General features: G+C 44.9%; 2 protein-coding genes across 7 annotated transcripts; one reads left to right on the top strand and one right to left on the bottom strand.

Annotated features, from left to right (window-relative positions):
- Positions 1-89,736: 89,736 nt before the first annotated feature.
- Positions 89,737-216,914, top strand: MSH6 (mutS homolog 6). 2 transcript variants are annotated; one of them, XM_077485607.1, is made up of 11 exons: positions 89,737-89,936; positions 94,624-94,786; positions 196,412-196,611; positions 201,379-201,542; positions 203,264-205,799; positions 209,530-209,801; positions 209,959-210,076; positions 212,765-212,854; positions 213,066-213,220; positions 213,300-213,499; positions 216,735-216,914. In XM_077485607.1, the coding sequence occupies exons 3-11, from the start codon at positions 196,452-196,454 to the stop codon at positions 216,805-216,807; spliced, it is 3,768 nt and encodes a 1,255-aa protein (XP_077341733.1). In that variant the 5' UTR covers positions 89,737-89,936; positions 94,624-94,786; positions 196,412-196,451; the 3' UTR covers positions 216,808-216,914. The 2 variants fall into 2 exon arrangements, with proteins under 2 accessions (XP_077341733.1, XP_077341732.1); XM_077485606.1 differs by lacking the exons at positions 89,737-89,936; positions 94,624-94,786 and adding an exon at positions 192,231-192,616.
- Positions 216,620-346,688, bottom strand: FBXO11 (F-box protein 11). 5 transcript variants are annotated; one of them, XM_077485610.1, is made up of 24 exons: positions 346,273-346,687; positions 339,485-339,635; positions 289,500-289,624; positions 273,323-273,404; positions 271,339-271,483; positions 266,667-266,796; positions 260,489-260,572; positions 260,279-260,411; positions 260,083-260,189; positions 257,943-258,054; positions 257,725-257,831; positions 256,118-256,255; positions 245,061-245,278; positions 244,204-244,289; positions 244,015-244,109; positions 243,383-243,505; positions 241,932-242,017; positions 233,128-233,204; positions 232,902-233,045; positions 229,653-229,763; positions 228,991-229,098; positions 223,132-223,240; positions 218,355-218,453; positions 216,620-218,276 (listed from the first exon to the last, which is right to left on the bottom strand). In XM_077485610.1, the coding sequence occupies exons 3-24, from the start codon at positions 289,605-289,607 to the stop codon at positions 218,147-218,149; spliced, it is 2,532 nt and encodes an 843-aa protein (XP_077341736.1). In that variant the 5' UTR covers positions 289,608-289,624; positions 339,485-339,635; positions 346,273-346,687; the 3' UTR covers positions 216,620-218,146. The 5 variants fall into 5 exon arrangements, with proteins under 5 accessions (XP_077341736.1, XP_077341734.1, XP_077341735.1 ...); XM_077485608.1 differs by lacking the exon at positions 339,485-339,635; XM_077485609.1 differs by lacking the exon at positions 339,485-339,635 and having other exon boundaries at positions 271,339-271,480.
- Between the last annotated feature and the right edge of the window lie 193,537 nt (positions 346,689-540,225).

The following is a 540,225-nucleotide window of genomic DNA, read 5'->3' as shown; positions in this document are numbered from 1 at the left end:
CAGGCTGACCATGCTGGCCTAATAACAGCTCCTCCCGCTGTCTGTCAGTTTTTACCGTATTCACCATAACAGGCTGACCTTGTTGGCATAATAACAGCTCCTCCCGCTGTCTGTCAGTTTTTGCCGTATTCACCATAACAGGCCGACCTTGCTGGCATAATAACAGCTCCCCCCGCAGTCTGTCAGTTTTTACCGTATTCACCATGACAGGCCGACCTTCCTGGCCTAGTAACAGCTCCCCCCGCTGTCTGTCAGTTTTTACCGTATTCACCATAACAGGCTGACCTTGTTGGCATGATAACAGCTCCCGCTGTCTGTCAGTTTTTACCGTATTCACCATAACAGGCTGACCTTGTTGGCCTAATAACAGCTCCCGCTGACTGCCAGTTTTTACCGTATTCACCATAACAGGCTGACCTTGTTGGCGTAATATCAGCTCCTCCCGCTGTCTGTCAGTTTTTACCGTATTCACCATAACAGGCTGACATTGTTGGCCTAATAACAGCTCCTCCCGCTGTCTGTCTGTTTTTACGGTATTCACCATACCAGCCTGACCTTGCTGGCCTAATCACAGCTCATCTCGCTGTCTGTCAGTTTTTACCGTAATCACCATAACAGGCTGACCTTGCTGGCCTAATAACAGCTCCTCCCGCTGTCTGTCAGTTTTTACCGTATTCACCATAACAGGCTGACCTTGCTGGCCTAATAACAGCTCCTCCCGCTGTCTGTCAGTTTTTACCGTATTCATCATAACAGGCTGACCTTGTTGGCCTAATATCAGCTCCTCCCGCTGTCTGTCAGTTTTTACCGTATTCACCATAACAGGCTGACCTTGCTGGCCTAATAACAGCTCCCCCCGCTGTCTGTCAGTTTTTACCGTATTCACCATGACAGGCCGACCTTGCTGGCCTAATAACAGCTCCCCCGCTGTCTGTCAGTTTTTACCGTATTCACCATAACAGGCTGACCTTGTTGGCATAATACCAGCTCCCGCTGTCTGTCAGTTTTTACCGTATTCACCATATCCGGATGACCTTGTTGGCCTAATAACAGCTCTCGCTGTCTGTCAGTTTTTACCGTATTCACCATAACAGGCTGACCTTGCTGGCCTAATAACAGCTCCCCCCGCTGTCTGTCAGTTTTTACCGTATTCACAATGACAGGCCGACCTTGCTGGCCTAATAAGAGCTCCCCCGCTGTCTGTCAGTTTTTACCGTATTCACCATGACAGGCCGACCTTGCTGGCCTAATAACAGCTCCCCCCACTGTCTGTCAGTTTTTACCGTATTCACCATACCAACCTGACCTTGCTGGCCTAATAACAGCTCCTCCCGCTGTGTGTCAGTTTTTACCGTATTCACCATAACAGGCTGACCTTGCTGGCCTAATAACAGCTCCCCCCGCTGTCTGTCAGTTTTTACCGTATTCACCATGACAGGCCGACCTTGCTGGCCTAATAACAGCTCCCCCGCTGTCTGTCAGTTTTTACCGTATTCACCATAACAGGCTGACCTTGTTGGCATAATACCAGCTCCCGCTGTCTGTCAGTTTTTACCGTATTCACCATATCCGGATGACCTTGTTGGCCTAATAACAGCTCTCGCTGTCTGTCAGTTTTTACCGTATTCACCATAACAGGCTGACCTTGCTGGCCTAATAACAGCTCCCCCCGCTGTCTGTCAGTTTTTACCGTATTCACAATGACAGGCCGACCTTGCTGGCCTAATAAGAGCTCCCCCGCTGTCTGTCAGTTTTTACCGTATTCACCATGACAGGCCGACCTTGCTGGCCTAATAACAGCTCCCCCCACTGTCTGTCAGTTTTTACCGTATTCACCATACCAACCTGACCTTGCTGGCCTAATAACAGCTCCTCCCGCTGTGTGTCAGTTTTTACCGTATTCACCATAACAGGCTGACCTTGTTGGAATAATAACAGCTCCCGCTGTCTGTCAGTTTTTACCGTATTCACCATAACAGGCTGACCTTGTTGGCATAATAACAGCTCCTCCCGCTGTCTGTCAGTTTTTGCCGTATTCACCATAACAGGCCGACCTTGCTGGCATAATAACAGCTCCCCCCGCAGTCTGTCAGTTTTTACCGTATTCACCATGACAGGCCGACCTTCCTGGCCTAGTAACAGCTCCCCCCGCTGTCTGTCAGTTTTTACCGTATTCACCATAACAGGCTGACCTTGTTGGCATGATAACAGCTCCCGCTGTCTGTCAGTTTTTACCGTATTCACCATAACAGGCTGACCTCTGTCTGTCAGTTTTTACCGTATTCACCATAACAGGCTGACATTGTTGGCCTAATAACAGCTCCTCCCGCTGTCTGTCTGTTTTTACGGTATTCACCATACCAGCCTGACCTTGCTGGCCTAATCACAGCTCATCTCGCTGTCTGTCAGTTTTTACCGTAATCACCATAACAGGCTGACCTTGCTGGCCTAATAACAGCTCCTCCCGCTGTCTGTCAGTTTTTACCGTATTCACCATAACAGGCTGACCTTATTGGAATAATAACAGCTCCCGCTGTCTGTCAGTTTTTACCGTATTCATCATAACAGGCTGACCTTGTTGGCCTAATAACAGCTCCTCCCGCTGTCTGTCATTTTTTACCGTATTCACCATAACAGGCTGACCTTGCTGGCCTAATAACAGCTCCCCCCGCTGTCTGTCAGTTTTTACCGTATTCACCATGACAGGCCGACCTTGCTGGCCTAATAACAGCTCCCCCGCTGTCTGTCAGTTTTTACCGTATTCACCATAACAGGCTGACCTTGTTGGCATAATACCAGCTCCCGCTGTCTGTCAGTTTTTACCGTATTCACCATAACCGGATGACCTTGTTGGCCTAATAACAGCTCTCGCTGTCTGTCAGTTTTTACCGTATTCACCATAACAGGCTGGCCTAATAACAGCTCCCCCCGCTGTCTGTCAGTTTTTACCGTATTCACCATGACAGGCCGACCTTGCTGGCCTAATAAGAGCTCCCCCGCTGTCTGTCAGTTTTTACCGTATTCACCATGACAGGCCGACCTTGCTGGCCTAATAACAGCTCCCCCCGCTGTCTGTCAGTTTTTACCGTATTCACCATACCAACCTGACCTTGCTGGCCTAATAACAGCTCCTCCCGCTGTGTGTCAGTTTTTACCGTATTCACCATAACAGGCTGACCTTGTTGGAATAATAACAGCTCCCGCTGTCTGTCAGTTTTTACCGTATTCACCATAATAGGCTGACCTTGTTGGCCTAATAACAGCTCCTCCCGCTGTCTGTCAGTTTTTACCGTATTCACCATGACAGGCCGACCTTGCTGGCCTAATAACAGCTCTTCCCGCTGTCTGTCAGTTTTTACCGTATTCACCATGACAGGCCGACCTTGCTGGCCTAATAACAGCTCCCCCCGCTGTCTGTCAGTTTTTACCGTATTCACCATACCAACCTGACCTTGCTGGCCTAATAACAGCTCCTCCCGCTGTGTGTCAGTTTTTACCGTATTCACCATAACAGGCTGACCTTATTGGAATAATAACAGCTCCCGCTGTCTGTCAGTTTTTACCGTATTCACCATAACAGGCTGACCTTGTTGGCCTAATAACAGCTCCTCCCGCTGTCTGTCAGTTTTTACCGTATTCACCATAACAGGCTGACCTTGCTGGCCTAATAACAGCTCCCCCCGCTGTCTGTCAGTTTTTACCGTATTCACCATGACAGGCCGACCTTGCTGGCCTAATAACAGCTCCCCCGCTGTCTGTCAGTTTTTACCGTATTCACCATAACAGGCTGACCTTGTTGGCATAATACCAGCTCCCGCTGTCTGTCAGTTTTTACCGTATTCACCATAACCGGATGACCTTGTTGGCCTAATAACAGCTCTCGCTGTCTGTCAGTTTTTACCGTATTCACCATAACAGGCTGACCTTGCTGGCCTAATAACAGCTCCCCCCGCTGTCTGTCAGTTTTTACCGTATTCACCATGACAGGCCGACCTTGCTGGCCTAATAAGAGCTCCCCCGCTGTCTGTCAGTTTTTACCGTATTCACCATGACAGGCCGACCTTGCTGGCCTAATAACAGCTCCCCCCGCTGTCTGTCAGTTTTTACCGTATTCACCATACCAACCTGACCTTGCTGGCCTAATAACAGCTCCTCCCGCTGTGTGTCAGTTTTTACCGTATTCACCATAACAGGCTGACCTTATTGGAATAATAACAGCTCCCGCTGTCTGTCAGTTTTTACCGTATTCATCATAACAGGCTGACCTTGTTGGCCTAATAACAGCTCCTCCCGCTGTCTGTCATTTTTTACCGTATTCACCATAACAGGCTGACCTTGCTGGCCTAATAACAGCTCCCCCCGCTGTCTGTCAGTTTTTACCGTATTCACCATGACAGGCCGACCTTGCTGGCCTAATAACAGCTCCCCCGCTGTCTGTCAGTTTTTACCGTATTCACCATAACAGGCTGACCTTGTTGGCATAATACCAGCTCCCGCTGTCTGTCAGTTTTTACCGTATTCACCATAACCGGATGACCTTGTTGGCCTAATAACAGCTCTCGCTGTCTGTCAGTTTTTACCGTATTCACCATAACAGGCTGACCTTGCTGGCCTAATAACAGCTCCCCCCGCTGTCTGTCAGTTTTTACCGTATTCACCATGACAGGCCGACCTTGCTGGCCTAATAAGAGCTCCCCCGCTGTCTGTCAGTTTTTACCGTATTCACCATGACAGGCCAACCTTGCTGGCCTAATAACAGCTCCCCCCGCTGTCTGTCAGTTTTTACCGTATTCACCATACCAACCTGACCTTGCTGGCCTAATAACAGCTCCTCCCGCTGTGTGTCAGTTTTTACCGTATTCACCATAACAGGCTGACCTTGTTGGAATAATAACAGCTCCCGCTGTCTGTCAGTTTTTACCGTATTCACCATAATAGGCTGACCTTGTTGGCCTAATAACAGCTCCTCCCGCTGTCTGTCAGTTTTTACCGTATTCACCATGACAGGCCGACCTTGCTGGCCTAATAACAGCTCTTCCCGCTGTCTGTCAGTTTTTACCGTATTCACCATGACAGGCCGACCTTGCTGGCCTAATAACAGCTCCCCCCGCTGTCTGTCAGTTTTTACCGTATTCACCATACCAACCTGACCTTGCTGGCCTAATAACAGCTCCTCCCGCTGTGTGTCAGTTTTTACCGTATTCACCATAACAGGCTGACCTTATTGGAATAATAACAGCTCCCGCTGTCTGTCAGTTTTTACCGTATTCACCATAACAGGCTGACCTTGTTGGCCTAATAACAGCTCCTCCCGCTGTCTGTCAGTTTTTACCGTATTCACCATAACAGGCTGACCTTGCTGGCCTAATAACAGCTCCCCCCGCTGTCTGTCAGTTTTTACCGTATTCACCATGACAGGCCGACCTTGCTGGCCTAATAACAGCTCCCCCGCTGTCTGTCAGTTTTTACCGTATTCACCATAACAGGCTGACCTTGTTGGCATAATACCAGCTCCCGCTGTCTGTCAGTTTTTACCGTATTCACCATAACCGGATGACCTTGTTGGCCTAATAACAGCTCTCGCTGTCTGTCAGTTTTTACCGTATTCACCATAACAGGCTGACCTTGCTGGCCTAATAACAGCTCCCCCCGCTGTCTGTCAGTTTTTACCGTATTCACCATGACAGGCCGACCTTGCTGGCCTAATAAGAGCTCCCCCGCTGTCTGTCAGTTTTTACCGTATTCACCATGACAGGCCGACCTTTCTGGCCTAATAACAGCTCCCCCCGCTGTCTGTCAGTTTTTACCGTATTCACCATACCAACCTGACCTTGCTGGCCTAATAACAGCTCCTCCCGCTGTGTGTCAGTTTTTACCGTATTCACCATAACAGGCTGACCTTGTTGGAATAATAACAGCTCCCGCTGTCTGTCAGTTTTTACCGTATTCACCATAACAGGCTGACCTTGTTGGCATAATAACAGCTCCTCCCGCTGTCTGTCAGTTTTTGCCGTATTCACCATAACAGGCCGACCTTGCTGGCATAATAACAGCTCCCCCCGCAGTCTGTCAGTTTTTACCGTATTCACCATGACAGGCCGACCTTCCTGGCCTAGTAACAGCTCCCCCCGCTGTCTGTCAGTTTTTACCGTATTCACCATAACAGGCTGACCTTGTTGGCATGATAACAGCTCCCGCTGTCTGTCAGTTTTTACCGTATTCACCATAACAGGCTGACCTCTGTCTGTCAGTTTTTACCGTATACACCATAACAGGCTGACATTGTTGGCCTAATAACAGCTCCTCCCGCTGTCTGTCTGTTTTTACGGTATTCACCATACCAGCCTGACCTTGCTGGCCTAATCACAGCTCATCTCGCTGTCTGTCAGTTTTTACCGTAATCACCATAACAGGCTGACCTTGCTGGCCTAATAACAGCTCCTCCCGCTGTCTGTCAGTTTTTACCGTATTCACCATAACAGGCTGACCTTATTGGAATAATAACAGCTCCCGCTGTCTGTCAGTTTTTACCGTATTCATCATAACAGGCTGACCTTGTTGGCCTAATAACAGCTCCTCCCGCTGTCTGTCATTTTTTACCGTATTCACCATAACAGGCTGACCTTGCTGGCCTAATAACAGCTCCCCCCGCTGTCTGTCAGTTTTTACCGTATTCACCATGACAGGCCGACCTTGCTGGCCTAATAACAGCTCCCCCGCTGTCTGTCAGTTTTTACCGTATTCACCATAACAGGCTGACCTTGTTGGCATAATACCAGCTCCCGCTGTCTGTCAGTTTTTACCGTATTCACCATAACCGGATGACCTTGTTGGCCTAATAACAGCTCTCGCTGTCTGTCAGTTTTTACCGTATTCACCATAACAGGCTGACCTTGCTGGCCTAATAACAGCTCCCCCCGCTGTCTGTCAGTTTTTACCGTATTCACCATGACAGGCCGACCTTGCTGGCCTAATAAGAGCTCCCCCGCTGTCTGTCAGTTTTTACCGTATTCACCATGACAGGCCAACCTTGCTGGCCTAATAACAGCTCCCCCCGCTGTCTGTCAGTTTTTACCGTATTCACCATACCAACCTGACCTTGCTGGCCTAATAACAGCTCCTCCCGCTGTGTGTCAGTTTTTACCGTATTCACCATAACAGGCTGACCTTGTTGGAATAATAACAGCTCCCGCTGTCTGTCAGTTTTTACCGTATTCACCATAATAGGCTGACCTTGTTGGCCTAATAACAGCTCCTCCCGCTGTCTGTCAGTTTTTACCGTATTCACCATAACAGGCCGACCTTGCTGGCCTAATAACAGCTCTTCCCGCTGTCTGTCAGTTTTTACCGTATTCACCATGACAGGCCGACCTTGCTGGCCTAATAACAGCTCCCCCCGCTGTCTGTCAGTTTTTACCGTATTCACCATACCAACCTGACCTTGCTGGCCTAATAACAGCTCCTCCCGCTGTGTGTCAGTTTTTACCGTATTCACCATAACAGGCTGACCTTATTGGAATAATAACAGCTCCCGCTGTCTGTCAGTTTTTACCGTATTCACCATAACAGGCTGACCTTGTTGGCCTAATAACAGCTCCTCCCGCTGTCTGTCAGTTTTTACCGTATTCACCATAACAGGCTGACCTTGCTGGCCTAATAACAGCTCCCCCCGCTGTCTGTCAGTTTTTACTGTATTCACCATGACAGGCCGACCTTGCTGGCCTAATAACAGCTCCCCCGCTGTCTGTCAGTTTTTACCGTATTCACCATAACAGGCTGACCTTGTTGGCATAATACCAGCTCCCGCTGTCTGTCAGTTTTTACCGTATTCACCATAACCGGATGACCTTGTTGGCCTAATAACAGCTCTCGCTGTCTGTCAGTTTTTACCGTATTCACCATAACAGGCTGACCTTGCTGGCCTAATAACAGCTCCCCCCGCTGTCTGTCAGTTTTTACCGTATTCACCATGACAGGCCGACCTTGCTGGCCTAATAAGAGCTCCCCCGCTGTCTGTCAGTTTTTACCGTATTCACCATGACAGGCCGACCTTGCTGGCCTAATAACAGCTCCCCCCGCTGTCTGTCAGTTTTTACCGTATTCACCATACCAACCTGACCTTGCTGGCCTAATAACAGCTCCTCCCGCTGTGTGTCAGTTTTTACCGTATTCACCATAACAGGCTGACCTTGTTGGAATAATAACAGCTCCCGCTGTCTGTCAGTTTTTACCGTATTCACCATAATAGGCTGACCTTGTTGGCCTAATAACAGCTCCTCCCGCTGTCTGTCAGTTTTTACCGTATTCACCATGACAGGCCGACCTTGCTGGCCTAATAACAGCTCTTCCCGCTGTCTGTCAGTTTTTACCGTATTCACCATGACAGGCCGACCTTGCTGGCCTAATAACAGCTCCCCCCGCTGTCTGTCAGTTTTTACCGTATTCACCATACCAACCTGACCTTGCTGGCCTAATAACAGCTCCTCCCGCTGTGTGTCAGTTTTTACCGTATTCACCATAACAGGCTGACCTTATTGGAATAATAACAGCTCCCGCTGTCTGTCAGTTTTTACCGTATTCACCATAACAGGCTGACCTTGTTGGCCTAATAACAGCTCCTCCCGCTGTCTGTCAGTTTTTACCGTATTCACCATAACAGGCTGACCTTGCTGGCCTAATAACAGCTCCCCCCGCTGTCTGTCAGTTTTTACCGTATTCACCATGACAGGCCGACCTTGCTGGCCTAATAACAGCTCCCCCGCTGTCTGTCAGTTTTTACCGTATTCACCATAACAGGCTGACCTTGTTGGCATAATACCAGCTCCCGCTGTCTGTCAGTTTTTACCGTATTCACCATAACCGGATGACCTTGTTGGCCTAATAACAGCTCTCGCTGTCTGTCAGTTTTTACCGTATTCACCATAACAGGCTGACCTTGCTGGCCTAATAACAGCTCCCCCCGCTGTCTGTCAGTTTTTACCGTATTCACCATGACAGGCCGACCTTGCTGGCCTAATAAGAGCTCCCCCGCTGTCTGTCAGTTTTTACCGTATTCACCATGACAGGCCGACCTTGCTGGCCTAATATCAGCTCCCCCCGCTGTCTGTCAGTTTTTACCGTATTCACCATACCAACCTGACCTTGCTGGCCTAATAACAGCTCCTCCCGCTGTGTGTCAGTTTTTACCGTATTCACCATAACAGGCTGACCTTGTTGGAATAATAACAGCTCCCGCTGTCTGTCAGTTTTTACCGTATTCACCATAATAGGCTGACCTTGTTGGCCTAATAACAGCTCCTCCCGCTGTCTGTCAGTTTTTACCGTATTCACCATGACAGGCCGACCTTGCTGGCCTAATAACAGCTCTTCCCGCTGTCTGTCAGTATTTACCGTATTCACCATGACAGGCCGACCTTGCTGGCCTAATAACAGCTCCCCCCGCTGTCTGTCAGTTTTTACCGTATTCACCATACCAACCTGACCTTGCTGGCCTAATAACAGCTCCTCCCGCTGTGTGTCAGTTTTTACCGTATTCACCATAACAGGCTGACCCTATTGGAATAATAACAGCTCCCGCTGTCTGTCAGTTTTTACCGTATTCACCATAACAGGCTGACCTTGTTGGCCTAATAACAGCTCCTCCCGCTGTCTGTCATTTTTTACCGTATTCACCATAACAGGCTGACCTTGCTGGCCTAATAACAGCTCCTCCCGCTGTCTGTCAGTTTTTACCGTATTCACCATAACAGGCTGAGCTTGCTGGCCTAATAACAGCTCCTCCCGCTGTCTGTCAGTTTTTACCGTATTCACCATAACAGGCTGAGCTTGCTGGCCTAATAACAGCTCCTCCCGCTGTCTGTCAGTTTTTACCGTATTCACCATAACAGGCTGACCTTGCTGGCATAATAACAGCTCCCTCTGTCTGTCAGTTTTTACCGTATTCACCATAACAGGCTGGCCTACTAACAGCTCCTCCCGCTGTCTGTCAGTTTTTACCGTATTCACCAGGCTGACCTTGCTGGCCTAATAACAGCTCCTCCCGCTGTCTGTCAGTTTTTACCGTATTCACCATAACAGGCTGACCTTGTTGGCATAATAACAGCTCCTCCCGCTGTCTGTCAGTTTTTACTGTATTCACCATAACAGGCTGACCTTGCTGCCATAATAACAGCTCCTCCCGCCGTCTGTCAGTTTTTGCCGTATTCACCATAACAGGCTGACCTTGCTGGCCTAATAATAGCTCCTCCCGCTGCCTGTCAGTTTTTACCGTATTCACCATAACAGGCTGACCTTGCTGGCCTAATAACAGCTCCTCCCGCTGTCTGTCAGTTTTTACCGTGTTCACCATAACAGGCTGACCTTGCTGGCATAATAACAGCTCTTCCCGCTGTCCGGCACTTTTTACCGTATTCACCATAACAGAGGCTGACCTTGCTGCCATAATAACAGCTCCTCCCGCCGTCTGTCAGTTTTTACCGTATTCACCATGACAGGCTGACCTTGCTGGCCTAATAACAGCTCCTCCCGCTGTCTGTCAGTTTTTACCGTATTCACCATAACAGGCTGACCTTGCTGGCCTAATAACAGCTCCTCCCGCTGTCTGTCAGTTTTTACCGTATTCACCATGACAGGCCGACCTTGCTGGCCTAATAACAGCTCCCCCCGCTGTCTGTCAGTTTTTACCGTATTCACCATACCAACCTGACCTTGCTGGCCTAATAACAGCTCCTCCCGCTGTGTGTCAGTTTTTACCGTATTCACCATATCAGGCTGACCTTGTTGGAATAATAACAGCTCCCGCTGTCTGTCAGTTTTTACCGTATTCACCATAACAGGCTGACCTTTTTGGCCTACTAACAGCTCCCGCTATCTGTCAGTTTTTACCGTATTCACCATAACAGGCTGACCTTGCTGGCCTAATAACAGCTCCTCCCGCTGTCTGTCAGTTTTTACCGTTTTCACCATAACTGGCTGACCTTGTTGGCATAATAACAGCTCCTCCCGCTGTCTGTCAGTTTTTACCGTATTCACCATAACAGGCTGACCTTGTTGGCCTGATAACAGCTCCTCCCGCTGTCTGTCAGTTTTTACCGTATTCACCATAACAGGCTGACCTTGTTGGTCTAATAACAGCTCCTCCCGCTGTCTGTCAGTTTATACCGTATTCACCATAACAGGCTGACCTTGCTGGCCTAATAACAGCTCCCGCTGTCTGTCAGTTTTTACCGTATTCACCATAACAGGCTGACCTTGTTGGCCTAATAACAGCTCTTCCCGCTGTCTGTCAGTTTTTACCGTATTCACCATAACAGGCTGTCCTTGTTGGCCTAATAACAGCTCCGCCCGCTGTCTGTCAGTTTTTACCGTATTCACCATAACAGGCTGACCTTGTTGGCCTAATAACAGCTCCTCCCGCTGTCTGTCAGTTTTTACCGTATTCAACATAACAGGCTGACCTTGTTGGCCTAATAACAGCTCCTCCCGCTGTCTGTCAGTTTATACCGTATTCACCATAACAGGCTGACCTTGTTGGCCTAATAACAGCTCCCGTTGTCTGTCAGTTTTTACCGTATTCACCATAACAGGCTGACCTTTTTGGCATAATAACAGCTCCCGCTGTCTGTCAGTTTTTACCGTATTCACCATAACAGGCTGACCTTGTTGGCCTAATAACAGCTCCCGCTGTCTGTTAGTTTTTACCGTATTCACCATAACAGGCTGACCTTGTTGGCCTAATAACAGCTCCTCCCGCTGTCTGTCAGTTTATACCGTATTCACCATAACAGGCTGACCTTGCTGGCATAATAACAGCTCCCGCTGTCTGTCAGTTTTTCCCGTATTCACCATAACAGGCTGACCTTGCTGGCCTACTAACAGCTCCTCCCGCTGTCTGTCAGTTTTTACCGTATTCACCAGGCTGACCTTGCTGGCCTAATAACAGCTCCTCCCGCTGTCTGTCAGTTTTTACTGTATTCACCATAACAGGCTGACCTTGTTGGCATAATAACAGCTCCTCCCACTGTCTGTCAGTTTTTACTGTATTCACCATAACAGGCTGACCTTGTTGGCCTACTAACAGCTCCCGCTGTCTGTCAGTTTTTACCGTATTCACCATAACAGGCTGACCTTGTTGGCCTAATAACAGCTCCCGCTGTCTGTCAGTTTTTACTGTATTCACCATAACAGGCTGACCTTGCTGGCCTAATAACAGCTCCTCCCGCTGTCTGTTAGATTTTACCGTATTCACCATAACAGGCTGACCTTGCTGGCCTAATAACAGCTCCCGCTGTCTGTCAGTTTTTACCGTATTCACCATAACAGGCTGACCTTGTTGGCCTAATAACAGCTCCCGCTGTCTGTCAGTTTTTACCGTATTCACCATAACAGGCTGACCTTGCTGGCCTAATAACAGCTCCTCCCGCTGTCTGTCTGTTTTTACCGTATTCACCATAACAGGCTGACCTTGCTGGCATAATAACAGCTCCCGCTGTCTGTCAGTTTTTCCCGTATTCACCATAACAGGCTGACCTTGCTGGCCTACTAACAGCTCCTCCCGCTGTCTGTCAGTTTTTACCGTATTCACCAGGCTGACCTTGCTGGCCTAATAACAGCTCCTCCCGCTGTCTGTCAGTTTTTACCGTATTCACCATAATAGGCTGACCTTGTTGGCATAATAACAGCTCCTCCCGCTGTGAGTCAGTTTTTACCGTATTCACCATAACAGGCTGACCTTGCTGCCATAATAACAGCTCCTCCCGCCGTCTGTCAGTTTTTGCCGTATTCACCATAACAGACAGACCTTGCTGGCCTAATTACAGCTCCTCCCGCTGCCTGTCACTTTTTACCGTATTCACCATAACAGGCTGACCTTGCTGGCCTAATAACAGCTCCCGCTGTCTGTCAGTTTATACCGTATTCACCATAACAGGCTGACCTTGTTGGCCTAATAACAGCTCCTCCCGCTGTCTGTCAGTTTTTACCGTATTCACCATAACAGGCTGACCTTGTTGGCCTAATAACAGCTCCTCCCGCTGTCTGTCAGTTTATACCGTATTCACCATAACAGGCTGACCTTGTTGGCCTAATAACAGCTCCTCCCGCTGTCTGTCAGTTTTTACCGTATTCACCATAACAGGCTGACCTTGCTGGCCAAATAACAGCTCCTCCCGCTGTCTGTCAGTTTTTACCGTATTCACCATAACAGGCTGACCTTTTTGGCCTATTAACAGCTCCCGCTGTCTGTCAGTTTTTACCGTATTCACCATAACAGGCTGACCTTGTTGGCCTACTAACAGCTCCCGCTATCCGTCAGTTTTTACCGTATTCACCATAACAGGCTGACCTTGCTGGCCTAATAACAGCTCCTCCCGCTGTCTTTCAGTTTTTACCGTTTTCACCATAACTGGCTGACCTTGTTGGCATAATAACAGCTCCTCCCGCTGTCTGTCAGTTTTTACCGTATTCACCATAACAGGCTGACCTTGTTGGCCTGATAACAGCTCCTCCCGCTGTCTGTCAGTTTTTACCGTATTCACCATAACAGGCTGACCTTGTTGGTCTAATAACAGCTCCTCCCGCTGTCTGTCAGTTTATACCGTATTCACCATAACAGGCTGACCTTGCTGGCCTAATAACAGCTCCCGCTGTCTGTCAGTTTTTACCGTATTCACCATAACAGGCTGACCTTGTTGGCCTAATAACAGCTCTTCCCGCTGTCTGTCAGTTTTTACCGTATTCACCATAACAGGCTGTCCTTGTTGGCCTAATAACAGCAACGCCCGCTGTCTGTCAGTTTTTACCGTATTCACCATAACAGGCTGACCTTGTTGGCCTAATAACAGCTCCTCCCGCTGTCTGTCAGTTTTTACCGTATTCAACATAACAGGCTGACCTTGTTGGCCTAATAACAGCTCCTCCCGCTGTCTGTCAGTTTATACCGTATTCACCATAACAGGCTGACCTTGTTGGCCTAATAACAGCTCCCGTTGTCTGTCAGTTTTTACCGTATTCACCATAACAGGCTGACCTTTTTGGCATAATAACAGCTCCCGCTGTCTGTCAGTTTTTACCGTATTCACCATAACAGGCTGACCTTGTTGGCCTAATAACAGCTCCCGCTGTCTGTTAGTTTTTACCGTATTCACCATAACAGGCTGACCTTGCTTGCCTAATAACAGCTCCTCCCGCTGTCTGTCAGTTTATACCGTATTCACGATAACAGGCTGACCTTGTTGGCCTAATAACAGCTCCTCCCGCTGTCTGTCAGCTTATACCGTATTCACCATAACAGGCTGACCTTTTGGCCTACTAACAGCTCCCGCTATCTGCCAGTTTTTACCGTATTCACCATAACAGGCTGACCTTGCTGGCCTAATAACAGCTCCTCCCGCTGTCTTTCAGTTTTTACCGTTTTCACCATAACTGGCTGACCTTGTTGGCATAATAACAGCTCCTCCCGCTGTCTGCCAGTTTTTACCGTATTCACCATAACAGGCTGACCTTGTTGGCCTGATAACAGCTCCTCCCGCTGTCTGTCAGTTTTTACCGTATTCACCATAACAGGCTGACCTTGTTGGCCTAATAAGAGCTCCTCCCGCTGTCTGTCAGTTTATACCGTATTCACCATAACAGGCTGACCTTGCTGGCCTAATAACAGCTCACGCTGTCTGTCAGTTTTTACCGTATTCACCATAACAGGCTGACCTTGTTGGCCTAATAACAGCTCTTCCCGCTGTCTGTCAGTTTTTACCGTATTCACCATAACAGGCTGTCCTTGTTGGCCTAATAACAGCTCCGCCCGCTGTCTGTCAGTTTTTACCGTATTCACCATAACAGGCTGACCTTGTTGGCCTAATAACAGCTCCTCCCGCTGTCTGTCAGTTTTTACCGTATTCAACATAACAGGCTGACCTTGTTGGCCTAATAACAGCTCCTCCCGCTGTCTGTCAGTTTATACCGTATTCACCATAACAGGCTGACCTTGTTGGCCTAATAACAGCTCCCGTTGTCTGTCAGTTTTTACCGTATTCACCATAACAGGCTGACCTTTTTGGCATAATAACAGCTCCCGCTGTCTGTCAGTTTTTACCGTATTCACCATAACAGGCTGACCTTGTTGGCCTAATAACAGCTCCCGCTGTCTGTTAGTTTTTACCGTATTCACCATAACAGGCTGACCTTGTTGGCCTAATAACAGCTCCTCCCGCTGTCTGTCAGTTTTTACCGTATTCACCATACCAGCCTGACCTTGCTTGCCTAATAACAGCTCCTCCCGCTGTCTGTCAGTTTATACCGTATTCACCATAATAGGCTGACCTTGCTGGCCCAATAAGAGCTCCTCCCGCTGTCTGTCAGTTTTTACCGTATTCACCATAACAGGCTGACCTTGTTGGCCTAATAACAGCTCCCGCTGTCTGTCAGTTTTTACCGTATTCACCATAACAGGCTGACCTTGTTGGCCTAATAACAGCTCTTCCCGCTGTCTGTCAGTTTTTACCGTATTCACCATAACAGGCTGACCTTGCTGGCCTAATAACAGCTCCCGCTGTCTGTCAGTTTTTACCGTATTCACCATAACAGGCTGACCTTGTTGGCCTAATAACAGCTCCTCCCACTGTCTTTCAGTTTTTACCGTATTCACCATAACAGGCTGACCTTGTTGGCCTAATAACAGCTCCTCCCGCTGTCTGTCAGTTTATACCGTATTCACAACAGGCTGACCTTGTTTGCCTAATAAAAGCTCCTCCCGCTGTCTGTCAGTTTATACCGTATTCACCATAACAGGCTGACCTTGTTGGCCTAATAACAGCTCCTCCCGCTGTCTGTCAGTTTATACTGTATTCACCATAACAGGCTGACCTTGCTGGCCTAATAACAGCTCCTCCCGCTGTCTGTCAGTTTTTACCGTATTCACCATAACAGGCTGACCTTGCTGGCCTAACAGCTCCTCCCGCTGTCTGTCAGTTTTTACCGTATTTACCAGAACAGGCTGACCTTTTTGTCCTAATAACAGCTCCCGCTGTCTGTTAGTTTTGACCGTATTCACCATAACAGGCTGACCTTGTTGGCATAATAACAGCTCCCGCTGTCTGTTAGTTTTGACCGTATTCACCATAACAGGCTGACCTTGGCATAATAACAGCTCCCGCTGTCTGTCAGTTTTTACCGTATTCACCATAACAGGCTGACCTTGCTTGCCTAGTAACAGCTCCTCCCGCTGTCTGTCAGTTTTTACCGTATTCACCATAACAGGCTGACCTTGCTGGCCTAATAACAGCTCACGCTGTCTGTCAGTTTTTACCGTATTCACCATAACAGGCTGACCTTGTTGGCCTAATAACAGCTCTTCCCGCTGTCTGTCAGTTTTTACCGTATTCACCATAACAGGCTGTCCTTGTTGGCCTAATAACAGCTCCGCCCGCTGTCTGTCAGTTTTTACCGTATTCACCATAACAGGCTGACCTTGTTGGCCTAATAACAGCTCCTCCCGCAGTCTGTCAGTTTTTACCGTATTCAACATAACAGGCTGACCTTGTTGGCCTAATAACAGCTCCTCCCGCTGTCTGTCAGTTTATACCGTATTCACCATAACAGGCTGACCTTGTTGGCCTAATAACAGCTCCCGTTGTCTGTCAGTTTTTACCGTATTCACCATAACAGGCTGACCTTTTTGGCATAATAACAGCTCCCGCTGTCTGTCAGTTTTTACCGTATTCACCATAACAGGCTGACCTTGTTGGCCTAATAACAGCTCCCGCTGTCTGTTAGTTTTTACCGTATTCACCATAACAGGCTGACCTTGTTGGCCTAATAACAGCTCCTCCCGCTGTCTGTCAGTTTTTACCGTATTCACCATACCAGCCTGACCTTGCTTGCCTAATAACAGCTCCTCCCGCTGTCTGTCAGTTTATACCGTATTCACCATAATAGGCTGACCTTGCTGGCCCAATAAGAGCTCCTCCCGCTGTCTGTCAGTTTTTACCGTATTCACCATAACAGGCTGACCTTGTTGGCCTAATAACAGCTCCCGCTGTCTGTCAGTTTTTACCGTATTCACCATAACAGGCTGACCTTGTTGGCCTAATAACAGCTCTTCCCGCTGTCTGTCAGTTTTTACCGTATTCACCATAACAGGCTGACCTTGCTGGCCTAATAACAGCTCCCGCTGTCTGTCAGTTTTTACCGTATTCACCATAACAGGCTGACCTTGTTGGCCTAATAACAGCTCCTCCCACTGTCTTTCAGTTTTTACCGTATTCACCATAACAGGCTGACCTTGTTGGCCTAATAACAGCTCCTCCCGCTGTCTGTCAGTTTATACCGTATTCACAACAGGCTGACCTTGTTTGCCTAATAAAAGCTCCTCCCGCTGTCTGTCAGTTTATACCGTATTCACCATAACAGGCTGACCTTGTTGGCCTAATAACAGCTCCTCCCGCTGTCTGTCAGTTTATACTGTATTCACCATAACAGGCTGACCTTGCTGGCCTAATAACAGCTCCTCCCGCTGTCTGTCAGTTTTTACCGTATTCACCATAACAGGCTGACCTTGCTGGCCTAACAGCTCCTCCCGCTGTCTGTCAGTTTTTACCGTATTTACCAGAACAGGCTGACCTTTTTGTCCTAATAACAGCTCCCGCTGTCTGTTAGTTTTGACCGTATTCACCATAACAGGCTGACCTTGTTGGCATAATAACAGCTCCCGCTGTCTGTTAGTTTTGACCGTATTCACCATAACAGGCTGACCTTGGCATAATAACAGCTCCCGCTGTCTGTCAGTTTTTACCGTATTCACCATAACAGGCTGACCTTGCTTGCCTAGTAACAGCTCCTCCCGCTGTCTGTCAGTTTTTACCGTATTCACCATAACAGGCTGACCTTGCTGGCCTAATAACAGCTCCCGCTGTCTGTCAGTTTATACCGTATTCACCATAACAGGCTGACCTTGTTGGCCTAATAACAGCTCCTCCCGCTGTCTGTCAGTTTTTACCGTATTCACCATAACAGGCTGACCTTGTTGGCCTAATAACAGCTCCTCCCGCTGTCTGTCAGTTTATACCGTATTCACCATAACAGGCTGACCTTTTTGGCCTATTAACAGCTCCCGCTGTCTGTCAGTTTTTACCGTATTCACCATAACAGGCTGACCTTGTTGGCCTACTAACAGCTCCCGCTATCTGTCAGTTTTTACCGTATTCACCATAACAGGCTGACCTTGCTGGCCTAATAACAGCTCCTCCCGCTGTCTTTCAGTTTTTACCGTTTTCACCATAACTGGCTGACCTTGTTGGCATAATAACAGCTCCTCCCGCTGTCTGTCAGTTTTTACCGTATTCACCATAACAGGCTGACCTTGTTGGCCTGATAACAGCTCCTCCCGCTGTCTGTCAGTTTTTACCGTATTCACCATAACAGGCTGACCTTGTTGGTCTAATAACAGCTCCTCCCGCTGTCTGTCAGTTTATACCGTATTCACCATAACAGGCTGACCTTGCTGGCCTAATAACAGCTCCCGCTGTCTGTCAGTTTTTACCGTATTCACCATAACAGGCTGAACTTGTTGGCCTAATAACAGCTCTTCCCGCTGTCTGTCAGTTTTTACCGTATTCACCATAACAGGCTGTCCTTGTTGGCCTAATAACAGCAACGCCCGCTGTCTGTCAGTTTTTACCGTATTCACCATAACAGGCTGACCTTGTTGGCCTAATAACAGCTCCTCCCGCTGTCTGTCAGTTTTTACCGTATTCAACATAACAGGCTGACCTTGTTGGCCTAATAACAGCTCCTCCCGCTGTCTGTCAGTTTATACCGTATTCACCATAACAGGCTGACCTTGTTGGCCTAATAACAGCTCCCGTTGTCTGTCAGTTTTTACCGTATTCACCATAACAGGCTGACCTTTTTGGCATAATAACAGCTCCCGCTGTCTGTCAGTTTTTACCGTATTCACCATAACAGGCTGACCTTGTTGGCCTAATAACAGCTCCCGCTGTCTGTTAGTTTTTACCGTATTCACCATAACAGGCTGACCTTGCTTGCCTAATAACAGCTCCTCCCGCTGTCTGTCAGTTTATACCGTATTCACGATAACAGGCTGACCTTGTTGGCCTAATAACAGCTCCTCCCGCTGTCTGTCAGCTTATACCGTATTCACCATAACAGGCTGACCTTTTGGCCTACTAACAGCTCCCGCTATCTGTCAGTTTTTACCGTATTCACCATAACAGGCTGACCTTGCTGGCCTAATAACAGCTCCTCCCGCTGTCTTTCAGTTTTTACCGTTTTCACCATAACTGGCTGACCTTGTTGGCATAATAACAGCTCCTCCCGCTGTCTGCCAGTTTTTACCGTATTCACCATAACAGGCTGACCTTGTTGGCCTGATAACAGCTCCTCCCGCTGTCTGTCAGTTTTTACCGTATTCACCATAACAGGCTGACCTTGTTGGCCTAATAAGAGCTCCTCCCGCTGTCTGTCAGTTTATACCGTATTCACCATAACAGGCTGACCTTGCTGGCCTAATAACAGCTCACGCTGTCTGTCAGTTTTTACCGTATTCACCATAACAGGCTGACCTTGTTGGCCTAATAACAGCTCTTCCCGCTGTCTGTCAGTTTTTACCGTATTCACCATAACAGGCTGTCCTTGTTGGCCTAATAACAGCTCCGCCCGCTGTCTGTCAGTTTTTACCGTATTCACCATAACAGGCTGACCTTGTTGGCCTAATAACAGCTCCTCCCGCAGTCTGTCAGTTTTTACCGTATTCAACATAACAGGCTGACCTTGTTGGCCTAATAACAGCTCCTCCCGCTGTCTGTCAGTTTATACCGTATTCACCATAACAGGCTGACCTTGTTGGCCTAATAACAGCTCCCGTTGTCTGTCAGTTTTTACCGTATTCACCATAACAGGCTGACCTTTTTGGCATAATAACAGCTCCCGCTGTCTGTCAGTTTTTACCGTATTCACCATAACAGGCTGACCTTGTTGGCCTAATAACAGCTCCCGCTGTCTGTTAGTTTTTACCGTATTCACCATAACAGGCTGACCTTGTTGGCCTAATAACAGCTCCTCCCGCTGTCTGTCAGTTTTTACCGTATTCACCATACCAGCCTGACCTTGCTTGCCTAATAACAGCTCCTCCCGCTGTCTGTCAGTTTATACCGTATTCACCATAATAGGCTGACCTTGCTGGCCCAATAAGAGCTCCTCCCGCTGTCTGTCAGTTTTTACCGTATTCACCATAACAGGCTGACCTTGTTGGCCTAATAACAGCTCCCGCTGTCTGTCAGTTTTTACCGTATTCACCATAACAGGCTGACCTTGTTGGCCTAATAACAGCTCTTCCCGCTGTCTGTCAGTTTTTACCGTATTCACCATAACAGGCTGACCTTGCTGGCCTAATAACAGCTCCCGCTGTCTGTCAGTTTTTACCGTATTCACCATAACAGGCTGACCTTGTTGGCCTAATAACAGCTCCTCCCACTGTCTTTCAGTTTTTACCGTATTCACCATAACAGGCTGACCTTGTTGGCCTAATAACAGCTCCTCCCGCTGTCTGTCAGTTTATACCGTATTCACAACAGGCTGACCTTGTTTGCCTAATAAAAGCTCCTCCCGCTGTCTGTCAGTTTATACCGTATTCACCATAACAGGCTGACCTTGTTGGCCTAATAACAGCTCCTCCCGCTGTCTGTCAGTTTATACTGTATTCACCATAACAGGCTGACCTTGCTGGCCTAATAACAGCTCCTCCCGCTGTCTGTCAGTTTTTACCGTATTCACCATAACAGGCTGACCTTGCTGGCCTAACAGCTCCTCCCGCTGTCTGTCAGTTTTTACCGTATTTACCAGAACAGGCTGACCTTTTTGTCCTAATAACAGCTCCCGCTGTCTGTTAGTTTTGACCGTATTCACCATAACAGGCTGACCTTGTTGGCATAATAACAGCTCCCGCTGTCTGTTAGTTTTGACCGTATTCACCATAACAGGCTGACCTTGGCATAATAACAGCTCCCGCTGTCTGTCAGTTTTTACCGTATTCACCATAACAGGCTGACCTTGCTTGCCTAGTAACAGCTCCTCCCGCTGTCTGTCAGTTTTTACCGTATTCACCATAACAGGCTGACCTTGCTGGCCTAATAACAGCTCCCGCTGTCTGTCAGTTTATACCGTATTCACCATAACAGGCTGACCTTGTTGGCCTAATAACAGCTCCTCCCGCTGTCTGTCAGTTTTTACCGTATTCACCATAACAGGCTGACCTTGTTGGCCTAATAACAGCTCCTCCCGCTGTCTGTCAGTTTATACCGTATTCACCATAACAGGCTGACCTTGTTGGCCTAATAACAGCTCCTCCCGCTGTATGTCAGTTTTTACCGTATTCACCATAACAGGCTGACCATGCTGGCCAAATAACAGCTCCTCCCGCTGTCTGTCAGTTTTTACCGTATTCACCATAACAGGCTGACCTTTTTGGCCTAATAACAGCTCCCGCTGTCTGTCAGTTTTTACCATATTCACCTTAACAGGCTGACCTTGTTTGCCTAATAACAGCTCCCGCTGTCTGTCAGTTTTGACCGTATTCACCATAAAAGGCTGACCTTGTTGGCATAATAACAGCTCCCGCTGTCTGTTAGTTTTGACCGTATTCACCATAACAGGCTGACCTTGTTGGCATAATAACAGCTCCCGCTGACAGTCAGTTTTTACCGTATTCACCATAACAGGCTGACCTTGTTGGCATAATAACAGCTCCCGCTGTCTGTCAGTTTTTACCATATTCACCATAACAGGCTGACCTTGTTGGCCTAATAACAGCTCCTCCCGCTGTCTGTCAGTTTTTACCATATTCACCATAACTGGCTGACCTTGTTGGCCTAATAACAGCTCCTCCCGCTGTCTGTCAGTTTTTGCCGTGTTCACCATAACAGGCTGACCTTGCTGGCATAATAACAGCTCCTCCCGCTGTCCGGCACTTTTTACCGTGTTCACCATAACAGGCTGACCTTGCTGGCATAATAAAAGCTCCCCCCGCTGTCTGTCACTTTTTACCGCATTCACCATGACAGGCCGACCTTGCTGGCATAATAACAGCTCCTCCCGCTGTCTGTCAGTTTATACCGTATTCACCATAACAGGCTGACCTTGTTGGCCTAATAACAGCTCCCGTTGTCTGTCAGTTTTTACCGTATTCACCATAACAGGCTGACCTTTTTGGCATAATAACAGCTCCCGCTGTCTGTCAGTTTTTACCGTATTCACCATAACAGGCTTACCTTGTTGGCCTAATAACAGCTCCCGCTGTCTGTTAGTTTTTACCGTATTCACCATAACAGGCTGACCTTGTTGGCATAATAACAGCTCCTCCCGCTGTCTGTCATTTTTTACCGTATTCACCATAACAGGCTGACCTTGTTGGCCTAATAACAGCTCCTCCCGCTGTCTGTCAGTTTTTACCGTATTCACCATAACAGGCTGACCTTGTTGGCCTAATAACAGCTCCTCCCGCTGTCTGTCAGTTTATACCGTATTCACCATAACAGGCTGACCTTGTTGGCCTAATAACAGCTCCTCCCGCTGTATGTCAGTTTTTACCGTATTCACCATAACAGGCTGACCATGCTGGCCAAATAACAGCTCCTCCCGCTGTCTGTCAGTTTTTACCGTATTCACCATAACAGGCTGACCTTTTTGGCCTAATAACAGCTCCCGCTGTCTGTCAGTTTTTACCATATTCACCTTAACAGGCTGACCTTGTTTGCCTAATAACAGCTCCCGCTGTCTGTCAGTTTTGACCGTATTCACCATAAAAGGCTGACCTTGTTGGCATAATAACAGCTCCCGCTGTCTGTTAGTTTTGACCGTATTCACCATAACAGGCTGACCTTGTTGGCATAATAACAGCTCCCGCTGACAGTCAGTTTTTACCGTATTCACCATAACAGGCTGACCTTGTTGGCATAATAACAGCTCCCGCTGTCTGTCAGTTTTTACCATATTCACCATAACAGGCTGACCTTGTTGGCCTAATAACAGCTCCTCCCGCTGTCTGTCAGTTTTTACCATATTCACCATAACAGGCTGACCTTGTTGGCCTAATAACAGCTCCTCCCGCTGTCTGTCAGTTTTTGCCGTGTTCACCATAACAGGCTGACCTTGCTGGCATAATAACAGCTCCTCCCGCTGTCCGGCACTTTTTACCGTGTTCACCATAACAGGCTGACCTTGCTGGCATAATAAAAGCTCCCCCCGCTGTCTGTCACTTTTTACCGTATTCACCATGACAGGCCGACCTTGCTGGCATAATAACAGCTCCTCCCGCTGTCTGTCAGTTTATACCGTATTCACCATAACAGGCTGACCTTGTTGGCCTAATAACAGCTCCCGTTGTCTGTCAGTTTTTACCGTATTCACCATAACAGGCTGACCTTTTTGGCATAATAACAGCTCCCGCTGTCTGTCAGTTTTTACCGTATTCACCATAACAGGCTGACCTTGTTGGCCTAATAACAGCTCCCGCTGTCTGTTAGTTTTTACCGTATTCACCATAACAGGCTGACCTTGTTGGCCTAATAACAGCTCCTCCCGCTGTCTGTCATTTTTTACCGTATTCACCATAACAGCCTGACCTTGTTGGCCTAATAACAGCTCCCGCTGTCTGTCAGTTTTTACCGTATTCACCATAACAGGCTGACCTTGCTTGCCTAATAACAGCTCCTCCCGCTGTCTGTCAGTTTATACCGTATTCACCATAACAGGCTGACCTTGCTGGCATAATAACAGCTCCCGCTGTCTGTCAGTTTTTCCCGTATTCACCATAACAGGCTGACCTTGCTGGCCTACTAACAGCTCCTCCCGCTGTCTGTCAGTTTTTACCGTATTCACCAGGCTGACCTTGCTGGCCTAATAACAGCTCCTCCCGCTGTCTGTCAGTTTTTACTGTATTCACCATAACAGGCTGACCTTGTTGGCATAATAACAGCTCCTCCCACTGTCTGTCAGTTTTTACTATATTCACCATAACAGGCTGACCTTGTTGGCCTACTAACAGCTCCCGCTGTCTGTCAGTTTTTACCATATTCACCATAACAGGCTGACCTTGTTGGCCTAATAACAGCTCCCGCTGTCTGTCAGTTTTTACTGTATTCACCATAACAGGCTGACCTTGCTGGCCTAATAACAGCTCCTCCCGCTGTCTGTTAGATTTTACCGTATTCACCATAACAGGCTGACCTTGCTGGCCTAATAACAGCTCCCACTGTCTGTCAGTTTTTACCGTATTCACCATAACAGGCTGACCTTGTTGGCCTAATAACAGCTCCCGCTGTCTGTCAGTTTTTACCGTATTCACCATAACAGGCTGACCTTGCTGGCCTAATAACAGCTCCTCCCGCTGTCTGTCTGTTTTTACCGTATTCACCATAACAGGCTGACCTTGCTGGCATAATAACAGCTCCCGCTGTCTGTCAGTTTTTCCCGTATTCACCATAACAGGCTGACCTTGCTGGTCTACTAACAGCTCCTCCCGCTGTCTGTCAGTTTTTACCGTATTCACCAGGCTGACCTTGCTGGCCTAATAACAGCTCCTCCCGCTGTCTGTCAGTTTTTACCGTATTCACCATAATAGGCTGACCTTGTTGGCATAATAACAGCTCCTCCCGCTGTGAGTCAGTTTTTACCGTATTCACCACAACAGGCTGACCTTGCTGCCATAATAACAGCTCCTTCCGCTGTCTGTCAGTTTTGACCGTATTCACCATAACAGGCTGACCTTGTTGGCATAATAACAGCTCCCGCTGTTTGTAAGTTTTGACCGTATTCACCATAACAGGCTGACCTTGGCATAATAACAGCTCCCGCTGTCTGTCAGTTTTTACCGTATTCACCATAACAGGCTGACCTTGCTTGCCTAGTTACAGCTCCTCCCGCTGTCTGTCAGTTTTTACCGTATTCACCATAACAGGCTGACCTTGCTGGCCTAATAACAGCTCCCGCTGTCTGTCAGTTTATACCGTATTCACCATAACAGGCTGACCTTGTTGGCCTAATAACAGCTCCTCCCGCTGTCTGTCAGTTTTTACCGTATTCACCATAACAGGCTGACCTTGTTGGCCTAATAACAGCTCCTCCCGCTGTCTGTCAGTTTATACCGTATTCACCATAACAGGCTGACCTTGTTGGCCTAATAACAGCTCCTCCCGCTGTCTGTCAGTTTTTACCGTATTCACCATAACAGGCTGACCTTTTTGGCCTATTAACAGCTCCCGCTGTCTGTCAGTTTTTACCGTATTCACCATAACAGGCTGACCTTGTTGGCCTACTAACAGCTCCCGCTATCTGTCAGTTTTTACCGTATTCACCATAACAGGCTGACCTTGCTGGCCTAATAACAGCTCCTCCCGCTGTCTTTCAGTTTTTACCGTTTTCACCATAACTGGCTGACCTTGTTGGCATAATAACAGCTCCTCCCGCTGTCTGTCAGTTTTTACCGTATTCACCATAACAGGCTGACCTTGTTGGCCTGATAACAGCTCCTCCCGCTGTCTGTCAGTTTTTACCGTATTCACCATAACAGGCTGACCTTGTTGGCCTAATAACAGCTCCTCCCGCTGTCTGTCAGTTTATACCGTATTCACCATAACAGGCTGACCTTGCTGGCCTAATAACAGCTCCCGCTGTCTGTCAGTTTTTACCGTATTCACCATAACAGGCTGACCTTGTTGGCCTAATAACAGCTCCTCCCGCTTGTCTGTCAGTTTATACCGTATTCACCATAACAGGCTGACCTTGTTGGCCTAATAACAGCTCCCGTTGTCTGTCAGTTTTTACCGTATTCACCATAACAGGCTGACCTTTTTGGCATAATAACAGCTCCCGCTGTCTGTCAGTTTTTACCGTATTCACCATAACAGGCTGACCTTGTTGGCCTAATAACAGCTCCCGCTGTCTGTTAGTTTTTACCGTATTCACCATAACAGGCTGACCTTGTTGGCCTAATAACAGCTCCTCCTGCTGTCTGTCATTTTTTACCGTATTCACCATAACAGGCTGACCTTGTTGGCCTAATATCAGCTCCTCCCGCTGTCTGTCAGTTTTTACCGTATTCACCATAACAGGCTGACCTTGCTTGCCTAATAACAGCTCCTCCCGCTGTCTGTCAGTTTATACCGTATTCACGATAACAGGCTGACCTTGTTGGCCTAATAACAGCTCCTCCCGCTGTCTGTCAGTTTATACCGTATTCACCATAACAGGCTGACCTTGCTGGCCCAATAAGAGCTCCTCCCGCTGTCTGTCAGTTTTTACCGTATTCACCATAACAGGCTGACCTTGTTGGCCTAATAACAGCTCCCGCTGTCTGTCAGTTTTTACCGTATTCACCATAACAGGCTGACCTTGTTGGCCTAATTACAGCTCTTCCCGCTGTCTGTCAGTTTTTACCGTATTCACCATAACAGGCTGACCTTGCTGGCCTAATAACAGCTCCCGCTGTCTGTCAGTTTTTACCGTATTCACCATAACAGGCTGACCTTGTTGGCCTAATAACAGCTCCTCCCACTGTCTTTCAGTTTTTACCGTATTCACCATAACAGGCTGACCTTGTTGGCCTAATAACAGCTCCTCCCGCTGTCTGTCAGTTTATACCGTATTCACAACAGGCTGACCTTGTTTGCCTAATAAAAGCTCCTCCCGCTGTCTGTCAGTTTATACCGTATTCACCATAACAGGCTGACCTTGTTGGCCTAATAACAGCTCCTCCCGCTGTCTGTCAGTTTATACTGTATTCACCATAACAGGCTGACCTTGCTGGCCTAATAACAGCTCCTCCCGCTGTCTGTCAGTTTTTACCGTATTCACCATAACAGGCTGACCTTGCTGGCCTAACAGCTCCTCCCGCTGTCTGTCAGTTTTTACCGTATTTACCAGAACAGGCTGACCTTTTTGTCCTAATAACAGCTCCCGCTGTCTGTTAGTTTTGACCGTATTCACCATAACAGGCTGACCTTGTTGGCATAATAACAGCTCCCGCTGTCTGTTAGTTTTGACCGTATTCACCATAACAGGCTGACCTTGGCATAATAACAGCTCCCGCTGTCTGTCAGTTTTTACCGTATTCACCATAACAGGCTGACCTTGCTTGCCTAGTAACAGCTCCTCCCGCTGTCTGTCAGTTTTTACCGTATTCACCATAACAGGCTGACCTTGCTGGCCTAATAACAGCTCCCGCTGTCTGTCAGTTTATACCGTATTCACCATAACAGGCTGACCTTGTTGGCCTAATAACAGCTCCTCCCGCTGTCTGTCAGTTTTTACCGTATTCACCATAACAGGCTGACCTTGTTGGCCTAATAACAGCTCCTCCCGCTGTCTGTCAGTTTATACCGTATTCACCATAACAGGCTGACCTTGTTGGCCTAATAATAGCTCCTCCCGCTGTATGTCAGTTTTTACCGTATTCACCATAACAGGCTGACCATGCTGGCCAAATAACAGCTCCTCCCGCTGTCTGTCAGTTTTTACCGTATTCACCATAACAGGCTGACCTTTTTGGCCTAATAACAGCTCCCGCTGTCTGTCAGTTTTTACCATATTCACCTTAACAGGCTGACCTTGTTGGCCTAATAACAGCTCCCGCTGTCTGTCAGTTTTGACCGTATTCACCATAAAAGGCTGACCTTGTTGGCATAATAACAGCTCCCGCTGTCTGTTAGTTTTGACCGTATTCACCATAACAGGCTGACCTTGTTGGCATAATAACAGCTCCCGCTGAGAGTCAGTTTTTACCGTATTCACCATAACAGGCTGACCTTGTTGGCATAATAACAGCTCCCGCTGTCTGTCAGTTTTTACCATATTCACCATAACAGGCTGACCTTGTTGGCCTAATAACAGCTCCTCCCGCTGTCTGTCAGTTTTTACCATATTCACCATAGCAGGCTGACCTTGTTGGCCTAATAACAGCTCCTCCCGCTGTCTGTCAGTTTTTGCCGTGTTCACCATAACAGGCTGACCTTGCTGGCATAATAACAGCTCCTCCCGCTGTCCGGCACTTTTTACCGTGTTCACCATAACAGGCTGACCTTGCTGGCATAATAAAAGCTCCCCCCGCTGTCTGTCACTTTTTACCGTATTCACCATGACAGGCTGACCTTGTTGGCTTAATAACAGCTCCTCCCGCTGTCTGTCAGTTTTTACCGTATTCACCATAACAGGCTGACCTTGCTGGCCTAATAACAGCTCCTCCCGCTGTCTGTCAGTTTTTACCGTATTCACCATAACTGGCTGACCTTTTTGGCCTAATAACAGCTCCCGCTGTCTGTCAGTTTTTACCGTATTCACCATAACAGGCTGACCTTGTTGGCCTAATAACAGCTCCCGCTGTCTGTTAGTTTTGACCGTATTTACCATAACAGGCTGACCTTGTTGGCATAATAACAGCTCCCGCTGTCAGTCAGTTTTTACCGTATTCACCATAACAGGCTGACCTTGGTGGCATAATAACAGCTCCCGCTGTCTGTCAGTTTTTACCGTATTCACCATAACAGGCTGACCTTGTTGGCCTAATAACAGCTCCTCCCGCTGTCTGTCAGTTTATACCGTATTCACCATAACAGGCTGACCTTGCTGGCCTAATAACAGCTCCCGCTGTCTGTCAGTTTTTACCGTATTCACCATAACAGGCTGACCTTGTTGGCCTAATAACAGCTCCTCCCGCTGTCTGTCAGTTTTTACCGTATTCACCATAACAGGCTCACCTTGTTGGCCTAATAACAGCTCCTCCCGCTGTCTGTCAGTTTTTACCGTATTCACCATAACAGGCTGACCTTGTTGGCCTAATAACAGCTCCTCCCGCTGTCTGTCAGTTTTTACCGTATTCACCATAACAGGCTGACCTTGTTGGCCTAATAACAGCTCCCGTTGTCTGTCAGTTTTTACCATATTTACCATAACAGGCTGACCTTTTTGGCCTAATAACAGCTCCCGCTGTCTGTCAGTTTTTACCGTATTCACCATAACAGGCTGACCTTGTTGGCCTAATAACAGCTCCTCCCGCTGTCTGTCAGTTTTTACCGTATTCACCATAACAGGCTGACCTTGTTGGCCTAATAACAGCTCCTCCCGCTGTCTGTCAGTTTTTACCATATTCACCATAACAGGCTGACCTTGTTGGCCTAATAACAGCTCCTCCCGCTGTCTGTCAGTTTTTACCGTATTTACCATAACAGGCTGACCTTTTTGGCCTAATAACAGCTCCCGCTGTCTGTCAGTTTTTACCGTATTCACCATAACAGGCTGACCTTGTTGGCCTAATAACAGCTCCTCCCGCTGTCTGTCAGTTTATACTGTATTCACCATAACAGGCTGACCTTGCTGGCCTAATAACAGCTCCTCCGGCTGTCTGTCAGTTTTTACCGTATTCACCATAACAGGCTGACCTTGCTGGCCTAACAGCTCCTCCCGCTGTCTGTCAGTTTTTACCGTATTTACCAGAACAGGCTGACCTTTTTGTCCTAATAACAGCTCCCGCTGTCTGTTAGTTTTGATCGTATTCACCATAACAGGCTGACCTTGCTGGCCTAATAACAGCTCCCGCTGTCTGTCAGTTTTTGCCGTGTTCACCATAACCGGCTGACCTTGCTGGCATAATAACAGCTCCTCCCGCTGTCCGGCACTTTTTACCGTGTTCACCATAACAGGCTGACCTTGCTGGCATAATAAAAGCTCCCCCCGCTGTCTGTCACTTTTTACCGTATTCACCATGACAGGCTGACCTTGTTGGCCTAATAACAGCTCCTCCCGCTGTCTGTCAGTTTTTACCGTATTCACCATAACAGGCTGACCTTGCTGGCCTAATAACAGCTCCTCCCGCTGTCTGTCAGTTTTTACCGTATTCACCATAACTGGCTGACCTTTTTGGCCTAATAACAGCTCCCGCTGTCTGTCAGTTTTTACCGTATTCACCATAACAGGCTGACCTTGTTGGCCTAATAACAGCTCCCGCTGTCTGTTAGTTTTGACCGTATTTACCATAACAGGCTGACCTTGTTGGCATAATAACAGCTCCCGCTGTGAGTCAGTTTTTACCGTATTCACCATAACAGGCTGACCTTGTTGGCATAATAACAGCTCCCGCTGTCTGTCAGTTTTTACCGTATTCACCATAACAGGCTGACCTTGTTGGCCTAATAACAGCTCCTCCCGCTGTCTGTCAGTTTATACCGTATTCACCATAACAGGCTGACCTTGCTGGCCTAATAACAGCTCCCGCTGTCTGTCAGTTTTTACCGTATTCACCATAACAGGCTGACCTTGTTGGCCTAATAACAGCTCCTCCCGCTGTCTGTCAGTTTTTACCGTATTCACCATAACAGGCTCACCTTGTTGGCCTAATAACAGCTCCTCCCGCTGTCTGTCAGTTTTTACCGTATTCACCATAACAGGCTGACCTTATTGGCCTAATAACAGCTCCTCCCGCTGTCTGTCAGTTTTTACCGTATTCACCATAACAGGCTGACCTTGTTGGCCTAATAACAGCTCCCGTTGTCTGTCAGTTTTTACCATATTTACCATAACAGGCTGACCTTGCTGGCCTAATAACAGCTCCCGCTGTCTGTCAGTTTTTACCGTATTCACCATAACAGGCTGACCTTGTTGGCCTAATAACAGCTCCTCCCGCTGTCTGTCAGTTTTTACCGTATTCACCATAACAGGCTGACCTTGTTGGCCTAATAACAGCTCCTCCCGCTGTCTGTCAGTTTTTACCGTATTCACCATAACAGGCTGACCTTGTTGGCCTAATAACAGCTCCCGCTGTCTGTCAGTTTTTACCGTATTCACCATAACAGGCTGACCTTGCTGGCCTAATAACAGCTCCTCCCGCTGTCTGTCAGTTTTTACCGTATTTACCATAACAGGCTGACCTTTTTGGCCTAATAACAGCTCCCGCTGTCTGTCAGTTTTTACCGTATTCACCATAACAGGCTGACCTTGTTGGCCTAATAACAGCTCCTCCCGCTGTCTGTCAGTTTATACTGTATTCACCATAACAGGCTGACCTTGCTGGCCTAATAACAGCTCCTCCGGCTGTCTGTCAGTTTTTACCGTATTCACCATAACAGGCTGACCTTGCTGGCCTAACAGCTCCTCCCGCTGTCTGTCAGTTTTTACCGTATTTACCAGAACAGGCTGACCTTTTTGTCCTAATAACAGCTCCCGCTGTCTGTTAGTTTTGACCGTATTCACCATAACAGGCTGACCTTGGCATAATAACAGCTCCGGCTGTCTGTCAGTTTTTACCGTATTCACCATAACAGGCTGACCTTGCTTGCCTAGTAACAGCTCCTCCCGCTGTCTGTCAGTTTTTACCGTATTCACCATAACAGGCTGACCTTGCTGGCCTAATAACAGCTCCCGCTGTCTGTCAGTTTATACCGTATTCACCATAACAGGCTGACCTTGTTGGCCTAATAACAGCTCCTCCCGCTGTCTGTCAGTTTTTACCGTATTCACCATAACAGGCTGACCTTGTTGGCCTAATAACAGCTCCTCCCGCTGTCTGTCAGTTTATACCGTATTCACCATAACAGGCTGACCTTGTTGGCCTAATAACAGCTCCTCCCGCTGTATGTCAGTTTTTACCGTATTCACCATAACAGGCTGACCATGCTGGCCAAATAACAGCTCCTCCCGCTGTCTGTCAGTTTTTACCGTATTCACCATAACAGGCTGACCTTTTTGGCCTAATAACAGCTCCCGCTGTCTGTCAGTTTTTACCATATTCACCTTAACAGGCTGACCTTGTTGGCCTAATAACAGCTCCCGCTGTCTGTCAGTTTTGACCGTATTCACCATAAAAGGCTGACCTTGTTGGCATAATAACAGCTCCCGCTGTCTGTTAGTTTTGACCGTATTCACCATAACAGGCTGACCTTGTTGGCATAATAACAGCTCCGGCTGACAGTCAGTTTTTACCGTATTCACCATAACAGGCTGACCTTGTTGGCATAATAACAGCTCCCGCTGTCTGTCAGTTTTTACCATATTCACCATAACAGGCTGACCTTGTTGGCCTAATAACAGCTCCTCCCGCTGTCTGTCAGTTTTTACCGTATTCACCATAACAGGCTGACCTTGCTGGCCTAACAGCTCCTCCCGCTGTCTGTCAGTTTTTACCGTATTTACCAGAACAGGCTGACCTTTTTGTCCTAATAACAGCTCCCGCTGTCTGTTAGTTTTGATCGTATTCACCATAACAGGCTGACCTTGCTGGCCTAATAACAGCTCCCGCTGTCTGTCAGTTTTTGCCGTGTTCACCATAACCGGCTGACCTTGCTGGCATAATAACAGCTCCTCCCGCTGTCCGGCACTTTTTACCGTGTTCACCATAACAGGCTGACCTTGCTGGCATAATAAAAGCTCCCCCCGCTGTCTGTCACTTTTTACCGTATTCACCATGACAGGCTGACCTTGTTGGCCTAATAACAGCTCCTCCCGCTGTCTGTCAGTTTTTACCGTATTCACCATAACAGGCTGACCTTGCTGGCCTAATAACAGCTCCTCCCGCTGTCTGTCAGTTTTTACCGTATTCACCATAACTGGCTGACCTTTTTGGCCTAATAACAGCTCCCGCTGTCTGTCAGTTTTTACCGTATTCACCATAACAGGCTGACCTTGTTGGCCTAATAACAGCTCCCGCTGTCTGTTAGTTTTGACCGTATTTACCATAACAGGCTGACCTTGTTGGCATAATAACAGCTCCCGCTGTGAGTCAGTTTTTACCGTATTCACCATAACAGGCTGACCTTGTTGGCATAATAACAGCTCCCGCTGTCTGTCAGTTTTTACCGTATTCACCATAACAGGCTGACCTTGTTGGCCTAATAACAGCTCCTCCCGCTGTCTGTCAGTTTATACCGTATTCACCATAACAGGCTGACCTTGCTGGCCTAATAACAGCTCCCGCTGTCTGTCAGTTTTTACCGTATTCACCATAACAGGCTGACCTTGTTGGCCTAATAACAGCTCCTCCCGCTGTCTGTCAGTTTTTACCGTATTCACCATAACAGGCTCACCTTGTTGGCCTAATAACAGCTCCTCCCGCTGTCTGTCAGTTTTTACCGTATTCACCATAACAGGCTGACCTTGTTGGCCTAATAACAGCTCCTCCCGCTGTCTGTCAGTTTTTACCGTATTCACCATAACAGGCTGACCTTGTTGGCCTAATAACAGCTCCCGTTGTCTGTCAGTTTTTACCATATTTACCATAACAGGCTGACCTTGCTGGCCTAATAACAGCTCCCGCTGTCTGTCAGTTTTTACCGTATTCACCATAACAGGCTGACCTTGTTGGCCTAATAACAGCTCCTCCCGCTGTCTGTCAGTTTTTACCGTATTCACCATAACAGGCTGACCTTGTTGGCCTAATAACAGCTCCTCCCGCTGTCTGTCAGTTTTTACCGTATTCACCATAACAGGCTGACCTTGTTGGCCTAATAACAGCTCCCGCTGTCTGTCAGTTTTTACCGTATTCACCATAACAGGCTGACCTTGCTGGCCTAATAACAGCTCCTCCCGCTGTCTGTCAGTTTTTACCGTATTTACCATAACAGGCTGACCTTTTTGGCCTAATAACAGCTCCCGCTGTCTGTCAGTTTTTACCGTATTCACCATAACAGGCTGACCTTGTTGGCCTAATAACAGCTCCTCCCGCTGTCTGTCAGTTTATACTGTATTCACCATAACAGGCTGACCTTGCTGGCCTAATAACAGCTCCTCCGGCTGTCTGTCAGTTTTTACCGTATTCACCATAACAGGCTGACCTTGCTGGCCTAACAGCTCCTCCCGCTGTCTGTCAGTTTTTACCGTATTTACCAGAACAGGCTGACCTTTTTGTCCTAATAACAGCTCCCGCTGTCTGTTAGTTTTGACCGTATTCACCATAACAGGCTGACCTTGGCATAATAACAGCTCCGGCTGTCTGTCAGTTTTTACCGTATTCACCATAACAGGCTGACCTTGCTTGCCTAGTAACAGCTCCTCCCGCTGTCTGTCAGTTTTTACCGTATTCACCATAACAGGCTGACCTTGCTGGCCTAATAACAGCTCCCGCTGTCTGTCAGTTTATACCGTATTCACCATAACAGGCTGACCTTGTTGGCCTAATAACAGCTCCTCCCGCTGTCTGTCAGTTTTTACCGTATTCACCATAACAGGCTGACCTTGTTGGCCTAATAACAGCTCCTCCCGCTGTCTGTCAGTTTATACCGTATTCACCATAACAGGCTGACCTTGTTGGCCTAATAACAGCTCCTCCCGCTGTATGTCAGTTTTTACCGTATTCACCATAACAGGCTGACCATGCTGGCCAAATAACAGCTCCTCCCGCTGTCTGTCAGTTTTTACCGTATTCACCATAACAGGCTGACCTTTTTGGCCTAATAACAGCTCCCGCTGTCTGTCAGTTTTTACCATATTCACCTTAACAGGCTGACCTTGTTGGCCTAATAACAGCTCCCGCTGTCTGTCAGTTTTGACCGTATTCACCATAAAAGGCTGACCTTGTTGGCATAATAACAGCTCCCGCTGTCTGTTAGTTTTGACCGTATTCACCATAACAGGCTGACCTTGTTGGCATAATAACAGCTCCGGCTGACAGTCAGTTTTTACCGTATTCACCATAACAGGCTGACCTTGTTGGCATAATAACAGCTCCCGCTGTCTGTCAGTTTTTACCATATTCACCATAACAGGCTGACCTTGTTGGCCTAATAACAGCTCCTCCCGCTGTCTGTCAGTTTTTACCATATTCACCATAACAGACTGACCTTGTTGGCCTAATAACAGCTCCTCCCGCTGTCTGTCAGTTTTTGCCGTGTTCACCATAACAGGCTGACCTTGCTGGCATAATAACAGCTCCTCCCGCTGTCCGGCACTTTTTACCGTGTTCACCATAACAGGCTGACCTTGCTGGCATAATAAAAGCTCCCCCCGCTGTCTGTCACTTTTTACCGTATTCACCATGACAGGCCGACCTTGCTGGCATAATAACAGCTCCCCCCGCTGTCTGTCACTTTTTACCGTATTCACCATGACAGGCTGACTTTGCTGGCATAATAACAGCTCCCTCCGCTGTCTGTCAGTTTTTACCGTATTCACCATAACAGGCTGACCTTGTTGGCCTAATAACAGCTCCTCCCGCTGTCTGTCAGTTTTTACCGTATTCACCATAACAGGCTGACCTTGCTGGCCTAATAACAGCTCCTCCCGCTGTCTGTCAGTTTTTACCGTATTCACCATAACAGGCTGACCTTGTTGGCCTAATAACAGCTCCCGCTGTCTGTCAGTTTTTACCGTATTCACCATAACAGGCTGACCTTGTTGGCCTAATAACAGCTCCCGCTGTCTGTTAGTTTTGACCGTATTTACCATAACAGGCTGACCTTGTTGGCATAATAACAGCTCCCGCTGTCAGTCAGTTTTTACCGTATTCACCATAACAGGCTGACCTTGTTGGCATAATAACAGCTCCCGCTGTCTGTCAGTTTTTACCGTATTCACCATAACAGGCTGACCTTGTTGGCCTAATAACAGCTCCTCCCGCTGTCTGTCAGTTTATACCATATTCACCATAACAGGCTGACCTTGCTGGCCTAATAACAGCTCCCGCTGTCTGTCAGTTTTTACCGTATTCACCATAACAGGCTCACCTTGTTGGCCTAATAACAGCTCCTCCCGCTGTCTGTCAGTTTTTACCGTATTCACCATAACAGGCTGACCTTGTTGGCCTAATAACAGCTCCTCCCGCTGTCTGTCAGTTTTTACCGTATTCACCATAACAGGCTGACCTTGTTGGCCTAATAACAGCTCCCGTTGTCTGTCAGTTTTTACCATATTTACCATAACAGGCTGACCTTTTTGGCCTAATAACAGCTCCCGCTGTCTGTCAGTTTTTACCGTATTCACCATAACAGGCTGACCTTGTTGGCCTAATAACAGCTCCTCCCGCTGTCTGTCAGTTTTTACCGTATTCACCATAACAGGCTGACCTTGTTGGCCTAATAACAGCTCCTCCCGCTGTCTGTCAGTTTTTACCGTATTCACCATAACAGGCTGACCTTGTTGGCCTAATAACAGCTCCCGCTGTCTGTCAGTTTTTACCGTATTCACCATAACAGGCTGACCTTGCTGGCCTAATAACAGCTCCTCCCGCTGTCTGTCAGTTTTTACCGTATTTACCATAACAGGCTGACCTTTTTGGCCTAATAACAGCTCCCGCTGTCTGTCAGTTTTTACCGTATTCACCATAACAGGCTGACCTTGTTGGCCTAATAACAGCTCCTCCCGCTGTCTGTCAGTTTATACTGTATTCACCATAACAGGCTGACCTTGCTGGCCTAATAACAGCTCCTCCGGCTGTCTGTCAGTTTTTACCGTATTCACCATAACAGGCTGACCTTGCTGGCCTAACAGCTCCTCCCGCTCTCTGTCAGTTTTTACCGTATTTACCAGAACAGGCTGACCTTTTTGTCCTAATAACAGCTCCCGCTGTCTGTTAGTTTTGACCGTATTCACCATAACAGGCTGACCTTGGCATAATAACAGCTCCGGCTGTCTGTCAGTTTTTACCGTATTCACCATAACAGGCTGACCTTGCTTGCCTAGTAACAGCTCCTCCCGCTGTCTGTCAGTTTTTACCGTATTCACCATAACAGGCTGACCTTGCTGGCCTAATAACAGCTCCCGCTGTCTGTCAGTTTATACCGTATTCACCATAACAGGCTGACCTTGTTGGCCTAATAACAGCTCCTCCCGCTGTCTGTCAGTTTTTACCGTATTCACCATAACAGGCTGACCTTGTTGGCCTAATAACAGCTCCACCCGCTGTCTGTCAGTTTATACCGTATTCACCATAACAGGCTGACCTTGTTGGCCTAATAACAGCTCCTCCCGCTGTATGTCAGTTTTTACCGTATTCACCATAACAGGCTGACCATGCTGGCCAAATAACAGCTCCTCCCGCTGTCTGTCAGTTTTTACCGTATTCACCATAACAGGCTGACCTTTTTGGCCTAATAACAGCTCCCGCTGTCTGTCAGTTTTTACCATATTCACCTTAACAGGCTGACCTTGTTGGCCTAATAACAGCTCCCGCTGTCTGTCAGTTTTGACCGTATTCACCATAAAAGGCTGACCTTGTTGGCATAATAACAGCTCCCGCTGTCTGTTAGTTTTGACCGTATTCACCATAACAGGCTGACCTTGTTGGCATAATAACAGCTCCGGCTGACAGTCAGTTTTTACCGTATTCACCATAACAGGCTGACCTTGTTGGCATAATAACAGCTCCCGCTGTCTGTCAGTTTTTACCATATTCACCATAACAGGCTGACCTTGTTGGCCTAATAACAGCTCCTCCCGCTGTCTGTCAGTTTTTACCATATTCACCATAACAGACTGACCTTGTTGGCCTAATAACAGCTCCTCCCGCTGTCTGTCAGTTTTTGCCGTGTTCACCATAACAGGCTGACCTTGCTGGCATAATAACAGCTCCTCCCGCTGTCCGGCACTTTTTACCGTGTTCACCATAACAGGCTGACCTTGCTGGCATAATAAAAGCTCCCCCCGCTGTCTGTCACTTTTTACCATATTCACCATGACAGGCCGACCTTGCTGGCATAATAACAGCTCCCCCCGCTGTCTGTCACTTTTTACCGTATTCACCATGACAGGCTGACTTTGCTGGCATAATAACAGCTCCCTCCGCTGTCTGTCAGTTTTTACCATATTCACCATAACAGGCTGACCTTGTTGGCCTAATAACAGCTCCTCCCGCTGTCTGTCAGTTTTTACCGTATTCACCATAACAGGCTGACCTTGCTGGCCTAATAACAGCTCCTCCCGCTGTCTGTCAGTTTTTACCGTATTCACCATAACAGGCTGACCTTGTTGGCCTAATAACAGCTCCCGCTGTCTGTCAGTTTTTACCGTATTCACCATAACAGGCTGACCTTGTTGGCCTAATAACAGCTCCCGCTGTCTGTTAGTTTTGACCGTATTTACCATAACAGGCTGACCTTGTTGGCATAATAACAGCTCCCGCTGTCAGTCAGTTTTTACCGTATTCACCATAACAGGCTGACCTTGTTGGCATAATAACAGCTCCCGCTGTCTGTCAGTTTTTACCGTATTCACCATAACAGGCTGACTTTGTTGGCCTAATAACAGCTCCTCCCGCTGTCTGTCAGTTTATACCGTATTCACCATAACAGGCTGACCTTGCTGGCCTAATAACAGCTCCCGCTGTCTGTCAGTTTTTACCGTATTCACCATAACAGGCTGACCTTGTTGGCCTAATAACAGCTCCTCCCGCTGTCTGTCAGTTTTTACCGTATTCACCATAACAGGCTGACCTTGTTGGCCTAATAACAGCTCCTCCCGCTGTCTGTCAGTTTTTACCGTATTCACCATAACAGGCTGACCTTGTTGGCCTAATAACAGCTCCTCCCGCTGTCTGTCAGTTTTTACCGTATTCACCATAACAGGCTGACCTTGTTGGCCTAATAACAGCTCCCGTTGTCTGTCAGTTTTTACCGTATTTACCATAACAGGCTGACCTTTTTGGCCTAATAACAGCTCCTCCCGCTGTCTGTCAGTTTTTACCGTATTCACCATAACAGGCTGACCTTGTTGGCCTAATAACAGCTCCTCCCGCTGTCTGTCAGTTTTTACCGTATTCACCATAACAGGCTGACCTTGCTGGCCTAATAACAGCTCCTCCCGCTGTCTGTCAGTTTTTACCGTATTCACCATAACAGGCTGACCTTGCTGGCCTAATAACAGCTCCCGCTGTCTGTCAGTTTTTACCGTATTCACCATAACAGGCTGACCTTGTTGGCCTAATAACAGCTCCCGCTGTCTGTTAGTTTTGACCGTATTTACCATAACAGGCTGACCTTGTTGGCATAATAACAGCTCCCGCTGTCAGTCAGTTTTTACCGTATTCACCATAACAGGCTGACCTTGTTGGCATAATAACAGCTCCCGCTGTCTGTCAGTTTTTACCGTATTCACCATAACAGGCTGACCTTGTTGGCCTAATAACAGCTCCTCCCGCTGTCTGTCAGTTTATACCGTATTCACCATAACAGGCTGACCTTGCTGTCCTAATAACAGCTCCCGCTGTCTGTCAGTTTTTACCGTATTCACCATAACAGGCTGACCTTGTTGGCCTAATAACAGCTCCTCCCGCTGTCTGTCAGTTTTTACCGTATTCACCATAACAGGCTGACCTTGTTGGCCTAATAACAGCTCCTCCCGCTGTCTGTCAGTTTTTACCGTATTCACCATAACAGGCTGACCTTGCTGGCCTAATAACAGCTCCTCCCGCTGTCTGTCAGTTTTTACCGTATTCACCATAACAGGCTGACCTTGCTGGCCTAATAACAGCTCCCGCTGTCTGTCAGTTTTTACCGTATTCACCATAACAGGCTGACCTTGTTGGCCTAATAACAGCTCCCGCTGTCTGTTAGTTTTGACCGTATTTACCATAACAGGCTGACCTTGTTGGCATAATAACAGCTCCCGCTGTCAGTCAGTTTTTACCGTATTCACCATAACAGGCTGACCTTGTTGGCATAATAACAGCTCCCGCTGTCTGTCAGTTTTTACCGTATTCACCATAACAGGCTGACCTTGTTGGCCTAATAACAGCTCCTCCCGCTGTCTGTCAGTTTATACCGTATTCACCATAACAGGCTGACCTTGCTGTCCTAATAACAGCTCCCGCTGTCTGTCAGTTTTTACCGTATTCACCATAACAGGCTGACCTTGTTGGCCTAATAACAGCTCCTCCCGCTGTCTGTCAGTTTTTACCGTATTCACCATAACAGGCTGACCTTGTTGGCCTAATAACAGCTCCTCCCGCTGTCTGTCAGTTTATACCGTATTCACCATAACAGGCTGACCTTGCTGGCCTAATAACAGCTCCTCCGGCTGTCTGTCAGTTTTTACCGTATTCACCATAACAGGCTGACCTTGTTGGCCTAATAACAGCTCCCGTTGTCTGTCAGTTTTTACCGTATTTACCATAACAGGCTGACCTTTTTGGCCTAATAACAGCTCCCGCTGTCTGTCAGTTTTTACCGTATTCACCATAACAGGCTGACCTTGTTGGCCTAATAACAGCTCCTCCCGCTGTCTGTCAGTTTTTACCGTATTCACCATAACAGGCTGACCTTGTTGGCCTAATAACAGCTCCTCCCGCTGTCTGTCAGTTTTTACCGTATTCACCATAACAGGCTGACCTTGTTGGCCTAATAACAGCTCCCGCTGTCTGTCAGTTTTTACCGTATTCACCATAACAGGCTGACCTTGATGGCCTAATAACAGCTCCTCCCGCTGTCTGTCAGTTTTTACCGTATTTACCATAACAGGCTGACCTTTTTGGCCTAATAACAGCTCCCGCTGTCTGTCAGTTTTTACCGTATTCACCATAACAGGCTGACCTTGTTGGCCTAATAACAGCTCCCGCTGTCTGTTAGTTTTGACCGTATTCACCATAACAGGCTGACCTTGTTGGCATAATAACAGCTCCCGCTGTCAGTCAGTTTTTACCGTATTCACCATAACAGGCTGACCTTGTTGGCCTAATAACAGCTCCTCCCGCTGTCTGTCAGTTTTTGCCGTGTTCACCATAACAGGCTGACCTTGCTTACCTAGTAACAGCTCCCCCCGCTGTCTGTCAGTTTTTACCGTATTCACCATAACAGGCTGACCTTGTTGGCCGAATAACAGCTCCTCCCGCTGTCTTTCAGTTTTTACCGTATTCACCATAACAGGCTGACCTTGTTGGCCTAATAACAGCTCCTCCCGCTGTCTGTCAGTTTTTACCGTATTCACCATAACAGGCTGACCTTGTTGGCCTAACAACAGCTCCCCCCGCTGTCTGTCACTTTTTACCGTATTCACCATGACAGGCTGACCTTGCTGGCATAATAACAGCTCCCTCCGCTGTCTGTCAGTTTTTACCGTAATCACCATAACAGGCTGACCTTGTTGGCCTAATAACAGCTCCTCCCGCTGTCTGTCAGTTTTTACCGTATTCACCATAACAGGCTGACCTTTTTGGCCTAATAACAGCTCCCGCTGTCTGTCAGTTTTTACCGTATTCACCATAACAGGCTGACCTTGTTGGCCTAATAACAGCTCCCGCTGTCTGTTAGTTTTGACCGTATTCACCATAACAGGCTGACCTTGTTGGCATAATAACAGCTCCCGCTGTCAGTCAGTTTTTACCGTATTCACCATAACAGGCTGACCTTGTTGGCATAATAACAGCTCCCGCTGTCTGTCAGTTTTTACCGTATTCACCATAACAGGCTGACCTTGTTGGCCTAATAACAGCTCCTCCCGCTGTCTGTCAGTTTATACCGTATTCACCATAACAGGCTGACCTTGCTGGCCTAATAACAGCTCCCGCTGTCTGTCAGTTTTTACCGTATTCACCATAACAGGCTGACCTTGTTGGCCTAACAGCTCCCGCTGTCTGTCAGTTTTTACCGTATTCACCATAACAGGCTGACCTTGTTGGCCTAATAACAGCTCCTCCCGCTGTCTGTCAGTTTTTACCGTATTCACCATAACAGGCTGACCTTGTTGGCCTAATAACAGCTCCTCCCGCTGTCTGTCAGTTTTTACCGTATTCACCATAACAGGCTGACCTTGTTGGCCTAATAACAGCTGATCCCGCTGTCTGTCAGTTTTTACCGTATTCACCATAACAGGCTGACCTTGTAGGCCTAATAACAGCTCCTCCCGCTGTCTGTCAGTTTTTACCGTATTCACCATAACAGGCTGACCTTTTTGGCCTAATAACAGCTCCCGCTGTCTGTCAGTTTTTACCGTATTCACCATAACAGGCTGACCTTGTTGGCCTAATAACAGCTCCTCCCGCTGTCTGTCATTTTTTACCGTATTCAACATAACAGGCTGACCTTGTTGGCCTAATAACAGCTCCTCCCGCTGTCTGTCAGTTTATACCGTATTCACCATAACAGGCTGACCTTGTTGGCCTAATAACAGCTCCCGTTGTCTGTCAGTTTTTACCGTATTCACCATAACAGGCTGACCTTTTTGGCCTAATAACATCTCCCGCTGTCTGTCAGTTTTTACCGTATTCACCATAACAGGCTGACCTTGTTGGCCTAATAACAGCTCCCGCTGTCTGTTAGTTTTTACCGTATTCACCATAACAGGCTGACCTTGTTGGCCTAATAACAGCTCCCGCTGTCTGTCAGTTTTTACCGTATTCACAACAGGCTGACCTTGTTGGCCTGATAACAGCTCCTCCCGCTGTCTGTCAGTTTGTACCGTATTCACCATGACAGGCTGACCTTGGTGGCCTAATAACAGCTCCTCCCGCTGTCTGTCAGTTTATACCGTATTCACCATAACAGGCTGACCTTGTTGGCCTAATAAAAGCTCCCGTTGCCTGTCAGTTTTTACCGTATTTACCATAACAGGCTGACCTTTTTGGCCTAATAACAGCTCCCGCTGTCTGTCAGTTTTTACCGTATTCACCATACCAGGCTGACCTTGTTGGCCTAATAACAGCTCCTCCCGCTGTGTGTCAGTTTTTACCGTATTCACCATAACAGGCTGACCTTGCTTGCCTAGTAACAGCTCCTCCCGCTGTCTGTCAGTTTTTACCGTATTCACCATAACAGGCTGACCTTGCTGGGCTAATAACAGCTCCCGCTGTCTGTCAGTTTTTACCGTATTCACCATAACAGGCTGACCTTGTTGGCCTAATAACAGCTCCTCCCGCTGTCTTTCAGTTTTTACCGTATTCACCGTAACAGGCTGACCTTGTTGGCCTAATAACAGCTCCTCCCGCTGTCTGTCAGTTTTTACCGTATTCACCATAACAGGCTGACCTTGTTGGCCTAATAACAGCTCCTCCCGCTGTCTGTCAGTTTATACCGTATTCACCATAACAGGCTGACCTTGTTGGCCTAATAATAGCTCCTCCTGCTGTCTGTCAGTTTTTACTGTATTCACCATAACAGGCTGACCTTATTGGCCTAATAACAGCTCCTCCTGCTGTCTGTCAGTTTATACCGTATTCACCATAACAGGCTGACCTTGTTGGCCTAATAACAGCTCCTCCCGCTGTCTGTCAGTTTTTACCGTATTCACCAAAACAGGCTGACCTTGCTGGCCAAATAACAGCTCCTCCCGCTGTCTGTCAGTTTTTACCATATTTACCATAACAGGCTGACCTTGTTGGCCTAATAACAGCTCCTCCCGCTGTCTGTCAGTTTTTACCATATTCACCATAACAGGCTGACCTTGTTGGCCTAATAACAGCTCCTCCCTCTGTCTGTCAGTTTTTGCCGTGTTCACCATAACAGGCTGACCTTGCTGGCATAATAAAAGCTCCCCCTGCTGTCTGTCACTTTTTACCGTATTCACCATGACAGGCCGACCTTGCTGGCATAATAACAGCTCCCCCCGCTGTCTGTCACTTTTTACCGTATTCACCATGACAGGCTGACCTTGCTGGCATAATAACAGCTCCCTCCGCTGTTTGTCAGTTTTTACCGTATTCACCATAACAGGCTGACCTTGTTGGCCTAATAACAGCTCCTCCCGCTGTCTGTCAGTTTTTACCGTATTCACCATAACAGGCTGACTTTGCTGGCCTAATAACAGCTCCTCCCGCTGTCTGTCAGTTTTTACCGTATTCACCATAACAGGCTGACCTTTTTGGCCTAATAACAGCTCCCGCTGTCTGTTAGTTTTGACCGTATTCACCATAACAGGCTGACCTTGTTGGCATAATAACAGCTCCCGCTGTCAGTCAGTTTTTACCATATTCACCATAACAGGCTGACCTTGTTGGCATAATAACAGCTCCCGCTGTCTGTCAGTTTTTACCGTATTCACCATAACAGGCTGACCTTGTTGGCCTAATAACAGCTCCTCCCGCTGTCTGTCAGTTTATACCGTATTCACCATAACAGGCTGACCTTGCTGGCCTAATAACAGCTCCCGCTGTCTGTCAGTTTTTACCGTATTCACCATAACAGGCTGACCTTGTTGGCCTAATAACAGCTCCCGCTGTCTGTCAGTTTTTACCGTATTCACCATAACAGGCTGACCTTGTTGGCCTAATAACAGCTCCTCCCGCTGTCTGTCAGTTTTTACCGTATTCACCATAACAGGCTGACCTTGTTGGCCTAATAACAGCTCCTCCCGCTGTCTGTCAGTTTTTACCGTATTCACCATAACAGGCTGACCTTGTTGGCCTAATAACAGCTCCTCCCTCTGTCTGTCAGTTTATACCGTATTCACCATAACAGGCTGACCTTGCTGGCCTAATAACAGCTCCTCCCGCTGTTTGTAAGTTTTTACCGTATTCACCATAACAGGCTGACCTTGTTGGCCTAATAACAGCTCCTGCTGTCTGTCAGTTTTTACCGTATTCACCATAACAGGCTGACCTTGCTGGCCTAATAACAGCTCCTCCCGCTGTCTGTCAGTTTTTACCGTATTCACCATAACAGGCTGACCTTTTTGGCCTAATAACAGCTCCCGCTGTCTGTCAGTTTTTACCGTATTCAACATAACAGGCTGACCTTGGTGGCCTAATAACAGCTCCTCCCGCTGTCTGTCAGTTTTTACCGTATTCACCATAACAGGCTGACCTTGTTGGCCTAATAACAGCTCCTCCCGCTGTCTGTCAGTTTTTACCGTATTCACCATAACAGGCTGACCTTATTGGCCTAATAACAGCTCCTCCCGCTGTCTGTCAGTTTATACCGTATTCACCATAACAGGCTGACCTTGTTGGCCTAATAACAGCTCCTCCCGCTGTCTGTCAGTTTTTACCGTATTCACCATAACAGGCTGACCTTGCTGGCCAAATAACAGCTCCTCCCGCTGTCTGTCAGTTTTGACCGTATTCACCATAACAGGCTGACCTTGTTGGCATAATAACAGCTCCCGCTGTCAGTCAGTTTTTACCGTATTCACCATAACAGGCTGACCTTATTGGCCTAATAACAGCTCCTCCCGCTATCTGTCAGTTTATACCGTATTCACCATAACAGGCTGACCTTTTTGGCCTAATAACAGCTCCCGCTGTCTGTCAGTTTTTACCGTATTCACCATAACAGGCTGACCTTGTTGGCCTAATAACAGCTCCTCCCGCTGTCTGTCAGTTTTTACCGTATTCACCATAACAGGCTGACCTTGTTGGCCTAATAACAGCTCCTCCCGCTGTCTGTCAGTTTTTACCGTATTCACCTTAACAGGCTGACCTTTTTGGCCTAATAACAGCTCCCGCTGTCTGTCAGTTTTTACCGTATTTACCATAACAGGCTGACCTTTTTGGCCTAATAACAGCTCCCGCTGTCTGTCAGTTTTTACCGTATTCACCATAACAGGCTGACCTTGTTGGCCTAATAACAGCTCCTCCCGCTGTCTGTCAGTTTTTACCGTATTCACCATAACAGGCTGACCTTGTTGGCCTAATAACAGCTCCTCCCGCTGTCTGTCAGTTTTTACCGTATTCACCTTAACAGGCTGACCTTTTTGGCCTAATAACAGCTCCCGCTGTCTGTCAGTTTTTACCGTATTCACCATAACAGGCTGACCTTGTTGGCCTAATAACAGCTCCTCCCGCTGTCTGTCATTTTTTACCGTATTCAACATAACAGGCTGACCTTGTTGGCCTAATAACAGCTCCTCCCGCTGTCTGTCAGTTTATACCGTATTCACCATAACAGGCTGACCTTGTTGGCCTAATAACAGCTCCTCCCGTTGTCTGTCAGTTTTTACCGTATTCACCATAACAGGCTGACCTTTTTGGCCTAATAACAGCTCCCGCTGTCTGTCAGTTTTTACCGTATTCACCATAACAGGCTGACCTTGTTGGCCTAATAACAGCTCCCGCTGTCTGTTCGTTTTTACCGTATTCACCATAACAGGCTGACCTTGTTGGCCTAATAACAGCTCCCGCTGTCTGTCAGTTTTTACCGTATTCACAACAGGCTGACCTTGTTGGCCTGATAACAGCTCCTCCCGCTGTCTGTCAGTTTGTACCGTATTCACCATGACAGGCTGACCTTGGTGGCCTAATAACAGCTCCTCCCGCTGTCTGTCAGTTTATACCGTATTCACCATAACAGGCTGACCTTGTTGGCCTAATAAAAGCTCCCGTTGTCTGTCAGTTTTTACCGTATTCACCATAACAGGCTGACCTTTTTGGCCTAATAACAGCTCCCGCTGTCTGTCAGTTTTTACCGTATTCACCATACCAGGCTGACCTTGTTGGCCTAATAACAGCTCCTCCCGCTGTGTGTCAGTTTTTACCGTATTCACCATAACAGGCTGACCTTGCTTGCCTAGTAACAGCTCCTCCCGCTGTCTGTCAGTTTTTACCGTATTCACCATAACAGGCTGACCTTGCTGGGCTAATAACAGCTCCCGCTGTCTGTCAGTTTTTACCGTATTCACCATAACAGGCTGACCTTGTTGGCCTAATAACAGCTCCTCCCGCTGTCTTTCAGTTTTTACCGTATTCACTGTAACAGGCTGACCTTGTTGGCCTAATAACAGCTCCTCCCGCTGTCTGTCAGTTTTTACCGTATTCACCATAACAGGCTGACCTTGTTGGCCTAATAACAGCTCCTCCCGCTGTCTGTCAGTTTATACCGTATTCACCATAACAGGCTGACCTTGTTGGCCTAATAATAGCTCCTCCTGCTGTCTGTCAGTTTTTACTGTATTCACCATAACAGGCTGACCTTATTGGCCTAATAACAGCTCCTCCTGCTGTCTGTCAGTTTATACCGTATTCACCATAACAGGCTGACCTTGTTGGCCTAATAACAGCTCCTCCCGCTGTCTGTCAGTTTTTACCGTATTCACCAAAACAGGCTGACCTTGCTGGCCAAATAACAGCTCCTCCCGCTGTCTGTCAGTTTTTACCATATTTACCATAACAGGCTGACCTTGTTGGCCTAATAACAGCTCCTCCCGCTGTCTGTCAGTTTTTACCATATTCACCATAACAGGCTGACCTTGTTAGCCTAATAACAGCTCCTCCCTCTGTCTGTCAGTTTTTGCCGTGTTCACCATAACAGGCTGACCTTGCTGGCATAATAAAAGCTCCCCCTGCTGTCTGTCACTTTTTACCGTATTCACCATGACAGGCCGACCTTGCTGGCATAATAACAGCTCCCCCCGCTGTCTGTCACTTTTTACCGTATTCACCATGACAGGCTGACCTTGCTGGCATAATAACAGCTCCCTCCGCTGTTTGTCAGTTTTTACCGTATTCACCATAACAGGCTGACCTTGTTGGCCTAATAACAGCTCCTCCCGCTGTCTGTCAGTTTTTACCGTATTCACCATAACAGGCTGACTTTGCTGGCCTAATAACAGCTCCTCCCGCTGTCTGTCAGTTTTTACCGTATTCACCATAACAGGCTGACCTTTTTGGCCTAATAACAGCTCCCGCTGTCTGTTAGTTTTGACCGTATTCACCATAACAGGCTGACCTTGTTGGCATAATAACAGCTCCCGCTGTCAGTCAGTTTTTACCATATTCACCATAACAGGCTGACCTTGTTGTCATAATAACAGCTCCCGCTGTCTGTCAGTTTTTACCGTATTCACCATAACAGGCTGACCTTGTTGGCCTAATAACAGCTCCTCCCGCTGTCTGTCAGTTTATACCGTATTCACCATAACAGGCTGACCTTGCTGGCCTAATAACAGCTCCCGCTGTCTGTCAGTTTTTACCGTATTCACCATAACAGGCTGACCTTGTTGGCCTAATAACAGCTCCCGCTGTCTGTCAGTTTTTACCGTATTCACCATAACAGGCTGACCTTGTTGGCCTAATAACAGCTCCTCCCGCTGTCTGTCAGTTTTTACCGTATTCACCATAACAGGCTGACCTTGTTGGCCTAATAACAGCTCCTCCCGCTGTCTGTCAGTTTTTACCGTATTCACCATAACAGGCTGACCTTGTTGGCCTAATAACAGCTCCTCCCTCTGTCTGTCAGTTTATACCGTATTCACCATAACAGGCTGACCTTGCTGGCCTAATAACAGCTCCTCCCGCTGTTTGTCAGTTTTTACCGTATTCACCATAACAGGCTGACCTTGTTGGCCTAATAACAGCTCCTGCTGTCTGTCAGTTTTTACCGTATTCACCATAACAGGCTGACCTTGCTGGCCTAATAACAGCTCCTCCCGCTGTCTGTCAGTTTTTACCGTATTCACCATAACAGGCTGACCTTTTTGGCCTAATAACAGCTCCCGCTGTCTGTCAGTTTTTACCGTATTCAACATAACAGGCTGACCTTGGTGGCCTAATAACAGCTCCTCCCGCTGTCTGTCAGTTTTTACCGTATTCACCATAACAGGCTGACCTTGTTGGCCTAATAACAGCTCCTCCCGCTGTCTGTCAGTTTTTACCGTATTCACCATAACAGGCTGACCTTATTGGCCTAATAACAGCTCCTCCCGCTGTCTGTCAGTTTATACCGTATTCACCATAACAGGCTGACCTTGTTGGCCTAATAACAGCTCCTCCCGCTGTCTGTCAGTTTTTACCGTATTCACCATCACAGGCTGACCTTGCTGGCCAAATAACAGCTCCTCCCGCTGTCTGTCAGTTTTGACCGTATTCACCATAACAGGCTGACCTTGTTGGCATAATAACAGCTCCCGCTGTCAGTCAGTTTTTACCGTATTCACCATAACAGGCTGACCTTATTGGCCTAATAACAGCTCCTCCCGCTATCTGTCAGTTTATACCATATTCACCATAACAGGCTGACCTTTTTGGCCTAATAACAGCTCCCGCTGTCTGTCAGTTTTTACCATATTCACCATAACAGGCTGACCTTGTTGGCCTAATAACAGCTCCCGCTGTCTGTCAGTTTTGACCGTATTCACCATAACAGGCTGACCTTGTTGGCATAATAACAGCTCCCGCTGTCAGTCAGTTTTTACCGTATTCACCATAACAGGCTGACCTTGTTGGCATAATAACAGCTCCCGCTGTCTGTCAGTTTTTACCATATTCACCATAACAGGCTGACCTTGTTGGCCTAATAACAGCTCCTCCCGCTGTCTGTCAGTTTTTTCCGTGTTCACCATAACAGGCTGACCTTGCTGGCATAATAACAGCTCCTCCCGCTGTACGGCACTTTTTACCGTGTTCACCATAACAGGCTGACCTTGCTGGCATAATAAAAGCTCCCCCCGCTCTCTGTCACTTTTTACCGTATTCACCATGACAGGCTGACCTTGCTGGCGTAATAACAGCTCATCCCTCTGTCTGTCAGTTTATACCATATTCACCATAACAGGCTGACCTTGTTGGCCTAATAACAGCTCCCGCTGTCTGTCAGTTTTGACCGTATTCACCATAACAGGCTGACCTTGTTGGCCTAATAACAGCTCCTCCCGCTGTCTGTCAGTTTTTACCATATTCACCATAACAGGCTGACCTTGTTGGCCTAATAACAGCTCCTCCCGTTGTCTGTCAGTTTTTGCCGTGTTCACCATAACAGGCTGACCTTGCTGGCATAATAACAGCTCCTCCCACTGTCCGGCACTTTTTACCGTGTTCACCATAACAGGCTGACCTTGCTGGCATAATAAAAGCTCCCCCCGCTGTCTGTCACTTTTTACCGTATTCACCATGACAGGCCGACCTTGCTGGCATAATAACAGCTCCCCCCGCTGTCTCTCACTTTTTACCGTATTCACCATGACAGGCTGACCTTGCTGGCATAATAACAGCTCCCTCCGCTGTCTGTCAGTTTTTACCGTATTCACCATAACAGGCTGACCTTGTTGGCCTAATAACAGCTCCTCCCGCTGTCTGTCAGTTTTTACCGTATTCACCATAACAGGCTGACCTTGCTGGCCTAATAACAGCTCCTCCCGCTGTTTGTCAGTTTTTACCGTATTCACCATAACAGGCTGACCTTTTTGGCCTAAAACAGCTCCCGCTGTCTGTCAGTTTTTACCGTATTCACCATAACAGGCTGACCTTGTTGGCCTAATAACAGCTCCCGCTGTCTGTTAGTTTTTACCGTATTCACCATAACAGGCTGACCTTGTTGGCCTAATAACAGCTCCTCCCGTTGTCTGTCAGTTTATACCGTATTCACCATAACAGGCTGACCTTTTTGGCCTAATAACAGCTCCCGCTGTCTGTCAGTTTTTACCATATTCACCATAACAGGCTGACCTTGTTGGCCTAATAACAGCTCCCGCTGTCTGTCAGTTTTGACCATATTCACCATAAAAGGCTGACCTTGTTGGCATAATAACAGCTCCCGCTGTCTGTTAGTTTTGACCGTATTCACCATAACAGGCTGACCTTGTTGGCATAATAACAGCTCCCGCTGTCAGTCAGTTTTTACCGTATTCACCATAACAGGCTGACCTTGTTGACATAATAACAGCTCCCGCTGTCTGTCAGTTTTTACCATATTCACCATAACAGGCTGACCTTGTTGGCCTAATAACAGCTCCTCCCGCTGTCTGTCAGTTTTTACCATATTCACCATAACAGGCTGACCTTGTTGGCCTAATAACAGCTCCTCCCGTTGTCTGTCAGTTTTTGCCGTGTTCACCATAACAGGCTGACCTTGCTGGCATAATAACAACTCCTCCCGCTGTCCGGCACTTTTTACCGTGTGCACCATAACAGGCTGACCTTGCTGGCATAATAAAAGCTCCCCCCGCTGTCTGTCACTTTTTACCGTATTCACCATGACAGGCCGACCTTGCTGGCATAATAACAGCTCCCCCCGCTGTCTCTCACTTTTTACCGTATTCACCATGACAGGCCGACCTTGCTGGCATAATAACAGCTCCCTCCGCTGTCTGTCAGTTTTTACCGTATTCACCATAACAGGCTGACCTTGTTGGCCTAATAAAAGCTCCTCCCGCTGTCTGTCAGTTTTTACCGTATTCACCATAACAGGCTGACCTTGTTGGCCTAATAACAGCTCCTCCCGCTGTCTGTCAGTTTTTACCGTATTCACCATAACAGGCTGACCTTGCTGGCCTAATAACAGCTCCTCCCGCTGTTTGTCAGTTTTTACCGTATTCACCATAACAGGCTGACCTTTTTGGCCTAATAACAGCTCCCGCTGTCTGTCAGTTTTTACCGTATTCACCATAACAGGCTGGCCTTGTTGGCCTAATAACAGCTCCCGCTGTCTGTTAGTTTTGACCGTATTCACCATAACAGGCTGACCTTGTTGGCATAATAACAGCTCCCGCTGTCAGTCAGGTTTTACCGTATTCACCATAACAGGCTGACCTTGTTGGCATAATAACAGCTCCCGCTGTCTGTCAGTTTTTACCGTATTCACCATAACAGGCTGACCTTGTTGGCCTAATAACAGCTCCGCCCGCTGTCTGTCAGTTTTTACCGTATTCACCATAACAGGCTGACCTTGTTGGCCTTATAACAGCTCCTCCCGCTGTCTGTCAGTTTTTACCGTATTCACCATAACAGGCTGACCTTGTTGGCCTAATAACAGCTCCTCCCGCTGTCTGTCAGTTTTTACCGTATTCACCATAACAGGCTGACCTTGTTGGCCTAATAACAGCTCCTCCCGCTGTCTGTCAGTTTATACCGTATTCAACATAACAGGCTGACCTTGTTGGCCTAATAACAGCTCCTCCCGCTGTCTGTCAGTTTATACCGTATTCACCATAACAGGCTGACCTTGTTGGCCTAATAACAGCTCCCGTTGTCTGTCAGTTTTTACCGTATTCACCATAACAGGCTGACCATTTTGGCCTAATAACAGCTCCCGCTGTCTGTCAGTTTTTACCGTATTCACCATAACAGGCTGACCTTGTTGGCCTAATTACAGCTCCCGCTGTCTGTTAGTTTTTACCGTATTCACCATAACAGGCTGACCTTGTTGGCCTAATAACAGCTCCTCCCGCTGTCTGTCACTTTTTACCGTATTCACCATGACAGGCTGACCTTGCTGGCGTAATAACCGCTCCTCCCTCTGTCTGTCAGTTTATACCGTATTCACCATAACAGGCTGACCTTGCTGGCCTAATAACAGCTCCTCCCGCTGTCTGTCAGTTTTTACCGTATTCACCATAACAGGCTGACCTTGCTGGCCTAATAACAGCTCCTCCCGCTGTCTGTCAGTTTTTACCGTATTCACCATAACAGGCTGACCTTGCTGGCCTAATAACAGCTCCTCCCGCTGTCTGTCAGTTTTTACCGTATTCACCATAACAGGCTGACCTTTTTGGCCTAATAACAGTTCCCGCTGTCTGTCAGTTTTTACCGTATTCTCCATAACAGGCTGACCTTGTTGGCCTAATAATAGCTCCCGCTGTCTGTTAGTTTTGACCATATTCACCATAACAGGCTGACCTTGTTGGCATAATAACAGCTCCCGCTGTCTGTCAGTTTTTACCGTATTCACCATAACAGGCTGACCTTGTTGGCCTAATAACAGCTCCTCCCGCTGTCTGTCAGTTTTTTCCGTGTTCACCATAACAGGCTGACCTTTTTGGCCTAATAACAGCTCCCGCTGTCTGTCAGTTTTTACCGTATTCTCCATAACAGGCTGACCTTGTTGGCCTAATAATAGCTCCCGCTGTCAGTCAGTTTTTACCGTATTCACCATAACAGGCTGACCTTGTTGGCATAATAACAGCTCCCGCTGTCTGTCAGTTTTTACCGTATTCACCATAACAGGCTGACCTTGTTGGCCTAATAACAGCTCCTCCCGCTGTCTGTCAGTTTTTTCCGTGTTCACCATAACAGGCTGACCTTGCTGGCATAATAACAGCTCCTCCCGCTGTCCGGCACTTTTTACCGTGTTCACCATAACAGGCTGACCTTGCTGGCATAATAAAAGCTCCCCCCGCTGTCTGTCACTTTTTACCGTATTCACCATGACAGGCTGACCTTGCTGGCATAATAACAGCTCCCTCCGCTGTCTGTCACTTTTTACCGTATTCACCATGACAGGCCGACCTCGCTGGAATAATAACAGCTCCCCCCGCTGTCTGTCAGTTTTTACCGTATTCACCATAACAGGCTGACCTTGCTGGCCTAATAACAGCTCCCCCCGCTGTCTGTCAGTTTTTACCGTATTCACCATGACAGGCCGACCTTGCTGGCCTAATAAAAGCTCCCCCGCTGTCTCTCAGTTTTTACCGTATTCACCATAACAGGCTGACCTTGTTGGCATAATACCAGCTCCCGCTGTCTGTCAGTTTTTACCGTATTCACCATAACCGGATGACCTTGTTGGCCTAATAACAGCTCTCGCTGTCTGTCATTTTTTACCGTATTCACCATAACCGGATGACCTTGTTGGCCTAATAACAGCTCCTCCCGCTGTCTGTCAGTTTTTACCGTATTCACCATGACAGGCCAACCTTGCTGGCCTAATAACAGCTCCCCCGCTGTCTGTCAGTTTTTACCGTATTCACCATGACAGGCCGACCTTGCTGGCCTAATAACAGCTCCCCCCGCTGTCTGTCAGTTTTTACCGTATTCACCATACCAACCTGACCTTGCTGGCCTAATAACAGCTCCTCCCGCTGTGTGTCAGTTTTTACCGTATTCACCATGACAGGCCGACCTTGCTGGCCTAATAACAGCTCCCCCCGCTGTCTGTCAGTTTTTACCGTATTCACCATACCAACCTGACCTTGCTGGCCTAATAACAGCTCCTCCCGCTGTGTGTCAGTTTTTACCGTATTCACCATAACAGGCTGACCTTGTTGGAATAATAACAGCTGCCGCTGTCTGTCGGTTTTTACCATATTCCCCATAACAGGCTGACCTTGTTGGCCTAATAACAGCTCCTCCCGCTGTCTGTTATTTTTTACCGTATTCACCATAACAGGCTGACCTTGCTGGCCTAATAACAGCTCCTCCCGCTGTCTGTCAGTTTTTACCGTATTCACCATAACAGGCTGAGCTTGCTGGCCTAATAACAGCTCCTCCCGCTGTCTGTCAGTTTTTACCGTATTCACCATAACAGGCTGAGCTTGCTGGCCTAATAACAGCTCCTCCCGCTGTCTGTCAGTTTTTACCGTATTCACCATAACAGGCTGACCTTGCTGGCATAATAACAGCTCCCGCTGTCTGTCAGTTTTTACCGTATTCACCATAACAGGCTGACCTTGCTGGCCTACGAACAGCTCCTCCCGCTGTCTGTCAGTTTTTACCGTATTCAACAGGCGGACCTTGCTGGCCTAATAACAGCTCCTCCCGCTGTCTGTCAGTTTTTAACGTATTCACCATAACAGGCTGACCTTGCTGGCCTAATAACAGCTCCTCCCGCTGTCTGTCAGTTTTTACCGTATTCACCATAACAGGCTGACCTTGCTGGCATAATAACAGCTCCTCCCGCTGTCCGGCACTTTTTACCGTGTTCACCATAACAGGCTGACCTTGCTGGCATAATAACAGCTCTTCCCGCTGTCCTGCACTTTTTACCGTATTCACCATACCAACCTGACCTTGCTGGCCTAATAACAGCTCCTCCCGCTGTGTGTCAGTTTTTACCATATTCACCATGACAGGCCGACCTTGCTGGCCTAATAACAGCTCCCCCCGCTGTCTGTCAGTTTTTACCGTATTCACCATACCAACCTGACCTTGCTGGCCTAATAACAGCTCCTCCCGCTGTGTGTCAGTTTTTACCGTATTCACCATAACAGGCTGACCTTGTTGGAATAATAACAGCTGCCGCTGTCTGTCGGTTTTTACCATATTCACCATAACAGGCTGACCTTGTTGGCCTAATAACAGCTCCTCCCGCTGTCTGTCATTTTTTACCGTATTCACCATAACAGGCTGACCTTGCTGGCCTAATAACAGCTCCTCCCGCTGTCTGTCAGTTTTTACCGTATTCACCATAACAGGCTGAGCTTGCTGGCCTAATAACAGCTCCTCCCGCTGTCTGTCAGTTTTTACCGTATTCACCATAACAGGCTGAGCTTGCTGGCCTAATAACAGCTCCTCCCGCTGTCTGTCAGTTTTTACCGTATTCACCATAACAGGCTGACCTTGCTGGCATAATAACAGCTCCCGCTGTCTGTCAGTTTTTACCGTATTCACCATAACAGGCTGACCTTGCTGGCCTACTAACAGCTCCTCCCGCTGTCTGTCAGTTTTTACCGTATTCAACAGGCTGACCTTGCTGGCCTAATAACAGCTCCTCCCGCTGTCTGTCAGTTTTTAACGTATTCACCATAACAGGCTGACCTTGCTGGCCTAATAACAGCTCCTCCCGCTGTCTGTCAGTTTTTACCGTATTCACCATAACAGGCTGACCTTGCTGGCATAATAACAGCTCCTCCCGCTGTCCGGCACTTTTTACCGTGTTCACCATAACAGGCTGACCTTGCTGGCATAATAACAGCTCTTCCCGCTGTCCGGCACTTTTTACCGTATTCACCATAACAGGCTGACCTTGCTGCCATAATAACAGCTCCTCCCGCCGTCTGTCAGTTTTTACCGTATTCACCATGACAGGCTGACCTTGCTGGCCTAATAACAGCTCCTCCCGCTGTCTGTCAATTTTTACCGTATTCACCATAACAGGCTGACCTTGCTGGCCTAATAACAGCTCCTCCTGCTGTCTGTCAGTTTTTACCGTATTCACCATAACAGGCTGACCTTGCTGGCCTAATAACAGCTCCTCCCGCTGTCTGTCAGTTTTTACCGTATTCACCATAACAGGCTGACCTTGTTGGCCTAATAACAGCTCCTCCCGCTGTCTGTCAGTTTTTACCGTATTCACCATAACAGGCTGACCTTGATGGCCTAATAACAGCTCCTCCCACTGTCAGTTTTTACTGTATTCACCATAACAGGCTGACCTTGTTGGCATAATAACAGCTCCTCTCGCTGTCTGTCAGTTTTTACCGTATTCACCATAACAGGCTGACCTTGTTGGCCTAATAACAGCTCCCGCTGTCTGTCAGTTTTTACCGTATTCACCATAACAGGCTGACCTTGCTGGCCTAATAACAGCTCCTCCCGCTGTCTGTTAGGTTTTACCGTATTCACCATAACAGGCTGACCTTGCTGGCCTAATAAAAGCTCCTCCCGCTGTCTGTCAGTTTTTACCGTATTCACCATAACAGGCTGACCTTGCTGGCCTAATAACAGCTCCTCCTGCTGTCTGTCAGTTTTTACCGTATTCACCATAACAGGCTGACCTTGCTGGCCTAATAACAGCTCCTCCCGCTGTCTGTCAGTTTTTACCGTATTCACCATAACAGGCTGACCTTGTTGGCCTAATAACAGCTCCTCCCGCTGTCTGTCAGTTTTTACCGTATTCACCATAACAGGCTGACCTTGATGGCCTAATAACAGCTCCTCCCACTGTCAGTTTTTACTGTATTCACCATAACAGGCTGACCTTGTTGGCATAATAACAGCTCCTCCCGCTGTCTGTCTGTTTTTACCGTATTCACCATAACAGGCTGACCTTGCTGGCATAATAACAGCTCCCGCTGTCTGTCAGTTTTTACCGTATTCACCATAACAGGCTGACCTTGCTGGCCTACTAACAGCTCCCCCCGCTGTCTGTCAGTTTTTACCGTATTCACCATAACAGGCTGACCTTGTTGGCATAATAACAGCTCCTCCCGCTGTCTGTCAGTTTTTACCGTATTCACCATAACAGGCTGACCTTGCTGCCATAATAACAGCTCCTCCCGCCGTCTGTCAGTTTTTGCCGTATTCACCATAACAGGCCGACCTTGCTGGCATAATAACAGCTCCCCCCGCAGTCTGTCAGTTTTTACCGTATTCACCATGACAGGCCGACCTTCCTGGCCTAATAACAGCTCCCCCCGCTGTCTGTCAGTTTTTACCGTATTCACCATAACAGGCTGACCTTGTTGGCATGATAACAGCTCCCGCTGTCTGTCAGTTTTTACCGTATTCACCATAACAGCCTGACCTTGTTGGCCTAATAACAGCTCCTGCTGTCTGCCAGTTTTTACCGTATTCACCATAACAGGCTGACCTTGTTGGCATAATAACAGCTCCCGCTGTCTGTCAGTTTTTACCGTATTCACCATAACAGGCTGACCTTGTTGGCGTAATATCAGCTCCTCCCGCTGTCTGTCAGTTTTTACCGTATTCACCATAACAGGCTGACATTGTTGGCCTAATAACAGCTCCTCCCGCTGTCTGTCTGTTTTTACGGTATTCACCATACCAGCCTGACCTTGCTGGCCTAATCACAGCTCATCTCGCTGTCTGTCAGTTTTTACCGTAATCACCATAACAGGCTGACCTTGCTGGCCTAATAACAGCTCCTCCCGCTGTCTGTCAGTTTTTACCGTATTCACCATAACAGGCTGACCTTGCTGGCCTAATAACAGCTCCTCCCGCTGTCTGTCAGTTTTTACCGTATTCACCATAACAGGCTGACCTTGTTGGCCTAATATCAGCTCCTCCCGCTGTCTGTCAGTTTTTACCGTATTCACCATAACAGGCTGACCTTGCTGGCCTAATAACAGCTCCCCCCGCTGTCTGTCAGTTTTTACCGTATTCACCATGACAGGCCGACCTTGCTGGCCTAATAACAGCTCCCCCGCTGTCTGTCAGTTTTTACCGTATTCACCATAACAGGCTGACCTTGTTGGCATAATACCAGCTCCCGCTGTCTGTCAGTTTTTACCATATTCACCATAACCGGATGACCTTGTTGGCCTAATAACAGCTCTCGCTGTCTGTCATTTTTTACCGTATTCACCATAACAGGCTGACCTTGTTGGCCTAATAACAGCTCCTCCCGCTGTCGGTCAGTTTTTACCGTATTCACCATGACAGGCCGACCTTGCTGGCCTAATAATAGCTCCCCCGCTGTCTGTCAGTTTTTACCGTATTCACCATGACAGGCCAACCTTGCTGGCCTAATAACAGCTCCCCCCGCTGTCTGTCAGTTTTTACCGTATTCACCATACCAACCTGACCTTTCTGGCCTAATAACAGCTCCTCCCGCTGTGTGTCAGTTTTTACCGTATTCACCATAACAGGCTGACCTTGTTGGAATAATAACAGCTCCCGCTGTCTGTCAGTTTTTACCGTATTCACCATAACAGGCTGACCTTGTTGGCCTAATAACAGCTCCTCCCGCTGTCTGTCATTTTTTACCGTATTCACCATAACAGGCTGACCTTGCTGGCCTAATAACAGCTCCTCCCGCTGTCTGTCAGTTTTTACCGTATTCACCATAACAGGCTGAGCTTGCTGGCCTAATAACAGCTCCTCCCGCTGTCTGTCAGTTTTTACCGTATTCACCATAACAGGCTGAGCTTGCTGGCCTAATAACAGCTCCTCCCGCTGTCTGTCAGTTTTTACCGTATTCACCATAACAGGCTGACCTTGCTGGCATAATAACAGCTCCCGCTGTCTGTCAGTTTTTACCGTATTCACCATAACAGGCTGGCCTACTAACAGCTCCTCCCGCTGTCTGTCAGTTTTTACCGTATTCACCAGGCTGACCTTGCTGGCCTAATAACAGCTCCTCCCGCTGTCTGTCAGTTTTTACCGTATTCACCATAACAGGCTGACCTTGTTGGCATAATAACAGCTCCTCCCGCTGTCTGTCAGTTTTTACCGTATTCACCATAACAGGCTGACCTTGCTGCCATAATAACAGCACCTCCCGCCGTCTGTCAGTTTTTGCCGTATTCACCATAACAGGCTGACCTTGCTGGCCTAATAACAGCTCCTCCCGCTGCCTGTCAGTTTTTACCGTATTCACCATAACAGGCTGACCTTGCTGGCCTAATAACAGCTCCTCCCGCTGTCCGGCACTTTTTACCGTGTTCACCATAACAGGCTGACCTTGCTGGCATAATAACAGCTCTTCCCGCTGTCCGGCACTTTTTACCGTATTCACCATAACAGGCTGACCTTGCTGCCATAATAACAGCTCCTCCCGCCGTCTGTCAGTTTTTACCGTATTCACCATGACAGGCTGACCTTGCTGGCCTAATAACAGCTCCTCCCGCTGTCTGTCAGTTTTTACCGTATTCACCATAACAGGCTGACCTTGCTGGCCTAATAACAGCTCCTCCCGCTGTCTGTCAGTTTTTACCGTATTCACCATGACAGGCCGACCTTGCTGGCCTAATAACAGCTCCCCCCGCTGTCTGTCAGTTTTTACCGTATTCACCATACCAACCTGACCTTGCTGGCCTAATAACAGCTCCTCCCGCTGTGTGTCAGTTTTTACCGTATTCACCATAACAGGCTGACCTTGTTGGAATAATAACAGCTCCCGCTGTCTGTCAGTTTTTACCGTATTCACCATAACAGGCTGACCTTGTTGGCCTAATAACAGCTCCTCCCGCTGTCTGTCGGTTTTTACCATATTCACCATAACAGGCAGACCTTGTTGGCCTAATAACAGCTCCTCCCGCTGTCTGTCATTTTTTACCGTATTCACCATAACAGGCTGACCTTGCTGGCCTAATAACAGCTCCTCCCGCTGTCTGTCAGTTTTTACCGTATTCACCATAACAGGCTGAGCTTGCTGGCCTAATAACAGCTCCTCCCGCTGTCTGTCAGTTTTTACCGTATTCACCATAACAGGCTGAGCTTGCTGGCCTAATAACAGCTCCTCCCGCTGTCTGTCAGTTTTTACCGTATTCACCATAACAGGCTGACCTTGCTGGCATAATAACAGCTCCCGCTGTCTGTCAGTTTTTACCGTATTCACCATAACAGGCTGACCTTGCTGGCCTACTAACAGCTCCTCCCGCTGTCTGTCAGTTTTTACCGTATTCACCAGGCTGACCTTGCTGGCATAATAACAGCTCCTCCCGCTGTCCGGCACTTTTTACCGTGTTCACCATAACAGGCTGACCTTGCTGGCATAATAACAGCTCTTCCCGCTGTCCGGCACTTTTTACCGTATTCACCATAACAGGCTGACCTTGCTGCCATAATAACAGCTCCTCCCGCCGTCTGTCAGTTTTTACCGTATTCACCATGACAGGCTGACCTTGCTGGCCTAATAACAGCTCCTCCTGCTGTCTGTCAGTTTTTACCGTATTCACCATAACAGGCTGACCTTGCTGGCCTAATAACAGCTCCTCCCGCTGTCTGTCAGTTTTTACCGTATTCACCATAACAGGCTGACCTTGCTGGCCTAATAACAGCTCCTCCCGCTGTCTGTCAGTTTTTACCGTATTCACCATAACAGGCTGACCTTGATGGCCTAATAACAGCTCCTCCCACTGTCTGTCAGTTTTTACTGTATTCACCATAACAGGCTGACCTTGTTGGCATAATAACAGCTCCTCCCGCTGTCTGTCAGTTTTTACCGTATTCACCATAACAGGCTGACCTTGTTGGCCTACTAACAGCTCCCGCTGTCTGTCAGTTTTTACCGTATTCACCATAACAGGCTGACCTTGTTGGCCTAATAACAGCTCCCGCTGTCTGTCAGTTTTTACCGTATTCACCATAACAGGCTGACCTTGCTGGCCTAATAACAGCTCCTCCCGCTGTCTGTTAGATTTTACCGTATTCACCATAACAGGCTGACCTTGCTGGCCTAATAAAAGCTCCCGCTGTCTGTCAGTTTTTACCGTATTCACCATAACAGGCTGACCTTGTTGGCCTAATAACAGCTCCTCCCGCTGTCTGTCAGTTTTTACCGTATTCACCATAACAGGCTGACCTTGCTGGCCTAATAACAGCTCCTCCCGCTGTCTGTCTGTTTTTACCGTATTCACCATAACAGGCTGACCTTGCTGGCATAATAACAGCTCCCGCTGTCTGTCAGTTTTTACCGTATTCACCATAACAGGCTGACCTTGCTGGCCTACTAACAGCTCCTCCCGCTGTCTGTCAGTTTTTACCGTATTCACCAGGCTGACCTTGCTGGCCTAATAACAGCTCCTCCCGCTGTCTCAGTTTTTACCGTATTCACCATAACAGGCTGACCTTGATGGCCTAATAACAGCTCCTCCCGCTGTCTGTCAGTTTTTACTGTATTCACCATAACAGGCTGACCTTGTTGGCATAATAACAGCTCCTCCCGCTGTCTGTCAGTTTTTTCCGTATTCACCATAACAGGCTGACCTTGTTGGCCTACTAACAGCTCCCGCTGTCTTTCAGTTTTTACCGTATTCACCATAACAGGCTGACCTTGTTGGCCTAATAACAGCTCCCGCTGTCTGTCAGTTTTTACCGTATTCACCATAACAGGCTGACCTTGCTGGCCTAATAACAGCTCCTCCCGCTGTCTGTTAGATTTTACCGTATTCACCATAATAGGCTGACCTTGCTGGCCTATTAACAGCTCCCGCTGTCTGTCAGTTTTTACCGTATTCACCATAACAGGCTGACCTTGTTGGCCTACTAACAGCTCCCGCTGTCTGTCAGTTTTTACCGTATTCACCATAACAGGCTGACCTTGCTGGCCTAATAACAGCTCCTCCCGCTGTCTTTCAGTTTTTACCGTTTTCACCATAACTGGCTGACCTTGTTGGCATAATAACAGCTCCTCCCGCTGTCTGTCAGTTTTTACCGTATTCACCATAACAGGCTGACCTTGTTGGCCTAATATCAGCTCCTCCCGCTGTCTGTCAGTTTTTTCCGTATTCACCATAACAGGCTGACCTTGTTGGCCTAATAACAGCTCCTCCCGCTGTCTGTCAGTTTTTACCGTATTCACCATAACAGGCTGACCTTGCTGGCCTAATAACAGCTCCTCCCCCTGTCTGTCAGTTTTTACCGTATTCACCATAACAGGCTGACCTTGCTGGCCTAATAACAGCTCCTCCCGCTGTCTGTCAGTGTTTACCGTATTCACCATAACAGGCTCACCTTGTTGGCATAATAACAGCTCCTCCCGCTGTCTGTCAGTTTTTACCGTATTCACCATAACTGGCTGACCTTGTTGGCCTAATAACAGCTCCCGCTGTCTGTCAGTTTTTACCGTATTCACCATAACAGGCTGACCTTGTTGGCCTAATAACAGCTCCTCCCGCTGTCTGTCAGTTTTTACCGTATTCACCATAACAGGCTGACCTTGCTGGCCTAATAACAGCTCCTCCCGCTGTCTGTCAGTTTTTACCGTATTCACCATGACAGGCTGACCTTTCTGGCCTAATAACAGCTCCCCCCGCTGTCTGTCAGTTTTTACCATATTCACCATAACAGGCTTACCTTGCTGGCCTAATAACAGCTCCTCCCGCTGTCTGTCAGTTTTTACCGTATTCACCATAACAGGCTGACCTTGCTGGCCTACTAACAGCTCCTCCCGCTGTCTCAGTTTTTACCGTATTCACCAGGCTGACCTTGCTGGCCTAATAACAGCTCCTCCCGCTGTCTGTCAGTTTTTACCGTATTCACCATAACAGGCTGACCTTGCTGGCCTAATAACAGCTCCTCCCGCTGTCTGTCAGTTTTTACCGTATTCACCATAACAGGCTGACCTTGTTGGCATAATAACAGCTCCCGCTGTCTGTCAGTTTTTACCGTATTCACCATAACAGGCTGACCTTGTTGGCATAATAACAGCTCCCGCTGACAGTCAGTTTTTACCGTATTCACCATAAGAGGCTGACCTTGTTGGCATAATAACAGCTCCCGCTGACAGTCAGTTTTTACCGTATTCACCATAACAAGCTGACCTTGTTGGCCTAATAACAGCTCCTCCCGCTGTCTGTCAGTTTTTACCGTATTCACCATAACAGGCTGACCTTGCTGGCCTAATAACAGCTCCTCCCCCTGTCTGTCAGTTTTTACCGTATTCACCATAACAGGCTGACCTTGCTGGCCTAATAACAGCTCCTCCCGCTGTCTGTCAGTTTTTACCGTATTCACCATGACAGGCTCACCTTGTTGGCATAATAACAGCTCCTCCCGCTGTCTGTCAGTTTTTACCGTATTCACCATAACTGGCTGACCTTGTTGGCCTAATAACAGCTCCCGCTGTCTGTCAGTTTTTACCGTATTCACCATAACAGGCTGACCTTGTTGGCCTAATAACAGCTCCTCCCGCTGTCTGTCAGTTTTTACCGTATTCACCATAACAGGCTGACCTTGCTGCCCTAATAACAGCTCCTCCCGCTGTCTGTCAGTTTTTACCGTATTCACCATAACAGGCTGACCTTGCTGGCCTAATAACAGCTCCTCCCGCTGTCTGTCAGTTTTTACCGTATTCACCATGACAGGCTGACCTTGCTGGCCTAATAACAGCTCCCGCTGTCTGTCAGTTTTTACCATATTCACCATAACAGGCTGACCTTGCTGGCCTAATAACAGCTCCTCCCGCTGTCTGTCAGTTTTTACCGTATTCACCATAACAGGCTGACCTTGCTGGCCTACTAACAGCTCCTCCCGCTGTCTCAGTTTTTACCGTATTCACCAGGCTGACCTTGCTGGCCTAATAACAGCTCCTCCCGCTGTCTGTCAGTTTTTACCGTATTCACCATAACAGGCTGACCTTGCTGGCCTAATAACAGCTCCTCCCGCTGTCTTTCAGTTTTTACCGTATTCACCATAACAGGCTGACCTTGTTGGCATAATAACAGCTCCCGCTGTCTGTCAGTTTTTACCGTATTCACCATAACAGGCTGACCTTGTTGGCATAATAACAGCTCCCGCTGACAGTCAGTTTTTACCGTATTCACCATAAGAGGCTGACCTTGTTGGCATAATAACAGCTCCCGCTGACAGTCAGTTTTTACCGTATTCACCATAACAGGCTGACCTTGTTGGCCTAATAACAGCTCCTCCCGCTGTCTGTCTGTAAGATCTCGGACGCAAACCCAGATTTCTGACACTGGGCTCTACAGTGTGACCCAAAGTCCTTTGGTTGTCCTCAGATTTCATGATGCCTTGCACACATTCAAGGCACCCAGTGCTAGAGGCAGCAAAACATACCCAAAATATCATTGAACCTCCACCATATTTCACTGTAGGTACTGTTTTCTTTTCTTTGTAGGCCTCATTTCGTTTTTTGGTAAACAGTAGAATGATGTGCTTTACCAAAAAGCTCTATCTTGGTCTCATCTATTCACAAGAGGTTTTCCCAGAAGGATTTTGGCTTACTCAAGTACATTTTGGCAAACTGTAGTCTTGCTTTTCTATGTCTCTGTCAGCAGTGGGGTCCTCCTGGCATAGTTGCCAACATTGTAAAAAAATAGATAAAAAAATAATAATCGGGACACTTTTTTGGCAGTAGGCGGAGTTGTATTATAATTAGGGGGCGGGGCATGCGGTTATAGGTGTGGCAAAAAAAAGGTAAAAAATGCGGCAGCAAAATATGGGCATTGCTTACATGTGGGCGTGGCTCAAAGGGGTGTGTTAGAGTCTGAAATTCGGGGGGGGGAGAGAAACGGGAGACAGCAGCCCCCCCCCCTACCTGGTGTTAGCGCTTCAATCATCCCGGCGCCATGATTGTTATGGTGTCAGGATGATTGAAGCGCATCATTTCTATTATTACATTGTAATATGAAATGAAATCATTCAACTCACCATAAATGCAGAATCAGTGGGAGCCATGAGCGCGGCACTAGCCACGTTGCCTGCCATCAGGTGTCCCAAGCGGAGTCTGTCCTTACATCAGGTGACCCATCAGAGGTACCTTCCTCACATCTGTGTCCATCAGTGGAGCCCCTCATTAAATCTGGTGCCCCTCTGACATCCAGACTGACCGGCCCCCACATCCACAGACTGGCCCCCACATACTCACTGAACGGACTCCCCCGACAGGACATTACATCTCCTGGCCTCCAAGCGGCAGCCGTCGTTGCCGCGCTGACTTTGAACTGTGGCGCCGCCCACTGCTCTTCACACACCCTGGCAGCGGGGGGGTGGGCGGCGCCACAGGTTCTCTATTGAAGACCATCCACATTGTATGCTGACATCAGGAAATAGGCAGCAGAAGCCAATCTAATGATTAGCTTGTGTCCAACAGGGGAAGCTACATACATAGCTGTTGAACCCACTGAATTTTGATCCGTGTGTGCTCAGCCTAACTGTACAGGTAACCTCACCATTCCCATCCAGCACACTGACTTTTTCTGTCTTTCACTCTGCTCTCTCCCCTTATCAACATCTTCCTTGCACTTCAGCACACCTAACCGCAGGGTGTATTTTATTTAAAGCAACTCGCTTTTAAATCATAATATTTAAAGAGCAACTGTCATCTCTGTTCCACAGCAGGGGGGGGACTCCACGCCTTTTTTTTTTTTTTTGGCGTGGAGTTCCCCTTAATAGCCATACCAGACCTGAAGGGTCTGGTAATTGAATTTGGGGGGGGGACCCCATGTTTGTTTTTTTAAATCAATGACTGTTCTATGTATTACGGGGAGCCGACAATTCATTATAGCCACAAGTGCTTTTAAATTACTTTTTTTTCCTGCAGAAATGACACTTTGTGCAGGGACAGTTCTAATCACGGGAAACATGCGCCCCTTTACAGGCATACTATAGACACCCCCCGTATGAAATTTAAAGGAATATTACACTTTTATTGTTTCACTTTAAGCATTATTAAAATCACTGCTCCCGAAAAAAACTGCAGTTTTTAAAAGTTTGCATTGATACATGTCCCCTGGGGCAAGACCCAGGGCTCCAAAACCTTTTTATGACAATAACTTGCATATAAGCCTTTAAAATTAGCACTTTAGATTTCTCCCGTAGACTTTTACAGGGTGTTCCACGGCTTTTTGAATTTGCTGTGAACACCCCAAATTGTTTGCCGTTCTGAACAGGCAATGTTCATGTCGAACACGAGTTCGACTCGAAGCTCATCCCTAATCCTGGCCACATACAGAGGCCCAACATACAGGGAGCACCTTCAGGTGTTCTAGGGACATAAATTGCACACCCAATTTCCTGACAACCTATCTGTCAGAGAATTAGTAGACCAGACTGTGTGGACTCCACAGAGGAAACTAGAAACACATGTAAGTGAAAAATAATGGTGTTTATTTACACAAGTGAATAGTAAGTGAATATAATAGTGCACAACCAACCCAAAAACCACAAACAATGATATATACAAATATTGGGGAATACCAGAATTGTAACAAAAGCCAGGCCGAGGTCATACACAGGGGGTCAGCAGATGGGTAAGGATGGGGAACCAATGGGACAGGGTGAGGAAAGATGGATGATGGGCTGCAGAGCAGGGATCCAAGGCAAACAGGAGGGACAGGTCCAGGATGGGGTCAGATACAGGCTCAAGGTCAGGATCCAGGGAGAAAGATACCAAGGCAAGCATGTGTGGGCTTGCTGGGTATTTATAAGACTGCATTAATTGTCCTCAAGTAACACCTGAGTGCAGGAAGTGTTGCCTGCTCCTTACTGCCAGGATTCATCCGCTGGTGGACGCTAGTACTGTGGCCCAATGGTGACATAACACCAGCAGGGAAAGTCTCTCCTGACAGTTACAAACTGCCAGGAGACACCTGCTGGTGGACCTCAGTACTGCATGCCAAATGATGGATCTTACCAGCGGACAGACCCTTTCCTGACAGTACCCCCCCCTCAAAGGAGCGGCCTCCGAACGCTCCAATTGGCTGAAATTGTCCATAGTCTATGGCGTCAAACAGAACACTGGATGGGGGTATATCAGGCTGTGCAACAGGCTCTTCAGGCAGGGCATCAAGGTAGACAGAGGGCTCCAGGTCATCGGCAGGGTCCGGGTTGTCGGACTGGGCAGCAGTCACCTTGAACAGGGCAACAGGCACATCAGGCTGGGCAGCGGGCACAGGCACACATCGGACCGGGAAACTGGCGCATCAGACCGGAAGGCAGGCAGCGGCACGTCAGGCTGGAAGGCAGGCAGTGACACGTCAGGTGCATCAGATTGGAAGGCATCAGACTGGAAGGATGGGAGCAGGACATCAGGCTGGACAGCGGGCACTGGGACGTCAGGCTGGACAGCGGGCACTGGGACGTCAGGCACATCAGACTGGAGCATAGGAAGTTTAGACGGAGACACTGGCTGGATAGCAGGCAGATGTTTGGCAGAATCAGGTGGGTGATCAGGTTCAGCTGGCATGCAGGCAGACTGGAGCAGGTTGGTTGGTGTGGAGGCAGGTTGCGTTACTGGCAGGATCAAATGGGTAGGAAAGAACTTCCGTCTCTTTAGATTTAGCTACTGAAGACCTGTAGGTAGCTGCAGATCTATAGGTAGGGGGATGAAGCAGACTGGAGAGAAGGGTTGGAATATGGCAAGGAAGAGGTAACAGTAGCTAGGGGAAGTTCTTGAGGGATAGTAGGCAACGGGAAAGAGGCAGTTGGATTAAAGGCAGGGTATGTGCAACAGGAAGAAACAGAGTATTGATATTTGGTGGGGAGTAGAGTATATTGGGCTGAAACTGAGGTGGCCATAGGTGATGGTGGAAGAGACTCTTGGGCAGGCAGGTGTTTGGTAGCAGAGATGGTTTGTTGTGGGCTGGCTGTGGCTGATTGCAAAATACCAGACCATGCTAAAAGTAGTAGTTGTACAAACTGCGGGTTACATACTGCCTGTCTGACAAGGAATTGTACAGAATCAACACATTCTATTATCTGTTGGGAACAGGCTGTGTAATGCTCAAAAAAGTAAGGGGAATCATCTTCCAGAAGCCATACCAGTGATGTGCCCTGATTAATACTGAAAGGGGGAGAAAAATCATCATGACCCCCCTGGGATGCAGGGCCAGCAGGGCCGTTTTTTAAGGCAGGGCAAAAGGGGCACCTGGGCCCTGTAATTGTTGTGGGGCCCAAAGCAGCTGCCTCATACGTGACAACTATCCTGGTTTAAATTCCCTCGTCCTTTGAGGGTTTTAGTCATGTGCTGTGTCCCAATATCTCAGTGTGAAGTGTTGCTACTAATGCTGCCCAGCTCTGCCCTATTGTTTGTAAAGATGACTCATCTGCAGACCCTGTGTTTACATGTAAATTACCAGCATTCATATGTAAATAGGGGCAGCCGACAGCATTGATATGTATATCATGCCCCTCTGAGATCATATCCACAGTTATCTCTAGCAACCAATAAACAAGCAGAAATCATGTGCTGTAACCTCTAGCAACCAGTCAGTGAGTGGTAATGATACACTGTAACCTCTGGCAACCAATCGCTATAGCTGCCTGATCTGATTCAGTAAACTGATTGAGTCTAACTGCTATTTATTGTATGTCTCAGAGCAGGTGGAGAGCAAAACTGCATGGGGGGCCCCCCCCAAGAAAAGTTTTGCCCAGGGTCCAATCAATATTAAAGACAGCCCTGAGGGCCAGCTCTGCGCAGATTTGAATTAATGGCTGAACATCCCCAAACAGCATACAGCCCTGATCAACCCAGGAGTGAGCTAAACGAATCTTTCAGTGTCCGGCGGAGATAGTCACTACTCTCAGACACCAGCAAAGTATAATAACGAATCACCTCTAAATTCATTTCAGCAAAGCAACCTGAACCAAGATGGTTCCTCTGTGTAGCCACTTCTGGTCAGGGATGGCCTTGGTATACTATCAGAGAATTAGTAGACCAGACTGTGTGGACTGCACAGAGGAAACCAGAAACACATGTAAGTGAAAAATAATGGTGTTTATTTACATAGGTGAAAAGTAAGTGAATATAATAGTGCACAACCAACCCAAAACCACAAACAACAATGATATATACAAATAGTGGGGAATACCAGAATTGTAACAAAAGCCAGGCCGAGGTCATACACAGGGGGGTCAGCAGATGGGGAACCAACAGCACAGGGCGAGGACAGATAGATAGATGGATGGATGGGCTGTACAGCAGGGATCCAAGGCAAACAGGAGGGCCAGGTCCAGGATGGGGTCAGGCTCCAGGGAGAAAGATACCAAGACAAGCATGTGTGGGCTTGCCGGGTATTTATAAGACTGCATTAATTGTCCTCCAGTAACACTTGAGTGAAGAAAGTGTTGCCTGCTCCCTACTGCCAGGATCCATCCGCTGGTGGACGCTAGTACTGTGGCCCAATGGTGACATAACACCAGCAGGGAAAGTCTCTCCTGACAGTTACAAACTGCCAGGAGACACCTGCTGGTGGACCTCAGTACTGCATGCCAAATGATGGATCTTACCAGTGGACGGACCCTTTCCTGACACTATCACACGTTTGAAGGCCCTGGAGCATCAGGACAATGGAAACGCCCACAAAATGACCCCATTTTGGAAAGAAACACCAACTTATATTCTATGAGGCATAATGAGTCTTTTGAACATGTCATTTTTTCCCCCACAATTTTTCGGAAAAATTGTGGAAAGAAAATGAAAACACATTTTTTTACACATTTTTACTACACTGATGGGTGCTGATGAGGGTCCACTTACTGATGGGCACTGTATTAACACTGATGAGGCACTATAGAGCACAGATGTGGCACTGTAGAGCACAGATGTGGCACTAATGTAGCACTGTAGGGCACTGCTGGGTACAGATGGGACACTGCTGGGGCAGTGCTGGGCACAGTTGGGGCACTGTTGGGTACTGGTGTGACACTGCTGGGGCACATATGTGCACTGATGGGTACAGATGTGCACTGTAGAGCATTGCCTGGCACAAATGTGGCATGGCTGGGTACTGATATGGCACTGCTTTGGCACAGGTGTGGCACTGCTGAGGCACAGATCTGCACTGCTGGGGCACTGTAGCGCACGGCTGGGCACAAATGTGGCATGGCTGGGTACTGATGTGGCACAGCTGGTTACTGATATGGCACTGATGGGCTCTGATGTTGCACTGCTGGAGCACAGATGGGCACTTGGAATACATGCAAAAAAAGCAAGCAGCCTCAAGTTGCAGCTTCTCCCTCCTCTGCTCACACGATCAGTGTGAGGAGAGGAGAGAACCGGACAGGACGCCGGTTCATGGACAGTGATCGCTCTGGATCTGCTGGACGGAGTGATCACATGGCAAAGGGGCGGGTACTAGGGACCCGTAGCGTCATGGATCGGGGTAAAGGGCCAATCCCAGCAGCCCTTTACCCCGATTTGTGATACGCTGGGCCCCGAGTACACGGCGAGCATGGACACTCCTGTGTGTGCGCCCCAGGGTGTGTGTGGGGATCGTGATTCTGGGGGGACATCATTGTGCACCTCCCAGAATTATCCAACCACACTGTAGCCATCATTCAGCTATGGCCCGGTTGGAAAGTTTGTGTGTCCCAATACTTTTGGTAATATAATGTATGTGTGATTGGACAGAGGTGGAGAGAGAGGAACAGGACTATCTAGGAAGACAAGATGAAGTAGATTGTGTATTTTATACCTGGGGAGCCAGAGGCAGAAGAGAACACTGTGCTGGGATGGGATCCTCCATATAGAGATGAGACAGTTTGAGCCGCCAAACAGTTCTTTTCAAGCATGGAGAACTTCCACTTCATGATGTGACCATTGGTGTGTTTTAGGGCTCCTGAGGCATTATAGATGCCGACATTACAGACCAGCTTTTTAAAGGCGAACTCGGGGCTCAACCCCCCCTTCTCACTAGATTTACTGGGTTCAGTTACAGGGAGGGTTACTCTTGGGGCTATAGGGGGGATTAGTATTGGGGTTACAGGGAGGGTTATTCTTGGGGATATAGGAAGGGATAGTATTGGGGTTACAGGGAGGGTTATTCTTGGGGATATAGGGAGGGTTAGTATTGGGGATACAGGGGGGGTATTCTTGTGGATATAGGGAGGGTTAGAATTGGGTTTACAAGGAGGGTTATTCTTGAGGATATAGAGAGGGTTAGTATTGGGGTTACAGGGAGAGTTATTCTTAGGGGTATAGGGAGGGTTTGTATTAGGGTTACAGGGAAGGTTATTCTTGGGGATATAGGGAGGGTTAGTTTTGGGGTTACGGGGGGGTTATTGTTGGGGATATAAGGAGGGATAGTATTGGGGTTACAGGGAGGGTTATTCTTGGGGATATAGGGAGGGTTAGTGTTCGGGTTACAGGGAGGGTTATTATAGGGGAAATAGGGAGGGTTAGTATTGGGGTTACAGGGAGGGTTATTACTGGGGTTACAGTGAAGGGTGTTCTTGGGGATATAGGAAGGTATAGTATTGGGGTTAATGGGAGAGTTATTCTTGGGGATATAGGGAGGGATAGTATTGGGGATATAGGGAGGGATAGTATTGGAGTTACAGGGGCGGTTATTCTTGGGGATATAGGGAGGGATGGTATTGTGGTTACAGGGAGGGTCAGAGAGAGCTATTGAGCTATATAGTAAACAGCAGGCTTTTTTTCAGCCAAGTTGCTTAGGATAGCCTAGAAAATACTTGAAAAGGAGCTGAGTGCTCCACCTCCTGGCTGTAAATGAGAATACAAAATAATCCTATCATTTTACAAAAAATATATATTATTCAAAAGTGCTTAACAAAATCCATACACAAACGCATTACTTTTGGTTTACATTTTATTCCAATTTACACAGCAGATTTCTCCCTGGAGACACAAAGCAGTAAGCAGTTGAGGCAGCCATCTTGGCAATTGCATGCACCAGATCTGGTGGGGAACTTGAGTTAGGCGATATGAGTTCCACCTCTTGTTCTGACTCCTGCACAGGTTTGCTTTGGTCAAACATTTCTTCTGGTGTGCTTGGCATATTCAATTCACAGCTTTCAGGGATCAGTGTTTCTGGTGATGGGCTCTCATAGTTACATAGTTAGTAAGGTTGAATAAAGACACCAGTCCATCCTGAGTGAGTACACACTCACATCAGTCCCTACCATCAAGGATTTCAAGGATATCACCAATTTCTTGGACAGAAGCCAATTAACCTACCAGCATGTCTTTGGAGTGTGGGAGGAAACCGGAGTACCCGGAGGAAACCCACGCAGGCACAGGGAGAACATGCAAACTCTGAGCAGGTAGTGTCATGGTTGGGATTTGAACCAGTGACGCTTTTTACTGCTAGGCGAAAGTGCTACCCACTACACCACTGTGCTGCCCGAATATAAGAAAAACAAATATAATAAACGCACACCGAATATATTAAACGCACACCGAATATAAGAAAACGCACACCGAATGTGCGCCCAGTCTGAAGGTGTGTGCACTAGACAAAGGCAATTGGGAAAAACTGAACATTAGGCTCTATGATGTTGACATGAGCCTCCTCATAATACATGGGCCAGGCTCTCTCTCTCTCCCACTCCCCCTCTCTCTCTCTCTTCCTCCCCTCTCTCTCTCCCGCTCCCCCTCTCTCTCTCTTCCTCCCCCCTCTCTCCCGCCTTCCCCCCTCCCCCCTCTCTCCCTTCCCCCCTCTCTCTCTCTTCCTTCCCCCTTCTCTCTCTCCCTTCCCCCCTCTCTCTCCCTTCCCCCCTCTCTCCCTTCCCCCTTCTCTCTCTCCTCCCTCTCTTCCCCTCCCCCTCTCTCTCTCTTCCCCTCCCCCTCCCTCTCTCTTCCCCTCCCCCTCTCTCTCTCTTCCTCTCCCCCTCCCTCCCTCTTCCTCCCCCTCTCTTCCTCCCCCTCCCTTCCTCTCCCTCTCCCTCTTCCCCTCCCCCTCTCTCTCTTCCTCCCTCTCTCTTCCTCCCTCTCCCTCTCTCACTCCCTCTCTTCCCCTCCCCCCTCTCTCTCTCCCCCGCTCCCTCACTCTCTTTCCCTCCCTGTCACCCTCCCTCACTGCGCTGGGATCCCCCCACTCTCCTTCCTCTGTGGATGTGGAATGATTCAATGACACCCCTTCCCATTCTCCCAAGGCAAAGGAGGAAATCCTAGAGGGCTTGTCACCTGTCCCAGATGTTGTATTGGCTGCATATGTCTGAGGAGGGTGCCCTGGAGGTGGTGCTGATCGCCTGTGGGCTAGATCCACGCATCTTTCTGCAGCCATTTTTACATGCTTGAATTTTTTTTTATCCATTATGGGCGTGAGTGGGGCCTCGTGTCTAAATTTTGCCTAAGGCCTCACAAAGCCTAGAGCCGCCTCTGCCCCTGGCTCTATGACATTGTTATGAGCCTCTTCATGGTACATCGGCCACGGTGTAAACACATTCTCCTGGCAGTATGCCGTTGGGAAGAAGTTCTGTGGTGGCTGCTGAATCTGGTACCCAAAGTCATCAATGTAATTCTGCTCCCCTGGCTCTATGACATTGTTATGAGCCTCTTCATGGTACATCGGCCACGGTGTAAACACATTCTCCTGGCAGTATGCCGTTGGGAAGAAGTTCTGTGGTGGCTGCTGAATCTGGTACCCAAAGTCATCAATGTAATTCTGCTCCCCTGGCTCTATGACATTGTTATGAGCCTCTTCATGGTACATCGGCCACGGTGTAAACACATTCTCCTGGCAGTATGCTGCTGGGAAGAAGACCTGTGGTGGCTGCTGAATCTGGTAGCCAAAGTCATCAATGTAATTCTGCTCCCCTTGCTCTATGACATTGTTATGAGCCTCTTCATGGTACATCGGCCACGGTGTAAACACATTCTCCTGGCAGTATGCTGCTGGGAAGAAGTCCTGTGGTGGCTGCTGAATCTGGTAGCCAAAGTCATCGATGTAATTCTGCTCCCCTGGCTCTATGACATTGTTATGAGCCTCTTCATGGTACATCGGCCACGGTGTAAACACATTCTCCTGGCAGTATGCTGCTGGGAAGAAGTCCTGTGGTGGCTGCTGAATCTGGTAGCCAAAGTCATCGATGTAATTCTGCTCCCCTGGCTCTATGACATTGTTATGAGCCTCTTCATGGTACATCGGCCACGGTGTAAACACATTCTCCTGGCAGTATGCTGCTGGGAAGAAGTCCTGTGGTGGCTGCTGAATCTGGTAGCCAAAGTCATCGATGTAATTCTGCTCCCCTGGCTCTATGACATTGTTATGAGCCTCTTCATGGTACATCGGCCACGGTGTAAACACATTCTCCTGGCAGTATGCTGCTGGGAAGAAGTCCTGTGGTGGCTGCTGAATCTGGTAGCCAAAGTCATCGATGTAATTCTGCTCCCCTGGCTCTATGACATTGTTATGAGCCTCTTCATGGTACATCGGCCACGGTGTAAACACATTCTCCTGGCAGTATGCTGCTGGGACGAAGTCCTGTGGTGGCTGCTGAATCTGGTAGCCAAAGCCATCAATGTAATTCTGCTCCCCTTGCTCTATGACATTGTTATGAGCCTCTTCATGGTACATCGGCCACGGTGTAAACACATTCTCCTGGCAGTATGCTGCTGGGAAGAAGTCCTGTGGTGGCTGCTGAATCTGGTAGCCAAAGTCATCGATGTAATTCTGCTCCCCTGGCTCTATGACATTGTTATGAGCCTCTTCATGGTGCATCGGCCACGGTGTAAACACATTCTCCTGGCAGTATGCCGTTGGGAAGAAGTCCTGTGGTGGCTGCTGAATCTGGTAGCCAAAGTCATCGATATAATTCTGCTCCCCTGGCTCTATGACATTGTTATGAGCCTCTTCATGGTACATCGGCAACGGTGTAAACACATTCTCCTGGCAGTATGCCGCTGGGAAGAATTCCTGTGGTGGCTGCTGAATCTGGTAGCCAAAGTCATCAATATAATTCTGCTCCCCTGGCTCTTTTAGGTTCATATGAGCCTCCTCATAATCCATTGGCCAGGGTGTGAAGACATTCTCCTGTCTGACTGCTGGTGATGGCTGAAGAAAGACCATTTGCTCTGCCAATTGTTGAAGAGCCGCCTTATAATGGTTCTCCATTGGATTTGATACTGGTCCATGGATGTTCAGTGGTAATATTGGAGACCTGTCCATTGGTTCCTCCTTCTGACACTCACTGTCATCACTACAGTCAGCAAAATTAGGCTTCTTCTCTGGCGATAATGGTGGATGTGAAAATAAGTCCATTGGTGACATCTTCAGACTGTCGCTCATGTATGAAAAGCCTGTGAAATACTCCTGCTCATATCGTGATATTGGAGCCTCCCAGGCCAGGTAGTTGATATACTCATTCAAGGGCATGCTGTTATTTGATGGTTCCTCACAAATCTAGACAGAGAAAAAGACATTCATTACTGCTTCTAATTGATACAGAGAGTGGTAACAAAGTATGATGAACCCCACACCCAAAGTGCAGCAGATTTCACCAAGTAGGCTCCTTCCACCCTAGCTCCCTCTAGTGGTCAGATAACATACACAATAATTAACTCCAATAATGAACAGAAATCATTCAGACCCTACTGTATGATTATATAGTGATCACGAATTCATAGACAGGTCTGAAAAGTCTGTTTAAAACAAATGTCTTAGATGGTGAAGAGCCTGCTGCTGAAAATCTCCCCTCCCCGTCCAATGTCTTTGGACTCTATTATCTGTATACTTACTGGTTCGGATTTAGGTGGCATTGCTACTTTTTTTCGCTCTAACTCTGCCCAGTCGATGGTCTTGAAGAACGGATTGTTCCTGATGTCACTGACTAGATGGTTTCGTTCCTCTTGGTCTTTCCACAGAAGCTGTAATGAAGAATGAAATATAATGAGATGCTGCATGACCAATAACAATATCTGAGCAATAGAGGAGCTTAAGGCTCTCTGTAACTTACCTTAACTAAGAGGTTATGGAGGTCAGGGTCCATACCCTCCTCATAATCTGGCTCCATTTCAAGAATATTCGTCTTTATTTCTTCCCAGTCCTCCGTGGTGTAGAAGGGATGTTTCCCAAACGCCATCTCGTATACTATGACTCCAAGGGAGAAATAGTCAACCATACTGAAATAATACATTTTTTGCAAGACCTGTAGAAACATAAGAGAAAGAGGGATGAGCACATTGTCAGACCAGGCAGAGGACAGAGATGACAACATAGTGACATATGTGATGTATAAAGCTCATGCATGACTAAAATTGCAGTGAAACAGCATCAAACTGAAGTGGAGCTTGCGAATATTGGAGGTGGGGCTTAAACAGGATGTATAGTCAAAACCCCTTTTTTTTACGTGTCAGATAAAATAGAAAGGGATTAAACACTCTGGGGCTTTGCCTAGAGGTGCCCTTTAATTGCCCCAATTAAAGTAGGTGGATGAAGGTATACTGACCCCAATAGCTCAATTTTCACAAGCGCTCCCCATGTTAAAGAGGAGAAGGGAAACAGTGGGTGAGCAGTTACTGGAGGTTTTACCCCATTCATATGTGTGAAATGGGCCAGGCAGATGAATCCATCTACACTCGGCCTCAATGTCCCCTACAAAGAAGCCCCAACACTGCTTCATGACTCAGAACTTCCCAGCTTTTGTTGGGGATATTGTTCTAGCCTGGAAACCCATTAAAAGCAACCGGGGCACCAGTGGAGACATTCTCTATTTAGTGGAAGTGGAGCACCCCTTTATCTCTTCTCCATATCCAACCATAATAATGGGTATATCTTGATAAATGTTCTAATTAAATCTGATATCGGGAGCATACTTACTTCTGGAGCCATGTAGATTGGTGTCCCTGTATGTTCATTACTTCTCTTAGCCTGGGTGACTCCCTTCGCTGACAAGCCAAAATCCGCAACTCTGGCATGGCCAGCGTTGTCTAACAGGATATTTTCTGGCTTGAGATCTCTGTGAACGATCTCTTTGTCATGCAGGAATTGCAGGCCGCAAATAATTTCCGCTGTTAGGTTTCTGATGGAGAGAGAAATACATGGATTAGCATCAAAAATCATCACACACCAGTTAATGGTAAAGATAAAGTGAGTTCTCCCTATAGTACATAGGGGTATAGATGGATGGGATCAGCTGGAGGGGCCTGGATAGGTCACTGCCTGTTCTCAGTGGTCAGCCTCCCCCGACTCCAAAGTGACCCTGACAAACTTACCTTAAGGTGTCCAGAGGAAGTGGAGCTGAATTTCTTATCAGGTCGGAGAGATCTCCTCCGCACAGAAACTCCATAACAAAGGCCAGATGGTTCTGTGAAAATAGGAAAAACAGGTTACGTTATAGACATTGAAGTTTTCACTTTGTGAAGGAATATATGAAGACACGCACACCAGCAGAGAGTGCAGTGTGGCATCTTTACTAAATGCTTCCTGGGGAGGAACTCAGGAAACCCAGACAGAGAAGAATATTAGATCGCCATTGCTGGAAGACCTTTACCACAATACTAGTTTTGTCAAGTTGTTATGGTGGCCCAATAACTTCTATATTTTGGCTTCCCATCCTGAAAGATGTATGTCGATCAGGAGTCCTGATTTCTCCTTCCTTGCCAGTTGTAGACGTGTTCTGACTCAGTGACTCAAAGTTTTAAGGCCAGAGATAGCCAGGCAACTAGTAATGTCTGAAGTCAGTAATGGCGGCCTCTCAGTATGTGGTTTCTTGAAGGAAAGCCTCTACTCTGTACAGTTTATGTCACTAAGCTCCAGCCTTGTAGGAAGCACTCTAGAGACTTCTTCTTTCACCTTTACTGCATTGTCCTGATCTATAGCCAGAGCCCTCAGAAGAACCTGATGTTGGACACAAGTTAAGCTTTCTTCTGCCTCCTCCAATTCAGCACTTAGTGCCTGAAGGACTAGATGACGGGTCTGAACACTGTCATCTCATGGGGCAGGGGGATGCTTAGCCATGTGTAAGTTTTGACTACCAAAAAAAGTCACCATTTGCATAACTATTGTAGGGAGTCTGGATCAATAGTGGAGCACAATACAGGAAAGAGAAGAAGAAATTGGGATATTAAAAGACTTACGTTTGTTTGGAAAGATCCATAAATATGGGTGATGTATGGGCACTCTCTGCCTTCTTCCAGAATCCATCTTTCTGTGAGTGCCATGCAGGGTCCACATCTCAGTAGTTTTCTCTTTGAGATGAACTTTACCGCCAGCTTTTGGTTAGTGGCTGGATGGGTGGCCAACACCACTTTCCCAAAGCTCCCTTCTCCAAGTTCCTCATGGAAGGTGAAGGTTTCAGCATATAGTTTCCTGATACTGCAGGATGGGACCAGTTCAGATGTCTTCTTGTTCATGGTGGGGATGGATGAAAGTGAACTCCACACAGACATTTTGTCTCCAAGATATGAAGGGACCAGAGGTGATGACTCACTTATTTTGCACTTTGGAGGTTGTTGTTGCTTCATAAAGTTGGCAAATGAAGCCCAAAATTTGTTTTCAACCTCACCATTAGAAGGAGTGAGTGAATTTTGCTGGTTCTCATTAACTGTATTCAGTTTAATCTCACTGGTGGATGGAACCAGTGCAATTTGCTCACCCTCAATGGTAGATGGGGAGACTGCACTTGGTTGGTCCTCCACAGTTATAGCCAGAGTTGCCTCATTGTCACTGTTGGATGAAACCAGTGCAGTTTGCTCACCCTCAATGGTAGATGGGGAGACTGCACTTGGTTGGTCCTCCACAGTCATAGCCAGTGTTGCCTCATTGTCACTGGTGGATGGAACCAGTGCAGTTTGCTCACCCTCAATGGTAGATGGGGAGACTGCACTTGGTTGGTCCTCCACAGTCATAGCCAGAGTTGCCTCGTTGTCATTGGTGGATGAAACCAGTGCAGTTTGCTCACCCTCAATGGTAGATGGGGAGACTGCACTTGGTTGGTCCTCCACAGTCATAGCCAGAATTGCCTCGTTGTCATTGGTGGATAGAACCAGTGCAGTTTGCTCACCCTCGATGGTAGATGGGGAGACTGCACTTGGTTGGTCCTCCACAGTCATAGCCAGAGTTGCCTCGTTGTCATTGGTGGATAGCACCAGTGCAGTTTGCTCACCCTCGATGGTAGATGGGGAGACTGCACTTGGTTGGTCTTCCACAGTCATAGCCGGTGTTGTTGGCTCTCTGTCACTGGTGGATGGAACCAGTGGGTTGTCCCCCCCCTCCAAGGTGGGGGTGGTGACACTGGGAGATGATGGATCATATTCTCCTGGAGAGAGAAAAAAATGTTTTAATTCTTTCTGTTTTATAAACATACAAATCTTTAGACATTAAAATATATTTTCTTATTGTGCATTTATAACTTCTATATATACATTGACACCCCTCCCCCCGGGAGTTCATTCTCAGCCTCTGGCTTTTTGTGCCAGAACAAGTGTACCGTAAAGTGCTTTAAAAAGCCCACATAACTTCCCTAACAGCTATTCACCCCCCAAATGTCATGATTTCTACCAAGAGATACCAATCCTAATGTGATATCTCACTGGGCTGAGATCTCGGTGCCAAAGACCACTGATCTTCTACAGGGGGAGCCCATTGTGGTTTATTATGTATGCTGCCTGTTTAGTAGTCCTTGTTTTGTAAGGATGCTTCCTCTCAATTCAATGTCGTCATTCTGCTAAATCCTAAATAATAATGATCCCAGTATTCTGTATTTATTCTCTATATTATTACATTAGTTATGAAGCAAGGGTGCGATTTGAACTAAATATATATATATATAGATATATATATATATGAGCGCGTCACTAGCCACGTTGACTGCCACCAGATGCCATCAGGTGTCCCAAGCGGAGTCTGTCCTTACATCAGGTGCCCCATCAGAGGTACCTTCCTCACATCTGTGTCCATCAGAGAAGCCAGTGGCGGACTAAGGGGGGGTGGGCCGCCCCGGGTGCCACACATTGGGGGGGTGTCAGGCCAGCGTCCTCCCCCTCCGCAACTGAAGAGGAGACAGCGCCGTGGGTTCGCAGCCCACACAGAGAGAGCCCGAGGCACTGGCAGTGGGCGGCATTGCAGGGGGGAGGTGCGAGCAGCACCAGAGTGGAGTGACACCTGTCGGCTCAGTGATCTAGGACCCGGTGGCCGGCGCAACAATCCCCTTCTCTCTGTGGTCAAGTCGCGCCATTCTGATCAGTCTCGGCAGCGGCTGTCACTCACAGCCGAGCAGAGTGAAGCCGCCTCCTCTTCCTGCATGCACAGCACTGTGTAGACGTAAAGGAGGAGGGGGAGGCAGCTTCACCCTGCTCGGCTGTGAGTGACAGCCGCTGCCGAGACTGATCAGAACGGCGCAACGCGAGTTACGCGACCACAGAGAGAAGGGGATTTTTTTACGGCGGGTCCCGGATCACTGAGCCATCAGGTGTCACTCCACTCGGGTGCTGCTCGCACTTCCCCCCTGCAATGTCACTGCCTTGGGCTCTTCATGTGTGTTCAGGTACATTATGGGTCTGTGGGGGGGGCTGTATTGTTAGGGGGTTCTTTACTGTAGGGGGGTCTGAGCGCTGTAGGGGGGTCTGTGCACTGTGGGGGGGGGTCTGCACTGTAGGGGAGTCTTGCACTGTAGGGGGGTCTGCACTGTAGGGGGAGTCCTGCACTGTAGGGGGAGTCCTGCACTGTAGGAGGGGTCCTGCACTGTAGGAGGGGTCCTGCACTGTAGGGGGATCTGTACTATAGGGGGTCTGCACTATAGGGGGAGAGGTCTGTACAGTAGGGGAAGATTTGGCACTGTAGGGGGGTCTGCAGTGTAGAGGGGTATGCACTGTAGGGGGGAGGGGTCTGTACTGTAGGGGAGGATTCTGCACTGTAGGGGAGTCTGTACTGTAGTGGAGGGCCCTGCACTGTAAGTGGGTCTGTACTGTAGGGGAGTTCTTACTGTAGGGGGGAGAGGTCTGTACTGTAGGGGGGTCTGCGCTGTAGGGTGGAGGGGTCTGTACTGTAAGAGGGTCTGCACTGTAGGGGAGGATTCTGTACTGTAGGGGGGTCTGTACTGTAGGGGATTCTACACTGTAGATGGGGGGCCTGTATGGTAGGGAGGGAGGTCTGCACTGTAGGGGGTCTGTGTAACATGCAGGGGGTCCAGAGCTGTGAGGGGATGTGTAATGTAAAGGGCTGCAGAGGTGCAGGGTGCTTTGTAATGTAAAGGGGTCCAGAGGTGCAGGGAGCTGTGTATTGTAAAGGGGACCAGAGGTACAAGGGCTGTGTAATGTAAAGGGGTCAGGAGGTTCGGGGCACTGTGTTATGTAAAGGGGTCCAGAGGTACAAGGGCTGTGTAATGTAAAGGGGTCCAGAGGTGCAGGATGCTGTGTAATGTAAAGAGGTCCTTAGGTGCAAGGTCCTGTGTAATGTAAAGGGGTCCAGAGGTGCAGGGTGCTGTGTAATGTAAAGGGGTCCAGAGGTGCAGGGTGCTGTGTAATGTAAAGGGGGCCAGAAGTGCAGGGTGCTGTGTAATGTAAAGCGGTCCAGAGGTGCAGGGTGCTGTGTAATGTAAAGGGGTCCAGAGGTTCAGGGTGCTGTGTAATGTAAAGGGGTCCTGAGGTGCAGGGTGCTGTGTAATGTAAAGAGGTCCATAGGTGTAAGGTTCTGTGTAATGTAAAGGGGTCCAGAGGTGCAGGGTGATGTGTAATGTAAAGGGGTCCAGAGGTGCAGTTGTGGAGAGGGGGGGGGTACACAGTAGTGACAAAAAGATATTGAAGGATGCAGAGGTATGCAGGGGGCACAGTGGGGTGTTTTTACATTTTAAGGTGGGGGGTGCCAGATATAGGATCCGCCCCGGGTGCCAAATGCTCTAGGTACGCCCCTGAGCGGAGCCCCTCCTTACATCTGGTGCCCCTCTGACATCCAGACTGACCGGCCCCCACATCCAGAGACTGGCCCCCACAGACTGGCTCCGGCATCCACAGACTGGCCCCCAGATACTCACTGCACGGACTCCCCCGACAGGACATTACATCTCCTGGCCTCCAAGCGGCAGCCGTCGTTGCCGCGCTGACTTTGAACTGTGGCGCCCACTGCTTTTCACACACACTGGCAGCGGGGGTGGGCGGCGCCACAGGTTCTCTATTGAAGACCAGCTTCTGGTCTTCTTAAAAATGGCGGCCCGCGGAGACATTGTCTCCGCTGGATGCGGACCTCTAGCGGCCGGCGGCAAAAAAAGTGGAAATTCAATTTCCCGGGACGAACCGAATCCCCCATCCGGACTATCCCGCGTTGCAACCATTCATCAATTTTCTCTTCCGTCCATGCCCAGAGAGATTAGCTTGAGTGTCATGGGTTGCAAACTTCTTGATAATGTTGAGCACTCCTCGACTCGAGCTTCTCTCCTTTTTATCTGCTTTCAGGTGTTATTTTTTTATATTGCCCACACCTGTTACTTGCCCCAGGTGAGTTTTAGGCTGGGTTCACACTGCTGCGGTGATGAGAATCGGATGTGATTCGCACCGCACTGCAGTGCAAATCACATCCGATCTCTGTGCGATGCGAGTTCAGCCATACAGATAGTATGGCTGAATTTGCATCGCACCCGGCCCAAACTCGCACAGGACCCTTTTTTTGGTCCGCAGCAGAATCGGATTGCATGGGTGTTCACACCATGCGATCCGATTCCTGTCCAGGTTTGCAGATCGCACTGCGATATGCGAACTGATCTGGGGGTGTCATTAACATTTCACTGACACTCCTAGCAGTTCGCATAGGGCAGTGTGAACTGCCGCCGGGAGGTATGCGATGCGGGAACCCGCCACGGATTAGCGGCGTTCCCGCATCGCTGCAATGTGAACCCAGCCTAAAGGAGCATCACATGCTTGAAACAATCTTATTTATCCACAATTTTGAAAGGGTGCCAAGAATTGTGACCAGCCCATTTTTGGAGTTTTGTGTGACATTATGTCCAATTTGCTTTTTTTCCTTTTTTTGTTTTGTTCCAATATACACAAAGGGAATAAACATGTGTATAGCAAAACATGTGTTACTGCAAAACTTTTCTGTGAGAAATACTTGATTTTCTGGAAACATTTCTGGGGTGCCAACAATTTCAGCCACAACTGTATATCCCATAGTTTGTAGACGCTATAATGTTTGGGTAAACCAATCAATGTACGCTTACTGGGATTTTTACCAAAAATTTGTAGCAGAATATATATTGGCCTAAATTGATGAAGAAATTCGATGTTTTACATTTTTTTATTGGATGTTTTATAGCAGAAAGTAAAAATATATATATATATATTTTTAAATATTCAGTTTTTTTTGTTTATAACGCAAAAATGAAAAGCCGCAGAGGTGATCAAATACCACCAAAGGAAATATGTATTTGTGGAGGGAAATGACACATTTTATTTGGGTACAGCGTTGACTGCGCAATTGTATTAAAATAACGGTGTTGTAATGCAAAAAATGGCCTGGTCATGGAGGGGGTAAATCTTCTGAGGGGCAAGTGGTTGATGGCAGGGAGTTTCTCTGCGTGTCAGAAAAGTATACAGATAGGTGTGTGAGGAACTTAGCAATTTATCAACATGCTGCTTGTGGTACACTTTAATTAAGCCAATCGCCATATAGAGAGTTATATTCCAAGGACTGCTGAACTATCTAGGGCGGACCTATCACATCTCTGACTGACTTTCTACCGTTAAAGGCCATTGTTGTGCCGAGAATGGCTTCCCCGCCGAGATCGGCTCCTCCTCTCATTTTTTTTTTTTGCCCCTCCTATTATTTTATTTATTATTACACATTTTATCTAATTTATTATTACCCCCTTTTTTGGGAGGGGGGACCCGCAAACAAAACTAAAACATGTTAAAAAATAGATCATCAATTCCAGCCTCACTGTGCCATCAATTGTCGCCACTGTGCCATCAAATGAAGGCACAGTGCACATCTGTTTCTCTGACTGCTCTACTCTTTGTATAAAGCATCCTCACTCTTCTTTCTTACCCCAGGCCCTTTCTGTCCAGGGGAAGCGGAATTAGATGCAAATGTGCATATATATATATATATATATATATATATATATACACACACATTATTATATCATGTGTGGATGAACTAATACATTATATCATGTGTGGATGGACTAATATACACACATATATATATATATATATATATATTATTATATTATATTATGTGTGTATGCGTGAGGACGAGCACGGGGTATTATGTGTGGATGGACTAATACACACACATATATAAAATATATATATTTATATTATATTATTACATTATGTGTGTATACGTGGGGACTAATGCATATATATATATATATATACATAAATATATATAAATATATATATATATATATACACATATATATATACACATATATACATAAATATATGTGTGTATATATATATATATATATATATATATATATATATATAATTACATTATGTGTGTATGCGCGGGGACGAGCACGGGGGCGGGGAAGGTAAAAGTGTCATTTGCATTCGGGATAAAGGAGGAGGAGCCGTAGTGCAGAGGGATGGATAGGCGGAGTTCCGATCTGCGCCGAGAGGCAGGGGGAGCCGATCTTGGCACAACACCGTAAAGCCGTCCCCAATTTCCCACAATAACAAATCCGCTCCGCCGCCATAGCAACCACCCTGACCCGCCACGTGCTCCCCCAGCATGCTGCACTCCGCCCCCCCTTCCTTCCTCTGATTGGCCGATCACACCAGTCACACATCCGTCCAGTGACGTTCCTCCCTCGGATCGGAGTTTTCCCGCCATCTGTGTGAGGCAGCCCGGAGCTGAGGGGAGCCGTTGCCATGGCCAAGCAGAGCACTCGGTTCAGCTTCTTCGCCAAGTCCCCTACTCTGTCCAGGAGCCGGACCAAGAGCGGCCCGTCCTCCTCACCCACCGAGGCCGACCTACCCTCCCTGGGGGGGAAGAAGAATAACTCCCCTCCGAAGGAGTCAGCGGGGGCCCCGAAACATGGAGGGAAGACCCCCGGGCCAGCACCCCCAGGTACCGAGCGGGGTGTGTGTGTGTTCTGTAGTACAATTCACCGCCAGGTGAGGGGGGGTGGAGCGGAAATATGAGAGGGACCTGTAGTACCATTCACCGCCAGGTGAGGGGGGGTGGATCAGAAATGAGGGACCTGCACTGTAATACCATCGCATAAAAAAAAAAAAAAAAAAAAAAATTATATATAATATCCACTTTGCTTTTTACAATTCAAAATTGTGATGGGTCTGTTGTGTGTTCTCCATATTGGGCAGACAATGAGATGTGGTCATTCCTCCCACACCTAATCCATACTCCTGCTGGCCAACTGCTGTCTGAAGGAGTGAGCTGAGATTATATTTGAATAATAAAAATATATCCAGTATAGAATTCCCTCCAGTTTCCTACATTATAATTGAAATCCTACATACCTTCTCTGTGTCTCTGTCGGGGTTTTAGGTGAATACAGGGGCAGATGGTGTTAAGAACTGCCCTAAACCCCCGCCTGATACCCTTACACACTCCTCTACGAGGGGCTTTGGGCTGTGCGGGGGGCTGGTTTTCTGCTGGTAAGTCTGCAACCATGTTTGATTGCATATTCGGGTCTCCTAAGTTGATAAACAAAAGATCCCCTGACTTAATCGCACTTCTATCACTATGAAAACGCGCCAGTTATAAAATAATCAGCAACGTGTCTCAGAGCAACAAAGCTCACGTCCTTTCCCAAGAAGAGAAATTCTGCAAGTGAGCCCAGCTCCTGCCAGAGCTCCTTTTTATATCGGGGACTGGCCCGCTATGACATCATCAGGTGGGTTGACCAATGGGCATGTCGCAAGACTACTTTCTTTTTTTTTCTTCTAACTGACATTTTCTAACTGACAATCTAAAAATAGATATGGCCATGTCACATGACTTTTTTTAACTGACAAAACTGTTAACCCTTCGCTGCCAGAGACAGTTTTGACATGTCTCGCACACTTGCTACAATAAACATGTTTTTTAGCTAGAAAAATTACTTATAATAGCCAAATATGATATATTTTCTGAAAGCATGAACCTCAGAGGTTGCCATATTTTACATCTGTATATATGGTTAATGGTGTTGCGCTCCACTAATAGTACAGATAAATAAAATAGATAAATATGGGAATATTGAGAACTTTTCTTCTTTTATATAGAAATAGACACTTTCACTATTAATTACTCCGTTGCACCTTATTGGACATTGAACTATTCATTGTTTGGTTATTTTCAGATTTTTTACACTATGTGCACTATGGATTGAAAATAAATAAATATATATATATATATATATATATATAATTTTTTTTTTTTTTTTTCAATCCATAGTGCATATAGTGTAAAAAATCTGAAAATAACCAAACAATGAATAGTTCAATGTCCAATAAGGTGCAACGGAGTAATTAATAGTAAAAGTGTCTATTTCTATATAAAAGAAGAAAAGTTCTCAATCCATATCACTACTATTCATTGTTTGGTTATTTTCAGATTTTTTTTACCACTATATTTTTTGAGTTTTTACACTATATGCACTATGGATTGAATTATATTCTATATCTAATATATATATATATATATATATATATATTTGATTATATGTTTAAACTTTTGGCACTGAATGCACTTTATTGCTTATTGTCACCAGATGCACTTTTGTGGAAGAAGTATTTTATGATAATTTGCATGCGTTTAGATTCAAAATTCGTTTTTGAAGGAGCATCTACTTATTTTTGAATATGATAACAGTAATTATTTGCACATTCTATATTGACAGTTATACCCATATTTATCTGTACTATTAGTGGAGCGCAACACCATTCACCATATATACAGTTTATCGATTTAGGGGAGGGTTTGAACCCCTGTCGGTGTTCAGCTGCAGCCAGGGGAGAAGAACTCCCCTCCGAAGGAGTCAGCGGGTGCCCCGAAACACGGAGGGAAGAAATATGAGGGACCTGTAGTACCATTCACCGCCAGGTGAGGGGGGTGTGGAGCAGAAATTAGAGGGATTTGTACTGTAATACCATCTACTGCCAGGCGAGGGGGTGTGGAGCAACAATGAGAAAGGGAGGGGGACCTGTAATACTATTCATTGCCATGTGAGGGGGGTGTGGAGAAGAAATATTGGAGAGGATCTGTAGTATCATTCATTGCCACATGAGGGAGGTGTGGGGAAGGAGGGATCTGTTGTACCATCTACTGCCATGTGAGGGGGATGTGGAGCAAATATATGGGAGAGGAAGGGACCTGTAGTACCATCTACCGCCACATGAGGGGGATGGGGAGCAAATATATGGGAGAAGGGACCTGTAGTACCATCTACCACCATGTGAGGGGGGTGTGAAGCAGAAATAAGGGAGAGGAAGGCATCTGCAGTACCATCTACTGCCATGTGAGGGGGTTGTGGCGCAATCAGAGAGCTTGGGAGACCTGTAATACCATTCATTGACATGTGAGGGGGGTGTGGAGCAGGAATATGGGGGAAGGAGGGATCTGTAGTACCATCTACTGCCACGTGAGGGGGGTGTGAAGCAGAAATAAGGGAGAGGAAGGGATCTCCAGTACCGTTTACTGCCATGTGGGGGGGGGGCGCCTGTGGCACTGAAAGCGGTTGTATAGTCCTTTTTACAACTTTTACCTACAGGAAAGCCTATAATAAGGCTTACCTGTAGGTAAAAAAAAATCTCCTAAACCGAACAGGTTTAGGAGATATTCCCCTCACAATGCGCACGGGGGATTCTCGGCTGAAAGTCCGACAGACTATTCACCGACATGTGGGGGGGGATGTGGAGCAACAATATGAGAAAGGGAGGTAGATCTGTAATACCTTCCACAGCCATGTGAGGGGGATGGAAAGCATGCATATGGGCAAAGGGGATCTGTAGTACTATTTTACTGAATGAAATTGATTCATTCAGATTTGTTGTGATTGGCCTCTACCATGTGATCACTGACCAATCGCAGCTAACAGCACAGTTGTATACAATGGATGGCATGAAAGAAAGTCATCCATTGTTTACAATTGACATGATCTGCTGTGATTGGTCACATCGATCACATGATGCTGGCAGCGGGCCGGTGCACTGATCAGTTGACGGCTGTGTCCGCTGACAGATTACATGGATGCAATGCCCTGTGCAAAAGTTATAGCGTTTACAAAATAGGGGATAGTTTTATGGCATTTTTATCAAATCTTTTTAAATATATTTTTGAGGGATATTTATTATAGCAAAGTGTAAAATTTTTTTATATTTTTTTTCAAAATTGTCGCTCTTTTGTTTATAGCGCAAAAGATAAAAACCGCGTGGATGATCAAATACCACCAAAAGAAAGCTATTTGTTGGGGGGGGGGAAGACATCCATTTTTGTTTGGGAACCATGTCGCACGAGCGTGCAATTGTCCGTTAAAGTGACACAGTGCCGAATCTCAAAAAGTGCTCTGGTCTTTGGTCAGCAAAATGGTCTGGGGCTTAAGTGGTTAACTAGTTTAACCACTTTCAGACCGGACCAATTTGCTGGTCAAAGACCAGACCACTTTTTGCGATTCGGCACTGCGTCGCTTTAACTGACAATTGCGCGGTCGTGCGACGTGGCTCCCAAACAAAATTGACGTCCTTTTTTTCCCACAAATAGAGCTTTCTTTTGGTGGTATTTGATCACCCCTGCGGTTTTTATTTTTTGCGCTATAAACAAAAATAGAGCGACAATTTTGAAAAAAACGCATTATTTTTTACTTTTTGTTATAATAAATATCCCCCAAAAATATATATAAAAACATTTTTTTCCCTCAATTTAGGCCGATACGTATTCTTCTACATATTTTTGGTAAAAAAAATCGCAATAAGCGATTATTGATTGGTTTGTGCAAAAGTTATAGCGTTTACAAAATAGGGATAGTTTTATAGCATTTTTATTAATAATTTTTTTTTTTACTAGTAATGGCGGTGATCTGCGATTTTTTTTTTTTTTTTTTTTTTTTTTTTTTTTTTTTTAATTGTGACTGCGACATTGTCAGGGACCCATCGGACATTTTTGACACATTTTTGGGACCATTGTCATTTATACAGTAATCACTGCTATATAAATGCACTGATTCCTGTGTAAATGACACTGGCAGTGAAAGGGTTAACCAGTGGGTGGCAGTGTAGGGGTTAAGTGTTCCTAGGGGTGTGTTACTAACTGTGGGGGGGTTGGGCTTTCATTTAGTGTACACTGATCTCTGCTCCAATCACATGGAGCAGAGATCAGCGTCACTAGTTGCTAGGCAGAATGGAAAAATGTTGTTTATACAGCATTTCCTCCATTCGGCCGCTCCGTGAGACGATCGCGGGGGTGCCCGCGGCGATAGAGTCCGCAGGTCCCACGACCGGACTCACGGGGGTCCCGACCAGCGCGGGAGTGCGCCGCCGGCGGCGCGCTCCCGATGGCAGGGCGGCATCGAATATTGGACGTACATGTACGCCAATATGCCTGCCCGTGCCATGCTGTCGACGTACATCGTCGTGCGCTGGTCGGGAAGTGGTTAAAGTGGTTGTAAACCTCAGACATGAAATATGAACAAAACATATCCCTCTATAGTGTGTACTTGTCTCAGTTAAGAGCACTAAGTGTCACTTTTTTGTCTGCTGCCTCTTTTAGCATGAATCGCTTCTGACAAGATTTCCTGACACCAAGAGAAAAATGGTGATACAGGAGGGAGCTCCAGCTGACTGACAACCTCAGCTCTGTTGCTGTGTGAAGGGGGGGGGGGGGGTGTACCTTCCCTCCAATCAGCTTTCAGGAGCTCTCCTCACTGAGCTCTGCAGAATGTTAATTCAGCTCTGCCCCCACCCCCCCCCCCTTTTTTTTTTTTTTTTGCTTTTAGACAAGCTTAGTAAATTCAGGACTTTGCCTGAATAGGAGACTGCAGATACACAGGTACAACTTTTATATAGGAAGATTTGTTTAATCTCTGTATATTGCCTAAGGATTGTCCCTTCACTGGGTATATGTAAGGGTTTACAACCACCTTAGTGATTAGCTAACTGTATTTAGCTTATGTTCTCTCTTCTATGCTTGGAGTTCTGCTATAAAACGTTGGACACTTCCTGGGATATTATTAATATAAGAAATGTATTTTTCTGTCTGCAGTGTTTGCGATTTCTCACCTGGTGACCTTGTTTGGGCCAAGATGCCAGGTCACCCCTGGTGGCCGTCATTAGTTTGCAACCACCCCAACGAAGACACACGTTTCAGAGGAAAGGGCAAGTCTCTTCATGTTCACGTGCAGTTCTTTGATGACCCACCAACTAGAGGATGGATAGGCATAAAATATGTGAAGAATTATTCAGGTAAGTAAGCTCTTTAAATGTTGAAGTTTTATTTATAAACACTTTTTTTTTATGTGTAAACCAGTTATGCTGGACTTGGTCAATGAGCAGACCAGAGGACAGTGGTGTGAGAAGAGCATGTTAACCCCTATCCAGCATTTCAGTGTCACTTTGAATAGTTCTGAGCGCCCAGGGGGTGGGGAGGATCCACAATCATATGACCAATGTGACTGGCTTGCATAGTGGTCACTTGATGGGGAGCTGGTCCTGCCAGCTACTGATTGTTGGGATCTAGATGTGTCATTGACAGGGTGGATAAAATATAGATTAAAGAACATTACGGCTATGAGGGTACCTCATCCAACTTTGCATAGATGGCCAACATGATGGATTATTGCGGTACCAGAGAGGGATTTTATACACAAGTTAATAAAGAATACATTTATTGTAACAAAATTTACACATAGAAAACACAAAATAAAAACATCCGATTCATTGTAAGGTTCAATACAATAGTTACAGAAAATATCAGAGATGGTTGACGAGTTTCACTTAACCGATTCTGAAGAAGTTATTAACCACTTAAGGACCAGGCCTCTTTTTTCAGATTTGGCATTTACATGTTTAAAACTTTTTTTTTTTTTGCTAGAAAATTACTTAGAGCCCCCAAACATTATATATATATATATATATATATATATATCTCTATCTATCTATATGTATCTCTTTTTCTAACGCCCTAGAGAATAAAATGGCGGTCATTGCAACAGCTTTTTTTCACACCGTATTTGCTCAGTGGTCTTACGAGCGTACTTTTTTGAGAAAAAATTCACCTTTTTGAATTAAAAAAAAGACACCAGTAAAATTAGCCCAAGGTGTTTTTTTTTTTTTTTTTGAGAAAGATAATGTTAAGCCGAGTAAATTGATACCCTACATGTCATGCTTCAAAATTGCACCGCTCATGGAATGGGGTCAAACTTTTACCCTCAAAAATCTCCATAAGCGATATTTAAAAAATTCTACAGGTTGCAGAATTATTGATCTCGCTCTACCGATCGGGGCAATACCTCATATGTGTGGTTTGACTGCCGTTTTCATATGCGTTCGCGTCTGTGTGCGAGCTCGTCGGGATGGGGGGGGGGGGGTTAAATTTATTTTATTTTTTTTCTTATTTATTTTACTTGATTTTATTTTTACACTTTAAAAAAAAATATACATGGATCACTTTTATTCCTATTACAAGGAATGTAAACATCCCTTGTAATAGAAAACATGACAGGTCCTCTTAAATATGACATCTGGGGTCAAAAAGTCCTCAGATCTCATATTCGGACTATACCTTTTTAAGAGGTGTGGGCGGAAGTGACGTTTTGACGTCGCTTCCGCCTTCCTATGGTATAGAGATGGGTGGGGGCCATCTTAGCCTCTCTCGTCTCTATACCCAGCAGAAGAAAGGACCCGACGGCTCCGGAGAAGGGGGGTGGCACCTCCCGCCACCGATAACTGTGATCTTGCGGTGAACCCACCGCAGAGACCACCGTTATCGTACACAGGGCCGCCTCCTGTAAAGAGGGTTATCTCGCTTGTGGCAGCAGTTGCTGCTGTTACCGAGATATCCCTCTTCAAAAAAACGACGTGTATTTACATGAGGCGGTCCTTAAGTGGTTAAGTGAAACGTGTCAACCATCTGATATTTTTTGTAACTATTATAGATGTTTTTTTTCTGTGTTTTCTACGTGTAAATTTTTGTTAAAATGTATTCTTAACTTGTGTATAAAACCCCTCTCTGGTACCGCAAAAATCCATGTTAGTTCTCTAGCTATGCAAATATATAATATTATATATATCTCTCTATATTGATATATATAATAAAAATGTATGCTTTTGGAGTAAAAATCTAAAGAGTTTTCTATTTAGCATGAAACGGAGCTTAGTTCTGTAGCATGAGGCTGTATATTCTGCAAAATTTTAAATTTTTGGTAAACTCATTCAATGAATCCTAACTGAGAGAACACGCACTGCATTGATGCATTCACACATTTCAAAGTAATTACGAGATGAAACAAAGTTGAGGAATATTCTTTTATCCCATTGTTTTGAAAATCTATGTACACTACAGACTGTGTGATTGTTTGAAGAGAAATGCATCTGTACTAGGCTGTAAGTGTGAGGCGGAAGGGCAAGCAGTAAAAATGAAGTTAAAGATTCTAACTACCTGCAAGAAGGAGTCCTTAAATTTTTAAAGGGCACCTGTCATTTCAGATCCATCATGGCAGCGCCTGTTAGCGGGCATCCAGTCAACTGCTGCTGCCACCTCCCTCGCCTTCAACCTAAGAGGGCTTTCACACTGCCGTGCTCATAGCATCGGCGATAAAATGCCGCTATTTTTAGCTGCGTCTTACTGTCGGATTTGCAGCGCATTTCGGCCGCCCCCGCTAGCGGGCGAGAAAGGGTTAAACCCGCCCGCAATAGCGGGATTCTGCCAGCAGTAATACAGCTCTGCCCCATTGATTTCAATGGGGAGCAGTGGTGGAGGAGCGGTAAACGCACCGCTCCAAAGAAGCTGCTGGCAGGACTTTTCCGAACGTCCTGCCAGCGTACCGCTCCAGTGAGAAAGCCCAAGGGCTTTCACACTGGAGACAATGGTGCAGCAGTTTGAGGGCGGATTGCAGGCGCTATCTCTAACACTATAGAGCCTTCAAAACGCCCTCGGTGTGAAAGGGGTCTAATTGTAACAATGACAAGCCTCCATCCCTGATATGTATACAACAAAAGGAGGAAAAGAAATGGGATTTTGTATGAGGCAATTCACTGAATGCATAACTTTATTCAATTCGTTTATAAAATTATTAAATCACATTTATAGAGGGTGTCATCTGAAATACAGGACACAATATAATGTAATAGTTATACAGAGCAATATAAAACTTAATAAGCACTATAGTTAAAAAAGGACACTCATCCATTCATAAAAGTTCAATGAACATAATTGATTTTTCATTGTGAGCCAAAATTGTCTAAGCATCAGTTCAATGTAATTCGACACAGGTTTCATGGCTCATGCAGTAAAATGCTCTGAAATGAAATCAGTGTAAGTATAGGATATCCCTAGGATATAGGTGTGACTTAAGCCCCATACACACTATCGGTTTTTCTGCTGAGTTTTTCCTTCAGGTTTACCAAAACCATGTAGTGGAAGGGCCTGCCTGATTCAATACAAATTGAAACTTCTAATGTTTGACCTCATATTATATGGTTTTGGTAAATCTGAAGGAAAAACTGATAGCGTGTATGGGGCTTTACAGTACGGCCAAATGGTGACGCCCACCCTTTAAATCCAAGGGAAGAAGAGGGACAAGGATGATCATCTCCCCCGGGCCTGAGGTGAGGAGTCCCATCCAGACCAGAGACAACAGCCAGGTGAAGACCATGTCACGTCCGTGTGAATCTGGTGTATATTTAACAGTCCACACTGCTCTGCAAGGGAAGGAAAATGAAACCATGTGAAATGAATGTGTTGAAGTAATTCACATGGTCTTCACCTGGCTGTTGTCTCTGGTCTCGATGGGACACCTCACCTCAGCCCCGGGGGGGAGATGATCATCCTTGTCCCTCTTCTTCCCCTGGATTTAAGGTTGGGCGTTACGCCGTCACCATTTGGCCGTACTGTAAGTTACACACCTTTTTTTATTTTGAGAGATTGTTCTCCATTTTTAAAGGATATCCTAGACTTGTAGATATCGCTGATTTAATTTCAGAGCATTTTACTCCTGATGATTGGCATGAGCCATGAGTTGCATCGAACTGATGCTTAGACAATTTTGGCTCACCATGAAAAATAGATTATGTTCATTGAACTTTTATGAATGGATGAGTGTTCTCTCGTAACTATAATTCTTACGTCTTATCTTGCTCTGTATAACTATTACATATTTATGCAAATGTATTACATTATTTTGTGTCCTGTATTTCAGATTGACACCCTCTATAATATGATTTGTTAATAATTATTTTATAAATGAATCGAATAAGGTATGCATTCAGTGACTTGCCTCAAGTCCCATTTCTTTCCTCCCTTTTGTTGTATACAAAATATTGCGTTGGGTTTTTTTTTTTTTTTGTGGGGAGAAAAAAGGACATCAATTTTTCTTTGGGTACAGCTTGTCACAACTGGGCGATTGTCAGTTAAAGCAATGCAGTGCCGTATCTCAAATGGGCTGATCATTGAGTAGCCAAATCTTCCCTGGCCGAAGTGGTTAAATCGAGATTTAAATCAAAGCCACCCTGGTCATTGACACATCACTCAGTGAGTGCGTTCTCAAAAACCTTGGCAGCCCAAAGGTGCCTGTGTGGGAGTTGAAGCCCACCCTTTTGCCGTTGCACATTAGTTACGCTGGCAACAGGTTAGCTGCTTGCCGACCAGCTGCTGTCATTCTACGGCGGCAGGTTGGCACTGCTGCGTGAATCGCCGTAGCTGTATGTGCAATATTAACTGGCAACCCCCCCCCCCCCCCCCACCTCATGCCATTCAGGAGGTGACCTAAATCGATATCTTTGCACATAAACAGTTTACTTATTGCCAGGTGACTGAGAGCAGACTGTGAAAACCATGCCAAGCCTTTCCAAAGTTAGTTTAGTTAAAATCTTTGTGTGTGTATATGTGGATCACTTTCTTTTTTTAAATGTCATATTTATTTGTACTTTTTAGGTTCCTCTGCTGCAGAAGCCCAAAAAGGGGCATGTTTTTCAGTACCAGGCCTGAAATAACTAAAGCAATGAAAATGGCAGATGATGCACTGAAAACCGAAAAGGACAAGAGGCTGGCACTGGCTGTTTGCACAGAACCTTCTGATACTGAGGAGGAAATGGAGGTAAAAAAAAAAAAAAAAAAAAACCTGACAAGACAACAATTATCAAGATGTGTATTTCCTCCCACCAACTGTTGCATAGATGTGTGCTGCTTTTTTATTCGGTTAAACACTACAAAATTTTGTTTGACAGAAGGGGTTTGTAGCTGCTGTTAAAGAGGAAGTAAACCCTGATGGGTTTACTTCCTCTTTCATTCCCTGCAAAGGCAAAGCATAATGGACTACAATGCATTGCATAGTAGCCCATTATGTGTCACTTACCTGACACAGGAGCCAGCGAAGTCGCCGCTGTCCCCTGTAGTCCGACGCATCCATCTTCTCGGTGGGGTCTCGCAGCTCCGCCACTGTCATTCGGCGGAGCCGCGATGACGTCACTCCCGCGCACGGAAGCCGACACGCGCGGCATCTCCATTATTGGAAATGCTGCGCTCAGCGCGCCGCTGTCTACGGCGCATGCGCCGTACACAGCGGTGCCTGTCTTCGGGCAAATATCTCCTAAACCGTATAGGTTTAGGAGATATTTCTTTGACCTACAGGTAAGCCTTAATTTAGGCTTACCTGTAGGTCAAAGTGGTTTGTAAGGGTTTACAACCACTTTAAATACAAATATGTATTATGAATGTAGCCAGCAGAAACCTATATTCAGATTATCGGCGTGCAGATATCCATGCTGATGTGAGATATGGGAAAAGTTCCACTTTAACCACTTCCAACCTACTGTACATCATATGATATCCTGGATTTTGATGGGAGCCGCCAGATGGTCCATGGCAGTCTCTATGACCTTCGGAGGCCGTGCGCTAAGTTATGATGTTACATTAGGCCCGGCATTTGTAAACCGCTGTATATTCAGCTGGAAAGGCTGAGATCATGGTGCGTGGGTTTTTTTTTTTTTCTTTTATTATTAATCTCAGGCTTGCAGACTCCACATCTCTCTGTAAAGAGGACCCGCCTTGCACTATTCCTATTGCAAGGGATGTTTACATTCCTTCTAATAGGAATAAAAGTTATTTATTTATTTTATTTTTTTAAAGGGTGAGTGTGAACACCCATGCGATCCGATTCTGGTGCGGACCAAAAAAGGGGCCTGTGAAAGTTTGATCTCAATGCGATGCAAATTCAGCCATACTATCTGAGAAACTGCACAAAAATGGAATTATTGTTATTGTTTATCTGCACTCATGAGGCTTTATTAGAACTTATAAATGTGTGCCTCTTCTGAGCACTGCCAACTCTCATGGTAACGCAGACCCTTTTGATTCATGGGCTAGTATGCACATTTTTTTGTTTGTTTTGTTTCTGAAATCATTGCAACTTGCATAATTTTCTGTTAAATGAAGTAGCAAATAAATCTTAGGTGCAAGTTGCACTGGTGTGAACTAGGGCTAAGGTTAACGTGGTTAAACATAATCCCTTCGCCACCCGTGGTATAGCCGAAAGGATACAGCTGCAGGCTCACTTTGCTGGGAGGATGTCTATTGATGTCCTCCCATGACCTTGCAGCCTGCGTCCCTCCTGCGACATGCATAAGCATGGATCTGTGATCGCTGTGTCCTTAGGACACAGATGATCGGAGTTAAGAGCCAATTGCAGCGTGCTCGTTACCATGTGACCAGCTGTGTCCCATAACTGGCAAATCCTGTTTACGCTGTTATCGGCAATCCTCTCCTTGCGCTAACAGTGCATGAGGAGACCCGATAACCGGCAAATCCACACAGGGAACATCTACACTAATAATCAGGTCGTCGACCTTCAGTGTCCCGAATTTATAAATTCGTAAATTTTGTTAAAAAAAATGCCTTTTTCTTTGTTTCTGTCATACATTTTTGCTAATTAGTAATTTTTCTTCATAATTTTTGGCCAAAATTTATACTGCTACACAGGGATGCACCGAATGGGTTTTTTGGTGCCGAAACCGATACCGAAAATGAAAAATACACTAGGCCGCAAACCGAAACAGCACTGATACCGAAAATGATTGTTTTTAAAAAATATTTTTATACAGGAGATGGTCAGAGACAGGGGACGTGGTACAGGAGATGGTCAGAGACAGGGGACGTGGTACAGGAGATGGTCAGAGACTGGGGACATGGTACAGGAGATGGTCAGAGACTGGGGACGTTGTTCAGGAGATGGTCAGAGACTGGGGACGTTGTTCAGGAGATGGTCAGAGACTGGGGACGTTGTTCAGGAGATGGTCAGAGACTGGGGACGTTGTTCAGGAGATGGTCAGAGACTGGGGACGTTGTTCAGGAGATGGTCAGAGACTGGGGACGTTGTTCAGGAGATGGTCAGAGACTGGGGACGTTGTTCAGGAGATGGTCAGAGACTGGGGACGTTGTTCAGGAGATGGTCAGAGACTGGGGACGTTGTTCAGGAGATGGTCAGAGACTGGGGACGTTGTTCAGGAGATGGTCAGAGACTGGGGACGTTGTTCAGGAGATGGTCAGAGACTGGGGACGTGGTTCAGGAGATGGTCAGAGACTGGGGACGTGGTTCAGGAGATGGTCAGAGACTGGGGACGTGGTACAGGAGATGGTCAGAGACTGGGGACGTGGTACAGGAGATGGTCAGAGACTGGGGACGTGGTACAGGAGATGGTCAGAGACTGGGGACGTGGTACAGGAGATGGTCAGAGACTGGGGACGTGGTACAGGAGATGGTCAGAGACTGGGGACGTGGTACAGGAGATGGTCAGAGACTGGGGACGTGGTACAGGAGATGGTCAGAGACTGGGGACGTGGTACAGGAGATGGTCAGAGACTGGGGACGTGGTACAGGAGATGGTCAGAGACTGGGGACGTGGTACAGGAGATGGTCAGAGACTGGGGACGTGGTACAGGAGATGGTCAGAGACTGGGGACGTGGTACAGGAGATGGTCAGAGACTGGGGACGTGGTACAGGAGATGGTCAGAGACTGGGGACGTGGTACAGGAGATGGTCAGAGACTGGGGACGTGGTACAGGAGATGGTCAGAGACTGGGGACGTGGTACAGGAGATGGTCAGAGACTGGGGACGTGGTACAGGAGATGGTCAGAGACTGGGGACGTGGTACAGGAGATGGTCAGAGACTGGGGACGTGGTACAGGAGATGGTCAGAGACTGGGGACGTGGTACAGGAGATGGTCAGAGACTGGGGACGTGGTACAGGAGATGGTCAGAGACTGGGGACGTGGTACAGGAGATGGTCAGAGACTGGGGACGTGGTACAGGAGATGGTCAGAGACTGGGGACGTGGTACAGGAGATGGTCAGAGACTGGGGACGTGGTACAGGAGATGGTCAGAGACTGGGGACGTGGTACAGGAGATGGTCAGAGACTGGGGACGTGGTACAGGAGATGGTCAGAGACTGGGGACGTGGTACAGGAGATGGTCAGAGACTGGGGACGTGGTACAGGAGATGGTCAGAGACTGGGGACGTGGTACAGGAGATGGTCAGAGACTGGGGACGTGGTACAGGAGATGGTCAGAGACTGGGGACGTGGTACAGGAGATGGTCAGAGACTGGGGACGTGGTACAGGAGATGGTCAGAGACTGGGGACGTGGTACAGGAGATGGTCAGAAATTGCACACATGATACAATTGATACAATGCAGCCAGCCAGTGTCCCCCCTCTCGTTGCAGCCAGCCAGTGTCCCCCCCTCTCGTTGCAGCCAGCCAGTGTCCCCCCCCTCTCGTTGCAGCCAGCCAGTGTCCCCCCCTCTCGTTGCAGCCAGCCAGTGTCCCCCCCTCTCGTTGCAGCCAGCCAGTGTCCCCCCCTCTCGTTGCAGCCAGCCAGTGTCCCCCCCTCTCGTTGCAGCCAGCCAGTGTCCCCCCCTCTCGTTGCAGCCAGCCAGTGTCCCCCCCCTCTCGTTGCAGCCAGCCAGTGTCCCCCCCTCTCGTTGCAGCCAGCCAGTGTCCCCCCCCTCTCGTTGCAGCCAGCCAGTGTCCCCCCCCTCTCGTTGCAGCCAGCCAGTGTCCCCCCCTCTCGTTGCAGCCAGCCAGTGTCCCCCCCTCTCGTTGCAGCCAGCCAGTGTCCCCCCCTCTCGTTGCAGCCAGCCAGTGTCCCCCCCTCTCGTTGCAGCCAGCCAGTGTCCCCCCCTCTCGTTGCAGCCAGCCAGTGTCCCCCCCTCTCGTTGCAGCCAGCCAGTGTCCCCCCCTCTCGTTGCAGCCAGCCAGTGTCCCCCCCTCTCGTTGCAGCCAGCCAGTGTCCCCCCCTCTCGTTGCAGCCAGCCAGTGTCCCCCCCTCTCGTTGCAGCCAGCCAGTGTCCCCCCCTCTCGTTGCAGCCAGCCAGTGTCCCCCCCTCTCGTTGCAGCCAGCCAGTGTCCCCCCCTCTCGTTGCAGCCAGCCAGTGTCCCCCCCTCTCGTTGCAGCCAGCCAGTGTCCCCCCCCTCTCGTTGCAGCCAGCCAGTGTCCCCCCCCTCTCGTTGCAGCCAGCCAGTGTCCCCCCCCTCTCGTTGCAGCCAGCCAGTGTCCCCCCCCTCTCGTTGCAGCCAGCCAGTGTCCCCCCCCTCTCGTTGCAGCCAGCCAGTGTCCCCCCCCTCTCGTTGCAGCCAGCCAGTGTCCCCCCCCTCTCGTTGCAGCCAGCCAGTGTCCCCCCCCTCTCGTTGCAGCCAGCCAGTGTCCCCCCCCTCTCGTTGCAGCCAGCCAGTGTCCCCCCCCTCTCGTTGCAGCCAGCCAGTGTCCCCCCCCTCTCGTTGCAGCCAGCCAGTGTCCCCCCCCTCTCGTTGCAGCCAGCCAGTGTCCCCCCCCTCTCGTTGCAGCCAGCCAGTGTCCCCCCCCTCTCGTTGCAGCCAGCCAGTGTCCCCCCCCTCTCGTTGCAGCCAGCCAGTGTCCCCCCCCTCTCGTTGCAGCCAGCCAGTGTCCCCCCCCTCTCGTTGCAGCCAGCCAGTGTCCCCCCCCTCTCGTTGCAGCCAGCCAGTGTCCCCCCCCTCTCGTTGCAGCCAGCCAGTGTCCCCCCCCTCTCGTTGCAGCCAGCCAGTGTCCCCCCCCTCTCGTTGCAGCCAGCCAGTGTCCCCCCCCTCTCGTTGCAGCCAGCCAGTGTCCCCCCCCTCTCGTTGCAGCCAGCCAGTGTCCCCCCCCTCTCGTTGCAGCCAGCCAGTGTCCCCCCCCTCTCGTTGCAGCCAGCCAGTGTCCCCCCCCTCTCGTTGCAGCCAGCCAGTGTCCCCCCCCTCTCGTTGCAGCCAGCCAGTGTCCCCCCCCTCTCGTTGCAGCCAGCCAGTGTCCCCCCCCTCTCGTTGCAGCCAGCCAGTGTCCCCCCCCTCTCGTTGCAGCCAGCCAGTGTCCCCCCCCTCTCGTTGCAGCCAGCCAGTGTCCCCCCCCTCTCGTTGCAGCCAGCCAGTGTCCCCCCCCTCTCGTTGCAGCCAGCCAGTGTCCCCCCCCTCTCGTTGCAGCCAGCCAGTGTCCCCCCCCTCTCGTTGCAGCCAGCCAGTGTCCCCCCCCTCTCGTTGCAGCCAGCCAGTGTCCCCCCCCTCTCGTTGCAGCCAGCCAGTGTCCCCCCCCTCTCGTTGCAGCCAGCCAGTGTCCCCCCCCTCTCGTTGCAGCCAGCCAGTGTCCCCCCCCTCTCGTTGCAGCCAGCCAGTGTCCCCCCCCTCTCGTTGCAGCCAGCCAGTGTCCCCCCCCTCTCGTTGCAGCCAGCCAGTGTCCCCCCCCTCTCGTTGCAGCCAGCCAGTGTCCCCCCCCTCTCGTTGCAGCCAGCCAGTGTCCCCCCCCTCTCGTTGCAGCCAGCCAGTGTCCCCCCCCTCTCGTTGCAGCCAGCCAGTGTCCCCCCCCTCTCGTTGCAGCCAGCCAGTGTCCCCCCCCTCTCGTTGCAGCCAGCCAGTGTCCCCCCCCTCTCGTTGCAGCCAGCCAGTGTCCCCCCCCTCTCGTTGCAGCCAGCCAGTGTCCCCCCCCTCTCGTTGCAGCCAGCCAGTGTCCCCCCCCTCTCGTTGCAGCCAGCCAGTGTCCCCCCCCTCTCGTTGCAGCCAGCCAGTGTCCCCCCCCTCTCGTTGCAGCCAGCCAGTGTCCCCCCCCTCTCGTTGCAGCCAGCCAGTGTCCCCCCCCTCTCGTTGCAGCCAGCCAGTGTCCCCCCCCTCTCGTTGCAGCCAGCCAGTGTCCCCCCCCTCTCGTTGCAGCCAGCCAGTGTCCCCCCCCTCTCGTTGCAGCCAGCCAGTGTCCCCCCCCTCTCGTTGCAGCCAGCCAGTGTCCCCCCCCTCTCGTTGCAGCCAGCCAGTGTCCCCCCCCTCTCGTTGCAGCCAGCCAGTGTCCCCCCCCTCTCGTTGCAGCCAGCCAGTGTCCCCCCCCTCTCGTTGCAGCCAGCCAGTGTCCCCCCCCTCTCGTTGCAGCCAGCCAGTGTCCCCCCCCTCTCGTTGCAGCCAGCCAGTGTCCCCCCCCTCTCGTTGCAGCCAGCCAGTGTCCCCCCCCTCTCGTTGCAGCCAGCCAGTGTCCCCCCCCTCTCGTTGCAGCCAGCCAGTGTCCCCCCCCTCTCGTTGCAGCCAGCCAGTGTCCCCCCCCTCTCGTTGCAGCCAGCCAGTGTCCCCCCCCTCTCGTTGCAGCCAGCCAGTGTCCCCCCCCTCTCGTTGCAGCCAGCCAGTGTCCCCCCCCTCTCGTTGCAGCCAGCCAGTGTCCCCCCCCTCTCGTTGCAGCCAGCCAGTGTCCCCCCCCTCTCGTTGCAGCCAGCCAGTGTCCCCCCCCTCTCGTTGCAGCCAGCCAGTGTCCCCCCCCTCTCGTTGCAGCCAGCCAGTGTCCCCCCCCTCTCGTTGCAGCCAGCCAGTGTCCCCCCCCTCTCGTTGCAGCCAGCCAGTGTCCCCCCCCTCTCGTTGCAGCCAGCCAGTGTCCCCCCCCTCTCGTTGCAGCCAGCCAGTGTCCCCCCCCTCTCGTTGCAGCCAGCCAGTGTCCCCCCCCCTCTCGTTGCAGCCAGCCAGTGTCCCCCCCCTCTCGTTGCAGCCAGCCAGTGTCCCCCCCCTCTCGTTGCAGCCAGCCAGTGTCCCCCCCCCTCTCGTTGCAGCCAGCCAGTGTCCCCCCCCCTCTCGTTGCAGCCAGCCAGTGTCCCCCCCCCTCTCGTTGCAGCCAGCCAGTGTCCCCCCCCCTCTCGTTGCAGCCAGCCAGTGTCCCCCCCCCTCTCGTTGCAGCCAGCCAGTGTCCCCCCCCCTCTCGTTGCAGCCAGCCAGTGTCCCCCCCCCTCTCGTTGCAGCCAGCCAGTGTCCCCCCCCCTCTCGTTGCAGCCAGCCAGTGTCCCCCCCCCTCTCGTTGCAGCCAGCCAGTGTCCCCCCCCCTCTCGTTGCAGCCAGCCAGTGTCCCCCCCCCTCTCGTTGCAGCCAGCCAGTGTCCCCCCCCCTCTCGTTGCAGCCAGCCAGTGTCCCCCCCCCTCTCGTTGCAGCCAGCCAGTGTCCCCCCCCCTCTCGTTGCAGCCAGCCAGTGTCCCCCCCCCTCTCGTTGCAGCCAGCCAGTGTCCCCCCCCCTCTCGTTGCAGCCAGCCAGTGTCCCCCCCCCTCTCGTTGCAGCCAGCCAGTGTCCCCCCCCCTCTCGTTGCAGCCAGCCAGTGTCCCCCCCCCTCTCGTTGCAGCCAGCCAGTGTCCCCCCCCCTCTCGTTGCAGCCAGCCAGTGTCCCCCCCCCTCTCGTTGCAGCCAGCCAGTGTCCCCCCCCTCTCGTTGCAGCCAGCCAGTGTCCCCCCCCCTCTCGTTGCAGCCAGCCAGTGTCCCCCCCCCTCTCGTTGCAGCCAGCCAGTGTCCCCCCCCCTCTCGTTGCAGCCAGCCAGTGTCCCCCCCCCTCTCGTTGCAGCCAGCCAGTGTCCCCCCCCCTCTCGTTGCAGCCAGCCAGTGTCCCCCCCCCTCTCGTTGCAGCCAGCCAGTGTCCCCCCCCCTCTCGTTGCAGCCAGCCAGTGTCCCCCCCCCTCTCGTTGCAGCCAGCCAGTGTCCCCCCCCCTCTCGTTGCAGCCAGCCAGTGTCCCCCCCCCTCTCGTTGCAGCCAGCCAGTGTCCCCCCCCCTCTCGTTGCAGCCAGCCAGTGTCCCCCCCCCTCTCGTTGCAGCCAGCCAGTGTCCCCCCCCCTCTCGTTGCAGCCAGCCAGTGTCCCCCCCCCTCTCGTTGCAGCCAGCCAGTGTCCCCCCCCTCTCGTTGCAGCCAGCCAGTGTCCCCCCCCCTCTCGTTGCAGCCAGCCAGTGTCCCCCCCTCTCGTTGCAGCCAGCCAGTGTCCCCCCCCCTCTCGTTGCAGCCAGCCAGTGTCCCCCCCCCCCTCTCGTTGCAGCCAGCCAGTGTCCCCCCCCCTCTCGTTGCAGCCAGCCAGTGTCCCCCCCTCTCGTTGCAGCCAGCCAGTGTCCCCCCCCCCTCTCGTTGCAGCCAGCCAGTGTCCCCCCCCTCTCGTTGCAGCCAGCCAGTGTCCCCCCCCCTCTCGTTGCAGCCAGCCAGTGTCCCCCCCCTCTCGTTGCAGCCAGCCAGTGTCCCCCCCTCTCGTTGCAGCCAGCCAGTGTCCCCCCCTCCTCGTTGCAGCCAGCCAGTGTCCCCCCCTCTCGTTGCAGCCAGCCAGTGTCCCCCCCCTCTCGTTGCAGCCAGCCAGTGTCCCCCCCCTCTCGTTGCAGCCAGCCAGTGTCCCCCCCCCTCTCGTTGCAGCCAGCCAGTGTCCCCCCCCTCTCGTTGCAGCCAGCCAGTGTCCCCCCCCCTCTCGTTGCAGCCAGCCAGTGTCCCCCCCCCTCTCGTTGCAGCCAGCCAGTGTCCCCCCCCTCTCGTTGCAGCCAGCCAGTGTCCCCCCTCTCGTTGCAGCCAGCCAGTGTCCCCCCCCCCTCTCGTTGCAGCCAGCCAGTGTCCCCCCCCCCCTCTCGTTGCAGCCAGCCAGTGTCCCCCCCCTCTCGTTGCAGCCAGCCAGTGTCCCCCCCTCTCGTTGCAGCCAGCCAGTGTCCCCCCCTCTCGTTGCAGCCAGCCAGTGTCCCCCCTCTCGTTGCAGCCAGCCAGTGTCCCCCCCCCTCTCGTTGCAGCCAGCCAGTGTCCCCCCCCTCTCGTTGCAGCCAGCCAGTGTCCCCCCCCCCTCTCGTTGCAGCCAGCCAGTGTCCCCCCCCCTCCTCGTTGCAGCAGCCAGTGTCCCCCTCTCGTTGCAGCCAGCCAGTGTCCCCCCCCCCCCTCTCGTAGCAGCCAGCCAGTGTCCCCCCCCCCCCCTCTCGTTGCAGCCAGCCAGTGTCCCCCCCCCCCTCTCGTAGCAGCCAGCCAGTGTCCCCCCCCCCTCTCGTAGCAGCCAGCCAGTGTCCCCCCCCCCTCGTAGCAGCCAGCCAGTGTCCCCCCCCCCCCCTCGTAGCAGCCAGACCAGTGTCCCCCCCCCTCGCAGCAGCCAGCCAGTGTCCCCCCCCCTCGTAGCAGCCAGCCAGTGTCCCCCCCCCCTCGTAGCAGCCAGCCAGTGTCCCCCCCCCCTCGTAGCAGCCAGCCAGTGTCCCCCCCCCTCGCAGCAGCCAGCCAGTGTCCCCCCCTCGCAGCAGCCAGCCAGTGTCCCCCCCCCTCGTAGCAGCCAGCCAGTGTCCCCCCCCCCCTCGTAGCAGCCAGCCAGTGTTCCCCCCCCCCCCCAGGTCCCCCCTCGTAGCAGCCAGCCAGTGTCCCCCCCCCCCCCCTCGTAGCAGCCAGCCAGTGTTCCCCCCCCCCCCCCTCGTAGCAGCCAGCCAGTGTCCCCCCCCCCCCCTCGTAGCAGCCAGCCAGTGTCCCCCCCCCCCCCCCTCGTAGCAGCCAGCCAGTGTCCCCCCCCCCTCGTAGCAGCCAGCCAGTGTCCCCCCCCTCGTAGCAGCCAGCCAGTGCCGTCCCCCCTCGTAGCAGCCAGCCAGTGAAGAGAAGAGGAGGAGTGTCGCCTGTTTGATCACAGCAGGGGAACATCACAGCTTTTAGTTCAATAGCTGTGTGTTCCGGCCGTGCGCCGTCACGTACGCCCCTCCCCCTTGTCAGGGGCACTTTGATAGACAGATCATCCGTCCAATCCTAAGGGGGATCTGTCTATCAAAGTGCCCTGACAAGGGGGAGGGGCTGTACGTGATGGCGCGCGGCCGGGAACACACAGCTATTGAACTGAAAGCTGTGATGTTCCCGCCGCTGTGATCAAACAGGCGGCGGAGACGGCTCTCCCGCACTATATAGATATAGCTTTTCATGATGGCGCGCACCAGGGGCGGGGGGCCCGCCCCATTTTCGGCTCCATTATCGGCCGTTTTTCTCTTTCGGCAAATTGCCGAAAAGGGGCATTTTCGGCCGATATGTTTCGGCGGCCGAAATTTCGGTTCATCCCTACTGCTACATATCTTTGGTAAAAATAACCCACATTAGTATATATTTGGTCTTTGTGAAATTTTGAGTCTACAAATTATGGTGCCAATCACTGAAAATTGATCACTTCTGATCAGGCCTTCAGTACATCAGGTGTATCATTCTTGAGACACTAACAAGTCAGGGAAAGTACAAATACCCCCCAAATGACCCCTTTTTACAAAGTAGACATTCCAAGGTATTAAGTAAGTAGCATGATGAGTTTTTTTTTTTTTAACCACTTTCAGGACCGCCGTATTGCCAATGTACGTCAACACAATGGCACAGGCAGGCACAATCACGTAGATGTACGTGCCTGCCTTCCAGCGGGTGGGGGGTCCGATCTGACCCCCTCCCGTTGGATACGACGGTCCGGTTCGCTCCAGGAGCGCTCCGTGATGAGGGGATGGCCGTTGGTTTTCGGCCACCCCCTCTGGATCGCTCCTGGCCAATGAGAAGCTTCCTCCCACTGTGTATTGTTTACACAGGAAGGAGGAAGTGATGTCATTCTCCTCGGGGCGGTCTTTTTGACCGGACTACGAGGAGAAGACTAATAGTAAGTGTGCACCAACACTACACTGACATGTAGGTACACACAGGCACAATAAACCCCTCCCCCCCCCCAGTCACAGTGTCACTGATTGCATTGATCATTTCTTTACTGATCAATGCATTCAGTGTCAGTTGTGACAGTAAAAACTGTCAGGACAGTTAGTGTTAGGTCCAGGGTAGCCCCCTATCACCCCCCAATAAAGATTTAACCCCCTGATTGCCCCTAGAGTTAACCCTTTCACCCCCTTTTGCCAGTGTCACTAAGCGATCATTTTTCTGATCGCTGCATCAGTGTCGCTAGGTAGCTAGTTTTTTTTTAGGTTCACCGCCAGGTTTTTATAGCGCTAGGTACCCCGATATACTACCCAATAATGGTTTTGACCCCCTGATTTCCGCTAGTTAACCCTTTCACCCTTTTGCCAGTGTCACTAAGCGATCGTTTTTCTGATCGCTGCATTAGTGTCGCTACAGTCGCTAGGTAGCTAGTTATTTTTTAGGTTCACCGCCAGGTTTTTATAGCGCTAGGTACCCTGATATACTACCCAATAATGGTTTTAACCCCCTGATTGCCGCTAGTTAACCCTTTCACCCCCTTTTGCCAGTGTCACTAAGCGATAATTTTTTCTGATCGCTGCATCAGTGTCGCTAGTGTCGCTAGGTAGCTAGTTATTTTTTTAGGTTCACCGCCAGGTTTTTATAGCGCTAGGTACCCCGATATACTACCCAATAATGGTTTTAACCCCCTGATTGCTGCTAGTTAACCCTTTCACCCCCTTTCACCAGCGATCACAGTATAAGTGTCACTGGTGACGCTGGTTAGCCAGTTAGTTATTTAGGTTCCCCGTCAGGTTTTTATATAGCGCCAGGGACCCCCATATACTACCTAATAAAAATTTGAACCCCCTGATTGCCCCTAGTTAACCCTTTCACCACTGATCACCGTATAAGTGTTACGGGTGACTGGTTAGTTTGTTTTTTATAGCATCAGGGCACCCACCATTTATTACCCAATAAAGGTTTAACCCCCTGATCACCCGGCGGGTGATATCAATTAGGTTTTAGGGTCAGGGTCTGCGTCGCCCCAGGCAGCGCTAGGTTAGTGCCAGTACCGCTAACACCCACACGCAAAGCATACACCTCCCGTAGTGCTATAGAATCTGAACAGATCAATATCTGATCTGATCAGATCTATACTAGCGTCCCCAGCAGTTTAGGGTTCCAAAAAAACGCATTGTTAGCGGGATCAGCCCAGATACCTGCTAGCACCTGCGTTTTGCCCCTCTGCCCAGCCCACCCAAGTGCAGTATCGATCGATCACTGTCACTTACAAAACACTAAACACATAACTGCAGCGATCGCAGAGTCAGGCCTGATCCCTGCCATCGCTAACAGGTTTTTTGGTAGCATTTTATATTTAAATCCGGAAGGCAGTGCTTGGTTTTCGGGGTCCCGTACGTGGCTAGGCTCCCAAAAAGTCCCCCACATGTGGTATCCCCCTACTCGGGAGAAGCAGCAAAATTTATTTTGGGGTGTAATTTGACTTCTGCCCATAGCATGTGTGAGCAATATATCATTTAGTGACAACTTTGTGCAAAAAAAAAAAAGTTTGTAATATTCCCGCAACTTTTGGCAAAATATAAAATATTCCATGGACTCAACATGCCTCTCAGTAAATAGCTTGGGGTGTCTACTTTCCAAAATTGGGTCATTTGGGGGGGTTTTGTGCTATTTTGGCATTTTATGGCCTTCGAAACTGTGATGAGGAGTTAAATCAAAAATTTGCACCCTTAGAAATCCTGAAGGTGGTGATTGGTTTTCGGGGTGCCGTGCGCGACTAGACTCCCAAAAAGTCCCACACATGTGGTATCCCCGTACTCAGGAGAAGCAGCAGAATGTATTTTGGGGTGTCATTTCACATATGCCCATAGCATGTGTGAGCAATATATCATTTAGTGACAACTTTGTGCAAAAAAAAAAGTTTGTAATATTCTCGCAACTTGTGGCAAAATATAAAATATTCCATGGACTCAACATTCCTCTCAGTAAATAGCTTGGGGTGTCTACTTTCCAAAATGGGGTCATTTTGGGGGGTTTTGTGCTATTTTGGCATTTTATGGCCTTCGAAACTGTGATAGGTAGTGAGGAGTTAAATCAAAAATTTGCACCCTTAGAAATCCTGAAGGTGGTGATTGGTTTTCGGGGTGCCGTGCGCGACTAGACTCCCAAAAAGTCCCACACATGTGGTATCCCCATACTCGGGAGAAGTAGCGGAATATATTTTGGGGTGCAATTCCACATATAACCATGGCATGTGTGAGCAATATATCATTTAGTGACAACTTTTATTTATTTATTTTTTTTGTCATTATTCAATCCCTTAGGACAAAAAAAATAAATATTCAATGGGCTCAACATACCCATCAGCAATTTCCTTGGGGTGTCTACTTTCCAAAATGGGGTCATTTGGGGGGGATTTTTTACTGCCCTGCCATTTTAGCACCTCAAGAAATGAGATCGGCAGTCATAAATTAAAAGCTGTGTAAATTCCAGAAAATGTACTCTAGTTTGTAGACGCTATAACTTTTGCGCAAACCAAAAAATATACGCTTATTGACATTTTTTTTACTAAAGACATGTGGCTGAATAAATTTTGCCCTCAATGTATGACTAAAATTTAGTTTATTCGATTTTTCTTATAACAAAAAGAAGAAAATATCTTTTTTTTTTCAAAATTTTCGCTCTTTTTCCATTTATATCGCAAAAAAAAAAAAAATCGCAGAGGCAATCAAATACCATCAAAAGAAAGCTCTATTTGTGGGAAGAAAAGGACGCAAATTTCGTTTGGGTGCAATATTGCATGACCGCGCAATTACCAGTTAAAGCAGCGCAGTGCCAAATTGCAAAAAGACCTCTGGTCCTTAAGGTGTTTATTGGTCCGGAGCTGAAGTGGTTAAGTTGTAATTTTTCCCCACAATTCTTTGCAAAATGAAGATTTTTTTTTTTTACAAAATTGTCGTCATACCGGGTTATTTCTCACACACAGCATATGCATACAACAAATTACACCCCAAAATACATTCTGCTACTCTTCCCAAGTACGGCGATACCACATGTGTGAGACTTTTACACAGCCTGGCCACATACAGAACACCAACATTGATGTAGTACCTTCAGACGTTCTACGAGCAAAAATGACGCATCTCATTTCACAGCCACCTATTACACTTTTGAAGGCCCTGGAGTACCAGGACAATGGAATTTCCCATAAAATGACCCCATTTTGGAAAGCAAACACCCCAACGTATAATCTGTGAGGCATAATGAGTCTTTTGAATGGCTAATTTTTTTTCCAGAAGTTTTTGGAATATGTGGAAAATTAAAACGCTTTTTTTTTTTTTTTTTTACACAAAATTGTCAATTTATAAGATATTTCTAACACATAGCATGTATATAGCAAAAATTACACCCCAAAATACATTCTGCTACTCCTCCCGAGTATGGCGATACCACATGTGTAGGACTTGCACAGCCTGGCCACATAGAGAGACCGAACATTGAAGTAGTACGTTCAGGCGTTCTAGGAGCATAAATGACACGTCTCATTTCATTCCTACCCATCACACTTTTGAAGGTCCTGGACCACAAGGACAGTAAAATTACCCACAAAATGACCCCATTTTGGAAAGCAAACACCCCAACGTATATTCTATGAGACATGGGCTGCAAATAGGTACTTGGGTACTCTGATGGGCCTGGTGACGGGTACTCTGATGGGCCTGGTGACGGGTACTCTGATGGGCCTGGTGACGGGTACTCTGATGGGCCTGGTGACGGGCACCCTGATGGGCCTGGTGACGGGTGCTCGGGCACCCTGATGGGCCGGGGCAGGTGCTCGGGCACCCTGATGGGCCGGGGCAGGTGCTCTGATGGACTGTGATTGACAGGTACTATGAGGGGTGGTGACAGGTCCTCTTTTTTTGGGGGGGGTGGCAGGCAATCAGTGTGATTGGTGTACACTAGGCGGTAACGAGATGTTACCGCAATCTCCTCCTCACACACGATCGGTGTGTGAGGAGGAGAACAACCCGGTAACATCTCGTTACCGCGGTTTGTTTACATTTTAGTGATCGGCTGTAAAAGGATCACGTGGGTAAACAGCCGGCCAATGGCTGTTTACCAGCGCCAGTGACGAGCAGTGTTCCCAGTGCACAGTCGGGGTGTGACCATCTGTGATCAGCCGTGACTTCATCACGGCCGATCACATGGTAAACAGCCATAACCAATGGCTGTTCACCCCCTTCAGTGGCGAGCAGTGTCTCCGTGACACGCCGCCACCGAAGAAACAGGGATGCACGCGCACGATCGCGCGCATTCCCTGTTTAAACGGGAGGATGTCATGACTGCCTCCCGCCACAATAGGTGCGCCGCCTGGCCGTCAGGATCTAGTTAAAGATAAACATCCTAAAGGTCGATTCCCAGACGTAACGTCTGAACGAGGTGGGACACTTCATTTGATCATGAGAAGGCTAAAAAAACTGGTGATTACCCCTAAAGCTGGCTTTGACCCTGACTATGACGAAGCACTGAGAGATATCAAGACTGCCGAGCAGAATCTTACAGACTATCTGGAGAAACAATGCAAGAGGCTTGGTTGTAAAAATATAGTGTATTGGGGAACGGCGAAGAATCGCTACCAAATGGAAATGCCAGAGAGTGTAACGGAGCGCAATCTGCCAGAGGAGTACGAGCTCAAATCTACAAAGGGCTACAAACGTTACTGGACAAAGACCATTGAGAAGCTTTTTGGTGAGCTGGTCAATGCAGAAGAGCGCAGGGACGCAGCACTTAAAGATTGCATGAGGAGGTTGTTTTACAACTTTGATAAAAACTGCAAAGAGTGGCAGACAGCCGTGGAATGTCAGGAAAGTACAAATACCCCCCAAATGACCCCTTTTTACAAAGTAGACATTCCAAGGTATTAAGTAAGTAGCATGGTGAGTTTTTTTTAAGTTGTAATTTTTTCCCACAATTCTTTGCAAAATGAAGATTTTTTTTTTATTTTTTTATTTTTTTTTTATTTATTTTTTATTTATTTTTTACAAAATTGTCATATCAGGTTATTTTTCACACACAGCATATGCATACAACAAATTACACCCCAAAATACATTCTGCTACTCTTCCCGAGTACGGCGATACCACATGTGTGAGACTTTTACACATCCTGGCCACATACAGAACACCAACACTGATGTAGTACCTTCAGACGTTCTACGAGCAAAAATGACGCATCTCATTTCTCAACCACCTATTACACTTTTGAAGGCCCTGGAGTACCAGGACAATGGAATTTCCCATAAAATTACCCCATTTTGGAAAGCAAACACCCCAACGTATAATCTGTGAGGCATAATGAGTCTTTTGAATGGCTAATTTTTTTCCAGAAGTTTTTGGAATATGTGGAAAAAAATTAAAACACATTTTTGTGTAAAAAAAAAAAAAAAAAAAAAAAAAATTGTCAATTTATAAGATATTTCTAACACATAGAATTACACCCCAAAATACATTCTGCTACTCCTCCCAAGTATGGCGATACTGCATGTGTAGGACTTACACAGCCTGGCCACATAGAGAGGCCGAACATTGAAGTAGTACGTTCAGGCGTTCTAGGAGCATAAATGACACATCTCATTTCATTCCTACCCATCACACTTTTGAAGGTCCTGGAGAAATTACCCACAAAATGACCCCATTTTGGAAAGCAAACACCCCAACGTATATTATATGAGACATGGGCTGCAAATAAGTACTCGGGTACTCTGATGGCCTGGTGACAGGTGCTCGGGTACTCTGATGGCCTGGTGACAGGTGCTCGTGTACTCTGATGGGCCTGGTGACAGGTGCTCGTGTACTCTGATGGGCCTGGTGACAGGTGCTCGGGTACTCTGATGGGCCTGGTGACAGGTGCTCGGGTACTCTGATGGGCCGCCACAGGTGCTATGAGGGGTGGTGACAGGTCCTCTTTATTGGGGGGGGGGGGGGGCAGGCAGGCAATCAGTGTGATTGGTGTACACTAGGCGGTAACGAGATGTTACCGCAATCTCCTCCTCACACACGATCGGTGTGTGGGGAGGAGAACAACCCGGTAACATCTCGTTACCGCGGTTTGTTTACATTTTAGTGATCGGCTGTGAAAGGATCACAGCCGATGACATGGGTAAACAGCCGGCCAATGGCTGTTTACCAGCGTCGGTGAAGAGCAGTGTTCCCAGTGCACAGTCGGGGTGTGACCATCTGTGATCGGCCGTGACTACATCACGGCTGATCACGTGGCAAACAGCCATAACCAATGGCTGTTCATTCCCTTCAGTGGCGAGCAGTGTCTCCGTGACACGCCGCCACCGAAGAAACAGGGATGCACGCGCACGATCGCGCGCATTCCCTGTTTAAACGGGAGGACGTCATATGACAGCGCCCTGAGCCCACCCACATGTTTCTCCTCCTGGCCAATCAGCAAATCCTGAGACCCGACTGGCCGGGATTCCGAAGCCCCCTTTGGCCGGATTGCAGGACTCCTGATTGGCCAGGAGGAGACTGCTGGGACTTGGAGAGAGAAACGCAAGGATAAAGGTAAATGTGGGGTTGGCGAGCGATGAGCGAGCAAAGCGGCAATCAACGGGGGGGGTGGGTGTTGGGAGGGTATCGGCGATCGATCAAGCGATGGGGGGTGGGTTGATTTGGTGGCGGTTGGATGGCTGGTTGGGGGGTGTTGGCTGGATGGGGGCCGTCCCCAAGAAATTTGAGCGCCAGCCGCCACTAACTGTGAGTAGGTGGCAGGTACAGGCACAATCTTGTACTTGTATGTCAGCCCATTCTTTTGGGTTCAGTGGCGCCACCTGCCGAACTGTGCTGTGAATTGAGAATTTGCCAGCTAATTTCAACCATTGATTTTTGCCTGAAGTCAGCTGAGGGGCTGTGTCCAATCACACACAGTTCTGTGCAACAGGAACAACAATCAAGCTGTTTCTTCTCCCTGAAAAACAGGGGGGAAAACTAGACAGATCAAAAAGTAAAAGCCGTAAACATTACACATTGTTAGGCACACAGTTAAAACCCTGATGACCAGCATTGTTAGTACAGTGTTATGTACAGTCAGGGCTGGGGCTACCACTAGGCAAACTAGGCAGCCACCTAGTGTGCACTGCTGCCTAGGGGTCGCCCGACCACTGGTGTTTCTACTCTCTTCTCTCCGCAGCAAGCAACAAAGTCTCAGCATCAGAAAGCAGTCGCCGTTCCATTCGCTCATAGTGTCAGAGGCGCAGTGGTGGCAGAGGACTATGTCTGTGTCCTGACTCCCAAATGAATAGAAGCAAGTAAACATTCGTTGATGGGCGCGGGCGAGGCTGCATTTGATGGGCGCGGGCGAGGCTGCATTTGATGGGCGCGGGCGAGGCTGCATTTGATGTGCGCTTCATTAAAAAGGTGGGGTATACATGGACAGGGCGAAGGGGGTGGAGTCAGGAGTGGAGCCAAATGAGGGAGGCAGCAAAAGGAGATTTCACCTAGGATCTCAAAAGTCCTTGCACCAGCCCTGTGTACACAACTATTCCTGAGCAATGTATTAGTGTTCTTAATGACGTCAGTGTCAGTTAGTGACCCTCCCTGATAGCGTCTTTTAGCGCCAGTTTGCCCGCCACCCTATTACAGTCACACTATAAGTCACTGATCACCGCCATTACAGCATAGTGCATTTAACTGCGTAAACTCCAGTATATATACACCATAGTTTGTGGACGCTATAGCTTTTTCACAAACAATTAATACACTTGTGTTTTTTTTTCTTACCAAAGACATGTAGAGGAATACATTTTGGCCTACATTTTAAAAAGAAATTAGATTTTTTTTTTTTTTTTTTTTTATTATTATTATATGTTTTATAATAGAATGTAGAACATATTGATTTTTTTTTTTTTTTGTGTTTTTTTCGGTCTTTTTTTACTCATATAATAAAATAAAAAATCCAGCAGTGATCAAATATCGCCTAAAGAAACCGGTATTTGTGTGAATAAAATTATGTAAATTTCATTTGGGTACAGCATTGCATGACCGCGCAATTGTCAGTTAAAATAGCGCTGTGCTAAATGGCAAAAAAATGCCCTGGTTATGAAGGGGGTAAAACCGTCCGGAAGTCTGGTGGTTAACGTACCATGAATAAATAAAAAGTAATTCCTTATGGAAAACACCTACCTAAAATGAGGATCTTGTCTATAAACTGCATGGCTTTGTTGGTAAATGGCGAACCCATTCACTGAAGCCGAGGGGAAGCGCGGTAATGACGATTCATGCCATGCGTTGCAGTCCTATTCCTTTAGTATTACACCTCAATAAACATGACTCACATTAGCCGCACTAAATAATACTGCAGGGATATTTTTTCGTTTGCTGCTGTGTGTGTTGGCGGCTCATTTTGAATGAATGAACGACTTTAACACTGAAAACTTTAACGCTCAATTTACCACACAATGGAATAATAAAGTAAATCTGAAGCAATGTTTGTTTTTTGCATGTTTTTTTTTTTTTAATAAAGTTACAAAGGGTTAAACCCCCTGTGAGATTTTGTTTTGCCATTTGTATCCCACTGGGGAGATTTATTTTCAGTCCCTGACCTGTAGACACAACAGAAGAAATCTCCCCAAAGTGAGGGCAATGCCACCTTAGTCAGTGGTCACTGGAACAAGACCCCTCATTATAAGATATCCACTCTATTCCTTTTCTGATGACAGATCATAAATTTGGATTTTTCCCCAATTTTGGTCCCGGTGACAATGGTAACCAGGACAAGTAGGCTGAGTGAACCTCCCTAAGGCTAGATTCAGACATGTGGAGAAATTGCTGCTCCTCTGAAAAGTGATCTGCTTTTGGATTGTTTTTCAGAGGCATTTGACAGGCGGTGGGGAGGTGACATGATGCGTCCTCTTTTTAGCTCCATAAAAGCTGAACTAAAGGGGTTGATTTACAAAAGGCAAATATTCTTCCCACTGACAATGATGGGGCAGTTTTCCTCCGACTGATACCAATGATGGGGCACTATTCCTCCCACTGACATCAAGGATGGGGCACTATTCCTCCCACTGACATCGAGGATGGACTATTCCTCCCACTGATACCAATGATGGGGCACTATTGCTTCCACTGACACCAATGATTGGGCACTATTCCTCCTTTTTTCGCTGCCTTCCCGTTGGTCTTCCGCTCCCCCCCCCCCCCCCAAAAAAAAGTTGAGCAACAGCAGTTGGTGAGTGATTTGTGCCAATCTCTTCTGTCTTCAGTATTAACTGAAGCATATTAAACTATGTTTAGCGCAAGCTGCAGAGAAAGGGACTAGGGAATCTCTGTCCTCAGCAATGTTAATTTAGTTGACTAAATGAATACTATTTTAGTCGACTAAAATACGATTAAAACTAAAACAATTGAGATGACTTAAATACAACTAAAACTAAAAGCCATTTAAGTCAAAAGACTAAAATAAGACTAAAACTAAAATTTCATTTTAGTCAAAAGACTATGACTGCAACTAAATTTCAATTACTGAAATGTACTGGAGATTTTAGTCAACTAAAACTTAGGACATTTTAGTCGACTAAAATGTACTGGAGAATTAGTCGACTAAATACAACTAAAACTAAAACAGTTGCAGAAGACTAAAATGGGACTAAGGACTAAAATGGCATTTTAGTTTAAGACTAAAATTAACACTGGTTCTCAGTTTCTTTCTCTGTCTCAAAAGTGAGACATAAGGGGTCTGTTTAGACCCTTGACATTTCACCAAAGCCCCATAACAGGGCTTCTAAAAATAATTGTAAAAAAGTAATTAAAAGATAAAAACAATTATATTGTAGAAAATAATAAAAAAAATAAAAATCAAAAACTACTGATGCTGTCCACTGCCCTACTGGCACCAATTTGTTCTCTACTGACACCGTCCATTGCTCTGCTGATTTACATGCATGTGTGTTTATGCTCTGGGGTGCACACCCTAATGCAATAGGCTGTGAACCAATGCCTCCTAGGTTTTGGGGCTGTGCGTTTTCGATTGATGTACACAGTGTAAGAAGACACAACTCTAGTCCCTGCATGCAAGGGTGGCTCTGTAGGACGCTGCAAGAGAAAGGAGCCACCCTGACACAGGATTAAATGATAAAGAAGTACTCAGATGCTTAAGTGCTTAAAGTGGAGGGCCACCCTAAAAAACAAAACTACATTAAAATGTTCCAAAAAAAATTTAATTTTTATTATCTTACTAGAAATACCTGTTGCTAGGCAGATCGTCCTAAACTGCCTCTTCCTACTCCGCGGTGATCTTCGCTGGTCTTCGTTCTTCTCCTCCGGCATGTTCTGGGAACTGTGTGTGCCCCAGAACACAGCGCGCCCCATTCACAAAGCGCTGCGCGACTCGGGCATGCGCAGTAGGAAATGAGCAGTGAAGCCGCAAGCCTCCACTGCCTGTTTCCCTTAGATAGAATGGCAGCGCCGGGACCCAAGAGCCGAGGGATGGGTCGGCCTCGGGAGCCTGACATCGCGGGCACCCTGGACAGGTAAGTGCGCTTATTAAAAGTCAGCAGCTGGCTGGCCCTCCCCTTTAAAAACAGAGTTTAATATAACTTTAAACTTAAAGTGTACGTTCACCTTTACAGAAAAATCTATAAGGTGAACTTACACAGGACCCCCTTCTCACCCCCAGTCCCGCTGATCTGTTGTGCAGCGATCTCTCGTTCTGAGCCCCCCGTATAGCCGCATCATGAGTCCGGAGCTCGGCATTCACATGTCTTCTTCCCTGATGATAGGACCGGCTACACGGGCTCTGATTGGTCGGTGCCACCCATGTGACGGCGTTGACCAATTAAAATGCTCCTAAACATCCCTTCTGATGGGGTACGTTTTGGAGATTGGGCTGTGGGGATTTCTAAGCCCCGGACCAGTGATGCAGCTATACTGGGGCTCAGAACGAGGGAGATCACCGCACAACAGGCTAGCGGCCCTCGGGGGAGGAGGGGGCCCTGTGCAAGTTCACCTTACAGATTCTTCTGTAAAGGCAAACTTACCCTTTAGGCTTGGTTCACACTATTGTGAATTGGATGCGGTTTCCCCACATCCAATTCGCAATAGCAGGATCATTTTGACCGGCTCTCTATTGAGCCGGTTAACATATCTCCGCTGTGGCTTCGGTGTGTCTTTTGGTCAGTTTCAGGTCCAAATTCGCCCAAAAATTTGGGTTGAAATTGGAGCTGAAGCGGTGAACGGGGACACACCGGACCCCTGCTGTGAGGTGAATGCAAAGATAGTGTGAACCCAGCCATAAACATGCCAGATGCCCAAAGTCTCCATCTATCGGTGCCAAGATCCCATGGGGAAAAGGTGCTGATATTTCATTTATTATCTAAACAAAACGAATCACTATAATGCTATTTATTCTATAACAGGATGAAATAAATTTATGTAAATCCATATCAATAGGGAGTCCTTGGTCTTAGGAGGGAAGCATAGCGGGGAGTTCCCATCCGTGTGCAATACATCTTAATGTTTTTTTTTTTTTTTTTTTTGTAGCAATCCCTTTGGTAAATGAGGTGTTTGCAGGTCGGGTCCTGTAAATGCAGCAGCTTTCCTCTGATTCACTAGAAATACAAAGACAAGGCCCAGGGCTCTCAGCTTTTCATTTACCAGGGCTTGATCTCCATAGACATATTTTCTTTTTCAAACTAAATTGCTGTGTAAATGTTCAGTTATACCAGCAAACCTCTGCCGCTGCCATGAACGATCCATCACAGCAAATACACTGATTCTTTCTTGGTGATAAATACTACATATACAGTACCTCACAAAAGTGAGTACACCCCTTACATTTTTATAAATAGTTTATTATATCTTTTCATGTGACAACGCTGAAGAAATGACACTTTGCTACAATGTAAAGTAGTGAGTGTACAGCTTGTATAAGTGTAAATTTCCTGTCCCCTCAAAATAACTCAACACATTGATGTCTAAACCGCTGGCAACAAAAGTGAGTACACTCCTGAGTGTCCAAATTGGGCCCAAAGTGTCAATATTTTGTGTGGCCACCATTATTTTCCAGCGCTGCCTTAAGCACTGCCTTAAAGCGGGAGTCCGCCCTTTTTTTTTTTTTTTAAAGCCAGCAGCTACAAATACTGCAGCTGCTGACTTTTAAAATAGTGACACTTACCCGCCCAGCGCGCCCGCGATGTCGGCACCCAAAGCCGATCTCTTGATCGTCTCAGGTGCTGCCGCCACCATCTTGGGTATGGGAATCGGGAAGTGGACCCCTTTGGCTTCATTTCCCGGTTCCCTACTGCGCATGCGCGAGTCGCGCTGCGCAATAAGGATGGTCCCCGCTGTCTCTGGGATCCGTGTGTTTCCCAGCAGGCAGCGGGGGGACTTTCGCAAAGGGGCGTAGATTCTGCGGAAAGGGGCATACCTTCTGCAGAATCTACGCCGGAAGTGGGTGCAGATACCTGTACTGTACAGGTACCTGCACCCCCCCTCCCCCTGAAAGGTGCCAATTGTGGTGCCGGAGGGGTGAGGATTCCAATGAGCGGAAGGTCCACTTTAGGGTGGACCTCCGCTTTAACCTTCTTAAGCATGGAGTTCATCAGAGCTTCACAGGTTTCCACTGGAGTCCTCTTCCACTCCTCCATGATGACATCACAGAGCTGGTGGATGTTGGGGACCTTGCGCTCCTCCGCCTTCTGTTGAGGATGCCCCACAGATGCTCAAAGTTTAGGTCTGGAGACATGCTTGGCCAGTCCATCACCTTTACCCTCAGCTTCTTTAGCAAGGCAGCGGTCATCTTGGAGGTGTGTTTGGATCCATTATCATGTTGGAATACTGCCCTGCGTGCCAGTGTCAGAGAAGGGATCATTCTCTGCTTCAGTATGCCACAGTACATGTTGGCATTCATGGTTTCCTCAATGAACTGTAGCTCCCCAGTGCCGGCAGCACTCACGCACCCCCAGACCATGACACTCCCACCACCATGCTTGACTGTAGGCAAGACACACTTGTCTTTGTACTCCTGGTGGTTGCCGCCACACACGCTTGACACCATCTGAACCAAATAAGTTTATCTTGGTCTCATCAGAGCAAAGGACATGGTTCTAGCCTAGGCCATCTTTATGTAGAGAAACAATTCTTTTATTTTTTATTTTTTTCAGATCCTCAGAGTTCTTTGCCATGTTGATACATCTAGGGATGTAATCAGGGCACTGTTCATCAGTGCCTTGATTACAATAAAGAAATAAAGTGTAACAATACAGTACCCACCAATGGCAGCATACAGTGCCCACCAATGCCCACAAGTGCCACAAATCAGTGCCCATTAGCCATGCCAGTCAGTGCTGGCATTCAGTGACGCCTATCAGTACTGCTCATCAATGCACATCACTGCTATCCATCAATGCCCATCAGTGCCACCCATTAACCTCCCTGGCGGTATGATTCATTCTGGTTTTAGGCGCTGAAAGCGGTACAATTATTTTGCATGGAAATTTGGCGTTTTATATTGTAGTCCTGTAATTCTTAGGAATAACTCTCTTAAGGCTCGGTTCACACAGGGGCGACTCAGATCCGACTTGAGGTCGCCCCTAGTAGCCTCAGGTCGGACAAAATGTAAAAATCAATGTAAGTGAATGAGAGCCGTCTTAATGCACGCTACTGACGTCGCCTCCGACTTCAAAAGAAGTTCCTGTACTACTTCAATCCAACTTGTAGGCGACTTGTACCCATTGATTTCAATGGTGGTCACCTCCAAGTCGGATCTCTGTCTATACGGAGGCGACTTTGACAGAATTATTAGCTCTGAAGGGGGAACTCCACGCCAAATTTCTGAAAAAAATTTGGCGTGGGTTCTCCCTCCTAGAGCATACCAGGCCCTTAGGTCTGGTATGGATTCCAAGGGGAACCCCCTACGCCAAAAAAACGGCATGGGGTCCCCCCCAGATCCACACCAGACCCTTATCCGAGCACGCTACCCGGCTGGCCAGGAAAGGGGGTGGGGACAAGCGTGCGCCCCCCCCCCCACCCCAAAGCACCTTGTCCCCATGTTGATGAGGCCAAAGGCCTCTTCCCGACAACCCTGGCCGTTGGTTGTCGGGGTCTGCGGGCGGGGGGCTTATTGGAATCCGAGAGCCCCCGGATACCGGCCCCCCACCCTATGTGAATGAGTGGGGTACAATGTACCCCTACCCATTCACCTGTAAAATAAAGTACAAAAAAAACCACAACACACAAGATAAAATAGTTTATTGCACAGCTTCGGGGGTCTTCTCGCCGGACTCCTCCGCTATCTTCTTTTAGCTCTTTTGCTAGCGGAGGAGCCCGGCTTTCTTCCTCGCCGCCGCCCTCTTCTTCCGACTTCGAGGGTCTTGTCCCCCTCTTCGGTTCTTCTGCCGGGCCACCGCGCCGCCTTATAGCTCTTTTAACAGGCGGTGGCCCGGTCTCCTCCTCCTCCTCCAGGATGCGCGGCGACTTATATAAGGACAAGGGGCGGGGTCATCGGTTGATGTCACATGGCGACAGTCCCAGCATCCACCAGGACTGTGACATTGTAAGGGGGCGGGGTCACCATGTGACATCAACCGATGACCCCGCCCCTTCTCCTTATATAAGTCGCCGCGCAGCGCGTCCCTGGCATTGCGGCCGGAGAGAGCGTCGAGTCAACATCTCCAGGAGAAGAGGAGGAGGAGGAACGGAAGGCGGCGGCTACAGAAGACCGGACCACCGCCTGTAAAAGAGCTATAAGAAGGTGCGGTGGCCCGGCAGAAGAACCGAAGAGGGGGGACAAGACCCTCGAAGTCGGAAGAAGAGGGCGGCGGCGAGGAAGAAAGCCGGGCTCCTCCGTTAGCAAACGAACTAAAAGAAGATAGCGGAGGAGTCCGGCGAGAAGACCCCCGCAGCTGTGCAATAAACTATTTTATCTTGTGTGTTGTGTGTTTTTATTTTATTTTTTTTGTACTTTATTTTACAGGTGAATGGGTAGGGGTACCCCATACTCATTCACATAGGGTGGGGGCCCCCTTATTAAAGGGGGCTCCCGGATTCCGATAAGGCACGCCCCCACTCCCTCAAGGCACCCCTCATGTTGAGGGCACGCGGCCTGGTAAGGCTCAGGAGGGGGAGGGCCGCCCGCTCGTCCCCACCCCCTTTCCTGGCTGGCCGGGTAGCGCGCTCGGATAAGGGTCTGGTGTGGATCTGGGGGGGACCCCCACACCATTTTTTTGGTGTAGGGGGTTCCCCTTGTAATCCATACCAGACCTAAGGGCCTGGTATGCTCTCGGAGGGGGAACCCACGCCAATTTTTTTTCAGAAATTTGGCGTGGCGTTCCCCCTTCAGAGCTCATTCCCTGATTGGCCACGGCAAAAGTCGCCTGGCCTGGGGCGACTTGTAAGTCGCCCCAGGTCGTGTTCAAGTCGTCTCCAATTTGCCTCACAAAGTCGTCCTGAAGTCGTGTCGCCCCTGTGTGAACAGAGCCTTAATCTGTTCAACCAGAGTCTAGCAGACATCCCGGGTATGATAAAGTTCATAATATAATAAATAATAATAAAAATTATTCAATAATGTAATCAAATCCAAAAACACTGAAATTTGCTCATTTGCAGAATTGTCACTGTCATTAGATTTAGTGTTTGACGAATTTCTCCACAAATCACTATCGCTCAATTCTGCATATGATTATAATTTATTATCACTGTTTTCTAGCTGGTCTATAACCACTTTTGACATAAAGGGACACTTTTTGGTTGCTATGGGCAATCTCCAAATTCCAGGCAGAAAAAACAGTATAATATAAAAGTGCATGCAGGGCACTGCACAGACCACTAGGGACAAAGGGGTTTGTAATTTTTTAATCTGTAAGATTACAGTACTGTGCGTGTTTTGTGTATTTTAACTTTTTTGAATTTGGTGCTGATCTCCGCTCCCGTGCGCCGTAACGTCGCAGGGAACAGAGCTCTGAGGCATTCGGGCATTGTGTGAAGCGAGCGGAGGACAGCTCGATCACACAGCGCGGAGGACATCGCTGGATCCAGGGTACAAGGTAAGTAACTTCTCCCTGTATCCAGCGATGCGATCCCGAGCTGGCTTGGGGTTACCACTTATGATAGTAAAATCCTAACCCGAGCCAGATTTGGGATTACCGCCAGGGAGGTTAATGCCCATCAGTGCCCACCTGTACCACCTATCCATGCCCACCAGTGCCGCCTACCATTGCCCGCCACTACTGCTTATTAGTGCCGCCTATTAGTGCCCATCAGTGCCACCTAACAGTGCCCATTAATGCCTCCTATCAGTGCCACCTATCGGTGCCCACAAGTGTGGCATATTAGTGCCTCCTCATCAGTGCCCATAAGTGCCACCTTATCAATGCCCACCAGTTTAGCCTATCAGTGCCCATCGGTGTAAGCTCTATTTGTGTGAAGAAAATTATAAAAGAAATTGTTTGGGTATAGTGTAGCATGACCACGCAATTGTCATTCAAAGTACAATAGCACTGAAAGCTGAAAAATGGCTTGGGCAGGAAGGGGTGTTAGTGCCTGGTAGACAAGTGGTTAAACTCCTAATTTTTATCTGGATGCTGTGCAATGAGTTTTCTCTTTTTCTCATTGTTATATCACATGACTGATTCCTGAGGATACCTTAAGGGCATATATCTTTGGTGGTTTCCATGATCGCTTTCCATAAGGCGGCTGGATAAGCTGATGTAGCCTACACCTAGTGTGAGGGATAAAGCTCACAGATGCAAGTACAGACCTTGCTAGGTCTATTGATCTGCTAAGCAGATATTTTGCTCTTTTCCTATGGGGAGCACTAAGTATTGCACCGAATAAGAACTGGAGGACATTGCACCTTTTCATCGCTCTATGGACTTTATGGTGTTTTCAGGACATTATTCTTTTGGACTTTTGAATGCATCCCAAAATATATTAGGTGTGATAATTGTTGCACTATTTATATGAAAGCGCAACATGTTTTTTTATATATACTCTTTATGGAGAGATCTGGGGTATTTAAGACCCCAAATCTCTCCTTTGCACTTAAAAGCATTCAAAATGCCAAGTTTGGCTGTTTTGAGTACTGAATTTTTTTTTTAAATCTGGAGCCTTTAAGGCTGCGGTAAACTGGATGTGCCTGTTTGTTGCTCGGGCCTCCCATTGGGACGGGAGAGCCCGGGTGGAGCAGAGGAAGGCAGTGTAAGGGGGGCCTCGCCTTGCTTGTAATAACAATAGAGTGGCTGATAAGCCGCATTGGTTATTATCACAAGAAAGCCATCCCTCGGCTCCAAGATCCTAGATGAGACACCTACGGCCTAGCCCGTATTGGTCAGCCGTCGGTGCCGGGGGCATGGACTGCGAAGTGGGGAAGAGGCTGGAGCAGACACCATGGAGTGAGCGATAAGAGAAAACGTGAGTGCAGTCCCCCCCGTAACCTGGATAGGATAAGCAGTGTAGGGGGGGCTGCATATAGAACAATCTTTCATCTTCCTCCTGCAGTCTCTGAATATCTGCGAGAGGTAGAGAAGCAGGCATTCCGAGACTGCAGGAGGAAGATGGAGGGAATGATTCTTCTATATGCAGCCACCCCTACCACTCCTCCTATCCTGGTTCTCTCTGATGCCACCCCCTGCGCTTTCCGCCACCCTCCACCTCCCCCAGGCTCTCTGCTACCCCCCTGGGCTCTCCACCTCCCCCCATGCTGTCTGCCACCCCTCCAGGCTCTCCACCTCCCCCATGCTCTCCGCCACCCCCTGGGCTCCATATCTCTCCCCATTCTCTCCGCCACCTCCCCCCCATGCTCTCCGCCACCCCCCCCCATGCTCTCCACCCCCATGCTTTCCACCACCCCCTGTGCTCTTCACATTCCTCCATGTTCTCTGCTGCCCCCCCCCCCCCCGTGCTCTCCACCGCACCCCATGGCTTCCTGACATGCCCCCTGTGGCTCTCCACGTTCCCCCATGCTCTTTACTGCCCACCTGTGCTCTCCACCCCCCCCCCCCCCCCCCCATTTTCTCCACCACCCCCTGTGCTCTTCACATTCCACCATGTTCTCTGCTGCCCCCCCCCCCCCCCCCCTGTGCTCTCCACATTCCCCCATGCTCTCCGCTACCCATGTGCTCTCCACATTCCTCCATGCTCTCCGCTACCCCTGTGCTCTCCACATTCCCCATGCTCTCCGCTACCCCTGTGCTCTCCACATTCCCCCATGCTCTCCGCTACCCCTGCGCTCTCCACATTCCCCCATGCTCTCCGCTACCCCTGTGCTCTCCACATTCCCCCATGCTCTCTGCTGCCCCCCGTGCTCTCCACCTCCCCCCGGCTCTCTACTGCCTTCCTTGTGCTCACCACCCCCCGGCTCTCCACCTCCCCCCATGCTTTCCGCAACCCCCCCCCCCCCCCCCCCCCCCGTGCTCTCCACATTCCCCCGTGCTCTCCACATTCCCCCGTGCTCTCCACATTCCCCCGTGCTCTCTGCTGCCCCCCCACATGCTCTCCACATCCCCCCCCATGCTCTTTGCCCCCCCCCCCCCATGCTTTCCACATCCCTCCATGCTCTCTGCTGCCCCCCTGTGCTCTCCACCCTCCCATGCTGTTTCCTGGTCCCCCCTCCCCCCCACACCTTTGTTGGGTTCCTCGCCCGGGGGATCCATCAGGTGGAGAGTGGGGAATGGGCCAGTTAACATGTTAAGGGCTGCTCAATCCAAAATGCCCGGGCCTATTTTTTTGTCCCAGTCCGGGCCTGCTCGGTTCTAAAAGAAAATGGTACCGGAATGATGCCTGCAGCTGCATATCACCCCAGTATAGGCTGACCAGATGTCCCCGGTTCCAGGGGACAGTCCCCGGATTGAGGACACTGTCCCCGGACCAAGTCTGCCCCCGGTTTTGTCTTCAACAGGAGATGGGGCAATTTTCAAAGACAGCCAGTGCAGAATAAAAAAAAATTGATTACAACCCCCCACCCCCCCCCCCCCCCCCCCGCTCCTACTAGCTTAGGGGGGTGTATTTTTCCATTATCTGTGTCCCTTTCTGATGATGATGTGCTGGTCAGAGCGGATGATTATTTCTTCAGTTTCCGGCACATGCCCATTCCAGTCATTTTCCTCCGCTCCCCACCCAGTAGTAGCCGGGGCCCGGAGAGTGAGACCTGAGAGGCTGTGAGGCCCGCGGAGGCGGCAACGGGCAGAGAGAGGCAGCTGAGCTCAGCTGATGATGTCCAGCAGCAGGAATAGAGGGGGAGGGGATCCAATGGTGGGGCTGCCAGTGCCTTCAAGGCTTCAACACAGGTGTGCTTTGGGGTGTCTGTGAATAGACTACATTGCACTGTCTGTCTCTCTGGCATAATGGGTGGTATCAGAACTCGCAGGCAGTGGGGGGCATTTATTTGTCAAAAGTTAACAAAATCAGCACCCAGCAGCCATGTTATGTGACACAATATTACAGAGCCATGATAGAGTGCCCCCTGCCTGTGAGTTATCATAATGCTGATGATCTTAACTAGTTGCCGATCATCTGATAGCAGATTTGCTGCTACAGGGCGGTCGACCTGCACAGGATCACTTATACACGTGATCACAGCCAATCAGCGGATCCGACGGACTCGCCTAGTGGTCTGCCTATGTAAACAAGGCAGTGCGCCATTCTGTCAGTGTGGAAGACATTGATCCTGTGTTCCTGCAAGGCAGGTACAGAGATCTGTCTTCCCTTAGTAAAAGCACCTCCCCCACAGTGAGAGAACATTTGTTAGGCACACATTTAACCCACTGATTGCCCTAGATGTTATCCCCTTCCCAGCCAGTTTCATTAGTACATTGACAGTATGTATTTTTTGCACTGATCACTGTATTGGTGTCACTGGTTACCACAAAATGTCAAAAGTGTCACTAATGTTGCGTACACACGAGCGGAATGCCAAACAGAAAAAGTCCAACAGAATCTTTTCATCTGACTTTTTTTTATTTTTTATTTTTTTTTTTTTTTTTCGAGAATGCTGACGGACCTAGAAATAGAACATGTTCTAAATATTTCTGACTGAACCATTTCCTATCGGGAAAACCGCTCGTCTGTATGCTGCTCCAATGGACCAAAAACGGAGCATGTTCTGAAGCAAGTACGAGACGGAGGCTATTGGCTACTGGCTATTGAACTTCCCTTTTCTAGTCCCGTTGTACCTGTTGTAGGTCACCGCGCTCTAGACGGTTGGACTTTGTTGTGATCATGTGTAGGCAAGACAGTTTCAGTGGAACTCTGCCGGAAAAACCTTTTGGAGTTTATTCTGACGGGAAAACCGGTCGTGTGTACGCGGCATTCGTGTCTCATTTGTCCACCACAATATCGCAGTCCCGCCATCAGTCGCTGTTTGCTGCCATTACTAGTAAAAACAAAAAACAAAAGTATGTCCCCGGATTTAATTTTAAAAATCTGGTCACCTTACCCCAGTACAAACACTTGAAGCAGAATGGCGTACAGTTATGTGATTTTGTGGCAAGTGGTTAAATAGCTAAGATCAAATAGAACTATGGCCTCCATTAAAAAAAAAAATGTGGTGCGGATTTTAAATCGACTGTTAGACTATTTTCTTTCCAGGTCAAATGTTATTAAAGTGAAACTAAACTCTCTCAATCAGAATGAACTATTTTTAATCCCTATGCTGCTAACATAGTAAATAGATAGGAAGGTATATTATTTACTTTTTTTTTTTTTATTTCTCTGCTACTTCCTGGTTTCTGGCCTAGACCAAAATGATGTCATACATCCCAGGAGTCTTCATGAAAGGTGGGGCGTTCTCAGCTAAGCACACCCTCCTGCCTTGCATGCCCTGAGAGACTCAGGAAGGTTTGTTTTCCAAAAATGTATAAAGATTTCAAACCAACGTCTTTCTCGTTGTCATTTTGGGGTATTGTTTGTAGAATTTTGAGCGGAAAAAATAAATTTAGTTCATTTTTGGAATAAGACTGTAACAAAACAAAATGTGGAAAAAGTGAAGCGCTGTGAATACTTTCTGGATGCACTGTATGGGCAGATGAATTACAGGAAATAAATGCTCCATGAATCAGCCCTTACCCAAGTTGGCCGCATCTAGAAATGCAAGGGGGGTGTTTTTTCAAAGTGCTTTCTGAACAATTAAAGCATGGAGACATGGATGGATGAGTGAAATTATTTTAAATATTAAAAACTTATTCAATAGCGATTTCGGTTTATAGCCCTAAGATAAAGTCTAGTTCCACTGTTTTTTGAATAGAGCGAATAAAAAAATAAATAAAAAAAAAAATGCCTTTAGATGGTGCTAGAGTTGCCACCTTTTCTTCAAGCTAAACCCGAACACTTTAACAGTGCACAGCAAAATTTTACCTCTCCTTAGAGACCCCCCCCCCCATTAGAACAGAGTGCCCTTATATCAGTGCCCTATTAGATTAAAGACCCCCATTATATGAGAGTCCCTTTATATCAGTGCCCCCTAAAGACTTCCACTAGTTCAGGAATCCCCCTTTCACATTAAAGTCCCCTTTTAGATCAGGAGTCCCCCCTTCATCAGGTTTCAGGAGTCGGGAGCCCCCCTTTACACCAGGAGTCACCCTTTACATTAGGAGCACTGTACTGAGCATCAATGGTCCCCCTGTGAGATCAGAGTCCCCCCCCCCCCCTTCACATCAGAGTCCTCCCTCACAACAGCAGAGGCCTGTTATATCAGTAACTCCACATATCAAGGGCCCCTTTACATTAGGAGCCCTCCTTAAATCAAGAGACCCTCTTTTCAAATCTCAATTTACATTAGTAGTCTTCTTTACATCAGTACCCTGGTGTGAAAGTAGGGGGCAGAGCGTGGCAGGAGGGGGATGCAGAGCGTGGCAGGAGGGGGGGCCAGAGCGTGGCAGGAGGGGCCTGTGCAAATACAGAGGGGGGGGGCAATTACACAGAAGGGTCAAATCACAGAAGGGTCAAATCCATAAGGGAGAGAGAGGCGACAGGCAGCTGCTGGTGCAGAAGTTTTTAATAAAATAAATGCTTAACCACTTGCCGACCGCCGCACGACGATATACGTTGGCAGAATGGCACGGGCAGGCATAAGGGCGTATATATAAGTCCCTGCATTCCCGCAGATGGGGGGCCCGATCGGGCCCCCCCCCCGGTTCCTGCGGCGGTCGGCATTCGTTCGGGAGCGATCCCGGACGAGGGGACAGCCATTCATTCATGGACACCCCCTCGCGATCGCTCCCGACGAATGAAAATCCTCCGTGACATCACTTCCTCTCCTGTAATGTAAACACAGGAGAGGAAGTGATGTATTCTCTCCTCCGTGTCAGTATTTTTCGTTCCGGCACCGAGGAGAGAGCATCGGTGAGTTGCACCAACACACCACACATACAGTAGAACATGCCAGGCACACTCACACCCCCCCTTTACCCCCCGATTACCCCCCCAATTACCCCTGCCCCCCCAGTCACAGTGACACCAATTGCATTTTTTTTTTTTTGCATTGGTGTCATTTGTGACTGTAATAACTGTTAGGGCAGTTAGGGTTAGCCCCCTTTAGTTCTAATGTACCCCCCTAACCCCCCCCAATAAAGGTTTAACCCCGTGATCACCCCCCGTCGCCAGTGTCACTAAGGCTGGGTTCACATTGCAGCGGTTTGAGAACGGATGTGATTCGCACCGCACTGCAGTGCAAATCACATCCGATCTCTGTGCGATTCGAGTTCAGCCATACAGATAGTATGGCTGAATTCGTGCTGCACCCGCCGCAAACTCGCACGGGACCCTTTTTTTGGTCCGCAGCAGAATCGGATCGCATGGGTGTTCACACCATGCGATCCGAGTTTGCAGATCGCACTGCGATATGCGAACTGATCTGGGGGTGTCATTAACATTTCACTGACACTCCCAGCAGTTCGCATAGGGCAGTGTGAACTGCCGCCGGGAGGCATGCGATGCGGGAACCCGCCGCGGATTCGTGGCGTTCCTGCATCGCTCCAGTGTGAACCCAGCCTAATAAGCGATCATTTTTCTGATCGCTGTATTAGTGTCACAGGTGACGCTAGTTAGGCAGGTAGGTATTTAGGTTCGCCGCACCTTTTTATAGCGCCAGGGACCCCCATATACTACCGCATAAAGCCCCCTGATTGCCCCCTAGTTAACCCTTTCACCAGTGATCACCATATAACGGTTACAGGTGACGCTGGTTGGTTAGTTATTTTTTTTATAGTTTCAGGGCACCCGCCATTTATTACCTAGTCTCACTAGTGTACCCCTAAATTTAGGGGTGTCTACTTTCCAAAATGGGGTCATTTGGGGGGGGTTTGTGCCATCTTGGCATTTTATGGCCTTCAAAACTGTAACGCCCTTAGAAAGCCTGAAGGCGGTGCTTGGTTTTCGGGGCCCCGTATGCGGCTAGGCTCCCAAAAAGTCCCACAGATGTGGTATCCCCGTACTCAGGAGAAGCAGCAGAATTTATTTTGGGGTGTCATTTCACATATGCCCATGGCATGCGTGAGCAATATATCATTTAGTGACAACTTTGTGAAAAAAAAAAAAAAAAATTAAAGTTTGTAATTTTCCTGCAACTTGTGGCAAAATATAAAATATTCCATGGACTCAACATGCCTCTCAGCAAATAGCTTGGGGTGTCTACTTTCTAAAATGGGGTCATTTGTGGGGGTTTTGTGCCATCTTGGCATTTTATGGCCTTCAAAACTGTAATAGGTAGTGAGGAGTGAAGTCAAATATTTACGCCCTTAGAAAACCTGAAGGCGGTTCTTGGCTTTCGGTGCCCGGTATGCGGCTAGGCTCCCAAAAAATCCCACACGTGTGGTATCCCCGTACTCAGGAGAAGCAGCAGAATTTATTTTGGGGTGTCATTTCACATATGCCCATAGCATGTGTGAGCAATATATCATTTAGTGACAACTTTGTGTAAAAAAAAAAAACAATTTTTTTTTGTCATTATTCAATCGCTTGAGGCAAAAAAATAAAATATTCAATGGGCTCAACATGCCACTTATCAATTTCCTTAGGGTGTCTACTTTCCAAAATGGGGTCATTTGGGGGGGGGGTTTTGTACTGCCCTGCCATTTTAGCACCTCAAGAAATGAGATGGGCAGTCGTAAACTAAAAGCTGCGTAAATTCCAGAAAACATACCTTAGTTTGTAGATGTGACAACTTTTGCGCAAACCAATAAATATACAGTTATTGACTTTTTTTTTTACCAAAGACATGTGGCTGAATACATTTTGGCCTAAATGTATGACTGACTAAAATTGAGTTTATTGGATTTTTCTAATAACAAAAAGTAGAAAATATAATTTTTTTTCAAAATTTGCGGTCTTTTTCCATTTATATCGCAAAAAATAAAAATCGCAGAGGCAATCAAATACCATCAAAAGAAAGCTCTATTTGTGGGAAGAAAAGGACGCAAATTTTGTTTGGGTACAACATTGCATGACCGCGCAATTACCAGTTAAAGCAGCGCAGTGCCAAAGTGTAAAAAGACCTCTGGTCATTTACCAGCAAAATGGTCCGGTCTGAAAGTGGTTAAAAGCAATCCACTCACTCTCCATGTCAGAGCTGTATATGTCAGTCTGTGAAGTTGGCTGTCCCATTCTCCCCTTCGATCCACGCTGCTCTTATCACTGAATCGGGAAACTCATGTGAACTGTCAGCCTCTGATGATAGAGGCGTGCTTAAGCCTCTGGAATGCTCTGATTGGTCACAGCATCCCAGGCTGACAGCTCACTGCAGTCTCCCCGCAGCTCTGTATCCTTGGCTTCCTCCAGCGATTCAGTGATAAGAGCAGCGTGGATCGGAGGGGAGAATGGGACATCCAACTTCACAGACTGACATATACAGCTCTGACATGGAGAGTGAGTGGATTGCTTTTAAGCATTTATTTTATTAAAACCTTCCGCACTAGCAGCTGTCTGTCGCCCGCTCTCTCTCTCATATGTTTTGATTGCCTTGTAATTGCTCCCCCCGCCGCTCCGATGCCCCTGCTGCCCAGGTCCCCCTGTGTGCTGGGGCTCGTAAAAGGAGGCCCCATGGTACCCCTGTCAGCTGGAAATGGTGTCCGGGTGTGAGGCAGAGGGAAACCCGGGCACAGCCTCCTAAACCCGTACTGTCCGGGTCAAAACCAGACAGGTGGCAACCCTAGATGGAGCTGATCATAGTATTTATTTCCTATGATTGTTAGCTTATAAAGCAGTATATTACTGATTCACTCACTTCTTTATGAAGGAATGACATTTGACTTGGAGAGAAAATAGCCTAGTAACATGCCCTTCATTTACAGCAGAGAACATCTTGCCATGTACATGCAATCTTCCCACCTCCTGACTGCTTGTGTTTTTTTTTTTTTTTTTGTTCTCTTTTCTTTTCCTTTTGATGAACAGTGAACTAAAATGGAACTAATGAGTCACAACCATAAGCCAAGTGTTTGCCGTGCGGTAGCGATGCAGTCCTGTTCAACTTGACAGTTTGCTGCTATGCAAAGCAAGACGGCCACAACATGAATACTGCCCCCTGTATGTTAGGTTTTAGGTGGTCAGGGGCTCGACTGCCTGTTTTTACCGCCATCTGGCTGCCCTGTGAAAAAGACCTAAACAAAAAAAAAAAAAGGAAATTGGATTGAATACTTACCACAATTTTCCTTTCCTGGCACCAATCAATGGTAGTATACTAACATGTATGCTGCCATTTTGGCATCAGGGAAATGGAAAATTGTATTAAATTCTTACCGTAATTTTCCTTTCCTGGCACTAATCCATGGCAGCATACATGTGGTTTAGTATGTTGCCATGTTGGCACCAGGGAAAAAAAATAAAAAAAATACTTGATCGGATGTTTTCTTCTAGAAAATTGTGCAGGACGGCTTTCTTCATGTCTGAATTACTACTAAATACTGCGACAAAGGGGGAAATCGAACAGCCTGGTCTGCAGAGGTAACACTCAGCCCTCTTTGCCACAGGATAGTTGGTAATGATTTCTGAAGCTGGTTAGCATACTCTCAGTAGCTGGATGTATTTTAGCGGATTTGGAGGATTACAATGAATGCACACAAGTTCTTCTATACTGCTTCTCATAGGAAAGAGAGGAGTGGACGCAAACAGCCTGCAGCTTACCAGCGCCACCTACTGGAAATATGGGAGAAAAACATGCAGGTGTATAAAAACCTATTAATGGTATACCTATTGCTGACCTTTCCTTTCGAGAATGTTAGTTGCCTGGCTGTCATGCTGATCCAAATGCTTCAATATTTTCACTTACCTGGAATAACTATACAGTCACACCCTCTGACTTCACTCTGACTATGACATTTTTATCTAATCTCTCAAAAGGGATGGGAATACCCTACTTAGACTTTACACAGCTGTGTATTGCAGATGTGTGGTGGTGTAATTTTATTTTTTTAATTATTTAATAGCAGAAACCAAAACAGGATTAAGGCTGCTTAAAGTGGAGTTTCAGCCTGGGGGAAAAAAATTGAAAGTCAACAGCTACAAATACTGTAACTGCTGACCAGTGGCAGCTGGTGTTAAATTTATTTTGGGGGGGGGGGGGGGCAAATTGAAAAATACTGAAACCCCTCCCCCACTAATTGCAGCCACCTGTGCCCATCAAATGCAGCCGCCTGTGCCCATCAAATGCAGCCACTGTGTCCACTGACACCCGCCCCCTACACTCGCAGAGTTTGCTGCTCTGGCTGCATCCCCCCGCGCACGCGTGGATGACAGCACTTGCAAGCGCCCCCCCCCCCCCCGCAAGCACGGATTGTGGCTCTAACACCCGAGGGGGGGTGCCAGAGCCGCGATCCGCACGCGGGGGGTGCAGCTGACTCAGCCGAGCGGACATACCTTTCAGAGCGGCGGCGACCTCCGCTCCATTGTGAGTCTCCTCGCTTCTCTTCCTAAGCGCAAGGAATCCAATAGGGTGACCTGCCGCTTTGGCCAATCAGGAAGCAGGTCTGATGTCCTGCCTCCTGATTGGCCGGGAGGAAGGTTAGTGTGAAAATAGCGAAAATTAATTTGCTATTGTCACACAATTGGGTGGGATCAGGGCGCACTCTCTGCATCCTGAGCCCACCCTATTTTGAAGTCTATTAGAGCCTCTGGCTCTAATCAGGTTCTTCAAAATATACCACCCCCACCATAGGAATCCATGCATCTGCCGTCCTGAATGGGGCATGGATGGGGGGAGCGGTGACTTATAATATAAGGACACTTACCTGCCCAGGGATCGTGCAATGTCGGTACCCCAAGCCAATCCATCCATCAGCTCCTGGTGAAGGCACCAGCATCTTCACCAAGGGAAACAGGAAGTGAAGCCTTTGCAGCTTCACAGCCTGTCTCCTACTGCGCATGCGTGAGTCGCGCTGCACTTTCAGACTTGTCCCGTTATCTTCTGGGACCTGCGGAAGGGAAGGAGGAGGTGCTGAAAATTTCGTAGATCGCCACACAATAATTGCGGAAATCTTGCCCAGAAGTGGGAGTTTTGCCAGGTATCCGCTGCCCCCTGAAAGGTGCCAAATGTGGCAGCAGAGGGTGGGGGGGGTAGCCAACAAGTGGAGTTTCCCCTTTTGGATGGAGCTTCGCTTTAATGAATAAAGACAGACCATAGATCATTATGACTGGACATATAAGTTATACAAGAGGAGTTGGACGTATTCATACAGATGGAGCAGATAGTAGCCATCTGGCATTAAGTCCCGTTCACACCGGTGTGACTTGTCATGCGATTTGACTGGTCCAAATCCCATGATAATCACACCCTATTGTCAGAAATGAAACAGTTCAAATCAATTTGACGCTGCACCGATTTGATAAACAAAAAAAGGATCCTGCACTATTTTTTGCGATTTCAGATGCAACTTGCATAGACCTCTGTGCATAAAGTTGCACAGATTGACAGCCAAGTCGCACCTGAAGTCGCACTGATCTGCAGCTTTAAAATCATGCGACTTCAAATGAGGTCGCACAAATTTAAAAGTTGGATTTGATGTGAACGGGGGCTAAAGGTCAAAGATAGCATTAGCCAATATTCTTAATGTGCAGTTCGTTTTGTTTCCGAATTAATATTCGGATACATTTTTTTGTTATTTGGATATATCCAAATACCCTACTTTGAATTACAATATAAACAAATTTTACCGAACGCTCCGAATAACGTAACAAAATGCTTCAGAATTTTGGAAATTTGGACTGAAATTCGAATCTAATTTTACATTGAACTCCCATCAAATACTCACAACACATATTGCTGAGATCAGCGGCTGTGGGGGTTATTTACTAAAGGCAAATCCACTTTGCACTACAAGTACACTTTCAAGTGCATTAGCTTTAGATCTAAGGGGAAGATCTGAAATGAGAGGAAACTCTGCTGATTTTATCATCCAATCATGTGAAGCTAAAATACTGTTTTTTATGTTCCTTGCATGTCCCCCCTCAGATCTACAGCAACTGAACTGCTGGGAGCAGCAGCAGAGGAAGAAGAACACCGGACAAAGAAGACAGAAGAAAGAGGAAGAGCGGAAGAAGAAGCAGCAGGAGGATGAGAAGCCCGGGGGAGGAAGATGCAGGAGATCATGGAGGAAGACCGGAGGAAGAAGCGGAGAAGAAGACAATTTTAATAAAAGACTTGTCAAAAACTGTCTACTGTATTTTTTAACACTACATTAAGTTTTTGGTGAATGGGTAGGGGTACAACTATACCCCATACTCATAGGGGGGGAGCCCATGATCTGGGGGCCTCCTTGTTAAAGGGGCTTACAGATTCCGATATTCCCACCCCTGCCCGCAGACCCCAACAACCACTGGCAAGGTTTGTTGGGAAGAGGCCCTTGTCCCCATCAACATGGAAGCAAGAGCCCCGTGGGGCCCCTCTTGCCCCAAAGCACCCATCCCCTCATGTTGAGGACATGCAGCCTAGTATGGTTGGGGGGGGGGGGCGGCGGCGCGCTCGCTCGTTCGTCCCCTCCCTTTCCTGTCCTGCCGGGCTGCATGCTCGGATAAAGGTCTGGCATGGATATTGGCGGGGACCCCCGCACCCTTTTTCAAAAAAATTTTAGCGTGAGGGAGTCCCGTCCGAATCCACTAGACCCAAGGGCCCGGTATGGACCTGGGGGGGCCCACACAGTTTTTTTCACAATTTTTTTTTAACTGGCAATTTTTTTTTTTTCTTTTTTACATTCACCGGGAAGCAGCTGACAGCTGATGACTCATTGGCTGTTAGGGATGCAGTGGCTGGCTTCCCGGCCCCCTCCTTAGCAACCAGCTACATACAGTGTAAAAAAAACGCAAATCATGGTAAAAATGCGTGTCCAAAAAGGTGGCAAGCACCGCAGAAACACTCAAAAGGCGTAGATGTGAATCGAGCCTAAAGGAGAATTAACCACAAAAAGGTTAATTAAATCCACAAGTACTTTTTTTTTTTTTACCATTACTATTCCTTTATATTGGCTTTTGAAATGTACAAATGCAGCAATTTAGAAATTGGGTGAAAGTTTTATCACTGAAAAACACTTTTTGAAAGATAAAAAGTGCATTTTATATACAACTATACAGATCACACCCAAATGAGGAGGAAAGAGGGACATTGCTCCAAATCAGGGACAGTCCCTCAGTCACGGACAGTTGGGAGCTATGCACCTTTATAATTACAAGAAGGAATAAGATTTTCTATGGACTAAAGATCTTGGATTTATGAGAACCAAAAGGCCATCAACGGTGGTTAGGATTGTTTCCATTTGAGTGGAATACACGTTCTCCTTGCATTGAACAGTCTATGGCTCTAGCCATGTGGACTGCCCCGATGCCAACCTGTATTTATTTTTGGCCGGATTACAAGCATTCACCCGTGTGGTTTATTGGCCCAAAGAGAGTTACGAAACTCTGTCCAAAGAACCCAGATAGCAAGGATAACTAAGTTAGGAAAGCCTCAGCAGAGTCAAGCTAGGGACCCAGCGGAACAGTATGGATGACGCTTGCAGAGAATTCAGCAGGTTAGCTGAAGAGCAAAGTCAGGGACCCAGTGGGACAGTGTTGGTGACACTTAGAAGCCACAGCGGGATACTGGTGAAGGAGCTCAAGGGATCCAGTAGAGGCTGTGATTTGAAGTCTAGTGAGAGACTGGGGGCTCAGTGAGAGGATCCAGAACGGGATACTGTGAGTTGCGATTCGTACTGAAGTTGAAGTTACTAGATCAGTTGCTATAGGAGACAGCGGTCTACAGATAGTTTGCTGCAATTCAGCTTAAAGGTCCTTGAACTGTATAGCTGTTCTATTCCTATTTTTGTCTCGGAGTCTGCCAAGTATTTTCCATCTGCCTAAGGGTGTTCAGGCCCTAACCCTCTCTCCCCAGTTCTGTTAACAGAAAATAAATCTCTTTTTGAATTCTCAGTGTCTGGCGCCCAACTAATGCTGCGTACAGATGAGCGGAATGTCCAACAGAAAAAGTCAGACAGAATCTTTTCATTGTATATTCCGATTGTGTGTATGCCTCATCTGAGTTTTTTTTTTTTTTTTTTTTTTTTATTTCTGACGAACCTAGAAATAGAACACGTTTTTAAATATTTCCGACGGAACCAATTCCTATCAGGAAAACCGCTCGTCTGTATGCTGTTCCGATGGAACAAAAACAACGCATGCTCTGAAGCAAGTACGAGACGGAGGCTATTGGCTATTGAACTTCCTTTTTCTAGTCCCATCGTACATGCTGTACGTCACTACATTCTTGACGATCGGACTTTGGTGTGATCATGCGGAACTCCATCGGAAAAAATATTCAGAGTTTATTCCGACGGGAAAACCAGTCGTGTGTACGCGGCATTAGAGTCTGCAAAATACTTCAGACTGGGGCAGAGGTTCACCTTTTAGCAGGACAACGACCCTAAACATACAGCCAGAGCTACAATGGAATGGTTCAGAGCAAATCATATTTATGTGTTAGAATGGCCCAGTCAAAGTCCAGACCTAAATCCAATTGAGAATATGTGGCAAAAATGTGACTCTCTAGCTGTGCAAAGCTGGTAGAGACATCCCCAAAAAGACTTGTAGCTGTAATTACAGAGAAAGGTGGTTCTACAAAGTATTGACTCAGGGGGCTGGATACAAATGCAGTCCACACTTGTTAAATATTTATATGTACATTTTTTTGAAAACCATTTATTATTTTCCTTCCATTTCTCAATTAGTGATGGACGAACTTCCGACGGGATGTTTCGCGAACACGGCCGATAGTTCGCAAACCGTAACGTTTGCGGCGGGCCCCATTGACTTCAATGGGAGGCGAACTTTACAAACCTACAGGTCAAATTTGCAGCCACAAAATAATTACCAGCTCTGCACACATAGTCCCACCACATGGCCAATGACATAACACATGTATGAGGTGAGTCTGGAAATGACAACTACAAGCATTCTTTTTTTATATGAGAAAATTCAGGACTGTGGAGCGCATGAAGGCAATGGAGGAGAGGGAAGGTCAGGGTAGGCAAAGAAGAGGGTGCAGGAGATGATCAACCGCACCGTGATAGAGAGCACTGACATCAGCAGCGTGACATACAGCAATGACACCTGCACCATGATAGAGTGATCTGACACCAGCACCGTGATAGAGAGCACTGACATCAGCAGCGTGACATACAGCAATGACACCTGCACCATGATAGAGTGATCTGACACCAGCACCGTAATAAAGCGCACTGACACCAGCACCGTGATATACAGCACTGACACCTCCACCATAAACAGCCCCAGGAGGAAGTCAGCATAGCACAGGGATAGTGGGAGTCCCTCATGATGAGCATAGCACAGGGATGGTGGGAGCCCCTCATAATATGAACAGCAGAGGTACAGCCCTAGGAGTAAGTCAGCATAGCACAGGCATGGTGGGAGCTCATAATGAGCATAGCACAGGGATGGTGGGAGCCCCTCATAATATGCACAGCAGAGGTACAGCCCCAGGAGGAATTCAGCACAGGGATGGTGAACTTTACAAACCTACAGGTCATATTTGCAGCCACAAAATAATTACTAGCTGTGCACACATAGTCCCACCACATGGCCAATGACATAACACATGTATGAGGTGAATCGGGATCGACAACTACAAGCATTCTTTTTTTATATGTGAAATTCTGACAATTCAGGACTCTTGAGACAATGGAGGTGAGGGAAGGTCAGGGTAGGCAAAGAAGAGGGTGCAGGAGATGATCACCAGCACCGTGATATAGAGCACTGACACCTGCACCGTGATAGAGTGATCTGACACCAGCACCGTGATAGAGAGCACCGACAGCAGCGTGACATAAAGCACTGACACCAGCACCGTGATATACCAGTCCTTCAGGATTAGCAGACTGTACCTCACTCAACCCTATATACTGTAGTACGCTATACCTTACCAGTCCTTAGAAGGACCTTTGTGTAACTAGTAGGTTGTGATTAGCAGACTACCTCACTCAACCCTATATACTCTAGTACGCTATACCTTACCAGTCCTTATAAGGACCTTTGTGGAACTAGTAGGTTGTGATTAGCAGACTGTACCTCAGTCCCTATACTGATAAAGGACTGCTGCAGAATTGGGCAGCAGTAGTGCACCTCAACCCTATATATTATGGACCTATACCAGTCCTTAAGGAATAGCAGACTGTACCTCACTCAACCCTATATACTCTAGTACGCTATACCTTACCAGTCCTTAGAAGGACCTTTGTGCAACTAGTAGGTTGTGATTAGCAGACTGTACCTCAGTCCCTATACTCATAAAGGACTGCTGCAGAATTGGGCAGCAGTAGTGCACCTCAACCCTATATATTGTGGACCTATACCAGTCCTTAAGGATTAGCAGACTGTACCTCACTCAACCCTATATACTCTAGTACGCTATACCTTACCAGTCCTTAGAAGGACCTTTGTGCAACTAGTAGGTTGTGATTAGCAGACTGTACCTCAGTCCCTATACTCATAAAGGACTGCTGCAGAATTGGGCAGCAGTAGTGCACCTCAACCCTATATATTGTGGACCTATACCAGTCCTTAAGGATTAGCAGACTGTACCTCACTCAACCCTATATACTCTAGTACGCTATACCTTACCAGTCCTTAGAAGGACCTTTGTGCAACTAGTAGGTTGTGATTAGCAGACTGTACCTCAGTCCCTATACTCATAAAGGACTGCTGCAGAATTGGGCAGCAGTAGTGCACCTCAACCCTATATATTGTGGACCTATACCAGTCCTTAAGGATTAGCAGACTGTACCTCACTCAACCCTATATACTCTAGTACGCTATACCTTACCAGTCCTTAGAAGGACCTTTGTGCAACTAGTAGGTTGTGATTAGCAGACTGTACCTCAGTCCCTATACTCATAAAGGACTACTGACGCAGAAGGGCATTATACGTGTACAACCCTATTACCATACCAGTCCTGAAAAGAACCTTTGTGGACCTACCGTATATACTCGAGTATAAGCCGAGATTTTCAGCCTCTTTTTTGAGGCTGAAAGTGCCCCCCTCGGCTTATACTCGAGTCATCGCCGTCTGACTGCTCGATCAGCGTATCGAGCAGACAGACGGCGGACATACTACAATTTGAAAGCCGCGCCTCCGCCTGTGATAGGCGGAACACTGAATTTCCCAGCAGCCTGTGTTCCGCCTATCACGGACATCGTCTCATCCTCGTCCGTAGTACGAGGATGAGACGATGTCCGTGATAGGCGGAACACAGGCTGCTGGGAAATTCAGTGTTCCGCCTATCACAGGCGGAGGCGGGGCTTTTGAATTTTAGAATGGCCGCCGAGGCGCCGACGAAGAGCGGCGATCCTGGCAAGGCACGGGACGGAGGCAAGGCAAGGCACGGGACGGAGGCAAGGCACGACACGGGACGGAGGCAAGGCACGACACGGGACGGAGGCAAGGCACGGCACGGGACGGAGGCAAGGAGGCACGGGACGGAGGCAAGGAGGCAACACGGCTCGGGACACAGGTAGGCTGGACACACACACATGGACACACACACACAGGGATGGATGGATGGAGACACACACACACAGGGATGGATGGATGGAGACACACACACACAGGGATGGATGGAGACACACACACACAGGGATGGATGGAGACACACACAGGGATGGATGGATGGACACACACAGGGATGGATGGACACACACACAGACAGGGATGGATGGATGGATGGACACACACAGGGATGGATGGACACACACACACACAGGGATGGACGGACACACAGGGATGGACGGACACACAGGGACGGACGGACACACAGGGATGGACAGGCATGTCTCACCCTCGGCTTATACACGAGTCAATAAGTTTGCCAGTTTTTTTGGGGGTAAATTGGGGGCCTCGGCTTATATTCGGGTCGGCCTATACTCGAGTATATACGGTAATAGTAACAGCTACTGATTAAACTGATTGTCCCTCACTGCCACACACAGCTTCCTGTCTGTCCCTATTTAAATTGACAAAACACAGGCTGCTGCAACAATAACTTGAATAGCACTCAAAACTATATCCTGTACTACCTTACCATACCAGTCCTGAAAAGGACTTTTGTGGACCTAATAGTAACAGCTAATGATTAAACTGACTGTCCCTGCTGCACACAGCGTCCTGTCCCTCTCTGCACTGACAAAAGACAGGCTGCTGCAACAATGACTTGAATAGCAGTGCCTCAAACCTATATCCTGAACTATACCATACCAGTCCTTAAAAGAACCTTTGTAGACCTAATAGCTAGCGATTTGGGTCACTGCAGTCTCTCCCTGCTCCACACAGCAACCTCTCCCTATAGTGACATACGAAAGAATGTAAAATGGCCGCCGGATCGGGTCTATTTATAAGTTAGGGGGAATGTCCAAGTGTCCATGTGCTGTAATTTCTCAATTGGCTGTCCTGTACCACAAGATGGATGTGTCATCATAGGTCAAAGTTCTTTTACACAGTAAACACGTAAGTCTGCCGGGCGAACAGCGGCAAAAGTCCGCCGATCAGGCGGACCACGAACAGCCGAAATTTGCCGCGAACCGTTCGGCCATCCCTATTCTCAATTATGTGCCACTTTTTGTTGGTCTATCATGTAAAATCCCAATAAAATACATTTAAGTTTTTGGGTGTAACATGGCCAAATGTGGAAAATTTCAAGGGGTATGAATACTTTTTCAAGGCACTGTAAATAGGAGTTTTGCATTGCATTGACATACTCCTTTTTCCATAGTAACACTAATGTACACACAATCGGACTTTCCGATGTGAAATGTTGGATGGGAGCTTGTTGGCTGAAAGTCTGACTGTGTATATCGGCGGTCTTTCCACCAAAAAATGTTGGTTAGCAGGTTCTCAAATTTTCCGCCAACAAAACTGTGTTGTCTGACTTTCCGATCGCGTGTACACAAGTCTGTCGCACAAAAGTTCACGCATGCTCTGTGTTATGTCCCTTTGACACAGGGTCTCTCAGGGTGTTGCTAGCAATGCTGCCAGTGTCTGCTCAGCAAGTTACACACAGGCTGGATGCATTTCTTAACCAGGGAAGGGTTTATTACTCGCTCAGAAAGTGATGTACATTCTTACATGGAGGAGTCATATACAACAGATCTCCCTCTAAGTATCATGCTGCTGCTTCCAGTCCCACATATACTGTGCATGACTTCCTGGTACAGCCCCTCCCCCAGCATGCATCAGGAGAAAGTGGTTAAGGGTCACAGTGATTCTGCATAAACATTACACTCGGAATCAAGTAGGAGCCGGAAAACTAGCGTTCGTAATGGAGATATCACATGACTATTGAACTTCCTTTTTATCGGCTCGCCGTACGTCTTGTACGTCACTATGTTCATAATTGTTGGCCAACATTTGTGTGACCATGTGTATGCTAGACAAGTTGGAGCCAACAACCTTCGAACAAAAATCCACGTTTTTTTTGTGGGAATGCCCAGTCGTGTGTACACGGCATAATAGTTGTATCAGTTATTCGTCATCACCCATATATTTACAGCAGGTGGACTGGTCCTTTAAGATCTGCAATAGGTGGCCACTTACATAGTTCAGGAACGAAATTCGGAAACTGTAAAACTGGAGTTAGCAATGTTTTCCTATTGTACAGCAACATTTTGTACATAAATATTCATTATAACCAATATTTTATTTTCAGTAGACATGTGCAGAGTAAAATATTTTGTTTCAGAATTTCGTTTTCGTCCGAAAACTTAATTTATTTAGTTACTCCCGAAATTCGTTTTTATTTATTTCGTTTTTCGTTCAAAAATTGCATTCATCCGAAAATCCACATGAATTATGGTCGAATCTGTCTTTGAAGGCTTATGGTGTCTGTCGAATGTATAAAGAAGATTCGACGGAGCTAGTATATAGTATACTTTAGAACCCTATTAAAATCTATGGGACTCCAAAGTTCAAAATCTAAAGTGCTAATTTTAAAGACTAATTTGCAAGTTACTGTCCTAAAAAGTGTTTGGGGACCCGGGTCCTGCCCCAGGGGACATGTATCAATGCAAAAAAAAGTTTTGCAGTGATTTTAATAATGATTAAAGTGAAACAATAAAAGTGTAATATTCCTTTAAATTTCGTAGGGGGGGTGTCTATAGTATGCCTGTGAAGGGGCGCATGTTTTTGGTGCTTAGAACTGTCCCTGCACAAAGTGTCATTTATGCAGGAAAAAAAAGTCCTTTAAAATCACTCGCAGCTATTATGAATTGTCGGCTCCGTAATACAGAGAACACTCATTGAAAGTCATTGATAAAAAAATAAATAAATAAAAAAGCGTGGGGGGTCCCCAAAATTCAATTACCAGGCCCTTCAGGTCTGGTATTGATATTAAGGGGAACCCTGCCTCAAATTTAAGAAAAAATTTGACGTGGGGTTCCCCCTAAATATCCATACCAGACCCTTTATCCGAGCACGCAACCTGGCAGGCCGCAGGAAAAGAGGAGGGGACGAGAGAGCGGCCCCCCTCCCTCCTGAACCATACCAGGCCACATGCCCTCAACATTGGGAGGATGCTTTGGGGGTCTGTGACCCCTCAAAGCACCTTGTCCCCATGTTGATGAGGACAAGGGCCTCATCCCCACAACCCTGGTCGGTGGTTGTGGGGGTCTGCGGGCGGGGGGTTTATCAGAATCTGGAAGCCCCCTTTAACAAGGGGACCCCCAGATCCCTCCCCCCCCTGTTTGAAATGGTAAGGGGGTACAAAAGTACCCCTACCATTTCACAAAGAAAGTGTAAAAAATAGTTAAATAAGACAAACACACTTTTGAAAAATTCCTTTATTAACCACTTCAATGGCGGGCACTTAAACACCTTCCTGCCCAGACCAATTTTGAGCTTTCAGCGCTGTCGCACTTTGAATGACAATTGCGCGGTCATGCTACACTGTACCCAAATGAAATTGTTATAATTTTTTTCCCACAAATAGAGCTTTCTTTTGGTGGTATTTGATCATCTCTGCGGTTTTTATTTTTTGCTTTTTTTGTTTCAGTTTCAAAACTTTGCAAATAAGTAAGTTTTCTCCTTCACTGATGGGGTTACACTGATGGGCAATGATAAGGCGGCACTGATGGGCACCGATGAGGTGGCACCAATGAAGTGGCACTGATGAGGTGGCATTGATGGACACCGATATGTGGCACTGATGGGCGACACGGATGGGCACTGATAATTGGCATGGATGGGCATGGGTAGGCAGCACAGGTGGGCATGGGTAGGTGGCACAGGTGGGCATGGGTAGGTGGCACAGGTGGGCATGGGTAGGCACTGATAGGCGGCACAGATGGGAACTGATAGGCGGCATTGTATTATAATATATTGCACTAATGGGTGCCAATCAATAATGCATGCCAATCAGTGATGCCCATTGTGGGCACTGATTGGCATCCATTATGGGCACTGATTGGCATCCATTGTGGCACTGACTGGAATCCCTGGTGGTCTAGGGTGGCATACCTTGTCCTTGGCATCCCTGGTTGTCTGGTGGCGTCCCTGGTGGTCCAGTGTGGGCATCCTCGGGGGGGATGTGCTGATAATTATTCAGCACAGACCCCCCCCTGTCAGAGGAGCAGCCAATCGGCTCTCCTCTACTCGCGTCTGACAGACGCGAGTGAGGAAAAGCCGATCACCAGCTTTTCCTATTTACATTGTGATCAGCCATGATTGGACACGGCCGATCACGTGGTAAAGAGTCTCCGTCAGAGACTCTTTACTGAGATCGTAGTTGCCGGGTGTCAGACTGACACCCCGCAACAACGATCGCCGCGATGCACGCCCCCGGGGGCGGGCAGCGGCTCATAATCCTGATCACGTCATATGATGTCCAGTCAGGATTATGCAACCACTTTACCGCCGTCTATTTGCTATAGGGCGGGCGGCAAGTGGTTAAAAATAAAAAAAGATTCCAGCGGTGGTAATCCACTCTTGCTATCCAGCGACGGACGATCATCTCTCCGGGGTCCAGCGATGGCTCATCTGAATCAGCGCAGCATCCTTCTTCTGTCTCCATGGAGGAGACACTTCAGGGATTCCGGCGACCTGACGTTTCTTATATACGGAGGGCGGGGCCACCCATCACCTGACCCCGCCCCCCTCTGACGCAAGGGGAAACCCGGGTTTCCCCATGATGTATGGGTGACTCCGCCCCCCTCTGATGTAACGGAAACCTGCCTGTGTTACATCAGAGGGGTGCGGGGTCACCCATACGTCACAGGGAACCCCGGGTTTCCCCTTGCGTCAGAGGGGGGCGGGGTCAGGTGACGGGTGGCCCCGCCCTCCGTATATAAGAAACGTCAGGCCGCCGGAATCCCTGCAGTGTCTCCTCCATGGAGACAGAAGAAGGATGGATTTGCTGCGCTGATTCAGATCAGCCATCGCTGGAGAGATGACCGTCCGTCGCTGGATAGCAAGAGTGGATTACCACTGCTGGAATCTTTTTTTTATTTTTAATAAAGGAATTTTTCAAAAGTGTGTTTGTCTTATTTAACTATTTTTTACACTTTCTTTGTGAAATGGTAGGGGTACTTTTGTACCCCCTTACCATTTCAAACGGGGGGGCCAGGATCTGGGGGTCCCCTTGTTAAAGGGGGCTTCCAGATTCTGATATTTAACTGATATTTAATTTCCCCCAAAGCATCCTCCCAATTTTGAGGGCAGGTGGCCTGGTACGGTTCAGGAAGGAGGGGGGGCGCTCTCTCGTCCCTCCCCCCCTCTTTTCCTGCGGCCTGCCAGGTTGCGTGCTCAGATAAAGGGTCTGGTATGGATTTTTAGGGGGACCCCCACGTCAATTTTTATTTTAAATTTGAGGCAGAGTTCCCCTTAATATCCATACCAGACCTAAAGGGCCTGGTAATTGAATATGGGGGGACCCCCCACGCTTTATTTATTTATTTATTTTTTTATCAATGACTTTCAATGACTGTTCTTTGTATTACGGAGCCGACAATTCATAATAGCTGCGAGTGATTTTCAAGGACTTTTTTTCCTGCATAAATGACACTTTGTGCAGGGACAGTTCTAAGCACCAGAAACATAAGCCCCTTCACAGGCATACTATAGACACCCCCCCTACGAAATTTAAAGGAATATTACACTTTTATTGTTTCACTTTAATCATTATTAAAATTAATGCTCCCGAAAAAATGGCCGTTTTTAAAACTTTTTTTTGCATTGATACATGTCCCCTGGGGCAGGACCCGGGTCCCCAAACACTTTTTAGGACAGTAACTTGCAGAATCTTTTCTCTCTGTCAAATCTTTTTTCTCTGTCGAATATTTTCTCTATATAATCTTGGACTAATAGAGGTAAGGTTAGGCACATTCGACCACAGGTTCTATAGACAGATTGTTATTGTCAGAGTCACGTCGAATCTCCTATTCTATATCGAACTGTTGTAACAAGGAAAACGAAAATAAAGCATTTATTTATGTCGGATCTTTCGTTTTTCGGATTCTGTGCTTTCGTTATCGTTTGTCAAAACGAAAATAGCTGAAATTCGGACGAAAATGCATTCGGACGAAAACGAATGCACATGTCTAATTTTCAGTAGGAAGCTCGACGTGAAGGTGAGAAGAGGCTTTTATAAGCACTTTCAAAGCTGTTTTGCTGATGTTTAGGATCTGTGAATAATGTAATTGTTGCAAAGTTGTATTTTATGGAGGGCAGTAAACATTGTCTGTGTTTCTGCTATGCAGCACTGCTCAGCCTTTCTAAAATCCATCTGTAATGACTTTTCTTATTCTTTTTTTTGTTGTTAAAGAAAGCTTTAGTAAGAGAAATACCTTTGCGAAACTCCATCTAGTCGGGCTGTTTCTGGCTTTAACCACTTAAGCCCCGGACCAATTTGCAGCCGAAAGACCAGGCCCCTTTTTGCGATTTGTCACTGCGTCGCTTTAACTGACAATTGCGCGTGTTTTGCAAACAAAATTGTCATCCTTCAAAATTGGCATCCTTTTTTTCCCACAAATAGAGCTTTCTTTTGGTGGTATTTGATAATCTCTACGGTTTTTATTTTTTGCTCTATAAACAAAAATAGAGCGACAATTTTGAAAAAAAATTTTTTTTTTTTTACTTTTTGCTATAATAAATATCACCAAAAAATATATAGAAAAACTTTTTTTTTCTCAGTTTAGGCCGATACATATTCTTCTACATATTTTTGGTAAAAAATTAGCAATTAGCGATTATTGATTGGTTTGTGCAAAAGTTATAGCGTTTACAAAATAAGGGATAGTTTTATAGCATTTTTATTCATATTTTTTTTTTTACTAGTAATGGCGGCGATCAGCGATTTTTTATTTTGACTGCTACATTATGGCGGACACATCGGACATTTTTGACACATTTTTGGGACCATTGTCATTTATACAGCAATCAGTGCTATTTAAATGCACTGATTCCTGTGTAAATGACACTGGCAGTGAAGGAGTTATCCACTAGGGGGTGGGGAGGGGTTAAGTGTGTGTGTGTGTGTGTGTGTGTTTTTTTTAACTGTAGGGGGGGTGTTGCTTGGCGTCTGACGTCACTGATTGTCTTTCCCTATAACAGAGCTCAGAAGGTAGGTACTGTATAAATGACAATGGTCCCAAAAATGTCCGATGGGTCCCCCACAATGTCGCAGTCACAATAAAAATCGCTGATCGCCGCCATTACTAGTAAAAAAAAATAATAATAAAAAATCATTAATAAAAATGCTATAAAACTATCCCTATTTTGTAAACGCTATAACTTTTGCGCAAACCAATCAATAATCCCTTATTGCGATTTTTTTTTACCAAAAATATGTAGAAGAATACGTATCGGCCTAAACTGAGGGAAAAAAATGTTTTTTTATATATTTTTGGGGGATATTTATTATAACAAAAAGTAAAAAATAATGCGTTTTTTTCAAAATTGTCGCTCTATTTTTGTTTATAGCGCAAAAAATAAAAACCGCAGGGGTGATCAAATACCACCAAAAGAAAGCTCTATTTGTGGGAAAAAAAGGACGTCAATTTTGTTTGGGAGCCACGTCGCACAACCGCGCAATTGTCAGTTAAAGCGACGCCGAATCGCAAAAAGTGGTCTGGTCTTTGACCAGCAAAATGGTCCGGTCTGAAAGTGGTTAATGCCAAACTCCGGGCAAATAAAAAAATTACCCCTTGCAGTGGGGCTGTCTAGGCGAAAAAAAAAATAAAGGAGATATACTTATCCTCCACTCCTACCTGCATCTAGACACACACAGCATATGCATACAACAAATTACACCCCAAAATACATTCTGCTACTCTTCCTGAGTACGGCGATACCACATGTGTGAGACTTTTACACAGCCTGGCCACATGCAGAGCACTAACATTGATGTAGTACCTTCAGACGTTCTACGAGCAAAAATGACGCATCTCATTTCTCAACCACCTATTACACTTTTGAAGGCCCTGGAGTACCAGCAAAATGGAATTTCCCATAAAATTACCCCATTTTGGAAAGCAAACACCCCAACGTATAATCTGTGAGGCATAATGAGTCTTTTGAACGGTTCATTTTTTTCCAGAAGTTTTTGGAATATGTGGAAAAAAATTAAAACGCATTTTTTTTTTTACACAAAATTGTCAATTTATAAGATATTTCTACCACATAGCATGTATATAGCAAAAATGACACCCCAAAATACATTCTGCTACTCCTCCCGAGTATGGCGATACCACATGTGTAGGACTTTTACACAGCCTGGCCACATAGAGATGGCCTGGTGACAGGTACTCGGGTACTCTGATGGTCTGGTGACAGGTACTCGGGTACTCTGATGGCCTGGTGACAGGTACTCGGGTACTCTGATGGCCTGGTGACAGGTACTCGGGTACTCTGATGGCCTGGTGACAGGTACTCGGGTACTCTGATGGCCTGGTGACAGGTACTCGAGTACTCTGATGGCCTGGTGACAGGTACTCGAGTACTCTGATGGCCTGGTGACAGGTACTCGGGTACTCTGATGGCCTGGTGACAGGTACTCGGGTACTCTGATGGCCTGGTGACAGGTACTCGGGTACTCTGATGGCCTGGTGACAGGTACTCGGGTACTCTGATGGCCTGGTGACAGGTACTCGGGTACTCTGATGGCCTGGTGACAAGTACTCGGGTACTCTGATGGCCTGGTGACAGGTACTCTGATGGTTTGGTGACTGGTATTTGGGTACTCTGAAGGGCGGTGACAGGTACTCGGGTACTCAGATGAACTGTGACAGGTACTCGGGTACTCATATGGACTGTGACAGGTACTCTGGTACACAGATGGACTGGAACAGGTACTCGGGTACTCAGATGGGCTGTGACAGGTACTCGGGTACCCTGATGGACTGTGACAGGTACTAGGTACTCTAATGGACTGTGACAGGTACCAGGTACTCGGTACTCTAATGGACTGTGACAGGTACTCGGGTACCCTGATGGGCCGTGACAGGTACTCGGGTACCCTGATGGGCCGTGACAGGTACTCGGGTACCCTGATGTGCCGTGACAGGTACTCAGGTACTCTGATGGGCTGGAGATAGGTACTTGGGTACTCTGATGGCCTGGTGACAGGTACTCGGGTACTCTGATGGCTTGGTGACAGGTACTCGGGTACTCTGATGGCCTGGTGACAGGTACTCGGGTACTCTGATGGCCTGGTGACAGGTACTCGGGTACTCTGATGGCCTGGTGACAGGTACTCGGGTACTCTGATGGCCTGGTGACAGGTACTCGGGTACTCTGATGGCCTGGTGACAAGTACTCAGGTACTCTGATGGCCTGGTGACAGGTACTCTGATGGTTTGGTGACTAGTATTTGGGTACTCTGAAGGGCGGTGACAGGTACTCGGGTACTCAGATGAACTGTGACAGGTACTCGGGTACTCATATGGACTGTGACAGGTACTCTGGTACACAGATGCACTGGAACAGGTACTCGGGTACTCAGATGGGCTGTGACAGGTACTCGGGTACCCTGATGGACTGTGACAGGTACTCGGTACTCTAATGGACTGTGACAGGTACTTGGGTACCCTTATGGGCCGTGACAGGTACTCGGGTACCCTGATGGGCCGTGACAGGTACTCGGGTACCCTGATGGGCCGTGACAGGTACTCGGGTACCCTGATGGGCCGTGACAGGTACTCGGGTACCCTGATGGGCCGTGACAGGTACTCGGGTACTCTGATGGGCCGAGACAAGTACTCGGGTACTCTGATGGGCCGGGACAGGTACTCGGGTACTCTGATGGGCCGGGACAGGTACTCGGGTACTCTGATGGGCCGGGACAGGTACTCGGGTACTCAGATGGGCCGGGACAGGTACTCGGGTACTCTGATGGGCCGGGACAGTTACTCGGGTACTCAGATGGGCTGGGACAGGTACTCGGATACTCTGATGGGCTGGGACAGGTACTCGGGTACTCTGATGGACTGTGACAGGTACTCTGATGGACTGTGATTGACAGGTACTATGAGGGGTGGTGACAGGTCCTCTTTATTGGGGGGGGGCAATCAGTATGATTGGTGTACACTGTATGCGGTAACGAGATGTTACCGCAATCTCCTCACACACGATCGGTGTGTGAGGAGGAGAATCCGGTAACATCCCGTTACCACGGTTTGTTTACATTTTAGTGATTGGCTGTGAAAGGATCACAGCCGATCACGTGAGTAAACAGCTGGCCAATGGCTAAACACGCCTACTCCCACGGGAGGAGAGCCCGGAAGTCAGCATAAACATTAAAAATAAAAGATAGGTCTGCAGAGGTGTAGAGTTGATAGAAGAGAAATAGCCAACAGATGGGGTAATTCTGAGATATTAAATCATTACCCTCTGCTGCGAAGTCTTTTACAAGAGTTGGCTGGAGAAATATTGATCATCTCTATTTACTAAAAGCGATCTTTGCCCGACACGAGAGTGCTGGGCAATACTGCTGGTGAGTGTTCTAAACAAGGGGGGCACGAACACCAAGGGTGCGGTGGAGGTTTTTTTCGTTTTATGGACACTTTGTTGTAGAACTTTCACTGGAAATGGAGCCTTTGAACTAATTTTTTATCACTATTATAATTTTTATACTAAGAAAAAAAAATTTCTGGTTGATTATTGAACTTTGGAATTTTTTTGGGACTTTGATCACTATTGCTCATATCGATATTAGATCACTATTAGAGGATATTATTTATCTTTTGCATTTATTTTCTGTTACATATATACTTTTTTACATTGTATCATTCGTATGTGATTGCTGAGCATTATTTTTGGATATTTAATCACAATTTACTTCAACGTTTATTGTACTTTATTTATGCACATGTGTTTAGAATTTTCACATGATTTATTTTGAACACTTTAGTACACTGTTATTCAGCAGTTTTCTCTTCTTTTAAGCACCACAAGGTGATTATTGTATTTCTATTGTTAGTTTTCCTTTTTTTTCACCTTCTGTGATATAATGGCTGTTTACCAGCGTCGGTGACGAGCAGTGTTAACGGGAAACACGCCGCCACCGACGTGCACGTGCAGCGCGCTCGTGATCGTGCACATGCGCCGTGCACGTTCGGGGTGTGACCATCTGTGATCGGCCGTGACTTCATCACGGCCGATCACGTGGTAAACAGCCATAACGAATGGCTGTTCACCCCCTTCGGTGGCGAGCGGTGTCTCCGTGACACGCCGCCACCGAAGAAACAGGGATGCGCGCGCACGATCGTGCGCATTCCCTGTTTAAACGGGAGGCCGCCATATGACGGCCTCCCGCCACAATAGGTGCACCGCCTGGCCGTCATTTGACGGCCGGCGGTCAGCTACTAGTTAAGGATTCCTGTGATCGGCTTTGGGACACATGCGTGCCACCCGAACACACCGGGAGCCAATCAGGGGGTCCAGTGGCAGTGATGGTTGCCGGCCACCTGCGATCGTCCACAGTAGAGGCAGAACAGCAGCCTGCCTATGTAAACAAGGCACATCTACGTCCTGTGAGGGAGGAAAATTAAGATCTTGTGTTTCTGCTAAGCAGTGTTTCTGCTCAGCTCTGTTTTCCTCCAGTCACAGCATTCCCCCCACAGTTAGAAAGCACTCCCTAGGAGCACACTTAACTCTTTAATCTTCCCTGCCAGTGTCATTTATACAGTGACAATGCACTTTTTTTTTTTTAAGCACTTATCACTGTATTGGTGTCCCTGGTCCCCAAAAAGTGTCACTTAGGGGTTCATTTACTAAAGGCCAATAGACTGTGCACCTTGCAAAGTGCAATTGCTAGTAAAAACACTAAAAAAATAAAAAGTCCAAAAATCTATCCTATATTTTTTAGATGTGATAACTTTTAACCAATCAATATACACTCATTGGGTTTTTTTTTTACCAAAAATACGTAGCAGAATACATACTGGCCTAAACTGATGAAGAAATTATATTTTTTAAATTTTTTCATTGGATGTGTTTTAAAGCAGAAAGTAAAAAATATTGTTTTTGTTTTTTTCAAAATTGTCTTTTTTTGTTTATAGTGCAAAAAAAACCTGCAGAGGTGATCAAATACCACCAAAAGAAAGCTCTATGTGTGGGGGAAAAAAAGAACATCATTTTTATTTGTGTACAATGTCGCATGACTGCGCAATTATCAGTTAAAGCGACGCAGTGCCGTATCGGAAAAAAATGGCCTGGTCACGAAGGTGGTAAAACCTTTCAGAGCTGAAGTGGTTAAATCGGACAATGGCAACAGCAGTAGATATCGGCGGGTGACATCATGGTTCTATGTAATTTCACATAACACCAAGGGACCGAAATAGGGATGGGGGGGTGAGGGTGATTGACAAGGTTTGCTTTTATTTCTTCTTCATATATACAGTAATTTGGAGTAAGCAAATAAAACATGAAGCAAACCTTTTACAGTAAATAGCAGTTTATTTTTTTTGCTTTGATTGGCAATTTTTTTTTTTTTGCTTTGCCTTTCCGTTTGTTTTATTTTTTGTCAGCCTTTCCCACCCCCACAGATAATCTTGCCTAGGAGAGAATGCCATGCCACATATCCCAGGAGGGAGGCTGCAGAAATAGGGGCACAGAACGGCCAAGCAGAGCTGGCACGCATCATTGTGGATCGGCTGCCTGGACCCAGAAGAAGTAGTTGGCCAAGGAGAACCATAATGGTGGGAGACCCGACCGTGACACCTGAGCAGCAGGACAAGGCAGGACAACACTGGATCCACTGGGCAGCTAAATATGTGGGGGGGTAAAGTTTAATAGTCTGCCATGGGAATTTATCACCGTTGGCACCTAAATGGTTATATATTAGCCAAAAAAACATTCCCTGTTACAACTATCTTTCAAATATGGAATATCCAACAGGTGTTACAGCTCAAAAAAAAATAAAAAATTGCTGAATTTATTTAAATAACAGACTTGGGCATTGGAGCAGCTGGAAGTACCTGTAGGCCGGGTTAGAAAATGAACTTCAGTGAGCATTTGGAAAATAAAGTTCTTTTAACTTTTTAATTGAATGGCGACCTCTTGTGGTAGTTTTGATGAACTGCAGTTTGATGCATATAATGTCACAGAACAATAAAGCCTTCTTAAAGCGGGGTTCCAACCTAAAGTGGAACTTCCGCTCATCTGAACCCCCCCCTCCGGTGTCATAGTTGGCATCTTTCAGGGGGGAGGGGGTGCAGATACCTGTCTAAGACAGGTATTTACACCCACTTCCAGGCATAGACTCCCACGGGTCCCAGAGACAGCGTGGAGCATTCCTATTGCACTGAGCGACTCGCGCATGTGCAATAGGGAACCGGGAAGTGAAGCCACAATGCTTCACTTCCTGACTCCCTCGCCTAGAATGGCGGCGGCAGCAGCGGAGCGAGCAATCGGCCTCGGCTGCCAACATCGCTGGATCCTGAGACAGGTGAGTGTCCATTTATTAGAAAGTCAGCAGGTGCAATATTTGTGCTGGCTTTTAATATATATATATTTTTTACAGTGAAATCCCTCTTTAAAGTGGTAGTAAACCGCGGCAGTTATAAAAAAAAAAAACACCTGTAAGGCAATTGCATAATGTGCTAGTATGCATCACACATTAGCACAATAAGAAATACTTACCTTAGAATAAAGCCTCTAGCGACGCGTTGTCACCGCTGGGAGGGCTGCCATCTTCTCCTGGTCTTTCTTCTGTATTCGCCGGCTTCAAGTGTGTGAATGGCTGAAGCCTCGTTGACGCCCTCAGTTCTGGCATGAAGCTCTGAATATCCAGCACAGTATATTGGCTGCATCCAGGTAAAAATTTCATAAATGATGCATGTTTAGAAGATACAGTATTTATCGGCATATAACACACACAGGCGTATAACACGTACCTTCATTTTAAGACACAAGTTTCAGGGGAAACATTTTTTTTTAAATAAAGAACTTTGAAACAAAATAAGGGTCAGTGCCCATCAATACAGCCTTATCAGTGCCCATCTGCAGGCTCACCAGTTCCCATCTGCAGCCTAAACCGTTCCCATCTGCAGCCTCACGTCAGATTACATAGAGCGATGATCTCCTGTTTTCTTGGCAGCCCATTACCCCCCATCCCCACTAACCCCCGAAGGAGCTGCTGGTTTTATTTGGGCTTACTGTTACCTCACCTGCTCGCCTCTCCGTCTCAGGGGTCCCGTTAGAAAGTAGCCCAAAAGATGTTGAATCCGACACTTAGTCCTTTTTTTTTTTATAGTACTTTTTTTAACATTTATTCAGGATAAGCACGAAAGTCCTTCAATAGAGGGTCAGAGGATAAAGGGAAAGTTCAGGCACCTAGTAATTGCAGGTTTGATGTATTGGTGAGATCCAGAGGACAAACAGCTCCACAGACTGGATCCAGCAACCATCGGATAGGCCCCTCTCACTTGACCTAGCAGACGATGAGATGCACAACAAAGTCTCTGCCACAGACTTGTCAATTGAACTTAGAAATCTTGAAAGTTTTAAAGAACTACCATACAGTACCAGTTTCTTTCAGCTGACCCGGCGATACTGTATGGGTATTGATCCGGGTTGTGTCTTCCAACCGAGTTTCCAGGCTCCTCCAGAGACACCAGCCTTGCGCTCGGTCCTCTACCAGAAAAGTCCTCTCCTGGATCCTCCAGTTTTCTTGGCTTCTCCCTGCAGACGAGACAGCACAGGACCACCCCTGGATCAGTAGGCCCCAAGACTTTTCTTGGTCCACCCTCTCATTTGCAGAGCCTCGAGCCAGCCGGCCCTGAGGCGCAGGACCATGCGACACAGACCCCAGGCCAGGAGGGCCATGAGGTTGGGATAGCGGACCCCGGAAAACGAACCACCAAAAATGGCGTTGGTACCTTAAATACCCTCTCCCAGAATGCACAGCAGGAAAACCACTCCCACTGAGCAAGAGGTGGTATTCAATACATCCAGCTTGCTGCATTTCCACACTTACCAGCGGTGACAGCAACACCTACGGTCAAGTGGGAACTAGTGCAACCCAGCTGGACTGGCACAGAAACCAGAACTTTTAGGAAAAATTAGCCTGAGCCAACTGCAGCTTCAGACAACTAAATTTGAAAAATAATAGCGTCTGCCCATAAGGTGAAGGGCGCTACACCTCTGTGGCAGCTCAATGCAAGTATCGGCTTACAACATGCAACCAATTTTCAGGGGGAAAAAAGTGTGTGTTATACGCCAATAAATACGGTATTCGTTTTACCTACAGGTAAGCCTTATTGTAGGCTTAACTGTAGGTAAAAATCACAAAGTGAGCTTTACTACCGCTTTAAAATGACACTAAAGGAAATCCTCTAAAAATAATCCATACACATCCACTACTTTATGGCCTTTTAATCCATTTTCCATAAAATTGTTTTCCCATAGTCCATCTTGGGAGTGAACAAGAGAGAGTGACTACATTCCTACATACAGTGGCACCAAAGAGAAGGAATGTAGCCACCTTCTAACAGGGAGTCAGGTCAGAGCAACAAAAAAAAAAAGAAATTTGGAAGAGATGGAGGGAAATTGAATGGACTTTTTTTAATTTAAAGCGGAGTTCTCCTTAAAAAAAATAGAAATAAAAATAAAATTCAGCAGCTACAAATACTGCATCTACTGACTTTTAATAATCGGACACTTACCTGTGCCAGGGTCCAGCGTTGCAGGCACACAAAGCCGCGCTCGTCTCCTCTCTGCGGCACCGGAAATGTAACTGTGGGTGCCCGGCTGTGGCTTCACAGCAGGGTACCCACTGAACACACGCTGTGACTGGCTGGGCAATCATCTGGGACCTGTGACGTGTCCCAGATGATTGACCTTCCGGTGCCGCGGTGCGCCAGGAGGAAGTGGGAACTGGGACCCTCTGAAAAGAGGGTACTGGCTCTCCCCTAAAAAAATTACATGCCAAATGTGGCATCTCAGGGGATCACCTCCCTTAAAGTGGAAGTTCCATTTTTGGGTAGAAAGACTTTAAGACTATATATACAGTACACAAATATAAATATATATTTAAACCAGACTTGTCACTTTAAAACAGAAGATATTCATGTATGTCATTCCATCCCAATTCCCAAAAGTAAGAGAATTATTCCTCATTTCAGCACATCAGGCAGAGCCGTGCAAATCATTACTTTATGCCCCAAACAGCCAAAAGTCCATGAGATCACAGCACACAAATAAGTGCACATAGGGTACAGTATTGCCAATCCTACGAAGAGAAAGGGCCTCTAACCCAGAGCCTTCCAGGGTACAAGGCTCCTGACAGAAGCAAGGTACGCCATGGGCTGCCTAGGTCGAAGCCAGATGGACTCCATTCCTTAAGGACTAGCTAAAGCCGGTTCACCGAGTATTTGGTGAGGGGCCAAAGAGAAGCAAAAGACCCAAAGGCCACAGAATCTCCCCCTGACATCAGAGCAAGCCCCTGATGACCGGCACTCTCTGTGCAAACACACACAAAAAAACAACACACATGCAGTGTAAGTGTTGATAAATAAATAAGTGACAAACAACAAAAAAGATGCCATGCGCACTGCACAGCGGTCCTTTGGGCCGGAAAAAAAAAATGCCCTGGCTGGCCAAAAAGCCCAAGAGGCATAGTGCAAGTAAAGCATAACGTGACCTAGTGCCGGTGAAGAAACAATGGTGGGCAACCAAAAGTATCTTTCTGGCACCCCGGGATGCCATTTCCTAGGGGGCACATCAGAAGGCAAAAGGCATTAGAACTTAGGGAGAGTCCTGCCTTCAACCAGGCACAAGCTTGGAGCATCAGGCCAGATTTACCTGGGAAGAAAAGGACCTCCCACCATTCCACCCTATAACATCTGGCGGATACTAAACAACACCCCCCTTTCCAACGCCCGCAGGGACCTACTCCAGCTCCTAGACGCGCACTCCCTGATTGCCAGGGATAAAGCGCGGAACCATTTCTACTCATTGGCAAACAAATGTGGGAAACACCTGGCTAGGGTTATCCATCCCAGACCCCCGCGACATTCTATCCCCTTCATCGTTCAATCGGACCATACAAAAACGTTTAACACCTCTGGGATATCTGCATCCTTCAGGCAATACTACTCACAGCTTTATAACCTTCCGCATGCAACCCCTCCAGATAGGTCCCCCCCATCTCCTGACCCCATGCAAGCTTATATTTTGGAGACCGCCCTACCTACTATTGACAAGGTGGACGCGACGGCCTTGGATGAGCCCCTACTTACCTCTGAATTTTTACAGGCTATCAAAGCCCTTAAGGTGGGAAAATGTCCGGGCCCTGATGGCTTTACACCCCGGTTTTACAAAACTTTTGCCCCCCAACTTGCACCCCTTCTGACAAAAGCCTTTAATTCGGTAGACAGCTCTAACCTTCCTTCCAAGGACTCCTTATCTGCTAACATCTCTATTATCCCTAAACCGGGCAAGGGCCCATCCCAATGCAGTAGCTATCTGCCCATCTCCCTGCTCAATATAGATATTAAGCTATTCGCAAAAGTTTTAGCTACCCGTCTGTCCCCTCTACTGCCTAAAATTATTCATAATGATCAAGTGGGGTTTGTCCCTGGCAGGGAGGCAAGGGACAACACCACCAAGACGATACATCTTATTTCCCTGATCCAACGTAAAAACCTGAGAGCTTGCCTCTTATCTTTCGACGCTGAAAAGGCCTTCGATAGGGTCAGTTGGAGGTTTCTACAGCTGTCTCTAGAACAACTTGGCCTCGGAGCTCCCTTCATCTCTAAAGTTATGTCCCTATATTCACGACCCTCAGCTGCGGTCCTGGTCAACGGAACCGCATCAGCCCCCTTTGATATTGCAAACGGCACCAGACAGGGCTGCCCCCTGTCCCCCCTCCTCTTTGTCATCATCATTGAACATTTAGCCTGTGCCATACGACAAAACCCCTCCATCCTCGGTATTCAAACTCCGTCTGCACATCATAAACTCTCCCTGTATGCCGATGACCTCCTTGTGTATATTCAGAATCCACACATCTCCCTACCATCCCTACTCAGGGAATTTCAACGTTTCGGTGTCCATAGTAACTTTAAGATCAACATCTCTAAGACAGAAGCCCTCAACATATCCCTCACCCCCTCCACGCTGTCCCTTCTAAAGTCCAACTTTTCATTTAAATGGCAAACCAAGGGGATCTCTTACCTAGGGGTCATCATACCCTCCAACCTGGCTGATTTGTTTTCCCTGAATTATATTCCCCTGCTTAGCCGTATACGGAAGGACCTTGAGGAGTGGGGGGGATCTCCTTTACCCTGGTTCGGAAGGATTAATATCCTAAAGATGGACACTCTACCCAAGTTCCTGTACTTATTTCAAACGATCCCCATCCACGTCCCCAAATCATTTTTTATCTCCCTACGCTCGCTAGCTATCAGATTCATGTGGAACAGGGGCCTCCCCAGAGTTAAATTTAAACTGCTTACACTCCCGAAGACTATGGGAGGTACCGGCCTCCCTGACTTTGAGACCTACTACACAGCTGCTCATATGTCCCGCATTATAGAATGGTTCCCCCGTCCTCCTTGCAAGGCCTCGGTGTCCGTTGAACAGGACCTTTCTCCTGTGGATCTCCGAGCTCTTCTATGGGGATACAAACGAGACTACTCTCGTATGACCTCCTTATCCCCACTGACCTTGGCCTCCTTGAAGCTATGGTATATGACAGGGCTAAACACCACCCTTTCCTCCGATCCAGGCCCCCTGACGTCCCTCTTTGACCATCCTGCCTTACCACAAAGTACGGGGGCAGCCTCCCTAGGACCCTTTAGGTGTACGGAGTGGCCGCAAGCTCGCACATTTGTGCATCCTTCTCAGGGGACCTCGGTCCCCACGGCAGACTCCGGAGATTGGCTCACGGCCCTACATGTGTCCACGTTTACCAAACGCCTACACTCCTCCTCTCAAATACATCGCAAGCTCACCATCTTCGAGGAACTGTGCTCGCTCCCAGAAACTCCCAAACACCTACTATCCTCCTTATATAACCTAATGCAGACGTTAGCACATGATCAACTCCCACATTACACTAGGCTGTGGTCTGCGGATTTGGGTGAAGACATCTCTGTGCCGGAATGGCAAACCTCTTTTCATTTCACACATAAGTCTACCATCTCCTGCTACTCTCAAGAAAAGAACTACAAGCTATTGTCCAGATGGTACAGAGACCCTGCTACTTTACACAAAATCTTCCCATCTACGCCAGCCACCTGCTGGCGCTGTGAAGCTTCAGTCGGAACTTACATGCATGTCTGGTGGGACTGTGAGAGGATCCGCCCCTTCTGGACCCAGGTTTTTGAATGTTATAATCTCTTAGCTGATGTTCCGGTTCCTATCTCTCCGAAAATCGCATTACTCTCCATACTACCCGGGTCTATTAAATCGCAGAGACAGAGATTGCTCCGCTTTTTTATGTCCTCTGCTAGACAACTGATACCTGCTTATTGGAAGACGACGAATACTCCCCCATTGTCACGGTGGGTATCGATCATGAATGACACCATGAGAATGGAGGAGATGTTGGCGCTGGACAATGACACTTACACCAAATTTATATCTCAATGGTCGATCTGGCTCCGCTTCTCCTCCTCTGACGCTTTAAAGAACCAAATCTTGAACGCATAAGGTCACTGTGGGCTCTCTCTCTTCCCTACCCCCCCCCCCATGCCCCTCCCCCTTGCCTCCCCTCTCCTCTCTTCTTGCTATCCAGATTTCCCCTCTACCACTTTGTTCCTCTTTATTTTGCTCCTCTCCTCCCTTTCCTCTTCTTTCTCTCTTTCTATCTTCTTTATGTTATTGATTAAATATTGTCTCAGGTAGTAACCCATGAGTATTTTTCACTACTGGGGCCTCATGGATCGGAGAGCAGGCCGTTTTCCCTACTCTCCAAGCTTCCCATCGGGGACCGGCTGTGGCCGATAGTCATTAACCGACCCCCGTAAATGTACTCCTGTTACTGTTCCTGCTTGCATTTGCCTCATGCTGGTTACTGTTTTATCGTTTTGTTTTTTACCTGACGTGTTTCAATAAAAATATTTTCAACACTAAACAACACCCCCCTCCTTTGTTCTCTCACCTGAAAAATGATAAGAACAGATACTACACTTGATCTTAGCCCAAAAGGTTGAGAGGCTTCAGGCTTTTAGGCCATCATCAGTGCAGTGAATGGAAACCATGGCTTCTATGGTGCGGGGCTCAGGACCTATGGAGACAGTATAACCATACAGGTTATGGTGAGAAGTCCCTTCTCCTCAACAGAGAAGATCTCCTGCTCACCCTACAATAACTCTTCCTATGCTACTTGTGGAAGTAACACTCTGATGTCATTTTCTCCTTACACAGAAAATTGCAAATCCTGGTCTAGGGGTCGGGGTATGTAATAAACATAGTGCAGGGGTCGGCATGCTTAATAAACACAGTACAGAGGTCAGGGTGATTAATAAACATAGTGCAGGGGTCAGGGTATGCAATAAACATAGTGCAGAGGTTGGGGTGAGTAATAAACACAGTGCAGAGGTTGGGGTGATTAATAAACATTGCGCAGGGGTCGGGTGAGTAATAAACACAGTGCAGAGGTTGGGGTGATTAATAAACACAGTGCAGGGGTTGGGGTATGCAATAAACATAGTGCAGGGGTTGGGGCGATTAATAAACATAGTGCAGGGGTCAGGTACAGAAGTCCCCCTGCCAGCAAAAATCTTCTTCCACTTCTATCAAACCCCCCCCAACAAAATCCCCTTTTGAGTACAAATTGTCTTTCCCTCCAAATCCACCCCCAGCACAAATCCTCTAGGCCCCCCATCTCCCATTAACACTTCTAGCAGAAATCCTCTTCAACTACCCCTTCCCCCATCTTCAATTACCCCCTACAAGCACAAATCCTCTACCTACCACTGTCCTGTCACTAAGGGCTCCTTCACATGGGTGGCCAGGGGAAGGGCGGTAAAAGCAGGAGGTTGAGTTTCAGTTTTACTACCCCCTAACTGTCTACCTAAACTACTGCATGCAGCCACTCAGGGTTGTACACATGCTGCAACCATGTAAAAAAAAAAAAACACGCCATGTTGCTTTCAGCAGGTGGTTGCGCCAATAAACATGACCCATTCAAGTGAATGGGGCCACATCGCAGCCATCCTGCAGCTGTGTGCAATGCGGAGGGTTAAAGCAAGTGGTGAGCAGGTGACATATCGCTTCTTCACCGCCTGTCATCCACCCTGTGAAAAATGTTCCATTCCAAGTGTGAATGAGCAATAACAAAAAGACCAAGGAGGATGGGGATAACAAAGTGAAGATTATACACCCACCAGCCACTTTATTATTAGGTACACCTTTTCAATGTTTATTTGCTTTGTAACACAAATCGTTAATCTGCCAATCATGTGGCAGCAACTCAACGCATTTAGGCACCTAGATGTGGTGAAGAAGACTTGCTGAAGTTCACAGTTCACAGAATGGGGAAGAAAGGGAATTTAAATTACTTTGAATGTGGCATTGTTGTTGGTGCCAGATGGGCTGGTCTACGTATTTCACACACAACCATCTCTCGGGTTTACAGAGAATGGCCTGAGAAAGAGAAAATATCCAGTGAGCGGCAGTTGTGTGGAGGAAAATACCTTGTTGATGTCAGAGGAGAATGGGCAGACTGGTTTAAGATGATAGAAAGTCAAAAGTAGCTCAAATAACCACTTATTACAACCAAGGTATGCAGAATACCGTCTGTGAATGCACAACACATCAAACCTTAAAGCAGATGGGCTACAGCAGCAGAAGACCACACCGGGTGCCACTCCTGTCAGCTAAGAACAGAAAACTGAGACTACGGTTCGCACAGGCTCACCGAAATTGGAAAATAGAAGATTGGAAAATGTTGCCTGGTCTGATGCCTCGATTTCAGCTGCAACATTCAGTTTAACTGGTTTTCGCCCGCCCACTGTCAAATGACGGCGGGGCGGTGCGGCTCTTGTTCTGGGATGACATCATATGATGGCATCTTAGAACAGCCGTTCTTGTGTGTCTGACACGGCGCGAGCCCGATCTGTGTAAAGAGCCACAGCTCTTTAACCATGTGATCTGCTGTGTCCAATCACAGCTGATCACATGTAAACATGGATATTCCAGTAATCAGCTCTCCTCACCTCACACTGACAGAGTGTGCGGCGAGGAGAGCTGATCAGCGGCATCTCCTCACAGGGGGACATGTAGGAATGTAATCAGGGCACTGATCATCAGTGCCCTGATTACAATAAAGAAATTCAGTGTCACAATACAGTGCCCACCAATGCTAGCATACAGTGCCCACCAGTGGCAGCCATCAGTGCCCACCACTGCCCACAAGTACCACCAATCAGTGCTGGCAATCAGTGCCACCTATCAATGCTGCCCATCAATGCCCATCAGTGTCGCCCATCAGTGCCACCCATCAATGCTGCCTATCTGTGCCCACCACTGCCACCTATCAGTGCCGCCTATTAGTGCCACCTAACAGTGCCCATCAGTCCCGCCTATCAGTGTTAATCAGTGCCACCTATCAGTGCGGCATATTAACACCAACTCATCAATGTCCACCAGTTCAGCCTATCAGTGCCCATCGTTGACGCCTCATTAGCGCACATCAGTGAAGGTTGAAAAATTACTTAGTTACAAAATTTACTGACAGAAAAAAGTAAAAAACATTTTTTTTTCAAAATTTTTAGTCTTTTTTTTTTGTAAAAAATAAAAAGCCCAGCAGTGATTAAATACCACCAAAAGAAAGCTCTATTTGTGTGAAGAAAATGTGTTTGCGTACAGCGTACCATGACCGCGCAATTAACATTCAAAGTGCGACAGCACTGAAAGCTGAAAATTGGCCTGGGCAGGAAGGGGGTGTAAGTGCCTGGTAGGCAAATGGTTAAACACCACAGCCTACCTGAGTATTGCTGCTGACCATGTCCCTCCCTTTATGACTACAGTGCCCCCATCTTCTGATGGCTCCTTCCAGCAGGATAATGCTCCATGTCACAAAGCTCCAATCATCTCACCACTGGACAATGAGGTCACTGGACTCCAATGGCCTCCACAGTCACCACATCTCATCCAATAAAGCTAGGGTTGCCACCTGTCCAGGATTCACCCAGACAGTTCGGGTTTGGAACCATGCGTCCGGGTTTCAGACTGCCTGAAACCCAGACACATTATTCAGACTGGACTATGGCTTCCCAGCAGGGTTGCTGGCTGCAGTTGCCTAAGCTGAGAGTGACTGTTACATTCTTTTACGCTACCCAAAGCCAGCACTAACAACCCCCCCAAACACACACACACACAGACGGGAGAGGAGAGAGGGCTCGATCTGTACCCACCCACCCACCCACCACCCCCACCCTTACCCCTCTGTGTCTGCCCACACTCCAATCCCCGGTGCTGTACTTCAGAAAAGGAAAGTGGGGGCTGGAAATTTGAAGTCCAGCAGCCTCAGATACATCTGGATGAGAGGTGCTGATTGCCAAGGGGTGAGTGAGCTCACCATCCATCCCTGTCTGTGACTGAAGTCTCCCCCCTTCTCTCTCCTGCCTCTGAGAGAGTACACTAAGGTTAATCAGGGTTCTCAGAGCACCCCTTACATCAGATTTCCCCTTTACACCAGAGGCCACAGTGTTTCCTCTCCATACATCAGAGTTCTCAGCATTCCTCCTTAAATTTGGGTTCCCAGAGGATCCCTTATGTCAGAGTCCCCAGAGTTCTCCAGGCCATCAGAGTCTGCAGAGTCCCCCCTTACAGTGAAATGGAACTCTGCGAGTTCAGATGTAAAAGGGGAACTCTGTAGACTCTGATGTAAAGGGGGACTCTTGTTATTAATTTCATATGATTAGAAATGTTATTTAATAGCAATATATATATATAGTTCATAATATAAAAAATAAATAAAAAATTGCTGTGCGCCGTTAAAGTGTTCGGGTTGGACTTGCAGAAAAGGTGGCAACCCCAAATAGAGCACCTTTGGGTTTCCAACACCTTGGTGAATCTATACCATGAAGAGTGGCAAAAGGGGGTCCAACCCGGTACTAGTAAGGGGTACCTAATATAGTGGCCGGTGAGTGTATATATATATATATATATATATATATATATTATATTATAACAATGTATAATATGCTTGTAAAAAAGAACATCCAATGCAGGCTTTACTTCTGCTTGAAGCTCGCTATAAATACTTAATACAAATGTGACTTTGGTGGCACGTCGCTTTGTTTGATCAACTGTGACACGAGTCTTTATTTTAGATCGTTCGGTGTACACCTGCCGACCTGCTTTGTCACTGCTCAACGTCTTCCTCACCCACACTTACCGTATATCGTTCTATACATAGCATCTTTATAGCAGAAACATGGTGTTACATGTTGCTAACAATCACAATAAAATGTGGAGTATAGAAACAACTACACAGTATATTCCCGTTATATAAGTCGTTTCTATTCGATGGGACACATAACAATCCGAATGATTGCAAAATGATCTTTAAATTAGTTTTTTCAGGGTTTTTTTTTTTTGCTTTATAATATATGTGACATCACTAATCCCACACATTCGTTTTTAAACAGAATATTATTATGAACTTTATATTCTTATGTACAAACATCAAGCATCAGGAGCCCATCATTTCAACAACTAGTTATATTTCTTCAGTAGTTAACCACATCAATACCGGAAACTTTTACCCCCTTCCTTCCCAGACCAATTTTCAGCTTTCAGCGCTCTCGCACTTTCAATGACAATTGCGCGGTCATGCTACGCTGTACCCAAATGAAGTTTTTATCATTTTGTTTGCACAAAGAGTTTTCTTTTGGTGGTATTTATTCACGACTCCGTTTTTTTAAATTTTTTTGGCGATATGAAAATGTATTCTGCTACATGTTTTTCGTAAAAAATTTTTTCCATTAAGTGTATAATAATTGGTTTGTGTGATCACGGACAGATGTACGCAAATGATCATGTACAGATGTGTGCAGATGATCATTGGGACATGTGATTTTAGAGGGACATATGTGGGGGACATGTGTTTTTATTATTTGGGGACATTGTGTGGGACATGTGTGCTTTACATTGTGTGGTGACACTAGGTTGGTGATCAGTGAGTAAAAAGCTGTAAAAAAAACAGCTCATACTCACTAATCACCAGGCGGCTGCAGCGATCCGCTCTCCTCTCCTCACCTACAACTTCTGTGTGAGGAGAGGAGAGACGATTACCTAGCAACCGACTCTGTGTTTACATCACATGACGGCTGTAATTGGACACGTCTTCATGTGATCAGGAGGGCCAATCACAGAGCTCTCCCACCGATCGGAGATGTGCTGTGTTCGGGTGACACGAGTGCATCTAAAGGGATGTTCCTGAACGTCCACTCAGAAGGAGAGAGCGCCCACTCGGCCGTTTATGTACATTGGTCGGGTGAGAAGTAGTTAAAGAGTCTGTTGAGGTGGGAGTAAACTCCTATGGTTGATATTTACCTATAGGCAGTGGCGGCCCGTCCATTAGGGGCGCCCAGGCACCGTTCTCTCTCTCCTCTCCACTATATGCACCCCTATCTACGGCCACCACTGCCGCTCCCTATTCACGTGTCCAGCCCCTTTGGCATACCTCCCAACTGTCCCTGATTTCGAGGGACTGTCACTGATTTGGAGCACTGTCCCTCTGTCCTTCATTCCTCCTCATTTGTCCCTCATTTTGGTCTGATCTATATAGTAGTACATAAAATGCACTTTTTATCTTTCAAAAAGTGTTCCCCAGGGCTAAACCTTCCATCCAAAATCTAATTTGCTGCATTTGTACATTTTAAAAGCCAATACAGAGGAATAGTAGTGATTAAAAAAAGTCCTTGTGGATTTAATTAACCTTTTTTTGGTAATTCTCCTTTAAGGGGGTGTGGCAGGGGGCGTGTCCTATGCCTACATACATTTGATAGTAGGTGTCCCTCATTCCTATCTCAAAGTGTTGTGAGGTATGCCCTTTGGGGTCACCGGGCATATAAATTACAGCAGCGGGCTTTTTTTTAAAGCACCTGATTAGATCCATAGACTCTAATAGGCTTCAAAATAGCATGGACTTGGGTCACAGAGCATGCCATCTGAGCCTATCCAGGTGTGATGCAACAGCAAATGAGTATTTACTGTTGCAACACTGATCCTCCTCCCGGCCAATCAGAAAACAGGTATGAAACACGTTTCCCAATTGGCCAAAAAGTCAGGCGATCCTATGGGACCAGGGCTGGGGCTACCGCTAGGCAAACTAGGCAGTCGCCTATGACACCCTCCTGCCTAGGGTGCCCGGCCACTGGTGTTCCTACTCTTTTCTCTCTGAAGCAAGCAAATAAGTCTCAGCATCAGTAGGCAGCCGCTACTCCATTTGCACATAGTGTCAGAGGCGCAGCAACGGCAGAGGACTGTGTCCCGACTCCGGAATCAATGGAAGCAAGCCAATATTCATTGAAGGGCTCTGGTAGGCTGCATTGATGGGCGCTAGAGAGGCTGCATTTGATGGGCACCGGTGAGACTGCATTGGAGGGGCACCGGTGAGGCTGCATTGGATGGGCGCTGGTGAGGCTGCATTGGATGGGCGCTGGTGAGGCTGCATTTGATGGGCGCTGGTGAGGCTGCATTTGATGAGTGATGGCAAGGCTGCATTGATGGGTGCTAGTTAGGCTGCACTTGATGGCGCTGGTGAGGCTGCATTTAATGGTCGCTTCATTAAAAAGGTGGGGTATAGATCGGCAGGGAAAAGGGGGTGGGGTCAGTGGTGCAGCCAAGGGGGGGGCGGCAAAATGAGGTTTCCCCTAGGGTGTCAAAAATCCTTGCACCAGCCCTGTATGGGACGCCAGGAGGAGCAGAGAGGAGAGGACTGTGTCCCGACTCCCGAATGAATGGAAGCCAGCAAACATTCATTGAAGGGCTCTGGTAGGCTGCATTGATAGGCACTGGTGAGGCTGCATTTAATGGGCGCTGGTGAGGCTGCATTTAATGGGCGCTGGTGAGGCTGCATTTAATGGGCGCTGGTGAGGCTGCATTTAATGGGTGCCGGTGAGGCTGCATTTAATGGGCGCTTCATTAAAAAGGTGGGGTATACATCGGCAGGGAAAAGGGGGTGGAGTCAGGGCTGAAGCCATGGGGGGAAGAAGATTCAGAAACGACTAAACATCTGAAGAACAACAAGCCTATAATAAGGCTTACCTAAAGGTACAGTAAATATCTTCTAAACAGTGCACAGTGAATTTACTTGTGAATGGGCCGGCGACGTCACCGGCACATGCGATCTGAAGGAATCGCATACCCGTGCCGTTCCTTCAGAGTCCTGTGCCATTAATAGCGGCACCCGCACACATGCGCGGGAGTGACATTATTGCCACATGGCTAACCAGATGGCCCCAGGATGTGGACCCGAAAAGGAAGACAGGGTGAAGATTGAAGCCCTGCCAACGGTGGCATCATGTCACTGGAGAACTTCCTTTCGAGGGATAAGTTCACTTTTTCAGAAAAAATAATAAATGTAAATTTTTTTGAAGGTAAAAAAAAAGGTGCATTTATTATTTTTTTGTTGCAGAAGCCTGAAAAGCATTGCACCAGCAATCAGCAGATCACTGATGCCATGCACACTGTCAGTGTATCTGCTTCCTCATACCTCGTGATGATCCAGAAGCAGCAGCAGGGCTGTCTTTAATATTGATTGGACTCTCTATGCAGTTTTGCTCTCCATCTGCTCTGAGACATACAATAAATAGCAGCTAGACTCAAAACCCGTTTACTGAATCAGAACAGGCAGCGATTGCATTTGGTTGCCAGAGGTTACAGTGTATCATTACAGCTCACTGACTGGTTGCTAGAGTTCACAGCACACATTACGACTCACTGATTAGTTGCTAGAGGTTACAGCACATGATTTCTGCTTGTTGATTGGTTGCTAGAGATCACTGTTCATCAATACTGCTCACTGGTTGCTAGAGGTTACTGCACATCATCTCCTCACTGCCTGCACACCATGGACTGCGGAGGTGAGGGGACCCATCAATAGACAGAAAACTCCTAGGGATCCTAGGACTCGTGGGATCAGTGGCAGTGCTGGGGTGGGGGGGAGAGTGTGATCGATGAAATTGCTGATTTTTTTTTTTACCAACTACCAATATAAAGAGGAGTTTTAACACTGGCCATCATCAATGTAATAGGGGTGTACACTGACCACTAATGTAATATGGGTTTACACTGACCATTGATGTAATAGATGCATTCACAGCAATCACAAATGTAAAGAGGGATTTACACTGACCACCAATGTAAGGGCGACATTCACACTGGCCACTAGGGATGAGCTTTGAGTTCGAGTCGAACAGAGAACAATTTGGGGTGTTCGCGGCAAATTCGAAAAGCGGCGGAACACCCTGTACAAGTCTATGGGAGAAATCTAAAGTGCTAATTTTAAAGGCTTATATGCAAGTTGTCATAAAAAGTGTTCGGAAGCAGTCATTTTAATAATGCTTAAAGTGAAACAATAAAAGTGTAATATTCCTTTAAATTTCGTACCTGGGGGGTGTGTATAGTATGCCTGTAAAGGGGCGCATGTTTCCCGTGCTTAGAACTGTCCCTGCACAAAGTGTCATTTCTGCAGGAAAAAAAGTCATTTAAAATCACTTGCGGCTATAATGAATTGTCAGCTCCCCGTAATACAGAGAACAGTCATTGAAAGTCATTGAAAAAAAAAAAAATGGACGTGGGGTTCCCACCAAATACCCATACCAGACCTGTGGTATGGATTTTAAGGGGAACTCCATGCCAATTTAAAAAAAAAAAAAACGGCGTGGAGTTCCCCCTAAAAATCCATACCAGACCCTTTATCCGAGCACGCAACCTGGCAGGCCGCAGGAAAAGAGGGGGGGGGGGGACGAGAGAGCGTACCAGGCCACATGCCCTCAACATTGGGAGGATGCTTTGGGGATACTGTCAAGGAGAAAGAGAACGTTCCAGGTACTGAGGAAAAAGGTTCTTGTTCGCTTTCAGATACAACTTCTTCAAGGTTAGAGATTTCTTAAGTTCTGAACCAACGTGCTGATTGTCATAATCTCTGGCTAGAGATTTGTTCAGCCCTGAAGTGCCTAGCTGCGAGTGGCTACTCTCTGGGTGGTAATAGATACTTTGTTATACTAGCAGTTCAAGGTGCCTGAGTTTCTTCAACCTTGCCCTCTGTTCCCATACGAGACTGTGTTGTTGGCCGTTAGCCCTGCAAATAAAAACCTTTCAAAAGGACTTTATTGGTGTCAGCGTCCAAAGTTGTTGGGTATCAACCCTGGGAGCCCCTAGACGTAGAAGAACAAGCCAAGCGGAGGTAACCGGTAAGCCCAAAAGGTTAAGGCTGCTATATACACACATACATACATACATACATACATACATACATACATACATACATACACACACACACACACACACACACACACACACACACACACACACACACACACACTTTAAGATATCAATTCTGGATTGACTTACCGGAAAATAAACAACAGCCATTATGGTGGAGCACTCAAGGTCATTTCCTTTTAAGAACTGATACAGGCACTGCCATTGCTTTATTTGCAGACAATTCCTCTTTTATCAAGGTGTAATGCAGGGTTGACCAACTTATTACTCTGTGCCAGCGGGGGATCTCCTTCTGCTCACGAACAAAGTGTACCCTGGCCAGTGTCCTCAGCATTCAGGGCATCCTCCCATGCTCCAATATGGCTGCCACTGTGTCCCTCTTTCACTCAGTTGCAGCAGTCCACTTCCAGCCTCCAGCCTAGGGTTGCCACCTTTTCTTCAAACTAAACCCGAACACTTTAACAGCGCACGGCAAATTTTTACCTCTCCTTAGAGACCCCCATTAGAACAGAGTGGCCTTATATCAGCACCCTATTAGATTAAAGACTTCCATTATATGAGAGTCCCTTTATATCAGTGCCCCCTAAAGACTTCAATCAGTTCAGGAATCCCCCTTTCACATTAAAGTCCCATTTAGATCAGGAGTCCCCCTTCATCAGGTTTCGGGAGTCTGGAGTCCCCCTTTACACCAGGAGTCACCCTTTACATTAGGAGCACTGTACTGAGCATCAATGGTCCCCCTCATATCAGAGTGTGACAGGAGGGTGGTGCAGTGTGTGACAGGAGGGGGGAGAAGCGTGTGACAGGAGGAGAGTGTGACAGGAGGGGAGGTGGTGCAGAGTGTGACAGGAGGGGAGGTGGTGCAGAGTGTGACAGGAGGGGAGATGGTGCAGAGTGTGACAGGAGGTGGTGCAGAGTGTGACAGGAGGGGAGGTGGTACAGGAGGGGAGATGGGGCAGAGTGACTGTAGGACACACACTATACATTGGGCACTGTGTAGAAGAGTCAGCAACCTGCTGTTGCAGTGTATATAGTTCCTGCAATGGGTGGGTGGGAGCAGCCTAAGAGCAGCGGGGGACTCTCTTACCTTACAAGCTGGACAGGAGCAGCATGGCTGAAGACAAGACGTGGGATGTTTGGGGTCATTGTCCTGCTGGAAGACCCAAGATCTCGGACGCAAACCCAGATTTCTGACACTGGGCTCTACAGTGCGACCCAAAATCCTTTGGTAGTTCTCAGATTTCATGATGCCTTGCACACATTCAAGGCACCCAGTGCTAGAGGCAGCAAAACAAACCCAAAATATCATTGAACCTCCACCATATTTCACTGTAGGTACTGTTTTCTTTGTAGGCCTCATTCCGTTTTTTGGTAAACAGTAGAATGATGTGCTTTACCAAAAAGCTCTATCTTGGTCTCATCTGTTCACAAGACGTTTTCCCAGAAGCAGTGGCGGCCCGTCCATAGGGGGCACCCGGGCGCCGCCCCCCCCCTCCCCCTAGGTGTAAAAAAAAAAAAAAAAAAAAAGTAAACTCGACGATCTCTCCGGCCGGAATGCCAGGGACGTGCTGCGCTGCCACTTATATAGGGACAATGGGGCGGTGTCACATGGGTTGATGTCACATGGGTTGGTCACATGGGTTGATGTCACATGGTGACAGTCCCAGCGTCCTCCGGGACTGTGACATCGTAAGGGGGCGGGGTCACCATGTGACATCAACCCATGTGGCACCGCCCCATTGTCCCTATATAAGTGGCAGCGCAGCACGTCCCTGGCATTCCGGCCGGAGAGATCGTCGAGTCAACATCTCCTGGAGAAGAAGAAGAAGAAGAAGAAGAACGGGCGGCGGCGACAGAAGACCGGGCCACCGCCTGTAAAAGAGCTATAAGAAGGCGCGGTGGCCCGGCAGAAGAACCGAAGAGGGGACAAGACCCCCGAAGTCGGAAGAAGAGGCCGGCGGCAAGGAAGAAAGCCGGGCTCCTCCGCTAGCAAAAGAGCTACAAGAAGATAGCGGAGGAGTCCGGCGAGAAGACCCCCGAAGACGGAAGACCCCCGGAGCTGTGCAATAAAATATTTTAACCCTGTGTTGTGGTTTTTTTTGTACTTTTTTTCACAGGTGAATGGGTAGGGGTACATTGTACCCCATACTCATTCACATAGGGTGGGGGGCTGATATCCGGGCCCCCTTATTAAAGGGGGCTCCCGGATTCCGATAAGCCCCCCGCAGACCCCGACAACCAACGGCCAGGGTTGTCGGGAAGAGGCCCTTGTCCTCATCAACATGGGGACAAGGTGCTTTGAGGTGGGGGGCCGCACGCCCCCCTCCCCCAAGGCACCCCCCCATGTTGAGGGCACGTGGCCTGGTACGGCTCAGGAGGGGGGGGGGCGCCCGCTCGTCCCCACCCCCTTTCCTGGCCGGCCGGGTAGCGTGCTCGGATAAGGGTTTGGTGTGGATCTGGGGGGACCCCCACGCAGTTTTTTCGGCGTAGGGGGTTCCCCTTGGAATCCATACCAAACCTAAGGGCCTGGTATGCTCACGGAGGGGGGAACCCACGCCAATTTTTTTTTTCCGATTACATAACGGGTGTGGTTTATGAGAAGTGGGAGGGGCCATAATGATGGGTGGGGTCATGATGGGCGGGGTCTGGCGCCCCCCATCCAAAAACTTCATCAGCCGCCACTGCCCAGAAGGATTTTGGCTTACTCAAGTACATTTTGGCAAACTGTAGTCTTGCTTTTCTATGTCTCTGTCAGCAGTGGGGTCCTCCTGGCATAGTTGCCAACATTGTAAAAAAAAAAAAAATATCAGGACACTTTTTTGGCAGTAGGCGGAGTTGTATTATAATTAGGGGCGGGGCATGCGGTTATAGGTGTGGCATATAAAAAAGGCAAAAAATGTGGCAGCAAAATATGGGCATTGCTTACATGTGGGTGTGGCTCAAAGGGGTGTGGTTAGAGTCTGAGATTCGGGGGGGAGAGAAAAGGGAGACAGCAGCCCCCCCCCCCCCCCCCGATCCTGCACCACAATAGCAATATGTGTTTGCCAGAGTTTTACAATCAGCAGATAAAGATACTCCAAATACATGGTGTTAGCGCTTCAATCATCCCGGCGCCATGATTGTTATGGTGTCAGGATGACTGAAGCGCATTATTTCTATTATTACATTGTAATATGAAATCATTCAACTCACCATAATGCAGAATCAGTGGGAGCCATGAGCGCGGCACTAGCCACGTTACCTGCCATCAGGTGTCCCAAGCGGAGTCTGTCCTTGCATCAGGTGCCCCATCAGAGGTACCTTCCTCACATCTGTGTCCATCAGCGGAGCCCCTCCTTACATCTGGTGCCCCTCTGACATCCAGACTGACCGGCCCCCACATACTCACTGCACGGACTCCCCCGACAGAACATTACATCTCCTGGCCTCCAAGCGGCAGCCGTCGTTGCCGCGCTGACTTTGAACTGTGGCGCCGCTCACTGCTCTTCACACACCCTGGCAGCGGGGGGTGGGCGGCGCCACAGGTTCTCTATTGAAGACCAGCTTCTGGTCTTAAAAATGGCGGCCGGCGGAAGACATTGTCTCCGGCGGCCGCGGTAAAAAAAACGGGAAATTCGATTCAATGTCCTAATTCCGGGAAATTCGGTACAGTTGGCAACTATGAGTTTTTTTTATTCCTTCAGCCAGCAACCTGAATGAAAAAAATAAAAATAAAAAAAAAATCAAGTTTTCTACATCCACATTGTCTGCTGACATCAGGAAATAGGCAGCAGAAGCCAATCTAATGATTAGCTTGTGTCCAACAGGGGAAGCTACATACATAGCTGTTGAACCCACTGAATTTTGATCCGTGTGTGCTCAGCCTAAGGCCGCGTACACACGCGCGGACTGTTCGCCCAACTTTGTCCGTCCAACAGTTTCGGCAAACAGTCCGCTCAAACTTAGCATGGACGGACATGGCCACACACGACGTACGAACAGTTTGCTGAAACCGTGCGCGATGACGTGAACGGCACGTACGACGGGACGAAAAATACGACGTCCTATACACTGCATTATAGCTTTCGGCGTGAAAATCCTTTCTGAGCATGCGCGCAACTTTGTTTGATGAACAAGCCTACACACGAGCGGACTGTTCGCTGAAACAAGGTTTCAGCGGACAGTTTTACGGAATTTCCGAAAAACCTTGTCCGTCCAACTGTCCGCTGAAACTGTCCGCTGAAATCCCACACACGAGCGGACTGTCCGCCCAAACACTGTTCAGCGGACAAAGTTGGACGAACAGTCCGCCCGTGTGTACGCAGCCTAACTGTACAGGTAACCGCACCATTCCCATCCAGCACACTGACTTTTTCTGTCTTTCACTCTGCTCTCCCCCCCTTATCAACATCTTCCTTGCACTTCAGCACACCTAAGCACAGGGTGTATTTTATTTAAAGCAACTCGCTTTTAAATCATAATATTTAAAGAGCAACTGTCATCTCTGTTCCACAGCAGGGGGGGGGACTCCACGCCATTTTTTTTTTTATTTGGCGTGAAGTTCCCCTTAATAGCCATACCAGACCTGAAGGGTCTGGTAATTGAATTTGGGGGGGGGGACCCCACGTTTGTTTTTTTTGTTTTTAAATCAATGACTGTTCTATGTATTACGGGGAGCCGACAATTCATTATAGCCACAAGTGCTTTTAAATGACTTTTTTCCTGCAGAAATTACACTTTGTGCAGGGACAGTTCTAATCACGGGAAACATGCGCCCCTTTACAGGCATACTATAGACACCCCCCATATGAAATTTAAAGGAATATTACACTTTTATTGTTTCACTTTAAGCATTATTAAAATCACTGCTCCCGAAAAAACTGCAGTTTTTAAAAGTTTGCATTGATACATGTCCCCTGGGGCAGGACCCAGGGCTCCAAACCCTTTTTATGACAATAACTTGCATATAAGCCTTTAAAATTAGCACTTTAGATTTCTCCCGTAGACTTTTACAGGGTGTTCCACGGATTTTTGAATTTGCTGTGAACACCCCACCCAAAAACCACAAAACAATGATATATACAAATATTGGGGAATACCAGAATTGTAACAAAAGCCAGGCCGAGGTCATACACAGGGGGGTCAGCAGAAGGGTAAGGATGGGGAACCAACGGGACAGGGCGAGGAAAGATGGATGATGGGCTGTAGAGCAGGGATCCAAGGCAAACAGGAGGGACAGGTCCAGGATGGGGTCCGATACAGGCTCAAGGTCAGGATCCAGGGAGAAAGATACCAAGGCAAGCATGTGTGGTCTTGCTGGGTATTTATAAGACTGCATTAATTGTCCTCAAGTAACACCTGAGTGCAGGAAGTGTTGCCTGCTCCTTACTGCCAGGATTCATCCGCTGGTGGATGCTAGTACTGCGGCCCAATGGTGACATAACACCAGCAGGGAAAGTCTCTCCTGACAGTTACAAACTGCCAGGAGACACCTGCTGGTGGACCTCAGTACTGCATGCCAAATGATGGATCTTACCAGCGGACAGACCCTTTCATGACAGTACCCCCCCCCCCCCCCTCAAAGGAGCGGCCTCCGGCCGCTCCAATTGGCTGAAATTGTCCATAGTCTATGGCGTCAAACAGAACACTGGATGAGGGGGTATATCAGGCTGTGCAACAGGCTCTTCAGGCAGGGCATCAAAGTAGACAGAGGGCTCCAGGTCATCGGCAGGGTCCAGGTTGTCGGACTGGGCAGCAGTCACCTTGAACAGGGCAGCGGGCACAGGCACACATCGGACCGGGAAACTGGCGCATCAGACCGGAAGGCAGGCAGCGGCACGTCAGGCTGGAAGGCAGGCAGTGACACGTCAGGTGCATCAGATTGGAAGGCATCAGACTGGAAGGACGGGAGCAGGACATCAGGCTGGACAGCGGGCACTGGGACGTCAGGCACATCAGACTGGAGCATAGGAAGTTCAGGCGGAGACACTGGCTGGATAGCAGGCAGAATCGGGTGGGTGATCAGGTTCAGCTGGCATGCAGGCAGACTGGAGCAGGTTGGTTGGTGTGGAGGCAGGTTGCGTTACTGGCAGGATCAAATGGATAGGAAAGAACTTCCGTCTCTTTAGATTTAGCTACTGAAGACCTGTAGGTAGCTGCAGATCTATAGGTAGGGGGATGAAGCAGACTGGAGAGAAGGGTTGGAATATGGCAAGGAAGAGGTAACAGTAGCTGGGGGAAGTTCTTGAGGGATAGTAGGCAATGGGAAAGAGGCAGTTGGATTAAAGGCAGGGTATGTGCAACAGGAAGAAACAGAGTATTGATATTTGGTGGGGAGTAGAGTATATTGGGCTGAAACTGAGGTGGCCATAGGTGATGGTGGAAGAGACTCTTGGGCAGGCAGGTCTTTGGTAGCAGAGATGGTTTGTTGTGGGCTGGCTGTGGCTGATTGCAAAATACCAGACCATGCTAAAAGTAGTAGTTGTACAAACTGTGGGTTACATACTGCCTGTCTGACAAGGAATTGTACAGAATCAACACATTCTATTATCTGTTGGGAACAGGCTGTGTAATGCTCAAAAAAGTAAGGGGAATCATCTTCCAGAAGCCATACCAGTGATGTGACCTGATTAATACTGAAAGGGGGAGAAAAATCATCATGGCCCCCCTGGGATGCAGGGCCAGCAGGGACGTTTTTTTAAGGCAGGGCAAAAGGGGCACCTGGGCCCTGTCATTGTTGTGGGGCCCAAAGCAGCTGCCTCATACTTGACAACTATCCTGATTTAAATTCCCTCGTCCTTTGAGGGTTTTAGTCCTGTGCTGTGTCCCAATATCTCAGTGTGAAGTGTTGCTACTAATGCTGCCCAGCTCTGCCCTATTGTTTGTAAAGATGACTCACCTGCAGACCCTGTGTTTACATGTAAATTACCAGCATTCATATGTAAATAGGGGCAGCCGACAGCATTGATATGTATATCATGCCCCTCTGAGGTCATATCCACAGTTATCTCTAGCAACCAATAAACAAGCAGAAATCATGTGCTGTAACCTCTAGCAACCAGTCAGTGAGTGGTAATGATACACTGTAACCTCTGGCAACCAATCGCTATAGCTGCCTGATCTGATTCAGTAAACTGATTGAGTCTAACTGCCATTTATTGTATGTCTCAGAGCAGGTGGAGAGCAAAAGTGCATGGGGGCCCCCCCCCAAGAAAAGTTTTGCCCAGGGTCCAATCAATATTAAAGACGGCCCTGAGGGCCAGCTCTGCGCAGATTTGAATTAATGGCTGAACATCCCCTAACAGCATACAGCCCTGATCAACCCAGGAGTGAGCTAAACGAATCTTTCAGTGTCTGGCGGAGATAGTCACTACTCTCAGACACCAGCAAAGCATAATAACGAATCACCTCTAAATTCATTTCAGCAAAGCAACCTGAACCAAGATAATTCCTCTGTGTAGCCACTTCTGGTCAGGGATGGCCTTGGTATACTGTCAGAGAATTAGTAGACCAGACTGTGTGGACTGCACAGAGGAAACCAGAAACACATGCAAGTGAAAAATAATGGTGTTTATTTACATAGGTGAAAAGTAAGTGAATATAATAGTGCACAACCAACCCAAAAACCACAAACAACAATGATATATACAAATAGTGGGGAATACCAGAATCGTAACAAAAGCCAGGCCGAGGTCATACACAGGGGGGTCAGCAGATGGGGAACCAACAGCACAGGGCGAGGACAGATAGATAGATGGATGGATGGATGGATGGATGGATGGATGGATGGATGGATGGGCTGTACAGCAGGGATCCAAGGCAAACAAGAGGGACAGGTCCAGGATGGGGTCAGGCTCCAGGGAGAAAGATACCAAGACAAGCATGTGTGGGCTTGCCGGGTATTTATAAGACTGCATTAATTGTCCTCAAGTAACACCTGAGTGAAGAAAGTGTTGCCTGCTCCCTACTGCCAGGATCCATCCGCTGGTGGATGCTAGTACTGCGGCCCAATGGTGACATAACACCAGCAGGGAAAGTCTCTCCTGACAGTTACAAACTGCCAGGAGACACCTGCTGGTGGACCTCAGTACTGCATGCCAAATGATGGATCTTACCAGCGGACGGACCCTTTCCTGACACTATCACACGTTTGAAGGCCCTGGAGCATCAGGACAATGGAAACGCCCACAAAATGACCCCATTTTGGAAAGAAACGCCAACTTATATTCTATGAGGCATAATGAGTCTTTTGAACATGTCATTTTTTTCCCCACAATTTTTCGGAAAAATTGTGGAAAGAAAATGAAAACACATTTTTTTACACATTTTTATTACACTGATGGGTGCTGATGAGGGTCCACTTACTGATGGGCACTGTATTAACACTGATGAGGCACTATAGAGCACAGATGTGGCACTGTAGAGCACAGATGTGGCACTAATGTAGCACTGTAGGGCACTGCTGGGTACAGATGTGACACTGCTGGGGCAGTGCTGGGCACAGTTGGGGCACTGTTGGGTACTGATGTGACACTGCTGGGGCACATATGTGCACTGATGGGTACAGATGTGCACTGTAGAGCATTGCCTGGCACAAATGTGGCATGGCTGGGTACTGATATGGCACTGCTTTGGCACAGGTGTGGCACTGCTGAGGCACAGATCTGCACTGCTGGGGCACTGTAGCGCACGGCTGGGCACAAATGTGGCATGGCTGGGTACTGATGTGGCACAGCTGGTTACTGATATGGCACTGATGGGCTCTGATGTTGCACTGCTGGAGCACAGATGGGCACTTGGAATACATACAAAAAAAAGCAAGCAGCCTCAAGTTGCAGCTTCTCCCTCCTCTGCTCACATGATCAGTGTGAGGAGAGGAGAGAACCGGACAGGACGCCGGTTCATGGACAGTGATCGCTCTGGATCCGCTGGACGGAGTGATCACATGGCAAAGGGGCGGGTACTAGGGACCCGTAGCGTCATGGATCGGGGTAAATCCCAGCAGCCCTTTACCCCGATTTGTGATGCGCTGGGCCCCGAGTACACGGCGAGCATGGACACTCCTGTGTGTGCGCCCCAGGGTGTGTGTGGGGATCGTGAGTCTGGGGGGACATAATTGTGCGCCTCCCAGAATTATCCAACTACACTGTAGCCATCATTCAGCTATGGCCCGGTCGGAAAGTTTGTGTAATGGTGTCCCAATACTTTTGGTAATATAATGTATGTGTGATTGGACAGAGGTGGAGAGAGAGGAACAGGACTATCTAGGAAGACAAGATGAAGTAGATTGTGTATTTTATACCTGGGGAGCCAGAGGCAGAAGAGAACACTGTGGTGGGATGGGATCCTCCATATAGAGATGAGACAGTTTGAGCCGCCAAACAGTTCTTTTCAAGCATGGAAAACTTCCACTTCATGATGTGACCATTGGTGTGTTTTAGGGCTCCTGAGGCATTATAGATGCCGACATTACAGACCAGCTTTTTAAAGGCGAACTCGGTGCTCAACCCCCCCCCTTCTCACTAGATTTACTGGGTTCAGTTACAGGGAGGGTTACTCTTGGGGCTATAGGGGGGATTAGTATTGGGGTTACAGGGAGGGTTATTCTTGGAGATATAGGAAGGGATAGTATTAGGGTTAAGGGGAGGGTTATTCTTAGGGATATAGGGAGGGTTAGTATTGGGGATACAGGGGGGTATTCTTGTGGATATAGGGAGGGTTAGAATTGGGTTTACAAGGAGGGTTATTCTTGAGGATATAGGGAGGGTTAGTATTGGGGTTACAGGGAGAGTTATTCTTAGGGGTATAGGGAGGGTTTGTATTAGGGTTACAGGGAAGGTTATTCTTGGGGATATAGGGAGGGTTAGTTTTGGGGTTACGTGGGGGTTATTGTTGGGGATATAAGGAGAGATAGTATTGGGGTTACAGGGAGGGTTATTCTTGGGGATATAGGGAGGGTTAGTGTTGGGGTTACAGGGAGGGTTATTATAGGGGAAATAGGGAGGGTTAGTATTGGGGTTACAGGGAGGGTTATTACTAGGGTTACAGTGAAGGATGTTCTTGGGGATATAGGTAGGTATATTATTGGGGTTACTGGGAGGGTTATTCTTGGGGATATAGGGAGGGATAGTGTTGGGGATATAGGGAGGGATAGTATTGGGGATATAGGGAGGGATAGTATTGGAGTTACAGGGGCGGTTATTCTTGGGGATATAGGGAGGGATGGTATTGTGGTTACAGGGAGGGTCAGAGAGAGCTATTGAGCTATATAGTAAACAACAGGCTTTTTTTCAGCCAAGTTGCTTAGGATAGCCTAGAAAATACTTGAAAAGGAGCTGAGTGCTCCACCTCCTGGCTGTAAATGAGAATAGAAAACAATCCTATCATTTTACAAAAAATATATATTATTCAAAAGTGCTTAACAAAATCATACATAAACGCATTACTTTTGGTTTACATTTTATTCCAATTTACACAGCAGATTTCTCCCTGGAGACACAAAGCAGTTAGCAGTTGAGGCAGCCATCTTGGCAATTGCATGCACCAGATCTGGTGGGGAACTTGAGTTAGGCGATATGAGTTCCACCTCTTGTTCTGACTCCTGCACAGATTTGCTTTGGTCAAACATTTCTTCTGGTGTGCTTGGCATATTCACTTCACAGCTTTCAGGGATCAGTGTTTCTGGTGATGGGCTCTCATAGTTACATAGTAAGTAAGGTTGAATAAAGACACCAGTCCATCCTGAGTGAGTACACACTCACATCAGTTCCTACCATCAAGGATTTCAAGGATATCACCAATTTCTTGGACAGAATCCAATTAACCTACCAGCATATCTTTGGAGTGTGGGAGGAAACCGGAGTACCCGGAGGAAACCCACGCAGGCACAGGGAGAACATGCAAACTCCGAGCAGGTAGTGTCATGGTTGGGATTTGAACCAGTGACGCTTTTTACTGCTAGGCGAAAGTGCTACCCACTACACCACTGTGCTGCCCGAATATAAGAAAAACAAATATAATAAACACACACCGAATATATTAAACGCACACCGAATATAAGAAAACGCACACGAATATAAGAAACGCACACTGATAAAAACTGGCCCATGTGCGCCCAGTCTGAAGGTGTGTGCACTGGACAAAGGCAATTGGGAAAAACTGAACATTAGGCTCTATGATGTTGACATGAGCCTCCTCATAATACATGGGCCAGGCTGTAAGTCCATTGTCCTGTCTCTCTGATGGTATAAATATGTAACATAAGTGTTGCTGCGCCTCTGGCTCTATGACATTGTTATGAGGCTCTTCATGGTGCATCGGCCACGGTGTAAACACATTCTCCTGGCAGTATGCCACTGGGAAGAAGTCTTGTGGTGGCTGCTGAATCTGGTAGCCAAAGTCATCGATGTAATTCTGCTCCCCTGGCTCTATGACATTGTTATGAGCCTCTTCATGGTACATCGGCCACGGTGTAAACACATTCTCCTGGCAGTATGCCGCTGGGAAGAAGTCCTGTGGTGGCTGCTGAATCTGGTAGCCAAAGTCATCGATGTAATTCTGCTCCCCTGGCTCTATGACATTGTTATGAGCCTCTTCATGGTACATCGGCCACGGTGTAAATACATTCTCCTGGCAGTATGCCGTTGGGAAGAAGTCCTGTGGTGGCTGCTGAATCTGGTAACCAAAGTCATCGACATAATTCTGCTCCCCTGGCTCTATGACATTGTTATGAGCCTCTTCATGGTACATCGGCCACGGTGTAAACACATTCTCCTGGCAGTATGCCGCTGGGAAGAATTCCTGTGGTGGCTGCTGAATCTGGTAGCCAAAGTCATCGATGTAATTCTGCTCCCCTGGCTCTATGACATTGTTATGAGCCTCTTCATGGTACATCAGCCACGGTGTAAACACATTCTCCTGGCAGTATGCTGCTGGGAAGAAGTCCTGTGGTGGCTGCTGAATCTGGTAGCCCAAGTCATCGATGTAATTCTGCTCCCCTGGCTCTATGACATTGTTATGAGCCTCTTCATGGTACATCGGCCACGGTGTAAACACATTCTCCTGGCAGTATGCCGTTGGGAAGAAGTCCTGTGGTGGCTGCTGAATCTGGTAGCCAAAGTCATCGATGTAATTCTGCTCCCCTGGCTCTATGACATTGTTATGAGCCTCTTCATGGTACATCGGCCACGGTGTAAACACATTCTCCTGGCAGTATGCTGCTGGGAAGAAGTCCTGTGGTGGCTGCTGAATCTGGTAGCCCAAGTCATCGATGTAATTCTGCTCCCCTGGCTCTATGACATTGTTATGAGCCTCTTCATGGTACATCGGCCACGGTGTAAACACATTCTTCTGGCAGTATGCCGTTGGGAAGAAGTCCTGTGGTGGCTGCTGAATCTGGTAACCAAAGTCATCAATATAATTCTGCTCCCCTGGCTCTATGACATTGTTATGAGCCTCTTCATGGTACATCGGCCACGGTGTAAACACATTCTCCTGGCAGTATGCCGCTGGGAAGAATTCCTGTGGTGGCTGCTGAATCTGGTAGCCAAAGTCATCGATGTAATTCTGCTCCCCTGGCTCTATGACATTGTTATGAGCCTCTTCATGGTACATCGGCCACGGTGTAAACACATTCTCCGGGCAGTATGCTGCTGGGAAGAAGTCCTGTGGTGGCTGCTGAATCTGGTAGCCAAAGTCATCGATGTAATTCTGCTCCCCTGGCTCTATGACATTGTTATGAGCCTCTTCATGGTACATCGGCCACGGTGTAAATACATTCTCCTGGCAGTATGCCGTTGGGAAGAAGTCCTGTGGTGGCTGCTGAATCTGGTAACCAAAGTCATCGACATAATTCTGCTCCCCTGGCTCTATGACATTGTTATGAGCCTCTTCATGGTACATCGGCCACGGTGTAAACACATTCTCCTGGCAGTATGCCGCTGGGAAGAATTCCTGTGGTGGCTGCTGAATCTGGTAGCCAAAGTCATCGATGTAATTCTGCTCCCCTGGCTCTATGACATTGTTATGAGCCTCTTCATGGTACATCGGCCACGGTGTAAACACATTCTTCTGGCAGTATGCCGTTGGGAAGAAGTCCTGTGGTGGCTGCTGAATCTGGTAACCAAAGTCATCGATATAATTCTGCTCCCCTGGCTCTATGACATTGTTATGAGCCTCTTCATGGTACATCGGCCACGGTGTAAACACATTCTCCTGGCAGTATGCCGCTGGGAAGAATTCCTGTGGTGGCTGCTGAATCTGGTAGCCAAAGTCATCGATGTAATTCTGCTCCCCTGGCTCTATGACATTGTTATGAGCCTCTTCATGGTACATCGGCCACGGTGTAAACACATTCTCCGGGCAGTATGCTGCTGGGAAGAAGTCCTGTGGTGGCTGCTGAATCTGGTAGCCAAAGTCATCGATGTAATTCTGCTCCCCTGGCTCTATGACATTGTTATGAGCCTCTTCATGGTACATCGGCCACGGTGTAAACACATTCTCCTGGCAGTATGCTGCTGGGAAGAAGTCCTGTGGTGGCTGCTGAATCTGGTAGCCAAAGTCATCGATGTAATTCTGCTCCCCTGGCTCTATGACATTGTTATGAGCCTCTTCATGGTACATCGGCCACGGTGTAAACACATTCTCCTGGCAGTATGCTGCTGGGAAGAAGTCCTGTGGTGGCTGCTGAATCTGGTAGCCAAAGTCATCAATGTAATTCTGCTCCCCTGGCTCTATGACATTGTTATGAGCCTCTTCATGGTACATCGGCCACGGTGTAAACACATTCTCCTGGCAGTATGCCGTTGGGAAGAAGTCCTGTGGTGGCTGCTGAATCTGGTAACCAAAGTCATCGATATAATTCTGCTCCCCTGGCTCTATGACATTGTTATGAGCCTCTTCATGGTACATCGGCCACGGTGTAAACACATTCTCCTGGCAGTTTGCCGCTGGGAAGAATTCCTGTGGTGGCTGCTGAATCTGGTAGCCAAAGTCATCGATGTAATTCTGCTCCCCTGGCTCTATGACATTGTTATGAGCCTCTTCATGGTACATCGGCCACGGTGTAAACACATTCTCCTGGCAGTATGCTGCTGGGAAGAAGTCCTGTGGTGGCTGCTGAATCTGGTAGCCAAAGTCATCGATGTAATTCTGCTTCCCTGGCTCTATGACATTGTTATGAGCCTCTTCATGGTACATCGGCCACGGTGTAAACACATTCTCCTGGCAGTATGCTGCTGGGAAGAAGTCCTGTGGTGGCTGCTGAATCTGGTAGCCAAAGTCATCGATGTAATTCTGCTCCCCTGGCTCTTTTAGGTTCATATGAGCCTCCTCATAATCCATTGGCCAGGGTGTGAAGAGATTCTCCTGTCTGACTGCTGGTGATGGCTGAAGAAAGACCATTTGCTCTGCCAATTGTTGAAGAGCCGCCTTATAATGGTTCTCCATTGGATTTGGTACTGGTCCATGGATGTTCAGTGGTAATATTGGAGACCTGTCCATTGGTTCCTCCTTCTGACACTCTCTGTCATCACTACAGTCAGCAAAATTAGGCTTCTTCTCTGGCGATAATGGTTGAGGTGAAAATAAGTCCATTGGTGACATCTTTAGACTGTCGCTCATGTATGAAAAGCCTGTGAAATACTCCTGCTCATATCGTGATATTGGAGCCTCCCAGGCCAGGTAGTTGATATATTCATTCAAGGGCATGCTGTTATTTGATGGTTCCTCACAAATCTAGACAGAGAAAAAGACATTCATTACTGCTTCTAATTGATACAGAGAGTGGTAACAAAGTATGATGAACCCCACCCCCAAAGTGCAGCAGATTTCACCAAGTAGGCTCCTTCCACCCTAGCTCCCTCTAGTGGTCAGATAACATACACAATAATTAACTCCAATAATGAACAGAAATCATTCAGACCCTACTGTATGATTATATAGTGATCACAAATTCATAGACAGGTCTGAAAAGTCTGTTTAAAACAAATGTCTTAGATGGTGAAGAGCCTGCTGCTGAAAATCTCCCCTCCCCGTCCAATGTCTTTGGACTCTATTATCTGTATACTTACTGGTTCGGATTTAGGTGGCATTGCTACTTTTTTTCGCTCTAACTCTGCCCAGTCGATGGTCTTGAAGAACGGATTGTTCCTGATGTCACTGACTAGATGGTTTCGTTCCTCTTGGTCTTTCCACAGAAGCTGTAATGAAGAATGAAATATAATGAGATGCTGCATGACCAATAACAATATCTGAGCAATAGAGGAGCTTAAGGCTCTCTGTAACTTACCTTAACTAAGAGGTTATGGAGGTCAGGGTCCATACCCTCCTCATAATCTGGCTCCATTTCAAGAATATTCGTCTTTATTTCTTCCCAGTCCTCCGTGGTGTAGAAGGGATGTTTCCCAAACGCCATCTCGTATACTATGACTCCAAGGGAGAAATAGTCAACCATACTGAAATAATACATTTTTTGCAAGACCTGTAGAAACATAAGAGAAAGAGGGATGAGCACATTGTCAGACCAGGCAGAGGACAGAGATGACTACATAGTGACATATGTGATGTATAAAGCTCATGCATGACTAAAATTGCAGTGAAACGGCATCAAACTGAAGTGGAGCTTGCGAATATTGGAGGTGGGGCTTAAACAGGATGTATAGTCAAAACCCCCTTTTTTTTTTTTACGTGTCGGATAAAATAGAAAGGGATTAAACACTCTGGGGCTTTGCCTAGAGGTGCCCTTTAATTGCCCCAATTAAAGTAGGTGGATGAAGGTATACTGACCCCAATAGCTCAATTTTCACAAGCGCTCCCCATGTTAAAGAGGAGAAGGGAAACAGTGGGTGAGCAGTTACTGGAGGTTTTACCCCATTCATATGTGTGAAATGGGCCAGGCAGATGAATCCATCTACACTCGGCCTCAATGTCCGATACAAAGAAGCCCCAACACTGCTCCATGACTTAGAACTTCCCAGCTTTTGTTGGGGATATTGTTCTAGCCTGGAAACCCATTAAAAGCAACCGGGGCACCAGTGGAGACATTCTCTATTTAGTGGAAGTGGAGCACCCCTTTATCTCTTCTCCATATCTAACCATAATAATGGGTATATCTTGATAAATGTTCTAATTAAATCTGATATCGGGAGCATACTTACTTCTGGAGCCATGTAGATTGGTGTCCCTGTATGTTCGTTACTTCTCTTAGCCTGGGTGACTCCCTTCGCTGACAAGCCAAAATCCGCAACTCTGGCATGGCCAGCGTTGTCTAACAGGATATTTTCTGGCTTCAGATCTCTGTGAACGATCTCTTTGTCATGCAGGAATTGCAGGCCGCAAATAATTTCCGCTGTTAGGTTTCTGATGGAGAGAGAAATACATGGATTAGCATCAAAAATCATCACACACCAGTTGATGGTAAAGATAAAGTGAGTTCTCCCTATAGTACATAGGGGTATAGATAGATGGGATCAGCTGGAGGGGCCTGGATAGGTCACTGCCTGTTCTCAGTGGTCAGCCTCCCCCGACTCCAAAGTGACCCTGACAAACTTACCTTAAGGTGTCCAGAGGAAGTGGAGCTGATTTTCTTATCAGGTCGGAGAGATCTCCTCCGCACAGAAACTCCATAACAAAGGCCAGATGGTTCTGTGAAAATAGGAAAAACAGGTTACGTTATAGACATTGAAGTTTTCACTTTGTGAAGGAATATATGAAGACACGCACACCAGCAGAGAGTGCAGTGTGGCATCTTTACTAAATGCTTCCTGGGGAGGAACTCAGGAAATCCGGACAGAGAAGAATATTAGACCGCCATTGCTGGAAGACCTTTACCACAATACTAGTTTTGTCAGGTTGTTATGGTGGCCCAATGACTTCTATATTTTGGCTTCCCATCCTGAAAGATGTATGTCGATCAGGAGTCCTGATTTCTCCTGCCTTGCCAGTTGTAGACGTGTTCTGACTCAGTGACTCAAAGTTTTAAGGCCAGAGATAGCCAGGCAACTAGTAATGTCTGAAGTCAGTAATGGCGGCCTCTCAGTATGTGGTTTCTTGAAGGAAAGCCTCTACTCTGTACAGTTTATGTCACTAAGCTCCAGCCTTGTAGGAAGCACTCTAGAGACTTCTTCTTTCACCTTTACTGCATTGTCTTGATCTATAGCCAGAGCCCTCAGAAGAACCTGATGTGGGACACAAGTTAAGCTTTCTTCTGCCTCCTCCAATTCAGCACTTAGTGCCTGAAGGACTAGATGACGGGTCTGAACACTGTCATCTCATGGGGCAGGGGGATGCTTAGCCATGTGTAAGTTTTGACTACCAAAAAAAGTCACCATTTGCATAACTATTGTAGGTTGTCTGGATCAATAGTGGAGCGCAGTACAGGAAAGAGAAGAAGAAATTGGGAGATTAAAAGACTTACGTTTGTTTGGAAAGATCCATAAATATGGGTGATGTATGGGCACTCTCTGCCTTCTTCCAGAATCCATCTTTCTGTGAGTGCCATGCAGGGTCCACATCTCAGTAGTTTTCTCTTTGAGATGAACTTTACCGCCAGCTTTTGGTTAGTGGCTGGATGGGTGGCCAACACCACTTTCCCAAAGCTCCCTTCTCCAAGTTCCTTATGGAAGGTGAAGGTTTCAGCATATAGTTTCCCGATACTGCAGGATGGGACCAGTTCAGATGTCTTCTTGTTCATGGTGGGGATGGATGAAAGTGAACTCCACACAGACATTTTGTCTCCAAGATATGAAGGGACCAGAGGTGATGACTCACTTATTTTGCAATTTGGAGGTTGTTGTTGCTTTATAAAGTTGGCAAATGAAGCCCAAAATTTGTTTTCAACCTCACCATTAGAAGGAGTGAGTGAATTTTGCTGGTTCTCATTAACTGTATCCAGTTTAATCTCACTGGTGGATGGAACCAGTGCAATTTGCTCACCCTCAATGGTAGATGGGGAGACTGCACTTGGTTGGTCCTCCACAGTCATAGCCAGTGTTGCCTCATTGTCACTGGTGGATGGAACCAGTGCAGTTTGCTCACCCTCAATGGTAGATGGGGAGACTGCACTTGGTTGGTCCTCCACAGTCATAGCCAGAGTTGCCTCGTTGTCATTGGTGGATGAAACCAGTGCAGTTTGCTCACCCTCAATGGTAGATGGGGAGACTGCACTTGGTTGGTCCTCCACAGTCATAGCCAGTGTTGCCTCATTGTCACTGGTGGATGGAACCAGTGCAGTTTGCTCACCCTCAATGGTAGATGAGACTGCACTTGGTTGGTCCTCCACAGTCATAGCCAGAGTTGCCTCGTTGTCATTGGTGGATGAAACCAGTGCAGTTTGCTCACCCTCAATGGTAGATGGGGAGACTGCACTTGGTTGGTCCTCCACAGTCATAGCCAGAGTTGCCTCGTTGTCATTGGTGGATGAAACCAGTGCAGTTTGCTCACCCTCAATGGTAGATGGGGAGACTGCATTTGGTTGGTCCTCCACAGTTATAGCCAGAGTTGCCTCGTTGTCATTGGTGGATAGAACCAGTGCAGTTTGCTCACCCTCGATGGTAGATGGGGAGACTGCACTTGGTTGGTCCTCCACAGTCATAGCCAGAGTTGCCTCGTTGTCATTGGTGGATAGAACCAGTGCAGTTTGCTCACCCTCGATGGTAGATGGGGAGACTGCACTTGGTTGGTCTTCCACAGTCATAGCCGGTGTTGTTGGCTCTCTGTCACTGGTGGATGGAACCAGTGGGTTGTCCTCCCCCTCCAAGGTGGGGGTGGTGACACTGGGAGATGATGGATCATATTCTCCTGGAGAGAGAAAAAATGTTTTAATTCTTTCTGTTTTATAAACATACAAATCTTTAGACATTAAAATATATTTTCTTATTGTGCATTTATAACTTCTATATATACATAGACACCCCTCCCCCGGGAGTTCATTCTCAGCTCCTGGCTTTTTGTGCCAGAACAAGTGTACCATAAAGTGCTTTAAAAAGCCCACATAACTTCCCTAACAGCTATTCACCCCCCAAATGTCATGATTTCTACCAAGAGATACCAATCCTAATGTGATATCTCACTGGGCTGAGATCTCGGTGCCAAAGACCACTGATCTTCTACAGGGGGAGCCCATTGTGGTTTATTATGTATGCTGCCTGTTTAGTAGTCCTTGTTTTGTAATGATGCTTCCTCTCAATTCAATGTCATCATTCTGCTAAATCCTAAATAATAATGATCCCAGTATTCTGTATTTATTCTCTATATATTACATTAGTTATGAAGCAAGGGTGCGATTTGAACTAAATATATATATATATATGAGCGCGGCACTAGCCACGTTGACTGCCACCAGATGCCATCAGGTGTCCCAAGCGGAGTCTGTCCTTACATCAGGTGCCCCATCAGAGGTACCTTCCTCACATCTGTGTCCATCAGCGGAGCCAGTGGCGGACTAAGTGGGGGGCGGGGGGCGGGCCACCCCGGGTGCCACACATTGGGGGGGTGTCAGGCCAGCGTCCTCCCCCTCCGCAACTGAAGAGGAGACAGCGCCGTGGGTTCGCAGCCCACACAGAGAGAGCCCGAGGCACTGGCAGTGGGCGGCATTGCAGGGGGGAGGTGCGAGCAGCACCCGAGTGGAGTGACACCTGTCGGCTCAGTGATCTAGGACCCGGCGGCCGGCGCAACAATCCCCTTCTCTCTGTGGTCAAGTCAAGCCATTCTGATCAGTCTCGGCAGCGGCTGTCACTCACAGCCGAGCAGAGTGAAGCCGCCTCCCCCTCCTGCATGCACAGCACTGTGTAGACGTAAAGGAGGAGGGGGAGGCAGCTTCACTCTGCTCGGCTGTGAGTGACAGCTGCTGCCGAGACTGATCAGAACGGCGCGACGTGAGTCACGCGACCACAGCGAGAAGGGGATTTTTTTACGCTGGGTCCCGGATCACTGAGCCATCAGGTATCACTCCACTCGGGTGCTGCTCGCACCTCCCCCCTGCAATGTCACTGCCTTGGGCTCTTCATGTGTGTTCAGGTACATTATGGGTTTGTGGGGGGGCTGTATTGTTAGGGGGTTCTTTACTGTAGGGGGGTCTGAGCGCTGTAGGGGGGTCTGTGCACTGTGGGGGGGTCTGCACTGTAGGGGGTCTGTGCACTGTGGGGGGGTCTGCACTGTAGGGGGGTCTGCACTGTAGGGGGGTCCTGCACAGTAGGAGGGGTCTGTACTATAGGGGGGTCTGCACTATAGGGGGAGGGGTCTGTACAGTAGGGGAAGATTTGGCACTGTAGGGGGGTTCTTTACTGTAGGGGGGTATGCACTGTGGGGGGGGGGGGGGTCTGCACTGTAGGGAAGTCTTGCACTGTAGGGGGGTCTGCACTGTAGGGGGAGTCCTGCACTGTAGAGGGAGTCCTGCACTGTAGGAGGGGTCCCTGCACTGTAGGGGGGTCTGTAGTATAGGGGGTCTGCACTATAGGGGGAGAGGTCTGTACAGTAGGGGAAGATTTGGCACTGTAGGGGGGTCTGCAGTGTAGGGGGGTATGCACTGTAGGGGGAGGGGTCTGTACTGTAGGGGAGGATTCTGCACTGTAGGGGAGACTGTACTGTAGTGGAGGGGCCTGCACTGTAAGGGGGTCTGTACTGTAGGGGAGTTCTTACTGTAGGGGGGGAGAGGTCTGTACTGTAGGGGGGTCTGCACTGTAGGGTGGAGGGGTCTGTACTGTAGGAGGGTCTGCACTGTAGGGGAGGATTCTGTACTGTAGGGGGGTCTGTACTGTAGGGGATTCTACACTGTAGATGGGGGGGCCTGTATGGTAGGGAGGGGTGTCTGCATTGTAGGAGGTCTGTGTAACATGCAGGGGGTCCAGAGCTGTGAGGGGCTGTGTAATGTAAAGGGGTCCAGAGGTGCAGGGAGCTGTGTATTGTAAAGGGGACCAGAGGTACAAGGGCTGTGTTATGTAAAGGGGTCCAGAGGTACAAGGGCTGTGTAATGTAAAGGGGTCCAGAGGTGCAGGATGCTGTGTAATGTAAAGAGGTCCTTAGGTGCAAGGTCCTGTGTAATGTAAAGGGGTCCAGAGGTGCAGGGTGCTGTGTAATGTAAAGGGGTCCAGAGGTGCAGGGTGCTGTCTAATGTAAAGGGATCCAGAGGTGCAGGGAGCTGTGTAATGTAAAGCGGTCCAGAGGTGCAGGGTGCTGTGTAATGTAAAGAGGTCCATAGGTGCAAGGTCCTGTGTAATGTAAAGGGGTCCAGAGGTGCAGGGTGATGTGTAATGTAAAGGGGTCCAGAGGTGCAGTTGTGGAGAGGGGGGGGTACACAGTAGTGACAAAAAGATATTGAAGGATGCAGAGGTATGCAGGGGGCACAGTGGGGTGTTTTTTTTACATTTTAAGGTGGGGGGTGCCAGATATAGGATCCACCCAGGGTGTCAAATGCTCTAGGTACGCCCCTGAGCGGAGCCCCTCCATACATCTGGTGCCCCTCTGACATCCAGACTGACCGGCCCCCACATCCACAGACTGGCCCCCACAGACTGGCTCCGGCATCCACAGGCTGGCCCCCACATACTCACTGCACGGACTCCCCCGACAGGACATTACATCTCCTGGCCTCCAAGCGGCAGCCGTCGTTGCCGCGCTGACTTTGAACTGTGGCACCCACTGCTCTTCACACACACTGGCAGCAGGGGTGGGCGGCGCCACAGGTTCTCTATTGAAGACCTTCTTAAAAATGGCGACCCGCGGAGACATTGTCTCCGCTGGATGCGGACCTCTAGCGGCTGGCGGCAAAAAAACTGGAAATTCAATTTCCCGGGACAAACCGAATCCCCCATCCGGACTATCCCGCGTTGCAACCATTCATCAATTTTCTCTTCCGTCCATGCCCAGAGAGATTAGCTTCAGTGCCATGGGTTGCAAACTTCTTGATAATTTTGAGAACTCCTCGACTCGAGCTTCTCTCCTTTTTATCTGCTTTCAGGTGTTATTTTTTTATATTGCCCACACCTGTTACTTGCCCCAGGTGAGTTTTAGGCTGGGTTCACACTGCTGCGGTGATGAGAATCGGATGTGATTCGCACCGCACTGCAGTGCAAATCACATCCGATCTCTGTGCGATTCGAGTTCAGCCATACAGATAGTATGGCTGAATTCACGTCGCACCCGTCCCAAACTCACACAGGACCCTTTTTTGGCCCGCAGCAGAATCAGATTGCATGGGTGTTCACACCATGCGATCCGATTCCTGTCCAAGTTTGCAGATCGCACTGCGATGTGCCAACTGATCTGGGGGTGTCATTAACATTTCACTGACACTCCCAGCAGTTCGTATAGGGCAGTGTGAACTGCCGCCGGGAGGTATGCGATACGGGAACCCGCCGCAGATTAGCGGCGTTCCTGCATCGCTGTTATGTGAACCTAGCCTAAAGGAGCATCACATGCTTGAAACAATCTTATTTATCCACAATTTTGAAAGGGTGCCAAGAATTGTGACCAGCCCATTTTTGGAGTTTTGTGTGACATTATGTCCAATTTGCTTTTTTTCCTTTTTTTGTTTTGTTCCAATATACACAAAGGGAATAAACATGTGTATAGCAAAACATGTGTTACTGCAAAACTTTTCTGTGAGAAATACTTGATTTTCTGGGGTGCCAACAATTTCGGCCACGACTGTACATTCCATAGTTTGTAGACGCTATAACGTTTCGGTAAACCAATCAATGTACGCTTACTGGGATTTTTACCAAAAATATGTAGCAGAATATATATTGGCCTAAATTGATGAAGAAATTAGATGTTTTATAGCAGAAAGTAAAAATATTGGTTTTTTTTTTTCAAAATATTCAGTTTTTTTGTTTATAACGCAAAAATAAATAGCCACAGAGGTGATCAAATACCACCAAAGGAAAGATCTATTTGTGGAGGGAAATTACACATTTTATTTGGGTACAGCGTTGACTGCACAATTGTATTAAAATAACGGTGTTGTAATGCAAAAAATGGCCTGGTCATGGAGGGGTTAAACCTTCTGGGGGGCAAGTGGTTGATGGCAGGGAGTTTCTCTGCGTGTCAGAAAAGTATACAGATAGTATACAGATAGTATACAGATAGGTGTGTGAGGAATTTAGCAATTTATCAACATGCTGCTTGTGGTACACTTTAATTAAGCCAATCGCCATATAGAGAGTTATATTCCAAGGACTGCTGAACTATCTGCGGCGGACCTATCACGTCTCTGACTGACTTTCAACCGGAAAAGGCCGTAAAGCCGTCCCCAATTTCCCACAATAACAAATCCGCTCCGCCGCCATAGCAACCACCCTGACCCGCCACGTGCTCCCCCAGCATGCTGCACTCCGCCCCCCCTTCCCTCCTCTGATTGGCTGATCGCACCAGTCACACATCCGTCCAGTGACGTTCCTCCCTCGGATCGGAGTTTTCCCGCCATCTGTGTGAGGCAGCCCGGAGCTGAGGGGAGCCGTTGCCATGGCCAAGCAGAGCACTCTGTTCAGCTTCTTCGCCAAGTCCCCTACTCTGTCCAGGAGCCGGACCAAGAGCGGCCCGTCCTCCTCACCCACCGAGGCCGACCTACCCTCCCTGGGGGGGAAGAAGAATAACTCCCCTCCGAAGGAGTCAGCGGGGGCCCCGAAACATGGAGGGAAGACCTCGCGGGCCAGCACCCCCAGGTACCTAGCGGGGCGGGGGTGTGTGTGTGTGTCCGTGTGTCCCCCCTCCGGAGTCAGCGGGGACCCCGAAACATGGAGGGAAGACCCCCGGGCCAGCACCCCCAGATACCGAGCGGGGTGTGTGTGTGTTCTGTAGTACAATTCACCGCCAGGTGAGGGGGGGTGGAGCGGAAATATGAGAGGGACCTGTAGTACCATTCACCGCCAGGTGAGGGGGGTGTGGATCAGAAATGAGGGACCTGCACTGTAATACCATCTCATAAAAAAAAAAAAATTATATATATAATATGCACTTTGCTTTTTACAATTCAAAATTGTGATGGGTCTGTTGTGTGTTCTCCATATTGGGCAGACAATGAGATGTGGGCATTCCTCCCACACCTAATCCACACTCCTGCTGGCCAACTGCCATCTGAAGGAGTGAGCTGAGATTATATTTGAATAATAAAAATATATCCAGTATAGAATTCCCTCCAGTTTCCTACATTATAATTGAAATCCTACATACCTTCTCTGTGTCTCTGTCGGGGTTTTAGGTGAATACAGGGGCAGATGGTGTTAAGAACTGCCCTAAACCCCCGCCTGATACCCTTACGCACTCCTCTACGAGGGGCTTTGGGCTGTGCGGGGGGCTGGTTTTCTGCTGGTAAGTCTGCAACCATGTTTGATTGCATATTCGGGTCTCCTAAGTTGATAAACAAAAGATCCCCTGACTTAATCGCACTTCTATCACTATGAAAACGCGCCAGTTATAAAATAATCAGCAACGTGTCTCAGAGCAACAGAGCTCACGTCCTTTCCCAAGAAGAGAAATTCTGCAAGTGAGCCCAGCTCCTGCCAGAGCTCCTTTTATATCGGGGACTGGCCCGCTATGACATCATCAGGTGGGTTGACCAATGGGCATGTCGCAAGACCACTTTCTTTTTTTTTCTTCTAACTGACATTTTCTAACTGACAATCTAAAAATAGATATGGCCATGTCACATGACTTTTTTTAACTGACAAAACTGTTAACCCTTCGCTGCAAGAGACAGTTTTGACATGTCTCGCACACTTGCTACAATAAACATGTTTTTTAGCTAGAAAAATTACTTATAATAGCCAAATATGATATATTTTCTGAAAGCATGAACCTCAGAGGTTGCCATATTTTACATCTGTATATATGGTTAATGGTGTTGCGCTCCACTAATAGTACAGATAAATAAAATAGATAAATATGTTTATAACTGTCAATATAGAATGTGCAAATAATTACTGTTATCTTATTCAAAAATAAGTAGATGCTCCTTCAAAAACTAATTTTGAATCTAAACGCATGCAAACTATCATAAAATAGTTCTTCCACAAAAGTGCATCTGGTGACAATTATATATATATATATATATATATATATATATATATATATATATATATATATATATATATATATATATATATAATTGTCACCAGATGCACTTTTGTGGAAGAAGTATTTTATGATAGTTTGCATGCGTTTAGATTCAAAATTAGTTTTTGAAGGAGCATCTACTTATTTTTGAATAAGATAACAGTAATTATTTGCACATTCTATATTGACAGTTATACCCATATTTATCTATTTTATTTATCTGTACTATTAGTGGAGCGCAACACCATTCACCATATATACAGTTTATCGATTTAGGGGAGGGTTTGAACCCCTGTCGGTGTTCAGCTGCAGCCAGGGGAGAAGAACTCCCCTCCGAAGGAGTCAGCGGGGGCCCCGAAACACGGAGGGAAGAAATATGAGGGACCTGTAGTACCATTCACCGCCAGGTGAGGGGGGTGTGGAGCAGAAATGAGAGGGATCTGTACTGTAATACCATCTACTGCCAGGCGAGGGGGTGTGGAGCAACAATGAGAAAGGGAGGGGGACCTGTAATACTATTCATTGCCATGTGAGGGGGGTGTGGAGAAGAAATATTGGAGAGGATCTGTAGTATCATTCATTGCCACGTGAGGGAGGTGTGGGGAAGGAGAGATCTGTTGTACCATCTACTGCCATGTGAAGGGGATGTGGAGCAAATATATGGGAGAGGAAGGGATCTCCAGTACCGTTTACTGCCATGTGAGGGTGTTGTGGCGCAATCAGAGAGGTTGGGAGACCTGTAATACCATTCATTGACATGTGAGGGGGGTGTGGAGCAGGAATATGGGGGAAGGAGGGATCTGTAGTACCATCTACTGCCACGTGAGGGGGGTGTGAAGCAGAAATAAGGGAGAGGAAGGGATCTCCAGTACCGTTTACTGCCATGTGGGGGGGGGGGGGCGCCTGTGGCACTGAAAGCGGTTGTATAGTCCTTTTTACAACTTTTACCTACAGGAAAGCCTATAATAAGGCTTACCTGTAGGTAAAAAAAATCTTCTAAACCGAACAGGTTTAGGAGATATTCCCCTCACAATGCGCACGGGGGATTCTCGGCTGAAAGTCCGACAGACTATTCACCGCCATGTGGGGGGGATGTGGAGCAACAATATGAGAAAGGGAGGTAGATCTGTAATACCTTCCACAGCCATGTGAGGGGGATGGAAAGCATGCATATGGGCAAAGGGGGATCTGTAGTACTATTTTACTGAATGAAATTGATTCATTCAGATTTGTTGTGATTGGCCTCTACCATGTGATCACTGACCAATCGCAGCTAACAGCACAGTTGTATACAATGGATGGCATGAAAGAAAGTCATCCATTGTTTACAATTGACGTGATCTGCTGTCATCGATCACATGATGCTGGCAGCGGGCCGGTGCACTGATCAGTTGACGGCTGTGTCCGCTGACAGATTACATGGATGCAATGCCCTGTGCAAAAGTTATAGCGTTTACAAAATAGGGGATAGTTTTATGGCATTTTTATCAAATCTTTTTAAATATATTTTTGGGGGATATTTATTATAGCAAAGTGTAAAAATTTTTTATTTTTTTTTCAAAATTGTCGCTCTTTTGTTTATAGCGCAAAAGATAAAAACCGCGTGGATGATCAAATACCACCAAAAGAAAGCTATTTGTTGGGGGGGGGGAGACATCCATTTTTGTTTGGGAACCATGTCGCATGAGCGTGCAATTGTCCGTTAAAGTGACACAGTGCCGAATCTCAAAAAGTGCTCTGGTCTTTGGTCAGCAAAATGGTCCGGGGCTTAAGTGGTTAATGCAACTAGTTTAAAGTGGTTGTAAACCTCAGACATGAAATATGAACAAAACATATCCCTCTATAGTGTGTACTTGTCTCAGTTAAGAGCACTAAGTGTCACTTTTTTGTCTGCTGCTTCTTTTAGCATGAATCGCTTCTGACAAGATTTCCTGACACCAAGAGAAAAATGGTGATACAGGAGGGAGCTCCAGCTGACTGACAACCTCAGCTCTGTTGCTGTGTGAAGGGGGGGGGGGGGTGTACCTTCCCTCCAATCAGCTTTCAGTAGCTCTTCTCACTGAGCTCTGCAGAATGTTACTTCAGCTCTGCCCCCATCCCCCCCCCCCTTTTTTTTTTTTTTTTTTTTTTTAATATAGACAAGCTTAGTAAATTCAGGACTTTGCCTGAAGAGGAGACTGCAGATACACAGGTACAACTTTTATATAGGAGATTTGTTTAATCTCTGTATATTGCCTAAGGATTGTCCCTTCACTGGGTATATGTAAGGGTTTACAACCACCTTAGTGATTAGCTAACTGTATTTAGCTTATGTTCTCTCTCTTCTATGCTTGAAGTTCTGCTGTAAAACGTTGGACACTTCCTGGGATATTATTAATATAAGAAATGTATTTTTCTGTCTGCAGTGTTTGCGATTTCTCACCTGGTGACCTTGTTTGGGCCAAGATGCCAGGTCACCCCTGGTGGCCGTCATTAGTTTACAACCACCCCAACGAAGACACACATTTCAGAGGAAAGGGCAAGTCTCTTCATGTTCACGTGCAGTTCTTTGATGACCCACCAACTAGAGGATGGATAGGCATAAAATATGTGAAGAATTATTCAGGTAAGTAAGCTCTTTAAATGTTGAAGTTTTATTTATAAGCACTTTTTTTATGTGTAAACCAGTTATGCTGGACTTGGTCAATGAGCAGACCAGAGGACAGTGGTGTGAGAAGAGCATGTTAATCCCTATCCAGCATTTCAGTGTCACTTTGAAAAGTTCTGAGCGCCCAGGGGGTGGGGAGGATCCACAATCATATGACCAATGTGACTGGCTTGCATAGTGGTCACTTGATGGGGAGCTGGTCCTGCCAGCTACTGATTGTTGGGATCTAGATGTGTCATTGACAGGGTGGATAAAATATAGATTAAAGAACATTACGGCTATGAGGGTACCTCATCCAACTTTGCATAGAGGGCCAACATGATGGATTATTGCGGTACCAGAGAGGGATTTTATACACAAGTTAATAAAGAATACATTTATTGTAACAAAATTTACACATAGAAAACACACAATAAAAACATCCGACTCATTGTAAGGTTCAATACAATAGTTACTGAAAATATCAGAGATGGTCGACGAGTTTCACTTAACCGATTCTGAAGAAGTTATTAACCACTTAAGGACCGGGCCTCTTTTTTCAGATTTGGCATTTACATGTTTAAAACTTTTTTTTTTTTTTGCTAGAAAATTACTTAGAGCCCCCAAACATTATATATTTTTTTTTTCTAACGCCCTAGAGAATAAAATGGCGGTCATTGCAACACTTTTTTTTCACACCGTATTTGCTCAGCGGTCTTACGAGCGTACTTTTTTGAGAAAAATTCACCTTTTTTGAATAAAAAAGAAAAAAGACACCAGTAAAATTAGCCCAAGGTGTTTTATTTTTTATTTTTTTATTATTGTGAAAGATAATGTTACGCCGAGTAAATTGATACCCCACATGTCACGCTTCAAAATTGCGCCGCTCATGGAATGGCGTCAAACTTTTACCCTCAAAAATCTCCATAAGCGGCATTTAAAAAATTCTACAGGTTGCATGTTTTATGTTACAGAGGAGGTCTAGGGCTAGAATTATTGATCTCGCTCTACCGATCGGGGTAATACCTCATATGTGTGGTTTGACTGCCGTTTTCATATGCGGGAGCTACTCACATATGCGTTCGCTTCTGTGTGCGAGCTCGTCGGGATGGGGGGGGGGTTAAATTTTATTTATTTTTATTTTTTCTTATTTATTTTACTTGATTTTATTTATTTTTACACTTTAAAAAAAAAATACATGGATCACTTTTATTCCTATTACAAGGAATGTAAACATCCCTTGTAATAGAAAACATGACAGGTCCTCTTAAATATGAGATCTGGGGTCAAAAAGTCCTCAGATCTCATATTCGGACTATACCTTTTTAAGAGGTGTGGGCGGAAGTGACGTTTTGACGTCGCTTCCGCCCTCCTATGGTATAGAGATGGGTGGGGGCCATCTTACCCTGTCTCGTCTCTATACCCAGCAGAAGAAAGGACCCGATCGCCTCCGCTGCTACCGACAGCTCCGGCGAAGGGGGGTGGCAACTTCTGCCACAGATAACGGTGATCTTGCGGTGAACCCACCGCAGAGACCACCGTTATCGTACACAGGGCCGCCTCCTGTAAAGAGGGTTATCTCGGTTGTGGCAGCAGTTGCTGCTGTTACCGAGATATCCCTCTTCAAAAAAACGACGTGTATTTACATGAGGCGGTCCTTAAGTGGTTAAGTGAAACGCGTAAACCATCTGATATTTTTTGTAACTATTATAGATGTTTTTTTCATGTTTTCTATGTGTAAATTTTTGTTAAAGTGTATTCTTAACTTGTGTATAAAATCCCTCTCTGGTACCGCAACAATCCATGTTGGTTCTCTAGCTATGCAAGGGTATGTATGTATATAATATTTAAAAATGTTTTTATGCTTTTGGAGTAAAAAATCTAGTTTTCTATTAAGCATGAAATGGAGCTTAGTTCTGTAGCATGAGGCTGTATATTCTGCAAAATTTTAAATTTTTGGTAAACTCATTCAATGAATACTAACAGAGAACACGCACTGCATTGATGCATTCACACATTTCAAAGTAATCACGAGATGAAACAAAGTTGAGGAATATTCTTTTATCCCATTGTTTTGAAAATCTATGTACACTACAGACTGTGTGATTGTTTGAAGAAAAATGCATCTGTACTAGGCTGTAAGTGTGAGGCGGAAGGGCAAGCAGTAAAAATGAAGTTAAAGATTCTAACTACCTGCAAGAAGGAGTCCTTCAATTTTTAAAGGGCACCTGTCATTTCAGATCCATCATGGCAGCGCCTGTTAGCGGACATCCAGTCAACTGCTGCTGCCACCTCCCTCGTCTTCAACCTAAGAGGGCTTTCACACTGCCGTGCTCATAGCATCGGCAGTAAAACGCTGCTATTTTTAGCTGCGTCTTACTGTCGGATTTGCAGCGCATTTCAGCCGCCCCCGCTAGCGGGCGAGAAAGGGTTAAACCCGCCCGCAATAGCGGGATTCTGCCAGCAGTAATACAGCTCTGCCCCATTGATTTCAATGGAGAGCGGTAAACACACCGCTCCAAAGAAGCTGCTGGCAGGACTTTTCCGAACGTCCTGCCAGCGCACCGCTCCAGTGTGAAAGCCCAAGGGCTTTCACACTGGAGACAATGGTGCAGAAGTTTTAGGGCGGATTGCAGGCGCTATTTCTAACACTATAGAGCCTTCAAAACGCCCTCGGTGTGAAAGGGGTCTAATTGTAACAATGACAAGCCTCCATCCCTGATATGTATACAACAAAAGGAGGAAAGAAATGGGACTTTGTATGAGGCAAGTCACTGAATGCATACCTTTATTCAATTAGTTTATAAAATTATTAAATCGCATTTATAGAGGGTGTCAATCTGAAATACAGGACACAATATAATGTAATAGTTATACAGAGCAATATAAAACTTAATAAGCACTATAGTTACAAAAGGACACTCATCCATTCATAAAAGTTCAATGAACATAATTGATTTTTCATCGTGAGCCAAAATTGTCTAAGCATCAGTTCGATGTAATTCGACGCAGGTTTCATGGCTCATGCAGTAAAATGCTCTGAAATTAAATCAGTTCAAGTATAGGATATCCTTTAAACGGAGAACAATCTCTCAAAATAAAGGTGTGTGACTTAAGCCCCATACACACTATCGGTTTTTCTGCTGAGTTTTTCCTTCAGGTTTACCAAAACCATGTAGTGGAAGGGCCTGCCTGATTCAATACAAATTGAAACTTCTAAGGTTTGACCTCATATTATATGGTTTTGGTAAATCTGAAGGAAAAACTGATAGCGTGTATGGGGCTTTACAGTACGGCCAAATGGTGACGCCCACCCTTTAAATCCAAGGGAAGAAGAGGGACAAGGATGATCATCTCCCCCGGGCCTGAGGTGAGGAGTCCCATCCAGACCAGAGACAACAGCCAGGTGAAGACCATGTCACGTCCATGTGAATCTGGTGTATATTTAACAGTCCACACTGCTCTGCAAGGGAAGGAAAATGAAACCATGTGAAATGAATGTGTTGAAGTAATTCACATGGTCTTCACCTGGCTGTTGTCTCTGGTCTGGATGGGACACCTCACCTCAGCCCCGGGGGGGAGATGATCATCCTTGTCCCTCTTCTTTCCCTGGATTTAAGGTTGGGCGTTACGCCGTCACCATTTGGCCGTACTGTAAGTTACACACCTTTTTTTTTTTTTTTTTTTTTTTTTTTTTTTTTTTTTTTTTTTTTTTTGAGAGATTGTTCTCCGTTTTTAAAGGATATCCTATACTTATAGATATCGCTGATTTAATTTCAGAGCATTTTACTCCTGATGATTGGCATGAGCCATGAGTTACATCGAACTGATGCTTAGACAATTTTGGCTCACCATGAAAAATAGATTATGTTCATTGAACTTTTATGAATGGATGAGTGTTCTCTCGTAACTATAATGCTTACGTCTTATCTTGCTCTGTATAACTATTACATATTTATGCAAATGTACTACATTATATTGTGTCCTGTATTTCAGATTGACACCCTCTATAATGTGATTTGTTAATTATTTTATAAATGAATCGAATAAGGTATGCATTCAGTGACTTGCCTCAAGTCCCATTTCTTTCCTCCCTTTTGTTGTATACAAAATATTGTGTTGTGTGTGTGTTTTTTTTTTTTTTTTTTTTTTTTTTTTTTTTTTTTTTTTTTTTTGTGGGGGGGGGGGGGAAAGGACATAAATTTTTGTTTGGGTACAGCTTGTCACAACTGGGCGATTGTCACTTAAAGCAATGCAGTGCCGTATCTCAAATGGGCTGATCATTGAGTAGCCAAATCTTCCGTGGCCGAAGTGGTTAAATCGAGGCGATTTAAATCAAAGCCACCCTGGTCATTGACACATCACTCAGTGAGTGCGTTCTCAAAAACCTTGGCAGACCAAAGGTGCCTGTGTGGGAGTTGAAGCCCACCCTTTTGCCGTCACACATTAGTTATGCTGGCAACAGGTTAGCTGCTTGCCGACCAGCTCTGTTGGCACTGCTGTGTGAATCGCCGTAGCTGTATGTGCAATATTAACTGGCAACCCCCCCCCCCCCCACCTCATGCCATTCAGGAGGTGACATAAATCGATATCTTTGCACATAAACAGTTTACTTATTGCCAGTGGACTGAAAGAGCAGACTGTAAAAACCATGCCAAGCCTTTCCAAAGTTTAGTTAAAATCTTTGTGTGTGTATATGTGGATCATTTTCTTTTTTTAAATTTCCTATTTATTTGTACTTTTTAGGTTCCTCTGCTGCAGAAGCCCAAAAAGGGGGCATGTTTTTCAGTACCAGGCCTGAAATAACTAAAGCAATGAAAATGGCAGATGATGCACTGAAAACCGAAAAGGACAAGAGGCTGGCACTGGCTGTTTGCACAGAACCTTCTGATACTGAGGAGGAAATGGAGGTAAAAAAAAAAAAAAAAAACCTGACAAGACAAAAATTATCAAGATGTGTATTTCCTCCCACCAACTGTTGCATAGAAGTGTGCCGCTTTTTTATTTGGTTAAACACTACAAAATTTTGTTTGACAGAAGGGGTTTGTAGCTGCTGTTAAATACAAATATGTATTATGAATGTAGCCAGCAGAAACCTATATTCAGATTATCGGCGTGCAGATATCCATGCTGATGTGAGATATGGGAAAAGTTCCACTTTAACCACTTCCAACCTAGTGTACATCATATGACATCCTGGATTTTGATGGGAGCCGCCAGATGGTCCATGGCAGTCTCTATGACCTTCGGAGGCCGGGCGCTATGTTATGACGTCACATTAGACCCGGCATTTGTAAACCGCTGTATATTCAACTGGAAAGGCTGAGATCATGGTGTGTGGGTTTTTTTTTATTATTAATCTCAGGCTTGCAGACTCCACATCTCTCTGTAAAGAGGACCCGCCTTGCACTATTCCTATTGCAAGGGATGTTTACATTCCTTCTAATAGGAATAAAAGTTTTTTTTTTTTTTTTTTTTTGTGAGTGTGAACACCCATGCGATCCGATTCTGGTGCGGACCAAAAAAGGGGCCTGTGAAAGTTTGGTCTGAATGCAATGCAAATTCAGCCATACTATCTGAGAAACTGCACAAAAATTGAATTATTGTTATTGTTTATCTGCATTCATGAGGCTTTATTAGAACTAACAAATGTGTGCCTCTTCTGAGCACTACCAACTCTTACGGTAACGCAGACCCTTTTGATTCATGGGCTAGTATGCACATTTTTTTTATTTTTGTTTTTTTATTTTATTTTTTGTTTTGTTTCTGAAATCATTGCAACTTGCATAATTTTCTGTTAAATGAAGTAGCAAATAAATCTGAGGTGCAAGTTGCACTGGTGTGAACTAGGGCTAAGGTTAACGTGGTTAAGCATAATCCCTTCGCCACCCGTGGTATAGCCGAAAGAAGGATACAGCTGCAGGCTCACTTTGCTGGGAGGACGTCTATTGATGTCCTCCCATGACCTTGCAGCCTGCGTCCCTCCTGCGACATGCATAAGCATGGATCTGTGATCGCTGTGTCCTTAGGACACAGATGATCGGAGTTAAGAGCCAATTGCAGCGTGCTCGTTACCATGTGACCAGCTGTGTCCCATAACAGTGTAAACAGGATTTGCCAGTTATCGGCAATCCTCTCCTTGCACTAACAGTGCATGAGGAGACCCGATAACCGGCAAATCCACACAGGGAACATCTACACTAATAATCGGGTGGCCGATCTTCAGTGTCCCGATTATAAATGCAGCCCCAAAAGTGCTCACAAATGCTGCCTGTCGGTGCCCATGAGCGCACATCTGTGAAGGTAGAAAAATTACTTTGTTTTATAACAAAGTTGTGATTTTTATTTTTGTTTTCCCCCCCAATGTTTTTGGTCTTTTTTTGCTAAACAAAAATAAATGCAACCAAAAACAGTCTAAAAAAAGATGAATTTAGTTTGACAAATGCATAGTCATGCAGCACTGTACCCAAAGTGTGACAGTGCTGAAAGCTGACAATTGGCCTTGGCAGGAAGGGGGTGAAGGTGCCCGGTAGACAAGTGGTTAAAGTAACAACTACTTTGTACAGAAATATTTGTTTGAGGTTTTCATTGGAGGCACATTATAATGGTGTGACGTTACAATTTTCACCAGGTCGAGGAAAGTTCTCCAGTAAGCGATGAAGAAGAACCAGAAAGAAAATCAAACCGTCCAGCTCGGCAAAGTAAGAGTAATGGGAAGGCCAAGAGGAGAAGAATAATTATTGCGTCTGACAGCGAAGATGAGTCCTCTGATGTTGAGTTCAAGCCGGATGAAAAGGATGCTGGGAGCAGTGATGAGGCCAGCAGTGGTGTAGATGAGGGGGCAATCTCTTCAGAGAGCGAAGTGGAGGAAGACAGTCCAGTAAAGGTTCCTGTGAAACGCAAGCGAGGTGGTGGTGGTACTTCCAAGACTCCAGCTTCTAAAAAGAGTCTGCAAAATGAGATTTCAGAAACTCCAAAGAGAACAAGCAATGTATCTGCAGAAGCCAAACTAAAGCTGTCGTCCTTCTCTGCCCCAGAATCTTTTGAGTCTCAGTCGACCACCGGTGCTGCTGGAGGGGTTACTGTTTGGGAACATGAGAAGTTTGAGTGGCTACAGGATGGCCGGAGAAAAGATGGCAATCGCAAAAAGCAGAGCGATGAAAATTATGACCCAACAACACTGTATGTTCCAGATGACTTTCTCAATAAATGCACTCCAGGAGTGAAGAAATGGTGGCAGCTCAAATCTCAGATCTTTGACACGGTCATATTCTACAAGGTTGGGAAGTTCTATGAACTGTACCACATGGATGCGGTTATTGGCGTCAATGAATTGGGCCTGACCTTCATGAAGGGAACTTGGGCTCACTCAGGTTTTCCAGAGATTGCTTTTGGGCGATTCTCTGATGTTCTGGTACAGAAGGGATACAAAGTAGCCAGGATAGAGCAGACAGAAACCCCAGAGATGATGGAAGCACGTTGCAAGTCAATGTCTCATCCAACCAAATTTGATCGGGTGGTACGGAGGGAAATATGTAGAATTATTACAAAGGGCACCCAGACCTACAGTGTTCTTGATGGAAGCCCCTCGGAAAGCCATAGTAAATATCTTTTGAGCTTTAAGGAAAAACCAGATGATTCCTCTGGGCATCAGAGAGTATATGGTGTGTGCTTTGTGGACACCTCGGTGGGGAAATTTCACACTGGTCAGTTTTATGACGATCGCCATTGTTCAAGGTTCAGAACTCTAGTAGCCCACTTTCCTCCAGTTCAGATACTGTTCGAAAAAGGCAACCCTTCATCTGACACAAAGAGGGTTCTTAAAAGCTGTTTGTCCACTGCAATTCAAGAGGGTTTGCAAGCTACCACTCAGTTTTGGGATGCCACAAAAACACTAAAGACCCTGGCTGAGGAAGGCTACTTTGTGAAAGAAGGCAAAGGTGACCATGATGGCACTTTACCCCCGGTTATTAAGAACATGACTTCAGACAGTGACTCGCTGGCCCTTACCCCTGGAGAAAAGAGTGAGCTGGCTCTTTCTGCTATGGGGGCATGCATTTTTTACATGAAAAAATGTCTCATTGATCAGGAGTTGCTTTCAATGGGCAACTTTGAAGAATATATTCCGGTTGACGTTGACATTGAAAAGGCCCAAAGCTCAACCAGTTTCTTTGCTAAAACCAGTCAGCGAATGGTGCTTGATGGGGTAACACTAACCAATCTAGAAATCTTACAGAATGGGACCAATGGGTCTACTGAAGGTACACTACTGGAAAAACTAGACACGTGCTTCACTCCTTTTGGAAAACGCCTCTTAAAACAGTGGCTTTGTGCACCCCTGTGCAATCCTTTTTCAATTAACGATCGTCTAGATGCACTGGAAGATCTCATGGCTATCCCAGAAAAAGTGACTGAAGTGGGAGAGCTTCTGAAAAAACTTCCAGATCTGGAGAGACTTCTGAGCAAAATTCACAGTATTGGCTCACCACTGAAAAGCCAAAACCACCCGGACAGCAGAGCGGTGATGTACGAGGAGACTACATACAGCAAAAAGAAGATTGCAGATTTCCTTTCTGCTCTGGAAGGTTTTAAGGTGATGCGTGAAGTCATCAAGGTTATGGATGATGCTGTTGATGATTTTAAGTCCAATATCCTCAAGCAGGTTGTGGCTCTTAAAGATAAACATCCTAAAGGTCGATTCCCAGACTTATCGTCTGAACTGAAGAGGTGGGACACTTCATTTGATCACGAGAAGGCTAAAAAAACAGGGGTGATTACCCCTAAAGCTGGCTTTGACCCTGACTATGACGAAGCACTGAGAGATATCAAGACTGCCGAGCAGAATCTTACAGACTATCTGGAGAAACAACGCAAGAGGCTTGGTTGTAAAAATATAGTGTATTGGGGAACGGCGAAGAATCGCTACCAAATGGAAATGCCAGAGAGTGTAACGGAGCGCAATCTGCCAGAGGAGTACGAGCTCAAATCCACAAAGAAGGGCTACAAACGTTACTGGACAAAGACCATTGAGAAGCTTTTTGGTGAGCTGGTCAATGCAGAAGAGCGCAGGGACGCAGCACTTAAAGATTGCATGAGGAGGTTGTTTTACAACTTTGATAAAAACTGCAAAGAGTGGCAGACAGCCGTGGAATGCTTTGCTGTGCTCGGTGAGTTTATTGCTTCTCAAAAGTCAAATTGTGCTTATCGTGAAGAAAAAAACATAAGCAGAGGCTGCTTCCTGTGAACATCGGGATTCAAAATCGGGTCCCCCAGATAAAGGTGGCTGAATTTATTTTTAAAGCTGATCTTCAGATTTACTGAACTTGCAAAAGTTTGAACCAAGTCAATTTCAAACAAACTATTGCCTTTGCGAGTGGATTCAGCAGTTGAGTGCTGTTTAAACTGTATAAAGCTTCAGCTATATACAGCGCTGTATTCCTGCAATAGGACAGGGACTTCCTGACCCGCTTCCAGGACAACATTGAATCTAGTGTTGCTCAGCCATTCACAGGGAGCTTTGTATTTTTTATGAATGAATACAAAAATTCCTCTGGATGAGGTGGGTAGAGGATGTCATGATCTCCCCCCTCAGCCAATCAGAGGAAGCTTTGTATTTATTCACAAAATATACAAAGCTCCCTGTGAATGGCTGGGCAGCACTCAGCCCAACTCCTATGTTGCTTTAGGAGTGGGACAGCAAGTTCAGTCCTACTGCCAGAACACAGTGCTGTATACAGGATGTAGACCATAAACCAAAAATTCAGTCTGCAAAGTCACCTTGGCCAATTCTAGGATGGAAAAGGACCTGGGGGTCCTAGTAGATGGAGTCCGCTATGACATGCAATGCCAAGCTGCTGCTAACAAAGCAAACAGAATGTTGGCATGCATTAAAAGGGGATCAACTCCAGAGACAAAACGATAATTCTCCCACTCTACTCTACAAATGCCCCGATACCTGGGCAGTGGGAGAGTTACAAGCACTGATCACCCTGTAAAGATTTCAAAGTCTGACAGCTGGCCCGTTTCTCTTATTCTCCCCCCCCGGCAGCTTTCAGCTACTTTACTGAGAGTGAAATCAGCAGTGATCGGTGCTTGTAACTCTCCCGCACGATCACCGCTGACTGTCCCCGTATCCTCCTCCTGTCCCCCTCCATGCTGCTCCTCCTCCCCCTCGATCTGTCAGGATGGAGAGCGTAGGTAGGCGTCGGTAAATCCTTTTCTGAATGGACAGTCCGTACTGACTGTCCATTCACATAACTGAAACATTGTCAACTGTGTTGACAATGTTTGTTTATGAATGGAGAAGAGTCTCTGTCTTCTCTCCATTCATTTTCAGTGCAGGCTGCTGAGAAAGGGACTGGGAATCTGTAGCCCTAGTCCCTTTCCCTGTCTCAAAGGGGAGATGTCAGGGGTCTGTTAAGACCCCTGTTATCTCACCAAAGCTCCCCAACAGGGCTGAAAAAAAATTGCAATAGATAATAAAAAATAAATAAAAGAAAGCATTGAGAAATAAACAAATTGCCACATGTGCCACTGTCGCATGAGATTAAAAAAAAATATCGGTGAGTACTTGAAAATAAGCATTGGTACTTGATCTCACAGTGGTATCGGGACAACCCTAACAAATACTGTACTGGTGACCCCACAATAGGGATAAAACTTTTTTTGCGGAAGGGAGTTTAACAAGACACGTGGCCACTCATTAAAATTGGAAGAAAAGAGGTTTAACCTTAAACTACGTAGAGGATTCTTTACTGTAAAGCCCCATACACACACCAGATTTTCTGCAGATTTTTATTTTATTTTTCTCCACATTTACCAAAACCATATAATATGAGGTCAAACCTTAGGCGTTTCAATGTGTATGCAATCAGGCAGGCCCTTCCACTACATGGTTTTGGTAAATCTGAAGGAAAAAATCTAATGGTGTGTATGGGGCTTAAGAGCGGCAAGGATGTGGCATTCCCTTCCACAGATGGTGGTCTCAGCGGGGGGAGCATTGATGGTTTCAAAAAACTATTAGATAAGCACCTGAACGACCACAATATACAATGTAATACTGACATATAATCACACACGTGTTGGACTTGTGTCTATTCACAACCTCACACATTATGTAACTTCTGCCTGTCGTGCCAAGTAAACACATTACTGTTCTCGGTGCACACTCCCGACACAGTAACTGGCGGGTACCGGAAAGCTCATGGTGTGCATTAGCGATCGAGGGGTTTCCGATCATGTGACTGCTGTGATTGGCCTCTTGCCATTTAGAACATCTAAAAGGGCTGGGAGATGGTGGTGGGAAGGGGTTACAAACTAACTGCCAATAGGTGATTTCACCCCATCTAATCTGCACATAAAGTAAAAACATATTTAGTGTAGATATACACTAACCATATATAAATATATACACTCACTGGTCACCTTATTAGGTTCACCTTGCTAGTACCGGGTTGGACCCCCTTTTGCCTTCAGAACTGCCTTCGTTCTTCATGGCATAGATACAACAAGGTGTTGGAAACATTCCTCAGATTTTTGTCTATAGTGACATGGCATCACGCAGTTGCTGCAGATTTGTTGGTATATGATAAAATATAACCATATCATTTTCATAACCATTCGTGCAACAAATGAATGTCCATAAATCCAAAAAAACTAAGCGTGTCTGCCAACAAATGAAAAAATCGTGCAGAGGACCCTGATGAGTTTACTTCCTCTTTCATTCCCTGTAAAGGCAAAGCATAATGGACTACTATGCATTGCATAGTAGTCCATTATGTGTCACTTACCTGACACAGGAGCCAGCGAAGTCACTGCTGTCCCCTGTAGTCCAGCGCATCCATCTTCTCAGTGGGGTCTCGCAGCTCCGCCGCTGTCATTCGGCGATGACGTCACTCCCGAGCATGCGCACGGGAGCCGACACGCGCGGCAGCTCCATCGTTGAAAATGCCGCGCTCCGTGCGCCTGCATAGTGGTGCCTGTCTTCGGGAAAATATCTCCTAAACCGTATAGGTTTAGTAGATATTTCTTGGACCTACAGGTAAGCCTTAATCTAGGCTTACCTGTAGGTCCAAAGTGTGTTGTAAGGGTTTACAACCACTTATACACCATATAAAAAATAAACATGCACTCCACCCACCCAGTGAGAACTTCAATCTGCTCACCTCTGCATTTGACCTCAAATGATAAACTGAGGTCAAACAGCACTTATTGCCCCAACTGGGCTGATGTTACTGATGAAAACAGATCTCTTGCTGCTCTAACACTCTTCAGCTCATACCACATTCAGCTCATGCATAACATCTATTTAAAATAAAAATGTTCACAAAAACATTACAATAGATCAGCAATAACACAATGCTCTCCAGTATGTGCAATCCATTCACATATACAGATCTCTCGCCTCTCTGCAACAGGCTCCCTAAAGTGTGATGTCATTGACATGTGACTCCACCCCTTATAGGCATGACTTCCAATCATCAGGACTGCCTCAGTAGGTATGGAGCCAGTTCTGCCAGCATGCCTAAAGTTGTTTTAAAGGCCAAAGGTTTTTTACCTTTTTATGTATTCTATGCTTGAATGTAAGAAAAACCTCCAGTGTGCCGCTCCCCTGTTACCTGGGCCCGATCTCGATCCAGTAATATGCATTTGGGGCGTCATTAAAATTGCACTTGCACCCGCTGCAGATCACAAGGGCAGTGTCATTTTTGAATGCAGTGTGGGAAACGCACACGGATTGCGGCATTTTCTGCAAGGCATTAGTGTGAGCCTAGCCTTAGGAGGAAGCCTGAGAAGCAATGGAACGAGGAGGTTAAAAAAAAAAAGAAAACTTAGTACAAATTAAGACATTTTGTAGATATTTGCATTAGGCTTATCCTTTACATGTTCTTCTTGCAGATGTCCTCATGTGTTTTGCTCAGTACAGCCGTGGCGGAGATGGACCAGTTTGTAGGCCTGTTATAGCTTTACCTGATGACACGCCGCCTTATTTGGAGCTTAGAGGGTCCCGTCACCCTTGTATTACAAAAACCTTTTTTGGAGATGACTTTATTCCAAATGATGTTGTGATTGGCTGCAAGGAAGAGGACTGTGATGAGGACAATAATGGCGCCAGCTGTGTACTTGTGACGGGTCCAAACATGGGTGGGAAATCCACTCTGCTCAGACAAGTAAGCAAGACACATTAATACACAGAGGATTGCTACTAAAATCAAATCTTGTGTAATAATACTACAAGAAAACATAAATGGGATAATAGATATGTTTCCAAGCTTTGGAACAGATGGAGTGTGTAAATATTGATTTGTGATTATTTTTGCCCTCTAGGCCGGTCTCCTGGTGGTTATGGCACAGCTGGGCTGTTATGTACCCGCTGAGGTTTGTAAACTGACTCCAGTGGACAGAGTCTTTACAAGACTGGGAGCATCAGACAGAATTATGTCAGGTAAAGCCTTCTACCCACATTACAGCTTCTTTGACTGCCACATTTTTACCAATAATGCTTCAGCTGGGCTCCATTTATGAAATAACCCACAATATATTATATAAATATAATTTTATCTAAAGATATATAGGATACCACTACTGTCAAATCCCATTAGAAGTGCATGCTGTGTGGGTAAACTGAGGTGGAGGCCATGTCTGAACAGTGTAGACTAGATCCCTGCAAATGTGGGAGGATAGACATAGGCTGTGGCTAAGGCTGACTTTTAATTTGAGGTAGAAATAAGTTCATCTTTAAAAAGTAAATAAATGCACTATAAAAAAAAATTTGCAGTTAAAAAAAGTGCTTTTTTATCTTTATTTTTTTTTCTCCTTAAGAGCCTGGAAAGCACTGTGATCAGATCGTGGGTGCAGTGTTGGGCTCCTGCAGACTGTCAGCGACGTTGGCTGTCTGCTTGTACCTCTGATGCGGGCAAGCCATTACTTAACCACTTCAGCCCCGGACCATTTTGCTGGCCAAAGACCAGACCACTCTTTGCGATTCAGCACTGTCACTTTAACTGACAATTGCGCGGTCATGCGACGTGGCTCCCAAACAAAATTGACGTCCTGTTTTTTTTTTTTTTTTTTTTTTCCCCCCACAAATAGAGCTTTCTTTTGGTGGTATTTGATCACCCCTGCGGTTTTTATTTTTTGCGCTATAAACGAAAGTAGAACGACAATTTTGAAAAAAACGCATTTTTTACTTTTTGTTATAATATCCCCCAAAAATATATAAAAAAAACATTCCCCCCCCCCCCCAGTTTAGGCCGATACATATTCTTCTACATATTTTTGGTAAAAAAAAATCGCAATAAGCGATTTGGTTTTCGCAAAAGTTATAACGTTTACACAGCAATCAAAAATGCCATAAAACTATTCCCTATTTTGTAAATTACACTGGCAGTGAAGGGGTTAACCAGGGGGTGGCAGTGTAGGGGTTAAAGTGGTTGTAAACCCTTACAACACACTTTGACCTACAAGTAAGCCTAGATTAAGGCTTACCTGTAGGTCCAAGAAATATCTCCTAAACCTACACGGTTTAGGAGATATTTGCCAAAAGACAGGCGCACTGAGCGTGGCACCGTCAACGGTGAATATGCCGCGCGTGGCGGCTCCTATGCGCATGAGTGACGTCATAGCGGCTTCGCCGAATGACAGCGGCGGGGCAGCGAGACCCACCGAGAAGATGGATGCGCTGGACTACAGGGGACGGCGGTGACATCGCTGGCTCCTGTGTCAGGTAAGTGACACATAATGGGCTACTATGTGATACATGGTAGTCCATTATGCTTTACCTTTGCAGGGAATGAAAGAGGAAGTAAACTCATCAGGGTTTACTTCCTCTTTAAGTGTTCCTAGGGGTGTGTTACTAACTGTTGGGGGCTGGGCTTTCATTTAGTGAACACTGATCTCTGCTCCAATCACATGGAGCAGAGATCAGCATCACTAGTTGCTAGGCAGAACGGGGAGATGCTGTTTACAACGGCATCTCTCCGTTCAGCCTCCCTGTGAGACGATCGCGGGTATGCCTGCGGTGATGGAGTCCGCGGGACCCGTGACCGGACTCATGGGGGTCCCGACCAGCACACGAGCGATGGCAGGGCGGAATTAAAGATTGGACGTACCTGTACGTCAATATGCCTGCCCGTGCCATTCTGCCGACCTACATCGGCGTGCGCCAGTCGCGAACTGGTTAATGACAGGAAGCCCAATGGACTATGAGAGCGCTAACCAGCGCCCCTTGCAGTTCAAAAATGAAGTTATTTACCTGCATCTGAGCACCATAAACTGAAAATGCTGTCATTCATTTTTAATGTACAAAGCAACTAACCAATTTCTCCATGCTTAATTTTGTTGAGAAATCCCTTTCACACTAGCTGCAGTCTCGACTCACAGCAGCGGGTCCGGTGTCCACTGTTTCAGGTGCGAATCCGATCTGAATTTTTGGCTGAATTCGCACCTGAAATGGACCAGGAAACGCACAGGACTCTATAATTTGGAGTGCGGCTGCCTGTAAGTATGTGAACCAGCTCCATTGAGAGCCGGTCACTCTCCTGTCATGCAAATTGGAGGCAGAGAAATGCACATCCAATTCGCATCAGTGCGAACGCAGCCTCAAACAGGATAGTATATTATATTATATTTACTTAACTATTTAATGTTGGCAGCATAAGGACTGAAAATTGAGTATGGTTAAAAAAAAAAAAAAAAAAAAATCAGGGCAATGGCCCCTTTTTTTTTTTTTTTTTTTTTTTTTTTTTAATCGTGACTAGGCCCGATTTAGGCTTCATGGGCGACCTAAATATTTCTGCTGCTGAGAGAGTAAAAACAAAATAAAAAAAAAAAAAAATTATTATTTAATTTGCAGCAATCATTGAAATCATTGTGATGCTGATGACGAGCAGTTCTGATCTCTCTGTATCAGTTAATAGCTGGCATAGCCCCAGGCTTTCTAGTACATTTTCTTTTGAATCTTATCTGGCACAGCCTGCTTCCCTTTTCATAATGGTTTCCTCTTCTGTGTTTAAAACTCTTCTCTGACCCACCCCCCAACCCCTTGTGTGTTTTTTTTTTTATTTTATTTTTTTTGGAGGGTAGAAACTTAACTTTTTTGGATAATGCTTTTGATCACTTTTCCCCTCCCAAGGTGAAAGCACGTTTTTTGTGGAGTTGAGTGAAACCTCCAGTATACTTCAGCATGCAACAGAACATTCCCTTGTGCTTCTGGATGAACTTGGTAGGTAATTGTTGGCATCTCCCCCTCGTGGTATGGAAATGTTCTAGTAATTTGCTGCACCATACCTGATGCTCTTGCGAACTCTGCCCATGTTTCACCATGAATATAGGTGAAACATGGTCAAAAGGGTGGACTTGAATATTGTTTCTTTTGACCTCTTTCCAAGTGGAGAGCAGAGATCCCGTATAAGAGAATATATTATAATTTGCAGGTCGTGGCACGGCTACATTTGATGGAACAGCTATAGCTAGTGCTGTCGTAAAAGAACTCTCTGAACAGATCCGATGCCGCACATTGTTTTCCACACACTACCACTCATTGGTGGAGGATTACTCCCACACACCCGCCGTACGCCTTGGTCATATGGTGAGTGAAATCTGCAGCTAAAACGGGGGAGAACCTCTCCATGTATCTTATACTATTTTATATTTTTGTTCTTGTTTAGGCCTGTATGGTTGAAAATGAGTGCGAGGATCCCAGCCAGGAGACTATTACTTTCCTATACAAGTTTATCCAGGGGGCATGTCCAAAAAGCTATGGATTCAATGCAGCAAGACTGGCTCACATACCAGATGATATCATTCAGAGTGGTCACCAGAAAGCGAGGGAGTTTGAAAGCATCATGCTGTCTGTGAAGATATTCAGGTAGGTTGGTAATGTTGAAGGGATTGTTTACAAGAACAGAGTGTTTTTACCACCAATCTAAACAGACATACAGCCGGTCAGGGATATACAGATGCTGCAGCAAAAATAAAATGTGCTGTTGCTTTTTTTTTTTTTAGGCAGTACCACTGCTAAATGTGCTCTAATAAGTAAAAATGCCACAACTGCAGGCTGTGCAGTACTTGGTCCTCTATTTTTCTATTTGGCACTACTTTATGTGAAAATTGTACGGTCATGTAATGCTGTACCCAAATTTACATTTTATTTTTTTCACACAAATGGAGCTTCTTCTGGTGGTATTTAATCATCTCTGGGTTTATGTAAAATAACTGACAATTTTGAAAAAAAAAAAAAATTTACTTTCTGCTTTAACCACTTAAGCCCCGGACCAATTTGCAGCCAAAGGACCAGGCCCCTTTTTGCGATTCGGCACAGCGGTTGCTTTAACTGACAATTGCGCGGTTGTGCAATGTGGCTCCCACACAAAATTAGCGTCTTTTTTTTTTCCCCACATAGAGCTTTCTTTTGGTGGTATTTGATCACCTCTGCGGTTTATTTTTTGCGCTATAAACAAAAATAGAGCATCAATTTTGAATAAAAATGCAATATTTTTTTACTTTTTGCTATAATAAATTTCCCCAAAAAATGTTTTTTTTTTTTTTCCTCAGTTTAGGCGGATACGTAGTATTCTACATATTTTTGGTAAAAAATCTCAATTAATGATTGATTGGTTTGCACAAAACTTATAGCGTTTACAAAATAGGGGATAGTTTTACAGCATTTTTTGTAAAATTTTTTTTTTTTACTAGTAATGGTGGTGATCAGCGCTTTTTTTTTTTTTTATTGTGACTGCGACCTTATGACACACATCGGACATTTTTGGGACCATTGTCAGATATACAGAAATCAAAATGCATGGATTCCTGTGTAAATGACACTGAAGGAGTTAACCACTAGGGGGGCAGTGTGGCATGTTACTTCACTGATTGTCCTTCCCTATAAAGGGCAAGAGAATATTGTGACAGCCACACAGGGAGAGGTTTGTTTACACAGAAGTCTCCTCGTTCTTCAGCACTGTGACCTGATCGTGGGACACCAGCGGCGATGGGTCCGCTGGTCCCACGGTCACAGAGCGCGCGCCGCCGTGCTCCTGACCCACAGCTGGGGACTTAAAGAATCACATACATCTACGTGATTATTCCCAGCCGCGCCATTCTGCCGTTGTACATCGGCATGAGGCAATCCTTAAGTGGTTAAACAAATGCTATTTAAAAAAAAAAAAAAAAAACTTTTGGCCAAAATGCATGCTTTTGGTAAAAAAAAAAAAAATCCATTAACCATCTATTGAGTTGTGTGAAAAGTTAATGTCTACAAACTATTCTGTACATTTTACCCCTCAAAATAAAAATTCCAGTTTCTATTAGCAACTTATAATGGGGACTGGCTGCCAGTGGCATTATTACAGGGATAAGTGCTAATATTCACGCAACACCTTCCTCCTCTGTTAAAGTGGAAGTAAACTCCCCTATCGGTTTCAGCCAAGGAAGCTGCCATATTTGCCTTGGTTTAATCTTCAACTGCTATGGTGCTGCAACATGTGATTTGTTAGACACCAGCCATTGGATGGTTTGATAGCTTGGCTGAGAGCACAGCCAATGTTGGCATTCCCTGCATAACTTTTTTTTTAAACCGATGGGTTTACTTCCACTTTTAAGCATGTGTGTACTGGTGATCTAGTTCCCTCCCCTGAACACAGCTAAGTCTACATTCATAAAGCTGTGGTTGGATGCTCAGAGCCCAGGACCCAGTGAGTGAAATGTGCTGTGTTGAATTACAACATGGGTGGTTGCCTCCCCCTCCCAATCCTGTGGAAATGCATAACAGGTGTGATATATAAAACTGCTATGTAGCTGTCATGCATTGTAGCAGTAAATCTACAGCGTGGGTTAAACCAGTATGTATAAATAAGATCATTCAGGATTGACAGCATTGCAAAGCTTTTTTTTTTTTTATAGTTGGCCATTGAACTGGGAAAGGTCAGTAAAGAAAAAGTGATCACCGTGAATCACTACAGTAGTTATTTTTCCAGCTTGTATCTACATTTCTGCGAAACCTTTTCTTGATTTCATATTAACAAGTTAGTCCTGAATAAGGCTAAAACTGATATCCACCAGAGGATGTCCCTATGAGCTTTGTAGCATCTTAAAATAGTTTTTCACACAAGTGAGATGCAGAATAATGAATCAAAACACACTTTTTTTTTTTTTTTTTTTTAGGAGTTTCATGTAGATATGGTGAAAAGTTATTTTATTCATCGCAGTGGGCACATAAATTGCACAGCAACAAGTCAGAATGGTTGAATGTGGCTTAATTATATAGGGCTGGTTATAACAGAATGGGCATGGATGGACCTGTATTTGAGAATAAATCCAAGCATCAATGAATGTACTGTGCAATTGAAAATGGTATAGAAAGTATCCATCCCCTAAAGTAAAACTGATTACCCAATGTTTTACCCTTAAGGTTATGACATGTCCCACTTGAGTTAGCGTTTTTTTTTTTTTTTAATGGTAGGGGGTGCACTGTTTGCTTTGGTGAAGATGGTCAGAGTAGCCCCTCATCTACATGGCTTTAGTTAAAAAAAAAAAAAAAAATTCAATACAAGAGTGTAGAACAGGACTTTAGCTTCTAATAAAAACTACATGTTAAGGCTCGGTTCACACAGGGAGCAACGCGAGGCGACGCGACCTGACAAGTCACCCCCATTCTGTACTACAGAACCGTTCTAAGAGGAGCGACTCGAGTCGCTCAGACTTAGAAAAAAAGGTTCCTGTACTACTTTTGGGCGACTTGCATTGACTTCTATACAGAAGTCATTTGCAAGTCGCTGCGCGGCAAGTCGTGTCGCCTCGCATCGCCCCCTGTGTGAACCGAGCCTAAGGAATGCTGACCTGAAAATACTAATTGCCTAGCCATCTCTTCAGACCCAGAAAAAAAAAAGTGCAGCTAGCACTCATCTCCATACTGAGTAATTGGTTAATTATGGCAATCAGGCAGCTTAACACATTTCAAAGAGATCAAAAGACAGCCAGGCAACTAACATTTTCAAGAAAGATCAAAAACAATTTTATTTAAAGGAAGTCTTAAAAACATAACCCTCACAAAACAGAACCATTTCATCTTTTGTTAATACAATTGTTTTCTTCTTTCTGTACAGGCAGTTGAACACGTTGCTGGATGAACATACTTCGGATTTGCAAGCGATCAACAAACTACTGGAAATGCTTTAAACATGTTTAAAAAGCAAAAAATAAAATACAACAGTGTTTTTTGGTGTTTATTCACAAGGCTGGTTTTCACACATTATGATCTAATAAACTTTATTTTTTAAAAATGACCATATTTCCATTTTTTTTTTTCTTTCCTAGGAAATTAAACCCCTTTTATTTCATACCTACCCTCTACATAATGGTTATTGAATACTCCACAATATATTAAGTCTAGATGTTATGGTACATGCATACACTTTCAGGCTGTTTGATTACCCACTGTCACCAATACATATAAATGGGGGAGAAATCAAAAAAATAAAAATTTAAAAAGGAAAAAAAAAAAAAGCTATGAAACTCTATATATGCTAGTCTCAGCTTCATAAAGAGCAGGAAATCTCACAATTTCCAGCAGTATACAAGTTCCAGGCTGTTCAAACAAAAAATGAACAGTAACAAACCGGTGCAATCTGAGGAGACTACAGTAAACTTTTAAACCAAAGTCAACACCCGCCCCATTGGATAAGGGGAGTGATGGAAGCATACACACTCGCAGCTTCAGCGTCTCCTCACGCAACTGTCCTCGTCCGGGGCAATATGTAAATGAAGACTGTCACGGGGAGGGTACGAGAGGAAAGGAGACAACATTCTAACTTTTCCAAAAGGATACCAGAAAAATTGCTGGATTAAGATTAGTGTTTTTCCTCTTTCATAGAAAGAACATAGATACTGGGACATGAGTACAGTTTTACAGCAATGCTATGGTGGGCTAACAAAACAGGACACGTTCAAGTACAATAAACTGTGCTTGAAATGGGGAAAAAAAAAAAAACTACATGAGATTAAAGCATTAAAATATCTCATTCTGAATACGTGTTAAAAAAAAAAGAAATCAAAAAGAAATGCAGAAGTGCTAGCTCACATTTTACCATGTTACAAAAAGCAATTGGTACCCATGTCCGTGTGTGTTCAGCAGCAACAACAAATGCTGCCTGTCTACAGGATAGAACTACTGCAAAGGTGGCTGCCGCTAAGCTGCTGCTTATAGGAACACCAGCAGAGGGCAGCGTCTGTACAAAACAGTAGCTTATTTTTTATTTTTTTTCTTCACTTCTGTCCTTCCAAAAGTCTTTTGAGTAATGCTAAAATAAAAAAGAAAAACAAAATGCCCAGTTCTTCCTTTACATCCTGAGTCAACATATTGCCTCTTCTACTTCCTTTTTTTGGCAAGTGGAGTATGCGCGTATCAACATCAGTCTTCCAGAATTGGGCAATGTTTTGTTTTAATTTTTCTTCCCAAACAAAAAAAAAAAGTTTATAACAGTTAGAATGGCAGGACTTCCCCTTTTTGTAAATAAGTTCAGTTGTGTTGCAATGTATTAGATTCTATAGGTGGAGCAGAGTCATATAATGTATCTGTGTCATGAGTGGGTTCTCCAGCTAATGTACAAGGATTAGACAGTGTTCCGGCACCACAATCACAGAAGAACCTGCAAAAGGAAAAGGACAGTGTTAGAAAGAATCCAAAGAATTTACACCAAATAAAAGTGGAGGTTCTTTTCACTTACCTATCATGCCTAATAAACTCTACATCATGTCCTTGGTGACATTTCTTAATGCAGTTCACACAGATGGCATTGCGGTCTGTTGTGTTGCAGGTGTGACATCTAATGAAACAAAAGGTCAGTCAGTAATGTTCACAGACTTGCCAATTCAGTGTCACTGCAGCTAAAAATCGCAGCAAAAACTATTCTAAACACCTAATGTGGTTCCTTTAGAGCAGACGTTCTCTATTAGGCCTGATTCACACCTATAGCATTTTTAGTGCATTTTGCAGATTTACTCTACAGAACGTGTCCCATGTTAAATGGGCTGTAGCGCAAATCTGCAAAATGCACTAAATGCATAGGTGTGAATCAGGCCTTAGGTTTCCTGAGCTCTAAACCTAGCATAAGTGCCCAACCTGGTGGGCCTCCAGCTGTTACAGAACTAAACTCCCATGAGGCATGGCAAGGCTGACAGTTGCAAAAATGACTCCCAGAGGCATCATGGGACTTGTAGTTTTGCAACAGCTGGAGGGCAACAGGTAGGACACACCCATGCCTAAGACCGCATACACGCCATTAGATTTTCTGCAAATTATTGTCTTAAGTTTTGCCCTCATATTATACGGTTTTGGTAAATCTTAAGCGTTTCAATTTGTATGCAATCAGACAGGCCCTTGTACTATATGGTTTTGGTAAATCTGCAAAAAATCTAATAGTGTGTATGGGGCTTCCAAATAACCACCTGCACTTGAGCAAGCTGCTCTAGGGTTATCGGTATAGTGCAAATGTGTGCTGCCACCCCCTCAGGACAGTGGGTATCCTTTCATGTACACTACAAAAAAAAAAAAAACAGGCTCACCAGACCTATGGAATTACCCAACTTTTTTTTTCTTTGGCCATGCGTTAGTTATGTATAAAGCATTTTTACAAAAAATGTAGAAAACAAAAGTTTACGATTTTTTTTTTTTGGGGCCGCAGGTTGGACACCTCTGGTTTAGGAAGAGGGGAGTGTTAGTAAAGTTAGTCTAAACCTGCTAGTCCATCTAACAAATTGGAGCTGAACTCCAACTAACCCTGTATAAGCAGTACGCATTGTAAGCACACCTGTCAGTGTTTAATGGTTTGTTTCAACCCTCTATCTGCTATTTGGTTTGGACAGCCTGGCCTCTTAACCACTTGAACCTTTAGGACATACCTGTACATCCTTGGGTTGAAGTAGCTGTACCAGGATCCTGGCTGCAGCCATGATCTCGGTACCAAAATTTTCCAGCAATGATAGGCTTTCTTGTAGAAGTGATCCAAGCTGCTCTATAGCTCCTTTTACAGGGTGCAAACAGTTTAACTCCCACATTTACCGGGCTCTACCAACCCAATGAGAAGCCCAGAACTGTTGCTGCTCAGTGTGCGTTTAAATTTAAGAAACAGGAGGCAAGATGAATTTCATCTCTCGTTTCGGTTCTATGTTTACTGCCAGTTACCGACCAGGGAACCATCCAATCTGTGCTTGACTGGCTGCACTGGAGGGCAGAGGGAAAAATCTGGGGTCCGATAGAGCCCAGATCTCTGATTACCTGTCACTGCCCATGCTATCACGAAGGATATTATTCATGTATGAAAATTGTCATAATTGGCCTGGGGGGGGGGGGGGGAGGGTCAAGTGGTTAAAGCAAGTTAAAAAATAATGGCTGAACCTCAAGGTGCAAATAAGGTAACCGGGGGAATTAAACAGCCCGACAATCTATGCAAATGAGGTAGCTCCTGGTGCTTGGCCAGCAAGTCCTCAGACACAGGGCAAGCACTGTGGCAATGCCAGAGGCCCTGGACTTAAAAGTGCTCTGCAGCTACTTTTTTTTAACCAGAAAATGGGCCTGGAAAGTGCCTTACATGGTGCCCCAGTGCCAGCCAGTCACTTCAAAATCATCGCTGCAACATCCAGTCCAGTGCGGTCTGAGCACAGCATTCCAAAAGCCAGGCTTAGAATGCCCAAATTGGACAGCTGCAATCTAAGACCCAGATGTAGCAGCCATATAGGGAAGATTCAGTTGAAGGAAAAAAAAAAAAAAAAAAAAAAAAACACGAACAAAAGGTTCTAGCACAAATAAGTTAAAAACAGCAACATCCATCCTCTTATGACACAAGCAAAAAAAAAAAATGGCATGCCTGTAGTGGTGGGAGTAGTAATCCTGAGCTTGCCTAGTTTGCAAACATGTAAGTGTAACATGTTATGAACGGACCCGGACCCATCACCCACACCCCGATCTGACAACCAGTGGGGATCTTCTTCCTCCTCACTAGCTGTCACAATTTTGGAAAAAAAACGTGGTGGAGCGCCCTGTCACTCATTCACAGTGCCCTGTGAATAGAAAACTACAAGGTACGGCAGCCTTTGCAGCTGTCGGCTTTCAATGGTAGATTTCAATGAACTACTACAGTGCTGTGGTAGTTCATTGGTTATTCCTGTCAGAATGTGTCTGCTTCCTTGTATGAGCGAGCCGATACCCTGACAGTGTGCAGGAGACCTGCATGGCATCAGTGATTTGCCGATTGCTGGTGCAATGCTTAATAGGCTCGTGCAACAAATAAAATGTACTTTTTTTTTTTTTCTTTTTAACCTACAAAAAAAATTAGCAATTTATTTTTAAAGTGAACCTATCCTTTAAACCTAGTGCCCAAATGAAGGGCTTTACACACACACACACACACACACACACACACACACACCTCTCTACATCTGTACTGGTATGTTTCCAGTCATTGGCTACAAAGCAATCTCCATTTACCTTAATGCAGAACAGTGATGGGATTGTACTTTGGCAAGCAGCTATACAAGAGCTCAGACATGTTCTCTTCACCATAGAGCTGAATGAAACATTTCTTGCAGCAGGCGATGAATCTCAATTAAACATGGACGTGATGTTGATGCTTTTTCCTTTATGGAAGAGAGCATGTTGCATCTAAGCCCTTATACAGTGAGGGGAAAAAAGTATTTGATCCCCCACTGATTTTGTACGTTTGCACACTGACAAAGAAATGATCAGTCTATAGTTTTAATGGGTTTGCTTATATTAACAGTGAGAGACAGAACCACAAAAAAAAAATAATCCAGAACAAACGCATTTAAAAAAAAAAAAAAAAAAAGTTATAAATTGATTAACATTTTAATGAGTAAAAAAAGTATTTGATCCCCTATCAAATCAGCAAGATTTCTGCCTCTCAGATGTCTTCTATACAGGTAACAAGCTGAGATTAGGAGCACTCTTTACAGGAGTGCTCCTAATCTCAGCTTGTTACCTATATAAAAGACACCTGTCCACAGAAGCAATCAGATTCCAATCTCTTCACCATGGCCAAGACCAAAGAGCTATCTGTGGATGTCAGGGACAAGATTGTAGACCTACACAAGGCTGGAATGGGCTACAAGACCATTGCCAAGCAGCTTGGTGAGAGGGTGACAACAGTTGGTGCGATTATTCGCAAATGGAAGAAACACTCCCTCGGTCTGGGGCTCCATGCATGATCTCACCTCGTTGAGTTTCAATGATCATGAGAACGGTGAGGAATCAGCCCAGAACTACACGGAAGAATCTTGTCAGTGATCTCTAGCAGCTGGGACTATAGTTACTAAGAAAACAATTGTTAACACACTACCCGTGAAGGACTGAAATCCTGCAGCCCGTACAGGCCCGTCTAAAGATTGCTAATGAACATCTGAAGGATTTAGAGGAGAACTGGGTGAAAGTGTTGTGGTCAGATGAGACCAAAATAAAGCTCTTTGGAATCAACTCAACTCTTCGTTTGGAGGAGGAGCAATGCTGCCTAAGACCACAACAACACCATCACCACCATTAAACATGGAAACATTATGCTTTGGGACAGGACAACCTCACCGCATCAAAGGGACGATGAACGGGCCAATGCACCATCAATTCTTGGGTGAGAACCTCCTTCCCTCAGCCAGGGCATTGAAAATGGGTCGTGGATGGGTCTGCCAGCATGACAATGACCCAAAACACACACAGTCTATGAAACAAAGGAGCGGCTCAAGAAGAAGCACATTAAGGTCCTGGAGCGGCCTAACCCAGTGGTCCTCAAAAACCCCCAACAGGCCATGTTTGCAGGTTTTCCTTTATCTTGCACATGTGCTTTAAATAAGAGTCAATGGCTTGGTATTTTGGACAGCTATTTTATCTAAGAGAAATTGCCAAAACATGACCTTGTTGGGTGTACTTGAGGACAGGGTTGAGAACCACTGCCCTAGCCAGTCTCCAGACCTAAATCCCATAAAAAAATATGTGGCGGGAGCTGAAGGTTCGAGTTACCAAACGTCAGCCTCAAAACCTTAATGATTGGAGAGGATCTGCAAAGAGGAGTGGGCAAAAATCCCTCCCGAGATGTGTGCAAACCTGGTGGCCAACTACAAAAAACATCTGACCTCCGATTGCCAACAAGGGTTTTGCCACCAAGTACTAGGTCATGTTTTGGGAAGGGGTTAAATACTTATTTCACTCTTTAAAAAGCAAATCAATTCATAACTTTTTTGAAATCCATTTTTCTGGATATTTTTGTTGTTATTCTGTCTCACTGTTAAAATCACCCTACCATTAAAATTATAGACTGATCATTTGTCAGTGGGCAAACGTACAAAATAAGCAGAGGGTCAAATACATTTTCCCCTCACTGTAAGCTGTATTGGCTCAGCCTGCAGTGACCCATCACTTTCACACTGCCCAAAGTGTGGGAAACCTCTCATTGATTGAGTTCTTGTTCCATTACAGGGTCTGGGAATGGCAAGATTTACCTGTAGAAATCGTGCATTGGGTAGCTGGTATAACTTGAAATCTTGTAAAGACACTGGCCTCTAGTGACTGCTTTTTCTATAGCATCTTGATTGTTCATTATTTTGTTATCTGAAAGAATGTTGTGAAATACAATTAATTAAACTAGAAAAATCCATGTTCAGCCATCCAAGACATTTTTTTTTTTTAAGAGGGGAAAAAAAAAAAAAAAAAATGTAGCTGATCACCAAAAGGCAACACACAAACTTAAGCATCTGTCAGATATTACAAAAATGCAGCAGTACTATAAATTTTCACAACAGATTTCCTATGATACTGCTGTGTCTGAGAGGAAAAAAAATCCCAGCTCACTTACCAGCCAGCAAAAGACAGTTACATTAAAAACAAGGGGTTGTGTTTGCACATATTTGCAAGTATATGAATGGGCCACATCTCGGCATCCAAGTATTTGTTATTTTTTGACATGCGTTGCCCTTTCATGTGCTCCTTGCTACAAAGGCCAGTTATAGGTTGGGGTGGTTGCCATTGGTACCGTTGGTGAATTGGTGCGGGGACATACTGGATTACCTTTACTGCCATTGTGTTATTGCTGGGTGTCCAGCGTTTCCCTATACCTTTATGGGGGATGGGCTTCCTTCAGGCATACCAACCCTTTATATATTATTATATATGTGCTCCAACTCAGGAAACGCTCCAAAAATTTGATTTAGGACTGCAGTAAACTGGGGTGCTGTGAAGTGGCCGTGGCAGGTTATGCATATGTTCGTAAATGTGTGCAAACTAAAGCCCTTGGTTTTAATGTGAACAGTTACACAGGGTCAATTCAGTTTGTTACAGGCTGGTAAGTGAGCTTGGAATTTTTTTTTTTACATGCATCGCCCTTCCATGTGTTCCTTGCTGCAAAACCCAGTTATAGGTTGGGGTGGTTTGCCATTTGTTTACACTACCCGGTTACTAGGCTTCTGAAGCCAGAAAGGATGCCTACAGTGTCCATGCAGACATGGAAATAAAAAAGTTTTTAACTCGTAAACAACAAATCTCAGAAAGAGGCTCGCTTCTTAAGTGGTTAAAACCATGCACTGTGCTACACAATGGTGTGAACAGGATCTGCTGAAAATATTTTTTTTTTTTGCTAGAAAAATTACTTAAAACCCCCAAACATTATCCATTTTTTCCAAACACCCTAGAGAATAAAATGGCGGTTGTTGCTATACTTTGTCACACCGTATTTGCACAGCGGTCACAAGCGGGCAGCCTTGCCGCTGTATATGTACAGAGTCAGCAAGCTCCAAAAGTGATAATATATGTCAACCACTTCACGCAAATCGCCGTACCTGTACGTCGGTACTTTGACATTAAATAACGTTGTTATGGTAGCAGCTAGCTGCCATAGCCCCGGTATTTGCAGGAAAGACGTGTGTTTCTCTGTAAAAGTGGTCTCTGTGGCGCAGTCGCCATGAGATCACCCCCTCCCGCCACACTCCGGTCGTCTCTACCGCTTATCGAAGTCGCTTTGACCCCAGATCTCACATTTAAAGAGGTCCTGTCATGCTTTTTTTTCTATTACAAGGGATGTTGCTTGTAATAGGAATAGAAGTGACCCAAAATTTGTATTTTGTTTTAATTCTTTTTAAAAGAGCCCCGTCCCACCGAGCTCTTGTGCAGAAGCATACGCAAGTCATGCCCACATATGAAAACAGTGTTCAAACCACACATGTGAGGCATCACCGCAATCGTTAGAGCGAGAGCAATAATTATATCACTAGACCTCCTCTGTAACTCAAAACTGGTAACATGTAAACATTTTTAAACGTCGCCAATGGAGATATTTAAAGCGGAGGTCCACCCTAAAGTGGACCTTCCGCTCATTGGAATCCTCCCCCCCTCCGGCGCCACAATTGGCACCTTTCAGGGGGGAGGGGGGTGCAGGTACCTGTACAGTACAGGTATCTGCACCCACTTCCGGGATAGCTCTCTGCGGAAAGGGGCGTAGGTTACGCCCCTTTCCGAAAGTCCCCCGCTGCCTGCTGGGAAACACAGATCCCAGAGGCAGCGGGTCCATGCTTATTGCGCAGCGCGACTCACGCATGTGCAGTAGGGAACTGGGAAATGAAGCCGCAAGGCTCCACTTCCTGATTCCCATACCCAAGATGGCGGCGGCAGCACCCGAGAGACGATCGAGAGATCGGCTTCGGGTGCCGACATCGCGGGCGCGCTGGGCGGGTAAAGGTCCTTATTTTAAAAGTCAGCAGCTGCAGTATTTGTAGCTGCTGGCTTTAAAAAAAAACAAAAAAAAAAAAAACGGCGGAACTCCCGGCGTACTCCCGCTTTAAGTGCCCATGTTTGTCGCAGGAGGACATGTTGGGTATAAAATTTACTCGGTGTAACATTATCTTTCACAATATAGAAAAAAATTGTGCTAACTTTACCGTTGTCTTACTTAATTTAAAAAACACTGTGACAAAGTATTGCAATGAAGAGAGGCCTGGTTCTTAAGTGGTCAAATAGTTAAAGATCCAAACATTTCCATCACCAATATGCAATCAAATAAAAAACTGATAGAGTCTGTTAGTGAATGAACCCCGTTACAGGCTTCAAAAGGGCCAATCCAGAACTAGAACTTCGGTATAAAAGGACAAAGAGGAAATTCTTATGGCAATCAGGAAGTCAAAAAGCTGAAATCAAGGGGCTTCAAGGAATCTTTTAAATGACAAAAACAGAGACATCCTTTGAAAACGTTGGTTGCCTGGCTGCACCACACTGGCTTCCATTCTTTCTAAATCACTGAACCTGGAAAAGTTTGCAAGAGCTTTGACTTCCCCCTCCTGTATACTTGTTTAGGTCTAAACCCATCACAGCCAAGAGCCATGCAAGCGCTTTAATCACTTCTATACCGGACGCCCAGGCCAATTTTCAGCTTTCAGCGCCGTCACATTTTAAATGACAATTGTGCGGTCAGGCAACCCTGTACCCATATGAAATTTGTATTTTTTCACACAAATAGAGCTTTCTTTTGGTGTTATTTAATCACCACTGTTTTTTTTTAAATTTTGGTAAATGAAAAAGGACCAAAAACATTCTGAAGTTTTTTTATAACATTTTGCAAAGTAGTCATTTTTACTCTTTACTGATAAGGCTGCACTGACGGGAATGATGAGGCTACATTGACAGAGCACTGATGATCAAACTAAACAATCTAATGACAGACTTGGCACTTATTGGCAATCCTTTCCTCACACAGACGCAGCATGTGGGGGGAAAAGACTGACCATAACCGGCAAATCTGTTTACATGTCATCAGCTGTGATTGGACACAGCTGATTACATGGTAAAGGGCCACTGTGATTGGCCCTTTCGCTCAATCTGTGATCAGCTCTGTCCGAAGGACACAGCAATCAAAGAGTGAGCCCCAGGGAGCACGCGAGAGGTGCTTTCTAGGAAGTCGCACTGTAGCCATCTTTCAGCGGTATTAAAGTGGTTAAACAGCATGTAAGGAATGACAAGCCTCCATAGTTCTATCATTTTCCAGGTAGTAACTCTTACGGGACAAAAAAGGTTAAGTATATGCAGTGCTAGAAGCATCAAATTATAAAATAAGAGTCCATAGTGTTAAAACAGAGACTTTGTTCAGGGGAAATACTGGAACCACCCACGGTGCAGAGATGCAATAGGGTGAACATGAGATTATCCTCCACCGAACATCAACACACTGGGTCTCTTACCAAAGAAAATGGATGCCTGAATTACAGGTGGTAAAACATGTATGATATATCCACAGAGTCACGGAACCACTTCAATTGGATCATAGAAGGCTGGATCTTGTAGTACCACTCAATGGTAATTCAGCGGTACATGCACAGGATACAAGAAAGCAACTCCTCACAGTATAGTATTTAAAACTAAGGTAAATGTATGTCTTATAAAAAGTCAGGATATTCACATTTTGAGAAATAAAAACAGGCATATGAAAAGTTGCAGTTCGTCATGGATAGCAGATGTTTCCAACCACAAAGATGGCCACAGTCGGACGTTACAGTGTTGTGATGTCAGAGCTCCACCCTACGTGGCATTTTGTCCAATAGGAACATAGTCAGGGACATGGTCAGAGCTCTTCATATCCTCTTTATATAGGAGGGAGGGCGGAATAAGAACGCCCCTTCCCCTGCACTCCAAGCCTCTCTCTCATCCACAGGAAGTGAAACCGACAACGGATGTTTACACCACACTTTAGACTTGCATGGTTAAAACACACCCATAGCGGCCAAAAAATCCACCAGGTCTCCATCTTTGATCTAAGATGGAGACCTGGTAAATTTTGTGTATAAAATCTTATAGACCATTTGGCTTAAACATAGAATGGAATGTTAATGCCAAGGGTGCACCGAATGGGTTTTTTGGTGCCAAAACCGATAACGAAAAATACACCAGGCCGAAAACCGATACCAAAAATGACTGACACCGAAACTGCGTGTGGCGGGGGAACACACAGCTTTTGAAATTAAAGCTGTGATGTTCCCGGCACTCTAATGAACCAGGCAGCGGAGGCGGCTCTCCTGTGCTATAGGAAACCCCCATGAGGGGCGGCACCAGGGGCGCCCCATTATCAGCCGTTTTTCTCTTTCAGCAAATTGCCAAAAAGCCAATTATTGGCCGATATGTTTTGACAGCCGAAATTTCGGTGAATCCCTAGTTAATGGCTTAAACAATAGCTGAATCCCTAGATTATTCTTTTTTTTTAAATATTTGTAATAATATTTTTTTTTTGGTTAGGTTCTCCCCATGTCATTTTTATACATTTGCATTTTCTGTACCGTTTACAACCACTAGATAGCAGCATTGCTTTTATCTCATAGCCTGCCTTTGATAATTGCTGAAATTAGCAAACAGCTTTTGAATTTGTGGGTGTTTTGATTACTTTTTTATCTATTACTTTTGTTTCCAACTTGGCCCCGTTCTTTTTCCCCTATCAGCCCTTCAGAAACCGGATTAGTATATTTCATATATTTCTTATCTGGTCTCCCATAACATGGCCGCCGTGGGTGTGCTTTAACTATGTAAATCTAAACTGGTGTAAACATCCGATTATGACGAGGTTCCGCTTCCTGTGGATGAGAGAGAGGCTTGGAGTGCAGGGGGAAGGGGCATTTTTATTCTGCCCTCCCTATTATATAGAGGATATAAAGAGCTCTGACCACACCCCTGACGACATTCCCATTGGATGAACCGCTGATTAGGGTGGAGCTCTGACATCACAACACTGTAATGTACCGACTGTGGCCATCTTTGTGGTTGGAATTATCTGCTATCCGTGACGAATTGCAACTTTTGATATGCCTGTTTTTTTCTTTGGTAAGAGGCCCGGTGTGTTGATGTTCGGTGGAGGATAATTTCATGTTCACCTTATTGTATCTCTGTCTGCACCATGGGTGGTTCCAGTGTTTTCCCTGAACAATGACTCGGTTTTAACAATATGGACTCTAATAATTTGATGCTTCTAGCGCTGCATTTACTTAACCTTTATGCTTTTTATTGTCACCATACAATTTATGTTAGCTGCTTTATTTTTGTTAGCGCGGTGATTGATCTTGAATTTACACTTACTGGACAGTTATAAATGAGAACACTACTCCCTCCTTTTTTTAACGTACTTTAAAATATACTGACTGCAAAAAGAGGAACAGTCAGAAATGTTCTCAAACTAGTGAAATAAGAGAATCTAAAAGGTTAGTAAGGTCTATTGGTGAGGATCTCATTGATGAAAGTCTCAGCAGCCAAGAGGAAGTCTGTGTGTGTGACTCAACCAAACCTCACAGTTCATGGGATAGCAGGCACATATCTGGAATATGTGAGGTAGAAAATACCTTTCATAGTAACATTTACACCAGATGCCAAGAATAGCCCTCCGAAGCGGTTGTTAAATATCTGATTGCCTTCAAGGGTCGCAGTAGCATGGTTTGTTATTTCAATTCCTTAAAGCAAACAAAAACATATTTCAGATACATTTCAAGCAAAACATTTTCTTAATGTGAATGTCACAAACCTGTACAATTTAAACCAAGCATAACAAAACAAAAATCAGCAAAACCAGAATTATTGACAGTTGTATTTGGATCCAAATCTTGCCTGTACAAGTTGTTCAACCCCCTCTTCTCACGTCCTTATTAAAAGGAGAAGTATAGCCAAAGCTCATTTGGCTATACTTCTGCTATGGATCACAGGAATGCAATTAGTTTTGCACTCTTGTGACCTGTTTTCAACAGAGAGCGGACTGAAGTGCACACACACTTAGGTGTTGCAATGCGCTATAAAGCAATATCATTTGTTTCATTACAAAGGGTTAGGTGTGGTTGGGCAACACTGGGGTACACTGGCAGTCCATCCAAAATGAAGGTGTTGCCTGGCCTGATATAACATCAATGTGTCTGCATATCTGCAACACAAATGCAATTCTGGAGTGCGAAGGTGAAACCAAATCCAATCACATCAGCACTATTCTCCCTAAAACAAAGCACAAATCACCAACCTGCAGCAAATCCGTCAAATATTCTGTTTTTCCTTAAGACCGGGTGACTGTTGGTGCTGATGAGAACTCCAGCTTGAGCGTTTCTGAAGATGTCATTCTCTTCCAGCAACCCTATCAGAGAGGAATTGTTAGAAAAGCACATGTAGTCTTCTCCTGACTGACATGATGACAGCACTGCAGGAAAATGAACGGAATTACTTCATTCATAATATATTACTATACATTGGTGGCTGTGTTTTTACTGTAGCGTTTACTGAATGTAATCTGCAAGCAGAAACTACAATATAAAAGAAAGATTCTAGAGAAAGCAGCAGGTAAGCAGTGGAGAAATAAGGACAATACATTAAATTATAAATTCAGCAGTTACTTTAAAATACCTCAAATCACATTCCAAAATACTCAGTTTGCAGTGTCTTGCACTTACAGATTTTTTAAAATTAAATATGCGTTGATTTAACTCAATTCCCTTTTTCACACAGAACTTCTGCTAAGATTATGTAAATGTAGTGTAGGGGAGGAATATGACAAGCAGGTTAAGGTGGTCATTTCTGGGGTCCTTTGTTTGCATGGAGGTTCCATACATCAATAGATCTCCAACAGTACCAAGCAAAAAAAATACAATAAAAAAATATGATTTAAGGGCCCATTTACACCAGGGCGATAAGTTACAATGTGCCAACACGTGTTGTGTTAAGGAAGCCCAATGATTAGAATAGGCTGCTCAATGCATCACAACTGATCTAAGATCAACCCAGGAGTGTTGGGATGCTATTTACAATTAACTCCAAGGTAACTGTTTTTACTGCAATACAATGGTGTGAGTGGTCCCTCAAAAGGAGATCAGGAATAAAATATCACAGCGCAAACTACATTCGGAACAACGAAGGGAAATTTCCTTCCGATTTAATAGGGCCAGACAGAGAGATGGAAGATCAATGTCCTGCTTGAGGTAAAAGGTTGACTCAAAATCCCCTTATGAAGGGGAGAAGACTCTGCGCGTCAGTACCACTTTGTTCTTGTGTAAAACCAAGGAGGTTCTTTACAGGTGATGGCAAAAAGTAAAGCAGCTTTGTGTGTGAGTGGAAAGGGAAATATCCCTAATAAGTGCAAAAAACTGTTTGTAAGGAGCCACAGAACCAGGTTCAGATCCCAAAGAATCACAGGTGGTTGTACAGGAGTGACCACATGAGACACACCTTGTAGATATGTCTTGACCAGTAAATGGGAGGCTAGTGGTCTTTGGAATAAATGGTCTGTCCTACGATAGTACTCAGGGCCAAATACTGAGACTTACCCGTTTCCAGAAAGTTTAGGATGGGGGCGATTTCTTCTTTCCCCACACCAAGTAAAGCAAAGCCTTCCAGGATGAGGACGTTACACATTACAAATGGAAGCTTTACTATCCTTCAAGAGTGTGGGAATTACCAAATCGGAGGGAATCCTGTGTCCTAGAACTGGGCCTCAAACAACCACACCATTGAAGGCAGCAACCATGAAGAATGGCAGTAGACCAGGCCTTGAGGAGAGGCGGGTGACAGATTGTGCCAAAGCGCGTCTTGGAGGGGCTGTGCGAGGTGCGTTTTCGGGAGGACATCAAATTATGTCCTCCCAGAATAATAGGATTCCTGCCCGAACGGGACTGAGTGGGAAGCAGTTAAAGACTGAACTGTCTGCATCACATTGTTGGCATCTGCTTTGACTGTTCACTCAGGAGATTATCCTATAAGAATACATTTTGATGAACATTTGTGGTGCTGAAGACAGAACAAAATAGAAGCTAAATCCGGTAAGTGTTGTGGTAGTGTTGATGTGCTGGAAGAGGACGACATGAAATTACACCTTCTTGATGTCCACAGAGGCTATAAATTCTCCCTGATAAAAGAAGACTGACAGACCTGAAGCATGCCATATGAAATTTCCGAACTCCAATGAAAATATTTAAAACCTTCCCATTTAAGATGAAGCAAATACACCCTCTTTTGGAACAGTGAAAAGGTTGGAGAAAAGGCTCGAAACCTTTGTTCCATTGGAATAACGGAAATAATTCCTTGGCTCAAGATCTACAACAGCCGTGTGAGAGTCTGCAATCTGTGCAAGGACACAGGCAGGTTGGATAGCATCAACCTAGGAGAGGGCAGAGATCAGAATTCTGGCTTGTAGCCCCTGAATAAGTCTATTATTCAGGAATCCGAGATGCTTTCTGGCTAGTTGTCCGCAAAGACCATCAGATGATTTTAGTTTTCCCTCCTGTAACATTAAGGGTGAGTGTCCAATGATTTTCATGTCCTAACAAAACGTACAAAAGACAAAGGCAAAAATGGAGAATAAATGTATACCCTTAAAGCGGAGTTCCACCCAAAAATGGAACTTCTGCTTTAAGTGACAGTGACCCCCTGACATGCCATTTGGCATGTCATTTTTTTTGGGAAGGGGGTGTGTGCGCAGTGTTTGCCTGGCTGTGGCTTCACAGCCGGGCGTCCACAGTAAGAATGCCAGCACCGTGGAGAGGAGAGTGGAGCTTCATACGCCAAAATCGCTGGACCGTGGGACAGGTGAATATCTGATTATTAGAAGTCAGCAGCTACACTTTTTGTAGCCGCTGACAAAAAAAAAAAATCATTTTCAGCGCAACTCTGCTTTAAAACTGTGTGCATGTCTAGATGGAAAGCAGATACTGTATATATAGTCACTTGATTATGGTTGCAGCGCCTTTTCTCAAGTCACCTTCTAGGGTCGTGAGAAACTTGCAAACAAAGGAGAGGGCACCTCCAATGTAGCTTTATTATCAACAGAATGAAACCATTTATGCACTTACTTCCAAGGATCACAAAGGACAGCAGGTATAATAATCAATCCAAGTGAACATCACCCCCAAGTCATGGCTGGGTGGGAACCTCAAAAGGAACAGAGCTAGTATAGCAAAGTTCCCTGGCAAACTCAGCTATACCCTTCCAGCTTTGACTGAGGAATGATGTGCACTTGGATTATTACACATGCTGGCCCCTTCTTGGTCCTTGTAGTGGAAGGGCATACATAGTTTTATTCTATTGATTAATAAAACTACACTTACCTTTTTGTTTATGTTCCAACACTGTTGCCTAGGTTAAAATTTAAGTGAATGCCTACACTATACATCAGCAGGAGCATGCCATAAGAACCCTACTGTCAGAACATTGAGCACTGCCTTTGACAACTGGCGTGGGAGAGATTTTTAACATCATGCATTTCAAAGAAGGTAAAACAACTTACCCCTGCCTCCATTAAATATACAGATCCCTCCATCCCTCCCATCATGGATTTTATTTCTTCTTAACGTCGGGTTGCTGTCTGTTTTTATCCAAACACCAGCCATTGCATTGTCAAAAATCTCATTGTCTTCAATGAAGCCAAGCCCTGTACAGAGAGTATCCCAGCATTATTAGTACATGAAAGTGAATATTCAGGAAAATAAGCAGTTTTTACACAAATTACTTACCAGAATTATACACGAGGATACCACCGTTCTGGCCTCCCCAGATTTTGTTCCGTCTAATTTTAGGATTGCTTCCAGTCCTAGATGAAAACAATTAAACATTTAATAAATACAATACATACAAAATATTTTAAGGCAGGCAATTTATATAAAATGTATTCATGTTTCAGTGTTACCTGAATTAATGTCATGCCCTGCAAATTTATAAAACAGATCTTAGTCAGCTCCACCAGTTCCAGCCAGACAACTTAAGGAGGTTTGCAGATACACCCTTTTCTCTTTGCTCCGGTTGTGTGTTGAGAGCCATATTGTAATCAATACTTCTGCCAGCTGAAACTGCCTTCTATTAACTGATAACATGTTTCTGCCTACAGAGCTTTATCAAAGAAAGCATCCATTCATACCTTTAGATGTGCAGCATGTCTATACCCACTAGGGTTGCACCAATACCATATATATATATATTTTTTTTTAAAGTACTGAGCCGGAAGACATCGGTTTTGGGGCATTTGCACAAGTACCGATGCACGTGCAAATACTTAGTATCAGCACCAATACCGGTACAACCTCAATACCCACAATAAGGGTGGAGGGAGTTTTGGGACTTTAACCACTTCCCGACCGCCTCATGCCGATATACATCGGCAGAAGGGCACATACAGGCAAAATCATGTACCTATACGTTGCATTTTAAGAGTTGGCAGGGGCGCGTGTGTCCAGGAAGGTCCGCGAGTCCGGTCGCAGGTCCCGCAGACTCGATCGCCGCGGGGATACCCGCGATCGCCTCACAGAGAGGAAGAATGGGGAGATGCTAAAGTAAACAAGCAGCTGTTCTGCCTAGCAACAGTGACACTGATCTCTGCTCCCTGTGATTGGAACAGAGATCAGTGATGTGCAAGACACAGCCACGCCCCCCAGTTAGCAACATGCCCCTAGGACACGCTTAACCCCTACACTGTCACCTAGTGGTTAACCCCTTCACTGCCAGTGTCATTTACACAGGAATCAGTGCATTTGTATAGCACCGATTGCTGTATAAATGACAATGGTCCCAAAAATGTGTCAAAAATATCCAATGTGTCCACCATGTCGCAGTCACGATAAAAAAAAAAAAAAAAAAAAAAAAAAACGCTGATCGCCGCCATTTAAATTTTTTTTTTTTATAAAAATGCCATAAAAAACTATCCCCTATTTTGTAAACGCTATAACTTTTGCGCAAACCAATCGTTTATTGCAAATTTTTTTACCAAAAATATGTAGAAGAATACGTATCGGCTTAAACTTAGGGAAAAAAATATATTTTATATAATTTTTGGGGATATTATCTATAGCAAAAAGTAAAAAATAATGCATCGCTCTTTTTTGTTTATAGCGCAAAAAATAAAAACGACGGGGGTGATCAAATACCACCAAAAGGAAGCTCTATTTGTGGGGGGAAAAAAAAGGACGTCAATTTTGTTTGGGTGCCATGTTGCATGACCGTGCAATTATCAGTTAAATCGGCGCAGTGCGGAATCGCAAAAAGTACTCTGGGCAGGAAGGGGATAAATTCTTCCGGGGGCTGAAGTGATTAAATGAGGCACATATGTGGTGTGCCTCCATCCCTGGTTCAGATGATAAAGTGAGACGTTTGGGACTTTAAATGAGGTCTATGGACAAGGTGGACATTGATGGAATAAAAGTACATATTTATTGGTCATCAAGAGCTGTATAAAGCATACCAATAACAATAAGCCTGAAATTATTTACTACGAACATATGTACGTATAACTAAAGTGATACAAAGTAGCCATTTTCAATGCACATTGGATGAATGAATCTTTATAGCCCTGTTCACATATAGTGCATTGGTGTGTATTTTACCGCACTGGATGAAAGAAGGTCACTATAGGACACAGAAAACATTTGGTTCCTGTGTGTCCTGTTAACGTTGCAACACATCATTGAGGTGCAGTGCAGTGAGCTGCAATAAAATGCAGACATGCTACATTTATTTTCAACTTACAGGAAGGGATCACATGTCACTGCAACACACTGCGCTGCTGTACAGTGACATAAAGTGTCACTTTGTGCATTTCAAATAAAGTTAAAACAAAAAGATTTAGTGTATGGGCAGTGCAAGCGGGCAATAAGTGAATCTGTGATGCACTACAAACACATTTTCTAAAAGGGGAGGAATTTTTATATGGCACATGTAAAATAGATGCAAAGTGATGCTGTTCCACTTATTCTTATGAAAGATATGCTTGCTGGAAACCGCAAACATGCAAGTTGGAATTAAAAATAAAATATGATCAAACATTCATATAGAGGACATACAAGCCACTAAAATGTTAGAAAGCACTTACCGTATTTATCGGCGTATAACACGCACTTTTTTCCCCTTAAAATCAGGGGAAAATCGCGGGTGCGTGTTAAACGCCGATCCTCTGTGATTTCTGGGCGGCTTTCGGCCTTTCTCGGCTGCCGAAAACCGCCGAGAGCGGCCAAAAGCCGCCGAAAGCCCCCGAGAAGGGCTAAGAGAGGCCAAAAGCCCCCCCGAGGACGGCCGAGAACTACCGGGCGCCGCCGAGATACAGAACAGCTCAGCGGCGCCATTTTTAAATATAAAAGCCAAGGCTGCAATGAGGACAGGGCTGTATGCCAAGGCTGCAATGAGGACAGGGCTGCATGACAAGGCTGCAAAGAGGACAGGGCTGCATGACAAGGCTGCAAAGAGGACAGGGCTGCATGACAAGGCTGCAATGAGGACAGGGCTGCATGACAAGGCTGCAATGAGGACAGGGCTGCATGACAAGGCTGCAATGAGGACAGGGCTGCATGACAAGGCTGCAATGAGGACAGGGCTGCATGACAAGGCTGCAATGAGGACAGGGCTGCATGACAAGGCTGCAATGAGGACAGGGCTGCATGACAAGGCTGCAATGAGGACAGGGCTGCATGACAAGGCTGCAATGAGGACAGGGCTGCATGACAAGGCTGCAATGAGGACAGGGCTGCATGACAAGGCTGCAATGAGGACAGGGCTGCATGACAAGGCTGCAATGAGGACAGGGCTGCATGACAAGGCTGCAATGAGGACAGGGCTGCATGACAAGGCTGCAATGAGGACAGGGCTGCATGACAAGGCTGCAATGAGGACAGGGCTGCATGACAAGGCTGCAATGAGGACAGGGCTGCATGACAAGGCTGCAATGAGGACAGGGCTGCATGACAAGGCTGCAATGAGGACAGGGCTGCATGACAAGGCTGCAATGAGGACAGGGCTGCATGACAAGGCTGCAATGAGGACAGGGCTGCATGACAAGGCTGCAATGAGGACAGGGCTGCATGACAAGGCTGCAATGAGGACAGGGCTGCATGACAAGGCTGCAATGAGGACAGGGCTGCATGACAAGGCTGCAATGAGGACAGGGCTGCATGACAAGGCTGCAATGAGGACAGGGCTGCATGACAAGGCTGCAATGAGGACAGGGCTGCATGACAAGGCTGCAATGAGGACAGGGCTGCATGACAAGGCTGCAATGAGGACAGGGCTGCATGACAAGGCTGCAATGAGGACAGGGCTGCATGACAAGGCTGCAATGAGGACAGGGCTGCATGACAAGGCTGCAATGAGGACAGGGCTGCATGACAAGGCTGCAATGAGGACAGGGCTGCATGACAAGGCTGCAAATGACACTGACAAGGCTTCAGATGGACACTGATAAGGCTGCATTGATGGGCATTTAAATGTAAGTTTTTTCCTTAAATTTCCCTCCTAAACTTGGGGTGCGTGTTATATGCCAATAAATACGGTACTTCAAATCTCTCTCTCTGACGACTGAAAATGTATTAAATATAGGTTTTATAAGGTTCCTCTGTAACTAGCAATGTGTTTTATAGAAGGGGCTGCAACATCAAAATCAGAGAACATCTTGTTTTCAATATAAAAGCAAAGCATTCTATGAACAGTGTCAGCTTCAAGTGAATAGTCCCCAGTGCAGTGTGCAGAGAGGAAGCAGTCTGCACACGATCTGGTAGATCCTGGCTATCAGCTTCCAAAGCAGCCCCTCAGGTATGAAATATGCAAAAATTATATTGTTGGACCAATGTAAGTATGTAAATAAGGCTCATACTTGGAGTTGGGCTTTACATCTTATTTTCCACATCATAACCTATCCCTAGCTAAATTGGATTTTTAGTTTAATGGCAAAATCCTTTTCTTGGTGTACATTATGGGGTACAGAGCGTCTTTATATGGATTATGAATAGGGTTATGCTGCCACCTTAAGGTGACTGAACACTAGCAAAAACCAAGACAGGAAGTCCCCCGCCTAGGCATAACCCCTCCCGGTTCAGTTTTTGTAGCAAGCCATGAACCACAAAGAAAGAGGTGCAGGATCTCTGTGTACAGTGAGATGTACTAAAAAGGATTTTACAGTTAAATCAAAAATCCTATTTTCTTTATTGTACATTAGGTGAAACATCTTTATATCCATTACAAATAGGGATGTGCCAATGCACTGAACCTGAACTACGAAGTTGGGGATGGATAAAAAGTGCTCTTCTTGGTAAAGTTTAGAAATTTTCTTTGGAAATACTAGGGCTACCTAGGTTTCAGCTGGATGAGATTACAGACGCCCCATTGGTGTAGACCCTATGGATTAGATCAGTTTCCCTGTCTGTGCCTTGGAGGGGGCACAAATGGTGATCTGCCAGCCATAGGTTTTAGTACAGTGTCTAGAGACAGCTGATTATACTGCAGGGTAAATCAGTTAGAAGGGGGTACGGAGTTAAGATAAGTGGAGCTCCGATATACTCCTTCTGTCCACATGGGTAAGTGATTAAGTAGTTTAGTACCCATGTGAATGGCACAATCTTATAGCAACTATAAGGAAATTCATCATGCTAAAGAGTGAACAATTGTGAACATCAACCGTTTTAGGTTACATTAAGGTATGTAAAATAACTGGCTCAAACAAGCTGATTGGTAGATGACAGAGGCATTTGTTATTTGATAACTCTTTGAAAGGAGAGATGGCTAAGGAAACGACTTTCAATACACTCCCGTTATCAGAGATGCCAGATGTAGACCTGAGACCGCCAATTTCAGGGGAAATTAGTAGTGTATGTTCACGCGAGACAGACATACAGAGAGTTTCTAGTATAGCTACTACCCTTCTGTCCATAATAAGGAGACTGGAAAGAGGACCCTTTCACACATTTGAGAATGTTGTATTCTCTGTGGAATGGGATTTCAATGCCCAGCAGAAGGTGCTTCACGTGGAAGCAATGGAAGAAATGTAGGATGATCTTTTTTTGGGGATTAAAGTTACTGCCCTTTAATAATGGTCACAGCATAGTTCCGAAGCAGCAGCTATGAAGCTTCATGGTGTGCCAATACCAACAGCGGTGAAGGATTCAAGGAAATTAATTTGGGTGACTGGTCACTCGTATTTATTCTGCTCATGGAGGCAGTACAAAGGGAAATTGCTGAAAATCTTATGTTTCCAGCTGAAGTGGTTAGCATTTGCAGGAGCGGTAAACTGGGAACGCGTTGAGAGAATTTGTATAATAGGGTAATCATAATCAATGTATTCAGACGGTCTTCACTTTTCTTTACATTCATGCTTTTCTCATTAACCTACACTCATTACTCCATAACGACAAAGTGAAAACAATTTTAGAAATGTCTGAATTTATTAAAAAGAAAAAAAAAACTGAAATGCCATATGTACTTAAGTAATCAGACCCTTCACTCGGTACTTTGTTGAAGCACATTTGCCAGCAATTACAGCCTCAAGACATTTTGGGTATGACGCTACAATCTTTGCGCACCTGGATTGGGGGAAATTTATGCCATTCTACTTTGCAAATCTTCTCAAGCTTAGTCAGGTTGGATGGGGACAGTCAGACAACCATTTTCAGGTGTTTCCAGAGATGTTCAATAAGGTTCTAGTCTGGGCCCCTCAGGGACATTCACAGTGTTGTCCCCAAGCTACTCCTGTGTTGTCTTAGCTGTGTGCTTAGGATCATTGTCATGTTGGAAGGTGAACCTTTGTCCCTTGGAGGTCTTGAGCACTGTGGAGAAGGTTTTCATTGATATCGCTGTACTTTGTTCCATTCAGTTTTCCCTCAGCCCTAACCATTCTCCCAGTCCTTGCTGCTAAAAAGAAAACGCCATAGCATGATGCTACCACCACCATTCTTTACTGTAGGGATGGCATTGGGCAGGTGATGAGTGGTGCCTGGTTTCCTCCAGACATAACATTTAGAAACAAGGATAAACAGTTGTTGTTTTATCAGACCAGAGAATCTTGTTCCTCAGTCAGAGATCTTCAGGTGCTTTTTTGCAAATTCCAAGCAGGCTTTTATACGTTTTGCACTGAAGAGAGGCTTCCGTCTAGCCACTCTGCCATAAAGCTCAGATCGGTAGAGGGCTGCAGTGGTGGTTGTCCATTTGAAACTTTGTCCCATCTCCACACAGGATCTCTGGAGCACAGTCAGACTGACCATCAGGTTCTTGGTCACCTCTTACGAAGACCCTTCACCCCCTACTGCTCAGTTTGGTCAGGTGACCAGCGCGTCGAAGAGTCCTGGTTGTGCCAAACTTCTGTATTTGGAACATTTGAGAATTATGTAGGCTGCTCTGCTCTTGGAACCCTTAAGTGCAGATATATATATATATATATATATATTTATTTATTTTTTTAGCTTTCCCCAGATCTGCGCCTTGCAATAATCCCGTCTGAGTTATGCAGGCAGTTTCAGTTTTCTGCTGTGAGGCCTTTTATAGAGAGGCGTGTTCCTTTCCAAATCAGGTCCAATAAAATTTAATTTGCCAGAGGTAGACTCCAATGAAGGTGTAGAAATGTCTCAGCACCAGTAAATAGAGAAAGGGAAGCCATTGAGGTAAATTTCAACTGTTGGTGCAATGGGCCTGCAAACTTATGACAATGTTACATTTCAGCTTTTTTTTTTTTTTATACACATTTGCAAACATTTCTAAAATTCTGTATTCACTTTATCATTATTGGTTACAGAATATAGATTAAGGAGGAGGAAAAAAAAAAGAATTTAAACAACTGTATCAGGCTGCAACATAAAAAAATTGAAAAAAGTGAAGGGGGGTCTTAATATTTTATGAATGCACTGCATCAGTGGGGAGTCTCTCCTGGTGTTACTAGGGAGGAGTCACCAGACAAAGGTGCCAGCAGAGACTACCCCATGGACCATACCAGTCTACTGCAGGACCAAATAGGGGGTCCAATCCTATTGGGGAAGGCCTTGACTAACAGGGAAGCCCGGGGGGGGGGGGGGGGGGGTACTTCCTGGCTTGTTTTTTGCCAGTGTCCAATCACCTGGAGGTGGCTGCAGAACCCCATTCGTAATGACTATAAAAGACGCTCCCATGATTTTCTCAACAAAATTAGCCTATAGCCTTTTTATTTAGTAGAAGTTGCTAATTGCCTACACATATACTCTCCTCTTGCACAGCACATGTAACATTAGACATTAGACATATCAATGGACATCTTAGTTTTTAGGTCGAACTCTAGTAGTTACTGCAACATATAAAATAGAGGAATTGGTAAAGAGTAAGAACTCTTGCAGAACACTTTTCTAAAATTATATTAACTATAAGAATGTTGGGGATGCTGTTTTGCAGTGACCAAAGTGCTGCTTTAAGTAGTATTGTCCTGTCATTCAGTCAGATATGAGAGGCATGGTGTCCCACTCAGTGCTTAAAGGGAACCTGAAGGGAAACATAAGCTTGTAAAACGACTGCCATATTTGCAATGTGTATCAATGCTCCATGCCAACAATGTTCAAACACCACAAATCCACTGTTAGGAGATTGCAAAAACACACTGTTGTCATCTCATTGACAGTCTTTGATCCAGGACATCCTTCTGTGTCTATTGCTGGGTTGTCAGACAGACTTCCTTCCAACTGATTTTTCCTGCCCCAGACTCTAAAATACAATAAGCTCTTCTGCTACTTTCCCTGCTGTTCATTTAAAAACGATGTTCTCTAAAGCATGCCAGGGAACTGAGAGGGGAATGGTTGACCAACAATGTTCCACTCAGCGGCCCAGTCAGCATAGTGCACACATCAGCATCACTACTGAGTGGATGAATATCTGAATGACTGCTCCAAGGGGGCAGGAAAGTACTGGGGTAGGTTCTATATATAATCACTTTGTCAATAAAAGCCATTATCAGGTTTGCTTTAAAAAGTGACTCAGCCCCTAAACTAATACAGTGAATAGATGTGCTGCAAGGCATAATGTAAACACTTACCTCCCCCGCTGCCCATGCTGTCAAATGCTACTCTCCCAAAGTTAAACCACATGAAGTCTCTCCAGAAAGAACAATTCTGGGAGAGAAGTCCTCTAAAAATTCCTTCACAAACCAAGCGTTAATCTCCTGGTCATCTACTGCATTCAGCGGTTCCCCCTTCTGATCACTACGGGATACAGTACCTGCACATAGGGATCAGCAGGAGAAAATGGAGACCAGGAAGTTTCGGAAGGGATTTCAGGTGACAAATTCAATTCACTAGAGCAGCATTTGGCAGAGGGTCATTTTAGCATCTACTTTATTCTTTGCAAGTAGATTTCTTTATGGATGGAGCAAAGTTCAAAACATAGCTAGACACATTGTGGGGAAAAAAGTGAGGGTAAAGCAGCATATTTGCCTGGAATGTCGTCAGACGTCAATATTCCGAGTAATTGTTTGCGAGTTCAGCACCTGCTAGCATCATAACATTTTATGGTGAAAAAAAGCAGGTAGGAATTTCTACCTATACAGGAAATTGCTTACCGTATTTGAACCCCAGAATACATATGATTATAGATGTCATTGTCTTCTAGTACTCCATGTCCGTTGTCATAGAAGTATACACCGACCTAAGAGAAAATTTGTATTTTGTTACAAATGCAGACAGTATTTGACTGGCCGTACATTCTGTTTACATGCATCTGGAATACAAAAACCAGTAGTCTTCCCTGCTATTTCTGGTCGCAGCCACTTAAGCTAGTACATCATTGATTCCTGGGATATCTAGGTCATTGATCACAGAAGTCTTTGGGCATCGAATGCGGGTACGATCACAAGATTTCCTGACCAGAAGCGACGCAATCGACACTATTTCCTCCATCGCTCCTTTGCCCAGCCGCACTTCATTTTCCTTACGGGTTCTCTGTTGATCGACAGGTTGCCATAACATAGGGGTGGGAACTTCCGCTGATACCGCCATAGCTATGGCAACCTGTAATCAAGAAAGTGTGCCGAGCGGTATCATTACTGCACAAATGCAAGATCGGGAGGTGCATGCTGGGTAGCCAGCTGCACAGAATCCCAGAAATAGACAGGAGTGGGCTTCAGATTCCCACATCTTCGATTACCATTGCCTGCCTGATCATGTAAGAAATTACAGATGAAAAAAATAAAAATAAATGTATGAAGACAGTTTGGACAAAATCTTAATTATATAGTATGAGTACTAAGAATCAAAGGGGTGCTTGGTTTTATGTTTAAATAAAAAAACGTTTAGGAGACTGGAGCTCCGCCTTAAATGTAATCTTATGTACTCCTAAAGGGGTTGTAAACCCTTGTTTAAAATAAAAAAACAAGAAACATGTCATACTTACCTCCACTGTGCAGTTTGTTTTGCAGTGTGGCCCCAAACCTCCTCTTCTGGGGTCCCCCAACAGCGCTGGTGGCTCCTCCCCGCATTGGGTGTCCACATTGGAGAAGCACTCTCCTTGATGAACACCCATGGGCACGCTCCCGAGTCCTGCATCTGTGTCCCTTCACATAGAATGAAACACTCTGCCCCACCCCCCAGAACTGCGTTATTGGATTTGTTCGACAGCAGTGGGAGCCAGTGGATGCGCTATCAATCTATCCAATCAGGATACGAGACACCAGCTACAGATGGTGTGCTCGTTTCCAGCCAGAGAAAGATCCATGCCAGGTAAGTAAAACGGGGCTGCAGCACTACAGGTATACAACCCCTTAAAAGCATATGAAGCAGAAACCCTCTGTACAGAGAACTAATATTTTAGAACAGCAGGTCATTGCTATTGGTGGTTTATGGGAGGGCACTGGAGCCATTTATTGTCATAGTGGGCCCCACCAAAACGTCAAACCTCTTACATACAGCTTTTCACAAATTAGAATGTTACAATTACTGAAACACACACTCTCAGAACAGACTATAATAGATTAGCATCACCATGGAACCCACCAGAGAAGAATTTACCCCTTACCTGTTTTCCACTGTGTATCCTGTTCCTTCGTAACACCGGAGTGCTTCCCGTTGTTACCCAAACTCCAGCTAATGTGTTACTATAGACCTCATTCTCTTCAATTACGCCCTGTCCTTTCTCATGCTGGGAATTAGAGAGAACATGACATAGCAGTGTGGAGTTTTTAATTTTTTTTTTTTTAAAAGACATTCTTACATTTTCTATATAAAAAAAAAAATGCTCTATAGCAGTACAGCCGATTCCTTAACTATATAGTAGTTAAAGTGATCCTGTTACTACACAATGCCTAGGCTGGAGGCATTGAGTGAAAACATTGCGTTACAAATAGGATGCAGCAAAAAAAATTGATTTTAATAATCAGGAAGCAAGAAAAGTAAGTAGGAGGAGATGCTTGTTTTACAATCTGGGTGATGTGTACTGTTGGACTCCAAGTACTGTGATCATGGGTATTTTTAGTTTCGGTATGCTAAATACAATCAGCTGTAAACACCAGGGAAATGCAACGTGGTGCTATGAAGCCAGGCCTAAATAAACTAGGAACCATTTGTAGAGTTTTTTGGTCTTCTCAACTTTAGCCATTTCATGACTTATAACTTATTTAATATTTTTATTTTATAATTACAATAACTTACCACATAGATTCCTCCGTGTTGGCCATCGTGGATTTTATTATGCCTGACAATGGGGCAGCTGTTTGTACGTATCTGTATTCCTGCTAAAGCATTGCCTGTTGAGAATAAAGTAAATCCATGTTAAGAGACAAGCAGTACACAAATATTGTATAAAAGTATGAATTCCAAAAAGGTAAAAAAAATGCATACCATAAATGTCATTTTCTTCTATAAGGCCTCTTCCGTCACCAAAGATGTACACGCCACCTTGGTTTCCATTAAAAATTGCATTTCCCCTTGAAGAAAAAAATAATTTTAGTCAGTAGCTGTTTAGACTAATAAAACACGACACCGACCAAAATGGCCAAACTTCTCTTTTTACCATTATGTTTAAAGGAGAAGTTCACTTAAAAAAAAAAAAAAAAGTCATGCATGCAGTTTTTAATCTTGATAAGTTTGGTATATATTTACTCTAACATCACCTTTTATATTTTACCAAAAAACAGGGCATTATATTGTGTTTGTGTGCACTAAAATTCGCTGTAGTGTATTTTTTCCTGAAAACTTGCATTTGATAAAAGGCTGTGCAAATATCGCAGCATAAAAAATTGCAAGAGCCTCCATTTTATTCTCCGGTTCCAATGCTTTCAAAAAATATATATGTTGTTTTGGGTTTACAAATAATTTTCTAGCAAAAAATGCTGATTTTAGTGTGGGTGTGTGAAAAATGTACAAATTGACCCAGGCAGCAAGTGGTTAATTCATAGCAAGGGTGCCAATAATATTTTACAAAGCTTTAAAATTCTGTAGAATACATCAACTTTACAGCTACAGGAAAAGCGTGACATCTCATTTGATAAAAACTCTTCATCTTGGCCAAAGACTGGTATGAAGTAGTAATAGGATGACACTGCTGCTCCAGAGAATTGTATATGCAGTGCTTTCTCTGTTCAACTTGCAATACTGATTAATGTTCAAAAGGGAGACAATTTCTGGAACAGCCTGCCTTTTTATCTGCATCCATTATTTGAACAATACCACAAAAGCAAATGTTATTTACTGCTTACCGTATGGTTGGGTCACTATTTGAGGTAATCCATACACCAGCAAAATTGTTTGCATAGATTTTGTTCTCCAAGAACTGTCCTCTCCCTTTTTCATGGACGTATATCCCTCCCGTTTGACCGTGGTGAATTTCACACCTGACCACCGTGGGATTGGCATAGGCTTTCACCTCAAAACCTGCTATTCGATTCCTATGGATGTTGCAGCTTTCGAAGTAACCCTGCAGAAAACCACGGAGGGTAAAATTCAACAATTTTATAATGAAATGATGGGGGGAGAAAGTATATGTGAAAGCAGGCAAACCAAAACATAGCTGGGGGGGGGGGGGGGGGGGATTTAATAAAGTTGATGATATGCCATTTTTCTGGCAATTATCCCTCTTGCTGATTCATGAAGCATTTGCCACACTTGGGGGTAGATTTACTAGGGCTGGTGTACTCAGAATGTGGTGCAGCTGTGCATGGTGGCCAATCAGCTTTATTTAACCACTAAAGGACCGAGCCTCTTTCTGAGATTTGTTTGTTTTGTTTTTTTGCTAGAAAATTACTTAGAACCCCCAAACATTTTAGAATTTTTGTTTCCCAACACCCTAGAAAATAAAATGGCAGTCATTGCAATACTTTTGGTCACACCGTATTTGCACAGCGGTCTTACAAGCGTACAAAAAAAAAAAAAAAAACACCACAATTACACGTTTTCTCCAATTAAAAAAAATAAATAAAAAACAGGAAGGTTAGCCCAATTTTATTTTATATTGTGAAAGATGTTGTTAAGCCGAGTAAATTGATAATCAACATGTCACGCTTCAAAATTGTGCCCGCTCGTGGAATGGTGACAAACTTTTACACTTAATCTCCATAGGAAAAAAAATTCTACAGGTTGCATGTTTTGAGTTACAGAGGAGGTCTAGGGCTAGAATTCTTGCTCTTGTTCTACCGATTGCAGTGATACCTCACATGTGTGGTTTGAACACCGTTTTCATATGTGGGCGCTACTCACGTATGCGTTCGCTTCTGCACACAAGCTCAGCGGGACGGGCGCATTTAAAAAAAAATGTTCTTATTTATTTTACCTTTTATTTTTACACTGTTCTTTTAAAAAAAAATGTGTCACTTTTATTCCTATTACAAGGAATGTAAACATCCCTTGTAATAGAAAAAAAAGCTACACTAAAATACAAAAAAAAAAAGGTAATATATATAAATATATATATATTTTTTTTTTTTTTGCAAATGACAAAGGGCCCTTTAAGAGATATGGGTGGAAGTGACTGACGTCACTTCTGCCCTGCAATAGTATGGAGACGGGTGAAACTTCTTCACAGCTTCACAGATGGACTATTTACTAATTAGGCAACTTTTTAAGGCAATTGGTTCCACTAGATTTTAGTTAGGGGTATCAGAGTAAAGGGGGCTGAAAACAAACGCACACTACACTTTTCAGATATTTGTAAAAAAAAAAAAAAAAAAAAAAAAAATTGAAAAACATTTATCATTTTTCTTTCACTTCACAATTATGTGCCACTTTGTATTGGTCTATCACATAAAATCCCAATATAATACATTTATCAAGTTTTTGGTTGTAACATGACAAAATTTGGAAAATTTCAAGTGGTATGAATACTTTTTCAAGGCACTGTATATAATCAATCTACAGTGGGGACAGAAAGTATTCAGACCCCCTTAAATTTTTCACGCTTTGTTATATTGAAGCCATTTGCTAAAATCATTTAAGTTCATTTTTTTGCCTTATTGTACACACAGCACCCCATATTGACAGAAAAACACAGAATTGTTGACATTTTTGCAGATGTATTAAAAAAGAAAAACTGAAATATCACCTGGTGTTAAGTATTCAGACCCTTTGCTGTGACACTCATATATTTAACTCGGGTGCTGCCCATTTCTTCTGATCATCCTTGAGATGGTTCTACACCTTTATTTGAGTCCAGCTGTGTTTGATTATACTGATCGGACTTGATTAGGAAAGCCACACACCTGTCTATACAAGACCTTACAGCTCACAGTGCATGTCAGAGCAAATGAGAATCATGAGGTCAAAAGGAACTGCCTGAAGAGCTCAGAGACACAATTGTGGAAAGGCACAGATCTGGCCAAGGTTACCAAAAAAATTCTGCTGCACTTAAGGTTCCTAGGAGCACAGTGGCCTCCATAATCCTTAAATTGAAGATGTTTTGGATGACCAGAACCCTTCCTAGAGCTGGCCGTCTGGCCAAACTGAGCTATCGGGGGGAGAAGAGCCTTGGTGAGAGAGATAAAGAAGAACCGAAAGATCACTGTGGCTGAGCTTCAGAGATGCAGTCAGGAAGATGGGAGAAAGTTGTAGAAAGGCAACCATCACAGCAGCCCTCCACCAGTTGGGGCTTTATGGCAGAGTTGCCCGACTGAAGCCTCTGCTCAGTCCAAGACACATGAAAGCCACATGGAGTTTGCTAAAAAAAAAAAAAAAAAAAAAAAAACACCTGAAGGACTCAAAGATGGTCAGAAATAAGATTCTTTGGTCTGAGGAGACCAAGATAGAACTTTTTGGCCTTAAAGCGGGATTCCGCTGCCGTTTTTTTTTTTTTACCTGTGTCACTGGTGGGCGATTTCTACGGTGTCTTTGCAGTCACGATCGGCGTCTTTTTAACCCCCAGCGTGACGATTTCATTGCTAAGGAAAACTTTTAAAAAAAGCAGTCCTGCGGTTTCCATTTTCACTGTGGGCGTTTGAAGCCCACAGGCATTTACTTCCTGGATGCGATGACGCTGAGCTCCCAGCATCCACCGCTCCATCTCGCACATGCTCATTGAGTGTCCTCTTTGTTTTCCTTCCTCTTGCCTCGTGTGCTATAGTGGTAATGGCAGATAGAGCTGCCTGCCCACTTTCAAAATGGCAATTTCGGACATGTTCTCGTCACGTGACCGGCGTCCTCCTTCCGAAATCTCACGAGATTTCGGCATGACTGTGTCCCCCACTGATTCCTGGGAAATAGCTAAAAAAAAGTTCCCAGGGACCATTGCGAAGCCGATAAACACGCCTACTCCCACGGGAGGAGAGCCTGGAAGTCTGCATAAACATTAAAAATAAAAGGTAAATACTGCATATTATTTTATTTCAATGGTCATAACTGCATCTATGTTCCAAAGCCATTTGAATAAGATGAACTTGCAATTTTCTGTACAAAACCGCTTTAATTCTAAGCAGCATGTGTGGAAAAAAACAGGCACTGCTCCTCACCTGTCCAATACAGTCCCAACAGTGAAGCATGGTGGTGGCAGCATCATGCAGTGGGGGTGCTTTTCAGCTGCAGGGACAGGACGACAATTGGTTGAAATCGAGCAAAAGATGAATGCAGCCAAGTACAGGGATAGCCTGGATGAAAACCTTCTCCAGAGTGCTCAGGACCTCAGACTGGGCCGAAGGTTTACCTTCCAAGACAACGACTTTAAGCACACAGCTAAAATAACGAAGGAGTGGCCTAATAACTCAGTGACTGTTCTTGAATGGCCCAGCCAGAGCCCTGACTTAAACCCAATTGAACATCTCTGGAGAGACCTAAAAATGGCTGTCCACCAATGTTTACCATCCAACCTGACAGAACTGGAGAGGATCTGCAAGGAGGAATGGCAGAGGATCCCCAAATCCTGGTGTGAAAAACTTGTTGCATCTTTCCCAAAAAGACTCATGGTTGTATTAGATCAAAAGGGGGCTTCTACTAAATACTGAGCAAAGGGTCTGAATACTTAGGACCATGTGATATTTCAGTTTTTCTTTTTTAATAAATCTGCAAAAATGTCAACAATTCTGTGTTTTTCTGTCAATATGGGGTGCTGGGTGTACATTAATGAGGAAAAAAAAAATAATTAAATGATTTTAGCAAATGGCTGCAATATAACAAAGTGAAAAATTTAAGGGGGTCTGAATACTTTCCGTCCCCACTGTATATAGACAAAAATCTATATCATAATTTGTAGACCAACGTTCACACAGACAAAACACACCGAATTGGGTTATTTTTGAAATATTTAAATATAGCATTTGGCCTAAATTTATGAAGATTGATTTGCAAAATTGTATAACAACAAATTTTTTTCTCCCCCAAAGTTATCAGTATTTTTGTTTCTATAGCCAAAAAAATAAAAAATAAAACCCTATGAAGATCACCAAAATAAAGCTATATCTGTGTGAACAAAATGATAATCTTATTTGGGCACAGTGTTGCATGACTAGGAATTGCCAGTTAAAGTAGTGCAGTGACTAATAGCATGAAGGGGGTAAACTTTTCTGGAGGTGAAGTGGTTAAATCCTTAACAGTGTATAAGTGCTGCCATCTTCAACTAACTGTACACTGGCAAATAAAAAAAGAAGCCAAGCCATCCCCTCCCTATTGATCAACTTGGGTACAACCAGCCTGCTGGAGTCTCTTCCAGTTATCACTAACAATCCGCATCTTCTCCCGGAGGGACAGCTCTCCCCCCCCCCCCCCCTCCCCCTCCGGAATACAATGGCTCAACAGGAGGGATTTCTTTGTCAGCACTGTCTGTGTTGATGGGGCAAGCATGCCAATTTCTTTCCTGCAACCTTTGCACCATTTGCACCATCTATGGCCTGCCTTAGTTTTGTAGCGAACCATAAACCACAATACAGAGGGGTGGTATCGCAGTCCCATGATGTACTTCAAGAAATAGATTTTACAGGTAAGCGAAAAATCCCAATTTCTTAATCATACATGTAGGGACTCAGAGCTTCTTTCTAAACCCTTATGAAAAGGGACGTCCCAAACTAGAACATGTGGGGAAGGAAACACACCAACAAGCCAATGGGCCCCAAGAAAAACAAACCGGAAAGAACCTCACAAAGCAGCCTGCAAACAATGCAACCAAAAGTAGCATCCTCAGGGGCTCCAACATCCACCTTGTACAAACATAATGTTCATGTTAAAGTATGAACCTAAGACCAGGTAGCAGCTTTACAACCTTGAGCTACTAAAGCTCAATGATGAATAGCCTAGGAGGCACCTACACTTCTGTTAGAATGAGCAGTCACAGAAAAAGGTAGAACCTTTTCAACCACAGGCTTGAGAAATAGGCTGACAAATCCAACAGGAAAGGGAAGATTTGGAAGCTGTGTGACCCTTCTTTGGGCCCCAGAAGTCGCAAAAGAGAATAGGATAGCTGAACTGCAACTTCAGGTAAAACCTGACAGCACAAAAATTAAAGTAAAGAAGCTGTCTCCTGGCAACAAAGGCGGAGTGGGAAAAGGGAGGTAATAAAACATCCTGGTTGAGATGGAAGGCAGAAACCAGGTAGGCAAAAAGGACAACTGAGGCCAAAGAGCCAGCTTGTCTTGGTGGGGAACAGCTCCATATAGGAAAGGGCACCAACCTCTGAAAGCCTACGAGCAGAATTAATGGCACCCACCCACCTTATAAATTTTTTTTTGTACCCCACTACCCCCCCCCCTTCCTCTTACCTCCTCCTTCTTCCTCTCCCTTTTTTTCCCCCTCGTCTCTTACCCCAAAGGAATCCTATATATTACTTACCAATTATCCTGTACATTTTCACTACTTTAGATAGATTCTCAGAGAACCTATGGCTTTGGGCTTGAAGGTGAGCAACCTCTTGCTGTTATTGTGGTCTTGTTAATATTATATACTTGCCAACCTGTATGTACGCATGTTCTAAATAAAATTACCTGTTTTTATAAATTATTCCTCCTGATGAAGCGGCATTAAGACCACACAACTAATAGAGGATCCTTAATCTAGCACGCTAACTCCATTACCCGATATTCCCTTTGGGGAAAAACCTATGAGTAATTGCATACTGTAAGGTTTAATTTCCCTTTTTATTGAAATATTGATTGTTAATTTGTATGTTTTTTATATGTAATAAATGAAATTTTTTTACTGAAGTTGATTGTCTGCCTATCAGTACCGGCACAAACTTTTCCTCTTAGCTTGAGCGTGTGAGCGGACAGCCTCAGCAACTGTCCACCCTCTTTCCTCCCTCCATTTCAATATAATATTTGGATGATGGTACTTTTAATAGCTTAACTTTTTAAAATGTATGTAAAAGATAAAAGAAATTAGTGCGCTAATCTGCGAAAAAAACAAAAGAGCTGCTACATACAAATGTGACAATAATTCATGTAAAAAAGGGGAGATAAAAATGTAGCGCTAGTGCCTAGAACAATATTAGTGTACTATAAATAACAAACATGTGCTCATAACACAATGTAAAGATAACCATCAACCTGAATAAACGGGTCAATGATTAAACATAAATCCAAGAAAAATAGTGTAAAAATGAAATGAGTCCCAAAAGAGTCAGTCCCAAGACTAGGTAGATTCACCGCAAACAACGGTTCATGGAAAGAAGCAACCATTGTTATCACTATTTTATTTGTATTTTACTTTTTTGTATGTTGGTTTTTATGGAAATAGCCATCTCGTTTTTTGACCTGCACCATTGGAAGCCGTGTTCCTTTTTGTTTTACATTTTTGGATTTTGTTTCCTTAGGACATCGCAGATTGGTCCACACTGATGGAGGTATCATCCGTGACCTGCCTCATTGTTCCTGTATAATCGTGGCATTACCTTCAAATGTTCATTCAACTACTGGTTGCTTCTTTACATGAACCGTTGTGTTTCCGGTGGATCTACCAAGTATTGGGACTGACTCTTTTGGGACTCATTTCATTTTTACACTATTTTGCTTGGATTTATGTTTAATCATTGACCCGTTTATTCAGGTTGATGGTTATCTTTACATTGTGTTATGAGCACATGTTTATGTTATTTATAGTACACCAATATTGTTCTAGACACTAGCGCTACATTTTTATCTCTTAACTTTTTAAATTGTATATCTGAGGCTATACTCAAAATTTCATTATGCATAAGAACTAAGGAAAATCCCAAATAGGCTTGAATTTGGATTTTTTTCTGATGCAATCAGCTTCTGAAAAAAGACCGCCAATGCTGAAATCTGACCCTCGATCATACTGCCGTTTGACAGAAAGCCAATATACGGCAATACAAGATTTACAAGTCCTGTGATAAATCTTCCTTGAATTTGCTGTCCTAGTCTTCAAAGAACACAAACAAATGACTCAAACTCTTCAGCCCCCTCCCCTACAGTGACTAAGATTCCTTTAACTGAAAGGTGGTCCAGAAGCTGGTGTTCATTGTCAGAGCCTTCCAAGAGAAGGGGAACATAATTTACAGTCTCCAAAAGCCTTAAAGACTTCACCAGTCCAAATACAAAATCATACTGGGGTGGAGGAACATCAGAGTTTTCAACGATTGCAGTCTCCTGTCCCATGTCCTCAGGACATTCCTCTGTAGATGCTTGGAAAGGAACATTGTAAAAAGAACCACCCCAAAGGAGGTAGCCAAACTTCCATGTAAAGGCCAATCAAGGGTCTCCACAGTATCCTGAGCAAGGTCACCTAAGTACTCAGAGAAAATAAATTTTCTAGAAGAAGAATCATTCTTGTCTTGCAGTATCCAAGGAGAGGCCCGGATATTGCTGATTTTTGTGAACTGAAAACCCCACCATACCGCTCAGACTGTACACAGAGAGACAATGCGTTCCAAGAGAGGAGCGTATTGCAACTGCAGAAGTCCCCTGGAACTGTAGAAAGCCCAGAATCAGAGGCAGACCCTAGAGAACACCCTGGGAACAGTGGACAGGCCGAACAGCAGGGCCACAAATTTAAATTATTTTCCTCTCCCACAAACACAAAGCAACCTGTTGAAATGATGGAGAGCCAGAGTAGGATGAACATTGCTGTGCAGTTTTGGAATCGTAAAGAGGTTTGAGTAGAAACCACAGAACCCTCTTGTCCTCTGGAACATGAACACTCCATGAAAAAGAAAGCCTGATGGTTGGAAAGCTCTGAAAATCAAACAATGAGCCATTATACTGCAGATCTACTCATCTGTTAACTCCCCCCTACCAAAACTTTGCACAGTCCTGCAAAAGTCCTTCCCCACCTAAACAAGCGGGGACACCTCTTCATTTTGAAGAGGACCTGGGTCCTTGGTGTAGCTGGCTGGGAAGCAGAGGATTTTGTACGAAACTGAGGTTTTGGCTAGGAGTCTGATATCTGATGGCGGCAAAGAGAAAAAGTCACCTTAAGTAGAAGGAGCAGCAGGTTTTTGGAACCATGTGCATGCCCTATCCTGTAAGAGAGTGTTCTTGCCTCCTGATATCTTCTGGGTGCATACATCCAGGTCAGGATCAAACAAACCTTTCCTATGGAAAGGAAAAAACACTGCCCTTTCATGACCACCCAAAATAAAATACTTAGGGCACAAGAAACCAGGCGTCCACACAAAATGGCATCCACCTTAGAGTAAGCCAGTGTTCATTTCATTGAAAAAAATATTTGTGTCATACATTTTGTCAGCTGCATGTTTTCAGTAACAAAAAAAATTCAAAACCAAGTCAAATGACAAAACCATGACGAAAATCAATTTCTATTTTCATCAACGAAAATGTGAGGAAGGTTTACCCACCTGAACTTCCGCTTTCCTCGGAGCTCCACCTGTCTTTTAAAGCCCCAGCCTTCTGACAAGCTGTATTGGCTGAGAGACGCAGGCTCCCTCTGTCTGCCGGGGAGTTCTAGAACAATGCCCTGCAAACCACGTGGTCAGCGTTTCCCTTCCCAGCAAGGTAGCAGTGCTTAGCACCGTGTATGATAACAACCTCCCCAGACCAGTTCTCTGCCCTGTGCATTCCCTCACTCCAGTTTACTTCCCCTCCCCCCACATTATTAGATTTTTACTCCACAAGTATATGAGCTTGGAAATTCTAGAGAAATGCTTAAATAATGCATTACAATTTAACTAAACCTATTTTTCGTTGACTAAAATGTACTGGAGATTTTAGTTAGCTAAAATTAAAACAATTCAGATAACTAAAACACAACAAAAACTAAAATGGCATTTTAGTCAAAAGACTATGACGAAAACTGAATTGAAATTTGAAGTACAAATTAACACTTGAGGGAACTCCCATAGACTGCCTATAGACAGACCAAGCTCATACCGTGAGACTTTGGCAGATCCCCATAGCTGCAATCACCAGTTGCACAGCTGCTCCGACCAAGAATGCCTCAAATCAAGGACCCCAGGCAATTGTCGGAATCCTTAAAAATCGGAACAGCATCTCTCTGATACAAGAGGTTCTGGTTGAGGCAAGATATATCTGGACTTGCCAGGTGTATATGCTCTCGCTGAGTGAGCTCATTCACCATGAGGTATGGCAGGGCGATCTCTTCAAACACCTCGCTGAAGTAAGCTCAGTCCACATACAAAAACATCCTTAGTGTGAGGATGTAGTGGAAAAGACTACGGATCTTGTGGAGTCTACCATAATCCAAAGTCCTAAAACCTCTTAAGAGGACGCAGGGATTTCAAATTATTGCTAACTATTTTCATGAGAAAATTGACAACGGTCTTTTTGAGTCGAACTCTAACCCTGGGGTTTCTGGCACAGAGCCCACTGAGGAGTGTCCCACCTGAGCCTCCTCTTCTTCTGGATTAAGTTCATCATCTTCTGCCTCCATCTCTATTGGTTCCAATAATGAGAAGGAAGATAAAGGAAATGCCTGCCTTTGCCACCTAGATGATCCCAACTGGGAATTATCCACGAAAGCTGGGATGTACCAAAGCAGACAAAAATCTCTTCCCGGAGGGAAGGTTCTCTAGAGGTAGAGGAGGTACCTAGAAGTTGGAGAGAGAGTCAGCGATGCAAGAGACACATTGATGCCAGAGAAAACGTTGCAGGAGGGCCTATGTCCAGGTTCCTCTCTACACAACGGAGGTATTTGGGACCCCTTCTCCAAAACACCCCCACCTTTCAGCCGTTTTGGGAGAGAAATGGCCTGCCGATCCATTTAGCAGGACCTACACAGAAAACAGCAGTCAGGTGAGAGAGCACTACTCTGACGTTGCACTAGTGCTCCAGTTATCCCAGGAGACCTCCCACCCGCACCCCCAATAGGAACATGTGTGGGTGTGTGAATGTTGGAGAGCGCGAGCGTGGTCCTACTGCGACTAGCTGTCATCAGTAAGAAGGTATGTTGCACCACAGGAGTATCGCCTTAGGCAGGAAAGGCCAGCTTCTATACTGCCAAACACTGATCCTTCGCTGTGTTGGCGGTTATAAAGACACAGTGGGCATGAGCAGACTGCAGTGTTAGTGCAGAGTAAGGGGAGGGAGGATTTGATTTCCCAATAGTAGAGATGTCAGAGAGCTGAGTGTAGAGGCTTCCTGCTCTGAGCTATGGGAATAGCAAGATTACTGCCACCAGGAGGCTCCACTTGCCTTGTGAGGTCACTAGTCTTACTACGCATGCACAGTCTTTGCATCCAAAGCAAAGACCGGGTGGCGAACAAACTCCGCCTCCCCAGCTAGCACCAAGAACCTCCCAGACCACCGCTATTGTTATACGTGCTTTGGTGGCCTGGGAAGGCCCACAAAACCAGTACCAGAGTGAATACAGTAGAAAGGGGACCCCATATTAAAGAAAGACTAAACCCCCCCCTAGCATACCAAAAGCAAAGTCCCCGCAAGGCAGCCAGTGCAACACATAGCCCCCTGTCCTAATAAGAGCAAAAAAAAAGGGTAACACCAGCAAGGTTATCATGGGGCACTCCCTGGTCCAGCTGTTACAATTTGCTAGATCCTCATTAGATCAAAGCCCACCATAGTGACTTTAGCTCTATACATACTAAAGATATCAGTAAAGAACCATTGACACTACTGGGCTGACTTAGTTCATGGGTGTGTATGTGTGTCACAATAAAGGCAGGCCATTCATCTGAGTGGGTTGCCCAACGCACCAAAAAAGGCAAGCGTGGCTTTTCTGGCAGTGCATCGCATGTCCGTCAGATGCATTGGGGTGCCGTTCAGAATGAATAGCACCGCATTTCACCAAAGCTTATTAAAGTGTGTTGCACTAATGCACACATCACTATAGCGAATTAGTAGGAATGGGTCCTACATCCTAACAGGAAATAAGAATAGACAAGATTAGAACATACCATGCCATGGTCAAACGTGAACACACCAACATCCCGACCATGGTGAATATGGTTTCTCCTAATTATAGGATTTCCGTGATTTTTTACCCATATACCAGCTAATGCATTATTGGAGATCTCATTGTCTTCATAAATCCCCTGCAAAAAAACAAATACTATTAAAAGCAAAAAAAAAAAAAAAGAAAAGCCTCAGTTCCACAACCAACCAATGACGATTTATGACTGATATTTTTGCAATTTAAAAAATTCAGAACTGAAGATACTGTTGCCAGAATAAATATTTTCAGATTATTTCCTTCCTACCCATTAAAGAACTCCCTTCTACTTTAGACAGCTTCAGAATATGCCAGCCATATGCAATTAGGGTTCGTTCACACATGCAGCAATACCCTGTGTTTAAGCCACGTTTGAGCAGTGTTTTTAAAGCCTCTGAACCGCCCGTTAATGCCTGCCATGAATATTACAGCAGCATGTCGCTTTTATGAGGCATCGCTGCTTATTAACTGCCTCCTTTAATTAAAATGGTAGTGCGTCTTACCATGCCTGTAGCAATTACGGCGCATTAGTGAAGCGTTTATAAAGTGTCAGCTTTTCCACTAGAGGAGAGGCAGTGGAGGTTCCTGTATCCCAGAATGCACTGGTAAATATAGAAGATAGAGAGCAGCTCCAGCCACGTCCTTTTGTACAGAGCAGCCATGTGGTAACACCATTTGCTTTGGTGTACAGGCAAAAGCATCAAGTTAACCAGCAATACTGACAGTGCCAGGCAGGGCAGAGTCACTGAGCATTAATGCCAGGGGTGAAGACTTGTGTCACAAACTCTCAGTGCCAGCAAGTAAAGGAATCCACCATGCAGAGAAATCACAGAAATGTCTGCTATCACACCACAAGCTAACCTCGACTCAAAGCAGATAATTTTCCTCTACATTTACGCACTCCACTCCAGAAAAACAACGCTTTCATGGGCATTTGACAAGCTTTCTTAATGCTTTTAACGCTTCAAAACCGCGCATTAACGCCACAGGTGCATTAATGAGTGTCGCTTAATTCTTCATAATTAACACACGTGTGAACGAGCCCTTAGACCTTTTACCCAACTTGTGACAACAGAACAGATAAGCGCCTTTCCCATACCAGACCTTAAATGGCGTGTCTATGACCAACCCATCACTAAATAATGCTAAGTGAAAGCAGACATTCACATCTCAATATATGCTGTAAAGTGAAAATTGTCATTCTGCTTCTGCTGGCACCACATGTGTGATCCAGTGTGTAGCACGAGTAACTACCCGAATAGGCATTTAAATGGATGGTTTAGGCTGGTCCTCACACTATATAGATGTATGGCAATTTAGCGGATCTACGTGATCAAAAATGAAAGTCTGTGCCTGGCCAGATTTAAACGCATACGTCTAACTGGCAATAATTATGTACAGACACATCCGTGAAGCGGTGTTAAAGCTAAATATCTTTTATATGTTATGTTTACATTTTGTCCATATCTATTACCTTTTTTTTTTTTTTTTTTTTAAAAAGCAACACAAATGAAAAAGTTAACAGTTTTATTAGATTGAAATAAATATTAAAACTGCAGGAGCGAGAATTACCTCTGCATGGTCGGTGATGTACAGTCCTACATTTTCACAGTCACTGATGTTACAGTGTTTGATGTTCGGACATGCGCCCTGGCCACTTACACACACCGCAGAGCCCACTGCAAGAGAAGACAGCAATAATGCATTATACTTAATTACGCTAATCAGTAAAATGACACAATCTTTCTGACTTTGTATTGGCATGACAAAAAAAATGATGTGCCAGTTACCTGTGCAAGTACTGCGGATTATACAGTGATCAATGACTGGGCTGCAGTTCACTGTGATCTCTAAACAATGATGTGCATTATGGTGCTGGGCAGACTTGTCATCAGGGTTGAACTACAACAAAAGCAGAAAAGAAAACTTGAAAATATACAGTTTTATTAATAATTGCTTCTAGTTTGGTAATTCAGTGCTTCATACATTTTCCAAATGTGTAATACATTGGTGTTGATTAAAAGCAAACAGACTGTGCACTTTGCAAGTGCAGTTGCTCCAGAGCTTAGTAAACGAGGTGAAGATTCACTTTGCAAAAAACATGAGTGGATGATGGAAGTGAGCAGAGCTCCCCTCCATTTACTAAGCTTTGGAGCAACTGCACTTGCAAAGCGCAGTCTACTTGCCTGTAGTAAATCAACTCCATTGTATCCTTGTGCAGATAAAATATTTACAGTAATTGTATAGCAAAACGTTTACATGGCACAAACACAAAACTTTCCAGGTAGTAAACCTTCAAGTGTAAAATATTTTCCAGGCAGTGGATATTAATAGACTTGAGTGAAGGTAGCTGGATGCAGATACTTCCCCCGTATATACTGATGCGACATTTCAGCAGCCATGGTCACACAGGTAAACATTTTAAATATAATCCCTTTCCGTGCATTCTAGCTTTTAAACTATCATTATAACCACATCATTTAAAAAAAAAAAAAAAGCAAATCAGCGAATGCTGTATACATGCTTTTCATACTCAGTCCCTATAAGATTCATTTTCTGTATCCTGCAAAAAATAAATTGAAAAACCCTGGTTAAATCTGTTGCTCTCCATCTCCCACAAAGCAGTGTTGGTAGCTAGTGCACATGCTCGGTTTTCAGTGTATTTCCACCCTCAGCATTTCCTCCCCGTCTGAGCAGCCCGTGACTATAGAGTCACACATGTGGGAGTATAAACAGTGGTAAATGATAGCCCACTCCCTGGGATGGGATACTACATTTGGATTGATGGAGGCTTCACCTCCCTCTTATTCTAAGACACAGGCTAGAGGGGCACGACTGACTGGCAGAAAGCCACCAACACCATGTGATTGGAAAGAAAATAATAAAGATTTGATTTCAGATATATCTGTGTGACAGTTTATTGGTATTAATTAATTTTACTGTGTATCCCATAGGATATAGAGAAATATATTATAATATAATATATATATATCAAATCTGACAGCTGCAGAGGGAAAGAAAACCTGCACACTGTCTGAATGTGGGCAGGTTCCCATTGGCACCAGGTTACACCTTAAATATGGGCATCGCAGGGTCTTAAAGGTGGTGCTAGAGTTTGATAAGGAGGCAGAATGGAGGATGCCATTGCTGAACTCTCATTATGAAAATGCTATTCAATTGGTTGTGATGTTGACTTACTTCAGTCCTTTCAGCTACTGGACTGAAGGAAATATTCAGGTGATTTTGACTTTCCTAATTTATATACTCTTTCCATGTTGGGAAGTGAGAAAGTACTGAAATTGGACACAGCCAAAACAGCATTTCAGAAGGAAGTCAGCAACGGAAGACAATTTTTCCAAAAATAAATTTTTATAGGATCACAGAGGTGGGCGAGTTTAAAAAAATTCTTACATGTTCTGGAGTATTTAAAAAGTGATATTATAGAAGGCTTTTTTTTTTTGAAACAACAAATACAGATCCTCGTCCCCGAGTCCAATGCTGGCGCTCTTGACCCCTCCCTCCTGCCAAGTGTCCCCACAGCAAGCGGCTTGCAATGGGGGAATCCAAGCAGGCTGCTTCCCGAGCCTTGGCTCTGCATGTCCATTCACACACAGAGCCACAGCTTGGCCCCGCCGCTCTCCCTCCTCAATGGCTGGGATTGACAGCAGTGGCTTCCCTTTTAAAAAGCAAAATACAAACAAGCAGGTTAATTGGCTATAGAACAAGTAATAGTCTGTTGTATGAAAATTACAATGTAAGCTTGTTTTTGACAGAGCCTGATGCTAACTATTTCAAGTACCCAATGTGCTGTGTAATATGTCAGAACTATATAAATCAAGAACACTTTAAGTACCACTGGCCAAGCCAAAAACAACACATAAATGTTCAAATAAATCCTGGTAATTTAAACACATCAAAATATATGCTTACCCTGATTGTCATGTACCCAACATATGCATCTTCAGACCCTTCCATGAAAACAAACGTCGAGTCTCTAGTGTTTTCAATGATTACTTTGTCTGCAACTTTTCCTGGTGCTGTAAAGCCAAACGAAACAAAGTAACTAACTGTATATTACCGTTACAAAATCTTTAAGTACAACGTGCAATAAACCATGCAAAATTACCTGCACCAATCATTGTTATTGGGGACTCGATGTAGATCCACTCGTCTGTATAGATGCCCGAATGCACAAAGATAAGTCCATCAAAGTGAGCTTCCTGGACACCACCTAATGCATCCTCAATCGTGTCGTAATACTGGCAGAAAACAACAAAACATTTACTACACAAAAATAATATACCCTCTGTACATGTAAAGACTGAGTGATACTTACCAGCATATTTTCTCTGCCTTTATATCTTGTTGGATTGCTGTAAAAATGCTCTGCAAATCCAGGTTTAACATGAGCTCCTTTGTACTGTCAAGGACAGGAGAAAATATTTTGGTGATTTTCAACAAACTAAAAGATTTTTCCACTTATTTCTAGGTTACAAGAGCACTGTACAATTTTTTTACTGAAAATTTTAAAGAAGAAAATTCATACATGGATTGGAATTTGGCAGGGTCTGGCAGAGATTCGATCCATGAATGGGCAAGCTGATTGTCCCCAAGTGGATCCATCAACCAAAAGTCTGTTTTTTTTTTTTTTTAACATATATTATACTTGCCTCCTATGTGCAATGGTTTTGCACAGAGCAGCCTGGATCCTCCTGTTTAAGGGTCCCCTCTTCCCTGCTCCTGGGTACATCCCTCCTGTGAAGTGCCCTCACAGCAAGTAGTTTGCTAGGGGGGGCACCCTAGCCAAGCAGCTCCATGTGTCCATTCAGACACGGAGCTGCCATTCATCCCCGCCCCCTCCATCTCCTGATAGAATTGATAGAAATGCCGCTCAAAGTAGTGCTGGGGAGGCTGCTACACACCAAAGAAGTTTTATCTAATGCATAGAATGCATTAGAATAAAAAAAACCTGCTGACTTTACAACTTCTTTAAAGCGGAGGTCCACCCTAAAGTGGACCTTCCGCTCATCGGAACCCTCCCCCCCTCCGGTGCCACAATCGGCACCTTTCAGGGGGGAGGGGGGTGCAGTTACCTGGATAATCCAGGTAACTGCACCCACTTCCGGGATAGCTCTCTGCGGAAAGGGGCGTAACTTACGCCCCTTTCCGCAAGTGCCTGCCCCTTCCCGCAAGTGCCCCGCTGCCTGCTGGGAAACACACAGATCCCAGAGGCAGCGGGGAGCATCCTTATTGCGCAGCGCGATTCGCGCATGCGCAGTAGGGAACCGGGAAATGAAGCCGAAAGGCTCCATTTCCTGATTCCCATACCCAAGATGGCGGCGGCAGGACCCGACAGGCGACCTAGAGATCGGCTTCGGGTGCCGACATCGCGGGCGCGCTGGACAGGTAAGTGTCACTATTTTAAAAGTCAGCAGCTGCAGTATTTGTAGCTGCTGGCTTAAAAAAAAAAAAAAAAAAAAAAAAACGCGGAGTCCCGGTGGACTCCCGCTTTAAGTACAACCAGCCGGTCTGACTTTTTACATATGATTATAGCCACTAGCAGTAATCATTAGAGGTCGACCGATATGGGTTTTTCTCTGGCCGATAACGATATTTAGAAATCGTGGCGGCCGATATATAATTCCGATTTTTTTTTGCCCGATTTTTTTTTCCCCTTCATCTCATAAAATCTAACAGACACCTTTCACACTGGGGCATTTTTCAGGCGCTTTTGGGCTAAAAAATAGCACCTGTAAAGTGCCTGCAAAATGGCTCCCCTGCAGTCTGTGTGAAAGCCCGAGTGCTTTCACACTGAGGCGATGCGCTGGCAGGACGTTAAAAAAAAAAAAGTCCTGCAAGCAGCAAATTTGGAGTGGTGTGTACCGCTCCTCCATCACTCCTGCCCATTGAAATGAATGGACACCACTGCCAAAGAGCATGCTTTACGGGCGCATTTAACCTCTTCCTCCGCCGCTAGCTGGGTTATAAGTGCCCCGCTAGCAGCCGAATAGCGCCGCTAAAACTAGCAGCGTTTTAACATCAACGCCTGCCCGCTCCAGTGTGAAAGCAGCCTTAAGTAATAAAGCAAATTTCTAACATTACATTTAAACATTAAACAAAACAAACCTCCAATCAGTTCACTTGTATGTATAATTTAGATTTAAAAAAACAAAACGACAATATATTAAAATACACAAAAACAGGTAATCAAAACTTTTGGATGAAAAAAAAAAATGGGATAACTTTACTGTTTAAGTTTTTTGTTTTTTTTTAATCAGTGTCTTTTTTTCCCAAAAATTGCATTTGAAAGACCTCTGCGCAAATGCAACGTGACATAAAATATTGCAACAACCGCTATTTTATTCCCTAGGGTCTTTGCTAAAAAAAATATATATAATTTTTGGGGGTTCCAAGTGATTTTCTAGCAGAAAATACAGGATTTTTACATGTAAGCAACAAGTGTCAGAAAAGATTTAGTCTTTAAATGGTTAAACTGAGAACTCTACACACAGAGCTCAGTTCATTCACAAGTGTAAACATTGTATGGCTTTGCTCTTTTCTTGGCAGACTGCCCAGAGAGGAAACAAGTAGGGGTGCACCGAATGGGTTTTTTGGTGCCGAAACAGATACCGAAAATGAAAAATACACTAGGCCGAAAACCGAAACCGATACCGAAACAGCACCGATACCGAAAAGGACTGTTTTTAAAAAATATTTTAATACAGCAGATGGCCAGAGACTGCAGGCATGGTACAGGAGATGGTCAGAGACTGCAGGCACGGTACAGGAGATTAAAGCAGCCTCCCCAGTTCCCCTCAGGTGCAGCCTGCCTGATAAAAATACATGCAATATATCAATACATGCACAGTGTTTTCCATGTATTCCAATGGCTTTAGTTTACACCATAAAAACCTAGCTGGGTCAAAATCAAGATTATTATTTTTTTTTTATGGCCAATAAAGGGAGTACAGCCTTTGTCCTGTGACCTGGTTTATATAGCATGGCTACATTCACACAAGTGGCCAGAGGTAGATAGTTTCAGAGGCAAACAAATGACTTTTGGATGCAGCAGCACTGTGGGCACAAAAAACTTGATTTAGCTGCAGACAAAACTCTGCAATGCTTGCCCTGGGCACACTCTTTCCCCCTCATGCAGCTTGCCAGTGTCTAAATGCAGCCTTACCTATGCCCGGATCAGAGCGGTGATCTCCGTGTGTCACGGAGCTGTGCATTGAATTGCCTGGGCGGCTGCAGTAACAATGTCCCGCCTCCTGTAATCACGTCACGCTGATTCAATGCCCCGCCATTGGATCAGTGTACCGTCTGTCACAGGAGGCGGGACTGCAGCCGCCCAGGCAATTCAATGCACAGCTCCGTGACACACGGAGATCACCGCACTGTCGGGCGGGAGGAAAGGAGGACAGAGGACTGGGGACGAGCCAGGAAAACAACCGTGCAATGGGCGGCCCCCATTTTCGGCAAGATTTTCCTTTCGGCAATTTGCCGAAAACACAATTTTCGCCCGAAATTTCGGTGCATCCCTAGAAACAAGTTGCTTCACTGAAGACTCAGGCAACTTGCATTGACTTCTATTACAGAAGTCATTTGCAGTCACGCTGAAGATATAATCGGCCTTTTTATCAGCACAATCAGCTGATGCCGATTAATTAAAAACCGCCAAATATCAGCAGATATATCGGTCAACCTCTAGTAATCATTGTGCTGGGTTTGGCCGGCCAGGTAAGCTCACTCACCCTTGGTGTAAGAAAAGATTAGTTATATTAGTACACACAATTTTTTTTTTTCGTTCAATTTAGGGGGTTATATGAAAAAAAAAAAAAAAAAAAAGGAAAAGAAAAAAGAAAATCCGCAATCAGCGTTTTCAGCCATTGGCTGAGAGTGCTGACCGGGAAGCGGTAGACTGCTGGTTTTCCAGCATGCTCATGCGGCAGAAGGCCAGACCGTCTAGCATACACACGGGCCAAATAGCGGCTGGTCTTTATTGAAGTGGCTGATGTTGGCCGGTGTACAGGGCTTTTTTGTAAGCTCCTCGAGGGCAGGTACTAATGTGGACTAAGTTTTTGTTTTATACGACAGGCTCCTGTTAAATCCTTTTTAACCACTTAAGGACCAAGCCTATTTTTTTTTACACTTCGTGTTTACAAGTTAAAAATCTTGTTTTTTGCTAGAAATTTTTTTCCCCAGACACCCTACAGCAGGGATAGGGAACCTTTTTGGCTGAGAGAGCCATGAACGCCACATATTTTAAAATGTAATTCTGCGAGAGCCATACACTATGTTAAAAAAAAAAAAAAATTGTTTTAATCGATTAATTGACTAATTTCAATTATAACTGCAATATCCACATCTCCCCTACGATTGTCTGCTTGCTTAACACTACACAGGCAGGCAGATCCGTGAGCAGTTGAGGCGGGTGGATGCCGTCGGCGCACCGCTCATCTAGGCCGCCGCCAGGTGTACCAAGATGGCAGCAGCTCCGGAGCTAGGCTGAAGCTGCAGCCTTTTCTATGGGCTCAATCCATGGATCGGCACACCATGCAATCCGCGGATTGAGAGGCGAGAACCAGATGCAGCCATCAAAAGAGCCACATCTGGCTCGAGAGCCATAGGTTTCCTGCCCTAGAGAATAACAGTTTTGTGCTAAAAAACAAAAATACATTAAAGTTGACCCAATTTCTTTGCATTAGGGATGCACCAAATGGGTTTTTTGGTGCCGAAACCGATACCGAAAATGAAAAATACACTAGGCCGAAAACCGAAACCGATACAGAAACAGCACCGATACCGAAAATGACTGTTTTAAAAAAATATTTTTATACAGGAGGTGGTCAGAGACTGGCGACATGGTACAGGAGGTGGTCAGAGACTGGCGACATGGTACAGGAGGTGGTCAGAGACTGGCGACATGATAAAAGAGATGCGATGCAGCCAGCGTTGCCCCCTGCGATGCCGCCAGCGTTGCCCCTGTACAGTGAAGAGAGCTGTCTGGTTGAATAGAGCGCTAGGAACATCACAGCTTTAATTTCAATAGCTGTGTGTTCCCCATCGCGCGCCGTCACACACAGCCCCTCCCCCTTGTCCAGGCTCTTTGATAGACAGATCACCCGTCCAATCTGGACAGGTGATCTGTCAATCAAAGTTCCCCGGACAAGGGGGAGGGGCTGTGTGTGACGGTGCGCGACAGGGAACACACAGCTATTGAAATTAAAGCTGTGATGTTCCCGGTGCTCTATTCAACCAGACGGCTGGGGCTCTCCTACGCTATTCACCCCCCATCATGGGCGCCCCCAGGTCCCGCCCCATTTTCGGCTCAATTATCGGCCGTTTTTTCCTTTCGGCAAATTGCCGAAAAGGGCATTTTCGGCCGATATATTTCGGACGGCCGAAATTTCGGTGCATCCCTACTTTGCATAATGTGAAAGATGAAGTTACGCTGAGTAAATAGATACCCAACATGTCACGTTTCAAAATTGCACACGCTCATGGAATGACGCCAAACTTCGGTACTCAAAAATCCCCATAGGCGACGCTTCAACATTTCTTTACTGGTTACATGTTTTCAGTTACAGAGGAGGTCCAGGGCTAGAATTATTTTTCTTGCTCTAACGTTTGCGTCGAAACCTCACGTGTAGTTTGAACACAATTTTCATACGTGGGCGGGACTTATGTGTTCGCTTCTGCGTGCGAGCACACAGGGAAAGGGGCACTTTAAAAAAAAAAAAGAAAATGTATTATTGTTAATTTTACTTTATTTTTTAGTTTGACGCCTTTTGAAACTAAAGTCAGGACTTTGGAAAAGCGCATGTGTGCGAGACATGCAAGCCATGGCAAACCAGAGCTTGCGGTCCACCACGACAGACTGATATCCTGTTTCCCTTCACTTCCGGCGCAACGCCTACGTCATCCTGTGTGTTCGGCTCGCCTGGCCTCATTCCTCAGAGGTTGACATCACATCATACTGCCTGCAGCACAGCGGGGTTTACACTCGCAATCAGCTATAGAGCTGATAGCTGTCCACCAGGGTCCTCCGCTATTGTGGTTCATTTTGGACACCGGCTGATTCTGACTACTGGCCAGAGGTTAGCAGCTGATCGGGTTCAGGTTAATCCCTCTCCACCCAGATGTCACAATGGTACCATTCTTATTCTTTTACATCAACAACATTGCCTCTGCAACCCCTGCAAGTTTTTATCATTGACAATTGTTTATTTCCCAGAAGTGCAACAAATAAATTAACTTTTTACTTGGCTAAAAGGTCTGCAAGTTTTTATGCTTCACCCATAGAGCACTGCTTTGTTTTTTTATCTGCTGTCAAAACAACGGTATTTAACGCCAACGTAGCGATGAATATCCACGGTGGGCGCTCCAAGTGGTTTAGCTCTAGCATATTAATGATGTGTACTTGAACAGCCATAACCCTTTTCCTTTACCATCCTAAACCACTATAAATTCATGCTACATTTAAGAAACCCAAGTGTTGATGATCTTCATACCAGTTGTTGAAAACTCTCCTTCCAGGGGTTTGGAGGTTCATACTCTTCAGGGTTAATCTGATAAAATTTCCCAGGTTCTGGATGCATCATAGGCCTTGTATACTCAAACACTTCCATGTATAATCGTTTCCTGCCAGAGAAAAGTTGAAAGTTACCACAAGTCCTTATGCACGCATCTTAGGAAATACAAGCCGCAGTACAAAAAAAAAAAAAAAAACCCAAGCTCATGTTTTTTTACTTGATCACCTGCGCAGCAACCTAGAAAATCACAGATTTCACCTGTAGCACATCCCGGCATTCCATTTACTCAAAAGGCAAAATGTGAATGGGTGGCCCATAATTTTGTCAGGTTGCTAAGCAAGCAACAACCACATAATTTTATCACTGGGCAAATCTGAAAAACAGCTGGAAACAAATATCCACGCACAGAAATAATTCATTTGGATTTCTGAGACAAATAAAAATGCAAGAACTACCTGGAATACGGTCTGAATGTAATTTTATCATTAAAGCAAGCTCTGTACTGTAAAGCGATTACTCCATACACCTTGTCACAATTTTGCATGCCATCACAACTATAGCCACAATGAGTACATAAGTACATGCACATCTTTATTTAGTGCATGGTCTCCATTTTCAAAAGAACGCAGTTACTACATTAATTGGTAACATGAAGATGTCACGACAACCTTCATCAGTACTGGGCTGTAGTCTGAACTGCACACACAAAAAAAAAAAAAAGTTATTTCATGTGTGTCTATTTCCCCTTTTTAACCAAATTTCAAAAGTATTTTTCTACTTACAGCTTACATAAGCAGCCTCAGCATCTAGGAGAAACTGCAGGTTTCTCAAGTCTAAACGATTTGCGCTCTCTCAGCTCCACACAAATGAATTCTATTACACATTAAAAGAGGAGGTAAGGCACTTTAAAAAAATAAAATATGCAACCTGCAAGGCAAAGGCATAATGGGCTAGTATGCATAGCATACTAGTTCAATATGAATAACTTACCTGAGAACAAAGCCCTCGATGCAGTCCTCTATCTTCACCGCTGTCATGTATCCCGGAGTGACTACCGGGTCTCGCTGCTCCGGCACTGTGGTTCTCTGGAGCCGCGATGACGTCACTCCCACGCATGCGCACAGGAGCCGACACGAGCAGCATATCACCGTGATTTGCGGCGTGCTCAGTGCACCGCTGTCTACGGCGCATGCACCGTAGACAGCGGTGCCTGTCTTTTTGTAAATATCTCCTAAACCGTGTAGGTCTAGGAGATATTTCTTGGACCTACAAGTAAGCCTTAATCTAGGCTTACCTGTAGGTCAAAGTGGTTTGTAAGGGTTTACAACCACTTTAAGAAGGGATAATCCTGCCAGATCTTTAAAACCATCCCCCCTATGCAATAAACCCAAGTAAAAGGCAGACCTTGGTTTTCAGGTGGATTTCTGGGGTCAAGGTGTCCAATTACAGAGGAACCTTGGTTAACGAGTAACGCAGTTAACGAGCGTTTTGAAAGACAAGCAAATTTAAATTTTTTTAAATGCTGACTCAGTTTGCGAGTGTTGTCTCGCATAACGAGCAGAATTCAAGCTAATATAGTGTGCAGTAACACATTTAGCACTCGGAAATACTCAGTTTCCAAGCCTTTCCGAGGGATTTTGGAGTTCAGCCGAGCTGTCCCTGAGTATTTCCGTAGCTTTACACAATTATCAGCTTTCTAATAGTTGTAAGGTAGAATGAATACTATTCAGTACACTTGTAATAAATGAGGCTACAGTTTCAGTCCAGTACAGGGTTAACAGGTCTCAGCTTTCCATGTTGCTAGTGCCTTATATAGGGTTCTGGCTTTGCCCATCACCAGTACATATACCCCTGGAGGAGTCTCCAGAGTCTGAGTCCGAGTCCCATACAGATGGAAAATGGCCCTGAACCAGTATAGCACCCTGTCGGCTAACTACACACCTTGCACTCAGTGGCAAGGTGACTGCCCAAGCAGGATCTAGGGCAGTGGTGGCAAACCTTGGCCCCCCCAGATGTTTTGAAACGACATTTTGGGAAAATGTAGCTCCAAAACATCTGGGGTCCCAAGGTTTACCATCACCGAACTAAGGTCTGAAGCAGCATTACAACCCATGTCCATGGTGTGGGGTCTGGGTATGGCACACACAGCTTTGCCAGTGTACATTCACGGCCGATTTCATGAAGCTTAAAGTGTATTTCCACTTTTGCAGTCAAATTTGAGAAAGCCCCCATAATGTTTGTTATGTGCTCCCATTCTCAGAGCCTACATGAATTATTTTTTTACAAATGTGTTTTATTACTTTTTAGAGGTTTAATTGGAGAAGGTGTTATGGGATTTCTAAGTTGAGAGTCTATCCCAAAAGAAAGGTTTAGGACGGGCTGAACTTCCTCTCATTAACATACAACGAAGAAGGTAAGCATCTAAATTCTTAGCCTTTTGTTAGGATAGAGAATTGTCTAAATGTCCAAATCTAGTTTACATTTGAGAAGGAGATCTGCCCAGCCACCTCTAAACAAATAAAAGAATGTAGGATTTTTTGTGTTGGAGTTATTGGAAAAGAGCATTTGGAGTTAGTAGAAAAAAAAAAAAAAAAAGTCTAAAAACTGCAATTAAATTATTTTTTTCTTTGTAGAGATGTATGGGTTTTTTATTTTTTATTTTTTTGGAATCGCGCTTACCCGGGTGGATGCAGCATCAATCTGAATTACTCGTTTCTTACAGCTACCTGAGCAGAGAGCTGCTGACAGTCAGTCACCGACTCTCTACTCGGGCCTGGCCCCTGCCCCCCCCTCTCACTGGAGCATTGGGCTTTGGATGGGGCAGGAACGGCTGGCTCAGGCTCTCAGTGGCTGGCTGCAAGGCTGAGCCAGGTGTGCAGATCCCGACTCCATTGCGACAAACATGGCCCCAGCCTGGACCGACTCGGTGACATCGGGCAACATTGCATTTCAGCCCGATGTCCGCTGAAAATGGGTCATAGGAGTGCAGCACTCCTGTGATCTACAAAAGTACAGCCAAACGATCTTTCGCTGTACCTCTCCTTTTAAGTTACATGAATGAGAGCATGTAGAAAACAGAGATAATCAAAATGTGTTGCACAAGTGGAAATATATTTTAAACTGTCTGCAGGAAAATAAATTATCCACATTTAGAATTTAAAGCCAGCTCCTGCCCCTCAGTCATTTCTCATAGAAAGTACTTACAATGAAGACATCATTTTGATAATTCAAGTATCTGAGGCCACATTAGCTGCCACTGCAGTCTCAGAGAGGTGTCTTATAGATATGTTTTATGTTTATTTTGCATGCATCCCCATTTAAATATTTTGCTAAAAACTGCACCAAATAGATTGCAGGAGAATTCATATAAACAACTCTCTCATTGGTATGCCACTCCGGTCAAAGTGAAGAGATGGTACCCGCTGTCCTCAGACTTGTGTTGGAGATGCGGCGAGGCTAAGGGCGATATGCTACATATCTGGTGGAATTGCCAAGATAAGTAGCTTTTGGGATCAAGTGCTGGGACTAGTCAGACAGATTACAGAAACCAAGATGACTCTCTCCCCGGCCTGTTGCTTGCTTCACATTTCTGACCTCCCACTGGGGAGATATAAAAGGTCCCTGACCAAACACCTTCTAATGGCAGCAAAATCATTGATCCCCAAATATTGGAAATCCCAACTAACACCGTCGGTGAAAGAATGGCTGGGTTCGGTTAACCTTATTTATACAATGGAGGAGACGCTCGCTATTGCAGATGAAACGGCTGTCAGATTTCACACAACCTGGTCCCCATGGGTATTTTTCAGGTATTCGGATGCTTTTTCTAGATTCACTGAGGGCTGATTGCGATACTCTTCCACTGGGTAGATTGTGGCCCTCTGGTTCCCCCTCCCCTCCGGGCCCGGAGGGGAGGTGCTGACAGACACCCTCCGTTGAGACGGGATAGCTCTCCGCCGTCGCCTGGTTCTTTCTTACTCTTCTCTACCTTGGTTCGTACCTGCTTTTTTTCCTTTTTCTTTTTATTCCTTTCTTCATTTCCCTTTATCTATCTCTCTCATTAAATCTTATAGCCAAAACTACAGATACCTGATTACTGATTTTTATGTACAATTCGATTTATTGACATGTTTTCAATGTGTCTGTGTATACACTTGGATTACATTTTGAAACCGTTTTATAACGGAGTTGTTACTTGGGTGACAAATGTACATTTTCTTTTCTTTTGAAGACAAGCTCAGACTCGCTGTTTACCTGTTGGATATTTTGCTGTATACGGTAGTATGATGTAACCTTTGTCTTTGACTGTATCTGTTTATTGGCTTAATAAACTCTTTTAAATTGAAAAAAAAAAAAAACTGCACCAAAATAGTTTAAAGCGTTTGTAGTATGAAAGTAGCCCAAAAGCGATCTAACCATGCATACGCTTTCCACCACTGTCATTGACCAGACTTATTTGTCTTTTGTTGTAGGGAGAAGTGAGAACAGAGTAGAAAAGTGTGGCGATATTTTTTTCAGCAGATATATAAATAATATACCAAAATGTGTCAAATCTAACAGTACAAATCCATAGTGTTGTAGCAGCCTTCCCCCCCCCAAAAAAAAAAAAAAAAAAAAAAAAAAAAAGATTTCCATAATCCAAAACACTTACCATAAAATAGGGTCATTTGCAAGTTCACTAAAGCGCTTGCACACACAAGCTGCTCTGCAGAGGTCCTGCTCCAATAGGTAAGAGAAGATCTTCAGCATAACCTCGTCTGGCAGCTTTTCCTGAAGGTACTGTTCTGCGGGTGCTGCTGTTAAAGAATCAGAATAATAATCACTTATCACTGCCGATTTCATACAAAAAAAAAAAAGTTTATAAGATGGGAGAACAAAAAATTACCTGATTACTTAATGTTAAACAAGCAGCGGGCAGGAGAGGTGCAAGAAGCACAGATCCACAGACTGCATGAAGTAGAAGTGAAATGGAGAGATGCTTGTCTGCAGGTACAGCTTTCTTTCCAGCAAGGACAGTGAGCAGATTATTAGCAACTTCTCCAAATCTCACTTCATACACCTATAAGCATTTTAGTCCCTAGTGCACAAATCACCCCAGATTAGGCGCAGATCACACAGGGTGCATTGAGTGCAGGTAAACCAATGTGCGTCAATATACTACATTGTGGTGTGTTGCATTTTAATATGAACTTTGCTCCTCACTTTCTGGAACATGCACAGGGTTTACGGTACAGTAGAGGAGCCAAACTTGTGCTGGTCTTCTGGTTTCCCTGTGCGTTCACAGGCAGGTTGCACTGACCAGTGTTGCTTTTGATGTCAAATTTCAATTTAGTCATTGCCTTTTGACTAAAATAACATTTTAGTTTTAGACGTATTTTAGTCAACTTAAATCTTCAGTATCAAACAAAAATATAACAGAAGTGCAACTTTAAAGTGGTTGAAAACCTTGTTACACCACTTGTACCCACAGGTAAGCCTATAATAAGGTTTACTTGTAGGTACTGTAAATATTTCCTAAACCTGCACAGTTGAGATATTTACCACATACGCTTGCACCGTTATCAGCGCATGCGCACTGAAGGAACGGCTTGCTCGTGCCATTTGTTTAGGGCCAGTGCCGTGACTGGCGGCTCCCACGCGCATGTGTGGGAGTGACATACAGGAGATGCGCTGCCGGTCACATCGTTGTGCGGGGACCACTGCAACAGCTTCGATCTAAGGTAAGCATTTCATAATGAGGCAGTATGCAATGCATATTAGATCATTATGCCTTTGTCTTACAGGGTTGGTTATGTTTTTTTGGGGGTTTTCTCCTTTTGATTTACAACCACTTTAATTTTTTAACACTAAAAACTGTAAACTATTGGTGTGACAGCATTGTACATATTAGCTGAATATTAAAACCATAAGCCCCCGGTCACACTGGTGTGGCTTGTCATGTGGTTTGATAGTTGCATGATAAGTCGCAATGGACGCAGTCAAATCGGTGCGACTGACTTTTTCACACAGGTGCCTCCTCTTACGTTAGTGGGGCAGATGTGCAGGGGGTTACAGTGGTGAGGCAGATGTGCAGGGGGTTACAGTGGTGAGGCAGATGTGCAGGAGGGAACAGTGGTGAGGCAGATGTGCAGGAGGGAACAGTGGTGAGGCAGATGTGCAGGAGGGAACAGTGGTGAGGCAGATGGGCAGGAGGGACAGTGGTGAGGCAGATGTGAAGGAGGGACAGTGATCTGAAGTGGGAAGGTGCATGAACTGAGGCTGATCTAAGGTGGTGAGTTACAGGAATTGGGGCTTATCTGAGGCACGAGAGCACAGGATCTTAATTTCTCACTACAAAAGTAGTTAACAGTATTTACTTTATAAAAAATCCTTTTTGTGATCGTGAAGTTGACTTTTTTGTTATAAAATCGGCACACTCAAATTTCTCTGAAAACTTTTTTCGGCACACTGTGCTCAAAAGGTTGCCTACCCCTGCAATAAGTACTGTCCTTGAGCTTAGTAAATGAGATGAAGATGAAGTCGCTTCAAACGATCATGTGCTAGCAACATATTTTTTCTGCGCTGTACATGATTGGATGAATATTCCCAAATATCGCAAATACATCACACAGACAGAATTGTAATAGTCATTTTACCAGGCAGGTCTTGGGATTTCCCAGATATTCTTGCACGCTTTGCTCTATGACCGAAGTTTTCAGTTGTCGAAGTTGAAGCACCCTTTAAAAATGAAACCATGAGAGAAAGATTTAGTAGGAGGTCGCCTCAAATTTTTTACAAATATATTAAACAACATTAACAAAATAACGTAACCTAACCAATAAAAGCAAAACATAGCAGTGTAGGCAAACTACAAAGATAACAGCATGTCCACTTAAAAGGCTACAATAATTGGAACAGCTTAAAGGATAAGCCGAGGCCGCTCCATTCAACCATGGAGTGTCCTAAAAAACGATTTTAGGGACTTGGGAGCCAATTTCAAGAAGAGGACCTCCAAGGTAGTATTCTCACCTCCAAAGTATTATTCTCAGGAATACTACAGGTACATCAAGCCACACCAGAAAGGCAAAGGGAGATTAGGGAAGTAAACAAGTGGCTGAGGAGCTGGTATAGTAAGGAGGGGTTTGGGTTCCTGGAGGACTGGGCTGACTTCTCATTCAATCACCAATACTATAGAAGGGACGGACTGCACCCAAATGAGGAACAAACATGGAGGAGAGATGGGTTCGCTTAAAGACCATATTAAAATAAGGGCATTGGCCAATGCATCCCATTGGGTTTCTTTTCAACAGAGAAAGAGATCCTGATTGATGTTCACAGGCACGAGAGACTGTAAGGCATTGGAAGTTGGTGAGTGCATTTTCTGAGGGGAGCGGAAACACTTTCACATATTGGTGTTGTGGAAGAAATGAGAAGACACTATACAAGTTTTAATACTGGAAGAATTTGTTTATGGACTCTATTATAGATAATTTGTTCTCTTATTTTCACACTTGTCACGGGGTGTTGAATTTTCATTGATGCATATTTGTTACTATATATGTTTCACTTAATATTAAATTTCGGGGCCACCATTTTTATCAGGTTTAAATATTTTCCACATCATTCCATTGGGTAATAAATTTAAAAGAGGGAAAAAAAGTCCTGGAATGGCTTAACTCCAAGGTAAAAATGCACATAAAAGCAAAGGAGAAGGCCTTCAAAAAAAAATCATCAGCATTCAGACTTTATAAAGAATGCAACAAGAAATGTAAGGATGCAATTAGGGTGGCTAAGATGGAACACGAAAGACACAGCGGAGGAGAGCAAAACAAAAACAAAAAAAATCCCAATAAATGTATGTAAACAGTAAAAAAAAGGGAGGACAGACCATATTGGCCCCATAAAGAATGAGGAAGGACATCTGGCTACAAAGATTGGGGAGATGGCGAAGGTATTGAATTTATTATTCTTCTCAGTCTTCACAAGGGAATCATGGGGCTTCAGTAACCAAAATTGCAGTGCCTCATGACACATCACAGGAAGCACCTCCATGGTTAACAGAGGACAGACTTAAAATTAGACTTGGGAAACTTAACATTAATAATTCACCGTAACCAGATGGTTTGCATCCGAGGGTACTTCGGGAACTCAAGTCAAGTAATTGCCAGACCATTATTTCTAATTTTTACTGAGAGTCTACTGACTGGAACGGTACCAGCCGATTGGAGAAAAGTCAATGTAGCACCAATATTTAAAAAGGGCCCAAAATACACCTCTGGGAATTACAGACCAGTTAGTCTAACATCAATAGTATGCAAGCTCCTAGAGGGGATGATAATGGTCTATATACAAGATTTTAGTAATGAGAATGATATCATTAGAAGTAATCAGCATGGATTCATGAAGAATCGGTCTTGCCAAACCAATCTATTAACCTTCTATGAGGAGGCGAGTTACTATCTACATAAAGGAAGGCCCATATACATGGTGTATCTGGATTTTGCAAAAGCATTTGACAGTGTTCCCCATAAACGTTTACTGTACAAAATAAGGTCCATTGGCATGGACCATAGGGTGAGAACATGGATTGAAAACTGGCTACAAGGGAGAGTTCAGAGGGTGGTGATAAATAGGAAGTACTCGGAATGGTCAGGGGTGGGTAGTGGGGTCCCCCAGGGTTCTGTGCTGGGACCAATCCTATTTATTTTGTTCATAAACGACCTGGAGGATGGGGTAAACAGTTCGATCTCTGTATTTTCAGGCAGTACTAAGCTAAGCAGGGCAATAACTTCTCCGCAGGATGTGGAAACCTTGCAAAAAGATCTGAATTAATGGGGTGTGCAACTACATGGCAAAAGGGGACCAATTCCAGAGATAAAACGATAATTCTCCTGCTCTACAAGACCCTGGTCCGGCCGCACCTAGAGTATGCTGTCCAGTTCTGGGCACCAGTCCTCAGGAAGGATGTACTGGAAATGGAGAAAGTACAAAGAAGGGCAACAAAACTAATAAAGGATCTGGAGGATATTGGTTATAAGGAAAGGTTGCAAGCACTAAACTTATTCTCTCTGAAGAGAAGAGATGCTTGAGAGTGGATATGATTTTACACAGGTGTGAGCCAGGCCTAAAACTGGAGTGCGCAAAATTTGATTCTGCTCTGCACAGAATCCAATCAACTTCCAGGTTTTATTTTCAAAGCTTAAAGAGGACCTGCACCTTTCAAAAAAATATTTCAAAAGTCAGCGGGCTCTGGCTCTGTGACTGGCCGGAGCCAGAAGAAATGGCACAGAGGACCGTTTCTTCACATCACATGTGCCAATGACATCATCGGTGCACTACAAAGGTAAATATCTCCTAAACGGCACACATTCAGGCAATATTTCCACTACCTATAGGTAAGCCTTATTGTAGGCTTACCTACAGGTAAAAGTGACAAATCGGGGGTTTACAACCATTTTAATTGAACAGATACAAAGAAGGAATGTCTACCACTGGACTTTAATGCAGCTAATCATCAACAAGTATAGGTTTAAAAAAAAAAAAAAAAAAAAAAACAAGGATTAAAAAGATTTTTATTGTACAACTATCTAAAAATATGAAATAAAATCATTGATATTTTGGTTGTTCAAATACACTTTCATAGACATAAGATTGTATAACAATCTAATTGCATTGGGAAATTGCGGCACAACATATTTTAAGATGTTGTATATGTATGGTTGGTTGCCTAAAATGTAGGTGTACACGGTCTATGAAAGTGCATTTGAACAACCAGAATATTAATATCTTGATTTTTAGTTAATATTTTACGATAAAAATAGCTATACATATACGGTTGAGGTTTGGTTGCATTAAAAAGAGGATGTCCAGCCTAGGTGATAAAAATTAAAGTCAGCCGCTACAAATACTGAAGCTGCTGACTTTTACTATTAGGACCTTTACCTGTCCAGAGAGCTTGTGATGCTGGTACTCCGGCCGATCTTCGGATCGATTCCCTGGTGCTGCCGCCACCATTCCTGGTAAGGGAACCAGGAAGTAAAGCCTTTCGGCTTCACTTCTGGTTCCCCTACTGTGCATGCATGAAGTGTGCTGCGCTAATTGGCCCGGCAGCGGGGGAAGGAGGAGTGGGGCCAAACCTCAGGGAGATCGGGCCACGGGCCATCTCCCAGAAGTGCGGAAGATCAGACCCCGTTAACCCTCCCCCCAAAAGGTGGCAAATGTGACACCAAGGGGGGGGGGGGGGGAGAGCATATAAGCAGAAATTCCACTTTTGGGTGGAACTCCGCTTTAAAGTGACGGTAAAGGGAATTTTTTTAAAATAAAAGCATGTCTATACTTACGTGCCCGGTGCAATGGAATTGCACCAAGTGGCCGCGATCCTCCTCTCTTCATATCTGCCACCGGCTTTCCTGGCCCCTCCCCTCTGTCCAATTCCCACATAGGAAGCCACTTCCCATGGGGGGGGCACATGTGTGTGCTTGCACCTGAGCCCTGCTGTTGCATCCATTGACCCCTCATCACTGGCTTTGGTTTACAGCAGAGGGAGCCAATGGCTCCTGATACTCCAGCAAAGCCAGTAAGACCTCGACATGAAGGGCGGCGCTCATTGATGGATCGAATGAGGGCTCAGGTAACCTACTTTACCACTAAAATAATTGAACGAGCTAAAAGTTGAAGACAGCTGCACTAGATTCTGAGTGCTCCAATTTTAGTAAATCTCCCCCTACGATTCTCACACACGCCTTCAGCCTGATGGCCTTTACCACTCATGTGACCGCTTCAGAAACGCTGGAAACTTGTCTGCATTTCATCATGGAATACATACATTTTACAGTAAGTGAAAGCTTTGACAACACCAAGGGCATGATGCAATGACCACATGTGCCACAGCTGGATTTAGCAATTAAGTGATAGAAGGACACTGCTGTCAGGGAAAGTAAAGCAGCACAAAGTTGAAAACAGAATCATACGATGAATAGTAAAAATGTTTAACACATGGAAGAATACAGATTCCCATTATTTACAAATGTTCACTATACAAATACATGCAAGCTTTAAAAAACATCCAGTGATCAAAACGTATAATAGTTTTTAAAATAGCCAACTATTACAACTGCTAAGGCAGTGGGACATTTATGAAAAGGGTAATTTGTTATTTCTGTAATCCTCTTAAGATGGTGCTAAATAGGAACCATTATTTATACATAAATATACTAGACCTCAAACATCAATGTAATACCCTAAACCAAGGGTGCTCAACCTGCGGCCCGAGGGCCACATGTGGCCCTTGACCCCAAACCAGGGAAGCACACTTCTATTTTATCTTGTGGGCTTGCTGTGCTCTCTGAAAGTGTACCACACCCGGAAGATATAATAGGAGCCTATGGCAAAGCACAGCCAACTCGCAGGCATTTGTAAACCGCAACAGCTCAGTGTGAGAGCAGCCTTATAAGGGGCTCAGGACAGTAATGCTGAGTACACATGGTCAGACTTTCCAGCAGAAAAAGTCTGATGGAATTGTTTCATCGGATATTCCGATTGTGTGTGGGCCTCATCTGACTTTTTCTAAAATTCTGAGGGACCTAGAAAGAGAACATGTTTTAAATCTTTCCGATGGAACCAATTCCTATCGGGAAAACTGTTCGTCTGTATGCTGTTCCGACGGACCAAAAACAATGCATGCTCTGAAGTACAAGACGGCAGCTATTGGCTACTGGCTATTGAACTTCCTTTTTCTAGTCCCGTCATACGTCACTGCATTCTAGACGGTCGGACTTTGGTGAGATCGTGTGTAGGCAAGACCATTTCAGCGGAACTCAGTCAGAAAAACCGTCAGTTTATTCCGATGGAAAAAAACGGTCGTGTGTACGCGGCATAAGGGCTCGTTTACACTCTTGGGTCAGGGGGAGATAAAACCACATTTTCAAGCTGTGTTTTTACCACACCCTCCCAACCACTGGTGTATTGTGAGGTGTTGCACTGGTGACCCCACTACATGTTCCAGGTTGCCAATGCGGCCTCCCCGTCACATGCTCTTACACCTAGACAGGAGGGGCTGTGTGGGCATATATAGGAACCAGTCCTCTCCATTTTCCTCCTGCAACCGCTGAAAGACAGCTTCCCCTCCTCTCCCAAATACCAGCAGGAGCTGCCGGAGGAAAGTGTTCATTATGCTTTTTAAAATAAAAATTCTAAATTCTGAACCATTTCATTGTCGCCCTTGAGCGGTTACCAAATCACGTTCGTGGCCCGCTCTCTGCAAAAGGTTGAGCAGCACTGCCCTAAACTATCACATATATTCTTCACCAGCCACTTTATTAGGTATCAAAAGCCAAGAGGAAACACGCCTCTCCAGGTTGACTACGGGTCCAAACAGGTACCCGGCGCAGACCTCAGCACACCACTGTCCACAATAGAGAAGAAACAAAATGGTCGCACACCAGAGCTGCAAAATTGCTTGATGATAATCTTTATTGTCAAAAACCAGACAGGTTACAGGAGATTTGCAGTTGATGTGCTTCACAAGAGTGCAGCTTGCTGGTTCACAACATTGATATGCTCTGCAAGCAGCCTATTGAAGGTGATCACCTGAATCAGGCTACACCCAAAACCACCTGCTCTGGAGAAACAACTCATGCAAAGGTAAAAATCTCAACTGATATTCAGAAAAACATTTCATGGATTAAAAACAACCACCATAAAAACTAGAGAAAATAAATTAATTAAAAAAAATAAAATAAAAATAAAAACAGGCAAAAAAAAAAAAAAAAAAAAACATTGAACCCAAAAAAATCCACCAAATAAACAAAGCTCACACGTGTGTAAATAATAGTGGAAAAAAAGGTGTGGAGAGAATTAAAAAAGGAGCTATGTAAAATACTAAAAAAGGCTCCAAAAATACTTCAAGAACATTCTGAAAAACAAAGAGCTAAACATACATCTATGTAAAACATAACTATAAATACATCCACATATGTGTTAAGTATCTACAGATAAACCAAGCAATATACGTAGATACGAAGATTCCCCCGAGCATTACAGGAACACCACTTTAACAAAATTGCATGAAACCAAAAAACAAATGATGTCACGATAATAAACAAGTGAGAACTCGGAGGCACTGTGTCACCATAGGTGAAGAACAGTGTACAGTGTGAGAAAATGAATGAACCGACGACTGATGGGAAGAATGAGGGGGGGAAAAAAAAAAAATTATGAAAAATGTGAGATATCCCATTCAAAATTCATTCCAAATGGTATGCGCGTTTTGAAACTGAAAACCCAAAAAGCTTCTTTTTTTTACAGAGGAGTTTGAATACATCACCTCCTCTTTTAGGCACTTTTTCTAAAACCTGTACTCCCACTGCTACCATTGTGATACTGATTGAAATGTTGGTCGACATTAGTGGACAGATTCTTCTCAATACTGTACAGGTGCGCCTGGAATCTGTCCCCAAGTCGCCGTGTCCTATACAGTATTTTGCACATTGCATGATCTGCATGTGACAATATATACAACATACAGAGTTTGCGGTTATAAGAAGATTTAGAGTGGATATAAACCCACTCTCCTCCTTTCTAAACCACTGCCATATTGGTTATCTACAGGGATATACATGACTCCCGCATGTATCCTTACCTGTCAAAAGTCTCCCCTCTGTTAGGAGACCCGAAAAACTGCAGATTCTGTGGGTGGGTCTGTTGTCTGGAGCTCGGTGGGTGGAGTCGTGATGTCAGTAGACATCCCGCCCACCTCTACACTCGCCTTGTCAACATGCATTTTCTCCTGTGTATTTCTTACACTGAACTTCTGCTATGATCACCAACATCCAGTCAAAACCCAGAAAAGTCAACACATGACTTCAACATGCTCAATTGTGCTGAGGTGTGGAGCAACCATTCCTGAGAGCGCTGGAGAAGAAAGGAGGAAGGAATCTGAAGTACACAGAATGTCTTTTTTAGGCTCCTGCATGAGATATGTACATCACCTGTCGCTCGCAGCAAGGGGGAGAAACAGACTCCTATTTCTTGATGTTTTAGTATTTAGCTCACTGAACTAACTCTCCAAGGCAAGACTGGGCACAGATGACATGAAATCCTATACTGTACAAGGTGCAAACTTTAAAAAAAGAAAAATATGGGGTTACATCCACTTTAATCTGATGTTCCTTTTCATTTGAAAATGAGTGTACCATATCACCCTTGATAGGTTTGCAACACGAACATCCAGTGACCCCACATCCATAGTTGCCTTTAAAATTCAGCCAGGTGGTGGATCTAATAATGGTAGGAACAAAGAATTGCCTAGTGTCGGAGCATGTCTGGAAACAAAATAGATTTCATCTTTAAGGAGATGCGCACATATCCGGTCCTCAAGATTATATGTACAATGTTCCTGATATTAAATTCCTCACTAAAAGATGTACTAAAAGTGGGTCTCCGATTTTTAAATGATTATTGCCGCCTCTCTCCCTACATGCTGACCTTTTTAGGAGATTGTCTGTTTTTTTAGAGTTGGCAATAGCATAGGCTCCATCTAGCATATATCTTGGGTACCCCCCGCTGCAAGAACCAGGCGTATAAGGCTCGCACCTCTGTCATAAGACTGTTAGTCACTGCATATTCTACATATGCTCAAAAATTTACCAACTGGGATACTCCTGATAGTATGCAGAGGATGGCCCGATTGGATTGTGTTCCAGAACCACACAGATGTACATCTAGAAAATCAATCTCCTTTTGATCACATTGTACCGTTAAATGTAGATTGCTGTCATTCTGATTGAGATAAAACAGGAAATTCTCTAGGGAGCCAAATTCAACATCCACAATAAAGATCAGATCATCAACGTACCAACAGAACATTTTAATCAATGATCTAAAAGAGTTATTAACACCATATATGAGGTGGCGTTCCCACCAACCCATATATAAAATTGGCTAGTGATGGTGAAAAATTTGTCTCCCATGGTGTCTGCTCCACACTTTAAGAAACCAGTCCCCATTAAAAAGTAAAAAAAAGTGTGTTAATAGGTATTCGAGAACATCCAAGACAAACAATCTATACACAATACTGTGATGGGCATCACATTCTAAATAAAAAGAAACCGTTTTGAATGCCTTCTTATGTGGAATACATGAGTACAAACTTGAGACATCACAGGTGATCCACAAGGAATTTTTCCCATCTTGTGCCACCTGTGATACTCAATAAATGATTGGTTTCTAGCAGATAACTAGGGAGACTGCACACCAAAAGTTACAATACACCATCCAACCACTGACCCAATTTCTCGTTAAAGGAGCCAATGCCCACAATGATCAATCTTCCACGTAGCGGATTGAGTCCCTTATAGGTCTTGGGAAGATGGTGGAAAATAGGGGCCACTGGATAATTAGGAATCAAACCTGACACCATTTTCTGCCCAAAATTAACCTTTCATTAACTAAACTAGGTAACATCTTATATTTTTTGGTTGGATCTCAACTAAGTCTTGAATATGTGTCAAGGTTAGATAATGGTCTCTGCTTCACACCTATATTGTTCTAAACCCATGACAACCACCAAACCTCCCTCATCTGAATTTTTAATGAGCATAGGTGTATCTTTTTCTAAAGACTGCTTTCCTTTCCGGACTTGAAAGATTGTCATGTCTAGTGTGAGTGCCTGATGTGGATTGCATAGACAAAAATAGCGAGATCCCTTTCAACTATTTTCTGAAATGTAGCCATTTCAGGATAACGTGCATCGACAGGATAAAAATATGAATGTCTAAATTAAATCAGAAAGTTGACATGTAGACCCAATGTCCCTAGACAACCCAACTGCTCCTTCCCAAGACAATTCCTCCAAATCTCCCAACACACACCGCTCTCTGAAAGTTAGGAGTGTGTCCTCATTCGAAGCACCACATACAGATGGGGACATATCAGAAACAAACTGATCATCAATAACATCCTTATAATAATGCTTTTTAAGAGCTATAATTCTAATAAATTTATTGATACCAAGAATGGTCTCCAATATGTTAAAATGTCTGAGGACAGAAGTTGAGACCCTTGAATAAAAGAGGTCTCCTCAGGAGAAAGGGTCCTATCTAAAAGATTGATTGATACTTGTACCTGTCCTGAGGGGAGGTCTGAAGTGGATAACAGATTAAGTGGAAAAAAGGCAATAAGCAATCATTTAACAATCAGACTTCAGAGACAATCAGAACAACCCACTTTTAGAACATTTTAGTGAGGAATTTAATGATATCAGGAACATTGTACATCGATATCTACCTATCCTCTTTGAGGACCGGATATGTGTGGATCTCCTTAAAGATTAAATCAATTTTGTTTCCAGACGTGCTCCGACACTAGGCAATTCTTTGTTCCTACCATTATTAGATCCACCACCTGGCTGTATTTTAAAGGTAACTATGGATGTGGGGTCACTGGATGTTTGTGTTGCAAAAATATCAAAGGTGATATGGTACGCTCGTTTTTAAATGAAATTTAATTTAATTAATTTAATTTAATTCTTTTTGTAACTGCAACACTCGGTACATCATATATGTTGTCACATGCAGATCATGTAATGTGCAATATATCAGACGCACCATGAGGTGACTTAGGGAAGATTCCAGGAGCACCTGTACAGTATTGAGAAGAATCTGTCCACTAATGTCGCCCGACATGTCAATCAGTATCACAATGATAGCAGTACAGCAGTGGGATTACAGGTTTTAGAAAAAGTTCAAGTGCCTAAAAGAGGAAATGATGTATTCAAACGCCACTGTAAAAAGAGGCATTTTGGATTTTCCATTTTTCAAAACATGCATACCATTTGTAATTAATTTTGAATGGGATATCTCATTCATAATTTTTTTTTCCATTCTTCCAATCAGTTGTCTGTTCATTTTCTCACACAGTTCTTCACCTATGGTGACACGGTGCCTCAGAGTTCTAACTTGTTTAACAATGCATTTTATTATGATCATGACATTTGTTTTTTGCAATTTTGTTAAGTGGTGTTCCGTACTGCCCAGGGTATTTTTTATTTATTTTAGTGTCCAATGTGCTCTGTGGCTTTTTTTCACAGTTATATGCATTTTTCTTCTTTACAAACATATTTATATGTATTCCTTAGTTTATCTGTAGATACTTAGTATATATACAGATCGATGTGTATTTAGCACTTAGTTTTTCAGACTGTTCATGAAGTATTTTTTATTATGTTCCATAGTTTTTTTTATATTTTGAAAACAGTCTGTTAGCCAATTATCTTTCCCCATACCTTTAGCCACTATGTACACACAAGCAGATGGTTTTGGGTATAGCCAGATTCACCTTAACATCCCTTTCACTCTAGGAGGCATTTTTCAGGCAATTTAAACCTAAAAATAGCACCTATAAAGTGCCTGAAAAATGCCTCACACTGGGGTGCTGCGCTGGCAGGACGTAAACAAAAAATAAAAATAAAAAAGTCCTGCAAGCACCTTCTTTGAGGCGCTTTAGGAGCGGTGTGTAAACCACTACTAAAGCACCCATGCCCACTAAAATCAATGGGCAATTTTAACTTGGTTGCACACTCTCCCCCACAACTTTGTCCCATGCAAACCAGCATAAAAAAAACAAACACATAAACACTGCTTGTAGATATCTCCTTACTTGCTTAGTATTATTGTTGTAGTATTTGTTTAATTTAGGCTCCTGCGCTGTATATGGAATAAGGAGTGGCAATTTGTCTGATTAGCTGGATGCTGCAAACACTTCCATGAGACACGTACTCATGTAAAAAAATAGGTATAGAAAAAACAATGGTGCTGCGCTCCCAAAGTGAAATTAATCTAAAAAAAGTAAAAACTTTATCAAACACTAGAAGGAACTTATTGCAAAATAAATATGTGTAACCTAATAGTGCGTGATCTCCTCAAATACCCTTGGGACTAGCCCAAAAGGTTCTAAAATGAAAACTGCTCATATATACATCTATAATTAAAATAAATCCCCCCTTTGATTCCCTGTGTACCTCTGAGAAGGCTGCAGATACACTTATACCTTACAGCGGTGAGGTAATTACCTAGTGTGCGTACTAACACGTGGAATCACCGGAGTGGTGGAAGAGTTTTGTTGCACTTTACAAGTACTGAGCCACTTTATAATTGCATCTGATACTTTCACTGGACTTTGTTCACTTAGCCGGATTATTGTGTGTTTTAATTTGTTCTACGTTTATCATATGCACTTAGCACTTTAATGCAATTTTGATCACTATTTACACTTTATTGTGCATGACACTTTGTTGTCCACGAAGTTATTGTTTTATGTATATATACACACATTAGATTTATATGAACACCTTAGCTGGGGATACTGCTGATTACACCACGTTTTGTTTGGTTATTTCACTTATAGGTGGATTTAATTTTAATCATAGATGTATATATGAGCAGTTTTCATTTTAGAACCTTTTGGGCTAGTCTCAAGGGTATTTGAGGAGATCACGCACTATTAGGTTACACATATTTATTTTGCAATAAGTTCCTTCTAGCGTTTGATAAAGTTTTTACTTTTTTTAGATTAATTTCACTTTGGGAGCGCAGCACCCTTGTTTTTTCTATACCTATTGTTGTAATCCTTTTTAGTTCTTTAGAGTGACGTCACTGAGCATGCCCAGATCTCCCCTGATTTACGGCACACTCTGTGTGCTTGTCTATTATCAGGACCTCCTAAGGCACAACACTGAAATCCTAAGAGACTGCATAATCACTCAGAGCATCCTACTACTCCACATGTGACATCGCATGCAGTATAAACCTGGGCATTGGACAGCATTACTGCAGTCTTATCAGCTGAAGCTGATAAGACTGACATAGGCAAACACTTGATAAATCGGCACAAGTAAATACTATGAAACATAACAAGTCAGCTATGATCAGGGAAGCAGGGTTGCCATAGAAACGTTGGATTGAGAAGGAGGCTTGGTTAACAGTACAGGAAGTGCTCAATGTAAGGGCGGAAATACACTCTACTGTGGACTCAGAAAACAATACTTAAGATGGCGCTGCCTTACCCCTGGAAACAATTTTTTTTTAAGTTTCTTTAAACAGCAAGTAATATGTGATTTGGTCTCGATTACAGTTTGATAATTACTTGTATAATGGCCTAAATTAAAAGAGGCATCAGAGTGGGAGATTTCACTTCCTCTTTAACCCTTTATTTGGCCACTAGCGGGGGGTTAAAGCACCCTGCTATCAACCGAAAAGCGGCTCTAAAACGACAGTAAAGCACCGCTAGTTTTAGCTGCACTTTATCAGACGCCCCAGCGCTGCCAGTGTGAAAGGATTCTTTATAGCCTGCTTGGAGAGCATATTAATGTTGTGAACAAGCAAGCTACACTTGTGAAACGCGTAAGCTACAATCCCTGTAACCTGTCTGGTTTTTGGCAATAAAGATCATCATCAAGCAATTTTGCAGTTCAGGTGTGTGACCATTTCATTTCTTATCCACTTTGGGTACACCTTGCTAGTACCAGGTTGGTCCCCCTTTTGCCTTCTTTGTGGCAATGATTCAACAAGGTGCTAGAAACATTCCTCAGATTTTGGTCCACAGTGACATGATAGCATCAAGTAGTTGCAAATTTGTTGGCTCCTGAATACATGCCCCATCTAGAAGACATTGGTACAACTTCACAAGACTGTATGAAAAAGGTAAACCAGTGCTTTATTAAGACTATATACACATTGCCAGATCATACCTCAAAGGCTTCTCCATCTTTTGCACTATAATGCACCATTTTATTCATTCATAATAATGCAAGGCTTCCTGTGAATGGCTGAGAAGCACTCGGCCTGAACCGATTTTGCACCGACGGCGGACTCCTAGGCCCCTTCCACATTAAGGCGCTTCTAAACTGCCAGTAAAACATTGAGTGCTTTTGAAGAGCTTTTCAGGAGCTTTTGAAGAGCTTTCCATTCATTTCAATAGAGAGGGGTGTTTTTTTTTTTTCACTGTCCTGCCAGCACACTGCCCCAGTGTGAAAGCATTCATTGATTTTAATGGAAATAGGTTTTCGGGAGCTTTTCATGTGTTTTTTTAGCGTAAAAGCGCCTCGTGTGAAAGGGGTCATATTGCTTCCGGAATATGGTGCTGTATACAGCTGATCCAAAATACAGTTTATGCAGCACTGACAGCTGTTGCATTAGTGCAGGAAATAGTTAGTCTGGGCCTGTTTAGACCAAATTACCTACCTATAAAGCAAAAGTAACCTTGGAGTTTGGCTTTAACTGTTAAAAGCCTAACGCTGGTCATACATTATAGAAAATATTCCTTTAGATTTACCAAAAGCCATATAAAATATGGAAGTCAGACCCAAACACTTTCAATTTGTATGCAATCGTGCAGACCCTTGCAATACATAGATGATGGTAAATCTAAAGGAAAATTAAAAAAGAAAATAGTATAATGTATGGCCAGCTTTACATCGATTTAATCGAAACAGCCATTAATCTGAGAATCCTTATGACCTCCTATGAGACTTTGTATGCGCCGCTAACTGCGCTTCTTTCATGTGGCATCCACTCGAGTCCTGGATATAGTAGCGGATATCTTGGCTGGAAAGGATAGCAGCCCTGAAGACGCTCCGCTCGTCTCGGCGGCCGACATCACGGGCACCTTGGACAGGTAAGTGCGCTTATTAAAAGTCAGCAGCTACCGTTTGTAGCTGCTGACTTTTAAAAATAAAAAATAAAATTTCAGCTGGCCCTCCCCTGCAAGCCCATGACAGACACAGTTTTACAGACTGCTCCTGGCCACCATGAATAAATTAGAAACCCAGCGCTCAAACATACGATGAAAATATGGAGAAAGCAATTCACACCCCACACATCCTTTGAAACTCTCATAAAATTATCCCCTTTAATATGATGAGCCATGTAGATATCTGTGGTTGTCTAAAGCAGGTTTCCGTTGGGTATACAACTGCTGACTATGCTCAATATGTAAATGTTTCCCACGATAGAATCCTCCCACCACACTCCATCCGCTTAATTGTTACATCTTCAAAATTTCTGAATTATGTGCAATCAATCCAAAACAACAAAAACGACTCTCACTGCTTTCAAATACATATCTTCTTAAAAGGTATAATATTCTCGATCTAGAACTTCTTTCCTATAATGGTGACCTGGTGTGCACTTTGCCTCAGGTTTCACAATGGGAAAAGGATTGGGTTTGCTCCCTGCAGCTGCCACAGTGGATCCAGATTTGGGACACCATAGCACGTGGATCGCTGAACTCATTATGTAATGATGCAAATGATAAACTATTGTTTAGGTGGTACATGGTACCTCTCACAGACCCCCATTAAAATTTGTCTAAGGTGCCTCAGGTTGTGGCTTTTGAGGTTGTGGAGCAGCTGGCACTTTAATACATACCTGAGGGGGAACGCCTTAAAATCAAATGTTTCTGGACCGGGTGTATCAGCTAGTTTATACTGCATTTAGCTCTAGTATGCCTAAGAACCCCTACCAAACCTTAAACCAGGCTCTCAACCTTTTAACTCTAGAGGAACCCCAAAAATAATTTTTAGGAACAATGCTCCTTATATTGGTGGTCAATAGGAAGAATGCCCCCGTTAAAGTTGTGTTCAGAATGCCACCTTTAAAGACAGCTAAAAAGATATTTGGTGTCATGCTGCTGGCTTTGCTAAGTGGTGCTGAACCTTGAGCTCTGTAGACATCAAAAAGGTGGTTCATCAGCCACAGCTCAAGGAACCCCAGCAACCTCTGGAGGAACCTGGTTGAGGATGGCTGCCTTAAACCATCCGAAAGCACTCTGGACCGGTTTGGCGGATTCCTTTACTGCTGCAAAACAGGGTCTAGCTAGAGCCTGGTGATCTGGAACCCTCAACCATTACTCAGGTAAAACAAAAAAGGTGATATTGTTGAAAAAAAAAAAAAAAAAAAAACACAACACTAGTGGCCATTCTATGGCGATAAATCAAAAAATTTAAATAGGTTTGGGATCCAGAGAGATCTCATTATTCTAGTAAAGATTTATCATGTTTCTATGGATGATTCAAGCCGAGGGTTGAAGAGTCATCTTGCTGACATCCCTGTTAACCCAACGCCAACTCTTTATTTTCAAACCCCATCTTCGCCAATCCTTTTGGCATACTAGATTTTCTCTACATTATGGGTGTTGTTTTTTATCTTTAAAAGTACACACTTCTTGCCGTTGAAATTACGTCAGGGACATTTTCCCCAGTAGGGGCTTCCACCACTACAGTAATAAAAGTTCTTATAGGGGCGCTTTATCTCAAATGTTTCCAGGTCCCACAGTGAATACTAAACCACATGGAGCCCTTTGGCCCTCTAAAAATATATTCCTACCAGGTATGTTGCCACAGGTGCACTAGATTCTCATGATGCACGGCACTTTAATGCTCTTGCACTTGGATATGTATTTTGTACCCCAATTCAAGATTTGTACTTCCATACGTTTGAAGTTTATCTAAGTTTTTGTAGTTTGGTTATATGCCCGAGTCGTTTTTTTTTTTTTTTTTTTTTTTAAATATACTGGGGCACTTGGAATGCAAGAGCAAAAATATTGTAATGGTGAACTATCCCTTCGAAGTGTAACTAAAACTGTCCTTTAAAAGTCTGCATAGAACATGCTCATTGACATGTTGATACTGCTGTTCCCATGAATAACTCCTCATTTCCTTTGCCTTGGAAACAACGAGGATTTATATCCTTTTCTCAGGTTGGGCACTTCCCCTTATAGCACATGCACTGTAATAATACAAAAACATAAAAAAATAAAGATGTAAATAGATTCTCTCACCTCCATACTGCTCTTTGCTGGACAAGCGGTTCTTTTGGGGATAAGAGTTTTTCTGCGAAGTTGATATGGACTATTCTGTGCACCAGGACCTGATTCTTCTGCAACCATGTCTGCAGGCACTTCATCTGCACAGAAAAGGGAGACAGGTTAGCAATGTTACAGATCATCAAAGCACAAGTAAAAACACTTTAACCACTTCAGCCTGAGAAAAATGTACCCCCTTCCTCCCTTTTTGCTATAATAAATATCCCCAAAAAAATGAAAACAAATAAAAAAACTGAAATTTCTTCATCAGTTTAGGTCGATATGTATTGTATATATTTTTGGTAAAAAAATAAATAAAAATCACAATAGGCATATATTGATTGGTTTGCACAAACGTTATAGCGTCTACAAAATAGGGGATAGATTTATGGCATTTTTATTATTTTTTTTTTACTAGTAATAGCGGTGATCAGTGATTTTTATTGCGACTGCGACAGACAGATCGGGCACTTTTGACACTTTTTTGGGACCATTGACATACAGCGATTAGAGCTAAAAAATAGCCACCAATTACTGTATAAATGTCACTGGCAGGGAAGGGGTTAACACCAAGGGGGCGATCAAAGGGTTGTGTTCCCACTATGGGGGGGATGTGACTGACAAGGGGAGGAGACCGATCAGTGATCCTACTTAGGCGCACACAATCTGTCTCCTCTCCCCTGAGAGAAACTGGATTTTTGCGTATACACACACAGATCTCGGTTCTCGCTCTGTCACGAGGTGCCCCACGGTCATAGCGCCGGCTGGGCATGCGCATCGGCTCCGGGGAGCTACGTAGCTGTACGTCTTAGACAGCGTACAGCTACAACGGCTCGCACAAGGGAGCCACCCTGTCACAGTATAACTGCGGCAGCATGTCAGGAAGGGGTTAAAGAACTGCAGTTTGCTCACATAATTTATAATAAAAACATCTTGCCATTCTGAAGCTTCCCTCCAACCACTTTGCATATTATTGTATATATACTAAATTTCTGTACTTGCCAAATATGCTGCAGAAATCTCCCTCCAAGGAGTCTGGCTGCATACACTTTAACTATGGGCAGCTGAAACTGCTGCCTGTTCATTTCCTGAATTTTACACAGACACACCTTCAGCTCTGCAGCTCTCATTTGCCCTCTTATGACCCCTTTCTTCCTGGCAAACTCTCACAAAAGTGAGAGAGAGAGCTGTGCATGATGTCATAAGCCTAGGCTAAAGACCAGACAAGTAAGAGGAAGTGGGTTGTATAAGGTATTTACTGGCAAAAAAATAAATAAAATAAAAAATGTTACTTTCCAAAGTTAAAACAACAAGGGAAGAAGAAGATTTAGTAGACGGAAAGTTGAAAAAAATAAAATTACTGAAGGTTTGCTTTAAGCAATCCTAAACAGTCCAAAAAAAAATAAAAAAAATTAGGAGTCCACCCCATCCAAAATGTTCAGGTTTGCCCCGTTAGTGACCACAAGATTCATAAACAGTTTACATTAACATGTAACATTACATTAAATAGTTTACATTAACATCTATGCAGGTGCAGGAATTGCAGCATGTTAGCAGGGAAAATGCATGTTCAAATTGTCCATGTGATTTCCCTGTAGCCGCGTTTTGAAAAAGGCGCATGCACTTTTTTTCTGTGGGAAACGCAGCCATGGCAGCCCATACAAATAGGCTGCCATGCCTGAGCAAACGTGGCCTGCACACACGCATAGGTGTAAACCAAGCCTTAGTGGCATGATCTCCCCAGTTCTACCACTGCAATTAACCCCCGCTCCCCTGGTGAGTTTTCTACTATAAATATACATCCAAACTGTGGTGTCCCAAAAAAAATACCATGTTTAAATACAAAGACTCAACCTACTACAAGGAAATTAAATTGCACTTAATACCGCATCCTATAAATCTAAAGCGCATATTTGAAATAAACATCCCTATGCAAAACTACTACAACCAATATGAACATCACCAATAAACATACAGAAAGGCAGGCTGTATGCACTGTGACTGAACCCTAGCAGTATCTATAAACTGAAAGTTATTTTTTAAAATCAAGCTCAGAGTAGTCAGCAAACAATCACAAGGAAGAGGTTATTGCTGAGGAAAAAGAAACTGTACAACTACTTTTTATTTTTTGGCTACAAGCCCAAGAACTCATGGAAAATGCTTTCATGTCTTCCAAAAACATTTCACACTGTTAGACCCCTTTCTACATACAGCATTTGTGGAGAGCTCCTTTAAAAAGGCAACCCAGCTGCCATTGCAGAGTGTAAATACTTACCTTCCTTGCTAAACTCAACTGCAATCATGACAAATAATGCCCGATGGCCATCGAGTTACCGACACTTACCGAAAGTGTAAGGGCCATACACACTAGGGACCCCATAGGACCACTGTATGGTTCCTGTGCGATTCACATGCAGTTCTGTGCAGTGTGATTTCAGCTACATTTTAAACGGGCTGAAAATCGCAACACCATGCACTACTTTTCGAAATGCACCGCAACCAGATCACATGGTACTTTTGTATCATGTAATCTGGTAAGGGCAAATGCACGACATTTGCAACCTGCATTTATGGTGTCCTTAACTGGCACACACAGCGGATCACAAGGGCAGTGAGATTGGAATGTGTTGCTGGAAGCCACGCAGGAGTGCGGCTCTCACACTGCATTCTAGTGTGAATGGGCCCCCCTTCTTACTGGTTCCTCTTAATGACCTCCACATTACTACTGTATCTTGTTAGTGAGTGAAGGTCACAGGAAAGAACCAGTCAGAGTTGTGGGGGACCACAGACATTCTCAGACACACATTCTTGAAAGTGTCAGTACCTAAGTGGACATGGGGGGGGGGGAATCATTTCTCAAAACCAGAGAGGAGTTGAGCAGTGTTAGTGTCAGGAAAGGTAAGCATTGACATTACAAGTCACAAAGAGTGAAACGTTTTCTGTTATTGTGTAAGCATTTACCATTAATCTGACAGAAGTATGGCTTTTATGGGGCAGTTTAGTATATTACAGGGCCATTTTACAGTATCCAGTAATAGTGCAGCTTACCAGTCCTTAGATATGGAGGCTGCATTAGTTGTGTTTTTCAAGTTTTTGTTTCCCCACTTGACAGTTCTACAAATAAACACCCTCATGGGACAAATGGGACTTCAAAGATATCCGTCTTTGTTCATCTCCCCCAAAAGGAAGATTTCAGCATTTCCCTTAGAGAACATACAGTATATTACCAAAAGTATTGGGACGCCTGTCTTTACATGAACTTAAAGGCCTCATGCACACTGGACGTTTTTACAGCAGCCGTTTTTGGCTGTAGACGTTTTTTCCTACAGTCATTAAACTCGCCATGTTATCCTATGTGTCCATGTACACATAGGCTGTTATCTGCAGTTTTGGGCAGTGGCGTTTTTGAGCAGAAAAAAAAAAAAAATAGTGGGTTCTGAGAAACGTTTTTCAGCTGTAAAAATGTTCCAACACTGATAAACGTCGATAAACGCTCAAAAATGTTTATCACTAGCTGTTTTTAAAGTTTTTAATCCATTTAAAAAATAACGCTAATAAACCGCTATTGTAAAAACGTTGAAAAACTCACTGCAAAGCTACTGCCGTTTTTAGTGTGCATGAGGCCTAATGGCATCCCAGTCTAAGACCCCTTTCACACTAGGGGGGGGGTAAAAAAGCTTTACCGCCAAATTCGTGGTGCTATTTGGCCACTTTTAACCCCCGCTAGCGGCCGAGAAAGGGTTAAAACCACCACAAAGCACTGCTGTAGAAGCGCTATGCCAGCGGTATAGCCGCACTGACCTACTGATTTCAAAAGGGCAGGAGCAGTGTATACACCGCTCCAAAGCTGCTGCTAGCAGGACTTTTTTTACCATCCTGCCAGCGCACCGCTTCAGTGTGAAAGCCCTCGGGGCTTTCACACTGGAGAGACAGCAGCGGCTCTTTCAGGGCGCTTTGCAGGCACTATTTTTAGCGCTGTAGCACCTACAAAGCACCCTAGTGTGAAAGGGGTCTAAGGGTCCTTTCACATGGGCGGACTTCCGCTTCACTCAGCGGGGGAATTGCTCCACTGATCCCCGCTGAGCAGGCAGAGGACAGGTCTGTCTCCCCTCACTGTTTAGAGCGAACCCATCAGAGCCCCGCTCTCCTCTATGGGGAGATCAGATGAAAACGGACCGCATGTCTGTTCTCATCCGATCCTAACTGATCTAGCAGACGAATGGAAAATAGTGTCTCCAGCCATCTAAAGTTCACAGACAGGATCAGAGCAGATAGCAGCAGGTGTCAGCAGACAGGAACATCCGATCAGGTCCGCCTAGAAAACTGGCAGGCAGACCTGATCGGAAAGCCCATGTGAAAGGGGCCTAACTTCGTAGGGTTCAATATTGAGTTGGCCCACCCCATTGTAGCTTTAACCGTTCTAGGAAGGCTGTCCACAAGGTTTAGGAGTGTGTCTATGGGAATGTTTGACTATTCTTCCAGAAGTACATTTGTGAGGTCAGGCACTGATGTTGGACAAGCAGGCCTGGCTCGCAGTCTCTACTCTTATTCATCCCCAAAGGTGTTCCATTGGGTTGAGGTCAGAACTCTGGGCAGGCCAGTCAAGTACCTTCATCCCAAACTCACTCATCCACCCAAAAGGGGAAGCTCCTCTTGTCTGCCTCCTCCCCTCCGCTACCACATCTGGCACCTTTTCCCCGCAGCAGGGCCAATTCACAAAGCACAGCATGCACCTTGCTTTGTGCACTGGTGCACAGTCATGTTGGAATAGGATCGGCCATCCCCAAATCGTTCAAGGTTGGGAGCACAAAAATTTACTTTAGACATACTAGCTTTGAACCCAAACTGTATACACATACCCTGTTCCCCTAAAATAAGACCTAGCGTGATTGTCGACGATGGCTGCAATATAAGCCCTACCCCCCAAATAAGCCCTAGTTAAAGTCCTTCTATGTCTTATTCTCAGGGTAGGGCTTATTTTTGGGGAAAGAGGATGGGGTTTATTTGGGGGGTAGGGCTTATATTGCAGCCATCACCGACACTCATGCTAGGTCTTATTTTAGGGGAAACAGGGTAGCAGGAGCAGAAACAGGTTTACCTGCCTGGCTTACGGACTCCCATAAAACTCCACAGTACTCAAAATCAAGCATGCACCTTTGAAATGTGAACCGAAAGCACAAAAAAAAAAAAAAAAAAAAAAAAAAGGGTGGACCACACCCAGTAACATTACGACTGTATTCCCCACTGTTTTCACCAGTCGGGTGTACAAAAAAGATGCCAATAGCACGCCATATAACCACCATGGCAAGATCAATAAAAATAAAAGGAATCCTAAATGCTGTAAATGTCTCTATACAACAGTCCTTTATCTCTGAGTTACCTCAAATAATCCCAACTGCAGCAGAAGCCACGATTCCTGTGACAGCTCAGACAAAACCTGCTGCTGTTTATTCTAAATGCACTGCTTAACAGTGCAATAAATAAGCTCAACTTCAAGGTTGTTGGTGGTGTTGGTGAAGCTGACAGTACAGGAAAATGACACTACATAAAAATTAGAATGAGAGAAAAGAGAAAAAAAAAAAAAAAAAGACAAAAGCGTGGAGCTAGAGGTAAAAGATACAAGACTGTGCCGTGCTGCAGCAAGATTCCATCACTCGCTGCAGCATGACACAAGCTTATGGCCATGCCAGGTTATTAACCTTCAGCTTGCCATTTCAACCCAACTGCTAGAATTACACACAGGTCATTAGAAAAATAACTCAGACTTACAAGATCATTCATAGATTTGGAGACCATAATCACAACAATATTCAGATGCAGTAAGACAAACTCTTTCCGACAAATTAATGTTTATACAACACTAACCTTATCTACTTGATCACTGTCAAATGAGTTATTACCATCTGATGTATGTTATCTCCCAGACTCTTCACAATGACGAGCTGTAACCACTCCCATCATCTACAGAACTCACAATTCTCTGATTTAGCCCAGTTTCATACCGACAGCCGGATTGAAATCAGCTGAACTCGCACAGTCCCATTCCCTCATATCAGTCCGACTTCGGGGGCCATTTCAGAGACATCTGTGTGGGTTCCTGCATAGAGGTCTATGCTAATTGCACCCCAAAGTCGCCAAAAGTAGTACAGAAACTATTTTTGGGAATCTGTGCGGCGCCGCACCAATGCCGAGAAAAGCCGCCGATTTGGCATGCCAAATCTCTTCAATGTGAACCAGGGCTTAATGTTACTTAAAGACACCAATCAAGATTCCAGTTCATGAAGGCCCATCCCAATAGGACACAGATGTAATCGAACGATGGAGGAAGGGATTAAGAAAAACCAAACGTAAGCAGATGTGTAAAATACGGTTACACTAAAGTGACCCTGTTAGCACCCTGCAAAAGCAACTTACTACTCACCCTTTATGCGGGCAGTGGGATAAAATCTTTGCTGCCTTCACCCCTTTGCCGACTGCCCCACATACATTTACTGCGGCTCACCAGACCATTCCATGCGGCCCTCAAATCTCTCCTGCAACTGCCTGCCCCCTCCCCCCTCCTCTGCCCCACCTCGTCTAAGCAGTCAGCAGCAGAGGAGGAGGACAGAACTCCTCTGCCAGATCCTGCATTTCTCTGTACAGCCATGGAGAGGCGCGTCTCAACAGTCGGTAGCAGAGAGTAGAGCTGCACGATTCTGGGCAATATGAAAATCACTATTTTTTTTTGCTTAGAATAAAAAGATCACGATTCATTAAATTCTCACTACGTAAAATCTTTCGAATTATACAAAAAAAAAAAAACTTCACTGGTTAGTTTTTTTTTTTTTTTTTTTTTTTTAATTCATCAATTTAAAAATCGCATTTGAAAGACTGCTGCGGAAATACAATGTGACAAAATATTGCAACAACCACCATTTTGTTCTCTAGGGTCTCTACTAAAATATATATATATATATATATATATAATTGTTTGGGGGTTCCAAGTAATTTTCTAGCAAAAAAAAAATGATTTTAACTTGGAACCAAATGTCAGAAAAAGGTTTAGTGTTTAAATGGTTAAAATTTATTCACTTAGGGTCCTTTCACACGGGGCGGATCAGTTCTGATCCGCCCCGTGGATATCAGTTTGCTCAGCGGGGATCACTCCGTCGATCCCCGCTGAGCAGGGAGATGACCGGTCCGTCTCTGCACACTGCGCAGGGACGGATCTGTCACAGCGCCGCTCTCCCCTATGGGAGATCGGATAACGACGGACCGCAGTGCCCGTCGTCACCCGATCCGATCCGCAGACGGATGGAAAAATAGCTTTTTCCTCCGTTACACTTTTTCGGATCGGATCGGAGCGGGTCGGATGTCAGCGGACATGTCACCGCTGACATCCGATGCTCCATAGACCTCTATGGAGCACCCGTTCAGGTCCGCCTGAAAAACTGACAGGCGGGCCTGAACGGGACGTCAGTGTGAAAGAGGCCTTACACACAGTCTAGTCCATTGACAAATTGTTACAATGTTTATACTTAAGTTCAATTGATAAAGAATGTTATGATTCTTGGCAGACTGTGGTTTGTCTCTTCCTTTCTTTTGACAGCTGTGGCTTCAGAAGAGCAGAGAATTCTTTGCATAGAAAGAATTGTGAAACACTTTAGTCAAGATCTTGATAACGATTCTTGACAATTGTGCAGCTCTAGCAGGGAGGATGACAGATTTCCCCCTACAGCTCCTACACCCCTCTGTACAGCTGCAGCATGCCCTGGTCTCAGCATTCCGCAGGCTACAGCAGCTGACTTCAGCCCCTACACTTTCTTCTCCTCAGCTCCGACCCGAGCTTCTTCTCGGTAGCAGCACAATACATATCGCGTGCAATGTGATGAGAGGGAGGATGGGGGGCTCTTGACTTATGATGGTATGGGGGGGGGGGTTCTCGACATCTAATGTAATGGGGTGGCGTGCTCTGGTCTTACAGATACAACCAGCCCTTTGAGGGCAACCATAATACTGATACGGCCCGTGATGAAATGGAGTTCGAAACCCTTGGTCTACAGTAAAAGCAGCCAGGTATTAATAAATGTAAATGTTTCACATATAGTCGTATAGTCTATGTAACAAGAAGTCTGCAATCTGTACCTGATGACGCCTGTTACAAGAACAGTAATGACTAAGCGCACGTGAAGTGTGCGAAACTCATCTACCCAACATTCCGATTACTGTAGTTTTTGGGGTGTCCAAATAAAAAGGATTTTGATGTACAGTTGTGTGCGGCCATTTCTTCTAATTTCATTGTGTGTGGGGGAGAGCCGAGGATCAGACTTCCTGGTCTCACCTGGAGTGGCGGGTGCGTCTTTTTCCACTGACTACACAAAGTGGTTGTGATATGTACGGTTTTACGAACATGTCATGACTATAAAACTGTGCTTAGACATTAACATTTGTTTTAATCTTAGGCAGAAAGGGGTTAAAGTATAAGTAAAAAAAAAAACTTGTTTTAGTTTTAGAGTGGAGAGGGATTAGAACACCTGTCAGGTTTTTGTTGCTGTCTATGTCCACCTTTAGCCTGGGTTCACACTGCTGCGAATCTTGAGCGGTTTAAATGCGGTTAGGGAGCCCAAGATTCGCATGTCACTTGAACATAAAGGATATCTATGTGTTTGGTCCATATATCAGCATTGATTTAATGGGGGGGGGGGGGGGGGGGGGAATAGAAGACGACTTCTGTTTTTTTTAGTGCGGGTGCAATGCCAACGTCTATGCTGCAATGCAAAACTTGTTTGCACCTCCACACCGGAAATCGCAACGTAAATTCACACCTCACCCTGGACATAACCCCACATCAAATTCACAGCACATCGCAGCAGTGTGAACCCAGGCTTAGGAGGATTTGAAGTTCCCAGAATAATAGAAGGGAAATCTTACAATGGGGACACTAGTTCTGGTGACCCCAATGGATTTCTTCTCACTTTCTGCTTGGCTATGAAACTAAGTAGAAGGTAAATCTCCCTAATGGGAAACAGGTGGCAAAAAAGACTGACGGGTTCTAACAGTTCCTTTACTCTATCCAAATTGAAAAATAAAATAAAAAACCAACACACACACTTGCTTTTAGTTCTGCTTTAACCACTTGCCGTCGTTATACGGCTCTCCTGCAGGAATAATCGTAGCTGTACAGCGGTGGCTCGTACAGGTGCAGTTGCGGGAGCGTACCCGCGGGTCCGGTGGACTTCCAACAAGCGGATCAGCATTCTGCCAGATGACATGACAGATCTTCTGTTCCCAGTGATCAGAAACAGTGCACTGTCATGTCCCAGGCAGCCCACCCCCGCTACAATTAGAACACATTTAACACATTGATCGCTAGCGTATTGGGATTAGGGGTGAGGTTTGGGGTTGTTGGAATGTATTAAAGCGGAGGTCCACCCTAAAATGGACCTCCGCTCATCGGAATCCCCCCCCCCTCCGGCGCCACAATCGGCATCTTTCAGGGGGGAGGGGGGTGCAGTTACCTGGATAATCCAGGTAACTGCACCCACTTCCGGGCTAGCTCTCTGCGGAACGGGGCGTACGTTACGCCCCGTTCCGCAAGCGCCCGCCCCCTTCAGCAAGTGCCCCGCTGCCTGCTGGGAAACACACAGCTCCCAGAGGCAGCGGGGACCGTCCGGATTGCGCCGCGCGGCTCGCGCATGCGCAGTAGGGAACCGGGAAATGAAGCCGAAAGGCTCCATTTCCTGATTCCCATACCCAAGATGGCGGCGGGACCCGGCAGCCGAGCGAGCGATCGGCTTCGGGTGCCGACATCGCGGGCGCGCTGGACAGGTAAGTGTCACTATTTAAAAGTCAGCAGCTGCAGTATTTGTAGCTGCTGGCTTTAAAAAAAAAAAAAAAAAAACGCGGAGTCCCGGTGGACTCCCGCTTAAAGCATTTGTATAACTGGATTTTACAATGGTTGTATCATGTTAAGTGTGATGTTTTGATACAGATAAAAAAAAACAAACAAAAAAACAAAAAACAAACACACATTGATCGCCCCCTGGTGTCAAAAAAAATAAATAAAAAACACCCCCTGCCGATTGCCGCCATTACTAGTAAAAACAAAAATAAATAAGAGTCCCTATATCTATCCAATGGTTTTTAGACACGATAACTTTTGCACAAACCAATATACACCTTTTGCAATTTTTTTTTTAAAACAAAAATATGTAGAATATATATCGGCCTAAACCGATGAATAAATGTGTTTTTGTTAATAAAAATAAAATAAAAAATTGGGTATGTATTATAGGGGGGGAATGTTCTTCAAAATTATTGCTCTTTGTTTATAGCGCAAAAAATAAAAACCTCAGAGGCAATCAGATATCACCAAAAGAAAGTTCTATTTGTGGGGAAAAAGTACATCGCCACACAACCGCGCAATTGTCAGTTAAAGCGATGTAGTATCGCAAAAAATGGCCTGGTCATTAACAGGGCAAATCCTTTCCGGTCCTTAAGTAAAGCCGGATTTAGACCTTTAGGCCCCTTTCACACATGCAGACATTATGTCCGTATTTCATCCATCCATTTGCGGATGAAATACGGACATACATGCATTCCTATGAGATAGCGGTTGTCTGCCGATGAACATCCTCAGACACCCGCTATTGTCCGATTCTGCAGACGGAGGAAAATCCTATTTTTCTATCCGTCTGCAGAGCGGATCGGATGAACACGGACAGACGGTCCGTGCTCATCCGATTCCCCCATAGAGGAGATCTGAGAGCTGACAGGGCGGTCCCTGCACAGTGTGCGGAGACCGCCCTGTCCGCCGCCGGCTCAGCGGGGACAACGGAGCGATCCCAGCTGAGCAAGCGGATCATCACGGGGCTGATCATTACTGATCCGTCCCGTGTGAAAGGGGCCATACACTTTTGTAGTGCCCACATGGTGCAGTGCATTGCTATCTAAGGCCCCTTTCACATGGGGCGGATCAGTAATGATCAGCCCCGTGATGATCCGCTTGCTCAGCGGGGATCGCTCCGTTGTCCCCGCTGAGCCGGCGGCGGACAGGGCGGTCTCCGCACACTGTGCAGGGACCGCCCTTGTCAGCTCTCAGATCTCCTCTATGGGGGAATCGGATGAGCACGGACCATCTGTCCGTGTTCATCCGATCCGCTCAGCAGATGGATAGAAAAATAGGATTTTCCTCCGTCTACAGAATCGGACAATAGCGGAGGTGGACGATAGCGGGTGTCTGCGGATGTTCATCCGCAGACAACCGCTATCCCATAGGAATGCATGTATGTCTGTCTGTATTTCATCCGCAAATGGATGGATGAAATACGGACATAATGTCTGCATGTGTGAAAGGGACCTAACTTTTAAAGGCAGCCTAGCACACGAGAATGGGGATTGCTTTATTTAGGTATTTGCCTAGCCTAAATGTCGATTTTGTGACATTTAACAAAACTATACGGTAATCATGATCATTGGCTGCGCAATAAATTTTGTTCATATGATCATGAGGAATCAGAATGGCTTGGTAGGAGAAGTCAGTCTCTCCCTCTGTCTACAATAGAACATACTGGTGCAACAGTCATCTCCCTCTCACATGCATACTTCACACAGTGAGTCACAGTCAAGTCATCTAAACACATCTCAACAGCAGCATGTGTCCAGAAATAATAAATATCGGAAGCTACACTAGGAGTAGAACTCAGAAATCGGAATCAGTTTAGCTGTGCAATAAACCAACAGTACTCATAACCCAGTGTGCAGGCTGAACATATACAAAGTACAGGGACCTGTCCATGCTCTACCTCATCACAAATACTTTTGCATGGAACTCCCTCCATATAGTGTAGGTTTAAAAACTTGCCAGGGCTTGATAGCCAATTAGAGGACATACTACACAAAACCCAAGCCATTTTTCTTCAGCAAATGACGAGTCACTGATGATATCATCACTCACGAAACAGAAACAAGCCTATGATGCGTATCACGTGCAAACGGCCCAGATATTACTAGCAGCTTTATTAAACACTTGGAGACCAGGCCTATTTCTGACATTTGTTGCTTACAAATTAAAAATCGATTTTTTTGCTAGAAAATTGCTTAGAACCCCCAAATATTATATATACTTTTTTTTAGCAGAGATCCGAGAAAAAATAAATAATAAATAAATAAAAAGCAGTCGTTTCAATATTTTATGTCAGACTGTGTTGGCGCAACGGTCTTTCAAATGCACTTTTTGTTTTTAAATAAACTTCAATTTAAGAACAAAACTGTAAATACCTTTTTCTCATATCTTTAATGGCCGGTCACATGACCTACCCGATTTACGTCAGAAGGGGAATCTCGGCCCCTCCCACTGTAGCCCTTAGATCAGAGGGAGAGCGGCTGGAGGTCACCTGACCAAGCGTAAAAAGATCCGACTTCAGGTATTTACAGGCATTTACACAGTGTAGGATAGATTGATAGAACAGAGGGGTTGGCAAATAATTTTTTTTGTTTTCCTTTACAACCACTTTGTAAAGTGTGGAAAGGGGGGGGGTGTTGGGAGCAGATACCTATCAAATCCAGGTATCTGCTCCCACTTCCAGGGGAAAGACCGATGAACATTGTGCGGCAAACGACGTAATGTCCAGTCCCTCCGCCCCCTCCTGCTGCCTCCCGCGAGACACGCAGGTCCCAGAAGACAGCAAGGACCATTCAGAAAGCACAGCACAACTCATGCATGCGCAGTAGCTAACAGGCCGCGTTTCCCTTAGTAACGATGCTGAGGCCGCACCCGGAGCCGAAGGACGGGTCAGCTTTGGATGACGACATTGCAGGCTCCCAGAACAGGTAAGTGTCTTTATATTAAAAAGTCAGCAGCTATAGCTGCTGACTTCATTTTAAATTTTTTTTTTTTACTCAGGCGGAAGACCGCTTTAAGCCTTTAAAACCACTTTAACATATAAAAGTCATGCTTTACATATAAAGTCATTAGTTAACCTTTCCTTATGCACTGTTCCTAAGGTTCTAGTTCTAGTTCTAGAATGAAGGGCGGAGCCGCCCCCCCCCCCCCCCCCCCCATTGTTTTTTAGATCTGTCACCGTGTGTACATTTATCATTTCTTTTACAAAGTAAAAAAACATATGAATGGATTTAGGTTTGTAAACAAGTCCATTCACAGTACAGTACTCAGCTGTGAAATGAGTACATTGGTAAATCACCACTGTCCTCACTTTACCAGCTCATGATTAGGCTTCATGTACACGGGACGTTTCTCAACCTCTCACGCTGGCACATCGCAGCTAGTACACGTTTAAAAAAATGGGTGTTTAGCAGTGTTTACAAGCTGCGTTTGCGTTCAGGAACTTTTACTAAAGATAACTCAGGAGACCCTCCCAAATGATTAGAAAGCACTAAAAACAAGTACTTAAAGCGGAGGTCCACCCTAAAATGGACCTTCCGCTCATCGGATTCCTCCCCCCCTCCGGCGCCACGATTGGCACCTTTCAGGGGGGAGGGGGGTGCAGTTACCTGGATAATCCAGGTAACTGCACCCACTTCCGGGCTAGCTCTCTGCGGAAAGGGGCGTACATTACGCCCCTTTCCGCAAGTGCCCGTCCCCTTCCGCAAGTGCCCCGCTGCCTGCTGGGAAACACACAGATCCCAGAGGCAGCGGGGACCGTCCTCATTGCGCAGCGCGGCTCGCGCATGCGCAGTAGGGAACCGGGAAATGAAGCCGAAAGGCTCCATTTCCTGATTCCCATACCCAAGATGGGGGCGGCAGCACTCGAGTGTCGATCTAGAGATCGGCTTTGGGTGCCGACATCGCGGGCGCGCTGGACAGGCAAGTGTCACTATTTTAAAAGTCAGCAGCTGCAGTATTTGTAGCTGCTGACTTTAAAAAAAAAAAAACGCGGAGTCCCGGCGGACTCCCGCTTTAAGGACTATTTCAGCCATTCTGTGAGAGAACAGTGTGAGTAGCAGCTGAGAAAGCAATGTGGGGGGGACGAGACAATTGTATGATTTAGCTAGCTGGAAAACTTTATAACATGTTGGGTCATAAAGAAATGCAAACAGCATTATGGTCTCAAGCTCAATGTGGGGGTCATCAGGTTAAATTCTTAATGGTTGACAGGTGACTGAAATTCCTATTCAACTTCAGCATCAAGTAATGCAAGTTGTGTATTGTACAGCATAATTGGCTGATGAAGGGAATATCACATGGTATATCAAGCTTACATACAGTGAGTTTTTGGTGCCTTTTTAGCATTTTCCAGGCTTAAAAGTAATAGATAAAATGTTTCCCTTTAAAAACGCTACTAGACAAAAACTTATCTAAATGCGGGTAGCCGCATTTGGAATGCCTGTAAATGCATTCTTTTTTCCAAAAAAGGCCTCTAAACGCAACTGCCTAGAAACTACTATAAAGGACCCTGTGTACATGTAACTGATGAGATAACCGAGGATAGTTCAGGAGCACTTCTTCTAAACGTCCTTTTACCAGCAGCAGAGTACATGAGGCCTAAAAGTCATGCTTTACATATAAAGTCATAAGTTAAAAGTGGTTGTAAACCCTTACAGGCCACTTTGATCTACAGGTAAGCCTAGATTAAGGCTTACCGGTAGGTCCATGAAATAACTTCCTACACCTACACAGTTTAAGAGCTATTTAGAAAAAAAAAAAAAAAAAAAAAAAAAAAAAAAAAGACAGGCACCGCTGTCTACAGCGCATGCAGTTAATGGCGCACAGGTGCACCGAGCATGCCGCTGCCAACGGCGATATGCTTTTATTAGTGGCTCCAGTGCGCATGCACTGGAGTGACATCGCTGCTCCGGCGCTGCGAGTAGCCGGAGCAGTGATACCCTGAAGATAGACGCTTCGTGCTACAGGAGACAGCGATGACATCACTGGCTCCTGTGTCAGGTAAGTGATACATAATGGGCTATTATGCTTTACCTTTGCAGGGAGACAAAGAGGAAGTTAACCCATCAGGTTTACTTCCTCTTTAACCGTTCTTTATGCACTGTTCCGAAGGTTTATCTCTAGACATTCTAGAATGAGGGATGGAGAATGTTTTTTTAGATGTTTACATTTATCATTTCTTTTTAAAAGTAAAAAATGTTGAATGAATGGATTTAGGTTTGTAAACTAGTTCATTCACAGTACAGTACTCAGCTGTGAAATGAGTACATTGGTGAATCACCGCTGTCCTCGCTTTACGCACTCACGATTATATGAATGGCTTTGTTTATCTTTAAAGTATTTCAATTCAGGACAAAGTTCAGCTTTAAAAATACACTCATAATAAAAGAAGTGGTAAGAGATATGTTTTATATTGCTACAATTATGTTTGAACGGCAGAGGGGGTCAATTTTGAATCAAGCAGATAATTTGCGTCTCTCATAATCTAGTGCTCCTGTTTTGCCCAAACTTGACGATGTGCAGCAAAATTGACAAAACTCTTAGCATGTTCACATGAATTTTGCACATTACACATTTCAACAGTGAAAACTAAAAAAGTAAAGAAAAAAAAAAAAAATCTTTCAAGTGTGACAAAAGATATAAGCTAAAGATTGGTAACACTAAATTTCAAACAACTAAAAAGCAATGGGGGGGGGGGGGGGGGAGAAACACGTCTGAGGAACTAAATAGGTACGGAGCCTAAACATGCACTGGGATAGCTAACATTTGAATATCTACCTTTATTTACAGCAAATGCAAAACCTCCAAGTACAAACTAAATCCAGGTTTTAGACCCCTTTCACACTGGAGCACTTTGCAGGCGCTACAGCACTAAAAATAGCACCTGCAAAGCGCCCTGAAAGAGCTGCTCCATTCACTCGGGCTTTCACACTGGAGCGGTGCGCTGGCAGGACAGAGAAAAAAAAAAAAAAGGGTCCTGCTAGCAGCATCTTTAAAGCGATGAAGGAGCGGTGTGTATAACGTTCCTCCAAAGCTCCTGCCCATTAAAATCAATGGGGCAGCGCGGCTATACTGCCAAAGCGCTGCTGCAGCAGCTCTTTACGGGTGGCTTTAGAACTTTTTCGGCTGCTAGCGGGGGTTAAACACACCCCTAGGGCTGAAACAACTAATCGATTAATCGATTATGAAATTAATCGATTACTATTTTCATAATCGATTAATCGGCCAGTAACAAAATGGGGTTAAAGTTAATGAGTCTGATGATATTTACCAGATTGACCCTTTAATAGTATATCTCTCCTCTAATGGTATATACATTATATCTCTCCTCTAATGGTTTATACAGTATATCTCCTCTAATAGTATATACAGTATATCCCCTCTAATAGAATATGCAGTATATCTCTCCTCTAATAGTATATACAGTATATAGCCTCTAATAGTATATACAGTATATCTTCAATAGTATATCTCCTCTAATAGAATATGCAGTATATCTCTTCTAATAGTATATACAGTACATCTCATATAGTATACATCTCTTATAGTATATACAGTATATATCCCCCTCTAATATATACAGTATATCTCTTCTGTCTGTTATTCTCAGAGCGGATTCGATATTTTGCTCCCTAACCATATAGTTGGTTATTTGGTTGGTTGCCACTGCATAGAGATATTTAAGAATAAAATTGCCTTTTTTTTAAACTTTACATATTAACTAAATTAAACACCACACTTTTGTAAAGGTTATTAATCGATTAATCGAAACAATAATCGGTCAACTAATCGATTATGAATATAATCGTTAGTTGCAGCCCTACACACCCCGCTAGCGGTCGAATACCACCGCAAATACGATGGTAAAAATAGCGGTGCTTTACCGCCAACGGACCCACCGCCCCAGTGTGAAAGGGGCCTTATTGAACAGCACTGTCTTCAATCCTTTTGGTACCAGCAGATATACCCATCTCTTGCACATGTGCATTTTTAAGCAAGAAAATTACTTAGAACACCAAAACATTTTGTATACACAATACCCAATGTTTTGGTGAAATATAAAAAGATAAATGTTAAGCCGTATAAATAGGTAGCAAACATATCATGCTTTAAACCCAAAAGTTTGCTAAAAGCAGAGACCGTGTTGAATAAAAGTGATAGCAGATGCAATTTTTTACATTACAATATTTATAATCAATGGGTGGAATCTAAAGTAGGGTCCTTTGGCTCAAAATAAACCAGGATGTAACTGAAGTTAAGTTTAACACAAGTAAATATGATATATATAGCATTCTTTTCCATTTACTAATGCTAGCAGCATGATTAGAAATAGTCAAAGTTGATTGGGAAAGTGAAGTTCCCCATTGATTTCCAGCAGAAAAAGGTAAGTGGATATGGTTGCTCTAATCACAGTTCTTTTGTTTGCTCTGCTGAATAAGGTCCCCTTTCACATCTAGCCATTCGGGATCACTGGGTCACTGCGATTCTGCCTGGGATTTCAAATCACGCAGCAATGCTGGCAAAAAACGCAGCACGTATGTTTGTGTGCCATTCATTTTTAATGAAACTTATTGCGATTTTCCGGCGACCGTCACACAATTCAACTTGCCGCAATTGTACAAAGTTGGTTGTAATGGTTATAATAGCTCTTTAAACTCATAGTGCTTCCGTAAATGTATGACTAATAAACAGGTGCTACAGTAAAAGCACTTATAAAATTGGTGCATACTTAGTTGATAAATGCCTGCTATTGGTCACATCACTTGCAATTTTTAGTAGGTATGCCTAGCCAAAAACTTTTACCCCTTGGATAGTCTTGGATAGAGTAGGGGAGTGTTAGAACACCTGCACATGTTTAACGCTATCCAGGCCTTTATTAGAGAAATTAAGACTCACTTCCTGTCCTGCTGATAACGTACCTGACTGGTGAGGAGGGGAATTCTCCAGCAGCAAAACAAACAAAATACTTTTTAGTAGAATAGGGGGAGGCTAAAATTCCTGCCAGATTTTTATTTCTGCTTGTGTCCTTGTTACTGAATTATCCCTACTTCCTATCTGGTGAAATCATTGCCAGCAGGATAGAAAAAAAAAAGGGAGGTAAAATCTCTATAAAACAAGGACCTGAAGATCCGAAATGCAACATTTCCAATTCTTCTCCATCCAAACAAAAATCAGAAGACAATAAAAAAAGGATGTTGGCATACACTTTAAGCTTCATATTACTTCCAAAACGCCATTAGTAGATTAAAAATATTAGTAGATTATAATATCTACTAACACACACAGCTCCGCTAGTTCGCACCCTCCCCCCTTCACTGCCACATTTGGCACTTTTTGGGGGCAGGGCACCTGGTTTTGATGATAGGTACCCGCACCCACTTCCCCCACTGTCTTCTGGGACTCAGAGGTACCAGAATATGACGGGACCATTCAGAAAGTGCAGTGTGACTCGCAAAAGCGCAGCAGGAAATAGGCTGTGAAGCTGCAAGGCTACACTTCCTATCTCCCTTACTACAGATACCGGCGCCCGATTGACGAAATAGCTAGTGATACCGACATTGTGGGATCCCTGGACAGATAAGTGTCCTTATATTAAATGTTAGCAGCTACAACATCTGTAGCTACTGACTTTTTTTTTTTTTTTTTTTTTTACACAGACTGGAACTTCTCTTCAAGGACACGTATCCTTTATTGAAAAGAAGACATTTAATATGGCTTCGGTATTTGCTGTATTGCCAAAATGTAACTTTTCAGTAACTGCAATGTACCACAAAGCACCATTGTTGTGCAAAAAAGGAACATCAAAACAATTGTTTTCTATGTGCTCTTGTTTTGAACCTGCATTGATCAGAATGCAACTTAACAGAGATGGAGCTCTGAAAGAAATGTTGAATCCTTCAAAAAGGCAGACAGGAAGTCAGATGTATAGTGGGAAATATTGCCCGCCATAAGAAGTGCCCACCTTAACCACTTCAGCCCTGGAAGGATTTAACCCCTTCCCAACCAGAGCGTTTTTACAGTTCATTTACATGGTTTCCTATGGGACATGTTCACATCCATGTTTTTTTTCAGCCGTTGCATATTTAGAAAGGGTCCGGGACTTTTTTTTTAAACCGCAAAACTGCACTTTTTTGGGTCGAAAAACTTCAATAGAGAAGTTGCAGAGAAGCAATTTGTGTTTTTAATCTGCCCAACAAATAGGGCAAAAAAAAAAAAAAACGCAGCAAATTCATGTGTGCAAAAATCAAAACGCACAGCAGAAACAGATCAAAAGCAAGCTGTATAGGTGTGTACCGAGCCTTATGCTGGGCACACGGATCAATTTTCAGATGAGAATATTCAGATGAAAAATCTTTGTACATTCGCTAAATGATAGAATGTTTGAAATTTTCACTTTTTTTTAACATTCGGTTTTTAAAATGAATGACATTTCTGAACGAAAACCACATGCATTGTCAGAATATTACTTTGACCGAGACGTTTTCTATATCCAAATTCTCCCCATCAATGTGGTTGAAAATGAAGGTCAATTTGACCCCACCAACGATTAGAAAATCAAACGTTCTTAAAATGAAATTTTTTTGTTCGTTTAAAAAAAAAATAATTGATCTCCGAGTCTGATGATATTTACCAGTTTCACCCTTTAATAGTTTATACCGTATATTTCCTCTAATAGTATATACCAGGAATCTTCAAATTACAGCTCTCCAGCTGTTGCTGAACTACACATCCCATGAGGCATTGTAAAAACTGCCATTTACAGACATGACTAGGCATGATGGGAATTGTAGTCCCTGAACAACTGGAGGGCCGTAGTTTGAAGACCCCTGTTTTATACAGTATATCTCCTCTAATAGTATATCCAGTATATCTCTTCTAATATATACAGTATATCATTTGTTATTTTCAGAGTGGATTCGATATTTTGCTCCCTAATCATATAGTTATTTATAGTTACCACTGCATAGAGATATTTAAGATTAAATTGCCTTTTTTAAACTTTACATATTAACTAAATTATACACCACACTTTAAGGTTATTACCCGATTAATCGAAACAATGATCGGCCAACTAATCAATTATGAAAATAATCATTAATTGCAGCCCTATTTGTGTGAAAAAATAAATAAATAAATAAATATATAAATGTAATTTGGGTACAGTTTTGCATGACCGTGTAATTGCCAGTTAGTTAAAGTAGCGCAGTGCTGAATTGCAAAAACACGGCCTGGCCATGAAGGGAGAAAAAAAAAATTCCCAGCGTTCAAGTGGTTAAAGTACCCATAGACACTATCCTGACAGTTTTCATCAGATCTGTTGCAAGGGAATTTATATCCAATGACCATTTTTCCCTGCTGATAAAACAAAATGAAAGAGCATAGCACCATGTAGTATAGTGGCAGTCTACTATATCTGGAAGACCACCTAAAAGCACTGAGAATGTGGAGAAGCAAGTCAAGCGAAGGGAAGATTGCTCAAGAGTCTTATACTCATTCCAAGTGCTCAAATCACTAAGTAAATGGCAGGCTTTGGATTAGCGATCCTTTAAGAGCAAACCCAATTTTTTGGGGTAAATAAATGAGAAGTTGGCAAAGAATACTGTGAAAAGGTGACGACATGCTGAGTATAATCCAAATTCTTTACCAAACAATTCAGCAATAGACAGGGAACAAAACAGACCTCAAAAGACAACACAGAAAAAAGGTTAAACCTTTATGGGGGGGGGGACAGGGACATGAATGCACTAACCATAAGGGGTTACAAAGACAACACTCGTCTCAGAAGGTCACAGACAAAGCCCAAACAAGCTATATACATTTAAATTGCAGCATTTTTTTTTTTAGAATAGTTTGGCGATTTTGCAGATAAAAGCCAAACTGGAATAAGGATCATTAGCAATTAGACATTAACAGAAACTTTGGGTTCAAACCTATGAAAACCTAAGTAGCCAAGAACAGGCTCTAATGGAGGAGTGTGTTATTATTAGGCATCCCAGCTGTTCAGCAACTACAACTACCATTCTCTTCAGACAGCAAAACAGTATAATGGGGGATGGAACACAATGACAGCTGGAGTGCAGATGGTTGCCCATGTTCAATATAGGTGCAGATCATTCACTCACTGATCACTTTCTATATGGTGGGTCATAGGTCATACCAGCACTTTGGGCCAAAGCCAGCCATAGACATTCACCGGAATGACACAAATGAAAGATTTTCTTTTTGCAAGTTAAGATTAGCCAAACACATGTGCAAGCAAGGAGGTTTAAAGTGGTTCTAAAGGCAGGCGGCTTTTTATCATAATGCATTCTATGGACACACAGAGCAGCGGCTCAGCTGCCACCATAGCAAGCCGATTCTGTGGGGGCACTCAACAGGAGGGAGGGGCCAGGAGCGCTGATGAGGGACCCGAAAAGAGGAGGATCTGGACTGCTCTGTGCAAAACCACTACACAGAGCAGGTAAGTATAACAGGTTTGTTATTTTTAAAGAGAAAAAGGAAAATCAAGACTTTAGTATCACTTTAACTGCAGTGTGTGTCACTGCAGTTAAAGTGATACTAAAGTCTCGATTTTGACTAGTCTTCAGAGAAACAAGGATGGCCAACCCTTAAAGTGATATTAAAGTCTGTTTTTTTTTAAATATAAAAATAACAAACCTGTTATACTTACCCATTCTGTGTAGTGGTTTTGTACAGAGCAGCCCCGATCCTCTTCTCAGGTCCCTCGTCGGTGCTACTGGCCCCTCCCTCCCGCCGAGTGTCCCCACAGCAAGCATCTTGCTATGGGGGCACCAGAGCCGAGCCATCATGTGAAATCTTCAATATAACATAAAACAAAACCAATATTTTGTAAAGACAAAAAAGCTACTTCACAATGTAGCATATCACATAAAGCCCATTCAAGGCGAGTCCCATTCTACCAACCGATATATCTTAGCAGGTGCCAGACGAGATTCAATCAGTCTATGGGCAGGCTGGTTGTACCAATATCGTTCGAGTTGGGTACAACCAGCATTTTTTTTTTTTTTTTTTTTTTTTTTTTTTAAGCGATTGCTGCTTTTTGCTGGTGGCTGTAGCCACTAGCAGCAATCATGTTCTGTCAGCTGGGAAGGATATAGAGAGATTTTATTATAATTATATATATATATATATATATATATATATATATATATATATATATATATATATATATATATATATATATATATATATATATATACACACATACACACACACATACATATACACATACGAGAATAACGATTGTTAATTCAACAGACAGAAATAAATGATTTTAAAAAAATGATTATATACATATATATCATATAGGTGGTTGGAACTCTGCTTTAATGCATCAATGTGAAAAAACACCTGTTATTGACCAGACCCCCAGCTCCCCCTGGTTTACTTACCTGACCCCTCAAACGTCCCCATGGGGATGTGCTGTCCCTCTGCCCGGGGTTCTTGGCTGTTGATTGGCTTGATAGCAGCGCAGCCATTGGCTCCCTCTGCTGTCAATCAAATCCAATGACGTGAGCGCCTGGGGGGAGGGGCAGAGTCCTGCATTCGGGCTCTATGGACACCAAATGCCAGACTCGGGAGCGCACCTGCAAGGTAACCCCCCGGGACAGCGCTTCTCCCAAGGGGTTATCTGATGTGGGGAGGAGCTGCCAAGGGACCCCAGAACAGCAGGTTCGGGGCCACTCTATGCAAAACGAGCTGTACGGTGGAGGCAAGAATTATATACGTTTTTTTTTTTGTTGTTTTTTTGTAGAACAGACACAAAACTGTCACTAGTGTCAAAATACGCAGCAATAAAAAGAATTTAAAAAAAATAAGTAGCGTAACAGTAGATGTCTACTATTATTTAAAACCCGAGTTTAGACAAATAAGGAAGGGAAGAAAAAATATAAAAATCAGCACAAGGAACACGACTTACAATAACATTAATCCAAAGTGTCCCTTGTGCTGCTGGCTCCTGGAACCCTTACAATTGTCCCTTACATCTAACTCCCTCCCCTTACGCCACACACACACACACACACACACACACACACACACACACACACAAGTTAATACAAGTTAATACAATAGTCTGGTGCAGCTAGACTTAACATAATGAAGGAAGCTACAATAGTGCCAAACTACACCCACCATTTACACCCAGCTCCGCCATTCATTGAAGCCTTTCTATAGCTTCTATGAATGAAACGTGATCTATGAATGGAGGATGAGCAGATGAATGAAAGGTCCTCCAATTATAGAATGTGTTTCATTCCTAGAAGCTGCAGTATGGCTTCCTTGAAGGACGGAGATGGGTAGAAAGGGTGGGCATAGTTGGGCCCTCGAGTGCTCATCACAGCTCCCTCCATTTCCCTGGGGTCAGGGAAATAAAATGTATAGGCAGCTTCAATATGATCACTTGGACAAAAGAAAATTTGTAAACTAAGTTAATTATCACTGAATTTGCAGTTTTCTAAAAAAAAAAAAAAAAAAAAAAAAAAAAAAAAAAAAAGTGATGGAACCTTGGAACACAACAACAGGGAAACTTCTAAAGTTGCTGTGTAGGCATTTCAACCATAAGAATATCAAACATATCACAAAGCTTCAAAGTGCTTAAAAACACTAAAGCTGTGAATATACCAATCATTTATAAAGATGACACTTTTCGGCTTCTGCAGATCTATCTACTAAACATACTCATGAACAATGGTTTCAGGATTACACTATAATTGCTTAATTAGAAAAAGATCCAGTTAGTCCACAGTACATGCTTATTGGAATCACAAAGATAAGCAACACAAAAAAAAATTAAATTTAAAAAGGGAAACGTTACCCTAATAACTGGGAATTTCCTTTATCAGAGGCCGAGGGTCCAGCCTGTATATTTTCTGTTACAGTTTATTGTCGCTACAAACACCAAAAGGCTGCAGCAAGCTATTATCCCCTCGAGTGCAAATAGAACTGGCTTCAATGCCAACATATGCAGTTGTTGGCAACACATCAAGGAAGGGCTTGGTTTTATCTAGACAAAAGCAACCAAGTCCATGAATTTTACTGTTAAATTTAAATATAAAATGAAATGAATCCCTCTAATTGTCACTGTAATCATAAAGAGCAGCTTTATTTTGTAATCCCAGAGGCCTCAGTTCCAAATTGCTAAATGTCACCATTTGCCTCAGTTGGTAAAATTAAACTGATGTATTGGTACTGCATGGTAATACACAGGGCTGCCCATCAGTAAGGTCACAACATATAATCTACAATATAAAAAGTTTATCTGCGCAAGAAATTTTCCATGAAATGAGAAAGCAACTTGAATCAGTGTTAAAATATCTTTAACATTTGTAAAAGTCCCATTGAATGTGACCAACTAACACTGCACTCTACCCCTGAATAGCTTCAATGCCCCCTACAAAGCTTAATATAAAGGCTTTATCTCTTCCGTATAGTCCTAGGGCCTTTCATACCATATGCGTTGGGTTGCACAAGGCAGCCACAGACGCAAATTTCATGCAACCACACTTCCACTGAGCCATTGTGTTCTCTCAGGAAGGGGGAAGGAGAGGGAGAAGGGAGGAGAGGAGAAGGAGAGGAGGAGAAGGAGGAGGAGGAGAGGAGGAGGAGGAGGAGGAGGAGGAGAGGAGGAGAAGGAGGAGGAGGAGAAGGAGGAGAAGGAGAGGAGGAGAAGGAGAAGGAGAAGAAGGAGAAGGAGAAGAAGGAGAAGGAGAAGAAGGAGAAGAAGGAGAAGAAGGAGAAGAAGGAGAAGAAGGAGAAGAAGGAGAAGAAGGAGAAGAAGGAGAAGAAGGAGAAGGAGAAGAAGGAGAAGAAGGAGAAGGAGAAGAAGAAGAAGGAGAAGGAGAAGAAGGAGAAGGAGAAGAAGGAGAAGGAGAAGGGAGAGAGGAGGGAGGGGGGAGGGGAGGAGAGGGAGAGAGGGAGGAGGAGGGGAGGGGAGGAGGAGGAGGGAGGGGAGAGGAGGGAGGGGGAGGAGGGGAGGAGGAGGGAGGGGAGGGGGAGGAGGGGGAAGGAGGGAGGGAGGAAGGGAGGGAGGGAGGAGGGAGGGAGGGGAGGGAGGAGGAGGAGAGGAGGGGAGGAGAGGAGGGAGGGAGAGGAGGGAGGGAGGGGAGGGGAGGAGGAGGAGGGAGGGAGGGAGGGGAGGGGAGGGGAGGGGAGGGGAGGGGAGGAGGGAGGAGGAATCCCCACTGGGAGAACAGTGATTATTGCTAGTGGCTATAACAGTCGTTAGGGGGAGGGGGGGGGAGAGAAGAAGAAGAATCACCTGCGACAACCGTCAGGCTGGTTGTACCCAAGTTGATTAACTTGGGTACATTCAGCCTGCACACACATGGATCGAAAAACATCTATGGCTGGGCTTTATTTATTTATTACAGGTACTTATTTAGCGCTGTCAATTTACATAGCATTTTACGTATATATTAGTCAAATCACATCAGTCCCTGCCTTCAAGGAGCTTACAATCTAAATTCCCCAACTCACATTCATGCATACATATACTAGGGCCAATTAACCTACCAGCATGTCTTTGGTGTGTGGGAGGAAACCGGAGTACCTGGAGGAACCCCCACACAGACACTGGGAGAACTTGCAAACTCCAAGTAGGTAATGTCATGATTTGAACCAGCGACCCCAGTGCTGCTAGCCTCTGCACTGTGGCTTTACACAAGGTAGTCCCAACACGTACACAAAGCAATAAGTCTTGTGCTCCATGCTTTTAGCTCACATCGCTGTGCTGCAGCGGTTTGCACCAACAAAAAGAACATGCAGTACATTTTCTCACCATAACATGTCACAATGCAGTACATTACTTTGCAACCCAAACCAGTGTACAAAGATAAAGTAAAAAAAAAGTAAAAAGTCAAAGCAGTGCATCCATTCACTTCACAGACCCCGAAGGTCAGTTTCACACTGAGGTGGTTTTCAGGGGTTTTAGTGCTAGAAATAGCCTCTTAAATAACACCTCAAAACCGCCTCCCATTTATTTCAGTGTGACTTTTCACACTGGGGCGGTGCGCTTTGCGGGACGTTAGGAAAAGTCCTGCAAGCAGCATCTTTGGGCCGTTTTGGGAGCGCTGTATACAGCACTCCCAAAACGGCCCCTGCCCATTGAAACAAATGGGCAGCGCCTGAAAAGCGCTTTAGTGCCAACGGCCGGGCACTGCAGTGTGATAGTAGCCTTGGGGTAGATTTAGGCAGACATCTAAAATCTTCCTTGCCTCTGAAGGGTGACCGTGTTTGAATTGCACTCCAGATCTCCAGAGGCTACTCACAGGTGGAAGGAATGCAATGGTACATCTCTGCCTGTCTTCTCCTATTATTGGGAACACGGTTCCCCAATTGCACACGGTTGTGGGATTTACAAATACATATTAGTATAATGGGGGCCTCAAGTCTGCCTGAACTTCTTGTATAATATAATATAAAAGTGAAAAGCACTTTTTTACCGTCACATTCAGGTTTACCCCCTTAGTGAGCATGCCCCATTTCCTCCTGTCAGCTCCTCCTCGCACTTTACAGAACACACCTCATATTTCCACTCAGCAGTACGGGAGGGTTTTTCATACATTCAGTTTTACAGGCTCATGCACCGCCTACTATTTACCCCCAATTTTATTTCATGTTAGACGTTCCTACTTTCCCACTTCATGGTCAGACTCTGGGGTCACACTAAGCCCAAAGCACACATAGTCAAAGATGTATCGTGGACTTGTAGGAGAACGTCTGTTATCTTTGTATCGCTTCCTTTGTGTGAAATCCCTGGTGTTTCTGCTAGTCTCTCTGCTTTCTTATTAAAAACTGGCCACACTAAGCAGGAGAGCACAGCACTCAGCTTGTTCTCCAATGGTCAGACTTGTCCTGACACCACCGCTGCACAGCCATTAACTGGGAAGCTCAGTGTTCTGCGGCTTCTTCTCCCCCCAGCCCTTTACTATCCCAGCAATTTACTATCACTTTAATCTTATACAGAGGCTGTTAGCACAGGTCACACAACACATCAACAACATACAATATAGAAAGCCTTCTCTGAATATAGCATTGTACTGTATACAGGTATACTTGTATGTAGTAAGGTCTGATAATTTGGAAATATCAAGAGTAAAAGCGTGAGGCCCCTTTCACACTTGTGCGACTTGTCCTGCGACTTGGGACTGCAAAGTAATACACCATGATTTTCAATGAGTACCATTCATATCTGTGTGACTTCAAAGTAGTTCCAATACTACTTTGGTCCAACTTTGATGGGAGTTGAGGTCCACAGGCCTCAAGTTCACACCGGCATGCCCTGAAATTGCAGAAAAATCACAGCAAAATTGTGCGAATTTCAAGTCGTGGCAGTGTGAAAGGGATCTAACAGTGGCTGGTCTACAAGTACTCTTATAGCCACCTTTAAGGAATAAGTGTGCTTTCAGACAAAGTCACAGGCTGGGGAGGATACAAAATCTCTGTGTGTTACTTCTATGCTGCAGAAAAAAAAAATCAAAGTAGAACTTCTCTCAATTAGCACAGTCTACACTGCTTGCATTAGTAAATACATAGATATATTATAGTTACACGTAAAACGTACTTGTAAAAATGAATTACATAGCGGTTTTGCTTGTGGTGCTCAAATGCAGTGTAGTTCCACTTTAAAGTGACACTAAAAAGGGAAGGAGGGGGGGGGGGGGGTTAGGCAGCAAAGTAAGTGATTAATGGATATTTAGAGGAAAAAGCAAAAAAAAAAAAAAAAAAATTTTAAAAGATGGAATCACTTACTTTGCTGCCTAAAAACCCCACCCCTTATGGGGAATCCTTCAATTTTTTTTTGTACTTCTGGGGTGAGCAGCACCCACTGCCTCTCCCTATATGTCTCTTCCCTCTATAAAGTGACACTGAAGGCAAATTTTTAACCATTTCTGGCACTTCTCTCCTACATGTAAAAAAACAAAATTTTTTTGCTAGAAAATCACTTAGAACCCTAAAAAACATATTTTTTTTAGCAGCCACCCTAAGAAATAAAATGGCGCTCATTGCAACTTTTTATCACACATGGTATTTGCACAACAATTTTTCAAACGTGTTTTTTTTTTTGGGGAATCACAAATTAAAAAACAAAACACAGTAAAGCCAGACCAATTGTTTTGTATAATGTCAAAGATGATGTTACAATGAGTAAATAGATACCCAACATGTCATGCTTTAAAATTGCACACTCATGGAATGGCACCAAACTGCGGTACTTAACCACTTCCAGACCGGCACACGGCGATGCACGTCAGCAGAATGGCACGGACAGGCAAATGGGTGTACAGGTACGTCCCTTTGAATTTGCTGCTGTGCCATCGTGTGCGTGCCGGTCGGGATCCCCGCGGGTCCTGCGGACTCGATCGTCGCGGGGACACCCACAATCGTCTCACGGGAAGGAATAACAGGGAGATACTGATGTAAACAGCATCTCCTCGTTTGGCCTAGCAACAAGTGACACTGATCTCTGCTCCCTGTGATTGGAGCAGAGATCAGTGGTCTGTAAAACACAGCCACGCCCCCCCCCCAGTTAGACACACACAACCCTAGGACACACTTAGTCCCTTCACTGCCAGTGTCATTTACACAGGAATCAGTGCATTTGTATAGCACTGGTTGCTGTATAAATGACAATGGTCCCAAAAAAAATGTGTCAAAAATGTCCGATGTGTCCGCCATAATGTTGCAGTCACAATAGAAAATTGTTGATTGCCGCCATTACTAGTAAAAAAAAAAAAAAAAAAAAAAAAAAAAAAAAAAAAAAAAAACTTAATAAAAAATGCCATAAAACTATCCCCTATTTTGTAAACTCGAACTTTTGCGCCTATCAAATCGCTTATTGCTAATTTTTTTAACAAAAATATGAAGAATACGTATCGGCCTAAACTGAGGAAAAATTTTCGCTCTTTTTTGTTTATAGCGCAAAAAATAAAAACCGCAGAGGTGATCAAACACCACCAAAAGAAAGCTATATTTGTGGTAAAAAAAAAAAAAAAAAAGGACATCAGTTTTGTTAGGGAGCCACGTCACATGGCCGCGCACTTGTCAGTTAAAGCGACAAAGTGCCGAATCGCAAAAAGTGCTCTGGTCTTAAGCCAGCAAAATGGTCCGGTCTGAAAGTGGTTAAAAATCTCCATTTGCGACGCTTTCATTTTTTTTTTTTTTTTTTTTTTTTTACAGGTTACCAGTTTAGAGTTACAGAGGAGGTCTAGTGCTAGAATTATTGCTTGTGCTCCAATGCAATGATACCTCACAATTGTGGTTTGAACAGCGTTTACATATGTGGATGGGACTAGCTACCAGAGACGGGCATTTAAAAAAAAAAAAAAAAAAAAAAAAAAAAATGATGTTACTTTTTTTACACTCTCTTATTTGTTTGATTACATTCCTTGTAATAGGAATAAAAGTAAACATCCCTTGTAATAGGAATGGTTTGCGACAGGTCCTCTTTATGGAGTGATGTGGTGGAAAGCATAAGATCGGAAAAAAAAAATCCACAAGCTCATGCTTTGCAGCCACGATCACGGCTTTTTTTTACAATCGTGGCCCGGACGTGACGACAAAGTCGCGCCTGGGCCTCCAACGGTCATAGAGATGACTGGTGACCATCTGGTCACCGGAAATCTCTATGGTCATCATCCGGCGGCAGCCGATTCTTTCTCCAAGTCCCACCGATTGCACAGGAGAGCCTGGAGAAGCACCAGATGGCAGTGGGAGGGGGATTGTAAAAACAAATCAATCAAGCAGCGGAACTGCCTCTATGATTGTTCTTATGATGCACAGAATCGCCGGCTGAAAACGAGGATATCTGAATGATGCTTGTAGTTGCAGGCATCATTCAGATATTCCCACTGAAAGTCAAAGATGTCATTTGGGCAGGAAGTGGTTAAAAAGTAAACAAAAAGTTACATTTATCTGCTCTGTGCAGTGGTTTTGTACAGAACAGCCCCCATCCTCCCTTTAATGTCCCCCACCAGCACTCCTGGCTGCTTGTTCTGGGGCACTGGTGCGTGCTCGCTCCCAAGCCCCGATCTATGCATCCATAAGACAGAGCCATGGCTTGGCTCCGCCCCCAATCTTTCCTCACTAGCTCACTGACTGCGATTGACAGTAGCAGGGGCCAATGGCTCCAGCTGCTGTCTCAGCCAATGAGGAATGAGCGACGGGAAGCTTGGCTCTCATAGACATTGCTGCATCGATGAGGGAGCTCAGGTGAGTATTGGGGGGGGGGGGGGGGGATTGAGGGAACACAGCACACACATTTTTTAACCTTCAGGCACAGAGCCTTTAAAATCATGTTAAGGCTTTCTGCCCTGCCAAACAGCAAAGCCCAGGACGAGTTGGCAAGAAATACAAACACTTTGACAGGTAAGACAGATCCCTTATATGTAGTTGTCAGAAGTTCAGCTTTAAAAAGCTAAGTGATATCATGGTCTAATTACTGAAGGTTATATGTCATTGTTCTGATGGCATAATGTTACAATGATGTGAAGCCATGCATAAAATGTCCTCTGGGAAGCAAGCCATTTCAGCACCTTAGCAGACCGCTTTGCGACTGCCATAGTGTTTTAATAGCGTCTCTTCTTTACCCCAATGCCCCAAAGCCTTACTAAAATAGTTATAAAAGAAACATGATAAAAATCTGTATTTAAAACCACACTCAACAATGCTTGACGTTTACATGGGAAAAACACACCATTTCTAATTGGCATTTCAAGGTATGGGTATGCTTCACTCAAAAACCATTTAGGCTGGGTTCACACTTATGCGAATTGGATGGGGTATCTCCGCATCCAATTCGCATGACAGGAGATTGTGACTGGCTCTCAAAAGAGCCGATTCACACATCTCTGGGAGGCTGCGGAGCAGATTGCACAGGGGTCCTGTGTGTCTGAGCTCTCAGGTCTGAACAGCAAAAATTTGGGCCCGATTTGTCCCTGAAAACAGGGAACAGGGATGCCCTGCTGTCACCCACATGCATTTTAAGTGTGAACCAAACCTGTTAAACAGGTTAAATGTGAACTAAAAGGCATTTAAAAAAAAAAAAAAAAAAAAAAACACCAACACACAACTCATTCAATCCCCTCCTTGTGATGTGAAAACATCCCTTCCCTCAAGATCACCTAACAGCAGCAGAAATACAGTGTCTGTGTCAGCAGAATTAAGTTGCCACTCGGACCACCATTACATGGATAGTCATGAATACTAAGAACAGATGAGTTAAAGGAGGTAATAAAGGATAAATATAGTCAATACCTTAAGGCCACTCGGATCCACTCAGAAGCCTGGCCGAAACCCCCCAGTTGGCAGCTGCCATCTTGAGACGTGTTGCAAGGACGTTAAAACCGTTGTTTTTCACTTGTGCAATACTGGGAGTGAGCGTCCAACGGTTTTCATGTCCTAGCAACAAGCCAGGACATGGGGGTTGCTAACTGGGAGTTTTCAGGCCAGGCTTCTGGAGAAACCAAATGGCCTACAGGCATGACAATATGATAGAACGTTTTACAAAGCTACACAGTCTTAATTACTCCCACCCATTTTATTCTTGGGTTCTAAGTAATTTTTATCAAAAGAAAATGCTGATTTTTACAATGTCAGAAATGGTCTGAGGGTCAAGTGGTGTTCACTGGGAGTCGACTACACAGGCCATTCTCTGGAAAAGGTGATCGCCGCAGATTAAAGTGGAAGAAAGGTATAACTATTTTCAAACATGTCCACGGCCCATTCTGCTAATTAACCGGAAAAAAAAATAAAAAATAAAAAAGAGGATTTAGGCACTTAACTATTTTCAATCTGGTCACGTGGCTCTGCATGCGCAACAGCTGTGAATTCCAGGAGCCCTGACATCATTCACAGCCTCCGAGGGCCCAGCTGTTGTCAGTATTTCCTCCTCTCCCCTGCAGCAGTCGCTGACACAGGGGAGCTGAAGCTTCAGGACCACATGACTTAAGATTAAAAATAAATAAAATTAGATATACACACACACACACACACACACACACACACACACTTCGTTATACAGATTAGGCCAGATAGGTATTGCCTGCATTTTCAGGCCATTCCCCCCCCCCCCCCCCTTTACATTCATCTGGTGGTCTTGCCAGCAAGTCTATTTCCTTTAACAGATCCAGCTATCCAGCAAAAATTGTCAAATATAGGGCTGAAACAACTAATCGACAACTAATCGATTATGAAATTAATCGATAACTATTTTCATAATCGATCGGCCAGTAACATATTGGGGTTAAAAAAAACTAAAATGAGCCCTTTATAGTACAAAAAGAGCAAATAATCGCTACTGTAAATATTACTTTCACAGTTGTACAGTAAAAAAGAACCCCTTACAGTAATGATTATCTGCTTTTTTTGTACTATAAAGGGCTCATTTTAGTCTTTTTAACCCCATTAGGTTATTAAACATTACAAATGTTACTAATAACTGGTTCACATCTATATGTTGGTGCTTTTTGCAGAAACGCACTACAGTTCATTTACATGGTTTCCTATGGAACACGTTCACTGTGTTCTCTATGCTTTTTTCAGCTGCTGTGTATTTGGAAAGGATCAGGGACTTTTAACGCAAAATGGTGCTTTTTTTGGTACAATGTACTTCAATGGAGAAGCTGCAGAAAAGCGTGTAATGCGTTTTTGCCGCAATTTGCGTGTTTTTAATATGCCCCAAAAAAAAATGCAAAAAAGCACAAATTGCAGTAAAATTGCAGCAAAAAAATCAAAACGCACAGCAAAAAGCACAGCAGAAACAGATCAAAAGCAAACTACATAGATGTGTACCGAGCCTTATGCTGGTCACACGGATCCATTTTCAGAAGAGAATATTCAGACAAAAAATGTTTGTACATTCGCTGAATGAAAGAATTTTGTTTGAAATTTTCCCGTCACTGTGGTTGAAAATGAACGTCAATTTGACCCACTTTTTTTTTTTTTAAGGTTATTAATCGATTAATCGAAACAATAAAATCGGCCAACTAATCGATTATGAAAATAATCATTAGTTGCAGCCCTAGTCAAATACTTGAAAAACCACTTAAAAGAGGAGTTGTAAAGTCTCAATGTTTTTCACCTTTATTCATTCTATGCATGGAGGTAAAAAGAAAAAAAAAAAAACTTGTGGTGCAGCTGCCCCCCAGAGCCCCCCTTTTACTTACCTGAAGCCGATCTTTCCAGCGATGAGAAGCTACAGCCATTGTCTTGGGTCCTCATTGGATAGATTAAATAGCAGCAGGAGCCACTGGCTCCTGCTGTCAATCAAATCCAGTGACATGTGAGCCAGAGCCGAGTCCAGCTGTGTTAATGGACACAGCAACAGGACTCAGGAGAGCACCCGCACGGGTGCTTCCATGGAATGCAGCTCTCCGTGGGGGCATTTGATGCGCAGGAGCACCGATGGGGGCCCCAGAAGAGGAGGATCGGGGCCACTCTGTTCAAAAACCTTGCACAGAGGAGGCAAGTATATGATGTTTTTTGGTTTTTGTTTTGTTTTGTTTTTAAATAACAAAACGAACCTTAAAGCGGGAGTCCGCGTTTTTTTTTTTTTTTTTAAAGCCAGCAGCTACAAATACTGCAGCTGCTGACTTTTAAAATAGTGACACTTACCTGTCCAGCGCGCCCGCGATGTCGGCACCCAAAGCCGATCTCTAGATCGTCTCCCGGGTGCTGCCGCCGCCATCTTGGGTATGGGAATCAGGAAATGGAGCCTTTCGGCTTCATTTCCCGGTTCCCTACTGCGCATGCGCGAGTCGCGCTGCGCAATAAGGACGGTCCCCGCTGCCTCTGGGATCTGTGTGTTTCCCAGCAGGCAGCAGGGCACTTGCGGAAAGGGATGGGCACTTGCGGAAAGGGGCGTAATCTACGCCCCTTTCCGCAGAGAGCTATCCCGGAAGTGGGTGCAGATACCTGTACTGTACAGGTAGCTGCACCCCCCTCCCCCCTGAAAGGTGCCAACTGTGGCGCCGGAGGGGGGGAGGGTTCCGATGAGCGGAAGGTCCACTTTAGGGTGGACCTCCGCTTTAACAAATCACTAACATTGACCGGCTTGCCAACAATGGTCAGCTTATAATCATTCCATTAAAATCGTTATCCAAAAAGGAAAAACATTTGCTGTAACTGCTTAGAAAGTGTTAGCTGGAGTTTAGATTTAATTTGTATGTCAAGTCCATCTAAATCTGCTAGTCCATCTATCACTCCCCTTCCCCCAGACTGGCATTGTTGCCATCCAAAAGGGGTATCCAATGCTCCTGGAGACAGAGTGTTACTGGCCAAATTACCATGTGAACAGGATTCTTAAGCTTCAATATTGCATTTTGGTTTTGGGTTTAAACACAACCTAAAAATCTCAGAAGTATCTGCCAGTGAAGTTAAAGGATAACCAAGCCCAGCCATAGATGGTTCAAATCTCAGATGGTTTCTGCTGAATCAGACAAAATTTGACCCGTCTATGGGCCGGCTGAATGTACCAAGTTGATTGAGCGATTGATCAATTTGGGTACACATTCTGCCTGCCGGATTTACTTGCAATTATCGCTAGCGGTTGCAATACCCGCTGTCATCTTCCAGCGGGGATGTTATGTCTCAGCAGGAGGGATTCCCCTGTCAATACGGTCGGTGAATCATACAAATTTCTTTCCTGCAAGCTGTGGTTGCAGGAAAGAAATTTGCAAGGCCTATGGCCAGCCTAAAGAATATCTTCCTTCCTAGCTATCTAATGTAAAGTACCAATTGCCCTGCCCCACATGTAGACCAGAATAAGAGATAGACATGTTGGTAATAAGATAAGCGGCCTAGAGTGACAACTCTGGCTACCTCTACAGATAGTGGAGTGAAATAGTCACCCAGAGACAGGAAACATGTTATCTGCAGGATTACAAGGTAAAAACGTTATTTTTATGCTTGAGACACGAAAGAGCAAAAGAAACTTGACAAAAAAAAAAAAATAGAATAAAACAGCCATGCCATCAATGAATAGTAAGTTTCAATATATTACATTTTTGGTTTGGGGTTTAGATACACTAAGGATTTTTTCACCCCACCACGTTGCAGGAGAATGCGCACCACACAACACCACACAAATGTGCTGCCCCTTTGCAGGACATGCAGCAGTGCCAATAATTCCCAATAGCACCCCCATGCATCTTGGGAACACCATTTGCATGTGGCCAAGTGCAGGATACGAATTTTTGATGCAAGCACCTTTTTGTGCAATTCCCACGCATAGGGCTGCCCACCGAAAAAAATGGGCTGACCCAAATGGTCAAAAAAAACGTGCATGCTCAGTTACACTTTCATGCCTATGGAAGGCCATAGATTATTTGATGATCTTAATTGAAACCTGTGCAAGTGCTCAATTCCCCAGTTAGGGCATTGTTGATGGGGGATTCCCTCCTGCGAAGCCATTGTGTTTTTGGGGGGGGGGGGGGGTCAACGTGGCAGGCAGGGAGACAGTTCTGCCAGGAGAACAAAGTGGCAATAATCGCATGTAAAAATCTGGCATGCTGGTTGTACCCAAGTCAATTGATGGATCGATTTTGGCTACAATCAGCCTGCCCATAGATGGTTTCGAATCTCGGGCCGGTCACTGCTGAACCAGACAAGATACAAGCCATCTACGGCCCGTTTAAGATAGTTTCCTCTGGATTTCGGAGATCCAGAAAGCTACAACAGCAGACAATCCATGTTTCTGAGGCAAGTGCTATTTTGTAGAAATAGCCTGGTTTGCCTTGTTCCTTCCTATATTCAAAAGTAAAATTAAATTGAACAGTAGCTATACATTTTCTGTATGCACATAAACATACATTTTATTCATATCAAAGTAAAGACTATTTAAATTTAGTAGAATAAAATCACCATCTTTTTGCACCTGTGTTATGATATTTGCACCCAACAATCAGATATTTGTGCAGAAAGAAATGCCATGTGCTCTCTCTTATCTCTGCAGGTACAATGGTGAAGAAAAACCCAAATGAAATACTCTTCATCATTATTTCATAAAACACTAGCCTAGGCACAGCCTCACATACATTGTTCCAATATCAAATCCTGTCACCTGCCAAGTGTTGATCAATTTAAAAACCATGCATACCATCAAAAATAATAAAATAAAAAGGGTAAAAACATTTCAAATAAGCTGAACAGAATTCAAGTTGTCATATCAAATGAATGCTTACCATTATTTAGAATCTTCCACAAATGTTATAAACTAGACTTCTGTTTTGACATGTTTTGCATCTCTCGCTTGAATTCAATATTGTTTACAGTGTTTGTTTCTTGTTGCCTTTGCTTGGCAAGTTGCTTATACAACACAGGTCTGTCATAATCTGTCCCTAGCTCCCTATAGCTACTACTCCCATAGCAATGTGTGGATATACAAAGTCACTATCAAATGCACTCATGTAAGGTGTTATTTGGCAAAGTGACACTAAAGGATATTTCTTAAAACAAACTCACAGGATAACCTCAGTTTTATAAGAAATCCCAGTGCTGCAACGGGTAAAGACATGCCCTGCCCAACTGTAAACAAACCTGCCTCTTTTTCCTTCACAAAGCATGCAGCGTGTACCGTTCCATCTATATATGATGTCAGCAGCAGAGGTTAGCCTGCTATGATAGGAAGATGAGGGTTTTAGGGTATGCGCCAGGCCGACTTATAGTGTACAAAGCCTTTATAGAGGGCAGATATTTTTATCTGAACATTTGTTGTTCAGAAAGGCTGACTTATGCTAACCATACATGGCTTGAATTCAGCAGGAATTGACAGAAATTCGAGCTGTGGGTGGCTCAAATTATGGACAGAACTCATTACTGCAGCACGCCTCCCGATACTCCTTCAGGAAAGATTACGTGACCAAATGTCAAAAGCCAACCACCTAATGTACAATCACCAAGCAGCAGCTTCTCCATCCATTTTATGCCATTTGCTACACTTCATGAACAGGACTGCCAAGGAAATGGTGAACAAAGTGACATGACTGAAAAAGGTCGGCTGATCAGCGCCTGATCAGCACTTTAAGCCATCTGACCAAAACACAATGGCACCGCAGGGGAGATCGTTGTACTAATGTCGGATTGTTAGTACAGCGGCTCCTACTGAGCAGTCAGGTTTTTTTTTTGTTCGGCCCTACTGGGTTAAATGAATGAATTTGTTATTTTTATCCTGTGCATAAAAACTGCAAGGTATACTACCCGGACCTGGACCCTGACTGAGTTTGACAGGCTGCTAGCAGCGGGGGCCACACAGTGCATCTGTGCCCTCCAGCCACGGTCTCATGCACCAGAGAATAACACCCAGCGTGCACCAGATCCAAGACCCCTTTGACACCTGAGACGTTTTTAAAAAAAATAAAATAATGCAAAGCACATGAAAAACGCCTCCCCCTGCAGTCTCCGTGTGAAATCCGGAGGGCTTTTACACTGAGGCGATGCGCTGGCAAGATGTTAAAAAAAAAAAAAAACTGCTGCAAGCAGCATCTTCGGAGCAGTGAAGGAGCAGTGTATACACATCTCCTAAACTGCTCCTGCCCATTGAACTGAATGGGCACTGCTGCCGAACCGCCAGCAAAACGCCGCTGTAGCGGCACTTTGCGGGTCATTTTAACCATTTTTCGGCCACTAGCGGGGGTTAAAATTGTCCGAAAACCCCCACAAAAAAAATGACAGTAAAGCGCCGTGTCTCACACTTACTATTATCACTGAAAGTGAAATAAAAATACAAAGCTTCAGGCTGTCCTCAGAACAGTAATCGGGGCAATGGGAACGCTAGTTCTGGTGACAACCAGGGATTCCCTCACTTTAGAGGGATTTCTTTTCACTCATGGGCATTAGTGAAAGGAAATCTACTCATTTGGACACAGGCGGCATAAAAATAAAAACCCAACAGGGTATTACCCTCCCTACTCCATCCAAATTGAAAACAAGTTCTGCCTTTACTTCTACTTGAATCAAGCCATTCTACAAACCAAGTATCCCATGTAATCAAAATCACCGGTACACAACTACAAAGTGTGCAAGTACCAACTTCTGGAGACATTCATCACAACACAGGTCTAGCGTGGAAAAATAAATTCCTATGCTAGCCTGAGGAAATGATATTCAGCCTAGCATGGTTTTATACAGTAGTGCACAACAAAGCAAAGACACTGCTTGACAACGTTTGTGCCCAACACGGCCTTAATGTGTGTTATGCAACCACATGGATACCAATAGATGGGCTTAGTGTCGGCTCTTTGTCAGCGTTGGCTTCTGCTAAGGAACCAAAACAGAACAACTGTAAAAACACACTGTATACATCACTAGGATAAAAAAAACAAAAAAAAAACAACTATTACATGTTTCAATTATTAGGCCTCATGCACACTGGACATTAAAATAACGTTATAAAAAACACCAGTAGCTTTGCAATGAGTTTTTCAACATTTTTGCAATAGCGTTTATTAGTGTTTTTCCGTGTTAGTGGTTATCTTTTTTATTTTTTAATTTTTTTTTCTTCTTCAATGGATCAAAAGCTTTAAGACCCCTTTCACACCAGGGCGTTTTGCAAGCGCTATAGCGTTAGAAATAGCGCCTGCAAAACGCCCTAAAGAAGCTGCACCATTGTTTGTAGTGTGAAAGCCCGAGGGCTCTCACACTACAGCGGTGCGCTGGCAGGACGTCAGAAAAAAGTCCTGCCAGCAGTTTCTTTGGAGCGGTGAAGGAGCGGTGTGTTTACCGCTCCTCATTGAAATCAATGGGGCAGCGCTGTAATCCCGCCGGCAAAACGCCGCTATTGCGGCGTATTGCCGGCGGTTTTAACCCTTTCGTGGCCGCTAGCGGGGGGTAAAAGCGCCCCGCTAGTGGCCGAAATGCGCCGCAAATCCGGCGGTAAAACGCTGCTAAAAATAGCGCCGTTTTACCGCCCACGCCATCAGCGGTGTGGTGTGAAAGGGATCTAAACGCTGGTGAATGACGTTTGAGTGTTTATTGGCGTTCATCAGTGTATCAGCGTGTGTTTTTACAGCTGAAAAAAGTCTCTCAGAACCCACTAGTTTTGGGGGTTTTTTACTGCTCAAAAACGCCACTGCCCAAAACTGCTGACAACAGCCTATGTGTGCATGGACACATAGAATAACATGGAGAGTTTAATGACTGTAGAAAAAAAAAAAAAAAACGTCAAAAAACATCCAGTGTGCATCCAAGTCTTTTTTTAAATCTGTAATATGAAAGAGCATTCCAAAACCATAAACAATGTCTACATCCAACTATTGCAATGATCACAGTAAGGAAATAACGTCACATTCCCCTTTCTCAAAAGCGAATGAAAATAATCTGCGAGGCTACACAAGTTACCCGTACACCTCTGCACATGTACTGCTGTATAAAAGCATTGTCCAGCCCCGAGAAAGTTGGGTGGATCCGCACCCCAGGCCATAGCCTTCCTGGGGGCTGGTCAGGACGACCAGGACCATGAAGTCAGAACATACTTCTGGACCGGAACCCCAAACCACCCGACATCCGCATCTTAAGTACCCTCTCTCAGAAAGCACCGAAGCACAGAAAGAGTGGCACTTCCACTGGGCTGGCGAGAGAAAAGTAAACTTAAAGCACCCAACCAGACTGTTTCCATGCCTGCCAGAAGAGACAGTGCCCCCTATGGCCAGGCTGAACACCCTATAGTCCAGTCAGACTGATGCCGAGGTCAAAATTTGGAATAAATTATACTCAACCGCAGTTCAGGTGTAACATTAAATTTCAAAACACATAGCGCGTGCTCTTCAGGAGCCGGCGCTACATATACACAAATATATATATATATATATATATATATATATACATACATATATACATACATATACACACACACACACACACACACACACACATACATACACATATACACACACAGTAGACGGTATAACTTTCACACACAAATCCATACACTTATTGGCATTTTTTTTTTTATATATATTTCTTTTTTACCTAAGACTTGTAGCAGAGTACATTTTGGCCTAAATGAAGATTATTTTTTTATTTTTTATTGGCTAGGTTTTATAAGTAGAAAAGATTTTTTTTTCCCATAACCGTCTGTCTTTTTTCATTTACATAATAAAAAAATAAAAGCACACACACACACCACATGGTGATCAAATACCACCATATGAAAGCTCTATTTGTGTGGAAAAAAATTATATCAATTTCATTTGTGTACAGTGTTGCATGACCGTGTAATTGTCAGTTATAGTTATAGAAGCGCAGTACTAAAAAGCAAAAAATGGTCAGGTCATTAAGGGGTTAAAACTTAATGTGTCAGATGATATGCGAGTAACATTGTCAATACCCATACCTCAATTTCTTATTTTGGTTTTGAGAAAATAAACTTTGCTTTTGGAACCTAACATTTTCTTACATAAGAATGATAAAATCCATTTTTTTTTTTTTTTGGTAACTGTTCTATTGCTACTTAACATTTAAAGTAAAATCTATTGACGACTTCTGAAGTCATACAGGAACCTAATCTAACTGGTTGTTGATGATTTCATGATTTCAACAGTCTAGCAAGGGGATGTGGGGACATATTGGGCAATCATTTTGGAGCCTGTAATGCTAATGCTTTTTTCAGAATGTTTTTAAAGAATAAAACTACAAAAAAATAAAAAAGGAAAAAATTTCTAGTTGTAAGAATTCTTTAACGTTGGCATTACTTGTATGGTTGTGCGATGTTCAATACAAAGCTGCATTATGCAAAACAGTCATTGGGTTGCTGGTATCCTTAGATGCCCTGAATGTAACTAGTAGTGGTAGCTGAGATACATGAATAGACAAATGCCAAGGAGTCAGTGTGTATTGTTTCACCTTGCTATGGCAATGGACTTACATGGACAAGACGCACCAAAACACCAAGCTGACAGTACACTGCTTTGTTTGAGAAGACCAGCTGAGCATTTCCTATCATGTTTACCAACATAAAATGCACTCCTAACCACTTGACCTCCGGAAGATTCACCCCCCTTCGTGACCAGGGCATTTTTTTTGCTATATGGCATTGTGTTACTTTAACTGACAATTGCGGACATGCGATGCTGTACAAAAAAAAATGCGTTATTTTAGCTTTCTTTTGGTGGTATTTGTTACCACTAAGTTTTTTTTTGCACTATAAACAAAGAAAAAAACAAGCAAAAAAAAAAAAAAAAAAAAAAGTTGGTCAATATGTATTTTTCTAAACAAAAAAATCCCAATAAGCAAAATAATAATAATAATTTGAGCAAAAGTTATAATGTCTTCAAATTGGAGGAGATAGATATTTTGTTTTATACTAGTAATGGCGGCAATCAGAAAACTTCGAACAGAACTGCCATATTGCAGCAGACAATTTGACACTGTGGGAACCAGTGACACCAATACAGTGATCAGTGCTAAAAAATATAAAAAATCTCACTGTACTGATGACACTGGCTGGGGTGATCAAAGGGCTAAATGTGTGCCTAGCCAGTGTTTGTGTGTTTACTGTGAGGCACTTTCACCAAGGGATGTGCTAGATATTATTCCATGTATTGCAGGGAAACAAAATACAGCACATTACCCGCTGAGTGACAAGGGCAAAGCATTGTCACCCTAAAACAAGAAATTCCATGGAGGGATTTCCATGTATTTTAAACGCAAACCGCAGATTTAAAAATAGTGAAGTGACTTTTGAAAGGACATCATCATGTTAAAGCCTATACAAGGACTCATTTACATATACTAACATTGTACCGCATTATACCAGCTACAGGCAAAACACCATCTCCAAAAGTTAAGAGCTTGGCCTTTACTGTCAAGGCAACCATTACTGCGCACCACCGCATTCCACTACAAGAAAACCATACCTATGTTCAACTATGCCAAAAAAAATAAAAAATTCCATTGAAATTCCATGTTCTTTATTTACTGCCAGACAGTTCTGGACTGAGTCACTGATATTATTCAGATATGCCATTAACATAGTGCCCTCAATTTCTTCATTTCTAAATATAGCTATACTTAGATGCAATTATAAAGTGGAAGAGCGCTATGATGACACAGAACAGTTACCTAGAACGTCACATGGTATGAGCTGGCACATGAAACAATTTGGCAGGTAAACAACATGCACATTTTGAAGATGAACCAATCCACTTCTAACCTCAGCTTGTTCAATAAAACCTGGAAGCTGGTTGTTTACTATGCACAACCGCACCAGATTCTTTAAGCACCAGTTTTAGTAAGTCTACCCTATAACAGGGCTCAACAAATTTGCTTTGAATCTAGGAGCCATTTTGTGCACGGCGATATTGTAGCATGTATTGCAATGTACGTGTGCGTGTGCGCGCATTTGATTTTATGTGCTTGGGTGCAACTGTATTTTTTTTTTTTACTTTGCAGTGTATGGGCTAAATGTAGAAAAAATAAAATAAACTACCTGCCTGGCAACCAGACTTGCAGGTTGCAGGTGTTGGGCGATACAAATTGCGCATCACTGCAATACTGAATGGGCTGGCAAAGGCCCAGGTACTAGGATGCAAGTAATAGTCGCCATGGCAACCTGGTGCCTGGGATTTGTCTAGCCCTGCCCTACTCGACTATTAAAGTGGAGTTCCACCTTGAGGACTCCTGATATATCAAATTTGCCATGTCATTTTTTTCTTTGGGGGGGGGGGTTGCCTGGTTTTTACAGGTACCCAGCTCCCACTAGAAGTTCTCCTCTCCCTCCAATCTTCTGGAACATGTCGCAGGTCCCAGAAGATTGCCCAGCCATTCAGGACACACAGCACGACTCGCACATGCAGTGTGCACCCGACTGTGAAGCCGTAAACTGCCACAGCCGGGGGCCCACACTAGTAATGTCGGGGCGGGGGAGAGAACCGAGACTTGGGGCGGTCGCATCGCTGGATCATGGGACAGGTGAATGTGTGTTCATTAAAAGTCAACAGCTACACTTTTTGTAGCAGCTGACTTTTAATAAACATGGAAACGGCTGGAACTCCACTTTAATACACATACTGTAAAAGTAAAACCTAGGTACTTCCGGGGAAATAAGTAAGCCTGTTTGGATAGACAAATCCATCAAAAAACATCCTAATGGAAGTAGGTTTCTTTCCATTCTGACCATCTGATATAACCAAAAAAGAAGAAGGAACTAGACACTAACATATTAGTAATATTTAAAACATGCACAATCAGTATGCAAACTAAATAAAAAAAGGTGTCAAATCTACTACCACAATCTGAAAATTAAGTAGACATTCTAATTTTTACTGCTAAGAGCCACAATTTTACATTGTTATTAATCTAATTGTATTAAAAATGATAGGATCTCATTGAACATTTTAATGGCACCAATCAACGTGAGAGGATACCATGATTTTATTATGCCTACAAAGAAAAATTTGACTTAAGTCACTTAACTAATAACCAGTAAAGCAACACTAGTTTTCTTCTATTTCACCTTAGTAGTCTAAAGCCCCGTACATACTATCAGATTGTCTGCTGAGTTTTTCCTTCAGATTTACCAAAACCATGTAGTGCAAGGGCCTGCCTGATTGCATACACATTGAAACTCCTAAGGTTTGACCTCATATTATATGGTTTTGGTAAATCTGAAGGAAAGAATCAGCAGACAATCTGATAGTGTGTACCGGGCTTAACAATAACCACAATATACTCAGCACTTACCGTATATACTCGAGTATAAGCCGAGATTTTCAGCCTCTTTTTTGAGGCTGAAAGTGCCCCCCTCGGCTTATACTCGAGTCATCGCTGTCTGTCTGCCCGATCAGCGTGTCGAGCAGACAGACAGCGGCCATTCTAGGATTCAAAGGCCGCGCCTCCGTCTCCGCCTTCGCCTGTGATAGGCGGAACACTGAATTTCCCAGCAGTCTGTGTTCCGCCTATCACGGACGTCCTCTCATCCTCGTCCGTAGTATGAGGATGAGCGGACGTCCATGATAGGCGGACCACTGACTGCTGGGAAATTGAGTGTTCCGCCTATCACGGACATCCGATAGGCGGAACACTCAATTTCCCAGCAGTCAGTGGGAAATTGAGTGTTCCGCCTATCACCGACGGAGGCGCGGCTTTTGAATCCTAGAATGGCCACCGACGAAGAGCTGCGGGACGGGCCGGGACGCAGGCCGGGACGGGACGCAGGCCGGGACGGGACGCAGGCCGGGACGGGACGCAGGCCGGGACGGGACGCAGGCTGGACGGACACAGGCTGGACGGACACAGGCTGGACGGACACAGGCAGGCTGGACACAGGTAGGCTGCACGGACACACACACACACACACACACACACACACACACACACACACACACACACGGATGCATGCACACACAGGGATGGATGGACACACACGGATGCATGGACACACACACACACACACACACACACACACACACACGGATGCATGCACACACACAGGGATGGATGGACACACACACACACGGATGCATGGACACACACACACACGGATGCATGGACACACACACACACACACGGATGCATGGACACACACACACACGGATGCATGGACACACACAGGGATGGACGACACACAGGGATGGACAGGCATGTCTCACCCTCGGCTTATACACGAGTCAATAATTTTTTCCAGTTTTTTGGGGGTAAATTGGGGACCTCGGCTTATATTCGGGTCGGCCTATACTCGAGTATATACGGTATATCTGCTGTAGCTTCACTCCTCATTAGTAAATGTTAATCAGACACGACCCGTTATGATTATTCACAGAAGACAAAATGTTCATGTAATGATTATTGCCTCTCTTCACATTCTAAGCTGTCACTGATGGGTTCCCGTTCATCCCCTACACAAGGCCAAAATTGCCCAAAAAAAAATCAAGCTTTACTCTGCTAATGAACACAAAAAAGGAGATAGATCTAAAATCTCAGTTCAAAATGGATCATATTCTATTTGTGTTTCTTGAGACACAATGGACAGGCCACATGCAAATTGAACTATGCAAATATTACTTATACATCAACAAAAAGGTATTTGGTAAAATGACAAGATTAGAAAAATTTAATTGGCTAATACATTTTAAAAAGGAACATATGATGCAAACAAGCTCTTGTTTTCCTTGCATCGTCTAGAGCAGACCATGAAGTAAATATATACAAATTTATGTGTTAATCGTTTGTACATGTGTACACTAATACTCGCCACTCCACAGAGGACAATGCAGGGTCCAATCAGGTCCGCCAGAAAAACCAAAAGGCGAACCTGATCGGACAGCCCGTGTGAAAGGGCCCTAAGACACTTAAAGAACAGCTCTGGGGGGAAAAAAAAATAAAAAATTACCCTTGCATGGGATGAGGAATGTGCAACACTTGACCCCTTTCACACCAAGGGGGTTTTGCAGGTGCTAGCGCCTGAAATCCACCCTCAAATACCTGCCCCATTGTGTCCAGTGCGAAAGGAGGTCAGGAAAAGTCCTGCCAGCAGCTTCTTTGGAGCAGTGAAGGAGTGGTACTTACCGCTCCCAACTGAAATCAATGGGGCAGCGCGGCTATACCACCGGCAAAACGCCGCTATTGCAGCGCATTGCGGGCCGTTTTAACCCTTTATCGGCCACTAGCGGGGGTTAAAAGCACCCCGCTTGCAGCCGAAATGCTCCGCCAATTCCGAAGGTAAAACGCTGCTAAAAATAGCAGTGTTTTACCGGTGGCGCAGTGTGAAAATTATCACATACTATAAGGGGGACATTACTAAAGCCCCATACACCCTATCAGATTTTTGCTGATTTTTTCCTTCAGATTTACCAAAGCCATATAATATGGAGGTCAAACCTTAGGAGTTTCAATGTGTATACAATCAGGCAGGCCCTTCTACTACATGGTTTTGGTAAATCTGAAGACAAAAATCAGCAGAAAATCTGACAGTGTGTATGGAGCGCAAGACTAGAATCTGCAGCAGTTGTGCATGGGAACCAATCAGCTTCTAGCTTTTATTTTCACAGCTTAAGCTGGTTGGTTACTATGTACAAAAAATATATCAGTTTTGAATTTTGAAATGTGGGATTTGGTAATTTGACCTACAGTATTCTAGCTGCACTTTTATATTTTTTTCACTGTATTTGTTGTGTATTTTAGCGCTGGTTGATTTTTCACTTTATTTTGGTTACTATGTACAGCTGCTCCATTTTTTCTAAATGCCCCCCAATTTAGGGCCAATAGTCCTGCATTGTGTATGCAAGGATGGACAAACCAAAGCGGAGGAAAGTGCCAGAGCCTGATGAAGCCATGTATAAGGCAAATACTGCACCTTATTCCTGATGTAAAGCATTTTTAACCCTTCTAATGTATGCAGGGGTTTTTAGTTTTAGGCTTTGAAGACATGTTATTTATTATAACGAATAGAAAACGTGCATGGCAACACCAATAGAGTACAGTAAACCCCATTAGTGTTAAACATATTTGGTGAAGCTGATTTTCAATAACATATCAAAACAGACCTCTAAGCCTGGGTTCACGCATATGTGATGTCGCATGTGATTTCCACGGCATTGCTGTGCGGATCACATGTGATGTCTGTGCAAGGCAAATCTCACCAAGCATTTGTATGGCTGAACTCGCACAAAATGAGTGCAGGAATCTTCCCCCCCCACGCTGGAATGGGATTGCATGGGTGCTCAGACCCATGCGATCCAATTCCTGTCCAATGTCACAGTTTGCATTGCGATCCAATCTGGGGGGTGTGATTAACTTTGTATTGACAACCGCAGTGGTTCGCAGAGGACAGTGTGAATTGCCTGCGAGGGAGATGCGATGCGGGAACCGACACTGGAATCGCGCTGGTTCCCGCATCGCATGTGTGTGAACCCAGGCTCAAACATAACAAGCTCTAAGCTAATGTACTTCTCTGGATTTATGAGAGAAAGAAGAATGGAATATAAAGTAAGGTTCCTTTTTTTAGTGTGCAGTATACAGTACGTTTGCTTTACTTTTATTTTTTTCTTTAATGACAGTGTACAAGGTTACATATTGTACAGGGAAAAAAAATGGTATATACAGGTTGAAAAAAAATGAATGAAAAAAAAAACCCCACACACACAGATCCCATCACCCACACAATGTGGATTTAGGGATCTCCCCTACAATTTGCTGATGTGGTCGCACATCCCCCCCCCCCCCCCCCCCCAAGAATACACAGATCAGTGCTGCAGACATTGGCTACAAGCGCTGATTGAAAGCTGATTCTGTCAACAGACAGCAATACACACAGAGCAAAATTCAGCCAGTTCCTGAAAAACAGCCGGTTTTCGGTCTATGCATACCAGCCTTTACACTACCTTCAAGTATCTGCACTGCAGTGCATGACCTTCATTGCCATCCAATGCACTGCAGAAAAAGGCAGCATGTCTGCATTCCACATAGCAATGCTGGTGTGATAAGCAATGCTAATAGGGGGAACACAGAAAACATTTATTTCTGTGCGCCCTTGCTGTTGATCAGGTGTAGAAAAAAAAGCCAGTCATTGCACAGAGGCCGTTCACATCATTGGGTAGCAGATACACACTACGTTATTTTGACATTGCTATTTTCAAGCGATTCTGCTGGTCGCATAGGGCAGCCCAGGCACTTGAATGGCCTGCCATATGCAAGTTTGTTGCCCAAAAAGAAGCTCCTGCTCTTTTTTTCGGGTGACAAGCTTCACGTGATTTGTTGCACAGGTGCAGTTTGCAGAGCAATCCTGTCACGTGACAGCATGACATTGCATCATTTTTGGGGTGCTATTAAAAAATAATGGCACCCAAATTTCTATGGATTTCTACACCATTTGGGATCATGAGCAGAATCTGCCTGTGATCCCAAATCATGAGATGTGAACGCAGCCTAAAGCCCCTTTACACATGGGCGCCTCTGCGTGACAGAATCTGCTTGCTCAGCAGGGGGATTGCTCCGCTGATCCCCACTGAGCAGGCGGATGAGCAATTTGTCTCCCATTCTTCCATGGGGAAATCTGCTAAAAACTTACCGCCTGTGCGTTTTCATCTGATCATATCTGAACCGATCCGCCATACGGATGGATAGCGGTGGATATTAGTGGACGTGTCAATGCTGAAATCCACTGCTCCATAGGGGAGACTGCCGGGTCCAATCAGGTCCCCCTGAAAAACTGACAGGTGGACCTGATCGGACAGCCTGTGTGAAAGGGCATTATAACTGTGCATAATAACCAATCAGCTTCTAGCCTCAGCTTGTTCAGTTAAAGTGTTACTGGAAATGCAATAATTTTATTAACTATAAACTGCTAAATAACCTCTCTCATCAGCAGTATATAGCAGTCTTGTGACTTCAATCAGTGTCTGGTTAAAGCTTGGAAGAGTTTACATTCTCTTCCGACTGTCCTAAGAGCCTGAAGGACCCCTCACCCTCTGTCTGGACAGTGCTGATTGGCCCTGTGCTGATCACATGCACCCTCCCAAGAAAAAAAGAAGAAGCAATACACACCAAATTGAGCATGTGCAGAGTGACTCCAAAGGCTCTGTACTATCAGATGTATTGGGGACAGTGAAAGACGGAAGAGGCTCAGAGTAGACAGGATCAAACATCCTTTTCACACAATGCAGAGGATTAACCACTTAGGTTCCACAGTGAGTATATCAAGCATGCTTTACTGCATACACAGACTGATTTTACTGTTGTGGGTTAAGTAACCCTTTAAGCCAGGTTCACACCATAACCCACTGGGGATCGCACAGGAGCGCTGTGTATCCCAGTTTCCTTTTTCAGGAACAAATCAGGGCCGATTCTATGCCTGAATTGGGCCCTGAAACGGAGCCAAAGATGCAGAGTTTTTGTGCACTGTGCTCCGCAGCCGCAATGGAGATATGTGAACTGGCTCCATAGGGAGCCAGTCACATTCTCCTATGCGAATTGGATGCGGAGAAAGCTGCATCTAATTCGCATAGGTGTGAACCCAGCCTTAAAGCGTTTGTTAAGCCACTTAGTAAATTACATGCAACCCCCTCTGTTATAAAGAGTCCTATGCTGCAATGTATACACCTTGTAAAAAATATGCCTATTTCTACCTGAATTCACAGCGCTGCTCGTGTGACTCCTCACCGTGCCCTATGCTGATCTGACAGCTAGGAGCAGGAGGGGCCCGAGAATCCCCCGCTGACGTCAGTCAGGAAGAGCGAGAGCCGAGACGGCAGCCGGGGAGGACGAAAAAAGCCAAGAGTCACGTGAGCCGCGCTGTGAATTCAGGAAGAAAATGGGCACATTTCTTACAAAGCACAGACACTGCAGCATAGAGCGGAGGGGTGGGCACCATCATTAGCTGACAGGTAGGTAGTGGAGGTGGGAGAGGACAGGATAAACTGACAACAGTGTCAGGGCTCAGCAGCCATGATAAACCATGGTCAGTTTACAGAGGGGAAGACAGAACCAGGTAGGATCAGCCTGGTATTTCAGGTGATACAGGGAACCAGATTACACAGCACAAGCACTGTGCTGTTTAGCATGCTTTAAAGTAAGGGTAGTCAACCTTGGCCCTCCAGCTTCAGTGAAACTACAAATCCCATCATACCTCTGCCTCTAGGAGTCATGCCTCTGATTCTCAGGGTCTTGCAATGTCTCATGCGACTTGTAGTTTCAAAGCAGTTGGAGGGCCGAGGTTGTCTATCCCTGCCTCAAGGGCCAGTTCACTGCACTTTTTTCTGCACTAAAAATGAATGCACAGTGTTTTTAATGTATTCCAATGGCTCTAGTTCACACCATGCAGTCAGTTTTCAATCAGTTTCCGGTGCAGAAACTGACTGCATGGTGTGAACTACAGCTATTGGAATACATTGAAAACACTGTGCATGCATTTTGTGCAGAAAAAAAGCGCACGGAACTAAACAGAACTGCGTCTGGTGTGAACTAGCACTAAAGTAACAGAACCCAATTTATTTTTTATTTTTTTGGTTTACAAACGCTTTAAGCCTTGAAAATGAAAGCTAAAAGCAGAATGGTTGCTATGCACAACTGCTCCAGTTTTAGTAGATTCCCCTCAATATGTCAAAAGGCCTTAAGGTGTTATCCTTACAAACAGTGAATGTGTCCAGAATCTTCAGACGGCCCTCTGAATGTGATGAAAAAGGTCCCTTCACCCCACGTGCACAGACCTGCGATTTTCTGCACCAGATCAACAGGATCACCGCAAGGGCTTTTTTCACACCAAAATGCTGTGTTGATTTCTGTTGTGTTAAAATGCAGCATGTAAACACAACTGACAGCAAAGGAAAACAAAAAATACATTATTGTACTTATTCTGACTCTTCTAAGAAAACGTCATCACAACTGATGACATTTAAACATATGCCAAAGAGCATATCGCAACGCACATGAAAATACACAATTAAAGTGTAACTAATAGGCAAAACTTTCCCCCCCCCCCCCCCGTGATAGATTGGAGAGGTATTAGAACGCCTGTCAGTTTTTATTGCCGTCTGTGCCCCCATTATGGAGAGTCCCCCTATTTGTTCTGTTTACCATTATCAGTAAAAATTAAAGTAAAAGAAAAGCCCAAATTTTGGGTTGTCCCCAGAACAGTAGTAGAGGGTTAATATTATATGGGGACACTAGTTCTGGTGACAATAAGGGATTCCTTCACTTTGCAGGGATTTCCTCTCACTTCCTGTTTGACTTATGGGACAGGAAGTGACGGGAAATCTCCCCAATGAGACACAGATGGCAAAAATTAACCTTACATTGGTTATAACGCTCCCTTACCCTAGAAATGAAAAACGTTTTGCCTATAGTTCTACTTTAAAATGCACATCACTGTGCATGTATTGAGTGAGTTTCTTTTCTGTGAAAGGGTCCCAAGGCTGCAGTCAGAAGGTCAATTATGCATTTCTTGCCAAGAAATGCATAATGGAATCAGTCACTCCTAAGTTTATGTGATTTGTCTTTCAGCAATTGAGATTCAGTAGCCTTTTGCAACAGCGGCAAAACGTCTCTCCGTGATTTGTAGCCAAGTCATAGAGGTGAACGAAGAATGACTATTGCCCTCCCGTCACACGGGTGGCCAGGGGCAATTGAGAATCACACTGTATATGTGTGCTTAACTTGTGGCCCTCTAGATGTTTTGGAACTACAAGTCCCATCATGCCCCTGACTTTGGGGGGCATGCTTGTAACTGTCAGTGGCTTGCAATGCCTCATGGGACTTATAGTTCCCCAACAGGTCGAGTGCCACAGGTTGAGAAACCATGCTGTACTCTGCATAAACGAATGGCTGGTACCATTTACATTAAACCGCTTATCTGGTTACATGAGCACAGAGCCTACGACTGACCCTGGATGCAGATGGTGCACTTCCAGGGGCAATCAGGTAGATTTACTAAGGCTGGAGCACTCAAAATCTGGTGCAACTAAGCATGGTAGCCAAATCAGCTTCTAACCTCAGCTTGTTCAATTAAGCTTTGGCAATAAAACCTGGAAGCGGATTGATTTCTAACACAGAAGTGAGCCTGATTTTGTACTCTACAGTTTTAGTAAATAAACCCCAGCGTTTCTGTGGAGTTTCTGGCTGTAGTTAATCAGCCAGCTTATAAGCGGCCATAACACTGAGTGTACATGCGAGCGGAGATGGCCATTAATTTGCAGACACTATCCCCCCTATTCCCATCACCAGTGCAAATGTGGCCTCAGAACATTTCCAGCCTGACATGCACTGGACATGTCCAGATTGGTCAGAGATGATTTAGCCCTTCCTACATGATGTAATACATGTAAACAATCTTAGGCCTTCTTGTATATGGACGTTTGGATATGGCGTCTGCAATCATGTAAACACTGTTCCCTTCTAAATCTGCTTGCACATGTGCGTACGGCATATTTCCCTCGACTCCAGACTGGTGTGTATGGAGAAATACACTGCATTAACCCAGCGATCTAGCTGTGCTCCATATTATGTACCCAGTATTCAGTCTGTGCTTCTTATTAGAACCCCAGTAATCGGGTTCTGTGCTCTGTTTTATTAGCCTGGTAATCAGGCTGTGTTCTTTATTAGAACCCCAGTGGTCAGGGTTCTGTATCATGTACATGTCAGTGCTCTGTGTACTGTGTACCTGGAAATCAGGGTTTTGTGCTCTTTATTATGTACCCGGTGACCAGGGCTCTGTGCTTCTCCTTTTGCAGCCGGTAATCAGTGCTATATATCATGTGCCCAGTAATCTGGGCTCTGTGCGCTTTATTATGTGTCGGGTAATCTGGGCTCTATGCACTTTATTATGTGTCGGGTAATCTGGGCTCTATGCACTTTATTATGTGTCGGGTAATCTGGGCTCTATGCACTTTATTATGTGTCGGGTAATCTGGGCTCTATGCACTTTATTATGTGTCGGGTAATCTGGGCTCTATGCACTTTATTATGTGTCGGGTAATCTGGGCTCTATGCACTTTAATATGTGTCGGGTAATCTGGGCTCTATGCACTTTATTATGTGTCGGGTAATCTGGGCTCTATGCACTTTATTATGTGTCGGGTAATCTGGGCTCTATGCACTTTATTATGTGTCGGGTAATCTGGGCTCTATGCACTTTATTATGTGTCGGGTAATCTGGGCTCTATGCACTTTAGGCCCCTTTCATACTGAGGAACTTGTAAACTGCCAGTAAAACACTGAGCACTTTTGAAGAGCCTTTCAGGCACTTTCCATTCATTTCAATGGAGAGGGATGTTTTTTTCACCACCCTGCCAGCGCACTGCCCCAGTGTGAAAGCATTAATTGATTTAAATGAAAATAGGTTTTCGTGAGCTTTTCAGGTGCTTTTTTTAGTGAGAAAGGGGTCTTATTTTGAACCTGGTAATCAGGTGTGTGTTGATCCGGCTTTGATTTCTGTCCTATATATCAGTGGTCATCAACCTTGTCCTCAGGGCCCACCAACAGGCCAGGTTTTATGTATTACCTTTGAGAGATGCAGACTAGAATACTGAAATCATTGAGCAGCAAATTATATCACATGTGATGTATTTCAGTTATCTTGCAAACCTGGCCTGTTAGTGGACCCTGAGGACACGGTTGATGACCACTGCTATAGATAGATCAGGGCTGTGTGCTCGATCATTATGGGGTTTATTTACTTAAGCTGGAGTACAAAACCAGTCAGTTTCCAGGTCTTATTGGCAAAGCTTAATTGAAGAAGCTGATGTTAGAAGCTGATTGGCTACCATGCACAGCTGCACCAGTTATAGTAAATCAACCCCTTTGTGTCCAGGCTGTGCTTTGTATTATGGGTGGTCATCACGGCTCTATGCTCTTTATTATGGGCCCAGTGAACAGGGTTCTAAACTTCTTATTGTGTACCTGGTGATCAGGGCTCTGTGTTATACACTTGGTAATCTGGGCTCCCTGTGTGATGATCCTGGTGATCAGGCTGTGATTTCTTATATATAGCAGGAGATCAGGACTGAGTGCCTCTCATTATGTGTCTGGTGATCAGGCTGTGCTCTGTATTATGGGCTGTTATGTCCCCATAGATCAGGGCACTTTGCTTTTTATTATGGGCCTAGTAATCAGGGCTCTGTGCTTCTCATTATGTCCCCAGTCATCTGTGCTTTGCATGATGTACCTAGCAATCAGGGCTGTTACCTACTAGGACAGTGGCCTCCAAAACTGCAACCCTTTGGCTGAATGTGGCCCTTTGCTTGCCGTTATCTGGCCCCCGGGGCACTATTCCTCTCACTGACACCAGCAATGGGGAATTTTTCCTTCCAATGACACCAGTGATGGGACATAATTCCTCCCACTGATATAAACAATTAGGCACTACTCCTCCCACTGATGGAGCATTATTTCCCGTTCTACTGACTACAGGTACTATCATCCATTATTTTTTTTATTTTTTTACTCCCACTGGCCACAGTCTGGCCCACCCAAAAGTCTGAAGGACAATAGCCCAGCCCTTTGTTTAGAGACCCCTGTACTAGGTGGTAATCTGGACTCTGTGCTCTTTATTTTGTACCCGGTAATCAGGGCTCTGTGCTTTGTATCATGTACCTGGTAATTAGGGCTGTGATTTCAATTTTAGGGGGGGGGGATTGGGGCTGTGCTCAGTATTATGAGTGGTCATCATGTCCCCGTTAATCGGGACGGCTCTATGCTCTTTATTGGGGGCCCGGTAATCAGGGGGGCTCTGTGCTCTTTATTGGGGGCCCGGTAATCAGGGGGGCTCTGTGCTCTTTATTGGGGGCCCGGTAATCAGGGGGGCTCTGTGCTCTTTATTGGGGGCCCGGTAATCAGGGGGGCTCTGTGCTCCACATTACGTGCCAGGTGATTTGTATGATGTCCCCAGTATTTGGGGGGGCTCTATGCTCTTTACTGGGGGCCCGGTAATCGGGGGGGCGCTCTGGGCTCTATTGGGGGCCCGGTAATCGGGGGGGGCGCTCTGGGCTCTTTATTGGGGGCCCGGTAATCGGGGGGGCGCTCTGGGCTCTTTATTGGGGGCCCGGTAATCGGGGGGGCGCTCTGGGCTCTTTATTGGGGGCCCGGTAATCGGGGGGGCGCTCTGGGCTCTTTATTGGGGGCCCGGTAATCGGGGGGGGCGCTCTGGGCTCTTTATTGGGGGCCCGGTAATCGGGGGGGGGCGCTCTGGGCTCTTTATTGGGGGCCCGGTAATCGGGGGGGGCGCTCTGGGCTCTTTATTGGGGGCCCGGTAATCGGGGGGGGCGCTCTGGGCTCTTTATTGGGGGCCCGGTAATCGGGGGGGGCGCTCTGGGCTCTTTATTGGGGGCCCGGTAATCGGGGGGGCGCTCTGGGCTCTTTATTGGGGGCCCGGTAATCGGGGGGGGCGCTCTGGGCTCTTTATTGGGGGCCCGGTAATCGGGGGGGGCGCTCTGGGCTCTTTATTGGGGGCCCGGTAATCGGGGGGGCGCTCTGGGCTCTTTATTGGGGGGCCCGGTAATCGGGGGGGCGCTCTGGGCTCTTTATTGGGGGGCCCGGTAATCAGGGGGGCTCTTTATTGGGCGCTCTGGGCCCTTTATTGGGGGCCCGGTAATCGGGGGGCTCTGCGCTCTTTATGGGGACCCGGTAATCGGGGGCTCTGCGCTCTTTATGGGGGACGCGGTAATCGGGGGGCTCTGCGCTCTTTATGGGGGACCCGGTAATCGGGGGGGCTCTGCGCTATTTATGGGGGACCCGGTAATCGGGGGGGCTCTGCGCTATTTATGGGGGACCCGGTAATCGGGGGGGCTCTGCGCTATTTATGGGGGACCCGGTAATCGGGGGGGCTCTGCGCTATTTATGGGGGACCCGGTAATCGGGGGGCTCTGCGCTATTTATGGGGGACCCGGTAATCGGGGGGGCTCTGCGCTATTTATGGGGGGCCCGGTAATCGGGGGGGCTCTGCGCTCTTTATGGGGGGCCCGGTAATCGGGGGGGGCTCTGCGCTCTTTATGGGGGGCCCGGTAATCGGGGGGGGCTCTGCGCTCTTTATGGGGGGCCCGGTAATCGGGGGGGGCTCTGCGCTCTTTATGGGGGGCCCGGTAATCGGGGGGGGCTCTGCGCTCTTTATGGGGGGCCCGGTAATCGGGGGGGGCTCTGCGCTCTTTATGGGGGGCCCGGTAATCGGGGGGGGCTCTGCGCTCTTTATGGGGGGCCCGGTAATCGGGGGGGCTCTGCGCTCTTTATGGGGGGCCCGGTAATCGGGGGGGCTCTGCGCCCTTTATGGGGGGCCCGGTAATCGGGGGGGCTCTGCGCCCTTTATGGGGGGCCCAGTAATCGGGGGGGGCTCTGCGCCCTTTATGGGGGGCCCGGTAATCGGGGGGGGCTCTGCGCCCTTTATGGGGGGCACGGTAATCGGGGGGGGCTCTGCGCCCTTTATGGGGGGCCCGGTAATCGGGGGGGGCTCTGCGCCCTTTATGGGGGGCCCGGTAATCGGGGGGGGCTCTGCGCCCTTTATGGGGGGCCCGGTAATCGGGGGGGGCTCTGCGCCCTTTATGGGGGGCCCGGTAATCGGGGGCTCGGTAATCGGGGGCTCTGCGCTCTTTATGGGGGGCCCGGTAATCGGGGGCTCTGCGCTCTTTATGGGGGGCCCGGTAATCGGGGGGGCTCTGCGCTCTTTATGGGGGGGGCCGGTAATTGGGGGGGTGGCTTTGCACTCTATGGGGGGGGCCCGGCAATAGGGGCTCTGTGTTACTCATTATGTACCAGGTGATTTGTATGATGTCCCCGGTAATCTGGGCTCTTTATTGGGGGCTCTTTATGGGGGCCCGGTAATCGGGGGGGGGGGTGGCTTTGCACTCTTTATGGGGGGGGACCTGGCAATAGGGGCTCTGTGTTACTCGTTATGTACCAGGTGATTTGTATGATGTCCCCGGTAATCTGGGCTCTTTATTGGGGGGACGGTAATGGGAGGGAGGGGGGCTTTGTGCTTTATATCACGTCCCCGGTAATCAGGGGGGCTCTGTGTACGATGTCCCCAGTGATGTGATTTTTGTACGATGTCCCCGGTAATCACGGCTGTGTAATGTAACGCAATGCTCAGGCCGGGCTGTGTATGTTGTCCCCGGTAATCGGTGCTCTTTATTACGGGCCCAGTAATCAGGGCTCCGTGCTCCTCATTATGTACCCGGTGATTTGTATGATGTCCCCGGTAATCGGGGCCCTGTGCGGGGTGTTGTAGGTCGCGGCTCCACCGGTAGGCCTCCCCCCCGGTCCCCGCAGTGTCCGGTCGGGCAGACAAAGCGCGGCCTGCGGCCTGTTCCCCATCCCGGAGCCGCGCAGTTTCCTGGCAGCGCCCCCGGAGGTGGGTGAGGGTATAGTCCGGCCTGGGAGTGTGTACGGCTCCCCCTCCCCCCGTCCTCTCTCCCTCCTCCTCCCCGCTCTTACCCCGCTCCCCGGCGTTGTTTCTCTCCGGCTGCACCGGGCGCGGCCTCGACACTCGCCTGGGTCTTCTGTTGGCTGCTCTGACCGAGTTCATTTGCTGACTGAGGAGGGCCGGGCTGCTCGCAGAGCTCTGGGCTCGCCCTGGGTGTCGCGCTGAGGAGAGCGGGGCTGGTTATGAGGGAGAAGCTGAGTCACCGTCCACCCCTCCTCCTCCTGGCGGCTCCGCTGTCCGTCCCCGGTCCCAGGCCGCCTCCTCCGTTTGTCTCTGTCCTTTCCTTCTCCTCACAGGAGCCCCGATAAGATCCCCTCCCGTAAGCCCCGTCTGTCCGCGGCAGGAGGAGCCATTGACACCGCCAGAGACACAGGCACACAGCTGAGGGGAGGAGGGGGGAAACAGACGCGTACTCACGAGCTGCTCCCGCCGCGGCCAATCACACGGCTCGACACGGCGCGCCGCTCACAGGCTGGCCAATCGCGGGCCGCGACACGGACGGGCGGCCAATCGGCGGCGCCGACGCTCTGTTCCCCCTCACGTACAGCCGGACGGTGGCTGAGGGAAGATGGAGGCTGGGGTGGAGTTGGGTGACTGGCTGTGTGGGAGATGGAAAGGGACGGAGGGCCGAAGAGGGGGAGACCCGGGGATGGGCGGCTGAGGGCAGGGGGTCGGCTCCTGGGTGAGGTAATGGCGGGCAGGGTGACGGGCTGGCTGGTGACGCAGTGTGAGAGGAACGTGACTGGGAGTGAGCGGTGACACCACACAGGAAGGAAGGGGGACACGGGGGCTGACCACTGACAAGGGGGACCACACACTGTATAATCTTCAGTATGGTGATTATAGAATTTCATTGAACCGATTCAATACCGCGCCGAAAAAAAGCTGTGATCGCCGTGTCCTTCGGAGACAGCTGGCCTCGGATCGCGGTGGAGGACCAATCGCAGCAGCCCTTTACCAAGTGGTCAGCTGTGTCCAATCACAAACTTGCCGGTTATCTCGGCATTACTTTCCTCACATGCCGTTACAGCGTGAGGAGAGCTGGTAACCGGCGCATCACTTGGAGTCTATGTCAGTCTCACCTAAAATCGCCAAAAATAGTGCAGGAACTTCCTTTTCAAATCGCTACAGTGCCGCAACGTTGGCGCTGTGCCGAATTTGAATAGTTCCATTGCTGACAATAGGGTGCGACTTGTCATGCAATTTGGACCTGTTAAATCACATGACAAGTTGCACCTGTTTGAACAGGGGGGCTTACACTGATCATCAGTGCCCTGATCATCATCTCAGCCTCACCAGCACCCATCTGTGCAGCTTCATCAGCGCACATTAGTACCCTCTCACCAGAGCCCATCAATGCAGCCTCACCAGCGCACATTAGTACACTTATCAGTGCAGACTCACCAGCGCCCATCAGTGCAGCCTCACCAGCACACATTAGTACCCCCATCAGTACAGCCTCATCAGCGCAAATTAGTACCCACACCAGCGCCCATTAGTACAGTCTTATTAACGCACGTTAGTACACTCTTCCCATCACCCATCAGTGCAGCCTCACCAGCGCCCATCAGTACAGCCTCATCAGTACACATTAGTACAGTCTCATCAATGCACGTTACTACACTCTTCCCATCACCCATCAGTGCAGCTTCACCAACGCCCATCAGTACACATTGGTACCCTCACCACCTCCCATTAGTACAGTCTCATTAACGCATGCTAGTACACTCTTCCCATCGCCCATCAGTACAGCCTCATCAATACACATTAGTACAGTCTCATCAATGCACGTTAGTACACTCTTACCATCACCCATCAGTGCAGCTTCACCAACGCCCATCAGTACAGCCTCATCAGCGCACATTGGTACCCTCACCACCTCCCATTAGTACAGTCTCATTAACTCACGTTAGTACACTCTTCCCATCGCCCATCAGTACAGCCTTATCAGTACACATTAGTACAGTCTCATCAATGCACGTTAGTACACTCTTCCTATCGCCCATCAGTACAGCCTCATCAGCGCACATTGGTACCCTCACCACCTCCCATTAGTACAGTCTCGTCAACGCACGTTAGTACACTCTTCCCAGCGCCCATCAGTACAGCCTCATCAGCGCTCGTTGGTACCCCCACCAGCGCCCATCAGTATAGTCTCATCAACACACATTAGTACACTCTTCCCATCACTCATCAGTGCAGCGTGGCCAACACCCATCAGTACAGCCTCATCAGCACACATTGGTACCCTCTCATCAGCGCCCATCAGTACAGCCTCACCAGCACCCATGAGTGCAGTCTCACCAGTGTCCAAAAGTGCAGTTTTATCAGTGCAGCCTCATCAGCACACAGTGCAGTTTTATCAGTATAGCCTCATCAGTGCAGCCTGACCAGAGCACATGAGTGAAGGAGAAAAATTACTTATTGGCTAAATAGGGGTGAGCCAAACACCCCCCCCCGGTTCGGGGTACAACATGCAAACGGACTGAAAGTTTGCGTGAACATTTCGAACAGCAGTAAAGTCTATGGGACCCGAATGTGAAAAGTCGAAAGTGCGAATTTTAAAGGCTAATATGCAAGTTATTGTCCTAAAAAGTGTTTGGGGACCTGCGTCCTGCCCCAGGGGACATGTATCAATGCAAAAAAAGTTTTAAAAACTGCAGTTTTTTCGGGAGCAGTGATTTTAATGATGCTTAAAGTCTAAAAATAAAAATGAAATATTCCTTTAAATATCGTACCTGGGGGGTGTCTATAGTATGCCTGTAAAGTGGTACATGTTTCCTGTGTTGAGAACAATCCCTGCACAAAATGACATTTCTAAAGGGAATAAAAGTCATTTAAAACTGCTTGCGGGCTATAATGTAATGTCGGGTCCCAGCAATATGGATGAAAATTGAGAAAAACGGCATGGGTACCCCCTGGCCCATTACCAGGCCCTTTAGGTCTTGTATGGATATTAAGGGGAACCCTGCACCCAAGTTAAAAAAGAAAAGGCGTGGGGACCCCAGGCCCTATATACTCTGAACAGTAGTGTACAGGCAGTCCAAACAAGACAAGGACTGTAAGTTTGTTCTTAAAGGGGTTGTAAAGTTAATATTTTTTTCTATTTAAATAACAAACACGTTATACTTACCTCCACTGTGCAGCTCGTTTTGCACAGAGTGGCCCCAAACCTGGTCTGGTGTCCCTCGGTGGCTGTTTTGGCTTCCCCCTGCAAGTACTTCTCACGTCCATGCGAGCTCCATTGGATGTGATAGACAGGAGTGCGAGCCAATGGTTGCACTGCTTTCAATCTATCCACTCTAGCCAATCAGCGGCCAGGCTGAGTGACGAAGCGGATGTCGGAGGCGAGCGTGGGACTTTCAAGGGGTCAGGTAAGTAAAACGGGGGGGCTGGGGGAGCCGGCACTGTCGGATGTTTTTCTCACCTTAATGCATAGAATGCATTAAGGTGAAAAAAATTGTACCTTTACAACCCCTTTAAGTAGAATTTGTCTGTAATTTGGAACAGGTACATTTTGTAAGTGTAGCTCCAGCCAAAAAATAAATTTTTAAGCTTTTTGGATAACGTAGGGAAGGGTTATCACCCCTGTAACATTTGTTTTGCTGTCTGTGCCCCTGTTTAGAAGATTTCACCTCACTTTCTGTCCCAATGACATTTGGATTTTGAAAATTTTGAGTTATTAGGGAAACAAGGATTGGTGATAAAGCATCAGTGGAGACACCTTTTTCCCATATTAACTCTTACAGGAGAGAATTTCCCTTCCTAGGGGTAGATTTCATCTCGTTTCCTGTTGCCTTCCTCCGTTTGTAAGTAGGATGTTTGAAAGTAGGGGCCTGCCCTATATGCTCTGAAGAAATTTGGGCCTTAGGTGTTTGTGGTACCAGAACACTAAGCCCTCACAGTTACTCTTGGTGGGCGCTGGAACGGGCCCTGCTGTGAAATATTATATCAAGAATTGTAATTACATGCCCCTGTTAAGGCCTCATACACACTGGATGTGTTTACAGCAGCTGTTTTTGGCAGTAGACTTTTTTTCTACAGCCATTAAACTCTCCATCATGTTATCCTATGTGTCCATGCACAAATAGGCTGTTATCAGCAGTTTTGGGTAGTAACGTTTTTGAGCAGTAAAAAAAAAAAATCACTCACCAGTGTTTTTGATCCATTGTAAAAAAAAAAACGCTAATGCGGAAAAACGCTAAAACCGCCATTGCAAAAAAGTTGAAAAACTCACTGCAAAGCTACTGACGTTTTCATAACGTTATTTTAATGTCCAGTTTGCATGAGGCCTAAACAGGAGTAGAAAAAATGGGCCTGTGGTGGTGCCACAACACTGTAAGCCCTCACAGTTACTCTTTGTGGGCGCAGGAAAGGGCCCTGCTGTGAAATATTAGATCAAAAATTGTACTTGCATGCCCCTGTTAAACGGGCAGAAAAATTGGGCCTTAGGTACTGGTGGTGGTGCCCCAACACTGCAAGCCCTCACAGATACTCTAGTTGAGCACAGGAACGAGCTCTGCTGTGAAATATTACAGCAAAAATTATAATTATATGCCCCTGTTAAACGGGCAGAAAAATTGGGCCTTAGGCACTGGTGGTGGTGCCCTGAAACAAAAATGTTCTTAGAAGCTATCAACATGAACATTGAGGAGGAATAGGATAGTCACGCAGCATAACACCATACTCACTCAGCATAGGCAGTCTTCAAGGGATCTCGCATTCATAGAAAAATTAATCGGTTACATCAGCATCAGATTCTTGATAGCTGGTGATCCAAGACTGATTCATTTTTATGAAGGTGAGCCGATCAACTGAGTCTGTGGACAAGCGCACTCTGTGATCGGTTACAAAGCCTCCAGCAGCACTGAATGTGTGTTCAGAAAGAACACTGGATGCAGGACAGGTCAGTAGCTCAATTGCATATTGTGCAAGCTCTTGCCAGTGATCCATCAACACCCAGTAACCCAGTGGATTTTCGGTTGAAAAGGTCTCCAAGTCTGATCTTGCCCCTAGGTATTCCTGCACCTTGTAAATCAGACGCTGGTGATGGTTGCTGGAACCGATCAGACCTTGGGGCTGCGGACTTGAGAATTGTCTGAACGCATCGGACAGACGGCCACCTTCTTCACCGCTCCTTCTGTGACTGACCGAAGCCTCAGCAACACGTTGTCCAGGAGGACCAGGAAATTGTAACCTCACAGGCTCTGGAAACGCATTGCACAAACCTTTCTGCAAGGCCTCCCGAAGATGTTTCTTCCTCTGTGGAGGCTGGATACGTTCCACAGCACTACCCTTGTAACGTGGATCAAGAAGGGTTGCCAGCCAGTAATGATCCCTCTCCTTGATACCACGAATCCGAGGGTCCTTTTGCAGGATCAGGGAGGCCATGCAACGAAGGTTTTGCTGAGGCATTCGGTCCAAAGTCCTCTGGGTCACTAAGGATGACATGATCCACAGCCACCTCCCAACCACGTACAAGTCCATGGGTTTCTGGGGACTGAAAACGATCCCTTGAAGACTGATGCTGAGTGCCAGGCTCCACCTCCATGCTAACACAATCCTCATCCTCTTCCTGTGTGATCAATGGGTCCGCAGGAATACTGTCTGTATAAAGGGGGCCTTGAGAGGTAAGGAAGTCCTTCCCTTCCTCCCTCTTTTCTGCCTCAAGTGCCCTGTCCATTATTCCACGAAGCAGGTGCACCAACCTGGTGCCATACTCACACAGGTACTCATTGATGGCCCTCTGCTGCATGTGCAGCTGCTGCAGCATTGCCAACGTTGAGTTCCCCCTGGTGGGCACGTCAAAAATGAGGAGGTTCCTGGGCAGGTTGCATTCCTTTTGAAGGTCAGCCGGCCGAGCACTGGCATTATATGACTGGTGGAAATGCCCACAGACATTCCTGGCTTGCTGGTACCTGCAAAAGAACCGCTGCACCACCAAATTAACATCAAGTGTCCCTGTCGGAGGGCAGAGAGGAAGTTGGTACCATTGTTGCAAACCACCAATCCATGGCTGAAGCTGGTGTGGTGTAAATCACCTCTGAGTCTGCCCCTGCAAAACTGACAGAATCTCTGCCCCAGTGTGGCTCCTGTCCTGTAAGCAGACCAACTTAAGCACCGCATAGCACCTTTTTGCCTGAGTGCTTGCATAGCCCCTTGAATGCCTATGGAGCACCGCTGGTTCCAAGGACAAATCTGCAGAGGAAGAGGCCATGGAGGAGGAGAGAGGTGTGGCAGAATCACCACTACTAGCATTTTGGAGGAATGGTGGCGGAACAAGCTTCAACAATACTGCACCCTGTCCTGCATCCTTCCCAGCTGCTAGCAGAGTTACCCAGTGGGCCGTGAAAGAAAGGTAATGTCCTTGTCCATGCCTGCTGGACCATGAGTCAGCAGTAATATGCACCTGACCGCCATGTCCAACGAGGCCATGACATTGCCTTGCATATGTCGCTAGAGAGCCGGAATAGCCTTCCATGAAAAGAAATGGCATTTGGGAACCTGCCACTGAGGTATCGCACATTCCACAAATTCACAAAAGAAGGCAGAGTCTACCAGCTGAAAAGGCAGCAGTTGGAGTGCTAGCAATTTAGCCAAGCTAGCATTCAGCCGCTGAGTATGTGGATGGCTGGGACCAAATTTCTTCTGCACTGGGGTAGGGAAATTTGCCTGCTACAATCAGATGTTGGTGTAGTGATAGCAGATTGCCTGCAAATTCTTGGCACAACTAATTCTACACATTCACTCCTCTCAGTGCAGGTTTTTGAGAGGACTTAAGGTATAGTGGGGTTGGAGATTCCAGCTGATGAGGCACAAGGAGAGGTCCGCCTTGTTCTTTGGTGTGGGTCTTTTAAGTACTGTTGCCAATGGACTGCATGGGACTACGTATGTCTGGTCAAGCATCTGCTGTTTTGGCCATGCTTGATACGCTTCAGACATGTTGCAAACAGCAACGGTGCGATATGCTGCACACGTATCAAAGAACTTATCAAAATACGTGGGGAGTCAGTAGCACTCTGCACATGCGGAGTTCTGCGGTGTGATTCAGTCGGGTGGCTGCCCTTAAGCTGGCCCCCGGAGGGCATCCTGCCTCGGAGATGTGCCTCCTCCTCCTCTCTTTTATCAGGCAACGACGTAGAGTCAGTGACCTCATTATCCCCTCCCTCCTCATCATTGGAGCAAACCTGGCAGTATGCTGCAGCTGGGGGGAATATGACTGCCAGTTTCTTGTCCTTCCTGGCCACCCCATCTCTTTGGGCTCACGCCTTCCTCAACTTGTGTACCATCATCAGAGCCTTCAAAACCCTGCGCATCCTCCTGCAGCATGTACCCGACACTGTGGTCGAACAGTTTGGGGGGCTCCTCCATACATGATGGTGGGGCTAGGGAAGGAGTGACTGATGACATTGAGCCTATGGAATAGGCAGCTGCATTGGCAGGCGAACTACTCTGAGCCTGGGTGAAAGAGAATGAGGACGGCTTGGTTATCCACTCTACCAACTCTGCTGCATGTCCACAACCAGCACTGTTTGCTGTAGACACAGAGCCTCTTTTAGTGGCCTGTGAGCATCTGCCTCTCCTTGGTGGCCTTCCAGACATGCTGTAAAATTTTATAACCAAAACACAGCCTGAAGTTTACTAGAAAAAGTACACCAGGAATGGCCTGCAGTCAGATATAGGCTTTGCTAGAACAGAATGCAGTGGATATATATATATATGTAGGAGACTGCATATATATTTTATGCACTGCATATCACTGAATCGCCTGCCTGCCTGCCTGAAAGTATATTTGAAAACGTACACCAGCAATGGCCTGCAGTCAGATATAGGCTTGGCTAGACTAGAATGCAGTGGATATATATGTAGGAGACTGTATATATATTTTATGCACTGCAGATCACTGAATCACCTGCCTGAAAGTATATCTGAAAATGTACACCAGCAATGGCCTGTAGTCAGATATAGACTTGGCTAGACTAGAATGCAATGGATATACATTTTATGGACTGCAGCTCACTGAATCACCTGCCTGCCTGAAAGTATATTAGTAACAGTATGCCAGAAACGGACTGCAGTCAGATCTAGCTAAACTGGATACAGTGGATATATGACTGTGTGTGTGTATATATAAATATATATATATATATATATATATATATATATATTACACTGCAGTTAATTGAATCGACTGCCTGAAGTATATTAGCAAGAATACACCAGAACTGCAGTGAGATATAGCTTAACCGGTTACAGTGGATATATATATTCCGATAAGCCCGCAGACCCTGACAACCACCGGGCAAGGGTTGTCAGGAAGAGGCCCTTGTCCCCATTAACATACCAGGCTACATGCCCCATGTTGAGGACATGTGGCCTGGTATGGTTCAGGAAGGGGGGGGCACTCACTTGTCCCCGCACTTTCCTGACCTGCCGGGCTGCATTCTCGGATAAGGGTCTGGTATGGCTTTTGGGTTGTACCGACACCATTTTTTTTTACATTTTGGCATGGGGGGTCCCCTCAAATCCTCCCAATGGGGCCTAAAAAGAGAGAAGCGGCTTCATCCAGAGTATTATCTTCCCGGTTGGTCAAAATGATTAGAGAGGCATAGTCCTTTACCAAGCATCTTCCCCTAAAAGAACTTGGGGCTCATTCCACAAGAAGTGTGGCATCCTTATTGGCTTCAGTCCGTAGATGCTAGTGCTATTTTGACAGCTGCAGCGGTGCGTGTCCCCAAATGTGTGCATGTATCCCATGCAGGCAAAGACGACCCTTCGCATGGATGTACGCATAAATATGCTTGTGTGAATTAGGCCTAACACTTTCTTAGGTGGGCTTATAATCATAAAGTGAAGATTTGCTATTATAGCAATATTTAGAATAGTTAATTTTAGACATGTACATGATGAAAAAATGTGTTTAGTTTAGATTCAATAATCTAGTTATTCCGTTTAGTTAAATTCGGTTGATTTGTTAAATTCGTAGTCGGAATTCGTTATATGTATTTTTTTGAATATTCTTCAAACTTCTCTTTTTTTGCAATTCGAAATGTTCAAATCGATCGTTATCGAATTGGTCGAATCGAAAAATTTAGATTTCTTTCCAATTCTAATGTGACAGACTAAATGTTTACATTTAACAAGTGCATTTTGCTTTTAGAATTGACTGGCAATTCAATGCCAAAATTAATTTGATTACTCCGGGTTGGTTTAGGTTGAATGCTTAAAGTTAATTGGAAAGTCATTTTTTTTTTAACTATAAAAATAATAAACATGTTATACTTACCTGCTTTGTTGCAGTGGATTTACACAGAGCAACCCAGATCTTCCCTTCTTGGGTCCCTCTTCTGTGATCCTGGCTCCTCCCTTCTGTTCAGTGCCCCCACAGTAAGCAGCTTGCTATGGGGTCCCGAGCCGTGTCACAGCTCCCTGTGTCCATTCAGACACAGAGCCCTGACCCGGCCCCGTCCCCTCTCGCCCCTGACTGGCTAGCTGACTTTGACATCAGCAGGAGCCAATGGCGCCACTGCTGTGTTTCAGCCAAGGAGAATCTCGGACGTCTGAGACACTTGTGGATATCACTGGACAGAGAGGGACCTCAGGTAAGTATGAGGCGGACCGCTGCACACAGAAGGCATTTTTATCTAAATGCATAGAATAAAGTGATTGTTAAGCCACCTTCAAATCTTCATACTATCCCCTCTGTGTTCTAATCCTGTGTCCCTCTGTGTGAGTGATTCATAAAAAATAAAAAAAAGAAGCCTGCTATAACTCATTTCACAGCTCTTCTTAGCGATCATTTCTCCTCTCCCCGTCAGACAGATGAAGCGGGCGGGGCCAAGATTACCCCACTGACATCACTTGGGGGAGGAGAGAGAGAATTGAATGATCAGGTAATCGCTGAGAAGAGCTGTGAAATTAGGTATAGCAGGCTTTTTTATAAATCACTCACACAGAGGCACACATGAATAGAACACAGAGAGGATGGTATGAAGATGTGAAAGTTATTTGATGAGTAGTTGCAGGGACGGGTACTGTCATGAGCTGACAGGGAGGGAGGGGGGAGAGCACAGAGGAGACAGATACTAGGGCTGCAGATGACGGAGGCACATAAACTGACCACGGTGTCAGGGCTCAGCAGCCATGATATACCACGGTCAGTTTTCAAAGAGGAGGATATAGCCAGGCAAGATCAGCCAGGTGTTACAGGGGGCCAAATGACACAGCACAAGCACTGTGCTGTATAAAATGCTTTAATGGAACAGGATCTTTTTTTTTATTTTATTTTTTTGGGTTAACAAAAGCTTTAAGATAAAAAAAAAAAAACCTGCCTTTACAACTGCTTTAAGATTATTGTCATGTTGGAAGGAAGGAGAATATTCAGCCTAGCCTGAGGTCTGGAGTGCTGTGTGTGGATGTGGAAGAGGTTTTCATTGAACCTCAAACCATAAATCCTGAAAAGTCTACCTGTCCCAGACCAGTCTATAATGCTGCTGGAAAACACACACAGCCCCACAGCAGGACACTGCCTGCCACCACCATGCTTCACTGCTGGGATGGTATTGGGCAAGTGATGATGAGCAGAGACTGGGTTTCCTACATTAATAACATTTAGGCCACGTACACACGGGCGGACTGTTCGCCCAACTTTGTCCGCTGAACAGTGTTTCAGCGGACAGTCCGCTCGTGTGTGGGCTTCAGCGGACAGTTTCAGCGGACAGTCTGACGAACAAAGTTTTTCGGAATTTCCGTAAGACTGTCCGCTGAAACTTGGTTTGAGCGGACAGTCCGCTCGTGTGTAGGCTTGTTCGACAAACTAAGTCTTGCGCATGCTCAGAAAGAATTTACACGGCGAAGGTTGCATTGCAGTGTATTGGACGTCGAATTTCTCGTCCCGTCGTACGTGCCGTTCACGTCATCGCGCAAGTTTTCAGCGGACTGTTCGTCCGTCGTGTGTGATCAAGTCCGTTCATGCTAATTTTGAACGGACTGTTTGTCAAACTGTTTGACGAACCTAGTTGGGCGGACAGTCCGCCCGTGTGTACGCGGCCTCACACTTCAGGCAAAACAATTCTATATATTTTCTTCAAACCAGAGACAAATTCTTGTTCCTGACTGTCTAATGTCCCGTACACACGATCGGAATTTCTGTCGGAAAAATCTTGGATGGTTTTTCCGCAGGAATTCCGCTCAAGCTTGGCTCCCTTACACACGGTCACACAAAAGTTCGTGGAACTTTCGACCGTCAAGAAAGCGGTGACGTACAACACTACGATGAGTGACCAAACATCTGGTTGTTATTTATACACATTAATCTTGTTTGTATTAATAATACGTTTATTCAAATTATGTGAAGTGTTCTAATTAATAAAAGTAATATCTTTCAACATTTTACTATGTACAATACTGTGCAGAAGTTTTAGGCAGCCGAGAAAAAATAATTTCAAGTACAAATGCTTTCAAATCGATATACTCTATATTTAGCTGGTTTCTTGTTTTCGGACAAACTTCTTTTTATTATGTGGAGAATTAATATATCTGAATTACGAAAAATTTGTCCGAACTAACCGGCTAGTTCATGTAGCCTGAAAAATTACCTTTTTCCTCAAAAACAGTGCATTTCCGTGATGCTACCATTCATAGCCTAAAACTATTTTCACACGGGGGGGGGGGGGCGTCAGTGGTAAAGCTGTAATAGTGGCCCTTTTCAACCACTAGCAGGGTGCTTTTAACCCTCTGCTAGCAGCCGAATAAAGGGCTATTAGCGCCTGCAAAGCGACCGCTGCCCGAAGCGCTTTGCAGGCGCTTTGGCAGCATTGCCCATTGATTACAATGGCAGGGGCAGTGGGGGAGCAGTGTACAGTGCCTTGCGAAAGTATTCGGCCCCCTTGAACTTTTCGACCTTTTGCCACATTTCAGGATTCAAACATAAAGATATAACATTTTTATTTTTTGTGAAGAATCACCAACAAGTGGGACACAATTGTGAAGTGGAACGAAATCTATTCGATTTTTGAAACTTTTTTAACAAATAAAAAAATGAAAAGTGGGGCGTGCAAAATTATTCGGCCCCCTTGCGTTAATACTTTGTAGAGCCACCTTTTGCTGCGATTACAGCTGCAAGTCGCTTGGGGTATGTCTCTATCAGTTTTGCACATCGAGAGACTGAAATTCTTGCCCATTCTTCCTTGCAAAACAGCTCGAGCTCAGTGAGGTTGGATGGAGAGCGTTTGTGAACAGCAGTTTTCAGCTCTTTCCACAGATTCTCGATTGGATTCAGGTCTGGACTTTGACTTGGCCATTCTAACACCTGGATACGTTTATTTGTGAACCATTCCTTTGTAGATTTTGCTGTATGTTTGGGATCATTGTCTTGTTGGAAGATAAATCTCCATCCCCCAGTTTCAGGTCTTTTGCAGACACCAACAGGTTTTCATTCAGAATGGTCCTGTATTTGGCTGCATCCATCTTCCCTGTCCCTTCTGAAGAAAAGCAGGCCCAAACCATGATGCTGCCATCACCATGTTTGACAGTGAGGATGGTGCGTTGAGGGTGATGAGCTGTGTTGCTTTTACGCTAAACATATCGTTTTGCATTGTGGGCAAAAAGTTTGATTTTGGTTTCATCTGACCAGAGCACCTTCTTCCACATGTTTGGTGTGTCTCCCAGGTGGCTTGTGGCAAACTTTAGACAAGACTTTTTATGGATATCTTTGAGAAATGGCTTTCTTCTTGCCACTCTTCCATAAAGGCCAGATTTGTGTAGTGTATGACTGATTGTTGTCCTATGGACAGACTCTCCCACCTCAGCTGTAGTACTCTGCAGTTCATCCAGAGTGATCATGGGCCTCTTGACTGCATCTCTGATCAGTCTTCTCCTTGTCTGAGCTGAAAGTCTAGAGGGACGGCCAGGACTTGGTAGATTTGCAGTGGTCTGATACTCCTTCCATTTCAAAATGATCGCTTGCACAGTGCTCCTTGGGATGTTTAAAGCTTGGGAAATCTTTTTGTATCCAAATCCGGCTTTAAACTTCTCCACAACAGTATTACAGACCTGCCTGGTGTGTTCCTTGGTCTTCATGATGCTCTCTGCGCTTTCAACAGAACCTTGAGACTATCACAGAGCAGGTGCATTTATACAGAGACTTGATTACACACAGGTGGATTCTATTTATCACCATCAGTCATTTAGGACAACATTGGATCATTCAGAGATCCTCGCTGAACTTCTGGAGTGAGTTTGCTGCACTGAAAGTAAAGGGGCCGAATAATTTTGCACGCACCACTTTTCAGTTTTTTATTTGCTAAAAAAGTTTAAAATATCCAATAGATTTTGTTCCACTTCACAATTGTGTCCCACTTGTTGGTGATTCTTCACAAAAAATTAAAATTTTATATCTTTATGTTTGAAGCCTGAAATGTTGAAAAGTTCAAGGGGGCGAATACTTTCGCAAGGCACTGTATTTACTGCTCCCCCACCACCAAAAAAGATGCTGCTTGCAGGTCTTTTTCTAATGTCCTGCATGCACACCGCTCCAGTGTGAAAGCACTCGGCCTCTCACACTGGGGCTACGGGGGGGGTTCAGGTGCTATTTTTAGCCCTAAAATGCCTCAGTGTGAAAGGAGACTAATGGTTGTATAACTTTAGTTTGCATTTATCTAAGGCACTCTTGCTGCCTCAGTTAGTGTCCTGAGATGTGGTGATGTCAGTACTGTAGCACTCACTGTTCTTTCTTATGCTTGCTGGGGAGGAAGCTGAACCTGATGACTTGCAGTGAAAGCATCTCCTTGTTTCTGCTTCGTTCATTCTGCAGATTGGTGCTCTTTCCATATCTCCCGCTGTTTTTAAACCAATACCCCACAGGTCATCAGGGACATCATCAGACACAAAGCAACCTCATTCCCTACAGTACCTGAATTGCCCAATTCAATCCATGTTTAAGGCTGTAATATATTTGAAAAGAACTTCACATCACATTGGCATGAATTAATATTACCTGCTGTACAGTGCGTTCTATGACTAGTGAGTCCTTCTCCAGGGACTTCAGGTATTTTCTATGTAATGAAGATGATGATGGCTTGTCTTAAATTTCTCTTCTCCTATCTGACTGCTCACATCTGTGACAAGCACTATTATTAACAGTTGGTGATCAGACACATAAGTGTAAATTTGGACAATTTGCCACCAGCTCGTCCCTGCAAAGGAATTGGTGTTGCTTTTTTTAGCTGCTGTGGGCTTCTGCTTCGCAACATTTTAATCTAAAGAGTAGATTGAGCAGATTGTAGGAATTAGACTTGGAATGTCCAACTGCTATCCTGGGGTAACTTCTCTTTGTACACTGGTTTATATTTTTATAAGGGGTCCGGCGCCACTGTAAATTGGCTCCAATGGAGTGTGTACTTAGGCTAAAAATACACGACCACCATTAGCCTTCATAAAACCACAATAAGTACCAGGTAGGTATAAAGTCCTGTCCAGAGGGGTACATATATAAATTGCAAAGAAGGAGAAAAGGAGGGAGGTGTGTATAAGTCAACCCTCAAGCTGGCTACTGCTGCTATAAGGGAAAAAAAACACCGGTATTGTACACCCGTACCTATAATCAACCAATAGGGTAACCCAGGTATTGGCTATATGTATATAAGTCTTAACAATGCAAGCACAAAACTAAACGCATGCGTGAACATCAGGGATTACTAATATGGTACATAGTCTACATATATATACATAACGTGCAGAAGTGATAAATAGTGTAATAATGGGCCACTATATTAGTAAGTGTGTTGTAAGATAACCACATAAAGGTTAATTGGAGCTTGACTGAAATTACAATAAACATACAGTGAAACACAATCCAATATGCCCTCAAGTGAAAAAATGAAAAAATGTGAAGAAGGAAAAAATATATTTATTGTAATTTCAGTCTAGCTCCAATTAACCTTTATGTGGTTATCTTACAACACACTTACTAATATAGTGGCCCATTATTACACTATTTATCACTTCTGCACGTTATGTATATATATGTAGACTATGTAGCATATTAGAAATCCCTGATGTTCACGCATGCGTTTAGTTTTGTGTTTGCATTGTTAAGACTTATATACGTATAGCCAATACCTGGGTTACCCTATTGGTTGATTATAGGTACGGGTGTACAATACCGGTGTTTTTTTTCCCTTATAGCAGCAGTAGCCAGCTTGAGGGTTGACTTATACACACCTCCCTCCCTTTCTCCTTCTTTGCAATTTATATATGTACCCCTCTGGACAGGACTTTATACCTACCTGGTACTTATTGTGGTTTTATGAAGGCTAATGGTGGTCGTGTATTTTTAGCCTAAGTACACACTCCATTGGAGCCAATTTACAGTGGCGCCGGACCCCTTATAAAAATATAAACCTTTCTGATACTGGTTGCACCCCTCTGGGGCTGCGACTTTTAGGGGTGGCGACATTGGTTGTGAGTCCTTCTATTTCGTGCCTGAACCTCATTATAGCCTCCGTAGCGCGGCCTGGGATCTGTAAGATCTGAGCACTTTTTCATCTCTTTGTACACTGTTGCTATTAAACTCAGTTGTATGCTGTGTATACAGCCAAATTGCTTACAGTAAATCTGAACTTCCCATGAACAAACAGTGCTTCAAGTGGTAAAAAAAACTAACACGTAATATGCAAATTTTTATAGTGAAACAACAAAAAATATCATGTTTATGCAACAATCCATAAATCCATAGTGATTATATTAAACTTCTTTTGCCACAAAGAAAAGTGCTTGTTCTCTGTTGAAATCCCACAATATAGTGATAATAGTAATAAGTGCTCCCAAAACAACTCATAGAAGTGAGGTGAAGATCCCTACTCACCAAATGTTGTTGACCCTCAATATCGTATGACAAGAGAGGTCAAATGTGCTTGGTGGTCTCAATGACCAGAGGATCCACGAACCAGCTTATATCATTGTCTCCTTCCTACGATCTATAATCCAGGGATTAACCTCATAGCAATCAAAAAGAAAACAGGCTCCACATAGCGTAAAACAGTATTCGCTCTTTATTTTAAAAGCTTAAAAAACAGGTACAATATCCAAACGGGACTGATGCAAACCATTCCGTCACTGTCCACCTCCAGCAACCCCGCCAGCCTCCAGAGAGAGAGCAGAGAAGCAGCACTGGAGTCTGGCGGGGTTCCTGGAGGTGGACAATGATGGAAGGGTTTGCATCAATCCTTTTTGGATATTGTAAAGAGCAAATACCTTTTTACGCTATGTGGAGCGTATCACTATATTGTGGGATTTCAACGGAGAGCAAGCACTTTTTTTCTTGGCAAAAGAAGTTTAATATAATCACTACGGACTTATGGATTGTTGCATACACATGATATTTTTTGTTGTTTCATTATAATAATTTGCACATTGTGATTGCATATTACATGTGATGTGAGTTTTTTTTCACCACTTGATTTAGCAAGTGCTGTTTGTTCACGGAAGTTTCGATTTTTGTGACACCACCATCGATTATCAATCACATGATTTGAAACAGCTGCTGCACTTATTAACACTTTAGAATATTGTTTTAAAAGGTTTATTACTCTAGGTGTGAGTGTTTACCCATTACAGTGCCTTGAAAAAGTAGTATTCATACCTCTTGAAATTTTCAACATTTTGTCATGTTATAACCAAAAACATAAATGTATTTTATTGGGATTTTATGTGATAGACCAATACATTGGCTACTTTCATAATGAGGCACATTTCAGGCGTTTTAGCTCTAAAACCTGAAAAGTGCCTCTCAAGCCTCCCCAGTGTTAGTGTGCGCTTGCAGGACGGAAAAAAAAGTTCTGCAAGCAGCATCTTTGGGGCAGTGTGGGAGTGGTGTATACACCGCTCCCCAAAATGGGCAGCGCTGCTGAAGCACCTGCAAAGTGCTTAGGCAGCGCCGCAACATTGGCGCTTTTAACCCTTTGTTCGACCACTAGCAGGGGTTAATAGCACACCACTAGCAGCTGAAAAGTGCAGCTACAACTAAGGTAAAGTGCTGCAAAAACTAGCAGCAATTTACCCCCAACCGAACCCCCCCCCCCCCCACCCCCGTGGGAAAGTACACAAAGTGGCACATAATCGTGAAGTGGAATGAAAGCTATAAATGGTTTTCCAAATATTTTACAAACAAAAAATATCTATGTGGCGTGCATTTGTATTCAGCCCCCTGAGTCAATACTTTGTAGAACCACCTTTCACTGATATTACAGCTGCAAGTCTTTTTGGGGATGTCTCTACCAGCTTTGTACATCTAAAGAGTGACATTTTTGCCCATTCTTCTTTGCAAAATAGCTCAAGCTCTGTCAGATTGTATGGAGAGCATCTGTGAACAGCAATTTTCAAGTCTTGTCACAGATTTTCATATGAATTTAGGTCTGGACTTTGACTGGGCCATTCTAACACATGAATATGCTTTGATCTAAACCATTCCATTATAGCTCTGGGTGTATGTTTAGGGTCATTGTTCTGCTGGAAGGTGAACCTCCACCCCAGTCTCAAGTCTTTTGCAGACTCCAACAGGTTTTCTTCTAAGATTGCTCTGTATTTGGCTCCATCCAACTTCCCATCAACTCTGACCAGCTTCCCTGTCCCTGCTGAAGAAAAGCATCTCCACAACATGATGTTGCCACCACCATGTTTCACGGTGGGGATGGTGAGTTCAGGGTGATGTGCAGTGATAGTTTTCCGCCACACAGCGTTTTGCTTTTAGGCCAAAAAGTTCAATTTTGGTCTCATCTGACCAGAGCACCTTCTTCCATATGTTTGCTGTGTCCCCCACATGGCTTCTCGCAAAATGAAAACGGTACTTCTTATGACTTTCAACAATGGCTTTCTTCTTGACACTCTTCCATAAAGGCCAGCTTTGTGGAGTGCACAACTAATAGTTGTCCTGAGGACAGATTCTCCCACCTGAGCTGTGGATCTCTGAGAGCCGGTTCACACAGGGGCAACACGACTTTCAACACGACTTCAGCGTGACTTGGGGCGACTTACAACACGACTTTAAGTCGCCCTAGGCCAGGCGACTTTTGCCGTGGCCAATCAGAGAATGAGCTCTCAAGGGAGAACTCCACGCCAAATTTATTTAAAAGATTTGGCGTGGGTTCCCCCTCCGAGAACATACCAGGCCCTTAGGTCTGGTATGGATTCTAAGGGGAACCCCCTATGCCGAAAAAACAGCATGGGGTCCCCCCTAGATCCATACTAGACCCTTATCCGAACACGCTACCTGGCCGGCCAGGAATGGTGGGTGGGGACGAGCGAGCGCCCCCCCCCCCCTGAGCCTTACCAGGCCCCCCCACCCCAAAGCACCTTGTCCCCATGTTTTTTCGGCGTAGGGGGTTCCCCTTAGAATCCATACCAGACCTAAGGGCCTGGTATGCTCTCGGAGGGGGAACCCATGCCAAATTTTTTTAAATAAATTTGGCGTGGAGTTCCCTCTTGAGAGCTGATAATTCTGTGAGAGTCGCCTCCGTATAGACGGAGATCTGACTTGGAGGCGACCTCCATTGAAATCAATGGGTACCAGTCGCCCACAAGTCGGATTGAAGTAGTACAGGAACCTTTTCTGAAGTCGGAGCGACTTCAGTAGTGTACATTAAGACGGCTCTTATTCACTTACATTGATTTTTACATGTTGTCCGAACTGAGGCGACTAGGGGCGACCTGAAGTCGGATCTGAGTCGCCCCTGTGTGAACCGGCTCTGAAGCTCCACCAGAGTTACCACCTCTTGGCTGCTCCTGCTTGGCCTGTCAGTTTAGGTGGACGGCCATGTCTTGGTAGGTTTGCAGTTGTGCCATACTCTTTCCATTTTCAGATGATGGATTGAACAGAGCTCCGTGAGATGTTCAAAGCTTGGGATATTTTTTTTATAAACTAACCCTGCTTTAAACTTCTCCACGACTTTATTTCTGACCTTTTTGGTCTGTTCCTTGGCCTTCATGATGCTGTTTGTTCACTAAGGTTCTCTAGCAAACCTCTGAGAATACAGCTGTATTTACACTGAGATGAAATTATACACAGGTTGACTCTATATACTAATTAGGTGACTTCTGAAGGCAATTGGTTCCACTTTAATTTAGTTAGGGATATCAGAGTAATGGGGGTAAATACAAATGCACGCCACACTTTTCAGATATTTATTTGTAAAAAAAATTGAAAACCACTTATCATTTTCCTTACACTTCACAATTGTGTGCCACTTGTGTTGATCTATCACATAAATTCCCAATAAAATACATTTATGTTTTTTCATTATAACGTGACAAAATGTGGAAAATTTCAAGGGGTTTGAATACTTTTTCAGGGCACTGTATTTAGAGTATTTGTATGTCGATGTCAGGGCTGCCTCTGTAAAAGAACCAAGATTAGGTCGCTTGGGGAATTTGAGTAAGTTAAATGTGGATAAAGCCACGTTTTAAAGTGGAAGTTCAGCCTAAAGCTAATTATCTCTAAATCTACTTTGTTCCATCGGACTTATGTTGTCGAAAAGCTTGTCTGTTCGCACAGTCAACATTTGTCCGATGAAAACCGAAAAAGTTTGTCCGAAGGAGCGTACACACGGTCGGGTGTTGCCTTAAAACAGCCAATTTGCATGTATGTTGTCAAAAAGTGTGAACGGAATTTAAGACTAACCTATCTAACCATGTAAAGCAAAAATCGGTATAGATACCTTTTCCGAAGCTGCTCCAGTCCGGTCTCCAGCAGCGGATGCTGTGTGCAGGAGACAGCCGACAATGGCTGGGAAGTGACATCACCCATAGTGTTTCTATGGGGCTTCCGTTGTAAGCTTCCTCTCTGGCACACGCCTACACACTTACAGCTCAGCGTGGGACCAGACCAGAGCGATTTCAGAAAAGGTATGTATAGCGCTTTTTCTTTACGGAACTATACAGGTTAGTCTTAAAATGTGGCCGTGAGTAGATTTAGAGTTAGTTAGTTTTAAAGCGTTACTAAACCCAGGACCCTGCATTCACTATATCTGGTCTCCCACAGTACACAGAACATGGAAATGCAATTATAATAGTACATATAAACCGCTAAATACCTTTTGTCATCAGCAGTATATAGCAGCCTTATGACTTCTATCAGTATCTGGTTAAAGCTCATAGGAGGAGTTTTCATTCTCCTCTGACTGTCCTATGAGGCTGCAGGGCCCCTGACCCTCTGTCTGGGCAGTGCTAATTGGCTGTGTGCCGATCACATGCACCCTCTAAAGAAAGAAAAAACGCTCTAGCAATATACCCTAAACTGAGCATGTGCAGAGTGATTCCAGAGGCTCTGTACTATAAGGAGATGGATTGGGGACTGTGGACGAAGGGGAGGATTAGAGAAGACAGGATCAAACAGCCTTGGGTTCCACAGTGAGTATAACAAGCATGCTTTACTGTATATATTATTATATATGTAAACTCTAACATTCAAATTCTATAAATGCCCTTTACCATGTTTAATTTACTTTAATTTTTTATATTTTTTAACCTGCAGTTGTCACTTAAACAATACCTAGTAATCCTGCCATACAGGTCCTTGTGCAGACATTTCCTACTATAGGGTGATTATAGAGTGACATTCTCTCTCCCAGTTGTCCTCATGTGTTGTCACCTTGTCACATGTGAATCCAGTAAAAATAGTGCTTTAATAAATAAAATAATAAAAAATGGATATCATAATAAGGTGCATTGTGTCTGAAATGTAAAGATTAGATTATGTTTTACAAAAGAGTTGGGAATCAAGAGTCTAAGAGCTAGGCTTTTCTAGGGCCCATGGCTTGGTAGTGTTGCTATCCCCTTTGTACATCACCAATATTGTCTGTTTCTCCAGGGGCAAAGACAAAAATCACTTTTGTCAAAAAAAAGGTTTCCAGTCACCCAGATCATGTCTAGAAATGTATCTGTAAAAAAAGAATTTGCTGTGAGAATGCCTCATGATTCGTACAGACTTTGCAAATTGTCCCCATAATGTGTCTAATATGTGTATTTTCTTATGATCGTCAGCTCCATCTAATGGTCGTAATACAGTATTTTCCTGATTGTGGTATTTTAGAAGAATACCACATTATGCCCACTAGATGGTGATGACGATCATACGACATACACATATTAGACACATTATGGGAAATATTCTTGATGACCGTATGAAAGCTGAAGCACAGCAAATATTTTATCAATAGACCCCTTAGAGTGTTTGCTGCAACCTGTATAAAAGTACTTGATCTGGAACTAATTTGTTTAATACATTCTGAAAAAAGGAATGTAAATCTCAAGGTGTCAAAAAAGGTTTTCAAGCAATCTGTATTAACCAGTGCAACCAATCAGAAGTCTCCTATAATGTCCTCATGCTATACTTGGAGAAGGAAAACAAACTTTGTTGCTATAGACTGGTCGTCTTTAAAGTATGATCCTTTGCTTGCCTTTATCTGGCCTTTGTGGTACTGTTCATTCCACTGACACCAACGAGGGGCCACTATTACTTCGACTGACATCAACAATAAGGCACTATTCCTTTTGATGACACCAACAATGGGGCACTATTCCTCCCACTGATACTAGGGATGGGGCACTATTCCTCCCAATAACACCAACAAATGGGGCACTATTCCTCCTACTGACTCCAAGGATGGGGCACTATTCCTTCAACTGATGCCAACAATGAGACACTATTAATCCTACTGACAACAAGGACAAGGCACTATTCCTCCCACTGACACCAGAGATGGGACAATATTCCTCCTGATGACATCAACAATGGGACATTATTCCTTCCACTGACACCAGAAATGGGGCACTATTCATCCTACTGATACCAATGATGGAGTATTATTCTTCCCACTGACACCAGGGATGGGGCACTATTCCTCCTGATGACACTAACAATGGGGCACTATTGCTCCCACTGAGACCAATGATGGGGCAATATTCCTCCCACTGATACGAATGATGGGGTACTATTCCTCCCACTGACACCAGGGATAGGGCACTATTCCTTCCACTGACACCAGGGATGGGGCAATATTCCTCCCACTGATACCAATGATGGGGTACGATTCCTCCCACTGATACCAATGATGGGGTACTATTCCTCCCACTGACACCAGGGATAGGGCACTAGTCCTTCCACTGACACTAGGGATGGGGCAATATTCCTCCCATTGAAGCCAATGTTGGGCATTATTCCTTCCACTGACACCAGGGATGGGGCACTATTTAGCCCACTGATTCCAGTGGCCAGTAATATAGCCCTTTTTTGGAAAGTTTGGAGTCCCTTCTATAGACAGCTCAGACTATTTGAGAATCTTCTTCCCTCAGATCCTTCTTTATTTTTTTATCATAATCGAAGGGCTATGTTAATTTGTACTAATACCATAAATCCAATCCTTTCATAGAATCTGAGAAGAAAAAGCATATATACAGTTTTTAACATTTTTTTACATTAAGATTTGGAAGCAGACATCAATTTACCAGTAATTACAGAATAATTGTTAGCTTTAGGAAATACTAAATCGCTCATAGGACAAAAGAAACAACTCACTTATGTAAAAGGGGAATCTCCGTTTCTCGACTATTCTTTGATTAAAATTAGATCTAGCAATTACAGTTTTTTTCCATACTTTGTTGAAACTAATTATGATGCCCCTAGCAGGAAAAAAAATAATTTAATGTTAAATGCATCTCTTTATACACAAAAGTGCATTTATGAAAGTATTAAAACACCAATTTCATATTGAAATGCCCTTTTTGATATTTATTAATTTATTTATTTCAGCTTTTAATTATTTTTGAAGTAGTATCATTTTACCCATATTGCCCCAACAAAATTTGGATTTCTGAATCGATGACTTTCAAGGGCATACCTGCAAAGTTTACATAATACACTCTGTAATGTCACAAGGTAAAACAGTGTTTACCTGGTGGAGACACTACACATCTCGTAATATGTGCAATTCTGTTCACATTTTCATCCTTATCTATTAACTTGACATTCACATTAATCAAGTGTTGGTCAATCTTGTTGATCTGTAGGATTAAATCCAAAGAAAAATCTGATTGTGTGTTGTCAGCTTAAGTGACAACAGATATGTAATATCCACAACAATTTGCAGGGATGATTCCAGGAATTGAACACTGTAGGTCAGCCTTTCTCAACCCTATCAACTCAGAGGAACCCTTGAAATAGTTCTCTAGTCTCAGTGAACCCCTGTTGAAAATTAGAAATCTAAAACTCATGAAACATTAGTGTGATGGTCAGTGGGAAGAATGGTCCTTACACTTGTGGTCATTGGAAAGAATTACCTCCTTACAGATAGCTAAAAAGATCAATGGTGTCGGTGGGAACTTATTCGAGAGGCAGAAATGGCCCAATGCTGAAGGAACCCCTAGCAACCTCTGAAGGAACCCTAGGGTTCTACGGATCCCTGGTTGAAAATCACTGCCGTAGGTCCTGCAAAGTACATTTCACAGAAATGTCAAGAGAAAATAATCTGTGCAGAGAAGGCTGATGACTATTTGGGGATTAAGATCCATCTAAACAGCAACATATTCATGGGAAGTTGCTACGAAAAAAGGAAAATAAAGATCTATACCAGGGGTGTCAAATCTCATTGTGGGCTGCATCAGCATTATGGTTGGTCTCAAAGGGCCGGTTGTATCTGTAAGACTATATAAATGTATCTATTCATTATCATATAAAACAATTACTTCCGCATTCGATTATCACTGGTTTTAGTAATAACCTAAGATCTAAGCTGTGAAGGGCAGGTGCACACCAGCACTGAGACCTCACACTCCTGTAGCAGATGATCCAAGGCTGAAAAGGAGTGTTGCACACTGCTGGTATCATCCACAAGAAACGTTATTGGGGATTGCCCAGATGGTTCCGACATGGTGTTCTGTCTGAGCAGTTTCAAATAAAGTTGCTTGTGAATGATACCAGCGGTGTTTGACCCTCCTTTTAAACTGGCATAGAATTCTATTATGCTCATAATAATTATAAGAAGATGCAGCCCACCCTTCCCTTACATCCAACGTCAAGACCCCCCCTCCCCACAACCACCATCAGAAGTCAAGAGTCCCCCAGTCTCCCTTACATCACAGTGCACTCCCCTTACCTTGTACTGGACCCCACGGTGAAGAAGTCCCGCCCATAGGACGCAACACTTATGGAGGGCGCTACATCTGGCGTCACTCGCGCCCATCTTCCTGGTTTGAAACCAGTTGTTTTCACTACATGCTTGTTTGAGAGCACTCGGCCAGAGTGCTTTGTTTGTAAGTGGATTTCCTTTTTACTTAAAATTAAGCTTTTAAACAGGAGAGCACTAGATTGTCCCCTTCTTTTTCGTTCTTATGTGTGATGTGACCACCGGCTGGATCATAAGTGATCAGTACCCCAGGTGTGGGTCAAATGCTGTATGACCTTTTACAGGTCGAGTCTATGAGGTGAGAGGCTGGAATATCTGTGGTGAAGGGGCTATAATCACCGCTTTATTGTCTTTGTCCATCATTGCACCTATTCATTTACTTACAGGACTGTTTGACCATCAATTAGATCAGGCTTTCTCAACCTTTTAACCCTAGAGGAACCCCAAAAATAATTTTCATGTCTCGAGGAATGCTTACTAAATCCTGGAGGCAAAAAGTGCAGGGTCTGCAGGAGGACCAGAGGAGGGTTGGAATCAGCCGCCGGTGTCTGTTGAATGGTGTCGGGGGTGGTGGGGAGTGGGGGTGTCAGCCCAAAAATAGGTGTGCCAAGATTGTTAGCATCATACTCGAAAAGACTAAGGCTCTATGCACACTGAAGCTCAAAAAAGCTTTTTCTGGACGCCAGATTGCTGGCAGAAAATGCTGGTTGAAAAACGCGCTTTTAAGAGCGTTTTGTATTAGCGTTTATGAGCGTTTATTAGCGTTTATGGACGTTTTCAATAAAAATACACAGAGGACACTCCAAAAATCCCACAGTGCATTCCAAACTCCCACAATGCTTTGAAAAAATAGAATGCCGAACACTAATCAACACGTGTTTATGAGCGTTTATAAGCGTTTATTGGCGTTTGACTTTTTTGGCGGTGAAAAACAGCACTTTGAACGCAAATTTCTGGCGTTCAGAAAAAAACCCATAAACTCCACTGCTCATTAAAGCTAAAAAAACGTCCATGTGTGCATGGACACATAGGCTAACATAGAGTGGCGTTTATGGGCTTTTAAAAAAAACGCCCAAACTCCAATAAACTACAGTTTATGAGCTCCAGTGTGCATGGAGCCTTAAGGTTGTAATTGGTGCTAAAGGTGCTTCAACAAAGTATTGAGCAAAGGCTGTGAAAACTTATGTACATGTGCAGGGCCGTCTTTAATATTGATTGGACCCTGGGCAAAAAATTTTTTAGGGCCCCCTTCCGCCCATGCAATTTTGCTCTCCACCTTCTCTGAGACATACAATAATTAGCAGCTAGACTTAAAATCAGTTTACCGTATCAGATCAGGCAGAGATTGCGATTGGTTGCCAGAGGTTACAGCATATCATTACTGCTTACTGACTGGTTGCTAGAGGTTACAGCACTCCTTAAGGCTCACTGATTAGTTGCTAGAGGTTACAGCACATTTCTGCTTGTTGATTGGCTGCTAGAGATTGCTGTACAGTAATACTGCTCACTGGTTGCTATAGGTTACAGCACATCTTCTCCTCACTGCAGGGGGGCATGATATACCTATGAATGCTACCTTTATTTACATATCAATGCAGTTGGCCTCAGCTATTTACATATGCATGTCACTCTCATTTACGTATGAATGCCAGTATTTACATGTAAACACAGGGTCTGCAGGTGAGTCATCTGTACACAACAATAGGGCAGAGCTGGGCAGCATTAGTAGCAGCACAGGACTAAAACTTCAAGGGACAAGGGAATGTAAACTGGGATAGTTGGCAAGTATGAGGCAGCTGCTTTGGGCCCCACAACAGTGACAGGGCCCAGGGCAGCTGCCGCTTTTGCCCTGCCTTAAAGACGGCCCTGTACATGTGATTTTTTTTTGTTTTTTTTGTTTTTAATAAATTTGCAAAGATTTCAAACAAACTTTTTTCACATTGTCATTATGGGGAATTGTTTGTAGAATTTTGAGGAAAATAATGAATTTAATGCATTTTGGAATAAGGTTGTAACATAACAAAATGAGGAAAAAGTGAAGCGAAGTGAGTACTTCCCGGATGCACTGTATGTATAACCTGCCCCACCAAAACGCTGGAATCTGATTATTTTCTATAAGCAACTCCATGGGCACTGAACAGAGATGGCTGCTTACCATCATACAAGTGCCACCGCATCCCCAGTACTAACAGTGGTGTACATGATACTTTGGGTTCCTCTCTTTTCTATATAGTAGAGTGAAGAATCACACCTGCTTGCAGACATATTTGTCTGAAATACTCATTATTGTTCGATCGTGATGCCAAACAGCCTAATAAATGCAAGCAAAATTCAAAATCAGAAGCAGCATTTTGAAATGATCAGTCAATGGCCAGCCTTGCTCTTTTTTTATTGAAAGTATAATACTAAAGGTAACATTTTTCAATTTTTATGTATCCCTACTTGAACATAAACGGGGTTGTGCCAAACTCAGTCATTTTAAATAATGAATAACTCCGCCAAAGGAAAACAAATCGGTCACATTGCTTGTTTTAGAAACGGTTCTAATAAAAGTTGCTCTTAAATTCCTCAAAACTTTACAATCAATTTAATGCACTGGATAAAACTTTGAAAAGTGAGGCATCTTCTTTTGACAAATCACTATTCATTTTAAATCCATTAACTGTACTTTCTTTGTAGCTTTTTTTTTTTTTTTTTTTGTACAGATGACCAAGATTCACTTAGAAAAGAAGATGTTTTTTATGGAAAGGTAATCCACTTCTAACCAACCTTTTAGTGTAATTGTCTGATTCATTCCTGGGAACATCAACATTTATTTTAGAATAATATGTTGAAAGCAACATATATTTTTTTAATATTATTCAAATATTTTCTAGTGTGTGTGTGTGTATATATATATATATATATATATATATATATATATATATATATATAATTATATATATATATATATATACACCCCGTATTTATTGGCGTATAACACGCACCCCACATTTAGGAGGGAATTTAAAAGCAAAAAACTTTTAGGAGGGAAGTTTAAAGCGGGAGTCCACCGGGACTCCGCGTTTTTTTTTTTTTTTTTAAAAGCCAGCAGCTACAAATACTGCAGCTGCTGACTTTTAAATAGTGACACTTACCTGTCCAGCGCGCCCGCGATGTCGGCACCCGAAGCCGATCGCTCGCTCGTCTGTCAGGTCCTGCCGCCGCCATCTTGGGTATGGGAATCAGGAAATGGAGCCTTTCGGCTTCATTTCCCGGTTCCCTACTGCGCATGCGCGAGCCGCGCGGCGCAATCCGGACGGTCCCCGCTGCCTCTGGGAGCTGTGTGTTTCCCAGCAGGCAGCGGGGCACTTGCTGAAGGGGGCGGGCGCTTGCGGAAAGGGGCGTAACGTACGCCCCTTTCCGCAGAGAGCTAGCCCGGAAGTGGGTGCAGTTACCTGGATTATCCAGGTAACTGCACCCCCCTCCCCCCTGAAAGGTGCCGATTGTGGCGCCGGAGGGGGGGGGGATTCCGATGAGCGGAGGTCCATTTTAGGGTGGACCTCCGCTTTAAGGAAAAAAACTTACATTTAAATGCCCATCAATGCAGCTTTGTCAGTCATTTTCAGCCTTCCATTGCAGCCTTGTCAGTCATTTTCAGCCTTCCATTGCAGCCTTGTCAGTCATTTGCAGCCTTGCATTTAGCCTTGTCAGTCATTTGTAGCCTTGTCTGTGGCTTTGCCATTTAAAAATGTCGCCGCCGAGATACAGAGCGAATGTCCTGTGTATCTAGGCGGCGCTTGGTAATTCTCGGCCGCTCTCGGCGGCTTTCGGGTATTTTCGGCCGCACTCGGCCATTCTCTGCTATTTTCAGCCGCCATTCTTGGCTATTTTCGGCCACACTCGGAAAGCTGAAAGCCGCCGAGTGCGGCCGAAAATAGCCGAGGACAGGCGAAAATAGCAGAGAACGGCCGAAGATAGCCGAGAACGGCCGAGTGTGGCCGAAAATACCCAGAAGCCGCAGCGAGCGGCAGAAAGGATTAAAAATAGCGGGGGATCGACGTATAACACGCACCCCCGATTTCCCCCTGATTTTAGGGGGGGAAAAGTGCGTGTTATACGCCGATAAATGCGGTATATATATATATATATATATATATATATATATATATATATATATATACACACACAGTATCTATATATTGTGTATATGCAAAAGTTTTAGGCAGGTTTGAAGAAATGCCGTAAAGTTATGCCCCGTACACACGATCAGACTTTTCCGTCAACAAAACCGTGGATTTTTGTTTGAAGGATGTTGGCTCAAACTTGTCTTGCATACACACGGTCACACAAATGTTGTCCAACAATTACGAATGTGGGAACACGGTGACGTACAAGACGTAGGACGAGCTGAGAAAAAAGAAGTTCAACCTTCGGCTTCATTCCGAGCATGCGTGAACTTTTGTGCGTCAGATTTGAGTACACACGATCGGAAATTCCGACAACAAACTTTTGTTGGTGGAAAATTTGAGCACTTGCTATCAAACATTTGTTGGCGGAAAGTGCATCAGCAAATGTTCGATGGAGCATACACACACGGTCGGACTTTCCGACAACTAGCTCACATCCAACATTTCCCGTCGGAAAATCCGACCGTGTGTACGTGGCATTAGAATGCTTTTTAAAATATATAATTTTTTTTTTTTATTCATTTAAAAATTACATTTTCAAAAAACTCATTATGCCTCATAGATTATACATTGGGTTGTATTATTTCCAAAATGGGACATTTTTGGGGTGTTTCCATTGTCATGGTGCTCCGGGGGGCCTTTAAAAGTGTAAAAGGTAGTCAAGAAATTATATGTGTAATTTATGCTCCAAAAATGCCTGCTGGTGCTTCCTGCATGTTGTGCCTCTGTATGTGGCCACACTGTGTATAAGTCTCACACATGTGGTATCACCATACTCAGGAGGAGCAGCAGAATATGTTTTGGGGTGTAATTTGTGGTATGCATATGCTGTGTGTGTGTGAGAAATAACCTGATAATATAACAATTTTGTGAAAAAGAAAAAAAATCTTGATTTTGCAAAGAATTGTGGGAAAAAATTAGTGCAGCGATACCACGTGGGAGACTTTTACACAGCCTGGCCACATAGAGAGGCCCAACCTGCAGGGAGCACCATCAGTTGTTCTAGGGGCATAAAAGTCAAATCTAACTTGACTACCTATTACACTTTTGTGAGGCACTCTAGTGGCATGGATGAGCATGAATGGGGATGGCTGAGTATGGATGGGATAACTGAACATGAATGAGTATGGCTGAGTACGTCTGGGTATGGTTGGGTATGGCCGGGTACATCTGGGTATACCATTGCATTAAAAGATGTGATTTTAAAAGTTTGAAAAAGGTTAGGATCAGGGCGTAAAGCACTGCACCCCAAACCCACCCACTTGTGACACCAGCGAATCAATATTCGCTATTGTCTTCCGTCTTCTCCTCCCGGCCAATCAGGACAGGAGGCAGGTCAGGTTGGGTGGCAGGAGAAGCTGAGGAAGCCACAGAGGGGCTGAGTGCATGGGGACTGGGAGGGCTGATTGCAGGGGGACCGTGGAGGGGTGAGTGCGGACCCCAAATGGTTTAGCACCAGCTGCCACTGCAGACGAACCCCAAACACTGAATTCAAGCCACAGTAAATTGTGAAGACATTGAAGCATGGTGGCACAAGCTTCATAATATGAGAATGTTTCTCATACTATGGTGTTGGGCCTATTTATCGAATACCGGGGATCATGGATCAGTTTGACTACATCAAAATACTTGAAGCTGTCATTTTAGACACTTCCTGACCAGAACACTTTTTACAATTTGGCACTGCGTCGATTTAACTGACAATTGCGCGGTCGTTCAGCTCTGTACCCAAACTAAATTTGTGTCTTTTTTCCCCACAAATAGAGCTATCTTTTAGTGGTATTTGATCACCTCTACGGTTTTTATTTTTTGCACTATAAATAAAAAAAGACTGACAATTTGAAAAATACCCCAAAAAAATATTAATGCTATAAAACATATAAAACACATCCAATAAAAAAAACAAAAAAAGAGTGACAATTTTGAACAAAAAACAAATTTTGAACAAAAAACAATATTTTTTACATTTTTGCTATAATAAATATCCCCAAATTAAAAAATAATAATAATTCTTCATCAGTTTAGGCCAATATATATATTCTTCTACATATTTCTGGTAAAAAAATCCCAATAAGCGTATATTGATTGGTTTGCACAAAATGTATAGCATCTGCAAACGATGGGAAAGATTTATGGCATTTTTATTATTTTTTTTTTTACTAGTAATGGCGGTGATCTGCGATTTTTAGCGGTACTGCAACATTGCGACGGACAGATGGCAGACTTTTGACACTTTTTTTGGGACCACTGGCATTTATACAGCAAACAGTGCTATAAAAACGCACTGATTACTGTGTAAATGTCACTGGCAGGGAAGGGGTTAACACTAGGGGACGAACGAGGGGTTAATTGTGTGTTCTAGCTGTATGGGGATAGGATTGACTAGAAGAGGAGACATATCGTTTTCCTACTTAGTAGGAACAAACGATATGGCTCCTCTCCTCTGACAGCACAGGGATTTGTGTGTTTACACACACAGATCCCCGTGCTGGCGCATGTGGCCGGCGGCGATCGTGCTTGCCGGCCACGTCATCGGGTCTCGTGGGCCCTCTGGTGGCCGAAAAAGTGAAGGACATACCCGTACGGGATTTCTCCAAGGGGAGCCTTTCTGCCACAGTATATCTGCGTGTGACGGTCGGGAACCAGTTAAACCAGGGGTGTCCAAACTTTTTTCAAAGAGGGCCAGATTTGATGAACTGAACATGCTCGAGGGCCGACCATTTTGCCTGACATTCTTTGAACCATTAAAATTCGGTCTAAGTGTGTTCGGCCGAGCACTAATACACTACCCAACAAGAATTCTCATGCCTTTGTGGCTGTGTGTGGTGAAGAGATGAACTCAAGTGTATTATTTGGATACACCGTATTTTTTGGGGTATAACACGCACCTTCACTTTAAGAGGGAAGCTTCAGGAAAAAAATTTTTTAATTTTAAATAAAGAACTGAAGCAAAATAAGGGTCAGTGCCCATCTGCAGACCCACAATTGCCAGGAACGCAGCGACCACCATTGCCAGGAACGCAGCGCCCACCATTGCCAGAAACGCAGCGCCCACCATTGCCAGAAACGCAGCGCCCACCATTGCTAGAAATGCAGCGCCCACCATTGCTAGAATTGCAGTGCCCACCATTGCCAGGAATGTACCCACCATTGCCACGAATGCAGCCCCACCATTGCTAGAAATTCACTCACCATTGCCAGGAATGCAGCCCCACCATTGCTAGGAATGCAGCGCCCACCATTGCTAGGAATGCAGCGCCCACCATTGCTAGGAATGCAGTGCCCACCATTGCCAGGAATGCAGCCCCACCATTGCTAGAAATTCACTCACCATTGCCAGGAATGCACCCACCACTGCTAGAAATTCACTCACCATTGCCAGGAATGCAGCCCCAACATTGCACGGAATGCAGCCTCACCATTGCACGGAATGCAGCCCCATCATTGCTAGAAATTCACTCACCATTGCCAGGAATGCACCCACCACTGCTAGAAATTCACTCACCATTGCCAGGAATGCAGCCCCACCATTGCACGGAATGCAGCCTCACCATTGCACGGAATGCAGCCCCACCATTGCCCGGAATGCAGCCCCACCATTGCCCGGAATGCAGCCCCACCATTGCCCGGAATGCAGCCCCACCATTGCCGGGAATGCACCCAGTATTGCCAGGAATGCAGCCCCACCATTGCCGGGAATGCACCCACCATTGCCAGGAATGCAGCCCCACCATTGCCGGGAATGCACCCACCATTGCCGGGAATGCACCCACCATTGCCGGGAATGCAGCCCCACCATTGCCAGGAATGCACCCACTATTGCCAGGAATGCAGCCCCACCATTGCCGGGAATGCACCCACTATTGCCAGGAATGCAGCCCCACCATTGCCGGGAATGCACCCACTATTGCCGGGAATGCAGCCACCATTGCAGCCACCATTGCCAGGAATGCAGCCACCATTGCCAGGAATTCACCCCCAATTGCTAAGAATGCAGCCACCATTGCCAGGAATTCACCCACCATTGCCAGGAATTCACCCACCATTGCCAGGAATGCAGCCACCATTGCCAGGAATTCACTCACCATTGCCAGGAATGCAGCCCCACAATTGCAATTGCCAGGAATGCAGCCACCATTACCATCAGTGCAGCCATGGAGGGCAGGACGAGCGCCAAAGACATCCTACAGGAGAATTTCCTATTTACACAACGGCCCCTTTAAGAGAAAGTCCTGCCTCCTCTGATGGACAGAACAGTCGTCCAATGGCAGAGATGGGACTTCCTATTACAGCTGCCATGTACACAGGAAATTCTCAGCCTGTGTGCACGGCAGTCGTCCTGCCTCCTCCCTCCAAGGCAGCTGGACTATATATCTTTTGTGACCCCGGCGCTGGGAGATCGCCGGGGGCCACAAAAGATGTATATGTTTAAATAACCAGGCGGGCCATTCAAAACCGGACCGCGGGCCGTGATTGGCCCGCGGGCCGGACTTTGGACATGCCTGAGTTAAACAGACTGCTATTATTTTGAACACAACTGTATGGTAATGCACTTAAAAAAAACAAAAACAACAAAAAAAAACAGTCCTTACATATGTCTACCTTTTGCACATTGCAACAATTTCAAGCTGCCTATGGTGTCCTATGTATGGACCTGCTTTGAATAAACAACTAGAAAGATTGGACTTATTTTTAAATGACTTATTATGTATTATTTATTATATATTATTTTATTATAAAACATAAACATATAGTGGGGGGTTTCTCAAACTTGACTGCAAAAGTGGAAACAAACTTTACCATAGAAAGAAAAAATAATAATACTGTAGCTGCTGACGTTTAATAAAATAACACTTACCTGTCCAGGGATCCAGGGCCATCCTCACTGGGGCCAGTTCTTCTCTGGTCTTTGGGTCCCCAGCACCAGCACATTTACTTTGGGAAGCAGGCTGAGACTCTTTGCGGGTTCATAGCCGGATTCCCACTGCGCATGTGCGAGTTGCTCTGAGCTTTGTGGATGGTCCTGCAGCCTTCTGGGACCTGTGACATCTCCCAGTAGGCTGAAGCTAAAAAGAGAGAGGCCAAACTTTCACTCGGATCGCTAAGGCGATCCAAGCTGAAGTGGGAACAGGTACCTATTAAAACCAGGTACCCACTCCCACCCAAAAATAAAATAATATGAATGTGCGAAAAATGGTAAAGGATGGGGGGAGGAGGACATAAAGTGGAACTTCCCCTATAGGGTGAAGTTGCACTTTAGGTTGGTCATGCAGTGACTGATCATAAGACTGTGGATCTGTGACTGAAATTACTAGCAGTTGCTCAGGTTGGGATTTTTTAACCACTTCAATGCCGGACTGTTTCACCCCCTTCCTGCCCAGGCTACTTTTTCAAATTTCAGCTCTATTCCACTTCGAATGACAATTACTCAGTCATGCAACACTGGACCCAAATTAATTTATAGTATTGTTTTCAGACAGGTAGAGTTTTCTTTTGGTGGTATTTAACCACTTGCCTACTGGGCACTTAAACACCCCTCCTGCCCAGACCAATTTTCAGCTTTCGGTGCTCTTACATTTTAAATGACAATTACTCAGTCATGCAACACTGTACCCAAATTAATTTTCTTTTTTGCGCTATAAATGAAAAAAGACGAATTTTCTTTGTTTCTGTGATAAAATTATGCAAATTATTAATTTTTCTTCATAAATTTTGGCCACAATTTATACTGCTACATATCTTTGGTAAAAATAACCCAAATTAGTGGATATTATTTGGTCTTTGTGAAAGTTAGAGAGTCTACAAGCTGTGGTGCGAATCAGAAAAAATTGATGACATCTGATGTACTGGTGGCCTATCCCACCCGTGGCGGCGCGCAGAGGGGAAGTAAATAGGAGGACGTCCAGGGATGCCTCCCTGGCAGATAGCGTCCGCTCTGTAGCCGTCTTTTGGCTATAGAGCAGGTGCAAAGTGGTTAAACCCCCCCTTTTTTTTTTGCTATATAAAGTGAAAGGACCAAAAGTGTTAAAAAAAATGTTATTTCTTAAGCCCTGTACACACGATCGGAAATTCGCCCAGCAAAAGACCGATGAAAGCATCAGAAATTCCAATCGTCTGTAGCAATTCTGAAGCATGCTCAGAAGCATTGAGCTTCATTTTCTCGGCTCATCGTAGTGTTGTACGTCACCGCGTTCTTGACGGTCGAAAGTTCAGCAAACTTTTGTGTGACTGTATGTATGCAAGACAATTCAGTCGGAAAAACCATCCAAGGTTTTTCTGACAGAAAATCTGCTCATGTGTACGCGGCATTAGTTTCTAATATAAAACGTTGCAAATTATTAATCTTACTCCATTATTTTACACTAAAATGTATTCTGCTGCATTTCTTTGGTAAAAATAACTCAAGCCAGTTTATATTATTTAGTGTTAATTTAGTATTTATTTTAGAGTCTACAAACTATGGTATATAAACTTGAAAATTGATCAGTCTTCTTGTACTGACTAATTTCTTTAGGCCCTAAAATGCCAGGGCAATTCAAATACCCCCTCCCCCCCCAAATTACCCCTTTTGAAAGCAGTAAGTCCAAGGTGTTAAAGAGGAGTTCCAGCCACTTGTGAAAAAAATAACAGTCCCCACCAAACAGTAGCTTCTGACTTTTAAAAAACAGTCACCTTTCCCAGGATCCAGTGGCGTGTTCACCCCAGCCGCTCTTACCCGCCATCTTCGATCCCTGGAATCTTCACTATGAGCACCAGGCTGTCACAGCTTGTGGCTGTGCAACATAAATGGTGGATGCAGTTTTCTGGGACCTGTCAGTGTCCCAGAAGACTGCAGGGGGGAGGGAGCGAGGATAACTTTGGAAGTGAGAACCAGGTACCTGCTCAAAATCAGGTACCTGCTCACCCCCCACTCCTCAAAAGTGGCAGTTGGGCAAGAGGAGCGAGGGACAAACCCCACCCTTTTGGGTGGAGCTCTGCTTTAAGTAAGAGGCATGGTGAGTTTTATGACATTGTAATTTATTTTGTTAAAATTTTTGGGAAAATTAAGAAATTAAAGTCAAACTTCTCCCAAAAGGGGAAGTTCCACTCTTTCTCCTGACCAGCCCCCTACCCCTCCCCCACCCCCCAACATATTTGGCACTTATGTTTTTGGGGGGTAGTAGATACTTGGTTTTGACCCTTCCTTTTGAAAATGTAATTTTTTTGCCACAAATATTTAATAAAATCTGAATGAAAATGTGTTTCTTTTACACAAAGTTGTGAATTAATTAAAATATTTCTAACATACAGCATAGGCATGCTTAGAATTATGCCCCAAAACACATTTAGCTACTCCTTAGGGCTCTTTCACACACGTGGACTGTTCAGGTCCGCTACATGCAGTTCTAATGAGTGACGGATGTCTGCTGACATCCGGTCTGCTCCGATACGTAAAATCCAGTCGGATGGAAACCGTATTTTCCATCCCTCTGGCAGAAAGGATGAAAACGGACAAGGGGATCTGTTTTCATCCGATCCCCCATAGAGGACTTCACTGCTGGTGGATTTCTTCTCTAGCTTGCCAAACGCATCTAGCTGCACCCATCATTCAGATATCCCGAATCAAAGCCCTACAGGTCATATGCAGGCAGGAACTGGATAATGCTCTTGCTATAGGTGTTGGTAATTTACGTACTACATAATGCCAGATTGGAATTCTCCCAGGGCGTTGCTGGGATGTGGCTAAGTGAGGCCTAGTCATTACTGCTCACCTCCACCATCACAGGAGTAAGCTCTCAAACTCTGAGCTCAGGTCTACCGCATCAACGCACAGAAAGCACATGTGAGTGGGTTCGAATTAGAGAAACTCTTGTGATTGTGGCAGTGAGCAGTAATAACTAGACCTCACGTCCTAGCAATGTCCTGGAAAGTATTCCACTCAGGCTTTGGGAGGTATGTAAATGGCCTACACCTAAAGCAATAGCATTATTCAACTTTAGTCAGAGTTGCATAGTGTTTATCTAGAGATGCCCCATATTTGCATAGGCAGTTTTTTGGTAAAGGTGAACTAACCCTTTAAAGTGTATGTTAAAGCGGTAGTAAACCCACAGATTCCACGCTGAGGTAGCTGACATTTTCCCTTCGCGTGACTTCCAAGTATCGCAGCTCCGGCGCTGTAAGTGGCCGGAGCAGCGATGTCGTCACTCCCGCGCATGCGTGTGGGAGACTTCTTTCAGCCGGGAAATTCAGAGCGCATGCGCCACTGAAGTCAGAGGCTGCATGCAAGGGCAATATCTCCTAAGCTGTACAGGTTTAGGAGATATTCTTTTTACCTACAGGTAAGCCTTATTATAGGTCAAAGTAAAAAAAATGACTATACTACCGGATAAAGTAAGGACAGGTTAGAGCCCCAGGTTTCTGTTGCTGTCTGGCCTTTAACAGTCTCTTTGCAGGCACTTCCTTCATACATGCATGGACTCGGGCAATGGCTCCATGGCATTTTTCAGGAGGGGTTTCTGGTGGTGAAAAAAGTGGACCGTGCCACCCTAAGGCATGTTGAAGCGGACACTTGTAGTCTTTGCATTGCCACTCTGTGCAACAGGGGACACCGGAGGGGCACAACTGGGAGGCAGCCACACACTGTTGTTACCCTATAAAAAGAAGTATCTGAACAAGGACCTTCATAGGTTGATCACCAGAAACTTGCAGATTTAAAAAGATTGAAAACAACTTGTTCAGTTACAAACTTTAAAGCATAACTATGGTCAAAATGTAAAAATCCTACAATAATTTCTACATTGTCTTTCAATTACTTCTAGTAATTTGAGTGAGCTTGTTGTGAAGATCCCTACACATTATTACTTCCTTTGGTGACACGTAGATACTGCTGTGTCACACATTTCACAGAGCCTGCCTTTTCAACTATAAAGGTGCTGAGAGGAGGAGTGTCAGGAGGCGGAGTCAGTACAGGAATCACTACTTGCAGGCAGCAAGGTACCATGGGATATGTAATCCTTACAAACTGAGGAGAAGCTGCCAAGCATTCAGGCAATTCAGGAAGTTGTGGAAAGAGATAGCCGCCAAACAGACAGGGATCATAATATAAAAGGAGATTTTTTTTAAATGAAACCTATATTGGATTTTCAAAAATAACTATTGTTTGTATTGTGATTACAATCCTGATATTATAAAATGAAAATGTATGCTGTGACCATAGAGTTCCTTTAAAACGTTTTTGAAATGTTAAGCCAGGATCAGACAAATTTCGATCCATGTATGGGCTCCCTGGTTTTAACAAACAGCTTGTGTAGAACCAGCTTGTTGGGTTTTTCCCGAACCTTTAGTGCCGCCAGCTATACCCGGCAACACTAATCACTGTGTTCTGCCGGCAGGGAAGGCTCCCGCCAACAGAACACAATAGTGCTGCAGAATGGATTCCCCATTAACCACTTCAGCGCCGGAAGATTTACCCCCCCTTCATGACTGGGCCATTTTTTGCGATACGGCACTGCGTAATTATAACTGACAATTGCGAAGTTGTGTGACACTGTACCCAAATAAAATTTCTATCATTTTTGTTTCCCCACAAATAGAGCTTTCTTTTGGTGGTATTTGACCACCTCTGCGATTTTTATTTGCTGCACTATAAACAAAAAAAGACTGACAATTTGAAAAAAAATAAAAAAAATACAATATTAATGCTATAAAACATAGCCAATAAAAAAAATGTAAAAAAATCGAATTTCTTCATAAATTTAGGCTGATATGTATTCTGCTGCATATTTTTGGTAAAAAAAAATCCCAATAAGCGTATATTGATTGGTTTGTGCAAAAGTTATAGCGTCTACAAACTATGGGATATATTTATGGAATATTTTTTATTTTTTATTTTTTTTACTAGTAATGGTGGTGATCAGCGACTTATAGCGGGACTGTGACATTGCGGACACTGTGATCAGTGCTAAAAATATGCACCGTCACTGTACTAATGACACTGGCTGGGAAGGTGGTTAACATTGGGGCGATCAAAGGGTTAAATGTGTGCCTAAAATGTGCTTACTAACCGTGGGGAGGTACTTGTACTATGGGGAGGCAGAGATCCGTGTTCCTGATTTCCAGAAAGACAGGATCACTGCCTCCCCTAATGACAGAAGGACGGTCTGCCTTGTTTACATAGGCAGACTGCCGTTCTGCTTCTTTCCCAAACGATCAGCGGATGCCCCGCCAGACCCGCTGATTGGCTCCCGCTGTGTCCAATTACAGTGGGAGTGGGTACCCCAGACCAGGAAGTGTCAGATCACGTAAGTACATGATCTGGCACAGAAAGGCCGCCCTGCCACAGTAAATGTGCACGGGGCGGCGCACAGCAATTTTTTTTTATAGTATAAATTAAATACCATTTCTCATCATATGAAGTTAATCACAAGAGTCCCCCTTTACATCGGAGTCCACAGAGTTCCCCTTTTACATCTGAATCCGCAGAGTTCCCCTTTTACATCTGAATCTGCAGAGTTCCTCTTTTACATCTGACTAAAATCAAAATAAGTACAATGCTAAATACAAAGTATCCCCTGAGGGATATATAGTGCATTCAATAAACGATATATAAATAAAGTGCAGTATGGAAAATGTGTTCTTATATACAGTAAATAAATAATAGCAGATAAAAAAACAAGGCAAAATTGATTGTTATGCTGCATACACACGATCGGAATTCCAGCCAGAAAAAGACCGATGAGAGCTTTTCATCGGAAAATGCGACCGTATGTACGCTACATCGGAATTTAGCTGTCCGAATTTCCACCAGCCAAAAATTGATAGCATGTTCTCAATTTTCCAGACGGAAAAACTTTCTATCGGTAATTCCGATCGTGTGTATGCAATTCCGACACGCCAAAAATCACGCATGTTCAGATTCAACTACGAGACAGAAGCTATTGGCTACTGGCTATTGAACTTCCTTTTTCTAGTCACGTCGTACGTGTTGTACGTCACCGCGTTATAAACGATCAGAATTTGATGTGACCATGTGTAGGCAAGACAGCTTGAGCCAAATTCCATCAGAATTCCGTCGGGAAAATCATCAGAGCTTTTTCCGACAAGAATTCCGATCGTGTGTACGCGGCATTAGTGTTAGTTTTGGGCAGTGTGAAAGAGAGTGTAACAGACACTCTCAGCTTAGACAACTGCAGCCAGCAACCTTGCTGGGAATCCATAGTCCAGTCTGAATCATGTTTCCGGGTTTCAAGCACTTTGAAACCCAGACACATGATTCCAAACCCGAACTGTCCGGATGAATCCCGGACAGATGTCAAACCTACGGCCGCTAATGCTGATTATGCTAATGGGAGAATCAAGTGACCTGTGGTGGAAGGAATAAAAAAAATGCATAGACTATGACCTGTAGGGTTACCACCTCATCCCTTTAAACCCAACCACATATTATTTACACAGGTTCTGTGGCTTGTTAAGTTGGTAATTAAACTCACTTGGTGCCTTATCTACATTACATTAGCCTCAGAACCAGTGTAAATCATATGTGTTCGGGTTTAAAGGGATGAGGTGGCAACCCTAATGACCTGCCTTAGTGATTAGGTTTACATAGGGATTAAGACCCAATTATAGGTTTACTGTATCCCAGGCCGATTGCCAACATCCACTTGGCAAAGTGTTGAGGAGAGCTCAGTAACAGAAGGCTACACATTTCTGTAACAGATACAGGTGTTCTATTAACATTTAGCATAAGTCAGTTTGGTTTAGCAGCCACGGGTGTGTCCAAATTAAACTGCACACGAGTCATTTAGCAACTAAATCCATAGTAGGTAGTTAGCGTTGCTTCTATGAATTGAAAAACAGAAGTATTGCTGGAATCTGGAGTGGCAGCCAGTAATTGTAGTTGTTAAGTGCCTGTGAATGTTCATACCTCAAGTTTAAATGCCAGTGCATCTTATCAGACATGCTGAATCACTTAACTTGCCAAGTATTTTCTAGCTCTATTATGCACCATATTTTTTTTTCCTTTTAGTATTTGTTACTAAAATAGATTCTGCACAAAAATAATAGAGAGATAAAAAGTAATTCTCACTTATAAAACCGAGGCCCATATTCCCTAACATTTCATGTTCATGGGAATGGCATGCCTAAGGAATCAAATATCAGGCTGTATGCAGTAAGCATATATACTAATATATGGGATCAAGGTCAGTTTACAAATAGAATGTTTACCCCATTTGAGAGCCATCAGTATAAGCGGATCCATAGCAAACCCCTCCTTAAAGAAGTTTGGGGTATGGAGAAAAACAAACATATACTCACCTCTATGCTGCGGCATCAGTCTGATGCTGCAGGTGTCCAACATCGGCTTCAATCCCAGGAACTGAGTAAAGGCATGACTGCTGATTGCTCAGTTCTTGGTCTGCTGGGAGTGGAGAGGGGTGACTGTTAGTCACCGCTCTCCTCTCTGCTTCTTCAGCTCTCACCGGAGCATTGGGCTGGGAATCGACAGGGCAGCTCCTGGCCGGTCACTGAGAGGGGGAGAGGGACAAGGGAACTAGAGAGTGTAAGGTCTTGGGAGGAAAGAAGCGAAAGATTAGGTTGGTATTTTGAGACTAGGTTAGTGATATAGCCGGGGGCCGAGTTGCAGATGGCTTTGTAAGTTATTGTTAGTATTTTGAATTGAATTCCTTGGGTGAGTGGCAGCCAATGGAGGGATTAGCAGAGGTGGGGTGACAGACACTGAATGGTTGGTAAGGTGGGTGAGTCTAGCAGCAGCATTCATGATGGACTGAAGGGGGGATAGCCTATGTATAGGTAAGCCAATGAGGAGGAAGTCGCAGTGGTCGAGGCAAAAGATAACCAGGGAGTAAATTAGGAGCTTTGTAGTGACATTGGTTAAAGTAGAAGTCCATGCTAAAACTAAAACTCCCTGCATCTATAGACACCCATGATCTAACACTAACCTATTTAGCCCTGTAAAGAAGAAATCAGTGTACGTACCTTTTCTGAAGCCAATCCGACCCGATATCCATTGGCGGAAGCTCTGCAGAGGACACAGCCGACAACAGCTGTGAAATGAATGGAAAGTGACTTTGCCCATAGAGATACTATGGGGCTTCCGTTGTTGGATGTGTCCTCTGCACTCGCCTCCACAGCGAAGCTGCGGCTGACAGCTCAGCGTAGGATTGGGTTGGATCAAACCCATTCCCAACAGGGATGTATACTGATTTTTTTCTTTACATGGTTAGATAGGTTAGTGTTAAATTGTTATAGATGCAGGGATTTTAGTTTTAGCATGGACTTCTACTGTAAGCATTAAGTATTTTGGAGATGTTGTGGAGATCGAGGCGGTAAGCTTTGGACAGTGATTTGATATGGAGCGTAAAGGAGAGTTTAGAGTCCAGGATTACACCTAGTACCCTAAAATGCGGGGTTGGTTTTTGATAGTTACGCCATTGATCTTTACAGAGAAGTCAGGGAAAGGGGCACGAGGGGGAGGAAATATTATCAGCTAGATTTTGGACAGGTTGAGTTGGAGAAAGTGGTGTGACATACTGACTGATATGTCGGTCAGCAAATTAGTGTGCCATGAAGAGACTGATATTATGAGCTGAGGGTTAGTGAGATAAATTTGGGTGTTGACAGCGTAAAAATGATATTGAAAGCCATGGGAGGCTATCAGCTGACCCAGGGAGTAGGTGTAGATTGAGAGTAGGAGAAGTCCAAGAACTTTATGGGGCCCTGCATGGAGAAAGGAAGAGGAGAGGAGGAAGTAGAGTTGTAAGTGACACTGAAGGTACCGTGGGATAGGTAGGATGAGAACCAACGAAGACAACAGTCATGGAAACCAAAAGAGTAAAGTTCTTTGAGGAGGAGGGGGTGGCCAACCATATCAAAGGCAGCCAAAAGGTTCAGAAGTAGGAGTGCAGAATGGTGTCTGTTGATTTTAGCTGTTATTAAACTGTTTTAGGAGGGCAGTTTCTATGAAGTGTTCAGGACGAAATCCAGACTGAAGGGAATCAAGAAGGTTCTTCTTAATGAGATGGTCACTCAGTCAGTTGTAGACCAGGCATTCAAGGATTTCGAGAAAAAGGGAAGCAAGGAGATGGGGCGTAGGTTGTTAAGATTGGTGTGGTCCAAGGAAGGGTTTAAAAAGTATGGGGGGTGACTAGTGCATGTTTTAGAGCGTTGGGGAAGATGCCAGAAGACGGAAAGAGATTGTAGATGGGAGTTAGAGAGTGTAGGATAGAGCCAGAGGGTGACCGCAGTATTTGAGAGGGAATAGGGGACATGTAGTTAGGTGGGAGTTTAATTTTTTTTTAGCAACTGCGTCTATAGTAGCAGGGTTGAGTAAGGGAAGTGTTGAGTGCACCTGTGGACATGGAGTGTTAAGTAGGTGTATATGTGTGGAGTGGAGTGGAGATTTCATCACAAATTGTGTCAATCTTATTTTTAAAGTGATTGCCAATCTCCTGGGTATTGAAGGAGTTAGTGGTTGGAGGCAGTGGAGGACCAAGTTGAGTGTTAAGGGTAGAGAAGAGTTGGTGGGGACTGGATGAGAAGATGTTAGGCTGCATTCACACCTGAGTGTACCGTCTTTAAATATTTTTCACGTATTTTTGATGTGTTTTTGCTTGACTTGCATGTTTGTATGCAGTGTTTTTGGGCTTTGGCATTCTAACCACTTTCAGACCGGACCAATTTGCTGGTCAAAGACCAGACCACTTTTTGCGATTCGGCACTGCGTCGCTTTAACTGACAATTGCGCGGTCGTGCGACGTGGCTCCCAAACAAAATTAACGTCCTTTTTTTCCCACAAATAGAGCTTTCTTTTGGTGGTATTTGATCACCCCTGCGGTTTTTATTTTTTGCGCTATAAACAAAAATAGAGCAATAATTTTGAAAAAAAACGCATTATTTTTTACTTTTTGTAATAATAAATATCCCCCAAGAATATATAAAAAAACATTTCTTTCCCTCAGTTTAGGCCGATACGTATTCTTCTACATATTTTTGGTAAAAAAAATCGCAATAAGCGATTATTGATTGGTTTGCGCAAAAGTTATAGCGTTTACAAAATAGGGATAGTTTTATAGCATTTTTATTAATAATTTTTTATTATTTTTTTTTTTACTAGTAATGGCGGCGATCTGCGATTTTTATTGTGACTGCGACATTGTGGGGGACCCATCGGACATTTTTGACACATTTTTGGGACCATTGTCATTTATACAGTAATCACTGCTATATAAATGCAGTGATTCCTGTGTAAATGACACTGGCAGTGAAAGGGTTAACCAGTGGGTGGCAGTGTAGGGGTTAAGTGTTCCTAGGGGTGTGTTACTAACTGTGGGGGGGTTGGGCTTTCATTTAGTGTACACTGATCTCTGCTCCAATCACATGGAGCAGAGATCAGCGTCACTAGTTGCTAGGCAGAATGGAAAAATGTTGTTTATACAGCATTTCCTCCATTCGGCCGCTCCGTGAGACGATCGCGGGGATGCGACCGGACTCACGGGGGTCCCGACCAGCGCAGGAGCGCGCCGCCGCCGGCGCGCTCCCGATGGCACGGCGGCAACGAATATTGGACGTACATGTACGCCAATATGCCTGCCCGTGCCATTCTGTCGACGTACATCGTCGTGCGCTGGTCGGGAAGTGGTTAAATTAGCCAATAGAGAAAACTATTGTCTGTTGCATCATTTGTTGCTAGATAGTTCAGCTTTTTTTTTAGCTTTTCCATTCGCTTTTGTTTCTTCTTTTATTATTCTTCTTTTTTTTAATAATGATTTTTTCGTTAGGGTACAGGGTTCGAGTTTAGTCTAGGTTAGGGTTAGGATTAGAAGTTGGGCTTAGGGTTATTTATTATTATTTTATTTATTTTTATTTTATTTATTATTATATGAATAATAATAAATGAATAAATACATGCAAAATAAATACACAAATAAATAACAATCATAAATAAAAAATAAATAAATACAATAAATTAATACTAAGTAACAATTAATAAATAGTTAACCCTTAACTTTAACCCTTACCTCTTAAAAAATAAAATAATACCAAATAACTAAACACCTTAGCCCTAACAGAAAAAAAAATATTATTATTATTAATGTATTTTTTTGGTTGAGTTTGGGTGTTTATTGTTATTTTATTATTAGTGTTATTATTATTATTATAAATAATAATATTAATAATGTATTTAATATTTTTTAAGGTTAGAGATTAATTATTATTTATTAATGTATTATTACATATTATTAATTTATTTTACTTATTTATGATGATTTGAGATTTTTTGTGTATTTATTTTACATTTATTTATTCATGTATTATTACTATTTTATTTTTAACATCTTTAATTTGAGCAGAAAATTACGCAAAAACGTGTGACAAAACATGCCAATAGGTATAAAAACACTCAAATCTCCATTCATTCCTATAGGAATAAAAACGTGCCAAAAATGCACAAATCTGCCTGATTTTAGTGACAAAAAAAGCTCTAGAACTTGTTTGAGCTTTAGGCGTTTGGCTTCAGGCAGCATGGAGTGGAAATGTGAACCATCTCCATAGAGAATAATAGATTTTTTTCTCCTCCAGCGTTTTTAAGCTTCAAGCAGATAATCGCTCAGGTATGAATGCAGCCTTAATGAGTGATAAAATAAGTTTGCTTGGCAGTGTGGAAACAAGAATTGTATTTTTGGTGGGGCAGATTTATACTGGTTGAAGTCTTTCTGAGGCCGCGTACACACGGGCGGATTGTCTGCCCAACTAAGTTCGGCAGACAATCCGACAGACAGTCCGTTCAAAATTTGCATGAACGGACTTGACCACACACGATGAGCAGACAGTCCGCTGAAAGCGTGCGTGATGACGTGTACAGCACGTACGACGGGACTAGAAAAACGACGTCCTATACACTGCAATGCAACCTTCGGCCGTGTAAACCCTTTCTGAGCATGCGCCATACTTAGTCCGTCCAACTTGCCTACACACGAGCGGACTGTCCGCTGAAACCAAGTTTGGACGGACAAAACCAAGTTTGAACGGACTGTCTTACGGAAATTCCGTAAGACTTTGTTCGTCAGACTGTCTGCTGAAAAAGTCCGCTGAAGCCCACACACGAGCGGATTGTCCGCTGAAACACTGTTCAGCGGACTAAGTTGGACAGACAATCCGCCCGTGTGTACGCGGCCTGAGACTTGATTTTACACCATAGACGCTCAAGAGCATGGCTACGTTTTTTGAAACTTCTGGTGTCATCTTTTTGCCAGGGTTGTAGGAGTCAGGGCTGGAATCTGTGTGTAGTAGTGAGGGGGGCGAGCTTGTCCAGGGCAGAGGACAGGTATCTATTGTAGACAGAAGTAGCTAGATTGGGACGGGACAGGAGTGAAAAATTTTCATAGAGGTAGTCAGTAGCAGAATAGTGAAGAGAAGGGTTAAAGTGGTGAAAGTTTCTACAGGTAATTGTTAGGTGGAGGGAGAGAAGGAGAAAGCCAAGGAGAGAGTGAAACTAATAATGTGGATCTTTCCTGTATCAGCCAGCAGCAGCTGCAGGGGAGGGGAAAGAGCACTCTAACCAGAGGTGTAACTAGAACCTTAAGGGCCCTAGTGCAAGAAACCATAAAGGCCCCCCTGACCTCCAGCCGGGCCGCACCTATAGTGGCAGAATGCCAGGGCCTGGTCTCAAGTGTGATCTTTGCGACCCTGGTAGTTCCACCACTGGTGTCAGTATTATTTTTTTTTATTCATTACCATTTTATTTATTTTCTTTTACAAAGTTATTTTTTTTATTATTCTTTTTTACATTTTTTTAGGGCTTTGGTGAAATATCATGTAAACAAACCTCTGATGTCTCACCTATGAGACAGAGAAAGGAGATTAAAGTGGAGTTCCAGGCTTATTAAAAGTCAGCAGCTATAAAAAGTGTAGTTACTGACTTTTACTAAACAGACACTTACCTGTTCCACGGTCCAGCGATGCGGCCAAACGGGGTGTTGCTTCTCTCCCCCTCCTCTCCACCGGCGCCTCCATTACTATTCTGGGCACCCAGCCTTGACAGCTTTCAGCTTCACGGCCGGGCACGCACAGCGCATGCGTGAGTCGCGCTGCGCTCCCTGAGTGGATAGAGATAGGTGATCTCCTGGGACCTGTCACGTGTCTCAGGAGATCACCTGGGGGGGGTGCCTAAGGCAAAAGGAGGAGTCGCCTTGGAAGGAGGAAGTGGGACAGGAAGTCCCCCTCCTAACGAAGCCCCCACTCCCCCCCCCCAAAAAAATGACATGCCAAATGTGGCATATAATGCCACGTACAGTCCGTCGGACAATTCGATCGTGTGTGGGCTCCACCGGACCTTTGCTTGCCAAAAATCTGGCGGACTTTAGAAATAGAACATGTTTTAAATTTTCCCACCGGAACTCCGCCGGACCAAGAAATACTTTTGTGTGTATGCTAGTCAGACGGACAAAAACCGATGCTAGGGCAGCAATTGGCTACTGGCTATGAACTTCCTTATTCTAGTCCGATCGTACGTCATCACATTCGAATCTGTCGGACTTTGGTGCGATTGTGTGTGGCCAAGTCCATTCATTCAGAAAGTCCGTCGGAACTCTGCCGAAACTCCGTCGGAAAGACCGTCGGACCTAGTCCCTCGAAAAGTTCCGGTCGTGTGTACGCGACATAAGGGGGCGAGGAGTGGTTAAAGCGGAAGTTAAATTTTTGGGTGGAATTCAACCTTAAGGACACAGCCCTCAATCTCCTTCTCTGCAGTCTCAGCAGCATAGAATGAATGGACAATTCTATTTTAATATTTCTGCAGTGGCAGTGTGGCATTGCTATTTAGATATCCCTCCTCTCTGGTGGTCAGTGGTAGTGTTAATTAATCCCTTTGTGCTGCATTAGTGCACAGTGGCAGTGTTTATCAGCCCCTTCATGCTGCAGCATTAAGGGGTTAACACTAGCTACTAATGCAGCACAAATTATCAACACGACTGACCACTAATGCATCAGTGACCAGTAGCAGTACATTTTCTCAGTAAACTTTGTTAAAATTCTTACCCCAGCACTTACATTGTACAACTTTCAATGCTGCGGACTCCTGTTTTCTCAGTGCTTCTTCCTGAACTTCCAGTCTTCACAGGAAAGAATTAACAGTGGACAGTTTAGTCTCCAGCCAGTCTGTTAGCTTGGAGAAGTCAGTACGCATTGACAGACGGTACTTGTAGTGTATTTAATCACAGGAATCTGTGAATGAATGATGCTGCTGTGTGGGCGGAGCCTCGTATAGCTGTGCTGTTTTCAAAATGTGACAGCGGGTGTGGGGTGGGGGGGATCCCCTGCCCGCTGTCACGGTGGTGGGGGGGGGGGGGGGTGAGGAGGGCATGCACTGGAGCATGTACAAGTTACACGGAGGAGGCCGTACAGCCCTGGATGGTTGACCCCGGGGCCTAGCGAGAATCTGAACCCAGAGGTCCTGCAGAGCTGACTAGAAGAGCGACATCAGGAAGGATCTGATTCTGCCTACTATGAGTACAGATCTGTGTCTTTGGGGCCTGTCGAGTGAGGGCCGCCCCATTCAGCCAATAGAGTCAGTGGATGGGTCCCAGCAAAGGGGATGCTAGAGAGTGTCCTGAAGATAAGTAGTTCATCAAGTCTGCTGCTAGTGAGAGCAAGAAGACTTAATTACTCCATAAAGAAATAATTCAAGACGGCTACACTTCCAAAAATCCTTTTATTGAAGCTTCATATGACAAGTGGTTGACGGATGAAGCAGGGGACAAACCAGTAGATGTGTTTCGCGCAAGTGTTAGTGCTTTTTTTCTAATGACTAAGTGCTAACATTTGCGCAAAACACATTTACCTGTTTGTCCCCTGCTCCATCTGTCAACCACTTGTCATATGAAGCTTCAATAAAAGGATTTTTGGAAGAGCAGCCGTCCGGAATTATTTCTTTATGTTACACAGCATGCGAGCTGGGCTAGCACCTGACTAGTGTGTATAGGGATTAACCAAATACTCAATCACCTGCAGCTGCTTTTCTTGTTTCAATAATTACTCCATACATGTGGCTGTATGGTTAAAGCAATGTGTCTGCTTCCACAGATAATCCGGTGAGGTCAAGTGAAAGTTGCCCTTATCTATTGTGAATAGTTCCAGTTGGAGTATCACACTCATCCCTTTTCTCATCCAAGTTCTACATTAAAAAAAAAAACAAATACCCTGGACTGGTCATTGAGTAACGAGCAAATTGGAGTAAGGGTGGGACAAGCGGGAACTCTTAGCAACTAAGCGGGAACCCCTAGCAGGACAGTGGGAAACCCTCAGCAACTAAATGGGTACCCTCTGCACCTAAGTGAGAATCTTCAGCAACTGAGTGGGAACCATTGGCAACCAGCTGCAGGTAACCAGAGAGAGGCCTGTGAGGTCAACACTCTACCTATGAGGCCTTTGAGATCAACACCCTACGTGGATAGTGCTACATATATATATATATATATATATATATATATATATATGTATATATATATGTATATATATAGATACTGTATATAGTATGTCACAAAAGTGAGTACACCCCTCACATTTTTGTAAATATTTTATTAAATATTTTCTTGTGACAAAACTGAAGAAATGTCCCCTCAAAATAACTCAACACACACTCTTTAATGTCTAAACAGCTGGCAACAAAAGTGAGTACACTCCTAAGTGAAAATGACCAAAATTGGGCCCATTTTCCCTCCCCAGTGCCATGTGACCAATTAGTGTTAGTGTGAATGGGAAGCAGGTGGGTGCACTAAATTTGGGGTTATCGCTCTCACTCTCTCATACTGGTCCCTGAAAGTTCAACATGGCACCTCATGGCAAAGAACTCTCTGAGAATCTGACAAAAAGAATTGTTGCTCTACATAAAGATGGTCTAGGCTATAAGAAGATTGGCAAGACCCTGAAACTGAGTTGCATACAGCAGTTTAACAGGACAGCTTCCACTCAGAACAGGCCTCGCCATGGATGACCAAAGAAGTTCAGTGCCCTTGCTCAGCGCCATTTTCAGAGGTTGTCTTTGGGAAATAGACACATGAGTGTCGCCAGCATTGCTGCAGAGGTTGAAGGGGTGTGGGGTCAGCCTATCAGTGATCAGACCATAAGCCACACAGTGCATCAAATTGGTCTGTATGGCTGTCATCCCAGAAGGAAGCCTCTTCTAAAGATGATGCACAGGAAAGCCAGAAAACAGTTTCCCCAAAGACAAGCAGACTAAGGACATGGATTACTGGAACCATCTCCTGTGTTCTGTTGAGACCAAGATAAACTTATTTGGTTCAGATGGTGTCAAGCGTGTGTGGAGGCAACCAGTAAAGGAGTACAAAGACAAGTGTGTCTTGTCTACAGTCAAGCATGGTGGTGGGAGTGTTATGGTCTGGGGCTGCATGAGTGCTGCCGGCACTGGGGAGCTACAGTTCATTGAGGAAACCATGAATGCCAACATGTACTGTGACATACTGAAGAGGAGCATGATCCCCTCTCTTTGTAGAGTGGGACGCAGGGCAGTATTCCAACATGATAACAACCCCAAACACACCTCCAAGACGACCACTGCCTTGCTAAAGAACCTGAGGGTAAAGATGATGGACTGACCAAGCATGTCTTTAGACCCAAACCTTATTGAGTATCTATGGGACATCCTCAAACGGAAGGTGGAGGAGTGCAAGGTCTCTAACATCCACCAGCTCTGTGATGTCATCATGGAGGAGTATTTAGAGATAAGGGGAAATTGAGAAAAGGGACTGGAGGGTAACCAACCCCCGGGACTTTTATGACGGTACCAAATATATTTAAACGGTAAGTAAAATCGATAAAGTTTTATTTAGTGTACAGAGAACATTTTTCAGACAAAAAAGACAAACAGGTGACGGAAGCAGACACGTGGAGCCGCTCACTGACGGAGAAGCACTTAAATCTTCCTGACTACACTACTACTGCTCTATTGAACAGGTAGGAATGGAATGGTTCTAATGGGACTTGATGGATGTTCCTGAAGTCCAAGTTTAGAACTATGCATTCTATACTCTTGAAATGGATAACATAATACTGATGGGGATATGGCTTGTCTTTTTACTCTTTCGTTTCATAGATTAGCACAGAGAAATTTCTCATGTTCAAAAACATATTCTGTTCAATTTTCATCTGACAATATATGGGGTTCGCTGGTACCAGGCACGTCCAACTGGTTCTAGTTTAGTCACCCTCTTGGTATCACCAGGTATGTCTATAATATTGATTGTGCCATGTTAAGATCACATTTAAATGGCCCAGATACACTATATATGTTTCTCGAGCCTCTGCAGATTCATGGGGGGCGGAATGGGGGATCCCTAATGGTGCTCTCGCCGCGATCCGCCTGTTTGATGGTAAAGGAGGAGAAGATAATTTATCCTCGCCTTAGCACAAATTGATGTGTATAATATTTGGAAACAACGATATACATTTATATAAATTCATCAGCTATATGGGGTAAGATGTTTTTTTTCATTTTTTTTTGTTTTATTTTTTTTGTCTCTTTTTCTTGTTTTCTTGTTTTATATAATTCTATCTGCAATCTCCATGATGGAGAATTATATTTTATATTTTGTTTATCTAATTGTTTTTTCTTTGGGATGCCACTCATATGAATGAGTTGGTTGCTCCCTTCTAGGGAATCAATTTGCTATTTAATACTGATATGAAAACTATGTCCTTGTGTTTCAATACTTTAAAGGTGGTTGTTTCATTCCTCTCCGACCAATATGTTGGACCCGAATTAATCCACCACCAGATCTACTTAACTGGTTGTGTCAACCTGTGTAGGTGGACACTTTCTGTGCCCCTCGGGGGTTTTGTGTGTACAGAACCATTTGTGTATATGTATTTAAAAAAAATCTTTTTGTATAATTTCAGTTTTTCTATTGATTGCTGTATGCTGCAATTGTCCTGAGGAAGCTCAGAAGAGCGAAACATGTAGGAAAGAAACAATGCAGTTTAAATCGTATATGAATGTGGTAATCTGAGGAGTCTTGTAGGCTTATATACCAACTTTTGTATACCCGCATTTTCTACTCTGTATGTAAATGGATGAAGCTGTCTTTTTTGTCTGAAAAATGTTCTCTGTACACTAAATAAAACTTTATCGATTTTACTTACCGTTTAAATATATTTGGTGCCGTCATAAAAGTCCCAGGGGTTGGTTACCCTCCAGTCCCTTTTCTCAATTTCCCCTTATCTCTAAATAATCTTTAACTGGGATGTGGCACCCTCTTATCATCCATACGAATGTGACCAATAGCCTTTTTCTATATATATCCTTTGTCCATCATGGAGAAGTAGAAGAAGACTCCAGTGGCAACCTGTGAAGCTCTGGTGAACTCCATACCCAAGAGGGTTAAGGCAGTGCTGGAAAATAATGGTGGCCACACAAAATATTGACACTTTGGCTTAATTTGGACATTTTTACTGAGGGGTGTACTCACTTTTGTTGCCAGCGCTTTATACATTAATAACTGTGTCATTTCTTCAGTGCTGTCACATGAAAAGATATAATAAAATATTTACAAAAAATGTGAGGGGTGTATATATAATATATATATATATACACACACATCAATATATATATATATATATATATATATATATATATATATATATATAAAATATATAATTCGCATATGTTCCATTGTCTGTAACATGATTTCCTAATTTCTCTTGTAAGGGCTAATGGTGATAGATTTCTTTTTTTTCAAGTTTATATGCTTGCAAACATATTAGCAAGCACTTGCAATATGTATGATATTACTTATGAAATTGAAATGCTTTCCTTTTATGCTGCAACTAAAACGAAAACACTCCTATTTAACCATATCGTTATGCTTCTAGACATGTTATTCTCAGGCAGGAAGGTACTTCTTACAGTATTTATTATAGAATATATTTTTACATTTCCTTTTTTAGTGTTGATATCTATATTTAACTATGCACTTCCCTAGTCTACAAGAATGGGATCTTCTTCAAGTTGTTTACCTTGCTTTTCTAAAATGTATAGCTTTTTAGTTCCCTTGGTACTTTACTAAATCCAGTTTTTACAGGTGATGTGTAGATGTCTAGTTGTCATCATTGAACAATAAAGTCCTCATTTTTATTTGCCGTCTTTAAAGTTTTTAGCATCATTTGAAATTGAGTCCTGTCATTTCCTTATACCAGACCCAATTACAGGTAATGCATTTATCACTTGGTATATACATTAAATAGATTTAACAAGCAGACAAGTCCCTTCCTGCTTTGCACCTATTTATTTATTTATTTATTTATTTATTTATTTTTTAATGCAAAATAGACTTCTAAATTCAGTATACACTCATGGTTTTCATAAGGCTAAGTTTCTGTAGTATATACTATAGAATAATCCTTGTCAATCATCATCAGTTCCAGTTTGTTGATTAGCTTTTTTTGTATTTCAACATACATTTAATGTTTTACTGTCACATTTTATTTTATTTTTGGCATAATTAGTTTTAATTACCTCCTCACTTTTCTTGCTAGTTGTCACACCCCTCACTTGTATTAACCCTTAGGGCCGGTTCACACTGCAGGCGAGGCGAGGCGACTCCGACTTGCCTCGCCGCGACCTGCAGCGGCCTCGGTGGCGACTTGCAAATGACTTCTGTATAGAAGTCAATGCAAGTCGCCCCGAGGTCGCCCGAAAGTAGTACAGGAACCTTTTTTCTGAGTCGGAGCGACTCGAGTCGCTCCTCTCAGAACGGTTCCATTGTACAGAATGGGGGCGACTTGCGGGAGCGAGGCGAGGCGAGTCGTGTCGCCTCGCATCGCCCGCTGTGTGAACCGGCCCTTACTAATGCCCATTCATAACCTCTTGATTTTGGTGCTTTTTCTCTCTCTCTGCCATTGGATCCTGGTTTAAGGCTCTATTCATATTTGGCATTTTGAGATCTCAGGAAGAATCGATGTGATTCTGCCTATAGTCTCAAAATGCACTACAACCACAAAATGTAGGTTCAGGTGCCCGGGGCCCGCGCTGCTAGGCGAACTAGGCAGACGCCTAGGGCGCTCTGCTGCCTAGGGAGTGCAGCCAAGGCTGCTGACTTCCCTACTAGCCTGGCCGGGGGAACATGAGGGGCTTGAGACCGCCACCTCACACAGGGCTGGGGCACTGACTGACTCTCTGCTGGCCAATCTTGGGAAAGCAGCAGCTGTGGAGGACATCTGTCATGGCTGCTGCGGAGGTCAGCAGCAGCACAGCCTGTGAGAAGGGCGACACCAAGCCGGCTTCCGGGAGTCGGAGAACAGCTGGGGGAGGTGGGCACCATGTCTCAGGTTGAAGGAGAAGTTCAGCTGCCCCGCTGAGTCCACTTTGACAATCTGCACCTGGCTATGGGCACCCGTGCCCTAGGCAAAACATCCACTGGGGGGGGGGGGGGGGGTGATGGTGTTAATCTTGCCTAGGGTGCAATATAGTCATACACCCGGCTCTGCAGGGGGCATTATTTTCAATAGCACCTAAGCACTGTGCAATGCGATTTGCCTCACCGCATTTTAAACGGACCCCTGATGTCTCACTTTTCAGACAGAGAAAGGGATTGAGGATAGATTCATCAGCTTTAGCTGCACAGAAAAGGCCCGGTTCACGTTGGTGCAACCTGCGACTTTGGCGCGACTTCGGTTAGACATGACTTTGTCATGACTTTGAAGCAACTTCAGGGAATTCCTTTGTAACCTTCCTTTAATGCCAGATCCAAATCACATTAATTAACCACTTTCAGACCGGACCATTTTGCTGGTAAATGACCAGAGGTCTTTTTACAATTTGGCACTGCGCTGCTTTAACTGGTAATTGCCCGGTCATGCAATGTTGTACCCAAACAAAATTTGCGTCCTTTTCTTCCCACAAATAGAGCTTTCTTTTGATGGTATTTGATTGCCTCTGCGATTTTTATTTTTTGCGATATAAACGTAAAAAGACCGCAAATTTTGAAAAAAAATGATATTTTCTACTTTTTGTTATTAGAAAAATCCAATAAACTCAATTTTAGTCATACATTTAGGCCAAAATTTATTCAGCCACATGTCTTTGGTAAAAAAAAAGTCAATAATTGTATATTTATTGGTTTGCGCAAAAGTTGTCACATCTACAAACTAAGGTACGTTTTCTGGAATTTACGCAGCTTTTAGTTTACGACTGCCTATCTCATTTCTTGAGGTGCTAAAATGGCAGGGCAGTACAAAACCCCCCCAAATGACCCCATTTTGGAAAGTAGACCCCCTAAGGAAATTGATAAGTGGCATGTTGAGCCCATTGAATATTTTATTTTTTTGCCTCAAGCGATTGAATAATGACAAAAAAAAAAATTTTTTTTTTTTTTTACACAAAGTTGTCACTAAATGATATATTGCTCACACATGCTATGGGCATATGTGAAATGACACCCCAAAATAAATTCTGCTGCTTCTCCTGAGTACGGGGATACCACATATGTGGGACTTTTTGGGAGCCTAGCCGCGTACGGGGCCCCGAAAACCAAGCACCGCCTTCAGGCTTTCTAAGGGCGTAAATTTTTGATTTCACTTCTCACTACCTATTACAGTTTTGAAGGCCATAAAATGCCAAGATGGCACAAAACCCCCACAAATGACCCCATTTTAGAAAGTAGACACCCCAAGCTATTTGCTGAGAGGCATTTTGAGTCCATGGAATATTTTATATTTTGCCACAAGTTGCGGGAAAATTACAAACTTTAATTTTTTTTAATTTTTTTTAATTTTTTTTTCACAAAGTTGTCACTAAATGATATATTGCTCACACATGCTATGGGCATATGTGAAATGACACCCCAAAATAAATTCTGCTGCTTCTCCTGAGTACGGGGATACCACATATGTGGGACTTTTTGGGAGCCTAGCCGCGTACGGGGCCCCGAAAACCAAGCACCGCCTTCAGGCTTTCTAAGGGCGTTACAGTTTTGAAGGCCATAAAATGCCAAGATGGCACAAACGACCCCATTTTGGAAAGTAGACACCCCTAAATTTAGGGGTACACTAGTGAGACTAGGTAATAAATGGCGGGTGCCCTGAAACTATAAAAAAATAACTAACCAACCAGCGTCACCTGTAACAGTTATATGGTGATCACTGGTGAAAGGGTTAACTAGGGGGCAATCAGGGGGCTTTATGCGGTAGTATATGGGGGTCCCTGGCGCTATAAAAAGCTGCGGCGAACCTAAATACCTACCTGCCTAACTAGCGTCACCTGTGACACTAATACAGCGATCAGAAAAACGATCGCTTATTAGGCTGGGTTCACACTGGAGCGATGCGGGAACGCCACGAATCCGCGGCAGGTTCCCGCATCGCATGCCTCCCGGCGGCAGTTCACACTGCCCTATGCGAACTGCTGGGGGTGTCAGTGAAATGTTAATGACACCCCCAGATCAGTTCGCATATCGCAGTGCGATCTGCAAACTCGGATCGCATGGTGTGAACACCCATGCGATCCGATTCTGTTGCGGGCCAAAAAAAGGGTCCCGTGCGAATTTGCGGCGGGTGCGGCGGGTGCGATGCGAATTCAGCCATACTATCTGTATGGCTGAACTCGAATCGCACAGAGATCGGATGTGATTTGCACTGCAGTGCGGTGCGAATCACATTCGTTCTCATAAACCGCTGCAATGTGAACCCAGCCTTAGTGAAACTGGCGACGGGGGGTGATCACGGGGTTAAACCTTTATTGGGGGGGTTAGGGGGTACATTAGAACTAAAGGGGGCTAACCCTAACTGCCCTAACAGTTATTACAGTCACAAATGACACCAATGCAAAAAAAAAAAAAAAAAATGACATTGGTGTCACTGTGACTGGGGGGCAGGGGTAATTGGGGGGGTGATCGGGGGGGTGTGAGTGTGCCTGGCATGTTCTACTGTGTAGTGTCGTGTTGGTGCAACTCACCGATCCTCTCTCCTCGGTGTCGGAACGAAAAATACCGACACGGAGGAGAGATTACATCACTTCCTCTCCTGTGTTTACATTACAGGAGAGGAAGTGATGTGACGAAGGATTTCTATTCGTCGGGAGCGATCGCGAGGGGGTGGCCATGAATGAATGGCCGCCCCCTCATCCCGGATCGCTCGCGAACGAATACCGACCGCCGCAGGCACCGGGCGGGGGCCCGATCGGGCCCCCGACCCGCGGGAAGGCAAGGACGTACATGTAAGCCCTTATGCCTGCCCGTGCCATTCTGTCGACGTACATCGTCGTGCGCCGGTCGGGAAGTGGTTAAGATGAGGATCCGACTTGGATGCGACTTCCATTCAATTCTATGTGCTGAAATTGGACAGAAGTCAGCCCAAATAGCGCAGGGACGTCTTCAAAAAGCTGGGCTGACACAAGTTGGACCAGTTAAGATGGTTCTCATAGGGAAACATTGATTAGAAAGACATTAGCGAATATAAATGTGATATCACTGTGAGGGCTCAGGGCGCAGTGCTCTGTGCCCCGAGTCCACCCTTTTTTTAAGCTAATTAGAGCCTCTGGCTCTAATTATGTGCCCTGCATGCGATTTAGAGTCCAGGCGCATTGATTAGGGTGGGCGGCACCCCTGCACCCCATATGGATGGGCCACCACTGGTTGGTATCCCTCCACTGATATGTTATCTAAAATTTAGTTCAGTCTATGGTTATTTTTGTTTACGGTGATCTGCTCTACCCTTCAATTAATGGACCTGGTTTTGCTCTAGCATGGATCTCAGAATGTCAGTACACATGCATTGGCACCTTAGTTAAAGTGATTGTAAAGGTTGTTTTTTTTTTTTAATCACTTCATGCCCCGAAAGATTTGGCTACTGAATGACCATGAATGAATGGGCCATTTTTGGCGATTCGGCACTGCGTTGCTTTAACTGACAATTGCACGCTGCACCCAAACAAAATTGACTTCCTTATTTGCCCACAAATAGAGCTTTCATTTGGTGGTATTCGACTGGCTCTATGTTTTTTATTTTTTGCGCTATAAACAAAAAAAGAGGGACAATTTTGAAAAAAACACAATATTTTGTACAATATTTATTCTTCTACATATTTTTGTTAAAAAAAATTGCAAAAAGTGTATATTGATTGGTTTGCGCAAAAGTTATAGCATCTACAAAATAGGGCATAGATTTATAGCATTTTTTTTTTTTTTACTAGTAATGGCAGCAATCCGCGATTTTTATCAAGACTGCGACATTATGGCGGACACATCGGACACTTTTGACACATTTTTGGGACCATTGCCATTTATACAGCAATCACTGCTATAGAAATTGACTGATTACTGTAAAATTTTCACTGGCATGGTAGGGGTTAACACTAGGGGGTGATCAAGGGGTTAACAGTGTTCCCTGCTACCTGTTTCTAACTGTAGGGGGAGGGGACTGACTAGAGGAAATGACAGATCGTGGTTTCTAGCGATTAGGAACACACAATCTGTCGCCCCTCACAGAGCAGAGCAGGGATTTGTGTGTTTACACACACTTCCGTGTTCTGCCTCTTGTGCCCGAGATCGCTTGTGGCAGGCGGTCATCACGATCATCAGCCACAAGCATCGGCAGCCCTGCAGTGCAGCGGGCACGTGCGCGCCTGCTATCCCGATCCCACGAGCCGACATATAGCTATGGCGGCTCACGGGATCATGCCGACCTGCCGCAGTAAAATGACAGCAGCAAACATGTCATACTTACAGTGCCTTGAAAAAGTATTCATAACCCTTGAAATTTTCCACATTTTGTCATATTACAACCAAAACCTAAATGTATTTTATTGGGCTTTTATGTGATAGACCAACACCAAGTGGCACATGATTTTCAAGTGGAAAGAAAATATCAAAAGTGTGGCATGCATTTGTGTTCAGCCCCCTGTACTCTGATACCCCTAACTAAAATCTAATGGAACCAATTGCCTTGAGAAGTCACCTAATTAGTAAATAAAGCCCAGCTGTGTGTAATTTAATCTCAGTATAAACACATATTTTCTGTGAAGCCCTCATAGGTTTGTTAGAGAACCTTAGTGAACAAACGGCATCATGAAGGCCAAGGAACACACCAGACAGGTCAGGGATAAAGTTGTGGAGAAGTTTAAAGCAGCGTTAGGTTATAAAAAAATATCCTAATCTTTTAACATCTCACGGCGCACTGTTCAATCCATCATCCGTAATTGAAAAGAGTTTTGTACAACTGAAAACCTACCAAGACATGGCCGGCCACCTAAACTGACAGGATGAGCAAAGAGAGCATTAATCAGAGAATCAGCCAAGAGGCCCATGGTAGTCCGGGGGAGCTGCAGAGATCCGTTGTTCAGGTGGGAGAATCTGTCTACAGGACAACTATTAGTTGTGCACGCCACAAATCTGGCCTTTATGGAAGAGTGGCAAGAAGAAAACCATTGTTGAAAGAAAGCCATAAGAAGTCTCATTTGCAGTTTGTGAGACGCCATGTGGGGGACACAGCAAACATGTGGAAGAAGGTGCTCTCGTCAGAGGAGACCAAAATTGAACTTTTTGGCCCAAAAGCAAAACGCTATGTTTGGCGGAAAGCACATCAACCTGAACACACCATCCTCACTGTGAAACATGGTTGTGGCAGCATCATGTTGTAGGGATGCTTTTCTTCAGCAGGGACAGGGAAGCTGGTCAGAGTTGATAGGAACATGGATGGAGCCAAATACAGGGCAATCTTAGAAGAAAACCTGTTAGAGTCTGCAAAAGGCTAGAGACTGGGGCGGTGGTTCACCTTCCAGCAGGATAACCCTAAACACACAGCCAGAGCTACAATGGAATGGTTTAGATCAGTGATGGCGAACCTCGGCACTCCAGATGTTTTGGAACTACATTTCCCATGATGCTCAACTACACTGCAGAGTGCATGAGCATCATGGGAAATGTAGTTCCAAAACATCAGGGGTGCCAAGGTTCGCCATCACTGGTTTAGATCAAAGCATATTCATGTATTAGAATGGCCCAGTTAGAGTCCAGACCTAAATCGACTTGAGAATCTGTGGCAAGACTTGAAAATTGCTGTTCAGGGACGCTCTCCATCCAATCTGATAGAGCTTGAGCTTTTTTGCAAAGAAGAATGGACAAAAATGTCACTGTCTAGATGTGCAAAGTTGGTAGAGACCTCACCAAAAAGACTTGCAGCTGTAATAGCAAAGAAAGGTGGTTCTACAAAGTATTGACTCAGGGGGGCTAAATACAAATGCACGCCACGCTTTTCAGATATTTATTTGTAAAAAATGTTGAAAACCATTTATCATTTTCCTTCCACTTCACAATTATGTGCCACTTTGTGTTGGTCTATCACATAAAATCTCAATAAAATACATTTACATTTTTGGTTGTAACATGACAAAATGTGGAACATTTCAAAGGGTATGAATACTTTTTCAAGACACTGTACCTGCTCTGTGCAAAGTTTTCCTCTGTGCACAGAGCGGCCCCGATCCTTCTTTTCTGGGTCCCCTGACAGCGCTCCTGGCTCCTCCTCTTCATCGAGTGCCCCACAGAGAACCGCATTCCATGGGGGTACTTGTGCAGGTTTGCTATCAATGTATCAATGCTTTACTAAACAGGAAAGCTGCACGTACAACTGTAGAATACACAATACAACACAACTCATAGCTTACAAAAATATGCCTACAAATATAAGCAATAAGTAAACTAAACTGTTACCCAACTTAGGGTTTAAGATGTAATGTCCTTCATGGTTCCTTGCTTAGAGTCCAACTCAAAACATGTCCAAAGTTCTTGAGCTCCTGGCATCTGTCTTCCTCTTCGTCCTTCAAAACACAACTCCCTTCCCTCTCTCCAAATGCTTGTTTCAAAAGAAAAGGCTATAAAGGACTCCATTTATTTTCTCTTGTTCAGTTTGTAGGCATAATGGGTGAAATCTAGCGTTGTATGGCTAGCTTGAGACTAAAGTAGACTATAAAGGGTTCTACCTGCAGCACCACTGGGATCTTCTACAATTTTCTTCCCAACAAATGATGCATGCTTATGGTAGAAGTTTTGTTCTTGTTTATCAATAGAAAAATGAACAATCTGCACTCTCAACTACATTTGACAAAAAGAAAAAGAAAAAAGTTATTGTATGCTGATCCTTTAACCCTTTTACTGCGAGAGATGTTTTTTGCATACATTGTTAAAAAAAAAAATGTAGACCCGAAGATTACATAAAACCCCCCAAACATTATAGATTTTCTGAAAGCAGATACCCTAGAGAATAAAAAAAGTTGTAGTTCCTATTTTTTATGTCACACAATATTACAGCAAAGGTCTAGGAAGTGCAAAATGTCAGGGAAAAGGTTAATCTTTGGGAACACAAATGTAATAAATTACCCAATTTTTTGGTAAAATCTAAAAGACGAGGTTGCACTAGGTAAATACATACCCAACATGTCAATCGTATGCTTGTGAAATGGCAACACACTTCAGTACACTATATTTTCCATAGGTGACACTTTAAAAGCCCCCTGTAGGTCATTAGTTTAGTGTTACGGAGGAGGTCTGATGAAATATTTCTTTCACTCTGGCATGCACGGCGATATGTAACTTGTGTATTGCAATCAATGTTTTCATGCGTAGGTGCCCCTGATGCATGCATTTATGTTCAGAGGTGCGGATATGTGGTGATCTCCCAAAAAAATTTGGGGGGGATTTTATGGAATTGGGTGTAACGTTCGTTTTTTTACTATTACATTTAAATGTTTTTTACCTATAGGTAAGCCTATAATAAAGCTTACCTATAGGTAGTGAAAATATCTCCTAAACGTGTACTGTTTAGAAGATATTTAGTATACATGCAGCCAGTGACATCACTGCCGCATGTGCTCTGAAGGAACGGGCATGGGTGCCGTTCCTTTCCGAGCTCTGTGCCGTGAACGGCTGCTCCAAGTTTTTTCTTTTCTTCTTTTTATTTAAAACTGAGTTTAAAACTTCTATAACAAATGCGTCGCTTTCCCGGTCGGCAACTAGGAAGGTCGACGTCTGCTCGTCTCCCTCCCTCCTACCTAGCCGCACCTGCTATGCCACGTAAGTGGGTATCCTGGGCAAGCAGATCTTGAGATGCATGGTGGGGGACTCAGAGAGGGGGGCCATTACAGGGAATGTGTGGAAGGAATCGGGTGGACACGCAGCCACCCAAATGCTTCCATCTGATAGCTAGAAGTCTACTTGTCAGATTTACTCACAATTCCGGTGGTGCGAAATGCATTTAAAACCCCTCAACCTGGCATCGAAGGGGTTAAATCACGATCATGCCCAATTCACAATTATGTTGTTGCTATGCTAGGGTTTATTTGTTTGGAAAGATAAAAATGAAATGGCTGAGATGCAATACTACCACAGCTACAGACAGAAAGCCATAAGAGAACAGCAGTGGAATCAATAATCATCATGAATGATAACCATAGAATGGTCTGTGTAACTATAAAAATCAATTTCGATTTGCAGTTACACAAATCATAGAACCTTTTAGAAGCTGCGTAGGTAAGGGATTTTCTTCTTTGTCCACAGATCATGAAAAGTACTAATACAAGGCCTAAATACTATGCAATGAATCCCTTTTAACATTCAGACGTGTGATTCAGAAGAAAAACATGTGTTAAAATATGCTTTCACTGACATTTGTCTTGTTCTTTAAGGACACTAGTTATTGAGCAAAATCAAAATCTCCTAGGCAACCTAGTCACAGAAAATACAGTTCCCTGTCAATGAAAGTACACATAACCTAATGGGTTGCTTTTGCAGAAGAATTAAAACAAGGACACATAACCTCCAAAGACATGCTAGTAGGTAAATGGCTCCTGTCTAAATTGGCCCTAGTATATGTATGTATGAATGTGAGTTAGGGACCTGTAATAAATGTAGCGCCTCTACTTAGGTAGGTGCTAAAAGTGAGGATTTTTTGTAGTACAGGTAAATTTAGGCAGGACTAGCTGGAAGCTAGGCCTGTTTGTTTTGATCTGTGTGGGCTGGGAGTGGCTCAGAGTAGCAGCTGTGACTCACAGACAGTATCACTCCACTGTCACCTCCCTCTTCCTTCTGGAGGATTCTAGAAGAAGAGGAGGGAAAGAGAGGTGGAGCTGTCTGGGGTGTCTCAGGGAGCCCTGGCCAATCCCCAACTAGGATTGGCAGGGGGTAGGCCTCCTTGAAATATCTGGAGTCAGCTCAGCTGGGGAGGAGTTGTCGGGTTGAAGAACTGAAGATGGAGTACTAGGCTGTCGGGGCCTTGGAAGGAGCTCCCCAGTCTTGGGGGGGGAGGGGGGGTGACCTTGGACCTGGGACTCAGGTGCAGGACCGAGCACTTCAAGAAATCATGAAGGATCTGGACAGGAGGCACAGGAGAAGTCAGAGAGGACAGCAGGAGCTTGTACTGCCAGACAAGTCTTCAGGAGGGAACCACCGGTTACAGTCAGAAGGGCTGGTGAGTGACATGCGCAGTCAGGAGAACTGGAGAGGCATGCCAGAGAGGACTGAGAGGAAACAGTCAGAACTGGGTGTGGAGCCAGTAGAGTAGATTGCAATGTCATGGGCAGGGAAGTCGAAAAGCTGAAGCCAGGAGGGCTGGCAGGGCCTGAAGAGGACTGACTGAGAGCATTAGTCCACAAGAAGGACAGCTAGCACTAACAGGACTTTCATATTTTCTGCTACATTAAAGGGAACCACGGTCCCTGCCTGTAAAGGGCAATTCCTAAGGCTTGGCTGTGCTAGTGTCAGGCATAACCATGTGCTAGCTGCTCCTAGAGAGAAAGAGCAATAGTCTACAAGCAAGAGGTGTGCAGGAGGAGTTTGAAGGAGTGTACAAAGAGTGTGCATAGTTGTCCCTAGTAACTTTGCTATAATTCTAATGGGCATCCCATATTTCCCATACCCCATCCAAGTTGAATTCCCACAATAAAACAACAAAAAACAAAGCAAGGCTATAATTAATAAGTGCAAATGACCATATGAAACATTGACAAAAAAATATTTCACACAAATAATGTCTGTTATATAAAGTGCTGGGTGCTCAAAAAGTGCTTTAGTGCTTCAATATTACTGCTGGCGCTCCACAACAATGGACGGTGTCGTGTGCCACACTCCCCTCTTGTGACCCCACTCACCAAATGACATGGACCCACAGCTTTACAGTCTGGGGTCAGAAAAGTTGAGATCAATAAGATCGAGTATGGGACCAATGGATTTCTCCGGAGCCTCTCACAATAATGGCTTCCATAGAGTGTTCAACGGCGCTCAATCATATTCATATGTGGGAGACAAAGAAGGAACCAATAGTGAAGTACTGTATGAGGTAAATTTGCGCTGGCTAGGCAATACTTACAAAAAAACTGACTAAAACAGGCATCAGCATGAAGCTCCGGGTGCGCCGCTGATCGGCGTGCATTCCAAGGAGAGCAGACGTGATGTCAGTGGTTAAGAGACCGGAAGTGTTTTTTGTTTTTTTTATTACCAAAATAAAGCAGAATTTAAAGGTACACTTCATTCAAACATCAAGTCCTGCACGATTTAGGAGATATTCACACTTCATGCAGCTGGTGATATCATGCACTCTAAAGGGACGGTATACTCATGCCATCCCTTCAGAGCTCCATGCTGCGGCTCGTGACTCCTGTGCTCATGCACTGGAGTGACATCATCAGATGGCCGGAGGACACAATCCCGGAAGGAAGACCAAGTGAAGATGGAAGTGTCTATCAGAGCTGACAGAATGGCACTGTAGCACTGATCACACTGATGGGTGGCACTGATGACACTGATGGGTGGCATTGCTGGGCATCACTGATGTAATGTGTTACATAATGGTGCCAGTCAGTGCCCATTTGTGGGCACTGATTGGCACAGCTTGGGCATTCATTTTCACATGTGGATGGCCATGGGGTACATATTATTATTATTATTCAGGTTTTATATAGCGGCAACAGTTTGCACAGCGCTTTACAACATGAGGGCAGACATTACAGCTACATTACAATTTGGTACAAGAGGAATCAGAGGGCCCTGCTCGTTAGAGCTTATATCTGGCCATCCACATGTTGCCCCCTTCCCTGGTGATCCTGGTGGCTTCCCTGGTGGTCCAGTGTGGGCATCCGAGAGGGGGCTGCGCTGATAAACAATCAGCGCAGACCCCCCCTTTCAGGAGAGCCACCGATCGGCTCTCCTCTACTTGCGTCCGTCAGATGCGAGTGAGAAAAAGCCAAACAACGGCTTTTCCTGTTTACATCGTGATCAGCCATGATTGGACACGGCTGATCACGTGGTAAAGAGCCTCTGTCGGATGCTCTTTACCGATATTGGTGTAGTGGTGTGTCAGACTGACACACCGCACCACCGATAGCCACGATGTGTGCCCCCACGTGCGTGTGGCGGCTGTTGTCCTGAAGGACATATGACACCTAGTCAGGATAACTGAACCAGAATAACTGAAGTGGTTAAACATAACTATTTAGCAACTGATTTGTTTTGTAAAACAACAGCGGGCAATATGCTGCTACACGCAGCCAGCTCATATCCACCAGCTTTAATACGGAGCATACCTTATGCTCAGTATATCAGATTACGTTGTAATTGTACATACCTAGCAGACTTTCAAAAACAGGCCATATTACTACAAGCAAGCCTACTATCTAGAGGATATAGTAGGTCTCTCTGGTACAACAAGCTTGCAACAAGGTAGTGCGTCAAACACGCAACAAGCACTTATTCAAATCTAAAATTCCCACTGTTAAACCTGCAGTTAAGTTTATCACAAGATTTTCATCTCACCATGCTGAACTTAGAAATGTTATGGCCAATCACTGGCATCTCCTTCAAGAAGACCCAATTTTGAACAAATACATCGGCCAATACCCTGAAATAACTTTCAGGAGAGCCAAATCGTTTCATGATAGACTTGTCTCTAGTCATTACACTTGAGGCAATACGTGCCCCTCACAACTACTTCAATGTGTTTCAAGATCTGGTAGATGTATGTTTTGCCCTTGGGTATTTTACCGCAATGTATGCTACACAGGGCTTGGTTTATCTCATGGTCTGTAGATGCAGGGCCTTCTATGTGGGGAAGACGGCAAGACAATTGAGACAGAGGATAAATGACCATGTGTACTACTCGGGTAATGTCCCCAAAAAGGCAAGAGGGGGAGAGTGGGACAAACTCATTCTCCAGCAGGAAAAACTCTGGATTGAATGCCTCGCTGCTATTCACCATGCAGGACTGAATAAGACACAATCCTACAAAGTCTTCCTGTAGATGTATGCCGTGTTCTAATTGATGTTTGTTGGCTCCCACATTGGGGTTCTGCTGGCTTGCTCATATTTCATCTTATTTTATTATTTTAATTTATTATTGTTTATTTCTACAGTATTTTACAGTATTTATTGATGTATTCATTCATTTAATTACAGTTTGTACCAAACCGTTTTGAGCACGCCACCATCCACAATGCGGAAGCCACTCCCTTGACTACTTTTCTACCATCTTGTTGGTCCAGTAATAATCTCTTCAAAAACCTACATTCAAAAAGATCTAATATTAACAATCTATCGCAACCCCTTGCAATGTATGTCTTTGTACCAAACTTAAGGTTATGAATTTATGTAAATTTGTTATGTACATTAATTGTTTTAGGGGACGCTCATGTTACTTTCCCCTTTTATACTACATAGTTACATAGTAGGTGAGGTCAAAAAAAGACACAAGTCCATCCATTCCTACCTATGTGTGTGATTATATGTCAGTATTACCTTGTGTATCCCTGTATGTTGTGATCGTTCAGGTGCTTATCTAATAGTTTCTTGAAACTATCGATGCTCCCCGCTGAGGCCACCGCCTGTGGAAGGGAATTCCACATCCTTGCTGCTCTTACAGTAAAGAACCCTCTACATAGATAAGGTTAAACCTCTTTTCTTCTAATTTTAACGAGTGGCCACGAGTCTTGTTAAACTCCCTTCTGCAAAAAAGTTTTATCTCTATTGTGGGGTCACCAGTACGGTATTTATAAATTGAAATCATATCCACTCTCGGGTGTCTCTTCTCCAGAAAGAATACGTTTAGACCTTTCCTCATAACTAATATCCTCCAGACCCTTTATTAGCTTTGTTGCCCTTCTTTGTGTTCGCTCCATTTCCAGTACATCCTTCCTGAGGACTGGTGCCCAGAACTGGACAGCATACTCTAGGTGCGACTGGACCAGAGTCTTGTAGAGTGGGAGAATTATCATTTTATCTCTGGAATCAATCCGTTTTTAATGCATGCCAATATACTGTTTGCTTTGTTAGCAGAAGCTTAGCATTCTCAGGCCCTTTTTCATCCTACATTTTCCCAGAGGTTCTCCCCCCAGTGTATAGATTGCATTCATATTTTTGCCACCCAAATGCATTATTTTACATTTTTCTACAATAAACCTCATTTGCCATGTAGTTGCCCACCCCATTAATTTGTTCAGAACTTTTTGCAAGATTTCCACATCTTGCGGAGAAGTTATTGCCATGCTTAGCTTAGTATCATCCACAAATACCAAGATTAAACTGTTTACCCCATCCTCCAGGTCGTTTATGAACAAATTAAACAGGATTGGTCCCAGCACAGAACAGAACCCTGGGGGACCCCACTACCCACCCCTGACCATTCCAAGTACTCCCCATTTATCACCACCCTTTGAACTCGTCCTTGTAGCCAGTTTTCAATTACTGTTTGGCCTTTGAAACGCTCCAGTAGTTTTTCAGGAATTTATCAATGATGTCCTTCGAGATTTGTTGCAGCTATGTGTGGTGGTTTACCTTGACAATATCCTCATATTTTCCATATTTTGGAAAAGTGCAAGTTCCATCCTGAACAGGTTAAATTCCTGGGTTATGTAATTTCCACTACTGGTTTTTCCATGGACCCAAAGAAATTTCACCAGTCCTTCAGTGGCCCTGACCCGTGGGTTTGTGTCCACTCCAATGTTTTCTTGGAGTTTATTCGTAACTTCTCGTCTCTAGTCACACCCCTGAATGATATGAACAGAAAGGATGGTAACCTTCAGAATTGGTCTTTTGGAAAGTTTTCTGTTTATTTTCTGTTATTTCTTGATTACAGGAAGTGAATAAAAATCACCACAGCAGCAAAAAATAATCAATAGGTTTTAACCCTTCCCTACACTACCCAAAACTAACATCAGAAAAGGTTTGTCTATACATGCACTTTACACATACTTTGGTAAATAGGGAAATAAAATAAATAGAAATTGAGGCTGAAATTTAATTTCTTTGTAGAGCCAAAAGTGTTAACTGAACTATAACAAGGAAGATTATTAATTATGTAAAGCTATAGCAATGCAACAATAGAACTGTTGCTTTAATTAACCTTCTGATGTGGGTCACAATTCTAGCAGACATATAATGGTGATCAAATCCGGTAAAAGCCCCGTGACACAAATGTCTTACTAATTAAAACAGATAGACTTACTCTAAGGTCATGTTTGTGGTATAATAATCCACACCAGACAAATCTAGCATAATGAAATTATGTTACAGCAATTGAAGAGCTTCAGATACTCTGTCAAAGCTCCTTATTAGCCATAAAAACTATCACATTGCAAAATGCTAGGCACAGTTCGAATATTTCATGTAAAACAAAATAGAAGCCCAACAGCTAATTTGGTCTGAAGCCATATCCCCATACCACCTATTTTTGGATTGGGGAAAGGAACCAGAGCACCTGGGTAATCTATTATCTATCTATCTATCTATCTATCTATCTATCTATCTATCTATCTATCTATCTATCTATCTATCTATCTATCTATCTATCTATCCGTAACACCCTCTAGTGTGTGCTATAAGTAGTGTATGTTGTGTTAAGCCCCATACACACTATCAGTTTTTCCTTCAGATTTACAAAAACCATGAGCTATGAGGTCAAACCTTAGGAGTTTCAATTTGTACGCAATCGGGCAGGCCCTTGCACTACATGGTTTTGGTAAACCTGAAGGAAAAAGTCAGGCGAAAAACTACTAGTGTGTATGGGGCTTTAGAGTATGTAAATTTGAGTTAGCTCAGGGCTAAGCCTGAGCTATAGAATATGGGTCAGGGTTCAGTGACTCAGGGCTGGATGACTCATCCTGACAGCTCCTCTGGTGCCTCCCCCTTCTGGACATTGGAGAATGTTCTAGAGCTATTGGGCAGGAGGATAGGAGGAGCTGCTTGGAATATTTATGAGGCCTCGGCCAATCCCCACTAGTGGGCTGGCAGGGGGCAGTGCTTACCATTTAAACAGACATAAGCCATGCCAGTAGGGAGTTGGGTGGAAGATGGAGATACAGTGCTGAGAAGGCTGCCAGTAGCCCTCAGGGATGCCCCCTAGTCTGGGGGGGGGGGGAGTGTCCTGCCTTGGGCCTGGACTCAGGTGCTGGAAGGATCCTGCCATAACACATGGGGGAAGCACTTCCTGGAGGCACAAGAGAAAGAGAGAGGACAGCTTCAGTAGATCGGCACAGCTGGGGACTAACAAGGAGGGAGACTGCCACATGTAGCTAGTCTCCCTGAAGACAGCGGTAAGTCTTCATCTTTTCCTGGGAGATCTCCTGAGAGTCAGCTGGGTGGGCTGGTTAAGAGTCAGTCTGGAGGACTGGTGTGGAGAATTAGACTAGAGGGCTAGCGAAAGGGGCAACTGCAGCCAGGTGGGTTGGCAGCGCCTGAAGCAATGGTGCTAGGATCAGTAGCCACTGAGGAGACGTGCAAGCTGATCACTGAAATTTTTGCTACACCACAAGGGGCTAAGAGTTCCTGCCTGTAAAGGGCCGTTGCAAAAAAAATCAGTCTGAGAACTTGTCAGATCAACTAACAGTGATTCAGCTGGAGTCTGCAAGCAAGTGTGTGCAGGAGGAGAGCAAGAGACACTGTATCTATGGAAGACTGTACATAGGAAGATGTCCCTAAAGTTGTTGCCAAAGTTTTGTTGCTGAAGTCAACTCGGCACCCCATAACCCTGCATCCCTATACAAGGTATTAACCCTCAATCAATAACAAAACAAAGTCAGGGGCTGTTATGCCTATGAAAATTCTGTGGGCCTGGCTGTGCAGGAGTGGGGGATCCAGTTCATCAGCAGTTCCTAGCGGGGTGTGCTCTATCTATCTATCTATCTATCTATCTATCTATCTATCTATCTATCTATCATCTAGATCAGTCTTTCTATGGGAGAAATCCCAGACAGACCAATGCATGCTGTAATGGGATAGGATCTAACCATTTTGTTACATGTAGTACATGCAGGGTTCTTGCCAGATCTTCCAGTATTCCTCACAGGATCTTTGCTGGCATATCCGGGATTCCTTTTTTAGTTTTTAGTTCCCAGCAATGACACTGGGAATTCCCTCTGCCTGGAAGAGTTTTTAAGCTTCAGCCTTTCAAGTGGTGGTTGCTGTGTCTTATTGTCAGCTACCTTAAAGCTAAAGATCTATAACACTTGCCTGTGTGCTCTTAAACTGGACTGATCTGGCTACTCTCTTGCCTGCTGCCTGCCTCGACTGCTGCCTGGACCTGACTAGTTTTTTGCCTGCCATCTACCACAACCTCTGCCATGACCTGGCTACTCTCTTGTCTGCCATCTACCACAACCTCTGCCTGGACCTGGCTATGCTTTTGTTTGCCACCCGCCACAACATCAACCTCAGCACGACTACTCCTAAAAATAGGAAGAGATAGCCTGGCCGATGCACACTTCGCCTGACTGTGGTTAGCAGGTAAAAACAGCCTCAGCTCAATTCATCCAGGCCAGCCCCAACATGTTTCGCCCCGACCCTGGAGCTTAATCATGGAGGTTGAGGCTATCTCTTCATATTTCTACAGCGTTGCTTGGCTATCTCTTCCTATTTCTACATGCTGTGGGGCTGGGTGAACCTTTCCCCAGCCTGAACCCTCACTAGTCAATGGCATCCAACTTATCGGACCTTGTCATCCTGAACAGGGGCCCTTAAGCATTTATCATGGGTCACTACCTTACCACTGTAACCCTTCTGTTCCTGCAACCCCATAACGAGGGGCCACTCTTCAGCAAAGAAAAACAGGGACCATTATGATTTCTGGCTCATCTTCACTGGTGAAGACTAACTCTGAAAAGAAATCCAGTGAATGTAAGGGATGGGCCAAGAACATTAAGACTGGTGAAGAAAAGCTTGGATGATGTTGGACATCCTCTAGCCAGAAAATGAGGCAGGCTCTCTCTGCAGCTTTGAATGGCAACTGTGAGAAGCTCTAAGGCCCCATTCACACATCAGCATTTTGGAGCTTGAAGTTTCAAGCTCCAAAATGCTGGAAGAGAAAAAAAATCTATTATTATCTATGGAGTTGGTTCACATTTCCACTCTTCCAGTCTCCCGAGGCCAAACGCCTGAAGTTCAAAAAAGTTCTAGAGCTTTTTTTTAAGCTAAAATTGGGCAGATTTGCAAATTTTTTACTTAATTGAATGAATCAAATTAATGGAATATAGCGATTTGTGCATTTTTGTGCGCTTTAGCGCAATTTGTCACGTATTTTTGTGCGTTTTTTTTTTTTGCTCAAATTAAAAAATGTTTGAAAAAATAGTAATACTATATGAATAAATGAATGTAATACACAAATAACTAAAAATGATCATAAATAAATAATAAATAAAATAAATTAATAATATAATAATATAATATTTAATAATAAATGAATTATAAATAATTAACCCCAACCTTAAAAAAATATATTAAATATATTATTTATTATTATTATTATTTACAATAATAATAATATTACAATAATAATAATAAACACCCAAACCCGCAAAAAAATAATAATAACAATTTATTATTATTATTATTATTATTATTATTATTATTATTAATAATTATAATAATAATTTATTTATATATTTTTAGTTAGGGTTAGGATGTTTATGTATTATTATTATTATTATTTTAAAGGATTAGGGGTTAATTATTTTATTTTTTTATTATTACATAGTATTTATTTATTAATTTGTTTATTTATTTTACATTTATTTATTATAATTATTATTCGTAGTAGTAGTATTAACACCCTAACCGTAACTAAAATAATAATAATAATAATAAGACAATAAACAAAATATTAGCCCCTAACCCAAACCCCAATCGATAATCCTAACCCTAAACTAACTTTAAAGCTAACCCCTTACGCTAACATAAAAATATGATAACTAATAAATAATAATAAAAAAAGAAATAAAATCTGATGGAAAAGCTAAAAAAGCTGAAAACCTAGCAACAAATGATACAACGGATTATAGTTTTCTCTATTGGCTAATAAAAAAATGCCAAAGCTCAATAACACTGTAAAAAATGCACCAAAACTCACATCAAAATCGTGCATAAAAACATGTGAAAAACTCCAGAAAAAAGCCCAAAGACGCTACTGTCAGGTGTGAATGCAGCCCAAGGCTCCCTTCACACCTAGGCGATTTGAATCGGAGGCGGAATTCCAAATTTTGCCACTACATGGGACATGTTTGCGATGCCATTACTTCCTAATGGATGCAATTTTGCAAGAGCTTATTTATTTTTGGGCAACAGCGTTGCATGTTGAGATTTGCCGCGATTGCAGCGCGATTTATTGCAATTATGAATTGCGCACAGAATCGCTGTGATTCTGTCCGCGTTTCAAATCTCCTAGGTATGAACGCGACCTTATGCTGCATTCACACCTGAGTGTAGTGTCTTTGATCATTTTTCCGGTGTTTTGGAATCGTGGCAACACCACCGGCGTCCGCAATCCATATGGCTCAGGTGTGAATGCACTGAAATCAGAGTAAGCAATTTCAGTACAGGAGAGGAGCCGGTACAATTGTGCAAAACTGATCGGGCGGTGACGTCATAAGGGGCAGGGTCACCGAATGACATCACCCGGTGACCACGCCCCATGCCACCTGGTGACTACGCACCGAGCACACGGCATTACATAGGGAAAGAGCGTTGTGTCAACATCGGAAGAAGACGATGGAGAAGACCGGGCCAACGCTAGCAAAAGAGTGGGCAAATGAGCACAAGATAGCGGAGGAGCCTGGCAGAAGACACAGGAGACCGGGAGAAGAACTGGAGACCAGGAGAAGAGCCCAGAGAGAGTGGAGTAGTCGGAAGAGACCCCCCGGAGATGCCTAATATATTACTTTAAAAACCGGTCTAGTGTGTTTTTTTTATTGACACTTTTTACCCCCAGGTGAATGGGTAGGGGTAGGATGTACCCTATACTCATTCACATAGGACAGGGGGGGTGGGATCTGGGGCTCCCTTATTAAAGGGGGCTCCCATTTCCGATAAGCCCCCCGCCCACAGACCCCGACAACCAATGGCCAGGGTTGTCGGGAAGAGGCCCTTGTCCTCATCAACATGGGGACAAGTTGCTTTGGGATGGGGTGGCTGCAGTGCATCCCCCTGCCCCACAGCACCCACCCCCCCATGTTGAGGGCATGCGGCCAAGGTATGATTCAGGAGGGAGGGGGCGCTTTCTCGTCCCCACCCCCTTTCCTGACCGGCCGCACTGCGTGCGCTGATAAGGGTCTGGATTTTGGGGGGACTCCCACGCTGTTCTTATTGCGTAGGAGGTTCCCCTTAACATCCATACCAGACCAAAGGGCCTGGTATGCTCTTGGAGGGGGAACCCATGCCGTTTTTTTATTTGAAATTTGGCGTGGAATTCCCCCTCAAGAGCACAAGTCGCATTCCAAAGTCGGCAATCCGAATTTGATCCGACTTCAATGATAGTCAATGGGCTGAAGTAGGATCAAAGTCGGACCAACTTGTGTCGGACCAGTTAAGACGGCTCCCATAGAGAAACATTGATTTTCACACGTCATGTGACATGAGCTCCCAATGTCGGAGTGTTTGTCGCACCAATGTGAATCCGGCCTGAAGGCTGAAGTTTTATTGAGTCTAGTTGGCCTGTGTTGCTTCAGGTGCTGTTTAGTTACAATTTGAGCTTTCATGTGATATTCGCAGAGACTCACTACAGACATTTGTGTCACATATTGTTCACTGAGTCACCTTTATACAATGATTGCTGCGGCTCACTGTAGAGTCACGAAATGTAATTTGTAATCTTGAGATCTTTTCATTAGGAATGAAATTACGCTAGTGAGGATAACGCATCAGTTTAGTTAGAATTAATAGTACAGCTGCTGCCCTCTAATGGAGACACCGATTAATTTAAACAAAGCTCAAATCAATGCATGATACTTATATCAGCTGAACAGCAACACTCACTGGATGCAGTAACAAAAACTGATTATATAGCCCTGTATAAATGGGTAACTAAATCCAAATACTTAGAGCCCATTTATACTGTATTTATGCATTGCGGTAAACAGCCGCTTCATACTGTGCACTGCAGCCCTATTAATTCCTATGATAAAGCTGTACTCCAAATGACTGCTGGATGCCGCAATCAGAACAGCTTTCCCCTAGGAGTAAATATGTCCATGGCATGAACTTATAGTAAGAAAAGGACCCACTGTGAAGATCATTGGATTGGTGCTGAATACAAATATTTGTCCCCACTCAGGGAGGTGTTGAGGTGAGAATTTGCTGTACGCATAAATGAGCACACCCCAACAGATTTGTCAGAAAACCTTTACTTTCCTTTCCAAACAGTGACGGCTGATGCTCAAATAATTTTGAGGGGGGGGCGCAAACAAACTTAAAAACTCTGAAAAATACTTTAAAAAAAACATCAATTGCAGACTCATTGTGCCTATCAAATTCAGCCACTTTGTCCATCAAATTCAGCCACTGTGCCATCAATTGCAGCCACTGTGCCCAGCAAATGCAGCCACTGTGCCCATCAAATACAGCCACTGTGCCCATCAAATGCAGCCACTGTGCCCATCAAATGCAGCCACTTTGCCACCAAATACAGCCCCTGTGCCCATCATGTGCAGCCACTGTGCCGACCAAATACAGTCACTCTGCCCATCATATGCAGTCACTGTGCCCAGCATATGCAGTCACTGTGCCCTCCAAATAAAGCCACTGTGCTCATCATATGCAGCCACTGTGCCCACCAAATACAGTCACTGTGCCCATCATATGCAGCCACTGTGCCATCAATTGCAGCCACTGTGCCCAGCAAATGCAGCCACTGTGCCCATCAAATACAGCCAATGTGCCCATCAAATGCAGCCACTGTGCCCATCAAATGCAGCCACTGTGCCCAGCAAATACAGCCACTGTGCCATCAAATGCAGCCACTGTGCCCATCATATGCAGCCACTGTGCCCATCAAATGCAGCCACTGTGCCCATCAAATGCAGCCACTGTGCCCATCAAATACATCCACTGTGCCATCAAATGCAGCCACTGTGCCCATCAAATGCAGACACTGTGCCCATCAAATGCAGCCACTGTGCCCATCAAATGCAGCCACTGTGCCCATCAAATGCAGCCACTGTGCCCATCAAATGCAGCCACTTTGCCACCAAATACAGCCCCTGTGCCCATCATGTGCAGCCACTGTGCCGACCAAATACAGTCACTCTGCCCATCATATGCAGTCACTGTGCCCAGCATATGCAGTCACTGTGCCCTCCAAATAAAGCCACTGTGCTCATCATATGCAGCCACTGTGCCCACCAAATACAGTCACTGTGCCCATCATATGCAGCCACTGTGCCATCAATTGCAGCCACTGTGCCCAGCAAATGCAGCCACTGTGCCCATCAAATACAGCCAATGTGCCCATCAAATGCAGCCACTGTGCCCAGCAAATACAGCCACTGTGCCATCAAATGCAGCCACTGTGCCCATCATATGCAGCCACTGTGCCCATCAAATGCAGCCACTGTGCCCATCAAATGCAGCCACTGTGCCCATCAAATACATCCACTGTGCCATCAAATGCAGCCACTGTGCCCATCAAATGCAGACACTGTGCCCATCAAATGCAGCCACTGTGCCCATCAAATGCAGCCACTGTGCCCATCAAATGCAGCCACTGTGCCCATCAAATGCAGCCACTTTGCCACCAAATACAGCCCCTGTGCCCATCATGTGCAGCCACTGTGCCCACCAAATACAGTCACTCTGCCCATCATATGCAGTCACTGTGCCCAGCATATGCAGTCACTGTGCCCACCAAATAAAGCCACTGTGCCCATCATATGCAGCCACTGTGCCCACCAAATACAGTCACTGTGCCCATCATATGCAGCCACTGTGCCCACCAAATACAGTCACTGCGCCCATCATATGCAGCCACTGTGCCCACCAAACTCAGTCGCTGTGCAGCCACTGTGCCAACCGACCGGGCTTGCAGCTCTGACAGCACCTCAGTCTCCCCCGCACGTTGCTCTGACAGACCCCCTGGCACTTACCGCAGCAGCTCCAAGCACATCTCCGCTCCAGCGTGTGTCTCCTCCGCTCCTCTTTCTAAGTGCCAGGCATCCAATAGGGGGCCTGCTGCTTTCACCAATCAGGAAACAGGTCTGAGGCCCTGCCTCCTGATTGGCAGGGAGGAAGGTTAGTGTGAAAATAGCAAAAATTAATTCGCTATCATCACACAATTGGGTGGGATCAGGGCGCACTCCCTACGCCCCGAGCCCACCCTATTTTGAAGCCTATTAGAGCATCTGGCTCTAATCAGGTGCTTCAAAAAGTACCACCCCCTCCCGACCCGCCATAGGAATCCATGCGTAGGACCAGGGCCAGCATATGGATGGGAGGGCGGCGCCCATGTACCCACAATGCATGGACCGCTACTGTTTCCAAAGCAACATTTTCAATGGGACACTATGCTGCAAAGTACTCCTACAAATGCAGGTCATTGATTGCAACCAAGATTTGTTCATTTGCACACACAAAAAAAGTATTTTTCCTAACAAATTAATTCACGACCATGTTGCAAAAATGAATACAACCCAATGAAAGTAATATAATAAGGCTTAACTGTAGGTAAAATTAATATCTCCTAAACCTATATGGTTTAGGAGATATTCACCTTGTATGCAGCTGCTGACATCAGTGGCGCATTGCTCTGAAGGTCCGGCAGATGCTGCCAGAAATTCAGAACTACGTGCTGGGAAAAAAACTCCCGCATGAATGCATGTGAGTGACGTAATCGCGGCTCCAGCCACTCACAGGGCCGGAGCCGCGAACCCGGAAGAATTGCCGAGACAACATGTCTGCTCCCTCAGCGATGACCGGTGGCGGTGCTGGAGCTTCTAAGGTACCGTAAGTATTAGCGGTGCATACTAACTCATTATGCCTTTGCCTTACAGGTTTTTTTTTTTTTCTTTTTTTTTCTACTAGGGCATACAACTGCTTTAAACAGGTGTCCAGAAGACAGTTGATTATAAAAGGGTGTTACTTAACAAAGAAAACCCCTTCCCATTTCATGCTGTCAGCAATGGCACCACATGGAAGAGAATGGCCTAAGAAAGAAAATAATTTCTTTACGCAACAAGAAAGGTGAAGGCTACAAGAAGATCAGCAAAGCTTTATTTATCAGTCAGAATACTGTAGCAAAAGTGATACAAAAATGTAACAAAGTTGGAACTGCAACCATCTCACAGAGATGTTCAGGCCATCCACAGAAGTTAAAGGGGTTGTAAAGGTTCATTTTTTATTTTCTACATAGGTTCCTCTAAGCTAGTGCATTGTTGGTTCACTTACCTTTTCCTTCGATTTCCCTTCTAAATGTTTTTTTTCTTTGTCTGAATATCTCACTTCCTGTTTCTCCTCAGTAAACTTCTCACCATAATCCGAGCTGGTGGTTAGTCTGCCAGAACAGCTTACTGAACAGCTTACTGAGGAGGAACAGGAAGTGAGAAATTCAGACAAAGAAAACAAAGAAAAAAAACATTTATAAGGGAAATCGAAGGAAAAGGTAAGTGAACCAACAATGCACTAGCTTATAGGAACCTATTTAGAAAATAAAAAACGAACCTTTACAACCCCTTTAAAACCTCAACAGGTGGGTCTTCTGATGAGAAGGGTTGAAGAAAATTGGCATGCATGTTCCCTGCAGTTAGCGAAGGAAGTAGAAAGCCAAACTGGGGAGATTGTTTCCCGTGACACAATACGGTGTACACTGCAGAGTAATGGCATACATGGGTGTCATCTACGAAGGAAGCCTCTCCTAAAGCCCATGCACATAAAAGCCCACCTGGAATTTGCCAGCGCCCATTCTGAAAAAGAAGAAGACTACTGGGACTCTGTACTCTGGCGTGATGAGACCAAGATAAATGTTTTTGGAACTGATGCCTTCAAAACTGTGTGGATTACATAGAAAATAAATGCATGGTGCCTACAGTGACACATTGTGGTGGCAATGTCCTTCTGTGGGGCTGCATGAGTGCTGCTGTTGTCGAGGAGCTGCATTTCATTGATGGTATCATGAATTCACAGATCTACCACTCTATATTGAAAGAGAAGATGCTACCATCACTTCATGCCCTTGGTCGTCGAGCACTTTTCCAACATGACAATGATCCAAAACAAACCTCTGTGGCCACTGTTGCATTTCTGAAGAAGAACAGGGTGAAAGTGATTCAGTGGCAAAGCGTGGGCGTCCGCAAGTAGGCGCAAGGGGGGTCAAGAGCCCCTCCTGGAATCAGGGATCGGATCGGCACATTCAGCACAGTGGTATCGCTATGAGGGTGCGGGCAGCCAGTGGGATGACACCATCAAGGTGCTGTAAAGCCCCCCCATCGGTGTAGTGTGACTGCAGGCTATTTTCCCTGCTCAATCCAGCCGAGAACTCGGCTGAGCTGTGTCAGGAGAAAGGCAAACTGCGAATCTCCCTTTTTCCTGTCAGGGAGAAAAGACAATGGCTCCTACCAGGTTCCCCACCCAGCTTCCTGACCGTTCTGTTCCTTCTCCATTGGCCATGACTGAGGGCCAATCAAAGGAGACTAGGAGAGGAGAGCATCATGGGACATGTAGTCCTGAAGATTGGCGGCTCCATTTTCCACAGGAAGGAGGCTACAGCTCGATCAAGAGAGAGATTGAGAGACTGCAGCCTGGAAAAAACCTGAGGGAGTGAGTGCTACAGGACAAAGAAAGAGGTGTATCCTGGGCGGAAGCCAGAGAAAGAGCCACACTTCCCAGTGTCACCAGAGAGGGAGCCACGCTACTTAGTGCCACCAGAGAGAGCCACACTACCCAGCACCACCAGAGAGAACCACACTACCCAGCGCCACTAGACAGAGAGCCACACTACCCAGCACTACCAGAGAAAGAGGCACACTACCCAGCACCAGAGTGAATGCCATGCTACCCAATGCCAGAGAGAGAAAGCCATGCTATCCAGCACCACCAGAGAGAGCCGTGCTACCCAGCGCTAGAGAGAGAGCCGTGCTACCCAGCGCTAGAGAGAGAGCCATGCTACCCAACACCAGAGAGAGACCCATGCTGCCCAGTGCCAGAGAGAGAGCCACGCTGCCCAGCGCCACCAGAGAGAGCCACACTACCCAGCACCACCAGAGAGAGCTATGCTACCCAGCGCCACCAGAGAGAGCCACGCTACCCAGCGCCAAAAAGAGAGTCAGCGCCCAGCGACACCAGAGAGAGAAAGACTGAGCCACTGCCAGGGTACAGACATGCTACACTGCTGACCAGAAATGCCCCCAGGGAACCCAGATTGAGTGATCATCCAGCCGGAGGGATCACTGCTGTAGTTTTGTTGGGTCTGGTAAGAGGGGCTGTCAACCATTATCCATTACTTATCCCAGAGACTGTACTATGCCTGCTGTCTCTGATCATGACAATGTGATAATGACATTGTCGAAAAGGGGCAGCGCATTCGTGTCCCTAAAATAATGCCCCCCTGAAAAAAGTTCTGCGGACGCCCATGTGGCCGAGGAATGTCTTCTGATCTGAACCCAATGAGGCAACACCTATGGGGAATTCTGAAAAGATGAGCATCATTCTCCATCCAGCATCCAGGCTCTAACAGTGATCATTCTTGAAGAATGGAAAAAGATAGATGTTGCAAAATGTCGCCAACGTGTTCATTCCATAGAAGACTTGGTGCTGTCCTTACAATTTATGGAGGTCATACCAAATACTAGATGTAGTAGTTTTTGTTGTGGGGTGGATTCATTTTTGCATCAACTAATTTGAGTAAAACTGAATATTTTATAATCTAAGCTATATTATTAACCTTCCTTTCTTGTAATGAGCTAAACAAATGTTCTATAAAACTCAGTTTTGTCAAAATTTTGGAAATTGTACTTTTCAAAAGGGGTCTTCTCATTTATGCTGAGCACTGTATGTGCGGTGATAAGAGGGTGGACTTTACCACCCACGTATTGAGTATAAGGTCTCTCTTCTTACCCATCAATGCATATATGGACATGCTCCACCTTATCTTAAGGAACTTCTTAGATTGCAAAATTTGCCTCGTTCCCTTCGCTCAACTAATATGAATTGTCTAGAGATTCCAAAAACTAGATTGAAAACAATCGGAGATTTTTGTGCTGCTGCCTCACGTCTGTGGAATGCTTTGCCTGATATTTTAAAAAGGGATTGAAGACCTTTCTTTTTGGCAAATTTTTTTGAACTATGTTATTTGTTTGTGTTAATTTTAACTATGTAGCACTTTGAGGTCTTTTGATGGAAAGTTCGTTATAAATAAAATGTATTATTATTATTATATGTCACCGGGCGGCCAATATGTCTGTGCTGAGAGCACGCTCACTGAACAGAGATTGAACTTTCTAAGACAGCTCTCAGTCAGCACTATTGATTGATAGCCAGCGGGATATGTTATTATGTGACCACTGTGACAGTCAATCATAGTGATAACATGATCACCAATCCATACCTCCCCCTAGACATACAGACTCTTAACTTAAAAGGCTGCTGGGGCTGGGCAGAAAGAGGTTAAGAGCCCTTTCACACGGGGGCGTGGCCTAGGTGGTCATGTGAGCGGACGTCTTTCTGAGCAGCTCCGTCTTCTCCCGCTACAATCCTGCTCCATCCTGGGTTAATCCCGCGCTAATCGCCGACCGAAAGACACCGACTGCACCGGAGGACCCCCCCGCTTCCCTGGCAGGTGATATCGGCGGATGGGCAAACGCAGAAGGCAGCCGCCGGCGCGAATGTCTGCGCACACACGCTCGGGCCAAGATGGCCGCCGGACCACCACCGCGGAGCTCTGTGATTCTCCGGCCTCCACGCCGGATCTCTTTGGGGAATCCTTTCCGCCGTCCTCCCCGGGACATCCGGACCCCCCGATCCTGGAGTCACAGATCTCGGAGGGAGAGGAGGCGGAGGGGAGCGGCCGGGTCCCGACGCTTGCCGATGTGCTGCACACCATTAAGGTAAACCATGTGGCTCTAATGGGGACTGTGGCTGAAATAAGAAGTGACTTTACATTGCTGAGACAGGATGTTCAGAAAATACGCGGAAGGGTGGATGAGACTGAGAAACGTATTAGTGACTTGGAGGATGCAGTTGACTCTATCTGGCCTAAACTTAATACGGCGGGGGGTAAAATTGCCTCCCTGGAAAACAAGATGGACAACCTCGAGAACCGCCTCAGACGTAACAACCTGAGGCTGGTGGGTCTTCCTGAGTGGGTAGAGGGGTCTGACCCAGTGGCCTTTCTGGAAAGTTGGCTTGAGCAGGAATTTGGCCGTGACACCCTGTCCCCCTGCTTTGTGATAGAACGGGCTCACAGAGTCCCGGGCAGACCTCTCCCCGCGGGCAATCCGCCACGTACCATGGTAATTAGGTTGCTGAACTACAGAGACAGAGATGCTATACTGCGGGCGGCCAGAGTGAAAGGCAGCTTGAAGATCAATAATGCTGCTGTGTCACTGTATCCAGATTATTCTGTGGCGGTTCGCAACCAACGGGCGCAATTCCAGTCTGTTAAACGCAAGCTGAGAGAACACGCAGTGAAGTATTCTATGATATTCCCGGCTACCCTACGTATTGTCTATCAGGAGAAGGTTCTTTTCTTCCAGTCACCCAAGAACGTCCTTGCATGGTGGAAATCCCTACCCCAACCCCCTCAAGATCCTGCCTGAAGGATAATGGCCTGGATGGTTATCATTCTATTTTCTTCTTTGCCCCCCCCCTTTTTTCTTTTTTGCAACTGCCTCGGTCAGGGAGGCGGGTCTCTGCTGCTCTTATTGAAACATGTTGGGACTAACAAGATTTATTTTTTATGTTGCGGGACTCTTTTTCTCCTCCATTTTTTGGATGAGTACCTGGGAGCTGCTCCAGGCAGAACAATTTTGAGCCACATTGTGGTGAAGTTATCTAGTTGTGGATAATTGCATGGCTATCAGGCCATGCGCCCCACGCATGGCCCCAGTTTTGGGTACAAGCCCGCTCCATTTCCGTGGGAGCAGGGCAGGGTTGTTGCTGCTACTTGGCAGCCCTTTATTTGTTGTCTGTTGTATGGGTGAGGAGTGTGTGGTGTGTGGATGGATGGGAGTATGTCTGTGTCACCTGTCCCCCTGGAGGTACTGTGGCTCTGGCTGTCTGGTGAGGGACTGTTTTGGGGTTCCTGGGCGGGCTACACCCGCTTGTTCACGTTCTTTTACACTATTCCCAGCCCGTACATGGCTGAGGTAAACATATGCTCCTGGAACGTTCGAGGGCTAAATTCTAAATTTAAACGTGCATTGGTGTTTGAGCAGATTAAACGACTGCACCTGCATATTCTTTGTCTGCAGGAGACTCATCTGGTGGGCTCAAAAATCCTTGCGTTAAAAAAGTGTTGGGTGGCTCACAACTTTCATTCCACTTACTCCAACTATGCTCGTGGGGTGGCCATCTTAATACGCAAAGGGCTACAGTTTGAGTGCCATCAGGTGGTCTCGGACCCCGGGGGTCAATTTTTAGTGTTACATGCCACGGTGCTAAGAACTCCTGTCATTCTGGTCACAATTTATGTTCCTCCGCCAGCCACGGCCACGGTATTCTCCGATTTGAGTACTAAGTTATCACTGTTACCTGTTTGCCCTACGTTTATTGTGGGTGATTTCAACTCGGTGCTACAGCCTGATCTGGATCGGTTGAAACCCCATGGAAGCGAATCAAGAATGTTTAGTAAATGGTGTGAGGCCTATGGATATGTTGATATTTGGCGTTGGAAATTCCCGGGGGTAAAGGTATTCTCATGTCAATCCAAAACGTATGGCTCTTTGTCCAGACTAGACTATGCGCTGGCCACCGGGAGTTTCCTGCCGGTCGTCAGGGCGATTAAATATATCTCTCAAACCGTTTCGGATCACTCACTACTGCAGGTTACCCTTTCCCTGGGGCACTGTCCTTTATTTAGGGTGTGGAAACTTAGTCCCTTGTGGGTGTCCACACCGGGGATACAAGAGGCCATTCCCTCAGATATGTCAGACTACTGGTCCACGAACACTGGCACCACGGCAGCGGGACCTACCTGGGATGCCTTTAAGGCGGTATTGCGCGGATCGTACATATCCCGTATTAAGCATCATAGACGAGCGGGGAGGGCCCAACAACTGGATGTCGAACGTTCCCTTGAGGAGGCTAAACGTAGACATATACTCAACCCGACTGAGACTACTCGAGGTGACCTGACGAATGCCCACAAGCTGTTACAGTTACATCTTGTGGACACGACTAAAATACAACAACTACACCTGACAGCAAAACTACACGAACACGGGGGTAAGAATGGGAGGCTATTAGCCTTCCTCGCTCATACGGATTATCTGGATAGTTCCATCTCTGCCATACAACTGCCCAATGGTTCTACTACTGAAGACCCGGGGGCGATAAATCAGGAATTTACCTCATACTACAGCAAACTTTATGTCGATCCAGTGCCCCCATCGGAGGCTACATTTCAGGGTTTTTTCTCGTCGTTGGTGTTTCCTGGACTGGAGGAGGCCCAGTGAGACCTCCTTGAGCAGGAGATTACTCTTGGAGGTGGAGGCAGCGATAGGTTCCCTACCGCCTTCGAAGGCCCCCGGCCTTGATGGTATCCCTTCGGCGTGGTACCAGACCTATACTGAATTGGTAGCCCCTAAGCTACTCCTTACGTACAGAGCGTCTTTGAACATGGGATCTCTTCCTGACTCCATGAATGAAGCCCTGATAGTAGTCTTGCCCAAGCCGGGCAAGAACAAATTGCTATGTGAGTCCTACCATCCTATCTCCCTCCTAAACCATGACGCAAAAATTTTGGCCAAGATATTGGCTCTTCGTTTGCAAAAGGTTATACTCTCATTAATCTCGCCAGATCAGGCTGGGTTTATGCCTGGACGTAGCACTTTTGACAATATACGCAGATTATATCTACATATCCATAGAGCATGTAGGGATAAACAAAGTAGTTTGGTATTGTCCTTAGATGTGTTAAAGGCATTTGATACGGTGCGTTGGTCATTTTTGTGGGAGACAATGGCTAACATGGGCTTTGGCCCACTATTTACAAAATGGGTCCGCCTGCTATACGCTAAGCCGAGTGCGAGGGTGAGAACTAATAGAGATGTCTCATCACCATTTCGGCTGTTTAGGGGGACTAGACAAGGGTGTCCCCTGTCCCCGCTCCTGTTCGCCATCGCCATAGAGCCCCTGGCCCTGGCGGTGCGGCAGGCTTCGGGGATAGGGGGCATCCGAGTAGGATTACTGGAGGAAAAGATATCTTTGTATGCAGATGATGCCTTGATTTATTTGGATGGTAAGGAAGGCTCCTTTCATGGTCTCATGCGGGTGGTTGAGGAATTTGGAGATGTGTCTGGTCTGAGGGTAGGTTGGGACAAGTCGATAGCTTTCCCCATCGGCCCGCGCTGCTCCTATGATTACTTGACCGCGTCTAAACTTCAGACGTCCCAGTCATTTAAATATCTGGGCATTCAGATACATAACGAGCTCCCCAAATATGAAGCCTTGAATATTACCCCAATCACAAAACAGATGGTTGACAGACTTCAAGCGTGGGCAACTCTCCCTCTCAACTTAATAGGTCGTATTAACATCTTTAAGATGATATTTCTCCCAAAATTTCTATACTGTTTTCGAGCTGCCCCGGTCTATTTCCCAAAAAAGGTATTTATGAAAATAGAATCCAGTGTGTCCTCCTTTATCTGGCAAAACTCCCATCCGCGATTTGCCAAGACATCTTTGCAATCCTCTAAATCGAAAGGAGGCCTGGCCCACCCGAACCTAGGCAAGTATTTTCCTTGCCTCCCAACTGACATATATATATGATTGGTTGCATTCCAACCCCCAGCCCCCCTCCGCCATTCTCATGTCAATCCTTCATGCCCCGTTTGACTCGGTTAATGACGTACTGCACAGGGCCCTACATTCTAAATGCTCTAGATTTTCCCCTATGGAGGTGGGTCTACTGGCCTGGAGAGAGGGAGAGAAACTTCTTTCTATTTCTACCCCGGGCAGGTCACCACAAACACCGATATGGGACAATCCCAGTGTACCTGAACTACAGGGGCACCCAGACTCCCAATGGTGGGCTAGGCTGCATGTTCTGCGCCTGTCCCACATCATCAAGGGAAATGAGTTTGAATTCTTTGAAAACTTACGGGGTACCTTCTCAATAGATAATACATTTTTCTATAAGTATCTACTTCTTAGACATGCCATTCGGGCGCAGTTTGGTTCCTTGCACATAGAGCTTCAGGAGTCCCCTATGGAGGACCTAATGTCTTACCCGGATCTTACTAAACAGGTTACAACTTTTTATGATCACCTCTCCAGGGCAGGAGCAGACCCATTTTGCAATTCCTTTGTGAAGTGGAAGCGTTTGATACCTGCCCTGGTAGAGGAGGGGTGGGAGGAAACTACTGAAACCTGCTTCCAGGATATTATCAGCACTTCCGACCAATATGTTCAGTTTAAGTTTATTCATCAGCTGCACTACACACCGGCTAGACTGGCTAGAATGGGTTTGAGAACTGAGGCCTTGTGTCCTAGATGTACTCACGATAATGCTGATCTATTTCATATGTTTTGGAGTTGTCCTGGACTAAATGTGTATTGGACGGACCTGTTCACATTCTTTGATGATCATCTTGCTCTCCCGGTGCCTCAAACCCCTGAGGTGGGGCTGCTGGGTATATTGAATGACTTTGTCCACAGGGCGTCAGAACGGACTCTTCTGCGTACCATTTTTTTTTATGCACGTAAAGTGATCTTATTGCATTGGAAAGACAATGTTCCTCCCAAAATTCAATCACTGTATGGTATTATTAATGGTGAACTCCCTAAATTTAAAATAGTGTATAAACACAGAGCTTGCTTGAAAAAGTTTCATAAGGTGTGGCAACCATGGTTGGATGTCTCTGGTTCATTTTGGGGGACGGTCCTATCCTCGCAGGACCCCCTGGGGGGGCTGCGGGGGTAGGGCCGGAGGTTTGGGCTTTGTGGATGGTGGTCCCGGGTATGGGGGGGGGAGAAACGAAACGGGGTGGTAATTTGCTACTGTATGACCTTATATGGCAGCTATTTATGTTGAAATGATACCGCATAGGGGGACGGTGACAGGTGTGAGTGTGATGGGTGTGTGTGCGCGAATGTTGGCATGTCTGTTGTTGTGTCTTTGTTTTGTTGGGGTTTCTCTGTGTTTTTGCATATAATGGTAGCAGTTTGGTTTACTCCAACGAGGCATCTTTATTGATGCCTCTGTATTTACTTCCGGAGGGAGACTGCTTGACTTGTGTACTGTTTACCTTATATGCTGTATGTATGCTCAAAAATATTTTAAAATAAACACCTTTTAAAAAAAAAAAAAGAGCCCTTTCACACTATAAGCTCCCGGGTGTGGGCGGTAAAGCACCTCTATTTTTAAGCAGCGCTTTACTGACGTTTTATTGGCGCTATTCGGCCACTAGCGGGGCAGTTTTAACCCCCACTAGCAGCCAAAAAAAGGTTAAAACCGCCCGCAAAATGCCCCTGCAGCGCTTTGCCAGCAATTCAACGGTGCTGTCCATTGATTTCAATGGGCAGGGGCGCTTTAGGAGCGATGTATTCACTGCTCCTACAGCGCTGCAAAGAGACTGCTTGCAGGACTTTTTGTGATGCCCTGCCAGCAGAGCGCCCCAGCGTGCCCTCGGCATTCACACTGGGATTGCAGCTGAGGCTTTTTTCAGGCGCTTTACAGACGCTATTTTTAGCGCTAAAGTGCCTGAACAATGCCTTCAGTGTGAAAGGGGTCCCAAGGACAAAATTTTAAATGTACAGCTGTCTTTAAGGGCCCATTTACACTAAACAGCTGATGTGTATTGTGAACATTGTATTGCAGTGTTTTGTAAAATGCATTTCAGTGGAGTTTTTTTTTTTTTTCTGTCAACTCGTATTTATTTTTTTTATGCACTGCTGATGAATTAGAGTATGCTGGAACACATACTTCTTTCACCACACACCAATGCAGCACAGTTGTGTGAACCAAAATTGTTTCCCAAATGCCTAATGCAGCCCAAGGTTGCTGGTGTGAATGGGCCCTTAATATAAGATGACAGGTGTAGCACATTTCATGTAGGGATGTGGTATTTTTGCTAAATTCATTTTTCTTTTGTATTTGTGTGAATTCTGTAGCCAGCCTAACTGTACTTCAGCAGGAGTGATCCTCCATGCATAGAAATATACTTTCTCTGCCACATGCTGTTTGAACTTGCTCCAGCAGGGTGGGCAAGAGATGTATTATTCTCTGCTATGTGCGTTTAATAACCTGGCCAATCCGTAGGCTCGGGAACTGCTAAGAGAACAATTTAATATCTGAGGCACTTCCTGTTGTATCTCTTCCCTTGTGGGCTTTTACCCTTTGAGGATGTTCCCTTCGGAGTCAGTGTTGCCTAGGGCCTCGTACTTGGAAGGTTTCAGGGATCTCCCCTCCTGGGAGGAACTCCTGTGGATGACCCCGTAGAGACAATAATGTAAGGCCTAGAAGAAGCAATCTGCAATTGTACCCCACATCTGGACATGCGGGGAGTGACTGTTTGAGTGGGAAGTTATACACAGAAATCTTTCTGTGTTGCCCTGCCTTGAAAGATAAAGATTAAGATATAACTTCCTGAGAACCTAATTTTCTGAAGAGCCAGTGCTCTGCAAGAGTCTATGATTTAGATCAGAGATAGGCAATTAGTGGACCTCCAGCTGTTGCAGAACTACAAGTCCCATGAGGCATAGCAAGACTCTGACAGCCACATGACACCCAGAGGCAGAGGCATGATGGGAATTGTAGTTTCGCATTAGCTGGAGGTCCACTAATTGCATATCCCTGATTTAGATGTTAACCATAAGAGACTTTGAAAGATCTGGAAGAGATTGAGGCCTAGCATAAAGTATAAGATCTACTGTATTTTTGGAGCTATCCTGATCCATACCTCACCCTCCTCCGGTCCTCCCGATATTACTATTTGCTCAACTAAATTGACTGTCACCCATCATTCTGTACTGGGGAGATGCAGCCGTGTGTCACAGGTGCATATGAGCAGTGTATGCCTGATTTTGGTAGGCTTGCTAATTGCATACCTGTGTGCTGGCTTCATAATCATCCCAGGAATAGAGGTCAGTGCTCAGCCTTAGAGACAGCACCACCCCGCAGACAGGAGTTCTGGCCTAGGAGTCAGGAGGGAACCAGTACAGCACAAAGCTGCAAGCACAGAGGTCTTGAACGTCGGGTCTGGGGAAGACAGACCTAGGCTTAAGGTGTAAGGCCTGAGCAGGAGTGCTGTGTTTTTACACAGGAAGGCTGAATGCTGATTGTTTGAAGCAGGACTGTAATGCTGAATACCCCTACAGTACATCCACAGTAGGGATGAGCTTGGATTCAGGGTCAACCCAAAAGGAAGCTGTCAGCGCTGGGCCAATCAGCTGCTGGTTGGTTCTTGTGACATCATTGACCTAATATGGCCACATTGGGCTTTGCCTTATGAAAAATGATTCAAAGTGAATGGCAATGCAGTGCGTCTGTGCATGTAACTCCCATTGCAGTAATGTGTTTGTTGTTTGATGGAAAACTGCCCTTAAAGTAAGAGTCAAAAAATAAATCAGATCAGATTCATTTTCCTTTTCTTTGATTTTATTGTTGAACAACTGTAAATACTATTGGACCTTGAAGGTCTTTCATAGACAATGATCTGCAATGGATTTTACTTAAGCAAAGAATGCAATTCCTGTGCTCAGTAAATGCAGTTTATCGATTTTGTAGCAAGTAACAAGACAGTATTTTTAAATCCATAACTTGGCTTCATGTAGGGCAGATTTAATTTTCTATCTGTTCACGTACTCATTTACTGGCCAGCAAATCAAGGGCAGGGATTGACCTACATGGAAAAGACATATGAGGAAGGAAGAGATTGGTGTGATAAAATGAAATGTATAATCCTTCCACCTGAGAGAAACATTTTGTTTGCACATACTGATTGTCTACATCACTGCCTAGCAAAAGTGTAAAAAGTATAAACTATAAAAGTTGAAATCACTAATTTAGAAAAAGTTTTATTTGTAATTTGTAAACTACTTTATCCACTTCAGCCCTGAAGATTTTACCCCCATCCTTACCAGAGCACTTTTTGTGATTCGGCAAATCGTCACTTTAACTGACAATTGCGCGGTCGTGCGACGTTGCACCCAAATAAAATTGACATCCTTTTTTTCCCACAAATAGAGCTTTCTTTTGGTGGTATTTGATCACCTCTGCGGTTTTTATTTTTTGTGCTATAAACAAAAAAAAAACCGACAATTTCGAAAAAAAAACACAATATTTTGTACTTTTTTCTATAATAAATATCCCATTTTTTTTTCAAAGCAATTTTTTTCTCAATTTAGGTCGACATGTATTCTTCTACATATTTTTGGTAAAAAAAAAATGCAATAAGTGTACATTGATTGGTTTGCGTAAAAGTTATAGCGTCTCCAACAGGGGTCTCAAACAGGTGGCCCTCCAGCTGTTTTAAAACTACAAGTCCCATGAGGCCTTGCGAGGCTGACAGCCACAAGCATGACTCCCACAGGCAGAGACATGATGGGACTTGTAGTTTTGCAACAGCTGGAGGGCTGCCAGTTTGAGACCCCTGGTTACAAAATAGGGGATAGATTTATAGCATTTTTATTATTATTAGTTTTTTTACTAGTAATGGCGGTGATCTGTGATTTTTATTGTGACTGAGACATTATGGCAGACACATCACACAATTTTGACACATTTTTGGGACCATTGGCATTAATACAGCGATCAATGCTATAAAAATGCATTAATTATTGAAAAAATGTCACTGGCACTGAAGGGGTTAAAGCGGGAGTCCGCCGGGAGTCCGCGTTTTTTTTTTTAAAAGCCAGCAGCTACAAATACTGCAGCTGCTGACTTTTAAAATAGTGACACTTACCTGTCCAGCGCGCCCGCGATGTCGGCACCCGAAGCCGATCTCTCGATCGTCTCTCGGGTGCTGCCGCCGCCATCTTGGGTATGGGAATCAGGAAGTGGAGCCTTTCGGCTTCATTTCCCGGTTCCCTACTGCGCATGCGCGAGTCGCGCTGCGCAATAAGAATGGACCCGCTGCCTCTGGGATCTGTGTGTTTCCCAGCAGGCAACGGGGGACCTTCGGAAAGGGGCGTAATGTACGCCCCTTTCCGCAGAGAGCTATCCCGGAAGTGGGTGCAGATACCTGTGCTGTACAGGTACCTGCACCCCCTCCCCCCTGAAAGGTGCCAATTGTGGCGCCGGAGGGGGGGAGGGTTCCGATGAGCGGAAGGTCCACTTTAGGGTGGACCTCCGCTTTAACATTAGGGGGCGTTATAGGGGTTAACTGTGTTCCCTGGGAGGTGATTCTAACTGAAGGGGGAGGGGACTGACTAGAGGAAGATAGAGGATCTATCACTCCTGCCAGAACAGAACAGGGAAGCGTGTGTTTACACACACTCATCCCTGTTCTGTGTCTCCTGCTCACGATCGCTCGTGGCCAGCGGTCTTCGCGAAGGTCGGCCACGAGCATCGGCACCCCCGCTGTGCAGCAAGTGCACGCGCCTGCTAACCTAATGCTGCGAGCCGATGTACAGCTACCAGTATAACTGCGGCGGTTGGTCGAGAAGCGGTTAAGGGCTCATTCACATGAGTGCTCAGCCTTGCAGAGGGAAAGGGGTTTATCACTTTTCTCTGCTACCGCTAAGCTGCGTGTAGGCAGTTCATACAAGTGAATGGGAATGCAACAACTGTACAAACACATCCACAAAGCTGAGTATGACAGGTACGCAGGGGTAGGTACATGGACATGGATGCACAGGATCCGAGTCAAGGTCTGTTCACGCATCACTGCGTACCTGGCAAACTCAGCTGTGCTGGTGAGTCCGTACAGCCCAATGCTCTCCATTCCCTTTTATGGGCTACTTGCACACAGCTCAGCAGTTAAGCAGCCCTAAGTCTATTTATAAATGTTTTCACTCAACATTCATACAACTTTCACCCAAGATTCACACATTTCCTAACGGAATTCAGTAGGAAAAATGTGTAAATCCTGGTTGAAAGCTGAGTTGAGAACATTTGCTGTATAGACACCTAAATACACGTTCAATAAGCTCATTATCATTAATGAAAAAAAATAATAAAATGGCCCTTCCATCTCAGAAGGGTTTAACCACTTGCCAACCGCTGACGGCATATGTACGTCAGCAGAATGGCATGGCTGGGCAAAGTAACATACCCGTACGTTACTTTGAAATTCCCACCAAGCGCGCGCGCCTGCCGCGAGCTCCATGACCATGCCCGCGGGACCCGATCGCCGCGGGGATACCCGCGATCGTGTCAGGGAGCTCAAGAACGGGGAGATGACGATGTAAACAGCATCCGCCTAATGACAGAACACTGATCGTCTGCTCCTTGTCATCGGGGAGCAGTGATCAGTGTCACGTCACACACAGCCCATCCCCCAGACAGTTAGAATCACTCCCTAGGACACACTTAACCCCCCCCTAGTGGTTAACCCCTTCACTTCTAGTGACATTTTTACAGTAATCAATGCAATTTTAAAGCATTGATCGCTGTATTAATTCCAATGGTCCCAAAAATATGTCCAAATAGTCCGATGTGTCCGCCATAATGTCGCAGCCACGTTAAAAATCGCAGATCACAGCCATTACTAGTAAAAAAAATATATATATTAATAAAAATACCATAAAATTATCTCTTATTTTGCAGACGCTATAACTTTTGTGCAAACCAATCAATATTCAAATAATCAAAATATTGATCGGCAGGGGGCAAACATGATGGACAACTATAAAAATGTACTAATGCTTTTAGAGTTGCAGAAAAGGCTTTTTTATTTATTTATACCTACAGATAGTCTTACCGGAAGGTATGGTAAATATCTCCTGAGCACGTGACAACACTGAAAGCTGAAAATTGGCCTGGGCAGGAAGGGGGTATAAGTGCCCAGTAAGCAAGTGGTTAAAAGCAATAAAAAAATAATTTACTAGGTTTTTTAGGAATTTTTTTTGACTGCTCTGAAAAATTGAATGATAAGCGAGTCTTCTGCCCATCTTTTCTGGGTAGCTGCCGAAATCACCCCCTCCTGAACTTTACCTTACGAAGCCTGCAGATAATTTGAGCTCCTCCAATGCTTTAATGATGTGTCCCATTGCGGGGATTTCCCTTCACTTCCTAAATCATAGCCACAAGGGGAAGAGAGAAAATCCCTCCAATGTAAAGGCCTTCCCTGGTAGTCATCAGAACTAGCATTTATATTGGAAGATATCCCCTTTATTCCTGTTATAGTGACAATCCAAAATTTGGGATTTTATTTCATGTTCATTTTTCGTGATAAAAATAAACAGAACAAATTAATTCAGAAGACTTCATTAACCTCAAATGGAAATCTTTAAGATACAATTATACTCAACGAAGAACAACGCAAAACACTAACACAAAACTAAAACACAATAACAAACATAATATAAATCACCACTAACAACAAATTATTATATACAATACCATGAATTGAAAATAAATAAATAAAATTAAAAACAAATTAATTACTATACTATAATAAACTTACCATCCTTATAAAAGACTGCATTGAATAAAAAAAAAACAGATGGAAAAAAAAAAAAACGATAAAAATGCAAATATTGCATTACTTTCCGTAATATTATTCTAAAGATTGTTACACATAAATTAACCTAATACTAAACATAATAAAAATCGAGAAGCTGAATTTCCTTAACAGGGGCACAAACAGCAATAAAAACCTGACAGGTGTTCTAATCCATCTCCACTCTATCCAAACCATAGAAAAAGTTTTCCATTTAGTTATATTTTAACCCTTTCCCGCCGAGCGTACGCAGATGTGCGTACTCGGCTTCCGGGGGTTATACCGGGATGATGCCCGCACCTGCAGGCATCATCCCGGTACCGTTTTTTGCAGCAGGCGATTGGCTATCCAGGCATAACAACCGATGCGGCTAAAAGCCGCTCGGCTGTTATGCCGGAGGAGCGGGAGGGGACGTCCCCCCCTCCCGCCGCCTCTCGCCGCTGTTACCGGTGCTCCCGCCCGATCGGGAGCACCGATCAGTGATCCGACGCCTCCGGCTGCTGCGGAGGAACTGGAACGAAGCCGTAATCGGCTTCGTTCCAGTCTCCTCATCGTAAACACGGAAGCGACGCCATGACGTCACTTCCCGTTTACTTGCCTGCCAATGGCGCCGGTTTAAAAAAAATATCCAGTATTCAGAATCACCGTTTTCGGCGATCTGAATACATTGAAGTGTAAAGGAGGGGTGGGGGGTCTTTTAGACCCCCGATCCCTCCATAAAGAGGACCTGTCACCACCTATTACTGTCACAAGGGATGTTTACATTCCTTGTGACAGCAATAAAAGTGATCAATTTTTTTTTTTTTAAACAATTTAGTCATTTTAAAATAAATAAAAAAAAATTTTTTAAATCGCCCGCCGTCGCCGCGAGCTCGCGAAGCAAAGAAAACGCATACGGAAGTCGCGCCCGCGTATGTAAACGGTGTTCAAATCACACATGTGAGGTTTCGCCGCGATTGTCAGAGCGAGAGCAATAATTCTAGCACTAGACCTCCTCTGTAACGCTAACCTGGTAACCGTAAAAAATTTTTAAAGCGTCGCCTATTGAGATTTTTTGGTACCGTACTTTGTCGTCAATCTACAAGTGCGCGCAATTATAAAGTGTGACATGTTTGGTATCTATTTACTCGGCGTAACATTATCTTTCACATTACGCAAAAAAATTTGGCTAATTTTACTGTTTTGTTTTGTTTTTTATTCATGAAAGTGTCCCTTTTCCCAAAAAGTTGCGTTTAAAACACCACTGCGCAAATACCGTGTGACATAAAATATTGCAACAATCGCCGTTTTATTCTCTAGAGTCTCTGCTAAAAAAATATATATATATAATGTTTGGGGGTTCCAAGTAATTTTCTAGCAAAAAATATGGATTTTAACTTGTAAACACCAAATTCCAAAAAGAGGCTTAGTCATGAAAGGGTTAAAGTATTAACCACTTAGGTTTTACCCCTTAATGACCAGGCCATTTTTTGCGATACAGCAATGCATTACTTTAACTGACAATTGCGTAGTCCTGTGACGTTGTACCCAAATAATATTTTATGTCCTTTTTTTCCCTCCACAAATAGAGCTTTCTTTTCATGGCATTTGATCACCTCTGCGGTTTTTATTTTTTGCTCTATAAACAATAACAGAGCGACAATTTAAAAAAAAAAAAAACAATATTTTTTTTTTACTTTCTGTTATAAAACATATAAAATAAAAAAATGAAAAAAATTGAATTTCTTCTTCAATTTAAGTCAGTATGTATTCTGCTACATATTTTTGGTAAAAAAAAATCTCAATAAGTGTATATTGGTTTGCGCAAAAGTTATCGCCTCTACAAACTATGAGATATTTATGGGATATTTTTATGGCATTTTTATTTATTTATTACTAGTAATGGCAGCGATCAGCGATTTTTAGTGGGTCTGTGACATTGCAGCAGACATATTGGACACTAACTGACACTTTTGACACTTTTTTGGGGACCAGTGACATTATTACAGTGATCAGTGCTACAAATATGCACTGTTACCATACTAATGACACTGGCAGGCAGGGAGTTAACATCAGGGGTGATATGGTTATATGTGTCCCACGGAGTGCTTGCTAACTGTGGGGGGTTTGCTCTGACTGGGGGAAGACAGAGATCCATGTTCCTGCTCAGCAGGAACACAAGATCTATATCTTCTCCCCTGTCAGAACGGCGATCTGCCTTTTTTTACATAGGCAGACCGCCATTCTGCCTCTCTGCCCGGACCCGCTGATGGTTCCCCTCTGTCCAATCAGCACATGATCACAATTAAAGTGACAGGGCGCATGCCCCCTATCAGCTATTGCATGAAATGATGTACAGGTACGTGATTTTCAGCAATAGAGCCAACCTGCCACAGTATATATATACGTTAGGCAGTCGGTAAGTGGTTTAAAGCTGTTGTATACCCACCCCAAAAAAATAAAAAAATTCTGCACCTGTAAGGCAAAGGCATAATGAGCTAGTATGCACTGCATACTAGCTCATTATGAAACACTTACCTTAGAACGAGGCATCGGTAACTCACCTGGTGCACGCTGAGGTAGCTGACATGCTGCCTCGGCGTGTCTTCTGGGTATCGCGGCTCCAGCCACTCAGGCTTACCTGTAGGTAAAAGTTATAAAACGAACTATAAAACCTCTTTAAGAGATCCAGGCAGCACTTTTCAGATGGAGATCGGCAATGGAATTTGCCACATTTCAGTATTTTTAGATTTCCTTGAAAGTCCAACTCCAGCCAAAATGTATTTATTTTGTTTAGGGGGAAGGGTTAGAGCCCCATGTCAAAATTTGCTGTCACCTGTGTTCTTACTGGGGAGAATTTCTCTCACATTCTCTCAGGACAGGATGTGATAGGAAATCTCTTAAACCCCATACACACTATCAGATTTTCTGCTGATTTTTTCCTTCAGATTTACCAAAACCATATAATATGAGGTCAAACCTTAGGAGTTTCAATGTGTATGCAATCAGGCAGGCCCTTCCACTACATGGTTTTGGTAAATCTGAAGACAAAAATCTGCAGAAAATCTGATAGTGTGTATGGGGCTAAAGTAGACAAAGTGAAGAGTTGGGCTTTTTACGCAAGTCACATTTCCTCTTGTGAACACCAGATGGCAGACTTGTAACATTGGTTCCTTTGCCACTGACATTCACTTGTATCATTTGAATATGTCAAAGCTTGTTACCAAGCAGCAGATCATACAATAATAACAACACAAACTTGCATTATTGTATGTAAAATAGGCTACAAAAATATATTTCGGAAAACAGCTATGCAGTGTCCTAAAGTCAGTGATGTTACAGCTGCAAAACATCCTGAAAGTCACTTAGAAAGCAGTTAAAGCGGACCTTCAGTCATTTTTTCATCTGTCCATCTATTAAATCTTCTGCCCATGTCGTTTTAACTTTGGATAGTGAAACATTTTTTTTTCTGCCAGCAAATACCTTCTACAGCCCACTTCCTGTTTCTTGTCTGGTCATTAGCCTAGGCTTATGACATCATGCACAGCTCTCTCTCTAACTCTCCTGAGAGATTGCCAGGAAGGGAGGGTGTGAGTCATAAGAGGGCTAATAAGAGCTGCAGAGCTGGAGTTGTGTAAATCCAGGAAGTGAACAGGTAGCAGCTTCAGCTGCTCACAGTTAAAATGGTTGCAGCCGGACTCAGTGGCGGGAGATTTCTGCAGCATGGTTGGCAAGTACAGAATCACAGTATATATAAAATAATACGCAAAGTGGTTGGAGGGAAGCTTCAGAATGGCAAAGATGTTTTTATTACAAATTACGTGAGCAGACTGTAGTTCCTCTTTAAACAGTTTTTACTGCTCATATTAAGGTAACACTAAACTCTGGTTTAAAAAAAAAAAATGATTTCCAAATTCCTTTTGTAGAGGGTGGCTACATGTGTTCTGCGTGGTCCCACTGCATTTAGCTCACTCCTTAGGTGTACTATTACCTCATTTACACTTGCTACAACTTTTACACACATTAACCACTTCAGCCCCGGAAGATTTTACCCCCTTCCTGACCAGAGCACTTTACAATTTGACACTGCATCGCTTTAACTGACAATTGTGCGGTCGTGCAATGCTGTACCCAAACAAAATTTGCGTTCCTTTTTTAGAACTTTCTTTTGGTGGTATTTTATATTTATATTTATTTTATATTTATATTTAGTATTCTGCAGTTTTTATTTTTTGCACTATAAACAAAAAGAGAGCGACAATTTTGAAAAAAAAATATATATTTTTACTTTTTGCTATACTGTAGTAAATGTCCCCAAAGATGTTTTTTAAAAAATAATTTCTTCATCAATTTAGGCCAATATATATTCTTCTACATATGTTTGGTAAAAAAAAAAAAAAATGCCAATAAGTGTATATTGATTGGTTTCGCAAAAGTTATAGTGTGAATGAATGAATGAATGAATGAAATACTTGTATAGCGCACAATGCGAACTGAATCGCCTCTAGGCGCTGTGGCGAGCTTTGATCATCTGCTAATCTGCTAATCTCATCTGCTAGTGTGTCTACAAACTATGGGAAAGATTTATGGCAATTTTTATTATTACAGGCAGTCCCCAAGTTACAAACATCTGACTTACAAATGGAGGGAGACAACAGGAAGTGAGAGGAAATCTACCCCTAGGAAGGGAAAAAGGTGTCTCCTCTGATGTGTTATGAGCAACATTTTCAAAATCCAATTGTCATTGGGACAGAAAGTGAGGTGAAATATTCTGAACAGGGGCACAGGCAGCAAAACAGATGTTACAGGGGTATTAACCCTTCCCTATTCTATCCAAAAAGCTTAAAAATATTTTTTTAGGCTGGAGCTAAACTTTAAAAATTGACCTGTTCTGACTTACAAACAGATTAAATTTAAGAACAAACCTACAGACCCTATTTTTTTTTTTTACTAGTAATGGTGGCGATCTGTGATTTTTTTTTAGCAGTACTGCGACATTGCAGCAGACAGATCGGACACCTTTGACACATTTTTGGGACCATTGACATTTATACAGCGATCAGTGCTATAAAAATGCACTGATTCCTGTGTAAATGTCACTGGTAGGCAAGGGGTTAACACTAGGGGGGATCAAGAGGTTAAATGTGTTCCCTGGGTGTGTTCCAACTGTATGGGGATAGGACTGACTGGGGGAGGAGACATATCGCTGTTCCTATTTATTAGGAACAAACAATATGTCTCCTCTCCCCTGACAGAACAGGGATTTGTATGTGTAAACAATCGGTGGCATGCCACGTGCATCGGGTCCCCCTCAGGGCAATGGGCAAGCGCACCTCCGGTGGCTAAAAGGGAACAACGTACCAATACATTGTTTTGCCCAGAAGAGCCATTCTGCCGAAGTATATTGGCGTAAGCCGGTTGGCAAGCGATTAAAGCGCCTACTGCTTCAACTTGATTTTTGATGTATTTTTGATGCTTCTGTGATGCTTCTTTGCAGCTTTAAAATGAAGTTTGGCAAATGCCATTTGTGTGTTAATTTTTGTTTCAAAGGGGCCCAGTAGAACCCCAGGTCAGTAGTACCCCATTCAGCAGATCCCCAGTTCATTAGTACCCCTGTTCATCAGATCTTCAGCTCATTGGTACCATCGTTAAGCAGATCCCCAGCTTATTAGGACCCTCGTTCAGCAGATTCCCTGCTCAGTAGTACTCCCAGCATAGCTGATGCCCCACTCAGTAGTAACCCCCAGCTCCATTGATCCCCCACTCAGTAGTAACCTCCAGCTCTGCTGATCCCCCGCTCAGTCTTAACCCTCAGCTCTATTGATCCCCCATTCAGTAGTAACCTCCAGCTCTGCTGACCCCCACTCAGTAGTAACACCCAGCTCTGCTGATCCCCTGCTCAGTGGTAACCCCCAGCTCTGCTGATCCTCTGGTTTGCAGATTTTCCTCTCTCTCTGGTCTCCACTCACTTCCTGCTATATTGCTTCCATGCTGCGCGCCACTTGTGACATTACTGGTTTCTTTTGCTGTGGTCCTGCAGCTCTGCTGATTCTCTGATGCTCTGTCCTTTCTCTCCAGTTCCTGCTCCTTCCACTATAGCATTCCCACGTTGTACACCATGTGTGCCGTCTGCTAAGTGCTCTGCTCCACTCCAGTCCCCGCTCACCTTCCCGCTGTTCCACATTGCACACCAGATGTGATGTATGCACCAGATGCTCACAGAATATATACACATGATCCGCAAGTGACTGCTGATGATGTCCTCCCAGTTCACTTGTTGGTTTACCAGTGCATCCTGGGACATCTCATACCTGCACTACCTCCAAAACAAAGCAAAGCTAGATCTTAATAAAAGCCCCTCAAAAGCTTCATGTGCTGTAAGCGAGCATTGTCATAGACTTTGGCTCTGAAGATGATCTGAAGCACCAAGAAAGCAACATGGGGTATAATTTTTTAAGCAAATCAAAAACAATGTGTAAAAAGGACTGAAAGCTTACCATTTTATTTAGTCAGAGGTTCTTTGATTGGCATTCAGAGTGCTTTAAAAAAAGAGAGTCCAATGCCACATTTTGAAGCAAGTATAAACAAGCCCTAAGGGATTCGTCATGTACATAAAGCATGCGACGCTGTACCCAAATAAGATTTATGTCCCCTTTTTCCCACAAATAGAGCTTTCTGTTGGTGGTATTTGATCACCTCTGTGGTTTTTATTTTATGCGCTATAAATAAAAAAAGAGCAACAATTTTGAAAGAAAAAAAAAACAATATTTTTACTTTCTGTTATTTCAAATTTCTTCATTAGTTTAGGCCAATATGTATTCTGCTACATATTTTTGGTAAAAGAAAATCCCCAATAAGCGTATATTGATTGGGTTGCACAAAAGTTATAGTGTCTACAAACTATGGGATATTTTTATTGCATTTAAATTTTTTAATCATTTTTACTAGTAATGGCGACAATCAGTGATTTTTAGCAGGACTGCGACATTGCGGAGGACAAATCAGACACCTAACTGACACTTTGGACACTTTTTTAGGAACCAGTGACATTATAACAGTGATCAGTGCTTAAAATATGCACCGTTACTGTACTATGACACTGGCAGGGAGGGGGTTAACATCAGGGCCGATCAAAGGGTTAAATGGGTGCCTAGCTGGTGCTTGCTAACTGTGTGGGGGATGCTCTGACTGGGTGAAGACAGAGATCAGTGTCCCTGCTTAGCAGAAACACAAGATCTCTATCTTCTCTCCTGTCAGAATGGCGATCTACCTTGTATACATAGAGAAACCGCATGTCAAATCGCATGTCAAATCAGAGGCAGTTGCCATCAATGACACCGTCCTAATCAGATTTTAACTACCCAGAAATTGACTGGAGTAATGGCACTGCTGGGACAGTTAAAGGGCAAAAAATGATAAACCTATTACAGGACAATTTTATGGTCCAGTTTATTGAGGCCCCAACTAGGAATGAAGCTCTGTTGGACCTGGTAACCTCAAACCATGCGGAGCTTATTACTAATGTCCAGATAAAGGAACACCTGGGTAGCAGTGATCATAACATGATTTCCTTTGATGTTAGCGCTAAACAAGAAATACATACGGGTAAGATAAAAACACTTAACTTCAAGAGAGCTAATTTTCCGAGGATGAGGGCTACTCTCCAGGACTTAGACTGGGAGAGAATATTCGCTTCAATGGGCACAGAACAGAAATGGGAATTCTTCAAAAAGACTGTTGGGGACCTCACTGCAAAGTATATTCCCATGGGCAATAAGTTTAAAAGGCTAAAAACAAAACCTATGTGGCTCACGGCCAAAGTTAAAAAAGCTATAAACTGTATGAGAAGAGCTTTTAAAAAATATAAAAATGAAGGATCACTAGTGTCATTTAAATGTTACAAAGAAATTAACAGAATATGTAAAAAGGAAATCAAGGATGCAAAAATTCAAAACGAACGACAGATTGCAAAAGATAGTAGGACAAACCCCAAAAAATTCTTCAAATATATTAATAGTAAAAAGGTCAAGTCTGAGCATGTAGGCCCTTTACAAAACAATCTAGAGTTGGTGACTGGGGACAAAGAGAAGGCTAATTTATTAAACACTTTCTTCAGCTCTGTGTACACAAAAGAGCATGGGGGAGCGCATGTCCATAATGGGGGTGATAGTGACACAGCCCCAAATGATCCACAATGGCTCAAAAGTGATATGGTCCAGAAATACTTAGATAGAATAAAGGTGGATAAAGCACCTGGCCCTGATGGCATCCACCCACAGATCCTAAAAGAATTGAGCTCTGTAATTTCAGAGCCATTGTATCTAATTTTTAGGGACTCATTAATGACGGGAATAGTCCCACTGGATTGGCGCAGGGCGAACGTGGTGCCTATATTTAAAAAGGGATCAAAGTCTTTACCAAGTAACTATAGACCTGTTAGCTTAACTTCTATAGCTGGGAAGATACTGGAGCGTTTAATAAAAGACCACATCGACGAGTTCTTGCTGAACAAAAACACTTTAAGCAACAGACAACATGGATTCATGAAAGACAGAAGTTGTCAGACAAATCTGATTTCTTTTTATGAGGAGGTAAGTAAAACCTTGGACAGAGGGGTGGCGGTGGACGTGGTATACTTGGATTTTGCAAAAGCATTCGATACAGTTCCCCACACATGGCTCATGTGTAAGGTAAAGTCTACTGGTTTGGAAATATCAGTTTGTAAATGGATAGAAAATTGGCTAGAAGACAGAATTCAGAGAGTAGTGGTTAATGACTCTTACTCTGAATGGTCTAAGGTTATCAGTGGTGTACCCCAAGGTTCAGTGTTGGGACCCTTACTTTTTAACATCTTTATAAATGATATTGGGTCTGGGATCAAAAGTAATATTTCTGTCTTTGCAGATGACACCAAGATATGCAGTGGAATAACGTCTTTACAGGATGTCTCCAATTTACAAGCCGACCTCAATACACTGTCTAATTGGGCGACTATGTGGCAGATGAGGTTTAATGTTGATAAATGTAAAGTTATGCACTTGGGGCCTAAGAATATGCATGCATCATACATGCTAGGGGGAGTACAACTGGGGGAATCCATAGTGGAGAAGGATCTGGGGGTTTTGGTAGACCATAAGCTCAATAACAACATGCAATGCCAAGCTGCTGTTTGCAAAGCGAGCAAAGTCCTTTCTTGTATTAAGAGAGGTATGGACTCCAGAGAAAGAGATATAATTTTGCCCCTGTTCAAATCATTAGTAAGACCTCATCTGGAATATGCCGTTCAGTTTTGGGCACCAGTTCTCAAAAAGGATATCGGGGAACTGGAGAAAGTGCAGAGAAGGGCAACCAAACTGATAAGAGGCATGGAGGAACTCAGCTATGAGGAGAGATTAGAGGAACTAAATTTATTCACTCTTGAGAAGAGGAGATTAAGGGGGGATATGATCAACATGTTCAAATACATTAGGGGTCCATATAGTGAACTTGGTGTTGAGTTGTTCTCTGTACGGTCAACCCAGAGGACACGGGGGCACTCTTTACGTCTAGAGGAAAAGAGATTTCATCTTCAAGAACGGAAAGGTTTTTTCACAGTTAGAGCTGTGAAAATGTGGAATAGACTCCCGCCAGAGGTGGTTCTGGCCAGTTCAGTAGATTGCTTTAAGAAAGGCCTGGATACTTTCCTGATGGTACATAATATAACTGGGTACTAACATAGGTAAAGTTGATCCAGGGAAAATCCGATCGCCTATTGGGGGATCAGGAAGGAATTTTTTTCCCCTGCTGTAGCAAATTGGAGCATGCTCTGCTGGGTTTTTTTTTCGCCTTCCTCTGGATCAATTGTGGGCATAAAATTGGGTATCTGGATTGTACGATTATTTTTTATTTTATTTATTTGTTTTTAAGGTTGAACTGGATGGACTTGTGTCTTTTTTCAACCTGACTAACTATGTAACTATGTAACTATGTAACAACGCCGCATCTGCAGCACTACACTGATTTCAAATCCGGCCAGGAGCATCTGGTTCCCCGCCATGCAGCAGGCTCGTGTGTGCCTCCAGGGGCTCTTATAGGGGATGACGTACCCATACATTGTTTTGCAGGGACATGCCACTTTGCCAACATAGTATATTGGCGTGGTTAACATTGGCGTCTATGGAAACTCTTGGTCAGCTTGGCATGGCACTGCTTCCGGTTTTTAACATTGGTGTCTATGGGAAATCTTGGTCAGCTTGACATAGCATTGCTCCTGGTTTTTAACATTGGCATCTACAGGAAATCTTGGTCAGTTTAACATGGCACTGCTCCCAAACTATAAATGACAGGGGCAACAAACTTGGGGAGCACTGAGAGGGGACCCAGAACTACAACATATCCCATATATATTCTTTGTAGGGGTAGAGCCTGGAGGGTGGTGCAGGAAAACCAGAGGAAAATTACAGGTGAAAAGGTAAGAGTAAGAAGACTAAAGGGGGATCTAGTCTTTGGGGAACCTGCTGCCCTGTCCTGCTCTAAAGGGTAATCTATGGGGGACCCTGGCCTTCTCTAAAAGGGGGTCATGTTGGCTAAATATGTATATATTCCTTGCAGGGAGAGCCTGGAGTACTTGGTGGTGCATGAAAACCTGGTAGCACGGGAATATAGGTGAAAAGGTAAGACTAGAGGGGGATCTATGAGGACCCTGACCTGCTCTAAACGGGGATCTTTGGGGACCCTATTAGACCCTGCTAGTAGACTGAGTGAGTTTTTTTGATGGTTTTAATTTGAAATATACATTGGTGTCCTTCACTAAGGTCTGTACTTTGGAAATTTTCCGCCACAGCCTTGGTCTGTGCCTATCCCTGCTTATCCGTGTCAACTGAGGGGCTCAGGCAGGGCCGCTGATAGGCCAGTACAACTGGCCCTGCTGTACCGGGCCTGACCAGCAGGGGGGCCTGGGCAACCTGAACTGCAAAATTTTATGTATATAAAAAAAAAAGTTCCTCCTCCACCGATCAGTGAACGCCAACCTAACCCCCCCCCCCCCCCCCCCTTTGTTCGGTAAAGTTTTTTTTTTTTTTTTTTAAATGTGCTATGCCCTGTGTTCATTCCAGAATGTGGCTGCAGGGGAGGGACTCTTTCCTGTATTTCGGGCGCGGAAGAATACGTCTTCTGCACCCGCTCCGCACACCGCACAAGTCCCGGACAGCATATAATGTTATGGTGTTGCGGAGTGATATTCCCAATCCTCTCTCTCTCTCTCCGCGTGACAAGAACTTAGTAGCAGAGTGAGAGGCGACTCAGGCGAGCAGAGAGAGCAGGGGCCGGGCGAATCGATCGAGTTGAGATCTTGTGGACAATTACAGGTGACAAGGTGAGGTGTATGCTTGCTTGGGGGGGGCTTGAAGTTCAACATCTGCAAATACAATACATACCCTGCCAATACCCAATACTCTGCAATACATACCCTGCCAATACTCTGCAATACATACCCCGCCAATACTCTGCAATACATACCCCGCCAATACTCTGCAATACATACCCCGCCAATACTCTGCAATACATACCCCGCCAATACTCTGCAATACATACCCCGCCAATACTCTGCAATACATACCCCGCCAATACTCTGCAATACATACCCCGCCAATACTCTGCAATACATACCCCGCCAATACTCTGCAATACATACCCCGCCAATACTCTGCAATACTTACACCTGCCAATACTCTGCAATACATACCCCACCAATACTCTGCAATACTTACCCTGCCAATACCCTGCCAATACTCTGCAATACTTACCCTGCCAATACCCTGCCAATACTCTGCAATACTTACCCTGCCAATACCCTGCCAATACTCTGCAATACATACCCTGCCAATACTCTGCAATACATACCCTGCCAATACTCTGCAATACATACCCTGCCAATACTCTGCAATACATACCCGGCCAATACTCTGCAATACATACCCCGCCAATACTCTGCAATACTTACCCCGCCAATACTCTGCAATACTTACCCCGCCAATACTCTGCAATACTTACCCCGCCAATACCCTGCCAATACTCTGCAATACTTACCCTGCCAATACCCTGCCAATACTCTGCAATACTTACCCTGCCAATACCCTGCCAATACTCTGCAATACTTACCCTGCCAATACTCTGCAATACATACCCTGCCAATACTCTGCAATACATACCCTGCCAATACTCTGCAATACATACCCTGCCAATACTCTGCAATACATACCCTGCCAATACTCTGCAATACATACCCGGCCAATACTCTGCAATACATACCCGGCCAATACTCTGCAATACTTACCCCGCCAATACTCTGCAATACTTACCCCGCCAATACTCTGCAATACTTACCCCGCCAATACTCTGCAATACTTACCCCGCCAATACTCTGCAATACTTACCCCGCCAATACTCTGCAATACTTACCCCGCCAATACTCTGCAATACTTACCCCGCCAATACTCTGCAATACTTACCCCGCCAATACTCTGCAATACTTACCCCGCCAATACTCTGCAATACTTACCCCACCAATACTCTGCAATACATACCCTGCAAATACTCTGCAATACATACCCTGCCAATACTCTGCAATAGTTACCCTGCCAATACCCTGCCAATACTCTGCAATACATACCCCGCCAATACTCTGCAATACTTACCCTGCCAATACCCTGCCAATACTCTGCAATACTTACCCCACCAATACTCTGCAATACATACCCCGCCAATACTCTGCAATACATACCCCGCCAATTGTTTCAAGGCGGGGTCTGGGGAGGGGCAATGGGTGGGGCTGAAGAAGGGACCAGGGGCGGGGCCAGGGTGGAGCTGAAGGGGGCCCATCAGGTAGGCTGTACGGGGCCCCATGATTTCTATCAGCGGCCCTGGGCTCAGGGGTCAACACTGCAACCTTGCCTAGAGCCCCCGTTCTTCCTTAGGCCCAACTGTGGCTGAAATTTCATCCTGTAGACTTGCAGAGCGCTTGCTGTAGACTCACCACTGCAACTTTGCTCTTGCTAGAGACTTGCCACACAAATGCGCCACAAATTGGAAGGGTGTCAACTAGAACTTGCCAGTGAAAATGTGCAGCAAGTTACCAGACTTACGAATCAACTGGGTTGTAAGCACTGCTGTTAGTGGTAAATGGTTTGTCTCAACCCTCTAACTGCCACTTTCCTGGACAACTTGCTCTGGTAAAGGAAGTAAAAAGATAGACTTACAGGTCAGATCATCACATGTAAATAAAGGAAAAAAAAAGCTTAAAAAGAAAAAATGAATGCAGCCACCGGATCTAAGAACTGATAAGCTGCAATATATTACATTTTTGGCTTTGGTTTTGATACTGCTTTCAATTTTAAAAATATTGCATGACCAAGTAATTGTCAATAAAACTATCATTGCACTGAAAACTAAACAATGACCTGGTATAGAAGGGGTACTAGAGGCTTGTACACAAATGGTTAAAATGTAATTTGAACCCAGGAAATGCATGGTGCTGGACATTAGAGTGTGGGGTTGGGGATAACTCTGGAGATAAGGTGACTATTGCAGCAGATTTTTTTTTCTTTTTTAGTCCAAGACAGCATGTTTTAAAAAAAAAAATCCCGAAGTTCAACTTTGATATACGAAAAGGGAGGAAATTATTGAACACAATTAGAGGAATTCATTAAAGAGTGTTTACAACATGCTTTAAAATTATATTGTGCTTTCGCACAACAAATGTTGGTGCAGGCAACAGGATTCATGTACCTGTTGTGAACAGGTACATGAACTTATGTCAAGCACAACCAAAGCCCTCCATATGCAGTGCAGTTGAGCTTCCTCCTGCCACTGCAGCTGTCATACAGACAACAAAGTGGATGAGGAGCTTTGAAGTTGGGTGGGCGCAGCCTGTTGGGAAAGCTGAGACACTAATTCCCCATTAGGTCCGCTACCCTGTGTGATTGACAACATGCAATAGGCTGATCCATAGCCAGCAGACAGCCTTCTATTGGCTATAAAATCCACCCACTACCTGCTATCAATTGCTAGGTGTCAGAACCTGGATCACCTGCTTCCCAGAGCAAGAGGTTGTAGTTCTGATCTCAACCAGCAGATTCCATTAAGCAATCTCTATCTGATTCTGGCTGCTGGGAGGGTATTTAGTCCCTCCTCTACTACATTATTACACTTCCCTTCAATGTTTTACTTGCCATTTAACCTGCTCCTGATCTTGCCGTTGCCTTACATCATGTACCCTGCTGCGCCTAATATCTGCTTCCCTTGTTCCTGATCCCAGCCCTGGTACCCCCCCCCCCCTCTTTGCATCTGTGGTATCACCCTGATTATCCGTGTTCCCCATTTTTGTACATATTGTATATAGTTAGTTAGCAGTGGTCGCCCGTCCATTAGGGGTGCACAGGCGCTGGCCCCCACTATCCATGCGTCTGGCCCCCTAAACAACATGCAGGGCAACAGACGCATGGATTTCAATGTTTTTTTTTTAAAGCACATGATTAGAGCCAGTGGCTCTAATATGCTTCAGAAAAGAGTGGGATTGGGGCGCTGGGCACTGTGCACTGATCCCACCCAGTTGCGTGACAATAGTGAATGACTATTCACTATTGTCCCATTGATTAGCCAAGCAGGTCCTGAGACCAGTTTCCCGACTAGCTGAAAGGAGAAGCGATCCTATTGGCCTAGGTGGAGGAAGGAGGAGACGCATGACCGGAGGAGATGCAGGGGGAGCCCGACCAACCCACCAACCTCCACTGTGAATCCAGGGATGGCTCACCCACAGCGGCTCAGCCACTTCCAACACTCTCCGGCTAGGGGAGGGAGGAGGAGGGGAGATCAGAGTCATCCCGGGCAGGACATTTGGTAAGGAAGCCTTCTGCCTTCCCGACCTTTCCGACTCCGGGGTGGGTTAGGTATTGCTGGTATTCCCAGTGTTCCCCGCATTAATGTCCATCTCCCTGGGTGGGGGGGGTGGCGTTGGGTTGCCGCCACCCCCCCCCCAAATTATTGAGCACCAGCCGCCACTGTTAATTTGTCTTCCTATTACTTAGGTTACTAGTTAGGCAGTTTGATTATATGGTTATACTTCACTTGTATGCGTTTCCTACAGAAAGATTTGAAACCTTCCAGCATTCAAAACAAGGAACTCCTTGAAATGTATTTGTCAGGTAATGATTTCCTCGATGTAGCCCTCCTCAGACTGGGTAATCTTCAATACACTGTAAAGACACACACACACACAAGAGGGCACAAATACCTAGTCCATTACCTTATGAAGGTAGTGGACAAGGCGTTTGCTGTGTTTCCTGTTTGCTGGTGTTTGGATGGATTTTGGTTTCATTGTAAATAAATATTACTTAAAGAGAATGTAAAACCAACACCAGTGGCGGAATTATCAGGGTCGCAACAGTCGCAGTTGCGACTGGGCCCTGGAATTCCATCACTGTGGGGGGGCTCGGCGTGGTTGCTATTCATAGGGCTGTGAGTGAAGAGCGTGTCTCATGTAAACAGCAGCACAGAGACACCGGCACTCGGGAGTGAAGTTTCATTTTCCCTTGTCCTCTCGCAAAACACACAGCTGATCCTGCTCCCCCTTCGGCCCCCCCTCCCCTCCTCTCCTCTCCTGTGTTCTCCGCGGGCATTCAGGTGTGAAGCTAACAAGCTCACATTTCCCGCGGACAACACAGGAGAGGAGGGGAGGGGGGCCGAAGGGGGAGCAGGATCAGCTGTGTGTTTTGCGAGAGGACAAGGGAAAATGAAACTTCACTCCCGAGTGCCGGTGTCTCTGTGCTGCTGTTTACATGAGACACGCTCTCCACTCACAGCCGTGCTGACCCCTCTCCAGTGTGTGCAGAGACTCAGGAAGATCCCGCCGCCCATCAACATCATAGAGCTGCTGATCGCTGCCTCCCCCCAGGTGCGTGGGGGGGGGGTACAGAGATCTGCTGGGGGCCAAGGTGCACGGCGGAGTCCAGCAAGGTACAGAGAAACCTCTTTAAGGGGGGTGACTGTCTAGGGACCCTAAAGTAAGGGGGGCTCTCTGGGGACCCTAAATTAAGGGGGGGTATCTGGGGATCCTGATGTCCAGTACCACCGCCACCCCTCCTCCAGTACCACCACCACCACCGTGCTACCCACCTTCAGTACCACCGCCACCCCTCCTCCAGTACCACCACCACCACCGTGCTACCCACCTTCAGTACCACCGCCACTCCTCCTCCAGTACCACCACCACTGTGCCACCCACCTTCAGTACCACCGCCACCCACCTCCAGGACCACCGCCACCCCCTCTCCAGTACCACCACCATGCCACCCACCTCCAGTACCACCGCCACCCCTCCTCCAGTACCACCACCACTGTGCCACCCACCTTCAGTACCACCGCCACCCACCTCCAGGACCACCGCCACCCCCTCTCCAGTACCACCACCATGCCACCCACCTCCAGTACCACCGCCACCCCTCTCCAGGACCACCATGCCTCTCCAGTACCACCACTCACCCTCTAGTACCACCACCGCCACCCACCTCCAGTACCACCGCCACCCCTCTCCAGGACCACCATGCCGCTCCAGTACCATCGCCACCCTCCTCCAGTACCACCATCACCCACCTCCAGTACCACCGCCACCCACCTCCAGTACTACCATCCCCCTCCAGTACCACCGCCACCCCTCTCCAGGACCGCCACCCCTCTCCAGTACCACCACCCCCCCTTCAGTACCACCACTGCCACCAATCTCCAGTACCACCACCACCCACCTTCAGTACCACCACCACCCACCTTCAGTACCACCATCCCCCTCCAGTACCACCACTGCCACCAACCTCCAGTACCACCGCCACCCCTCTCCAGGACCACCATCCCCCTCCAGTACCACCACCACCCCTCTCCGGGACCACTATCCCCCTCCAGTACCACCAACGCCACCCACCTCCAGTACCACCACCCCTCTCCAGGACCACCATCCCCCTCCAGGACCACCACCCCCTCCAGTACCACCACCGCCACCCACCTCCAGTACCACCACCAGCCCCCCTCCAGTACCACCACCAGCCCCCCTCCAGTACCACCACCGCCACCCACCTCCAGTACCACCACCCCTCTCCAGGACCACCACTGCACTGGTGACACAGGTTCCACTGGGGACACAGGTTGCACAGAAATGTTTTACTTTGTTGTACAGTGGAAAAAAATATAGTATCAAAATCATGCTTTTCGGGGGGGGGGCCTTCCTAATTTCTTGCACCGGGGCCCTGAGGTTTCTAGTTACGCCTCTGACCAACACTTTATATTCCTGATATGTGGCTGTTGTACCATGTACTTGTATGAAAAAGTACCCTGTTTTCTTTGTATTGCTTCCTTTGTGTGAAATCTCTGGTGTTCCTGCCAGTCCCTTTGCTTTCCTATACCCTATTAAAACTGACCACACAAAACAGGAGAGCACACCGTAGTCAGTTCTCTAGCTATGTTGGGAACTCAGCCTGCTCTCCTCTAATGATCAGACTTGTTCTGACACGCCCCAACCGCCGCACAGTCATTCACTGCTGCTTCTCCTCCCCCAGCTCGTTTACAGCTGAAAACAGAGGGTATGAGATCACTTGCCAAAGAATGGAAAACAAGGTATTTATGTCTTCTATACGTATACACAAATGTTTTCACTTTCATTTCTATTTTAAACTGAATGGGTTGTTTTATAAGGTGCGGGTTTACAATCACTTTAACCATTTCAGCCCCCCGCAAGGTTTTACTCCCCTTTTTTTTCTCGATATGGCACTGCATTGATTAAACTGACAATTGCGTGGTCGTACGATGATGTACCCAAATGAAATTGATATCCTTTTTTCCCCACAAATAGAGCTTTCTTTTGGTGGTATTTCATCACCTCTGCGGTTTTTATTTTTTTGCCCTACAAACAAAAAACTGGCAATTTTGAAAAATAAAACTATTTTTTATTTTCTGCTATAAAACATATCCAATAAAAAATTAAAAAATCAAAATTCCTCATCAATTTAGTCCAATATGTATTCTGGTATATATTTTTAGTAAAAAAAATCCCAATAAGCGTATATTGATTGGTTTTTACAAAAGTTATAGCGTATACAAACTATGGGATAGATTTATGGAGTTTTTATTTTTTTTATTTTTGTTTTACTAGTAATGGCAGCAATCAGCGATTTTTAGCGAGACTGTGATATTGCCACTGACAAATCTGACACTAAGTGACATTTTTTTGGGACCAGTGACACCAATACAGTGATCAGTGCTAAAACAAATGCACTGTCACTGTATAAATGGCACTGGCAAGGAAGAGGTTAACACCAAGGCTGATCAAGAGGTTTAGTTTGCTCCTAGGGAATGCTTTTTTGCATGTGGGGGGAGTGGATGCACTGGATGAAAAGAGAGATCTGTGTTTCTGCTAAGCTCTTTTCCTCCCTGACAGAATAGTGGTCTGCCTTGTTTACATCCTCTGAACCATCACAGCAGAAGCAGTGTGTGCACGTGCCCCAGTTCACGTGCACAAAATCATGTACTGGTACTTGATTTTGCACAGCCGGGCCGCCCTGCTGCAGTATTTTTGCGGTGGTCACTCCAGAAGCGGTTAAAGTATACATAGTCTGGTCTCAGTTTCCTAAGCGTAACCACACAGATCTGGCAATCCCTGCTGCTGATTCCAGAAATAAGGAGAAATAAGGAGAGAGCGAACCTGAGATGAAACTAGTTTCTCAGCTTTCCCATCAGGCTACGCCTACTGTCAGCATCTCTGGTTGCTAGGAGGCTGTCTGCTGTGAAGTTGGCATCTTCCTTAACAACCAGTGACAGTTGGGGAGGGGGTAGTGGTGGCAAATATGCCTCTTGCTATACAGCATACAGAGACAGGCACTCTGCCCGTTTCTGTACACCAACTTAGAGTTCGTCCGAATTACATTCAGTTTTGTTATCTATGAGCCAGAATTTGATGCAATAATAGCGCTGCTTTGCTTAAGTTGAAGTGGTGCTTTTAGAAACTTTTTGAATCTGCCACACCTGTCGGTAAGGCTACTGAAAGGGGTGCTGGGTAATTTTTAATCTGGAGCAGGCCACTTTAAAGGGCCATACCACCAGAAAGATATCATTAGGGCTTTATTGAATCCCCCCAATGCACAAGAAAATTGTGGTATAGCTTTCCATTACTCTAAACCCCCACTGTTTTCTTCCTCGCCCTCTATATTTCAACGCACTGACAGCATACCAGATGACAGGTGCACTTTATAGACACGGAAATGAAATTTATGCCGCCCTTAATGCAGAGTCTGCAGTTATTTGACATCCGTAGACTTACTTATCTCCTTCATGACTTCCCAAGGTTAGGTGGGAATTACACCGTACGTAAACAAAGATAAAATAGAATTCTGCATCCCGTTTCCATGGTTACGCCCTACTTATAGCACATTAAACTGATTCATGTCTATTCTCATCCCTCCGTTAATAAATTATTGTGGCTGATGGGGATTAAGCCAGCTGGAACGGAAACATAGTATAGATAATTAATTAGTCACGTTATTCTAAAAACCTCTTGATTTTTACATCACAATTTGAATGAGGTTGCAAAATTGTCTGAGAAATTGGCACTGATCAATAACCTGGAAAATTCTTTATATCCTATTTAATATTTTTCATTGATGATGACGTATGTCGGGTGACTTGTGCAAATTCTGACTGGAAACTTTCCTATAACAAGTTCTTAAAGTTGTTTCTGCCAGCATAACCCATATTATGGCAGGTGGGCTTTAACACATAAATGCATCTATGGTCACGCCGCAGTAAACTGAGCTTCATTTAACCTCTTGTACACCTAGACGCTTAAAAACTTACCTTGGTAGACAGGGGTATAAAGTGCATGTCCAGCCAAAATTTTGTTTGTTCATTTTGGATAAAGTGGGGAAGAGTTAGAACCCCTGTCTGGTTTTAAATGCTATCTATTGTATGTGAAAAAAATAAAATAAATGCTCAACACCAAGGTTAGATTTACTAAAAGCAAATAGACTGTGCACTTTGCAAAGAGCAGTTGCTCCAGAGCTTAGTTAAAGAGCAGAAACTCTACTGACTTTCAGCATCCAATCATGTACAAGAAAAAGCTCAGTTTTTTTTTATTTTCCTTGCCCATGATTGGGCATTCTTTGCAAAGTGAAGTATAACCTCATTTACTAACCTCTGAAGCATGTCCTTCCAGTTTATGCCAATTCCTGATGTCCAATTCCACATTCAGGTTTTTTTCCCCCACTTTAGAGGGTTGTGGCATTAACATGGAGTATATTGCTGATATGAAACCAGATTGTTTATCACACATTCTGCATAAAGATTCAAAGGCTGTCCAACTAAAAATATAAACTTGACACATATATATATATATATATATATATATATATATATATATATATATATTATATTTATAAATACATTTTTATAAAATTAAGTAACTGTGTGTAATGGTATGGTGTCTAAAGCGAAAGAATCTGCCCCTACACAAAAGTCAGCAATTCGTTGAAATGCCTTATTCGTCCACCATTTGAAGGACGCGGGGGTGAGACCTGGAGTCAACAAGGAGCTAGAAAATATTGGAGCAAGGAGAGCTGACTAAAGATAAGATGCATTAAAGCTAAGGTAAAGCCTTGTTTTAAAAAGAAAAAAATAATAACAAACATGTTATACTTACCTGTTTTGTGCAGTTGATTTTGCACAGAGCAGCCCAGATTCTTCTCGTCTCAGGTCCCACGCCAGCGCTCCTGGCTCCTCCCTCTTGCTGGTCCCCCCACAGCAAGCAGCTTACTCTAGGGGCACCCAAGCAGGCACACTGCCGACCTGCGGCTGTGTGTCCTTCAAGCACAGAGCCTTGACTTGGCTCCACCCCTCCATCTCCTGATTTGCTCACTGTCTGTGACTGACAGTAGCAGGAGCCAATGGCTTCTGCTGCTGCCAAAAGTCAATCAAGAGTGCGAGTCCCCCTGAGAAGCAAGGCTCTAATGGACATCGCTGGATCGAGAGGGGGCTCAGGTAAGTTTTAGGGGGGATTGGGGGGGGGGGGCTGCTGCACACAGAAGTTTTTTACCTTCATGCAAGGAATGCATGAAGGCAAAAAAATGTGCCTTTACAACCACTTTAAGCCGGTCCCATAAACTCAATGAAAAAGAGTAGGGCACAGGATGAGTGGCCTTGCTTTTATATGGTAGCCACATCAGATGGCTAGGAGACCGGACCCCCAAGGCATCTGTGTTTTGCGAGGATGTAAGCGGGCAAATTGTGCAAATTGTTCAGCTTGAATTTTCCTTCAGTTTCTATCTTGCTGACAACATTTTTCCAGATAGATTTGAGGGTAAAGCATGCACTGTTAGATTTTTTTGGTTTGATTTTCTAAGGCCTCATTCAGACTTTGTGTAGAGAGAACTCGTGTTCCCGCTCAAGAATTTGTATGATTGATTTTTACATGATTCTGCAAGTCACGCATAGGGCAGTCCATTCACTTCAATTGGCTGCCCTATGCTTGTTGGTCGCCCAAAAAGAAGCCCCTTTGCCTTCTTGGGTGACAGGCTTTGCGTAATTTTCTTAAAGCAGTGTTTTGCCGCAATTGCCACATAACAATCGCACTAAGTTTGGGGTAACATTTAGAATGAATGGTACCCAGATGTGTGTGGCCCGTTTTGCAGGGATTGCTGTACAATTTGAAATCGTGGGCAGAATCGCGGTAATTTAAATTCGTCAAGTGTGAAAGAGACCAACTAACGATCGTTTTTGATTGATTGAGCTGAAAAATCAAAGAACGGTGGAAATTTTTCCTTGTGCCTTATCTGAACTAACATAATTGTAACAGTGAATGTGGTCTTCAGTGGGGAAAAATTTAAGTTAAAGTGGAGGGCCAACCTAAAATAATAAATAATTTTTTTTTAATTTACCTGAAACCCCTGTTGCTAGGCAGTCTTCCTAATCTGCCTCTTCCTATTCCGCTGCGCTACCTCCTCTTCGGCAAGCAGCCCGTTACCTTCTGGCACATGTGTGTGTGTGTCCCAGAAAACGGGGCCATTCACAAAGCGCCGCGCGATTCGCGCATGTGCAGTAGGGAGCTTCTTTAAGATGGAGGTGCCGGCAGCCGATCCGATGGACGAATTGGCTTCGGGAGGCCAACATCGCGTGATCCCTGGACAGGTAAGTTTCATTATTAAAAGTCAGCAGCTACAGTGTTTGAAGCTGCTGATTTAAAAATAAAGAAAAAAATGCCGGAACACCCCTTTAATGTAACACACACATGCTAGGAAAACTACCATCCAGAAGTAGAAATGTTGTTTACTTAAAGCAGAACTTCACTCTATTAGTCAACATGACTATTTTGTTTTTTACATTTCTTTAGCTGCTTCCTGGTTTCCGGTCTAAGACAAAATAATGTCATTCATCCCAGGAGGGGAGGAGGGGCTTTCTCAGCCAAGCACACCCTCCTGCTTGGATGCCTGAGATGAGGGCAGCTTGATTCCAGGAAATAAATGCTACATGAATCATCTCAAGATGACTGCAGACAGAAATGCTATTTTTCAAAGTGATTTCTCAACAAAATAAAGCATGGAGACATGGATGAATGGGTGAGTTTGATTTGAATATTAAAAATGAATTAAATAGTGTTTATAGTGCTCAGATGCAGTGTATTTTCTGCATTAACCACTTACGTACCATCCACCGTCGTTATACGTCAGCTATTTGACGTTAAATACCGGGGTCATGGCAGCAGATAGCTTTTATATAAAAGTGGTTTCTGCGGCAGATTCGCCACAAGATCACTTTTATCGGGGACGGGAGAGGGGCCCCCCTCCAACCGCTCCCCGGTGGTCTCTGCCGCTTACCGGAGCCGTCAGTAGCGGCAGATACATTCGGGACCTTTCCTCTGAGAGACATGGAGTCGAGTGAGGGAAAGATGGCCCCCATTCGGCTCCATACCATTGGATGACGGAAGCAACGTCAAACTTCACTTCTGCCCAATGAAGGCATTTTTTTTTTATTGAAAAAAAAACACTTTTTTTTTATTGCTTTTAAAGTGGAGGTCCACCCTAAAGTGGAGCTTCCGCTCATTGGAACCCTCCCCCCCTCCGACGCCACAATTGGCACCTTTTAGAGTGGAGGGGGGGTGCAGATACCTGTACAGTACAGGTATCTGCACCCACTTCCGGGGTAGATTCTGCAGAAGCTACGCCCCTTTCGGCAGAATCTACGCCCCTTTCCGAAGGTCCCCCGCTGCCTGCTGGGAAACACACGGATCCCAGAGACAGCGGGGACTATCCTTTTTGCGCAGCGCAGCTCGCGAATGCGCAGTAGGGAACCGGGAAATGAAGCCGCAAGGCTCCACTTCCTGATTCCCATACCCAAGATGGCGGCGGCAGCACCCGAGAGACGATCGAGAGATCGGCTTCGGCTGCCGACATCGCGGGCGCGCTGGGTGGGTAAGTGTCATTATTTTAAAAGTCAGCAGCTGCAGTATTTGTAGCTGCTGGCTTATAAAAAAAAAAAAGGCGGACTCCTGCTTTAAGTGTAAATGTGAGATCTGAGGTCTTTTTGACCCCAGATCTCACATTATAGAGGTCCTATCTTGCTTGTTTTCTATTACAAGGGATAAAATTTGTTATCTTCTTTATTTCTATCTATCTTTTTAATAAAAAAAAATTGGGTCATGTTTATTCCTATTATACAAAAAAAATACAATACATTCCCCTTGGGGTTTTTAAGCAGCTAAGTAAATAGAAATACATATGACATTGAACATTTCATATGAAGAGATTACAAAAATCTTCAGAATTTTTTCAGAAATTTTAGATCGTACAGAATAATGCACCCTGCTACCCCAATGCATTTCGACCCTCTAAAAATTACGGTCTTCTTCAGGGGGGGACAGTATTGTAAAAGGGCGACTTTTATCACATTTCTGCGGGATATCAAAAGAAAAAAAGAAATCAAAATATATAAAGAGATTAGTTTAGTTTAATAGTTATTGTTTATATGAATCTCATACGGTATTTACCGTTTGCACCAATCGCATGCGCTTGAACCAGAGACTTTGATTATGACGAATTAAAATAACTATATTTCCTCCCTGAGGGTGATCCTTGGTTTGCCACAGTGATATTTCCTCCCGCTCATCCCTCCCACCAAAATGGGGGGAAGGGGGAGAAGGAGGGAAGGAAAAAAGGAAAGGGGGGGCCTTCACAGAGGCGTATAAACACAAACTTACAAGAGATGACAGCGTATTAGAGTTCTCCGGGGGAAGCAAAGGGGTGACCAGTATCGCCCACTTTATAGCTGCACCTGAAAATAGTAATATGTCAAAATTACCTTTAAGTCATATATTCAACGCTTTCTCTATAGGAAATAATGAATATAAATTTGTTTGTCTAAATATGTTACATAATCGCATTTAATACCGTATATCCTTAGGGTTGTATATATTTGTAATTTTCCATTAGTCAAAAAAACATTGTTATAAGGAAAGAAAGGTGATGAAGGGACTAAATAGTCCCGTGATAAGAAAAATGTAGTATGCTGTGCATCTGAGTGAGGAAAAGGTGCATATAAAACTAAACAATACTTATGATAAACTAATGTGCACAATAGAAGTGAGTAATAGTAAATACTAATATTTAAAAGAGTGCCCAGTATTAAGAATGTGCCATTAACGGCAATAAAAATATAAGAAAACAAGTGTATAATTGCGAGAAAAACAAGTTATTATTTTACCTCTTATGCCGCGTACACACGACCGGACTTAGGTCCGACAGACTTTTGACGGAGTTCTGACGGAGTTCTGACAGAGTTCTGACGGACTTTCCGAATGAACGGACTTGGCCACACACAATCACACCAAAGTCCGACGGATTCGAATGTGATGACGTACGACCGGACTAGAATAAGGAAGTTCATAGCCAGTAGCCAATAGCTGCCCTCGCATCGGTTTTTGTCCGTCGGTCTAGCATACACACGAGCGGATTTCTCGGTAGGAACTGGGTCCGGCGGAGTTCTGGCGGAAAAATTTGAAACATGTTCCATTTCTAAAGTCTGTCAGACTTTTGCAAATCAAAAGTCCGCTGCAGCCCACACACGATTGAATAGTCTGCCGGAATCATTCCATCAGACTTTTGATGTTGAAAAGTCTGGTCGTGTGTACGCGGCATTAGCTATTTCTGCTAGGCTTGAGGAATGACCAGTTAAATGTACTTTTAAATTTTCTGCTGTGGGTATTATGCAGAAAACCCCGCAGTATTATAGAGGAAACTGCAACTAAATAAAGTGAAAATATTTATATGAAAACCATTATTCAAAGAGAGAACTTGTAAATAATGACATTAAGGGCCGGTTCACACAGCGAGGAGATGCGAGGCGACACGGCTCGCCTCGCCTCGCTCCCGCAAGTCGCCCCCGTTCTGTACAATGGAACCGTTCTGAGAGGAGCGACTCGAGTCGCTCCGACTCAGAAAAAAGGTTCCTGTACTACTTCGGGGCGACTTCGGGGGCGACTTGCATTGACTTCTATACAGAAGTCCTCTGCAAGTCGCCGCTGAGGTCCCCGCAGGTCGCAGGCCGCGCCTCGCTGTGTGAACCGGCCCTAAGCCTTTAAAACGTTACTATACCTGTCTATGCTGCTCTTATCTTGTGGCACACCAGGGTTCAACTAAGGAATCCTGGTGTGTGCACTATATTTATATTGCTTACATAATTGCTAATTAATTATCTTCATATGTGTTTAATGCCTCCACTCTATTGCATCTAATCCGGCCCACACTGATCCTCCCCTTCCAAAAAAAACCCCAAAAAAACAAAACCCGGGAACATCTGAGCCGGCTCGCTGACTTGTCCGTCATCCCCCCAGCGTTCCGGAAGGCAAACATTGCCCCGGAACTGCCATCGTCTCTGACGCAATCTGTGTGACATTGCGTCGTGCGTGTGCGCATGCGCAACACAGATCGCCCCGTACAACCCGGGCGAGCGTCCGCGCATGCGCCCCACGCTCCATACGCAGCCCAGCGGCGATCAAGGAACGCCGCTGGCACGGGGATTACACCCTCAGTTCAAAAAATATGACCGAGGGAATAAGAGGCCGGGAGATAATAATACTATTCTCCCACCTCTCCCCATGCCGGGAAGCCTGTGAAGCCTCCGGGAGCGCCCCCCCCGGTGGATTAATGGCACTGCGCTACCTTTGATACCCTTGAACATAGGGAAAAGAAAAAGTTAATTCATTTTTATTTAGTAAATAGAACTACAGTATAGTGTTTACAAAGTGATTATCATAATTTAAACTTTAACAATGATATAATGGCATGAGTGTTAATCTCATTATTTTTAAGATAGTCCATAACATTGTTTCTCATATCATGCCTTGTTTTACTGATTGTTATTACGTCCCTGGGTGAAAAAAAGGAGAAAAAGAAAAAGACAAAAAACGAACAACCATTGTGCTCGCATTGTGTCTATATTTCTGAGTCTAAATTGTTAGTGATTCTTTGGTGTTTTAATTGTTGATTATTAATGGGCACCAATGATGGAGGAGAATATATATTGAGGATATATAATTAAAATATACTAAAGTTCACAGTGTTTATTCCAGTCTCCATTATGTGCCACCTAGTGGCAGACATTGGAAAATAACTCGGAATAATGGATTAATTATTAATTATTTTTAATCATTACTATCAACTTCTCCATCATTAACCAGTCTTACCCGAGTTATAATATACTATATATAACAAACTCAAACATTGAACATTCTTCTCTCTTCCATACCAGGGCTCGTATTTTCAGCTCATATGCACTAAGAAATGGGGAAAACAGTCTTTAACCACCTGAGATTACTTAAATGTAAAAAAGGGAGTGCATAACAAATACTGATTTTTAGAGGGTCGAAATGCATTGGGGTAGCAGGGTGCATTATTCTGTATGATCTCAAATTTATGAAAAAATTCTGAAGATTTTTGTAATCTCTTCATATGAAATGTTCAATGTCATATGTATTTCTATTTACTTAGCTGCTTAAAAACCCCAAGGGGAATGTATTGTATTTTTTTTATATAATAGGAATAAACGTGACCCAATTTTTTTTTATTAAAAAGATAGATAGAAATAAAGAAGATAACAAATTTTAAAATGTAAAGCGCCCGATCCCGCCGAAGCGAACACATACGTAAGTCGCACCCGCATATGAAAACAGTGTTCAAACCACACATGTGAGGAATCACCACGATCGTTAGAGCGATACCAATAATTCTAGCAAAAGACATCCTCTGTGACTCAAAACTGGTAACCTGTAGAAATTTTTAAACCTCACCTATGGAGATTTTTAAAGATCAATGTTTGTCGCCATTCCACGAGTTGGTGCAATTTTGAAGCGTGACATGTTGGGTATCAATTTACTCTGTGTAACATTATCTTTCACAATATAGAAAAAAATTGGGCTTAGTTTACCGTTGTCTTATTTTTTTATTAAATTTTTTTTATTTTTTCCCAAAAAATTGCACTTATAAGTCCGCTGCACAAATACGGTGTGGCATAAAGTATTGCAATGACTGCCATTTTATTCTCTAGGGTGCCTGAAAAAATATATATAATGTTTGGGGGTAACTAGTAATTTTATAGCAAAAAATAATAATATTTTAACTTGTAAACAACAGGTTTGAAAAATAGGCATGGTCCTTAAGTGGTTAAAGTCCACCTTAAAAAAAATAAATGCACATATTTTTGCAGCTACAAAAATGTGTATTTTTTTCTTTTGAGTCTGCAGAGCACTGTAGACAAATCGGCTGCAGCCCTGATCAGTGTACTCTGAAAAGAGAGGAGTCTCCGCTGTCAGAATATAATAGAGCTGCAGGGAGGATTCCCCCATCCACCTCACTTGTGTGGATGGGGAAATCTGTTGTTTTGTTTTGATTTTTTGGATCAGCCTGCTGAGTCATCTATGGCCAGCTTTATTGGCTCCTTGTACTGCTTCTCCTTTTCCCAATCTGAGCTCTGATGTAGGGGGCAAAAGAATGACTCCAAGTCAAATTCAGGTATTTACACTGCATTTAAAAACGAAATTTAATAATTTAATAATGAATACAGAGCTGTTGTGTCTTTTATATCCTATTGTAGTGCAGATTTAAACCAAGTTGCTACATTTTTTGTTGCGTAGAACAAAGTGATGTGAGGAATGAAGAGTATCTATACATAGAATGACTGCTATAACTGGAGTAGGAATTTATAGATTAAGTGACCTTTTAAAACACAGTAAGTGATTGCGAATAGGGATAAGACAAGTGGAAAATTAGGTGTCTTGATTGGTGAAAAAGTACAAGGGTGGCTATGCTTTAAGTGCTATAGGCAGGATTTTCATTTTGCATTACAATACAGATTTGTGAGGTCTTTGAATGAGTAATCAAGAGGTATTTTAACAGCCAAACCCTCCTGCTCATTTTTATTGGATTAACAAGTAAAAAAAAAAATTCTTCCTGCTTGTTGGGTGTCTAGAGTGGTACTTGACCTCTTGTAGGAGAAGGCTAAGTATAAGAGTGGTTCTCACATTCTGTATGAACACTTGCAAAGCTTGGTAAACCCTTTGCTATAAACATCTCTGACATTTCCAGATCATGACGTTGGATAAACAGTGGTTCTTGGGATAATGGATATTTACAGCTCATAAACTGCAAGGTCATACCAGGTAATCTGCTAATAGTCTATATTTCTGTGTCTCTTTTATTACTGTTGCAGTGACATTCTGCTCTGGTTTTTATACTGTGATCCTCAGGGACCAGACACTTTATAGATTACATTAATATAATAATATAGTACAAACAAATGTGTATTATCAAATGGCAATCAGACATTTGCTTTCATGAATTTTGGGCTACCCATAGACATGAGATGAAATAACAGTTGCCCAGTCAGTACTTTTTTGATGATCTCACATATATGAGGCCTTTCACCTTGCTGCCTACTCTCTGGGGAACAATTGGCTGGTTAGAATACTCAAGTCAGAATGTCATACTGCACCTCTCCTCCTTTACCCTCCTCTAATTTCCAAGACTACGAACATTTAATCAAGTCAAACATTCCTCCCCTCTTTTCCCTTCTCTTACTCAACTTTCAAGATTAGGAACATTAGGCTGGGTTCACACCTATGCAAATTGAATGCGGATTTCCTCCACATCCAATTCGCATGATGGGAGATTGTGATCGAATCTCAATGGAGCCAGTTCACACATCTCCAGGGCGGCTGCAGAGCAAATTGCACAGGGGTCCTGTGCATCTTTGGCTCAGTTTCAGATATGAATTCATGCAAAAATTTGGGCCTGATTCATCCCTGAAACAGAGAACAGGGATGCACCAGACACCTGCTGTCGGCTGCATCCTTCTTAGGTGTAAACTTAACCTAAACCAAGTCCAATATTCCTTTACTGTCCTCTTACTTAACTCTCAAGACTTGCCATTCAACCAAGTCAAACATTCCTCTCCCCTTTACCCTTCTCTTTCCCAGTTCTCCAGACTAGCAGGGCCATTTTTAAGGCAGTGCAAAAGAGGCAGCTGCCCTGGGCCCTGTCATTGTTGTGGGGCCCAAAGCAGCTGCCTCATACTTGCCAACTATCCTGATTTACATTCCCCCATCCCTTGAGATTTTAGTCTCATACTGTGTCCCAAAATCTCAGTGTGAAGCGCTGCTATTAATGCTGCCCAGCTCTGCCCTATTGTGGTGTACAGATGACTGACATGCAGACCCCCGTGTTTACATGTAAATTACCGTAATTCATATGTAAATAGCGGTGGCCGGTGGCATTGATATGTATATCAAGCCCCCTGAGGTCATATCCACAGTAATCTCTAGCAACCAATTAACAAGCAGAAATCATGTGCTGTACCTCTAGCAACTATTCAGTGAGGCGTAATGATACACTGTAACCTCTAGCAACCAATCGCAATAGCTGCCTGATCTGATTCAGTAAACTGATTTTGAGTCTAGCTGCTATTTATTGTATGTCTCAGAGCAGGTGGAGAGCAAAACTGCATGGGGGGGGGGGGGGGGGGCAAGAAAAGTCTTGCCCAGGGTCCAATCAATATTTAAGATGGCCCTGAAGACTAGGAGCATTCCACCAAGTTAAACCATCCTCTCCTCCTTTACCTTCAAGTCTCAAGACTAGAAACATTATCCAACTCAAATATTCTTCTTCTCCTTTACACCCTGAACCCTCTCTCTCAATGATCAAGACTAGGAACCTTAAACCAAGTCAAATATTCCTTTATCTTCCTCTCACTTAATTCTGAAGATTAAACATTCAACCTCTTCCCTTTTCCCTCCTTTTTCCCAGTTCTTAAGATCAGGAGCATTCCACCAAGTCAAAAATTCCTCTCCTCCTTTACCTTCAATTCTCAAGACTAGAAACATTATCCAACTCAAATATTCTCCTTTACACCCCTCTCTCTCAATTCCCAAGACTAGGAACATTCAACCAAGTCAAACATTACTCTTTTCCTCTGCCTACCTCTATTTCTCAAGACTTAAAGTGGTTGTATACTCTATTGTGTGACTTCTACCTATAGGTAAGCATAGAATAAGGCTTCACTTGTAGTGCGCTGATGTCGCAATGCATACTAGCTCATTATGCTTTTAATTTGCAGGGTTTGCAGGAAGCACAAGAGGAAGTAAAACAGGACAGGACATTCAAATAAAGAAAACATACATCTCCTATTTTTTACCTTCCTCTTGCTCAGCTCTCAAATCTAAGAACATTCAAACAAGTCGAACAATCCTCTCCTCCTTTACCTTCCTCTCTATAAATTCTCAAGACTAGAAACACTTAAACAATTCAAACATTCCTCTCCTCCTTTACCCTTCTCTCTCCTAATTCTCCAGACTAGTAGGAATACATAACCACATAAAATATTTTCTCCCTCTTTACCCTCTTCTCTATCACATCCCTAGACTAAGAACATTCAACCAAGTCATACATTCTTCTCCTCTGTTAACCTTCTCTCACTGAAGTCTTCAAACAATATTCTTCTCGTTACCTTCTGCCCTCTCAATTCTCAAGACTGAGAACATTTAATCAACTCAAACACCTTTATGCCCCCCCCTCTCAATTCTCAAGACTAGGAACATTCAAACAAGTCAAACATTACTCTTTTTTCCTTTGCCTGACTCTAGAATTTCTCAGGACTAAAAACATTCAGCCAAGTCAAACATTTCTTCCCCATTTTACTTCCTCTCACTCAACTCTCAAACTTAGCAACATTTTACCAAGTCAAACATCCCTCTCCTCCTCTTTTAATTCTCAAGACTGGGAACATTCAACCATGTCAAACATTATTCCTTCTCTTTGCCTACCTACCTATTTCGCAAGACAAAATACGTTCAACAAACATTCCTCCCCTATTTCACCTTCTTCTCAATCAACTCTTAGAACATTCAACAAAGTCAAACATTCCTTTCCTCCTTTACCCTTCTCTATTGCAATTCTCAAGACTAGGAACAATCAACCAAGTCTAACATTCCTCTCCTCCTCTCTCTCTCAATTCTCAAGTCTAGAAACATTTAACTAACTCAAATAGTCCTCTTCTCCTTACACTCCTCTCTCAATTCTCAAGACTGGAAACATTCAACAAAGTCAAACATTCCTTTCTCTCTTTACCCACCTCAATTGCAATTCTCAGGACTAGGAACATTCAACCATGTCCACCATTCCTCTTTTACCTTCCTCTCTCTCAATAACCAAAACTAGAAACATTTAACCAATTAAAATATTCATCTTCTCATTACACTCCTCTCTCAGTTCTTAAGACTAGGAACACTCAACAAAGTCAAACATTCCTCTTCTTCTTTACCTTCCTCTCTCTTCATTCTCCAGACTAGGAACTTTTAATCCACTCAAGCATTTTCTCCTCCTTTACCCTCATCTCTCCCACATCCCAAGACTAAGAACATTCAACCAAGTAAAACATTCTTCTTTCTTTTTACCCTCCCCTCTCTCAGCTCTCAAGACTAAGAACATTCAACAAAGTCAAAGTTTTTCTCCTTATTTACCTTCTTGTATCTTAATTCTCAAGACTAAGAACATTTAACCAACTCAAACATTAATTTTTGCCTTTTACCTTCGCTCTCTCAATTCTCAAGACTAGGAACATTTAATAAACTCAAACATTCATCTTGTCCTTTACACCTCTCTTTTTCAATTCTCAAGACTAGGAACATTCAACCCAGTCAAACATTTTTCTCTCCCTTTACCGTCCTGTCTCTCAGTTCTCAAGACTATGAGCATTCAACTAATTCAAACAGTCCTCTCCTCCTTTACCCTCCTGTCTTAATTCTCAAGACTAAGAACATTGAACTAAGTCAAAGATTTCTATCTGTTACATTGTTTCATGATAGGAATGCCTGTTGGCAGACAGATCATGTATGAACATCTGGCCATCTGGTTCAGAAGCCTATGACCACCCCTAGACCAATGTCACATCTGTGAGAACTGGCCTGCGGCTGGGTCACTATGAAGGAGAAAGCAGCAAGTTGACACACTCTTCTGCTTGTATGTGTCACTCTCTCGCTGGCCACATATGTTCTGATGAGTTTTTCAGCAGAGGTAGTAGCCTAAATCCTAAACATTGCCTTAAAGAGATATTAAGAAGAAAAAAAAGCTGCTGACAGGTATGAAGTGCAGGCACCCAGGTGTGCCAAATGTGATATTAAACCCTGTGCACTTTCATAAGCTGATTTAATCACTTACTGAATGTGTAGCTTCTTTAACCTTTAATCCTTGCTTGTGTTCCAGTTATGGCCAGTGTCGCTGTCCTCGATTAGCAGTTTCAATGTCGCTTCTTTCACTTGCAGCATCCTATACCATATAGCAAGCAATTGTGCTGCAAGTTTGAAAATGACTTGCCATTGCTAGACTTTCCAGGCTTCACAAGTTTGTTGTACAATAGCAACAAGTCTGCATTGCAAGACTCTAGATCAACTTTCTTTGCAAACATTCTGCAAGCCTGCTGCAAGTTCTGGTTCAGTTATATTGTGCAATGGTCATCCCACCACAGAGGGCACTGTGACTGAATTTTCATCCTGTAGACTTGCAGAGCTCTTGCTGTAGACTCATCACTGCAACTCTGCTCTTGCTAGAGACTTGCCACGCAAATTTGCTACAAATTGGAAAAGTGTCAACTAGAACTTGTGCTATGCAAGTGTACAAGTTGTCAGTGAAAATGTGTAGCAAGTTAACAGACTTACAATTCAACACTGCCACAAATGTGTGGCTCGTTATCTTTGCTATCTTGGAGTCACCCTGGTATGCATGAACTAGAGTTGTGTCTCTCTACACTGTCTGCATCAATAGAAACACACAGCCCTGAAACCTAGGATGGCAAGGCACTCCCCTGTTCTTCCCTCCTCCCTTAGCCCAGCTAACAGACTGGCTCAAAACTGCACTGTCTTCTGTTAACAATTTCCTGTGAAAGCTAGAAGTTCAGGTACACAGCAATGAGAGAGCAGGAGTCAGCAACATGTAGTAAATTGCAAGTGCCAGGGTAGGAATTTTAGGAAATATTTAGCTGGTGATGTCATTGGCAATAGAGCTGATTGCACTTGACTCTACAACATACAGTGGTGTGAAAAAGTGTTTGCCCCCTTCCTCATTTCCTGTTCCTTTGCATGTTTGTCACACTTAAGTGTTTCGGAACATCAAACCAATTTAAACAATAGTCAAGGACAACACAAGTAAACACAAAATGCAATTTGTAAATGAAGGTGTTTATTATTAAAGGTGAAAAAAAATCCAAACCATCATGGCCCTGTGTGAAAAAGTGATTGCCCCCTAAACTTAATAACTGGTTGGGCCACCCTTAGCAGCAACAACTGCAACCAAGCGTTTGCGATAACGTGCAATGAGGCTTTTACAGCGTCCTGGAGGAATTTTGGCCCACTCATCTTTGCAGAATTGTCCTAATTCAGCTACATTAGAGGGTTTTCGAGCATGAACGGCCTTTTTAAGGTCATACCACAACATCTCAATAGGATTCAGGTCAGGACTTTGGCTAGGCCACTCCAAAGTCTTCATTTTGTTTTTCTTCAGCCATTCGGTGGTGGACTTGCTGGTGTGTTTAGGATCATTGTCCTGCTGCAGAACCCAAGTTCGTTTCAGCTTGAGTACACGAACAGATGGTCGGACATTCTCCTTCAGGATCTCTTGGTAGACAGCAGAATTCATAGTTCCTTTTATCACGGCAAGTCTTCCAGGTCCTGAAGCAGCAAAACAGCCCCAGACCATCACACTACCACCACCATATTTTACTGTTGGTATAATGTTCTTTTTATGAAATGCAGTGTTCCTTCTACGCCAGATATACTTGGACACACACCTTCCAAAGAGTTCCACTTTTGTCTCATCGGTCCACAGAATGTTGTCCCAAAAGTCTTGGGGATCATCAAGATGTGTTGTGGAGAAATTGAGACAAGCTTTGATGTTCTTTTTGCTCAGCAGTGGTTTTCTCCTTGGAACTCTGCCATGCAGGCCATTTTTGCCCAGTCTTTTCCTGATGGTGGAGGCATGAACGCTGACCTTAACTGAGGCAAGTGAGGCCTGCAGTTCCTTGGACGTTGTTGTGGGGTCTTTTGTGACCTCTTGGATGAGTCGTCGCTGCGCTCTTGGGGTAATTTTGGGCGGCCGGCCACTCCTGGGAACGTTCACCACTGTTCCATGTCTTCGCCATTTGTGGATAATGGCTCTCACTGTGGTTCGCTGGATTCCCAAAGCTTTGGAAATGGCTTTATAACCCTTTCCAGACTGATAGATCTCAATTACTTTCTTTCTCAATTGTTCCTGAATTTCTTTGGGTCTCGGCATGATGTGTAGCTTTTAAGGATCTTCTGGTGGACCTTACTGTGTCAAGCAGCTCCTATTTAAGTGATGCCTTGATTGTGAACAGGTGTGGCAATAATCAGGCCTGGGTGTGGCTAGAGAAATTGAACTCAGGTGTGGACAACCACAGTTATAGTATGTTTTAACAAGGGGGGCAATCACTTTTTCACACAGGGCCATGATGGTTTGGATTTTTTTTCACCTTTAATAATAAACACCTTCATTTACAAATTGCATTTTGTGTTTACTTGTGTTGTCCTTGACTATTGTTTAAATTGGTTTTATGTTCCGAAACACTTAAGTGTGACAAACATGCAAAGGAACATGAAATGAGGAAGGGGGCAAACACTTTTTCACACCACTGTAAGCCTAACCCTTCTTCAAATGGGCTGAATATGATCTACTAGTAGCACAACTGCTCTTCTTTAAGTGAAACTAAACTTTCTCAATCAATAGTTACTATTTTTTACTCCTTATGCTACTAGCCTTAGTAAATAGGTAACAAAATATATTATTTCCCTTTTTAACTAATATTCTAATAGTTTTACATAATGCAGCAACATCTATACACGTAGGGCACCCAACATTAGAGGTGATGTTTTCTTCCAAAGCAAATACACATTTGCAAACTTGTACTGACTAGTATTCCAATGTTTCTCTTCTCTCTCAGTTTTTCTCCATCCCATAGCTAATGAGACCCCAGAGCTCATAGAGAGAGGCAAGGGAGGGTCAAACAAGGATGATATTTAGGCAACTGACATCCTCCTTATCAACTGATGGTGTTATTTGTCTTTAGGATGTTGGCAGCTGGAAGGTTGTAATTGTGTACAATGAAAACCTGTGGCTTTGTGTAACTAAAAGGCAGATTTTATCCACCCACTGGCTTTTATACAATTTGGGGGCAATTTTTAGGCATTTTGCCAAGGCACCCCTAATGAAAACCTCAAGGCACCCTTGTTGAAAAAGGCTGTACTAAAGCATGGAGACATGGATGGATGGGGGAGTTTGCATTGAATAATAAAAAATTAATTAAATAGAGCTTTTTCGGTCATGGTGGACAGATACAGTTTCTATCTGTTTTAAAGGGCTTGCAAAGAATTACTAAGATTTGCGAGGTCTCTAAACAGATAGTTTTCTACTATATAAGCAATGGAAGTAGCATGTAGTAGTGATCAGTTGCACACAATTGAAGCATTCTGCAATCATGTGAGGTTATTCACTACTACATGCTACTTGTGTAGTTTACACAATATGAAGGCATTTGTCCCATTTGTTTGACAGTTGACCATTAATTGTAGTAGTACAGCTACTAATAAATTACCCTAATGGTCCCCTGCTGTGTAGAAAAGGGCATGGAGGCATCAGGCTGCACCATAGTACTCTAGGCCTTGAGTACCCTAATAAAGGTTACTGAATAATTCCCTTTAAATGCTTTTCCACACGAACCAGTGCTTGCCAATCTTACATTCTTACACCAGACAAGCAAACAATGAGCAATACACCTTCCTTCATTAGCTTGTTTAGGCAGAGTTGGCTTGGCTTGGCAGATGGCTAATTACCATTAATGGGACAGTCTTCTGCATTTTTCCTGCTATGAATAGGGGAAGTGCAGCTGTGTCTGAGAATGTAAATACGGCATCACAGCAACTGTTCAAAACAATTGTGACCCTAAAAAAAAAAAAAGCAGTCGTTAGAGGCAGATGGCACAGCAGAGTAATGCTAATGAAAGATGTAGTGTCCTGAGATGAGGAAGCAAGGTATTCCACTCTAACCACTTGCGACTTGTATTGTAATGCATGTTGTACAACCCACACTGCTTTGTTTAAAACCAGAATAATACAGAGGGGGAATAATGATACCATGATAAATAGGATCTGATCAAATGTACACTTGTGTACTTCTATCACATCCTCTGAATGTTGTGAGTACAGTGTTTTTGAATGACCACATGCCTCATCCACCTATACTGCCAACAACCAGTAGGGATATTGCTGTTGTTGGGGATCCACCTGCTGTGGGTTCAACCGACTAGACAACATGATCGGCCATATGGGTCGTTGCTTCTTTGTTGCTGCCTGCTGTTACTTCCTCTTCTGTTTCTCCTATTGCTATCATTGTATCCTACCGCTTGCCTGATTCTGCTGCTTCCTCTCCATCTGTCCCTTGCCTATTTTCTTACTGCTCAGTATTCCTTCCTAAAGCTGGCCACACATGTTAACATAGCTCCCAACTGTCCCTGATTTTGAGGGACTGCCCCTGATTTGGAACAAAGTCCCTCTGTCCCTCTTTCCTCCTCATTTGTCCCTCATTTTGCTCTGATCCAACTAGGCCAAACTAGGCAAAAGACAGAAATATCTTTTGGTAATTGTGAACATGTTCTCAAGATGTGTTGAACTTTTTGTAACCACAAAAGAAGATGCACAAACAGTGGTGAGGATCCTCATTCAGGAAATCATTCCTCGATGGGGATGCCCACTTTGAATAAACTCAGACAGTGGACCTGCATTTGTATCAAGGGTCTGACAGGACTTGGTAAAAACTCTCAAGATAGAATGGAAGTTTCACATTTCCTACCACCCTCAAAGCTCAGGGATAGTAGAAAGAATGAACAGAACAATAAAAGATAAAATAAGAAAGGCCACAGGAGGAACCTTTGCCGACTGGAAGAAGGTCCTTCCAGCAGTCCTGGCAGAAATAAGAATGACTCCTTCCAAGACAACAGGGTATTCACCTTTTGAAGTCTTGATGGGTCTACCTTTCCCCACCCCATGGGCCAGAGCACATTTAATGATAGAAAAGGGAGATTTAGACTTAATACAGGAAGAATATGTAAGGAAATTGGTTGAAACATTGGATACAGTTGAGAGAAATGTTGCTCGCACCTCTCCTTTTTCTTCACAGGAAGCTACTCACCCCTTCAAGGTGGGAGATACAGTGGTGGTCCAATAGCTGAACAGAAATAAGAAGCAAGAGTATCCCTTTGGACCTACTACCACAGTGGTTGCAGTGACCAGAATAGCCATCCTAATGGAAAATTGCCAGTCCTGGATCCATGCCAACAGAGTGAAAAAGGTTGCCCAAAGCCCCAAGTGCAGGAAGGAGATCTTGGATACAGAAGGCCCTCAAGCAGAAGTCCAAGCAGAAGAAGGAGGAGTTCCTGGGAAAGCAGGGCCGGCCAGAGAAGATGACCTCGCTTATTTCACCACAGACTTCTGGCAAGGCATTTTGCCTCCTCATCCTGATCTCTCTGACAGTGTTCCTACCCACCTGGATCCTCACAAACTGTATCTACCACCCAGAAGATTTGGGTGCAATTAAAAGTATCTGTGGGAACACACACACACACACACAAGAACATTACAGTGACACAAGCTAGAATCAAGAGAGAGACTGGAGATAGTTTTACTAAGATGCTTTTGCTAAAATTTAAGTATGCTTATGCTAAAAAATCAGGGTATGAATGGTGGATATGTAGCAAATTACATCCTAGCACTGCCTGAATTCCCCTTTTGGCTGAACCTTTAAATATTTCCTCCTTTCTCAACGAGACTCCTCCTGTATTCCTGACTAACATATCCACTCTGTACATAAACAACTTTGTTACCTTTCCAATGGCAGGTAAAAGTCATTCCCCTGATTGGTATTTTAATTTAGGGAATGAGACACAGACTAACCCCTCTTTCTGCAGCAGGTCAATATTTAACATCTCCATGTACAAATCCAGTCTCTGCCCCTGCCTGCTCACTGTTTCAAGTATCTGACCCAGGGCTAAACCATACTTTGCATAACTTTTCTTCTTTCTCTGATAATGTTGGTGAAATATTGCACCAATTTATAATTGCGACACAGGACAAGTACACTCATGAGATTGTCGCTAAGAGACCTTTTGCACTGGGACAAAATATCTATGTATTTTGTGGGAAAGTGTGTTATCCCTGGGTGCCCCTCCATGTTAAGGCATGGTGTTACCTTACATCCTTGGTACCTGTCATGGGAGTGGTAGGGGATGATAAAAGGGGACATCCCCTAGAGGCCAGCTCCAGCAGGAAGCTAGGGACATTGCTAAAACATGGAGCTCATTTGCCAATGCAGGATTTGGGCTTGGGGGGTATATTTCCCTGGTTAAAAGACATTGTCATTGTTGTTGTTATGATATTTATCCTTGCTCTGATTCTTTACCTCTTGTCATGGTTATGCAATAGAGTTTGTCTGCTTACCTGTTTCCATGTGTTCATCTCTAGAGACCAGCCGACCCTCACCTGACTGCTTTTGTAATCCATCCTCTGGCATGGCTCCACCCTAGCTCCTATCAGAGAACTCTATATTAACCTGTGCACTGCAGGCCAACCCTGCTGAACAAACTTTGTGTGTTTAGCTTCCTGTTACCTGCCGTGTGCTCTTCTGTTGTTCCGTTACCGACTTTGGCGTGTCCTTGACTATCCCTGTTTGCCTGTGATCCTGACCTATTGGCGTGTCCCTGACTGTTCCTGTCTGCTTGTGGCCCCAACCTTGACTTTATCCCTCACTATCCCTATCCTCCTGTTGCCTACCGTGGGTGCGACCTGGGGGTCGTGACCTGGAGCCAGTTGCAGCCCAGTCCATCCTCACCACTAGAGGCTCTGGTGAACACCTGCTGGCTGTTAGACTCCACGCCCCAGGGAATCTTACGCTCTAATCCCGGTGGGATCTGTCTTGGTGTTCTGGCAGCCCTGCCTTCCTTATCACCTTGACTCCCGTCTGCAGCAGTCAGCCATAGGGTCCACAACCTTGCAGTGCACTCCTGATCCCTACGGTGTGCATCTGTCACCTGGCCTCAAGGTGACCTGACACCTCTGCTTTTTCTTTTTTTAATTCTTTTTATTGAGGTTTACATTGTATTGACACCTCTGCTTTAAGTGTTGCACTTGCATAGTTGCACACCTTCAATCTCTTGATGATAAGGTTCTATCCTACATGACATACATAAAGAGTCATCAGGCAATCAATGCCACAACCCCAAAGAAGTATTAAAACACAACATGGAATGTAGATCTTATCTTATATGATCTAAGAGGGGATTGAAGGGATATTTAGCTTAATCGCTTTCATGCTTTAAGAAATTCGGTTTCCATTTTGTGTCTCTCTAACATCCACTTCACGAATAGATATGCTCAAGTTTTGCTAATCTAGTTTTGTTTCTCATGTTACTGTTATCTTTTTTAGTTGTTTTGTTTCTTGGAAAGCACATGATTTTGAGAAATCACTAGTTTCACTTTTGTCATAGGCTGTACTTGTATATGATTGGATAATCTGTATGACACGTTCAAAGGGCGGTACTTTCTGAAAGCCCCCTTTAAATATTCACACCAAAGAATAAAGATTAGATTTGCTCGGAGAGACTTTGTTGTTTTGTGTCATTGTCTCAATGGGCTAATGTGGGGATTGTAAATCACACTTTAACAGGCATCGAGGGTTAAAAAAACACCTCTAGACAATCTACATTCCCTTGAATGATACCTGAAAATCAGGAAACATTGATCAAGCTCTTTGAGGACAATACTTTTATATAGACTGCATTTCATGTTCCCAGTTTAACAAAATTACTTTCAATTTGTAACACTACACACTGAACTTTTTTTAAAATTTTTCCAAAACTTTACATTTTTTCCCGAAAATTTTTTTTTTTTTGCCATGGCTTTGAAAAATCTTTTACATCTCTGGGCTATACACATAAGATTTCTTTCCATTGATTTCCCCATGTATGTTAAACTGTGAGGATGGGGGAATCTCCCCTGACAGCTATTTTATTCTGACAGCCAGTGTTGTGTCGAATACTGTCCCTCGTTGGATATTGTCCGCCCTGTATTGCACTTGCGCAGTACAGAGGACAAGGAGATGCCGAAGTTCTCTGAAGATGAATGGCGCCTGCGCACTGAGTCCAGGTTCAAGCCCCACCACCCAAGTGGACATAGTCAGAATAAAAAATTGCAGAGCGTAGCGAGGTTGTGCCCGAAGCATGGCAAGCGAAGCGAGCCCGCGAGGGGCCCTGTTAATAAGTGCCACCATATGTCCACTTGGATGGTGGGGCTTAAATCTGGACTCAGTGTGCAGACGCCATTAATCTTCGGAGACTTTCGGTGTCTCCTTCTCCTCCGTACTGCGCAAGCACTGCGCCTTCACAGTACGGGGCAGACACTATCCGATGGGGGGACAGTTTTTGGCAGAACACTCAGAATACCCGAATGGTGACTGCAGTTGTCAGACGTTTTTCAAACTGGCTTCTTTGATTTCGCAATCAAAATTTGTCAAGTCGGGGGGTGGTGTTGGCAAGCCACACAAAGCTCAAATTTTGGCTGATTTATAAGAATGAGCTAAAATTTCAAGCCGTGTATCGTCAGTTGTACTTTAACCTCCCTGGCGGTATGATTATGTCAGATATTTGTGTCTCAAAGCCAAATGTGTCTGTTATTTTGCATAGAAATTTGACGTTGTATATTGTAGGCCTGTAATTCTTAGCAATAACACACTTAAATCTGTCCAAACGAGAGATATCCCGGGTATGATAAAGTTTAAAACACAAAATCATAAATTATAATACAATAAATAAATATAAATAATTATAAAAAATAATAATATAATAATAATAAAATCAATTTCCCCAAGATTCACTATCGCTCAAATCTGCAAGTGTTCTAATTTACTATCGCTGTTTTCTAGCTGGTCTAAAACCACTTTTGACGCAAAGGGACACTTTTTGGTTGCTATGGACAATCTCCAGTTTCCAGGCAGAAAGAACAATATATATCATATAAAACTGCATGCAGGGCACTGGACAAAGCACTGGGGACAAAAGGGATGTGAAATAATTTCATACAGTAATGTAATCTGTAATATTACAGTGTACTGTATGCATTATGATTTTTAAATTTTTTGAATTTGCCACCAGGCTCCGCCCCTGGAACAGAGCCCGAAACACAGAGCATCGGGCAGAGGACACAGCCCATGGACACAGCAAGGGGACATCACAGGATCCTGGGGACAAGGTAAGTATGCCACACCAGGATCCTGCAATGCAATCCCAAGTGTGGCTAAGAGCCCTTTCACACCAAACTGCGGGGGGCATCGGCGGTAAAGCGGCTCTATTTTTAGCGCCACTTTAGCGTTGTTTTAGAGGCGTTGTTCAGCTTTAACCCCCCCCCCCCTGCTAGTGGCCGAAAAGTGGTTAAATCCGACCGAAAAATACCGCCAGAGCGGCGTTTTGCTGGCGGTATCGCAGTGCTGCCCCATTGATTTCAATTGGGAGCAACGGTGGAGGAGCGGTGAGTTCCTCCGCTCCTTCACCGCTCCAAAGAAGCTGCTGGCAGGACTTTTTGTGACGCCCTGCCAACGCACAGCTCCTTGGGCTTTCACACTGGAGTTTAAGGAGCTGCTTTTTTCAGGCGCTATACAGGCGCTATAGCACCTGAAAAAACGCTGGCAGTGTGAAAGGGGTCTTGGGGTTACCGCTAACGGTACTGAAATTTAACCGCAAGCCACACTTGGGAAAACCGCCGGGGATGTTAAAAGCCTATAGTAGTTAATAAAGTTCCTACATATGTACAGTATATCCCATGTTACCACTGTCAGTGGAATAGGAAATGAAGGTAAATCTTCCCAATGGGGACACAGCCAACATTAAAATCCTGACTCTTCCCCACTCTATCAAATTACTAAAATAACATTTTGGCTGGAGTTCTACTTTAGTTAGACCTTCAATCAGCTTTTTATTCTAATATTGAGAGCTACTGCTGAATATTTGATGTCTGAACACCTCTCTGAGTTCCAATGACAATCAATGCAACACACAGGTGTGTAGTACAACGTAATTACAGACTCCGGGTTAATGTAATTAAAGGTGTTTAACTGGTTGCTATGGCATGCATATGTAAAGTCTTGTTGCAGGTGTGATGAAGCTGTTATGATTGTATGTTTTTTAATTCTCTGACGATTCCCTTGGTAAATAAGTAGCTGGGGAGGAAATTTCATTAGCTGCAGAAGATTATTTTGTGGATTTATTGTGTTCCTCGATAACATACACACTGACCAAACAAAACTAGAAGGGAGTCAATTACACTTTGATCTATAAGTAACGCTTATGAACTGCATATGGCTAATAGGATAAACTATAGTATTTAATTATTTGAAAGCAGATTGCTTTCTCTAGGCTGTCAAACAGCAGCTGTGAATGTCACTTATTTGTTTAACAAGAACTAAAGGAAAAACACGCTGATGTTTAAGATATACACTATAATGTCAAAAGTATTGGGACACCTGCCTTTACACGCAGATGAACTTTAATGGCATTCCAGTCTAAAGCCTTGTACACACGGTCGGAGAATCCTTCGGAATGTGTCCTATCGGACCGTGTCGGATAATCCGACTGTGTGTGGTATGCATCGGACTGATTCCGTCTAAATCTCCGTCCGACCCAATTTTCCAACATGTTGGAAATATTTCCCAACCAACTGGGCCGGACGGACCTAATCCGATCATGTGTAGAGCATTTTCATCGGACCAAGTGCCACGCATGCTCAGATCAAATTCCTACATCAAAGCTATTGGCTACTAGCCTGAATGTAGTCCCATCGTAACGAAATTACGTCATCACGTTCTGAAAGATCGGATTTTTCGCCAACTTGGCCCGACCGTGTGTATGCAACAGTTTCGGACACAATCCGTCGGACTAAATCCGACGGGCAAAATCCGACGGATTTGGTTGGCAGAATCTCCGACCGTGTGTACAGGGGCTCAGTCTGTAGGGTTCAAAATTGCGTTGGCCCACCCTTTGCAGCTATGACAGCTTCAACCCTTCTGGGAATGCTGTCCACAAGGTTTAGGAGATGTGTTTATGGGAATGTTTGACCATTCTTCCAGAAGCGCATTTGTGAGGTCAGGCATTGATGTTGGAAAAAAGTCCTGGCTCTCAGTCTCTGCTCTAATTCATCCCAAAGGTGTTCTATCACATTCCCCAAACTCTCTCATCCATGTCTTTATGGACCTTGCTTTGTGCACTGGTGCACAGTCATGTTGGAACAGGAAGGGGCCATCCCCAAAGTGTTCCCACAAAGTTGGGAGCATGAAATTGTCCAAAATATCTTGGTATGCTGACGCCTTAAGAATCCCCTTCACTGGAACTAAGGGGCCAAGCCGATCCCCTGAAAAACAACCCCATGCGATAATCCCCGCTCCACCAAATGATTTGGACCAGTGCACAAAGCAAGGGCCATAAAGACATAGATGAGCAGGTTTGGGGTGGAGGAACTTGACTGACCTGCACAGATTCCTGACCTCAACCCAATAGAACACCTTTGTAATGAATTAGAGCGGAAACTGGGAGCCAGGCCTTCCCATCCAACCTGACCACACAAATGCACTCCTGAAAGAATGGACAAACATTCCCATAGACACGTTCCTAAACCTTGTGGGCAGCCTTCCCAGAAGAGTTGAAGCTGTTATAGCTGCAAAGGGTAGGCCAACTCAGTTTTGAACCCTATGGACTAAGGCTGGCCATACATTATATATTTTTCTTGTCCAATTTTCCTTTAGATTTACCAAAACCATCTAATATGAGGACAAACCTAATTGTCCTCATATTGAATAAGAAAATTGTATAATGTATGACCAGCTTAAGACTGGGATGCTATTAAAGTTCATGTGTGTGTAAAGGCAGGTGTCCCAATATGTTTGACAATATAGTGTATGTTTTAAGTAGAAAGTCAGAAAAGAAATGTTTTTTTTTTTAAATTGCTGACTTTCACATAAGTAAGCCTCTGGCGGTTTGTGCCAGCAACTGGATCGCTGCTTATCCTTTACAATTAAAATGTTGACTGAGCGCCTATAGTATAGCTGTATTGACTGATGGGCGGCACTGATGAGCACTGATGGGCACTGGTAGATGACACTGATGGGCACAGATATGTGGCACTGAGGTGCAGCACTGTTGTTGAGGCAGATTGTGGGCACTGATAGGTGGCACTGTGGGCACTGATAGGTGGCATTGTGGGTACTGATGTATGGCACTGTGGGCACTGATGTATGGCACTGTGGGCACTGATGTATGGCACTATGGGCACTGATGGGTGGCACTTCTGGGTGGCACTTTTATTAATAACTGGCAGGAGGCAGATGGGCACTGATAAGTTGGCCGTGATCGGGACTGATGTCCCGATCACGGCCGCCGGTGATCAACTTTTTTTTTCTCTCCTCGCGCTGTCAGCGTGAGGAGGAAAAATAGGCGATTACCGGCTCTGTTTTGTCACATGATCAGCTGTCATTGGCTGACAGCTGATCACGTGATAAGGGGTCGGGATCGACCCCTTGCTCGGATCCGTGATCAGGCGAGTCTCATAGACTCGCCGATCACAGAGCACGCCGCGCGTGCCCCTCAGGGGGCGCGCAGGCCGCTCGTGCACGGGACGACGTCAATAGACGTAGTCCCGGCAAAGCAGGTCCGCGCTGTAGCCGACATTCGGCTATAGCGCGGATCTCTAGTGGTTAAGAGAAGGAAGAGTCCACACTAAATCTAATGTCGCGTACACACGATTGCAATTCTCGTCGGAAAAAGCTGTGATGGTTTTCCTGACGGAATTCTGACGGAATTAGGCTCAAGCTGTCTTGCCTACACATGGTCACACCAAATTCTGATCGTTTATATCGCGGTGACATACAACACATACGACACGACTAGAAAAGGGAAGTTCAATAGCCAGTAGCCAATAGCTTCTGTCTCGTAGTTGAATCTGAGCATGCGTGATTTTTGGCGTGTCGGAATTGCATACACACGATTGGAATTACCGATAGAAAGTTTTTCCGTCTGGAAAATTGAGAACATTCTATCAATTTTTGGCTGGCGGAAATTCAGACAGCTAAATTCCGATGGCGTGTACACACGGTCGCATTTTCCGATGAAAAGCTCTCATCAGTCTTTTTCTGTCCGGAATTCCGATCATGTGTTCGCGGCATTAGGCTAACTGAAAACAAGCCTTTTTGCAAAAGGGCCAGGCGAATCCCTTTGTGTGATCTGGAGGAGCTTAGAGAACAGCTGCCTGAGCAGAAATGTCTGGGGTCATTAAGAAATCCAGGAGCCCTTATGCATCCCCGATTGTGGGAGTGAGAATGGGTCCCTCCGTATGTATATTGATTACCGAAGGACTATCCCAGACCAGTACACAACCCTCCGCATAGAAGTGGCCTTGCAGTGTTTATCTGGAGCCAAGTGGTTCAGTGTACTGGATCTAAAGAGACCGATGAAAAACAGCCTTCATCAGCCCTCTAGGATTCTTCGAATTCGACCGAATGCCACAAAGATTAGCTGGGGCTAATTTTTCCACACACTGATGGAGAACACTGTGGGAGATATGAATTTGGTGGAAGTATTAGTGTACATTGATGATATCATAGTGTCTGGCAGAACATTGGAGGAGCATGAAGCTCGGTTGGAGAAAGGCTTCCAACAGTTACAAGCAGAGGGACTGAAACTTTCACTAGAAAAATGCCAATTCTGTCACACCTTGGTTACGTATCTTGGACATGCCGTTTCAGCCGAGGGGATAGCTACTGGCCCTTAGAAGTTGGAGGCTGTTACTTCTTAGCTCCGCCGGAGCACTGTTACTGAATTGAGGTCGTCTCTGGGATTCTGCTCCTATTATAGGAGATTCGTAAAGAGCTTCTCATAGATTGCTCGACCGTTGAATGAACTCATACAGATGAAGACGAAAGGAGAACTGCAGAAAGTCCAGAAGGGAGGTCCCAGGAGACCACGGAAATCCATCCAGGAACAATGGGCGGTAAAGTGTGAAAGAACTTTTGAACGACTGAAGGGGGGCCTCGTTGAAGCACCAATGCTGGCCTATGCAGACCCATACAAACCTTATGAACAGGGATGGCCGAACGGTTCGCCCGGCGGTCGGTTTGCGGAGAATTTCGGCTGTTCGCGGTCCGCCCGATCGGTGGACTATTGCCGCAGTTCGTCCGGCAGACTTCCGTGTTTTACAGTGTAAAAGAACTTTGACCTATGATGACACATCCATCATGTGGTACAGGACAGCCAATTGAGACATTACAGCACATGGACACTTGGACATTCCCCCTAACTTATAAATAGACCCGATCCGGCGGCCATTTTACATTCTTTCTTCTGTCACTATAGGGAGAGGTTGCTGTGTGGAGCAGTGAGAGACTGCAGTGACCCAAATCGCTAGCTATTAGGTCCACAAAAGTTCTTTTAAGGACTGGTATGGTATAGGTGTTAGGTGTAGTTCAGGATATAGGTTTGAGGCACTGCTATTCAAGTCATTGTTGCTGCAGATTGTCTTTTGTCAGGGCTGAGAGAGGGACAGGACGCTGTGTGCAGCAGGGACAGTCAGTTTAATCATTAACTGTTACTATTAGGTCCACAAAAATCCTTTTCAGGACTGGTATGGTAAAGTAGTACAGGATATAGTTTTGAGTGCTATTCAAGTTCTTGTTGCAGGAGCCTGTGTTTTGTCAGTTTAAATAGGGACAGGCAGGAAGCTGTGTGTGGCAGTGAGGGACAGTCAGTTTAATCAGTAGCTGTTACTATTAGGTCCACAAAGGTTCTTTTCAGGACTGGTATGGTAATAGGCTTGTACACGTATAATATTCTTTCTTCTAAATATAGAAAGAATATTATACTTGACTGCTGCCCTTCTGCTGCAGTAGTCCTTTATGAGTATATACTGTAGTACGCTATACCTTACCAGTCCTTAGAAGGACCTTTGTGCAAATAGTAGGTTGTGATTAGCAGACTGTACCTCAGTCCCTATACTGATAAAGGACTGCTGCAGAATAGGACAGCAGTCAGCAGTAGTGCACCTCAACCCTATATATTGTGGACCTATACCAGTCCTTAAGGTTTAGCAGACTGTACCTCACTCAACCCTATATACTGTAGTACGCTATACCTTACCAGTCCTTAGAAGGACCTTTGTGCAAATAGTAGGTTGTGATTAGCAGACTGTACCTCAGTCCCTATACTGATAAAGGACTGCTGCAGAATTGGGCAGCAGTCATATAGGGTTGAGGTGCACTAATGCTGACTGCTGCCCAATTCTGCAGCAGTCCTTTATCAGTATAGGGACTGAGGTACAGTCTGCTAATCACAACCTACTATTTGCACAAAGGTCCTTCTAAGGACTGGTAAGGTATAGCGTACTACAGTATATAAGGTTGAGTGAGGTACAGTCTGCTAATCCTTAAGGACTGGTATAGGTCCACAATATATAGGGTTGAGGTGCACTACTGCTGACTGCTGCCCAATTCTGCAGCAGTCCTTTATCAGTATAGGGACTGAGGTACAGTCTGCTAATCACAACCTACTAGTTCCACAAAGGTCCATATAAGGACTGGTAAGGTATAGTGTACTACAGTATATAGGGTTGAGTGAGGTACAGTCTGCTAATCACAACCTAAAAAGCACACCGTACTATATGCCCGTACCCTTCTGTTTGAAGAGGTTGAGCGGTGTCATATTTTTGGGGCCCAGCAGCAAGTTGCTGGTATCAGTGCTGCTGTTAGTGCTCTCTATCTCTGTGCTGGTGTCAGTGCACTCTATCACGGTGCAGGTGTCAGTGCTGTATATCACGGTGCTGGTGCTGGTGATCATCTCCTTCACCCTCTTCTTTGCCTACCCTGACCTTCCCTCGCCTCCATTGTCTCAAGAGTCCTGAATTGTCAGAATTTCACATATAAAAAAAGAATGCTTGTAGTTGTCGATCTCAGATTCACCTCATACATGTGTTATGTCACGGTGCTGGTGTCAGATCACTCTATCACGGTGCAGGCGTCAGTGCTCTATATCACGGTGCTGGTGCTGGTGATGATCTCCTGCACCCTCTTTTTTGCCTACCCTCACCTTCCCTCGCCTCCATTGTCTCAAGATTCCTGAATTTTCAGAATTTCACATATAAAAAAAGAATGCTTGTAGTTGTCGATCCCAGATTCACCTCATACATGTGTTATGTCATTGGCCATGTGGTGGGACTATGTGTGCACAGCTAGTAATTATTTTGTGGCTGCAAATATGACCTGTAGGTTTGTAAAGTTCACCATCCCTGTGATGTGCTGACTTCCTCCTGGGGCTGCTTATTATGAGGGGCTCCCACCATCCCTGTGCTATGCTGACTTCCTCCTGGGGCTGCTTACGGTGCAGGTGTCAGTGCTGTATATCACGGTGCTGGTGTCAGTGCTTTATGTCACGCTGCTGATGTCAGTGCTCTCTATCACGGTGCTGGTGTCAGATCACTCTATCACGGTGCAGGTGTCATTGCTGTATGTCACGCTGCAGGTGTCAGTGCTGTATATCACGGTGCTGGTGTCAGTGCTGTATATCACGGTGCTGGTGTCAGTGGTTTATGTCACGCTGCTGATGTCTGTGCTCTCTATCACGGTGCTGGTGTCAGATCACGGTGCAGGTGTCATTGCTGTATGTCACGCTGCTGGTGATCATCTCCTGCACCCTCTTCTTTGCCTACCCTGACCTTCCCTCTCCTCCATTGCCTTCATGCGCTCCACAGTCCTGAATTTTCAGAATTTCACATATAAAAAAAGAATGCTTGTAGTTGTCGATCCCAGATTCACCTCATACATGTGTTATGTCATTGGCCATGTGGTGGGACTATGTTTGCACAGCTAGTAATTATTTTGTGGCTGCAAATTTGACCTGTAGGTTTGCAAAGTTCGCCTCCCATTGAAGTCAATGGGGCCCGCCGCAAACATTATGGTTCGCGAACTATCGGCCGCGTTCGCGGTCCGCGTTCGCGAAACGTCCCGTCGGAAGTTCGTCCATCACTACTTATGAATTGCACGTGGATGCCAGCAGAGTTGGCCTTGGGGGAATGCTGCATGAAGAGTCGGAGAAAAGACTTCGCCCAGCAGCTTATGTGGTCGCAGCCTCACCAAACCCCCCCCCCGGAAGAACTACCATGTACACAAATCTGAGTTCTTGGCCCTCAAGTAGGCAGTGGTAGATAAGCTGCGTGACTATCTGTACAGGGCCACTTTAGTGGTGAAGACAGATAATAACCCTATGACTTATCTATTGACCACCACCAAGCTGGATGCCACTGGACATCAGTGGTTGGCCGCTCTGTCTGTATTTCAAGATGGAATCCAATGAAGTAATTGATGTGCCAGAGACCCCCAGTCTCACCATCAATTTAGTAGGGAGAGAGACTGTTCCTAAACCAGAACCTGAACTGGAGCTTGAATTGGAGCATGAACCCGAGCCTCAACCAGAATCTGAACTGGAGCTTGAACTAGAACATGAACCAGGCTGTGAATCAGAGCCTGACTCAGAGCCGCTGGAGAATGTCTACTCCAGACTGAGACAGAAGATATGTCTCCCCAAAAGACTGACGTGTGATGCCATTGGAGAACGTTCCAATGAACTTATTTCTACCACTCATGCTCAGCTTCAAGCATTTGCCTCCTTTATTGAATTAGTAAAGGATGACCTTGATCCACCCCTTGACACTACTGGCGGGACCACTAATTTGTTACTAGCCTGTCATAAGCTTGATATGACCTTGCCTGATAATGTACATAAATTCTTGTTAGACGATCCCTCTTTGGATCAATTGTTGGCTGTTGCAACTTCTAGTTCGTTATTTGATTAACCATTCCTTTTAAAGGATAAAGTAAGGTTATCTTATAGGTTGTTTTCTGTCTTCGGGGACCAAAGTCTTTCAAGTGGGGGGAGGATGTTGCCATATGGGCTATAATTGCCACGAACAGCTATTCCCTTCCCTATCTGTGTACCACATTATTCTTCTTATGCCCAGTGTTATGAGACTGACATTTCATCTGGGATTATGGAACTGATAGTTTTATCAGACGACTGTTCCCCTGCATGACCATGCATTCGGACTACATACCCCAGGGATCTTTGTTAATACCAGAGAGGTTGCTGGAAGGTACTAGAAAGCAAACCAGAGGACCCGCCTCAAGCTCTCTTCCTCCGGGACCTTGTGTGTGAGGGACCTCTCCATGCCAGTCTCTCTGCTTTCCAATTAAAAACTGACCACACTAAGCAGGAGAGCTCACTATGGTCAGTTCTCTAGCCATGCTGGGAACTCAGCCTGCTCTCCAATGATCAGAATTGTCCTTACGTGGCCCTGCTGCACAGCCATTCACTGGGAAGCTCAGTGTGCCTCTGCTTCTCCTCCACCAGTTCGTATGCAGCTGAGAACAGAGGGAATGTGATCACTTACAATGACTTTAATAATACACATTACATAGGTAACTGAAACTGGCAAGTCAAACATCACACTACAATATTTCCAAAAAGTCTTTCTTCCTGCACTTAGCAAAATCTTTAAAGCGGAGTTCCACCCACTTTTAGAACTTTGTCTTAAAGGAAAGGTGACCCCTTCGCCACTCCTTTTTGACGAACAAATTTTTTTTCTAACTCACCTTTTTTGAAGTACTAAGTGTACTTCCGTTCCGGCCGAGCCATGGTGCAGGACGTCGTGTCCTCTTGTGGAGCGAGCTCCCCCCTGTCTTCTGGGACCTGTGTGTGTCCCAGAAGACAAGCTGGTCATTCACAAAGCACCATGCGACTCACACATGCGCAGTAGGAAACCGGGAGTGAAGTCGCTAGGCTCCACTGCCGGTTTCCCCTAATTAGAATGGCGGCACCTGATCCGGTGGACAGATCAGTCTCGGTTTTGGGCAGAGACTTTTCAGGCTCCCTGGACAGGTAAGTATCCTATTAAAAGTCAGCAGCTAAAGAGATGGAGTGAGACATGACAGGACATTGGCAAAGGCTGCAAACTGGACAGTTTCCTTAAAGTAGAACTATGGGTAAAACTTTATATTTTGGATAGAGTAAGGGAGGATTAAAACCCCTATCAGATTTTTTTCTCCATCTGTGTCTCATTGCGAAGATTTCCCTTCACTTTCTGTCCCAAAGCCAAACAGGAAGTGAAAGGAGATCCTTCCAAGTTAAGGGAATTTCTTTGGGACCCCAGGTCACCAGAATCAGAGTCCCCATTGGAAGATTTACCCTCTATCACTTTTCTGGGGACAACCCAAAATTTGATGACAAATATAGAGGGTGAATGTCCCTATGGGGGGCACAGACAGCAATACAAACTAACTGGGGTTCTAATCCCTCTCCACTCTATCCAAAACAAAAAAAAAAGTTTTGCCTTTAGTTATGTATTAACAATCCTTGTCCTTGTTCTGACAAAGCCATTAAACTGTGGACCTGAACTATTTTATTCCACTGTGCATTGTATCATTGTCTTCTATTGAATGTATTGCCTTGTACACACGGTCGGACATTCCGACAACAAAATCCGTCAGATTTTTTCCAACGGATTTTGTCCTAAACTGGTGTTGCATACACACGGTCGGACAAAGTTGTCGGAAAATCCAATGGTTCGAAACGTGAGGACATTTGGAACGTGATGACGTGAATTTCCGAGGGATGAAGCTGAACGCAGCCTGCACAAGGGACAGCGATGGATTTGTTTGCAGGTAAGTGTCACATAATGACATGCAATGCGATGCATACTAGCCCATTGTGCTTTTAATTTGTAGGCTTTGCAGGGAGCAAAAGAGGAAGTAAAATCCATCAGGGATTACTTCCTCTTTAAAGTATTGCCGACAGGCTTCTGTCTTGTATAGTAACCAGGAGATGCACTTGGTACATTTGTTAACTAAAAAGCATTGCTTTAGGTACTGTATACTGTTTGAAAGCTTGATGCCACGCCAGTAAAGTGTGACAGGTCAGATCGGTTAGGTCTACACTACAATCATGTAATAAGAGGGCTGGTCTGGTATATTTAAAGTATATCTTAATGCAAGAACCAAAACCCTAGGACAGGGAGTGTGTTAGGACTAGATAACACTGAAGTCTTGGGGAAATAAGTTTAATTAAAAAAAAAAAAGAAAAAAAAAAAGGAAGTCTGGGGACCCTTTGGCAGGGGGACCTAGGGCAATTTGCCTTTTTTCTTTTCTTTTTTTTGTCCGACACTGGGTATAACGCCTCATTCACATGGGCGTACTAAATGTTATGATCTTGGAGGGACTTGCATTCCTGTGCAGGTGGTCCCATTGTGGTCAATAGGGATGCAGCGACTGCATGGACTACTGCTCCCAAATTGACATCCAAGTGAGTGTGGGTGCATGACCCCGAATGCACAGTCTATATTTGGAGTTGGGAACCTGTACGGATGTCAGATTGGGAGCAGCTTCTGTGTCCATGCAGCCATTGCTTCCCAAAGGGTATCAGTGAGACTGCCTGCATGGGGATGCACGGAACCCCTGTGCATCCCTGTGTGGGTAAACATTGCCCTGCACGGGTGTACACTTTAGTACACGTTGTGTGAATGGGACCTTAGGCTCAATGCACAATCTTAAAGATTAGCATCTTTAATTTGGCAACATGACTGCGAGTTTCAAATCTGATTGCGTGCCAATGAAAATAACAAAATGTATATGTTACTACACCCACAACAGTAAAACAAGTCTACTCATTCAGTAAAGCATGCTTGTTATACTCACTGTGGAACCTAAGGGGTTAATCATCAGCATTGTGTAAAAAGGCTGTTTGATCCTGTCTTCTTTGTCTCTTCCCTTCTTCCGCTGTCCCCAATCCATCTTCTGATAGAATAGGGCCTTGGGGACACTCTGCACATGCTCAGTTTTGTGTGTATTGCTAGAGAGTTTTTTTTTTCTTTCTTGGGAGGGTGCATGCGATCAAGAGCACGCAAGGGCCAATCAGCACTGTCCAGACAGAGGCTCAGGAGTCATACAGCCTCATAGGACAGTCAGAGGAGAATGAAAACTCCCCCTACAAGCTTTAACCAGTGCTCAGATGGACACAGATAGAAGTTAGAAGACTGCTATATACTGCTGATGAGAAAGGAAATGTAGCAGTTTAGCAGTTTATATTTACTATTGCATTTCCATGTTCTGTCTACTATGGGAGACCACATATGCAGGGTCCTGGGATTAGTAACACTTTAAGCATCCTATTTCCTGGTGTGTTAGCTTTGTGAATTGATCCTATTTTGAGGGATTTGAAATGCCTCTAATTTAAATTGTTTAGTGGCATGTGCACCCACATGATACTTTTACCATCGCCGCAAATTGCACAATGAAATGAATAATGAGTCACCTTAGCTGTGTGCGAATCACAATTCATCTTCCCGTGCTCAGACAAAGTAATATTTGATCAGTTGCAGTTATTTCCATTTGCAAAGTTTTGTTTGGGGGGGGGGGGGGGGATAGGCATCCTTGAATACATTTGTGAATGTAAGTGTAGCCTGCAGGTATGTCCTTGTTCTGACAAAGGCTTTAAGCTGTGGACCTGAACTCTTTTTTTCCACTGTGCATTGTATCATTGTCTTCTATTGAATGCAAGTCTTAAAGTATTGCCTACAGGCTTCTGTCTTGTATTGTAACCAGGAGATGCACTTGGTACATTTGTTAAATAAAAAGCATTGCTTCAGGTACTGTATACTGTTTGAAGGCTTGATGCTACGCCAGTAAAGTGTGACAGGTCAGATCGGTTAGGTCTACACTACAATCATGTAATAAGAGGGCTGGTCTGGTATATTTAAAGTATATCTTAATGCAAGAACCAAAACCCTAGGACAGGGAGTGTGTTAGGACTAGATAACACTGTGCTAGGACTACATAACACCTCCCTCTCTTTTCCATAACAAGGTGGAGTTTTTGTAGTCCATGGAGATAGCAGGAAACAGTTCTAATTCATAGGCAGAAAGCACAGGAAGTTATGAGCGCACAACATTTCTGTCTGGATAAATAGGTATTTTTTTGCACTTTTTGAACAGATATGATAAACCACTTTCAATGGTTTATCATTAAGAACTAGAGACTCCATCTTGCTGATCTGAGGGGATTTTATCAGACTAAATGAGGGAGAGGAAGAGATTAGACCTAGGGGAGAGGGTCTGCCTCCCAGGTCAGTCCACCGTGTAATTTTAGGCATCCACAGCCAGTCGGGACATCCAGCCTGTGAGAGGGGGATCCCAGGTGCAAATCCAGGCACACCTGCACCAATGGTGCGAAGCATTCAAGTGTGAGGTGACCAGCCGGGCCTGCCTGTTCCAGGACGTTCATTTGGCACTTGACTGCAGGATTGGGTGGGAGGGCTTTTACCCATTTGCAGGAAACAAGAACACTACACACAAATAGAGCTGTATACCAGTGATTCTCAACCAGGGTTCCGTGGAACCCTAGGGTTCCTCCAGAGGTTTCTAGGGGTTCCTTCAGTATTGGGCCATTTCTGCCTCTCTGATAAATTCCCACCGACACCATTGATCTTTTTAGCTATCTGTAAGGAGGTAATTCTTCCCAATGACCACAAATGTAAGGAGCATTCTTCCCACTGACCATCACACTAATGTATCATGAGCAGGGGTTCTCCCGAGGCTGGAGAACTATTTCAAGGGTTCTTCTGTGTTGAAAAGGTTGAAAAAGGTATACAGTCATCATTGCTCTTAGCCACCTTGCTGACACCTGTAGTGCCATTCAGATACAGAGACACTGTATACAGACACCATTTTCCTTTCACCTTGCTGAGGAAGATCCTGCATTCTTTATTTGATAATCTGGGCCAATTTTGTTGTTTGGCCCTACTATTAAAGTTTAAGTGCACCAACGAGAGTGGCTAGCTGAAGATACAATTCCTCATCTTTCTTTAAAGGGACTGAAGCTACTACTAGTGCCATATGGGCTCGCACATACATACTCAGGGCTCTGTAAATGTAGTGGGACCATTTATCTGGGAGGCTAATACATTGAAAGTTGATTTGAATACAGTATCTGTGGTGTCAGGAGACAGAAGAGAAGTCTGACATAAAGAGGGTCAGTCATCTGCTCTCCTCCTGCCTGGACCCATATAGTCACATTTGAGTAGAGGTAACCAATCCGATATAAAGTGTCATGTTGTGATTTATTAGCCATTTAAGTGTGCCTCTGCTCTTGGGGGTATTCTCAGGTTTGGAATCTGCTGAAAGCAGCCTGAATATAGTATTGAGCTATATTGCTCTTACTCTCAGTTATTGCTCTCCAGTTGATTACTTGAATATATATACTGTTACTGTCTGTTACTTTTCCACAGAAATATTGCAGTAAAGACAATTTCTTTGTTTTATTATAACATGTGTGTTTCTCATTGGATCATTGCACTTACACTATTACTAGGTGTGCCAAGAGGGGCAGAGACTATTATTGGGGTTGAGAGGCAGAGTACGCAACAAACATACTTAAGCAGCTCCTGTGGGGGTATCGCTACAACAGCAAGAGTCTATGGAAGACTCTCCACAGGTGGCCATTGTATTCATTGGAAAAGTGGAATAGAGGTGCTGGAACCCTGAGGATTCTTTATATAATTACTTTGTGTTCTGGTTATGGTTATCATTAACCAGTTGCCGACCAGCGCACAACGATGTACGTCGACAGAATGGCACGGGCAGGCAAATGGGCGTACATGTACGTCCCTTTAAATTTGCCGCCCTGCCATCGGGAGCGCGCCACCAGCGGCGTGCTCCCACGCTGGTCGGGACCCCCGTGAGTCCGGTCGCGGGACCCGCGGACTCGATCGTCGCGGGCATCCCCGCGATCGTCTCACGGAGCAGCCAAATGGAGAAGTGCCGTTGTAAACAACATTTCTCCATTCTGCCTAGCAACTAGTGACGCTGATCTCTGCTCCATGTGATTGGAGCAGAGATCAGTGTTCACTAAATGAAAGCCCAACCCCCCCACAGTTAGTAACACACCCCTAGGAACACTTAACCCCTACACTGCCACCCACTGGTTAACCCCTTCACTGCCAGTGTCATTTACACAGGAATCACTGCATTTATATAGCAGTGATTACTGTATAAATGACAATGGTCCCAAAAATGTGTCAAAAATGTCCGATGGGTCCCCCACAATGTCGCAGTCACAATAAAAATCACTGATCGCCGCCATTACTAGTAAAAAAAAAATAATAAAAAATTATTAATAAAAATGCTATAAAACTATCCCTATTTTGTAAACGCTGTAACTTTTGCGCAAACCAATCAATAATCGCTAATTGCGATTTTTTTTTACCAAAAATATGTAGAAGAATACGTATCGGCCTAAACTGAGGGAAAAAAGTGTTTTTTTATATATTTTTGGGGGATATTTATTATAACAAAAAGTAAAAAATAATGAATTTTTTTCAAAATTGTCGCTCTATTTTTGTTTATAGCGCAAAAAATAAAAACCGCAGGGGTGATCAAATACCACCAAAAGAAAGCTCTATTTGTGGGAAAAAAAGGACGTCAATTTTGTTTGGGAGCCACGTCGCACGACCGCGCAATTGTCAGTAAATCGACGCAGTGCCGAATCGCAAAAAGTGGTCTGGTCTTTGACCAGCAAATTGGTCCGGTCTGAAAGTGGTTAAAGTGCTATTAAAGGCAGATTTTTTTTTTTTTAAATGACAAAGAGTTTTGCACAGAGCAGCCCTGATCCTCTCTTCTCGGGTCCCCTGACGGTGCTTCTTGTCCCTCCCTCCTGCTGAGTGCTCCAATAGCTATGCTTGCTATGGGGGCTCCCAAAAGAAGGTTCACTCCAAAGCCACTGCTCTGTGTGTCCATTTACACACAGAGCACAGCTCGGCCCCACCTCCACATTCTCCTCATTGGCCCACTGGCTGTGATTGACAGTATCAGGGACCAATGGCTCCTGCTGCTGTTTCAGCCATTGAGACACAGGACAGCAGCTGCTCTTGTGCACATCAGTGAATCAAGATGGGGCTCAGGTAAGTATTAAAAGGCGCCGGGGGGGGGGGGGATGCTGCACACAGAAGGATCTTAAAATCCTTGAGAATTTAAAACCACTTTAAGCATACAGCTGGCAATACACTGATTAAAATTCGGACAGTTCATCGCAGGGACATGTTGTAAAAATCAGTGGTGCATCAGGTTTGGTGGTCATGCCCCAGGGCATGAAGGCTGTGGATCCTGATATACTTTCTTCTTAAAGTGGTTGTAAACCTCAGATATGAAATATGAACAAAGCATATCCCTTCATAGTGTTTACTTGTCTCAGTTAAGAGCACTGAGAGGGTTATTTACTAAGGCTAAAGAGTGCACTATCAGGCTCACTTCTGCATATAAACCAATCAGCTTCCAGGTTTTTTTGCCATAGCTTAACTGAACCAGCTGACGTTAGAAGCCTGAGCGTGAGCCTGATTTTGCACTCCCCAGCTTTAATAAATAAACTCCAAAGTGTAATTTCTGTCTGCTGCTTCGTTCCTCTGCTATCAGCATGGGTCACTTCTTACTTTTCCTGACACCAAGAGAAATATTCAGCTGATTGTCAGCCTCAACTCTGTTCCTGTGAGCTATGTGAAGGTTGGTGTGTCCTTTCCCTCCAATCAGCTCTCAGAGCTCTCCTCACTGAGCTCTGCAGAGTGTTACTTTGGCTCTCCGCCGCCTTTTCCTGACAGCTCTACAAGCTTTATAAATTCAGCGCTTTTAAGAGATGTAGGGAAGAGAAATCTTCAGATAAATAGGTACAACTTATGTAGGATGATTTGTTTCATCTCTGTGTATCACCTGAGGCCAGTCACTTCACTGGGTATATATAAGGGTTTACAACCATTTTAAGCTGGCCATAATCAAAATTCAGCCACTTCAGCAACAACTGACTGAATTTTCGATCCATGTATGGACAATGAGGTTGCACAGAAGGGGCATTGTTTGCATTGCCTGGAATCCAGGTCTATCTGAATTTTTCTATCATTTTTTTAAAGTTGGATGTCAGGAAGGAGGCCATTTACTTATGAGAACTACAGTTGTTTGGTGGTGGTGGTGGTTGGGGGGGGGGGGGGGGGGTGGTTTGGATTTGCTTAAATATTGGTAGAATGCATGCTTTCATTGTGTTCAGCAGGTCTATGGTTAAGGAAGATTTTCAGGCTTTCCCATTCTAACCAAAACAAACAAACATAATCTGGCTGGAGTTTCACTTTAACATTTGATTATATGAGGTTGAACTGCACCAAGGAGATTAAGCTTGGTTCACACTTGTGTGCCTCTGTTCTGCATGTAGGTAAGCCCACAAATTTCAGTGGGCTTCCCTACCTGATGCAACATGGAGATTTTTTTTTAATTGTCCTATGAAGAATTATTGTCATCCCTGGGTGTCTGCTAAATTGCAGTGAGTGCTTATTTTCTTGTCTGTTTCAAATACTTCCTAGCCACCCAGTTACAACTGCCTGGTGGCTGAATCCTGATCTCATCAGTCCTTCCACACTTTTAGAAGCTGCAGTGGTCAATTCCCTAGAAACCCTTAAATTTATTTTATTCAGAGGCCCTTATGCCCCAGCCCTTAATGCCTTCCACTCTAAGAGCCTGGAAGGTGGGCATGGCATGGGAACGTATCCATGTATCCAAAGTTGGCTGTGTCTCTGAACACCCCCCTGTGGTGCAATCCTTCCCTGCCCCACTTTTACATGTTACCGCCCGGAGCCACATGCTTGGATCAAATATAACGTCAAGCTGACCTCTCAAATCATCTCTGGCCACTAATTGATATCCTTGTCCCAATTTTCTTCTAATTACAGTGTACCTGCACATCACCAGTTTCGATGTCTGCAACTCTCCCACGCTTTCCGCGGTCATTTCTCACGATCCCCTCCAATGATTGTCCAATCTGATTTAGAAAAGGTACTCAGAACAGATTGCACTGAAAAAAACACCTCCCACTTATACTCCCATCTAGAAACTGTATCCCTACCTGCTTTGGAGGGACTTAGGGCCATCATACCAGATCTAGAGAAGATATTTGGGATCTCCCCTTCTGAAGGTTGGTCTCTTTACGTGACCATTTAATACAATTTAAAACTGTTCATCGGGTGTGCTACACTCCATACTGGCTACATAAAACGAATCCATCGTGTTCCCCAGCATGCTGGCAGTGTGAGAGAGCCCCCCTCCCCCCCAGGAGATTTTTCTCACGTTTTTTGGACATGTCCCACCGCCATCACAGGATACTGGGAGGAAGTATTATCCTTGATAAATCAATTATCATCTGTTACCATACAATCTTCCATGCATGTATGTCCACTAGGTCTGGTTAAAAATATTATACCCACAGTGGCTGAATGCACCTCAGTTGGTTTGCTGCTCTTCTATTGCAGAAAAGCAAAAAGGATACATTGGAAAAAGCCCACTACTCCATCAATTACATTTTGGAAACAATTGGTGAATAATAGTCTACCGTTGTACAAAGATACATACATCAACAGAAGTTGTCCCAGAAAGTATGACAAGGTATGGTCTAAATGGCTAGCTGAACCCTCCGCTGCTTCCGATATGCCCACGAGGTTTATTGCTCACCTACCTAATTTACACCATCGAATTGTTATATGGGTGAATAGCAGCGTTGTTGTGAGCCACACCTCTAAATTCACAGATGTAGCCCACTCTTATGCCCCGTACACACGAGCGGACTTTTCGACATCCAAACTCCGACGGACTGAGTCCGGCGGACTATCCGCTCGTGTGTGGGCTGCAACGGACTTTAGCTTCGCAAAAGTCTGACGGACTTTAGAAATGAAGCATGCTTCAAATTTTCCCGACGGAACTCCGCGGTCCCCTTCGAAAAATTCGCTCGTGTGTGTGCTACTCCGACGGACTAAAACCGACGCTAGGGCAGCTATTGGCTACTGTCTATGAACTTCCTACGTCGAATCCAGTCGTACGTCATCACGTTCGACTCCGTCGGAGTTTGGTGTGATGGTGTGTGGTCAAGTCCGTTCGGTCGAAAAGTCCACCAGAACTCCGGCGGAACTCCGCTAGAACTCCGTCGGAAGTCTGTCAGACTTAATCCCTCTCGTGTGTACGGGGCATTATTCCTGTTTTGGACTACCTTACACCCATCCCATGATATTGATGGATTTGAGGGTTCCTTACTGTGAATGTTTGTTTTATGTTCTTTTTGTTGTCTATGTTTTTGGATGCTTATATCTGTTAATTCCCAATTAACAGATACAAAAAAAAAAAAAAATTGCATGGGCTACTCTGTGTATAGGGAAAGAATGTAATTTTGTGTGCATTCCCTAGCTGCAGAACCTACCCTAATGTCCTGTACACACGGCCGGACATTCCGACCACAAAATCCGTTGGATTTTTTCCTGACTAATTTTGCCCAAAACTTGTGTTGCATACACACTGTCGGACAAAGTTGTCGGAAAATCCGATCGTTTGGAACGAGGTGACGTTCGTTGCATACGACGGAAATACGTTGAGGCTAGTAGCCAATAGCTTTGGTCTTGTAATTTAATCTGAGCATGCGTGGCACTTTGTCCGATCGGATTTTGTTGTCGGAAAATTTTAGATCCATCTCTCAAACTTTTTCCGGCGGAATTTCCGATGGAAAAAGTCTAATACACGATCGGATTTTCCGACATCATAATGCAGTCGGACCTTTTCCGTTGGAATTTCCGACCATGTGTACAGGGCATTACACTAGTCAGTTCATACTCTCATGCCCACCAGACCTTCTCTTAAATGTTATGGTGGTCAGACTGCAAGTCAATGCCTGATTTACAGTATGTAAAAATATTTCTTAGTGGTCCTCCTGCCTTTTATCTTCAAGTTAAGGAAATTCATTCTGTAGCCCAAACTCCATTCATATGGTTAGTCTTTTATTAGCACAGAGAAGTCATCAGTCTATTAGTGGTAGAGAATGGCTGTGGTAACAAATAGAATGTGTCATTTAATGGAGTGTCCGGCCGTGCAGTATAGTGTTTAATGGAGGCAGCTCTGTGTGTTTCCTGGCCGTTATCTTACCACAGGCAGTGTGTGCACGCTATAAAATCAGCCTCTTCATTTTCTGCTTGAAAAGATCATTGTTACTGAAAATGTCACTGTTTAGAGGTCATGCTGATTTATTGGTAATTAAACGTGCAAGATCTCCATACATGCCGCAAAATGGCAGCTCTCTGGCTATTTGGCTTGATAGATTGGATGGTCTCTGCAGAGCGACTGAGCTTGAGTATTCTTTACACAAGAAGGACACTTGACCTGAGGATGCTTGTAGGAGTGTAGCTCGACATTGTGCGTCCCACATATGCGTGTTTTTTGCATATTGTCGTTTCAATTCAATGGCCTGTCCTACACGCAACAAATGTGACAAAGAACTTCATGTAGGTTTGTACTAACCACTTGCGGACCTCCCGCAATATTGCCTGTTTTGGGGTTTATGGCCCCCCACCACCGCCGATACTCACTGTGATTGTACACTTGTCAGCGGGTCCCAGCCAATGATTCATGGTTGACACAGGGTTCTGTACAGAGGTAACATTATAAAATAAAAGAGTCTCTTCACGTCTCTCCAACAGGGAGACTATGGGAAATGGGAATTTGTAAGTGCCCAAAAAATACATCAAATAATAAAAATTAACAACACATATAAAAGATTTATTTTTATTATACAAATTAAAAAAGTATTTCCTCCATGAAAAAACATTTGGTCAGAGCTATAAACATGTGGAAAGAACATATACACCAATGAGTAACAAAGAGCATATGGATTGACAACTTTCGCCCAGAAAGAGCTTCCTCAGGATCCACTCCGTTTTTAATCGTTGTACTATTATACAGTAGCTGATAAGTACCGTGATACAAATAATACATTATTCCAACATTGAAATAAATAAAAATATGCTAACAAAAAATATTCATGGCATACACATATACAAAAAACCTTAATATTCTTAGAACAGTCTATAAAGAGTCTGTACAGAGGGAACGATCTAATAGTCTGTACAGAGGAAGCAATCACTGTACTGCAGAAACAAAGAGATCTTTAGTAAAAATCACATTATATACATAACACATTGTTAGGCACACATTTAACCCCTTGATTACCCGAGATGTTAAACAGTGGGATTAGTACAGAGACAGTGTATAGCAGGGCTCAAAATTTCAAGTCCTGAGCCACTAGTCAGGTTCTTAAGAGTTACTCAATGACAATGCTGACAAGTGAAATGCATTGAGGCTGCACGTCTGCCATACGTGACGTAATTTGCGTTTTTTTTTTATCTGGTTTGAACATTCGGCTGTTCGGATCGCACGCCGGCTTGACTGAGCGGTGTGCATCATAATTGAAAAGGCTGATTGTGTTGGTGCTGACTATAGCACCTTTAAATGTGAGTGGCAAATTTAGTGCAGCATATCAGTGCCCATCAATGCAACCTATCATTTGCCTATTAGTGCAGCCCAGGGACGTGCATTCAGGGAAGACCATGAACATAAAAAAAAAAAAACAATTGAACTTCGAGCTACGATCAAAGGGTCACAGAGACCCCAAATTTTGTCAAACACCTATAGTTCTGGCAGGGGTGGACTGACGACTCATGGGACCCCCGGGCAATAGGAGATTATGGGGCCCCCAGGCAATCAGAGATTATGGGGCCACACAGTATACACACACACAGTATACAATTACACAGTATACACACACATGTACACACAGTATACACAAACATGTTTCTATTGGCTGAGAAGGTACTGGAGAGGCGGGGCAGCTATAATCTCAGGATTTTTAGACCAAAAGGATGTCGGTAAGGGACATTTCAGAGAGAGATGTAAAAAAAAAAACTGATTTTTACATACTGTCCCTGGTTTTACTGATGCTGGCAACCCCGATGGGGCCCCCTGGTGGCCCGGGGCCGAGTGGCCAAATGGTCAGTCCGCCCCTGAGTTCTGCAGATATGGGGCTCCTTGTGCAGCCTGTTAGAAGCTATATACAGAGCGCCCAGTTTAAATACAAGCTGGCACACACTGCAGCATATTGAGAGGATGAGCTCACAGTGCCTCTCACTTCTTGTCAGAGGCACTGAGCTCAATGGACAGCTTGACTGCTTGAGTACAGTTTTTGAAAATATAAAATATAGTAAATTACCTTAAAAACAGTATATATAATAATGATTTGTATATTACTTACTTATGGTAATTAACCCCTTGCTACAGTATTTGCGCAGCAATTTTTCAAACGTGTTTTTTTTTTCATAAATAAAAAAAACACACAAATTAGCCAGATTTTTTTTTATACTATGAAATATGATGTTACACTGAGTAAATAGATACCTAACATGTCACATTTTACAATTGCACACACTTGTGGAATGGCGCCAAACTTCAGTACTTAAAAAACTGCATAGGCGACACTTTCAATTTTTTTTTTACAGGTTACATGTTTAGAGTTATAGAGGAGCTCTAGTGCTGGAATTATTGCTCTCACTTAGCGATGTATGTATCTGGCTCTGATAATAGCCTGTGCCTCACCAGCCACTGACCTCACCGCATGTTCCTGGTGCAGCCTATCATTGCCCATCAGTGCAGCCTATCATTGCCCAAAAGTGCAGCATATCATTGCCCATCAGTGCAGCCTATCAGTGCCCCCCAATGTAGCCTAGTCCAATGCCGATCAAGGAGGCTGGACTTTGTTTGACAGCGGCCGGCTCTTCATATAGAAGCCATTTCTTAGCGGGAGATCCCCGCTCTGTGTGATCCAGCCGCCAAATCCTCCTGACAGTTTCCTGGCGGATTGCTTCTGGCAGAAGCGGTGTGGCCTTTTTTTTACAGGAAATCAGAGCGGCCCCCGGGGGGCAGGGAGCCCTCCCTCCGGGCCGCTCTGATGGCCACACAGCTTCTGCCATAAGCGATCAGCCAGGAAACTGTCAGCCCAGTCTGACCCTTCTCCGCATTTGCCCTCCCCTAATTTCCACTTGCCAAATGAGAGCAGGCGAGTGGAAATTTTTAGGGTTGGTGTATAGTATTATCACTGATCACTGTATTAGTGTCACTGGTGATGTCAGTAGCAGTTAGTCAGTTCCACTCAGTGGCAGTTAGTGTCAGATTGTCTGCCACACTATCGCAGTCTCATTGTAAGTCGCTGATCACTGCCATTAGTATTATAAAAAGAAAACAAAATTATAATATAATATGAAAATTGTAATAAATATTATTTTTTCCAAATTTTTGGTCTGTTTTCTTTTATATAATAAAACATAAAAAATGCAGTGGTCAAATACCACCAAAAGAAAGCTCTATTTGTGTGAAATAAATTATATACATTTTGTTTGGGTACAGCGTTACATGACCGCACAATTACCAGGTAAAGTAGCACAGTGCTAAATAGCAAAACCCCATGGATGGAAGACGATAGCCAGTACTCCCTTAAAATTCCCTATCTGCTAAATGTGGAAAAATACTTAATTCCACGCTTTTAGAAACAAGCTACTTTCCCTTCGATAGCTGATTGGAAATGAGAAGTGGATATTATAATGAAAGCAGAACGCTGGGTACACACAGTCAACAATCAACAGGATAAATTTAGAGATCTGTGGGTGGGTTGGATGTATTATTCTGCTAAGATATCTGATGCCTAACTGTTTACCTATATATGTCACAGAGCAAACCTACTCTTTGTATTTATCTGGACCAGAAAAGATGACCCTTGTATGTGCCTGCTTCCCTAGACCTTTGTTTAAAGTAGTAGTAAAGTCCTTTTTTTTTTACTTGTACCTACAGGTAAGCCTAAAATATTCACTGTATAGGTACAGTCAATATCTCCTAAACTTGCACTGTTTAGAAGATAGTCACACTGCATGCTGCCGGTGATGTCACTGGCGCATGCGCTCTAAAGGGACGGCCTGCCTGTGCTGCACGTGTGACGTCATTGCGGCTCAGCCAATCAGATAGACGAAACACGAGAACCCGGAAAGAAGATGGAAGCCCTGTCAGCGGTGACAGCGCACCGCTGCCTGGCTTTGTTCTAAGGTAAGTAAATCATAAGAGCTAGTATGCGATGCATTCTAGCACAATATGCCATTGTCTTGCAGGTTTTTTGTTTTTTAAGAAAAAAAGCTGCGGGTTACTACCACTTTAAGTTATATTTTTGATAAGTTAGTTGCCTTATCGTTTATTCCTATTGGGAATCATAATGTACTTGAAACGCTTTGATGATACTTGGCTGTACTGATGTCCCTTTTTTTTCTGTTCATCGCTCCAATGTCATGCACTGTCATTATGCAATATTCTTGGATGTGCACTGTGTATTTTTATTAAGTTCTAGGTGACTGATTGATTACATTCTGAGTACAGTATGCATGCTTTATATATATATATATATATATATATATATATATATATATCATGACACAGGAAGGAGTTGACCAGCTGATCCCATTAGCACACACCCTGCATCATCTACCCTCAGCTGGCAACTCAACTCAGCTGGCAACATGACCTAAAGACTGACCAGGAAGTAAGGCAGAAGTAATGGAGCAGTGTGTTTAAACAGCTATGAAGAGAGAGAGGTAATCCGGTGTAGAATTAATGGAAAGCTGTTTTATTTTTGCAAAATAAGTACGTTAATGCTATATTGGTACATAGGGGAGCTAGAATTTAGAGGAGAAAAAAAGGTGAACTTAGCCTTTAAAGCGGTTGTATACCCCTTTTTTTAAATTTTTACCTACAGGTAAGCCTATAATAAGGCTTACCTGTAGGTAAAATGAATATCTCCTAAACCTACATGGTTTAGGACATATTCACCCTGCATGCAGCTGCTGATGTCAGCGGCACATGTGCAGTGAAGGTCTGGTGAAGGTCTGGCGTATCATGCCGGAATGGAGAACTCCCGCACGCATGGTCGTGAGTGGCATCATCAGGGCTCTGGCCACTCACAGCACCGGAGCAGCAAACCCTGATGAAACGCAGAGGGGAAAATGTCAGCTCCCTCGGCGGTGACCAGGATGCGATGTTGACGGTGCATACTAGCTCATTATGCCTTTGCCTTACAGATTTATGTTTTGTTTGTTTTTTTATGTTTGCAGGTATATAACCGCTTTAACTACTTCATAGATAAATTCTGCTGTGTCAGTTTTCTGTTCTAGTACATTTTTCCTTGATATACTGACACATCACTGACATGGCATGAACAAGTCTGATCAGTCAATTGGCTCTGAAAAGAGTGTGCACTAGTTTATATTATCAGAAACTCGATGTTCTACATTCTGGAAGTTTGAATCTACTGCCAAAAATAATAGTGAACGGTTTGGGCCTGAATCAAGGAACACCCTACGGCTGGTTATCTATGTGTTCTAATAAAAATGTCCTTTGCTGTAAACTCTCTTTTTCAATAACAACATGTTTTTGTAGGCTCCTGGACATAAAATACCTGGTCTGCTGAAGTTCTGACACAACACAAAGTTAAAATAATTTCTTGTCAAGAGCCGAATTATGCGTTCGCTTTCACTGCCAAAGCAATTTTTGCACATATTAATATACACATTTTTGGCTTGAAGATTAGTTAAAACCCACAAACATTATATATTTTCTGAGGACACAGACCCAAAAACATACTCATATTTTTGGCCAAATATAAAAGATGAGGTTGCTAATTTTGTCACCTCCTGAAGGATGGGGGCGCTCTACGCTGTTGTATTCTGGACTTGATGTGGTCCAGATTCCTCGACATGGACCTCCCAGTTAGTCCTCAGTCTATGTTTCTGCTAGTCTTTTCATGTATACTTTGATGTTACTATTTTGTATATGATGCCCATGGGGTTCTCTGTATCTGCAAACTATGTTTGTAGTTCCCATGTGGATTTGGATGTGGTTTGTTGGATGCTTCTTTACTAAATAAGGACTAAAAAAAAAAAAAAAAAAGGAATGAAGTTGTGTTGAGTAAATAAATACTCAACATGGTTCTTAACCACTTGCTTACTGGGCACTTAAACACCCTTCCTGCCCAGACCAATTTTCAGCTTTCAGTGCTCTCACACTTTGAATGACAATTACTCAGTCATGCAACACTGTACCCAAATGAATTTTTTGTCCTTTTTTTCCCACAAATAGAGCTTTCTTTTGGCGGTATTTGATCACCTCTGGGGTTTTTATTTTTTGCGCTATAAATGAAAAAAGACCGAAAATTTTGAAAAAAAAACGCATATTTCTTTGTTTCTGTGACAAAATTATGCAAATTATTAATTTTTCTTCATAAATTTTGGCCACAATTTATAATGCTACATGTCTTTGGTAAAAATAACCCAAATTAGTGGATATTATTTGGTCTTTGTGAAAGTTAGAGAGTCTACAAGCTGTGGTGCGAATGGCACAAAATTTATCACATCTGATGTACTGGTGGCCTATCTCGCTTCTAGTGACCCGAACAAGCCAGGAAAGTACAAATACCCCCCAAATGACCCCTTTTTGGAAAGTAGACATTCCAAGGTATTTAGTAAGAGGCATGGTGAGCTTTTTGATGTTGTCATTTTTTTCCCACAATTCTTTGCAAAATTAAGATTTTTCATTTTTTTCCACAAAATTGTCATTGTAATAGGTTATTTCTCTCACATGACATGTGTATACCACAGATGACACCCCAAAAAAATTCTGCTACTCCTCCTGAGTATTACAATACCACATGTGTGGAACTTTTTCACAGCCTGGCCACATAGAGAGGCCCAACATGCAGGGAGCGCCATCAGGTGTTCTAGGAGCATAAATTACACATCTAACTTGTTGACTACCTATTACACTATTGAAGGCCCTGGAGCACCAGGACAATGACACGTGACACTAATGACAGATGGCACTTATACGTGGCAATGATGACACTTATACGTGGCACTGATGACACATGGCACTGATGACAGATGGCACTAATATGTGGCACTGATGACAGATGGCACTTATACGTGGCACTGATGACACGTGGCACTAATACGTGGCACTGATGACAGATGGCACTAATACGTGGCACTGATGACAGATGGCACTAATACGTGGCACGATGACAGATGGCACTAATTCGTGGCACCGATGACGCGTGACACTAATGACAGATGGCACTGATAAGTGGCATTGATGACACGTGACACTGAAAACAGAGGGCACATGACACTGACAGGTGGCACTGATGACAAATGGCACTGATATATGGCACTGATGACAGATGGCACTATGTGGCACTGATGACACGTGGCACTGATGACAGATGGCACTGGGGACAAATGGCACTGACAACAGGTGGCACTGGGGACAGATAGCACTAATAGGTGGCACTGGGGACAGATAGCACTAACAGGTGGCACTGGGGTGGATGGCACTGGGGCAGGATGGCACTGGGGGAGGATGGCACTGGGGGAGCATGGCACTGGGGGAGGATGGCACTTTTTTTTATTTATTTTTTATTTCCCCACTTACGGCCGCTGCAGCCGTTCATCTCTCCCCTCTCAAACGCTGTCTGTGTGAGGAGGGAGAGCGGTGCTGAGAGATGATCTCATATGTTTACATATGAGATCATCTCACATTGGACACGCCGATCGCGCTGTAAACGGCCGCTGTGATTGGCCGTTTACAACGATCTGTGTTTGCCTGTCTCCGGGGGACACGGCAAACACAAAACTTCCCAGATGCGCACCCGCGGCGGCACGCATTGTGGAAGTAAACACCAGGACGTCCAGGGACGGCCTCCCGGACGAAAGCGCCTGCTCTATAGCCGTCATTCGGCTATAGGGTGGGCGGGAAGAGGTTAAAATTTGCACACACCCATAAAACAGTGACAAACATCGGCACCCAAAATTTTTCACAGGACACTTTGAATGACTTTACATGTCATCAGTTTAGCGTTACTAGTGAATCATGGCCTCTACATTTAATATGTGTATCGCAAACAATCTTTTTGTATGTAGCTGCACTTGATGTGCATGTAGCGTAAATCCTCCAGCTGGCTCCCGCTATCACATCCCAGGTTCTCCTTTCCACCAGTGTAATTACAGCCAAGCACACAGCAGCATTCACCCCTCTGACGCAATGAATAGCCTAGGGCAGCCTTTCTCAACCTTTTCAACACAGAGGAACCCTTGAAATAGTTCTCTGGTCTTGAGGAACCCCTGCTAAATATTAGAAGTCTACAACTCATGATATATTAGTGTGATGGTCAGTGGGAAGAATGGTCCTTACACTTGTGGTCATTGGGAAGAATCACCTCTAGTTACCTTACAGGTAGCTAAAAAGATTAATGGTATCAGTGGGAACTTATCTGAGAAGCAGAAATTGCCCAATGCTGAAGGAACCCCTAGCAACCTCTGGAGGAACCCTAGGGTTCCATGGACCCCTGGTTGAGAATCACTGGTCTAGGGGTTACTTTTTTTGTATTTATTGCTGATTAACTAGGATACAAAAGAGAACAGTGGAATATTCCAGAATGCTGAACAGTAATAACAAGACACGTTACTCTCTGTGACTACTTAACTCAATCCGTTCTCAGGGAAATTGGCCAGTGTCAGCTAAGTAGCCTGGGAGGACAATAGCCCTCCAGCCTGGGTGCCTCTCCTCCTGGAACAGGACCCAGACTGCTCCATCCCCAGGCTATTTATGTTCTCTCGAGCCACCTTCTAAACATGCAGCCCCAGAGATTGGCTGGAACCTCATAAATACTCAGACTGTCCACTCACCCTGCTCCACTCTTGTGCTCTGGAGCTTTCCAGGAAGCAGGGAGAAGCAATCCAGTGTGCAGCCTGTGGGACCCCGACTAGCCCAAAGCAATCAGTCACTGCTCTACTGATTAGAGAGGAGCACAAAATAAACTAAATTTACACGACAGCCTAGCATCTAACTAGGACATGTTTTTACTTTTTTTTGCGCCTTTATGTAGGGGCTGGGATATAACTTTAAATCTTCTACATTTTACATTTATTAGACCTAATGTCTAATGTCTCCCCTGCAGCTTCATTAGCTGCTTCCTTGGGCATCACCATCGTGGTAAAACAGCTCTGAATCTGGAAGTGACAAAATGCTTGTTGCCTCTGGGCTCATTTACTGGAGGTAGGAATGGTGAATGGATGTTTGCTGATCTCCCTCCTCTCCACTCAGTGACAACCACAATTCCCACCCTGACCCCGCAACTGAGATGAACCATGGGGAAAAGCTGTTGTTTCAATGTTTGTGGAAGTGATTAGCCAGCTTTATAGCCAACTAAATCACTTTCACTGGAAAACAAACAATCAGCTTGACAAGTAGGCATGCTTGAGTGCGCATAAATACCCCTGCTGATTCTGGCATAAGCCTTAGGTTGGTGGCAGCGAAAGCATTAAAGGAAACCTGTTCAGGCCAAGCAACCTGATCTCTTTATTTAAAGTGTTGCTAAACCTAGGATCCTGCATCCTCTATATCTGGTCACCCACAGTACACAGAACATGGAAATGCAATTATTTTAGTAAATATAAACTGCTAAATACCTTTTCTAATCAGCAGTATATAGCAGTCTTGTGACTTCTATCAGTGTCTGGTTAAAGCTTACAGGAGGAGTTTTCATTCTCCCCTGACATTTCTAGGAGGCTGCAGGACCCCTGACACTCTGTCTGGACAGTGCTGATTAGCCCTGTGCTGATCTCATGCACCCTCCCTAGAAAAAAAAAACTCTCTAGCAATACACACTAAACTGAGCATGTGCAGTGTGACTCCAAGGCTCCGTTCTATCGGGGGATGAATTGGGGACAGTGGAAGAGGTGGATCAGAGATGACAGGATCAAACAGCCTGTTTAGACAATGTGGAGGATTTTTTTTCCCCTTATGTTCCATAGTGAGCATAACAAGGATGGTTTACTGCATAGGCAGACTGATTTTACTGTTGTGAGCTTAGTAACACTTTAGCATAAAGCCAGATATGACTGATTAGTGGAATTTTTGGAGATAGTAAGTAGTGTCATATTACTGGTAGGGCTGCTTTTTATTGCTAGCGCAGCAAGGAATGGCTTTAGTACGATGAACCTATGAGGCCTTTGTACAGCGTTACTTCCATGGTTACAGACTGTTGTGGCCATACAGTGCTGCATATGTAAAATAATACAGCAGAATTCCAACACAACATTATTTCCTTATTGTGTCATACTTGCTGACATAGTAATTTAGTAGGTAAGATGTACAGATGCAACCCCCATGTTCTCTCACAAATGTGTGAGTCCAGTGAGAAACAATCAGCACACAAAAAATAGTCAGAAAAACATACCTTTTCAACATTCAACAGGGTCAAAAGCTTTTCCAACTCATCTACAAATACTGTAGCTGCTGACTTCTAATAAAGAGACACTTACCTGTCTAAGGATCCAGCACTGTCCTCGTCTGGGCCGGTTCTTGGCAGTTTTTGGGATCCCGGCACCACCATGTTGACAGTGGGAAGCCGGCTTAGACTCCCTGCAGCTCCACAGCTGGCTTCCCACTGTGCATGCGCGAACCATGCTGCGCTTTGTGAATGGACCCGCAGCCGGCTGGGATCTGTGATCGGTAGGTTGGGGGTGTTGAAGGGGGGGGGGGGGGAACATCAGCTTGGATCGCCTGGAAGCGTGTACCTGTTAGAACTAGGTACCTGCTTGTAAGCAGGTTGTGCCTGCGTTAGTTCAGTAAGTTAGGGGCTGGCCCAGGAGGGGGGGAAAGGGTTAAGTTATGTGTGCTCAGTTCCCGGCCTTTTCGGGCCCAGCCAGACCACCTATGCTATAAAAAGGGGGAAGGCAAATGTCCAGGGCCCTTCTTGGTCAGCTCTGTTCTTGCTCTTGACTCCTGGTATTGAGAATGCTGCATCTTGCAGTCCGCTGAAGGCACCAAGGATTTCGTAGGACATCCAAGTCTTGGACAACACCAGCATGGATTATCACATCATGGAGGTATGCTGCAGAAACAGGAAAACATGGTCCAAGTCGCCGCACACCTCGCCCGGCCTTAGCTCGAGATATCCAGGCCACATCTCCAAGATGTTTTACCCCAACTCTGGGGAGATGAGGATCTGCTGGTGGCAGGGGAATAAATACCATCATCAGCCCTCTAAATATTGATGTAGATAAACCACTCAGAAAATTTAAAGGGACAGGTGAGTGAAAAAGTGCACTGTGTAGGATATGAGTCCCAGCCCCTAAAAAGCAACCACAGTCAGGAACTTCACACGTGGTATAGCAAGAATTAGGACTGATAGACAATTTAGAGGCATGTATACACAGGTGCAAAAGGTAAACAGGGACTAAAAATAATACGTGAAAAAATGAAAATAAAAGTATTGTATATTAAAATCAAAAAAGAAAAAAAGGAAGAAAAAATTACAAACTGCCACAAGTGAAGGTATGCCATGATGTTTCACAATATGGGAAAGGAAGAGGGTAGACAGTGCTTTCGCTGTAGGTAATACAGAAAGCGGTACAAAATGAGACATTTTGGAAAAGCGATCCACTATGACCCATATAGCAGTCATGCCCTCAGACTTGGGTAACTCTATAATGAAGTCCGCGTTCACATGGGTCCAAGGCTGGCGAGGTGCAGGAAGTGGTTGTAACAGTCCTGTAGGCAATGTGCGGGGTACTTTATTAGCAGCACACGTTGGACAGGCAGCCACATAGTCAGTAACATCTTTTTTCATATGAGGCCACCAGACATGACGCTGCAATGTCTTAAGAGTGATGTGCCCAGTGGAGTACAGATTATCTGAGACTAGGGGCTACGAACAGGCGACCTGGTGGTATCTTCAAGCCTTGAGGAATACAATTCTGGGTTTTTTGTAGCTGTTGGGAAAGAGCCATAGAGATCTGTGCAACATTTTTGTGAGGTGGGATTATATACTGCTCGGTAGGTCGATCTTCTTCAGAAGTAGCAAACTGTCTGGAAAGAGCATTGGCTTTCTTATTCATATGCCCAGGGACATAAGAAAGAACAGAATTAAAACAGGAGAAAAACAAAGCCCATCGAGCTTGACGTGAATTCAAACGTTTAGCAGTCTGAAGATACAGCAGGTTTTTATGGTCAGTGAGGATAGAAAAAGGCTTGGGAGCCCCTTCTAAAAGATGTCGCAATTCAGACAATGCTAATTTGATGGTCAGTAATTCTCAATTCCCAACATCATAATACATCTCTGCTGGAGAAAACTTTCTAGAAAAAAACGCCACTGGATAGATTCTACCAGACTTATGCCGCGTACACACAATCAGATTTTCCAACGGGAAATGTTGGATGTGAGCTTGTTGGCGGTAAGTCCGACCGTGTGTATGCTCCATCGGGCATTTTTTGGCCGACATTCCGCCAACAAATGTTGGCTAGCAGGTTCTCAAATTTTCCACAACAAAAGTTTGTTGTCGGACTTTCTGATCGTGTGTACACAAGTCCGTCGCACAAAAGTCCACGCATGCTCAGACTCAATTACAAGCCAGAAGCGCTCAGTCTTGTAAAACTAGCGTCCTTAATGGAGATATCACAGTTCTGCCAAAGTATTTTTTTATTATTTCTAGTGATCTCAAGAACAATATTTTTTATTTTATTTATTTTTTCTAGTGATCTCCATAATTTTTTTTTATTTTTTGTGGGTTTTTTTTCTAGTGACCTCCAGAATAATTTTTTTCTTTTTTTTTCTAGTGGTCTCCATAATTTTATTTATTTTTTTGTGTTTTTCTAGTGACCTCCAGAATAATTTTTTTTTCTTTTTTTTTTTCTAGTGATCTCCATAATATTTTTTTCTTTTTTGTGTTTTTCTTCTAGTGATTTCCAGAATTTTTTTTTTCGTTTTGTGTCTCAAGTTACCACAACACCATTATTATCTTGTATTTTTTAACCTCAAAGATAAAGATGTTGGTGTCCCTTGTTAATTTGAGATTGTATTTTTGAAATGTACATGCCTACTCACAAACAAACTGTCCTTTTTGAAGTAAAACACATAGCCAAGTATTTGTCAAAACCAAAATGTATAATTTACTAGGGAACACAAGGTCCTTACAAAATAAAGTGGAAGGCAACAATAGAGAAACAGTTGGAATTGGTGAAGCCTTTGTACCCCAGGGCAGACATCAATTATTTGACTGTCAAAATTGGTAACCTGAGGAGTCCATTTTATAGGGAGCACAATGCGGCCCAGGACTCCGAGAGATTGGGAGCAGCAGCAAATGACATATATGTCCTGAGGCTGTGGTCTTACAACAGCCTGCTTTTTTTGCCAGACCACACCAAACCCAGGCCATCACTCTCAACACTTCCTTCCACGCTTCCTTCCATGCTGCTATGGTGGGTAGGGTGGCTGTGGTGTTGGTGGAGGTGGTGGAGGAGCATGGTCCAACTCACAGAGGTGTGTTTAACGTGTGAGTTGGCCCCTCGTCCCCTTGTTTAGGGCCTGCAGTATTATCTCCTCGCATATATTGCGTTGGGCCTCCTCCATGTGTTCTAATTTACTGGCAGTGACGCATCCAAACGCCTCATGGCCACCAGGGGTTGTGGTAATTGCCACAGTAGCATGTTTTAGGAAAGCAGCCACAGACTCCTCCAGGTTCCTTGCCTTCTCGGTCCTTTTGGTTGCAGGGTGGAGGGGAGAAACCTGGGATTCGGTCAGGCTGCTTGCCACGGCCTCCTCCTGGCTGAGACTTTCCTGTGTATGAAAATGGTACATAGTTTTAAGTTTTTGGTCATCAATCACACACAATTTTGAGCTCATGACTGTTGCAAATTGAATGTTAACAAATTGAAAAGCCTATCATTCTGACACCAGCATTTTTCATTCTTGTCCCAATCATTTTTGCCCACTACTGTCTATTGCTATGTAAACCACTTTGTTAAATCAAAAATTTGTGATCAATGACATCTAGTTAACATTATTCAATTTTTGACAAGAAATATCTTCAATAATGCTATACCTGGGTCAAGCTGGGCTCCTCCACATCTTCTTCCTGGGTGGATGGTCCAGGTTGGACCTCAGGAGCCTCAGCTGATGTGGAAGGAAATATTGATAGCGATGGCCTGGGTTCCATCTGGTCGGACAAAAAATGAAGGCTGTTGAAGTACCACAGTCTGGGGACATATACATCATCTACTGCTGCTCTGGATCTCAGGGAATCCTGGACCTTCTTGCACTTCCTATTATATGTGCACCTCAGGCTACCAATTTTGGCCTTCAAATAGGTGATGTCTGCCATGGGATACACAGGCTTCACTAATTCCAACAGTTTCTACAGTGCTGCCTTCCTCTTCAGCTTGTTAGAATAGTCCCTGCACTGAACTTGCCAGAGACATGGCAGCTCCCTGTATTTGTCAATAAAGTTGAGCAGGAAATCAGAGGCTGTGAATTTGTCAACCATTTTATCTGCAAGACACAACACAGACAAACCCTAATGTCAGGCTAAACTCTCATAATCTTGTCCCAATATAGGCCTCAATCTTTATATTCCACTAACCACTGATGCCCCAAGTTACAATTGTACCTTCGCTTGAATGATCGGCACTAATGATCATCCACTCACAGATCGTATGTATGTCGCCCGTGTGTTATGCTTTATATACACTGCGCATGCGTGAAACTCCGCCCCTGTCCTTCTTTCTCATTTATTCCTTGCCTCTTCTCTTTCTGGACAGTGGGAGAGCACATGGTGGAGACAGAGCAGGTGGTGGAATTGGGAAGCCACAGTCTGCCATTCCTGTGGGTTGGAAGGAAACTGTGGAGTGAAACAAAAAAAAAAAGTGTACTTTTGCACATAACATTGCAAGCAGATTAGACACAAACCTTATTGGCTAACATAAGTATAACAACATTTATTGAAATGAGTATTTAAAGACAAAAGTATAAGGTCAACTTATCAGATTCCTCACCCCCTTTGGTGGCCCACTGGAAAAAAAATATGGTTGGGGGGGTTGGTGTTTTGGACAGGTAACCCGCTCCACTTCATTGAGAGCTGAATGCATAAATAATGTGTGTTACTTTGGCCAGCACCTCCTTACTTACACTATTTGCACCCCACTGGACAGGTAAGAGGTTTCCTAATCCAAAAATATGAATACACACTGTCCAAATTGAAGCACATTTTTACATTCTGCAATTACCTATCAAGATAATAGTAGAACAAAACTTTAAACAGTACCATTTGAAAGTATTCAGGCAGGCACTTGCACTACATGCTTTGGTGAATAGGGATGGCCGAATGGTTCGCGGCGAATTTCGGCTGTTCGCGGTCTGCCCGATCGGCGGACTATTGCCGCTGTTCGCCCAGCAGACTTACGTGTTTACTGCGTAAAAGAACTTTGACCTATGATGACACATCCATCATGTGGTAAAGGACAGCCATTTGAGACATTACAGCACATGGAAACTTGGACATTCCCCCTAACTTATAAATAGACCCGATCCGGCGGCCATTTTACATTCTTTCGTATGTCACTATAGGGAGAGGTTGCTGTGTGGAGCAGGGAGAGACTGCAGTGACCCAAATCGCTAGCTATTAGGTCCACAAAAGTTATTTTAAGGACTGGTATGGTATAGTTCAGGATATAGGTTTGAGGCACTGCTATTCAAGTCATTGTTGCAGCAGCCTGTCTTTTGTCAGTGCAGAGAGGGACAGGACGCTGTGTGCAGCAGGGACAGTCAGTTTAATCATTAACTGTTACTATTAGGTCCACAAAATTCCTTTTCAGGACTGGTATGGTAAAGTAGTACAGGATATAGTTTTGAGTGCTATTCAAGTTCTTGTTGCAGGAGCCTGTGTTTTGTCAGTTTAAATAGGGACAGGCAGGAAGCTGTGTGTGGCAGTGAGGGACAGTCAGTTTAATCAGTAGCTGTTACTATTAGGTCCACAAAGGTTCTTTTCAGGACTGGTATGGTAATAGGCTTGTACACGTATAATATTCTTTCTTCCAAATATAGAAAGAATATTATACTTGACTGCTGCCCTTCTGCTGCAGTAGTCCTTTATGAGTATAGGGACTGAGGTACAGTCTGCTAATCACAACCTACTAGTTCCACAAAGGTCCTTCTAAGGACTGGTAAGGTATAGCGTACTAGAGTATATAGGGTTGAGTGAGGTACAGTCTGCTAATCCTTAAGGACTGGTATAGGTCCACAATATATAGGGTTGAGGTGCACTACTGCTGACTGCTGCCCTATTCTGCAGCAGTCCTTTATGAATATAGGGACTGAGGTACAGTCTGCTAATCACAACCTAATAGTTCCACAAAGGTCCTTATAAGGACTGGTAAGGTATAGTGTACTACAGTATATAGGGTTGAGTGAGGTACAGTCTGCTAATCCTTAAGGACTGGTATAGGTCCACAATATATAGGGTTGAGGTGCACTACTGCTGACTGCTGCCCAATTCTGCAGCAGTCCTTTATCAGTATAGGGACTGAGGTACAGTCTGCTAATCACAACCTACTAGTTCCACAAAGGTCCTTCTAAGGACTGGTAAGGTATAGCGTACTAGAGTATATAGGGTTGAGTGAGGTACAGTCTGCTAATCCTTAAGGACTGGTATAGGTCCACAATATATAGGGTTGAGGTGCACTACTGCTGACTGCTGCCCTATTCTGCAGCAGTCCTTTATGAGTATAGGGACTGAGGTACAGTCTGCTAATCACAACCTACTAGTTCCACAATGGTCCTTCTAAGGACTGGTAAGGTATAGCGTACTAGAGTATATAGGGTTGAGTGAGGTACAGTCTGCTAATCCTTAAGGACTGGTATAGGTCCAAAATATATAGGCTTGAGGTGCACTACTGCTGACTGCTGCCCTATTCTGCAGTAGTCCTTTATCAGTATAGGGACTAAGGTACAGTCTGCTAATCACAACCTACTAGTTCCACAAAGGTCCTTCTAAGGACTGGTAAGGTATAGTGTACTACGCAATCCCAAAAAAAAGTATTGTAATTGGTGTTATAGACCAGTGGCCCCCAAAAACAATAGATTGAAGGGGGGTGTTATATACCTTCTTCCACATACATACTGCACTTCTGTAGAGAGTTTTGTCACAGGGTCATTTAAAAAATGACAGGCAGAGGAAAAGGCAGGCCCTTCCGCAGGGGCGGTAGGGGTAGGGCAGGAGCAACAGGCTTGAGCCAAAGTGGGAAATTGCAGAAGGTGCGTGCGATTACGTCAAAGGAAGCACCAGAATTGGTTGAGTGGCTCACTCAGCCTTACTCTTCTGCACCCTCTGCTGTGCATATTATGAGGGGCTCCCACCATCCCTGTGCTATGCTCATTATGAGGGGCTCCCACCATCCCTGTGCTATGCTGACTTCCTCCTGGGGCTGCTTACGGTGCAGGTGTCAGTGCTGTATATCACGGTGCTGGTGATCATCTCCTGCACCCTCTTCTTTGCCTACCCTGACCTTCCCTCGCCTCCATTGTCTCAAGAGTCCTGAATTGTCAGAATTTCACATATAAAAAAAGAATGCTTGTAGTTGTCGATCCCAGATTCACCTCATACATGTGTTATGTCATTGGCAATGTGGTGGGACTATGTGTGCACAGCTAGTAATTATTTTGTGGCTGCAAATATGACCTGTAGGTTTGTAAAGTTCACCATCCCTGTGCTGTGCTGACTTCCTCCTTGGGCTGTACCTCTGCTGTGCATATTATGAGGGGCTCCCACCATCCCTGTGCTATGCTGACTTCCTCCTGGGGCTGCTTATTATGAGGGGCTCCCACCATCTCTGTGCTGTGCTGACTTCCTCCTGGGGCTGTACCTCTGCTGTGCATATTATGAGGGGCTCCCACCATCCCTGTGCTATGCTCATTATGAGGGGCTCCCACCATCCCTGTGCTATGCTCATTATGAGGGGCTCCCACCATCCCTGTGCTGTGCTGACTTCCTCCTGGGGCTGCTTATTATGAGGGGCTCCCACCATCCCTGTGCTATGCTGACTTACTCCTGGGGCTGTACCTCTGCTGTGCATATTATGAGGGGCTCCCACGATCCCTGTGCTATGCTCATTATGAGGGGCTCCCACCATCCCTGTGCTATGCTGACTTCCTCCTGGGGCTGCTTACGGTGCAGGTGTCAGTGTTGTATATCACGGTGCTGGTGTCAGTGCTGTATATCACGGTGATGGTGTCAGTGCTTTATGTCACGCTACTGATGTCAGTGCTCTCTATCACGGTGCTGGTGTCAGATCACTCTATCACGATGCAGGTGTCATTGCTGTATGTCACGCTGCTGATGTCAGTGCTCTCTATCACGGTGCTGGTGTCAGTGCTGTATATCACGGTGCTGGTGTCAGTGCTTTATGTCATGCTGCTGATGTCAGTGCTCTCTATCACGGTGCTGGTGTCAGATCACTCTATCACGGTGCAGGTGTCATTGCTGTATGTCACGCTGCTGATGTCAGTGCTCTCTATCACAGTGCTGGTGTCAGATCACTCTATCACGGTGCAGGTGTCATTGCTGTATGTCACGCTGCTGATGTCAGTGCTCTCTATCACGGTGCGGTTGATCATCTCCTGCACCCTCTTCTTTGCCTACCCTGACCTTCCCTCTCCCCCATTGCCTTCATGCGCTCCACAGTCCTGAATTGTCACAATTTCACATATAAAAAAAGAATGCTTGTAGTTGTCGATCCCAGATTCACCTCATACATGTGTTATGTCATTGGCCATGTGGTGGGAATATGTTTGCACAGCTAGTAATTATTTTGTGGCTGCAAATTTGACCTGTAGGTTTGCAAAGTTCGCCTCCCATTGAAGTCAATGGGGTCCGCCACTAACGTTACGGTTCGCGAACTATCGGCCGCGTACGCGGTCCGCGAAACGTCCCGTTGGAAGTTCGTCCATCACTATTGGTGAATTCATCCATAAATATGAACACAAAAGAGGTAGGTATGGTGTGTATGGATAGAGTATTGGCATTGGTTGACTTAGCGGTTGGGGGGGAGGGAGGGATCAAAATGAGTTTGGGCCCAAAAAAAAGCCTCTTGCACTCTGCCTGAATTTAAGGACAACGATAACATTTGGACACATTTTCGGGGGTGTTTAGGGTAAGCACTACAATGAAGATGACAAAATACATTGTTAAGTGATTAGGCGAGGTGTGTATGGACCCAGGATAGCATGCTAGGTAGGTTAGTGAAGGCAAATATGCATGAAGGACAGAAAAGGAGCATTAAAAGCTTACAGCATGCATGAGGACAAAGACAGTCACAGCATATTAAAATCATGGTAATTATGGAATGATGAAATTAATACAATACATTAGCAAACATTAAATACATATAATGTGATGTTAAAGGATAAAAGTTACCCTAATATAGTCCTTCTGCAGGACTTGAATGATGGCAGAACAGGTCTCTGGAATAATGATTCCCAGAGCCTGGGGGAAGATCCCAGTCATGAACTTGATGTCCTGGAGACTTCTCTCCCTCTCCAAGTATCGCAAGGTGGCAACAAGCCTTTGCTTGGGAGAGATGGCTTGCCGCATGCAGGTGTCCTGCTTCGTAAGGGGACAGCAAAGGCGAAGGCATACGACAGAATTGGTCATGATTAAGTAACCAATTCTTGGTCCAAGAACTCCTCCTCCCCCTGTTCATGGACTGGGCTTGGGTCAAAGCAATAACTCCAACACCAAGCCCAACAACAACACAAACCTCTCCGATGAGTACATAACCGCAACATGGCTAATAAGCGAACGGCTGCTCAGAACGAACTAACAGAATGCACTGAAAATCAGAAAGGACCTGACAAGAACGAGCTGAAAATCAGAAATGACCAGACAAGCACACACTGAAAATCAGAAACAAACTATAAATAGAACCCTCTGAAAGACAAAAATGAACTGACAAGCATGTATTGAACAACAGATATGAACCGACAAGCACAACCTAAAAAGCAAAAACGAACTGAAAAGCACGAGGCTGAAAAACGCAAATCGTCACTCACCAAACTTCTACTAACATGAGATAAGCACGAGATTAGCAGAAGGAGTCCAAAGGGTGGCACACTGGCTATTGAGATTCTGTTTTATTGACTCGTCATACGTCTTGTACGTCACTACATTCATAATTGTTGGCCAACATTTGTGTGACTGTGTGTATGCTAGACCAAGTTGGAGCCAACACCCTTCGATCAAAAATCCACGGTTTTGTTGTCGGAAAGTCCGATCGTGTGTACAGGGCATTAGGCTGTCTCTGAGGACAGCACGGCACCTGCTCCTACTTCGGATGCATCAACCTCAACAATGTATTGGAGATCTGGATTTGGATGTTGAAGAACTGGAGCCTTGTTGAACTTCTTTTAATTGCTGGAAAGTTGATTCCGCTTCTGAGGGCCACACCTTGCAATTTGTACCTTTCCTGGTCATAGCAGTAAGGGGGGCAGCAATGGAGGCAAAAGCTTTGATGGAGCGCGCCTGTAGTAGTATGAGAAGCCTAGAAAGCTTTGGAGCCCTCTTTTATCGGTTGGTTGGGGCCATTGCAAGACAGCAGAACGTTTTTGAGGGTTCATTTGGAAACAGACAGCACTTGTGATGTATCCCAGGAAAAGTATATGGCTTTGATGAAAACTGCATTTCTCATTCTTCGCGTAAAAATGGTTTTCTCTCAGTCATTTTAATACCTGCTTTACATATGAGATGTGCTCTAGAGGGGTCTTGGAAAAGATTAAAATGTCATCCAAGTAGATGATCAGAAAACTGTTAGTGGAATCATGAAAAATGTCATTTATGAAAGTTGGAAGACAGCAGGGTCCTTACAAAGTCCAAATGGCATAATCAGATCCTCAAAAAGTCCATTACGGGTGTTGAATGCTGTCTTCCACTCGTCTCTCTCTTTAATTCAAATCAGATTATAAGCCCTTCTGAGGTCCAGTTTAGAGAAGATAACAGCTCCCTTAAGTATGCCAACAATTCTAGAATGAGACGAGTCTTTTACGGTGATTTGATTTAACCCTTGATAGTCTATGCATGGTCGAAGACCCCCATGTTTTTTTTCAACAAAGAAAAAAACTGCCCCTAATGGAGAAGAAGAGGATTGGATAAAACATCTTTCCAAGTTGTCTTTTACGTATTCCTCCATAGATTTTTGTTCAGGCAATGACAGGTGATAGGTCCTTTCTTTGGTAAGAGGTGCTCTGGGAATCAAATTAGTTGCATAGTCAAAAGAATGTTGTGGAGGTAAAACCTCTGCCTTTTGCTTGCAAAATACATCTGCAAACCCATGATATTTACCAGGCAAGGTAGGTGGGATGGCCATGGAAGCCAACAGACAACCAGAAAGTCTTTTGGGTTGAGACAAACAGTTTAGATAACAGAATGGGCCCTAAGAGGATAATTCTCTATTTTCCCAATCAAAAGAAGGGTTGTGTTGTTGTAACCATGGGTAACCAAGGATAACAAGCAGAAGTGGAGAATCAATAAGAGACAGGACGATTTTCTCTTTATGGAGTGCGCCTACCTGAAGGATGATTGTCGTAGTCTCAAACTTTACAAGGCCATCTCTCAACGGTTGTAAATTCAGGGTGGTGATACTCAGGGGACTAGGCTTAGGAACAAATGTGATGTTATTTTCCTTAACAAAAGTGTAGTCCAGGAATATGCCAGTGGCTCCAAAATCCACAAAAGCTTTACAGGAGACAAGTTTAGAGGCTAAATGGAAAATTGCGGGAATAGTAATCTTGGTCTTGGTTGATTTACCTGTAAGGTCTAACCCAGCTCCTCCAACACTGGTTAGACCCTGCCTTTTACTGGATGGGAAGGGCAGACAGATAACAAATGTCCTTTAAGTCCACAGTACAAGCATAGGCCCAATGCACGCCTCCTTTGTTTCTCTGAATCTGTTAGGTGGAGACGGCTGACTTCCATGGTTTCCACAGGTGCCTGGGTTTCAACTGAAGTTTCTGGTTTAGGCTGAGGTGGTGCTTGAAAGTTAGGGGCCAAACGGTAAACTGGCCTATGAAGCTTGCGAGTTCTAAGTCTCTCTTGGCACCTTTCATGATACCTGTCATCCAGATGAACACACATCTGTATGAATTTTTCAAGGTCTTCCGGGGAATTCTTAAAGACTAATTTGTAGTTGATGCAATCAGTAAGACCTTTTCGGAAGGCTGCACATAATGCCCTTGTGTCCCAATTAGTCTCAGCAGCCAGGGTTCGGAACTTAATAGCATACTGTGCCACAGACCTGGTACCTAGCTATATGTCCAGTACGTATTTGAGTACTCAGCTTCAGTCTGAAGAGAAGCCAGATATTTGTCAGTGTCTTGCAGCACAGGAACATTGAGTTCCAGGTAAGGAGAGAACCAGGCCAGAGCCTTCCTCTTTAACAGGGAAATTACAAAAGTCACTTTGGCAAACAAAGTGCTAAAAGTCCCTGGGTTGTTGCAGAAATGCAAACGGCAGACATTTAAAAAACCTCCGCAGTTCTCAGTATCACCACCAAATTTTTCAGGCAAGGAAAGAGTGGATGGCACGGAAGAGGCGGGTTGGATTGGAGTAGGAGTAGGAGCTGGAGTCTGGAGTAGTACAGAGGGACCAGGCAACCAAGATTTAAGCATAGCACAAAGTTCATCTAACTTGACTTCCATAGAAGAAAGATGCTGTTCATGAGCTCCAATCAATTGTCCCTAACACGATATCCCCTTAACAATCTCAGCAGGGTCCACTGCCATTGTGGCCCATTTGTAATGTAAGGTACCTGTGGTAGGTAGTGTCCTAAGTGGAGCTTGTATGCTGAAGATTCAGACAAAAACGTAGTCAGGCAGGTCAAGTCAGCAACAGATCAGTCAAAGCAGTACAAAATCTAAATCCAAAGGATGATCAGGCAGACGGGGGTCATACACGAGCTGGCGGTGAAGTACCAAATCAGCAGGCTGGAGAATGGTCAAGAATTCAGGCAATACACGGTAGTCAAAATCACAGCGCTAGCAATACACCCAGGGAGCAAGTGCAAACAAACAGGCACTGAATAACAGGAAGTGCTGCTATTTATGGGCTGCTTGATAGGATTGTACATTGTCCGCAGATAGCAGCAGGTGGGGCTAGTGAGTCCAAGGCAATGCATCAAACTGGGAGAACATTGCAGTAACTTCAGAGTTCCTCTGTGGCACAACAGGTAAGACTGCGGCTGTGGATCCACTGCTGCTGCCATTGAGTGGATCGTGTGTGTTTGTACTCTCAAAGATTATTTGGGACCTCTATTTGTTGGCTTTATTCAACCTTTTGAGCACACTCCACTCTCTCTATGCATATCCATCTGCAAGAAATCCTTTTTGCCTACTGACAAGATGTTAGGCCAGCAAGGGGTTTGTTCAGTCCGTGGTTTCTCACTTGGTCGGAGGGTGCCCTCTGTGTCTGGCCCTGAACCTGATTCGACACAGCTTTACGGGGGTTCTTCTGACCAATCTGATCCCTGGGAGCAAACTATTTATCCCCACTTTTCTCCTAATTGGAGGCTACCTGGTGACCGCTCAGGAATTATACAATAACAATACACTCCCACCACTAGCCCCTGAAGAATAGGTTTCATAATTTTCAACCCTGAAATGCGTCGGGCCTTTCTTGTCCTAGTCTAACTGTTAGGACAAAGTTGTGTGGTGTTTACTGTATCTTTGCAATATTTCTTGTCATTTTGTCACCATTTTTTTGTTACAGATGCATCCAATTTTTTATCCTTATCATGTTTTAACTTTTTATAATAAAGCTATTTTGATATAACAATATTGTTCCAAGACTCTCTGCCTCCCAAAGTCCCACAGAGGAAAAAATTTCCCATTGTGTATCTCAATTAGGGATGTGAGCAGAGAACCTTTTTCCTTAAAGTTCTTGGCACCACTACCAAATAGGTACATGACAAAATGTCACTGGCAGGGAAGGGGTTAACATTGGGGGTGATGAAGGGGTTAACCGTGTTCCCTAGGTGTGTTATAACTGTGAGGGGGTGGGACTGACTAGGGGAGGAGGCCGATTGTTGTTCATATATACTAAGAACACAAAATCTGTCTCTACGCCCCTGACAGGACATGGATCTGTGTGTTTACACACACACAGATCCACATTCCTGCTCTGTCACGAGCGATCACAGGGGTGCCAGCGGACATCGTGCCCACCGGACATGCTCATTGGCTCCGGGGACATATGGCTGGCACCTGTAAATTGTCTTAAAGGAGCAACATATACCTACAGCGATTTGTGCAGCCATGCCAACCTGCCGCTGTATAACTGCGGCGGCTGGTTGGCTATTGGTTAATGTTTGATTCTTCACATGACCGCAGCCCTCGTCTGGTCCCGGGCATTGGAGTGTGCTCCACACGAAAGGTACACCCAAATGCAGGGTGAAGAGGCCCTGCCCACATGCTCCCTGAAAAAACAATTCCAATAAATGCTGAGGAGGGGGTGGGTAGGACAATGTTTTTGTAATAAGTGAAGTTCTGTTTTAAATTTCATTCAAGTTTAACTAAAGGCAAAACTTTTTTCTTAGTTTTGGGCAGAGTGGAGATGGATTAGAACACCCATTAGGTTTTTTATTGCTGTCTGTGTTCCCATTAAGGAGATTCAGGCTCTGTTTCCACTACTTCCAGTTGTAGTGTGACTTGACACATGTGAAGTCACATGACAAGTCAAAATCCATGTATTTCAACCCTGTTCTAATTGGTGCGACTCAAGACGCAGAAACTCCAAAAAAGGTTCTTGTACTACTTTGTTCCGACTTCTGTGAAACTTGTTCTCCCATGGTTCTCACCAGTCATATGATATTGCATCAAAAATCGCATTGCAAAGTCGCACTGTAAATCGTGCGACTTTGGGGTTGCAGTAATGGAAACCGAGCCTCGCCCTCTCTATGTGTCCTGTTTATTACCATTATCACTGAAAGTGAAAGTAAAAGAATATCCCAGTAATAGAGGGAGAAATCTTCCAATGGGGGACACTAGTTGGGGATCCCCAAAAAATTCTCTTACTTCTTTTATTAGCTATGTGACAGGAAGTGAAGGCAAATCTCCTCAACATGTCGCAGATGGCAAAATAAAATCTGACAGGGGCTATAACCCTCCCTTACTCTATCCAAATTGAAAAAAAGTTCTACTTACCTAAGGGCAAATCTTAATGCCTAAGCACAATTTTGCAATTTTGACATGTGTTAGTAAAACATATCCGATATCTTCTTCTTCTTTTTTTTTTTATTATTATTATCAAAGGAAAAATGTCCCAAAGTAGTAAATATATATATTAGTTTAAATGTATCTGTATATTTCTTGTTACTACCATAACCAACCACGAAAGAACAAACCAAAATAAAATCTCCTACTCCTGATGATCGCAGCAATACCACATAAGTGTACATTATTTGTTGTTTGCACCCGTAGTATAGCTCAGAAACATTAGCGTGCATTTTGCTTCTTTTTTTTTTTTTGTCCTACCTAAAACACACTGACACTGATACAAATTTAAAGAAAAAAAAATCCTGCCCAAAATATACTGCCATTGACCTTTGACCCTTACTAGACCCAACCTCTAAGGCTACTTTCACACTGGGGCGGTCGGTGCGTCACTTTACCGTCAATTTCGCTGCTCTATTCGGCTGCTAGCGGGGCGCTTTTACCGCCCGCTAGCAGCCGAGAAAGTGTTAAAACCACATCAAAGCGCTGCTGCATCAGCGCTATGCTGGTGGTATAGCCGTGCTGCCCCGTTGACTTCACCGTTTTAAAGATGCAGCTAGCAGGACTTTTTTTAGCGTCCTGCCAGCTCACCGCTCCATTAAAGAGACAACAGCGGCTCTTTCAGGGCACTTTGCAGGCGCTATTTTTTGTGTTATAGTGCCTGCAATGCGCCGCAGTGTGAACGGGGTCTAACCCTGGCACTTACCTAGATCAAATCTTGAACTAGATTTTTTTATTACTATTAGTTTTTTTTTGTTTTTTGTTTTTACACACACCTTTTTTCTCTCTGCAAGGAGAGAGATACAGTGGGGGTTATTTACTAAAGGAAACTCCACTTTGCAGTGCACTTGAAAGTAAAGTCACTGTAGATCCATGGGTGACATGCAAGGTAAATAAAAAACAGCATTTTAGCTTGCACATGATTGGATGATAAAATCAGCAGAGCTTCTCCTCATTTCAGATCTACCCCTTAGATTTAGAGCGACTGCACTTCCAAGTGCACTTGCAGTGCGAAGTGGATTTTCCTTTTGTAAATAACCCCCAATGCATCTCTCTGCTCTATTCACAGAGAAAGAAACACAGGGGCGGGGTTCACAGTGACTGATCACTCTGGTAGCCAATCAGAGGTTACCACAGCGATCAAGTGACCCAGAATCTGGAGTTCTGGATCCTGAGTGAGACCCTGTCCCTGTGTGGGAGCGTGCTGTGCACAACATCTATGCAGCACCACAAAAAAAGCCCAGTGCAGTGAGGCCACATATATGTGTTATGTCAGCGTGAAGGGGCTAATGAAGGAAAATCAGCGCTTCTTTATGTGTTTACAGGTCTCTAAGACTGCAGTCTCCTGTCACATGATTCCACGCAACCTAACTCTTCCTTTTCTATCTCTACTTTACATACATTTTATCCCAATATGTGTAAAGAGAAGCTTCAATTGGCTCAGATAAATGGAAAAATACCGAAAACAACCCATAAATTGCAGCCTCACTGTCAAATGCAGCTTCACTGTGCCCATCAAATGCAGCCTTACTATGCACATCATATGCAGCCTCACTGTGCCCATCAATTGCAGCCTCACTGTGCTAGTGTGCCCATCACAGTATGCCCATCAATGCAGCCTCAGTGTGCCCATCAATGCAGCCTCACTGTGCCAGTGTGCTCATCAATGCAACCTCATGCTATCAACATCACCACAGTCCATCCAGTCAGTGTCCACCATGCAGCAGTGCTTGCTCCCTGTCATGACTTTACAACAACACACTGAGTCTGAGTCACTGACTGTCTGACACGCAGGGCCGCCTGCAGTTTTTCTTGGCCATGCAGCGCCAGCCGAGTCAGACTCAAAGAGGCCCCTACAATGTGTTCCAGTGTTCCACTCCAGCGTGTGGTGGCCGCGGAAAGATGCCGGAAACAAAGTGACACGGTGATGCTTAAAGCACCGCCCTACGTCCTGTTGGCCGTCAATCAATAGGCAACAAACGGAGACAAATTCCACAGTGGGAGTGCTCGGGGCGCATTGCTCTGCGCCCCGCTGATGCTCTAAGGGTTGGCCAATATAGCTTCTGGATCTTGACAATGTGATGTGGGAAATGTCATGCCTCCCATAGACACATAGCACCCTGCACACTCTTAAAGGAACATATTTTCTCTTTCTTTGGGGAGGGGACGGCCCCCTTGCACCCGCTATTGAAGGGCCGTCACTGCAAGGCCATTCAGACACTATTCTATTTTACTACCAAACAGTGATTCTGCTACCCATCTGCTTATATTGCCACCAACCCCCTAAAGACCAAAGTACTGAATGAGACACAAATCTGCCCTTGACCCATGTACACCAGACTGTTATGTACTGTACATGCCTTCAACATTAAAAGTATTATATGATGCCTAGTATGTACAAGAGAAGTGTCTAATAAATCGCTAATTAATTATAATCTGTTAATTGTATTTGGACTAAACAATCTATGTGTTCTCTTCAGCACAGCGATTAGATTGAGGCAAATTTTAATGCTAAATGGAAAGTGACAATTTGAAATAATGAATATTTCCAAAACAACAATTAGAATCCATGTTGTCTGAATTAGGGGAATGTAATGCTTGATGAATTAATTTATGGAGTCTCCAGAGAAATACAGGACTTGATTATGAGCAGATTAGAGTCAGCTCTATTTGAGCCGCATTAATTATCCAACTCTCAGTATTCATATGTACCATTCTATGTGCAGTTTTACATATTTACCACATTACAGCCATATCCCTTATGTTGATGCAACCCATACTTATAAACATTTGCAGCATCATATGTTTTATGTCCAGATCACATAAGAGATGAACTGTTGTATCCAGGGCCGGATTTACATCTCAGGGGCCTATAGGCAGAGAATTCTGATTCTTGATAAATTATCGCAAGGGGGGGGGGGGGGGGGGTCAACTTTGATCGACTTTTCATCATAGTAACCTGGAAGTGATGACATGCCATCACTTCCAGTTTACCCGGATGTCATTTTTTAACAATCAAAAGTATTCAAAAACATCAATCTTGGCGTTTTGAATGCTTTTAAGGGCAGAGGGGGGATTTGGTGTCTTATAAACCCCAGATCCCTCCATAAGAAGTACCTGCTACATGCCTATTGCTGTCACAAAGAATGTTTGGATTCCTTGTGACAGCATTAAAAGATAAAAAAAGAAAAAAAAAAAAAAAAAAAGAAAATGAAAGCAAGTGTGAGTATAAAAAAAAAATTAATAAAAAAAAAAAAAAAATAAAGTTTATCCACTTAAGCCCCGGACCATTTTACAGCTAAAGGACCAGGCCCCTTTTTGCGATTTGGAGCTGCATCGCTTTAACTGACAATTGCGCGGTCGTGCGACGTGGCTCCCAAACAAAATTGGCATCCTTTTTTTCCCATGAATGGAGCTTTCTTTTGGTGGTATTTGATCACCCCAGCGGTTTTTATTTTTTTGCGCTATAAACAATATATATATATATTTGCTATAATAAATATCACCAAAAAATATATTAAAAAAACATATTTTTTCCTCAGTTTAGGCCTATACGTATTCTTCTACATATTTTTGGTTAAAAAAAAAATTGCAATAAGCGTTTATTGATTGGTTTGTACAAAAAGTTATAGCGTCTACAATATAGGGGATAGTTTTATAGCATTTTTATTAATCTTTTTTTTTTTTACTAGTAATGGCGGTGATCAGCGATTTTTATTGTGACTGCGACATTATGGCGGACACGTCAGACAATTTTGACACATTTGGGACCATTGACATTAATACAGAGATCAGTGCAATTAAAAATGCATTGATTACTGTAAAAATGTCACTGGCAGTGAAGGGGTTAACACTAGGGGGCAGTGTAAGGGTTAAGTGTGTCCTAATGTGTTTTTTACTGTAGGGGGGTGTGGCTTGGCGTGTGACATCACTGACATCGTTCCCTATGACAGGGAACAGACGATCAGTGAGAAGCTCACCAGGAAGCACGGGGAGAGGTTTGTTTACACTTACCTCTCCCCGTTCTTCAGCTTTGTGACCCGATTGAGGGACACCGGCGGCGTTTGGGTCCACGGGTCCAGCGGCCACGGTCACGGAGCTCAGGACCGGGTCACGAGTGCGCCACCGGCGGCGCGCGACCCACGGCAGGGCTCTTAAAGGGCAACGTACCTGTACGTGCTTGTGCCCAGCCGTGCCATTCTGCCGACGTATATCGGCGTGAGGTGGTCCTTAAGTGGTTAAAGTGCCCCTGTCCTAGCATGGAAAGGCCAACGTGCGCGTCGGTTCCATGTCAGATCATAGGTAGTAATTCTAGCATTAGACTGTGTAAATCTAAAGTGGTAACCTGTAAAGGCTTCTAAAGCTTTGCCTATGGTTAGTAAAATGTACGTCATTTGTGGCCATTGCACAAGTGTGCGCAATTTTAAAGTGTGACGTGTTTGTTATCTATTTACTCGGGGTGACATCATCTTTAATATTATACAAAAAATTGGGTAATGTATTGTGTTTTTTTGCATTAAGATTCAAAAAAGTGTATTTTTCCCAAAAATTGGGTTTGGAAAACCACTGCCGTGTGACATAAAAAATGTATTCTCTAAAGTCTCAGCTTTAAAAAAAATATATAATGTTTGGGGGCTCTAAGTAATTTTCTAGCAAAAAAAATGATTGTTACATGTAAACATTAAGTGCCAGAAAAAGCCTGGTCTTCAAGTGGTTATACAATGTAACACGTAATTGAAAGGAAAACAGTATTTGGAGACGGCCGTGTATAATGTACAGTGATATTGCTGATCCCGTGCTGTATCTAGGCCACCATACCTTAGGCGGCTCCTGATCAGGACTGTGATCATCAGCTAATCCTAAACATCAAACATCTGGATGTGCAATCAGGATTACATAACTGCTAACATATAAGACACACCAAAACGAATTTTGCTGTTCTTGTTTTTTTCTTCTGTCACACTATTTCCAGTATCACAAGTCATTTTATATGTAATGTGTGTTTAGCATGTCAATCACAAAACAACAAAATGCTATTTAAGCAATTGCATGCAAATGCTAAAATCCCAATTTCTATATATGAAAGAATCTATAGCAGAATATTTTTAAGAAACCCCCCATATACATATAAAGGCAAGACCTCAAAAGAGATCTGTGCCTTCCTGAATCAATACTTCAGCATGCAAAATGATTTATTAAACAATTATATTAAATAATAAAAATTAAGCTTCGGTGAACTATTATCAGCAAAATGCTATTGATGTATGTATCAATTATTAGTAGACCATACTGCCCTCCAAAACAAATCACATGCTCTGTTATGACCATGATTAAAGTTGTTGTAAACCCTTACAAACCACTTTGACCTACAGGTAGGCCTAGATTAAGGTTTACAGGTAGGCCTAGATTAAGGTTTACAGGTAGGCCTAGATTAAGGCTTACAGGTAGGCCTAGATTAAGGCTGAAGGTCCATGAAATATCTCCTAAACCTACACGGTTTAGGAGATATTTACAAAAAGACAGGCACCGCTGTCTACAGTGCGTGCGCCGTAGACAGCGGCGCACAGGCACACTGAGCATGCCGCTGCTAACGGCAATATGCCGTTAGTGGCGGCTCCCGTGCGTATGCGTGGGAGTGACATCATCACTGCTCCGGCGCTGTGAGTGGCCGGAGCAGCGATACCCGGAAGAAGATGGACGCTCCGTGCTACAGGGGACAGCGGTGACATCGCTGGTTCCTGTCTCAGGTAAGTGACACATAATGGGCTACTATGCCATGCATAGTAGCCCATTATGCTTTACCTTTGCGGGGAGACAAAGAGGAACCCATCGGGGTTTACTTCCTCTTTAAAGTGGAATTAATATATCTTGCAATTTTTTTTTTTTAATTGTTTGATTACTCGTATACGGTCTTTATTGTACAAATAAATACATTTTACAGGTTGTGTCAATGACATCTAATGAAAAAGCCTAGCACAACCTATAGCCCCCATTCACATCTGAGTGATGCGTCACTTTATTTACCCGTTTTTCTCACAAAAATGCAGTGTTAACAAACGCACCAAAGTCAGCCCACCTAGGGCAGTTTATTTGTCACGTTCCTGGTGATGGAGTCTGATGTGGAGGGGAAAGCGATCTCTTACACCTCCAGCTCAAGTACCCCTGGTAAGGTAATAGGGGGGCACAAGAGCCTGAAGTGGCAAGAGTGCCTGGCGGTTCTGGTGATCACACTTGCAATTGCAAATGAGAGGTCTGTGCACACTTGGATGCAGGCTGGATCATGACGCAAGGCAGCAGGCTGGTAGACAGTCAGCAGGTCATGGGCAGCAAGCATTTGGCAGGCTGGCAAGTCACAGGCAGCAGGCGTTTGGCAGGTCACAGATGGGCAGCAGTGCTGGCAGGTCACAGGCAGCAGGCAGGTGGCAGACAGCAGGTACTTGGCAGGCTGCAGGAGTAGTGATGAATGACCTGTTAAAGGGGGCTTACAGATTCTGATAAGCCCCCTGCCCGCATACCCCCACAACCACCGCCCAGTGTTGTGGGCAGTGGCGGGACAAGGTCATCTGGTGCCCAGGGCGAAGTTGGCAAACTGCCCCCCCCCCCCCTCGGTATAAAGAGTCAGTGTAATTTCAAAAGAAGAAAATACATAAAACAATGCCAATTAAATTAGGTTTACTGTAAACAGCGCATGTTTACACATTTTAAATATATGTATTTTATTATTACTTAAAGGGGTTGTAAAGGTAAATATTTTTTCCCCTTAATGCATTCTATGCATTAAGGTGAAAAAACATCTGACAGTGCCGGTGCCCCCAGCCCCCAGGTTTTACTTACCTGACCCCTTGAAAGTCCCACGCTCGCCTCCAACGTCATCTTCGCCGGTCAGCCTGGCCGCTGATTGGCTAGAGTGGATGGATTGTAAGCAGCGCAGCCATTGGCTCGCGCTGCTGTCAATCACATCCAATGATGTGGCGCGCTGGGGCGGGGCAGAGTGATACAGCGAGCAGCTATAGCCGCCGGCTGTATCACGGGAGCGCGCCCGCAAGTGCTTCTCACCATGCGAGGGAGTTCACATGAACATGAGAAGTACTTGCGGAGGGAAGCTGAAACAGCCGCCGAGGTACCCCAGAAGAGCAGGTTCGGGGCCACTCTGTGCAAAACGAGCTGCACAGTGGAGGTAAGTATAACATGTTTGTTATTTAAAAAAAAATAAAAAAATGTACTTTACAATCCCTTTAAAGTGCTTTGAAATAATAAGGCAGCTTTCCTTCCCAGCTGACAGGACAGAGCTCTGCCTTGTTTACATAGGCAGAGGTTTGTGCCGTGTGTCTTCCCGACAGTCGGTGGTCATCCATTGACCCGCACTCACTGATTGGTATCTGATGTGTATCATCACAGCACAGCGTGATGACACACATGTGAAAGGTCCATAGACCTCCAGTTTACACAGGCATTCCCAGAAATCGCGGCAGCGAAATCACAGTAAAATCGTGGCAAAATCGTACAACTTTCAAGTTGCGGCAGTGTGAAAGGGGCCTAAACTGGTAAATGCGCGGTCATGCAATGCTGTACACAAACTAAAATTTGTGTTAATTTTTTTCACACAAATAGTGCGGTTTTTTAGGGGTATTTGCACACCACTGCATTTCTTATTGTTTATTATATAAAGGAAAAAAGACCAAAAATTTAGAAAAATAAACAATATTTTTTTACTTTCTGCTATAAAATATATACAATAAAAAAAACAAAAAAAAAAACAAAAAAAAATTTCTTCATAAATTTAGGTCAAAATTTCTGCTAGATGTCTTTGTTAACCACTTCCCACCCGGTCGCTGCACACAAACGGCCGGGTGGGTGATTCCTCCTTCTGAGTGGACGTTCCTGAACTTACTTCAGAAGGAGAGGGATTGCGCATGTCCCCCGGATACGCAACATCTCCGATCAGCAGGAGGACTCTGTGATTTACCCTCCTGATCACACGATGGCTGTGTCCAATCACAACCATCATGTGATGTAAACAGCCTGGGGGGACTCGCAGGAAGCGGGATTGCGCGGCCGCGTGCCCATGCAGTGGTGCGATCCCGATGTGCCCGCATCCCCCAGAGACAGGGCAACGTCACTCGATAGTGACAATAGAGATTGGCCCTCCTGATCACATGATGGCTGTGTCACAGCCATCATGTAATGTAAGCCGAGAGCCATTGCCAGGTGATCGGCTCTGCTTCTCCTCACACACAGTCAGTGAAGGAGAAGGAGAGCAGATCTGTGAGCCGGGGACCAGTGTGTATAAGCTATTTTTTACACACTGATCACCCAGCTAGTGTCCCCAAACAGTGAAAAACACCAACACCTGTAACACATCTGTCCCAGTAAACATCTGTCCGTGATCATCTGGCACATCTGTCCATGATCATCTGGCACATCTGTTCATGACCATCTGGCACATCTGTGCATGATCATCTGGCGCACATCTGTCCATGATCGTCTGGTGCACATCTGTCCGTGATCATCTGGCACACATCTGTCTGTGATTGTCTGGCGCACATCTGTCCGTAATCATCTGCACACATCTGTCCGTGATCATCTGGCAAAAAAAAAAAAAAGTGCTGTTTAACCACTTCAGCCTTGGACCATTTTGCTGGCCAAAGACCAGACCACTTTTTGAGATTCGGCACTGCGTCGCTTTAACTGACAATTGTGTGGTCATGCGACGTGGCTCCCAAACAAAATTGACGTCCTTTTTTTCCCACAAATAGAGCTTTCTTTTGGTGGTATTTGATCACCCCTGCTGTTTTTATTTTTTGCGCTATAAACAAAAATAGAGAGACAATTTTGAAATATAACACATTATTTTTTAATTTTTTGTTATAATAAATATCCCCCAAAAATATATTAAAAAAAAAATTTCCCTCAGTTTAGGCCGATACGTATTCTTCTACATATTTTTGTTAAAAAAAAATTGCAATAAGCGATTATTGATTGGTTTGCGCAAAAGTTATAGCGTTAAATAGGGGATAGTTTTATGGCATTTTTATTAATATTTTTTTTACTAGTAATGGCGGCGATCAGCGATTTTTATTGTGACTGAAACATTATGGCGGACACATCGGACATTTTTGACACATTTTTGGGACCATTGTCATTTATACAGCAATCACTGCTATACAAATACAGTGATTCCTGTGTAAATGACACTGGCAGTGAAGGGGTTAACCAGTGGGTGGCAGTGTAGGGGTTAAGTGTTCCTAGGGGTGTGTTACTAACTGTTGGGCTTTAATTTAGTGAACACTGATCTCTGCTCCAATCACATGGAGCAGAGATCAGCGTCACTTGTTGCTAGGCAGAACGGGGAGATGCTGTTTACAACGGCAGAAAGGTATCCACTCCACATGTGGCACTGGGGGGGGGAGACAAATGAGCGGAAGTACCACTTTTGGGTGGAACTCTGCTTTAAGCATAATTAAAATCACTGCTCCTGCAAAAACTATTGTTTTTTAAAAAAAATTATTGATACAAGTCCCTCAGGGCAGTACCCAAATCCCCATACCCCTTTTATGGCCAATTACTTGCATATTAGCCTTCAAAATTAGCGCTTTTGATTTGCCAATTTGATTTGAGGCTCCCATAGACTTCAATGGGGTTCACCGTTCGGGTTAAAGCATTTGCCCTGTTTGCGAGTTCTGCTGTGAACCGAACAGGGGGGTGTTCTGCCCCATCCTTAGTAACCAGTACTGGAGGAAGCCTAAACCAGCACGTTCTCAGTAAAAGTAAAGATTTCAGCCCCATATAATAAATAATTGACCAAACCCAGCAAGCCTTTTGACTGAGTACTCACAATATGCATAGTACCACTACCATTTACATACTGAGATCAAAAGGGTCCAGTACAAACTGTGGAAATGTAAAGGGACACAGAGGTTAGGACAGCTGGACGAGAAATTGAATGGGTCCTTAAATTAGCTGGAAAAATAAATAATACAGACAAAACAATCTACATTTCTGAAAGACAGGAGATGATTATTTGAATAATAAAAATGGAAAATTTAATACTTACCTTTCGGTATCTTTCCTTTCCTGGTGCCTATCCATGGCAGCATACACATGGTTGGTTGCGCCACCCCCCAACCAACCCACAGGACCACTTTAACTCTATAAAAGAAAGTTAGCCCCCCCCCCTATTTTTGTAACTAGTCTCAAACATTAAGGATTATAGAAAGGGATGGTGTATGCTGCCATGGATAGGCACCAGGAAAGAATAATTTCGGAAAGGTAAGTATTCAACTTTCCGTTTCCCTGGTGCCTCCACATGGTAAATAACTCGCTCACGAGGAGGGTTGCTGCAAACATTTTTGTTTAATTTCGATTATAAAGCAGACAACTGTAAAGCATTTTCCCCCCAAAGTCGCAACATGAATGGCATATGGGGGGGGGGGAGGCTGACTCTTTATTTTTATAGAGTTAAAGTGGTCTTGTGGGTTGGTTGGGGGTGTAGTAACCAACCATGTGTATGCTGCCATGGAGGCACCAGGAAAATGCATTTCAGGAAACAAAGGAATTACGGGAAATACACTGTATGAACAAAAGAAATGTACAAGGGAACAAGTTGATCTTATAAGACCGTTTGACTTCATCAAAGTGGAATAAACAAGTGAATATCTCTAATACAGAAGAGGAAATGTGTATCAACTAGGGCTGCAACGAACTATTATTTTCATAATCAATTAGTTGGCCGATCATTGTTTTGATTAATCAGATAATAACCTTAAAAAAAAGTGTGGTGTATAATTTAGTTAATATGTAAAGTAAAAAAAAAAGCCATTTTATTCATAAATATCTCTATGTAGTGGTAAATATAAATAACCAACTATATGGTTAGGGAGCAAAATCTCTGATCCAGTCTTAGAATAACAGACAGAAGAGATATACTGTATATACCATTAGAGGAGATATACTGTATATACTATTAGAGGTTAAATATGGTAAATATCATCAGACGCATTTTTTATTTAACCACTTCAGCCCCGAAGCATTTGGCTGGCCAAAGACCAGAGCACTTTTTGTGATTTGACACTGCGTCACTTTAACTGACAATTGTGCAGTCATGCGACGCGGCTCCAAAACAAAATTGACATCCATTGAATTCCTTCAAAAAAAAATTAATTTTAAGAACGTTCGATTTTTTAATCGTTAATAGGGTCATCAAATCGAAGTTTGAATTTTCCCATCACTGTGGGTGAAAACTAAGGAGCAAAAAAGAAAACTTCTTGGTCAAAGGAATTTTCATACGGTGTAATATAGAGTGCCCCTATAGCGAGGTAAAAAACAAAAAACAACTTCTGCCTTTAGAACCACTCACTTCCTGCCCAGGACTACATGTCCCATGAAGCATTGCTCCTTACACATTCAAGTTCTCAGGCACTTACTGACATGTATGGGCAGTGTACTGAGTTGTATGTGTGCTGCACTGTATTGTGTTATATGTAAACAAATAATGCATTCCGTATGCAGGCCAACTAATTGGCTGACCGATTAATCGATTATGGAAATAGTTGACAATTATTTTCATAATCGATTAGTTGTTGATTAACTGATTTGTTGTTTTGGCCCTAGTATCAACTGAAACTTTAGGGGATGCAATAGAGATTGCAACTGATCGATCAAACGAAAAGATAGACACCTTATCAGAAAAATAGGAGATGAAAATAAGGAGAGTTTATTATTCAAATCAACAAAACGTGCAAAAAACAAGAGGCAAAAAAGGCTAAGGGACCTTTTACACAGGCTTTACGATCAAGTCCGCCTGTCAGTTTTTCAGACGGACCTTATCGGACGCTCCACTCATTCCCATGTCTGATGTCAGCGGTGACCTGTCTGCTGACAACAGCTGCTATCCGATCTTGTCTGTGAAATCCAAATGGATGGTGATCCTATTTTCCATCCATCTGGCAAATCGGAGGAAAACGGACAGGCGGCTAGTGATGGACGAACTTCCGACGGGACGTTTCGCGAACGCGAAACGCGAACGGACACAAACGTTCGCGAAAACGACCGTTCGCCGCGGGCTCCATTGACTTCAATGGGAGGCGAATTTCGCAAACCTTTAGGTCGAATTTGCGGCCACGGGGTAATTATTAGGGGGTAGCACGTAGTCCCACCACCTGGACAATAGCATAATACATGTATGAGGTGAATTTGGGATCGATAACTACAAGCATTTTTTTTTTATTTGGGAAATTGTTCTGACAATTCAGGACTATGGAGCTAATGAAGGCAATGGAGGAGAGGGAAGGTCAGGGACCAGGGTAGGCAAACAAGAGGGTGCAGGAGATACAGAGCACTGACAGCAGCACCGTAATACAGAGCACTGACATCAGCACCGTGACATACAGCGCTGACAGCAGCTCCGTGACATACAGCGCTGACAGCAGCTCCGTGACATACAGCGCTGACAGCAGCTCCGTGACATACAGCGCTGACAGCAGCTCCGTGACATACAGCGCTGACAGCAGCTCCGTGACATACAGCGCTGACAGCAGCACCGTGACATACAGCGCTGACAGCAGCTCCGTGACATACAGCGCTGACAGCAGCTCCGTGACATACAGCGCTGACAGCAGCTCCGTGACATACAGCACTGACAGCAGCTCCGTGACATACAGCGCTGACAGCAGCTCCGTGACATACAGCGCTGACAGCAGCACCGTGACATACAGCGCTGACAGCAGCTCCGTGACATACAGCGCTGACAGCAGCTCCGTGACATACAGCGCTGACAGCAGCTCCGTGACATACAGCGCTGACAGCAGCTCCGTGACATACAGCGCTGACAGCAGCTCCGTGACATACAGCGCTGACAGCAGCTCCGTGACATACAGCGCTGACAGCAGCTCCGTGACATACAGCGCTGACAGCAGCTCCGTGACATACAGCGCTGACAGCAGCTCCGTGACATACAGCGCTGACAGCAGCTCCGTGACATACAGCGCTGACAGCAGCTCCGTGACATACAGCGCTGACAGCAGCTCCGTGACATACAGCGCTGACAGCAGCACCGTAAGCAGCCCCAGGAGGAAGTCAGCACAGCACAGGGATGGTGTGATCCCCTCATAATAAGAACCCCCAGGAGGAAGTCAGCACAGCACAGGGATGGTGGGAGCCCCTCATAATAAGAACACCCAGGAGGAAGTCAGCACAGCACAGGGATGGTGGGAACCCCTCATAATAAGCAGCCCCAGTAGAAATATGACACCGCTCAACCTCTTCAAAGAGGAGGGTAGGGGCATATAGTACGGTGTGCTTTTTTGGGTCAGGGAAGTGAGCCAAATGAATTAAGAAGGTCTGTGTGCTTGATTCCAAAAATTGTTTATAGACATATACATGGTCTACTGATCACATGTGTTGAATTCCTCCGAGATCCATGCCTCATTCATTTTTAGAAATGTGAGGTAGTTAACACTGTGGTGAGCTAGGCGAGTACGCTTATCGGTCACAATCCCCCCTGCTGCGCTGAACGTCCTTTCGGACAGGACACTGGATGAGGGGCAAGCCAACAGTTCGATTGCAAATTGGGCAAGCTCTGGCCAGAGGTCAAGCCTGCCCACCCAGTAGTCTAGGGGTTCATCACTCCTCAGAGCGTCCACATCGGCCGTTAACCCAATGTAGTCGGACACCTGACGGTCTAGGCGTTCCCTGATGCTGGATCCGGATGACACCTGTCGATGGGTCGGCTGAAAGAATGACCTCATATCCGAAGTCACCAACACATCTTCAAACCGGCCTCTTCTTGCAGGCGCTGTTGGATTGGTACCCGCAAATCCTTCTCTGGGAGTGGGAATTGCTCCTCTGCCAGCGCACGCAAAAGCAGAATGCAGCATTTCTCGAAGCAAGGCCTGGAAGTGCTGCATTCTGACAGCCCTCTGCGACGGCGGTAACATTTCCGCCATTTTGTGTTTGTACCGGGGGTCTAAGTACGTTGCCACCCAGTACTGGTCCTTGACCCTCATGCTTTTTATACGGGGGTCCCTATTAAAACACTGGAGCATGAAGGCCCCCATTTGCACTAAAGTGGAAGCGGTGTGGTGGCCTGGCTCCTGCTCATCATCCAGGATAATGTCGTCCTCTTCATTCTCCTCTCCCCATCCTCGCACAACAGGGATCCCAGAAAGGTTTAAAGCATGCTCTTCTTGCTCCTGCTCATCCGCCCCGGCACCATCCTCCTCTGACTCCTCATCAGACTCCTGTTGTTGACTTGTCTCAGATAGAGTAGCCCCCCCTGGGAATTCATCCAGCATTGCGACTTCCTCATCTTCCCGCTCCTGCTCCTCCACAGCCTGATCAATGACACGACGCAATGCACGCTCCAGAAAGAAGGCATAAGGTACCATGTCACTGATGGCGCCATGGCTGCGACTGACCAGTTTGGTGATCTCCTCAAATGGCCGCAGAAGTCTGCATGTGTCGCGCATGAGCAGCCACTGGCGCGGTGAAAAAAAACCCAGCTCCCCAGAACCGTTTCTTTCGCAGAGTTCATACAGGTAGACGTTAACTGCACGTTTCTGCTGGAGCAGCCTATCAAGCATATAGAAGGTTGAGTTCCATCGCGTCGGGCAATCGCAAATAAGACGTCTGACCGGCAGATGGTGTCGCCGCTGAATGTCAGCAAGGCGAGCCATGGCCGTGTAAGATCTTCTGAAATGGGCCGAGATTTTCCTTGCCTGCCGCAAGATGTCCTGGACCCCAGGGTATTTGACAAGGAATCGCTGCACGACCA

This window comes from Lithobates pipiens, unplaced genomic scaffold, assembly GCF_037356315.1.
Source record: "Lithobates pipiens isolate NorthernLeopardFrog02 unplaced genomic scaffold, aLitPip1_a1.2 Scaffold_18, whole genome shotgun sequence".
NCBI lineage: Eukaryota > Metazoa > Chordata > Amphibia > Anura > Ranidae > Lithobates > Lithobates pipiens.
This window is presented reverse-complemented; position numbering and strand designations above follow the sequence as displayed.

Bases quoted from the DNA above. Each gene is read 5' to 3' on its own strand.
- MSH6 (XM_077485606.1), top strand. From the start codon at position 192,417: ATGGCCAAGCAGAGCACTCTGTTCAGCTTCTTCGCCAAGTCCCCTACT. The intron at 192,617-196,411 runs GTACCTAGCGGG...TTCTGTCTGCAG, and splicing joins TCGCGGGCCAGCACCCCCAG to TGTTTGCGATTTCTCACCTG. The intron at 196,612-201,378 runs GTAAGTAAGCTC...TGTACTTTTTAG, and splicing joins ATATGTGAAGAATTATTCAG to GTTCCTCTGCTGCAGAAGCC.
- FBXO11 (XM_077485608.1), bottom strand. From the start codon at position 346,363: ATGAACTCGGTCAGAGCAGCCAACAGAAGACCCAGGCGAGTGTCGAGG. The intron at 258,055-260,082 runs GTAAGCATATAT...CTTTTGTTGTAG, and splicing joins TTGGGTACATGACAATCAGG to TTCAACCCTGATGACAAGTC. The intron at 233,205-241,931 runs GTAAGCAATTTC...GTTTTCATCTAG, and splicing joins TATTCTGGGGTTCAAATACG to GACTGGAAGCAATCCTAAAA.